Raw genomic sequence first — 561,080 nt, 5'->3', positions numbered from 1 at the left:
GCGCTGGAAATACAAGTGAAATTACTAAATGAGTGTGGTCATATAAGAATGGCGCCATGGCTTAACAGGCTAATCCTCTGCCTTGTGGCGCCGGCACACCGGGTTCTAGTCCTGGTTGGGGCGCCGGATTCTGTCCCGGTTGCCCCTCTTCCAGTCCAGCTCTCTGCTTTGGCCCGGGAAGGCAGTGGAGGATGGCCCAAGTGCTTGGGCCCTGCACCCACATGGGAGACCGGGAGAAGTGCTGGTCATAACGGCCATTGGAGGGTGAACCAACAGCAAAAAGGAAAATCTTCTGTCTCTCTCTCACTGTCCACTCTGCCTGTCAAAAAAAGAGAATGAATTAGCCATTACAAAACTAGAGTGGACTGCAGCTTCATTTCCTATGCAGACGTTCTAAGAAAAAATTGTGAGTAAATGTGGTTTTCATCTCAAGCACAAGTGTGCCTCAAGGTTCTTTAAATTTAGTTGACAGGCAAAGTGATGGGGGTGGGGGAGAGGGGCAGATCTTCCCCCTGCTGGTTTATTCCCCAAGTGGCCACAAGGGCCTGAAGCGAAGAGCCTGGAAATCCATCCTGGTCTCCCCTGTGAAGGGTAGGTGCCCATGTACATTAGCAGGGAGCCAATTTGGAAAGCAGCCAGGACTCAACTGACCTTCCCAATACAGGACATTGGCATCCAGTGTCACAGGCAGGGACTTAACCCCTTCTGCTACTGCCAGGAGGTTTCTTGCAGAGTAGTCAACACTCAACCCCTTGGTAACAAGATTCAGAATAAGTGTAAACGTGATTCAGAATGACTTTTGTCGCAGCCTGGTTAATGTTGAGGGTATGACGTGAATGTCTTTGACATGTAAGTGTCCAGCATCTAGCTATATCCTGAACAATGCAGTGGTGCTTGGACTCACAGGGTACTACATCAGCAGTCTTCCTGACCTCCCTGGGGTTCCTGGTGCATGCTGTGGAAAGTTGTGGCTTCTGCTTTGTAATGTGATCTGGCTGAATTAAAGTTATTTGGGCTTGTAATGTTTCTATTTATAATTTTATTTTTATTTATAAATAATATTTACGATGTGCATAGGTATTTATATAAATACATGTAAATATCTGTAGACTGTAAAATCATATAGATATATAAATGTATAGGTTGTGTTATGTAAGTTACATATTTATATGTTATTATCTTAATCATTGTATTATTTAGAAGCATTTGTCCTCTGTGTGGCTCCTTACTCCCCTGTTAGTTGCGTTTCTCCTAAAATATATTAGTCACACAGGCAGTTGAGCTACCGTTAGAGTGTTGTTCCCAGGTTGTTTGCTCTTTAAGCAGGTCCATTCTGAGGTCCATTTATATTCCAGATTGTAGAAGGGAAGCTTGCTGTTACATCTCAGGGGTTTGGAATGCGAGCAGTGTGAGTTGTTTAAACAACTGACAGCAGAAGTGACACAGTCGGACATAACTGCACCATCCCCTCTTCCAGGATTGAGAAACAGAGTCTCAGGGACAATAATAATGTTATTATGTTATAAATTATAGTACATATAGTTATATTAGGGATCTTCAGAAAGTTCATAGAAATGAGTATTATGAAAGATAAGTACACATTTCAAAATTTCTTGATGAATTTTAATGAACTTTTAAAAATATTTATTAGAGTTACAGAGAGGGAGAGACAGATCTGCCGTCGGCTGGTCCACTCCCCAAATGACTGCCTTAGCTTGGGGCTATGCCAGGCGGGAGCAAGGAGCCAGGAGCTGCTTCTGCTGATGCAGAGGCCCAAGCACTTAGGAGCCATCGTTCCCTCCTTTCCCAGGCACATTAGCAGGGAGCTTAATCAGAAGTGGAGCAGGCCGGAGTTGAACTGGTGCCCATATGGGCATCGTAAGTGGCAGCTTTACCATTTTTGTTTTTGTTTTTTTTTTTTGTTTGTTTGTTTTGTTTTCTTTTTAAAGATTTATTTATTATTTGAAAGGCAGAATTACAGAGAGGCAAAGGCAGAGAGAGAGGGAGGGGCAGGGGGTCTTCCATCTGCTGGTTCATTCCGCAAATGATTACAATGGCCAGAGCTGAGCTGATCTAAAGGCAGGAGCCAGGAGCTTCTTCTAGATCCCCCACACAGGTGCAGGGGCCCAAGGACTTGGGCCATTTTCCTCTGCTTTCCCAGGCCATAGCTGAGAGCTGGATAGGAAGTGGAGCAGCCAGGACTGAAACGCACCCGTATGGGATGCTGGCATTGCAGGTGGTGGCCCTGGCAACTTTACCTGTTATGCCACAAAACCAGAACCTTAAATGAACTTTCTAAAGTTCCCTTATGGAAAGAATATATTGTATAATGCAAAATGTATAATAGTGTTACTATATATTACTATAATTTGTTTTTATTTAGTAGTACTTCAATTTCCATTAGCTGTATTCTTAAAATCATTTTCAATACCACATACTTTAAACCTCCTTTTTAAAAAAGTTTATTTATTTAAAGGTAGAGAGGTTTCCTGTCTGCTACTGGACTCCCCAAATGCCTGAAACAGCTGGGACTGGACATGGCTAAAGTCCGGAGCCGGCAAACCGGTCTAGGTCTCCTGTGTAGGAGGCTGGGATCACTACTGAGACCATAATCTGCTGCCATCCAGGGTGTGTTAGCAGGAAGCTGGATCCACGGCAGAGTACCACCGCTCCCGCCTGTTGATTTCTCAACACTGTTGCAGTGGATTCGTTTCTGAGAGGAGGAGCGTGGTGGGGTTGGGAGGCGCAGGGTCACCACACAGACCCCAGGAGTCTGGTGAAAGCAGGCCTGAGGTGAGCAGTCTGCAGTTAGTACAACAGCTTATATAGCCAAGACCAGCCAATCCAGTCAAGGGGCGGTCTATGCCCCAACCAATCACAGCCTGTTGCCAGTCAGGCTCTTGTCTCCAGCCAGTTTCTGAAACCATCCAGTCTCGGGCCTGCTGTCAGTCAGGCTCTGTTGTCATGTGGTTTCCGAAGTCATCCAATCACGGGCTGTTGCCAGGCAGTTTCTGTTGTCAGCAGCCATCTTGGCATGGACTTTTCACCTCAGCAGCCATCTTGATATGACCTTTTCACCTCAGCGGCCATCTTGATATGACCTTTTCACCTCATTCCACCACATTCGCCCACAGCAGTTCAAGTCCTGGTCAGTCCATTTACTCACCTCTTCCTATAATGTTGGTGTGTACTACAAACAGTTCGTTTTACCTCTTCTGGAGGTAAAATGTGCATAACAAAGTCTACCATTAACTACATTTCAGTGGCGTTAGCTAAGAATTCACATTGTTGAACACCATCACCATCCATTTCCAGAACTTTCTCATTATCCCAGAGTCTCTCTACTCATTAGACAATAACTTCTCATCTATAGCCACCTAAGTCTCTGCTAATCTTTACTTTCTATGAATTTCTGTATTTTATCTATGAATTTCTGTATTATAGGGACCTCATGCAAGTGTCCTTTTGTGTCTGGCTTATTTTACTTTGTATAACGTTTTTAAGATTCTTCTAGGGGCCAGTGTGACACAGCAGGTTAAGTCAACACTTGTGATGCCAGCATTTGACTCCTTCTTGCTCCACTCTAAATCCTTCCTCCCGCTAATGTGCTTAGGAAGGTAGTGGATGATGGCCCAGGTAACTTGGGCCCCTGCCACCCATTTGGGAGACCAGGATGGAGTTCCTGGCTCCTGGCTGCATCCTGGCCCAGCCTTGGCTATTGTTGCCATTTAGGTAGTGAACCAGCAAATGGGAGATCAGTCTGCCTGTCTCTTCTGTCATTGTGCCTTTCAAATAAGTAAATCCTTTTTAAGAAAGTTAAATCTCTGGCCTGCTGTGCCAGCATCCCATGTGGGCGCCAGTTTGCATTCTGGCTGCTCCACTTCCAATCCAGCTCCCTGCTAATGCGCCTAGGAAAGCAGTGGAGGATGGCCTAAGACCTTGGGGCCCTTGCACCCACATAGGAGACCTGGAAGAAGCTCCTGGCTCCTGGCTTCGAATCAGCTCAGCTCCAGCTGTTGGAATCATTTGGGGTGTGAACCAGCGGATGGAAGAGTCTCTCTCTCTCTCTCTCTTTCTCTCTCTCTCTCTCAAGTAAATTAAATAAAAAAGTTAACATATATAGCTTGTTTCGTTTCCTGAGGACTCTTCCAGACTTGCCCAGAGCCAATGCTGGTTTATGTTCCCATGAGGAGATAGAAGTGTTCCAGTTCCTCTACATCCTCTCCAACACGGAGATTTTCTATTTGATAATACTCAGCCTTGTGAGTGTGAAGTGGTATTTCATCTGCTTTGTATTTCTCTAATGGCTAATGATGTTGGTCATCTTTTCATGTGCTTATTGGCCATTTGTTTATTTTTTTCTGAAGAAATATCCAAGTTCTTGTCTATTTTTGATTTTCGCTGAAGTTTTTTGTTAAGTTGTAGGAGTTACAAAAATATTGTGTTGTGGATATTAGTCCCTTATCAGATAAATGTTTTACAAGTGTTTTCTCCCATTTAGTGTGATGTTTTTTCACTGCTAAAATAGTTTTTTTAAAGAGGCAGAAAGTGACTGCCTCCATCCATTGGTTCATTCTCTAAATGCCTACAGTAAGTGGAACAGGGCCAGACCAAACCCGGGAATGAGGAACTCAACCTAGAAATCTCCCAAATGGGTGGCAGGAACCTAAATATTGGAGTCATCACCACTGCCTCCCAGAATCTGCATTAACAAGAAGCTGAAATTAGCAACTGGAGCCAGGAATTGAAGCCAGGTATTCCGATGTGGCTGTCAGGCATCCTAACTGGCATTTTAATCACTAGGCCAAGTGTGTGTGTGTGTGTGTGTTTTCCATTTTTTTTTTAAGATTTGTTTACTTGAAAGGCAGAGTTACACAGAGAGAGATCTTCTACCTGTTGGTTCACTCCAGCCACAACTGCTGGAGGTGGGCTGATCCAAAGCCAGGAGATTCTTCCCGATCTTCCACGTGGGTGCAGGGGCCCAATGCCTTGGGCCATCCTCTGCTTTCCTAGGCTGTAAGCAGAGAGCTGGATGAGGGAAAGAACAGCTAGGACAGGAACTGGCTGTCCATATGGGATGGGTGGAGGCTTAGCCTACTACACCACAACACTGACCCTGTGTTTTCACTGTTGATGTTGTCCTTGGATGTACAAGTTTTTAATTTTAGTTAAGCTAAATTTATTCTTTTGTTGCCTGGGCTTTTAATGTTGTATCCAAGAAATAATTGACTAGTCTGTTGAATATTCTCTCCTTTTTTCTTTTTGTAAGGCTTTTATAGTTAACAGCTCATATGTTTATGTCTTTGGTTCATTTTAAGTTAATTTTTATGGTATAAGTTAAGATTTGAACTTTATTTTGCAGGATCCACTTTTCCCTGCACTATTTGTTGGAAAAGACTGTCTTTTCCTCATTGAGTAGCCATGACACCATTATTCGAAATGAATTGAGTATATACAAGGGAATCTTCAAGAAGTTAAAATGGAAAATGCTAAATTTATTACTACTATTCTTTGTACCAAAGTAAATTTGTACATGTCTGAGTAGGATCTAGTTTGAGGCACCAAGGAAAATAAAACATCAGTTTGAGGCTGGCGCCGTGGCTTAACAGGCTAATCCTCTGCCTTGCGGCGCCGGCACACCGGGTTCTAGTCCTGGTCGAGGTGCCGGATTCTGTCCCGGTTGCTCCTCTTCCAGGCCAGCTCTCTGCTGTGGCCCGGGAAGGCAGTGGAGGATGGCCCAAGTCCTTGGGCCCTGCACCCGCATGGGAGACCAGGAGAAGCACCTGGCTCCTGGCTTAGGATCAGCGAGATGCGCCGGCTGCAGCGGCCATTGGAGGGTGAACCAGCGGCAAAAAGGAAGACCTTTCTCTCTGTCTCTCTCTCTCACTATCCACCCTGCCTGTCAAAAAAAAAAAAAAAAAAAAATCAGTTTGAGGAGAGCCCCTATCAGAGTCACATGAATTGTACAAAAATTGAAGAAGAGGCATGCAATGCATGTTAAAGTTTGTGTAGAAGAAATGTGTAATCCTTGATGCTTTATGAGAAGTTTACGTGGAAACTGTCCTGAAGAAATCAGCAGTCTAGAAATGGATAACTGATTTTAGGAAGGGGATGAGACAGTGTTGAAGATGAAGCTTGCAACAGCAGATCATGCATGTCGGTGTATGAATGGTCCTGTGCATTCCCGGATTGAAGAGGGCTAACGATTACAGCAGAAAGATAGTACCATTGGTAGCTCAGTTTGTTACAGGTTGGTTTCTCTGGCTGAACAAGTGGAAGAATCTCTCTGTTTCCTAGGTGCCAGAAGTCTTATGCCAGCCGCAGGCAGGTGTAGAGCTTTCAGTGGAAATTTGGAGGGCGTGCGGTCAAGACCCTCAAGCATTTCCTCCAAGAATTGTTGCAGGATGTGAAACAGGACTTTGACAGTGTGATCCTGAATACAGTGCACAGTCAAGGCAGTGACTACCAAGAAGTGGAAGCGGTGCAGTCCAAACCCAGGTGATGGGGTCAAGGGCAGAGTTCATGGCAGATTTTTGTTGTCGCATAAAGCATTTTGCTTTTGTTGACCGGGAAGACCAAAGAATGATACCTTGTTGGGAGAGTGCTTTGGGAAAGTTAGCCAGAGATGTAGGGAGACGAAACAAGAAACAAAACTCCCAGGAGAGCTTCACGGGAGTCCTCATTCCTTTCATCAAACAAGGGCGGTTTTGTGAGTTTTGATGGTAACATACATCCTGTGGTCCTGATTTCGCTCCTTCTAACTTGTTTTATCAGTCTCAGAATTTTGGGGCTGGCTTTGTGCTGTAGAGGGTTAAGCTGCCACGTGTGATGTTTTCTGTCTGTCTTCCTTTCTTTCCTCCCCTCCCTCCCTCCCTCCCTCCCTCTTTTGTTTATTTGAAAGCCAGGGTCATAGAGAGAGAGGGAGTGACAGAGCGATCTTCCATCTGTTGCTTCACACCCAAATGGCTGTAACGCCAGGGCTGGACCAGGCCAAAGCCAGGGGCCAGGTGCTTTCTCCGGGCCTCCCACATGGGTGCAAGGCCTCAAGCACTTGGGCCATCATCCTCTGCTTTCTCAGCTGCATTACTATGGAGGTTGATCACAAGTGGAGGAGCCGGGTCTCCAGCTAGCACCCGTATGGGATGTTGGCCTCACAGGCAGTGGCTTACCTCACTGTGCCACAAAGCTGGCCTATAAATAAGTTTTTGGAAAAAAGCCTCAAAAAATTTTATGGCACATTGTTTTTCAGTTAACAGTGTAAAATGCACTGGCGTTACATTCAGGACACTTAGTTCTGTAGCGTTGTGCTAAAGAGCTAGGTTCACCGCTTACAGAAGTGTCCGGACCATGTTGGAGCTTGTGCTGAGAAACCTTGTATTTTTATTGTTTATGCAATTTCAGCTTTCTGTGAACACCTTGAAGTCCCCGCATACGTGAGGATCTATTCCTGAGCTCTGTCGTCTGTTCCACTGATCTGTGTGTGTGTCCTTAAGGCAAAACCACACTATGTGGATCAGAGTGGCTTCCTAGTAAGTCTAAAATCGGCATATGTGTGACTCTTCCAACTCGGGCTGCAGCCTGGCTGTTGTGCACATCTGGGGAGTGAATCAACGGAAGGAAGATCTCTTTCTCTCTGCCTTTCAAAAAAAAATATATATATAAAGGTATTTAAAAACCAGAAAGTATGGGGCTGGTGCTGTGACACAGCAGGTTACACCAGCGTCTGCAATGCTGGCACTGGTTTGAATCCCCGCTGCTCCACTTCAGATACAGCTCCCTGCTAGTCCACCTAGGAAAGCAGTGGAAGATGGCCCAAGTGCTTGGGCCCCTGCACGCACGTGGGAGACCCAGAGGAAGCTGCTGGCTCCTGGCTTTGGTGTGGCCCAGCCCCAGCCTTTGCACCCAGTGAACCAGTGGATTGAAGATCTTTGTCTCTGTCTCTCCTCTTTGTAATTCAAGTAGTTCTTTTTGATTGCTGAAAAGAATGCCATTGTTCATCACAGTTTGGGCTCTCCAGTTTGGGCTATAATGAATAAATATAATGAATAAAGCCATGATAAACTTTCTTAGTTTGCTTTCATTTTTCTCATGTATGTACCAGGAGGTGGAATTGCTGGGTCAAAGGGACATCCCTTTATTAGAAGCTGGACAGTGAGCCTCCACACCAGTGAGCCAGAGTTCTCGTCCCCCCCGCTCTCCTGTACGCTCCCGCCTCTTTCTCCTGCTGAACTAATTTCTACAACATTTCTCCCAACCCTACAGTGAGCTTTCTGTCTCTGATGTTGATGTTGTGCAGTCCTCTCTCCCAATTCTGTAGGATGTTTTTATTGGTTCTTATTCTGATTTCAGGTGTTGATCCCAGAGTTTCTACACTTACAAAAGGAAATGACAATAAAGTGGGTTTCAAACGTTTGTTGTTCTTCAAGCTAGATTAAGAATTATTTCCTTTTGGGACCAGTGCTGTGGCGTAGTGGGTAAAGCTGCTGCCTGTAGTGCCGGCATCCCATCTGGGCGCTGGTTTGAGTCCTGGCTGCTCCACTTCCAATCCAGCTCTCTGCTGTGGCCTGGGAAAGCAGTAGAAGATGCCCAAGTCCTTCAGCCCCTGCACCTGTGGCTCCTGGCTCCTGGCTTCGGATCGACGCAGTTCCAGCCATAGCGGCCAATTGGAGAGTGAACCAGCAGATGGAAGACTTCTCTCTCTCTCTCTCTCTCTCTCTCTCTCTCTCTCTCTCTGCCTCTCCTTGTCTCTCTGTGTAATTCTTTCAAATAAATAAATAAATATATAAAGAATTATTTGTGTGTTTTTTTTTTTTTTTTTTGACAGGCAGAGTGGACAGTGAGAGAGAGACAGAGAGAAAGGTCTTCCTTTGCCATTGGTTCACACCGTGCTGATCCAAAGGCAGGAGCCAGGTATTTATCCTGGTCTCCCATGGGGTGCAGGGCCCAAGCACTTGGGCCATCCTCCACTGCACTCCCAGGGCCACAGCAGAGAGCTGGCCTGGAAGAGGGGCAACCAGGACAGAATCCGGCGCCCCGACCAGGACTAGAACCCGGTGTGCCGGCGCCGCAAGGCGGAGGATTAGCCTGTTGAGCCACGGCGCCGGCTGTGTATTTTCATTATTAAAAAGATCTCAGGAGACTAGAAGTTGTGGCACAGTGGGTTAAGTACCACATGTGACAGTGCCATTCCATATCGGAGAGCCGGTTTGAGTCCCAGTTGCTCTGCTTCTGATCCAGTTCCCCGCTAATGCTCCTGGGAAAGCAGTGGAAGATGGCCCAAGTGCTTTGGCCCCTGCCATCCATGTGGGAGACCTGGCTGGAGCTCTGGGCTCCTGTCTTCAGCCTGGCCCAGCCCCGTTTGTTGTGGCCAACTGGGGAGTGAACCAGCAGTTGGAAGACCTCTCTCTCTCTCCCTCTGTGGCACTCTGCCTTTCAAACAAATACAAAATAAATATTTTTAAAGATCTCAGGGACCAGGTAGCAGTGGTCTTTCTTAACTGCGGCCGTCCTGCTGAGGATGGCTACCTGGGCCCCCAGTAAAACGCAGTGGTTGAGGCCTCCAGTTAGGATACCTTGCTGGGGGACACACGTGGCCCAGTGTTTGTTCAGTGTGCGTTTGACATGGCCTGGCCCTCCCTCCGCACCTCCTTCAGCGTGTGCTGGCCCACCAGTCAGGAACTGATACGGACCCTAAAATCTTTCTCAAGAAAGTCCACTCCTTCGTGTGTTTTTGGTGGCTCAAGCTTGTGCTTTATCTTTTTCATCCACAGTCCAGGATTCTGCTACTTTAGAGGAAGGTGGGTTTTGAATCAACATGTTCCAAAAACTAGGAGAAACCATATGGAGATACCCAATCTACCTTCGAAGCTAGGCTGAGGGACTTAGCAGGGCAACTTGCCAAAATACAGGCCGTTGGTTTCCCTGAATCTGTGGGCCTGTGGTAGGCCAGGTCTCTGTACTTTCAAAGCAGCCAGGTCATCAAGTGTGCAGCCATTTCCGGCCGTGGAGATGCTGCGGATCCAGATTACGTTGTTCCGGGGTTCAAGGAGCAGCCAGCCATTCTGGTCAACGTGAGACACTCCTGTGCCTTTCCTAAGACTGAGTACTTAAGAACCCACATCCATTCTTTTCTCTCAAATGCCAGGAAACTTGGCTTCTCAGATGAACCTTGTGTTCTTTATATCAGTTTGAGACTATACCTCTCGAGGTATTTGTTTACTGGCCTTTCAGGAGGCTCACAGAGAAATGAGGTCTCACTTAGAAACTTAAGTCGAGGCCTGCCCTGGGCAGACACTGGGCGCGGCAGTTAAGGCTGCTTGGAACCCCCACATCCTATGTTTGGAGTACCTGGTTGAAGTCCCAGCTTCTCTACCTCCTGTCCAGCTTTCTGCTAGTGTGAATCCTAGGAGGCAAAAGATGATGGACCAAATACTTGGGTCCCTGCCACCCATGTGGGAGACTGGCATTGAGTTCTGCACTTCTGACTTGGCTGTGTGGGCATTTGGGAAGTGAACAGGTGGAGGATCTCTTCCTGCCTTTTAAGTAAAAATTTTAAGACTATGATCATTGACACAAAGGCTTACTATTTCTGTCTATGCCTACTGATTGACTCACAAGCTCACTTTAAATGGCTAAATACTGCTTTTTCAAAAGTGTTTATAGGGGCTGGTGCTGTGGAACACAGCTGTGGCCTGCAGTGCCAGCATCCCATATGGGCACTGATTCGAATTTTGGCTGCTGTACTTCTGATCCACCTCCCTATTAGTGTGCCTGGGAGAGCAGTGGAAGATGGCTCAAGTGCTTGGACTCCTGCAACAGAGTGGGACACCCGAAAGAAGCTCCCGGCTCCTGGCTTTGGCCTGTTTCAGCTCCCACTGTTGTGGCCATTTGGGGAGTGAATCACTGGATGGAAGATCTCTGTTCTCCCCTCCTCTCTGTAATTCTACCTTTCAAATAAGTAAATAAGTCTTTTTAAAAATGCTAATATAGGCCAGCGCTGCGGCTCACTAGGCTAATCCTCCGCCTTGCGGCGCCGGCACACCAGGTTCTAGTCCCGGTCGGGGCGCCGGTTCTGTCCCGGCTGCACCTCTTCCAGGCCAGCTCTCTGCTGTGGCCCGGGAGTGCAGTGGAGGATGGCTCAAGTGCTTGGGCCCTGCACCCCATGGGAGACCAGGATAAGTACCTGGCTCCTGCCATCGGATCAGCGCGGTGCGCCGGCCGCAGCACGCCAGCCGTGGCGGCCATTGGAGGGTGAACCAACGGCAAAAGGAAGACCTTTCTCTCTGTCTCTCTCTCTCACTGTCCACTCTGCCTGTCAAAAAATTAAAAAAAAAATGCTAATATAGTTGAGTCAGAAAATGTTTATAACCACTTCTGTGTAAATATAATATATGTAATCCTGGTTTAGGTACTGAACAATTTCATCTCTGAATTTTTCCAAAATGCTCTCGAAACCAATGTGTAGGGAGCTGGAGCTGTGGCACAGTAGGTTAATCCTCCGTCTGCGGTGCCAGCATCCCATTTGGGCACTGGTTCTAGTCCCAGCTGCTCCTCTTCCCATCCAGCTCTCTGCTGTGGCCTGGGAGAGCAGTGGAAGATGGCCCAAGTCCTTGGGCCCCTGCACCCACGTGGGAGACCTGGAAGAAGCTCCTGGCTCCTGGCTTTGGATCAGTGCAGCTCCGGCCGTTGCGGCCATTTGAGAAGCGAACCAGCTGAAGGAAGACCTTTCTCTCTGTCTCTCCTTGTCACTGTCTGTAACTCTACGTTTTAAATAAATAAGTAAAATCTTAAAAAGAACAGAAACCAATGTATAACACACAGTAATCTCGGTTTTTGAACCAGGTTGAGTTCAATGCGATAATACTCATAGCTGTGTGTGTGTGAGAGAGAGAGGGAGAGGGAGAGGGAGAGAGAGAGAGAGAGAGAGAGAGAGAGAGAGTGAGTCCTGGGAAGTTACAGGCTGTGTCCCATGAGCACCGAACCGCCCTGATTTTGCGGAGTGCCTCGACTCGCTGTCTGTCAGCACATGGAGGGTGACTGTCTATCTTCAGCCAATCCCCTTGACCAAGCTCACAGACTAGCACCAGTTTGACGCGTGCAGCCAGGTTTCCGGCTAAAATTCTACCACCTGAAGTCCACCTTAAATGTCACTTCCAACTTCCGGGAGCTTTGAACTCCCAAATCGCCGGTGCTGGGAACAGTAAGAGCGCCTTGCTCCTTCCACCCTTGTGCACTCCGCCTGTCTGTGGGCGTCCCGTTTTGCTGACAGGGTGACAGCGGCCGCTCCCCGCCCACCAGAGATCTTCCACACTTCGGTGTCGGGCGTCCCTTAGGAAGGGCCTCGCTTTCCTGGGACCGGGAATTCCCTGCGGGCGAGTCTGAGCCCGCTCTGCGCTCCGCCGCGAACCCAGGCCAGCACAGGGTCGGGCCTACGGCAGGCAGACGCTCGGCAGGTGTTTGCTAAGAGAACGGACCGGCAAGGACCCGGCGCGCGGAGCCGTCCCCCACCGAGCGCAGGCCGGGCCGGAGCCAGTGCGCCGCCCGCGGGCGGCCCGACCCGGGTTCCTGTCTCCCGGGCGGCGCCGGACCTGCTCGGGACCCAGGACGGGGCGGGGCGCCCCAGGCCCCACCCACCGGGAGGCGGGGACCGACGTGACCCCGCCCTCCTGGAGGCGGGGCCTGCGGCGCGCGGGAAACGGCGCGCGCGGCGGCGGCGGGAGGCGGCGGCGCCGGCGGCTGGCCGCGTCCCTGAGGTACTGGTTCCCGGTCGCCGGCCCCGCGGTTCTCCGGGCCGAGTCCCGCCGGGGAGAGGGCTGCTCCCGGAGGGCAGCGAGCGGGCCGCAGTGGCCGGGGTAGGTCCCGAGCGGCGCGCGTGGGGGCTGCCGGCGGCGGCCCAGGCCCGGCGCTGGCCCTGCGCGGCCTCGTCCGGCCAGGCCGGGTCCCGGCTTCCCGGTCCCTGGGGGCGGGAGGTCCCCTCTCGCCGCTGTCCGGGGCTGCTCGCCCACGCGGCTTTCCACCGCAGGAGACGCCCTCGTCCGAGGGGGCCCGGCCCCGGGGGCCCCCCAGCCCAGGCGGGCGCCTGGGTCGCCTCTGCCTGGGTGTTTGCTTTTGCTTTTTCCGGACGCGGCAGCCCGGGCTGAAGGAAGAATTTTACATGGAGCCGGAGGGGGTTAATGTCAGATGGCAGCGTTAACATCCTCTTCCGGCAGAGGATGGACAGATGTTTAATTTTTAAATTTATTTTTTATTTGAAAGGCAGAGACAGAAATAGATCTTCCATGCCTGGGCTCCCGAAAAAGCCAGCCCTCGCCAAGCCAGGCGGAAGCCAGAACTTGGTTCTGGGCTCCCACCTGGGTGGCGAGGGCCCAAGTCTGTGAGCTGTCACCTGCTGCCTTCCCAGGGTGCACCAAGCCGGGGGCGGGGTGGGTACTGGAACCGGGACACTCGGGTGTTGCAGGCCCCCCAGGCTCCTGCCCCTTGTGCGTTTCAGATGATTCTGATCCTCTGCACATAGACCTGCATAACCCCCTGCCGCTCTAATACTGTTATTTAACTCATCACCAGCAGTTTGGTTTCTCCAGCTTTCTTCTGTCTCCGTGGGAAGAACATTGCTGGGGGATCCCCTGCCCCTTCAAGACTCAGCAGGATGAAAGTCATCACGTGTGAGATTGCCTGGCACAACAAGGAGCCGGTGTACAGCCTGGACTTCCAGCACGGCTCTGCCGGGAGGATCCACAGGCTGGCCTCTGCCGGCGTGGACACTGCCGTCAGGGTAAGCCAGGCGCACCGAGGCAGGCCCTGGGAAGCAGCACTCGAAGCTGCGGCTCTCATTCTGTTTCAAACCAGCGTTAACACACTCCAGCTCTGTAGTCACGTAGCCCAGAGTGCGCAGTTCTCAGGGCCTCGGTGAACACGGAGAGCAGAAGAGAATCTCTTCCTAGTCCTGCTCTGCACGTTGTTGTGCTGGGCACCCGCTGTGACCGAATGCTGAGCTGGCTTCCCACGGGGCAGCAGTGAGAGGACAGCAGACGTGGGACTGTTGGTTTACCTATTTATTTTTTAGATTTGTTTATGTATTTGAAAGAGTTACAGAGAGAAGAAAAGGCAGAGAGAGAGATCCACATCCCCTGGTTCACTCCCCAGATGGCCGCAATACCCAGGGCTGGGTCAGGCTGAAACCAGGAGTTTCATCTAGATCTCCCATGTGGATGCAGGGGCCCAAACAGTTGGGCCGTCTTCTGTGGCTTTTCCCAGGCCATTAGGTGAGGACTGGATCAGAAGTAGAGCAGCCTGCACACAAACCAGCACCCATATGGGATGCTGGCATTGCAAGTGGCAGCTTAACCTGCTGTGCCACAACACCATCTCCTGGTTTATGTTTAGATGGGAGATCTTCCTTTGTTTTTTGTTTCAAAAGAAAAGCTAAAATTTCTTCCTGAAAATAAGTGTAGTGTTGTTTTAGTACAATGACATGGTAGGGTGCTCACTGTGTGATTTTTGAATGCGTGTTTTGGTATCGACAGATCTGGAAGGTAGAAAAGGGACCAGATGGAAAAGCCATTGTGGAATTTTTGTCCAATCTTGCTCGTCACACCAAAGCTGTCAATGTCGTGCGTTTTTCTCCAGCTGGGGACATTTTAGCATCGGGAGGAGATGGTGAGTATCGCTGTGCAGGTTGAGTATCCCTTATGTGAATGCTTGGGACCAGAAGTCTTTCAGGTTTGGGAATTTATCAGATCTGAGATATTTGCATGGATTGACTGGCTGAGCACCACTCATCTGGAGATCTGAAATCCGAAAAGCCCCGAAGCCTGGGACATCCTGAGCATCACGTTGGCGATCAGCGCTTTGTGCTTCATATATCTGCTTTTCGGATAAGAGTTGTTCAATGTGAAAATTCTTGAAGAACCAGATATCTCTGTGCCTCATGGTGAGATTGGAGCAGCACATGCTTTTTTTTTGAAAGATTTGTTTATTTGAAAGTCAGAGTTACACAGAGAGAGAAGGAGAGGCAGAGAGAGAGAGAGAGAGAGAGAGAGAGAGAGGTCTTCCATCCGCTGGTTCACTCCCCAGATGGCCACAACGGCTGCAGCTGTGCCGATCCGAAGGCAGGAGCTTCTTCAAAGTCTCCCACATGGGTGCAGGGGCCCAAGGACTTGGGCCATCTTCTACTGCTATCCCAGGCCATAGCAGAGAGCTGGATGGGAAGAGGAGCAGCCGGGGCTAGAGCTGGCATCCATATGGGATGCTGGTGCTTCAGGCCAGGTCTTTAACCTGCTGCGCCACAGTGCCAGCCCCTTTTCATCATACTTTAATGCAGTCTGGAAACCAGTATGAAATACAATAGAGCACAGAGTGGCAGAGATAGAGGAGGAAGGGGAGAGAGCTCTTCTGTCTGCTGGGTAACTCCCTAAATGTTTGCCACAGCCAGGACCGGGCCAGGCTGCAGGCAGGAGCCAGGAAGGGAGCTCATCTTAGTTTCCCACACAGGTGGCAGAGACCCAAACACCTGGGCCATCATCTGCTGCCTTCTAGGTACATTAGCAGGAAGTTGGATTAGAAACAGGTGGGACTTGATCTCTGGCACTCTGATATGGAATGCAGGTGCTTTGGACAGTAGCTTAACCAACCGTGCTATACAATGCTTGCCCCAGGTATGTCAATTTTTGTTTTTGGAAGTTTGAGGAAGAGACCTGGTTGAGTTTGGTGCCATGATCCCTAAATGTGCGTGTGTGTGCATGTGTGTGCACATGTACATGTGCTTTCATTAACCAGCTGTGCCATACGATGCCTGCTTCAGAAATGTCAGTTTTTGTTTGCACAGGTTCGAGGAAGACCAGTTGAGTTTGGTGCCACGGTCTCTAGATGTGTGGACACACATGTACATGTGCTTGCATGTATGTATGCACACGTGTGTGTGTAGAGGGACAGGACAGTGTGCCTGGGGGAGGCCACAGGCTGTCTCCAGTGAGGTTGCACATGCAGGTTCTCCTTTTACAGAGTTCTTTGACCTTGAAGGCCAGAAACTTGTCACTAATAGTCAACACGTGGAGAACGTCCAGCTGGAAGGGCCACTCTCTTCTCCGACCTCCATAACTGCGTGTGTGCTGCCAGGGCTCTGGTTCATTTAGAATGGGAATGCACATGTCCATATGTGCTGCCCATTCAGTCACCCTCCTGTTTTTTTTTTTTTTTTTTTTTTTAAATATTTATTATTTGAAAAGCAGAGTGACAGAGAGGTAGAGGGAGAAACGGAGAGGGAGATAGATCTTCCATCTGCTAGTTCACTTCCCACATGGCCATAACAGCCAGGTCTCCCAAGTTCCTGGGTCAGGTATCTTCTGCTGCCTTCCCAGGTGCTTTAGAAGGAAGCTGGCTGGAAAGCGGAACAGCTGCGACTCAGACTGGTACTGGGAGATGGGATGCTGGTGTCTCAAGCAGTAGCCTGACCAGCTGTGTCACAACGCCAGCCGCAGCTCTCCTGTTTTTTTGTTTTTGTTTTTTTTTTTTGACAGGCAGAGTGGACAGTGAGAGAGAGACAGAGAGAAAGGTCTTCCTTTTGCCATTGGTTCCCCCTCCAATGGCCGCTGCGGTAGCGTGCTGCGGCCAGCGCACCGCGCTGATCCGATGGCAGGAGCCAGGTGCTCCTCCTGGTCTCCCATGGGGTGCAGGGCCCAAGCACTTGGACCATCCTCCACTGCACTCCCTGGCCACAGCAGAGAGCTGGCCTGGAAGAGGGGCAACCGGGACAGGATCGGTGCCCCGACCGGGACTAGAACTCTGTGTGCCGGCGCCGCAAGGCAGAGGATTAGCCTAGTGAGCCGCGGCGCCGGCCGTCTCCTGTTCTTAAAAGGGAGTCGGGGCCAATGTTGTGACGTAGCAGGTAAAGGCACTTCCTACAAAGCTGACATCCAGTATGGGTCCTGGTTTGTGTTCAGGTTGCTCCACTTCTGATCCAGCTCCCTACTAATGGCCTGGGAAAGGTAATGGAAGGTGGCTCAGGTATTTGGACCCCTGCCACCCACATAGGAGACCCAGATGAAGCTTCTGACTCCTGGCTTCAGCCAGGCCCAGCTCTGACTGTTGGGGCCATCTGGGTAGTGAACGAGCGGATAGAAGATGTCTGTCTGTCTCTCATCTCTGTAACTCTTATTTTTTTTTTTTTTTTTGGACAGGCAGAGTTACACAGTGAGAGACAGAGAGAAAGGTCTTCCTTCTGCTGGTTCACTCTCTAAATGGCTGCCATGGCTGGTGCACTATGCTGATCCGAAGCCAGGAGCCAGGTGCTTCCTCCTGGTCTCCCATGCTGGTGCAGGGCCCAAGGACTTGGGCCATCCTCCGCTGCCTTCCCGGGCCACAGCGAGAGCTGGACTGGAAGAGGAGCAATTAGGACAGAATCCGGCACCCTGACCAGGACTAGAACCCAGGGTGCCAGTGCTGCAGGCAGAGGATTAGCCTAGTGAGCCGTGGCGCCAGCCTGTAACTCTAATTTTCAAGATAAATAAATAAGTTTTTTTAAAGAGAAGCCAGACATAGGTTGTATGGCAAGGGTGGAATCAGAATGTGGGGAGTTATTTTTTTCTAACAGTTGACGACATCAGGCTTAAGTATCTGGTGCATCCACACTAATAGCTAACACTTATGTGGGGCTTCCCTGGTGCCAGACACTGTACTGAACTTGCTTTAGCATGTTAACCCATTTACTCCTCACAGCAGCCCTATGAGGTAGTTATATTGTTGTACCCATTTTATGGCTAACATCTTGATGCATCAAGATGTTTAAGGACTTGCTGAAGGTTCCACAGCTGGGAACACTTCACTAACTCTTGTGTTGGTGGCTCTTGTTTTGTTTTTCTGTTTTCAGTTATTTATGGGTTATGCCCTTAGCTTGGTTAACACAGTTTACAGTGCATTTTGCTGGCCTGGAAACACTGTGTGTCAGGTAACTTCATATAGCTCTTAAATGTAATGACTTTGAGTTTAGAATTTATGAGTTCATGAGGCTGCTGCTGTGCTATAGAAATTAAGCCACCTCCTGCAATGCCAGCATCCCTTTTGGGTGCTGGTCGAGTCCTGCTGCTCCACTTCCAATCAAGCTCTCTGCCACTGTGCTTAGGAAAGCAGCAGATGATGGCTCAAGTCCTTGGGCCCCTGCCAGCCATATAGGGGACCTGGAAGAAACTGCTGGCTCCTGGCTTTCGCCTGACCCAGCCCCACGTGTTGCAGCCACTGGGGAATGAGCCAGCAGACGGAAGATATCTCTCTCTCTCTCTCTCTCTCTCTCTCTCTCTCTCTTTCTCTGTATCTCTGCCTTTCAAATAAACAATTTTTTAAAAAAGAATTTATGAGTCCTGAAGGCAAACCCGCTTTTCTAGTCCAGATTCCTAGAAGTACTTGTAAATTCTGTGGCCATGTTGTCCGCTGGACAACCTGAGGAGCACGCAGTGACCCCGGCTTGTGCCTGGTTGAATCACTCTGCAGACGCCGTCATCCTGTTGTGGAAGGTGAACGACAACAAGGAGCCTGAGCAGATCGCTTTCCAGGATGAGGACGAGGCCCAGCTGAATAAGGAGAACTGGACTGTGGTGAAAACCCTGAGGTAATGTGGGAGGACTAGGCTGATTGCCGTTGCCACGGAGTGCCTGGAAGGAAATGTGCGTTTTATCTAACCTAACCCTTTCATTTATGTGAGACCGCCATTAGACAGTAGTTTTAAAGGATTGAAGTATGAATAAAATGGATTTTCTTAGTTTCTGCTAAAAACTTTTCTGTAGTAGAAATGAACCAATTGGGGCCAGCATTGTGGTGTAATGGGTAAAGCTGCTGCCTACAATGCCGGCATCCCACACAGGTGCTGTTTGAGTCCTGGCTGCTCTACTTCCAATCCAGTTCAGTGCTAATGGCCTGGGAAAAGCAGTGGAAGATGGCCCGAGTATTTGGGCCCCTGCTACTCACTTGGGAGACCTGGAAGAAACTCCTGGCTCCTGGTTTTGGCCTGTTCCAGCCCTGGCCATTGAGGCCATATAGGGAGCAAACCAGTAGATGGAAGATCTCTCTGTCTCTCCCCTCTCTGTAACTCTGACTTTCAAATGAATAAATAAATCTTAAAAAACAAAACACTAAGAACCAATTTATGGGGTTGGTATTGTGGTGCAGCAGTTAAGCTACCACTTGATGCCCACAACCCACACTGGAGTGTCCAGTTGAGTCCCACCTCTGCTTCTCTCTCTCTCTCTCTCTCAGATTTGTTCATTTGTATGAAAGGCAGAGTGATAGAAATGAAGAAAGGAAAAGAAAGGTCATCCATCTTTTGATTCACTCACCAAATGGCCACAACACCCTAGGCTGGTCCAAACTGAAGCCAGGAACCTGGAACTGCATCTGAGCCTCCCCCTTGGATAGCAGAGCCCCAGATACTTGGGCCATCGTCTGCTACTTTCTCAGGTGCGTTAGCAGGGAGCTGAATCAGAAGCAGAGCAGCTAGGACTCAAACTGGCAGTCTGAGATGGGATGGCTTCAATCTGCTATGCCAGAACCCTCTACCCACCCACCCACCCACCCACCGCTGCCTCCGCTCCTGATCCAGCGAATGCATCTGGGAGATGGTAGATGATGATCCAGGTGCTTGGGTTCTTGCCTTCAACTTGGGAGACTGGAAGGAGTTTCTTGCTTCTGGTTTTGGCATGGCCCAGCCCTAGCTGTTGTTGACATTTGAGGAGTGACATTTGGGAGGTCTCTGTCTCTCCCTCTCTCTGTCACTCTGCCTTTCAAATAGATAAATTTTTTTAAAACTCAATTTTGAGGATATAAATGCCATTTAAAGTGGTTGTTTATAGCCATAGCTACTGTAGTACCAATGGAAATTTCTAGAATTCCATTCTCATGCATGGTCTCTGAGTTTGTCTTTAAATTTTTGATATTTTTTTTCCTGTTCTGAGACAATAATTGCTTCTTTTTCTTTGACCTCTTTGGATTATAGGGGCCACTTAGAAGATGTGTATGATATTTGCTGGGCAACAGATGGGAATTTAATGGCTTCTGCCTCAGTGGACAACACAGCCATCATCTGGGATGTCAACAAAGGTGATTGATGTGCTTTTGTGATTATCAGGGGGAAAGGAATACTCTAAAATGTTTTTAGAAATTAACTTGCTTTAACTTGAAAAGCAACATAGCAAATGTCTTTTGTGATCTAAGATAGTAGGTGTTGGCTCAGCAGGATAGGAATTTGCCCCACAAGTCATGGATCCACCCTGGGGCTTAGGGCCCCAAGTGGAACATAGGAGGCTTGAGTTACTGGTGCTGAGTGGAGGCAGATCCCCTGTGCTTGAGATACAGTTGTGAGGGGGCAGGCTTGGTCCCTGCCTTCCTGGAGCATAGGCTGTCAGGAGATGAGTAAGTCACTTGTCACTCGGGTGTTGTGGGAATCAGGTATCCTTTTTTTTTTTTTTTTTGACAGGCAGAGTGGACAGTGAGAGAGAGACAGAGAGAAAGGTCTTCCTTTGCCGTTGGTTCACCCTCCAATGGCCGCCGCGGTAGGCGCGCTGCGGCCGGCGCACCGCGCTGATCCGATGGCAGGAGCCAGGTGCTTCTCCTGGTCTCCCATGGGGTGCAGGGCCCAAGCACTTGGGCCATCCTCCACTGCACTCCCTGGCCACAGCAGAGAGCTGGCCTGGAAGAGGGGCAACCGGGACAGGATCGGTGCCCCGACCGGGACTAGAACCCGGTGTGCCCGCGCCGCAAGGCGGAGGATTAGCCTACTGAGCTGCGGTGCCGGCCAATCAGGTATCCATTTTAGGAGACTGAGGAAAGCCAAGAACATTCCACTGCCCTCAAGGAGCCTGTTTTCTGCTTGGGGAGATGGTAGACATTTGAGCAGTTACAGTGGAGTCAAAATACCAGTGAAATGTTGGAGCTCATGATGGCTCATTGCTAACTGTTTGTATCCCCCACCATCCTTCATGAAACTTCCTGTTCCCACCACACCTCTTCCTGTGCTCTTCTCTAACCAGCAGGCTGCCCAGCCTCCCTCCGCCCAGGTGCTGGGTGGGGACTCGTGATGTGGAGTTGGCATTCATGCTGCTGCACTGCATCAGTCCAGCTCTCACCCACTCTAAGAAGCTCTCTGTTCTGGTTCGTTCTGTACCAGCTAGCCAGGCCGTTCTCTCCTGTCCCATCTCATCTCGTCCTGTTTCTTTCTTCCCTCCCTCCCTCCTTCTTTCCTTCCTTTCCGATTTTGTTTATGTATTTGAGAGAGTCACAGAAGGAGAGACAGAAACGTCTTCCATCTGCTGGTTCACTCTCCCAAGGGCTGGAGCTGAGCTGATCCAAAGCCAGGAGCTTCTTTCATGTATCCTGTGTAATTGCAGAGGCCCAAGCACGTGGGCCATCTTCCATTGCCTTTCCAGGCCATAAACAGAGAGCTGGATTGGAAGAGGAGCAGCTGGGACACGAACTGGCACCCATATGGGATGCTGATGCTGCAGGCAGAGGCTTAACCTTGTATGCCACAACACCGGCCCCTCTTGTCCTGTTTCCAGTCAATCTCTAACATTCCAGCACAATGCAGGACTAGCGTCACGGTCTTCCTCGATACCGCAGACCTGCCCTTTGTTGTAGATAATTTCAGGTCTCTTGGGCAGTCCATCTGGCATGCTCCTTGGACATTACTGCTACACTGGAAAGAGCAGGAGTGAAATGGCTGTGTTGTGATAGGAACGTGAGATAAATCTATTCATGGATACAGTGGTTGTTGCTGTGAGGGCTGCCAGGGATGCCGCTGTGAGCCTAGGGCATTTGAGCAAAGATCCAAATAAAGTGAGAGAGAAGCCATGTGTGTTGTTTAGGGGAAGAACATTGCAGCCTGTGGGAACAGCAAGTGTGAAGGCTCTGACGCTGTTGCATGGTATATCACAGGAACAGAACAGAAATGGGGTGGAGTAAAACAGAGAGGGTGAGAGCAACCGAAGTTGGAGAGGGGGGGCCCAGGTCATGTAAGATTGTGGACCTTTTTTTTCTTAAAAAGTTTGTTGGAAAGGCAGAGTGACAGAGAGGGAGAGATAGATCTTCTATCTGCTGGTTCACTCCCCAATTGGCTGCAAAGATCAGGGCTGTGCCATGCTGAAGCAGGAGCCAGGAGCTCCATTGGGTCTCCCACATGGGTGGCAGGAGCCCAAGTACTTGGGCTATCTTGCACTGCTTGCTCAGGCGAATTAGCAGGGAGCTGGATCAGAAGTGGAGCATCTGAGACTTGGACCGGGGTGAACTCATGGGATGTCAGCATCAAGGCAACCGTTCAACCCGCTGTGCCACAGTGCTGGCCTACGCTGCAAGGTTTTGAGCCACTCTTTGAACGTGATCTTTTTTGCTTTACAAAGAAGGCTGTGGGTGGCCCATGGAAAACAGACTCTAGGAGGACGTGGGAGAGCAAGGCCTCTGAACGTGCACAGTGATTCCGAGGTGGGGCCGAGGGCTTGGGTGAGGTTGGCAGTGATGGAAAGGGGTGTAGAGCGGGGGGATGTAGTTTAGAGAAAGAGCTACCAGGATTTGTGGGTGGGTTGACTGTACCTCACAGATTTTTGGCAGTTGGAAATATTGGCTCCATTTCCTGGGATTTGGGGCACAGAGGGAGGAGTGGTTTGGGCAGCAAGTCTGAAAATCAAGGCCACGCCCCAGATCTGTCATTTCACTACTTTCTCAGTGTCAACCTCAACCAGATGTTCTCTCCCTAACCTCACCTCCTTCAGTTTTCTGAACATCCTCTCAAGGAGAGCTCTGAGTCCCTTGAGTGCTCTAATTCCTGATGCGTTGGCCACTCTGGCCTCTGTCCAGCTTGCTCACCTACATGGGTAGTCAGGTGCCAACATGGCCATTTCCCTCTGACCCCTTTCCTCCACCTTCCGCACCTAGGGAGACCCTAGCTTGGGATCTGTGTGACAGTGTCCCGTCATTTCCAAGCTCCGGGAAGGTTAAGCAGCCAGCTGCCTAAAAAGCTCTGGCTCTGGAGCAGATGTTGAGCCTGGCAGTTGAGAGGCCAAGGTCCCGCATCAGTACCTGGGTTCCATTCCTGTCTCTGACTGCCGTCTCCAGCTTCCTACCAGTGCAGACCCTCCCAGGCAGTAGTGATGGTTCCTGCCACTCACATGAGAGACCTGGATGGGGTTTCCTTGCTCCTGACTTGAGCCCTAGCTTAGCCCCAGCTGTTGTGGGCATTTGGGGAGTGAAGCACCAGATGGGAGCACTCACTCTGTCTTTCTCTCTCTGTGTGCTTCTCAAAAAAAAAAAAAAAAAAACTTATTAAAGACAAAAACAAAAACCTGTGACTACAGACTGGGCCAAGACATATTTACCCTGACAGGGTCTCAGTGACCTCTGCCCCCTTGCACTTGTCACAGTCAGACCCATTCCCTTTTCCCCAGTAGCTACTCCCAACCTATACAGGCCTCCTGAAGCCCTTGTCTCACTGCAGCCATCTCAGTCCCAGCTAGTTTCCTGGGAGGAGTCTCAGGAAGGAGTGAGAAATGCCACCAGGTGGGCCAGAGCCTGGGAGCTGGACTGGAGCTAGAGTGTTGAGTTTTATCTGTGCAGGTCACTGGCACCTGGAGCGTTAGTGGTTGTGTAGGGGGTGGTGGGTAGGGAAAGCCTGATTGTAGGGATGAGTGGAAGGTGAGGTTGGGTGTAAGATGTGAGTGGACCTCTCTTCGGAGGAGAGGGCTTGTGATCTCATAACCCCCTCTTACCCAGGCAGTCTCTCTGCTGCTGGATTTATTTTGTAAATGTCTTCCTTGGTGTCCTTCTTCCATCCCTACTGATAGTGCTCTAGTGAGACCCTCCTGGCTCTTGCCTGCTCACCCCTATCACCTCCTAATTGGTAACCCTCTGTTGTCATTTCTACACCTTCGTTTCATCTTTAAAATGCAGTCATTTCCCAGCTCAGTGCTCCTCAGCCTGTACCTTGATGCCCAAGGAAGGCCTTTCCCTGCAGGTACTGGTATCTGTGATATACAAAGAGTCTTCAAAAAGTTAATGGAAAAATGGAATTAAAAGATGTTTATTTTGGGGGCCAGTGTTGTGACACAGCAGGTTAAGCCACTGCCTGTGACACGGGTATCCCATATGGGCACCAGTTCTGATCTTGGCTGCTGTGCTTCTGATCTGGTGCCTGCTGATGCACCTGGGAAAGCAGAAAAGAATAGCCCAGGTGCTTGAGAGATCTGGATGAAGTTCCTAGCTTCAGCCTGGCCCAGCCCTAGCCATTGTGGCCATCTGGGCAGTGAAACAGTGGATGGTAGATCTCTCTCTGTCTTTCCTTTTCTATAATTCTGCCTTTCAAAATAAATAAATTTAAATTTAAAAAAATGATAAGTTTATTTTGATGCAAGAAATTTTTGAAATTCATGCACAGTCTTTTCATAATAAACATTTTCTGCAAACTTGGAGGTTCCTACATCTCTTCCTGCTTCTCTTGGTGTTCACAGCCTCTCTTTACCTGTTAGCAGTTCTCAGTTGCTTATCACTGCTCCATACACGCCTGGCTCAGCTGTCGTTTTACCCTTGGATTTCTTTAGAGTGTTCTGCCCTTCTGTTCCCTCATCTCTCTCTCGTTGGATCTGGAGCACTGAACTCTGATGCTCACATCTGCGTCCTCTGGTCCATTGTATTACACAGTCATCCACTGCTTAATGGGAGTGCCTTCTGAGAAGTGCATTCTAGGAGATCTCCCTGTGTGAATGTGATGGTGTGCTTACACAGACGAGGACAGCAGGCAGTATCATCTCCTGAGACAGCCTTTGCATAGTGGTCTGTCACTGGATGGCAGAATCACCTGCTGATGGTCTCTCCTGTGACCATTGGGTGAGGCTGCCTACAAGTCATTTTTCTGTCCCCAGAGTCTTGCACGGGGCTTGGTACAGAGTCTCCATTTACCACCTGCCTAATGATGGGGTGGCAGAAAGGGAATCAAACTCTTATGCGTGGATTTCAAAATTTTTTATACAAAAAAGTCACCTTTTAATTCTATTTTTATATAAACCTCTTAAAATATCCTCATTTAAGTTTTTTATATGTTTATACTTGTGAGTAGATTTTGGTAATGCTGTTGTGTGCTTCTTTTGTAGGACAAAAGATATCAATTTTTAATGAACACAAAAGTTATGTACAAGGAGTAACCTGGGACCCTTTGGGTCAGTATGTTGCTACTCTGAGCTGTGACAGGTATGTTGTGATTGATTGCAAGCTGCTTTTGGGTGCACTGAGGGTTTTTTGCAGAGGTATTTTAATCACAACTTAACCAAAATAAATCATAGTCTAGTTTTGATTCTCTGGTTTTTTTTTTTTAAAGATATTTATTTGAAAGAGTCACAGAGGGCGAAGCAGAGAGAGAGAGAAAGAGAAAGGTTTTCCATCCACTGGTTCACTCCCAAAATGGCTATAACAACCAGTGCTGGGGTGGTCTGAAGCCAGGAGCCAGGAGCTTCACCCAGGTCTCTCATATGGGTACAGGGACCCAAACACTTGGACCGTCTTCCATTGCTTTCCCAGGCACATTAGCAGGGAAATTGAAAACTAGGGCAAGTGCCTTACATAAAGTTAGTACTTAGTAAGTTTTTATGAATGAGTGAATAAAGGAGAATTCCATCTGATTTTTGAACTTTGAATTACATTTGATTTTATGAGAGACTTAAGAGGAGTTTTTTTTTTTTTGAATATGACTTAAAGAAGAAAAGATACTAGTGAGGTTGGAGTATTTATTTTCCATCTACTGGAAGCTCCCTATAGGCCACAAAAATGGCCAGGGCTGAGCCAGGCCATAGCCAGGAGCCAGGAACTTCATCCAGGTCTCCAATGTGGGTGTCAAGGGCCCAGACACTTGGGCTGTCTTCCATTGCTTTTTCCAGGCCATTAGCAGGGTGCTGGATCAGAAGTGGAGCAGTTAAGACCCAAACGAGCTCCCTTTTGGAATGCCAACATCACAGGCAGCATCTTTACCCACTATGCCACAATGCTGGTCCCAGCTCTTCCTTTTTGATAATTTACTGATAATTTGATTCCATTTAAGTTGATATAAAAATAAAATGTTTTTGTCTTTTCTGAAAAAGATGTCTTACTACTGCATTGCTGGTATAATTTAATTATTATTATTTTTTTTTTTTAAAAAATTTTATATTTTTGACAGGCAGAGTGGATAGTGAGAGAGACAGAGACAGAGAGAAAGGTCTTCCTTTTTGCCGTTGGTTCACCCTCCAATGGCCGCTGCGGCCGGCACATCTCGCTGATCCGAAGCCAGGAGCCAGGTACTTTTCCTGGTCTCCCATGCGGGTGCAGGGCCCAAGGACTTGGGCCATCCTCCACTGCCTTCCCGGGCCATAGTAGAGAGCTGGCCTGGAAGAAGGGCAACCGGGACAGAATCCGGTGCCCCAACTGGGACTGGAACCCGGTGTGCCGGCGCCGCAAGGCGGAGGATTAGCCTGTTAAGCCACGGCGTTGGCCGGTATAATTTAATTTAATTGTATTTTTGGGAACAAAGAATTAAAAAAAAGTGAGAGAAACCAGGCACATTATTTAACAGTTTTTTTTAACAGTTTTTATTTAATAGTTATTGAAGTACTTTTAATTCAAAACAACATGATTAAATCAATCAAATTTAGATCAGCCCAAACAGAACCTTTCAATAATTGCTCGAGTTAGGGCCGAAGCTAAGATGGCCCTGGAGTGAGCAATATGGAGCAGTTGGTGTTTCTTTTTCATAGACTCTGCCTTCCATTTTCTGGAGTTTGTGTTTTATTCAGGCCGTCAGGAGACGGTCTGATAGCTAATTCACCTGCGGGTGCTTCTCCTACCCTCACGGATCCCTGATTGTAAGACTGTTGAACACAAGACAGACTCCGCTGCAGGCACCCAGATCACCCAGACAGGACTAATGTCTGTCTTCCTTGAGAAGCTGAAACAGTCAGTGAAACGTGAAGTAAAAACAAAATCACGATAATTTCCTAGGAAAGTTAGGTTGTGGAGTTGGCCTCTGTAGTTCCTCGGCCAGGTCTGCGCGACGTTGGCAGGCTGCGGTCGTTCAGGCGGCCTCCGGTCGTTTCTGTGAGGAACAGTTCGTTTCCTGCAGAGGTCAGTCACACTTCCCTTCTTTTCCAGAGTGTTGCGGGTGTACAGCACGCAGAAGAAGCGGGTGGCTTTTAACGTTTCCAAGATGCTGTCTGGAATAGGGACCGAAGGAGAGGTATAACACTTTGACATTCCCTTTTAGCAGCTCTTTATTTATTTTTTAAAGATTTATATATTTATTTGAAAGGCTGAGTTACAGAGAGAGAGAGAGAGACAGAGATCTTCCATCCACTGGTTCCTTCCCCAAATGGCCGCATCAGCCAGAGCAGGGCCGATCTGAAGCCAGAAGCCAGGAGCTTCTTCCAGATCTCTCTCCTGCAGGAGTCCAAGCACTTGGGCCAGCATCTGATGCCTCCCAGGTGCATTAGCAGGAAGCTGAATTGGAAGCACAGAGTCCTCAGGACTTGAACCAGGCACTCTTATATGGGATCCTGGCATCCCAAGCTCAGGCCTAGCCTGCTGTGCCACAGTGCCTGTCCCTCAGCCCTCTTAATTGACACTTAGACAGTCGTGCGCTCCTTCCACATTCCAGCAGCTATATCCCTGGCCTCAGGGACCCAACACTTGTCCTTTTGGACAGTCAAAGCTCAGTTAGTGTAGCAGGCTGGTCTCTGTGGAAATAGGGATACCTTGGGGCTGGGGAGGGCCCATGATGGACTGTAGTGATTGTAAGTAACCCTGGCCACACTGGAATCACCTGGGAAGCATTAAAACTGCTAGTGCCTGGTACTACCCCCAGCTGTGCGATTCACCGGGCTTGAGGTAGGCAGTGTCTCTGTGACTCAGGTCACAGGGTCACTCACCACTGATTTGGGAAAGCAGGTAGGTGGGGCGCTGGATCTCTGGCAGCAGGTAGGCAGAGAACTCTGGCAGCAGACAGCAGAGACCCAGCCAAGAGGTTGGTCTTTAGGAATAGGAAGGGTTTTGATCTTTGAAAGAACTGGCAAATGAACATAGGATCCCAGTCCTAGAGGAATCTAGACCACCAAGGCAGGCACATCAGTGATAGGAACAACCAAGGACTTGATGCAAGCGTAGCCTTAGGGTGCAGGGTGAGGCAGCCAAGAACTGACACACCGAGAGGGCACATGTGTGAGGGAAGGACAGTAACAGTTTATAAAATGTCAATAAAGGGTAGCAAAACTGTGCCACACAGGTGTTCAAGAGATGTGGTTTGAAAAGTGATAGATTTACCTGTTTAATAATCTATGAAAAATGTTCATCCAATTGGAAATTCTGAATATGTACACACAGATCATCTTCCTGCCATCACCTAGTAGTCTGTCCCCAGACAAACACTGTCAATGGTGTGGGGTGTGTTCTTATAGAAGGGTCTAGAATAACCATAGAACTCCCCCCCACCCCACCCCACAAAACACTGTCAATGGTGTGGGGTGTGTTCTTATAGAAGGGTCTAGAATAACCATAGAACTCCCCCCCACCCCACCCCACAAAACACTGTCAATGGTGTGGGGTGTGTTCTTATAGAAGGGTCTAAAATAACCATAGAACTCCCCCCTACCCCACCCCACAAAACAGTGTCAATAGTGTGGGGTGTGTTCTTATAGAAGGGCCTAGAATAACCATAGAACCACCCCTTGCCCCCTTCCTCACAAAGGACTTTACTTAACAAAATGGGCGATCAGTTCCCAGGCATGATTGCTCTTGCAGTCTTTCTTGATTATTTTTTATATGTCTGTTTCATTCATCATTATTTCAATAATAAATCACTCTATGTAGTGAAAAAACAGGAATTGGTAAGCCTTTATTGTGAATGTGAAGGTTTGGAGTAATGTTTAAACTTTGTATGCCACAGGCACGCAGTTACCGGATGTTTCATGATGACAGCATGAAGTCATTCTTCCGTAGACTCAGCTTTACTCCCGACGGATCCTTGCTCCTCACACCAGGTGTGTTTGACGGTATTTGATTTGAGGGCATGAAGCCGGAGCTGATGTCTTGCTGCTATTTTCTGATGTGCTTTGCAGCTCAGTGAGTTCTGATCAGAGCAGGGCCCACAACTTGTCCACAGACAGGAAACCTCCAGGAAGCCTTAAAAAGATACTGGTACCTGTGTTGCTCTGTAGCCGTGTCCTTGCCTAGAGATAGTGGTTTAAGTGGCCTAGGCTGGATGACCTGGCTTGTGGATTTTAAATCCCACAAATTTTACATCCCAGTGGATGTACAGACATGTTTGGGAGTCTTGGGACTAGAGTGATAACAGTCTCTTTGATACATTTAGCTTTTAAAATTTAGTGTTTAGGCCGGCGCCGTGGCTTAACAGGCTAATCCTCCGCCTTGCGGCGCCGGCACACCGGGTTCTAGTCCTGGTTGGCACACCGGGTTCTAGTCCCGGTTGGGGCACCGGATTCTGTCCCGGTTGCCCCTCTTCCAGGCCAGCTCTCTCTGCTATGGCCCGGGAAGGCAGTGGAGGATGGCCCAAGTGCTTGGGCTCTGCACCCGCATGGGAGACCAGAAGCGCCTGGCTCCTGGCTTCGGATCAGCACGATGCGCCGGCGGCAGCGGCTATTGGAGGGTGAACCAACGGCAAAAAGGAAGACCTTTCCCTCTGACTCTCTCACTATCCACTCTGCCTGTCAAAAAAAAAAAAAAAAAATTTAGTGTTTAAACCTGGTGAGTGTTTTTTCACTAGACATATGTGGAGAACGTGGTTCTCAAGCTGTAGTGCCTTTATTGTTTTTATTCTCAATAACCAGCAGCCTGTTGTGATGGGATTAGACCCAGGCACAAGTCAGATTAGCTTCACTGATGGGAGTGGCACTGGTCGAATCCAGAGTGTTAGCAAAGTCAGCAAGGACGGGACAGGTTCATTGTCTGCAGGAATGCAAGAGGGTAAGCCCAGCAAGATCAGGCAAAGCACTGTTAGGGCCAGAACATTCTCAGAGGAGTTTCTGCTAATTTCCAAAGCTGTAAGACCATCCTGTATGTAAAGATGAAGACATAGCACAGGGTTGGGCCAAACAGACCCAGGTCAGGTTTATTATTAAGAGTTCTGCCAGGCTGGGCACGTTGGAGAGCCTAGATTCAAGTCCTGCCTCCAGTTACTGATTCCCACTTCCTATTAATGCATACCCTAGGAGGCAGCATTGCTAGCTCAAGTAGTTGGGTTCCTGCCACCCATGTGGGAGATCTGGTTCGTGTTCCTGGCTTTGGCCTCAACCCAGTCCCAAGTCTTGTGAGCATCTGGGGAGTGAATCAGCAGATAGGAGCTCTCTTTATCTGTCTCTCTGTCTCTCTACTTCTCAAATTAAAACAAGAGCATTAGGGAGGGGCCACCACTGTGGTATAGTAGGTTAAGCCTCCCCTTGCAGTGCCAGCATTCCACAGGGGCACCAGTTTAAGTCCCGGCTCCTACACTTCTGATCCAGCTCTCTGCTGATGGCCTGGGAAAGCCAGGGAAGATGGTCGAAGTCCGTGGGCCCCTGACAGCTGTATTGGAGAACCGGAAGAAGCTCCTGGCTTCGGATTGGCAAATCTCTGGCTGTTGCAGCCATTTGGAGAGTGAACCAGTGGATGGAAGACCTCCGTCTGTGTCTCCCTCTTGTTGTCTGTAATTCTGTCTCTCAAATAAATAAATAAATAAATCTTAGAAAAAACTGTATTAGGCAGCATTTGGGGAGTGACAGTTTGGTTCAGGGAGTCTCAGAACCAAGTTGCTTAAGTTAGTCATTTTATAAGTATTTATTATTAGTAGTTATTTACTATCCCTAGTAACAAGTCCTTCACTGAATGGTAACTCCAAAGATATTTTCACTTAAAATCAGGTACTGGATAGGACATTTGCAGTCACCATTATTGTTGCTTGTGGTGTTAATAAATGTGGGGAAACGAAATCAAGATTGGAAGAAGAAAAAACTTTTTCTGCCTTTGATGGTGTTATAGTTCTAGAGAGTCCTAGATGTTTAAAAAATGTTATCAGAATTTAAAAGAGCATTTGATAATGTGGCTGGGTATTGTGAAATCTGTAAGAATCATTTTTTGTTTTATACTGGTAGTAAGTACTTAAATGGAAACAGGAGAAACATTCTGTTCACAGTGGTGTAAAACCCGTAAGACAGGTGTAAGTGAATCTAGTGAGACCACAGCAGGGCCTTTATGAATAATATGAGAAGGTCTTGCTGAAGGTTGTAAAGCAAATTCTTTTTTTTTTTTTATTTTTAAGATTTACTTATTTATTTATTTATTTGAAAGCCAGAATTAGAGAGAGAGAGAGAGACAGAGAGAGATATCTTCCATCTGCTGGTTTATTCTCCAAATGGGTGCAACAGCTGGGGCTGGACCAGGCTGAAGCCAGGATCCCAGAGCTCCTTCTGGGTCTCCCATGTGGGTGGTAGAGGTCCATGTACGTGGACCATCTTCCATTGCTTCCTAGGCTCATTAGCAGGGAGCTGGATTGGTAGTGGAGCAGTCAGGATTTGAACCAGTACTCATATGGGATACTGGCATCACAGGCAGCTTAACCCACTGTGCCACAATGTTGGCCCTGTAAAGCAAATTCTGAACAAACAAGAAGATACACTGACCTAAAAGTAATAACACCAGTTGAATTTCTTTGCTTTATTATTATTATTAACAATAATAATAATACAGAGAGAGGAGAGGCAGAGAGAGAGAGAGAGGTCTTCTATCTGATGGTTCACTCCCCAATTGGCCGCAATGGCTGGCGCTGCTCTGATCCGAAGCCAGGAGCCAGGAGCTTCTTCCGGGTCTGCCACGCAGGTTCAGGGACCCAAGGACTTGGGCCATCTTCTACTGTTTTCCCAGACCATAGGAGAGAGCTGGATTGGAAGCGGAACAGTTGGGTCTCGAAACCAGTGCCCATATGGGATGCTGGCACTTCAGGCCAGGGCGTTAACCTGCTGAGCCACTGCTTTATTATTTTTATTTTTTTTAAAGGTTTGTTTATTTATTTGAAAGGCGAGGCAGAGACAGAATTCTTGCATCTGCTGGTTCACTCCCTAAATGGCCTAAACGGCAGGAGCTGGGCTAATCTGTAGCCAGGAGCCAGGAGCTTCTTCCAGGTTTCCCACGGGGGTACTGGGGCCCAAGGATTTGGGCCATCTTCTACTGCTTTCCCAGGCCATAGCAGAGGGCTGGATTGGAAGTGGAGCAGCTGGGACATGAGCTGGCACCCACTGCGCCATAGTGCTGGCCCCACCAGTTAGATTCTAATTGGACTCCCATGAGAGGTTTTTTGTTTTCTTAATCACAGCTTTGTTTAATAGAATAAATGCTGAAGAATAGTTGAGGAACTATGAAAAACAGAATAATACTTGAGAGGCCATTTGTCTTGTCAGATGTCAGTAGATGAGCTTAACATGGGATTGATGCAGTGTGGGACTAAACAGATGAGTGGACCAGAACAGAAATCCAGAAAGAGCTATCCGAGTATAAAGGAATGTATGACCTTAGATGATGTTTTGGCAAGAAGAGTAGACTGTTGAGTGAATGGTACTGAGGTGGCCAGCTGTATGGGAGAAGCTAGATTTGGACCCCTCGCTCATATATGAGAAATAAATTCCAAGTTAGTCCAGTATTTAAATATGTAAGATGAAAGTAGAAAACTCTTTCAAGACAACCTAGGAGGACATTTCAGAGATGTAGAGGGGAGTGTATGATGGGGGGCGTTGCTGGTGTTGTGGCGCAGTTGATTCAACTGCCACATGCGACACTGGCATCCCATATGGGCGCAAGTTCAAGTCCTCACTGCTCCACTACCAATCCAGCTCCCTGCTAATACACCTGGGAAAGAAGAAGATGGCCCAAGTGCTTGGACCCCTGCACCCACATTGGCGACCCAGAGGAAGCTCCTGGCCCCTGGCTTTAGCCTGGCCCATCCGCTGCCGTTGTGGCCATTTGAGAATTGAACTAGCAGATGGAAGATCTGTCTTTCTCTCTCTCTAACTCTGCCTTTCAAATAAAAAATGATAGAGGACTCAGTGTTTGACTTGCTGGTTAAGATGCTGATTGGAATGCCTAGGTTTGTGTTCTGACTTGGAGATTCGAGCTTCTTGCTTCCTGCTGATGTGTGCCCTGGGAGGCAGCCGTGATGGCTCATATGGTTGAGTCCCTGCTGCCACATGGGAGACCTGGATTGAGTTCCCAGCTATGGCTTGGCACAGCCTCAGCTGTTAACAAGCATTTGGGGAGTGAACCAGCAGACGTGAGCTCTGTCTGCCTTTCAAATAAAATGAGAAAATTTTAAAAAGTGATAGAGCTATTTGACTACAAAGGGACTTTAAGTGTATCTGTGGCTAAGTGGAATTAAACGATATGTTTGCTTTAGTGTAAACATCTGAAATCCATGTGTAATTTTTTGCATAACGCACATTTTATATGAACTTTTTGAAGACTTCTCATCCATGGATTTCAGATTTTTTGCATCTTTGTAAATTTAAAATTTCCTTTAATTCCACTGTCCCATGAACTTTTCGCAGTATTCTTGTGTATTTGAATACAGAGCTTTTGAATGACGACAGATGTGGGAGGCAAAGTCGGTAGGTGAATGATGGACCTGGAGGGTAGTATTTGTGCCACAGGGAAGAGAGACTGATGCATACGTCATACAGTGGTGCCTTCAACATGGGCAAGACATACACACACTCATACACAATGAAGAGAAGAAAAGAAGGACTGAAAGATGCATAAAGGCAGTTTGTGGAAGAGCCATCCACATGTTCAGCAGATAGAGTCAGAGATACGGACGTACACACTGAAGTGGCATAGCCGTTGGATGTCTCTGTTCCCTTCAGACTGGAGAAAATAGGACCCTCACTAAGGGTCATGTAGGGTGGGGACTGCTGGTAGCAATGGGATTTGTAGTGGCTAAGTGCACGTGCCATTCCATCTGTCTGTCTGGTGTCTAGACTCAATTTCTTAAGAAACTTATACATAGTGTGTAAGAGTGTGTCAAGGATATTTGTTGCAACTATTGTTCATAGCAAAAAATCAAAAAGCAGTGCATAGAAGGTTTGGTGAATGGATACTGGTATTTTCATATCAGTAATAAGAGCTACTAAAGAAGAATGCAAGTGTACGTTAGTGCTGTGCGGTTAACCTTCAGAAGTAGTTGACTGGGACAAGCTCAGTAAGGAAAAGGGTAGATAGTACCCCGTTTTGTAAAACAAGCATTCTGAATCAAAAATCATCCTAGAGCAAACACGTGATTGAGTTGTAGCTGGTTATAGTCTCTTTGTGAGCATGGCAGAAGTAGAGAGTTTGTTTGTTTGTTTTGACAAGCAGAGTGGACAGTGAGAGAGAGAGACAGAGAGAAAGGTCTTCCTTTTTGTTTGTTCATGCCCAATGGCCACTGCGGCCGGCACGTTGTGGCCGGTGCACTGTGCTGATCCGAAGCCAGGAGCCAGGTGCTTCTGGTCTCCCATGCGAGTACAGGGCCCAAGGACTTGGGCCATCCTCCACTGTTCTTGCAGTTCAGCAGAGAGCTGGACTGGAAGAGGAGCAACCGGGACAGAGTCCGGTGCCCCAACCAGGACTAGAACCCGGTGTGCCAGCGCCGCAGGCAGAGGATTAGCCTATTGAGCTGTGGCGCCGGCCATAATGGTTTGTTAAACCTGATTATTTGGCTCTGGAAGCATGGGGTGAGGGTAGCTGTGCAGAAACATCATAGTTTAAAAAAATAAAACAAAACACTGCTGACACCAGATAGGAAATGGTCACAGGTAAAATTGTATGTGTGTATCAAGAAATATGAACGTGAAGCAGGGAGGAGTTTCCAGGAGCACTGTGTCTGATGGTGGTGTCCGACAGGCTCTGAGCTGGTTTTGAGTACATCCTGGGGTGAGTGCAGAAGAGCGTCAAGTCCTATAAGAGGCTGGATGAAGACTGTAGTGAGGTCAGGTCTTCCGCAGCCCCATGGCTGAGGTAGGCAGATGGGAAAGACCTGACCTCTCAGCTTTGGATGGCAGCCAGGGGCAGAATCAGAGAAGAGTGAGGTAAGAGCCGGGCAGCTGGATCTAATCACAGCACTTCACCTGTGGGAGTTGCCCAGATGCTCAAAGGTGTTCTAGAACAAGCTGTTCTTCTGCCCAGGACTGGAACTATTTTCCAGGGGACTACTCTCAGGTGGAGCTGAGAGTAGACCTGGGTAAGGCCGGACAGTAGTAGAATATTTGTGTTGGTCCTCAGTCACGAAAGCATTGTGCAGAGGATATGGTTTTGGGAGAAACTATTGTACAGCCAGAATTGAATACCATTAAAGTTTTGTTGGTGAACAGCTTAATAAAACATCAACTTCTTTCTTTCTCTCCCTTTTCTTTGCTCCCCAGCCGGGTGTGTGGAATCTGGTGAAAATGTAATGAATACAACTTATGTTTTCTCCAGGAAAAATCTGAAAAGGTATGTGATTGAGAGGGTGTTTTGAAACGTTGACCCTTTTTACTGTTGCTGAGTAACAAACGTCTCCTAAAACTGTGGTTCATTGTTCAGGCCGATTGCACATCTTCCCTGCCCTGGAAAGGCCACTCTTGCCGTTCGCTGCTGTCCCGTCTACTTTGAGCTGAGGCCAGTGGTGGACACAGGTACCCTCAGAACCACAAAGTGGTGCTGCTTCCTCCCTGTTTGGGTCTTTCTTATGGATTCCAAGTCATACTGAACATGGTTATGGTAACTCTTCTCACGTTATTGAATACAAAAGGTTGATTTTCTCCTTCTCCTCATTCTGGGTCATATTTAACTGGTTCTTTGGATGCTAGGCAATTACAAACTTGATCTTGGAGAACACTGGATATATTTTTAGTTTCACAATTATTCTTGAGATTTATTCTAGGATACAGTTAACATTTTGGAAACATTTTGGTTCTTCTGGTTCTCCCTTTTAAGCTTTTTAGTCGGGTTTATAGCAGCATGTAGTCTAGCTACCTCTGAGGCCATGCCTGAGTACCTGGAAGGGTGCCCTGTAGGTAAATCCAGTCCTTGATCCTCCATAGCTGAGAACAGGAACTGTTGTTAGTGGCTGGCACAGTGGCTCACTAGGCTAATCCTCCGCCTTGCAGTGCCGGCACACCGGGTTCTAGTCCCAGTCGGGGCGCCAGATTCTGTCCTGGTTGCCCCTCTTCCAGTCCAGCTCTCTGCTATGGTCCAGGAGTGTAGAGGACGATGGCCCAAGTCTTGGGCCTTGCACCTGCATGGGAGACCAGGAGAACCACCTGGCTCCTGGCTTCAGATCAGCGCAGTGCGCTGGCCGCAGCAACCATTGGAGGGTGAACCAACGGCAAAAAGGAAGACCTTTCTCTCTGTCTCTCTCTCTCACTGTCCACTTTGTCAAAAAAAAAAAAAAAAAGAAAAACTTGTTAGCTTTGTAAGCCTTTCTGTGAATGAATATAAACTTGGCGAGCATTTAGCGTGTCACTTCATGAAGTGTTTCTGTGTAACTGGCATCTTCCCAGCAGCGCACGGTCCCAGGCTGAGCTGCTGCATCCACACGGCGTCTGTGCTGAGCTCTCCTTTTGGGAACCTCGGTACCTGTGACTCTTAGTTCCTGGTTCCCTGGTTCATGCGTGGTTCTCTTCTATTTATGTATTCATGTGGAAAAGAAAATGAAGAGCTGCGTTCTCCAAGGCCCACAGTAAACTAGGGTTTGATAAAATGATGTTATTTGTGTCCTTTCGGAGAGGACCTCTTCGGTCTACTGGTTACGTGTTCCCTTTGGGGACTTTGTTGTTTTACTTTGTCCCTTCCCCCCTTGCAGATCAGTCAGTGCACGAGCCAGGCATGGAGCTGATGGACCTGCCCTACCGCCTGGTGTTTGCAGTGGCCTCGGAGGACTCTGTGCTCCTGTATGACACACAGCAGCCCTTCCCTTTCGGTTATGTGTCCAACATTCATTACCACACCCTGAGTGATATTTCGTGGTGAGTGCTGATAACCAAGCAAAGTGGAGGAAGGAGACAGGGCATTCCCGGGGTAAGCCTTGGGTTAGGGAGCATCATTACTCAAGGTGGCTCCTTTGGCCCCCTACTCACCCTCTTTTTTTTTTTTTTTTTTTAATGAATTAACATTTAAAGGTAAGCCATTTCTCATTTGCTACAGCAGTGCTTCCTGTTTGTTTTTTTTTTAAGATTCATTTTTATTTGAAAGGTAAAACAAGAGGGAGAGACAGAGAAAAGAGATCTCCCACCTGCTGGTTCACTCCCAAATGGCCCCAACAGCCAGGGCTGGGCCAGGCCAAAGCCAGGAGCCTGGAACTCCATCTGGGTCTCCTACATGGGTGTAGGAGACCATCATAATTGGGCTTTCATCTGCTGCCTTCCCAGGTGCATTAGCAGGGAGTGACTGGGAAGCAGGGCTGCCGGAACTTGAACCAGTGTTCCAGGATGAGATGCCAGCATCCTAAGCGGTGACTTCACCTGCTGTGCCGTGGTGCTGGCCCCCACCTCCTGTTTTGACACCAGTGCATTTTGATGCCTTTCAATTGCCCTGTGAGATGTACTTGAACTCTGATAAACGAGAGAAGGCCCCATGGATTCTCCAGTCATTGGGGACTTGTCGGGCTCTGGGAAGAAACCCTCAACAGTGAGCCCTGCTGCCCAGAAGAGGGAGGGGGCCCCAGGGTCTTTTGTCCCCGAGGTTGCCACCCTGCTCCTGTGGGAGGACCTGATGCCCCCTCTGCTGCTTGCTCAGCCCAGCTGGAGCTCTGGCCAAGGCCTGGCCTGACACCATCTGTTTCTTGGTTCTTTTTTTCTTCTTTTAATTTTCTTTTATCCCGGGAGAAAAAAGGTCATCTCACGTATATTCAGATGAAAGTTAGTAATAGTGCACATAGTGTGGTGACTTAGAACATGGAGATGGATTGGGAGAGGAAATTGCATGCGCAAGGAGCCTCTGATGGTAACAGGTGTTAAACAGGGTCTGCAGACTTTGGTGGCGCCTCTGATTTCCCTGTTTTGGGAACACAGGTCCAGTGATGGGGCCTTCCTGGCCATCTCGTCCACTGATGGTTATTGCTCATTTGTGACCTTTGAGAAGGATGAACTTGGAATACCTTTGAAAGAGAAGCCAGTTTTGAGCATGCGAACTCCTGATACGGCAAAGAAAACTAAGAATCAGGCACACCAAGGGTCTTCACCGGGGTCCAGATCCATAGAGGGGACACCCACCAGCAGAACCCAGGACTCCAGCAGTCCCTGTACAACCCCACCCCAGGCCAGACAGTCTCCGGCCCCAGCAGCTGTCAAGGACACGCCTCCCGTTCCTGGTGTCAGAAGCCCCTTGCCAGGACCTTCAGAGGAGAAGACCCCGCAGCACAACAGTCAGAACCCAAGAGCCCCTCCACCCCGGAGGGTCACACTCAACACCCTGCAAGCCTGGAGCAAGCCCACACCCCGGTGAGTTTCCACGAGATGAGAAATCATCACTGTGAAATGAAAAACAAACCGAACACCCACGGGTGCTGTGAGTGAAATTCCAGCAGCAAATACTTGCCAGCAAGGGACATTTACTGTCAGGTCCAGTGACAGCGTGCTGGCTCGGAGGCCTCTGTTAGCTCCTCCCCTTCCTGTGTGCCTCATGCAGCCCATGCCCTGTGCATGCCTGGGGACTGTGGTTTGGTTGCAGCCTGTGTCCAGGACTGTAGCCCTCACTCCACAGTCCCATGTGCCTTACTCCCAAGCCTGGGCCTGCACACGTGTTCTCAGAGCATACTGTTTCTGTTTTGAGGCTTTTGTCCCTGCCTTCCTTGGGAAAGCCCTGATCACCCACCCACCCACCCACCCACACCCCCTTGTTGGAAGTAGAGTCCTCCTGAAAGACCTATTTAGGGTGAACGTCCTTTTCCACTCCAGGTCTTTGTGGCCCTTTAGCCCTTTGCTCTGCCATACCCATCACCCCTGTAGCAGGCGTTCCTCAAGGGCAGGAAGGCTCTTCGTTTGTTACCTGTGCTCTTCTGTCTGAGACAGCACCAGGCACTTCCTGACATGCCAGGAATCAAAGGAGTGACTCCTTTTTAAAAATTAAATTTTATTTTACTTTTGAATGGTGTGTAAGATTAGACATTTTCATAGGGTGCAGTGTGATGTTTGGTATACATGTATATATATATGTCTGTGTATATATACATATATATAGTGCACTTACCAAATCGGAGCAATTAGTATACCCATTACTTTAAACTTTTTTTGTGGTAAAGACATTCACAATCTTCCCTTTTAGCCTTTTTTTTTTTTTTTTTAAGATTTTATTTATTTATTAGGGAGAGTTACAGTGAGAGGCAGAGACAGAGAGAAAGGTCTTCCTTCTATTGGTTCACTCCCCAAGTGGCCGCAACAGCTGGAGATGCGCCAGTCCGAAGCCAGGAGCCAGGTGTTTCTTCCCAGTCTTCCACATGGGTGCAAGGGCCCAAGCACTTGGGCCATCCTTTGCTGCTTTCCCAGGCCATAGCAGAGAGCTGGATTGGAAGGGGAGCAGCCGGGACTAGAACTGGTGCCCATATGGGATGCCGGTGCCACAGGCAGAAGATTAACCTACTGCACCACAGCACCCCCCCCCCCCCTTTTAGCCTTTTTGAAATACACCCTGTTTTATTGCTAACTGTAGTTACCCTTCTATGCAGTAGAATATCAGAACTTTGTATTCCTGTCCCACTACATATTTTATTAAGATTTATTTGTATGAAAAAAGAAGCATTCTGCCTTTCAAATAAAAAATCTTAAAGATTATTAGAAGGGCAGAGCAACAGAGGGAGATACAGAGACAAAGAGAAAGATTTCTCACCCACTGGTTCATTCCCCAAATGGCCACAACAGCCAAGGCTAGTCCAGGCTGAAGCTAGGAGCTTGGAACTCCATTGCAGTTTCCCATATGGGTTGCAGGCACCTAGGTACTTGGCCATCTTCTGCTGCTTTCCCAGGTATATTAACAGGGAGCTGGATTGGAAGCAGAGCAGCCTGGGCTCAAACCGGCAATCAAATATGGGATGCCCATGTTGCAGATGGGAGCTTAGTTCACTGCTCCACAACGTGGGCCCCTAGCTGTAACACTGAACTTACTGACCAGTTTCTCCACACTTACTCCCAAGCTATTTTGCCCTTTTTTAAAAGATTTGTTTGTTTGTTTGAAACTGTTAGAGGGAAAGACAGAGAGACAGAGTGAAAGAGAGAGATATCTTCCATCTACTGGTTCACTATCCAAATGACTGCAGTAGTCAGAGCTGGGCCAGTCCAAAGCCAGGAGCTTCATCTGGTCTCCCGCATGCAGGGGCCCAAACACACAAGCCACCTTCCGCTACTTTTCATAGGCCATGAGCAGGGAGCTGGGTCAGAAGTGGAGCAGACGGACACTCGCACCTGTATTGGGTACCAGAGCAGGCAGCAGCTTCTCCCGCTCACTACACCACAGTGCTGGCCCATACTCTTCTACAGGATCAACTTTTTGTTTGCACAGATCATGTAGTGTTTGTCTTCCATGCCTGGCTTATTTCATTTAACACGTCCTCCAAGTTTATCCATGTTATAGATGACAGGATTTCATCTTTTTTTTTTTTTTTTTTTTTTTTTTTAAGGGCTGCATAGCATTCCATTGTGCTTATTATAAGGAGCATCTTGAGACTTGACCTTCTAGCAGCCTTGTCACAAGACACAGGACATCCTGGTCTGATGCTGACCAGTCTCCCAGGCGAGGCTGCAGTCAGTTCTTCCCTGTGTGTGGGAGGCCGCCGGGCACCCAGGCCTGAGCCAGTGCCCTTGCTGCAGACTGAGCCCCCTAGCACAGTGTTGCCAGCAGAGGTAGCCTGCAGTTTTCCTTCCTTCCTGAGCACCTCTGAGACCCAGTTTCCCGCCTCTACCTGTAAACTTCCCTGTCCACCAGTCTTCCTACCACCTAGCCACCCACCTTCCAGATGCACTAGGGTGGGAGGAGGATGAGGGTGACGAGTTAAACTAGAAGTATTCTCTGCCTCTCCTGTTCTCTGCCGTGCACAAGCTTCCCTGGTGAATCCCTAAGATACTTCAGGTGGAGGGTTCAGGACTCTTCACATCTCTTATTTCTTTCTGCAAACCAGCAATGGCTTTCAGAGTTTTTTCTCTTATTTGTTTTTATTTAGGGGAAGATACTCTTTGAAATAGTTTTGCTTCTAAATTGTTTTCCCTTCTTGAATTCTATTTACTAAGCTGTTTGCAGTTGCATGTTTTTTAAATAATAGAGGTTGAAAATGAAGACTTTGGGTGTTAGGAAAAGAACGACCTGTGTTTCGGTGCTTTCCACGTGTGGGCCCGTGTCTGATGGCCTTCTGCAGAGGCAGCCAGTGGTGTGCAGCAGGCTGTCGGCAGTTAAAACGCAGCTCTCGAGACTTGGAGGTAGCTGTCCGTGACTTCAGCTGACCATTATAAATGTGTTGGTTTAACGTAGTATGTAAATGGAATTCTCAGTAAGCGGGCACATCATTGTATTTATTGTGTTCAATAGCTTGCAAGGTAAGATCAGCTGACATTTTTAAGTATTTCTTCTGGCGGTTTGACACTTAGCATCCTGCATAAGCTATTTTTGTGACACTAATGTGTAGTCCACTACTTCCCTTCTTTTTGTGCTCAAGGAGAATAAACCTAATACCCTTAAAGACAGAGACTGCACCAGATTCTGTACCGCCCAGTGTTATTTCCTCTCCAAGCACAGAAGAAACACAGGCAGGTAAGTGACATTGTTACTGGTTTGATATAATTCTCTTTTGTTCTTTTGGAAATTAACACTATATAGTTTTAAGTCAGTTCTGAGGAAGTACGCATGCATCTTACCAGCTCACCGGCTGCTATTTCTATCCCACCCGGAGACCACCTTGCCAGCAAGCAGGCCCCTGGGAGCCAGGCAGGCTCGGGAGGCGGTGGTGTAGGTTGGCAGTAGTGTAGGTGCTTCAACCTAAAAGACTTGAGATTTGGGGCAGGTGATTCTTCATGGTGGGAGGCTGTCTTGTGCGTTGGAGGATGTTTGGTAGCATCCCTGGATGCCACCCCTCACCCTGTGACATTATAAAATGTCACCAGATGTTGCCCACTGTCCCCGGAGAGGCAGTGGCAAAGATCCTCCCCTGCAGCATTGTGGGATCCTGCACGGCCTGATCCTGCTCAGTGCCTCTTCCCAGTTCTGTGGTAAACGACAGCTCTTGACTCCCCACAGTCTTTGTTTCCCTGCCAACCTTGTCTGTTAATGTTTCAGAGATGTCTGGAGACCCTCAGGACAGTCCCCCACAGCTGAAGCAGCCCAGGCTGGAGGAGAACAAAGGACACACCCAAATGGACGCTTGAGGGGACCCTGACTTCTGCCTGCCGGGTCTCGGAACACCCACATGGACAAGGCAGATAGGCCTGAGGCCAAGGGCATGGAGTGGAACAGACGCTTGTAAATTGATTTCCACGACAGAAGACACTTGGTGTACTGAGTCTTCCAGAAATGTGTGCTCTGCGTTTGCACCGCCTTTCCTCCGGGCTGTAAGTGTTGCCGTGGATTGCATGCGCTGCTGCTGAGCTTCTACAGCTGGAACAGGGCAGCAGCCTGCAGCGTGGAAATCGCTGACCCCTCCCTGGCGCCCTCGTGAACGGGCGCATGGCCCCCTTTAAAGTCTGGGGAGAGGTAACTTGAGAAGGTTTATTCTCTTGAATTTTAGAGTGTTTGAAGTGATTGCTAGACTTGGCTTCTATTTAGTTGATTAAACTTTGGAAGTTCGTTAGGTTTGTTGTCTGACTTTAAAGGTAATAATGCTCATTCTGGAAAGTTAGTGAACTATGGTGACGAAAAAAAGTCGTAAGAAAAAGGGCTAGGAGCAGGCATTTTCCCTCCTGGTTCTGGCACCCACGTCCCAGTTTCAGGGTACCCCGTTCCTGGATCCAGCGCCTGATCCCAGCCCCGACACCCACGTCCCAGTTTCAGGGTACCCCGTTCTTGGATCCAATGCCTGATCCCGGCTCCGACACCCACGTCCCAGTTTCAGGGTACCCCGTTCCTAGATCCAGCGCCTGATCCCAGCTCCGACACCCACGTCCCAGTTTCAGGGTACCCCGTTCCTAGATCCAGCACCTGATCCCAGCTCCGACACCCACGTCCCAGTTTCAGGGTACCCCGTTCCTAGATCCAGCGCCTGATCCCAGCTCCGACACCCACGTCCCAGTTTCAGGGTACCCCGTTCCTAGATCCAGCGCCTGATCCCAGCTCCGACACCCACGTCCCAGTTTCAGGGTACCCCGTTCCTAGATCCAGCGCCTGATCCCAGCCCCGACACCCACGTCCCAGTTTCAGGGTACCCTGTTCCTAGATCCAATGCCTGATCCCAGCTCCGACACCCACGTCCCAGTTTCAGGGTACCCCGTTCTTGGATCCAATGCCTGATCCCGGCTCCGACACCCACGTCCCAGTTTCAGGGTACCCCGTTCCTGGATCCAGCACCTGATCCCAGCTCCGACACCCACGTCCCAGTTTCAGGGTACCCCGTTCCTAGATCCAGCGCCTGATCCCAGCTTCTGCTGAGGCAGCCGTGATGATGCAGGTAACTGGGCCCCTGCCACCTGTGTAGGAGGCCCACATGGATTCCAGGCTCCTGACTTCAGCCTGCCCAGTCCCAGTTGTTGTAGACAGTTGGAGAGTGAACCAGCAGATGGGATCTGTCTGTCCGTCTTTACTCAAATAAATAAAAAAGTTTTCAGAAAACAGACCGGAGTTGGGAATGCCTGTAGTCTCAGTCTTAGAAGTGACCCTAAATTAATGTAGCTTATTTCCTCCTTGGCACTTTTATAGTCTTTTCTCCTAAGAGAGCTGAGATTTTACTTCAGATATGACTTGTAGTCAAATAAATAATGTTTTAGATTGGTTTTTCAAGGCGATGTATTTCTCTGCCTTTGCTTTCCCTGGGCCTGAGGGTGGCTGTCGAGGCAACACGTGGAAGGTGGGGCTGGGGGCAGGTGGTGGCACTGTTAGTTGGAGGTGGCAGGCATGCACCTGTGGAACCTTCTAGCTCAGGACGTAGTGGGTGGTGTGACTGAGAGCGGACAGTGTCCTGTGGCAGTTCAGCCGCCAATTCAGAGGCTGGCGCTGCTGCCTGCCCTTCAGAAGAGTCGCTGCAGCTGTGTTCTCGTGGTGCAGGTCTGTCCCTGACCTGGGACACCATGAGGCATGCATGCCCGTGAGGGTGTGACCAGGTCAGCGGATGAGAGGGTTTAAGTCTGATGGAACTCGGGCTGACAGTTGGAAAAGTATACTCTTTAATGCAAATTGGCAGAAACAGAAAAGGCTGGGGAAGATGCTTCCATGCATTGCTTAATTCTCAACCTGTAACCAGAGAGTCGGCCTCCCTTTCCGACGGGCAGGTGGTAAACTAGGGCTAACTGACAAGGTGGTGCGTAGAGCTGTGGACATCGTGTCTAAGGACGCAGTGTGGGTCCCATTCAGAGTGGGATGGACTTACGGCGTCAGTCATGTCTGTTCCAACCACAGTTCCCACTAGCTGTGCATTGGAATCACCCCGGGAGCTGCTGAAGGCACTGGTGCCCGGTTCCCCTGTGGGTCTGGCAGCAGGACCTGGGTGGATCGGAACATCAGGAATTTTCAAAGCTCTCTGCTTTTCATGTATAGCTACTGCTGAGATCACAAGAGAAAAAACGTCTCCTGAGTATGTGTGTCCTTTAATATTTATTTATTTGAAAAATTGAGACAGTGAGACACAGATCTTCATCCATTGCTTCTCTCCCCAGACAGCGGCCACAGCTGTAGCTAAATGAGGCTGAATCCAGGAGCCAGAAACTCAACTGGGTCTCCCAGGAGAGTGGCAGGGACCCCAAGTATTTAGGCCATCATCTACTGCCTTCCCAAGTGCTAAAGTTGGATCGGAAGCAAAGGAGCCGGGACTGGAACCAGCGCGCTGATGTGGGATGTGTTAACCACTGTGCAACATCACTCCCCACCCCACCCCCACCCCCTGTCTGTCCTGAAGGAGTGGCTTGGCTCTCTGCTCATCACTGACTGCCGTAAGAGCCCCACTTCCCCGGACAGCGCCCAGGGGCTCCAGCTCTCCTGAAAACACGTTTGCTCATCACGCGGCTGGCTTGGGGTGCAGTCTAGTAGTTTGTACTCCTGCAGACAGATCAAGAGTCCTCTGTCCCCGAGTGGCTGCTTCCTGGCCGCACCCAGGGGAGGGACACCATGAAGTTTCACAAATCTCTGGCAGTGGGAGGTGGGCACACGTTCAGGCCGAAGCCCACATTTGTGAGAATGACTGGACGTCGGCCGGCACCCTCAGACATAAACAACAACAAGGCTGGGAGATGTCACCTAGGCATGTTCCCAAAACACCTGCCTCCCTGGGGGTCGTTTACAGGAAGCCTTTTGCTGAAGAGCCTGGCCTGGAGGTCAGGCAGTGGGCGTGGCCCCGGGATGGGGCTCTCATGGGTTGGGTTTGAGCTCTGGGAGGCTGCTCAGAGACCGTGGAGGCTGGGTCCGCCCCTAGGACAAAAGCTGGCCGAGTTGCCTGGGCAGCAGTGAGGGAGGAGCCGCAGAGGGTGAGGCCCCCACCTGACGCTGGGGCTGGGGGAGGTACAGTGGGCCAGGATGTGTGGTGCCTCTTCCGGGGGGGCTGCTATCTGGGACACAGGCCCCAGCAGAACCAGAAAGGATTGCCTCGGGGCAGGGCCCCCAGCCACTCTGTCAGCTCTGCTCACATCCGTGCTGCGCGCCCTGGACCCTTCTCGCCACTGGAGCAGCATGTGGGGAAGAGGGAGGTAAGCTGGCGCTCCCCCCAGCCTGGGGCCTCCCGAGGTCGCCCACAGCTGCCCTTGCGTTACCTGACTCTGGTTCATCGGCTCCCTCTGTGTGTGTGTGTGTGTGTGTGTCTGTGAGAGAGACAGACAGACACGCACACCTTGGGCAGTGGCCTTCAATGGTCTTGTACTTTCGTTTCTTCACCTGAAGAGGTCTCTACTGCTCTAAAAACTTGAACTTGGTCTTTGGACCGGGAGAAGGGTGGGAGAAAAGGCAGGCCGGCTGCCGGTGCAGAAATGAGAAGTGGAATGAAATGGCTGGAAGGTGGATTCCACGGCACTCCCCTCCCCTCAGGCAGCGCTGTTGCCCTTGGCGGCCCCTGGAGGTCGCTGTCCCACTGGATCCACTCAGCAGTCGTGCTCCCAGTGGAAGCTGGCTTGGCCAGCGAGGCTTAGGTGCTGGCCTCAGCCCCAGGTGGCCAGACAGAGAACAGAGCAGGACTCAGCAGGGGTTGGGGGAGGACCATCAAGGCAATTAGAGAACACTCCCCGCTTCCTTCACTCCTGCGTTCATTCCTCATTCAGGAAATGTTGGAAATGTTACCAAGTCACCCGGATACCCAAGGCCACATGGGGAGCAAAGCAGGTGGCACTGTGGCCACTGTGCCCCGTGGGGCTGACGTTCTCATTGGGGAGCCAAGAATGAAGGAAGTAAATATGAATTAAAGGGAAGGGCGGTCTTAGGGGAGCCGGGGTGGGTGTGGCTGCAAGGTGTCGGCCGGGATGCTGTCAGACCTGGCGGCCTGGGTTTCTCTGGGGGTGCAGCATCCTTGCCTTCTCGGGTCCCAGGGCAGGCTCGGTGTGATGGGGACCCCTGGACCCAGGTCTCCCTGAGTGATGTGTGAGAGGGACCCTGGAGGGGCCCGCCCGTCATCACACTCACCTGGTTAGCCTGCCGCCTGCCGGAGCAGCCTCTGGCTGAGGTTGGGTGAGGGCCGCCCTGGTGATACCCAGCAGGCGCCCTGTGGTGCTGCAGTGGGAGTGCCCACCTCGGACAGTGCACACGGCCGGCCCTGTCCCCTCACCCGGGCCTCATCTCCGGCTGGGAGCCTGCCCGTCCACAGTCCCACACTGCGGCAGATTCGGAGGCAGTTTCAACAACTCGGTTGTGGGAGGGTGGAGCTGGGAAAGGCCCTTTCTTCAGCCCAGCGCCTGTGCCTTCTGGCCTGCAACCTGTCCCAAGCCTGGGCCCCCTGCAGAGCCTCGTGCCGCCTCGGTGCTGCCCCCTAGTGGATGAAGTGCTCAGCCCGGACATGGGAGGGCCGCAGCCCAGCCTCTCTCTTTTTTTAAATCTTCTTTTATTTGAGAGGCAGATCTCACACCTGCTTGTTCACTCACCAGATGTCTGCAGCAGCTGGAGCTGAGCCAGGCCAAGGCCAGGACCCAGCGTGGGTGGCAGGGACCCAAGTGTTTGAGCCATCACCTGCCGCCTCTCAGGGTGTGCATTGGCAGGAAGCTGGACTGGAAGCAGAGATTCTAGAACCCGAACCCAGGCACTCTGAAATGGGGTGTGGGCGTCCCTGTCGGCCTCTTAGCTGCTGCACCAAATGCCCAGCCCTCCAATCTCTTCTCAGGACCCAGGGGCACTTGGCCCCTTGTCCCAGACACTGCGTGTCAGTGCGGTGACAAGTCTCGGGAGTAACTCCGCCTCTCTCTGCCCCCAGTCAGGGCCCTTGGCGGGGTTGGGGAGCAGCAGGAGCTTGAGCTTGGGGTGGCGTGACTGCAAGTGGCAACCCGTGTCCCTGCAGGCCTTCTCTCCCTGTCTCCGCCTACCCACCAAGTGCAGGGGACTGGCAGCTGGGCTGGTGCCCAGCCTGGCCGTGCTCACACACCAAGACAATAAAACCAGCTCAAATCCAGGCTCTGCCAAGACCTCCGAGTCTGCCTCTGGGTGGGCCAGGCACCTGCCTTTCAAAAGCTCTCTGGGAGCCTCGCTGTGGGCTGTTGTGAGCCCAGGGGATTCACGTGAGCGCCCACACTGCCCGGAAGGCTGGCTCCCGGAGGAACACTCACCACCCCGGCCCAGCGCTGCCTCGCTGTGGAAGTTACAGAGCTACTGGAGCCGCTGCCAAGGCCGGCCCCACACGGTGCTGACCCTGCTACTTCCTGCGGATGTCCCCTGCGCTCACCTCGGCTCTTGCGTGTCTAGAGTCCTGTCCCTGTGTCTCCGTCCTGGCCAGGTCTTGTTCCTGGCTGCCCTGCGTCAGGCACCTGTCCCCAACACTGTCCGCTCCAAAGCCTGGCCGGTCCCTCCAGGGCTGACCTGTGGCTGCAGAGTGCAGGCAGGCCTGCCTCGCGTCTTTACAAACACTGAGCCCTTGTCCTTTGATTTCTAAAGAATCCTCCGTGCTCAGGATCGCCCTTGGACTGGAGCCATCGGGGTTACTGCTCAGTCACGCGGCCTGGCTGGCCTGGTGGCCTGGCTGTCAGGGACGCTCTTGGTCTACATACCCCCAACACCTGAGCTTTTGGGATTCTCACTGTTTTTTTTCGTTTGTTTGTTTTGGTGGGGGTTGGTCAAACATGATACGCAGCACTGGACAGGAAACCTGCAGCAGTTGGTTAGTCTCATGTACTCCACTTGGGAGGGGGGGACCTTGCTGCCTTGCAGGGCCACGTGGGGGTGCGCTGGGGGTGCAGGATGAACGCAGAGGCTGTGTAGTGGGGGTGATGCGGCTGGGTGGTCTGAGTCATTCCTGGGGCTGCTGGGGAGATGAAGTGGGCTGCTCAGTACCTGGCCCTGTGGGCTACACACAGCCAGGGAGCGGAGGACAGAGAGGGGCTTCCGGGAGGCCGTTGGAGCCTGTCGGCGTTGGATGTCAGGGCTACCCCCATGTTAACTGTTGACCGTGTGCCACAGGCCGGTGCATGGGAGCCGGCGAGGGGGTGTCCAGGACTCAGGCCAGTGATCGTGGGTTTCTTTCCCAAACCTGGCTGGGGGAGTGGGGGAGAAGGTGCAGAGTGGGGTGCGGCAGGGCACGGACTTTGGAGCTACACGGGTGAGTGGTGACTCCGTCTCGGCGGCCGGTTGCCGTTGTGGCTTTGTGCTCGCTTGTTGCCTCTCTGGGTCTGAGCTTGGGGAAATGAAATGTCTGAAATGGGGAGGTGGCATTTGCCTCCCAGGGCAGTCGAAGGGACTCAGGGAGACGCACACCTTCCTCTTAAGCTGGGGGGTGGCATGCCCCAGGTCTGCCGTGTAGCCTGCAGGCCCCGGGGAGCTGAGGTGCCCGCTGCAGTAGTGGTGTTCCCTCCTGCCTGGAGGCGGCTTGATCTTTTGTTCAGTGCAGACCTTCAACTGATTAGGTGAGACCCACCCGCATTGTGCAATGGCTTGGTTCTTTGAAGTTCATGGAGTTAAATGTGAATTTCACCCAGAAACACCCTCCAAGTTGACACACACACAATGATCCTCTCTCCCCCAACTCAGGCCAGCCTCAGGTCCTGAGAAGGCATGAGGCCTGGCAAGGTGACGGGCAGTCTAGACTGACCTGAGTTGGCCTCGATCCCTGGTCCACGGCTATTTTGGGCCCCCAGACATTTAACAGGACACCCCCTCTCCGACTGCATTTCCCCATCTACAAAATGGGACTACCGGGTGCTCAGAACCTGGAAATGCAGTGTTTGCTGAGACAGCATTCACACGGCGTCTTTCCTGTGAGCAGAGACGACCAGAAACACCCGGGAGCTCGCTTGCTACCGCTCCTTGGCAATCCCACGGTTCTTGGGCTGCAGACCCCAGGCCAGCGTGCCTGGGCCTGACGGCTCCGTGACTTGCTGTGTGACCAGGGGTGCGTTGCTTAACCTCTCTGAGCCTTGCTGTGTCTTATCTGTAAGGTGCGCTGACAGCCCTGGCTCGTGGTCTTGCTTGGTTTGTCCCTAACCAAACCCCATGCTGAGGTTTAAACCCCAAGGCTGCCAAGGTGGGGCATTGGGGCTGACCAGGTCCCAAGGGCACTTCCCTTGTGAATGGATTATTGTCTGTCTCCAGAGACTGGATTAGGTCCCTTGCTATCACGGGCGTGGCGTGCTAGAACCCCCAGTGCACTCAGCTGCTTCTGCTTTCCCGCCGTGCGTGGAGCAGCGCGTGGTCCTCTCCGGGGGTCGAGCTCCCCCTGTTCCAAGTTCCTGTGTCTCCAGAACCACGAGGCAGAACCAGCCTCTTCTGGATAAATGACCATGAAGCCCCGCTCTTTAGGGGATGACGGTGGCCAGGTGGGCTGCAGTTGGAGTGTGGGTTCCGTGAAGGTGGCAGCTACATTCCGCCCGACCTGGGGTCCCCTGATCAATACTGGCCGGCAGAGTTTGTCTATTGGCCTGGCAGGGCCAGCTGTGTCCACCCTCAAGTCAGTTGAGTTCCTTTTTTTTAAAATATATTTATTTCTATAAAAGTCAGAATTAAAAGGGCAGACAGAGGCAGAGAGAGAGGTCTTCCATCTCCTGGTTGACTCTCCAGATGGTCACAATGGCCAGGGCTGGGCCAGGCCGAAGCCAGGAGCCAGGAGCTTCTTCCAGGTCTCCCATGTGGGTGCAGCTGCTCAGGCACTTGGGCCAACTTCTGCTGCTTTCCCAGGCTCAGTTGCAGGAAGCTGGATCAGAAGTGGAGCAGCTGCGACTCGAACCCGCTCTCATGTGGGAGGCTGGCGTTGCAGGTGGCGGCCTTGCCCGCTGTGCCACAGCGCCAGACCCAGTGAATTCCTTTTGATAAAGGCCAGGCAAGGCCCTGTGCGGCTAAGGGACACAGACGAGAGACTGGGTCCTGCTTTTCCATTACAGGGATTTGGTTTCAAACAGAGCAGACTAAAAATCAAGGTTTAGTTTTTACCAGGAATGGTAGCTCGGAGGTTCTCGTCTTCACGCAAGAAGGAATTCAGACGTGAGCGAGTGGTGAGTGCTGGGAGGTGGCGGAAAGCAGGCTAGCCAAGCTGAGCGAGGAGAACACGCCGGACACACCAAGCGGGCATGCCAGAACAGAGCTGAGCCCAGTCTGCACTCACCCCACAGCACGGATGGACATGGGTGTGGGCGGTCCGTGTCTCCTCCACCTGCCCTTCGGGGATGTCGCTGGGTGGAGGGCTTCCCGGGTGTGCAGTCCCTGCAGTTTCTCCCAGAGCCTCACCAGCACGGAGTCCTTGGTGACGGAGCAAGCCCGAGAGCCTTGGGTCTGTTTTGACCCGGGGGCAGGCACTCTCCTTCAGCTGGCTCAGCCCCGCCCCGCCCCCACCCTTGGCTGCACCACTCTCTGAGTCCAGCCGCTAGCCCAGGCTCTCCCCACTAGCTCAGGAGCTCAGCCCTAGTCCGAGCCCTCCCATCTCCTTTGTGCTGTAGAAGCCGTTCGTTTGTGTGAGAAGGTTCTCTCTCTGCTGTGTGTACCCAGGGGCTCACCTGGAGGGAGCCTCTCTCAGGTTTGTTCCCCGAATAAACCTGTTCTGACGGGAGTCCATGTCTTGTCTCCATCTCTTGCTCTCCCATCCTTGCGTTTGGACCTGGTAGCCCCCTTTGCCGTAGGGCAGGGGAGATTTTCCGAGCTGCTCCCAGGAGAGGGCGGGGAGCTGCCTGAAGCGGTTCATGGAGCAAGGGCGAGACCGGATGTGCAGATCTGGGTCTGCTTTCCAAGGCTTCCGCGTTTGTTCCCTCATTCGGCCTCACAGAATTCCCACCTGCTGCACGACATTCCTGTCTTCTTTGGCCCTTCTTACAAACAGGCTGATGTCCACCTTGCTGCCAGCCGCAGTCACTCTGAAGTTCAGTCCCCAGCTAAACCCAAGTGGTGACTCTGGCGTGAGACGTGGATTAGAGACAGAACAGCCAGGTTTCCCTGACCGGCCGGCTTCAGCAGGCGTGGTAAGGAGGTTTCCTCTGCCTTAATCTTTATAGCAGGTGGATGGCTAGGCTCGAGCAGTTGTGGAGGGGCCGGGGACCCTGCTGTGCCCCGAGGGAAGCGCTGCCTGGCAAGCCTGTGGTACTGGCTCTTTGCAGGCACGACAATGGCTACCTAGATCTGACCAATCAGGGGAGGAACAGAATAACAGCTAGCAACCAATCAGGGGGCTGGGATGACAACCAATCAGAGGCTGGGATTGGTAATTCTGTGTAGCCTGTTCTGATAAACTTAGCTAAAGGCAGCTAAGCAAGAAGCAGGCACTTTGTCCACTTTTAAAGGGACTCTGCCCCTTTTCTCATTGCGACAGGGGGCTGGCCTAACTGCCTGTCAGCCCGTCCAGCTCCTCACACTGACCTGGGAGGGGGGCCTCACGAGCACTGGCTTAACCTGCTGCACCGTAACTCCAGCCGCCAAATTAATACCTTTAAGTTGTCGTTTTGTCCCCTGATGGGACGTGTGTGTCCTGGCTTCCTGGGGCTGCCATAGTAAATCTTAAGGCTAGCTTAAAACAGCAGAAGAGGGGGCTGGTGTGGCATTGCAGGTAAAAGCTGCTGCCTGCAACACTGGCATCCCACATGGGTGCTGGTTCCCGTCCCGGCTGCTCCACTTCTGATCCAGCTGCCTGCTAATGGCCTGGGAAAAGCAGCACCAGATGACCCAAGAGCTTGGGCCCCTGCACCCATGTGGGAGACCTGGATGAAGCTCCTGGTTCCTGGCCTTGGCTTGGGTCAACCCTGTCCTTTGCGGCCATCTGGGGAGTGAACCAATGTCTAGAAGACCTCTCTCTGTGTGTTGCCCTCTCTCTTTGTAACTCTGACTTCCAAATAAGTAAATAAATAAATAAATAAAAAAAAGCGACAGAGATGTACCCTTGTAGTTCTGTAGGCTACACCCACTGGAGTGCAGGGGGAACCCGCCTGTCTTCCAGGCTCAGGCAGCTGTTGGCAGCCCTTGCATTCCTTGGCTGTGGCCACATCACCCTAACTGCTGCCTCCATCTCCTCATGGCCTTTTCTGTCCCTAATGAGGCCACAGGCCACTGGCTTTAGGGCCCACCCCAATCTAGCATGATCTCATCTCAACATCCTTAACTAGCTACATTTGCAAAGACACTGTTTCCAAATAAGCTCATGTTCTTGGGTTTGGGGTGGACACAAGATTTGAATGGATGTGAGTCAAGCCACTGCGCCTGGGAAGGGACCCGTGAGCAGGGTCTCAACATTCGCTGCTGGACCTAAGCCACAAGGGGCTGTGGTGACCGTGGCATCGCGACGAGTCCTCTGAGCTGTCCGTGGCTGCTGGGCACAGCCCCTTCACGGTGGTGACACTGGACTTGCCCCTTGACCCCCAACTCAACCCCCTTGTCATTGCTTCCCGGTTCCTTTCCTGAAGGTTTCCTGTCTTGGGCTTTAACAGTGGGTCCCCTGAAGCGTCTTCAAGTTCCCGCCCCATCTCACCACTCGGACCTCATTCCAAGTCCCTCCAGACAGAACCGGCCTCGCCAGCGTTCCTGCATCGCACCTTTTTCCTCCTGAATCCCTAGAACTCCCCAGATGCCCCGAGGGAGGGGACAGGTCCCCTGCCTCCTCACTGTCAGTAATAAAGGCTTTCCCTTTTGCGGAACTGGGGGGTCACAGACTGGTGCTTGTGTGCCCCGGGCAGCACACCGCCTTGTTCAGAAGCACTGGCTGTAAGAGAGGCGCGGGTGGCCCTGGGACCCTCGGAGGCCGGCTGAGATCCGCCGAGCTCACCTGCACAGCTCCCCGGATCTCCACCGTGCGTCTTGAAGATGTGAGGAGACCGAGGCTCAGAGAGATGAAGACACTCGCTCAGCCCCTCGTCACCGGCCGGGAGCCAGCTGGCTTCAGAGAAGGTGCTTTGCTGGTGGGTGTTGCCTAGGGCCTGTGGCCAGAGCGTGGGTCCACCTGGAGCTGCCCTTTGGATGTGGTGTGTCTTCCAAGATTCACGTGTTGGAGGTACAGCTCCTGGGTGTGGCCATGTGAGAGGTGGGGGACCTTTAAGAGGTGGGGCCTGGTGGGTGGTGATGAAGTCTTTGAGGCCGCTGCCCTGGGGAAGAGTTGATGCTGGCTTGGGGAGGGGGTGGGTTCTCAGAGCAGGTTGCTGTAAAAACACGCCCGGCCCCTCCCCACTCTGGCCTCCTGCCTTGCCCTGCGCTCCCCGCCGTGATGCACTGCCAGGGACCCTCATCAGAGCTGAGCAGGCGTTGGTCCCGAGCCCCCAAGACAGGGAGCCAAATGAACTTCTTGTGTTTGCACGTTGCTCGCGCTGGGCTGCTGAGCGGCCGCCAGGGAGACAAAGGTGGGGACGGAGCCCTGGGGCCAGCTCTGGCTATGAAGTTCACCCTCCTTCTGAAGCAGGGACGCCGCCCACTCCTACGCTCCCTTTTCCAGGCCGGGGAGCTCACCACCTGCTCAGTTTCCACTCTACCGCGGGCAGGGGGCTGCCTGCATGGGACCACGCCGCTTACGTCTGAGCCACAGCCAGCCCCTGCGCTCTCTGCCCAGGAGTGAGGACAACCCCTTCCCTCATCAGGACCTTCTTTCCTAGGCCGAACACCCCTCAGGAAAGGAGGGGACCCCCACATCCCTGCACTTCCCTGGGGGGAGCCAAGCCTGCAGCAGGGCCTGTCCCGTGAGTCAGGAGCGAGGTTTGCTCCGTGGGCCAGAGCTTCGGGTTAACTAGGGGCTGCTGTTTCCTGGCTGATGGCAGAAACACAATCCGGCTGCCCAGAGGCCCGTGTGGGACATGAGGCCGTGCTGGGCCAGTGCCCGAGCTCTCTGGGTGGGACCGGAAGTGGCTCTGGCTCTCCCGGGTGAGGCACCAGGGGCCTTGGCCAGGCCCTCTGGTTGGCTTCGTCTCTGCTTAGCAGCTGGGAGCTGTGCCAGCTGCAGTTTTCCCTCAGTGCGACCTGCGTGGTTCCATCGTGCATAGCTGAGAGGGTTGGAAAGGGGGCCTGGGTGGGAGGCCCCCTCACTGGGCCGATGGGTGGGGCGGCCGCTCCCATGGGCGTGCTCTTTTAGGCCCACTGGGGCTCAGCTCGGTGGTCTAGGACAAGCCAGGACGGATCCTTCTTCATGGGACCTCCTCTGTGTGCCCTTCACACCGTAGGCCCTCTGCGGAATCCAGAATGTTCCATGGGTGGCCTTGGCCACAGCTAGCAGGCTGACAGAGGAGACAGCTCACCCCTGCGTGGCTTAGCCAGAGAACAGCCCAGTCTGCTGCTGGCAGGAAGTGGAAGGTGTGGGGCCACCTTGCGCAGGTGGCGTGGCTGCTCTGTGGCTGGGTTTCCCCGGGAACAGCCGAGGGGGACGGTGGCCCTCCTGTCCCCTGGTTCTGTGAGGGCGAGATGAGCCAGAGTGGGCGCCTCGGGCTGTCTTCTGCAGCCATGGCAGAGCTGCACAGCCCGGGCAATTTTGAAGCACTGGACTCGTGTTCTGGATGCCAGGAGGCTCACGGTCCAGGGACCCCATGTTGGGGGGGGGAGCATGGTGGAAGGCAGCACGTGGTGAGAGAGAGGGTGAGAGTGAGCGAGAGTGCAGAAGGGGCTCGGGGCGCATTAGCACCGATCCCTAACCCATCCGCGTGACAAGCAGCCCGTCATGTGACAAGGGCCAGAGAGCCCTCACCGCCCAAACATGGAGGTACAGGCTCGTCCAGGTGTCACAGTGCGGTTACACTGGCAGTTACCACCAGCAGGCGTTCTGGGGGAGCTTTCCCTCCAGCAGGGGCTCCCTGTGTTGACACGTCACCCCCATGTGTTGTGGTGGATTCGTTTCTGGGAGGAGGAGCGTGGTGGGGGCAAGAGGTGCGGAGTCACCACACAGACCCCGGGAGTCAGGTGAAAGCAGGCCTGAGGCGAGCAGCCCGCAGACTCGTTTATTTCAGTTGCTACAGCAGCTTATATAGCCAAGGCAGCCAATCCGATCAAGGGGTGGTCTATGCCCTAACCAATCACAGCCTGTTGCCAGGCAGTTTCCGAAGCCATCCAATCACAGCCTGTTGCCAGGCAGGCTCTGTTGCCAGTGACCATCTTGGCATGGCCTTCTCATTCCACCACACCCATGGGAGCTGTTCAGAGGGCAGAGCCTTGAGAGGTGGAGAGGGTTGAGTGAGGTCATCCGGCCGAGCCTCCATGATGACCCTGACTTTGCAAGAGTGGGGGCGGAGACCAGAAGACATGCACACGTCCTGCTGCTGCCTGGTGAAGCCCCGCCCTGCCTCTGCCAGAGGCAGCCTTGAGCCTGCAGAGCCGTGAGCCCGAACACATGGCCTTTCTTTACAGCCGGCCAGCGCAGACGGACAGCGCACCTGCGCGCTGCTGGGCGTCTACGTCTGAAAACTGTGGATAGGAAGTCTGAGCATCAGCTCGGCCTCCCTCGGAGCCGGCTGCTGAAACCACTAAAGGATGGAGGCCTGCAGGGGTCTCGCAGTGCCCCCTACCCCATCCCAAACCCTGCCCATCACCAGTAGCAGAGGCTCCTGGGTGTCTGGGAGCCTTCTCCCTTCTGTCTCTATGCAGATGTCTGTTGTCCCCAAACTCCCCACCAAGGGTGTCTCCAAAGGGAAGGAGTCCCCTCCCAGCTCCGCTCCTCTGTCACCTGCCACCCCTCCACCCCCAGCTGGTGAATTCATGGACAGCACGGACAGGATCATTTTCTCTCTTGTTTAAATAGTGGTGACATCTACGGGGACTTGAAGAAGCTCATGGAAGATGGAACGCAAAGGGGAGAGCATTTGGCCAAGCGTACAAGTCTGCACTTAGAGCACCCACACCTCACATCAGAGTGCCTGGGTCAGAGTCTTGGCTTTGCTCCTGATTCCAGTTTTGTTTTGTTTTGTTTTGACAGGCAGAGTGGACAGTGAGAGAGAGAGACAGAGAGAAAGGTCTTCCTTTTGCCGTTGGTTCACCCTCCAATGGCCGCTGCGGCTGGCGCGCTGTGGCCGGCGCACCGCGCTGATCCGATGGCAGGAGCCAGGTGCTTCTCCTGGTCTGCCATGGGGTGCAGGGCCCAAGCACTTGGGCCATCCTCCACTGCCTTCCCGGGCCATAGCAGAGAGCTGGCCTGGAAGAGGGGCAACCGGGACAGAATCCGGCACCCCGACCGGGACTAGAACCCGGTGTGCCGGCGCCACAAGGCGGAGGATTAGCCTAGTGAGCCGCGGCGCCGGCTGTTTTGTTTTTTACAGGCAGAGTTAGACAGTGAGAGAGAGAGAGAGAAAGGTCTTCCTTTTCTGTTGGTTCACTCCCCAAGTGGCCGCTGCGGCCGTCGTGCTGTGGCGATCCGAAGCCAGGAGCCAGGTGCTTCTCCTGGTCTCCCATGCGGGTGCAGGGCCCAAGAACCTGGGCCATCCGCCACTGCCTTCCTGGGCCACAGCAGAGAGCTGGACTGGAAGAGGAGCAACCAGGACAGAATCCGGCGCCCCAACCGGGACTAGACCCAGGGTGCTGGCGCCGCAGGCGGAGGATTAGCCTAGTGAGCCAGGGCGCCGTCCCTGATTCCAGTTTTCTGCCAATGTGCACCTTGCGGGGACAGCAGTAGCTGGGTCCCTGCCACCCATGTGGGAGACCCAGACTGAGTTTCTGGCTCCTGGTTTTGGCCTGGCCCAGCCCCAGCTGTTGTGGGCATTTGGGGAGTGAACCAGCAGAAGGAAGATCTCTTTCTGTCTCTCTGCTTTTTAAATAAAGAAAAAGGGGCCAGTGCTGTGGTGTGGCAGGTAAAGCTGCTACCTGCGATGTTGGCAACCCATATGGGTACCAGTTTGAGTCTTGGTTGCTCCACTTCCTATCCAGCTCCTGCCAATGGCCTGAAAAGACCAGTGGGAGATAGCCCAAGGGCTTGGGCCCCTGCCACCCATGTGGGAGACACAGATGAAGCTCCTGGCTTCAGCCTGACCCAGCCCTGGACCTGTGGACATCTAGGGAGTGAACCAGCAGATAGAAGATCTCTCTCCTCTCTCTTTCTCTCTCTCTGTCTCTCCCTCTCTCTCTGTAACTCTGACTTTCAAAATAAATGATAAATCTATAAAATAAAAAGGGAAATAAGCAGAAAATGCATATTATGAAAAAACTATGCAATAGAGTTAAAAAACTTTTGTACTCAAATAAACTTTTTTTTTTAAAAAAATCTATTTATTTATTTGAAACTCAGAGTTACACAGAGAGGAGAGAGAGAGAGAGAGAGAAAGAGAGTGAGAGAGGTCTTCCATCCATTGGTTCACTCCCCAGTTGGCCGCAATGGCTGGAGCTGGGCTGATCTGAAGCCAGGAGCCAGGAGCTTCCTCTGGATCTCCCACATGGGTGCAGGGGCCCAAGGACTTGGGCCATCTTCTACAGATTTTCCAAGCCATAGCAGAGAGCTGGATCAGAAGTGGAGCATCCAGGACTCGAACTGGCACCCACATGGGATGCCAGCACTGCAGGTGGCAGCTTTACCCACTACGCTACTGCGCCAGCCCCTAAATTTATCTTTTCCATGAACTATTTTTCCTTTTTTTCATTACCCTTTTTAAAAAAAGATCTTATTTATTTGAGAGGTAAAGTTACAGACAGAGTCAGTGAGAGATAGAAAGATCTTCTATCTGGCAGGCACCGTGGCTCAATAGACTAATCCTCCACTTGCGGCGCCGGCACCCCAGGTTCTAGTCCCGGTCGGGGCACCGGATTCTGTCCCAGTTGCCCCTCTTCCAGTCCAGCTCTCTGTTGTGGCCCAGGAAGGCAGTGGAGAATGGCCCAGGTCCTTGGGCCCTTCACCCACATGTGAGACCAGGAGAAGCACCTGGCTCCTGGCTTTGGATCAGCGCAGCGTGCCGGCCACAGCATGCCAGCTGTAGTGGCCACTTGGGGGGTGAACCAACGGAAAAGGAAGACCTTTCTCTCTGTCTCTCTCTCTCTGTCTAACTCTGCCTGTCAAAAAAAGAAAAAAAAAAAAGGTCTTCTATCCGCTGGTTCACTCCCCAAATGGTTACAATGGCCAGAGCTGTGCTGATTCGAAGCCAGGAGCTTTTTCTGGGTCTCCCACGTGGGTGCGGGGGCCCAAATACCTGGTACATTTTCCACTGCTTGTCCAGGCCATATCAGAGAGCAGGATTGGAAAAGGAGCAGCCAGGACATGAACTGGTGCCCATATAGGATACTGGCACTGCAGGAGGAGGCTTAGCCTACTAGCCACAGTGCCGGCACCTCCATTAACTTTTATTTTAGAAACCTTTTATTTAATGAGTACAAATTTCATAGGTACAACTTTAGGAATATAGTGATTCTTCCCACCATACCCACCCTCCCACCACGACTCCCACCCCTCCTCCTCCTCCCTCTCCCATTCCCAGTCCCATTCTCCATTAAGATTCATTTTCAATTAACTTTATACATAGAAGATCAACTATATACTAAGTAAAGAGTTCAACAGTTTGCACACACACACAAAATATAAAAACTGTTTGAGAACGAGTTTTACAATTAATTCTCATAATACAACTCATTGAGGACAGAGGTCCTGCATGGGGAGTAAGTGTACAGTGACTCCTGTTGTTAATTTAACAATTGTCATTCTTATGTATGACGTCAGTGATCACTCGAGGCTCTTAACATGAGCTGCCAAGGCTATAGAAGCCTTTTGAATCCACAAACTCCGTCAGTATTTAGACAGGACCATAAGCAAAATGGAAGTTCTCTCCTCCCTTCAGAGAAAAGTATCTTTCTTTGATAGCCCCTTCTTTCCACTGGGATCTCACAGAGATCTTTATGTAGGACATTTTTTTTTGCCATGTGTCTTGGCTTTCCATGCCTGAAATGCTCTCATAGGCTTTTAAGCCAGACCAGAATGCCTTAAGGGCTGATTCTGAGGTCAAAGTGCTATTTATAGCAATTGTCATTCTGTGAATCTGCTGTGTGGGCTGCTTCCCATGTTGGAACATTCTCTCCTTTTAAATTCTATGTACTTTTATTACCAGACCATTGATATTATTTACATGATCCCATTAACTTTTAAAAGTACTCTTGCATAACAAATTCTCCATGTCAGCAATTTGCAGGTGTACAAATGGTGGCACTAATTACACGCACAATACTGTGCGAGCATCCCACCACTCCATCACCCCAAACAGAAAGTCGGGGCCCACTGGGCAACGCCTTCTATCCGCCTCCCCTCAGCCACTGCTAACGCCGCCTCTGCTCTGGGTCCCTGTGAATCTGCCTGGTGCAGATACTTCATATGCATGCAGTCATGCAGTGTTTGTTCTTCAGTCGCTGGCCTATTTCACGTAGCCTAATGTTTTCAAATTGTTGCGTGGATCAGGACGTAATTCCTTTGAAAATTATTTATTTATTTATTTGAAAGGCAGAGAGAAGGAGATCTTCTGTCTACTGGTTCACTCCCCTGGGCTGGCCCAGGCCAAAGCTAGGAGCCTAGAACTCAATCTGGGTCTCGTGTGGGTGGCAGGAGCCCAAGCACTCAGGCCACCTTCTGCTGCCTCCCCAGGAGCATTAGCAGGGTGCTGGATCGGAAGTGGAGCAGCCAGGACACAAACTGGTGCTCCGATCTGGGATGCCAGCATTGCAGGCGGCAGCTCAACTCCCTGGGCCACACTGCCAGTCTCAGAACTCAGTCCGTTTTGGTGCCCAAATGCTATCCCGTCGTATGGATAGATGGCGTTTGTGTGTCCACCTGTTGTTGGGTGAGGTGCCTGTCCTCTCTGATTATGCTGAATGAGGCTGCCAGGACCGCTGGTGGACAGCTCTCTCTTCACATCACTGTTTCTGGTTCTTTTTTTTTTTTTTTTTTTTGACAGGCAGAGTGGATAGTGAGAGAGAGAGACAGAGAGAAAGGTCTTCCTTTTTGCCGTTGGTTCACCCTCCAATGGCCGCTGCGGCCGGCGCATCGTGTTGATCTGAAGCCAGGAGCCAGGTGCTTCTCCTGGTCTCCCGTGCGGGTGCAGGGCCCAAGGACTTGGGCCATCCTCCACTGCCTTCCCGGGCCATAGCAGAGAGCTGGCCTGGAAGAGGAGCAACCAGGACAGAATCCGGCGCCCTGACCGGGACTAGAACCCAGTGTGCTGGTGCCGCAAGGCGGAGGATTAGCCTGTTAAGCCACGGTGCCGGCCTGTTTCTGGTTCTTTAGGACTATATACTTAGGAGCAGCATTGCTGACCCCAACGGTGGGGAGGGTCGGATTAGGGACCCCCACAAAAGTAAGTGGAAGTCCTAACCCCAGCTCCTCAGAATCGATTGTAATTTATTAAAAATATTTACTTATTTATTTGAAAGTCAGAGTTACACAGAGATAGGAAAGGCAGAGAGAGAGAGAGAAAGAGAGAGAGAGAGAGAGAGAGAAAGGTCTTCCTTTACCGTTGGTTCACCCCCCAATGGCCGCTGTGGCTGGCGCACTGCAGCTGGCGCACCGTGCTGATCCGAAGCCAGGAGCCAGGTGCTTCTCCTGGTCTCCCATGCAGGTGCAGGACCCAAGACTTGGGCCATCCTCCACTGCACTCCCAGGCCAGAGCAGAGAGCTGGACAGGAAGAGGAGTGATCGGGACAGAATCCGGCGCCCTGACTGGGACTAGATTATCCTATTGAGCCGTGGCGCCGGCAAACCACACGTCTAAATGTGAGTATTAGATAGTTGGAGGATTTACATGTAAAATTCAACTACATCATGATGTTGCCTCATGATCCCAAGGTGGCTGCAATGCCCTTGGCATCACATATATCTTTCAGGTTTGTTTCTTTAAACAAACAAATGAACAAACTGCTAGGGCCGGTGTTGTGACTCAGCAGGTTAAGCTGTTGCCTGCAACACTGGGTCCCATATCCAAGTCCCAACTGCTTGGCTTCTCATCTAGCTTCCTGCTTGGGAAAGCAGCGGCAGATGGCCCAAGTACTTGGACTCCTGCACCCACATGGGAAACCCGGATGGAATCACTGGCTCCTGGCTACAGTCTGATCCAGCCCTGACTGTTACAGCCATTTGGAGAGGAAACCAACAGATGAAAGCTCACTCTCTCTCTCTCTGTCACTCTGCCTTTCAAAATAAATAAAATACATTTCAAAATTTTAAAAAATGCTAAAATGACTGCCTGGAAGCATTAGAAGTTTTCATAAGTATTTCATGGGCCAAAGTAAGAGAGGCTGGGAAACAGAAATATCTTCATCCAGGTCCTCTTCTCTCTTCTCTTCTCTTCTCTTCTCTTCTCTTCTCTTCTCTTCTCTTCTCTTCTCTTCTCTTCTCTTCTCCTACCCTCCCTCCCTCCCTCCCTTCCTGCCTGCCTGCCTTCCTTCTTTCCTTTTTTAAGATTTAGTTATTTATTTATTTAAGAGGTAGGGTGTGAGAGAGAGAGAGAGAGAGAGAGAGAGAGAGAGGTTTTCCATCCGCTGGTTCACTTCCCAAATGGCTGCAGCAGCTGGAGTTGTGTCGATCCAAATCCAGGAGCCAGGAGCTTCTTCCAGGTCTCCCATGTGGGTGCAGGGGCCCAAGCACATGGGCCATCTTCCACTGCTTTCCCAGGCTCATTAGCAGGGAGCCGGATCGGAAGTGGAGCAGCCGGGACTCGAATCGGGGCACTTGGCATTGCAGGTGGCAGCCCAGCTCACTGCGCCACAGTGCTGGCTCCTGATCTATCTGTTCTTCAACCGCGCATCTGACTGAAGTCGATTTTCTGGGTATACAACCGGATTACCAGGAAAAAGCATAATTTTCTGTTTTTAGCAATTTATAGTATTAGTTCTTGTGTTCAGTTTTATAGGCTAACACTTCCAGAATAGTGTTCAACAGTAGAGGAGGCGGGGACCCTTGTTTTGTTGTAATCTGTGTGTACATGCCCACGCCTGTGCATAGAGTGCACGGAAAAAGCATTGTTCAGGCTTTAAACACTTTTTTATTCTTAATCTTTTTTTTTTGACAGGCAGAGTGGACAGTAGAGGGAGACAGGGAGAAAGGTCTTCCTTTTTGCCGTTGGTTCACCCTCCAATGGCTGCCGCGGTAGGTGCGCTGCGGCCGGCGCACCGCGCTGTTCCGAAGCCAGGAGCCAGGTGCTTCTCCTGGTCTCCCATGGGGTGCAGGGCCCAAGCACTTGGGCCATCCTCCACTGCACTCCCGGCCACAGCAGAGAGCTGGCCTGGAAGAGGGGCAACCGGGACAGGATCGGTGCCCCGACCGGGACTAGAACCCGGTGTGCCGGTGCCGCAAGGCGGAGGATTAGCCTGTTAAGCCACAGCGCCGGCTATTCTTAATCTTAAATCTGTTAGTTTTAAAACATTTAATCCACTCTCATGATTCACAATCGGGGCTAGCAAAGGCCCCGATAGGAAAGTCTAATAAAGATAATCTCCTTCCCATCCTTCCTGGTCCCGGTGTCTGGCTGAGCCCACCTGGTCATTGGAACCGAGAGACCTTAGGTAAATGAGGGAACCAGGAAGCTGTGCTGCCTCCTCCCAGCCGTTGAGTTCTTTCTGGAAGTCGGCGAGAATGGCCATCAAGACCCCCGGGCACGAAGCCTCCGTGGGCCAGTTCTGCATTGACAGCGTTTCCAGTGTTCACCAGGACGACAGGTTCCGCCTTCTGGTCGTGCCTTCCAGCAGGTGCGGGAGGATTCCACCTTGTGGAGGGGAAGGAGGGGGCAGAGGGCTGCCTGGTGTCGTCCTGGAGTCCTGGGTCCTTCCCCTCGCTTCGTCACCATCCCAGGCCTGGTGCGGCCACACCCCTGCCTTCTGAGACAATCGCCGGGGGCTTTGCGGGCTTTCTACTTCGCTTTTCCAAAGGAACTAAATCTTGACTTCAGTATCAATTCTTCCACCCCCTCTGTTTTCCTTCAGTTTTCTATGAATTTTGCTATGTCCTCTCTCTCCAGAGCACTTGATTAGTTTTTATATCCCGTGAAGGTTTAAGGATATGATTATTATTTTACCTTCAGCTCTGACTCTGTCCCGGGGGCTTTTGCTATATGATATCCTCATTTATTGTAATTTCCTAGATGGGCTGCAGTAATAGTTTGATTTCCTCTTTAAAACAAGGAAAAATACGATTTTTTCTTACATTTCCGATAGGTTGAATATTATTTTTTTTTTGCCTCAACTTTATTATTTTTGGTTTTATTGCAGGTTGGGAATGTGGATTCTATTTCACGTCTTGGAACTTGTGGGGGTTTTCTCTGTGATCTGTTATAGAGGAAAGTTGTGGTACAAGTCTCCCATTGTGTTTGAAAAGGCAGTGGCCGTGTTTTCTTTCTTTCCAGGACACACACTTGGGCGTGCCCGAGCCTTGTCATCCTGTCATTCGGACCATCACTGTTTGCTCTGTTTTTCCTACTTGATGACAGGACTGAACATGACGCGAAGTTTCTTACTACTAACGTGTTTCTGCGGCCCCCCGCTGGCTGAGCAGTGGTTTCCACGGTGGGTTCTGGAGCTCCCGTGATGCGGTGACCTCCGTGTAGAACTTGAGTTTCCCTGCAGTTCCACTTTCTCCCGTACGAGCGTTGTGTACTTTGCCCCGCTTTCTTTTGACCCAGGTACCCTCCTTCACCTATCATTTGGCTTACGATTCGATTTTCAGCTTTTCTGAGTCACTGTATTTTAATACATCGGCATACACTTAGTTAGAATTTGTTTTTGTAATCCAATATGAGAAGTCTTACATTTTGATGACTTTGATTATAAAATAATTGGTTACTATTTTTTAAAAACGGTTGATTTATTTATTTGAAGGGTACAGTGATAGACAGAGGGGTGGTGCTATGGTGTAGAAGGTTAAGCTCCCACCGAGTCCCAGCTCTCCACCTCCAATCCGGCTCCCTGCTAACGCCCCTGTAATTGGTTACTCCTGTCTGAAAGGTTTCTTTGTGTGTGTTTGAGTACTCCTTTGCTGTTTCTTTGATTTCTGCCTTATTGTGCTTTTCGCTCCTTCTCATTGGGAACACGCAGTGTCTCTGGGCGCTGGCTCAAGCCCGCTTTCCAGAGTGTGTCACTGTGAGCAGCACAGCCACATCGCTTCATTGTCTCATCCAAACGACGGGGGTTACACTGATTCCCCTCTCCAAATTCTATTTGCTTGTTCTGGAGTTTTGTCCTACTTTGAATCACTGTCAATTAAGCATAATGAAGTAGTCCCCTGTCTCAGGCATTATTATAAATATGTCATGGTAACTGGGGTTTCTGCGTTGTCTGAAGATAATTTATACTTGGCAGAGTCAATGTCATCCTATGACATCCTCACTTCTGAGCTCCTTATTTTTATCTTATGTTTCAGTTAGAGTCCACCTTCAGACACATTTGATGCTTATTGAGGTGTTCTGGAAAGACACTTGATTGGTTTGTGCGCGTGCACACACACACATGCACACACATGCACATGCACACACATGCACACACGCACACATGTGCACACACTCACACGCACACACACGTACACCTGGAACCACCCCTGTGATCCAGATAGCAAGCACTTCTGTTGCTGGCCACAGAAGACAGACAATGCAAATACCCAGGGGCAGCGAACCTGGTAGAGCCAAAAACCATGATGGAACCAACTGAATGAAATAATTATATAGAATAAAAACAGGATTTACCAAAGTGAAGGGAGACATAAAATTTTTAAAGACTTATTTATTTGAAAGACTGAGTTATAGAGAGATACAGAGAGAAAGAGAGAGAGAGAGAGAGAGAGGTCTTCCATCTGCTGGTTTACTCCCCACATGGCCATAATGGCTGGAGCTGGGCCAATCTGACTCCAGGAGCCAGGAGCTTCCTCTGGGTCACCCGCATGGGTGCAGGGACCCAAAAACTTGGGCCATCTTCCACTGCTTTCCCTGGCCACAGCACAGAGCTGGATCAGAAGTAGAGCAGCCAGGACTCAAACAGGACCCATATGGGATACCGGCACTGCAGGCAGTGGCTTTATTTAACTTGCTGTGCCACAGTGCTGGCCCCCAGAGACAAATTTGTACATGAAAAGAATTCTTCATTATTTTGGACAAAAATAACAAAAAACCCCTACAAACTCTGAGTGAAATTACTGATAGACAAGCTTAAAGGGCTTATGCCGGGGACAGGTGTTATGGTGCGGCAGGTTGATCCACCATTTGGGATTCAGGCATCTCTTAATGAAGTGCCCCAGTTTGAGGCCTGCTTCTGACCCAGCTCCCTGCTAATGCACCTGGGGAGGCAGTGGGGGGTGGCCCAAGCGCCTGGGCCCCTGCTGTGCCAGGGTGGCTTGAAGTTTAAGGTTTTCCCACAGGACATAGCCTCCATTTGCTGGTTCGCTCCCCAGATGGCTGCAATGGCAGAGCTGGGCCAAGCTGTATCCAGGAGCTTCTTCTGGGTCTCCCACATAGGTGCAGGGGCCCAAACACTTGGGCCATCTTCCACTGCTTTCCCAGATGCACTAGCAGGGAGCTGGATTGGAAGTGGAACAGCGGGGACTCAAACAGATGCTCTTATGGTCTGCCGGTGTCACAGGAGGCAGCTTTGCTGGCTGTGCCACAATGCTGCCCCACCTGGTCATATTTTATAAAACTAGTATTAACATTGTATGCTTTTCTATATTTTCTAACTTAATTGTGTCTTCTTTTTAAGGATTTATATGTAGGTTGCTTTTTTGTCCATGTGATAATATCTGTCTTTGAATTGCTGTATTTAGACCCAATACATTTAATGTGATTATTGATAGAATTAGGTTTTACAAGAGAACATCACAATTCTAGCTTATGCACCTGACAACAGAGCTTCTAGCAACATGAAGTAGAGGTAGGCGTTTGGCCTAGTGATTGAGACACTGGTTAAGCCGCCTGCACCCCTTGTTGGAGTGCCTGGTTTTGTTTGTTTTTAAGATATATTTATTTGATGGGGCTGGTGCTGTGGGGTAGCGGGTAAAGCCGCTGCCTGTAGTATTGGCATCCCGTATGGGTGCCGGTTCGAGGTGTTGCTTTTGCACAGACAAGGCCGAGCGGCGCGGATGCTTTGGAGCACCTAGGATCACGCTTCAGGGCTTCTCCCGAGGCCCTGAGTGGTCACACTCCTGACCTTAGCAGGCCTGGTGGGGGACCTGTCTGTCCCTGCTGGCTGTGAGCGACTGTCCTGGGAAACGAGGTTCGGCCCCCTCTTAGGAAGAGCGCTGCCTTCTTGGGCGCTGTATCAGATGCGTCCTCTTGCATTTCCCCTCCCTTCCAGCTTAGTCAGCTTCCGCAGTGCAATAGGCCGTGGTGCCAGGAGGCCTCGCTCTCCACACAGCGTGGCCCTGGGAAGGTCTGTGCAGAAGGATTTTCCAGTTAAGCTAAGGCATACGTGAACTCCATCAGGGGAGTTGTGAATCTAAACAGATTCAACGGCCCTGAGCCACGCATTCAATCCCAAACCACACATGGAGCAGCAGTGATACGCCAGGATGCTTGGGATTTGCTGAGATGATCCTTCTGAGTCTGATAAATTGGTCTGTCTGTCTTTTTTTTAAAAAAATATAGTAGCCTTTTTTTTTTTTAAGATTCATCTATAGGGGCCGGCACTGTGGCACAGCGGGTTAATGCCCTGGCCTTAAGTGCCAGTGTCCCATATGGGTACTGGTTCTAGTCCCAGCTGCTCCACTTCCAGTCCAGCTCTCTGCTATGGCCTGGGATAGCAGTGGAAGATGGCCCAAGTCCTTGGGCCCCTGCACCCACATGGGAGACCCGGAAGAAGCTCCTGGCTCCTGGTTTCGGATCGGCACAGCTCCAGCTGTTGCGGCCATCTGGGGAGTGAACCAGCGGATGGAAGACCTCTTTCTCTGTCTCTACCTCTCTCTGTGTAACTCTGTCTTTCAAATAAATAAAATAAATATTTTTAAAAAACAGATTCATCTATCCATTTGAAAGGCAGAGTTATAGGGGGGAGGGAGGACAGAATCTTCCATCTGCTGGCCATAGTGGCAAGAATTTTGCTGATCTGAAGCCAAGAGCCAGGAGCTTCCTCTGGGTTTCCCACATGGGAGCAGGGGTAATCTTCTACTGCCTTCCCAGGCCATAGCAGAGAGCAGGATCGGAAGTAGAACAGTCAGGACTCGAACTTGTGCCCATATGGGATGCTGGCGGTGCAGGCGGAGGCTTAAAATGAACAGGACCTCAGATTTCAGTATTTCCTTCTCTCTCTCTCTCTCTCTCTCTCTCTCTCACACACACACACACACACACACATACACGCACACACAAATACCCCTCTTGTGACTCACAAGTGAGAAGCGGGTGAGGATCCTACAGGAGACGTGGGGCAGCTTTTTGAAAAGCCCTCCACGCCTCGGCTAATCTGTTGAACTCACTGGTCACTCCCTCTCCTCACAGACGGCTCAGTGCAGAGCACTGCCCGTTCTAACTTCACGTGTCTCAAACTGGGCCTTCCCGCTGAAGACAGGTGCGGTTGGTGTCCCTCGGTTCTTGGCCTCCCTCGGTGTAGCGAGGCTCCTCTGAAGGCCCTCCCTCTCCCTAAGTGTATGGAACCTGCCAATGCAGCCAGTGGCCCCTGGCCCCAAACTGGGGCTGGGGTATCAGATTTCAGGGTGCAAATCCTTGGCCCCATCTTCAGTTTCTTACCATCAAGTAACGGATGATTATTTAAGTTTTGAACGTGCTGTCCTTTTCAAAATGTTCGTGGAGATGGCTGGAGTACAGGTTCCTGTCTTGGTGCGAGAAAGAGTTCCTGCGCGAGACAGAGAGCAGCGGTAAGCAAGGTAGCAAGGCTCAGCTGGCCCCCGTCGAATAGTGGTGCCTGTGCGCGTGGAATCTCGAGCGCGTGCCCAGCCGTTCCGACTGGGGTAAGCGAGCTTACAAAGTTTAACAGACAGGACGCACCTGCAGGGCAGGTGCGCATCTCGGCAAGGTGGGAGCTGAGAGCGCTGAGCGCTGAGAGCGATTCCCTGGCCAGCCAGGTAGCCCCTCAGGGAAGGGCTGATTGCGCTTGGCTTTCAGATCAAGGTTGTTTTTTTTTTTTTTTTTTTTTTTTTTACAGGCAGAGTGGATAGTGAGAGAGAGAGACAGACAGAAAGGTCTTCCTTTCTGCCATTGGTTCACCCTCCAGTGGCTGTTGCGGCCGGCGCATCTCGCTGATCCGAAGCTAGGAGCCAGGTGCTTCTCCTGGTCTCCCATGGGGTGCAGGGCCCAAGGACTTGGGCCATCCTCCACTGCCTTCCCGGGCCATAGCAGAGAGCTGGCCTGGAAGAGGGGCAACCGGGATAGAATCCGGCGCCCCAACCGGGACTAGAACCCGGTGTGCCGGCGCCGCAAGGCGGAGGATTAGCCTGTTAAGCCATGGCGCCGGCCCAGATCAAGGTTTGAAAAGGGAGTGGGGTCCAGTTCCTCTCACCCTCTTCTCCTGGACAAAGGGTTTGCTGGGTGTGTAGTAAGGAAAACTCTTCCTGGGGCGTTTTGCCCATTGTTATCAGACTGGGTATCCTACTTGGCTCTGGGCAGAGAGGATTCCCCGGGGTGCAGGGGGAGGCTGGGCCGCCTATGGAGTACTTGGGCTCTGGGCAGGACTCCATAGTGTAGAATCCTGGGCTGCTTCCCAGGCACATCCTTAGGCCCCTCTCACACACACAGGCTAATTTCTATTTTCCTACCTAACACAAACACTTCCACCGAGGACCGTGGTGGCTGACCTGAAAATAGCATCTTCTGGGAGACGTCAGAGGCCTTTGGTTTCAAAAGGCTAAGCCCGGGGCTGGCGCTGTGGCTCAGTGGGTTAACACCCTGGCCTGAAGCGCCGGCATCCCATATGGGCACCGGTTCTAGTCCCGGCTGCTCCTCTCCCTATCCAGCTCTCTGTTATGGCCTGGGAAAGCAGTAGAAGATGGCCCAAGTCCTTGGGCCCCTGCACCCACGTGGGAGACCTGGAAGAAGCTCCTGGCTCCTGGCTTTGGATTGGCGCAGCTCTGGCCATTGCGGCCAATTGGAGAGTGAACCAGTGGATGGAAGACTCTCTCTCTCTCTCTCTCTCTCTCTCTCTCTGCCTCTCCTCTCTGTGTGTAACTCTGACTTTCAAATAAATAAAAGATCTTTTTTTTTTTTTTTTTTTTTTTTTTTTTTTTTTTAAAAAAGGCTAAACCCATGCAGCAATTAGGGTGTGATGTCCGAGGGGGAGTGGTCAGGTGTTTGCTTGTAAGAGGGGAGCAATCCCATTTCGGGAGGAGGCTTTCCGGGGACTGCTGGGAAATGTGGTTTCTCCCCAGGGTTCAGCAAGGTGCACGGTTCTAGGGGAGGCGCCCTGGGAGCCGCAGGGCTGAGAAGATGTCAGGGCCTGGAAGTTGGAGGTACGCAGGGTGTCCCCGAGCACTGAAGACCAGCCCAGCTCCCCTTCAAGGTCTAGAGCCTCCCTCTGTGCAGGGCAAGGGAACCAGAAAACGTGGCCAACTTTAGACCTCTGTGTGTCTGAGGCAAGCTGGCTCGGGTTCACAGAAACAGGGAGATCCCGCGTGGCTTACCCACGTGGGTCACGTCGCCGTTTATACCTATGAGAGGTTTTTAGTTTGAGCCACAGTTCCTCTTCATTCTGAAATTGGGGGTTGTGTGCTATACCTCCACAAGGCCATGCTCCCTGCCAATGACCTTGCTAAAGACCCCTGGTCCTGAAGACTTGGGCAGAAACAGGCATCGACTTGATGGCTGCGGTTGTCATGTGGCAAAAGCTGGGCTCCGAGGACCTGGAGTTCTTGTCTTGGGAGCGAGGGACGGCAAATTGGGAGCTGCATCCCACAATCTGTTGCCCGAGGGAGGGAAGCAAGGTCTTATTTGCATCCACTTTCTGCTTCCTCTGGCCAGCGGGTAGGACACAGCCATGCCAGTGCCACTTCCTGTGCCTCACTTCCTGTGTGTCACTTCCTGTTTCCCACGGGAATTCAAACTTGGACCTCTGGGTCTGACACCCCTTTTAGCCAATCAAACCAGGATCCAGCGAGCAAGAACCTGTGGAGTGATGGTTCCGGACAGAGCCACGTAGGACCATGAAACAGGTAACTCCTTTGGACACAGTGTAGGTCATGCTCCTACTTGACTTAACACACGGTTGCCCGCTGCTTGCCTGTCTGCGTCCGAAGCCCGAGTCTTTTACTTACAAGTCTGTGATCTGGGCAACGGAAGAGATCTCAGTTCTTTAATTTTCTCCTTTGTAGAATGGGGTTAAGAAGAGTACTTATTGCACTGGGTTCCCTTCGTTCTACCTGGATCAAATTTGTAAATGAGATAAAAGTAGGAAAATGAGTAAAAGTAGGTTAATCCTCCACCTGCAGTGCCGGCATCCCCTATGGATGTCGGTTCTAGTCCCAGCTGCTCTTCTTCCCATCCAGCTCCCTGCTGATGCTCCTGGGAAAGCAGTAGAAGATGGCCCAAGTGCTTGGGCTCCTGTACCCACTTGGGAGACTTGGAAGAAGCTTCTGGCTCCTGACTCCTGGCTCCTGGCTTCGGATCAGGTTGGCTCATCTCCGGCTGTTGCAGCCGTCTGGGGAGTGACCCAGTAGATGGAAGACCTCTCTCCCTCTCTCTGTCTCTGTCTCTGTCTCTCTCTCTAACTCTACCTCTCAAATAAGTAATAAAATCTTAACAAATATTAGTAAGTGAAAAGTATGCCTGGCAGGCAATAAGGGCTCAGTGAACTGTGATATTTATTATGCTGAGGGACCTTCAAACTGTTCATGGAGGGTGCAGATCAGCTTTCAATTCCATTTCCATGAACATTTTGAAATATACTTGTAGTAATCTTTCATCTGAATAGGAGAGACATTTTGTTAGTGTCGGAATTCAAAGTTCGAAAAAGATTATTACATTTTTAAATTAATCTTTAAAAAAGTTATGTAACAGGGCTGGCGCTGTGGCATAGTGGTTAATGCCCTCGCCTGCAGTGCCAGCATCCCATACGGGCACTGGTTCGAGACCCGGCTGCTCCACTTCCAATCCAGCTCTCTGCTTCAGCCTGGGAAAGCAGTAAAAGATGCCCCAAATGCTTGGGCCCCTGCACCCATGTGGGAGACCTGGAAGAAGCTCCTGGCTTCTGGCTTTGGATTGGCGCAGCTCCGGTCGCTGTGGCCTATTGGGGGAGTGAACCATTGGATGGAAGACCTCTCTCTCTCTGCCTCTCCTCTCTCTGTATAACTCTGATTTTCAAATAAAATAAATGAATCTTTACAAAAAATCATTAAAAAATGTATGTATTTATTTATTTGAAATGCAGAGTGATAGAGAGAAAGGGAGAGAGAGAGAGACAAAGAGATCTTCCATCTGCTGGTTCACTCCCCAAACAGCTGCTATGGCAGGGGCTGGGCCAGCCCAAAGCCAGGATCCAGGACCTCCATCCAGGTCTCCCACATGGGTGACAGGGGCGTGGGTACTTGGGCCATCATCTGCTGCTTTCCCAGGAGCACTAGCAAGATGCTGGATGGGAAGTAGAGCCGCTGGGACTTGAATCAGCACGTAGTTCTGGGATGCTGGCGTTGTAAGCAGTGGCTTCACCTGGTGCACCACAATCCTGGCCCCTTTAAATTTATTTTGATTTATTTGAAAGACAGAGACAGAGATCTTCCATTATCTGGCTCACTCCCCAAATGTCCACAAGAGCAGAGGCTGGGCCATGCCAAAGCCAGGAGGCCAGAACTCAACCCAAGTCTCCGTCATGGGTGGCAGGGACATGAGTGCACTGCCCCCCAGGGTGTGCATTATCGGGAAGCTAGGATTGGAGTCAGGACGAGACCCGAACTTGGGCGCTCAGTATGGGATGTGTGTGTCCTAGGCCACCTGTTCACCGCTGAACCAGATGTCCACCCTTCAAAGGGTTATTTTTTCTTTCCTCTGCAATCGGTCTTTTATTACCTAGAATAAGTTCTGCACACGGATTCCGGACTGTGGCCATCCTAGCTTCTCTGCGGCCAGCTGAGGGCCGAGATGTTGGCACCTGCTCCTTCCAGACGCCTTACCTGTCGCCTGGGGTCTACAGCTGTGCGTGAAGCCAGGAGGACCTGCGTGTGTGCGATTGTTCCCTGACCCCTCTGCCTCTCCGTCTCGCTGGGAGGCCCCTGAGAGACGTCCCAGCAGGGCAGGAATCAGGGGGATCAGCGAAGCCTGGGGGAACCGGCTGCGGGTGCTCCATGGACCCCGGTCCTGGGACAGCCTCGGCGTGAGAGCAGCAGGTGGCCGCTGCGTTTCTCACCACCCTCTGCAGGGCCTGGGCTGAGCGCCGGCCTGGGGGACCCCATCAGGTCAGCAGGGCCGTGAGACCTTGGCCTTGAGGTTCCAGGGGCTCTGGGCTGTGCCTGTCGGCCTTTCCTTCCCACACCTGTTCTCCTTCCTGGTGCCGGGGCACAGTCTCACTAGGCTGTGCTAGCAAGAAGCCCAGCCTGTAGGCTCCTCTGTGGCTCTCCTCCCTGCGAACAGTGATGGCTGGCACCCTGGTGGCCCTACCCCAAGACCCTCACGGATGGAGGGATCTCACCACATGGCCCCTCCGTCTGCAGGTCTCAGCACAGCCTTTAGAGTGAGACATCTCCCACCGCCAGAGTCTGAGGTTTGGGGCAGAGGCATGGGCAGGGCGCTGTCAGAGATGGGCGAGGACGTGCGCCCACGTGGGCACAGCAGCAGGTGTGGCTCCCTGGATTCCAGCCAGAGGGGGCGTCAGTGTCCTCCAGGCAGCTGAAGGAGCAGTCAACCCTGGCTAGTCCCTGCTCTCACGGCCACCCCAGGAAACAAGCCCGCGAAGTCCCTCCAGGGTCCCTGGGGACGAGTGGTGCTCCCAGCCAGGCATCCTGCCAACACCCAGGCTGGCTTTGCTTCCCCTCTGCCTTCTGTTCTCTCAGCAGTGGGGACTTACTTCTCACAGGGCGAAAATGACCTTGTCCTTGTCATGTGATTTATGACACTACCTTGTCCCAAGGGGGCCCCTTCCTCCCTCCCTGCCCCTGCATTTCAGATGGGCTACAGATACCGTGTGTGTCTGTGTCTGCATGTGTGTATCTTGTGTGTGTATGCATGTGTGTGTCTGTGTGTGCTTGTGTGTCTCTGCATGTGTGTATCTGTGTGTAACCACATGTATGTGTCTGTGTGTGTCTGCATGTGTGTGTCTGTATGTGTATGTCTGTGTCTGTGCATGTGTGTGTTTCTGTGTGTCTGTGACTGTGTGTGCGTGTGTGTCTCTGCATGTGTGTGTCTGTATGTGTTTGCATGTGTGTGTCTGTATTGTGTGTCTGTGTGTATGTCTGTGCCTGTGCATGTGTGTATATATGTGTCTGTGTGTGTGCGTGTCTGCGTGTGTGTATCTGTGTCTGTGTGTGTGTCTTTGTGTCTGTGTGTGGGTGTACGTATGTATGTGTGCGTCTGTGTGTGTATCTCTGCGTGTGTGTCTGCATGTGTATGTCTGTGTCTCTGTGTGTATGTCTGTGTCTGTATGTCTGTGTGCATGTATGTATCTGTGTATGTGTGTGTATGTGTCTGTGTGTGTCTCTGTGTGTCTGTGTGTATCTCTGGCCTGTGTGTGTAGCTCAGCATCCTGTGGATGTCTCCTGATTCTCGTCGTCTTGCGTCAGTGGTGGTCACCATAGGGTCAGGACTCAGAGGTGTTTGTGGTCAGCATGGCTGGCGGTGCCCCTGGGCCCCGCAGGCTCTGACTGTGAGCACCAGCACCTTGGGAGAACATTCTGGAAACAAAACTAATTCAGTGCACTTTCCCAGTCAGTCTGCATCACAAACCCCACGGGCCAAACTCACAAGGTGGTTTTTATTGCGCCGTTATTAAACCACCCACGTAAGATACATACAATAAATACAAAAGCAGAAGGGAGTATTTGGGAGTCTTTGGTACACAGAGTTCTCTCCTCTTCCCTGCTCACAGCGTTCCCTTGGATTCGGAACCGGCCTAGAAGCAAACGTCGTGCTGTGGCCACACATCCATCAGGCTCCAAGGCTGGACAGCGGACAGGCCCCCAGGCGCTCACGCTGGGTCCCACCACCCGCACCAGCCTGCATCGGTGGTGGCGGTGGCTCCTAGGGCTCAGTGCCTCTGAGCCTGACAGCCTCTGAGGGTGACCACCAGCACCTCGGAAGCACAGTCTAGAAGCAAGCTCACACTGTCCACTCCCCAAGCAAGCAGTCCAGGCTTCCTGTGCAGGCCCTGGGGACTCGCACAAGGTCCTGCAGCCTGCACCTGCCGGGCGCGCGCCGCCGGGGACTCACAGGTGGGTGTGCAGGCCCCCCCGTTCACACGTAGTCGTTCAGTCTGTACCCGCTGTGTGTCGCCGAGGTCACCGACGGAGCGCGGTTGTCCTTGTAGGCGGCTGGGGGCCGGTAGGTGGGCGCCGACGCCGAGATGGGCCTGGGCTGTGCCCGGGAGGGCCGCCGGGGTTCCTGGTCCTGGCAGGAGAGGCAGAGCAGGGTGCCTCCGATGAGTGACAGCGACGAGGATATGAAGCCCAGGTAGAGCGCCTGGCCCAGCTCGAACTTCATGCCGCTGGGCAGGAGAGGGTTGTAGAAGTTCTGCACCACGTCGTTGGCCGTCCAGGCCACAGCCACCATGCAGAGCAGGCCAGACAGCATGAAGAGCGCGCCGCCCAGCACGGCCATCGCGGCCTTGGCCGGTGTGCCCTTGGCGCAACGTGTGCACTTCATGCCCACGACGGCGCAGGCGCAGGCGGTGCCCGCCAGCAGGCACGAGATGACCATGAGCGCGCGGGCTGCCTGCAGGTCGCGCGGCAGTGCCAGCAGCGAGCGGTAGACCTGGCACTGGTAGATGCCGGTGCTGTGCCACACACACTCCATCCACAGCCCCTTCAGGTAGGACACGGCCGTCAGGATGTTGGTGCCCACGTGCGCCGTGCGTCGCCAGTGCGGGAGGATGGTGGTGATGAGTGTGCCCACCAGGCCCAGGAAGCTGAGCAAGAAGCCCAGGAGCTGCACGGCTGTGCTGGCCATGGCCAAGGCCAAGGCCGTGGCGCCCGGGACCCTCGGGGTGGCGCCGCACCGCTTCAGGAGCCCGCAGGAGCCCTAATGAAGCCGAGGGAGCTGGGGAGGGAACGGAGAGCGGTTAAACATTACCTGTGTGTGGTTATTTCTGTCCCGGGGCGGCTGGTGTGACCATTAACATATTCTAGAAAATAGCTCCTGAGAGGTCACGGGGTGCAGGAACGGGGCCGGAGCTGCAGGGCAGGGCGGCAGACAGCGGGGCAGGCAGGCTCTGGGTTCCGGGGAGCTGCTGTGTGTCTGCTCTCCAGCGCCCCAGCGTTCTAGCCTCCGGTCGTCTCCACTGTTGTTGAACCCCTGTGTGCGCTGACAAGGCTCAAGCCAGGGGAGAGCCTTGGGCTGCCCCCAAGGCAGGTCCCACGCAGTCTTGACTTTCTGAGCTGGAAGTGACCTGAGCTTGATGACGGATGCCAAGGGTCACTTTCCCAAGGTCACCAGGACCACAGCCAGGACGGTGTCCCTGTGCCCCCGGGGCCTGCAGCTCGTGCACAGCTTTAGGCCGGAGCCAAGGCTGCACACGGCTCGCAGAGACGGGAACGTGGATCCACTTCAGAGGTTTTTGAAGAAACTTTCTAGACACAATAGCATCTGGAACCTTTCTGGGGACCTCTGGTGTGCCAGGTGTAGAGGGGGCTCTCAGGAGGTGTGGGGAGGAAGGAAGGAAGGAAGGAAGAAAGGAAGGAAGGAAGGAAGGAAGGAAGGAAGGAGAGGGGGAGTGGCAAGTCCCCGAGTGGACACTGCCTGCTCCCTTCTCTGCTGCACCTGGGGACAGAGTGCAGAGGCCACGGCCCTGGTGCTGGCCCCACCCACGGGCAACGGAGGGCTCGACGTCCTCCTCCTCTTTGAAATGAGGGATCCAGGCTTCATTCACAGCCCTCGAACCTCATCTGGTTCTGAAGGGAGGAAACGGAAGTGTCTCCGTGGATGGCGACTGATTCAGTGTCCCGAACCGGCCAGGAACTCCGCAGGCCAAACCTGCTTCTCCTGCTCCCGTCCCCACCTGGGGAGCTGCAGGCGTCTCCAAGGCAACGTCTGTTTCAGTCGCCCTTGCTGAGTGACTGATAGCCCAGGCCGTCATCTGGTAAGCACACCGCACATCCCTGGGCTTCCACGTCCCGGCGTCGCGGGAGGTGATCCTGGTGGACAAACAGGCAAGAAGGGATAAACACAGATCAAGGCAGGGCGTCACTGGCTGCAGGACTCGCTGCGGGCATGTGCGGTGGCGGCTCACGGCCGGTTCTCTTGCACGACACACCCGCACCTGCTCACAATGCCATCTTTGCTTTGGCTTTGCCTGAAGTTTTCTTCCCTGCACTCAGCTGCTCAGAGAAGGACGGAGCAGCTCAGCTCTGCTCACTGCCACCGCAGGGCCCCGCGTTCTGGTGCAGGCACCGAGGCCAGAGCTGCAGCCAGCAGGCCCGCCGGGTGCAGTGAGCCCAGGGCAGAGCCACACCGGCTGTGCCCGTGTCCTGGGCCTGAGCGCTGTGCACACGCAGCCATGTGCTCCCCGGGTTATCCTAAAGAGACACCCGTGACCACTGCGAGGAAACTGGGCATGTGCAGGAGATCCAGGATCTAGGCCCGACTGCCTAGTGCTGGCCCAGGTTCTAGTCCTGCTTTCAACACTGCCTCCCTCAGTTCCAAAACTCAAGAGTGGGCTTGGGGCGGGGGGGGGGGGGGTGGGGGTGGTGGTGGTGGTGGGTCTCAGCAGCAGCTTTGGAGGAGTTGAGTCACCTCCCCAAAGCTGTACTGGAGCAATGGTTCAGGTAGCCAGGGGTGACCAACCTCCTGCTCTGCTGGGGTTGCCCAGGACAGGGGACTTTGGGGCTGACACTGGGACAGTCCCCAGCAAAGCAGGACTGTTGGTCCTCCAGGTGCCCCGGGGGTCTCTGAGGGCTACCCAGGCCATTCCTGGCCCGGGCCATTCTGCTCCATCTCAGCTCTGTTGGTCAAGGTCAACCGTTAAGTTTGCTGACTCTGAAGAATGTGCTGGGAGGAGAGAGCCGAGCCGGCTGGAGCCCAGGCAAGTGGGCCACAAAGTGCCTTGGAGTCGGAATGTGTACGGAGAGCGTGCAGAAGGCTAACTTTAGAAGCCATTAGGTTGCTATTTTTAAACTCGTGCTCGAAGGATCTGCTAATTTAAGACGGGAGTGCTAATGAGCCCTCCGCTCCCAGCCTCGGCTCCCCCCACCTCCCGCTTAGGTTACTGACTTTCCAGCAAGCGCTGTTCACTTGGGGGCCATTGCATGGAAAACCACTCTAAGGAAGCATCCTGAAGGCACGATACAGAGCTCCTGGCCCGCCCTGCAGGAGGGAGCCCGTCCAGGCCTGGCCTCCCGGGAGCACCAGCACGGGGCTGAGCCGCTGGGGGGAGGTGTCTGTGTTCGAGCGCCCGGTACCCACAGACACGCGTGTGCCTGCAGAAGCATCTGCTGGAGAAAACAAACGCAGTTCCTGGTGTGGGGTTCCGGAAAGACCTGGCCGGGCTGAGCGGGTGGAGATCCTGTGTTCCCCCATGTGAGTGGTGGGTCTTGCCTGTGGCTTGGCAGGCTGCGGGGCAGGGATCCCCAAAGAAGGCTTCCTGGAACATTGCATTTCGAGCTGGCCTGTGTCAGGGCGTGCGTGGTAAGCGCGTTTGAGAAAAGCTGGAACCCGAGGGACTTTCTGTGGCTCACTGTGTGTAAATGCTCACCCTGGCTTTCCCAGGAAAGGGGTCGTGGACAGCGTCCCCTAAACTTACCGGGACAGGGTCCCACCCCCACCCCCACCCGCTTTTGCAAAGAGCAAGTCGAGGTAAAATCTCTGTGGCCACATCACTTGATTTGCAAGCCCTTTCAGATTTCGTGGAGGCAATGGTGAGATCTGGCTGCGGAAAAGGAAATCCACAATGAGATTTTGGGGGGAGGGGCGAATGAGCACAAGTGGGGGGCCAGTGGGCTCGCAGCAAAGCTGGGGAGGGGGCCTGGGAAGACACTCAGGGCTGCTGGCAGCCCCTCAGCCTGGATCGGGTTCATACGCGCTCGCTCTGGAGGGCAAGGGTTTGATTCTGTTTTCCCGTAAAGACTGTATGTCGTTGTCTTCTGTCGAATAACGTAGTCCAGGGGCTACGTCATTTTGTGTTAGGAAAGAATAAAGCCCTATGGCCCCCAGTGGGCTTCTCTCATTTTTCTTCCCTCCCAGGCTGCCTGGACCCCAGTGGGGTCAACTCTGCAAATAACCCCCGGAGTGAGCGCCCTTTCAGCAGTACCAGTGAGGACAGCTCAGCCAGGACTGCTCCTATTTTTTTAAATTTAATTTAATTTATTTGAAAAGGAGAGAGAGAGAGAGAGAGATGCTGTCCACTGGTTCAATCCTCAGATGCTCACTGCAGCCATTATGGGGCCAGGGCAAAGCCAGGGGAGAGAAACTCAGTCTGAGCCCTGTGTGGGTGGCAGGGGCCCAGCCAGGTAAAGCCATCCCTGCTGCCTCCCAGTGTGCACACGGCCGGAAGTTGGAGTCGGAAGTGGAGCTGGGACTGGAACCCCAGCCCTCTGATGTAATGAATGCAGGCATCTCTGTTGTTGTTAGTCCAATAGTAGGCATTGAATTATCTGGAAAGTGGACCCTTCTACAAACACGGATATTCTGAAAGCACAGGGTTTGACATTTGTGGTACAAAATGCGCGACCCAACTTAAAATCGTTACAGGATCCTTAAGATTCGCGGCAAACACTGGGGTAGGCGAGGGCTGGCTGCGATGCTCACTGTGGACTGATCGTTGAAGCCACTGTGGATTGCAATGCAGATCAGAGCGGTGAGTGGCTCCCAGTGTGCTGTGCACTGGGTGCAATGGGCACACCGATCCTTTTATTGAGAGATGGCTATGATTACTGGGGGAATGGTTGTTTTCTTACAAGACCCAGGTGAAGTCTTGAAAGCATACATGTGTATGTATGGGCACTGATTCTTAAAATCCCAATGTAAATGGAATGGGCTTAATCTTATGCTGGTGTAAAGGAAGTGGATTTCTCCTCTCTACAATGTTCTTACTTGGGATAAAGCCCATCACCAGGGAAGACTCTTTCTCCTGTCCCACGAGATTCTTCCAATTTCCAACTGAAGTTATCACACCAGAGACTCAACTCAGCACCACAGAAAGAGCTAATATACCTGAAACTGCGACCTTTGCCAGTCCTGTTTGCTGTGGATAATCAATACCCACTCAGTGTTCAAAGGAATCACTCCTGATACGTTTTCACTCCTTCAGTTAACACCTAGTACAGGGACAGCAAAAATAAAACCAATTGTAAATTCTCAAGCTTCACTTTTTTTCCTTTTGCCCCGAATTCAAAAACTGAATAAACAAATTAGGTAAATTATAATCTGGAGAATAAAGTTATATTTGTAAACACACAGGTACATGTGTTTCTTCCCCCAGTGGTCAATTACAGATCTCACATAAGAAGCCCATTGTCACTGCTACAGCAAGTCAGGTGCAGTGCCCTAACACTGTTGGCGCCTGCTTCCCTGGGACAATGCGCTAGAATGTTCCTTCTGTGGGAACACAGCTAACAAACACTGAACGTGTGCCTGTGTTTGAAGCTCAAGTGCATTTATTTTACACAACCGGCCCAGAAAAGCAGCTTATAGTTTATTGTGATCATATTATTCAGACTTTCAATATCATCCCCAGTGTTGGCACAGGAACTGAAACAAAGGAGAAACCGTGGGGAAAGAAGCTTCGTGGAGTGGCCTGAAGCCGACTAAGGGGTCCCTTCCCTGCATGCATCTTGCCCAGGCGGGTGGGGTCAGTTCCCTGCTTGAAGGAGCGCGAAAATGTGCGAAAAAACCAGGAAAAAACTCAGTAACGAATCTCTGAAATCCAAACCAATTTAACCATCATCAAGGGGGACCTTTCTCATCGGGGATCACAAACACCCCAATTGCTTCCATCTGTCTTAAAAAAAATTTCAAAAATTAAGACACGCTCAATGACACCTTATTAATTCTCTCAAAGGCAGAAAAAATATGTACCACTCAGCATACGAAAGCTGCACATTAAAAGTGCATATATACCTTTCTTAATTGGCTCACTCATTAAATTTACATTTGGTCGTCCTTGTACAGAATTCTTCATATAACTGTAGGTCCCTGTAAATTACTTTAGCAGGAATCGTGCCCCCATGCTGGGTCTTCACCACCCATCCCCTACTTCTGATTTTGACCAAATGATGTCCCTGGGCACAGTGTCCCATCCTGTGAGGGCCTGTCTATTGCTGTGTGTGTGTGTGTGTGTGCGTGCCCTTGCGTGCCCAGGCCTCCCATGCCGTCTAGATGGGTGTTTGAATCCCACATCTTCCGTATCCCTTGGAAGTCTCACCTTTGGCTACTCGTGTCACCTCATTCCTTGCCAGATTGGCCCCTACTGTGAGAGCTTTCCCGTGGACACATCACTCTTGGTTGTGAAGGGACTGTCAGCCCCAGCTGGCAGTAGTTCAGGCATGCTTGGGGTGTGTTTGAAGTTTCTTTACCCAGAGCCACCTGGGGCACTACTGTGCAGGTGAGCCATTGGACCGTGTGGCCTCTGTTCAGCTTTGGACTGCGCTGGAGTCAGAGCGGATCTATTGCTGATTGGGGATGGGCCATCATACACACACACACACACACACAAAAACACACACACACCTGCCCCTAGCTGCTCCATGACTGGGTCCATACAGAGACAGTGTAAAAACTGACTTGCTCCCTGTAACTTCCCTGGAGGAAAATGAAGAGCTGCCTGTGATCAGTGTGACCGCTGGCCCCGAGCGTGCAGTGTGGCCGCTACCCTGGGGATCAGCGTGACCACTGGCCCATGAGTGTGCAGCGTGGCTGCTACCCTGGGGGTCAGCTATTGGAGACGGTGCGCATGTTCCCTGCTGCGTTGCTGTTACATGGCTCACGGGGTGCTCAAGGGAGACTTGGAATCATCTAGAAGCCATCTGTTGGCCAAACCACGCAACACGAGACAAGACAGCAACTCTGCTCTCTTGGAATGAGCTAGCTTGGCGCGAAACAGCAGTGCCAAGGCCAGTGGCTCTCTTCATTGTGGACGGAGCGCGTGGGCCTCTTGCCTAGAAGCGTGGTTACGATGTGGGAGGTACTGTTTTAGCGCATCATCCTGCACAAACGTATGAGTTAAGACAAAGTGAGCCAGCAACCTTGGAAAAACGATTTGGTGTGCATGCAGGAAGGGCTCAGGGTGGGCTTCTGGCTCTCACAGGAAGTTTCCTTCGCCCGTCTTCAAACTCTCTGTAGCTTCCCCTGGGTCATTTTTCGGCTGGCAGGCATCTCTGGTTTAAATTTATGAGGCCTTGCTAAGCCATCACACGCGGTCGCTCGCGGAGTCTTTCCGGGAGAGGCGGAGACAGGCTCAGGACTAGAAGCCATTAGGTCCTGAGGTGCTGGCCATGGCTTTGCGGGAAAGCTGCTGGAAACTGCTTGTCCAAAATTGTACAGAAATGGCAACTTACACGTTCAACTCACTCCCCCTTTTTTTGGGGGGGGGAATGGAATAAAGAAACATCTATTTTTCATAACAAGAACTGTTTGGGGGAAAAGTTTGTTTTCATGCAAACGAAGACCACAGTATGTGATTCAATGCTCTCAGTTCATTACAAGGGAACAACCTGTTGATTTGTTGAAAACTACAAACTGCAGTCACCAGGACCACAACAGCCTAACCCCTTCCGCGGGAGGCATTCTCTGAGTTCAACGCACCGGATCTCATTAGAACTCATTAAAAATGCAGTACATCTGCATTTCAGAATGCAAACGATTGATTTCATGTAATAAACCTCACTGGTGCCTTTTCATAGCTGTTCTGTTCCTGACAAGATAGTTGTGTGAGGGGCCGGCGCTGTGGCGCAGCGGGTGAAGCTGCCTCCTGCAGCACCAGCATCCCATATGGGCGCCGGTTCTAGTCCCGGCTGCTCCTTTTCCGATGTAGCTCTCTGCTATGGCCTGGGAAAGCAGCAGAGGATGGCCCATGTGCTTGGGCCCCTGCACCCATGTGGGAGACCTGGAAGAAGCTCCTGGCTCCTGGCTTTGGATCAGCGTAGCTCTGGCCATTGAGGCCATCTGGGGAGTGAACCATTGGATGGAAGACTCTCTCTCTCTCTCTCTCTCTCTCTGTGTCTGTCTGCTCTGCCTCTCTGTAACTCTGCCTTTTAAATAAATAAATAAATAAATATTTTTAAAGATGGTTGTGTGAGTTGCTGTGTTACTGATTTTCTTCTTTCAAGGGGTAGGTGACTAAAAACGTGCTATGCAAGAAAAAAAGATGCCCAAGAAAAAACGCTAGAAAGGCAAAAACAGAGACATGCAGGTGGATATAGGGATATGTCTAAAGTATTAGAAACCAAGTTAAAGCGTTGTGTGGGGCAGTGTCACACAGAGGGACCATGGGTTGAATTGTGTCCCCCAAAAGAGATAGGATGAAGACCTAACCCCCAGCACCCCAGGATGTAAGAGAGGCTGGAGACAGTACTGCAGATGTACTTAGTTAAGGTGAGGTTACATGGAGTTGGCTGGGCCCCTAACCGAGCGAGGCTGGCATTGTCACATAGGAGGTTAAAGCCACCCCCTGCAACACCGGCATCCCATATTGGCTCTCCAGTTTGAGTCCCAGCGGCGGCTCCTCTTCCAGTCCAGCTCCCTGCTAATGCCCCTGGGAAGGCAGCACGTACTCATGGCCCCATCACCCACATGGGAGACCAGGATGGAGCTCTGGCTCCTGGCCTCGGACTGGCCCAGCCCTGGCTGTTGTGTCCACTGGGGAATGAACCAGCAGAGGGAAGCTCTCTCTCTTTCTCTGTCACTCTGCCTTTCAAATAAATAAATAAAAATCTTGAAACAAAAAGGCCTTCCGGTCTGCACAACAGTGAGAGAGTGGGTATCTGCCGTGCAGCCGGCTGTGGGCTTTTGTTGCCATGGCCCCGTGGAACGAACACAGACTGGCTGCCTGGCATCGGGGGGGGGGGGGGGCGTTCTCCTGTGGGATCATGGGAGGGAAGGCACCACAATGGCGTCATCTGGTGGCATCCCATGTGTCACCACAAAGAACCCAGCAGCGTCCCTGAACAAAGCTGCATGTCCCCAAGTGTGTGTGTGTGTGTGTGTGTGTGTGCAGGGCAGGCAGAACCCCAGGAGAAGGAAGAGGACTGTGGAAGGCCCTCCGTGGGTCTGAAAGTCCCAGAGCGAGGCCACTGCAGGGAGTGACCACGCAGCTTCCCCGGTGAGTCAGCTAGTCCGGCTGTGAGGAGGGCGGGCGGCTGGGGTCCACCGCCTGCCTGCTGTTGCCCGGGCTGCACCCAGATGGATGGCTGACCTTTGCGGGCTGGGTGTCTGGTTTTCTTAAATCAACATGTCTTGGTTTCATAGACCGTAAAATCCCAAATTTGGGGTGCAGGCCAGGTCTGGATTCGGTGACTCAGAAGGCTGCCCTGTCTTTACCTTGGAAACCCAGCCCAGCTCCGTGGGGCCTCCCTCTAGTTAGGGCGCACATCAAAAACAGAAAAAGAGCCCACACCAAGCCATAGGTCATTGTCACGGCTGGCCTGGAGACCTCCATGAATAAGACAGGTCTTCCGCGAATTCTCTAAGCCGCTGAAATTTATTTATTTGAGCACTGAACCAGGAATATATGGCAGTGGTTAGGACTGAGGTGTCAAATGAAAACAAGATTTACGAATGCTGAATAAAATACTCTGAAGAATGATGCTTGAGGCTCCTTCTCTGTGAATTTAGTCTTTCGAGCCCAGGGGCCCCAGGGTTCTTAGCGAACTTAGCGAGCGTTTACAATATGTCAAGCGCGCGAAGGGCCTCCACTGGCATTTATTTAATTCTTGAACAAGGTGACAAGGTGCACATCCACGTCATTGACAGAGGGGATACTGAGGCTTAGAGAGGTTTAGTATGTCGTCCGAGGTCACACCTGTGCTGAATCAGGGCGACCAAACAGGGGGCTGCTGCCGCCATCTCGGTAAGGAGCCGGCGCCAGGGAGGGTGCTGGGAAAAAGCCAGCTTCTAGGAGCGGAGGCTGGCAGGATGTGCTGTGGGGTGTGAGAGACAGGCGTCAATCATGGCTCCCACCCTACTGTCTCGGGCAACTGGAAGAGTGGCCTTGGCATTCAGTGAGGGGATGAAGACAGTAGTGTTGGGAATCTGGGTTTGGAGGGTGTGATGGTGAATTCTCTGTGCCGGCTTGGCTGGGCATGGGACCCGGGTATTTGCTCACAGTGTGGGGGTGTAGGTGGGGGTAGGGAGTCCTCATCCAAGCAGTTGAAGGTCTGAATAGAGCAAAAAGACCAGTGTCTCTTTAAAAAAAATTAGAAGAGATAGAGAGAGTGTGTCTGAGTTGCATCCACTGGTTCACTCGCAATGACCCAGGCTGGGTCAGGCTGAAGCTGGGAGCCAGGAGCTCCAAGCTGGAGCAGGGAGCTGGATCTCAGGATTGCCCCCCGGCTCTGCACTCGGGGGCGTGGTTACATTAATGCTCGGCTTACGTGCCCACCCCAAACCAGGGCCCGAGTCGCCCGGAGCCGACTTCTTGGCTCGAGCTACAGAACTTTTTCTCCCAGTTGTGGGGGCTGGACAGATGCACGTGGTAGCAGTGGCTCGCGGTGAGGACTGTCACTTTGTGCAGGCGGAGGGATCCTTCTCACTTTCTCTCTTGGTCGAGCCACTCATCCGGGCACCAGGGCCTCCGCCCTCAGGGCCTCATCCAGTCCTGATCACCTCCCAAGGCCCCGTCTCCATACATGACCATGTTGGGGGTCAGAGCTTCAGGGTAGGAACTGAGACCAAACGGTCAACAGAGGAAGAGTTCTGGAAGGTTCCAGAGCCTCCAGATGTGCCACACAGCTGTCCTGGACCCCTGGCACACTGCCTCTCCCCCAGAGCTGCAGCTCAGCTCGTTGGCTCTCCAGCCTGCAGGAGCCAGGACGTCTCGTTCTGGGTGAGATGCTTTAGAAAGTTCGTAGAACATGGAATGAAAAGATGGGTTTATTTAGGTCAAAAATGTTTGAAATTCGAATGTACGAGGACCTTGAAAAAGTACACAGAGGGGCCGGCGCTGTGGTATAGCAGGTTAAGCTGCCACCTGCAAAGCTCGCATCCCATGTAGGCACTGGGTCAATCCTCAGCTGCTCCACTTTCAATCCAGCTCTCTGCTATGGCCTGGGAAAGCAGCAGCAGATGGCCCAAGTGCTTGGGCCCCTGCACCCATGTGGGAGACTCGGCTCCTGCTGGCTTCCTTCTGGCCCAGCTTTGGTTGCTGTAGCCATCTGGGAAGTGAACTACTGGGTGGAAGATCTCTCTCTCTCTCTCTCCCCCTGTCTCTGTAACTCTTTCAAATAAAATAAATAAATCTTGTTTCAAAAGTGCATGAAAATGTGTATTATGCAAAGATTTGGCAGGTACTTCAAAATGGTTTTTTGCACCAAAATAAAATACATGATTTATTTTATTCCTTTGAAAGGCAGAACGACAGAGACAGAGGGCAAAGCATGTGGTCCCGAGGATTTAGTGGTCACTTCTCTTCTAGATCCTGTGCTTTTTCCCCATTGCGTACACCTGCTCTGTTCTGGAGAGCAGGATGGGGACAGCGCGTGGTCACTCTGCAAATGGACCACAGGATTTAAGACATGGGGCCAGGGAGCCGGAACAGCGGGTTAAAGCCCTGGTGTAGCTCCAGGATCCAGGGCACCGGGATGGTTTGAGTCCTGGCTGCTCCACTTCTGATCTAGCTCCCTGCTACTGGCCTGGGAAAGCAATGGAGGGTAGCCCAAGTGCTTGGGCCTTGAACCCACATGGGAGACCCAGAAGAAGCTCCTGGCTCCTGGCTTTTGATCTGCTCATCTCTGGCCATTGCAACCATTTGGGGAGTGAACCATTGGATGGAAGATTCCCCCATCCTCCCCACCCCTGTCTCTGTCTCTATATAACTCCGTCTTTCAAATAAATAAAATAAAATCTTAAAAAAAAAGACATGGGCACTGGCCCTGAACTGGGAGAGATGAGCGTGTGTTGCAGAAGTCGCGTTTTCGAGGCAAATGAGAGACTGGGGCCCCACCTGAGCTCCACCCACAGCCCCCCTGAGCTTCACCCACAGCCCCCCTGAGCTCCACCCATAGCCCCCCTTAGCTCCACCCACAGCCCCCCCCCGTGCTTCACCCACAGCCCCCACCTGTGCTCCACTTACAGACCCACCCATGCTCCACTTGCAGCCCCACCTGTGCTCCACCCACAGCCCCACCTGAGCTCCACCCACAGCCCCACCTGTGCTCCCACCTGTGCTCCACTTACAGACCCACCCATACTCCACTTGAAGCCCCACCTGTGCTCCACCTACAGTCCCCACCCTGTGCTCCACTTACAGCTCCACCTGTGCTTTTCCTTCATCTTTGACCTGCACCCTGTTACCCCGAGAATTTTCCATTGACCACCAAGCATCTAGAAAGAGGGGTTTCCGCAGTCCCCCAAGTGCTCTCTGGCTCCTGCCCTCTTTGCACCCCCTTCCCCTCCGTCTTTTCTTAACATCTGTCCTCTTTCTGAGACCCCAGCCTCTCTGGGGCACTCAGCCCCCTTCTTGGCCAGATGTCACCCCACAGGCACTTGTATTTTCATGAAGGACCTTGGAATCGAGAGTCCTCCTGGCCCTGGCACTGAAGGACAATTCTCACTGATAGGAACATGACTGGGTCTCTCCCTCGGTGCACGCATCTTTAATGAGTTTAACGAGGTTAGAAGCGCCTGGGTCAGGTATGCGACTCAGATTGCCGAAGTCCTGGTCCCAGGCAAGGCCTTGCAGCCCAGGAGGCGCACCGGTTAGGCCTCAGCTCCGAAGCACTCTGGGAGCCCTCGGTTTCCTCCACCTGCTCTCAGGACTGGCAACCGAATCTGCAGAACCCAGTGCCAGGTGAAAATGCAGACCCCTTGCTCAAAAAGGTGGCGGCTGTGGCTCATGACCACAGCTGTGACGATGCAGGTGGCTCACTGGGGACCAGGCCCTGCCCACCATGGACATACCCAGGAAGCAGACATAGGAGTTTTTCCTCGCTACTCATGGTAAAGGGGTTGAAGGGGAAAACTCCTGCAGTATCCTGTAGAATAAAAACCCCAGTTCTGCAGGTTTATTTTGTTCTGCATTCAAGTGCAGCTCAGAGGCCCCTGAACACCTGCCAAGGAGGGGCCTTTGGAAGCTACTGCTGATCTCCTGTGGCCCAGAGAGGCTGCCAGTGGCAACAGGCCCAGGGTTCTAAGTCTCTGCTTGCTCTTCTCTGCTGTGCCAGGGGAGCTGTGGGAATGTGTGGGCGTCGCGGGCACCTCCCAGTCTAGAAGCAGACTGCTCTCCTAGGACGCTGCTCAGAGCAGCCTCCGACCCTGGCGGGGCCCCAGCCCCTCTAGAGTGGGGCGCACGAAGCCAGTGAGCAAGTCCCAGGGTGCCCCTTCTTTCTGCTGACAGAGTGGCCCCTCAGAGCCCTCCCAGCGAATGGCCCACAGTGGAAAATTCCCTGTGTGTGTTGCTATTGGCCACCCACTCAAAGCCTGTGGCTCTGGCAGCGGCCGCTGCTGCAGTGTGTGGAGCAGCTGCCTGGTGAGCAATACATGGATCAGCTGGGAAGAGGGATATTTGAGCCCTGACCGCCAAGAATCACTCCTGAGCTGGTGAGGCTGGCCCTCTGCATGCAGAAAAAGACCTTGGTGCCAGCCCTGGAGACTTCTCGTTCTGTGTTGTGGAGGACTGTTTCTGACAGAAGAAAATGAGTTTTAGAAAGCCCAAATGAACAGATGATCCTTGGCTTACGAAGGTTTGACTTGGGAAGGGTGTATCAGGATGCAACCCATTGTAGGTCAAGGAGCAGCTGTCTTCAGTGTTATTGATCTTTCCTTAAAACACAAGTAGAAGACGGGAAATACTCATAGTAACATTTGCACAGCAGCAGAGGAAGAATCTGTGTTTCTTTTTATCAGTTTATTTGTGGATGCCTTAAGAAGTATGGGTTCCCTCTTCATGCAGAAGTATGAAGACCCCTAACTTACACCTTAGACAAAATGGATCAAATATCTACATCTATGACCTGATAGCATCAAATTACTGGGGGAGAACACTGGGGAAACTCTGCAAGACATTGGCATAGGCAAAGACTTCTTGGAAAAGACCCCAGAAACAGGCAATAAAGGATAAAATAGACAAATGGGATTACATCAAGTTGAGAAGCTTCTGTACTGCAAAGGAAACACTCAGCCAAGTGAAGAGGCAACTGACAGAATGGGAGAAAATATTTTCAAACTATGCAACTGATAAAGGATTAATATCCAGAATCTACAAAGAGCTCAAGAAACTCAACAACAATAAAACAAAAAATCCAGTTAAGAAATGGACAAATGACTTGAAGAGGCATTTTTCAAAGGAGGAAATCCAGGGCTGGCATCGTGGCTCACTTGGCTAATCCTCTGCCTGCAGCGCCAGCATCCCGTATGGGTGCTGGATTCTGTCCCGGTTGCTCCTCTTCCAGTCCAGCTCTCTGCTGTGGCCCGGGGAAGGCAGTGGAAGATGGCCCAAGTGCTTGGGCCCTGCACCCACATGGGAGACCAGGAGGAAGTACCTGGCTCCTGGCTTTGGATTGGTGCAGCGTCGGCTGTAGGGGCCATTTAGGGGGTAAACCAATGGAAGGAAGGAAGGAAGACTTTTCTCTCTGTCTCTCTCTCACTGTCTAACACTATATATCAAGTAATAAAAAAAAAAAAGAAGAAGAAGAAATCCAAATGGCCAACAGAAACATGAAAAAATGTTCAGGATCACTAGCTGTCACAATGGAGTTTCACCTCACCCCAGTTAGAATGGCTTTCTTACAGAAATCAACACACAACAAATGTTGGCAAGAATGTGGGGAAAAGGTACCCTAATCCACTGTTGGTGGGAATATAAACTGGTATAGCCACTGTAGAGGACAGTATGGAGATTCCTCAGAAACATGAACATAGCCCTAACATATGATCCAACCATCCTACTCCTGGGAATTTACCCAAATGAAATGAAATCATAATATGAAAGAGTTACCTGTACCCCATGTTTACTGCAGCTCAATTCACAATAGCTAAGATACAGAAATCAGATGCCTATCAATCAATGACTGGATAAAGAAATTATGGTATACATACACTATGGAGTACTAGTTGTAAAAAAGACTGAAATCCTGTTTTTGCAACAAAATGGATGCAACTGGAAGCCATTATACTTAATGAAATAAACCAGTCCCAAAAAAGAGAAATACCATATGTTTTCCCTGATCTGTGGTAACTAATAGAGTACAAAACAATGTAATGTATATGAGTGAAATTGACATTTGAGATTTGATTGTTATTTACAGTCCTTGTCTGTACTGTTGAGGAACTTTTTCTTCTTACTATTTGTTGAATTCGTTAGTGAGTGGAGGGTTAAGCTTATGATGATAAAATAAACTGAAAGTATGTCATTACAAAAATTAAAAGAAAGATTAAGGAAGAAGGAGGGAGCATGGGAGGGAGGAAATGGTGGGAAGTATCACTATGCTCCTAAATCTGTGTATATGAAATACTTGAATGTGTTCAGCGTATGTAAATAAAAAAGTTATATATAATAAAGAAGTATCGGGGCTGGTGCTGTGGCGCATCAGGTTAACGCCCTGGCCTGAAGCGCCAGCATCCCATATGGGTGCCGTTTCAAGACCTGGCTGCTCCACTTTGCATCCAGCTCTCTGCTATGGCCTGGGGAAACAGCAGAAGATGGCCCAAGTCCTTGTGCCCTGCACCCACGTGGGAGACCGGAAAGAAGCTCCTGGCTCCTGGCTTTGGATTGGTGCAGCTATAGCCATTGTGTCCAACTGGGGAGTGAACCATCGGATGAAAGACTTCTCTCTCTCTCTCTCTCTCTCTCTCTCTCTCTCTCTCTGCCTCTCCTCTCTCTGTGTAACTCTGACTTTGAAATAAATAAGTAAATCTTAAAAAAAAAAAAAGAAATATGGGTCCCATTGTATAGATGGGTAAGCAAAACATAACTTAAGAGAGTTGCAAAGTGGGAGGAGCCAGATCAGGGTAGAGGCTGGTGCTGACTTTGGGTCTGATTAACCCAGACTGCTCAGCCTCACATGATCCCACTGGGACAGCCTCTTGGCAGAGTGGTCTAAAGATGCTAAGATACCATCTGCAAAAACCTGAGAGCCCGGGAGGATGGACAGAGCAAGTCCTAGGTGGCTGCTACGGAGGCTTTATCATCCTTGCAGATGAGAGTGTTCCGACTGCGAGACCCCAGCTGGACGCAGGCACCAGCAGAGCCCTGACCAACGCCCTGGGGGAGCACCCAGGCACCCAGGCTCCCAGCTGCGGTGCCCCAAGACCTCAAAATGAAACCCGGGGGTTCAGAGATTTGGGGCCTTGACCAGCGTGGGAACCAGACATCCTGGTGGGAATGCCAGAGCCTTCGCTGGATCCGAGTTCGCCTGGCTCCCCTTCTCTCTTGCCTGGTGCCTCCAGCAGACTGGGGCCCTCCTTCCTTTCCCGGAAAGACCAGCAGCCATCGGGATGTGGGGCTCATGGTAGAGGAAGGATTAACCCCTGCGTTGGGGTGCACGGACTCTCCCCTCTTCAGCACCAGCTTTCGCCCTTCTGAAGAGAGATCCGGCACTTTCCTGCACCTTCTCCCATGCCAGCGTGTGTGCGCCCTGGTGGGTGGGGGCAGGAGGGAGCACAGTGCCTGAACTCTGCCAGGCCCCCTGTGCAGGAACGGCCAGGGAGTGACAACAGACAGGGCCATGACGCTGAGCTCCGGATCGGATCCAGCCTTGGCTCCCAAACCAGCCTGGGAAGCCATCCGAGTTCTGCCCAGTCACTCAGGAACCGGATTCTCGTGCTTCCTGGCTCAGGAGGAGCTGGGTCCCCTGCCAGCCTGCCTCTGCCCACCTCCCAGGCCACACAGCTGAGCGGTGGGGCCGTCGCAGCTTTCAATCAAACCCCCAACTCAGAGGCTCACCCCAAACTCACACATGGAGAATCCCAAGTGCCTTCCGCCTCGCTGCTCTGGAACCCGGCCAGGCGCCCACCCACGTGGGCAGCAGCTGCCCTTTGTCCCCTCCTGCGCTGACTGGAGGCTTCACGAGAGAAGACTGGACAGTTACTGTGCGCTTTGTCATGGGCTTGCGTGGGCACGCGTGCCCTGTAGCCAGAAGGCTCACTCCACCTCGCTTCATAGGAAGTGGACGTTCAAGACTGAGCAGATGTATCAAGTCTGCACCTTGGGATTGGTACGCATGCGTGCCATGTCTGCCCATGGCTGCGTCTTCCCAAAACAACCCCCAGTGACACCTGCGGCCAGCCTTAGCTCCCACAGCAGGGCCTGGAGGGCCACCCACAGCCCTCTGGGCCTCCGAGTCCCTGCTGTGGCTCCACTGGCTGCTCTCTGTCCCTTCTTTGTTGATTCCACAGTCAGGGATTCGGGGTCCCCTGTGTTTCCATAGTGCCCACCAGTCTGCCAGGCTGTGACGCACACTTCCAGGAAGACTCGTGGGGCAGGTGCTCGGCCTGATGGCTGAGACGCCCAGGGCCCACGTGAGCAGAGTACCTGGATCTGAGTCTCTGCTCTGGCTTCTGGCTCCAGCTCCCTGCTGATGGCCTGAAAAAGCAGTGGAAGATGGCCCAAGTGCTTGGGCCCCTAGACACATGTGGGGAGACCCTGACAAAGCTCCTGGCTCCTGCTTCAGCCACTGGAGAGTGAACCAGTGAACCAGTGATGGAAAATCTCTCTCTCTGACTGTCCCTCTCCCTCTCTCTGTAACCCTAATAATAAATAAACAATTTTTTTAAAAAATTGACAGGAGCTGAAGTGAAGTTGCTAAGGAACGAGCTGACCAGGACATGGATAGTGGCGTTTGCCAAGCTCAGCAGTGTTTTAGGAGTGCCGGAATCTGCTGGGGGCACCAGCACGTACAGTACAGCGTGCCCACGCTGCCCACCCTTTCCTGCTCGAGAGTTTCCGGCTGGTATTTTTTTTTAAATTTATTTATTTGACAGGTAGAGTTATAGACAGTGAGAGAGAGAGAGAGAGAGAGAGAGAGAGAGAGAGAGAAAGGTCTTCCTTCCGTTGGTTCACTCCCCAAATGGCTGCCATGGCCAGTGCTGTGCCGATCCGAAGCCAGGAACCAGGTGCTTCCTCCTGGTCTCCCATGCAGGTGTAGGGCCCAAGCACTTGGGCCATCCTCCACTGCCCTCCCGGGCCACAGAAGAGAGCTGGACTGGAAGAGGAGCAACTGGGACTAGAACCAGCGCCCATATAGGATGCTGGCGCTGCAGGCAGAGGATTAACCAAGTGAGCCATGGTGCCGGCCCCTCGGCTGGTATTTTTGATAGTTTTGCCTTGGGGATCGTTTGGCTCCAAGTAAGGCATTTGATTTACACCTGGGTTTGCTTCCGGGCACCCCTTGCTGGTCCTGGGGGAATCCTGCAGAGAGCAGATGTGAACCCCAGATTGTTCTGAAGCAGCGTGAAGTTGTGGGAAGGCTGCCTTTGACCCTGAAGAGGGGGCTGTAATGTTGCATTTCGTGGACATCTTGTCGCACCTTTCTTAGTCTTGCTGTTCTCTGGGAGACTTGGCTCCCCTTCTGGGCTGTGGAGAGCACAGGTTTCCTGGGGCCAAGGGCAAAGCCACGGGGACATCACGACGCAGCCAGAGCACAAAGGTGTTGATCTGGTTTCCAGTCGTCCAGTAGTTACAGACCTTCCACTTGGGTGAGCAGAGAGTGCTTGGCGAGCAAGATAGGCTCTCTGGTAGCACGGGGGTCCCAGATACACAGAGCCAGCCTGCACCAGCTCTCTGCTGTGGCCTGGGAAAGCAGTGGAAGACGGCCCAAGTCCTTGGGCCCCTGCACCCGCATGGGAGACCTGGAAGAAGCCCCTGGCTCCTGGCTTCAGATCAGAGCAGTTCTGGCTATTGTGACCAATTGGGGAGTGAGCCAGCAGACAGAAGACCTCTCTCTCTCTCCCTCTCTCTGTCTGTAACTCTGCCTCTCAAATAAATAAGTAAATCTTAAAAAAAAACAAACAAACAAACAAACAATTTACTACACACACACACACAGACTTCAAAAAGTTCATGGAAAATTAAATTAAAAGGTAAATTTATTTAGGTCCACACATTTTTGAAATCTACGTGTAGTTTTTCATAGTGTGCATCCCCACGAACTTTCTGAAGACCCTGTGTATATCTCTGTGTGTGTGAAAAGACACACTGACCTGATATTAGACATTTGGAATCAGCCCTCTCCCCAAATGTGGTCTCATTTATGAGTGAGGGGTTTTATGGGAATAAACGTTCTCAGATATCAGAACACACGTCTCCTCTCTCTATTCTAGCTAAACATCGAGAGCCAAATAGCAAATCCAGAAATCCAGATCCTGGCCCACCCGGCAGGAGGGCAACAGTCAGACTTGAGGCCATGAAGATGGAGCTCCCGTGGCCCAGGAGTGGGTGGTCGTGCACCCATGGGAGGAGGTGGCCGTGTACCCTCAGGGCCTGGTGGTGGGCAGCAGCAGGTCAGGTGGTCCAGGGAAGACTGCCCAGGCCTCCACCTGCTGTTCTGGACCAGGCCAGACCCATCCTGGATGGCCCCTAATTGCCACCCTGTGTACACGCAGGTCCACCACTGCCACCTGTCGCACCTGCCGGGGGCCGCAGACCTTGTAATTCCCCAGCCGGGAGCACAGGCGGTTGTTTAAGCCACGGCCAGGGCTGTCTGTGCGGGAGGCAGTGGCTATCATCTCCAGGCATCTTGTCCCATCCTCACACTGGTCACCAAGATCTAGGCCTCCGACCCCAGCCCATAGATCTTCCCTTGCACCTGTGCCCAGCCCAGAGCACCCATCAGGATCCCAGGACTGGCCAAGTGTTGGTCCCAAGCACAATTTCCTGAGGATCATTTTCTCCACGCCCAGTTCCATCGAGTGGAACTTTGCTGGGGCCTTCCCGAAGCACCTTTCAAAATCATTCAGTAGCCACAAGTCAGGAAGGACAAGGCCAGGGACCTCAGAGACTGGAGAGGAATCCTTGGACATCCCACAGATGCGCAGGGAACCCGAGCCCTGGCTCATCCCATGAGCACACACATGACCACTCAGATGTACATGTGCATGAACACAAACACATGTGGGCACACACACATGCACACCTGGGCATTCTGAAATGGCGCTGGCAGCAGCAAAGCCAAACTTTTAAATTCTCAGTAAGTAGCTAAAAATGTGCGTAGTTTGCCACCAGAGGATGGCCTCGCTTTGAATCGTGAGAAATCAGGAGATCGCATATTCTTCACCATTTTGAGTACGAAGCATCGCCGGCGCCCTCTCTAAGCCCGAATCCAGAACCAGCTACGGTCACACGTGACTGCGGGGCAGTTCTGTTCCCGGAGCGCAGGTCCCAGGCTGCCCGACGAGCCTCCCACAGCCTCCTTTTTAAGGGGCTCGCTCAGTATCTTCGGCCCCTCAGAAGCAGGACCCCCGCTCAGCCAGAGGCCCCTCCCGGAAGGAGGGTACCAGGAAGCAGGAGGCACGCCCAGAGCTTTCCACAGCAGAACGGGGAACAACGTGCCTCAGTGAGGCGAAGGGGACGCGAAAGGGAGCCCAGGGTCAGCCTCAACCCGATCATTTTAATTTTCCAGGAGCTTTGGGTCTTTTCATGTTGGCCTCATGGAAATTTACGTTTGCCGAGAAGCCTGTATTTGCTATGGGATCTCACTGTGCTCCTTTTGCCTGGTAATAAAAACCATCTGCCTGAAACCCTTTTTGGAACAAGAAGGGGCATAAACAAATAAGCAACCGATCGTAAAAGATCAGAGGAAGGGGTAGGGCTCTGTCGGGAAGGGGGGTTGTGGGGCACATGGAGCACACCTCGCAGGCCAGTGCATGCAGGGGGCTGGCCACGCCGGGAGGCCACGTGGGAGGCCGCCAGGGACACGCCAACGGCTTTCACACGAATATGGTGCACGCAAGGAAGTCGGTGGGAAGGAGCGCGCCCGGCTCTCTTCCTGTGATCCCCCCTGGGCTCGGGATTTCACCCCGGCCGTGAGAACAGCTTTAGAAAGCACTGCCTGATGGGATCCTGGAGTAGACTGCAAAGTTTCTGCCCAGAACCTCGGATTGGGGCCTTCCTGGTGGGGAGTGCAGCTACGAGCCAGGGAACACCGAGGCTGGCAGGCCCAGGGGCCGGAGAGGCTGCCTAGAACCTTCCAGGGAGCTCCACCCTGCCGACACCTTGATTTTGAGCTTCTGGCCTCCCAACCGGAGGCAATAAAGTCCTCTGTGTGAGGGAAGCAGGCAGCCCACATCCCGGGCTGGGAGTTCCCAGGCATTGTCTCCTCGGGGAGAGGGGTCTTCTTGGACCCAAGGACTTTGTCAGGTTTTCAGCCTGTAAACTGAGTCCGGGGGGGCCGGCGCTGTGGCGCAGTAGGCTAAGCCTGCAGCACCGGCATCCCATATGGGAGCTGGTTCAAGTCCCAGCTGCTCCACTCCGATCCAGCTCTCTGCTATGGCCTGGGAAAGCAGTAGAAGATGGCCCAAGTGCTTGGGCCCTTGCACCTGCATGGGAGACCCTGAAGAAGCTCCTGGCTCCTGGCTGCGGATCAGTGCAGCTCTGGCCGTTGGGGCTACTGAGGAGTGAATCAGAGGATAGAAGAACTCTCTCTCTGTGTGTCTCTGTCTCTGTCTCTCTCTCTATCTCCCTCTCTCTGTCTATAACTCTACCTCTCAAATAAATAAATAAAATCTTTAGAAAAATTGAGTCTAGGGTAGAGACAGAATTGATGACTTTCCTCCCTCCTGTGAGACTGGGACTCTGCGGGACCCGAGGAAGGGGGAGGCAGCCTCTGAGGGGGGCTTCTGCTGTCCTCCTGGGCTCAGGGTCGGCTCCACAGGTAGGGTGAGGGTGGGGGTCGGGGTCATCACAACAGGAATCCCAGCCTGGTCGGGGCTCTGTGAGCAGGGAGGGAATGGAGGGCAAAGGGCAGGGAGGACGGGGCTCTGGGCTTCTGACGCCCAAGGCAGGGTTTCTGTCCTCAGCCAGACTGTGATCTCGTAAGCTGGGCACTGGCAAGAGCAGGTGACCAACATTCCTTTAGCTCCGGTTACCACCTAAGATCCAGGCCTGGAGATCTGATCTTTGAGGTTCTTAGGATCCAGCGAAGCCCGGACATTGCAGGCACGTCTCTGCCGTAAGGAAGGGGGGAGGCTCAGTTCTCCCAGAGAGGCGGTGGGCGGGTGAGGGGGAGCCTGGTGGTCACACATCCGCCCCAGGCTTCCCCAGAGTAGCATCTTGGAGGGTGAGCCTGCTACAGTTTGGACAGAATTCATACTTCCATGCTCAGGCAAGAGTTTAATCCTCAAAGTCTCGGGTTGTTTTAGAAAAATTTGCTAGAGGGGCTGGTTTTTGGCATAGCGGGTTAAGCCTCTGTCTGCAAAGCCAGTGTCCCATATGGGCACTGGTTCAAGACCCGGCTTCTCCAGTTCCAATCCAGCTCCCTGCTGGTGCACCTGGGGGAGCAGCAGAGGATGGCCTGAGTCCTTGGGCCCCTGCACTCACGTGAGAGATCTGGAGGAAGCTCTGACGCAGCTCACTAGGCTAATCCTCCGCCTGCGGTGCCGGCACCCCGGGTTCTAGTCCCAGTCGGGGCACCGGATTCTGTCCTCCCGGTTGCTCCTCTTCCAGTCCAGCTCTCTGCTGTGGCCTGGGAGCGCAGTGGAGGATGGCCCAGGTTCTTGGGCCCTGCACCTGCATGGGAGACCAGGAGGAAGCACCTGGCTCCTGGCTTTGGATTGGCGCAGTGCGACGGCCGCAATGCGCTAGCTGTAGTGCCAACTTGGGGGGTGAACCAATGGAAAAAGGAAGACCTTTCTCTCTCTCTCTCTCGCTGTCTAACTCTGCCTGTCAAAAAAAAAAAAAAAAAAAAAAAAAAAAAAAAGGCAGAGTAATAGAGAGAGGGAGATACAGAGACAAAGAGACAGAGATCTTCCATGCTCTGGTTCACTCCTTAAACGACCACAACAGCCAGGGCTGGGCCAGGCTGAAGCCAGAAGCCTGGAATTCCAACCAGCTTGGGTACCACATGGATGGCAAGAACTCAAGAACTTGCTTGAGTACTCTGCCGCTTCCCAGGCATGTTAGCAGGAAGCTGGATTGGAAGCGGAGGTTTAACCTGCTGCACTGAAATAATGGCCCCCGGAGTCTCATGTTAGTAGCAAGAGGGTGGGAACTGGATTGATTAGGATGGTTAGGGGCGGGGCTGCTGGAAAGCGATTGGATTGGATTAGGGTGGCCCCAGGATTGAATCCCATGAGTCTATGCGGAAAGGGAGAGGCCACACAGAATCAGATACACATGCTCCAGACACTGCCCGTCTCTGATGCCCTGTGCCACCCCAGGACTCTGCCAGCAACAAGATTCTCACCAGACGAGGCCCCAAACCTTGCACCTCCAGAACCATGGGCCAGACTGAGCACCTGCCTTGGCAAAAAGCTGACTCACACAGATCCTACAGAAACTGGGGTTTTCTCCTGCTCCATGCGTGCCATCTCAGGGCAGAGAGCCCCTTCTTTACACGGGAGAGTTGGTGGGCTCAGGGGGAGCACAGTGTGGTTGAAGGGAGGGGGTGGAGGAACTCCAGTGAGGGTTCCTGATCCCCCTGGGTGCATGGCGTTCCCTGAGCTCCCCAGGCTGGGGACTAAACCCCACACACGGAAGGGGAACCAGGAAGTCCGATTGCATATTTGTCCTGAACTGCCTGAGCGTTGTGGAGTGGTCAGGGTTAAGAACTCCACTGTGGACCTGGATGGAGCTCCTGGCTCCTGGTTTTGGCCTGGCCCAGCCCTGGCTGTTGTGGGCATTTGGGGAGAAAACCAGTGGATGGGCCTTCTCTCTGTCTCTGTCTCTCTTTTTGTGTCTCTGTGCCTTTTGAGTAAATATAATGAACTTTTAAAAAGACAGCTCCACTATGGGGTAGAATGAAAGCTCGAGATAGAACAGTTTGGCGATGGGAAAGTAAAGTTCAGTGGGCTGGAGTTGTGGCACAGTGGTTTAACCACACTTGTGTTGTTGGCATTCATATTGGCATGCCATTTCCGACCCAGCTCCCTACTAATGTACCTGGGAAGTGCCCAGGTACTAATGCCCAAGTACTTGGTCCCCTGCCACCCATCTGGGAGACCCGGATAAAGTTCTGGCTCCTGGCTTCAGCCTGGCTCAGACCTGGATATTGCTATGTGGGAGGTGAGCCAGTGGAGGGAAGATCCCTGTCTCTCCCTCTCTCTCTGTCACTCTGTGTCTTAAAAAAAAGTTGTGGTATGGAAAAGTAAATTCACAAAGTTTTGCCCTCCTGAGTGTCATGGCCTGCAGAAATCCCCCTGCTGATGGGACCATTATCTGACTTAGTCACAGAGGATGCTTCTGGGCCCCTTGGGTCCGTGCAGACGCTGGGGGTGAGAGGCAGCCTCGGTCTTGAGAGCCCGGGGCTGGACGGAGAACAAAGGTGACCTCGTCCGCTGTGCGCTGGGCTGGACGGTGCCTCCCCAGCAGGTTTCTGTTGGCCGGGAACCTCAGAATACACCTCACTGGGACGTAGGGGTGCTGCTGCTGTGACTGGTGGAGATGGAGTGGTCCTGGACCTGGGAGGGCCCTAGCAACGCCGATGACCTTGGACAAAGCTGAGACCCAGAGAAGGGAGGGCCTTGCGAAGCGGTGGGGGGAGAGAGCGCAGGTACGCCTCGGCCTCCGGGGCGGGGAGCACGCTTTCGGGTGCTTCCAGCCACCCCGTTTGGGGGACGGGGCCACAGCGAGGGCAGCCTCAGACAGCTTTGCAAAGATGAGGGTGCGGGATGCCCGAGCTCCTCTCCCGCCGGCTAGAGCCTTTCTCCTGGGGGCAGAGTCCAGCAGTCTGGAAGCAGGCAGGGGAAGGAGGCACAGGAGGCTCCCAGCCGGCTCTGGGGGCAGCTCGAGCCCGCTCTCTGGTTTCAGTGAACGGGCAGGTGCCCCCCGCTGCAAGCAAAGGCTCCCCGCCTCCCTCGCAGGCGCGGGTGGGCAGCGAGCGGCTTTTCTTTGCTTTCCAACAGGAAGTGGCCCAGGGTCTGTTTTCCTTCCTTTCAGACTGATCTTTCCTATCTCCAATAGCGCTTATCATTCAGCAAACTCAAGGGGCCCCCGTGAGCCGGGAAGGAGCCAACTTCAAAGGCCTGACCTGAGCCCCGCAGAGCCGGAACGGGGCTTAGAAATCTCCCCCCATTTCATCGCCATTCACCGGAGACGGCGTTCCCCTGTGCAGGTCACACCTGTCACCCCAACTGCTCCCAGCTGCCTCGAGACACCTGCGTGATCCCCAGATGGGGCGAGCCACAGGCCGCTCCCGATTCCAGGGGCGCTCTTGGGGGTGCTGGCAGCATAACTTCCTTTGCTGTTGCCAGCAGGTTACCTTTTGTGCCCCGGGAGTGGAGAGGAGAAAAAGTGAAATGAGATCACGGTCAGGCCTTTTCTTTGGACTTGGAGGATCCGTATGGGATTTATTTTTTAAGATTTATTTATTTGAGAGACAGAGTTACAGACAGTGAGAGGGAGAGACAGAGAGAGGTCTTCCACCCGCTGGTTCACTCCTCAAATGGCCACAATGGCCAGAGCTGCGCCCATCTGAAGCCAGGAGCCAGGAGCTTCCTCCAGGTCTCCCATGCAGGTGCAGGGACCTAAGGACTTGGGCCATCTTCTACGGCTTTCCCAGGCCATAGCAGAGAGCTGGATCAGAAGAGGAGCAGCTGGGACTTGAACCAGCGCCCTATGGGATTCTGGCACTGCAGGTGGAGGCTTAGCCTACTATGCCATGGCGCCAGCCCTCTGTATGGCATTTTATGTGACGTCTTTTGTCTGAAATTAGCTACTAGCGACCGTGAGAACAGAGGCGGTGGGGGTGGGGGTGCTGTGTATGGCAGCTGGTTGGTTGGACAGAAGAAGAAATGTCCCGTCTCAGGCTGACACGGACGCTGGCTGGCAGCAGAGCCGTCATGAGCCAGCCTGGTAAGCCGAGCCCCATCACAGGCACTGGGGACGTGAACATGGATGAGACTGTAGCCAGGCTGTCTTCCCCTGGCCCCGGAGGAGACGAGCATGGGGGAACTGACGGTGGCGTGGGAAGGGGGGACCAGCCCTCCGCCGGGGCCGTTGAAGACACTACAGATGAATGCCAGTTCTGGAAGGGAGCCAGCTGGCTTCGCTGCCTTGCACAGAGGTGACAGCTGAGATCCAGCCCCAGGGCGGACTGGGCGAGTCTTGGCCCCTGCCCAGGGGCCCGGGGGCCTGTTCCCTGTGTCTCACTCTCCTCCCAGACGGGGGTGTCTGTTTGCAGCCCACCCTCTGGCACGAGGCTCCTTTTTCTCTGCCTTGCCCAGCCTCGGCGCACATGAGTAGCCCCGAAGTGACTCACGGGCAGCCTTTATGTGGCTGCTCTTGGGAAATGTCGCTGAAATGGGGGGAGGGAAGGTCATACAAATGCAGAGAAACTTCTAGAACTGGGAACACAGCACACCTCGGACTGGGGAGGCTGGTGGCCCCATGACTCACCAGGAACTGGTCTTTAGAGTTCTCATGTGATTGGGGCCATTTTGCCTGCAGCTTCCCGCAATTTGGAGTTTATAGGGGAAGCCTGGGACGGTGATCCCACAAAGGCAAATGGAAGCATTGTGCTTTCTCTTTGAAACGACCCCGTACCAAAGCGGAAAAACAAGGCCTGTGCCCAGCCATCACAGCCAGAGAAACCCTTTAATTTCTGGAAGGGGCTTAGGCGCTTTGCCAAGGATGCGACTCCCGTGGTATCCGTTCAGTAGCCGGGAAGAAGCGGTACAGGAGCACAGCACAGGCTGTCTCCTGCCTTCCCTGCCCAGTGGGTGCCGGTGGAGGGAGAGGTGGGCGCCTGCTGGCTCTCTGGGTCTCCAGCCCAGCCCCAGGGTCTCTCTGCCACCACCTTGCCCTCCCCAGAGACCTGTCCTCCTCCTCTTTTTCTCCCTAAAGCCCCTGTGGTTGCTGGAACGAATCACCCGTCATCTTCACTCTACTAATTTCATCTGCAATGACCCTATTTCCAAAGGAGGTCACCTTCTGAGGTTCTAGGAAGGACACGGATTTGGGGGGCAGAGAGGGACACTACTCAATCCAGTGACCCCCAGTCACCGCTGGCACTGGATCACCCACAGAGGCCCCGCCCTCTGACCACACCTGCCACCTCCTCTCTGTTCCCGAAGAGGTCCCTCTCTTAGTGGCGTGCTCCTGTTGAGAAACCTGTTAGCTCAGTACCTATTTAATCACCTAAACTATTGTCAGCACCCTCCTGCCCCCTGACACCCGGCACCCCAATGTCCTGTGAGGTTCCCGCCTCCAGCCTCTGCCCTTCCGGCCTCTCCCCTGCCTTCCACAGGCCCCGTCCCTCCCCTGGCAGTGTAGCTGTTGTGCAGTGGCTCCTGCGCGAGCAACAGCAGGTCTCATTTCACGCTTGGCCCATTGAACAGGGGGCCCCGCAGGCTTCCCACGCAGCCAGTGCTGCTCCAGGATCCGAACTTCGCAGGGCCCGAGAGTGGTGACAAGGCACGAACCCTTCACCCTGACCTGCTCTCTGCCCCTGTTTCAACAACCTGGGTTTGGGCTTCTTGAAGGCTGAGAACAGACACATTTGTGGCACAATCCAGAAACTGGCGACTGTCAAGAAGTTCCCTTGTGGGGCCGGTGCTGTGGCGAAATGGGTAAAGCCTCCGCCTGCAGCACCGGCATCCCATATGGGCGCCAGTTCAAGTCCTGGCTGCTCCACTTCCCATCCAGCTCTCTGCTATGGCCTGGGAAAGCATTGGAGGATGGCCCAAGTGCTTGGGCCCCTGCACCCACGTGGGAGACCCAGAAGAAGCTCCTGGCTCCTGGCTTTGAAATCAGCCCAGCTCTGACTCTTGTTGCCACTTAGGGAGTGAACCAGCAGTTGGAAGACCTCTTTCTCTCTCTCTCTCTTTCTGCCTCTCAAATAAGTAGATCTTAAAGAAACAAACAATACATTAAGTTTCTACGTACAGCCTGCACAGGGATAGGGGTGAGTGCAGTAGGTGAGGCACAGCCTTAGATGCTCCATCCCATACTGGGGTTCTTGGCCTGGAGTCTCAGCCCCACCCCTGACTCCAGCTTCCTTCCATTGCACACCTTGGCAGGCAGCCGGCGATGGCTTGAAGCACGTGGGTCTCTGTCACCCATGTAGGTGATCCTGATTGAGTTCCAGGCTTCTGGCTTTGGCCCGGCCCAGCCTTGGCTATTCTGGGCAATTGGGGGAATGAAGCAATGATCAGGAGATAGCTTTCTGTCTCTCTTCTCTCCCCCCCGCCCCCGCCAATAAATAGATAAAAATAAAACAAGACTCACGCCCGTGCAGCCTTTTGGCTTTATGGGCTGGGTTCTTACAGAGAATGGCTTCAGAGATGAGTCCATTTAGGATATTAACCAAAAGTGATCGAGCGTGCCGGGAACTTGGTGAAAGCTGCGACCCAAGTCCCCTCCCCCCTCTCCTGAGTCAGAACTCCAGGAGCTGGGCCTGGGAAGCTGCATTCGTGCCAGCCCCGGCCTCAGGCCTGGTGCTGCCTGTGCACGGTACGGGTGAGCATCACCAGTCTGGACTGGGAGACAATAACCGCGTGGTTGAGGTGTGCCCGCAGAGCCAACAACAATGCCAGGGACTTGCCACAGCCCCGAGAGCCAGCTGAGCAAAGAGGCGCACTGCCGGGGCTGCCGTTCGCATGGAGCCGGGGGCTGGTGGGGAGAAGATGGGGGTCACTCAGTGACCCCGAAGCCTGCCCCAGCCGCAAGCTCAGAGCCGATCCGTCTCCCCACACGGGGAACAGGCGGAGGATTAGGGCATGCTGGTCATTTGCGATCTTGGCTTTGCTTTAGGAACCACCTCGGGGCAACTGAGGTTAGGTGTTCACAGGGCTGCTTGCCTTGGCGGAGCCACAGAGTTCCCGCTTTCCAGTCTGCTTGTTGCAAGTCGGTACCCAGCCCCGTATCCAGGGCCAGCAGCAGGCCGGGCGGGGGAACGCAAGGAGATGTGGGCAGGGCTGCACTGGGATCCCCGCCCCCAACCTCTTGGCCTGCAGCTACCCCTCGGTCAGGCTGGGCACGAGGCCACCTTGACTGCACTACAGCCCAAGACTGGGACCGGTCCAGCTAGGGCCTGACCAGTCACCAGGAGGGAGACGATGGTCACTCTTGTGGCCGCTATGTGGCATACAGGTGTCCTTCCTCTTTAGGCGGTCAACTTGTGGTCGCCATCACTGCCCTGTTCTTTTTTTTTTTTTTAAGATTTATTTATGTATTTGAAAGTCAGAGTTACACAGAGAGAGAAGGAGAGGCAGAGACAGAGAGAGAGATCTTCCATCTGCTGGTTCACTCCCCAGTTGGCAGCAATGGCCGGAGCTGCACCGACCCAAAGCCAGGATCTGGGAGCCTTCTCAGGGCCTCCCACGTGGGTGCAGGGGCCCAAAGACTTGGGCCATCCTCCAATGCTTTCCCAGGCCATAGCAGAGAGCTAGATCAGAAGTGGAGACGCCAGGACTTGAACCGGCGCCCATGTGGGATGCTGGCACTGCAGGCAGCGGCTTTACCCATTACGCCACAGCACCGGCCCCTGCCCTGTTCTTACAGCCGTCTGTCTTCTCCATACAGGACTCTGCAGTGAGTGGTGTGAGCTCCCATCCTCTGATGAAAAAGTGAGTTTGGAGCAGCTGAGTGGCTGAGCAGCTGGGCGAGTTACTCAACTTGCCGCATCTCCTATTCCCCAATAGACAGAACTGGGATAAAAACACCATGGCCGGCTGGTGTGGATGGCAGAGTTGGCACACGCAAGCAGGTGGCACAGGATGGATTGCTCCCCGCTTTGGCTGATGACCCAGCGCATCCTGACCCGGGGCGTCACCCCCAAGTCTTCTTTCTTTGTCCTGAAGAAGGAGAGAACAGCGGCTCATCTGAGTGCCCAGTGTACATCAGCAAAGTGAGTGGGGAGGGGGAGCGGCTGGTGGTGGCACCTCCAGGGGGCGGCACCTCCAGGGGGCGGCACCTCCAGGGGGCGTGTCCACAGCACCTTTTTCTCAAAGAAGTGGAAGCGTGGCTGGGACGCACCATGAGGGTGGTAGAAGCAGGTGAAAACTGCTTCCACTGGGCCAGTGCTATGGCGCAGTGGGTTAAGCCGCTGCCTGCCAGGCTGACATCTCATATCCCAGTGCCAGTTCGAGTCCCCACTGCTCCACTTCTGATCCGGCTCCCTGCTAATGCGCCTGGGAAGGCAGCAGAAGACGGCCCAAATGCTTGGGCCCCTGCACCCATGTGGGAGACTGACGGAGTTCCAGGCTCCTGGATTTGGCCTGGTCCAGCCCCAGCCATTGTGTCCGTTTGGGGAGTGAACCAGCAGACAGAAGATCTTTCTCTTTCTGTCTCTCTCTCTCTCTCTGTAACTTTGACTTTCAAATTAAAAAATAAATAAATAAATCTGTAAAAAAAATCCCAGGAACCCCAAATGGGCCGCTGTTTAAGCACACCAGTTTGTAGGTGCCGCCCGAGGCAGGCTGTAGGGGATTCCTGGTGCCAGGCGGCCTGGAATGTGCTGGGAAACAGTGATAACCACCGTGTCAGTTGTCTGTCCTGTGTCACCTGCTTGCGTGTGCTAACTCTGCCATCTGCGCAGGCCAGCCATGGTGTTTTTATCCCAGTTTTGCCTGTCAGGGAATAGGAGATGCGGCAAGTTGAGTAACTCGCCCAAGATTACAGAGCTAGCCAGCGGCAGGGCCCTGGAGCGAGCAGAATCCTTTCTTCTCCAAGCTGGCTCTCATGAAATAGTATTCTTATCCCCGCCGTGGTCTGATGTGGTGTCATGTTCCCCTGCTGCGCTGGCTAGAGGGTCAGGTGCAGTTATGGCATCCCTGTAGTCTGGATTCAGCCGGGCTCACTCTCAGCCAAGAAGAGAGTGTTCCAAGGAAACGGGAGCTGGGATATTTTCCCCCTTAGTGCATGGACATTACTTGCGAGGGCTATGGTATGTTAAAGATATATTACTGTGACATCTTGTAAATTTTATAGCTACTGTGTTACACTTCATCAGAATTCCTGATCTTACTGCGGTGTTCACTTCAAATAGAACTGTGGGCGCGCGGGTGTAAGAATCCGTGTGAGTTACACATGAGTTGACAGGGATGGCTCCGGGGACTAGTTTCTCCCCGGATTTCGCGGCTTCAGGCGATCCCTGGCTGCCTTGGGGGGGGGGGTGCATTTGCTGTGTGATCACAAACATGATAGTAATAAGATACAAGAGTTGTGTGCTACAAAACAGAACACTCACTGTTTCCCAGCCTATCACAGCATCTCTAGAACCTCAGACGCATCTGATCTAAGCGGGGGGTGGGGGTGGGGTGGGGTGGGGGGACGTTCTCACCCCAGCTGCATATTACATCACTTGGGAAGCTCTTTGCAATTCTTCTTCTTAATAAAGTTTTGTCCTTTCTAAAAGTTTACTTCTTTTATTTTTATTTCAAAGGCAGGACTAGGTAGAGGGAGAAGGAGAGACAAAGAGCGAGAGTGAGAGAATGAGAATGAGAGTGAGAGCGAGAGAGAAAGAGAGAGAATCTTCCATCTGCCAGTTCACTCCCTAAATACCAGCGACAACTGGGACAGGGCCTGACCGAAGCCAGGATCCAGGAACTCCATCCAGGTCTCCTACATGAGTGGCTTCGAGGCTTCATCTGCTGCCTCCCAGGGTACCCACTAGCAGGAAGCGGAGTTGGGACTCCATCCCAGGCATCCTTACATGGGGTGCGGGGGGCGCAAGCAGTAGCCTACCTGCTGCACAACCAGGCCCAGCCCCTGTGCACAGTTCTTAATGTATGGATGCAACCCCTAGGCTGATTCAGATTTCTGGAGTGTGTTTGGGGAAGTGACAGCTTAGACAACTTTACAGGGAGTCTAACACTCAGCCAGCGTTGGGCCTACTGGAACTAGACAGTGATGGACTTGTTAGACTAAAGGGGCAAGTCTCTATTACACAGCATGACCAAGAGTCGTGAGTATGATGCAGCTGAAACACGTGCAACAAATACAGCACGTGCACTAAATACAGAGTAGAGGCTAGGTTAACATTAACATGACAGCCCAGAGAGTCATAGGGAAAAATTGTATTTTGATGAAACTATGATGTCATCAACTGTAAGATGAAGCATTACTGATTTAGAAATGATTAATTAAGCTACAACTTCCAGACCTTATTAGCTACCCCAACTTCAAAATTGTTAAGTAAAAACTGAATTTAATTAATGATGAAAGACTATTTCCACATTATGATTTTTCTACTCTACTACAACTGTTATGCCACAAATTTCCACTAGATGCCGCTGTGACCTGCTACTTTAGGTTCCAACAGTATTTAATTTCTCAACAGTATTTAAAATTGTAATAGTCTGCCTCTCTTAAGACAGAACACTTAGCAATCTCCCGCTTTGTAAAGTTCTGACCCGTTGTTTCCCTGTGTTAAGACTTGTCCAAAGTGCCACAAGAGGTGTAAGATGACTTAAAAAGTGAATAGAAGAGGGACGGTGGCCTGAGAGGGAACTGTGGGGTCCTAGCCACACCCCCAGGTCTCCCTGTCCACTGTGCTCATGCCTCGTGTCCATAGATTACACAGAGGACCCGGTACAGTGATAGCAAAGCTGATGCTGGACCTACGTGAGATAAGTCTACTTGAAGAATGCGATGTCTCCTCATTTGAGGATGACGTCATGGTGCCAGTGCATGTGAGCCACCACCCCTGGCTGCCACAGGGTGAAAATGGAGCAAGGTTCATGGGGCAGGGCCCCGGGTTTGAAGCCAAGCCCAGAACCGACCCTGGGCATGGACCTGGGGCCTCCATGGCTGGACACCTGGAAGGTTTTCTCTGTTGGTTGGAAGTCACTCTCCCAGCAAACTGTTCCAAATGTTAGGGCCAAAAGGAAGCTCCACAGAAGCTTCCAGAACTGTAGTTAGAGCAGCGCTATTCAGACCATTACCCATCGCCCCTGGTCTCTGGAGCAGGGGGCCAGAGTCAGTATTTCAAAGCTGTCATAGTACCTTAACAAAGTGCTGCTCTGTCTGTTCAACCTAGTAAAAAGAGAATTGGGACTGGGTTTTGTTTGTCTTTATTTTATAGTTCCTTTTTCTAGTAATTCTAGTATTTTACGTATGTACTAGCCCATTACAGAGTGGAATGTTGAAACTTTTCATTTACTTATTTTAACTTTATTTGAAAAGCAGAGAGAGAGAGAGAGAGAGAGAATTCCCATATACTGATTCACTCCTCAAATACCTGCAACAGCCAGGGCTGGGCCAAGATGAAGCCAGGAACTTGGAAGTCCATCCTGGTCTCCCATATGGGTGACAAGGGCTCAAGTACTTGGGCCAGGGTCCAGCACTGTGGTGTCGGCGCCCGCATCCCATAGGAGATAGAAAGAACTCAGTAGTTCCTTCCCAGAAGTCCTGGCCGCTCCGCTTCCAATGCAGCTCCCTCCTGATGCACCTGGGAAAGCAGCGGAAGGTGGCCCCACTACTTGGGAGACCCCGAAGAAGCTCCTGGCTCCTGGCTCCAGCTCTGGCCACTGCAGCCATCTGGGGGAGTGAACCAGTGATGAGAGAGCTCTCTGTGTCTCTCTCTCTCTAACTCTGCCTTTCAAATAAATAAACCTTAAAATAAAAGCTTTTTTTTTTTTTTTAATTCACCACCAAATACTTGGGCCATCGTGTGCCTCCCAGGGTGTGCATTAGCAGGAAGCTGGGTCTGGAACAGAGAGGGCGGGACCTGACCCAGGCCCTTATGGGAAGGAGGGAGTCTCACTGTGACAAATGCCGGCCCCAGGAATGTTTTTTAAAGTGTGCATTTACCCCAGATAGCTGTGGAAACCCCTTCAGAGAGTCACCCTGGAGGAGGGAACCCCAGAAAGATGATCCTGTGCAACCCCGAAGTCAACTTCTAGCAGAAACACGGGCAGGAAAGGGCTGAGGGCAGGGGCACTGGGCTGTGGAGGGTAGGGTGGCTGCAGAGGTCAAGAGAAATCTTAAGAAGAGCCTCAGCCATCGACACCCGCCAGCACTTCCCGCACCAGCGCCTGCACAACAGCAGCCTGGGATTGGCCTTGGGACAACAGGAACTCAGATGGTCACAGTGACAAGGAAACACAAAAGCGCTCAGAACCGCCCAAGTCTCACATCCGGTTGGCTGTCGGCAGCCTCAGGTCCACATCTCAGAAGTATTTGAGAAACCATCAGACGTGTACTGAACTTCTTGCCAGGATTCCCTAGCAAGACAGCGCAGTCACTGTTTACCCAGGATCCACCTTGCACTAGGGTGATAAGCCACCTGGAAGGACTGTAGGTGTTTGAGAGGGTGCCGGCAGGCCCTCTGCTGTGCATGGATTCAGCACTTGCGGGAGGTCCGGGAGCCAGTCCTGCACAGACACCACAGGGCAACCGCACTTAGCTGCTCGGGAGAAGCATGGGCACAGTGCATCAGAAACTCCCTCCAGGCTCGCTCCAGCCAAAGGCAGCCGGCTGTGAGGGGAGGGGGGCCCACGGCTCTGCGGCTGTCCGGCTGGGGCTCCCTGTGAGCTCACTGCTTTGTCTCTCCGGAGAATGCCCCACTGCACTACCATCAGGCTGTTGGTGCTCTGCGGAAAGCAATTCAGTAATCTCTATGAACAGCAAGACCCAGCTTTTCTCTGTTGGAAATTCAGCCTGCAGTTGGCCCCTTCGAGTAAGCAGAAACACACAGCATACAGCATCCGGTACTAATTGTCTTTTTAAGAGCGGAAGAAGCCAGGGCCAACCTACATGTTCTTGTATCAGAGATGAGTTAGCTTAGGGGAGGCCCACACCTCGGAGCAGCACGCACGGCTGAAAGATCGAGTGCTTCCTTAGGTACCGACGTGAAGCAAGTTCCAAGACACAATGTTAAGTAAGGGACGCAGGTCAGAGCGCAAGAGCATGATTCTATTTGCCTGAAAAAGGACCATGTGCACTGGGACCACATTCATGGGGACTACGTGCATTGAGACCACGTAGTGCACACTGCGAAGAGCTGTTAGCAGGGATCACCCCGGGCAAAGCTGGGTGAAGACATTGTCTTTTTATTTATTGATTTATTTTTTTAAAGGTTTATTTGAAATGTAGTTACAGAGAGAGGGAGACAGACAGATCTTTCATCTGCTGGTTCACTCTCCAGATGGCTGCAATAGCCGGGGCTGGGCCAGGCTGGAGCCAGGAGTCAGGAGCTTCATCTGGGTGTCCCACGTGGGTGCAGGGACCCAAGCACTTGGAACACCTTCTGTGCTTTCCCAAGGAATGTTATGTATATTTTTAAAGGTCTTGAGATGGGCATTGTGACATAACGGGTAGAAGCCACTGCCTATGGCACACGCACCCCATATAGGCTCTGGTTCCTGTCCTGGCTGCTCCTCTTCTGATCCAGCTCACAGCTAATGCTCCAGGGAAAGCAGCAGAAGATGGCCCAAGTGTTTGGGCCCCTGTCACCCACCCACTCCTGGCTCCTGGCTTCAGCCTGGCCCAGCGTTGGCTGCTGTGGCCATCCGGGGAACGGACCAGTGAATGGAAGCTCGCTCTGCTTCTCTCTCTCTCTTCTGTAACTCTTTCAAAATAAGTATAACAAATCTTTAAAGGAGTTGTATGTATAGCGCAGGTACACACAAGCACATGTGTGTGTACACACACACCCGTCATGCTCTGTGCTCTGACGATGCCACCTTGGCAACAGCCGGGTGCTCTTCCCTGTGGGCTTTTGTCCTCCCGAGAGGAGGGCGCACATTTGAGACCAGAACGAACTCTCCGGGGGCCAGGGAGCGGCTGCGCCTGTCCTGCCTGGGGCCCTTCCTCCTGCCGGGCCCTTTGTTTACTCAGAGCCCCGGCCTTTCCTCTAAGCAAATATTGAACATCTCAGCAGTGGTTTAAAGAGCCTCCAATTACTTTCCTGTCTCCACCTTGCCCTGGGCATGGCTCCCGCTCTCCCGGCGCGCCCTGCGCTGCATCCGGGCTTTCTCTGGGTGAGCAGAGCAGCATGGCTCCTGCGCTCCCAGCGCTCCCTGCGCTGCATCCGGGCTTTCTCTGGGTGAGCAGAGCAGCGTGGCTCCTGTGCTCCCAGCGCTCCCTGCGCGCTGCATCCGGGCTTTCTCTGGGTGAGCAGAGCGGCCCTGGGGCCCCGGCGGAGCCGCCCACTTCCGGTGTCCGCCATCTTGGGAGGCGCTCCTTCCGGAAGCCGCGCGCGCGCGCAAGGGGCTTTGGGAGTGGAAAGTGAGAGTGGCTTTTTGGGTGTCTTTGGGCAGAATTAGGATAAGGCCGCAGGGAGCGGAAGTGGAGGAGGCACGGACTTTGTAACCCGAGAGCAGGGCATCTACCAAGGGACTCCCACAAATATGGCGGCGGGAGAGCCCTGGCCTCGGAAGGTCAGCCCCGGACAGCCTCGGTTGACGCCCGGGAAGCCTGACGTCTCCCTTACCCACCACACCCAGCCTGCTTTGCCGCGCTGCAGCCCGCGCGTCGCGGGGGCCTGCTGTGTGTGTGCCGGGTCCTGCGGCTCTCTGGGAGGGGCCCAGCTTTCGCACAGCCCCGCTGCGTCCAGGGCTCGGTCGGAGGCTTGGCCTCGGGCCCTCGGCTGTGGCGGGCACAGCTCTGGGCCTGTCAGGTGCCCAGCTTTCCGGGGCGTCCCCCCAGCAGCCAGACTGGAAATACCGGGGGCCGAGGGCGCTGCCCGGGGAGGCGGTGCTGGCGCTGTCTTTGCTTTGGGCCCGCGCAGCTCTCACTAGAAGCTGGAATAATCATCAGAATGATACATGTTTACGGATTTTAACTAATTAATCCCTCGGAGTCCTCTTTGAGGGGAAGGGCGTTCTACCCACCTCGTTCATCAGGAAAACCAGAGGCCATGTGGTTTGGCTGGGCTGGGTGGTCGCCGGCGTGGGGGCGAGAGTGCAGGCTGCGGCTTCGGCAGCGCTTGGCTTCCTGGCCCGAGTCCAGATCTCTGAGCGCCGCAGCCCCTGGAAAGGTGACACGGGAGACATTGAAGTGGACCAGACCCTCAGCCAGCGGCCTCTAGGCAGGGCGCGGGCCCTGGGGCTTTGCCTGTGCCTGTTTCTCTTTGGGGGGCGGGGCTGGGGAGGAGGAAACCCTCCTGGAGTGTGTTGCCCACCTTTAATTAGCATTTAAAACAAAACAGTCTGCAAAGTCCCCTGGAAAGAAAACTTTGAGTTCCCTTTTGAAGCCCAAGTCCGCAGCCCTATAATCCAATGTTGATCTGGAAAAATATTCGTCTGCAGGAGCAGCCTCACGGCTGTAGGGGACACCAGTGACAGAGGTGGGGGAGGGGCAGTACAGTCACTGAGCCAAATCCTTCCATGTTCTGACCTACTTACTTGTCAAGAGCACTTCTCTGTTTAACGAGAGATAACTAGATTTTTCTCCTAATGCACACCTGTGCTGGGCGGTGGGGGTGTTGGTGAGGGGAGATGAGTGAGGGTAGCCTCTTCCATGGTCATGGCTATTTCGAAGTAAGGGCAGTGGTAGAATCACAGTGAAAGAAGCAGCCTGGGGACCCTTGTAGTCCCGATGGGAGCACACACAGTCCTGCAAGTCACAGAGGAAGTCGGGCTGGGTTCCCACGGGGAATCGCTTGTGTTTTTAGGCGAGCAGGCAGTGCCGAGGCAGATTATAGCCCTGCCTGGGAGCGCAGCATTGCTGTTTCAGTGGGTTCTTCTCCTGAACCCGTAATAGGCATGTACATAATCCCGATCCCGTCATGCCTTGTGTCACGGAGGGATGTTCAAGCTCTCCATTTCAAGTGTAGCCTCGGTAGTATGGATTAGAGTCTTCATTGTCCATATTAACTGAAATGATTGCTCAAAAAATGTCCCCATACATGTTATCAGCTGAGGGACATAAACTAATTTCTGTCTCACCCTTATTGCTTGATTTCCATGCGTCTTTCCATGTTTCCTGTTAGGGCCCAAACTCCAAGAGCCCTCCCATCTGGGAGCCATGTGTTACTTTGCTTTGCTCCTGCACATGGTAATTTTTTTTCCAGCTACTACAGGAAGCTCGTCAGATCCAGAAGTACCAGGAGCCACACGGAGACCTGAGTTGATTTTCGTTGACGTTATCAGAGGAGTCGGGCGCCAGCATCTGCTCACAGAGTGGCTGCCCACAGAAGTTCATCCCAGTCCCAGGCTCGGCTGGTCTGTTCTGAGCCAACAGCGTCATCTTGAAATCATTTCCCCCCACCAAAGGGCCTAGGTTCAGTTGTAATGTATTCGTGGCGTTGTGACTGCCTCAAGAAGCATGGAGAAGGTTATGGAGAGTTGTGTGTCTAGGCGTAGGGGTAACGTTCCAGCTCTGTGAGCGCCAGGAGCAGCCCTGGGGACGGCTCCGCCGGAAGTGCTGGCTGTTAATGACTGTCCTGATGCGCCTCTGTGAGCCGAATACGGAGATAATGTGTAACTTTGCAGGTAGCCAAGTGCTCTGCATGGGCAGCTTGCTCAGCGGGACGGACCCAGGGTGCATTGACAAAGGGTGCGCGGAACACGAACAGCTCTCCTGTGCTGCTCCTTCATCTGTCCACAGACCGAAGAAGGACAGACTCATGGGCACGGTGCTGTGCCCCTGCTGCTGCCTGTGCTACGCGCTCCTACTGAGGCTTGTGGGGGTGCTCACAGAACTTTTATGTGGCAAGGGAGAGAATCTTTCCATCAGTAACTTTTTAAAAAAAATTTGCGAGGCAGAAAGAGAGGCCCCATACACTGGTTCACTGCCCCCATAAGCCTGGGCCAAATCCAGGAGCTGTAAACCCAGTGCAGGCCCCCCATGTGGGTGGCGGGGACTCTACCACTTTAGTCATCACCTGCGACCTCCTAGGGTCTGCATTAGCAGAAGCCAGAGCCAGGACTTGAACCCAGGTCCTTTGATAGGGGACACAGGCGTCTCAACTGGTATCCTAACTGCTAGGCTACATGTCCACAGCTCCATCCATAACTATTAATTGGGGCTCACTTTGTAGGAACGTATTGTATAGAGGCTCGTGAGGAGAGAAGAAAAAACATGCCCTGAGGATACGTATAACCTCCCTAGGGGAATACAGCAAGCATGAAAAGGTAGCTTTGAAATGTCAGTCAACAGAGTGTGTCCCCTGTGGAATAATATTCAGTCCAGAAGGCTCTGAGAGTCAAGTGGGAGAATCCAGCAGCAGCACGGGATCCCATCTGTGCAGAAATTAAAGCACGTGTGTGTGTGTGCGCACGCGCGTGTGCAAATGCACTGGGGATGCAGAGGAGTTTTGCTCTTAAAAAGAGGAGTGGTGAAGCTACGTCGTCTCTTCTCCCTCCTCTGGAGGGCTCAGGTTTTGGATGTGACCATGGGCAACATGGCCGCGCTCTTGTGCCGTAGGCGCCACCTTGGGGACGAAGCCAGACTCTGAGGATGCTGGTAGAATGAGTCCTTGAAGGCGTTCCTGAGCTGCTGAACCAACCTCCCCTGGAGCCTCCTGCCTCAGGACCTCTGCTCCAGTCGAAGCACAGGTTGTCCTTTGTGTTCATCCCTGTGCATCCTCACCAACAGTCCCTGGGAGCCTTGTTTGCAGGGAATGTCCCCCGGGAACCAGAACACACTCAGGCGTGGAGAAGGGTCCGGAGCCGTCAAGGCGGGGGCCAGAGAGGGAGGCCCAGGGCGGCCGAGAGGTGGGAGCACTCGCTGCCTGAAGCTCGGTGGGCGAGAGGGGCTGCGACCCCCGGCGTGGGAAGACACTACAGAGCGGCCCTGACTCTGGCCCTGCAGCCTGAAGCTAATTCTCAGCAGATAGGAGCTGCTCCTGGGAGGCCAGAAGAGCCGTCACAGCCTGAGGCTGTTAGCAGGGAAATGTCCTTAGCCGGCAGCAGGGAGCAGGCTCCCAGGGCAGGGGTGCGGCAGGGAGGACATCCTGGGAGGTACAGCGGGCACAGCGTCTGGAGCCCCCGGCCACCATGCAGGGGAGAGGCAGCAGCCCAGGGAGGCAGCTGCTGCAGGGGTTTCCAGGAGCCCGCAGCAGCCAGGGTGGTTTCCACTGGTCTCGATGAGACTGCTTGGATTAAATGCCACTGAGACCCAGGAGAAACTCCTGGCTCCGGATCGGCGCAGCTCTGGCCATTGCAGCCATCTGGGGAGTGAACCGTCAGATGGAAGACCTCTCTCTCTCTCTCTCTCTGCCTCTCCTTTCTCTGTAACTCTGACTTTTGAATAAATAAATAAATCTTAAAAAAACCCACAAAAACGCCACTGACTCCAAACTGCTATTGCTTTTAAACATTTCAAACTGGGCTGATCTGTTGCAGGGCCCCTGAAGGCAGGAAAGAGAGATGGAGACTTGTTGTGGTTGCTTGGGAGTGTGTGTCTAGGTGTGTGTGTTAGAGAGAGAGAGGGAGGGATGGAGGGGCAGAAGACAGGAGAGGGAGGGTTCTTTACGCCCTGTGGTCCTGGGGAGGGGCTTGGCTGGCGCCTGCCAGGGCTCTGAGCTCCAACCTGAGATCTGTTTCTCCCACTGGTCCCACCCCTCCGCAGGACTGACTTCCTGCAGGGAAGTGAAAAGACGGAAGGCGAGCCGTGGGAGGGTGAGAACCCCAGCGCCTGCTGCCCAGCCGTGGTCCCATGACCTCTGAGAGCTCCCAGAGGGACGCGACAGTGCCCCAGGGGCCACGAGCGCTCAAGGCCACTCTCACTGGTGACATTTCCTGCTCTGTGCCCACCAGGATGGCCGTGCCGAAAGAGGGGACGAAACAAACCCTCCAGGAAACAGCGAGAGCTGTGGAGGAGGTGAACGCTGCTGTCGGGGTGCAGAGAGGTGCAGCCACTGAGGGAGCCAATGGGGAGCTCTTGGAACCACGCGTGATCGCGGAATGCCACCCCTAGACTGACGGCCCCAGATGGAAGCAGCGGCTCCAGGTGCTTGTGCACCAATGGTCACTGCAGCCGTGCGCACCGTGTCAGAAGGTGGGAGCCACCTGGTGCCTGGTGACAGAAGAGGAGTTGAGTGCACCGTGGTGACTTCGTGTCACATGATATAATTGAGCAGTGACGAGGTTCTGACACATGCTTCGGTGTGGACAAACCATGGCTGAGTGAAATTATTCAGACACAGAAGGATATATGCACGGATGCACAGGGCACCCCAGTAGCACATTCGCAGACGGAAAGCAGAACAGGGGCCACCAGCGGTACGAGGGGGGAGGGATGGTTTTAGTGGACACAGAGATCCACTTTGGGGTGATGACCAGGTTCTCGGAGGTGGAGAGGCGCGATGGTCGCCCAGCAGTGTGGAAGCACGTTTGCCTGAAAGTGGTCGAAACAGTCAATTTTTATGCATGTTTCACCACAATCTGAATTCTTTTCTAATGATTAAAAAGCTGTCATAAGGACAGCGCACATGCTCAGATACTCGACATACAGTAGCTGTCAGTCCATCAGGGACCACGCGTGTGTTACCCTGAGCGTGGGCGGGAGCGCCTGTCTCTGTCCACCTGGGAGTCCGGCTTCTCCCAGAGCTTCTGGGTTCACCGAAGATGTTCCCGTGGTGGGGGTGTGTTTCCTTCTCCTGCGCTGATCGTCCAAATATTCACAAAGCGTTTATCCGCCCACACGATCCTGTGGGCGCACTGCCACGGCACACTCCGTCACAGCCCAAAGAGCCACTTGTGTAACGTCAGCTCGTGACCCACCGACCTGGGATTTTTATATTTGTCACTTATTGTAAACTTTTACGCTTCTTGTCTGGCCTTCCTATTTTCGAAGAAGAATCAAAAGCACCGTTGGACCTTGGCAGAACACAGACTTGGCTCCTTCCCCTCTTCCAAACATCTGGGTCCGTTTAATCAGAGAGCGTCTTGACACAGCCATCTGGAACTTCCCCTTCATTTTTGCACTCATCAAAATATACAAACATTATAAAACTCGAACCTGCAATGTAAAATCTGACCAACAAACCACATCATTTGTTTCAAAGGTCAAGGCTCCCCGCAGGTTTGAGTTCCAAGCAGTTTCTGCTAACTGGAAACACACACACACACACACAATATTCTGGGAAAACACAACACTTGATCTATTCCCCTTTGACTCAGTTCGGTTATTGAGACTTTTCTTTAATTCTTAGCTGAACACACACAGGAGAGAGGACACATAGGAGAGTTAGATTCCAACTGCCCAGAGTTGTGAATGACTTTTCAGTTTTAAATAAGTATTTACAAAAAAGAATCAAGGGGAGAATAATATTTTATGACATGTAAAGATTGTATGGAATTCAGTGAGTAGCTGGCGCTGTGGCACAGCAGGTTAAAGTCTGGTCTGAAGCCCCAGCATCCCATATGGGTGCTGGTTCAAGTCCTGGCTGCTCCACTGCCTATCCAGCTCCCTACTATGGCCTGGGAAAGCAGTGGAAGATGGCCCAAGTCCTTGGTCCTGTGCACCCATGTGGGAAACCTGAAAGAAGCTCCTGGCTCCTGGTTTCAGATTTGCCCAGCTCCGTTCGTTGCGGCCATTTCTGGGGAGTGAATCATTGGATGGATGGTTCTCTCCCTCTCTCTCTCTGCCTCTGCCTCTCTAACTCTGCCGCGTGCTACCAACCCCTGCCAGAGAGGCCAGCTCGGGCCTGCAGTGTCCGCACAGGAAGAGGTTATCAGTGCTCCCAGCACAAACTTCCTACTTGCAGCTCCTCTTTCTCTTTTCCTTTTCCTCTCCCGGTCAGCATGAAGAAAAGCCACTCAGGTCTCGGCGACCCAGGTCCACCCAGACAAGCATCCAGACCCACGACCGCCACCTCCCCAGGCCCTCGCCCACTGCACCTGCTAACGAGATGACATTCTCTGCCCTGTTTTTAGCTGGGATGGCCAATCTGTTTCTTATTAAGACTCTGTGCCTTTTGAAAAATAAGTCTTTTAAAAATTAATGTGTTTTATTTGTTTGAAAGGCAGGCAGACAGACAGACAGAGATCTACCCATTGGCTCACTCTCCAAATGTCTGCAACAGTCACGGATGGGCCAGGCCAAAGCCAGGAGGCTAGAAGGCGATCCGGGTCCCCCGTGACGATGGCCAAAGACTAAACTATTTGAGCCATGGTTGTGGCCTTGCAGGGTGCACATTAGCAGGCAGCTGGGCTCAGGAATGGGACTGGAGATCACACTCAGCCACGAGGTATGGGATTGGAGCGCGTCCCGCAGCATCTTGCCTGCTCGTCTGTGTTGCTTTCTAATCATGGAGAGGAACTGTGTGATGAGGTTCCCTCTGGGGCAAGGTAAACCAGGCCATAGCACAGGAAGGGAAGTGTGACATCCGCTCTCCGTTTCATTTCTTCATCCCATTCTTTGTCTCTGCAAACACCTCTGGCCCATTCCAGGCTTCTCTCTTGCCACCACGGAAGGCATCTGCCATGGGTCGGGGGGCAGCCTCTCTCTCACTCCCAACCACCCAGCTCCACGCCCCCCAGGGGAGCACCTGTTCACTGTTCGTGGGACCATGCAGGGATGTGGGATCCATGGGATCATGCAGGGATGTGGGATCCTAGGCCCCAGCCTTGGCCGCTGGGAATGGGGCTTTAGTTTTCCAATGACCCTGGGACTAAGAACCACACACCAGGTGTCTTCCCACAGCAGAAATGGATTCCCTCCCTGTTCTGTGGCCTCAAGCCCCCAGCCGAGGTGTTGGCTGGGCTCCCCCTGCAGGCTGACAAAGGATCCTGGCTCCGGGGGGGCCGGGGGGGGGGGAGGCTCTCCAGTTCAGGGCTGCACCGCTCGGATCTCTGCCCCGTCTTCACAAGGCCATGTGTCTGTGTGTCTGGGTGTCCAGACGTCCCTCCTCATGCAGACAGAAGTGGCTCAGGGCCTCCCCCAACCCCACACGAGCTGATCTTCGCTTGATTACACAGGCAGAGACCTTACTTCCAGAGAGCTCTCACAGTCACACAAACGGTGGCTAAGACTCCAGCCTTGGGCCAGGGCGGGGCAGGGGACAGAACTCACCCCCAACAACTGAAGATGCTACTGGCTTCTCAACAGCCCACCGGTAGCCACAGGGACCCTGAGCAAGGGAGAATCTCTCTCCAAGGCCAGAAGGTTGCATGTCTACTCCTTGTGTGCACGCTGGGCCCTGTAGAGCTGCCCCCATGTCCGGCGGAGAGAGGACGGAACAAGTCAGCCCCCTGTCGGCCTCAGAGGTTTGGTGCGGTGAACACCTGTGCCCCGCAACACCTCTCTCCTTTCAACTCTGCCTGGCTGAGCAGCTCCCACCCGTGGGTCCCGCACCCCGGGCCTCTGCTTGCTTCCCTTTGCGAGCTGCGTGGAGTGGACGGCCAGCGATGGAGGCCGCTTGGGGAAAGCCAGACTCTCTCAAAACACGTCAGTTCAGAAAAAAAAAATCCACTTTTTTTGGGGGGGTGGGGAGGAGGGCGGGAAACAGGTGCTGAGTATCAAAGTTTTAGCAATTCAGCTATGATGGCAAAATATCTACAGTGAGGATGGTTTCCTAGAGAGCCGCTGCTTCGTAGACCCCCAGGCTGCCCGAGGGGCCCCTAGCAGGGTGGGCTTCCACGTCCGAGGGGCTGGAGGACTGCCCTGGAGCAGCCTGCGGGTGTCCCCATGGACACTGGGGGAGAGGGAGCCGAGGTGGGGAGCAAGGGGGGACAGTTTGTATAGGGGACTGTGCCCCTCTCCTGGGCTCAGTGACACGCAGAAGGAGGTTACGTGGCAAGGCCAAGTGTCGTAGCTCAGACACAGTGGCAGACAGACCAGCTTGTAACTGGAGCCACACAGACCCCTGCCTGTGAATGTTCCCATGGCAAAAACACAGATTGTCGCAGCATTCCAAGAAAATCCTGAAACCCAGTCCTGTGGACAGCTTGGAATTTTTTTTTTTTTTTTGGTCAAGGAAATAGCATCGCACGCATGGGAGGTACATCTGTGTGGGCAGATGTCTCGGGAGCTGCTGCCGGGGGTGGGGACAGGAAGGCAGGCCGGGGGTGGGGTGCGGAGCATGCTTGGCCGGACCCCCCCCTCCCCCGTGCCAGCTGACAGCGGCACGGGCTGCAGGATGCGGGTTCAGGACTGCACCTCTCAGTCCTGCTCCCCGCCCTTTACTTCTCAAGGATCGTATCAGCACCATTGTGGTATCCCAGCCAAAAACATCAACGCTGCAGGGCACTTAGTGTCCAGTAATGAGCTGGCCGGAGGCTGATAGGATCCACCCCCCACCCCCACCCCCGGCTTCAGAATTTCCACGTAGTGCAATTCATCAGCTAAAAAGTGCTGGTCAATTCTTTTTTTTTTTTTTTTTGACAGGCAGAGTTAGACAGTGAGGGGGAGAGACAGAGAGAAAGGTCTTCCTTTGCCGTTGGTTCACTCCCCAGATGGCTGCTATGGCTGGAACTATGCCGATCCGAAGTCAGGAGCCAGGTGCTTCCTCCTGGTCTCCCATGTGGGTGCAGGGCCCAAGCACTTGGGCCATCCTCCACTGCCTTCCCGGGCCACAACAGAGAGCTGGACTGGAAGAGGAGCAACTGGGACAGAATCCAGCACCCCAACCAGGACTAGAACCCGGGGTGCCGGCGCCGCAGGCGGAAGATTAGCCAAGTGAGCCGCGGCGCTGGCCCCGGTCAATTCTGAAGTCTACCTGTGCCTTACCTTTAAACATAAAGGCCTGTGTCTCCAGGCAAAACTCTTTAGATTCGTCTCTGCAGACTTCACTGATTATCAAAGGGAGATAATAGTGGGCTCCCCAGCACCTGTGCCGTTATCAGATCCACCCCCTCCCATGTGCAAGGTCAGGAAAGCTGCTGCACCCCGCCTGCAGCCAGTGTGACCCCTTTCCCCAAATCCAGTCCCTATTCTATTAAAAGAAAAAAAACAAAGGAACACGTGAAGGGGCTGGCATAGTGGCACAGGAGGTTAAGCTGCCACTTGTGACGTCAGCATCTCCTATCAGAGCACCAGTTCCTGTCCCAGCTGTCCCACTTCCAATCCAGCATCCCGCTAACGCACCTGGGAAGGCCGCGGAAGATGACCCACGTCCTCGAGCCCCTGCCACCCATGTGGGAGACCCAGATGGAGTCCAGGCTCCTGGATTTGGTCTGGCCAGGCCTGGTTGTTACAGTCATTTGGAGAACGAAGCAGTGGACGGAAGATCTCTCTCTCTCTCTCTCTGTCTCTCTCTCTCTCCCTGTCACTCTGACTTTCAAATAAATAAATCTTGAGAAGTAGATACATGTTAGGACGGCTGGTAGGTTCAGAGCCTGGCCTGGTATGAAGCAAGCAGCAGCCCAGGTGGTGGCTCCTGGGCGCAACGCTCTTCCTCATCCTCACTGTGCACTTGGGGAGACGCTGAGAGCAGCCCTGGCCGGCTTGGGGGTTGCAGATGCTCCTGCCTGAAGCCCTGGTACCCCGCCCTCAGTCTCTGGGGATCCCCCCCCGCCCCGTGATATATGGCACCCTCCTGGGAACAGGGTGCAGATGCATGGGGGAGGGAAACCCGAGAACTGCACGGGTCCCGGGAGCTGCACGCGGACATGAGAAACCACAGGTTTTGAACTTGAAGGGAGGGATCAGCACACCCGTCTTTCTCTCCCAAACTTCGGCTCTTCTGTGCTCACGGCGGGTCTGAGAGGAGTACAGCTTCCCGCCAGCCGCCTTCCTCTCATGGCATTTTAATCACCAGCCGGGTGCCCGAGGGACCCTGTCGTCTGTCTCCAAGACTAGGCAGGCAGCCACAGGGACCATCGTCCCCAGGGCCCTGGCGGGATCAGCCGAGATCCACAGCCTTCCCGGTGCCTGCGCTCTTTGCTGGGAGCAGAGGGATTTTGGAAAGAGCAGGGGGAGGAGATGGCCAGCAGCAGTGTGCAGGCGTCCATGGCACGGCAGAGGCCAACCTGAGACCCCTGACGCCTCAGCGCTGGCCATCTCCCCTCCCCTACACCTGCCACCGCCCGTCCTGACCTCCCAGCTCCAGGGAGCAAGCAGACAGGCCCGAGTGTCCCCAGGAGTCCCTGCCTCCTCCCACTGTCCTCCTGCCTCCGGGTCTGCTTTCTTCTGATTGACTTTGTGCGAAGCAAACAGATGGATTCAAAAAACAGCTGAGTTTCCCGCACATCTGTCTGGCTGTCCCGGGTTTCGGAAAGTACTGGTCCATTTCTAGAAAGTTCCATCTGAACACAGATAAGTGATGTGTGTGAGTGTGTGTGTGCGTGTGCGGTGCGCGTGTTCGTGTGTGTGAAACAGGGGAGGGAGAGGGAGACTATTTCTCAGATGGATTGTTTTAGATGATCTGTGTTCACTGAAACTCTAGTAAACAAAGGATCACACTCTGCACTTAACCTCTAACGTTTATAAAGCAGTCCTCGAAGTTTCCCAGTTTAGGTGTAACGTGGAGGAGGCGCCTTCCCCAGTGACCAGGAGGAAGGGACGTCCCCCCCTTCCCCCCCCCCCGTCTGCCCTGGCCCTGGGGCAGGAGCTCCCTGGCCTGTAGGACTAAGTGGCTGTGACATCGTCACTCTGCCTCCTCGCCTGCTCCTGTTCCTGAGTCGCAATCCCAAGCACAGCATGGGGACTCAGGTGGCCTCACGCCTGGGCTCTGAGTGTCCACTACAAGCACAAGGAGTCCACGTGGAGCCCCACCCCCCTCAGCAGTGCCAGCAGGGGAGTCTGCCCTGACACACGACGCCCAGGGAAGCCCACCTGCCATCAACCACCCCAGCCCGCGTGGTGACTATGGCACATCAGCACACGGTGCTTTTACTTTGGCCCACCTTGACCCTTGCCCTTGGAGTTCGGGGCCTTTCAAGGGCCTTCTCCATCGTCCTCTCTGTCACCCACTGCTCTGCAGGCCTCTGCCCATCTGGCCCTCACACAGAGGTGCTCTGTGAGACGTACCAAGGCAGTACTGGGCAAACCACTCAACCACCAGCCACCTGAGGCCCGGCCCTGCAAGCTGGACAGAAGTAGCAGACAGAGAGCGGACATCACAGCCATAATCTTGCAGAGTGGAAGTTCGAGGACAGGGTGTGCCAGCTGCTGCCCCGTGCCACGGAGCCCGGGGCAGGGGAGAGCAGCGGGGCTCACGCAGGAGGTGAGCACCGAGCTGAGTCTAGAGGGAGGAGGGGGCTGAGGCTGCCGGAGTGTGGCAGAGAAATGACAGAGAGTGGCTCGGGGGTCAGAAGATTGGGGGGTTCAGAGGATGGGGTAGAGCCCCCGGCCAAGGTGGAGGAAGGCAGGGTACCAGAGGAGCGGGGCATGAGGCTGGGGCGATCAGGGCGGCCGCACAGCTGGGGAGTTGGGGAAACTTGGCACAGGCTTCCACTGGTGACTTCCTGAGTTGGTGAGCAGCAGGCTGCAGGGGCGGCGGTGGTCTGGCAGCCACATGTGAGGAGCACGCGTGGGTGCCCGGAGCAGACGCCCTCCTCGCACCGGCTGAGGCTCTGCCTGACGAAGGGTCACCACGGGCTCTGCCTCCACCAGCTTCACTCTGCCCATGACGGAAGGTCAGGCTCAGCCCCAGAACAGGGCCAAAGAGATGCTGTTATCCTCCATGCCTTCCTGGGAATCGCCTGCTTTAACGCGTCATTGTGCTTTTTAACAATATTTATTTGAAAGAGAGAGAGAGAGACAGAGAGAGAGACAGAGACAGAGAGACACAGAGAGAGAGACAGAGAGAGAGACAGAGAGAGACAGAGAGAGAGACAGAGACGGAGAGACAGAGAGACAGAGAGGGAGACAGAGAGACAGAGAGGAAGAGAGGGAGAGACAGAGACAGAGACAGAGAGACAGGGAGACAGAGAGACAGGGAGACAGAGAGACAGAGAGGGAGAGAGAGAGACAGAGACAGAGAGGGAGAGAGAGAGACAGAGAGGGAGAGAGACAGAGAGAGAGACAGAGACAGAGAGACAGAGAGAGAGACAGAGACAGAGAGGGAGAGAGAGACAGAGAGGGAGAGAGACAGAGAGAGAAAGAGACAGAGACAGAAAGGGAGAGAGAGAGACAGAGACAGAGACAGAGACAGAGAGACAGAGAGAGAGACAGAGACAGAGAGGGAGAGAGAGACAGAAAGGGAGAGAGAGAGAGAGGGAGACAGAGAGACAGGGAGACAGGGAGACAGAGAGACAGAGAGGAAGAGAGGGAGAGAGAGAGACAGAGACAGAGAGGGAGAGAGAGAGACAGGGAGACAGAGACAGAGAGACAGAGAGGAAGAGAGGGAGAGAGAGAGACAGAGACAGAGAGGGAGAGAGAGAGACAGAGAGACAGAGAGGAAGAGAGAGGGAGAGAGAGAGAGAGAGACAGAGTTCCCATCTGCGGGGTCTCTTCCTAACTGCCATATTGGCCCACCTGAGGCCAAAGGTGGGAACCAGAAACTCCTCCACCCAAGTCTCCCAGGTGGGTGGCAGGGACTCCAACTAGCGGAGCCACACCTGCTGCCTCCTGGGTGTCCATTAGCTGGAAGTTGGAATCTGGAGCAGAGTCAGGACTAGATCTGGGATGCGGGCATCCCGAGCGGGACCTCAACAGCTGCACCAAACATCTGCCCACTGTGTGTTTTCAAAGCATCGTCTAGGGCCCTCTCCCTGCCCACCGCTTTCCACGGGAGCCTGCAAAACCCAGCCACAGTGTGCGAGAAGGAAGCAACGTGAAAGGCTTGTTTATTTATGCTCATGGTGGCCTATCCACTCTCCTCTTTCTGACCAACTGTGCTGTCTCTGTCTTGCCCAAATGACAGGTCCCAGAATGGAAGGAACTCAGACAGGAATCATCTAGTGAGGGAGTTAGAGAACCTTGTCTGGAAAGGGCTAGACAATACACGTTTTCAGCGTCGTTGGCCGTATGGTCTCTGTCGCACCTGCTCAACCCTGCTGTTGAAAGCTCAAAGCTTCAGACAGTCTGTGAGTGAACGGGCATGGCTGTGTGCCGATAAAACTTTATTTACAAAAACAAGCAGAGGGCCAGGGATCTAGTGTTTGACACACCCATTGTACAGAAACAGCAGAGAGAGGAACCCACGAGGCCGGTGCTCCTGCACTACAGGAAGCAGCTGAACCCAGCGTGCCAGCTCCTCTCCCGAAGCTCTCTCGACACAGCTCCTTCTTTGCAAAGCCGGTCTCCAAGAACACCGTGAGTCTTACATCTGAAAACTCAGTAGGACTGGCTGGGATGTTTATATTTTCATGGAAGTCAAGAAACTAAAATGAAATGAAGGACTTTTTTATTATTTTTTTCAGGTGTGCTCATGCAAACAGACTTTAAATCCCACGAGTCAACACTTCGCACTCGAGCAGTAGGCCTGAGCCATGACGCTGAAGACAAATGTCGCTGCTGTTGAATTCTAATTAATCTTCCCTCCAGGCCTGACCGTCACCTGCTAAGTAGCACAATCCATCTCTCCACCAAAGTCGACAGCTCTGCAGGGCTGCAAGAAACGCCCTCAGCACACACCTGCCTCTCCTCTCTGCAGGGAGCCCAACATGACCGCCTTCCAGCACCGGGAGGTGGTTGGGCAAAACCTTGGCTCTGGGCACCACTGAAGCCAGGGTTCCCCACAGTCTTGGTCTTGCTCAGTGGTAAGAGCCTCCAACCATTGTCGTTTGCAACTACAGGTGCCTGCTCCCCCCAAAAGAAGGAATCAACACCCTGATAGGGAAAACTTGGGGACCCCAGATAAACAGGCCATGGAGGAGTGGGCCAACCCTGTGAAGCCGGATTGTCCTTCCTCTTGGTGATACATTCCATATATCAGCCCACCCTGTCAGCACGTCAGATTTAAAATATTACACATGGAATAATGAAAAATTGCTGACATCTCACCACCATCTTTTGATTAATGTGCAATTCCATAGAGATTGATGGGTTTGTTTGATTTTGTTGCTGGGAGTGACTGATGGCTATTTTAAACAATACTTAGCTTTAGAGTTACCCTCCATGAGATAATTTCCATGGGCCTTGTGTAGCCGCATTCAGAATAATTGGACTTTATTGCCTTCCCTCCATGCATGAACGGAGGTTCCCTGGAGAAGCAAAGCAGCTTCGGCCTCTGTTGCTTTAATATTTCCATGTTGATCAGCTGCTGCATTCAGGGGGCGGCCTCCCCCAGATGGCCAGCCTGCCTCGTGGTGACAAATCCCATTTCCCGCCGATTACTCACCAATGGAAAATAATGTTATGTGCGTTCCCCATTTGGAGTAATCTGTGGTTTTATCCTGGTTGTACCTGCACTAAAGATAAATGACTTATCAAGCAGTAATTCCTCAGCTCTCCAGGGAGTAAAGAGGAGACACGACAGGCCACTGGGAGTTGGCAGGAAAATGCAATCAGCTCTGTTCAGGCATTCGCCTGGATGTTTAAATTTAATTTCCTAATTTTTTTTTCTTATCGCTTCTTCTTTACCAGGAATAAAACCTTACTACCTGAAAACATTCGGGCTCTGGTTTCCAGAAGGGTCCCCGGGCACCTGCGCTTTGGTCATGTCACCCAGGTGTCCTTTCGCCAAGCACCCACTCTGACTCAGGGCGGAGGTGGGACCACCAGGGACAAACAAGTGTGATTTTTTTTTTTTTGACAGGCAGAGTGGACAGTGAGAGAGAGAGAGAGACAGAGAGAAAGGTCTTCCTTTGCCGTTGGTTCACCCAGTGTGCTGTGGCCGGCACACCGTGCTGATCCAAAGCCAGGAGCCAGGTGCTTCTGGTCTCCCATGCAGGCGCAGGGCCCAAGGACTTGGGCCATCCTCCACTGCCTTCCCGGGCCACAGCAGAGAGCTGGACTGGAAGAGGGGCAACCGGGACAGAATCCGGCGCCCCAACCGAGACTAGAACCCGGGGTGCCGGTGCCGCAGGCGGAGGATTAGCCTATTGAGCCATGGCACCAGCCTCAAGTGTGATTTTGTCTCCTGAATGGACTCAAGCAGTTACTCTGGGTTCCAGGTTGGCTTTGAATTTTTCCTTTTAAGAATGTTGGTGACTGTTTGTCAACATTTGGCACCCCGGTGTCAACACTGGAAGAGCACCTCGCTCTTCCACGCCTCCATCGGCTCTCAGCCTTGGGGGTGAATGTTTTTCAGCGATGGACTTCCTTTAATTATTGTTAAAGATGAGTAAGGAGTAAGGCTAACACTTATGAAAGATGAGTAAGGAATGAGGCTAACACTGTTATTCAAGCACGAACAATTCCAGCTCGCACTGATTCGGCCCCAACATGTGCCCGGCAGGTGTGGGAAGACGTTTCTGTGCTTGGACTGATTTAATTGTCACCGTTGCTCGGTGACAGCAGCCAGGCTGTCATTACCATGATGTTCCCGCTGAGGGACGGGAGACTCTCCAGGTTCCACAGCCCGGGTGGGAGCTGAGCCCACAAATCTGCCTCTGAGTTCTTAACCTCTGTGCTTCGGGGCAGCTGACGCCAGGAACTCTTTCTGGAACATTCTACCTTCCCCTTCTCAGAAAGAAGGCAACACAGGCTTCCCAGTTTCTGCTCTTCCCAAGGGGCTGCAGGTCTCTGCCTACCCCACTCTCACAGGGGCAGAGCTAAGGAGCTGGGCTGGGGGGTTGAAGAATGGGGGTCCTTTAACCCTTCCATTCCCACAGGGGCATCTGTCCCTATCCTGGAGACAGGTGATTCACGGGGCTCCCAGATCGGCTCCTGGCGAATTGCTTTTTGCTCAGTGGAAGAATCTGCAGGCTGGAGGCAGCTGTAGATTCTGAAGGTGGTGGAAAGTTCTGAAGGTGGTAGAAGGTTCTGGAAACAGCCCCCCCCGCCCCCGTTTTCCCCCATCTCTACCACAGGCAGAGTTCCCTGCAGAGCAAGTCTACAGCTGTGCACGATTCTCCACTCACCAAGCCCAAGGAGAACACTGGCCAGGCTCTGACTGGCAGCGTCCAGAACCACAACTCCAGCAAAGGCCGCCTCCCGGGAGCTCCCCCAACCGCAACCCAAGCCTTTGCGTTCCTACAGTTGACTGTTCTTGCTGGAGGGCAAGGCGCCCTCCGTGCTAGAGTGACGCCTTCTGAGCAGACAAGCACAGGCGAGGCGTCCTCACCGCGTCTGTGAGGGTGCAGCTTTTCATACAAGGAATTCCCTTAAACCTAAAGAAACGTGCAGCCATCTGTACCTCTGGCTGGAGGTGGTTCCCAGCACACAGACTGCGCACGGCTCGCCTTGTTTCTTCCCCTCATGGCTGCCTCCCCTGCAGATGAACAGGCAAATCCTTACTCCCTACACAGCTGTGCCTCGGGTCCACAGGTCCTGCTCTGAAGCCAGAACCCAGATGCTCAAGTCCCTGATGCCAACGGCTGTGGTGTTAGCATAGCCCGCACACCCTCTCGTCCACCGAAGTCCTGTTTCGATGACTCACGATACCTAATTTCATGTAAGTGCTGTGTGAACAGTGGTTACACAAGGACGCTTCAGAAACTTGGTGGAAAATGGCACGAAAACATTGGTTTCTTTTTGTGCAAACACTTTTTAAATCCATGCACAAGTAGGGGTTTACAAAAAAGTTCTTGAAAAACATGTATTGTGAAACAACTACGCATAGATTTCAAAAGTTTTTAGCACCCAAATAAATTTATCTTTTAATTCATTTTTTCCAAGATCTTTTTGAAGTGTCTTCATATTGTGTCATTTAGGGAATAATGACAAAGAGAGTCTGTACCTGTTCTACACAAATGCATTTTTTTCTCAAAATATTTTCTTTGTTTTTTAAAAGAAAACATTTATTTGAAGGATGGAGTAACAGAGGGAGGGAGGGAAGGAGAGAGAGAGAGAGAGAGAGAGAGAGAGAGAGAGAGAGAGAGAGAGAGAGAGAGAGAGATCTTCCATCTGCTGATTCACTCCCTAAATGACCACAACAGCCAGGAACTGAGCCAGGCTGAAGCCAGGAGCCTGGGACTCCATCTGGGTCTCCCACACAGGTGGCAGTGGCCCAAGTATTTGGGCCCTCCTCTACTGCTTTCCTAGGCACTTTAGCAGGGAGCTGGATCAGAAGTGGAGGATGGGACCAGCGCTGTGGCATAGGGGATAAAGCCACCGCCTGCAGTGCTGGTATCCCATCTGGGCGCCGATTCAGGACCCAACTGCTCCACTTCCAATCCAGCTCTCTGCTGTGGCCTGGGAAAGCAGTAGAAGGTGGCCCAACTTCTTGGGCCACTGCACCCGTGTGGGAGACCCAGAAGAAGCTCCTGGCTCCTGGCTTTGGATCAGTGCAGCTCCGGCCATTGTGGCCCTTTGGGGAGTGAACCAGCAGATGGAAGACCTCTCTCTCTCTCTCTCTCTCTGTGTGTGTGTGTGTGTGTAACTCTGACTTTCAAATAAATAATAAATCTTTAGGAAAAAAAAAAAGAAAAGGAAGTGGAGGAGCTGGGACTAGAACCAGTGCTCCTATGGGATGCTGGCATTGCAACCAGCAGCTTAGACCACTGTGCCACAACACCACCCACCCCTGAATATTTTCAGTCTGGGTTTGGTTGAATCCACGAATGTGAAGGGCTGACTGTGTGTGTGTGTCCTCCTTAGAAACTAGGGTGTGGCTCCGAGGAGAGAATCGCCAGGGAGATTTATCTGTAATATTTGTATTTGTTCACCCAAAAAGTGATCATCCTCTGACTTACAAGATATGTGGAATGGACATTTTCTGATCTTTTTCTCATTCCTTATTTCTATTCCTTAGTCTACTACGATCAGCATTACCTGTTTTATGGAGAAAACAGTACTGCTGTGCGGCCGTTATATTAATGTGAGCAAGCATTCCTGCCTCCAGTCTCTGTTTCCCTCTCACGGACCTGAAATAAGAGGTCCCTGAGCAGGCGAGTCTCGGGACGGTGGGTTTCGATAGGACGATTATAAGGTTAGTGTTTAGTTTATGCTTCACCCGGGCTTCAGTTAAAGATTAAGTCTCTACATCAGACTCTTAGCTCAAAGGCAGGTCGGAGAGGGATGTGGAATATTTTCTTTATTTAAAAAAAACAAAGCCACACAGATAGAGTTGGGTTTATTTTTAACAGGGGGAGCAGTGTGGTGGCAAGCTGGTGTTGAGATTCCGGTACAGAACATGGCACAGCCTCGAACTCGCCTGCACGCTGAGCTGGCCGCACACTGGACAGCAGCCCGGCTGCGCCGTCTCCTGCCCGCCTTGGTGCAGAGCGCCCTACCCCAGAGGGTTGGCCAGCCTTTACTGAGCACCTACTATGTGCCCGACATGTTAATGGGGCACCGCATGGGCCAGGAGGCACACAGGGGTCCTGAGTGGTGGAGGAGTCCGCTGGTGCAGAAACAAATAGATTTCCTCCAAAGAAGCCATGGAACAGCAAAAACAGAATGAAAAGCAATCCGAGCAATAGCGGGCACCAGTGTAGGCTAAGGAGAGCGTGGCGGCCATGACGGAGTCTGACAGTGGAAGAGGGGCAGAGAGGGCTTCGAAGATGAACAGGCGCAAAAGGCCGGGGCCCAACCAAGAGGAGGCTGGTGGGCGAGGGGGTGCTGAGAGGGAGACAGGGAACAGAGCAAACTTCTGACAGCCTAAATAAATGGAAGAAGAGGTGCAGCTGTGTGAACCAACACAAAGGAAGGCCGAGACGGAAGGCCGGCCGAGACCCAAGGTGCAAGGCGGGTGCATTCGCTAAGTTTGTGAAACCGACCGTGTTCGATAAAACCACACCAGGACCGTGTGGGAGTATTCTCGGGAAGTGTACAAGGATGAGAGTTCCCAATCTGAAAATCTGACATTGCCCTACCGTCTGGAAATTTCGGAATTTTCAGATGAGTGATGCTCAATTAGGTATAAGGGGATACAAAATCGCAAACAGAAGCAACACAAAACCTTCAGGAATCGAAACCCCGCTTGTCCCCAGCATGGTACACAAACCCATGTCAATGCATTTTTGAAGCAATGACAGTGTCCAGGGCAGGACTCAAGGTATTCTTGTTCATTGAAAAATCAAACATTGCAGAAAAAGGCTGCAGTCCACTCTGAGCCCCCAGCCCCCATCCTACTTCCCTTGAGTCCTGCCCTGGCCGCTGCTGGCGTTGAGGGACTGAGCCGGCAGGTGTGAGCTCCATCTGCCGGTCCGTCTCTCTGCCTCACAAACAAATAAATGAACAAGCTTCGATGTATTTCAACAGAGAGATTCCTAGCTTGGTGGGGTTGACAATAGGGGTTTCTTGGGAAAATAAGGCAAGAAAGGGACATCGGTATTTTTACTAAAGAATTTCATTGACGATCAGTAATGCACTGTCTAGAGACAAGAAGCGCCTTTCCCTTTAAATATTCACATCGGGCTCTCTGGCCACATCCAGGCTCTTCCTGCAGCATCTTACTGGGGTCTGACACAAGGCAGTGCGGGGCCAGCAAACTCTTTGAGAACCGACACCCTGGTCTGGGGCCCCGGTGTGGTGGAAGTTTATTTTACCAGTACCAAGAGATTCCCATGGGTAGCCTTTGTGGCACAGCTCCTGAAATCGCTAGCCTTAAAACAAGAGAGCTTAGAGGGATCTGGGGTGCCAGAGTGTGACAATGAACAGGACAGACTGTGAGTTCCGGCCGGCGGGCGGTCACAGACCAGGGCTGAGCGGAGACGGGGTGAGGGTGGGGGCGCACCTGCTGCCTCTCCCCTCTGCGAGAGCAGGGCTCCAGGGTGCAGCTGTGTGGAGAGCAGCAGGTGGTCGCCAGGGCAGGTGGCCCTCTCTTCGGAAGGTGGAGGGCGTTCCTGCAGAGCCTCTGTGGGCACCAGGCTGGTGAAACTGTTAACCCTCTCCACCCTGCCCCCTGAAGATCTAGTAGGACAAACTCTCCGCGTGCGTGGCAGCGCTCTCGGCTCACAGCTGTGACTGTTTCCACATCCAGCACCAACATTGAGAGTCTGGGCCACCGGTTTTTGGGACGGGCACAGAGCCCTTAAAACCGGTGCGTCTGTAGCCACAGTCCTGCCGCAGGAAAACACTGAACACGCGACCGAGAGAGGAGACAAAGGCCACGGAACGCGAGGCAGCAGCAAGGGTAAAGTAAGCCATGATGGGGCCAGCCGCGGCGGCAGCCATGGCCTCACGGAACACGGGACAGCCCCAAGCCTGCAGTGACTGATCGGCAGGACCTGGCCTGAGGACAGCCATGGCCAGCCGCGCACACGAAAAATAGCGACGGTTCAGTTCGTGGCCCTGAAGTGTGAGTTTTAAAGATCCGCTCTACGCATGGTAATTAGGGTTCCCTGGGGGGCGTGGTGACATCTGCCTGCCACACAAAGTTGACCATGAAAATGACAGAAGTGCAAGATGATCCCTGGGGGGCTAGAGCCCAGTCTGGGCTTCAGAGCGCCCTGGCAGGCTCAGGATGACAAAAACAGGTGGCTCAGGACTGCCCACAACCGCACAGGGCCCTGAGAGCCTCGTCCCACCCGGCCGTATCACAGGCAAGAGGCGTTAGGGAGAGGCTGGGGGCACTGCAGCCCAGGGCCACCGCACGGGGACGCACAGACTCCTGCCCCACACACAGCAGGCCTGGCCTGGGGCCCCCCTGGCCCCACACCAGGGCAAGCAGCCCCTCCGGGGTCCGCCACCTCCCTCCTCCAGGGGCTCCCACTTTAGGGATGCCGCTCAGTATGGGGCTTGTTCCTGCTCCCGCTCACTCACCAGGGAGCCATCGACGGCTCAGGCCGTGCAGAGACCAAGCCCCAGGGCCTTCCATGTCGGTCCCATGGAGCAACTTTCAGGAGCTGGATGGGTCTTCCCCAGCCCCAGCAGGGGGAGAGGCAGCCCCCTTCCCCTCCGCGGTCGGCGTCATTGAACTGTTGCAAGCCAGGAAGGGCAGCGGCGAGCCGTGGATCTTGCTGCTTGATTATAGTCCCAGAAGTGTGATTTATGTAGGAGGAAAAGCAGGGGAGGAAAAATAGACTTTGTCCAAAAACGGCACCGTGATTTAATGACAAGGCCTTGCTCCAACGGAAAACCACTTATTTTTAAAAATGACTTTCTAAGGCCACATGGAAAAAAAAACATGTGATAGAAAATTAAGTGAGTAAAAGTGTGCCGGACCAAGTCGTGATGTAGGATTACAGATACGGAAAAAGTGCATTTAAAGACTAGAAGGGAACGCAAACATGCGTGTGTGTGTGTGTGTGTGTGTGTGTGTGTGAGAGAGAGAGAGAGAGAGAGAGAGAGAGAGAGAACTTGTACAAACACATCTAAATCTAAATATACGGACGTCACATGGTTTTTTCTAGCCACAGGGAAGGGAATCCCCTCCCGGGGGGGGGGTCTCTCTGGGTGACTTAGCTGACTTTGAGCAGCTAGGGACTCACAGAGAATCTTTTTTCTCTCTTGCCAACAATTTCTAGAACGTCACGCTCAAGGTGGAATCGAAGCGTTATTGGAAAGAACCTGACTCCCCTTTTGGGCAGACAGGTCCCAGAGCTCAGGTGGATGAACTGAACCATGTGGGTGAGCCGGGGGCAGCCCCAGCCCCGTTAGTGAGGGAACAGAGGGAGAACAGGATGGGTCCTCACTGCCGTCCTGTCCCGCGGAGGCAGGGAGGCCGCCCCGCGGCACGTCGGGACCTCGGCTCTGCCTGCACGCAGCTGCAAAGGAATGTGTCAGAAATCTTGGCGTGGTTTGCAAGCTCAGCTGTGGGCAGCTCTGTGCGCAGGCTGCTGCCGGCGGGGGGCTGTCTGTCTGGGGGACCCCTAGCTCAGGCTTGGCTTCATCCCTGAGGTCAGCCGTGCACCTGCTCCATTTCGAGCGCAGGCTGACATCCGGACTCCGGCGACATCTGCCTGCCTGGAGGATGTGTTTGGGGGCCAGCGAGTGGGGAGGGCGCAGGGAGGGATGGAGGACAAAGGTCAGGGCAGTGGTCCCGGCCCTCAGGGCATGCCATGGTCCCTCCTCACACCAGGTGAGTTGCAGAAACCAACTCACCTGGCCGGGGCTCGACTGGCGTCGTGGTTTGACCTAGAAGAATGGCCCCGAATGGTCTCTGAAGCTGTTAAAGAGGTGGCTCATGTTGGATATCAGTTGTCCCAGGATCAGGGGGACACATTATTTCTATATTCTCACGCAAGAAAAGCTTATCTTCCTGCAGATGGGGTTTTGACGTTGCTTCTCCTGTCTGCGTTCAGAGTTCAAGTCCACGTTCAGCTACACACACACCTCTCCTGCCCCTCCCACCTGCCGTCCCACTACACACGACGCACATTTTCTCTCCTCTGCAACAGGCCTTCCGCTTACTGTCACTGCCTCAAATGCTTTTGAGGAGTAGACGAGACGTGAGCAAAGGCGCCCAGCGACACAGCTTGAGCAAAGTGGCCGCTGGCAGCGCTGGCCCGGCTTACCAGGCGGCCACGCTGCTGAGCTGAAGGCAAGTCTCCCGGCAGAAAAACGCGAGTGGGGCTTGCTGGGCCAGCTGGGCTGGGCGCTTGGACAAGTCAGGAGGTGCCCAGGAGATCCTCCCCCGGAGGTGTCACAGTCGCTTACTAACACGAGACAAAGCAGGCTTGTGGGGTGTGCGTGTGGTGTGAGTGTGATGTGGTTTGTATGACCTGTGTGTGTGAGTGTGATGTGGTTTGTATGACCTGTGTGTGGAGTGTTAGGAGGTGTATATGTAGTGTGTGTGGTGTGGTGTGATGTCTATGGCGTATGTATGTGTGATATGGTGGTGTGCATGACATGACTGTGTGGTGTGATGTGTGATGTGGTGTGTGTGTGTGTGTGTGATGTGTGTGTGTGATGTGGTATATATGACCTGAGTTATGTGTGGTGTGTGTGATGTGTGGTGGTGTGTATGACATGACTGTGTGGTGTGTGTGTGTGTGTGTGTGATGTGGTATGTATGACCTGAGTTATGTGTGGTGTGTGTGATGTGTGGTAGTGTGTTTGAAATGACTGTGTGGTGTGATGTGTGGTATGTGGTGTGTGTATGTGGTGTGTGTGATGTGTGGTGGTGTGTATGACATGACTGTGTGGTGTGATGTGTGGTATGTGTGTGTGATGTGGTATGTATGACCTGAGTTATATGCGGTGTGTGTGATGTGTGGTGGTGTGTTTGACATGACTGTGTGGTGTGATGTGTGGTGTATGTGTGATGCGGTGGTGTGTATGACATGACTGTGTGGTGTGATGTATGGTGTGTGTGTGTGATGTGTGAGTGTGACATGGTATATATGACCTGAGTATGTGTGGTGTGCGATGTGTGGTGGTGTGTTTGACATGACTATGTGGTGTGATGTGTGGTGTGTGTGTTATGTGTGAGTGTGATGTGGTGTGTATGACCTGATTGTGTGTGGTGTGTGTGATGTGTGGTGGTGTGTATGGCATGACCATTAGCAGAGAGCTGGATTGGAACTGGAGCAGCTGAGACACGAACCAGCAACCCTATGGGATGCCAGCACTATAGGCAGTATGTGTGGTGTGTTGTGATGTGTGGTAGAGTGTGACGTGGTATGTATGACCTGATTACGTGTGGTGTGTATGACATGACTGTATGTGGTGTGTGTGATGTGTGGTGGTGTGTATGACATGACTGTGTTGTGACGTGCTTGTGTGATGTATGATGTGTGAGTGTGATGAGTGTGGTGTGTGGTGTTTAAGGTGTATATGGCATGTAGGGTATGTGTGTGACATGTGTAGAGTAAATGTTGTCATGTACATAGTGTGTGATTTGTGTGATGTGTGCAGTGTTTGTGGTGTGTGGGGTATGGTGTGTGTGTTGTGTGTGTTTAAATGTATACTGTATCTGGAAATGATAGAGGGGTTTGCTCTAGAGAGAAGAAGGGAGCAGTGGGAGGAGGCGTCTCCCTCGCACAGGGTGACACGGAGTGACAAGGGGCAGCGGTCCCCCTGAAGCCCGCCCCTTGCTGTGGGGACCACAGAGTCTGAGGGTCCCTCGGAGGGGTGGCTCTGGCTGCAGGAGGACACCGGGTGGACCCTGGGGTAATGAGGGGGGTTCAGGGGGGCTCAGGGTCTGAGAAAGGGGCGGGGAGCTGGCCAGGCTGAGTGACAGCAGAATGGCCAAGGTGTGGGGCTTCATGGGGCGGGAGCTGGCGCTGGCTCACAGTGCACTGCCTGGGGCGGTGGAGGGACATGGCGTGACTTGGGTCTCCCATGAGGCGGATACCTAGGCACATTGACAGAGGTGGCGGGAACACAGGAGCGACAGACACGAATCCCTCCCCGGGGGCCGAGGCCGCCCGCAGACACCACCCCGCGCCACAGGTGCAGTGCACAAGCTCTGCTCACGGTCGGGGAGGGAGACCAACAGTGACTTCTAGGTTTCTGGCCTGAGGGAGGTGGGGAGCGACGAGAGGCCACAGAAGTCAAGAGTGCGTAGATATTTTATCTTCAGAGGTTCAGCTCCTCCCTTCTGGACCGTCAGCCACTCAGTCCAGTCCTGCTGAGGGCTCACCACGCCTCAAACTCTACACAGTTGTTAGATGACCTGACAGGACTTGCAATACATGAAAGCTATTCAAAGGGCTAGTAGGTGAATATGCAAGAGCCAAATTGTGAAAGAATGGAAACAGCAATACCAAGTCCTAATTGTAAAAGAGGCTGTTACCACTGCAAACAAAGACTTCACTCGGAGCCTCCCAGCGGTCAAGGGAAAAGGGAAAGCTGGCTTTGAGGATGCTCACTGTCCAAGAAAAGGAAGCCTGCTGGCTTCCTGGAGACGTGAAGCTTCCACTTTGAAAGGGTTTTTGTCACCATATAGCTTCTCTGTGGCCCAGTGATCCAAATAGTGGATCAATAATGATTTTACACAAAATACGAAACTTCTGCACAAAACTGAAAAAAGACGCCCAAATGCTTTGTAGGCACAGGAGGGAGCGTCTTAACTCCTTGGCTTTAATAGCGTCTTTGTGACGGCTGTGTGTGTGTGTGTGTGTGTAATCCACTGGACAGTTACTTGCAGACACTCTAAGACATTCGGATAAACTTCACAGCCCCTGTTGCAAGAACAAGCTCCACCTAGCAGGAGTTCCAGACCTGGCTCACGTCACATTTAAAATAAAGGAACAACATGGACTCCTCTGCTCTGTGCTCCCTGGCTGACCCTGTGATGACGGCCGGGGAGCCCCTCTCGCCCCACTCCCAGCTATGGGGTTCCCCACGCTAGGTGCGCCTGAGCTTAGCTTGAAGCAGTTCCCACTCTACAGGGCCCTGGGGCTGGGAATGAAAGCCGAGCACTTACCCATCCTGGGCGGCTTCACCCTGGCCCATGGCAGCTCAGGGGCCTGTGGCTGGGGCACAGTGGCGTTCACGTGACCCTCCTCGGTCAGGTCCCACCTTGATGACAAGCCCACTCTGTCCCCAGCAGCCTCTGGGAGCGCTGGGGGCCGCGCTGGCCCTGTGGCGGCTGTGCCGAGCCAGGCGGGCACAGGATAAATAATTGAAGTGCAGGGTGGAATTACCTCCGTGGGTTCCGGTCCCTCCCACAGCCTGCACCTGTCCTGGAGCCCTGGGCAGTGCGGCTCTGCTGTTTTCAGAAAGGACGCCAGAGCCAGCAGGTACAAAACACATTGCCTTCTGACTGGGGACACGTTTGCAAAGTCAACTCCAAGTTCAAGTGTGTGCACTGAACAGAATTCATTAGCACAGCCTGTGGAGGAAGGGCTGTGAAAACTCCAACAGTTTCCAACAGGCCCCTCCTGGGGGAGGGGCACCCAGCTGCCCGGGCCAGGCTGCCCTCTTTCTCCCAGCAGGTGGCTATTGAGCACCTACTATGTGCCAGGGCTGGAGAAGCGGGTGGCAAAGATGTAGCCGTCAACTCAACAAGCGCCTGCTGTGGTACAGCCCTGGTTTGGGTGGAGGGAGACGGGCAACCAACGAAGCAGCAACAGGAGAGCACTAACAAACATTTGCGCAAGAAGGCAATTAAAAGACAGGTTTCCTTGGGTGCAAAGAATTTTGAAATCCATGTTTTTTCATAATATTCATTTCCTATGAACTTTCTTAAATCTTTTTTTTTTTAAAGAGTTATGTATTTGAAAGGTAGAGTTATCGAGAGGGAGGAAGAGATGGAGAGAGAGAGATCTTCCATCTGCTGGTTCAGTCCCTAGTGGCCGTAATGGCTGGGGCTGGGTTGGGCTGAAGCCAGCAGCCAGGAGCTTCACCCGGGTCTCCCAAGTAGATGCAGGGGCCCAAGCACGTGGGCCATCTTCTGTTGCTTTCCCAGGACATTAGGAGGGAGCTGGATCAGAAGTGGAGCAGCCGGGACTCGAACCAGTGCCCAGAGGGGATTCCGGCACCGCAGGTGACGGCTTAACCTGTTACACCACAGTGCCAGCCCCTCCCTTGGACTTTGCCGAGACCTTATGTGTGCCAGGATTTCACAATTGTCTGCTCCAAAATCAACTTAGCTTTTAATTCCATTTTCCACAGTTTTTGAAACGTCGCCGACTTGTGGGTGCAGGGTGGCAAAGAGCAACAACCCAGAGAACTAAGAAAGCCAGTGGGTGGGGTGGGGGTGGGGCTGGAGTGGTCCTGGAGGCCCTTCTGTCCAGCTCGTCCTAGATGCTTCCCATCATTTAATCAACATGCTGCGATTTGTTGATGGCACTTAGCACATTCAAATCACTACACTAGGGGCTTTGGCCCACAGCACTTTGGGGAATTGTCACGACAGCATCATAACATAGATCTTCTTAGCGTGCCCATTTTACAGAAGAGTAAATTGAGGCAATAACTTCCAAACCCCCATAGCTAGAACATGGTGAGACTGGGGCAGGCGTCTGGCACAGCCATAAAGTTGTTGCCTGGACACCAGCATCCCGTAACAGAGGGCCTGGTTTAAGTCTTAGCCGCTCCGCTTCTGTTCCACCTTCCTGGAAAATGATACTCAAGTGCTTGGGTCCCTGCCACCCACGTAGGAGATCTGGAGGGAGTTTCTGGCTCCTGGCTTCAGCTTGGCTTAGTTTGGGTGTTGTGGGTTTCTGGAGAAGGAGCCAGCGAGAGTCTCTCTCTCTCTCTCTCTCTCTCTCTCTCTCAAGTAAAATGGAAATAAACACATTTTAAAAGAGAGTTCGAGTAGTGGTCCAGCCGGTGTGAACCAGACGTGTGGCTGCAGGACCCCACCCTGGAACTGCACAGGAACTTGTGTGTCTGCACGTTCTCCCCACACGCCTGCACCCAGAGCACCCGGGGCCGTGAGGCCGCCCCCATTCCACCGCCTCTCGCCGCGCTCTTGCCTCCATTTCTAGTCGACTCCTAAAGTGAGAAGGAGAGAGGGAATCCTCACCAGGGGAAGAGACTGGCTCTCGCGGAGAGCCCTACGCCAGCAGCCAGGGGCCGTGTCACTCGCTCTGGCTGGGCTGCTGGCTGCTGGTGTCACTTTGGGGACCCAGTGGGTGACACTTGAGAACCCAGGAGTCACACACGGGCTCTGGGCTTCCTCCAACCCCGTTTCCATTACAAAGGTACTGCCTGCTGGAGGGAGGGGCAGGGTCACACAACTCCCTGGTCGGGTCCTGTCCCCCTCTTCCCAAGGGAACACTAAGGACAGTGGCGTTGGGTCCAAGAGGGAGCAGCTGGGGCCCTGGGCCATCCCGCACCCCATACACAGGGCAAGGCTGCTGGATCCTGGGCACCTGCCCCCATTGCTTGAGTATGGGGTTTGGAAGGAGGCAGCAACTTTGAGGCTGGGAAGAATCCGGGCTTCCTCATGCCCATCCCAGGCCGCTTATTCCCCACCCACCTTTCTCCCAACCCCCACTCAGACTCCCCCTTCCTGCTGACCTGACCATGGCTCGGCTTTTGCTGTGGCTGGACAGTTGGGAGAGAGGGGTCCGCTCCCGCTGAAATACGACCACAGGAGCCCGACGGCGTGGATGCCGGGAGGAGGCGGACGCACGTGCCCAGAGCAGCCATGCGAAAGCAATCAGGGACAGTAAATTCACTAACTGCCGAGAGGGACCTCGTAACGGAAGCAGGATGCTCTCCGCTACCGATCCTGGCTGTCGCCGTGGGCGTGCAAGTGCCTGGCGCTGGCGGGAGGAACAGTGCAGTGGTGTGCCCAGGTGCCAGGGCCTGGGCAAGCGGAGGCCGAGCGCTCTGGCCCTTGGCGCCTTTCTCTGGCACACTTTCATCCCTTCAATCAGATTTTGCAGGCCGAGGACTTGGCTCTTAGCAAGTAGAGCTTCAAATGCAGTATTTTGGGAGACTTGAATTTTTACTGATGGGTACTAATCACATGTTCGTGGGTGCACCAGGGTGGTACTTGATGCAGGGATGGATGGTGCATTGGACAAATCAGGATAATTGGTACATGCACCCGCTCAGGCGTTCAGCATTTCTTTGTGTCAGGAGCATTCAAAACCTTGTCTTCTAGGTATTGTGAAATATTCAATGCGAGGCCGTGAACTGGGGCCCCCGACTGTGACACAGAACATGAGAATTTGGTCCTCCTGTCCCGTCCCATTCGCGAGAGTGAGCCCTGGATTTCAGGGCTGGCCCTGGCAAAAACGAGCTAAGGGGCAGGAGCAGGGACTCCATTCTTTTTTTTAAAGATTTATTTATTTACTTGAAAGTCAGAGTTACACACAGAGAGAAGGAGAGACAGAGACAGAGACAGAGAGAGAGAGAAAGGGAGAGAGAGAGAGAGAGAGAAAGGTCTGGCATCTGCAGGTTCACTCCCCAGTTGGCCACAATGGCTGGAGCTGCACCAATCTGAAGCCAGGAGCCAGGAGCTTCTTCCAGGTTTCCCATGCGGGTGCAGGGGCCCAAGCACTTGGGCCATAGCAGAGAGCTGGATTGGAAGTGGGGCAGCCAGGACTTGAACCAATGCCCACATGGGATGCCGGCACTGCAGACAGCGGCTTCACCCACTACGCCACAGCCAAAACGCCAGCCTCCCAGGGAGTCTACTCTTGGACTGGGTAAAGAAACTTCTGTCCCAGGGTTGCTTGGGACAGAAAATCCTTTGGAGGGATCAGGTACTGCGCCCAGGCACCGGGAGCAAACACACTGTGTCCCCCTGGATGCTCAAAGACACCCAAGGGATGTGTCCCCTTCGGTAAATCGTGGTACCCATGGCGGCAACTTCTCTAACCAGACGGGCTCTGTGTGCCCGCCTGTCTCTGCGGTTTTCTAAGTCTGCAAGAATTTGGATCATTCACGCCTCATTTTCTTCGCCTTGCACTATTCAAAAAAAAAAAAAAAAAAAAAAAGGCCCAAGGATCGCTTCTGGAAGGCACTGGGCTCTGCCTTGCTCGGTGGGAAGCTGCACGTGTGCAAGCTGGGTCTCTGCCGTGTTTGTATCATCGCAGGGAGCAGGCTGGCCGTTTCCCCGGTTAAGGTGATCATGGAATTTCGGAGCAGCCAAGGCCAAGTTCACTGCGCTGGAACATCCCCAGGGCCTGTCTGCCCAGCCCGGCCGAGACCCTGGACAGGGATGGAGTGGGAGGGGCACCCTGGCCTCCTCTTGGACTGGGACCTCACCGGGGATGCTGAGTGTTTTCAGCAGGCCTGCAGGCCTCCCTCCGGCTTCAGAGCCGGGGCCAGCGGGTCCAGCCTACAGGGGGGTGGGTCCCCTGGACAGTGCCTTCCAGGACACGGATTGAAACCTGGGACTTAGCAAGACTGTGGAGAGAGAACTGCTTTTCCTGAGGTTGTCCGCCCTGCAGCACCTGTGGAGTTTGTTCCTGGATTGGCCCAGACCTCGAGGCTTGCACAGGGGAAGTGCCCTGTTGTCACTCCCCGCGTCTCCCTTACCGAGCTGCACCTTAGTCTCCTGCTGGCCACGTCTAAGGAACACTGGTGACAAAGCTCATTCTCTGCGTCTGTCCCAGCGTCTGACTCAGCTTTCCGGGGAGTGCAAAAAAGCCAGCGTGTGGCTTCTGCGCCCAGCGTCAGGCACGTGCCTGGCGACACTTCTTCCAGGTCGGGGGCTGGGAATCGCTGTGCTCGCTCTGAGCCACTGTTCTCATTTCTTTCTTCTCTCTCTCTCTCTCTCTCTTTCCCCCCAGTGTCGTTGCTGGCATCGAGTTGGGTTGCTTCTCACTGATGGTGTTATCTCCTGGGGTCGACGTTAGGAATCTCAGATTTTAATTCACCCTGAGCAAAAGCACACACACCCTTAGCACGGGTGCTTTCTCTCTCTCTCTCTCTCTCTCTCTCTCTCTCTCTTTTTCTTGAAAGATGTATTTGTTTTATTTGAAAGCCTGAGTTGCACAGAGGGAGAGAGACAGAGAGAAACAGACATCCTCCATCCGATGGTTCATTCCCCAGTTGGCTGCAATGGCCAGGGTGGGGCCAGGCCGAAGCCAGGAGACTCCCACCTGGGTGCAGGGGCCCAAGCACTCGGGCCGTGTTCCGCTGCCTCTCCCAGGCCATGAGCAGAAAGCTGGGTCAGAAGTGGAGCAGCCAGGACACGAACCGGGAACTGGCACCCTTATGGGAAGGCTGCATCCCGGGCTGCCGCTGTACCTGCTGTGCCCGACACCAGCCTGCACAGGGCTCTCTGTCCACCTTCCACTCATCGCCTTCCTTTTCCTTCCCTCCGCCAAACTTTCCTCAACACAGCACTGAGCGTTCTTACGGTGAAAATTTCTCAATACAATGTGGACACTTAGCTTTGCCCTTACAAAACGTCAAACACCCTTGGAGCAACCGACACATGCATCCCCAGGCTTGATAATGCTCAACGTAGAGCCGATCCTTAAACATTCCTGTTTAATCTTATTGGCATTTGGAATCTCCAAAGGGAGCATACACTATACATGACCACAACAGGTGCATGGTTTTTGTCCAGGGGTGATGTTGCTCCTTCCCCCTCCTCCTCCCAGGGTGCACTTGGCACTACCGGCAGGCATTTCTGGTCCTCATGACAGAGTCGGGGACAGTGTCATTGCTGGCATTGAGTCGGGCTAAGGCTCCACACCCCCCACGGCACGGGACAGCCTGCCCCCACACAAGAAATGAGCTGACCTTGGCCTAGCCGTTTAGCCTAGCAGTGGACACCCAGTCCGGGCTCCTGACCCTGACCCCAGCTTCCTGCTAACGCTGGGGAGGTGGCAGTGATGGGTCAAGGAGCTAGAATCTCCCCAGGCCCTGGCTTTGCTCTTGTGGCCCCACAGCCCTTGTGGGCGTTTGGAAAGTGACCCAGCAGGTGAGAGCTCTCTCAGTCTCTCCATCTCTCTTCTTGCACTGTCTCTTTGCTTCTCCAAAAAATAAATGAGAATGAGTGAACCTCAAACGGCAATGGTGCTGAGGACGTGAGCTAAATGAAAATCTGTACTCTGGAGGTTCGGAGACCCCTGGGAAGTCGGCTTTAAAACTGAACCTGTGTTTTCAAGCTCAAAACTCTTGTAAGCATTCCAGATTCAGGAGTGGGCAGTGCGCCCATGGCCCACACACTGGAGTAGCGTCAGAGAACCGGTTACCAGTGGTGGTCTCTGGGGAGGAGAAATACGTCCTTTTGAGACCGACCAGTGTGTGCAGGTGTTAACTATAGGTGGCACAGAGGACCCGGATGCTTTCAAAGGATCGGGAGACAAAATTCTTTAGAACCCATGTGAGGAGACCAAGGGAGTCCCCCGCGGGCTTTGCTGGCTCCGCAGACCCCCGGTCATTAAGGCAATCAGAAGCAGGTGGCAGGGCGGCCACGGTCCTGGAGTGATGGATCGAGTGTGGGAGAGTGAGCTAAGTGACCCGGTGGCCCTGCCAAGCCCCCACCGCTAGCGAGCCTCCACGGCAGCCTCACAGGGCACGAAGCAGCGCCCTTGATAGCAGCTGCCCCGGCACCTCCCTCCTGGCACGGCACAGGTGCATCTTCACAGCATGTGGTCAGCGCCGGCTCCTGGCTACACTGCACACGGGGAGGGCAGGCTCTGGGTGCAGTTTGTTCACCCAAGGCAGGGGCAGCATCTGGCTTGCGGCTGCTGGGGCGCCACAGTCCCTGCTGACTGAAGGACCTGATGGAGAGCAGAAAGAGCGAGGCGCTGAGGGGTGCAGCCCCCGGCCACTCAGCAAGGCACCGAGGCTGGGTGAGGTGACATGGGCGTGGGCAGCCTGGGGTCTTCCACGGCTTCTCCTGCATGGCAGCCCGGTGTGGCCAGGCGAGGGCGTGCCACACTCCTCCTGCTCCTCCCCACCCGGCCCCTGCTGCAGGAAGCTTGCCATCCAGGTGCTGAGGGCCACACACACACACACAAACCCCCCCCCCCCCAGCTCAGTCCGGCAGTGTGGTGAAGCCAAGACAGGAAGGGCTGAGATTCGCCAGGGCGGTGGAACCCCCACCCCCACGGCAAGCACAAGCCCCTTCCTGACTCCGGGGACCCCAGTCTGTGCCGGCCGCTCCTCCTCTGGGCTCCCATGATGCCCTGGGCATATTCCAGTGCCAAACAGCGCAAGGCGACAGCCTCCACACGTGTAGGTGCCCCGCGGGGCTGGGAGGGCCCCGAGAGCAAAGCTCATGGGCTTTCTCTCTGAATCCTCAGACCATGGCGGAGGCCCCAAGGGTGGAGACGCCCCACAGACGTCTCCTGAGAGCGCTTCCTGCTCGGCCAGGGGTCTCGTGCCTGGGGTGGGGGTGGGGTTCCAAATGTGTCCATCTTGCCCCGAGTTCTGTCAGTGTGAGCAAAAATGGAGACCGAAAGAAAGGGTTGTTTGCTTCGAGCTAGACTTTATGTTTCTTCAGGTGTTCACACACACACACACGCATGTACACACATGTGCGTGCACACACACATGTGCGCGAACATACAGCCTCCAGCAACAGAGAACCCTGTTGAAGCCAAGACAGGCAGGCGTGTAAGAAGAGGCTGTAAAGTAAGAAAGACGTATTTGGTGCCGAAAAGCAAACCCTTGAGAAGTGGCCAGTGGCTGTGGAGTCAGGGGAGCTGCCCCGCCCACAGGGGCCGAGCGCAAACCCCTGGCAGGTGTGTGGCCCCCTCAGCACAGCCCTCAGAGACCCCGGGGGGCGTTTCTCCCTCACTCACTTTTTACAGAGGAAGTGCAGCGGGGCGGGGGTTGCTCGGGGGTCGGACCAGGAACAAGCAGAAGAGGAGGAGCCGCAGGAGGAAGCGCGCAGGGCTGGGGCAAGGGGCAGCATGGCTGCATGGGTGGGGCCCTGGGGACGTCACCTGAGCCAGGTACGACTGGAAGAGAGAACTTCCTCCCCCGCCCAGGTCTTCCCTCAAGTGTCACCTCCTTGGGGACCCCTCCCCTGGCCACCTGCCCCAGCCTCACGTCCCACGCACATTGCGCACCCAACGTGCCTGATGCTTGCCTGACCGTGAGCGCCCTTCTCAGCTGAGCACCAGTGGCTGATTGGGCGGTGTCTGTCTCCCCGCCAGACTGAGCGGTCATGAGGACAGACCGAGGACAGACAGACGGCCTCGCCCGAAGGGGAGCAGGTTTGCTGAGAATCAGCCCCTCAAGAGAGGCCACGGGCCGGGCCCCACCCAGCTCGGGGCCAATGCTTCCAGGTGCACCTGGGGCTGAGCTCACAGCACTTCCCTGTCCAGGGCTCGCTCCCCTGGCGCCTCTACACACGGCCGCCTTGTCCCCGAGTGACCTCCAAGTGGCCTCCTCCCCTCCCCTCCAGCCCCCCTCTGTGGGCTCAGCCCGCATTCCTGCCCTTCTTCAGCTCTATCCACTGCCCTCTGCTCCACGTGACACGACTTCATCCCCAAACTCCCTCTCTGTTCAGGTCCCCCTGCCGGCCGCAGTCACCGGGCCGGGTGAGAGACACCTGTGCCCCCTGCCCCACCCCTGCGGGGAACGCAGCGACCCGAAAACGGGTGCCCACTCAGAGCCTTGGAAACTGACCTCACCTGGACGTAGAGTCCTCATAGATTAGGTGGTTGAGGTGAGGGGTAGTGGAGTGGGCAGGGCCTGCCGCAGACTGGCGTCCCTAGGAGAAGGCTGTGTGGACACCTTTGGCTCGCTGCGTGGGGGTGGGTGACGCTGCGAAAGCCGAGCTACTGCAGGGCAAGGCCGGCTGGCAGCCGCCCAAGGCTGAGAGGGCCTGCCTCACCTGAGCGAGCACTCAGCACTGTTGTCTCTCTGTTAACTTTTTCTTTTAATGAAATTGGCCACTTTTATTTTAGCTTCTCGTAAATTTTTATTTACTTATTTTCATTTTATTTGAAAGACCTAGAGAGAGACAGGGAACTGGATAACAAGAGAGACCTTCCACCCACTGACTCACTCCCTAAATGCCCACGGCAGCCAGGCCTGGACCAGGCTGAACCAAGGAGCACAGATTCAACCCAGGTCTCCCACGTGGGTGGCAGGTACCCTACTACTTGCTTTTCCAAATGTATTTATTTATTCAAAAGGTAGAGTTACAGAAAGAGGGAGAAATAAAGAGAGAGAGAGAGAGAGAGAGAGAGAGAGCGAGCCATCTTCCCTCTGCTGGTTCCCTCCTCAAATAGCTGCCATGGCCGTGCCTGGGCCAGGTAACAGCCAGGATCTAGGACCTCCACTGAGGTCTCCCATGTGAGTGGCAGGGGATCAAGCACTTGGGCCATCTGCCCCTGCCTTTGCAGGTGTTGTAACAGGGAGCTAGATCGGAAGTAGAGCAGCTGGGACTTGAACCGGCGCTCGTATGGGATGCCGGCATCACCGTGGGTGGCTTAACCTGTTACTCTTCAGTGCTGGCCCTGGACCCCATTATCTGAGCCGTTACCAGCTGCCTCCCCGGGTGCACAATAGCAGGAAGCTTGGACTCAGCTGGGAGGCACTCCAGTGTGGGATGTGGGTGCCCCAGCAGCGTCGAAACTGACCGCTGTGCCCGACGCCAGCCCCTCCACCTGCTTGTCCTGCTAGTTTGTCTCCCTGCTCAGCGCCTGACACCCGAGGCTCCAGCATCACCCCATTCCTGGCAGGGTGCCTCGCACAGGGCGGGCAAGCTGAGAGCAGCTGCAGTGCCGCCAGCACCTGGTTAGCGCGAGCTGGCTCTGACCCGGGCTGGAGACAAGGTGAGCACGGGGGTTGGGTTTGGCGAGCCAGCTCTTCCATAGCAGTCCCCAAGAGGACCCCAGAGGCTCCCGGTGCCACCTGAGGCCCGCTAGGCGGTGGGACCACACCAGTGGGGGACATCTGTGCACGTGTAGCACACGATTCTCACTGTTGCAAATCACCAGGGAGACAGACAGCACTTCGGTTCCACGCGTCGGTCCTGGTCCCGTCTGCCCGTCTGGGCAATCCTGCTGCTGCCCATCACAGACAAGCTGGCCTGCTCGGCCTCCGTGCTCATCATTTTTTAAAGGGCTGTCGAGGCCAGGAGGAGGTAGGGCAGGAGGTTTTCTCATGCGAGATTTGTACGGTCAGAAATGGGCGCTGTGAGGAAGTTCCCACATTTGTCAGTAATCCACCCCGAAACATTTGCAACTGATTGCGCTCTTTGGAGCTGGCAGGCAATCTCCAGGAATTCTTGTAAGCAGCTTGCTGGCACGGGCCAAGGCAGGGAAATGAGAAGGTACTTGGGAAACGTTCGGGAGAAAAATTCTCCCAAGCAATAGAAAAAGATACAGAGGGGGCCGGCGCTGTGGTGTAGTGAGTAAAGTCGCCTGCAGTGCCGGCATCCCATATGGGCACCAGTTCAAGTCCTGGCTGCTCCACTTCCGATCCAGCTCTCTGCTATGGCCTGGGAAAGCAGTAGAAGATGGCCCAAGTGCTTGGGCCCTTGTACGCACATGGGAGACCTGGAAGAAGCTCCTGGCTCCTGGCTTCAGATCAGCCCAACTCTGACTATTGCAGCCATCTGGGGAGTGAGCCAGTGGATGGAAGACCTCTCTCTCTGCCTCTGCCTCTCTGTAACTCTGCCTTTCAAGTAAAGAAATAAATCTTAAAAAAAATGATAAGGAGGCCAGTAGTTGCATCAAAACATCCAGAGCTGCTTTGAAAAAGAAAAGAAAATGAAAGAAGAATGTTCTAGCAGTTGCAAACGTGCACATGCTCACAGATCCACGCAAACATGCCACCCTACCAGGCAAGTAGACTTCCTAAAGTCCTCGTCGTAAGATGCCCACGTGAAGGGAAGTGGATGGCTGTGTCCAGCGGGCAAATGTGGGGACCTCTGGGGTCCAGGTTACAGCCAGGGCCAAGCCAGGTTGACTGAGTCCTGTAGGACTCTTATCCTGAAAGTCACTCATGGCGTGGCTGGAAAAGTCACTCTGAAGAGTCTCCCTTGACCTTGTCCGGATGGCATGACTGGGCCAGAATCCCCACGCTGTTTCTGACCAAACTAGCTTTTTACTGGCCTACAAAGTCAACTACATTTGACACCTTATCACAAAACAAGACAAAAGCAAAACACGCCCTGCCATGGGAGGGGACCCCCGTGTTTTCTACGGTGAGCTGGGGGGAATGCCAGACCCTCCTGGGAACAGCGCCACCCCCGCTATGAAGCCTGGAGCCTCCAGCAGAAGCAGCCCGGCTGACCTCCCTCTCTTGCCCCGAGCTAGGCCGCCTCTCGCTCCAGAATTTCTGTTTCTGGCACTTTCTGCCTGTTTGTCTGGGCCTGAGACTCAGAGTCCAGAGGCTCCTCCCCACCCCCCTCCCTAAGTAGGTGAGCCGGTGCTCCCATCACCTTGGGTGCCCTTGGCACAGGCTGGGAGGGACAATGCCCATCCAAGGGGAGTGATGCTGCACGGCGGTCCAGTTGGGATCGAGATGTTGTGTCACAGGAACCCGTGGCCTCTGAGGACCCTGCCCGGGGAGACAGCACCCACCCTCTCCGGCTGGCCAAGGGAACGGGCAGCCTCTGCTGGGGTCTTGACACTGACGACAGGCTCCTGGCACGGAGGCCCAGGGACCGAGAGGAAGACGATGGTCAAGGTGGGAGTGGGGTGGGTTGGAGTACAGCAGAGGCCCTGCAGCTCTAGCAGGCAGGAGCCCTGTCCCTCCTGGGGGACAGGTACCTGCAGCATCTCTGGCCCAGCTGCTGTCCTGGGCTCCTGCAGGCTGTGCCTCCAGCGACTGGCCTGCTGGTGCCCATCCTGGGCCTGCACCACCAGTCTCAGCACCCAGAACCCTCTCCTCCTCATTTCCAGCCCTCTCTTCCCCAGGGCCTGTGGCAGCTCCACAGGACACGGAGCCGAGTGGGGTGCCTGCCACTTCATGGGCAGCCATGCCTCCCTGCCCAGGGACACACTAAGCAGCTGACCTTGGTGGGCTCCCTGCTTAGCCACCCTCAGGACACCTGCCTGGCCAACAGCACTCCCACCCTGTACGCAGTGAAAGTCACTATGCCTGTGAGAGCCACGGCAGCGGGCCCAGGCCACACAAATCCGAGACCCAGGGCTCCCCACCGGCTCCCTCGGGGACTGCACACAGTGGGTAGCCCCTGCTCACGCATTCCTTCAAGCAGTACTGCACACTCCTTGCTGTGGGCTGGGTGCCCAGCGTGCCAGCAACACAGACCTCACCTTGTGCACCTGCCATACGTACGGGGTAGAGTTGCTCCCTGCAGGAAGTGGGGGTGGTGGTGACCGAAATGGCCACACATCGTAAATGCTTCGTGGGAACCAGGCCTGCCTCATCCTGGCGTTTCACCCACCAGAGCCTCACGCCATATTCAGATGAGAGGGGCGCTATGAGTACTGCCCAGAGAGGCTCAGAAATTGGCCCAAAGTCACACAGCTGAGAGCTAGGATGAGTGAGGGCTGGCATTCTGGTTGTTGAACATCCGGTGGCGCCAGCTCACCCCGCGCACCTGTGCTTGGGGACAGCCGAGTCAGGTCCCTCCGCCCGCACAGGAGGTCTATTTTCCTCACAAATGGTGCAGACATTCTGCATGGAGGGGCCTGGCAGGGGTCAGAAGCTGGGATATGTCTCCCTGCAGCTCCCCCGACAAACCACAGCCACAAATGCCGCCTGCCAAGCCTGCTGCTGGGCACAGATTAGTTCCTGCAGTTAAGGGAGGGGCATCTGCGACACACCACAGCCCCCCCTCCCCGGAGAACAAGATCCACTCTCTCTGACTCTCCCCCGAACCCCTGGCCAGCCAGAGCCCTGCAGGACATTTGCAGAATGTGGGAATGAGTGACGGCTGGTGGTGTGACCCTGGAGGAGCACTACAGCTCGGCGGGAGCCACAGCTTCTCAGATTCGGGATGTATTAGGAGGGGTTCAAATGCACTGCCAAGCTAGGACAGGCTCGACCCACTGTGGCTTAGCCAGAAATCTCTGGAAAACAGCAGAGGCAGCCTTCGGTCCCATGGAGAATTCGGCGTGGCTCCCCGCGGCCGGCACGGGGTGCACGATTCCACTTCAAAACACAACTTATCGGCGATTTCGTCTCATTAAGTTGTAAGAAAACAGGCGGCGTGTTCCAAGGTCGTAAGTTTTCCCAACGTGCATGCGTTTCCAATGTTTTGTAAAACCAGAGTGCAGGAGCCCGCTGGGGCTCGCTGGAGTGATGGATATACGGCGGGGCTTGTGGGCACTTTTCCAGGAGTCTGGAAAGCCAGCTCATTAGGACCCCGTGGGCTGCAGGCGGTTTCCTTTTCCTAAACGAAGGCTGCCCCGGGGGGGTGTGGGGGGCCATCTGCCCCCACCCTGCGCTGTTAGCTCTGCCAGAAGCTCTGGAGCCTGCAAGGGTGGCCAGGCATGGCCAGGGGTTCCCAGCGCTCTGCAGGCCTGTGAGGATGTCCCTGGGCGTGGGGACTTTGCACGGCAGATCTGATTTGGGCTGCACTTCTGCAGGCCGGACACGGAGTTCCAGCAAGTTCCACTTGGTTCATTTCCCATCCTGCACAGCCAGCCGTAGCCCCAGAGAGGTCACTCTGCCAACATCAGCCCCGGATGGCAGCGTGCCGGCCAGCGGGGCCAGGCCGCCTGGTGGGTGGTGAGCAGTGCTGAGCGTGGGCCCTGGTTTAGTTGGTAGCCGTGGCCACAGCTCACCTTCGCAGGCACTCTTGGCCTTCTGGTATGTGTCCCTCAGGCCAGAGGGACTTCTCACTTTTCTGGGGCCCCCAGTTGATGACGCGTTGTGTCCCAGTGCTCTTATTAAAGTGGCCCACATTGGAGCTGGGGTGGAGCTGACTGAGGTCAGAGATCGGCACAGTGGCAGAGACGTTGCCTGAGGGCAGCCTCAGACCCTCTGGTGCCTGGTCCATGCAGCCGACTCAATGGAGTCACTTTCCTTGGGGTCTCAGGGTCCACAGGCTGCAGGAGCAGTAGCTCCTGATCAGCCCGACTTGGGTGGGACCCTGGCTCTGTCCCTTCCGGGGGTCTGATTTTTTTTTTAAAGATTTATTTATTTATTTGAAAGAGCTACACAGAGAAAGGTCTTCCATCTGCTGGTTCACTCCCCAGATGGCCACAACAGCTGGAGTTGCACTGATCCAAGATACAGACAGTGAGAGAGAGAGAGAGAGAGAGAGAGAGAGAGAGAGAAAGGTCCTCCATCCGATGGTTCACTTCCCAAATGGCCACCATGGCCAGAGCTGCGCTGATCCGAAGCCAGGAGCCAGGAGCTTCTTCCGGGTCTCCCACGTGGGTGCAGGGGCCCAAGCACTTGGGCCATATTCTGCTGCTTTCCCAGGCCAAGGCAGAGAGCTGGATGGGAAATGCAGTAGCCAAGACTAGAATCAGCACCCGTACAGGATGTCGGAACTTCAGGCAGCGGCTTTACCCGCTACTCCACAGCACTGGCCCCGAGTCTGATCTTTGACAAACTCCCTAGCTTTGCATTCTCTGTGGACTCTGTCCTCCAAGAGGAGAAGAATGGTACCTTCGGTGGGCGACATATGACGTCCGCGGGATTCACCAGTAGCAAAGCTCTTAGAACAGCGCCTTAGGTGTGAGCAGTACCTGACACTACAAACTCTCTTCTTGCCATAGCTGTCTTCCCAAGAAAGGCGCAGTAAGCAGAATCCCATGCCCCATGGCTTCATGGGGCAGCTCTCTCTCTTATGGAATCCCCCCACCCCGACTTGTGCTGAGGACATTTCAGGACCTGATGTGTGCCCTCGTAACAAAATTTCAGCGTGCGCCGTAGAGCATGGCGGCCTACAGTTTCATAGGTGCCCAGTGGGTCTCCAGGAGTAAGTCGTCTTTCATGTCTGGAGCCTTTTACACAATGAATAGCAACTCCCATTGCTCCTCCCCCACCCCAGCCCCTGCAGCCCCCATTCTCGCCCACATCTTTGAGTTTGACTATTTCAATGTCAATTATTTGACTAATTTTTAGACCAGGCAATCTTTACTTTTTTTAAAAAGCATTTTGCCATAGCCACTTCATATGTTAATATCATATACATATGCATGTTATTTTTTTGGAAAGCAAGAGTGGATGTATACATATCACATAATGTGCAATTCTTGACAGACTGTACAATGAGGTAAGAAGCCTACATTATCATGTAGGGGGTAGGCTTAGTGAGGATAACGTTCATAACTATATATATGTGTATATATATATATATTTACCAAATAATATAGAATCCACATGTATTTTACCGTATAGAAATTCACTCCCACACTCCTGTGAGTGGAAACACAGTATTCGGTGTTCTGGACTGGCTTCTTTCATGTCGCATGAGGTCCTCCAGGTCCTTCCATGTTGTCCCACCCCTATTATAGGATTCCCTTCCTCTTTAAGGCTGACCGATAGGCCATTGTATGTAGGTATTGCATTCTTTTTCTTTTTTTAAAAGAGAGAGGGAGAGAGAGGGATAGAGAGAGGGGGAGAGAGGTCTTCCATCCATTGGTTCGCTCTCCAAATGGCCACAACAACTGGAGCTGAGCTGATCCGAAGCCAGGAGCCTGGAGCTTCTTCCAGGTCTCCCATGTGGGTGCAGGGGCCCGAGCACTTGGGCCATCCTCTACTGCTTTTGCCATCAGCAGAGAGCTGGATTGGAAGTAGAGCAGCAGGGACTCGAACCGGCGCCCATGTGGGATGCGGTACTGCAGGTGGCAGCCTTACCCGCTATGTGCCAGCCTTGGTATTATTGCATTTTTTCTTCCCCTCATTTGTTGGACATTGAGGCTGCTGTCACATCCGGCTAATGTGGATAATGCTGCAATGACCTTGGGAGAGGAAACACCCCTGCGACAATGACCTCGGGAGAGGAAACACCCCTGGGACACTGTCTTCAATCTTTTAGATGAACACCCAGAGCGGCAGTGCTGGATCACAGGAGTTTGTTTCTTTAAATTTTGGGGAACCCCCCCATGTTGCACTCCCAACACCAACCAACAAAGGTCTCGCTTTCCCTGACAACACTGGAATTTCTTGCTGTTGCTTTTTGATAATAGCCCATCTGAACAGGTATGAGGTGATAACTCAGTGTGTTTTTCTTTTCAATTTTTATTAATGTTTTTTGAGAGAGAGAGACTGAGATAGAGAGACAGAGAGGGCTCACATATGCTTGTTGGGTCCCCAAGAACTGGCCCTAGCCAGGGCTGGGTCAGCTATAGCTAGGAGCTTGGAACTCCGTCCAGGTGTCCCACGTGGGTGGCAGGCACAGCTCTTGAGACACCATCGCTGTTTACGAGGGTCTGCATTGGCAGGAGGCTGGAGTTGAGAGTTGGCTGGGCACTGGACCCAGGAATTCTGGTCTGGGACGTGGGTGTTCCAGCCAGCACATTAACTGCTGGACTAAATGCCTGCCTCTCATTGTCCTTCTGACTTGCATTTCTCTGATGATTAGTGAGGCTGAACACCGTCTCATACACCTGCTGGCCATTTGTATGCCTTCTGTGGAGAAATGTCTATTCAAGTCCTTCGTTGCTGTTGCTTGGTTGGTTGCTTTTGTTTTTTGTTTGCTGTTGAGTTGCCAGAGCTCCTTGTATATTTCGGACATTAACCCTTACCAGATCCATGAATTGCAGATCTTCTCTCCTATTCTGTAAGTTTTCTTCTCGTTTCTTTAACGTGCAGAAACTTTTTTCATTGGATGCTTCCCCATGTGTCTATTTTTGCTTTTGTTGCCTATGCTTTTTGTGAAAACACCCAATAAATCATTTTCCTCTTGTGTTTCCTTCTAGGCATGTCACGTCCTAGGTTTAAGTCTATAAGCTATGTTGAGTTGATTTTTGTCCAGGATATAAGATAAGAAAGGGTTCAGCCGGCGCTGCAGCTCACTAGGCAAATCCTCCGCCTGTGGTGCCGGCACACTGGGTTATAGTCCCGGTCTGGGCACCGGATTCTGTCCCGGTTGCCCCTCTTCCAGCCCAGCTCTCTGCTATGGCCCGGGAGTGCAGTGGAGGATGGCCCAAGTGCTTGGGCCCTGCACCCGCATGGGAGACCAGGAGGAAGAACCTGGCTCCTGGCTTCAGATCAGTGCAGCGCCGGCTGTAATGGTCATTTGGGGGGTGAACCGTCGGAAGGAAGACCTTTCTCTCTGTCTCTCTCTCTCACTGTCTAACTCTGCCTGTCCAAAAAAAAAAAAAAAAAAAAAAGATAAGGAAGGGTTCAATGTGGTTCTTTTGTGACGTGGACTTCCTCTTTTCCCAGGGCCATTTGTTGAAGACATTAGCACTTCCCGATGTGTATTCTTGGCAATCTTGTACATACCAGTTGACTATATATCTTTAGGATCTTTATTCTGTTCCATTGGTCTTTATGCCAGGACCATACTGTTTTAATTACTGTTGCTTTGTAATATTGTTTGAAACCAGGAACTGTAATGCCTCCAGTTTTTTTCTTTTTTTCTAAATATTATTTTGGCTGTTCAGGGTCCTTTGTCCTTCCATGTGAATTTTAAATTTGTATTTTCTATTTCTGTAAATAGAAAAGATGACACTGGAGGAGGCAGTGGGCTAAGCTTCCGCCTTCAGTGCCGGCATCCCATGTGGGCGCCAGTTCTAGTCCCGGCTGCTCCTCTTCTAATCCAGCTCTCTGCTGTGTCCTGGGAAAGCACTGGAAGGTGGCCCAAGTCCTTGGGCCCCTGAACTCATGTGGGAGACTTGGAAGAAGCTCCTGGCTCCTGGCTTCGGATTGGCACAGCTCCAGACGTTGTGGCCAATTGGCGAGTGAACCAGTGGATAGAAGACCTCTCTCTCTGCCTCTGTGTCTCTCTCTGTGTAACTCTGACTTTCAAATAAATCTTAAAAAAAAGATGACCCTGGAACTTGGATAAGGATTATATTTGAATTGTAAAACCCTTTGAGTAGTATGGTTATCTTCAATTCAAGAACATGGGATATCTTTCCATTTATTTGTATCTTCTTTCATTTCTTTATTGTACCTTATAATTTTTAATGTATAGCCTTTTATCTCCCCAGTTAAATTTATTTCTAAGTATTTTATTTTTTTGATGCTATTGTAATTGGGATTATTTTTAATTTTCTTTTTTGATAGTTCATTGTTAGTGTATAGAAACACAACTGACTTTTGTGTGTTGATTTTGTATCCTGTAACTTCACTGAGTTCATTTATTAGTTCTAACAGTGGTGGGCATTTGCGGGGGGAGGGTTCACATTTTCTACATAGAAGATCATGCCCTTTGCAGACAAATCGTTATTTCTCTCTTCCTGATTTGAATGTTCTTCCTGGTCTGGAGCTATATTTTGATGCCATATGCGATGTTTGAAAGATTTGTGTGAAGAAAGTCTAGTTAATAAAACTTAAAATGCTTTAACAATTGTTTTGCCTACTTGTCCTTGCGAGGACTTCGGTTGTGTCTTGGGAGAAGTCGTGAGATGAGCATCCTGGTCCTTTTCTCGATCTTGGAGGAAAATCTCCCAGTTGTTCACTGCTGCGTGTGTTAGCTGTAGACTTCTCATGCATAGACTCGAATATGGTGAGCTGATTTCTGTCTATTCTTACTCTGTTGAGAATTTTTAAAAATTGATTTATCTTATTTATTTATTTTCATTTTGTTTGGAAGGCAGGGACACAGAACCATCTGCTGGTTTACTCCCCCAAAACCTACAACAGCCAGGGCTGAGCCAGGCTGAAGCCAAGAGTCTGGGACTCCATCCAGGTGTCCCTTGTGAGTGGCAGGAACCCAAGTACTTGTGCCGTCATCTGCTGCCTCCTCGGATGCTCATTAGCAGGGATTTGGATCGGAAGTGGAGTAGCTGAGATCACGAGGCGCTCTGATAGAGGAATCGGGCATCCCGAGTGGCAATTAGAGCCACTGTGCCCAAGTCTCACCCCGTGTTGAGTTTTTATCGTGAAAGGATGGTGTTTTTTCTGTAGGCATTAAGTAGGTCCTGTGGTTTAGTCCCTCGTTCTGTCGATGTGCTGCATCGCCTGCTTCTCTGTGATATGTGGAGCCACCCTCACCTCTGGGGTAAATCCCACGTGACCGTGCTGTGTGGTCGTTGTGTCTGGCTGACTCTTACTGTTTATCTGCGATGCTTCCCTCACCTCTTAGTAATGAAGTTGATGGGGAGATGGCTGATGACAAAACCCGCGGTAGATCTACCAGTAAGTGAAGAATCCTCAAACAACAAGTGAGGGATCCTCGAAATCCAAGCCAGGGGACTCCGTCTTGGCCACCCAGTGTCCTTCCGCCATCTTGGTTCTTCGGGGGTCACCAACAGAGTGATGTTGCCCCAGTGAGGAGCACATGAACCCCACTGCCGCCTGTGTGCTCTTCAACCTGGTGCGCTCCCTCTCTCTGGGCCTCAGCCAGAGGTATGTTGAGATCCACCTGCTGCCTCTTTGTCCCATAATCCTCCAGGGCTTGAAGGGGCAGGCACCAGTCCTTCCTTCCCTCTAAGGATAAAACTTTGTGGTTCAGTCCTCCAAGCTTGGCTGTGGAGACCAGCAGGATAGAAAAGAATTGAAGAGGCCGGTGCCGCAGCTCACTTGGCTCATCCCCCGCCTGTGGCGCTGGCACCCCGGGTTCTAGTCCTGGTTGGAGCGCTGGATTCTGTCCCGGTTGCCCCTCTTCCATTCCAGCCCTCGCTGTGGCCCAGGAGGGCAGTGGAGGATGGCCCAAGTGCTTGGGCCCTGCACCCGCAGAGGAAGTGCCTGGCTCCTGGCTTCGGATCGTCACAGCGTTCCAGCCGTAGCGGCCATTTGGGGGGTGAACCATCGGAAGGAAGACCTTTCTCTCTGTCTCTCTCTCTTACTGTCTAACTCTGCCTGTCAAAAAGAAAAAAAAGAAAAAAGAAAAGAATTGAATAAATCATTTCTCTCAAAGAGGCCCTTGGGGCCGGTGCCGTGGCTCACTTGGTTAATCCTTCACCTGCGGCACTGGCATCCCATGTGGGCACCGGTTCTGGTTCCGGTTGCTCCTCTTCCAGTCCAGCTCTCTACTGTGGCCAGGAAGGCAGTGGAGGATGGCCCAGGTGCTTGGGCCCTGCACCCGCATGGGAGACCAGGAGGAAGCACCTGGCTCCTGGCTTCAGATCGGCGCAGCACTGGCCGTGGCGGTCGTTTGGGTATGAACCAACAGAGGGAAGACCTGTCTCTCTGTCTCTCTCTCTCACTGTCTATAACTCTACCTGTGAAATAAATAAAAAATAAATAAAATAAGAGGCCCGACTTCCAAATTTATTGTTTTGCTGCAAAATTCTATTTTGCATATCAGACATTGAATATTGTTTTTTTCATTTTTTTGCATTTCTTTCACAATACAGTTGATTCTCTGTATCCGAGGGTCCTGCACCCACGGATTCAACCAACCACAGATCAAAAATATGTGGAAGGGTGATATGCTTGGGTCCCCTGCATCCCACATCACAGTGCCTGCGTTCGAATCCCAGCTCTGCTTCCAATTCCAGTGTCCTGCCAACGCACACCTCGGGAGGCCGCAGGTGAAGGCTCAAGTACTTGGCTCTCTGCCAACCACGTGTGAGATTCAGATTGAGTTCTGGGCTCCCGGCTTTGCCCTGGCCCAGCCTCGGTGGTTGTGGGTGTCTGGAGAGCAAACCAATGGATGGAAGATCTTTCTTCTCTTTGTCTTTCTCTAACTTTCAAATAAAGTGAAAGTAATACGTAATTTTTTTTTTAAAGAGAAACTATTTGGAAAAAATTGACATTATTGATTCCCCTCTTGTCATTATTCCCTAAAGCATATATTAGGACAACTGATTACATAATATTTGTTGTATTAGGTTCTACAACTAAACAAAAGATGATTTCAGGGGTACAAGAAGGCGTGCATACGTTCCATGCAAACACGGCTCAGTTTTATAGACGGAGTTTGGTGTCTGAGGGAGGCCCTGGAGCTATTCCCCATGGACACTGAGAGGTGACACTGAGAGGTGACCCCGGAAAGCAGAGAGTGGAGGGCAGGCACCGCCGTGGCCTCTGAGAGGTGCCATGTGCCCAGTGGGCACATTCATCAGAGCGATGTCTTCCTGAGGAAGACAGAAACCCCCAGGACACGGGAGAAGCCATGTGGGAAGGGGCAGGAAGGTGGGAAAGCGATGCTCTCCGGGGGCTGTGAGCTCCAGGGCCCTCCTTAGCAGGCCTGCACCACCAGGACGGCCCCAAAGGCGGGAAGCTGGTGGCAGGGAAGAGTCGGGGTGACAGCGGGGAAATGGGAAAGGCGCGAGGGCACACCACCCGCTTCGTAGCCTGCCCACCCCGGCTCTGAAAACACAAGCCCGCCTGTGGAGCACTCCCGAGGAGCAGGACCCAGCTTCCTCCCAGGAGTCCAGCTCCCCCGGGATGCGTCCCTTCCAAGCCACGTGGCACCTTGCATTTCCCGTGTCCGCGTCCGTCCGTTTGCGTCTGTTTGCCTTAAGAGGTGATCCTCCGTGACCCCTGCAGGAATGCTTTCTTCTTTATCTGTGCCTCTTCCAAGGGCCCTGTTCCATCAGTGGTCTTGGCACGCACAGATTCCCCCTGCCCTTCCACCCGCCTGGGGACTAGACGGTGATCGTCCGGGAAGGAGGTTGGCACAGTCGCTGTTTGTCAAGCGCTGTGGGTTTGTGGTGAACCCACCAGCCTGGGAATTCTAATAAGCCTGGCTTCATGGGTAATTTGGGGTAAGTTATTCATTCTGTTCTTCATTTAGCTCCTCTGAAAAATGGAGCAAATAATAACACAGCACGATGCCGAAGCCATAACAAGATGATGGAAATGAGAGTGGTCACCTCCATCTGACCATGAACTAGGGGGCTGCAAAAATGCAGAACGAAATGTTATCATTCTTCGGGGGAGTCAGGTTTCACGAAGAGGTCTGTGCCTTAGTCACTCATTAAAAAATAAAATAAAGAAAAAAATTAGCGAGCACAGCCGGGGTGGGGGGGTGCGTGGGTTACACTGGAGAAAAGAGCCGTACGCTTGAGAAGTTGACCACAGCAGACTGGGAAGGGTTTCCTGGGCCCAGTTATAGGTACCCTAGGAAAAAACATCATGGCCAGAGCGTCTCCATGTGCTATTGGGGTTTCCAATTCTAAATCGCTATGTCAAACGCAGGGTCTGGTTTATAGACCTGTTGGCTGGGTTTCATGCTCTAGAGTGGTCTCCTAATAACCAACGGAAAAGGCAGAACTTTTTTTCTTCCAAGTTGCAAGTCAGTGTGCTGTAAACACGGGTCTGAGGTTAGAATATTGAATTCCATGAATATCAACAATCTGTCTTAGCCCATTAATCAGAGGCTTGCGATCGCGGCTGTCTCGTGAGCCGTGGGCCCGTCACTGATAATTCTCTGACAAGGAGAAATGTAATCATATAGACATGTGCTTAAAGAGGAATTTTTCCCCTTGTTGATTTTATGTAGGAAGTGATTATTAGAAAATGTTGGCTGGCGCAGAGGTTCAGAGGCTGTGGCAGGGAGCCTGGGACTGAGGATGGCGGAGATGGGGGTGCCTCGTGGCACCCTTGGCCCGACAGGTCTCGCCAAGAAGACACTCAGCAATTTGTTGGGCTGTGTCCCCACTGAGCTCTCCTCCGGGACCTATTCCTAGTGGCAAAGCTAATAATCCTCAAGTTCACTGCCTGTCCCCCAGGCGCCATTAGGCCGTGTTTGAATTATGGTATTAAGAGGCAGACGTTGATTTGGTTCCGGTCCCCCAAACTCTTAAGGCAGTGGGGCCCCTTCCCTGGCAGGAAGGCAGGCTGGGGACCTGAAAGCTTGTCTTCCGTCAGTCCACTCCATCCCTGCTCTGCGGGGTTCTTGGGAACATCCTAGACAAGGGGGACTGAGAGTGTGGCCTCCTTGGAAGCGAAGCCTGACACTCGCGAGGGAGTTCCGGTGGGTGTGGAGCCCTCCCAGGTCAGTAGAATTACTGTTCTTTGCCATGAACTCCATGACCTCCTGCAGGTACCCAAATCCGCCAGTGCTCGAGTCTCTGATAGAAAACGGAGTAGTATTTGCACGGAACCCACACACACCCTGGATGACTGATTCCTACTCCAATGTCAGTGCTATGTACCTGGCTGTTCCACAGCACTGCTTAGGGGATAATGACAAGAAAGAGGGCTTGCCCATGTTTAGGACAGTGGGAATTTTTTAAAGATAATTTTAATCAGCAGTTGACTGGATCTGAGGATGCAGATTGTAGAGTTTCTTACTACAGAACTCTGTTTTGCACCAAGAATACGTGTGAAGGGGGAGGTGTTTGACATAGCAGTTCAGACGCCACTTAAGATGGTCCCATCTCCTAAGAGAGGACCTGGGTTCCATATCCACTTCTGGCTCCTGGCTGCAGCTTCCAGACAGTGAAGACCCTGGGAGGCAGCAGGGATGGCCCGAGTAATCGGGTTCCTGCCATCCACATGGGAGACCTGGACTGAGGTCCCCGCTTCTGGCCAGGCCCCAGCTGTCGTGGGCATTGCAAATGCGAACCAGTGAATGAAAGCTCTATCTATGTGTGTCTCTCCCTCTCAAACACATACATAAATAATTTTAAAAGGTAAGAAACTGCATAGCTAAAAAAAAATACACCTCGAGAAGGATTCCTGTTTTCCTAAGTTAGGCGTCGTCTCCATGTTCGCCACTTGAACTTGCCTGTAAGGGTGCACACGCCAGAGAGCAGCCAGCCACAGCTAAGCAAGAGTGTAAGGAATTCTGCACGGAGGAGCTGGCTGGAGAAGGAAAACACTAGCACCTCTGATCTGGGTCCTTAAGGTGACACCACCACCACTCCCAGCATGGAAGCCTCAGTTAGCCCTGAGGACAGAGGCTGGGGTTGAGCCCTTTGGTTGGATCCCCCTAGGAAAGACAGACCTTAGCTGACGTGTGTGCTATAGCAGGCAAAGGAATCTTCCACCAAGGGCGTCCTGCCCTGATCCACAGAGCTGCCTATGTGCAGTTAGATGGCTGGTGGTCAATGGGGGCTGCAGACAGAATTAAGGTTGCTAGCCAGCTGGGCTGACAAGAAGAGAGGTAACCTCATCAGGGTCCTTGTGTGCGGAGGACAAACACGAGTGTGAGTGGCGTGAGGTGAGGAGGACCTGACTGTCCCAGGCTGGTTTGGAAGTTGGAAAAGGCAGGGAAATGGATCCTCCCAGGAGCTTCCAGAAGGATCCAGCCCTGCAAACGCCTTGGATTTTAGCCCAGGAACACTCACTTTAGCTCTTGGGTGTGTCTTGCTGCTTAAGCCGCTTGATCCTACAGCCTGGGAAACCAGCAGTCACCTCGGTGTTCCCTCGGAGTGACACAACTTAGGAAGAACTAGTATCTTGCTCCATTTTCTGTTGCTGCAACTGATTGTCACAGACCGGGTAATTGATAAAGAATAGAGCTTTGATCAGCTTGTGGTAGTGGAGGCTGGGACATACACAGGAGCCCTCCCACCTGGTTTGGTGGCTCCCCTCAGACACATCAGGGTTAGAACAGAGGCTGACGGGCCCCAGCAGGTGCATCAGAGGAGGCGCAGTGTGGATCTGAAGTGCAGAGACAGGAGCAGTTCCGTTGTGGGCCTGCTCTTCCTGCTGCTTCTGAGAACAGATACGAGGTCAGCGCCCCTCTCCCTGGCTTCGCTGAATGAGAATCCTCTTGAAGACGGGGGCCACTTGTCTTTTAGGACCAGCCCTACAGTTCCACCACTGTCCTGGGGTCTCTATTTCTCCCTGTGTCTCTCTCCCACCCCCCACTTCTTTTTCTTTTTAAAGATTTATTCATCTTTATTTGAAAGGCAGAGTTACAGAAACAGAGAGACACAGAGAGGTCTTCCATCCACTGGTTCACTCCCCCAGAGCTGGGCTGATCCAAAGCCTGGAGCCAGGAGCTTCTTCCAGCTCTCCCAAGGCCATGCATGGGCCCAAGTACTTGGGCCATCTTCCACCGCCCTCCCAGGCTGTTAGCAGGGAGCTGGATGAGAAGTGGAGCAGCCAGGACTCAAACCAGTGCCCAGAGAGGATGCCGGCACCACAAGTGGATGCTTAACCTACTATGCCACAGCACTGGCCCCATACATAAATCAATCTTTAAAAAAAAATGGGAACTTAGATCTTTGACTTAGGGGACTTACTCAAATACCTCCAATCATGATCAATGAAAATCACAAGCAAAATCAAATCATTTCTGCCTTCCAGTCTTTATAGGAGCTTTTTTGGTGATGTTTTGGTGAAACTGGAGGTTGTGGGGTCTCTGTTCCAGCAGCCAGGTTCCTGGGCCATGCGGGTGCTACAGCCACTCCGCCTAAGCCCTCCCGGTTCCGGTTTAGGGGGTCTCCACGCAGCTGCTGCCTCCAAATGATTTACATGTCCTGGGCCTGATCCCTTCGCAACCGGAGCACAGTGGGCCGCCACGTGCAGAAGCGCCCTTGGCCTTACACACCCACACAACCAAGTCTCCCACATGGGAGGAAGGTGCCTTTCCTCTTCGCTCTGCAGGACTGCTAGAGGCCGAGGGATGCTCCGGCTGGCTGGAGGCACAGCATAAATCAGGGGCCCGGAAGACATGCGTCTGCTCTGGGCCAGGAAGGGGAGGAGGAGCTTCCAGCCCCAGGGCCAAGGACAAACTCGCAGGCTCCTGGGAGCGGGAGGGTTGGGATGGAAGTGGAAGATGCTGGGGCTGCGATTTCACACGCATTGATCTGCCGCCTGCATATCATCCACTACAGAACACCCGGCAGTCGCGAGCCAAGTCCGCCCTATGTCCAGGTCTCTGCAGCCATCAGGAGGCCCGCTGGGCACAGGGGCTCTGCCTCCCCACGCACGTCCCCACGGCGACGCACCCAGGAAAGGTTGCTGCCTGGAAGCGTGCAGCCAGTCTCTTTCTCCTGGGCTTGCTTTGCAATCCCCCCTCTTGGAAGACAGAGCTCACGTCCAGAGGCCATAATTCTCCAGGGCACACCGCTTCAATTAAGAGCCGGAGAAGCCCAGAGGGGCCCCGGGGCCGGGAGAGGAGCAGCCGCAGATTAATGGCTGCGCAAGAGCGCTGACTGCGAAGTCGGCACGTGGCTGATTTATGTGCACCCCCGTATTCCGCGGAGTTTCACTCGCCGGCTTTCCTTCACCGAGCACCCTGACATGACCACCTTCACTTAGGGGCTGGCGGGGGGCGGTCTGTCTCTCTGCTGCAGCTTTAATAACTTAGCTCGTTATTACAAGGCTCTTGGTTACAGTGATTTTGCAAACTGAGCGTGCCTTTCCTGGAGCTCGCTCTCCCGCCAGTCCCCTCCCCGGCCGCTCTCCCTGTGCCTTTGAGGCTGACACTGTCCAGGCTCCGTTCACCTTGAACTCTGGGTGTGTTTTCCTCAGGATGCTTGGAGCAACATGGGCATGGACATTCCGTTTAGGGAAGGGGGAAGGAGGGAAGACGAACCAAAGGCATTGACATTTACTGAGGACCTACTGTGTGGCAGCTCAGTGTTAGGCCAGGGAGAGCCGGCAGTAAGCAAGATGTTGCCTGGCTTCCTCCACTCTCCCTCCAGGGGGCAGACAGAGAAGCCAGTCAGGGACGAGAGCCGGGGGAGGGGCCGAGATGGAAGACACTGCTTCCAAGGACCGGTCCAGGACCAGGGGACCCCTGGGCTAGACACTGAAGGACAAACGGGAGGTCAGGTGGCACGGGCTGGACGGCATATGGAGGGGTGGGACGGGGCTGGGGAGACAGATGAAGGGCCCAGCACAGGGTGACTGCTCAGGACCCCCTTCCACAAAGGCCCTGCTGCCCCACCTCAGGGTCCCCTCTGGCTTCTTAGCCAAGCTGTTCTTGGGGTTGCCCCGAGCAATGAGCAAGAAACAGGTGCAAGTCGCAGGCCCTGTCCCCCAGGGCAGGACCCCGTCAACAGCAGCCTTTCCTCTCGACCTCTCCTGGGGGTCCCCAGAGCCTTTGGCATGGGGGAGATGGGAATTGGGGAGGGGGGAGGTGGAACATGGCCTCCTACGGTGTTGGCTACTAGTGAACAAAACTTTAAAATCCCGATTCAAGAAGCAATGAGGGGGAAATCCTTCCACCAAACCTTCCTTCCTTCTGCACTCCGGGTCCTCTCTCTGCCTATGAGACCGAGGCTGTGGCGCTGCTCTGCCACAGGCAAGTCGGCTTTAAGGCATTGACTGTCAATTAGATCCAACAACTTGCTCAACTAGCTAACTCCTCTCCTCATTGCTGCGCTGAGCGAGTCTTCTGCTCTGGTTACGTGGGCATCACGTTAGTACCGCTTCTACGAATAAACTACAAATGATGCAGCATTTGTATACGGGGCAGTGAATGATTTATAGCAAAGCTTCCTGGTGGGAAGCCAATTTCTTACTCTAAATATTGATAAATAAAGGAAAAGTGCTGCAGGCTAGCCTTCCGGGTTAGAAAGAGCCCTGGTTTTGAGGGAAAAGGCTACATTAGGAAAGAGTGTCAGGTTAGGTGACAAATGTGAGACAAATGAGTGCATCCGAAAGTCACCATTTCCTGGGCTTGAATGAACGATTGATTCAGCCAAGCATCCTCCATGAAGCCTCCGAGTCTTCAGGGAAGGGGTGACAGAGAGCCCGGTAACCCACAGAGCCAAGGGCTCGTCCTACCGATGACTTGTGCTCACGGGGAAGGAGAGAGGACTTCTACTGGAGAGAGCGCCACGGGTCCCCTGGACCCGGGGATAAGAGCAGGCGAGCCTGGCACCTCGTGCTGCCGCGCGAAGGGCACAGCATCAGCAGCGAAGGCTTCCTGGCAGCAGCGGTCTAACTGGGACGTCATCAATCCTTCAGACCCGACCTGCGGTGACCAGGGAGGAACGGGGCGAGGGGTGCTGGGGAGCAGCCTGGTCCCACGCTGAACCGTGCTCGCTAACGTCCGTGGCAATGCAGCGTCATTACTTTAGTAATGTCTGCATTTTGTTTAAATTACAACAAAGTAGGTGAACCAAATACAAAAAATACTGATCTTGTTCATCTGGATGGTGAGCACATGGGTTTTCCTCATACTGTCTGTTTTAAACAACAAGATTGATTGATTTACTTATTTATTTGAAATCTGAGTTATGGAGAGAGATTTTCCACCTACTGGTTCACTCCCCACATGGGCCAGGCCAAAGCCAGGAGTTAAGAGCTTCCTCTGATCTCCCGCACAGATGGCAAGGACCCAAAGAGTTTTGCCATCTTCCGCTGGTTTCTCTAGGCCATTAGCAGGGAGCTGGATCAGAAGTGGAGCAGCTGGGATACAAACCAGCACCCATATGGGATGCTGGCCTCGACTTTACCCACTGTACCACAACACTGGCCCCAGGTTTGACACTTTTCTCAATATAAAGTCTGGGCATTTGGCCAGCACTTAAGACACTGCTTGGGATGCCCACAGACTATTAGTGCCTTAGTTTGAGTCCCAGCTCAGCTCCTGATGCCAGCTTCCTGCTAATGCACACCCTGGGAGGCAGCAGGTGGCGGCTCAAGCCGTTGGGTCCCTGCTAGGCACATGGGTGGCCTGGGCTGAGTTCCCAGATTCCAGATTCAGCTTTTCCCAGTTCTGGCTCTTGTGAGCATTTATGGAATGAACCAGTAGCTGGGAATTCTGTCTGTCTCTCTGTGTGTGTCTGTAAGTCTCTCTGCCTCTGAAATACATACATAAACACTGTGAAAATACATGAAGTCAAAAAGAAGGGGGTGCCGGAAGAGCAAATCTCTAAAATGGAAGTTTCTAGAACATGCACCTACAATCTGCTGAATATTCCAAAGGCTCTGTGTAGAGAGCCGCTCGTTCCTGAGGGTTTTGGGAAATAAAGACGCGACTGGCTCAGGTCAGAGTTCCAGATGGAAGAAAGCCATTGAGAGCAGAAACGCCCAGCACATTCGCCTGTAGGACTTCGCCACCTGTGTCAGCAGAGTGGCCGTGTCACGTGCGATAGAAGCATGTAAAGGGTAAGTCTTTGAAAACCCTCTACCATGTGCCTTCCAACAATGTAATGCGAAAGTTTGCTAACTGCTGTTTCTCTATTATATTCTTTGTCTAAGACATGGTCCGTGGTGTTCAGAGTGGCATTAAAAAAATCCCAAGAATGTGTCCTTTGCAGTTTAGCAACAAGTAATAAATACAAGGGAACTTCAAAAAGCTTGTGATGACTGGAATTAAAAGATACGTTGATTATGGTGCAACAACATTTGAAATCCACACATAGCTTCATCATACACATCACCTGGGAACTTTTCGGGGAGCTGCAGGAATGGATTTCAGGATTCTTTACACCCCAATAAACCTACCTTTCAGTTTCATTTGCCACCCTTTTCTGAAGTCCCCATGTAATCAAGTCTCTGTCTCAGGTTGCAGACCCCGGATTTTGGAGCAGGTCTTGGGGCTGGCAGCCTTCCAGCAGGCAAACGGGGAGAAGCCGTGAAGGAGTGAACCCCAGGTGCACCCCCGACTGCAAAGCTGGGGTTCTTGGAATGCAAGGCCTTGGAGCTAGGGAGCATCCCGTTACCTCCAGGTGCCCTGATTGATGGAGACAGTTCCTGCCAGACCCCATTCTCCACACTGGAAGCTCCAAGGGAGTGCCGGTACCGTGAGTGACACTTTCTTGGAATGTCACCAGGGAAGACACATGGTACCCTCTCTACCCCTCCACATCCCAGGTATGAAGGGTAAAGGCCAACACCTAGGACATTTAAATTATCTTTGAAAACAAGACGATGACTTAACTTGGAAGAGCTCACGAAGGGGAGAGTCGGGCTGAGTCACTGGAAGCCCGCTGTTCATGCGTGGGCGCCTCCTCCCCTCCTGAAACCAGACCCAGCGACGGAGCTGTCCACTGTCTGTGATTCCAGGCCCGTGCCCTGTGGGCTGGCTACTGCAGCCTTTTACTGCCCTCACTGGGGTCGCGTGTGATGCTGGCCCTGGTGCAAGCTGACTCCGTGTGCAGGGCGCTTGGGTGGGTCCTGTGCGTGTGAATGGCATGTTCTCCCTGACAGCAGGAGTGGCTGTGGGTGCACGGTGCTGGCCCTTCAGACCCGCGGGACATGTGACCTTTGCAGATGACACCGAGGGTCCCTTGCTGTCGGCAGAGTCTGGGGCTGTGGCTGTTTCTCTAGCCCCTGAGCTCCACACCCCTCCCCCAGGTCCCAGTGGCCACCTGAGCTTGGCCAGGAGGACTTGGCCTTCTGAGCCTCCTGTGCACTGGTCCAGCCAGCTGGGGACTGATCTCCACCACTGTCACCCTTATGTTGGTCATTTCTGAAAGCTAGCATCGTTGCGTATCAGCCTAAGAATTTCCAAGCCTAGCTGAATTCCTTTTTCTATACCCAGAGAGAACGGGAAATTGTGTTTTATAAAAAAAGATTCATTTATTTATCTGAAAGGCAGAGAAAAAGGAGAGACAGAGAGAAAGAGATCTTCCATCTACCAGGCAATGGCTGGGACTGGTGCAGGCTGAAGCCAGGAGCCAGGAACTCCAGCAGAGTCTCCCACGGGGGTGGCAGGGCCCCAGCACTTGGACCATCTTCCGCTGCCCCCTCGGGCACATTAGCAGGAAGCTGCTCCAGAAGAAGAGCAGCCGGGACTGGAACTGGTGCTCGGAGATGGGCTGTCAGGTGGCAAGCTGGGACACACGTCACTGTGCCACAGCACTGGCCTGCGCTTATTTTTTTAAAAAACAGTTGGCTAGGAGAAGACCCTGGTCAAACCTGCAGGCTCTGGGGTCTGGGAATTTAATTGAAACCTTCATGCTGTTAGTTTACTGGGTGGGCCGGCAGACACCTTCGTTCACACCTCAGTTTCCTTGGCTAGAAGACAGGTCTCGGGGTGACGGTCACGTCCTAGGTCATTCCTCCACGGGGCCTTGCATGCAGATCGCCGGGCGGAGAACCCAGTACTTGGTGGATGCTCCCTGCTGCTGTGGTTTGGGGCTGGCTGGAGTGTGGTCCCTCAGGGCTCTGCGTGGGGGGCTTGGTCCTCCGTGGGTTTCAGAGGTGGGGGCTCCTTGGAGAAGAAAGTGAGCAGGGAGGTGATGAGGCCACGGGAGGTGCTGCCCCCGGGGGGAACTCATGCTGGACCTTGGTGTGAGTTCTCACAGGAGGGGACTGTTTCTAAAAGGAACACTCTCCGCTTCCTGTCCCGTTGCATGATGGCTCCCTGCCCACACTCCTGCCGTGAGGTGACGCAAAGGGGCTTCCACGAGGCTGATCTGGAACGTTCAGCCCCCAAAGCGGAGCTAAAGAACCCTCTTCTGTTTATGAAGGACCCAGCCTCTGGCATTTTGCTGTGGCAGTGGGAAGCAGCTTACTCCACCCCTTAAGTGATAGCTGTCATTATTTCCAGTCTTGTTCTCCCCTGCCGCGTGCGCAAGCTGAACACAGCGTTTACCAAGGCGCAACCACAGCCTGTTTCAAAACGGTGGCTACGCTGCACGGATGAAAACACAGGTGGTAGGAAGGGGAGAAACAATTGCAGGACCAGGTGTTGAGACTGCAGTAAGTGCTATCTGAAAGGCACAGAGACAAGGCAGTGAGTTATTGCGGCCCCTTGAAGTCCGGGTGGTGCGTAGTAGCTTAACCACATGGTTTTGAAGTTTTGCAATCAACACAAAAGATTTGTTTCATGAACCCTTTCCTCTCTACAAATCATCCCATGAAAACTATCAGCACCACCACCACAACCATGGCAATAAAAGCTTTAGAAGCAAAGACATAGCCGTATGTGGTTAAAACTATAGCATGGGGCCGGCGCTGTGGCGCAGTGCGTTAATGCCCTGGCCTGAAGCACCGGCATCCTATATAGGCGCCGGTTCTAGACCTGGCTGCTCCTCTTCTGATCCAGCTCTCTGCTATGGCCTGGGAAAGCAGTAGAAGATGGCCCAAGTGCTTGGGCCCCTGCACCCACGTGGGAGACCCGGAAGAAGCTCCTCGCTCCTGGCTTTGGATCAGCACAGCTCCAGCTGTTAAGGCCCTCTGGGGAGTGAACCATCTGATGTAAGACCTCTCTCTCTCTCTCTCTCTCTCTCTCTCTGCCTCTCCTCTCTCTGTGTGTAACTCTGACTTTCAAATAAAATAAATATATTAAAAAAAAAACTATAGCACTTTGGTTTCTTCATTTATTTACTATCTAGTTAGTCTTAACTTATTCATTGATATCAAGAACTCTATAAATCTACCCAAAATCACTATAAAGACATGAATTTAGCAGTCATTATGTACAAAGTGAAGATGTAAAAGTCAGTTGTATTTCTATATGCCTGTATTTCTATATTCTATATATGTTGAAAGTAAAAGTTTAAAGATCAGAACCATTTACAATGGTGCCCAAAGCCTCAAATGTCCTAGGACAAATTTGATCAAACATGTGTAAGCCTTCTACATAAAACCCGCAAAGCAACTCCAAGAAAAGTGAAAGGGGCCTAAAGAAACGAGAGGCTACACCATGTCCATCAATTGGAAGGCTGGGTATAGCTGACTATGTCTCCTAAAGCTACATATTGATTCTGCACAATTTCCATCAAATCCCAGCAGGCTTCATGAAAAGAAATGAATTATCCGATTCTAAAATTCATTTGGTAAGGACGGGTGTTTTGCCGGGCAGGCCAGACCTTCTTGAGACGCCTGTGTCTGACACCAGAGAGCCTGCAGGGTTCCAGTCTGCATTTGCTCCTGATGGCAGCTTCCTGCCGATGGTGACCTGGGGTGGCAGTGGTGAGGACCCCCGAGCTGGGGCTCCTGCCACCCAGGTGGGAGACCCGCGTTGAGTTCTCATCTCCTGACATCAGCCTCTGGCTTTTCTAGACATCTGGGGAGTGAACCAGAGGATGGGAGCCCCTTCTATCTGTCTTGTTTTTGCTCTTTCCCTCTCTATCTCTCTGCTTGTCAAATAAATAAAATGTATATGGAAACACAAGAGATCTAGAATTCCAAAATGACTCTGAAAGAGAGACACAAATTTGGAAGACTTGCACTATGTGATTTCAGGTGTATTATAAACCTAGAGTAGGTCAAGACAGCAGGGATTAGCATAACGATAAACACATAAATCAACGGGTTGAAACAGCTGAGCTGACAGTCAATTATTGTCCACAAAAATGCCAAAGGAATTCAAGGGAGAAAAGCAAGTCTTTGTAATAAGTGTTGCTAGAACAAGATGTGCCGTGGTCATACAGTGAAATACTATGCAGCAATTGACGAGAATGAAGTACTGATAACACCCAGCAACCTAGATGAAGGTCAAGTACAACATGCTAAGCAAGGAAGCCAAACCAGAAGAATGTGTGCAGTTTGATTCTCCTAATAGGAAATCTGAATAAGGGAGAGACTGATCTAACACACACATCTATACGTAAATCATCAGGTGGTAGGGAAGGGGGCATTGGCTGGAGGGGCCGGAAGGAGTTTTCTGGATTGATTAACAGTATTTTCTATCTCGTGTTGAGTGGCGGTTACCAAAGTTTATACAAAATCCTCAAAGCTTATTGAACTGAATGCCCAATAGTTGTGTATTTCATTTGTGCTAATGACACCAAAAGAGCTTGAAAACAAGACATAAACAATTTTGAGGGGAAGAAATGTTTAGTTAGCAAACTGGCTGCCTGCTCCCATCTGTCCCTCAATTCTCTACGACACTTTTGCCCAGACGACATGATGACATGGGTCATACTGGATTCTCTATGACACTTTTGCCCAGACGACATGATGACACGCCCTCACAGGGCACAGCCCTATTGGAGATTCTTAGAATTCTGTTACAGGAAATTGTTCTGAGTAATAAAATCCAGTAGAACACTTTACGCTGTCTGGGCTGAAATAGTTTCCTAACAAAAAGAAGCCATCTTTCACTTAACCTAAGTGACAAGGACCTGATTATTTTACATTCCTCTTCAATTTCCAAGGACACAGGCAATGAAAGTCTCAAGGCTGTTGACCCGGTTCCCAGTGCCTTGTTTCTTTCCCCTCTTTCCCAGAACCCACCCCCATCTTTAGTTACTGCCAGAGACAGCTTTAAGAAATAAAGCCACATTTAGCAAGACAAATTAACCCGAAAGACGGAAATCCCTAAGGAAAAAAGTGGGTAGAGCTGTGTCATCGTATTAGCTTCTTACAGAATTCTCTTTGCCTTTTTCTCTCTTACAGAATTGAAACTTCTGCTTTTGCAATGAATCCAGAGGACGAATGTAGGTCGTGACATTGCTTGTGTCATTTGGCATCAGTCGGTATGGGGTCCCGTTGGTCCGCTCCTGGCTTCTCCCCTGGGTCTCTCAGTTCTACTTTCTCTGATGCTTACCGATGCCAAACTGTGATAATCAGCCAAGAATAATGGGAATTGAGCCCTCATCGTATGCTGTGCACAATTTTCGTGTTACATCAACTAATGTCTATCTCCACAATTGCACGGTGAAGTTAGACTCTCATCATCCCCATTGTACAGATGAAAAAACTGAGGCACAGAACGATGAAGGAACGTACACCTGCTAAGTGGCTGGATGAGGGTTTGTCCCCAGAAGCCATGTACTCAGCCGTGATCTCAAACAACGTCATTGACATTTTCCATAAAAGGAGCAAATAGAACATGAGCAGGAGCCTGGTGACGGAGCATCTTGGGCACGGGTCCTCGCTCACAGGACAACAAACAGTGCTGTCAGCATAGATTTTCTCAAGTTGCCTAGATCCCAAGGGCTCACAGTTTATAACACAGCAGCTATGGATGACGCTCCTCTGAATGGATACCAGATTTCACCTCCTGCCTGGAGGAAGCAGTCACCCTGACTATGGGGCACAAACAAGAGCATCCCCCACCTTTCTGGTGAGATGGGGTTCTAGAGCCCAAGAGTGAGGCTGCCCAGAATCCTTCACGGAGAGTAGAACGAGATCCCAGCAGGTGAGCCCTGGAGACTCACACCCAGTCTAGAACCCAGCGGATTCTGTCGTTCCTTCCGTCACCGATCTTGACATTAATCTACACGAAGGCCAAGTCTGTCGAGCCCCACATTTCCCATTCCCACGCCCCCAGCGATGAAAACACAAAGCAATCACCCCTCGTTACCGAAGAGAGCTGAGACTGGAAGCTCCGGGGTGGATGCATCTTCTCCAGTCCTGCTGGATTCTAGGCACCAGGGACCAGGTCACAAACAAGCCACTCAAACACACACTCATCGCCCGCTCCGCTCCTCAAGACCCAAGGAAGCTTCTCTTCCGTCTCTGTCCCCTTCCTTTACCTCCTCCCCATCCTACTCCCAACTCACCAGCCTGCTCTGCTGAGTGCGACCTCACATGACCTGCGGAGCCGCAAACCTCAGAGCACAGTGAAGCAGAGACCTGCTTTCCAGCCATCACCAAGACTTACCGAACCGACGGTCGGCAGCCGGGTCCAGAGCTGGGTCCGAGTGCCTGTTGGCAGCAGCCCTTGGACATCTTATTCAACCCCTCGCCGAGTGCCCTGAGTGCCCCGGGTTTCTGTTTTGCCTGCCTGGGCTGTGTTCTCTCTCTCGCTCACTCGCTCTCTTGCTCTCGCTCTCCCTGCTCACCCTCACTGCCAATCAGATCCACCTGGCTTTCAGCTGGGCTCACGTGGCTCGCCCTCCCTGGGGCTGGTGCCCAGCCCGCCCCCACACGGGTATCTTCAGGTCCAGTCCGAAAAGGGGCCAGTGTCTGCAGGGCCCAGCTCACAAAGTCACTGTTCTCTTAACAAAAGGCCAATCCAACGCCGAGAAGGCTGTCACTGACACGCCTCCCGGCTCGGATGACCCACTGGCTTGGCCTCATTGTGGCTGCTCACCGTGGCTGCCCAGACTGAGCCCGGTGTTAGGAGTCACGAACATGTCGGGTGGCAGGAGGGCCACCTGAGGGTCGGGCTGGAGAGGTGGGCGGTGGGTGAAGCCTGCCTGGGGGAGGGGAAACACTCAGGAAGTGGCCGCTTGGGCAAAGAGGAAGATGAGGAAGGCAGCTGGCTTTGGTTTGTAGGAAAGGTGACAGGAAAAGAAACACACCCCCCTCTAGGTGTGTCCTGTACAGGTGGCCGCCCCAGCTCGTCCACCCCCACTCTCCTATTTGGACCTCACCTTCATGACCATAGCCTTTGTCCTGGGCTCTGTCCAGGAGGGGAGCCCCGCCCCCCAGGTCTCTTGACCTTGACCTGACGCTCAGCAGCTCCCCTTTGTTCCCTGTTCACTTCGGCTTCCACTGGGAGCTGAATCCACAAGACAGTGTGGGCTGGGCACCCTGAATATCAGGCCAGCTCCAGCTGCTGCCTCCAGACCCTGGCGGGCAACAGGTGATGGCTCAAGCGATGTCTCCCTGCCATCCATGTGGGAGACCTGGATTGAGCTCCTGGCTCATGGCTTTGGCCTTGGGTCCAGCCCTAGGCATTGTGGGCATTCAGGGAGTAACCCAGGGGATGGGAGGTCTCTCTCTCTCTCTGTCTGAGCCTCTCAAATAAAGAAATAAATAATAGGATGGCTATTATCAAATAATAGGATGGCTGTTACGAAAGAATGGAACGTGCCAGGTTTTAGTGAGGATGTGGGGAAATGGGAAGCCTTGGGCACTGCTGGTAGGAGCACCTGACGGTGCAGCTGCTGAGGGAAGTGGTGTGATAGTTCCACTAATGGTTGCATATTTGCCGTCTGACCCAACAATGTCATTTCCAGGCGGGTGCCCACAAGAACTGAAAGCCAGGACTGAAGTAGAGATGTGTACGCGCAGGTTCACGGCAACATCACTCAGCGCAGTCAGAGATGGAAGCAGCCCAGGTGCCCATCGACACGCGAATGGACAGTCGAGACGTACTCTGGACACATAGGACATCATTCAGCCTCCAGCAGGAAGGCGGTCCTGACACCTGCTGCCGTGCACATGAACTTGAGGGCCTTAGGTCAAGTGGAACAAGCCAGACACAAAGGACAGATATTATGTGAGGCTCCTAGAGCTGTCAGGTTTGTGAAGACAGGACATAGAATGGGGGGCTTCCAGGGGCAGGGGGGATGAGAGAATGGGGAGCCCACATTGAATGAGTCCAGAGCTTCAGTTGTGCCAGACAGAAAGAGGTGAGTGGTAGTGATGGTTGCACAACAGTGCAAACACTTTTAATGAAATTGGTGGCAATGATAAACTGTATTATGTATCTTTTAAAAATATTTTAAAGATTTATCTTGTTTATTTGAAAGGCAGGTTCGGAGAAAGAGAGAGAGAGAGAGAAATTGGTCTTCCATCCATTGGTTCATACCTCATATATCCACAACAATCGGGCCAGGCTGAAGCAGGAGCCAGGATTCCATCCGGGTCTCTTACGTGGGTGGCAGGGGCCCAAACACCTGGGCCATCTTCCGCTGCTTTCCTGGGTGCCTTAGCAGGGAGCTGGCTCAGAGGCGGAGCAGTTGGAGTTGTCACAACACCGCGGCACAACACCAACCCCTTGTATGATGTGTTTTTTGCTGCAACAATAAACAAGCAAACCGGAGACATCATGGTGGGAGAAATAGGCCGGACACAGAAAGACAAAGGTCTCACATTCTCCCTTATATTGTGCGAGCTAAAATTAAAAATAAAAAAAAGTTTAAAACACACAGACACACAACCGGATAGGGTTACTATATATATTATATATTATCTTATATTATAGGACATTATATATAGTTTTTAAAAACATTTATTTATTTATTTGAAATTCAGAATTACACAAAGAGAAGGAGAGGCAGAGAGAGAGAATCCTTCCATCCGCTGGTTCACTCCCCAATTGGCCACAACGGCTGGAGCTGCGCAGATCTGAAGCCAGGAGCCAGGAGCTTTTACCAGGTCTTCCATGGGGGTGCAGGGGCCCAAGGACTTGAGCCATCTTCTGCTGCTTTCCCAGGCCATAGCAGAGAGCTGGATCAGAAGAGGAGCAGCCAGGACTAGAACCGGTGCCCATATAGGATTCCGGCACTGCAGGCGGCTGCTCCACCCGCTAAGCCACAGTGCCAGCCCCTATTATATATAGTTTTAGTAGGATATTAGTTTTGCTGAAAGTACATTGTTTGGCCAACTTTGCTTTAAAAATTTGTCAAACAAATTGATAGGGATTATATGCTACTGTATATGCTACTGTAGCTGAAATGACTTTGTGATTATATTTTCATTTGTTTTTTTTTATTTCTTTTTTTCAACTTTTATTTAATAAATATAAATTTCCAAAGTACAACTTTTGAATTATAGTGGCTTTTCCCCCCATAACCTCCCTCCCACCTGCAGGAATCAACCTAAATGTCCCATCCCAACTCCTACTCCCTCTCTCATCCCATTCTTCATCAAGATTAATTTTCAATTATCTTTATATACAGAAGATCAACTTAGTATATACTAAGTAAAGATTTCAACAGACTGCACCCTCACACACACACACAAAGTTTAAAGTACTGGTTTCTTTTCTTTTCTTTTCTTTTCTTTTTTTTTTTTTTTTTTGGACAGGCAGAGTGGACAGTGAGAGAGAGAGAGACAGAGAGAAAGGTCTTCCTTTGCCATTGATTCACCCCCCAATGGCCACTGCGGCCAGTGCACCGCATCGATCTGAAGCCAGGAGCCAGGTGCTTTTCCTGGTCTCTCATGCAGGTGCAGGACCCAAGGACTTGGGCCATCCTCCACTGCCTTCCCGGGCCACAGCAGAGAGCTGGACAGGAAGAGGAGCGACAGGAACAAGATCTGGTGCCCCGACCGGGACTAGAACCCGGGGTGCCTGCGCCACAGGCGAAGGATTAGCCTATTGAGCTGCAGTGCCGCCTAAAGTACTGTTTGAATAGTAGTTTTACCATTAATTTGCGTAGTACAACACATTAAGGACAGAGATCCTACATGGGGAGTAAGTACACAGCGACTCCTGTTGTTGATTTAACAATTGACACTCTTGTTTATGGCGTCTGTAATCACCCGAGACTCTTGTCATGAGCTGCCAAGACTATGGAAGCCTCTTGAGTTCACAAACTCTGACCTTATTTAGACAAGGCCATAGTCAAAGTGGAAGTGCTTTCCTCCCTTCAGATAGTCAAAGTGGAAGTGCTTTCCTCCCTTCAGAGAAAGGTACCTCCTTCTTTGATGGCCTGTTATTTCCACTGGGGTCTCACTCACAGAGATCTTTCATTTAGGTTTTGTTTTTTTTTGTTTTTTTTTTTTTTTTTTTTCCACAGTGTCTTGGCTTTCCATGACTGCGAAACTCTCATGGGCTTTTTAGCCAGATCCGAATGCCTTAAGGGCTGATTCTGACCTTTCTCTCTCTGTCTCTCTCTCTCACTGTCTAACTCTGCCTGTCCAAAAAAAAAAAAAAAGTTCAACCAATGGTATTATGTAGAACAAAAAATAGTAAGTTGTCAGGACAAGGGCTGATCAAGACATTGTTTCTCACAGTGTCCATTTCACTTCAACAAGTTTCCTTTTAGGTGCTCAGTTGTCACCGATCAGGGAGAACATACGATATTTGTCATTTGGGACTGGCTTATTTCACTCAGCATGATGTTTTCCAGATTCCTCCATTTTGTTGTAAATGACCAGATTTCATCTTTTTTACTGCTGTATAGTATTCTATAGAGTACATATCCCATAATTTCTTTATCTAGTCTTCTGTTGATGGACATTTAGGTTGATTGTATGTCTTAGCTAGTGTGAACTGAGCTACAATAAACATTGAGGTGTACACAGCTCTTTTATTTGCCAATTTAATTTCCTTTGGGTAAATTCCAAGGAGTTGGATGGCTGGGTCATGTGGTAGGGCTATATTCAGGTTTCTGAGGAATCTCCAGACTGTCTTCCATATTGGCTTTACCAGTTTTCATTCCCACCAACAGTGGGTTAGTGTCCCTTTTTCCCCACCTCCTCACCAGCATCTGTTGTTGGTAGATTTCTGAATGTGAGCCATTCTCACCGGGGTGAGGTGAAACCTCATTGTGGTTTTGATTTGCATTTCCCTGATGGCTAGTGATCCTGAACACTTTTTCATGTGTCTGTTGGCCATTTGGATTTCCTCTTTTGAAAAATGTCTATTGAGGTCCTTGGGTCATCTCTTAAGTGGGTTGTTTGTTTTGTTGTTGTGGAGTTTCTTGATCTCTTTGTAGATTCTGGTTATTAAATCTTTATCGGTTGCATAATTTGCAAATTTTTTTTCCTATTCTGTCGGTTGCTTTTTCACTTTCCTGTTTCCTGTTGCATCAATTTGATGCAACCCCAATTGTTAATTTTGGCTTTGACTGCCTGTGCCTCTGGGGTCTTTTCCAAGAAGTCTTTGCCGGTACCTATATCTTGCAGGGTTTCTCTGGTGTTCTCTAATAATTTGATGGTGTCGGGTCATAGATTTAGATCTTTAATCCACATTGAGTGGATTTTTGTGTAAGGTGTAAAGTAGGGGTCTTGCTTCATCTTTCTGCATGTGGAAATCCAGTTTTCCCAGCACCATTTGTTGAATAGACTATCCTTGCTCCAGGAATTGGTTTTAGGTCCTTGATCAAATATAAGTTGGCTGTAGATGTTTGGATTGATTTCTGGTGTTTCTATTCTGTTCCATTGGTCTATCCACCTGTTTCTGTACCAGTCCCATGCTGTTTTGATTACAACTGCCCTGTAGTATGTCCTGAAATCTGGTATTGTGATGCCTCTGGCTTTGTTTTTGTTGTACAAGATTGCTTTAGCTCTGCAAGGTCTCCTGTGCCTCCATATGAATTTCAGCATCATTTTTTTCCAGATCTGAGAAGAATGTCTTTGGTATCTTGATTGGTATCACATTGAATCTATAAATTGCTTTTGGGAGAATGGACATTTTGATGATATTGATTCTTCCAATCCATGAGCATGGAGGATTTTTCCATTTTTTGGTATGCTCTTCTATTTCTTTCTTTAAGGTTTTGTAGTTCTCATCGTAGAGATCTTTGACGTCCTTGGTTAAGTTGATTCCAGGTACTTGATTGCTTTTGTAGCTATTGTGAAGATTATGTTTTCATTGATTGTGGGTTATAGCCCTTGCCTATTTTCCTGCTTGCCCACAGTCTTTTGACTTTATTTGTTGAACTCTTTATTTAATAGAGCCATCAAGCCCTGGACTATAATGTAAATTAAAAATACATTATCTCAAAAATAAATAAATAAAAATCTTTAAAAAGAATAAGCAAGGAAAACCCCAGAGCAGACAGCTGGGGGGAAGTGGAGATCCAGACCCTGAAGAGGCAGGGCGGGGGTTGTCCCCAAACTGCCTCCAGGTCTCTGCACCCCAGGGCCACGTCCCTCGGTCCAGATTCTCAAAGCAAGCACCCTGTCCCCCACACGTGTCTGTGCTTTGCAGGGACAGCCCAGGAGAGGACATCCGGGCGCCCACACGCCTGCTCCTCTCGGGGATGCGCCTTCCACTGCACCCAGGGGCCTGCTGTGCTGAGCCCGGGCCGTGGCACCACATAGAGTTCCTGTCCCTGGCTCCATGAAGCCAAAACTCCCGCCCCCCGTGAAATAACAGTCACAGCGCCACTGGTGTCAGGGTCAGAGGAGGAGGACACCTCCCCTCTCCCGGCGCCCAGTTCACACGGCCGATAAGTGGCAGCCACTCTTAGGGTCCGTGTTTAGGGTGGGCACTGCGGCAGAAGGGGCTGAAAGAGCCCCCAAAGAAATAAGCGCCAATGAGTAGAGATTCTGGAAGAATCCGGGGCAGAGATGGGGGCGGGGGAAGCCTGCCACAGGAAGCAGGGTGGCCGTGGGGTGCGCTGGGTGGCCGAACTCTGCAGGCTGGACACAGATCTGGGCGGTGCCTAAGTTGACCTTAGCCTCTGCAGCGCATTCTCCTACTGCCAGGTGGCCCGAGAGCACAGCCAAAACTGGCCACGGTGTGGCGTGTTCAGGCCAAGTGAGGAACCAAGAAGAATGGAGGTGAGAGGACCACAAAATGCCCCAGAATGTTAATCATACTGAAAGGGACAGCCAGCAGTGGAGGCAAAGACAAAGCATTGTCATCCTGTGAAACATGCCTTCGCCCCTCCTCGTGGTCGGCTCTGAGCTGCTCGCTCGCTCGCTCGCTCAGCCAGGATGTCACAGAAAATGGAATTAAAAGGTACGCTTATTTGGGAGCAAACAAGTTGAAATCCTCACGTATAAGAGATGTTGAAAGCATCCATGGAAAATGAGTATTAAGAACATTGTTTGCAGCCCCAATTGTGAGCTCCATTCTCCGTGCACTTTCAAGAGCCCTGGTGCTCCCAGGGGATGCTGCTGCAAAACCCTTGTCTTTGATGGGGGGCACAGCACCTTCCCAAACCCCCTGCACCACGTCACGGTCGGGGAGCCCCTCCCACTAGTCTCCCCTGTGAGTTTTCCTCGTGCCAGTCCGCTTTCTGCTGCTAACACTGCACGTCACAGCGGGGGTCACGGACAAAGACAAGAGCTTGATTTTGGTTAAGTGAGAGGTCCAAGGTCAAGGGGCTGCTGCTGGGGACTCCCCCGAATCCTGAGGTATGCAGGGCACATGCCAGACAGACAGAGACCAGCTGGAGACCCACGCGCCAGTGCCCCGTTAACCTCTTAAATGGGTTAATCCATCGCCGAGGGCAGAGTCTGCACAAGCTGATCAGCTCTTGCAGCTCCCACCTGGTCCCACCTCTCAATGGCGATTACATTTTGACGTCCGTTCTCGTGGGGCCATTTGAACCCCAGGAATCGTGTGGCTGACTCAGCGCTGCCAGGCCAAGTTCAGCTGCTCCAATCAGGTTGTCTGGTCCATCAGTGTAAAACACGCAGCAAGGAGTGCGGAGAGCTATGAGGGGTCTCCCGACACCATCAGGAGCGAGGGTCCAAGGGCACAGTGGAAGGACCAGAGCCGTGCACTCGGGGCTGTGCCGTGTTCACACACCTGCTCCCCTCTTGCACCTGCGTCTTCCCCACGGACGGTGTGGTGACTGGGCTCGGTCTAGTTAATGATCGAACAAGAAGATGCAGCAGGTGGATGGCGCCTGCTGCCTACACACCCTTGCTCTACGGAGGAAGCACAAGAGCGAGTTCACCGGGCCGATGACGGTGGCTCCCTGGTTGACCCGCTGGGAGGCTGTGGGTTTTATCCGCCCATCTTGGGGAGGGCACAGTGGGGCCAGAAGGGGTGGCTGGGTTGAAACCTCACCAATATTGAGTTTCTGGTGAATACTGACGGCCTCATGAACAGTGGGTTCTTCCAATTTATCTGCTTTCACTTGGAACTTCTGTCCCGTCTGACTCTGTTCAGCAGACAAACCCTCTACTTAATGTACCTGTGGCTCAGAAGTCTCACAACTAATTGTTTTATTTCTCCTATTTTCTCCGTGAGAATCAGCCGCTCCTAAGCAGAAGAGCAGGTGCCGCATTGCTGGTTCAGTGGGATTTGAGAGTTCGATGCTGATTTGCTGACACTTAACCAAACTCAGCACAGATCCTTGTGGTTGTGTGTGTGTGTTGTTCCCAGCGAGCACCTTGAGTAGAGACCCAGGAAAGGAAAGTGAGTTTTATCTCAGGAAGCCTGGACTCTTGGCAGAAGCTGTGAGACAGAACAGCAGCAGCGAGCGGAGTGTAGACACTTTAGGAGGCGACACGTTCTGATCAGAGAAATGGAATGCAGTGGGCAGAGAGGGGAAGGGAGGCAGGGCACACACGGGCACCCCCGGCCCTGCCCATCACCCCACCCCCGCCAGGATCCTCCCGGCTGGCAGAATGGGTGCCGGGGAAAGTGCCAGGCCTGCCATGAATGTACAGAGGGTCGGGCCCATGTGTGAGTTACCAGTCTCAGACAGGACAAACAAAGATTGAGAGAGAGGAGGGCTGGGAGCGAGACCATTCTCCCGCGGGAGTGGATAGAAAATGCACCTTTCTCCATTTAACTGGAAGAGGCAAGAGTTCGCAGAGGAAACCCAGGGTGCTTGGGATTGGCCGTGGGAAGTTTTCAGCAACAGAATCAGACATGTTGGGGGCAACTCACCAAACGGGCCGATCTCAGGGGACAGGAAATGGGGTGGGGAGAGGGAGAGCAGGCCAGGATGGGACAGGGAGTTCCAGTGCCCGGGGTCAGACCCAGCCCCTGGTTCCCACCCGGCCTCCACGAGGACCGTGCTGCAGCAGGTGCACCCAGGCTTCCAGCAGGTGCAGTTAAATCTCCACCCAGTGTTGGCCCAGCACGCACCCCGTGCCTCAGACACCGGTTACCAGGATAGGACCCGCGAGCTCCAAGGGCAGAAGCTTCTCTTGACAGCTATCTGAGTCCGTTTCCTGCCAGAAATCCCCTCACTCAGCTCACGGTTCTGGAGGTCAAGGTCACGGTGCCAGCACTGGCTCAGCTGTGGTGAGAACCCTATGGAGGGCGGCGTCAGGGCAGGGGGCAGCGGAGATCATGGGGCAGCCAGGAAGCAGAGAGGAGCCGCGGAGGAGCCGGCTTGTACCCTTGGAACAACCCTGACCCGAGAACTAGCCAGGGTCTCCCAAGAGCCACATCAGTTCCTTCCCGCGGGCATAGCCCCCAGTGCCCTAATGGCTTCCCACCAGGCCCCACCTCCTGAGGGTCCCACCCCCTCCCCACGCCACTGCAGCACTGAACACTTGGGGGCCACACTGAGACTGCATCCAAGAGACAGCCACAGTGCATGCTGCTGCCTGGGAGCTGCAGCTCAGGTCTCCTAGCCCATCAATGGGATTAACCCCAGCCACGGAGGAGGAGGAGAAGGGGGGGAGGAGGGGGAGGAGGAGAAGGGGAGGGGGAGGTGGAGGAGGAGGGGGGAGGAGGAGGAGGGGGAGGAGGAGGGAGAAGAGGAGGAGGGGAGGAGGGGGAGGAGGAGGAGGAGAGGAGGAGGAGGAGGAGGAGAGGAGGAGGAGGAGGGGAGGAAGAGGGGGAGGAGGAGGAGGAGAGGAGGAGGAGAGGAGGAGGAGAGGAGGAGGAGGAGGAGGAAGAAGGGGAGGGGGGAGGAGGGGGAGGAGGAGGAGGGGAGGAGGAGGAGAAGGGGGAGGAGGAGGAGAGGAGGAGGAGAGGAGGAGGAGGAGGAGGAAGAAGGGGAGGGGGGAGGAGGGGGAGGAGGAGGAGGGGAGGAGGAGGAGAAGGGGGAGGAGGAGGAGGGGGAGGAGGAGGGGGAGGAGGAGGAGGAGAGGAGGAGGAGGAGGAGGAGGAGAAGGGGGAGGAGGAGGAGGAGGAGGAGGAGAAGGAGGAGGAGGAGGAGGAGGAGGAGAAGGAGGAGGAGGAGGAGGAGGAGAAGCAGGAGGAGGGGGAAGAGGAGGGAGAGGAGGAGGAGGGAGAGGAGGAGGAGGGGGAAGAGGAGGGAGAGGAGGAGGAGGGAGAGGAGGAGGAGGGAGAAGAGGAGGAGGGGGAGAAGGAGGGAGAGGAGGAGAAGGAGGGAGAAGAGGAGGAGGGAGAAGAGGAGGAGGGGGAGGAGGAGGAGGACGGAGAAGAGGAGGAGGAGGAGGAGAGAGAGGAGGAGGAGGGAGAAGAGGAGGAGGGGGAGAAGGAGGGAGAGGAGGAGGAGGAGGGAGAAGAGGAGGAGGGAGAAGAGGAGGAGGAGGGAGAAGAGGAGGAGGAGGAGGAGGAGGAAGAAGAGGAGGAGGAGGGAGAGGAGGAGGAGGAGGGAGAAGAGGAGGAGGAGGAGGAGGGAGAAGAGGAGGAGGAGGGAGAGGAGGAGGAGGAAGAGGAGGAGGAGGAAGAGGTTCCCCAGTCCCTATGGTTCCAAGAGCAAGAGCAGAGCCCTGAGGGTGCTCCAGCTCTGCAGCTACAGCCGGAGAGCCCAGGAGCTCCCTGTGGTAACTCCGCACTGCGTCCCCCACGGCCCCTTCCCGCTCTCCTGCAGTCCCAGACAGGTTTTCCTTCCTTGAGCCTCAGAAAAGAGTGTGGGATGCTGGGCTGCAAAGGTGGCTGCAGAGAGATTGGCCAAAGGGACCCGGGCAGGCTTTGGGGGTCCTAGCGACCGCACAGTGGCCCAGGCGGGGACTGGGACCCTGTGCAGACACATCGCCCTCATCAGCGTCGTGGCAGAGGGGCTGGGGAGTGCTGGAGCATGCATGAGGTGCGGGTCCCTGTGGAGGTTAAGCCAGGGAAATCCCACCCTCCACCACTCTGCACACACCCAGCAGCTGCTCCACCACAGGGACCCTGTCCCCTGCTGTTTCCAGGGGCCCCTTCTGAGGACTCCTGGGAAGAACCTTCCATGCGGTCGGTGTGACTGGCCACTTTGGTGCTCCTTGGCTCACGGCAGCCTGCGCCGTCCCGTGGCCTCCTCGTGTCTGTGTCCTCTTCCTGCAAGGACAGCAGTCATTTCGGACCAGGACCCCCCCACCCCCCCAAGCCATCTGACCCTTATCTTAACCTGATTCCATCCAAGAAGACCCTAATTCCAAACCAAGCTGCAGCCTGAAGTTGCAGGTGGACATGAATTTGAGGGAGCACTGAGTCCAGGACCTTAAGGGTTAAAAAATGCCGGGACTCCGGCTTTGCAGGGATACCTGACTTTAATCACCAAATCCTGTTTTGTTCCCAGAGGATCTGGGACGACCACAGGTCTCCCTTTGCATCCTGTAAACCTGGCCTCCTATGGGTAGAGCTTGGCGTCCGGGTGAGGACACCAAAGTCCACAGCATCTATCGGGAGGGCCAGCTTGGGGGGTGCTGTGGGGGAAGAGGACGCCCCTAGGGACTCCTTCCAGGGCAGGGAGCTCCTAGCACGACTCCCAGCTCTGCCTGCTGCTCACCACTCTGCCCCGATGGGCGAGCGTGGAAGGAGCACCAAGTCTCGGGCAGTGAGAGGCGCCCGCACCTCCGTGCACCCTTGGTGGGGAGCAGCACCTGCAGGCCTGGCTCCTCCTGTGGGGTGGGGTCCACTACCCCTGCTGCAATATGGGCATCAGTGTTGGGGAGCTTACTTGCATGGAGATAGAAGCCATGACCTGCAACCCAGACTCCATCAGTTGTAAAGGGGGTCCCCGGGACTCCACCCGCCTGCTTCCTTTATTCCATTTCTAGCTTGGACAGGGAAGGGCATGCCGGTAGCCACCCCAAGGCCTCACGCAGAGCTCACTTTCAACGCCACTGACCTCTGAGCACTCCGTGAGTGGTCCGTTAATGGGGGCCTCCTTCCCTTCTCATGTCCAAGAATTCACCCAAGCCCAAGGCAAGCCTGCTCTTTCCATGAACCGCCCAGGAGGGAACAGACCGCCCCCCCCCAACCCCTGCCGATGCCCCCAGGACCACTGCCCCACGTCGGCCAGAATGCTTTCCAAACAAGACCACAAAGGAGCAAGGCCAGGCGGTGGAAAGGGGCTTAAGTGGAAATCTTCTACATGCCAGAATCTCAAAGGAGAGGAAGTAGCAGGCCACCCCCGCGGTTACGGTCCATCGTCACGGAGCCTGTTTTGTACAATGGGCTCCAGCGATTATCTATTTGCAGAAATGTACAAACACAACCAGCCCGCCGTGTGCCGGTGGAAAGACCTGGATCAATACGAGAAACAGAAGAACGACGAAGGGAGGAAAGAAAAGATTTTATCAAGCCTGTGTACTTTCAGGGTACCTTAAAGACCTGTACAAACACACCTGCTTCTTCAGTGCCAGGCGAGCGCAGAGCAAACACGTCTGTCCTTTCAAAGTGGAGAAAGAGACAATTGTAGCCACAGGGCCAGTCACCCCGGGAGGCGCTAGCATCCAGGGACACAAGCGCCAATGTAGAAGCCTGGCCCATGATCAGTTCTGAAAGGGACAGGAGTGGGCTGGGGGTGTGGCCACGCCTGAGCCAGCAGGGGATAAACAAACCAAGCCTGACTCCACCATCTGCCCATTGCTGGGGTGTAAATGCTCCGGCAGCAGGTGATTTCAACCTGCAAGCATGCTGCTGAGTAGGGGGGCTGGGTAGATAGGCGGAGTACCACACCCTCACAGCAGGGGGCGTCACGAAGCCTGCGGAAAATGGAATTAAAAGACTATTTTTGCGCAAAAAAAGAGATTGGAATCCGTGATTAAGGGGCCCCCAAAAGTTCATGGATGAGTCGGTGTTGGGGTGTAACAAGTTAAGGGTCTTGGGGTGGGGCCACCAGGGCGCCAGCCATCGCTGTTTGCAGGGAGAAGAGCCACAGCGGAGCTTCTTGCTGGCACGGCCTAGGGAGACTGTGGCCCCAGCACCAGGAGGGAGAACAGGTGTGGGAAGGAAAGGCCGACAGGCACAGCCCAGAGCCCCTGGAACCTCAAGGCCAAGGTCTCACGGCCCTGCTGACCTGATGGGGTCCCCCAGGCTGGCGTTCAGCCCAGGCCCTGCAGAGGGCGGTGAGAAACACAGCGGCCACCTGCTGCTGTCACACCGAGGCTGTCCCAGGACCGGGGTCCACGGAGCACCCACAGCCGGTTCCCCAGGCTTCGCTGATCCCCCCGATTCCTGCCCTGCTGGGGACGTCTCTCAGGGGCCTCCCAGCGAGACGGAGAGGCAGAGGGGTCAGGGAACAATCGCACACATGCAGGTCCTCCCGGCTTCACGCAGAGCTGTAGACCACAGGCGACAGGTAAGGCGCCTGAAAGGAGCAGGTGCCAACATCTCAGCCCCCAGCTGGCCGCAGAGAAGCCAGGATGGCCAGTCCGGAATCCGTGTGGAGAACTTATTCTAGGTAATAAAAGATTTTCGACCTGTTTCTCTGGACTCTGTCACTGCTAAAATAGATGTCTTGCCTGCTCCCATGAAAGCCCAATGCTTGTGGAAGGGGTGGGTGTTGTGGTGCAGCCGGGTAAGCCGCTGCTTTGGCTGCCCGCGTTCCACACCAGAGTGCGTGCTTCGACGCCAGATCCCTGTTTCTGATCCAGCTTCCTGCCAGTGCAGCCCGGGAGAGAGCAGACAGTGGCCCCAGGGCTTGGGTTCCCGCTGCCATGGGCTAGGCCTGGATTCAGTTCGCAGCTCCTCGATTTGTTCTGTCTCCGTTTGGAGAGTGAGGCAGCGGGTGGAAGACCCCTCCATCTCGCTCTGCCATTCTGCCTTTCAAATAAATAGACCCTTTCAAATATGCTCCTGGGGCATGTGTGTTAGGGGAGGAAGCCATCTGGGGGCGACATTTCCACCCTACAGATGCAATCAACTGCCTACTGCCCAAGCGCTGAGGCCCCTGGGCCAACTTCCCAGAGAGACACGTGTTTGTATTTGTTTATTATTTAGCTTTAAAAAAATGTATTCATTTATTTGAAAGTCAGAGTTACACAGAGAGAGAAGAAGAGGCAGAGAGAGAGAGAGAGAGAGAGAGAGAGGTCTTCCATCCGCTGGTTCACTCCCCAAATGACTGCAATGGCCAGAGCTGGGCCTATCTGAAGCCAGGAGCCAGGAGCTTCCTCTGGGTCTCCTACGCAGGTGCAGGGGCCCAAACACTTGGGCCATCTTCCACTTCTTTCCCAGGACACAGCAGAAAGCTGGATCAGAAGTGGAGCAGCTGGGACTTGATCCGGCGGCCATATGGGATGCTGGCCCTGCAGGTGGCGGCTTTACTGGCTATGCCACAGCGCCAGCCCCCCATGTTTGTATCTCAACAAGCTTACCAGGGAGAGTCCAGCGGACACCCTGGGACACCTCGGAACAGGAAACTGGGGTGCGATGTACAAACGTCCCGTTGGTTCACACATGCTGGAGCCAGGGAAAGACTAGTGCTTTCTTCCCCTCCCCCAGCCCTTCCCAGCCCAATCACAGGCACCTTCGGATCCGCTGTTGAAATACTGAGCTTTGCGCTGGGAGCCGTGCAGTAAGGTCAAAGCTCGCCTTTCCATCACCCATTTTCAAAGTGGGCTTGCCAAGGGCACTCGGAGGACAGCCAGGCCTTACAGCACACAGAAAGACAGGCAGACAGACGGAGAGCACCCAACCGCTGGTTCCCTCCCCTAACGCCTGCCATAGCCAGGGCCAGGCCACAGCTGGGAGCAGGCGGCTGGGAACTCCATCTGGATCCCAAGCAGGTGAGCTACGCGTTACCTCCCCAGGGGGTGCAGCAGCAGGAAGCTGGAGCCGGGAGCAGAGCAGGGACCTGAACCCAGGCGCTCAGAGAGGGGCAGCAGGGGTCCCCAGGCCAAACCCTTGCTCCTCAAGAAGCTTCGAGGACCAGCTTGTATCTGTCTTTATTTCCACAGTTTGCATAATAACACGGGTCTTATCCATCAACCAAGAGAGGGCTTACGTTCCAGAACCAAAGTGGATACCTGGAGCCATATGGGTGCACATGGGTTTAAAAAAAAATGCTCTAATCCTCCGCCTTGCGGCGCCGGCACACCGGGTTCTAGTCCCGGTTGGGGCGCTGGATTCTATCCCGGTTGCCCCTCTTCCAGGCCAGCTCTCTGCTATGGCCCAGGAGAGCAGTGGAGGATGGCCCAAGTCCTTGGGCCCTGCACCCACATGGGAGACCAGGAGAAGCACCTGGCTCCTGGCTTCGGATCAGCGCGATGAGCTGTCCGCAGCGGCCATTGGAGGGTGAACCAACGGCAAAAAGGAAGACCTTTCTCTCTGTCTCTCTCTCTCTCTCTCACTGTCCACTCTGCCTGTCAAAAAAAAAAAAAAAAAAAAAAAAAGCTTGTACTTAAATGCACTCGTCTTTTAATACTATTTTCCACGCAGTTTTAAAGCTACCTTTGCAAACTCCTTTTTCCTATACACACATACCTATACACACATGGGCCGTCTGTTATAAATTTACTTCTGTAAGGGATTCTCAATGACCGGTAATGAAAGAGAGCGATCATAACAAGACGCCGTGGGAGGAGTGATGCGGCCGTCGTCTCTCTCCAAACATCTTACTGAGGTGATGTGAGGCGGGGCGACGTCCACGTTAGGACATGAAGAGCGAGGGGAATTCAGCCAGTGAACCCTGGGACTCTGCCACCTGCTGACCTGACGGTGGCCACTCAGTGGCTCCCGGCAGGCAGCGCAAGCAGCCCAGGGGCGCGTGACCTCTCAGCACGCTGCTGGGATCAACGTGACACCCACCCTCCCTTTCTCAGGTTCTCCGCCGTGGTGGGCCGCAGGTCACTGACCCCGTGGAAAGCAAGGGTGCCCAGCGGGGAGAGCAGAGAGCGGCCGTGCGGTCACGCTTCACCTGCGGGACCTTCCACCCACACATCCCAGAGGCTTGGGGATGCCCTCCCTGGGCGGTGTCGTCCCCACTGCACGGCACGGGCTCCGCTCAGCCCCCTACCCCACACTGCCCTCGGTGGGGGCACTCAGCTTTCAGCTCCAGCGGGCGTGGAAAGCAGTGCCAGGTGGCGACTGGGGCCAGCTTCCCTTCCACTGTCACTTTCGAGAATGTCCTATGACCAACGGTGGCCTCATGCCCCCAAGGTACTAAAAGTGAGCTTCAGCTGAGCCCTGTACAAAAAAGCACGCGTCTAGGCTGAGAACGAGGCCTGTGGATTCTAGAACCTTCTCTGATGGTGCTCCCGGGGTCTCGGTGTTCACAGGGCCTTCTCCTCCCTGCCCGGGGGCCACGCACCCTCCTCACACTGCGGCCAGTTGTCACCGCAGGAGGCCAAAGCCCTGGAGGAAGCAGCCTCCTCTCCCGCCCACGGCTTCTCTTCTCGAATGGTCCTCATGACCAGACTCCCGCCGCAGAATCCCAGGCCCACGTCTTTGCCTGGCTCCCCGCCCCTCGGGTGGTGACAGGGCCGAAGCCGAGGGGATGCTGGCCGTGGCTGGGGGCAGCCGCCCAGGGGAGGGAGCCTGCACGGTCTTTCTTCCTGGCACAGGGCAGTCTCTCACCCCTTGCTCTCCTGGGTACTCCGGGCTCCCGGGCACAAGGCGCCGTCAAAGCGGGGCCCTTTTCTCCCCACACTCAGGGAAGTTGGGGTCTGCAGCCCGGCAGACTCCACACTCAGAGCACCCACCTGTAATCCACGCCCTCTGGCCTCGGTCCTCCTGGAAGAAGGCCATGTGCCCGCCCCACCCCAGCCCACCCTGGGGTCTGGGGGCTCAAGTGCACAGTCACGGCCAGAGCCATATCAGGGTCCCCCTCCTGCCCCCAGCAACTGTGCGCTGTGGGAGTCACGTGACTTGGCCAGAGGTGGGTAATGATGTCACCTCACAGAGAGTAGCCCGGGCACCCAGGAGCCGCTGCACAAGTAAAACTCTGCACCCAGTGCCAGCACCAGGGTCCGAGTCCCCTTCCGCTCAGACCCCTCCTCTGGGACCCCTCAGCCCCAGTGCCGGCTCCTCTATGGCGACCCCAAGATCTTTGTAAGGTTGCCTAGTGACACCCAAGACATTCAGTTGATTTGAATTCACATCAATGCCAAATGCTGTCTAGTTCAAGTTCGTCCCCCGCAGTATTTTGATTTGCTAAATCCAGAAAACCAAATTTAAGGGGCAGGCATGGTTCATGGGGTCGGACACCCGAGTGTGAGTCCTTCGGACTCCTCCCTATCCAGCGACCTGGGCCGGTGCCTGGCCTGGAGGGCAAGTGTCCAGTCGGTCAGTGGCTGTCAACAGGGGCTGTACTGCCCCCTAGGGGCTGTTTCGGAAATTGGAGGAGGCGGTGTTGATGGGCAGGACTGCTGCGGGGACTTCGTGGCGTTTCATGAGTGGGAAAGGCAGGGCACAGTAGCTCTGGGCAGAGACTTGGCTGCTGTCCCACATGCCATTCATGGAGGCGACAACCCTGCTTGTGACCGCCAGAGCCTGGACACCAGTTCCCCGTGAGCACCATGCGAGCTGTGTGGCCTTCCGGGAACGCCACCACTGTGTGAAGCGAGGGAGGAAGACACTCTGTTTCGGCACATCCGTGGTTTGACAGCTCAGCACAACACACCTGGCTCCGCCCTCTCTGTACCCGCGGCTCTGCCCCGATGGCCTTTGTCTCCTTTGTCTGCAAGCGTGGCCTGCCCAGCCCAGGAGACAGCAAGTGGACCACATTACCAAAAACCTTCCCTTTCTCCCGACAGCCCACTGACTACACGCCGCACACTCAACATACGTGTCGTATTCTGGACTCCAGGCTATGACACGTGTGTGCGGGATGAAGCGGCGAGAGGGCTCGCCAAGCACCAGTTCTGTGTCCTCTTGGCACGGTGGGCGTGGCGTGGATCTGGCTGTCACAAACACACACACACACACACACACGGGACAGGCGGGTGTCAGGTTTCTGGTTCTGCTCCAGTACCAGAGTTAGCCGTAGACGACGCAGTCATGGGGGAAACTCAGGAAAAGATGCATGGGGCCCTCTGATGATCTTTTCCATTTCTTGAGCATTGATAAATATTTCAAAATTCAAAAAAATTTAATTAAGGAAGGGGTGTCCTCAAGTGTGGCTTGGGGGGGGAGGGGAACGGGGCTGGTGGCTCCTCCACCTGGAGGCGGGCTCTGTCTCTGCCCCAGATGTGGGATGTGCCGTAGCAGGTGCAGTCAGCTTTGCTCATCCAAGGGCAGGGGCAGCTCCAGGGGCTTCTCCCCTCTCCCCCTCCCTCCCACCCCCAGCCTGGCTTTTGTCCCAAGATACAAGTTCAAAGGCCTGGGGGTCATGTGACAGGAGGCTGGGCCCCAGAAGCTCTCAATTAAGGGACAGGCCAGTTACAAGGTCCCTAGGCCAGAGTGGCTTCCCTGGGGCTCATCCAGTCCCCTCCACTCCCTCCCCAGTCCCAGCCGCAGCCCCCCCCAGAGAAACCCAAGCCCCCTGGGGACGTGCTGGAAGCTAAGCGAGCAGCTCTCAGGACCCAGCAGAGCCAGGGCTATGCCGGGCAGCCCCTGGCTCTCAGCGGCCCGGCTCGGCTGCGCCCATGCCTCTGGGCTGACTCCAGCCCAAGCCTGCCTGGGGGGAGCAGGGGAGGGGGAGCAGTGGAGCGAAGGGGAGTCGGTGCCAGGGTGGTTACTGTCACCTGGGCCATGGCTGGGAGGGGTCGTTAGGTGAGATTCACACAAGACCCAGGACGCTGAGAAGCAGGTGGCTCTCGTCCAATCAGCTGCAGGTCTTTCTAGAACAATCTTTAATCTAGATAACAGATTATAAATAATTGACAGATTATAGATGGGAGGTAGGTGACAGATGATAGACAGATAGATAGTAGATGGATAGATGGACGGGGAAGGGAGAGAGACTGTCAGAAGCAGTGGGATCTAGCATGACTGGTCCTCTTGGGCCATTTCTCGGGGGCCAGGGGCCTCTCCTGGCAGAGGGGGTCCTTTACGGAAAGTGGGGGGAAGCAGAGGAAAGACCAAGGAGAAGGCGAGACAGAGACAGGCTGACAGAGAGACAGATGGACCTTGCAGGCCCACTGCAGGCTGATCAGCTCCTCGGCCCCACGGAGCCCGAGACCACGCCCAGCGCCCACAGGGCCGCGGCCCTTCCCCCTCTCTTAGATGCCGCTTCGGTTTTGCCGTGTGAATGGGTGGCATTGAGCTGCCTGCGCGTCGGAGCCGAGCGGCCAGAGCAGACTGGAACGCGGGTTCCATTCCAGCGCCCAGACGGAAGAGGAAGGCTTCGCAGATCTTAAAGACGGTGATGAGCCCGGCCCCGCCCCAAGCCCCCCCCACCCCCAAAGCCCTGTCACCTGGAGTTTTTGTTCCCAGCAACCAGAGCCTTCCAAGGACGCCCGCCTGGGGGTGAAGACTCTGGCTAGGACTCCATGTCCCGTATCGGAGGACCAGGCTGCAGCCCGGCTCTGCTCCCGGCTTCCACTCCCGGCTCTGCTCCCGGCTTCCACTCCCTGCTAACACAGACCCTGCGAAGCAGCCGTGATGGAGCAAGTAACCCGGTTCCCGCCACACTGGACTCCTGGCTCCGCTCTCTCCCCAGGCCACGGCAGACGTTCGGGGCGAGAACCAGCAGCCGGGAGCTCCCTCGGCCCCTCTGTCCCTGCTGTCACTCAGATAAATAAATAATTAAGTTTAGGGAGACTGGACAATTCAAGGACAAAGTTCCTTTTCCATGAAACCCTTGAAATACCTGTTAAATTGCCTTAGGTACCTGCCGGGTTTTGGTGGAGGTTTCGCTCACTTCCAGGAGGCAGTTGGTCCTACCTGAGCGCTAGCGGTGCCTCCAGCTTGCTCAGAGAGGACACAAACGCAGATTAACTGGTTGTCAGGAGTTCGTTCAGCCCAGACCGGAAAAGCTGACCTGGCTGGAGCTCCTGCTCCCTTCCAGTCCGCATCTCCTTGCCTTCCCAGCTAACACAACTGGATTTTGGACAGCACAGCAATGTGCTAAGATGAAAACATCATTCTCCTCCATGTTTGTCAGATTAAGGAGACTCCGCATCTAGGGAGAACCCTTCAAGTGACAGATGAATAACCCGTTTTGTCATTTTCCATTTCCCAGCTCCCTATCTGGGTGGGGCTGTGATAGCTGGAGCTGCAGCAGCCACTTTGGGACAATGAGCTTTGGGAAAATGGAAGCTTGCGGATGACCACACAGCAAAACTGAGATCTGAATCCCAGGTGGGACTCCGACACTAGCCCTTCACTGGCTACTCCAAACTCTTTGCATAACCAAATAAGCATCCAACTAATTCAGGCTTCTAGTCACAGCCAGTGTGCAGTCAGCTCCTAGTTGGCTCAGGATGGAAGACCCAGTTTCTGAAATGTAACTTCAAAGTGACAAATGTCACAACAGAGAGGCAAATCCACGTTTTGTAACCTGATCCTGCACTTCATTTCCTACTCCCAAAGCTCCCAGGGCCGACCTCAGCAGTCCAGGGCTGTGGGTGGGAAAGAGTCAGCTTCCTCCAGGGCCTGGGGGTCTGCGTCCCTCCCCTCTACTCCCCAGGCAGAGCTATCCTCAGGGAGTCTTCCTGGACCCCCGCCCCATGAAGTGTTCCTCACCGCGCACCACCCCAACCCACAACAACCCCGCCAAGCTGGCCCGTCCATGCTCCACCCTCCCCACGACAGCCCCGCCAAGCCGGCCCGTCCACGCTCCATCCTCCCCACGACAGCCCCGCCAAGCCGGCCTGTCTCTTGTGTGGCAGGTGACACGGCCCACCGGGACAAGATCATCTCCAGCGAGAGGGATCAGCAGATCCTTGAGCACTGGTGACTTTCTTCTCGTGTCTTCCTCAGAGGCTCGCAGCGCGGGGGCCGAGAGCTGGGGTCTGGGGGCTGCTGGCCCTGAGTCCCCCCTCCCCAACTCGCTGTCTCGCGTGGCTGTGCCTCAGCGGCTCTAAGAGGGAGGGCGAGCTCCACATTTCACGGGTGGTGTGAGGAGGCCACAGGTGGAACTGGTCTTCACGAACGTGCCTGCAGATGATGGTGTGCGGTCTCATCTTCCTGTTCATTTATTTGTCAGGGAGGGAGGGGGAGAGAGAGAGAGAGAGAGAGAGAGAGAGAGAGAGAGAGAGAGAAGTCAGAGAGAGAGAAGAGAGAGAGAGAGAGAGAGAGAAAAGACAGGGGGAGAACAGACAGAGAGAGGGAGAGAAAGACAGAGAGAGAGAGAAGACAGAGAGAGAAAAGATGGGGGAGAACAGAGAGAGAGAGAGAGAGAAGACAGAGGGAGAGAAGACACACACACACACAGAATAGAGAGAGAGAGAGGGAGAGAGAGAGAGATCACTCCCCCCTCCTCTGGCGCTCTCCCTAGACACCTGTCAGAGCAACCAGGCTGAAGCGAGCTGCAGCCAGGAGGCCGGATGTTCACCCAGAGTGGCCACGTGGCAGCAGGACATCCACCCAGAGCCGCCACGTGGCAGCGGGATGTCCACACAGAGTGGCCACGTGGTAGCCAGATGTCCACCCAGAGCGGCAACGAGGCAGCAGAAGATGCCTCAAACATGGCCACACTGGCAGGACACCCGCCGTTCCCCCAAAGCCAGAAACTCAGATGCTCGGTCCCAGTCCGTGTGGCCAGCTGCCCAGGTGGTCCCTGATGTGGAAAAAAAAAAATCAATGCAGCGAAGTGCTCGAGAGCGGGGAGCCACGGCTCTTAACGCAGGTGCGTGGGAGACACGAATGTCTCAACCGCCCCTGCCGCCTCCCAGGGTGCACAGGGAGCTGGCGCCAGGCGCCGAGCTGGGACGCAAGTCCAGACGCTCCCTGTGGGCTGCAGCTGTCCTACCTGCAGCGCCCACCTGGGACTTCCTCTGGGTAGGAAGGCCCCACCCACACCTCCTCCTTTGTCTCAATGCAGCCAGTTCATCCTGCGCCCAGCTCTCCCCGGGCAGGGAAAGTGAGAGGAAGAGCGGAATCACTTCGTAGTCGGCGGCTGCGAGGACTCCACAGGCTACCCGTGTCACCGTGCCACGGTGCCTGGCACGAGCCACCCGGGAAGCAAGGGGGGCTGGTTAGCCCCTGAGGCTCATGGTCCAAGCCCCGTGCGGTTGGCCTCTGCGGATGGCGCTCCCCCAGGCCAGGTCCTGAGGTTGGGCAGGGCACCACGTGGCGAGAGGGAGCAGGCAGCCACGTCTCTCCGTGCACAGCCACTGTAGTTCACTCTAGGGGGCCCCAGCCCAACACCCGGCCCCAGTCTAACCACTCCCCAGGGGCCCCCGTTCTAGGCACAGTCTAAGCCCTCACGCACTCAGGATCATTCACGTACATTTAGGGGACTAGGCCGTACCCCAGGGGCCTTCGGGGGACGCTCAAACTGACACTGACCTCCGGAGATGATGGAAACAGCCATCCTCCACCCCCGAGGCCCCGTGGTGGGGCAGGCAGCCGACCCCACACCTCTGCTGGCCCTGAAGCCAGCTGCTGGGCTACACAGCCTCAAAGTCCCTCCTCCTAGCTCTAGACTTCTAGAATTTTCCAGTGTTTTCTCCACAGGCTCCATTTGACTCACACCCTCGGGCCTCCTTTCCCACTGACATTCATGTTTCCCACGCACCTGTTTTTTTTTTTTTTTTTTTTTTTTTTTTTTTTTGACAGGCAGAGTGGACAGTGAGAGAGAGAGACAGAGAGAAAGGTCTTCCTTTTGCCGTTGGTTCACCCTCCAATGGCCGCCGCGGTAGGCGCGCTGCGGCCTGGCGCACCGCGCTGATCCGATGGCAGGAGCCAGGTGCTTCTCCTGGTCTCCCATGGGGTGCAGGGCCCAAGCACTTGGGCCATCCTCCACTGCACTCCCTGGCCACAGCAGAGAGCTGGCCTGGAAGAGGGGCAACCGGGACAGGATCGGTGCCCCGACCGGGACTAGAACCCGGTGTGCCGGCGCCGCAAGGTGGAGGATTAGCCTAGTGAGCCCCGGCGCCGGCCCCCACGCACCTGTTTTAAGAGCCGTGGCTCTCTGCTCTTGAGTGCTTCCTTGCATTGATTTTTTTTTCCACATCAGGGACCACCTGGGCAGCTGGCCACACGGACCGGGACCGAGCACCTGAGTTTCTACCTTGGGGGGACGGCGGGTGTCCTGCCAGTGTGGCCGTGTTTGATTTCATCTTCGTGGGCAGAGGCTGGTGGCTGACATGCCCACGTGTCAATAATTTCCGTGCCATCCTTGAACCAATCAGCTCTGAAGAGCAAAGCCCTCTCCTACAGATGGTTGGGAACTGAAAATCAGAACTGGAAGGAAGAGGAGGGGGTGGGGTGGGGGAGGAGAGGAAAGAGGGAGGGAAGGAGGTGAAGAAGAGGAGGCTGGGGGAGGGGAGAGGAAGCGGAGAGGAGGAGGAGGAAGGAGAACCTTCTCCAGGGGAACTGAATCTGCCGAGCAGAGCCCGCAGGCCGTGCCTGCCCCAGAGAAGCCCCACTGATGAGTGCCGGTGACGGTTCTGCATGGAAACCCCCAGGTCCCTGCCCACCCACCCAGAGAGAAGCTGGCCAGCACCACTCCCCTGTGGGGTTCTGTCTGCCTCCCAGCCGGGGGGGTGGGGAAGAGGCAGAAGATGAATTTGGGTGTGCGTCTACAGCTCTGCCATCAGAGTCCCAGGAGCATCCCCCTCAGCTCTCGTTCGTAACCACCATGGGACAACGGCACAGACTGTAGGGAGCCAGAAGGGACGCCCAGCAGCTGCAGCCCCTGACCCGGGAAGCCCTGGGGAGGGAGCAGCAGCGTGGGCTGACGAGGGTGCTGCCTGGAGACAAGGGGCCGCCGCGAGGAACTGTGGTCCCCCAAATACTGAAAAGCCAAGCCCAAGGAATCTCCCAGTTGGGGTGGTGAGGGGGAGAGCAGAGAGATACAAGGGAGAGAGACAACGAAGCCAGCAGGTGCAAGCACAGTGTAACGGGAGTCCTACAGCAGGAAACTGAGGGCGGGAGGGCTGCTTTCACAGCAACCACAGGAACCGAGTTGCTGGCCATGTGGAAAGGGCTCTGGTGCCGAAATCCACCCCCAGCAAACCCCCAGGAGCTCCAGGTCACCAGGAATGAATAGAAGACCCTTAAAATGTCCAGGGAGGGGGCCGGCACCATGGCGCACTAGGTTAATCCTCCGCCTGCAGCACCGGCATCCCATGTGGGCACTGGGGTCTAGTCCCGGTTGCTCCAGGGTTAGATCATGGGCTCCCTGCCATACAAGAGACCCAACAGCAGGAGTGGACACTGAGACACCGACACTATCTTCTGAGTCGGGGGGCGGGGTGGGGGGGATTCATTCCTAGAGTTCTCCTGTTTTGCAGCAGTTGCTTACTTAAACGTTGCCCAGGACACTGAATGAGCAAGTGCTGAACCACCACTCCCAGGGCAATGCAGGGTCTCCTCCCAGAGTGCTGCAGCCACGAAGGTTCTGTCCGGCAACCCCGCTTGTTAATGTTGGAAGACATCTTATCTAAAACAGATCACAGGTTCCCGAGCATGGACTCACGGCCAGCGGCACTATGGCGCATGCCTCAGCGAAGCGTTTGCAGGACACACATCTCCAGAGGGTCTCACAGCCGTCCCAATATTGGGCACCACACGTGACGGCCAAGTGAAAAGGAGACATCACCGGCAGAAGTGCAAAAACGTGGGAAACACAGCTCCAAGCAGACCACAGAAAGGACGCCCTGTGTGGAATCTGGAGTAAGAGAGAAAACGCTCATCTTGTCCAAAGGAGCTGGGAGTGTTCACACTGGGTGACTGAACTTTTGTGCCACCCTGCATGTGTCCAAGAACAACCTCAGACATGTGCAAGTGTTGATCTGGGGGCTACAAATAGATTTCAGTGAGTAGGAGGACTCAAAATATAGACTCCACACATGGGAATTGACGTCAAACCTCCTCAGGCATTGAAGTGATTGGATACTTCTTCTAATGGAGATCATGGAGAAAGTTACTTCAGGATACTCTTCAGCACAATGAAGGTGAAAACCAAAGAATGAATAAGACACAGGATCCTGGAAATTCTGGGACCAAAGTCGGAACCCAATAAAGAGACAATCCCAATGAAACACTTGTGAAATTGAATATTTTTGTGTACTTATTTTATTTTTAAGATTTATTTATTTATTTGAAAGGCAGAGTTACAGAGAGGCAGAGGCACAGAGAGAGAGAGAGAGAGAAAGAGAGGTCTTCCATCTGCTGTTTCACTCCCCAAATGGCCACATTGGTTGGAGCTGCACCAGTCTGAAGACAGGAGCCAGGAGCCAGGAGCTTCTTCCAGGTCTCTCATGCGGGTGCAGGGGCCCAAGGACTCAGGCCATCTTCTACTGCTTTCCCAGGCCATAGCAGAGAGCTGGATTGGAAGTGGAGCAGCCCGGATTCAATCTAGCACCCATATGGGATGCCAGCACTATAGGTGGCAGCTTTTCCTGCTATGCCACAGCACTGGTCCCTGTACTTCTCTTTTTTTTAAGCATCATAGCCTTGGCACTGTAGGAACACAGACTGTGAGACCAGGCGCTTGGGTTGAAAGCTCAGCTGTGCTCCTTACTAGCTCTGTGATCTCTGGCAAGCTGCTTCAACTGTCTGCTTCCATTTACCCTGTAGAGTGAGGGTAACTCTAGTACCTACCTTACAGGATTGCTAGTAGAATTCAGAGCCTTTGTTGTTTCTGCTAACCCAGAACAGTGCAGGGCGCACGGTAACAGTGCCTTATATAAGGGTGTTTATAAATAAACACACAGGTCATTTTGTGGATGGAAAAGACACTAGAGCTGCCCAGGAAGTAGCCCAGACTGGTGTAGAAGACCAGTTTCAGGTGCTCCTCATGGTTGAGGGCCCCAGCCCTGGAGGGGCATCAACTCAGCAGTGCAGAGCAGGGCTGGGGCCACCCCTGAGAGACCTTGTTTTCCTGAGGGGTTATTCCCTCCTTCCTCGGAGACTCTGGGTCAGCTGTGGCACAGAGCTGGCCTCTTGGACACCAAGGCTCCTGGAGGAGGGGGGGAGGAGTGGGAGGAGGAGGGAGAGAAGGAGAAGGAGGAGTGGGAGGAAGGGGGAGAGGGGGAGGAGGGGGAGGAGTGGGAGGAGGGAGGGGGAGAGGTGGAGGGAGATGAGGAGGGGGAGAAGGGGAAGGATGGGAAGAAGGAGAAGGAGGGGGGAGAGGAGAAGGGGAAGGAGGAAGGGGGAGGAAGAGGAGAAGGAGGAGGGGGAGGAGGAAGATGAGGAGGGAGGGGGGAGAAGAGGGAAGAGAGGGAAGAAGAGGGGGAGAGGAGGAGTGGGAGGGGGAGGAGGAGGGAGACATTGGCATCCCAGAGCCGCGGCTTCTGAGGACCCGAGACTGGGCTGCAGGCCAAGCACGATCGAGTTCCCCCTGGATTCGCAGCAGTTTTGAGCTCTGTAGCACAGCCCTGGTGCCCTGCTCCCACCATGCCCGGCTCCATCCCTGCAAGTCCAGGCTAAGTCCCCGGGCTCAGGGCTCCAGCCGCTTGGCAGTGCGACTGGGGTCTGTCCTCTGCTGCTTGGCTCTCTGCCTCCACAGGAAATGACTTCTCCACCTTTCTTGTCCCTTGCCCCTCAGGTAACCTCACAGCCCAGGAAAACGCCTCAGGTCCTTCCTTCACAGGCGACACCCCCTACAGGGTGGGCAAACTTGGCATGCAAAGGACCAGACGGTAAATATTGTCCAACTGGCAAGCCCTATGATGACGATAGCCATGTCCAACCTGCCCTCTTAGTGCAAGAGGCGCTAAAGACAATACATAAACAAACAGGTGTAGCTGTGTTCCAATAAAACTTTATTCATAGGAACAAGGGGCAGGCCACGTTTTGCCTGCCGACCCCCAGCCTGTGAAGCTGAGGAGGTTAAAAGCACAGAAGCTCTACTGTCGAGGCCCTGAAAAGCAGCGGAGCTCCCTTTCCGTTCTGGTCGGATCTCCTGGGTGTTTCCTGGCTTCTCACCCCAAGGGAGGCGGCTGGCGCTTGCACCGCTCTGCTGGTGACCGCGGCCTCCACCAAGCCGTGGATACTGGCGAGACTGATCCGGCCCAGCTCGCTGACAAGCCCAGAATCACCCAGGGGGCACGTGCTCCTGTTACGTGCGTGCGGTGTTCCTGGTATTCTGACAGCTCCCAGCCACGGGCCGGCTCCTGAGAGTTTTACGGCTGCCCTCTGCTGAGCCATTGCGAAGTCCAAGGAAGAGGAGGAAGGGAGAGGAGATGCCTCTCATTTTCCTTTGCAGGAGAAACAAAAAACAAAACTGCTTCTCACCTGTGATTCCTGTACCTACTTCCATCCGGGTGCGTTCTTCAGTGGCCCCGCTAGGAGCACCGGCGAGGGCGAGCACCTCCACCAAGGGACCCCTGGCTGCCCGTCCAGTGGGAAGGAAGTAGGGCACCCGGGATCTGGCTAGGACGGAGCAGTGCCGGGCAGGACGGCCCTTGGGCTTTGTTCACGTGACCTGGGGCTGTTGGACCCAACAGCACGGTTTCCAAGCCGAAGAAATCTGGCTCTCCTCATACATGACCCATGGTGGCAAGAATGGGAGCTCAGAGCAGGGCGCTTGGCCCAGCGATTACAGCACCCAAGATGCCCATGTCCACATCGCAGTGCCTGGGTTTGTGGCCCGGTTACTAACTCCAGTTTCCTGCTGATGCAGGCCCTGGGGGGCAGTGATGATGGCTCAGGGGGACACCTGGGCTGAGTTCCTGGCTCGGGGCTGTGGCCTGGCCCAGTCCCAGTCATCGTGGGCATTTGGGGAGTGAACCAGCAGCCTCTCTCTCTCTCTCTCGCTCTCTCTCTGCCTTTCAAATAAACAAAAAACGCATTTCATAAAAGAATGAGAGTTTAATTTCCACTTGGTTTTTCCAACAACAGTATAAAGAGAAAGGTTTTTCACAACGAGATTATAAAGTCCTTTCCAGGGGTGTGAAAAGACTTTTTTGGGGGCCAGCACTGTGGCATAGCAGGTAAAGCCACCGCCTGCAGTGCCAGCATCCCATGTGGGTGCCGGTTCGAGTCCCACTTCTTCTCTTCTGATCCTGCTCTCTGCTATGGCCTGGGAAAGCAGTGGAAGATGGCCCAAGTCCCTGCACCCACGTGGGAGACCCGGGAGAAGCTCCTGGCTCCTGGCTTTGGATCAGCGCAGCTCTGGCCATTGCAGCCAATTGGAGAGTGAACCAGCAGGTGGAAGACCTCTCTCTCTCTCTGTTTCTCTCTCTGTCTGTCCTTCTCTCTCTGTGTAACTCTGACTTTCAAATTAATTAATTAATTAATTAAAAAAAAAAAGAAAGAGACTTGTCTCAGGATGGAGAGCAGATCTGACATTTCCTGAAGAGGCCGGGGTTCCCAAGTGGGTGGACTGTGGCTGTGTCAGAAAACCTGCAGCTGGGCCGGCGCCGCGGCTCACTAGGCTAATCCTCCGCCCGCAGTGCTGGCACCCCGGGTTCTAGTCCCAGTTGGGGCGCCGGTTCTGTCCCGGTTGCCCCTCTTCCAGTCCAGCTCTCTGCTGTGGCCCAGGAAGGCAGTGGAGGATGGCCCAAGTGCTTGGGCCCTGCACCCGCATGGGAGACCAAGAGGAAGTGCCTGGCTCCTGGCTTCGGATCAGTGCAGCGCTCTGGCCGTAGCGGCCATTTAGGGGGTGAACCAATGGAAAAAAGGAAGACCTTTCTCTCTGTCTCTCTCTCTCACTGTCTAACTCTGCCTGTCCAAAAAAAAAAAAAAAAAAAAAAAGTCTGCAGCTGCTGCTTCCCATGGGACAGCAGCAGGGGTACAGGGGAGGGAGGGAGGGCGGGGGCTGCAGGAGGAGGGGGCTGCGCAGGGGCGCAGTCTTCCCCTCCCACTTCGTTGCAGTCTTCCGGCTTTTGATGGGAAAAGTGGTACCTCGGCAAAACACCTGGGTGTGAAGCTACAGTAAGAAGGATGCTCGATGCTCGCTGCGTCTGGAATGCTTCGTCCTGTTGGAAGCTGCAGCCCCAGGCCCGCCTGTGACTGGCACATGGAGGTGGGCCTTTGGGAGGTCGTTAGGGTCAGATGGGAGCCTGCAGGTGAGGCCCAGGGAGGCATCCCGAGCCAGCGCACCTGCTCTGCTGCCATGAGAAGCCCTTGACCTCAATACAATGCAGCAGGAAGCCCCGCTCCGCCCAGCCCCGCCCCACACAGGGCAGATGTGAGTGCCACGCTCGCGGGATTCCCAGCCTTCAGAGCCGCGAGCGAAATCAACCCCTCTTCTTTGTAAATTCCCGAGTCATGGGCAGTGTGATACAGCAGCAGCAAATGGGCTAGGACACCGCTGTTCATTGCGTCTCCTAGAACTTGGCCAAGCCTCCAGCCCAGGGGCTTCCTTGGCTGTGTGCCTGATCCTCACCTCTCTCTCCTGCAGCCAGAGAGATCCAGGGTGATGATTCCCAAGCCTTCTGGGCCTCGTCGGGGAGCATGGAGGCCCCAGCAGGTGAGCTGGTCCCAGCTCTGGCTCTGAGACACTGCCTGGTACCCGCCTTGAGGGGTCTCACAAAGCATTCAGAAACACTTGTGCTTTACTGATTTATTTTTTAATAACCTAAATAGCACACTTAGAGGCTTGGAGAGTGTAGGAGCAGCCAGAAGCATGAGCAGTGACGTGGGAGCAGCAAGCGGATCTCAAAGCCTGGCCATGCGGACTTGGACAAGGAACTCGGAGTCCCCAAGCCTCAGTGTACTTGTCTGTATAATGGGGACAGAGCAGCCTCCTCCCGGATTCGTGGAGGTTCCTGGGCTCATGAACTGCTCAGTAAGGTGACTTGTTAGGTGACAAAGACAGGGGACAATGACCACGGCAGCAGCATGAGCCACCTTGGGAGGGGCTCCCCAGATGGGAGAGGCAGCCATCACAATGCTTCCATCATCTCCGCCCCTCTCTTCCCTCCTGGCTCTCCCGTTGGTGTGGCCAGTGAGGGGCTGCTCACGTGTCACCGCCCTCACTCCCCAGGCCATCCCAGGGTGGGGGACAAAAATCACGTTACTAGCTGATGCCCCAGCCTCCTGCTGCCCTCCCCCCACAGTAGCCTTGTCTGTGATCCAAGTGCCCTCCCCGGGCCACCAGCTGGGCCAGGGTGGACCGAAGCTGGTCCATCAGTCTCTCGCCTGGAAGGCTGAGTTTTGAGTCATGGGATTAGCCCCTGCCAGTCCTTTTCTCATCCATGTGCAAGCCTGGCCCCTCCCCTGGGGACACCCCCATCCTGGGTGCAGAAGGCCCCGCCCCTCCACCTCCTGCAGCCCTCGGGTGCCTCCTTGAGGTGCCAGCCCCTCTCCCCACTCCGCCCAGCGAGTGTGGGCTCCCTCACCGGCCTGCCTGCATCTTCTTCGTCCATCTGTCTGTCTCCCGCTTCTCTCCACTTCTGGGAGGACCGGGGCTGGGTCCCCGTTGTCCGCATACCCCAGTCTCTGGGGCATCGGCTGGCATGAAGGCAGAGAATGTAACGAGGGGGTCCTTGGCTGGCAGGATGGGGTTACAGCACAAACACGCCCAAGATCCCACAGCCGCGGCCACACCGCCGGGGGTCCTGCAGCCCAGGCCAGAAGTTCACCCTGCAGGTTGCGGAGGAGCCAGCCCACCCCAGGGGACGGAAACCCAACCAGGAGAGGTTGGCGGCTCCACAGGGAGCCCAGGCTTCTCTAGCCTGGCTAGGAGTGGGAGCAGGTGAGTGTGAGGGGTCCGGTGTGCCCCAGGAGAGAGGCAGCTCACGGTGAGGGCAGGTACTTCGAGCTCCTGCCTGATGCCCAGTGCTGGGTGTCAGGGGAAGCAGGATCCCTGGGGGCTCCAGGGGGCCTCCCTCCACCCATTCTTCATGCTGAACCGCTCGCTGAAGAACCTGTACAAGCGTGGGCGAGAGGCCTATGCCAGAGTCAACCACCCTGAGCCTGGTGTAACACCACCGGCCAGCCAAGGGATCAGCCTGGCATGTGAGTGTGTCAGCGGAAAACGGGACACCTTCAGTATGTCCCCACGACACCTCCTGGACAGGAGGTCCTCCTTAGAAGCTGCGGCCCACCCCCCCAACAAAGCCACCCACCTGCCCGCCCCCACGCACAAGCCGATGGCGAGTCCAGATGATTCCAACAGAAACTCAACCACACCAACGGGTTCCCGAGGAAACAGAGGGGCTTTTGACCTAATTATTCCCATTGGTTGTCTCCGTCCATCACGTCCTCTTGGTAATTGCCCACCCCTGCTTCTGGGCCGGTGGGCAGCTCCCTTGGGGCTGCCACTCAGGTGGGATGAATGGGGTGTGACATGGAGAGACGTGCGGGCCCTAGCTTGCACACACTGTGGCCTTTGTGGGCGAGTGTTTTGTTTACTGCCATTAAAAAACCCAGGGAACACAAGCAGGGGGCCTGTGGGGCCCGAGGGAGGGGCCGGGCTGGTGTAAGCTGAGCTGGGAACTGGCCCTCGCAGGGTCTAGCAGGCGTCTGGGCCCAGTCACCCTCACTCAGTCCCTGGTATCTGCAAACCCCCGATCCTGTGCAGAAACCTGCCCCCCCACACACACCTTGGCCTCAGCATCGGATCTGGCCTCCCCGGCCTGACTGTCAAGACTCCTCATGGTGCCCACGTCCCGTTGCAATGGTGCCCACGTCCCATTGCACCTGCCACTCACCCCAAACTGAGGCCCTGCCCTGCTCAGTGACCGTGCCGTTCCTGGAAATGGCCCAGGAATCCCAGGACAGCCTGCCCTGTGCCTCTGCCGGGGTCTCTCGCCCATCCCCAGCCTTCCCCTCCTCCCGCTGCACCCCAGCTCCCCAGCCAGCCTGCAGGGGAGCTCCGGGGGGAAGGGCCTTCTTGTCTGGGGCCAGGTCCCTGCACCTGAAGCCATCCTGGGCTCTTCCAGCACCCGGCTGCCTCTGTGGCCTGAGAGACAGCTAGGCGGCAGACGCTTCCGGGCGGCCCCGACCCCGCGGGAACGCGTCCCCTTCCTAGGCCAGCCGGGCCTCCCACATTCTCTTTCCCAGACCGTGTGCGTCTCCCACAGCCCCAGCCAGAGCCTCTGTCCTGCTGGTGGCGTCTGAATCCTCCTTCCCCAGCAGAGTACCAACGGTTGGCTCGGCAGGTGTTGTGAGACTCAAACGCGAACGCAACGTCTGGGGTTCGTGGTGACATTTTCATCAAATGCTTCAGATTCTATCTCTCCACACTCACCAAGATCGGAACGGGTTGGACACCTCGGGTGTCTTTCTCACTAATGCTGCCTCCTCCTAAAGGGGCGGCTGCACCCCAGGACTGCAGCTGGCAAGCTTCCATCAACTCTGCCTATGTTCCCCTAAGTCTGCGGTCTCAGCCTGGGGTGACGCCCACCAGGGGACATGAGCAATGTCCAGCACCATCTTTAATTACACAACAGGAGTGGAGAGAGGTCTGGCATTTAGGTAGAAGCCTTGAGTGCACAGGACAGCTCTGACCCCAACTCCAACCCCCACCCCCCAAAATGATCAAGCCCAGGACGTCAAGAACCCTGCCCTGTGTACTAGATGAGGGTACATAGAAGGGAGCAGTGCTGTGCCGTAGTGGATGCCTGCAGTGCCGGCATCCCGTATGGACGCCAGTATGAGTCCCGACTGCTCCTCTTCTGATCCAGCTTCCTGCTAATGGTCCGGGAAAGCAGTGGAAGATGGCCCAAGTGCTTGGGCCCCTGCACCCACATGGGAGACCCAGAAGAAGCTCTTGGCTCTTGGCTTCCGATTGGTCCAGCTCTGGTTGTTGTGGCCATTTGGGGAGTGAACCAGCAGACCGAAGACCTCTCTGTCTCTCCCTTTCTCTCTTTGTAACTCTGACTTTCAGGTAGATAAATAAATCTTGAAGAAGAAAAAAAAAAGTTCATGGAAAAATGCATAGTGTGAAGAAACTGCCCAGATTTCAAAATTTTTTGCCCCAAAATAAACTCATTTTTGAAATCCACTTTCCATGAACTTTTTGAACTCCCCGCGTGTGGCAAAGTGCACTTTACTACAGAGGTGAGAAATGTCCAGCCCTCGACATCGTGTGGACCGACCCCGCCAGGCTGGGACTCGGAATTCCCTGACTCTGCCGCAGGCTAACTTTTAAACCCATCTTTGGCATGGCCCGTGGATGACGTTACACATCTCCAAAGGCCTTTGGTGGAAGCGTTTCCCCGCCCCCGTGAGATCAGACTGTTTGATCGGGACTGTGGAGTGACATCTTCCAGAGCTCTTCCTCGCTGGGGAGCCCCCGACAGCACCCGGGGGGATTACGAGCTGGAGGGGACGTCTGAGCTGGAGAGGAGCCAAGAGGCCCGTGCGTGACACTGTCCACAAACAAAAGCCGCGGAAGCCGGAGGTCCCGTGCGCTTCTGGAGGTGAGTGCTGCAAGGTTTCCCCCTTTGAAATTCCCAGCACCCCGCGCACAGGAAGGCTCCGGATGAAAAGCCGATGAGAGACAGGCAAAGAGAGCATTCTTGTTTCTAAGCCCGCAGAGCAGGGTGGAGAAGTTTTTAATGGAGCCATACCACACACACCTCTATTGGGGCATGAAAAATGTGCACATCAACAAGACAAAATAGGGCACGTGACTCGGCTTCTCACGCGGGCTGCACACAGGGCTCTCTGAGCGACAGGGGACGGCTTGTTTGCTTAGTGCAAATTCTCAAATAATGGTTCTTGCCTGTTGCAGCAGGCCAAAGCTGCAGTTTAATTGTGCTAGATTTTTTTCAACACAGGATTTCTCTGTTTGACAATATTTGAACAGATGGTGTATGGGGCAGCCCCTGGGACAGCAGGATGCTGGAGTGGTTTGCAGTCTGAGACCCGGATCTAGCGTCTCTCACTGTTGGCCAACACGTAGAACTTGGAGGGCTGGGAGATGTCGCTTTCTGCACTGCTTCCACTAGACTGGGCTCTACCATCATCCCCTCGGAGTTTCCTGCAGTGGAATCATTGCACCAGTCAGGCCTGTTTCCAGCGGCAAGTAATGGCAAATCCAACTAAGAGCGGCTTAAGCGATGAAGACCAGCGATTCCTTATGCCACAGCCCAGGAAGTCAGAAGTGGAAAATGCCAGGGCTGCCGTCACATGGTTCAGGGACGTCACCGAGGGCTCTTTTCCTGTTTTTCTCAGGAAGTTAGAGTTCCATCTTTAACCTCGTGGTCAGAAGACGCTTCTAACACAACAATGGAACAGGAAGGAAGGGTGGGTAGCACACCCTGGTGCCCCCAACTAAGAGGGGCTCTCGAAGACCCCCAGGCCAACTGGGCCAGGTTGGGCACCCTCTGGCCAACTTCCAGTGGGGAAGGGCAGCTTCCCCCAACCCCCACACCCCAGCACCTCCCCTGATGCTTTTTGGGCCAGAACTAGGTCGTACCCTCACCACCTGCGGTTCCCTGCTGTGAGTCCTTCCGGGGGGAGGAGCCACCCAGGTTTGCCCAACCCAGGAGGGGAACCCCGGTCCCGCTGCTCAGGAAGAAAACGAGGAACCAAACATGCATTCGAGGGCCCATGAAGCAAGTCAATGTCTCGGTGAACCCAATCTCGCTGACGGAGCGAAGTCCTCCAGATTACGCTGGGATACAGACCCGTCCATTTTCTGCTCCAGGGAACAAATTTGGATGCAAGCTCTGGCCTGGTGCTGGGAACATGAGGGCATGGCAGGAAGTTCGTGGGAAATGGGATTAAAAGATAACTTTGTTTTGGTGTAAAAAGTTTTGAAATCCACCCATAGGTTTGTTTGTTTGTTTGTTTTTTTCACAAGATAAATTGTTCATAAACTTTTTGCAAAGTTTTCTTATGATCTTTTCAAAGCTTCCAGCCAGGCCAGGAAGTAACCACATTGGACAAGTCAAAAGTGTGTTCTTGGTTGGTCCTCTGCCTGCGGCGCTAGCATCCCATATGGGTGCCGGGTTCAAGTCCCGGTTGCTTCTCTTCCAGTCCAGCTCTCTGCTGAGGCCTGGGAAGGCAGTGGAGGATGGCCCAGGTCCTTGGGCCCCTGCACCCACATGGGAGACTGGGAGGAAGCACCTGGCTCCTGGCTTTGGATCGGCACAGCGCGCTGGCCGTAGTGGCCATTTGGGGAGTGAACCAACGGGAGGAAGACCTTTCTCTCTGTCCCTCTCTCTTACTGTCTATAACTCTACCTGTCAAATAAATAAAAAAAAAAAAGTGTGCCGAGCAGCACTAAGAAGTCCAAGTTCTAGGGCCTGTATATGCAACACGGGAGCCCTCTAAGTCCTCCTGGAGGACGTGGCCATCAAACAGGTCTCAGGAGTGGGCAGCAGCAGCAGGAGGCAGGGGAAGGGAAAGGAGTAGAGGGAAGGTCGGGGTGCCCCAAGGGAAGGCCCCCTCCCACTCTGTAAGGAAGAGGCTCAGTGGCAGGTGTTTGCTGCGTGTGCCTTGGGAGCAGCCTTGCTCAGTTTCCTTAAAAAGGTGGGGAGACCCTTGCAAAGGATCTTGGGTTTTGTCACTGAGGCTTTGGGAAACTGTTGAGGGGAGAGAAGGAACCAGACAGGTGCTTTGGTACTTTTCAAGTCATTCTGAGACAATAGTGCAAGAATTCATTCTTTTCTTTCTTTCTTTTTTATGATTTATTTATTTTTTTAAGGGTCAGAATTACAGAGGAGAGACAGAGGCAGATAAAGAGAGAGGTCTTCCAGCCACTGGTCCACTCCCCAAAATGGACACAATGGCCAATGCCAGGAGCCAGGAGCTTCATCCAGGACTCCCAGGCGAGTGCAGGGGCCTAAGGACTTGGGCCATCGTCCACTGCTTTCTCAGGCCATAGCAGAGAGCTGGATGGGAAGTGGAGCAGCCAGGACTCCAACTGGTACCCGTATGGGATGCTGGCACCGCAGTTGGTGGCTTAACCCGCCACACCACAACACCAGCCCCCTGCATTGATTTCAGTGATAATCATGTCATGAAATCAGTGTTAATAATGGGCAAAAATGTACCACTTCCTGCTATTTATAAAGCCAGCTTAAATCCTGTTCAGAACAAGAAGGCTAAGGAACCACATCCTTATAGATAAGCATTTGGCCTAGTGGTACACCGCTGGTCAAGACGCCTGCCTTGCGTATCAGAGGACCCGGCTCCAGCGCCTGGCTGTGGCCCCTGTTTCCAGCTCTTCACCAGTGCTGGCCTTGGGCGGCAGCCGTGACGGCTCAAGTAACAGTTGCTGCCACCAATGTGGGAGATCTGGATTGAGTTCTCGGCTCCCGGTGTTTGTCCTGACCCAGTCAAGGCCATGGTGGGCATTTAGGGAGCAAACCAGCCAATGAGAACTCTCTTCTTTTCTCTCAATTAAAAAAAAAAAAATTAAAGGGCTTTCACACATTTTATTGGAACTTCAAAGCAATTTTGTAGAGGCTCAAATCTCTGCGTACTTTCTGTGTGACTTTGGCAAATTAATCAATTTCTCTGCTCCTCAGTCTTTGTGTCAATACAATGGGTATAGTTACACCTGTTTCACGGTGTCAGTGTAAGACTTCAGTCGCTCAGCACAAAGTTCCCAGAGATGGCCTGGCACGTAGGAAGTACCCAGTAACTATCAGCTGTTACTACCTGTAGTGGTTTTTAAACAGGGTGGTACAATTTCTTCACTCCTCCCTTCGTGGGCTAGAAGTCTCAGAGTCTCTCCTAGAGCTTCAAGAGCGACTGTTTGCAAGGAAGAGGGGCTGGGCCCTCTGTGTCCCAGCTTCAGAAGTCATCTTCCTGTGGCCTAGTGGCCAAGACAGAGACAGCACCCAGATTCAACTGCTGACGGCTGGGACATAGGAGTGAGGTGGGGGGGGGGGCTTCAGAGGCTGGGCCCTGTTCCTGGGAACACTCGGCCTGGGAGGTCCACAGGAGGAGACCCTTGGGGCCACCATGCTGGACAGCCCACGTGGCACACTCTGGCCCACACTCCCAGCTGAGCCCAACCCTCCAGCTGTCCCCACCACGGTGTCAGATAATATAGTCCCAGCAAACCAGCCCATCTGCCCCCCGAGCACCACCAAGGACCCCGCCACCAATCCCATGGACAGCAGCAGGTCTGCCCAGCCCAGCCGACACCTTTCTAATTATGTATTTATTTATTTAAAAGGCAGAATGACAGAGGAGGAGAGACAAAGAGAGTTCTTCCTTGTGCTGGTTCTCTCCTCATATGCCCACGACAACTGGGGCTGGGCCAGGCCAAAGCAAGGAGCCTGGAACTCATCCAGGTCTCCCGCACAGGTGGCTGAGACCCGACGACTTGGGCCATCTTCCGCTACTTTCCCAGGTGCATTAGCAGGGAGCAGAATTGGAAGCAGAGCAGCCGGGACTCAAGCTGGTACTCCAATGTGGCTTTACCTGCTGTGCCACAGAGCCAGTCCCATCAGCTAATGGGATTTGAGCACACATGTAGCTGAAGGGTTCATGTGCTGGGTGGCAGTGTTAAGTGGTGGTGGGTCCTTAATGAGGTGAGGAGTAGTTAGGTCATGGGAGGCACTACCCTTGGAAGGGCTTAGGGTAGTTCTCATGGGATGCTGCTCTGGCTTCCTACTTGCCAGACCTCTCCCCCCGCCTCTTCTCTCTCTCTCTCTCTCTCTCCCTCTCCCTCTCCCTCTCCCTCTCCCTCTCCCTCTCCCTCTCCCTCTCCCTCTCCCTCTCCCCCTCCCCCTCCCTCTCCCTCTCCCTCTCCCTCTCCCTCTCCCTCTCCCTCTCCCTCTCCCTCTCCCTTTTGCATGTGCTGTGACCATGAAGCCATCCACTGTGATTCGATGCAACCACGCTCACCCTCACCGGAGGCCAAAGTGGTGGGACAGCCACTGTGGACGGTCAGCTTCTGAAACAGGAGCTCGTGGACGTCTGTGCTCTGTGAGCTACGTAGCCTCGGGTATTTGGTTCCATCAACGGCCACTGATCCCCGGGCCTTGTCCAAACTCAGAACTCACAAAGTCGGGTGTTACAATAAAATAAAATTAATTGATGGCTGTTTCAAGCCACGAAGTATTGGGTAGCTTGTCATAAGCAATAGATAACTGGAACGCTGCTACCACAGCTACCTGTCAATGCCATTCGTATTATTCTTGCCTATTGAAAAAGACCTTTCTGGGGTTAAAAGTCTGGCATTAGGGGGCCAGCATGTGGTGTAGCGGGTAAAGCCACTGCCTGCAGTGCCGGCAGCCCATATGGGCGCTGGTTCAAGTCCCAGCTGCTCCACTTCCGATCCAGCTCCCTGCTAACGTACCTGGGAAAGCAGCGGAAGGTGGCCCCTGCTACCCTAGTGGGAAACCTGGAAGAAGCTTCTGGTTCCTGGCTTTGCCCTGGCCCAGCTCTGGACGCTGCAACCATCTGGGGAATGAGCCAATGGTTGGACGATCTCTCTCTCTCTCTGTTTAACTTTCAAAAATATAAATAAATACATAAATTTTTAAAAAGAGTCTTGCGTTAATCATTTTTGCTGATCCCCTGATCTTTATGAAGCTGCAGGAATATTTCTCCAGGAAATTACTCAGGTCATCTGGCCCCAAAGAACACAGTCAACTCGACACAGTAAACACCATCCAGTCAAGACTCAGCTTTAAAACCCCACAAGGGGCCGGCCTGTGGCGTAGCAGGGAAAGCCGCTGCCTGTGATGCAGGCATCCCGTTTAGGTATCAGTTTGAGTCCCCTCTGATCCACTTCCCATCCAGCTCTCTGCTGTGGCCCAGGAAAGCAGTAGAAGATGGCCCAAGTGCTTGGGCCCCTGCACCCACGTGGGAGACCCGGAGGAAACTCCTGGTTCCTGGCTTTGGATCAGCACAGCTTCTGCAACTGTGGCCATTTGGGGAGTGTATCAGCAAGAGTCAAGAAGATTCTCTCTCTCTCTGTCTCTCTCTGTCCTCTCTCTCCTCTCTCTCTCCTCTCTCTCTCTCTCTGTCCTCTCTCTCTGTCCTCTCTCTCCTCTCTCTCTCTCTCTCCTCTCTCTCTCCTCTCTCTCTCTCTCTCCTCTCTCTCTCTCCTCTCTCTCTCTCCTCTCTCTCTCTCCTCTCTCTCCTCTCTCTCCTCTCTCTCTCCTCTCTCTCCTCTCTCTCTCTCTCTCCTCTCTCTCTCTCCTCTCTCTCTCTCTCCTCTCTCTCTCTCTCTGTCTTTCCCTATCTATAACTCTGCCTTTGAATAAAAGAAATAAATCTTCAAAAAAAAAAAAAAAACAAAAACAACAAGGACAACAAAAGTGCTGCAAAAATCCAAGGGCATTTCCTGGTTTCCCCTGAATATAGCAAAGGTGCCTCGGAGAATCCGATGGTGGCCACATCCCAGCCAACCAGGAAAGATGCCCCCGGCTCTCTTCTGTCCACCTGTCAGAGTGAAGGAAGACGACACATTGCTCTTAATCAACATTTACGTGATGGGGGCCGGCATTGTGGTGCAGCGGGTTAAGCCACTGCCTGCAATGCTACTGGTCCATATGAGCCCCGGTTCAAATCCCAGCTTCCGATCCACCTCTCTGCTAATGTGCATGGGAAAGCAGTAGGCGACGGCCCAAACACTTGGGCCCCTGCACCCACGTGGGAGACTCAGAAGTCGGAGTTCCTGGCTCCTGACCCAGCCCAGGCTGTTGCAGCCTCTTGGGGAGTAGGCCATCAGATGGGAGATTTCTCTCTCTCTCTCTCTCTCTCTCTCTTTCTGTCACTTTGCCTTTCAAATAAATAAAAATAAATCTTTTTTAAAAACCACTTATGTGATGACGTAAGTTGAACTCTCCTCTCTTTAAACATCTTGTAGCTGTTACTCAGACGGGAAGCTGTTTGCTCAGAATCACTACATCCGTCACCCGGGCATTCCCGACCGCCCGTACCGAGCTCTTACCGCATCCCCCTTCTCACTCATGTGCCTTCTAGCTCCACCTCCCCGTAGATTCTGCTGACTTCTGATGGCTCCCTGGGGTTCCTCCACAGAGGGACCTCTGGGACTGGAGTCACAGCTTTATATACTCAGGGTACCATCACTTTTTTGCTAGGGTTTCTAACTCAACAAAGGGCGATAGAATAACTCCAAATGCAGCCAGGTTTTTATTAATGGTTCCACAGACTCAACGCCTGTTGCGAATCTTCATGTACCAGCTTCCTTGCCTCCTCCATTGGTCTGAAAGGTAACCAGCGTGCACTTAAGTGTGTTTTTTGTTGTGTAGACCCAGATTATAACTCTGGCAAGAAAGCATGGATTAAGTACAAAAATTCCTGGGATTCTGTCTGTGCAGATCTCCATGCACTCGCTTCCATTGTTCCCTTACTATAAATGTCACAAGCTGATCAGGACAAAGGTGTCACCTTCCCACCACTGATCTTTGCTCATCCATTCCTTATCAATGGATGGTTTTCCTGCTTTGGGCCTCGGCTGACAAACACGCAGTGTGTTGCATTCTGTATTCTGCCTTGTGACTCTCCCGGTCCCCTCGGCACTCCCACCTGCTGTGGGCACTCCTCCCTGCAATACTCCGTGATGCCATCAGTCAAGTCATGGCTACTTTCCAGTAGGGCTTCACCCATAAGATGATGGAGAAGCCTTGTTCACCTGGGAGGCCCCTGCAGAGGGGCCCATGTGGGGCTCTGGGGGAGGGTGGTCCAGGGCAGCAGAGGGGGCGGCATTTTCGACAGAATGGATTGGGCCAGTTTGGCCCCGGGGCTCTCCTTGGCTGCACCCTGAGATGTTCTCATGGACAGACTGGTTGTGGAATGTTCCAGAACTGCTAATCTGAGAAGAAACCAGAGACAGGAACTGACAGCAAATGTGGATGGGGTGTGTTTGTTTAAACTCCGCAATTTCTCCTTAAAAAAAAGTTCCCAGCCACTGTGCATGCCACACAGACACAGCCACAGCTACCAGTCACCGTGTGTGTGCCAGACACAGCCACCAGCCAGTGTGTGAAACAGACAGTCACCAGCCTCTGTGTCTGCCAGAGACAGAGCCACCAGCCTCTGTGTGTGCCACAGACACAGCGACCAGCCACTGTGTGTGTGCTGCAAACACAGCCACCAGCCACTCTGTGTGTGTGCCACAGACACAGCCACCAGCCTCTGTGTGTGTGCCACAGACACAGCCACCAGCCACTATGTGTGCCACAGACACAGTCACCAGCCACCGTGTGAGAGCTGCAAACACAGCCACCAGCCACTGTGTGTGCCACAGACACAGCCACCAGTCATTGTGTGTGCCACAGACACAGCCACCAGTCACTGTATGTGTGACACAACCACCAGCCACCAGCCTCTATGTCTGCCAGACACAGCCACCAGCCACTGTGTGTGTGCCACAGAGACAACCACCAACCACTCTGTGTGCCACACAGATACAGCCACTAACCACCGTGTGTGTGCCACAGACACAGCCACTAGTCATTGTGTGTGCCAAAAACACAGCCACCAGCCTCTGTGTGTGTGAAATAGACACAGCCACTCACCACTGTGTGCCACAGACACAGCCACCAGCCACTCTGTGTGCCACACAGACACAACCACCAGCCACTGTGTGTGTGCCACAGACATGGCCACCAGCCACTCTGTGTGCCAGAGACACCAGCCACTGTGTGTGCCAGAGACACAATCGCCAGCCACTATGTGTGCCACAGACACAACCATCCGGGGTTCCTTATGATCACCTCTAGTGACGTAGCAGGCTTGTGATGATATTTTCCAGAATTCACTTGAAAGTCTACATTATTTATGATACCCTATCTTGTTCCAGAAGAGGTTGAAGGCAGCTAACTTAAACATACAATCTTGCAAAACTGATTCAACTTCCTGGTTGGTTAAAGACAGTCTGCTGTAACTGGAAAAAGTTTGACATTCTCTTTTTCCATTAGGTAGTGACTTGTGCCAGGTGATTACATGACTCTACAACAGACATTTCTAATAATCGAATACAGCTCAATATCTGCCCAGAATGTTCCTTTTGATCTGGAAATCGCAGCTGATACACAGTGTTTTCATTTCTGCCCCCACACAAGGGGTCTGACGTCATGGAGCCAATCCTGCAGCAGCTGTGTTCTGCACGGGCAGAGCTTAGCTCTCCCAGCAAGCTGCACCAGCTGCTAGGCATTGTCGCTGCTGTGCACCGGGCCCTCCCAAGCCCCACATTGATGTACTTTGTATTTTACCTTATTTATTCCAACACCAAGGCACAGCACTCTAACCTTTTCCTTTTGAGGGACAACTAGGAGTCCCATGAGTCCACAAGTTATAAAACGTTCAGACGTCATTCATTTATTTCTATCTGCTTATTTTTAAAGGCTTATTATTTATTTGAAAGTCAGAACTATGGAGAAAGAGAGGGAGAGAGATCCTCCATCTGCTGGTTCATTTCCCAGATGGTCAGGAGACAGGAGTTTTATCTGGGTCTCTCACGTGGGTGGCAGGGACCCAAACACTTGGACCATCTTCTGCTGCTTTTCCCAGGCCATCAGCAGGGAGCTGGATCCGAAGTAGAGCAGCCAGGACATGCACCAGTGGCCACATGGGATGCCAGTGTCGTGGGCGGCAGCTTTACCTGCAATGCCACCACGCCAGCCCCCTAGTTCTACTTTCTAGAAAAACTTTGCCTGTATCTGTGGATCAGCGCTGAACTTACCATTCTCTGGCCAGGTCACGCGTTGTGGGGACTTAATGACAGTTTGTGGTCACAAGGCCGATGCCTCTGGCCAGGTCATCACTCCACTTCCTGGTGTGGCTGCCAGGCTCTTCCCAGACAACCTCCATGGAGTGACACCCTGGAGAGAGAAGAGCAGGCTGTGCGGGCATCAGTGGACACTGCCTGGCCCTTGCCCCGCCTTCATACTTTGGTCCAGGACAGGGGACGCAGGCTGCCCCCGCCCTCTTACTCTGGTCCAGGACAGGGGACGCAGGCAGCCCCCGCCCTCTTACTCTGGTCCAGGACAGGGGACGCAGGCAGCCCCCGCCCTCTTACTCTGGTCCAGGACAGGGGACGCAGGCTGCCCCCGCCCTCTTACTCTGGTCCAGGACAGGGGACGCGTGCTGCCCCCACCCTCTTACTCTGGTCCAGGACAGGGGACGCAGGCTGCCCCCGCCCTCTTACTCTGGTCCAGGACAGGGACGCAGGCTGCCCCCGCCCTCTTACTCTGGTCCAGGACAGGGGACGCAGGCTGCCCCCGCCCTCTTACTCTGGTCCCGGGGCAGGGGACGCGTGCTGCCCCCACCCTCTTACTCTGGTCCAGGACAGGGGACGCAGGCTACCCCACCCTCTTACTCTGGTCCAGGACAGGGGACGCAGGCTGCCCCCGCCCTCTTACTCTGGTCCAGGACAGGGGACGCAGGCTGCCCCCGCCCTCTTACTCTGGTCCAGGACAGGGGACGCAGGCTGCCCCCACCCTCTTACTCTGGTCCAGGACAGGGGACGCAGGCTGCCCCCGCCCTCTTACTCTGGTCCAGGACAGGGGACGCAGGCTGCCCCTCCCTCTTACTCTGGTCCAGGACAGGGGACGCAGGCTACCCCGCCCTCTTACTCTGGTCCAGGACAGGGGACGCAGGCTGCCCCTCCCTCTTACTCTGGTCCAGGACAGGGGATGCAGGCTGCCCCCGCCCTCTTACTCTGGTCCAGGACAGGGGACGCAGGCTGCCCCCACCCTCTTACTCTGGTCCAGGACAGGGGATGCGTGCTGCCCCCGCCCTCTTACTCTGGTCCAGGACAGGGAACGCAGGCTGCCCCCTCCCTCTTACTCTGGTCCAGGACTGGGGACGCAGGCTGCCCCCGCCCTCTTACTCTGGTCCAGGACAGGGAACGCAGGCTGCCCCCTCCCTCTTACTCTGGTCCAGGACAGGGGACGCAGGCTGCCCCCGCCCTCTTACTCTGGTCCAGGACAGGGGACGCAGGCTGCCCCCGCCCTCTTACTCTGGTCCAGGACAGGGGATGCAGGCTGCCCCCGCCCTCTTACTCTGGTCCAGGACAGGGGATGCAGGCTACCCCACCCTCTTACTCTGGTCCAGGACAGGGAACGCAGGCTGCCCCCACCATCTTACTCTGGTCCAGGACAGGGGACGCAGGCTGCCCCCACCCTCTTACTCTGGTCCAGGACAGGGGACGCAGGCTGCCCCCGCCCTCTTACTCTGGTCCAGGACAGGGGACGCAGACTGCCCCGCCCTCTTACTCTGGTCCAGGACAGGGGACGCAGGCTGCCCCCGCCCTCTTACTCTGGTCCAGGACAGGGGACGCAGGCTGCCCCCACCCTCTTCCTCTGGTCCAGGACAGGGACACAGGCTGCCCCCACCATCTTACTCTGGTCCCGGGGCAGGGGACGCGTGCTGCCCCCACCCTCTTACTCTGGTCCAGGACAGGGGACGCAGGCTGCCCCACCCTCTTACTCTGGTCCAGGACAGGGGACGCAGGCTGCCCCCGCCCTCTTACTCTGGTCCAGGACAGGGGACGTGTGCTGCCCCCGCCCTCTTACTCTGGTCCAGGACAGGGGACGCAGGCTGCCCCGCCCTCTTACTCTGGTCCAGGACAGGGGACGCAGGCTGCCCCCGCCCTCTTACTCTGGTCCAGGACAGGGGACGCAGGCTGCCCCTCCCTCTTACTCTGGTCCAGGACAGGGGACGCAGGCTGCCCCCACCATCTTACTCTGGTCCCGGGGCAGGGGACGCGTGCTGCCCCCGCCAGCCTGCCCAGTCCTTCGCACTGAGCCTCAGCGTGGAGCTGAAGCAGCCCCTCCCTTTCAGGCGTTTCTCAGACCTTGGCTTCTCCTGAGACAGGTGAGCAGCGCTGTCCAGAGCCTGGCGGACCCCAGAACGCTGAGGTCCCGGCACCTGCCCTGGGTCCCCCTCCCAGAAGCACGGTGTCGGCAACTGCAAAGGGAGACTGGAGGAACAAACCGTGCAGGCCGAGATGCGCGTCTGGATGCGTGCCTGCTCTTGCTGCCACACTTCTGGTGGGATACCCTGCACGCCCACCCTCCTGTTGACCCAGCTCCTGCACCGCCAAAGGACTAAGAGTGTGACCCTGTCCCTGGCGGGCTGGACTCGTTGGTGCTGAGGGCCGATAGAGGCTTGGAACCTGGTTGACTCCATGAGAGGGTAGTGAGGCAGTGACTGGAGGTGTGCCTGGGGCTGGGCCCACATCTGCCCTACGGGACCCCAGAGCCTACTTTCTCGGGCCCTCTGCCTCCCCAGGGGGTGGGCTTCTAGTTTTTGTTGCTGTTTAGATTTATTTATTTATTTATTTGAAATGCAGAGCGACAGAGAGAGAGAGAGAGAGAGAGAGAGAGAGAGAGAGAGAGAAAGGTCTTCCATCTGCTGATTCACTCCCCAAATAGCTGCACCTGCCAGGGCTAGCCCGGGCCAAAGCCAGGAGTCTGGAGTTCCATCTGGGTCTCCCACGGGGGCGGTGCTTGGGCCATTGTCTGCTGCCTTCCCAGGTGCACCAGGGGCTCAGATGATCCCTGTGGTTGCCCGCGTGGTGTCGCAGGCAGCAGCTTAACCTGCTGAGCCGCAGCGCTGGTCCCTGCTTTTGTTTTGTTCACAAAAGTAAAGTGCAGTTGAGAAATGGACATCGTGAAGCATCTTGGAAGGCGAGCATGAGGTCACAGGGCTCACCTGCTATCTGACCATGTCTCCCCTGTCCTGAGCTCGGCGGGGCAGGCCCCTAGCTGAGCATCTTCATCAGCTGAGCTCTGCCTGGGAGATGGCTCCGTCTGTGTCTGCCGCTCTCGTAAAATGCCCTGGACCGGATCACTTACAAACAGCACGGGAGCGGAGCTTGCAGTTCTGTAGCCTGGGAAGTCCAAGCTCAATGTCCAGCAGATCTGGCGTCTGGTGGGGCCTGCTCGTCCCAGAGGGCACTCTCCGTGTGTCCCAACAGGGAGGAAGGGGTGAACAAGCTGCCTCGGGCACCCTTCACAGGGGCACTGAGACCACTGAGGGAGGTGCCACCCACCCAAAGACCCCACTCCGAGTACTGGGGCATTGGGGGTTGGGGGTCACAGACATCCATAGCCTTCTGCCCTTGGCCCCCCAGAATTCATGTCCTTCTCATGCAAAATGTGCAAAGTCCAGAGTCTTGTCTAAATGTCACCTAATCACGTGTGGGAGAGGCTCAAAGAGGAATCCATCCTGAGGCGTGGACTCACCTGCTCTCCAGCAGTGAACCTGTGAAATCGAAGATGTCACCTGTTTCCAAACTACAGCACGGTATGGGCCCAGGATGAACGTTTTGCTTCCAGAGGGCAGGATCAGGGAGACAGAAAGGTACCCAGGGTCTGAGCCAGCCCAAAACCGAGGCAAACAACACTGAGTCTTAAGGTCTGAGAATCATGGTCACTGATCACGCCCTGCCTTCTGGACACTCTGGAGTGGGGTTGGACCCCCCCAGCTTCAGGCAGCCTTGCCTCCTGCCTCTGCTGGGTGCAGCCCACGCTGTGGTTCCCAGGGGCTGGAGTCTCCTACCTGTGGCTCTCCCAGACTGGAGCCACACAGGCTGGGGGCTGGACTCCCATAGGCTCCCACAGTTCTGCTGGGCACTGCCCTTGTGTGGACTCTCTGGGGCGGCCTCACCGTCCACGGGACCCTCTGCCTGGGCTTAGTGCGCGAGACTTCAGCTGGTTCCATCCTTTGCAATCTAAGTGGAGGCATCACGCCCCCGAAGCGCTTGCACCCTGTGGGCTGGTGGCCCATCAAGGTTTTGACCTGTGCCCTCCAGGGGCAATCGCTGCAAACACACCGCACCTGGCAGCTGTACTGGACAACACAGGTAGATAGAAAATGCCAGGCCATCTGTTCTCTCTGCTTCTACCAGAAGGGACAGACACGAATTCCCATCCACCTGCCTATAAAGAACTTAGGGATAAAGACTGAGCCTGTGATGAGCGTTAGAACAAAAGAACAAACGAGTTTTTTAAAAGATGTATTTATTAATTAATTTATTCATTCATTCATTCAAAAGACAGAATTACGGAGAGGGGGAGGCAAAGGCAGAGAAAGAGAGACAGGTATCTTCTTTTTCACTCCCTTGATGACCACAATGGCTGGGGCTGCGCCAGGCCAAAGCCTGGAGCTGGGAGCTTCATCCAAGTCTCCCATGTGGGTGCAGGGACCCAACAACTTGGACCATCTTCAGCTGCTTTGCCAGGTGCATTAGCAGAGAGTTGGATTGGAATTGGAGCAGCCAGGACTTGAACCGGCTCTCATATGGGCTGCTGGTGCTGCAGGCAGTGGCTTAACCTGCTCCACCACAGCGCTGGTCACCAGAACAAACTATTTTTTTTTAAAGATTTTATTTATTTATTTGAAAGTCAGAGTCACACAGAGAGAGGAGAGGCAGAGAGAGAGAGAGGTCTTCCATCTGCTGGTTCACTCCCCAGATGACCGCAATGGCCGGAGCTGCGCTGATCCGAAGCCAGGAGCCAGGAGCTTCTTTCCGGTCTCCCACACGGGTGCAGGGGCCCAAGGACTTGGGCCATCCTCCACTGCTTTCCCAGGCCATAGCAGAAAGCTTGAATGGAAGAGAAGCATCCGGGACTAGAACCGGCGCCCATATGGGATGCCTGCACTTCAGGCCAGGGTGTTAACCCACTGTGCCACAGTGCCAGCCTCCAGAACAAACTATTAACCAGGACTTCTGTGCCACGCACGCACCTGTTGTCGGCTGCAGCCCGCACCGTAGCAAGGCCCCAAGCCAGGGGCAAGGGTGGATCCTCTTTTAACAGAGAAGTGAGAGTGGGCAATGTGAAGTATTAGTCCTAACTACCACGGATGGCACCTCCCCAAGTCTGTGATACCCCTGGAGAAACTGAGGCACGCAGTGAGGGGCGGGTATGGAGGGGAGTAACTTACCTGCAGGCCACAAACCAGCTAGTAGCAGAACCAGCAATAGCCCCAGATTACCTGCCAATCAACACACCATTCTTAATCCCACCGTGAATCTCCAAAAATGTCCCCCTCCCCGCCCCGACATCGGCAGGAAGTGGTCGGGACCCCTGTGGCCCACATCTTGTGCCTGGGCTCCACCCCAATCCCAGCTTTCCACTAATGCACCCCCTAGAAGGCAGCAGTGACTGCTCAAGGAGTTGGGTCCCTGCCACCCACAGGAGAAACTTGAACTGAGTTCTTGTTTCCCAGCTTGGACCAGCCCAGCCCAGTTGCTGTGGGCATCTGGGGAGTGAACCAGCGGGTAGAGCTCTGCCTCTCTGTCTTTCTATCTTTCAAATTTAAAAAACAAATTAAGAGATATTAACAGAGGGAGACTCAGGGGCATCTCGGCACCTTTATTATCATTGAGATTTATGAATCCCCAAGTCAGAGAAGTGGGCTGGAGATTTTGTTCTTGTTTTAACCACAAAACCCACAGAACCCACTGAGGTACAGCTCGTGGGGCTGGTGCCACCAGGGACACACTTGGGGAACCCCAGGAGCACCAGGACCTCTATTCCAATGACTCTGACTCACCCCAGGAAAGCGAGGGGTATGTTTTACATTGCTGTAAAGAATGGTTTAAAATGCCATAATCAGAATATAAATTCTTCTTTTTTTTAAGAATTATTTTATTTATTTGAAAGAGTTACAGAAAGAGGTAGAGCCGGAGAAAGAAAGGGGTCTTCCATTCCGCTGGGTCACTCCCCAAATGACTGCAACGGCCAGAGCTGAGCTGATCCGAAGCTAAGAGCCAGGAGCTTCTTCCAGGTCTCCCACACAGGTGCAGGGGCCCAAGGACTTGGGCCATCTTCTACTGCTTTCCCAGTCCAAAGCAGAGAGCTGGATCAGAAGAGGAGCAGCCAGGACTCAAACCAGCGCCCATCTGGGATGCTGGCGCTGCAGGCTGGGGCTTTAACCCGCTGCACCACAGCGCCGGCCCCCAGAATATCAATTCTTCTCAGCTCAGGAACAGACACGGCCTCCATCTGTGGGCGCTCATGCCTCTTGGCAGGGCCGTTATATTAATTTTGATTACTTCGTCCACTTTCTCTGCAGTTGCAGCCGAAAATGTCATAAATGTCACAAAACAGATATTCGCGAAGTTGTTGGCGGATGAGTCACGGGTATCTGGAGAGTGTTTTTGCCTCTTTAATATGAATCTTCTTTTTCCTTAATAAAAACAAATATCACAGACCATCCCCCAGTAGTAACAAGGCTTTCCCAAAACACAAACCCGTGACCCGCTGAACCACCCTCGGCGACCTTGAGGAGTCGTGCGTGGCCACGGTCGGGGCCACGGAAGTCTCTGGAAGAGCCTGCGAGTGTTACATCAGCCTTTCCCCGATGGTTCCTTTCATCTGCAATGTGTGTGAAATCTGAATACACGTTACATGGCTTGAGATTTCCCAAAACCTTTCAAAAAAATAAAATGCTATGACTCAGGGGTGACCCGGAGCCCAGACACCCTGTGACAGAATTTTCCGGCATACTGGGATAAGTATAAAAACCAGGGCCCTCCCCTAGCCCCCCGACAGGCAGCTCCGGGGACCACTACCTCCTGGTGGAGATAAGCCTAAAGGCCGCCCATCACTCATTGGGGTCCCTGGTCCTCTCCCCCATGTCTCTCCATGTGACCATGCTGGCCCTGGGGACAGAGAACTTCCTGGGGACAGAGCAGGTGGCACAACGCTGTCCTCCCCATGCATCCCAGACCCCCCTGCAATTCCTAGGTCTTGAGGAAGGGCAGGACCAGACCGTCCCTCTGTCCCAAGCCAGCCCTTCAAGCATCCCAAGGCTTCCTCGTCCGCCGAGGCTTCTCCTCTGCAGGCCAAGCACCTGTGGCTCCTGGGAGGCCCCGGTGTGAAGAATTCTGAGGCCCGCGGGCAGCTGAAGGTGCTGGCCCACTGGGGTCCCAGGTCTGTGATGCCCACACCCCGGCCTGAGGTGCCCAACAGCTGCTCCCAGCCCAGGAAGCGGGGACAAGTGCACAACAGCTGACGCCAGAGCCACGTGGGGCTGGGGGCCTCGACTCCTTCTTGGTCACAACTGTGTCCATGGAGACAGAACCACACAGCAGGCTGGCCTCCGTGTGCCCTCTGTGTGGCCTCTTGACCCAGGCCAGAACAGCTGATGTGTTTAAATATGGGGGTGATGAGCGTTTGGATGCAGCCTGAGTTATAGGCACGACCTTGTAAAACGACATGCAGGATGCCTGTGTCATTATCACCACGGGGAACTGGCGCACCAGCTAAGAACCCTCCTAAAATACAGACAAGTCCAGGGCCCCTCACCCGAAATGCTTGGGGTCAGAGGCGTTTCAGAGTTTGACTTTTTTCAGCTTTTTGACTACTTGCATATATATAGCGAGATGTCTTGAGATGGGACCCATGTCTAAATAAAAGATAGTTTTATAAGATATTTATTATGCCTGTCTTCACTGTGACCCGTCCCATTTATTGGATAAAGCTGCCACCTACAACACCGACGGCCCACGCGGGCACCAGTTTGAGTCCCGGCTCCTCCACATCTGATCCACCTCCCTGCTGATGCACCTGGGAAAGCAGTGGAAAACGGCCCAGGACCTTGGGTCCCTGCACCCCAAGTGTGAGAAGCTCCTGGCTCCTGGCTTTGGCTTGGCCCAGGCCCAGCCATTTTGGGAATGAATCAGCAGATGGAAGATTCTCTCTCTCCTCTCTCTCTCTCTCTCTCTCTACACACACACACACACACACACACATTCCTGCCTTTCAAATAAATAAAATAAATCTTAAAAAAAAAAGAATTCCCCACTTATGGTGCTATGGTCAGTGTTCAAATGTTGAATTTTTTTTTTTTTTTTTTTGACAGGCAGAGTAGACAGTGAGAGAGAGAGAGAGAAAGTTCTTCCTTTGCCATTGGTTCACCCTCCAATGGCCGCCGCGGCCAGCGCGCTGCGGCAGGCACACCACGCTGATCCAAAGCCAGGAGCCAGGTGCTTCTCCTGGTCTCCCATGCGGTTGCAGGGCCCAAGGACTCGGGCCATCCTCCATTGCACTCCCTGGCCACAGCAGAGAGCTGGCCTGGAAGAGGGGCAACCAGGACAGAATCCGGCGCCCCAACCGGGACTAGAACCTGGTGTGCTGGCGCCGCAAGGCGGAGGATTAGCCTGTTGAGCCATGGTGCCGGCCTCAAATGTTGGATTTTTTTAAATGTAATGTTTATTTATTTGTTTGAAAGGCAGAGTTTTAGAGATAGGGAGAGAGAGAGAGATCTCTTCCATCTGCAGGTTCACTCCCCAGATGACTGTGGCAGCCGGGGCTGATCCAGGCCAAAGTCAGGAGCCTGGAACTCTGCCTGTATCTCCCACATGGGTGTCAGGGAGCCACGCCCTTGGGCCTTCTTCCACTGCTTCCTACATGCATTAGCAGGGAGCTAGAGTGAAGTGGAACAGCCGGGCCCTGGATCACACTCCAGCGTGGGCCGCTGGTGTTGCCGACAGAAGCTCAGCCCACCGCACCACAACAATTGTTTTGGATCTGGAGAGTTTTGGATTTTGAATGTTCCATTTAGGGAATGCGCAACCTGTGGTCTCTTATTTATTTATTTAAGATTTGCTTATTTATTTGAAAGGCAGAGTTGAGAGAGAGAGAGATTCCATCTGCTGGTTTACTCCCTAGAAGGCCACAACAGCCAGGGCTGGACCAGCCAGGAGCCAAGAGCTTCATCCAGGCCTCCCATGTGGGTGCGAGGGTCCAGCCCTTGGGCCATCTTCTGCTGCTTTCCTAGATACATTGGCAAGGAGCTAGATTGGAAGTGGAGCAGCCAGGACTCGAACAGGTGCCCATATGGGTATGCCAGCACTGCAGGTAGCAGTTTTACCTGCTACTCCACAGCACCGGCCCCAATCTGTATTAGCTTTTAATTCCATTTTTCCACAAACATTTTGAAGCCACGTTGTACATGCATGTGCACTTGGGTTAGCTACATATATCTGTATGTGTATCTACATCTATCTATATATGAGTACTTCAAATATCTGTGGGAAGTTAAATGAGAAGCTAAGTTTATTTTGGTGCAAACATTCTTTTGAAATCCACCCCATGAGGGAGACTTCAAAAAGTTAACGGAAAATGCATATCATGAAAAAACTGCATTAGTTCCAAAATTTTTTTGCACCAAAATAAAATTACCTTTTTTTAAGCATTTATTTATTTTATTTGGAAGACAGAGTTACAGAGATAGAGAGATCTTCCATATGCTGGTTCAATCCCCAAATGGCCACAACAGCAAGAGCTGGGCCAATCTGAAGCAAGGAACCAGGAGGTTCTTCCAGGTCTCCTATGTGGGTGCAGGGGCCCAAGCAGTTGGCCATCCTCCACTGCTGTCCCAGACCATAGCAGAGAGCTGGATCAGAAGTGGAACAGCCAGGACTCAAACCACTGCCCATATGGGATGCCTGCATCATAGATAGCAACTTTACCTGCTATACTATGATGTCAGCCCCATAAACTTGACCTTTTAAATTCATTTTTTCATGAACTTTTTGGAGTGCCATCCCATGGTATTGTGTAGACTCTCTCTCTCTCTCTCTCTCTCTCTCTCTCTCTCTCTCTCTCACACACACACACACACACACACCACCCCATTCAGATCGCACCCATGGGTGTGCACACTCTTCCTACCATTTTCCCGGATGCAGGTGTTCGCCATTTTTATTAGTAGTCTACACAGATTCCAAGATTTCTGCTTGTTTTCCAGGTAAGATTGAAAATACATTTAGGGGCTGGTGTTGTGGCATAGTGGGTAAGGCCTCCATCTGCAAGTTGGCATCTCATATGGGCGCCAGTTCGAGTCCCAGCTGCTCTAATTCCAATGCAACTCCCCACTTATGCACCTGGGAAAGCAGTGGAAGCTTCAGCCTGGCCCAGCCAATGGCCTGTGTGGCCATTTGGGGAGTGAATCAGCAGATGGAAGATCTCTCTCTCTCTCTCTCTCTCTCTCCCTCTCTCTCTGTTACTATGCCTTTCAAATAAATAAAATCAATATTTTTTTAAAAAAATACATTTAAAATGTTGTATAAACCTTTTAGGCTTATTGAAAGAGGAGTCTGGCCCAACCCCTGCATTATCGGGTCACAAAGGACTTCAGAGAGCACAGGTGCCTTCCTCCCCCGCCTCCCAGGCTGGGCGGTTTGCGGGGCACAGAGGAACAGGAACAGGCAAGGTTCAGCCACGCCTTCCCCATCTCCCTCTGGGGCCTGCCCGGGGCCCTGGCAGGTTTTCCCCCTGTTCTGAGACCCCCCAGGCCTGGCATTCCCACACTCCACACCTGAGCGAGCTCCCTCTTCCTCTGAGCTCCCTCTTCCTCTCCCGCTAATTACCAGGTCCTTGGGCCAGTGGCCTCATTGGCGAACGGTGAGCCATTGTTTAGAGGAGAAAATCACCTTGTGCTGAATGCGCACCCGCCCCGCTTCCTGGGCACCACGCCCTGCCGGCCCCTGTGCCTGGGGTTTCGTCCCAGAGGACAAACAGCAGGGCACCCGCCAGCTGTGCCAGGTGGCCCTGCGCAGCCACAGCCTCCCTCTGCCGCCCCCAGCCCAGCAGCACGATCTTAAATCGGGATGCCCCCGGGGCCGGGTCTTCAGGAGCATAGCCACTGGCTTCTCTATGCCTGGGGGGAGCAGACCGCAGGGGGCATTAGCCACTGAACTGATTTGGTGGCTGTCTGCTGTGGGAACAGAGGGACTTCAGGAAGCTTAGGGAGGGGCGGGCATGTAGCCTCGCGGTTAACACTGGGGTTAGGATACCCACATCCCATGCCAGAGAGCCGGACTCTGCTCCCGACACCTTGGGAGGCAGCAGGTGACGGCTCAGGCCCTTGGGTCCCTGGTTCCCCTCCAGCGCAGCCTGGCTCTCTCACATGCGCTACCCAGGCATCTGCGGGCGGCCCAGCCAGGCAGGAGCAGCAACCTGCACTCCTCACAGCGGGCAGGTGTCAATGATCCACGCATCCCGAGCGCCTCAGAACAGGTGCGCCGTGAACGCGCCCCAAAGAGCCAGGACCACCCTGAGGGCAGCGTCTCGGACTAGCAGTGACACACGCTCTGGGAGCACCGTGAGTGTGATGTGTGCTTGTGTGTGCGTGTGTTCTGTGGTGTGTGGTCTGTGTGTATGTGTGGTGTGTGTGTGTGTGATCTGTGTGTATGTGTGGGGTGTGTGTGGTCTGTGTGTATGTGTGGGGTGTGTGTGGTGTGTGGTGTGTGTATGTGTGTTCTGTGGTGTGTGGTCTGTGTGTATGTGTGGTGTGTGTGTGGTGTGTGGTGTGTGTATGTGTGTTCTGTGGTGTGTGGTCTGTGTGTATGTGTGGTGTGTGTGTCTATGTGTGTTCTGTGGTGTGTGGTCTGTGTGTATGTGTGTTCTGTGTGTGGTATGGAGTGTGTATGTGTGATGTGTATGTATGTGTGGTCTGTGTGTATGTGTGGTGTGTGTGTTCTGTGGTGTGTGGTCTGTGTGTGTGGTGTGTGATGTGTGTATATGTGTGATGTGTGTGTATATGTGGCCTGTATGTATGTGTGGTCTGTGTGTATGTGTGTTCTGTGGTGTGTGGTCTGTGTGTATGTGTGGTGTGTGTGTATGTGTGTTCTGTGGTGTGTGGTCTGTGTGTATGTGTGGTGTGTGTGTATGTGTGTTCTGGGTGTGTGGTCTGTGTGTATGTGTGATGTGTGTGTATGTGTGTTCTGGGTGTGTGGTCTGTGTGTATGTGTGTGTATGTGGTGTGTGTGTGTGTGCAGGCTCCAGGCTGTGTTCTGACTGTGTGCAGCTCAGTGCCCCCGTCACTAGCCATGCCCAGCCAGTTGTCCACCCCTGGGAGCCTCAGGCAGCCTCCCTCTGGTTGGGCCCCCAGAAAAGGGCTTCAGCACCGTCACGTGAGTGCGTGTGCCCTTGGGTGTGACTGAGGTCATTACAAGGAGCTGCCAGATCAGTAAGATTGCTTCTGGGTTGGGAGCTGAGATCGCAGCCGAGGACAGGGCTGGCTTGGCACCCGTGGATTCCTCTAGAGAGTCCAAGGAAAATTTGTTTTGTTTTATTAGACTGTAAAACCGGGGTGGGGGGCAAAATCCCTGTTAAAAATTGCTGGGTGGGGCCGCCGCTGTGGTGCAGTAAGCCACGGCGCCAGCAGTCCATTTCCCAGCGGCTCCTCTTCTGATCCAGCTCTCCGCTGTGGCCTGGGAAAGCAGTGGAAGATGGCCCAAGTCCTTGGGCCCCTGCACCTATGTGGGAGACCTGGAGGAAGCTCTTGGCTCCTGGCTTCGGATGGCTTAGCTCTGGCCATTGGCGGCCATTTGGGGAGTGAACCAGCAGGTGGAAGACCTTTCTCTCTATCTCTCCCTCTCTCTCTCTGTCTCTCATTCTCTCTCTGTAACTTTGCTTCTCAAATAAATAAATAAATAACATTTTTTTTTAAATTGCCAGGTGGAGCCGGCCTTTGGCACGGTGGCTAAGGTGCTGTTTGGGACACCAACATCCCACATCACAGTGCCTGGTGCAGGTTCTGGCTCCTGTGCTTCCAATCCCAGCTTCTTGCTAACACACACCCTGGGAGGCAGCAGGTGATGGCTCAAGTACTTGGGTCCCTGCCACCCACGGGGGAGACCTGGCTGGCGCTCCTGGCTCCTGGCTTCGGTTTGGCCCAACCCTTCTTGTTGCAAGCATTTGAAGAGTGACTCAGTGAATGGGAGATTTCTCTCTCTCTCTCTCTCTCTCTCTCTCTCTCTCTCTGTCTCTGTCTCTCTCTGTCTCTCCTATGTGTGTGCTTTTCAAATACAGTGGAAATAAAGAAAATGTTTAAAAATAAATAATTGCTGGACTTTCTGATAGTGGATATTATGCAACCGAGCGTGGCTGGAGTTCAGAGCAAGCCTCAGAGAGGAATCTCAGTACCGACACTGGGGTCTTCCTCCAGCGTCCGTCGCCTCTCGTCTGCTCCGTGCGGCCTTGCTCTAGCTGTCACAGGAGTGGTGTCATCCACGCCTGGTTTGTGTGTGGGAGCAGCCAGGCCTTTGTGGAAGGAGACAAACATGTTAGGCGACACAGGGCTAGTTCCCATAGGTCCATTTCGCTCTGTGCACCTGCGTGGATCACCTGTGACTCCGGGTGTTGCCATCCGCAGGCACCAGGTGGTCCCCACCAATGACAAAGCCCCTGCGACGCCCTAAACACTGACAGTCTGGGGAGTCCCAGCCCTCGGCCCCGTGCAGGGCCTGCCTGCTTCTGGGTACAAGCACCTACAAGTCTCTGGAGAGGACGGGCAGGGCCGGCTGTGCCATCGTCCTGGGGAGGCACGGTCCCGCCCCACCCCTGCCGAACACCCACGTTTGTAAAATTCCTGGTCCGAAAGCTCACGTCAGAGAGAAGAGCCCTTTCTAGAAGGTAAATAGTTCACCAAAGCAGGAGTCCTTCAAGAGGAAATGAACATCACGGGTTCGGATCTGTCCCACCACACCACACCACCTCGACCGCACGCAGGAGCTGAAGAGCTAAAACCCATCCTGCTCTGTATAAGCCTTGGAAGGCAGAAGGCAAGCACGGAGCTCCTCGTGTGGTTAAAGCGTGCTTGGTAAGCCGGGCTCTGCCCCGGGAGGGCCGTGGCAACCCCACCTACCCTCTTGGCTGCCGCTGCCCTATCTTTGAACAACGACGTTGAAATCATGGCTCCTCTGGGATGCTCTGAAAGTCTCCTGTTTCTCAGGAAGCCAACCCCCGGTTGCCTGCACCCGCCTTTCCTAAGGGGCGTATTCCAAAGCACCCACCAGGGGGCGTAAGGTTCACTTCAAGCAGTGACCAGGGGTCAGGGCGCCAGGCATGGGTGAGGGGCCCCCAATCTCCCCGGCCGGCTCCGGAAGGGGTCCAGATGTCCCAGGATGTGAGGTCTTCCTGGGGGTGAGGCTGGACTTGCGCCGTCTCCTCTGTTAACCTATTTTGCAATTCCCCCGTACCTCGGAGCAGCTGGCCCAAACAAGCCTTACTTCTGCATTTGGTAGTTTGGGGCCAGCTGCCTGTCTGGGGAACCTCTTTTCTGTAGGTCTACTTGTGATTCCTACTGAAGGCAAGAGTCTGGGGTGGGGGGTGGGGATGGGGTGAGTCTCTGTGTCTTGCCCTTGATCCCTGGCCACGGAGGACTGTGAGTGTGGCCGTCGAGGTCCTTGTCTGACCCCTCTGCCAGGGGTCCCTGCTTGGGGTATGGGAGGGGGAGGGGGCCGGTTCCGTGCTCCCAGGAGTGTTGCTGCTTTCAGCGGAGAGGTAGCCGGCCAGGCACAGCACGAGCTGTTTCAGCCACTGCCATTTGCTGTCAGCATCCTTGACCCTGACCGAGGACCACACAGAGGCCAGGGGAGCCATGGGATTCCTTGAGGTGCTGTTCCTGGGACTTTGGAGAAAATCCCCCAGCCCTGTTGTAAGTTGTGTGTCTTTCTGTGCACCTGATCCTGCTGGCAGTGGGGCCACTGTGGAGGTCACCCTGGAGGAGGGGTTCCCCAGTCCGCTGTGACTGATGGGTATCCTTGTACGAAGAGGAGCGGACAGATCCACAGATGCATGGAGGAAGCCACGTGACCACGAGGCAGCCATGGGAGAGATGTAGCCACGGGCCATGGAACGCTGTGGAAGGTCAGCACCAGAAGCTGAGACAGGTGAGGCAGGGCCTGCCCAGGCAGACTCAGGGGCCGACACCTGGAATCGGGACTTCTGGCTTCAGCACTGGGCGACCATAAATGTTGGCTGTTTTAAGGCACTCGTTTATAGTTCATTCTCTCTCTCTCTCTCTCTCTCTCTCTCTCTCTGTCTCTTCCTCCTTCCTTCCTTCCTTAGATTATTTATTTGAGAGGTAGAGTTACAGATAGAAGGAGAGACAGAGAGAAAGTTCTTCCATCTGCTGGTTCACTCCCCAAATGGCTGCAATGGCCAGAGCCGGGCAGATCCAAAGCCAGGAGCCAGGAGCTTTTTCTGGGTCTCCCATGCAGGTGCAGGGGCCCAAGCACCTGGGCCATCCTCTACTGCTTTCCCAGGCCACAGCAGAGAGCTGGATCTGAAGAGGAGCAGCCAGGACTTGAACCGGCGCCCATATGGGGATGCCAACACTGCAGGCAGATGCTTAGCCTACTGTGCCACAGCAGCCTCCCTACTCTTTTTCTTTTTTTTTTCTAAGATTTATCGTTGATTTCCTATCTAAGCCCCAGAGACACCCTTGTGACTCTGCGGAAGAGTTTGTGTGCAGTGCAGCGTGCTGGGACTGTCTGACACAGTTTGAAAAAACAAAAAGCAAAATGCGTGTTTTCTTTCTCCAACGGTTGACTTCGCCCTTGCAAAAGCTGGGCGTGATGCAGCCTCGGAAGCCGTCGGCAGACGCCTCCATCCCCAGGCCGGCCCCTCCACTTCCCGCATCACCACCTGCCTCTGTTACTGCTCTCACAACCGTTACTTCTCTCTCCTCCATCACTCTCGCAAACACCAGTCCATGGTCACGCGGGTGGAACAGTGACGCCCCCAGAGACAGGCCCACCTGGGGCTTCAGAGTGTCACTTTGCTGGCATCGGGCCTTTGCAGACGGGATTGAGGCCAAGATCACAGGGTGCACAAACCCAGTGACGGACCAGTGTCCTTACAAGGATCAGAAAGGGCAAACTCGCAGGAAAGGAGCCACATGGATCTCCAGGCAGAGATCAGATGCGGCAGCCGCAAGCCAAGGAGCACCAGCAGCCAGCAAAAGCGGGAAGAAGCAAGGAGGGCCCCTCCCGGAGAGACACCGGAGACGCCGCTGCCCTGCCGGCACCCTGATTGCTTCCTCTGGCCTCCCCAGTGGGTGGGCGTCTGTTAGCAGCACCAGGTCATGAATGCAGGCTGAGTTTTCCTGATCCAAAAAGCCGAAGTCTGAAATCCGAAACAGTCCAGCGTCCGAAAGCTTTTGAGCATGGGCGTGGCAGCAGTGGAAAATTACCCGGCACGAAGCCTTGTTTCAGATGCAGAACCACTAAGGATACTGGGTGAAGTTCCCTCAGTCTATGTGTAAGGCTTACGGGAAACAAACGAGAGGCTGGTGCTGTGGTGCAGTGGGCTAAGGCTCCGCCTGCAGCACCAGCATCCCATATGGGCACCTGTTCATGTCCCAGCTGCTCCTCTTCCCATCCAGCTCTCTGCTGTGGCCTGGGAAAGCAGTGGAAGATGGCCCAAGTCCTTGGGCCCCTGCACCCACGTGGGAGACCCGGAAGAAACTCCTGGCTCCGGGCTTCAGGTCGGCTCAGCTCTGGGCATTGCAGCCATTTGGGGAGGGAACCAGCGGATGGAAGACCTCTCTCTCTGTCTCTCCCTCTCTCTGTAACTCTACCTCTCAAGTAAGTCAAATCTTAAAGAAAAAAAAAAAAAAGAAAAAAGGAAGAAAAAGAAAAAAAGAAACATACTTGAATTCCATCTTTAGACTTGGGTTCCACCCCTAGGATATCTCATTATGTATATGCAAATCTCCCAAAATCCCCAAATTCCAAAACCCAAAACACTGCTGGCCCCATACCTTTCTGATGAGGCCACTGCACGTGTGCCACGGCCTGCACCTGCGATTCCACGGTTGGTCCCTGCCCCTTCTTGAGAGAATCTTCATGTGTGGCTGCTGAGGCCCTGTCCCCGTTGTCCCTCCCTTTGCGAACAGACAGCTACTGAGCACCTAGTTTGTGCCAGGAACACTTCGGGCCCAGGGCTGCAGCGCTAGCGACAGAGATGTCCCGGCCCGGAGAGTGGCCAGCTTGTCTCTCCTCCTTCCTTGCCATCCCAGCCATTAAACACGGGGTTTCCCAGCTTCTGTCACTGCCCCTCTACCCAGTGAAGTTCTTTCACAAGGACAACCCCCAAGCACTTTTTTAAAGATGTATTTATTTTTATTTATTTGAAAGGCAGAGTGACAGAGAGAGTTCCAACCGAGTCTCCCACGTGGGTAACAGGACACCAAGCACTAGGACCATGGCAGGACACCAAGCACTAGGACCTCATCTGCTGCCTCTCACCCCAATATCACGGGGTGGGATCAGAAGCACGGGGGAGCTGGGACTTGAACCCGGCACTCCCACAAAGGATGCGGGCACCCCAAGCTGTGGCTTAACCCACTGCTCCACACCCAAGCCGCAAGCCTGCCCTGTGCTGGTGTCTCCTCACCTCTAGCTGCTGCTTCCACTGCTCTTCCTGCACATCGAATGCCTCTGTCCCTCCCTGCAAGCTTCCCCATCCCATCACCACCCCTGCCTGCCCCTGGGCTGTCACTGGTGTCTGACGACACATGTCATTGTTGAACACGCCAGGCGCATGCACACACACACAACACCCCCCGGGGAGCAGAGCCGAGGACATGGTCATCCCAGGCTGATGTCTTTACTGGTGAGCCAGCAGCCTGCCCCAGGCTCGCATCTCAGGGTATTAACAGGGATCTCATGGGGGCAAGAGAGAGGAAGACGCTGATGTGTGCTGGCTGCTGCAGCCGACCGCCAAGCCACCAGGGAGGGAAACCGAGACCCGTCCCCGAGCAGCTCTGTTTATTTGAAAGACAGAGTTACAGAGAGAGGTAGAGACAGAGAGGTTTTTCATCCGCTCCTTCACTCCCCAGATGGCCAAAACAGACGGAGCTGTGCCGATCCAAAGGCAGGAGCCAGGAGATTCCTCCGGGTCTCCCACATGGGTTCAGGGGCCCAAGGACTTAGACCATCTTCCACTGCTTTCCCGGGCCACAGCAGAGAGCAGGATTGGAAGTGGAGCAGCCGGGACTCGAACCAGTGCCCATAAGGGATGCTGGTACTGCATGTGACAGTTTTACCCACTACGCCACAGCACCAGCCCCGACCCCGACCTGAACTTTCTTCTTTCTCACTCCTGGAAGGACAGTTCAGCCAGGAGAGGGAGGCTGGGACAGTAAATGGAAGAATTCCTGCCTCCCTCCGCCAGGCATGGCCATACTCTGATCCCTGGAGCTCATAGACCAAACTTGTTTGGAAAAACGACATTAGTCATGGGATTCTAGGTAATAAATAGACCTTTTAACCTGCTTCTCTGAATTCTGTCACTACTAAAATAAATGTCTTGCCTGCTCCTATGAATGTGAGTGTGTTCTGAACTCGTGGAAGGGGTGGGTGTTGTGGTGCAGCCGGTTAAGCCACTGCTTTGGACGCCTGCGTTCCATACCAGAGTGCGTGCTTCGATGCCAGATCCTCTCTTTCTTTCTTTGTTTCTTTCTTTCTTTCTTTTTAGATTTATTTATTTATTTGAAAGTTAGAGTTACACAGAGAGAGGAGAGACAGAGACAGAGAGAGAGAGAGAGAGAGAGAGAGAGAGGTCTTCCATCTGCTGGTTCACTCCCCAGTTGGCCGCAATGGCTTGAGCTGAGCCGATCCAAAGCCGGGAGCCAGGATCTTCTTCCAGGTCTCCCACGTGGGTGAAAGGGCCCAAGGACTTGGGCCATCTTCTACTGCTTTCCCAGGCCACAGCAGAGAGCTGGATCAGAAATAGAGCAGCCGGGACTTGAACTGGCACCCATATGGGATGCTGGCACTTCAGACCAGGGTGTTAACCCACTGCGCCACAGCGCTGGACCCCTACAAAACTTTTATCATAGAATTTCTTTCTTTTTTTAAAGATTTATTTTATTTATTTGAAAGTCAGAGTTACAAATGGAGATGGAGATGGAGAGAGAGAGAGATCTTCTATTTGCTGGTTTATTCCTTAAATGGCATCAACAGCCAGGGTTGGACAGGCCAAAGCCAAGAACCAGATGGATCTGGGACTCCTACATGGTTACAGGGACCCAAGCACTTGGGCCATCTTCTGCTGCTTTGCTAGGTGCACTAGCAGGGAGCTGGATTGGAAGTGGAGCAGCCAGGACTCAAACAGGTGCTCATGTGGAAAGCTGTCGTCACAGACATTGCCATCCCCAAAACCAGTTCTCCTCAAACTCTTTCAAAAAAATACAAGAGGAGAGAATACTTCCCAATTCATCTTAAGAGGCCAGTATTATCCAAATGCCAAAGCCAGAAAAAGATACTTCAGAAAGAAAATTACAGAGCAAAATTCTTGAGGAACATAGGTGTAAAACTTCTCAACAAACTCCTATGAACCAAATTCAGCAACACGTGAGTGAATCCCGCGCCCCCAGCAAGGGGGATCCAGCCCTAGGGGTGGGGATGGTTTGACATGGCAGATCCATAAGTAAATGTGATTCTCCACATTGACAGCAGGTGAGATGAAAATCCTATGATCATCTCAACAGATGCAGAAAAAGCAATCGACAAAACTCAACATCACTTTATGATTAAAAAAAACTCTCAGTAAACAAGGTACAGGAGGAATATACCAGAACACGAGAAAGGCCACTTTGACAACCCACAACCAACGGCAGCAAAACCCGCTTCCTAGTGCTGCAAACACTGGCCTGGTTCTACACGGCAAGTGGAGATCCAGGGCTGTTGAAAAAACTCCTCGCTCCCGATCCCAAGTTCACAGCCCATGCCACGCCCATGGCTGCACATCTACCAAAGGCCCCGAGGGTTTGGGGTGCTGGCTGCAAGGAACCCCGCCCCAGGAAGCTGCTCAGGCTGAGACCCAGTCAGAACCAGGCATCCTGGTTCCCAGTCCCGGCTCCATGAAATGGGCCCGCTCTCCACCAGCCCGAGTGTCTCCAGGCCATGGAGCCAGCACGTGCAGCTCTCCGCTGCCAGCCTGCGTGCCCTCCATGTCACAGGGCACCGCCCCGAGCCCTTGGTAAAGGGCCCTCCATGGCAGTCTGAACTGATCGAGGGAAAATGTGCACCTACCACAAGGCGAGCTGAACTGGGGGTCTCCAGATGCTGAATCATGGCACCCAGAAGGCCTAGCAGCCGGGGTCAAAGGTCGTGGGTTTCACAGGACTCGAACGAATAGAGCTCCCACCGCACAGACGATGCAGGAAAAGCAGCCCGGGGTTTGGTGTGTAGGGAAGCACAGAAATGAGTGAAGGCGCAAAAAGCAACCCCAGGGGAGGGGCAAGGAGGAGGGGTTAATGTCCAAGTGCACCCCCTAAGTCTCCCAGATCTGCAGGGATTTGTAACTCAGGAAAACCCTGAAGTGAAACACAAATCACAAAGTGACCAGAAGTCGTAATCCGCATTCCTAAAGAACTTCTCCTTTCCGGTAATGAAAACGGAATCAGACTGTAAATACATAATATCGCTTTCCTTCGGTGCCGCTTCTTTCATTGCTTTCTTAAAATATTACAAAGCAAACAAATCCTGCATTCTAATCCATTATCAACCAGTTCCATATCTAATCAACTTGAAGCCAAAGCCATATGGACAGTGCAAACATAAAAAAAAAAAGTCGTTCTAAGATAAGGAAAACAGGAAACTGCAGGCTGATGATGATGAAACTGATATCCCGGTGGTAATCCGAGCAGTAAAGTCACTAAACCCTTCCTACACCATAAACAGAGCTGCTCGGGGACGGGTCTCGGTTTCCCTCCCTGGTGGCTTGGCGGTCGGCTGAAGCAGCCAGCACACATCAGCGTCTTCCTCTCTCTCTTGCCCCCCTATTGCCGGCACCAGCACGCTGCACCCGGGCTGCAGGATCGCCAGGCGCCAGGCGCTCCCATCTGCTCGCTGAATGCTGTGTGGTCCAGCCTGCAGCTCAGGCTGCCGAGCTGCTTTCCCAGTGTGGCGGGGGAAGCAGGTGTGTCTGTGCAGAGCAGGCTCCCAGCCACACTTTGCTGCAGTGCCAGCCTGCGTGTCACAGGATGCCCAGACACACCCTCCACTGCTACCTACTGGAGCCCGGAGCGCACCTCCCAGCTGCGACCACAACAACAACAACAAAAAAAATGCCTCTGGGTATCAGCAAATGACCCCGGGAGGGAGAGGCAAACTCACCCCCAGTGAAAAGCCCTGAGTTGGAAGAATCTGCTAAGGAGAGCCCAGATCACGCATCTCAGGTAATGCTACCGCATTAGGCTTCAGCAAGGGCATTCGTTGTGACCCTTGGGGCTTGAGTGCCACCCTGTCCTTCCTCCAGGCTTGCCCCGAGCATCCTGTTCCACCCACCTACTGATCCCATGACTTTTTTTTTTTTGACAGGCAGAGTGGACAGTGAGAGAGAGAGAGACAGAGAGAAAGGTCTTCCTTTGCCGTTAGTTCACACCCCCCAATGGCTGCTGTGGCCAGCACACCACGCCGATCCAAAGCCAGGAGCCAGGTGCTTCTCCTGGTCTCCCATGCAGGTGCAGGGCCCAAGCACTTGGGCCATCCTCCACTGCCTTCCCAGGCCAGAGCAGAGAGCTGGCCTGGAAGAGGGGCAACCGGGACAGAATCCGGCGTCCCAACCGGGACTAGAACCCGGTGTGCCGGCACCGCAGGCGGAGGATTAGCCTATTGAGCCGCGGCGCCGGCCTCATGACTTGTTTTCATATGAACTTTGTAACAACCTTTCTCCCCTGCAGGAAAACCAGATTAAGTAGTTCCAAGCACATAACGGGTATTCTAAAGACACTTGTTGTTACATGGATACAATGAAGAAATGCGCTGCTCCTGTGGCCGCGTGGGGAGGAGGGCTGGCTGCCTTGCCATTGCCACAGCAGCAGACTCAGGGTGGCCCGCCTGCTCTGCTGCTCACCCAGATGTATCGGTGCCCCGTGGGAGAGGGGGTGTGGTCGCCTGACCATCTCATTGCAGGTGCCCCGTGGGAGAGGGAGTGTGGTCGCCTGACCATCTCATTGCAAAGACAAAGGAGGGTTTCCCATGACCCCTCCTCCCAGTGTCCGCCGGGTCACGGATGAGTCCCGTTTGTGTGGGAAATCGGATGACCTGAGTTGGCACTGAAATCAGCTGAAGATTGGGTACTTTCCCCCAAAGAGTGCAGAAGTGAAACAAAGCACAGATCTGCTAGCCTGGAGGAAGAAGGAGGGGTGGCCACACCAAGGGCCCTGCTGCCCCGAGGTCCAGAGCACAGCCAGGCAAACACAGTCCTGCCCGCCTCCAGGAACGAGGGATCCATGGCTTGCACAGGTCACACAGCCCAGAGTCTTGTCCTGAGCCCCTACACTGCCCTTTCTGTGTCCTGCCCCACGCGACTGCCCATTTGTCTCAGGTGCCCATGCTGGGTCCTCTTCCACGGGGCCAGGCTGCCAGCTGTCACCACTCCTGGCCCTCCAGCAGCAGTGGTGCCTGGTGCTACCTTTCCCTGGGGACATTTGGACTTTCCTGAGGGTCTCAATGGCCAAAGGTGGGGTTAGCGCGCTTGCTAAGAATGGACGAAAGATTTCTCCCAGTGTTCCTCAAAGCACCACTCCTCCTCCACTACTCGTGACGTCAACCCAAAACCCCATTCTCTGTGGCCACGTCCTCTGACGGCCCCTCTGGACCCAAGCAGTGCCCATCCCCCGAGGCCCCCCACATGTGATACCCAGGAATGTTCTGGGGCCTCCTCAGTGCAAGGTATTCATTTTTCTACTGTTACCAGGGTGTGTGGTGTTTTGCAAGAGCCCTCTGCCCTGTGGCCAGGAGGAGACAGGACCCGAAGCCCCGGCACCGTCCAGTCCTGTTGCCAAGACTCTTTCTGCCCATGGCTGGCAGGCTGGCAGCTGTGCTCACGAGGGGGCTGGCATCTCGGGTCCTGGGGCTACTCGATCCTGTCCCCCAGGCACCATAAACTGCGTGGAGATGATTCTGCCCCATGGACAGGGACAGCCCTCCTGAGAACTAGTGAGAACCCCGCCGACCCAGATCAGACACGTCTTCTGTGTGACCAGAAAAGCTTCGCCTTGTCCAGTGTGAGCTGGGCCGTGCGCTGTGGGGGAAAGAGCTTCCTGACCGGGCGCAAGCCCACAGTTACAGCTGCCTTGCCTGCTGGGTGGCCTTGGGCAAGTGAGCCTCAACGAGCCTCATCTATGAAGTGGGGATAATGACACCCACTTCTCGGAGCTGTTGGGAATGAAATGTGACCATAGGCACACGGTGCCCAGCATGTGAGAGGCAGGCAGAAATGAGCTTTCCCCACCCCTGCCGCCCTCCCTGCCTCTTCCCGGACAGCACATCACCGGCTTCTCCCCGAAGATGCTCCATGGGCATGGGCCAAACCCTGCCCTGCAGACGGTCTGAACACATTTCTCTCGGACTTCTTCCTGTTCTGTCCTCAGACCTGTGTCCATGGTAACTGACCCAACTCCCAGCTGCCTGGCCTGGGAACTTTGGCAGTCCCACCTCTGGCCAGTACGTGGGCCCTGGACAGCTGGACCTGGGGCCAAGCTCTTGCCACCACCTTGGGACATCAAAGGTGCTTCCTGCCCATCTCCAAGCACCGGGATCTGAGGGAAAGGCCGCCATCCAATCAGGCAAACTCCATCTGCCCTGCGTGTGTGTGCGTCCGTGGACCCACACGTGGCACCTCTGTCCCAGGGTGTGTCTTCGCTCTCAGTCGTGGTAATGCTAAGCTCTTGTGGTTTTCAGAACAGGAACTCTGTTTCTCTCTTACAAAGCGTTCCACATAGATCAGGCTGCTCGGCTCCACGCAGTCACCCAGAAACCCAGGCCCTGCCCTCTGTTGCTCCCCTGTCCCCTGTGCCCTTCTCGTTGTCTGCAAAATCGTCTGAAATCCGTGCACTGTTCTTTCACTTTCCGTGAGCAAGATTCATTGTGCACTGAAAAAACTTTTAATTTCGTTTTCACAGACTTTTTGGAATACCCTCATATACATTAATTTACAGAGGCCCTAATATAAGATTACTAGCAGAGAACGAGAACAGGCAGTGCTGGGCGTCTCACTGGGTACCACTGTACTGATCGGCTCTAGACGGCAAGGATGAAAGATGTGGAAGAAATAGGGGGCAGAAAAATGGGTACGACAGAGACCAGAGCAGCAGGAGTCTCAGCTGCAAAAAGTGCCGAAAAGGAGTTTGAAACACAACATGGAGAATATACTGCCATCAGTTGGCGCCATGGCTCACTAGGCTAATCCTCTGCCTGCGGCGCTGGCACCCCAGGTTCTAGTCCCAGTCGGAGCGCCGGATTCTGTCTCAGTTTCTCCTCTTCCAGTCCAGCTCTCTGCTGTGGCCTGGGAAGGCAGTGGAGGATGGCCCAAGTGCTTGGGCCCTGCACCTGCATGGGACACCAGGAGAAGCACCTGGCTCCTGGCTTTGGATCGGCGTGGTGTGCTGGCCGCAGCAGCCATTGGGGAGGGGGGTGAACCAATGGAAGGAAGACCTTTCTCTCTGTCTCTCTCTCTCACTGTCCACTCTGCCTGTCAAAAAAAAAAAAAAAAAGAAAGAAAAGAAAATATACTGCCATTATCATCTCACATCTATCAGTGTGGCTCATCCTATATCTTTGAAATTGAACTGTAATCGAATATCACAAAGGCAGCTCATATTAGTGACCTAGATATATCTAGAAAAATTATACATTGACAGGCTTTCTAACAAAATTTAAAATTCTTTTTGGACCATCATTCCCGCTGACATTAAAAAATAGATCTATGTGTGATTAAATATTTCCACGTGTCATCATTATGTCTGTCTCCTGGCTCAGTCCAAGAATTGCTCACATTGGGCAAATTCTAGCATTCTTTAAGGCTGTGATAAATACAATATTTGTAAAGCAGATTATATAATAAATGACATATCTCCTTTAATAACACTTCGTTAAATAAACACTCCTTTGTAAAGTGAATAACCAGCCTCTGCTTTGTGTGTTGTTAGATTTCTCTGCTTGCATGTTGCATTTTCTGAGTACTGTATAATAAACCTAAATTTCTGCTGAGAGGAAACCACTTCCCCTTGCCTCTACGTCTTGGATACTCTCAGTTTATTATGGCACACGTGTTTCTACTGCAGTGCTGTGCTGTCCCCAGAGTGCCCTTCTTCCTTGGAGAAAAGCTAATTGTTATCTAGATTGACTCTAGATGGTGTGTGTGTGCATGTGTGTGTGTGAGTTCATGCATGTGTGCACATGCTTACAGAGAAGCCCCAGGCCTGGCCGGACCAGGAGTACATGCATGGGGTATTCCCGAGGTCCCTAAGAGCCAGCACCTGTGCCAGGTGCCAAGCACAACCGCGTAGGGGCCCACCTCCTGCAGGAATGAGACATTTGTTTTGGGTTTTCTAGTAGTCTCAGAGTCCTGGTCACAGAGCAGAGATTCCTGAGAGGTCTCAAGCCGTGTGGAAGAGAACCGGAGAAAGGGAAATTGCATGAGAGAAGCAGCCCCCAACACACCCAGGGGAAAAAAAACCACTAGAAACCAAACCCCCAGCGAGAATCTCTCCAGCAAGTGCCTCAGACACGTGACTGCGGAGAAAAAACAGGCGCTTTCCCCTTGAGAGCCGTTCAGCACTGTTTCTCAGTGTTCAAACCCATAAACGATGCCCCCGGCACAAAAAACCTCATTTCACTCAGGAATCGGCCGCCTTTGTCGCTCACGCACATTTATGCTTCTTGGTCAGAAAAAACAAAGCGATCAACAGCCCTGGGAGACTGTTTCCTTAAACCTGAGAGGACCAGAGGCTCGGCTTGCAGACTTGATCAGCTTATCTGATGGCATTTACAACCTGGTGGCAGTCACGGTGCTCAACACACACTTCCCACCAGCCCGGCTGCCTGGGACCCGGGACCCAGGACCGGGGACCGCAGGACCGAAGGTGGGGGCGGGGACCGAAGGCAGAGATGAGCAGGACTTTGAAACACCGGGTAAATCCCTTCCTTGCCACAGTGGGCTACAGACCGTAGCAGCCCCGGAAGCTGTCCACCGCGAGGGCGAGGCACCTCCCCCCTGTGCCGGCCAGGGTCCCGTCCGCCCTGGGTTGCAGGAGCACACCCCAGCAGCAATCACCAAACTACCTTTCCCTACCCTGCCAGAACCCTGGCCCCCATTTTGTTTCTCCCATTTACAATTTGCTCAACCCCATGGGGTCAAAGTTCCACTCACAGCACGGACGACCCCCAAGCTCAAAACGCCTCCTCCATCTGCCTCAAGAGCCGGGAGCGGGCCAGCACTGTGGCATAGCGGGTAAAGCAGCTGCCCTCATCCCATATAGTGCCAGCATCCCATATAGGCGCCGGTTCAAGTCCTGGCTCCTCCACTTCCAGTTTATGCTGTGGCCTGGGGAAGCATAGAAGATGGCCCAAGTCCTTAGGCCCCTGCACCCATGTGGGAGACCCAGAAGAAGCTCCCAGCTCCTGGCTTTGGGTCAGCTCAGCTCTGGCTCTTCCAGTCATTTGGAGAGTGAACCAGCGGATGGAAGACCTCTCTCTCTCTGGCTCTCCTTCTCTCTCTGTGTAACTCTGACTTTCAAATAAATAAATAGATCTTTAAAAAAAAAGAAGAAGAAGAAGAAGGAAGAAAGAAAGAAAAAGAGCAGGGAGCTTGACCCAAGCTCCTAACGGGTCCCCGGCACTCCCCGGCAGGAGTTTCTTGGATGTGTTGCTCTGCCCAGCGGCAGGTCCAGGGTACAGACGGCAGGCAGTGGGCTGTGCCACTGAGTTGTGCCCCCACCAGGAAGCCCTCCTTTGCTGTGTTTATCAAACAGGTGTAAAATCAGCAGGACTTCCTGGGGGGGGGGGGATCAAGAGGGCCATGGCAAGTACTTTTTTGTTGTTTTTTTAAAGATTTTTATTTATTTTATTTTATTCAAAAAGCAGAGTTAAATACAGAGAGGGAGAGACAGAGACTGAGAGGTCTTCTATCTGCTGGTTCACTCCCCAAATGGCTGCAACAGCCAGAGCTGAGCCAATCCAAAGCCAGGAGCCAGGAGCTTCCTCCAGGTCTTCCACATGGGTGCAGGGACCCAAGGACCTGGGCCATCTTCTACTGCTTTCCTAGGCCATTGCAGAGAGCTGGATTGGAAGTAGAGCAGCCAAGAATCAAACTGGTACCCATATGGGATGCTGGAGCCATAGGTAGAGGCTTAACCTACTTTGCCACAGCACTGGCCCCAAGGCGAGTTCTTAGGGAGCCCCTGTAGGCCTACTTCCTCTAGGACTACCCTTCGGCCGGCAGAAGGCAGAGCGCTCCGGTACAGGCTATGGGCAAGAATCTGGGCACGAATGACCATGAGGCATTGTATGACATGCCCAGAGCAGGTGAGTCCACAGGGCAGAGCGCAGCCCAGTGGGGCCCCAGGCTCTCCTCTGGGAAGGAGAGATACGAGTTTCCTTTTGACAAATAGGGTTTGGAGCTAGACAGAGTGGGTGCTGGCACAGCATTTTGAAATGTCCTGTGTCACTGATCTGGTTACTTTAAAATGGTGTTGTGTTATCCGAATTTCAGTTAAAGGTGGGTGTGCATGCACGCATCCACACACGCACACATGCACACGCACACACACGCACATGCACGCACACGCACACACACGCACACACACACGCACACTCATTACTCGCAACCTGAAAAGACGTGATGTTCACCCTTTGATTTCACCTGGACACCTCCTGCAAGTTTTAAAAAATAAAACTCCTGCCCGATATCATTTCTGGATTTTGAGAATCCTTTGAAGGAAGTGGTTTGGATACGGGTTGAGGGTCCCCAAAGGCTTCACGTGCTGAGGTTGAATCCCTAGTGAGAGCCGTGAGGAGGTGGAAACGCGGTCGCCCTGCAGTGCCCAGCAGTGCGCCCTCTCGGCTCTTTTCCTGCTGAGTCTCGCGGAGGTGCCTCCAAGAAGGAGCTTGTCCCGTGATCCACCGCCCCGGCAAGGAGGGCTTTGCCGCCGGAGGTGTCCTGACGTCACCGCTGCTTTAGACCCTTCACCCACCACAGCCTGGCATGTGGGGTTCGTGAGGCTGCACACACGCCAAGTGCATCTCCGTGATCCTGCGTCCACCTGGGCTGAGCTCGTGTACGTCGGGTTGGTGGAGACCTTTTGTGCTAACATCAAATCCAGCTAATTAAGGTTGATGGTGCCCAGAAACTCGGGGAGTAGGGGGAGAGGCTTGTGTAAAACTGACCGAGAGAGGAATACCTCCCGTAGCGGTTGACGGCAGCTGTGTGGTGGACTGGCCACTTGTTGTAGAGGATTGTGTGGTGAATTGGCCACTTGTTGCAGAGGGTTAAGCTGCCATCTGCTATGCCAGCATCCCATATGGGCGCCGGTTCAAGTCCCAGCTGCACCACTGAAGTGCAAATTTGCAGAAATAAGCTATTGGCTGAGCTTGACGTCCGTAAGTCAGCTCCTGGTGCCTGCTGTTTCCGGGGTGAGTTTTAGTGGCACCAGGCTGTCCTCAGAGGCGGGTATCTTTTCCAAGCTGGACTTGAAGACATTTATTGAAAAATTAAATCTCCGTCTTGGCCGGGGGCACTCCTTGTCTCCCTACTGCCCCCCAGGCCGGGCCTCAGTGCTCCCACCACGGAGGAAGGGCCACAAGGACTGCCTCCCCTGGCTTATTCCCGTTTGGGCTGACCCCATCCAGCTATTCCCTTGTGGCTTGGGAACACCTGGGCCACAGGGTGCAGCTAAGTGACAGGAAAGGAGGAAACCAAGAGAATCCTATTGTGCCACCCTCGCCCCACAAGATCAGGAGAACATTAGGAGTGGGGGGAGGGGAAGCTACATAATTTGCAAAGCTCAGTGCACAATGAAAATGCCAGGACTCTTATTCAAGAATTATTTGAGGCCAACGTTGTGTCATAACTGGAAAAGTCACTCCCTGTGGCACCTGCATCCCTTATTGGCGTTGAGATATTGCCCAGCCGTTCTGCTTCTGATGCACTCCCTGCTAATGGCCTGGGAAAGCAGCAGAAGATGGTCCAAGTCCTTGGGCTGCTGTACCCACGTGGAGACCAGGATGAAGCTCCTGGCTCCTGGCTTCAGCCTGGTCCAGTCCCTGCCATTGCAGCCATCTGGGGAGTAAACCATAGGATGGAAGAAAGCTCTTGCTCTCTCCCTCTCTCTCTCTTTCTGTAACTCTTATTTTCAAATAAGTAAATAAATAAATCTTTTAAAAATTGCTAAGACCTTTCAGATGGCCACAAAAGAGCTCTAAACCTAGAACGGGGAGGTTCCACGAAGGAAAATGTTATTCGAGCACCATTGTGAGTGAATGGGTCCCGGGTTCCAGGAAAAGAACTTAAATTGGGTAAATTTTATCTGTCTGCATTTTTTTTTAGATTTTATTTATTTATTTGAGAGGCAGAGTTAGAGAGAGAGAGGGAGAGACAGAGAGAGAGAGATCTTCCATCCACTGGTTCACTCCCCAGATGACTGGGCCAATCCGAAGCCAGAAGCCAGGAGCTTCTTCTGGGTCTCCCATGTCTTTGCAGGGGCCCAAGGACCTGGGCCAGCTTCTAGTGCTTTCCTGGGCCATTAGGGAGCTGGATCAGAAGCGGAGCAGCCAGAACTCAAACTGGCACCCATATGGGATGCCACTACTGCAGGCGGGGCTTAGTCTACTGTGCCACACCGCCAATATGTCTGCGTTTTCAGCCTGGGCTTCTGCCCGTTAAGTGATGAGAGAGGGCAAGTTCCCAAGGGACTGCTGAGTCCACACCAGAATAAGCTTCGCCTGAGCACCAGTGGGGACCCAGTGGAGAAGGCAGCTGTGCAAAAGCGCAGCCGTGACCTGGAGTGACCACAGGGCCCACCCTCCTGGCGCAGCAAGCCCAGCTGAGAGACACAGTCTCCTCTCTTGTCTGCAGCACAAAGCTGATAGCCCAACTCCTGTCATGTGCCCATCTCACAGCCAGTGGCCATGGCTGGGGGCAGGACACTCTGATTGTGCACGACCAGGTCAGAAGCTCCCTCCACGTGGCTGGGGAGAGGAGGCACCTGGGTCGACAGCTCTACCAGAAACCCCAGGGAACAGAAGCCGGTTCCCCAAGGCAAAGCTGTTGCTACAAGGACAAAGGGGAGACTGTCGGGTGGGGAGAAGACACACTGATAAGCAGACACAGCCAGCTACAACCCCTCAAGCTAACCTACATCAAGAAAGAAAACATCAAGGCTGGCGCTGTGGCGCAGTGGGATAAGCTGCTGCTTGTGACGCGGAATCATTCCATCATTCATGTCAGAGCACTAGTTTGAGTCCTGGCTGCCCTGCTTCCAGTCCAGCTTCCTGCCAATGTGCCTGAAGGCAGCAGGAGGTAGCCCAAGCGCTTGGCCCCCGCCACACATGTGGGAGACCAGATGGAGTTCCAGGCTCCTGCTTCGGCCTAGCCCAGTCACTGAGCATTGCAGTCATTCGGGAAGGGGACCAGCAGATGGAAGATCTTCCCCTCTCTCTGACTATCCCTCTTTGTCTCTGTCTCTCCACCTTTCAAAATAAATAAATATATCTTTTAAAAAAGAAAATCGCATTGCATGGAAAATTGAGCTAGCACCGGAGATTCCAGAGATCCATGTGTTACCACCAGATCCCCTATGTGTCTGTCTACCTACTCAACTATCCATCTGTCTGTCCATCCACCCATCCATCCATCCATCCATCACCTGTCCTGTCATCTGTTTATCCATCCACCCATCCATCCATCCATCCATCACCTGTCCTGTCATCTGTTTATCCATCCACCCATCCATCCATCCATCCATCACCTGTCCTGTCATCTGTTTATCCATCCATCCATTGTCCATCCATCTGTCCATCCATTGTCCATCCATCTGTCCATCCATGCATCTGTCCATCCATTGTCCATCAATCCATCACCCATCCACCCACCCACCCATCCATACATCCTGCTGTGCATTCTTAGTTCATGCAGGCTCTGAAACCAGACTATCGTGCTGCAAGTTCAGATTCCATAACTTATAGCACTGTGGAGTTGGGGTAATTTGCTTGAACTCTATGCCTCTGTTTCTCCATCTGCGAAGATTAACTGTGTTATTCTGTAAAGCACTCAGAACAGTGCCTGGTACCAGCAATTGCTCCGTGAATGTCAACAGTCACTGTCACAGCTGCTGATGGCTCTTTGCACGTGCGTGCTGGTGGCACCACAGACAGCGCCAAACCTGTGCTGTTCCATCTCAACAAACCTAAAGAACAGAGAGCTTCACTCTTCCCAGATTCCACAAACAAAATCCCAGAAAAGAACTCCGGGGCCTTGGCCTGGTCCTGTGCCCATCTGTGGGTCCTACAACCTACGGCCACAGGGTAGAGTATTAGGATCGACGGAGCAGACATCGTGTGCCCTTAACTGCACCTGGGAGCAGGTATGTGATCCATAGTGCTGTCAGAACCAATCAACATGGTGGCTGTGCCAGGAGACAATGAGAAAGCAGGCTGGGGAGACACAGCCTCAGATGTCCCCGACACGGATGTCAGCACCTCTTACGAGGTTCACGTCTTCCAAGAGGCCTCACTGAGCTATCACCCTTTTGAGTTGAAAGAAAGTTCCAGAACAGCAGTGAAGTAGACAGTGATGAGCAGCATCTCAGTGGCATGCCCCACGGCTTGCATTCCGCCCTGTTTTGTCCTAGTGGCCTGCCAGGGGCCCTGCAGCTCGCTGACTTTCTGTTCTCACGGGTTAGAGGTGCAGGGGAGGGAGGTGATCTCCAGCTTATCTTTGCCTATGAAAGTTTTTTTCCAGGGGGATTCTTTGGCCTGTGGAGCAGCCCAGCCCCTGCCTGTGGGAGACCCCTCCAGATGCACCCACCAGACACAATTGCAGGTGAATTCTCAGTGGAAGAACGACTCGCCACCCAGCTGAGGCAAATCCATGCTATAAGCAGCCGATGGATGGAGGGGGCGGGGGCTGCAGCTTCCGTTTTTCACAGGATGAGTCCTTGGGTGCAGAAACGACGTTCTGATGCTCCAGCCCCCCCCCCCCCCCCCGTTGTCTTTGGAGGGGCTTAGCTCTATGCAGAGCATCTGAGCTCCAGGTCTCCCATCCTTCCAATGCGTTAGACTAAGTGCTAAGCCCTGCTGCAGGTGCACTGCGCCCCGACTGCTCCGGCTGCGGTGACAGCAGCTCTCTTCCCTGTGGCTTCCGGTGCCTTCTGTGCTTTCGGCACTGGGATTTCCTGTTTGTTTGTTTTCCTTTCTTTCCACTCTGATGTTCGTCCTGCCTTAGTTATACAGCTTTTGTAGACATTTACATCTATAATCATTCCATGTAAGCTTATTCAACCACGTCACCAAAACTGAAATCCATTGTAGACACTTGGGAAAGTATTGTCAAGAGTCAGACTAATAGGGAAAGGCACCCATAGTCTGACATCTTCCGGAAGACAAGGTTGCTACTCCCTTCCAACCACGTAAGTGACAACATGGAGAACGTGATAGGTGCCACTCATCCTTCCCACTTGTCTATGAGTGTGTCCTCACCAATCAAAAGAGAGGAGCAGCCCCGTGTCCCTGGTTGGCAGTGGCAGATCGCTGACCTGGGCAGCATGTGGCATCAGGTGTCAGACTCCATAGCGAGCACATTATGTGCATAGTCATCTTTGATTCTCATTACAGGTCGGGGGGGGGGGGCGCAGGGTCACAAACTGCTTCATAAACGCTGAGCCCGTGTGACCCAGCGGTGAGCACCTGGACCCTGGCTCCCTGTCTGGTAAACAGCTGTGCTGGACTGAACTCAGATCATTCAGACGTCAAGATTTCCTTATTTCCAGCAAAGAAAAAGGAAAGCAAGGTGACAATGTGGATGGAAAACACTGGAAGTCTTCCGACTTGCATGGCCTTGACCTTCACAGAATCCCTGTTATGAGGACAGAGCACCCAGTCCATTTGCTTCCGTCCTAGCCTGTCCTGCTTCCATCTCCTGGCTCAGAAAGAACCACATCAGTATTTTTAGACGTTTTCCTCGGCTCACTCCCAGCCCACCTCTACCTCTCTACCCACCAACCTCTTTTCCCTGCCCTAGATGGAAAGTGCTGATGCCCACAGCTCAGGATCACATGGTCTGATCATCATTCACAGGGTAATACATCCCTCGGGGCTCCCAGCCCTTCTCCCTCAGAGCAAACCGTGAGACTCGGGTCTACACCAGAGGGATCAGAATCAGATTCCATGATCCTCCTTCTAGGGGAGGGGGTAGGCTTTGGATTCTGCCAGGCTAGTGACCATCTAGATCAAGGGAGATCTCCCCCAGAGTGCTGTAGGAAGTTGGGCAAAGGAGGGGAGACAGGGCCCCAAACAGGAGTTGTAATGATTGATGGGTCTTGGTGGACTTGACTGCCTTCTGCTGGGCTTTGTCTCCAGTCCTCTGGTCTCGGGGCTGCCCCGTCTGCTCCTTTCCAATTAACGTCCCTTTCCTGACTTGATCTGCCCTCTAAAGCTTCCCCTCTCTCCCACGGATGACAGTGATCTGAATCTATGCGTAAGACACATGGACATTTCTTCAGCTCACGCACGGAACCATCTCTCCACCCACGCACCTGACAACTGACAGAGGCCGATGTCTTTGTCATCTAGTGGAGACCAATGGCCTTTTCAAAGGTTATTTCTCCTACAGTAACCTGGACAGCTGGGGACAGTCGCCCTGTGAGCTTCCTTATTCATGACCCTCACCCTCCTCCCCAGCATCGATGGGTGACAGCTCCTCGGCCGGGCCTTCCCTCGATCTATTTACAGTTGTCTGCCAAGGATGTCCCTGAATCAGAGGGGCCGTGACTCGCTGACACGTCTCTGGAATATTACTGGTGACTCATTAACATGGTAATAGCTTCTGGCGGGATGTATTGATCTGGATGTCAACTCTTCTTGGAATAAAAAAGTTGAGTTTTAAAAATTTATCTTTCCACTATACTGAGTGATAAGTGAGCCAGGGAGTGTCTGGTTGGGGGAGGATACATCCCTGGGGGACCCCAGCTGAAGTTGGAATGCAGAGGAAGTGCCCACCAACTCCCTGATGAAAAGTGGACAGAACTGAGCCCAAACCCGAAACAAAGCATGCAAGGAGACGCCCAATCCATGGGGCACGGGTTTCTCTTTCCCCGGGATGTTTCTAAGTCAATCCATGGACAACGGCGACTTTGAATCAGTCACTTGTAAGTATATCCCGGCTTCCCCCAGCGTTCTTAGCAGTAGCAGGTGGGAATGAGTCCAAACTGTGAGGAACCAGCACTGGGGGAGCCACTCTGGATTTCCCGAGACTGAAGCCCAGGGTGAAGTCCCCTGGCTTCTGATGGCTTCCAGCACTCTCACATTTCAACCTCTCTGATCCTTGAACCCGCCGGGGCCCTGCTTCCCGCTGTCGGGAGAGCTGTTCTGCTTGCTGCTCTCAACCCGCCTGCCCTCCTGGAGCCCCCTCCCCAATGCCCCATCCTGAAACAGACCCCAACGGGCCCCAACCAAAGCCCTCCCCAGTGCTCCATCCCACATCCCTGCCTGATGCCATCCACGCTCCTGTTGGCCTGTACCTACTGTTCTCCCCTACTAAGCAGACAAGTGGAGACGGTGTGTCCATCTCCTTCCGTCTGGTCCACACGTCAGCCATTCCTCACTGCAGCCCTAGCGCCGACGTCCATGGTGGGCACGCGTCAGACACTCAACAAACATTGGCTCCAGAGCAAGGAAGGGGCCCTGGGATACCCTGGAAGGAATTAAGCTGAAACAGCTCTACCCCCACTCCTAAAAAAAAAAAAAAGTGCAGGGAGGGGGCTGGGAAGAGAAAGCCCCCGAGAAATGTCTCCCACTCAGAGGAGCAGGAGGAAGCCAGCTAGCTGGGATGCTTGTCCAGAACTCCCATTGCTGCCTGGAGTGCCACTCCACAGGGCCAATTCCTGATGCTGATCTGTGACTCGGGCCCAAGTGCCATGGCCTAAGTGTGCGCTCAAGCCCTAAGCCAAGGCTTCCAGAGCAAACAGCCACAACCCCAAGTGGCCAGGGCACTGACACCCCACAACTCTGTCAGGGCAGGGCCGTGTCTGCTTGGGGGCGGTGTCGTTCCGGCCGCCCGCTGGGCCCTGGCGCTCTGATAGCCCGTCAATGGGCCCATTCACCCAGAGCCCCGTTTTGCATATTATTCTTAATAAACATTCGCCGTCCAAGCCATAATGGCCCTTTCAAGGCTCCTGCTTTGAGCGTGCTGACAAGAGTGCCTTGTGCGCTTACCTGTGAAAACACACTGGCCCCCTGTCGACACGCAGCGTATATATTTATAAATATTTATCACCCAGTCGCGGCTGACATTTTTCAAAATGCTGCATTACGACTGGACCTCGTCTTTGCTCTGTCTCCCAAGCAGAGAGGCCAGACGGGGTTAATTAATCCAATTTTGTCTCATAATGTGCAGCGTAATGATCTCCATGCCCCGGTTTATTTGTCAAGGGGATGGGGTGGGGGTGGGGGCTCCAAGTGAAAGCCACAGAGACTCTGAGAGGAGGGACTTCCCGACTCCAGGCTTGATCCTGAGCCAGCCGGAGGAAACCACGCCCACAGCCCGTCTTGGAGGGCCAGGAAGAGAGGCCAGCCCCCTGTGAGGCCCAGGCTGTGGGCCTGGGGTATTCCCTGCAGAAGAGGGCCAAGTAGTAGAAGGAGTTCTCGCCTGAGTCCATCCCTCTCCCTGCCCAAGCCCCCCTCCCCGGGTTGGGGGGTCGCCCTGTAAGAAGTGGCCTTTCTAATGCGCCTCAGTGAACCGGACTGGAACCTTTGCTCTTAGTGCTCTGCGGTACCAGAAGACTTGCACCAGGATCTGGGTCTGATCCGAATCGGCCAGTGGCAATGCCCTGTCTGACAAAGAGCTGGAGCAAGGATGCCCACAGGAGGACCTGTGCAAGGATGCCCACTGCAGGATCTGTGCATCAGCCTGGGTTCACAGCCACGGTGCTCTGAAGACGCCTGGGCTACCCTGATCCGAGTGCACATGAGTCTCTTTGGGGCTCATCTTCTAATCCTTTTTTTAAAAAGATATATTTATTTATTTATTTGAAAGTCAGAGTTACACAGAGAGAGGAGAGACAGAGAGAGAGGTCTTCTGTCCACTGGTTCATCCCCCAATTGGCTGCAATGGCCAGAGCTGAGCTGATCTGAAGCCAGGAGCCAAGAGCATCTTCCAGGTCTCCCATGTGGGTGCAGGGTCCCAAGGACTTGGGTCATCTTCTACTGCTTTCCCAGGCCACAGCAGAGAGCTGGATCAGAAATAGAGGATCTGGGACTTGAACCTGCACCCATATGGGATGCCGGCGCTCTAGGTGGCAGCTTTACCCACTATGCCACAGCGCCGGCTCCCATCTTCTAACCCTTGAAGGCAGATGGCTTCTACTCCAAGACAGCAGTTTGAGAGGGGAGGTTTTCAAGCCACATCTGAACTCTAACTGAACTCTAACCCACCTCCCCTGCTCAACTCTACCCAGCTCCAGAACAAGGCATGTCTTCACCTCCCCTGCCATGGCTCTCACTGTCTTGAGAATCTTCTTTGCCACCCCCAGGTGCCCTCACAGGTGACTCTCAAAGTTCAGCGTGCCCTGTCACTCCTAGGCTTGTCACTATCTGTCTGTGTAGAGATTTGCTCTCCTGGCAGGCGCCACAAGGTGGAGGATTCGCCTATTGAGCCGTGGCGCCGGCACACTGGGTTCTAGTCCTGGTCGGGGCACTGGATTCTGTCCCGATTGCCCCTCTTCCAGGCCAGCTCTCTGCTGTGGCCCGGGAGTGCAGTGGAGGATGGCCCAAGTGCTTGGGCCTTGCACCCCATGGGAGACCAGGAGAAGCACCTGGCTCTTGCCTTCGGATCAGCACGGTGCGCTGGCCACAGCGCACCGGCCGTGGCGGCTGTTGGAGGGTGAACCAACGGCAAAGGAAGAGCTTTCTCTCTCTCTCTCTCTCTCACTGTCCACTCTGCCTGTCAAAAAAAAAAAAAAAAAGAGAGAGAGAGATTTGCTCTCCTAACTCACCTTCACCTTCTTGTCCCCTCCCGTATTATATCCTAGAGGCAGCCTGTCTTTATAGAGGAAAGAGGCTTCTCTGGGCTCACGGTTCAGTAGGTTCACAGTCCAAGATCAGTGGGCCCCACTGGTTGTATCTCTGATGAAGGTGTTTTTGCTGGCAGAGTCACAGTGTGGCAGGAGACAGGGGACACATGCTCTGTCTGCTTGTCATTTCTCTGTCTCTCCTTATGAAGCCATCAGGATTCCATGATGAAGAACTCAATCTAACAACCTAACCCCATCTAACCACGTCCCAAAGGCTCCGTCTCTGAATTCCTTAGCTGGACCAAATTTCCGCCTCTTAGTACTATTAACATAGGGTTTTGGGAACCGAACTCTTGAGTTAGGGGAGGAGGGTAGGGATGTGTATTGAAACCATGGCACCTCAATAACCACACCTGGGCTTCCAAATCCCAATGGGCCAAGTCCCATTCAACACTCATCAAGCAAAACCCAAGGAGCAAAGAGAAGCTCTAGGCCAAAGTTTAGATTTTAGAAACTGCATTTTCTTTGGATCACCCGTGTGCCACAGAAGCTTGTCAACACCTAGCGCATACCACTAATGGTGTCTGAGTCATAATCATTGCCTTACTCAAAACACCCGGCTCAATGGATCAGTGCCCACATGGACATCCACCATACCCCATGCCCACCCCTCAGACTGTGTGGCCAGAAATCGGAGCAGCCTGACCTTGGACAGCCTGACCTTGGGCAGCTTACCGAGCGGCTAAACTACCACTTCTTCACTGTGAAATAGGTGTGATAAACTCACTCCACAGGGTGGAAGTGAGTACCATGTAAGACCATTTCATGGGGCCGGCGCTGTGGCATGGAAGGCTAAGCCTCTGCCTGCAGCGCCGGCATCCCATACAGGTGCCGGTTCAAGTTCCGGCTGCTCCTCTTCCGATCCAGCTCCCTGCTAATGTGTCTGGGAAAGCAGTGGAAGATGGCCCGAGTGCTTGGATCTCTGCACCCACCTGGAGTTAGCTCCTGGCTCCTGGCTTCAGTCTGGCTCAGCTCCGGCTATTGCAGCCATTTGGGTGGATGAACCAGCAGATGGAAGACCTCTCCCTCTGTGCCTCTGTGTAATTCTGCCTTTCAAATAAATAAATAAATCTTTAAAAAGAAAAAAAGGATCATCTCAGAAAGCACCTAGCAGGGGGCCAGGTCACAGTAAATTCTCAACAAAACTCTGTCGAATGACGAGGTAAAATCTAGAAATGCGTGAGTCTCTGTTATTTACAGTGGGGATCAACAATATCTAGATAGTTCCAGAAGCTCACAAAGCTAACAAGCACTTGTGAACACGTGGCAATCTACACACACAACCCTGTTGGAGCCAAGACTCCCTCTCACCTGAACATCGTTACTTACAATCTCCAGCGTAGATCTCATCCGGCTGGAGTCCCCCCAGTCACAGGTGCAATTAATTCTCCACCTGTCATTGGCCCTCAGAAGCCCTGCGCCACGAAGGTGACCACTGAGAATTTATTAACCGATGTTTGTGTGCGATTGTGCGTTGGACACGTCAGAAGTACCCCTCAGATTCCCTCAGCCTCCGTTCCCCCGGGCTCTCAGCTACTGGCTCTGCCTCGGTGACAGACCAGCTTCCTCAGGCTCGTGTGATTCTCCTGCCAGAGGCCAGCCAGCTCCAGGCCGAGTCCCTGGCCCCTGCCAACCCTTGTGGGCACGGAGGCAATCCACAGTTTAGATTCTGGCTTCTCCCAGGCTAGGGAAGGAGCTGCATGTGGAGTCGATAGCACAATGGAGTCTCCTTCCATTCTCCTTGCACTCCCCTGCACGGTTACTGCACGCTGCTCCAGCTGCCAGCCCATCGCTAAGCACCTCCCTCTGTCTAGGCACTTGCCACATTGCTTTCTCCTTCGCTCACCCCCACTGCCCTGAGATGGCACCTCCCAGATAAAGTACTTATGCCTAATCCTTGCCTCGGGTTCTGTTCTCTGTCCTTTGAAAGATGCACAAACTGAAGGCAAGGCTGTCTAAAGGAAGACCATGTGAGAAAAAAGGGCCGGGGTCGCCCAGTCCACTGGGTGCATCCCATGAAACTCCCTGAGTGGCCGCTCAGGCCAGCCGTCCTCTTGGACTCGGTCATCAGAGAATCAGGGGCACCAGGCACGGCCCCAAGTACCAGTGACACCACTGAGCTCTGGTTGAGCCCACGTGCAGCCCAGCAGACCCATGCTCCGGCCCCTTCATTTCTTCTTTAGCTGAGAGCCAGCTCCAGCCCAGGAAGTCCAAGCCAGGCAAGCTGTGAAGTCAGTTTCTGTTCTTGGCCTTGTGTTGGATTTCAGTAAGGAATGCAGATGTGGCCACGTGGAAAAGAGTTTGCTCCTGTGTAGCCATGAGAGCAGAGGCAGCCTCAACACAGGTGAGAAACCTGCCCAGGCTGGAGGCCCCACCCTCAGGCTCACCTGCTCGCTCTCTCTCTCTCTCTCTCTCTCTCTCTCTAATTCCTAGCAGGAGTTCCAGAGGCAACAGGCACAGCCACCCTCTTGCTGGTCATTGGCCTGGGCACCGTTCTGCAGAAAGAGAGCAGAGTGTGACTCCTTTGGAAGACTCCCGAGGGAGGGTTCTCTGAAGCCCCAGGGCCAATTAAATCCGCCCCCCCACTGCGCCCCAATCCCGGAAGCAGGAACACACACCTCAGATTTGCATCACGTTAGGCTGTTTGCAAAACCCCTTTTCCGGAATTGTGACGTTTGATTACAACTGTACAAGCCCTAAAGCGCTAGTGCAGCTTAAGCTAAGCCATATGAAATCGCCAAATCTGCGAAGTCAGAAGACTGGGGATCAGCAGCTTCCTACGGTTCAATGCACTGCACCGAGATGTCCCGATTCCGGAGGAAGCAGAGGTCCAGGCTGGCAGGAGAGAGACAGAACGTGGGGGCAAGAGCAAGAACTGGGCGGGCAGACGAGCTGTGCCCACTAGGGCCACTTTTCCTGGCCATGAGAGTTTGGTGGGGTGTTGGAAGGTTTAGGTTGGAAGGTCACTCTGGGCTCTTTCCGCAGACGAATCTCATCCTTCCATTCAGCACTTTGGAAGCGGGTTTTGAACACATAGGCGCCGACTGAAGGATGAACAGAGGTCAATCAGAGGCTACGGCGCCCCAGGAGCAGACAGCAGAGGGCAAAGACGCGGTCAGTTTGTCTAAGCACCAGCAGAGCTTACGCCACGGCGATTTCCAATACGGACAAATTTGTCAGGTGACCTTGAGCGAGGTCTTGTTGCTAGGAAGCAGGGGATAATATTTATTCCATACAGGGTAGTGTTAGAGGAGGGCAAATGTGATTGATGGCTACGGCTTTTGAGGAAGGAAGACGGTGCAATAAATACTAATTATAACAACCGTTCCTGGCTTCTAAGAAAAATGCCTTAAAAAAAAGGAAGGAAGGGAAGAAAAATCCCTCCAAAAAGGGTCTCCCGGGACAGCCTCGTGTGTCGTGCACTTGATGCTGGTCCGATGAATTCAGTGGAAAGCTTGTGTAGACTCATGTCCTAGTCCGACCGTCAAGCGATCACAATTCTATGTGAGTAGACACGGTGCCAAAGCTCGCAGGCAGTTATCCACTTCTCCACCTTATTTACATACGTGCTACATCGAAGTTTTAAAAAGATTTTAATAGCAATAATTAAAATATTCAAAAAGCCCTTGGGGGGCTGGTGTTGGTGGTACAGTGGGTAGGCTAACGCCTGCGACGTTGGCATCCTTTGTGAGTGCTGGTTCCGGTTCCAGTGGCTCCACTTCTGCTCCCTGCTGATGCACCTAGGAAAGGAGCCGAAGATGGCCCAAGAGCTTGGGCTCCTGCCACCCACGTGGGAGACCTGGATGGAGTCCCTGGCTTCTGGCTTCAGGCTGGCCCAGCCCTGGTCATTGTGGCTACTGGGGGAGTGAATGAGCTGATGGAAAATCTCTCTTTCTCTGTGTAACTCTGCCTTTCAAATAAATGAAAATCTATTTTCAAAAAAAAAAAAAAAAAAGGTGTGGGGCCTTTGCTGTGGCATTGTAGGTTAATCCTCTGCCTGCAGAGCTGGCATCCCATATGGGCGCCGGTTCTAGTCCCGGCTACTCCTCTTCTGATTCGGCTCTCTGCTATGGCCTGGGAAAGCAGTGGAAGATGGCCCAAGAACTTGGGCCTCTGTGCCGGCATGGGAGATCTGGAAGAAGCTCCTGGCTCCTAGTTTCCAATGGGCCCAGCTCCGGCTGTTGCGGCCATTTGAGGAGTGAACCAGGGGACGGAAGACCTTTCTCTCTGTCTCTCTGTCTCTGTCTGTAACTTTCCTCTCAAATAAATAAATGTGCATGGGAAATGCACACAATGAAAAAACTGTGTGAGGACTTCAAACTTTTTCCTAAGTTTGTTGAGGTGCCTGGCAGGGTGGCAGGGCGTTCCCTCAGCCCCTGGTAGCCTCTCAGCCCCTAGCAGATCATCCGCTTGCCCGAGTTACTACAAAGCTGCAGGACCCTGACCTGGTCCTAGGACCCTCCTGAGCATCACCTGGAAACAACCCGGAACCCCCCGACAGGAATTTTCTAGATGGATTTGCCAAGGGTCTGACCCCTCCCCTCTCTGTTGTATCTCCTTGCTACATCTCCTGGACACGCCCACAGTCAGTGTGGCCCCCAGTGTTTGCAGCCACTGAGCTGAGGGTCTGGTTCTGGGCCAGCCCCCGCCCCCTGGGCTGTTAGTGGACCGTGGGGCAGATGGCACGCTGCATTCCTTCGTGTGACAGCAGTAATAGAATACACGTGAACCCCTGCGAGGCGACCCTGGAGTGTGCCACACACCTGGAAGTAGTGAGGTTCAATTACGGTGTCACCGCCAGTAACGGCAGCTACCGGTGAGACCCGCCAGTCGGCTGCTGGGAACAAAGCAGAGGTCAGTGTGGAGCCAGCCCAGGGGGCCCCGGGAGCCCTGGGCCAGCGCTCACAGCCTGGCGCCTTCCCAGCAATGCACCTGCTCTTAATTAAGCTCTCGAGTTTTACCTGTGGCTTCCTCATCTCTCACCCAAGGAGTTGGTTTTGTGCTACAACGCCAAAACAGTCCATTGAGAGGAGATGGCAAAGACCCAGTGTAATTCTGTGATGCTACTTTTAATATAACTCAGAGAAGAACTTGATGGGATCTAAGGGAGGGATGGCGCAGGATAAGGGGGACGAGGTGCACCTGCTCAGTCTCCTGCTCCTTCCCTGAGAGCTGTGCTGTGCTCACGATGACCAGGACGCTGTGCGAGTAGTGGCCACCTGGCCACCGATGTCCCAGAGCTCTGGACTGTGTGGGACAGGCCCCACGGCACAGGGAGCCCGGGGCAGCCAGGGCAAGGCCTCTCTGCCTTCTGCAGTCAGGGGAGGCTGCTGGAGAAAGCAGCCCCTCAGCTGCAGGAGGAGCAGGAGGTCGCCAGGGATGGGGAAGGGAGAGGGCAGGGAGGAAGGCCAGGAGGCTGGGAGGCTGGGAGGCCATCGAGGGGCAAAGCTGTGGGTGGGGACCAGACTGGGAGGGGCAGCGAGAAGGCAAGAGTGGCTTGAAAGCCATGTCGGGAGTTTGGCCTTTTTATCTTTTTATAGTTGTTTATTTATTTGAAAGGCAGAGGAATGAGAGAGAGAGGGAGAGGGGTTGTCCATCCACTGTTCACTCCCCAAATGCACGAAACAGCCAGGACCAGGTCAGGCTGAAGTCAGAATCCAGGAACTCCATCCGGGTCTCCCACATGGGTGACAGGAACCCAGGCACCCGGGCCATCATCTCGTACTTTCCCAGGCACATGAGCAGGGAGCTGGATTGGAAGCATGGAGTAGCTGGCACTCCATGGGTGTGGACGTCCCAAGTGGCAGCTTAACCCGCTGTCCACAACACCGCTGGGCTCTGGTCTCGGAGTGTGCTTGCACTTTCTCCAGCATCAACAGCCTTTGCCCCCCGTAAACACACAGGCCCCCCAGAATATCAGAATTCAAAAGGAGCTGCTACGGTTGCCGCATATTCTTGAAGGAAAGATAAGAAAACAGATATCATGTTTTGTATTTGATGAATTCCCTTTAGTTCATTAGCAAACCCTGCCAGCACTCTCTGAGTTTGTGGAAATACCCCAGAGCTCAAGGGTGACACGGTCCCACACCGTGCGGCAGCCTGTTCTGCCTGACCACTCCCATGGCCATGTCCCCCAGACCTTGTCCACATGCCGCTGGCTGGTTATCTGGGTCCCCCTGTAAAATAAGGGGCTGTGGCTTGGGTGCACACCTGCTTTAGCACTTTGCTTGGCCTCCAGAGGGGGCAGGAACTCTCCGGACCACCCCAGTCCCCTCCTGACCCACTCCTGGCCTCTTGTCCACGCTATCTCTGGCCTCGTCTGTCGGGGGTCCAGTCTAGACTCCCCCAGATATAGCAGTGTCGTATGGCCCTTCTGGCTGTGTCTCGGCTGGAGCGGGCGCGTGTTTATCTCTACATTGTCTTCCGAGTCCACTCAGATGCGAGTCACGGCTGCAAAGCCAAGGACTACCCCACCACCCCCAAGGACAAAGCGGTCAGGAGAAGCAATAGAAGATTAGAATAACCTGTACCCTTTGGAAAGGAGACGAGGACGAGCGGACGGTGTCCCACTCTTCAGCGGAAACAGGAAATTACCTGCTGGGCTGAAGTGGAGGGGAGGCCAGAAGAAGCAAAATTATTCCTGCTGCAGAACCCCCGAAAGGCTCGGCAGCTTGGGGACACCAGGTGACTCTGAAGGCACGGGGGGGGGGGGGGACTGGCATGGTGGAAACAGGAAACGCTTTGAGCGACTCTACAGGGGTCGTGGACTCGGGTCCCTTCGGGGCTACACAGCTGTGTTCTGCCTCCCAAAGCACGGGCCACTCACCTGCTCTCTCCATGTCTGCTCCTTGCCCACTGCTGCCAGATTCTAGAAGCCTCCTCTTAGATCAGTCAAACCACTCAGACTCAGAGCCCTGGACCCAGCTGAGAGCTGGGACCTGGAATGCCAGCCCACCTAATGGCACTGCAAATTACGGTGTAGCCTGGGAAAGAGGGGACATAGCCGTGTTCGTAGACGTCACCTGTACCCAAGCTGGGATTTGGCCCCCTGCAAAATGCATAAGCTGGCTGCTCTTCTCACATCTGTCCCCATCTGTGACGTGCTTGGGCGCCTTTCCTACCTCTGTAGGAGATATGCAGGACCCAAGAGAGAGCGGCCATCTCCCAGTCTTCCTGCTGGTTCGAGTCCTGGTGGGGAGGTGTGTTGAGACTCTGAGCATGTTCAGTCCAAGCGTTTGCTGCCCCTCCCCGAGGGAGGCTAATGCTCCTCACTCCATTGGCAACAGACTCGGCCACGTTACTTTCTTGGTCAATGAGGGGAGGTGACGTGCGCCACTTCTGAGCTGAAGCTTCGAGAGCCTTTGCTTGGTTCCCTCCTTGTCGCGAAAGCAGCTGCCCTGGGTGGACACAGGGTCCTGGAGCTTCGTCTTGGGTCCCAGGATGAGGACCACATGTGCAGAGCAGGCACAGTGTGCCAAGAGCTAGACTTCTGTGTGTGCATCTCCAAGTTCAGGGGCCATTTGCACACCAGCAGTGAACTGAGTGATGCGGCGCCCAAGGCATGGCAACCAGGCTGGACAGGAGAGCATCCTTTGGGGACCCCCAAAGGCAGCTGTCCGGGCCGCTCCTGCAGACGGCACAGCCGCTTCCCGGAAGGCACCAGCAGTGGTGATGGGAGCGAGCGCCTCCCTCCAGTGGGTTGGGGGCTACCAATGTGCACAAGGAGACCAGAGTGGGAAGACTCCTTGGGGAATCGCAGCCTTGGAGGTGGGAGCCATGAATGTCACTAATGGGGACAATTATTAAATTCTTCTCTCTCAACTCTAAGCCTGCCTTTATGTGCAGTTCTTGAAGCTGTGCCAAGGCCCTGTGGGTTATAATTCTTCATTACCGTGTGGCTCTGTCAGGCTCTGCCAGTGGAGGGCTGCACCGTTCGAAGCAGGACTGGGGACGCCGCCTTCCTGTCTGCTGTTCTCGTGGGCATGGCATCAGCTGCTGCCCCAACCCCAGCATCTTCACGCTCCCAGGACCAGCGTCATGGCATCCACTCAGAGGAGGGCGTCTGAGTCCCTCTCCCACAGTCCCCCATGGCAAGCTTCTGCACGATGATCTCTCCTTGTCCTGTTTTCCCGACTGGACCCTGCCTGCTACAGTAACACCGATCCCACCTGCACTCACAGTGGGGGACACCTGTGGCATGTGGAAAATCACCCCAGAATGGGAGACTTCCGTCCTACGCCCTACGAGCCAGAAGTCTGGTCCAACAGGTACTTGTTGAGCACCTATTGCGTGCTCCGAATTGTGCCGAGCGCTCTGGAAGACACAGGACGTTTAACGTATTGTTCTGCCCTCCTGAGTTGGAACAAGGACTCTGGACAGCAATGCGCAGGCCCAGAGGAGGAGCAGGCTTGGAGACCAGGAGAGTCAGAAAGACCACTGGGTTTTCTTCCCTGCAGCCCACCCTGGCTCATACCAGCAACTCCAGGCACCCGTGGGGTAGACGGGGGTGTCAAGTGTGACTTTCCCCACTTTCTCCTTTTTCCAAAGTCCCAGAGAAGATTAAAGATGGCCAGGGACACTGGTGTATCTCCAGGAATTGGCAATTTCAGTTTTCAACAGGAGCAACCAGAATGGCCAAAATGTGTAGGACGGACAGTACCAAGTGTTGTCAAAGATTAGAGCAACTGGAATTCTCACACTGCTCGGAGGCGATCTAAATTGGAACAACTGTGGAGGTATCTACTGAAGCTAAACGTACGCGCAGTCCGTGACCACCAATTTCTCTCCTGGACGTGTGCCTAGGGGATGTGACTGTGTGAGTGCACAAAGATACAGATGTAAAAAGGTTTGCAACAACTTTATTCACAACAGCCTGGATAAGATATAGCCTAACTGTCCAAACACAGGGGAAAGGATTTCTTACATTGTCTTACCTCTGGGCTGGGCGTTGCTGGGCACCAGGTTAAGCCACCCCCCAGGATGTCCGCACCCAATACCAAAGCGCCTGATCTGGGTCCCAGCTGCTGCGCTTCCCATCCAGTTTCCTGTCAATGCACCTCGGATGCAGCAGAAGGCAGCCCAAGTGCTTGGGTTCCTGGCTCATGACTGCAGCCCTGCTGTTGTAGGCATTGGGGAGTGAACCAGAGAATGGAAGATCTCTCTCTGTCTGTCTGTCTCTCTCTCTCTCTCTCTCTCTCTCTCTCTCTCTGTATCTTTCAAATAAATACATAAATTTTTAAAGGAGAGGGAAGAAAAGAAATAGTGCAGACACTCCCATCCTAGTCTGGGTGCTTCCACAGACAGACTGAGACCAGGATTAGAGGCCCAGGGTTAATTATTTTGGACACATTAGCAGCACTAGAGAGAGGCAAGGGTGAGCTAAGGAGAAGATAAAAGAAGCACTGTTGAGGCCGGCGCTGCGGCTCAATAGGCTAATCCTCCGCCTTGCAGCACCGGCACACCGGGTTCTAGTCCCGGTCGGGGCGCCGGATTCTGTCCCGGTTGCCCCTCTTCCAGGCCAGCTCTCTGCTATGGCCCGGGAGTGCAGTGGAGGATGGCCCAAGTGCTTGGGCCCTGCACCCCATGGGAGACCAGGAGAAGCACCTGGCTCCTGCCTTCGGAACAGCGCAGTGCACCGGCCGCAGCGGCCATTGGAGGGTGAACCAACGGCAAAGGAAGACCTTTCTCTCTGTCTCTTTCTCTCACTGTCCACTCTGCCTGTCAAAAAAAAAAAAAAAGATGCACTGTTGAACCAGCTCCTGTTCTTGGCAACTGGGCTTCACCCCTACACAGCAACAGAGGTACACGAGTGAGGACACTGGGGCCCTGTGTGTGTGTGCTTGGACAAAGGAAGCTCCGGGCATCTTTGTCTCTGAGAAGCCACTGGGCAGGAGGAAGTTGACCTGTCCCCTACCCCAGAGCCTCAGGGGCACCTGGTCCCCGGTTTGCTTGACCCTGCCTCCTGGCCCCAGCCACTCGCCTGCTCTCTCCTGAGTGGCCCCAGGGAGGGCTCCGCCACTCCATGGTCACAAAGCCCCATCTCAGCCTCCCCCAAGGGTCCCCTGAAGGCGAGCCCTGCAGCAGCTCTGGCGCCCCAAGCTGGCCTGACTCAGCCCAGGGAGGTTCTAGCAGCTAGGAACTCCAGTCTCCAAGAACAGGGCTGACTGGGCCCAGGAGAGACAGGGGAAGGAGCCAGCAGAGAAACTGCTTGTGTTTGCTCCCCTGAGAGCCTGCTCAAGAGGCCGCATTCAGAGCAGCTTCCCCAAGACGTCTGGAACCACACACCCATGGCCACACCGTGGCCACCGGAGTGATGGCCCGCCCTGAGTTCATGTCCCTCCTTCCGGCCTCACCTGGCCCTCACCCTCGCTCTGGCTTCCCCGGGGTGCATCCCTGCATCCCTGGACCGACACACAGCCCTGCTGCAGGCTCTTTCTGGGGTGCAGGATCGGCCTTGTCCCTGGAGGAAGGCACTGCTTCCCAGCTGTGAGCCCGCTGGCGCCCTGGGGGCATCAGTGGCTGTGTTCGTTCCCACTGTCCCAAACTGCAGAAGACCCGTGTCTTCAAACAACAGGGTCTACTCGGTGGGACACAGGCACCAGCAGGCAGCACGCCTCACAAGGCTGGGAGGAGAGGCCAGCCCTGCCTCTTGCAGCTCCTGGGAGCTACTGGCAACCCTCGGCGTTTCCTTGGCACTTCTTGGTTTGACTCTGCCTCATTCCAGTCTCACCTCCGTCTTCACATCACCTCCTCTGTGTGTCTGCCCAACACCCATGCTGCCCCCACCTGGACAAGCACGCAGGGATGGCATTTAGAGCCCTCCCAGCTAATCCTGGGTGACTGCCCCCACTCCAGATCCTTAACGGAATCCCACAACTAATGTCATTTTTCCAAACAAGTTCGGTCCACCAGCTCTGGGGACCAGAGTGTGGCCATGCCTGGAGGAGGGAGGCGGGCATCCTTCGATCTACTGTCCAGCCAGGGACGAGAAAGAAGAAAGTTCAGGTGACGTTCTAACTTCACCAGCAGCCTATGGAGAGAGCCGCACAAGCAGGGAAAAGGGCTGACATTTCCACTTCCGGTGGCTTCAGAGGCCAGGAGGGATCCCACCTTCTGTCTTCACGTCAACATGAGTTATTTCTTCCTTGAGGAAAGCAAAGGGGAGTAATCCAGCCTTCCACAAGCTCGCTGTCTGTGTGCCCGGCCCTCGGCCCCTGGCCTCCTCCCTGCCTCCCCCCAGCTCAGCTCAGCTCCTGTGGACCCCAGCCCCCAACCTAGGCACGGCTGGAGTGGAGCTGTCAGTGCCCCTACTTAAAACCCATGGCTCATGGGTCACGTCTTTAGAGAGCTCACACACCACTGAACGGGGCAGAGACAAACCCCGTTAGGAAGTTGAATCCACGTGAACATGTAGCAGGTGGGTGTGGTTTGCAGGGGTATGGGGAGAGGGTTTTTGATAATTTTTTTTCCACCTGTTTATGTTAACAAATCCAGGAAAAATTACAGGTGTTCCCTCGAATGCACACATCTCTGTTGTCAGGCTGCAAGCAGCGGCCACTGAACTCTTTCTTTTAAAGGTGTATTTATTTATTTGAGAGGCAGAGAGAGAGAGAGGTCTCCCATCTGCTGGTTCACTCCCCCAAATGGCCACAATGGCCAGAGCTGGACTGATCCAAAGCCAGGAGCCAGGAGCCTCTTCCGGGTCTCCCATGCAGGTGCAGCGGCCCAAGCATTCGGGTCACCTTCCACTGTTTCCCCAAGGCATTGGCAGGGAGCTATGTCAGAAGTGGAGCAGCTGGGACTCCAACCTACACCCACATAGGATGCTGGTGCCATGGGCAGAGGCTTAACCTACTAAGCCATAGCGCCGGCCCTGCCACCGAACTCTTAAAGGTGATTCAGGGGACCCAGATGGCCCTTTATCCCCCATCTCCCTCTCCCTGCCGACTCCACAAAGCCACTCAGCTAATGCCCCAAATTCTACAATCAGAGCTCCCTTCCTTCGCATTTTCCCTTGGCCCCAACACTAATATGTCTGGGAAGGGTCACACACTGGAGTGAGATTTTATTTATGCACTTACCTTAGCATTGTCTTTGGAATGATTTGGTTTGTTTATGTGAAAGGCAGAGTGCCAGAGACAGGGAGAGACAGAAAGAGAGAGAGAGAAGAGATCGCCCACATAGGTGGCAGGGATCCAAGCACTTGGGCCATCTTCCACTGTTTTCCCAGGTGCCTAGCAGGGAGCTGGATCAGAAGCGGAGCAGCCAGGACTCGAACCAGCGCCCATATGGGATGCCAGCATCACACATGTAGGCACCCTGCATCACAACGGCAGCCCCAACCCTAGCATTTTCTAAGGATGAGATGACAATGGCGCAGGAGGAGCCTGCAGACGGGGGAGGGAGCCAGGACTGAGTCCCGGGCTGCACCCAGAAAGGCTCTGTGTGGTTCTAATGTTGGAGGAAACCACAGCGCGTGCAGCACTAGGTCAACTCCCAGGTCATCTCCTCCACCTACTTGCCCACGAAGACGATGCCCAAGCTCCTCCACGCAGGAGCAGGGCGGGGGGGGGGGGGGGTTGTACTGATCTGTTCCGGCCCAGTGACACCAGACGAGCTGAGTGAATGCTGCACGTCCACCCTGAGTCTCATCAAAGACCCATGGGTGACAGCTTTTGTTTCCAGAGCAGGAGACACAAGGAGTTTGAGGGACCGGCACGCACCACACAGGGTCTCAGCGAGGACCTGTTCCTGGAGGAGGGAGTGGTCCGCGGGGACCCTGACACACAGCTCTGGCTTGGACGTGGTGTGAGCGTGTCCCCCAGAGGTCCACACGTGGGATGCTGGGTCCCCAGTGTGGTGGTGTTGGTGGGGGCGGCCTGGTGGGAGCAGGTTCTCGGGTCACTGGGGCATCAGTCTCATGAGGCAAGACAGGACTCCTGGAGTGAGTTCCCTGGGAGTGACCCCTGGGTCTCTCGGGCTTCCAGTTTGGCCACGTGATCTCTTCCTCGGGCGCACACGTCCACACTGATGCCATGGCCGTGATGTGGCACAGCCAAGGGGACCTCACCAGAGCTGGGCCTGGCAGGCTCGGCACCCTTGGACTTCCTGAACCATGAGCTAACTGAACTCTTCTCTTTATGAATAACCTGCCCATGTGTCTCATTACAGCAGCACTAAATGGACTAATGCTAGTGATGTAGGGAAGGAAAGGAAATAGATCGGAGCGCCCAGGCTCCCAGAACTGGAAGCTGAGCTGGCCTTACCACCTGCTAGGGTTTGAGGCTGTCCCTCTAAAGTCCGCGTGCTGGAAACTTGGTCCCTAATGGAACGGTGCTGAGAGGTGGTGGCCCTTTAAGAGGTGGGGCCTGGCTTATAGGGGCCGGGTCATGGGAGCACCACCCTCAGTGGCTGTTATAAAAGGAGGCTGCCCCGAGTCTGGCCACTTCTGCCTATGGCCGTTTCCCTTTCCATTTCTCTGCCATGTCGCCAGAAAGCCAGAGGGCCCTCCCACGCTGTTGGGACTTCGCAGCCACCAGGATTCACGGGCCAAATAAGCCTCCTTTCTCCATGGAGTTCCCAGCCCCAGGCATTGGGCAACAGCACCACAGATGGAGAGGACCCGCCTGCAGAGGGTGGGAGTGTGGATGAGCCGCCTGACAGGCAGGGGCAGGGCTAGAGTCCCTGATTGAGCCCCAGGAGCCGACCTGCACCTGTGGCCACAGGGAGAGGGCAGGTGGTCCTGGGGCACGGACCCTTAGGAGGACTTGCCTCTGAGACCCTGAGACAGCCTTGTGTGGAGGAGCAAAAGTAGGGGCAGCTTCTCTCTGGAGGAAAGTTTCACCCAAGCCAGGTTTACAGAAAAACCACAAGTTAAAGCAAAGCACGACCTCACAGCAAAAACCAACAGGCGATTGGGAAGGCAAGGCACCAGGGCTGAAAGCGAACAGAAGCAAGAAGCGGTAGCGATACAGCCCCAGGGGCTGTGGAGGCTGCCATTGTACCAAAGGCATGCAGGGGACTTGGTATAAAATGCCTAAAGAAGAAAGGGTAGAGTTAGAAAGACCAACAAGCAACAGGAAGCCATCAGACATGAACTGGCAGAGTCAGGAGAAAGCACAAATGGAATGTCTAAGAAATATTAATATAACTATTGAATGAAACCTCAGTGGGTGGGCCGGCATTGTGGTGTGGTGGGTAAAGCCGAAGCCTGCGAAGCCAGCATCCCATGTGGGTGCTGGTTGGAGAACAGGCTGCTCCATTTCTCATCCAGATTCCTGCTATAATGTGCCTGGGAAAGCAGCGGAGGATGGCCCAAGTCCTTGGGTCCCTGTACTCATGTGGGAGACCTGGAAGAAGCTCCGGGATTTGTGGCCATTGGGGAGTGAACCAGCAGATGGAAGATCAGTTTCTTTCTCTCTCTCTGTAACTCTGCCTTTCAAGCAAATAAATAAATCTTAAAAAAAAAAAAAAAGGAAAAAGAAAAAGACTCAGTGGGGCAAGTGTGAAGGCTCCTGGTTAAGATGCCCGTGTCCCACATCAGAATGCCCGGTTTCAATTCCCAGCTCTGGCTCCTGACTCCCTGCCAGTGCAAACCGCAGGAGACAGCAGTGATGGCTCAGACAACTGGGTCCCTGCCACCCATGTGGGAGCCCTGGACTGAGTTACAGGATCCTGGGTTTGGCCCTAGCCCAGCCCTAGCCACTGCAGGTATTTGGGAAGTGAACCAGAAAATTGGATGGATCTCTCTCTCCCTCTCACTCTCCCTCTCCCCCACTCCGTTATTCTGCCTCCTAAATAAACAAATAAAGCTCAATATGCACGTTAAACAGTAGGTTACACTGTTAAGGAGAGAATAAATGAAATCTGAGGGTCTGATCCAGAACGCAGCAGAGACAAAGAGATGAAAATGAAAAAGAATAGCAGATGTAAAGGCTGGAATGAGAAGGCTACCACAGAGAATGGAGAACTATGCACACCAAAGCCGCTGGCCACCTGTTTCCGTTTTTTGTGGTTTTTTTTTAAAAGATGTATTTACTTCTTTGAAGGATAGAGTTAGAGAGAGGCAGAGACAGAGATAGAGAGAAGTCTTCCATCTGCTGGTGCACGCCCCAGATAGCCGCAATGGCCAGAGCTGAGCCCATCTGAAGCCAGGAGCCAGGAGCTTCTTCCGGGTCTCCCATGTGGGTGCAGGGGCCCAAGCACTTGAGCCATCTTCCACTGCTTTCCCAGGCTGTAGCAGAGAGCTGGATCGGAAGTGGAGCAGCCAGGACTCTAATCGGCGCCCATATGGGATGCCGGCACTGCAGGCAGAGGCTTTACCCACTGAGCCACAGTGCCAGACCCTGGCCACCTATTTTTATGAGTCAAGTTTTTCAGAACACAGCCATCCTCACTGGTTCGCATACAGCCTACGGCTTCCTTCATACAACTAAACAAAGCTGAATACTTGTAGAGACTGCATGGCCGACAAAGCCTGAAGTGTTTCTCTCTGACCTTTAACAGAGAAAGTGTGCCCTGCTCTGATATATATGAAGGGATTTTAAAACATTCATGGAGTGGGGCCTGCGCTGTGGTATAGCAGGTAAAGCCGCCACCTGCAGTGCCAGCATCCCATAAGTGCGCCAGTTCCAGTCCTGGCTGCTCCACTTCTGATCCAGCTCTCTGCTATGGCCTGGGAAAGCAGTAGAAGATGGCCCAAGACCTTGGGCCCCTGCACCCATGTGGGAGACCCGGAGGAAGCGCCTGGCTCCTGGCTTTGGATCGGCACAGCTCTGGCCATTGTGGCCAGCTGGGGAGTGAACCAGTGGATGGAAGACCCCTCTCTGTCTCTGCCTCTCCTTCTTTTTGAAACTCTGCCTTTCAAATAAATAAATAAATTTTTTAAAAAATTCATGGGAAAAGTGATATTAAAAGATAAGTTTATTTTGGTGCAAAAACAATGAAATCCATGAATTTTTTTATATTCTGCATTTTCATTAATGTTTTCATTAATGTTTTGAAGACACGGATCTCAAATTTTTTTGCACCAAAATAAACTTGTCTTTTAATTCTATTTTCTGTGAAAGTTTTGAGGTAACCCTAAATCTGGGAACTCAGAAATAAAAGATGAAGAGAAATATTTTTAAAGTTAATGCATAAATCTCCCAGAACTAACTCAAAACATGACACGACGTAGCTAGAGAGCACGACATGCCCCAAGCAGGATCAATACAAGGCAGTCCTCCCGCTCCAGCAGGGTGAATTGGGTCCTACCCCCCAGACCCCGTGAACGTGGCCTCATTTGGAAACAGGGTCTTTGCAGATGTAGTCTAGAGGGGGTCTCGAGGTGAACCCTAAATGCAGACCGGTGCCTTCACTAGAGAAAAGGCAGGGGAGAGAGGCGCTCATCAGCACAGAGACCCAGGACCAAGGTCAGGTGGAGGCAGATGCCACCCCGGTCAGGAGCTCCTGGCGCCATCAGGGGCCGCGAGAGACAAGCAAGGGTCCTCCCCAAGAGCATCTGGAATGAGCACAGCCCTGCCCCTGCTGCCAACTTGACTTTGAACTTCTGGCTTCCAGAACTGAGAGAATAAATTCCTGTTGTTTGAAACCACTGAGTTGTGGTCCTTTGTTATGGCAGCCCAAGGGAACAAACATAGACTTTGGTACTTGGGGTGGCAGAATACAAATTATTCTCAGATCGTTGTCGCTAAGAGATATTACTCACCACCCTCCTCTTGCATCTGGGCTGGGCCTTTGCCTGTGTTCACCAAGAGACTCTGCCAGAAGTGATGCCAGGCCAGTTCCCGGCCCGAGCCTCTGGAAGCCTGGCACGTTCTGCTTTTACACTTCTGCGAGCTAAAGAGACCACAGGGAGAGCCACAGGCACACAGAGGGAGAAGCCATGGATTACATGGGAAAGAGACAAGGCCCCGACATCCAGCATCTTAACTGGGTCCAGCCTCCCAGATGTCCCCGCCACCAGTGCTTTGACGCTGGCTTCCAGCTTTGCCTCTCTCTTGCCCCATTCCAGGACCTGTTCCCAGGGCTAGAACTCCTAGTGCCTTCTGGATGCCAGCGCACTTCCCAGAGGTGCTGGCCTCCATCCATCCCGCCCAGGGGCTCCTGTCACATGTGCAGGAGCCATCTTGGATGTCCAGCCCAGCCGAGACCCGAGATGACTGCAGTTCCAAGCAGCAGCATCTGCAGAAGAACCGCCCGGCTGATCCCAGCCAACCACAGACTCATGAGGCACTGGCAAACCCGAGAAAGAAGAAACCTTTTGCTCCAGGTCACATGGACCAAAACAGATAGAGATGAATGGACAAAAACAGAGAGAGGGGTTGGTTTCTGCTCTCAGGAGCACTGATAATAAATCCTTTAGACACAAGTGAGAAGGAATTGGCCGGCGCCGCGGCTCACTAGGCTAATCCTCCACCTTGCGGCGCCGGCACACCAGGTTCTAGTCCCAGTCGGGGCACCAATCCTGTCCCGGTTGCCCCTCTTCCAGGCCAGCTCTCTGCTGTGGCCAGGGAGTGCAGTGGAGGATGGCCCAAGTGCTTGGGCCCTGCACCCCATGGGAGACCAGGAGAAGCACCTGGCTCCTGCCATCGGATCAGCGCGGTCCTCCGGCCGCCTCGCGCTACCGCGGCGGCCATTGGAGGGTGAACCAACGGCAAAAGGAAGACCTTTCTCTCTGTCTCTCTCTCACTGTCCACTCTGCCTGTCAAAAAAAAAAAAAAAAAAAAACAAGTGAGAAGGAATTAATATAGCATCCAGATAGAAGTTCACTCTTGGTCCTATTCATGTGACTCTAATTCTGTTAACCAGGCACAGAAGTTCTTTATTGTTATTACTAATTAACACCTCTTTTATGGGTTTGTAAGTAAATAAAACTGATCAGATAGAACAAAACATCAAATTGATAAATATCAAATCAAAGAATTATAAAAATTAGCTTATGGTAAAATGCATGCCCTCGGGCCAGAAGCTTGAATGGAAAACCTGAGTGCCTTTTTTTTTCTTAAGGAAGAAAGTTGTTTTTTTTGTTTGTTTGTTTTTTTGTTTTTTTTGTTTTGACAGGCAGAGTGGACAGTGAGAGAGAGACAGAGAGAAAGGTCTTCCTTCCATTGGTTCACCCCCCAAAATGGCCACTGTGGCCAGCGCACCGCGCTAATCTGAAGCCAGGAGCCAGGTACTTCTCCTGGTCTCCCATGCGGATGCAGGGGCCCAAGCACCTAGGCCATCCTCCACTGCCCTCCCGGGCCACAGCAGAGAGCTGGACTGGAAGAGGAGCAACCGGGACAGAAGCCAGCGCCCCAACCGTGACTAGAACCCGGGGTGCCAGCCCGCAGGCAGAGGATTAGCCTAGTGAGCCGCGGCGCCATCCTGAAGATTTTTTTTTTTTACAAAAATATTTAATTTATTTACTTGAAGGCAGAGTAACAGAGAGAGATCTTCCATCTGCTGGTTCACTCTCCAAATGGCCACAACATCCAGGGCTGGTGGAAACCATGAGCTTCATCCAGGTCTCTCAGGTGGGTACAGGAGCCCAAGCACTTGGGCCATCCTCTGCTGCCGACCCAGTGCACTCGCAGGGAGCTGGATCAAAGTGGAGGAAGGGCTGGGGCCGTAGCACAGCGGGGAAAGCCCCCACCTGCAGTGCTGGCATCCCATATGGAAGATGCTCCTGGCTCCTGGCTTTGGATCAGCCCAGCTCTGGCCATTGCCACCATCTGGGGGTGAACCAGCAGATGGAAGACCTCTCTCTCTCTCTCTCTCTTTTTCTTTGCCTTTCAAATAAATAAATAAATTTTAGAGAAGAAAAAGAAGTGGAAGAAAGGGGTCTCAAAACAGCACCCTCATGGGATGCTGGGGTCACAAGCAGCAGCTTAACCTTCCACACCACAAACCCAGCCCCACAAACCCAGCACGTTTCCTAATTTAATAACTACATGGAAGCCATGGGAGAGAGGACTCTTGTTCTTAGGAAGCACACAGGAAAGTCCTGAGGGTAGAAGGACATGGTGTCTCCAGCTTATTTTCAAATGAATCAGAGAGAAAATGAGTAACCAAGTGGGCAACAGTGCGAACAGCTGGTTCCCCTGGGTAGGGTACGTGGGAGTTCTTGTCCTGTCCTCACAGACTTCTCTACCATGGAAAAAGTTACAGAATGGCTCCTTCTTCCAGGAAGAGTTCTCTTCTCTAACAGCGTGCCTGTTCCCGTTAAAATTGTGGTTTTACTAAAGGAATAAGTGAACTAACGGCAATGTAGCACAGAAAGAGCATCTCCCCAGAGGCCAACCGTAGGTTAATTAACTTTCCCGGGCCTTGACCTCCTCATCTGTGAAATGGACTGACAACAGTACCTTCGGCTCAGGATTGGGTCAGGTGAAAACACCGCATCCACTACACCTTTTAAAAAAAGCCCACCTTGGGGCCGGCGCCGTGGCTCACTAGGCTAATCCTCCGCCTGCGGCGCTGGCACCCCGGGTTCTAGTCCCAGTTGGGGTGCCAGATTCTGTCCTGGTTGCTCCTCTTCCAGGCCAGCTCTCTGCTGTGGCCCGGGAGTGCAGTGGAGGATGGCCCATGTGCTTGGGCCCTGCACCCACATGGGAGACCAGGAGAAGCACCTGGCTCCTGCCTTCGGATCGGTGCAGCACCAGCCGTAGCGGCCATTTGGGGAGTGAACCAACAGAAGGAAGACCTTTCTCTCTGTCTCTCTCTCTCTCACTGTCTAACTCTATCTGTCAAATTAAAAAAAAAAAAAAAAAAAAAAAGCTCACCTCAAGAATCCTCTCCACCATGTGGTTTGTCCTGCAGCTTGTCCTTTATAGCCTGATACTCAGATGCTGTGTTGCAAACCTGACGCTTCCCACTGTTTTCCAAGTCGGATTTTCCCATTCCTTTCTTTACATCTCAGAAGCGTCTCCGCTCCGGGTAGCCACTGATGTAGAGAGCAGAGGCTGGTGTACAGGCAGAGGCGTCGCTCTGGATGCAGGGAAGAAGGAGGGGAAACTCCACAGCACCTCTCTCCATACTGGGCCTCCTGCACCTGACACAGGCACCTGCAGGCTGGAGACGCGAGCCCATACTAAACAAAAAATGCTGTGGTTTTATTTCTACTTAAGAAGAAGGGTCAGAGCGAATGTTTTCTTTTATTAAAATTTTGATTGTGCATATTTGTGGGGTATAGTGAGATGATATGATACTTATAATATGAACCCAGGTTTTCCAATATGTGATGTGGGAGTCTCAAGTGGTGGCTTAACCTGATGCACTACAACGCCTGCCCCCATAACTGAGAAAGAGAGAGAGAGAGAGAGAGAGAGAGAGAGAGGTCTTCCATCCTCCGATTCACTCCCCAGATGGCCACAACAGCCAGGGTTGGGCCATGCAGAAGCCAGGAGCCAGGAACTCCATCCTGATCTCACATGTGGATGGCAGGGGCCCAAGTACTTGGACCATTTTCTGCTGGTTTCCTAGGTGCGTGAGCAGGGAGCTGGATTGGAAGCAGAGCAGCCAAGGCTAGAACCGCGCTCAGATACGGGATATCAGCATCACAAGCAGCGGCTGCTTAACCATGCCATCCCCTCCCACCCTTTGTAGCATATTGATCAAAATACAAGCAAGACACTTTCCTCTGCTAACTATGGGTCTATCCTTGGGTGCAATTCTCATGTTGCATCCCAGCATTTCATTCGTGCTCTGTTCCCGTCATAACTGATTCCACATCAGGCAGTTCCGCTGAGACCTGGAGTGTCCATCTGGGTCTAAATAACACACTTGCACAACATCCAACAAATCCCCTTGGGCGTCACTGTTTTACCTTCACAAAAGCCAGGGTTTCCTTTCTCTGTTTCCCACCAACTTTTCTGGATTAATTAGCGAAGAATGGGATAAAACATTCAAAGACTGCAAACCCCATAACAAGCAGAGCCAGCCACCTGCTGAAGGCGACCTGGGGCCAGCAGGCCCATCAGGTAGCCGTTCTGACTGGCCCTTCATCAGTGGGTGCCCCTGGGACCAGGTGTGCCCGTGATGTGCAGTGCAGGAGTGGCATTGTACCAGTCCAAATGCACGAGAGTCAGGGGCTCCTGGTCGGGGGGAGTCACGTGCGGAGCAAAGCTTCACCCCTCTCGGAAGGTGCAGGGCCTTCTTATGCATCCTGAGTCTGTGCCGAGGGCCGCCGGGGCAGCTGCAGACTCCAGCCCAGGCACAGCCCTCCATGCTCAGCACAGAACCCCATTCCCTCCCGGGATCCTGGCAGGAGAGCTGGGCAGGAGCGTGGAAATCCCTGTGGATGTCCACTTCCTTAATTCAAATATTCGATGGTCACTCTGTGTCTTTTTCAATTCAGGATACACAGGGCCATGCCAGTACTTTTTTTTTTTTTTTTGGTTTGTTTTATGGTTATTGCTGTAGTGGCATTTGACGTCACGGTTCACCATCCTGTTTAATGCCTGATCTTGGGGGAAGACGTAGTGGGGAAGGCAGATGGCGAATATTTTTGAGGAGCAGCTCACGATGCCATGAAAGCAGCAGGAGTTCCCTCCGAGAAAGTGTGTCAACAGAAAATCTCCACGAACTCTGGAGGAGGGAAATCTCTCTGAGCGCAGTTTTGGCTCCGGCTCCTGCCCCACCTGACCCAGTAAACTGTACAAGGGCAGCGGCCATTGAAGGCTAAAATTAGCCCTTTCCGGGGCTTGCCAAGGAGCTCGGATACTTCCAGTGGTTATTCTGCAGGCTCGGATGACAGACCAGTATGTCCTGGTGTCACCACAGAGGGGAAGAAAGAATTTCCTGCCTTACTTTTCCCAGCAGTTTAGCGACAAACAACAGTCGATTTGGCCTTTGGTGAGAGTCCCGCTTGGATCACAATTGATCTCAATCGCAATTAATATTGAGAAATAGTGATTGGTCATCTATGATGCACCTGACCTAAGGTTGGGTGCTGTGTACAGAGACACACATGACGGGCCAGAGCGTGTGCCCAGAGCCGGGATGGCAGCCCCCCCCCAGACCGGCCCCGGCACTCATGGCCACACGGTACACAGCCAAGTCCTGATGATCATGGAGACCCAGGAGCCAGGCAGCATCCCGAGGGAAGGTGGCACTGCACCCCGGTCAGCCAGAGCCGGGTTACAGCCCCTCTCTTCCTCACCAGCTGCATGGCTGAGCCTGTGGCCATTTGGAAATGGTCAGAAAGGAAGAGACGTGGCTGGGATGGAGAGGGAGGGGAGGACCGGAGCGGAAACCAGACGGCCGTCACGTCTTCTTTGCTTGAGACAGGGCGTGACTTTCCTGCGGCAAAACCCGGCAAAGCGGGTGAGTCGTAAGTGGACAGCTCGGTGAATCTGTCACACCAGTTCCTGCAACCACAGCCCAGGACAAATACGTAAAGGCAAAAAATCACAGGACTTGCGTTAGGTTGCCAGGACCAGTCCCGCCTGGCTACTGCACTGCTTGCCAAGCGGTGGCTGGGGCTGCTGCTCTCTTGCTCCATCATCCTGGGGATCAGGAGCACCGCTCACAGATGAGGGCAGACAGAACTTGCATTTCTTTCTTTTTTCCCTCAAAGTTTTTTTTTTTTTAATTACGTATTTAGAAGAGTTACAGAGAGGTAGAGACAGGGAGGGGGAGTCTCCCATCTGCTGGTTCACTCCCCAAATGGCCACAATGACCAGAGCTGAGCTGATCCAAAGCCAGGAGCCAGGAGCTTCTTCTGGGTCTCCCATGTGGGTGCAGAGGCCCAAGCACTGTGGCCATCCCTGCTACTTTCCCAAGCATATTAGCAGGGAGCTGGATCAGAAGTGGAGCAGCTGGGACTTGATCTGGCTCCAATATGGGATGCTGGTACTGCAGGCTGGGGCTTTAACCTGCTGCACCACAGCGCTGGCCCCAAGCTTGCATGTCTGTCTGTCTGTCTCTCTCTCTTTCTTTCTATATTTATTGATTTATTTGAAAGCTAGATTTTCAGAGAGGCAGAAGCAGAGAGAGGGAGAGAGGTCTTCCACCATGGTTCACTCCCCAAATGGCCACAACAGCCAAAGCTGCACTGATGCAAAGCCAGGAACCAGAAGCCTCTTCAGAGTCTCCCACATGGGTGCAGGGCCCAAGCACTTGGGCCATCTTCTACTGCTTTCCCAGGCCACAGCAGAGAGCTGGATGAATGCATTTCAACGCGTTGCAAGGTAACTAACTGATCGGTGACCAGGGGCGAAACTTTTCTCCTCCTAAAGTACTAGCTAACTGGTCTAAGTTTTCTTTATATTGCAAACTTTACTGAATGTTTATCATATTATGATTACGTGATGCCCACAGTTGGAGGTGTATTGCAGAATTATTTATAATAGCCAAAAGGAGGCCGGCATTACAGTACAGTGGGTTGGGCCACTGCCTGCAACACCAGCATCCCACATGGGCACCATTCAAGTCCCAGCTGCTCTGCTTCTGGTCCAGCTCCCCACTGGTGTGCCTGGGAAAGCGGAGAAAGATGCCCCAAGTGCTTGGGCTCCTGCCACCCACATGAGAGACTCTGATGGAATTTCAGACTCCTGGCTTTGGTCTGGCCCAGCTCTGGTGGATGAGGCCATCTGGGGAGTGAACTAGCAGATGAAAGATCTCTCTCTCTCTCTTTCTCTCCCTCTCTGTAACCTTGCCTTTCAAATAAATAAGCAAATTTTTTTTGACAGGCAGAGTGGACAGTGAGAGAGAGAGAGACAGAGAGAAAGGTCTTCCTTTTGCCGTTGGTTCACCCTCCAATGGCCGCCGCGGTAGGTACGCTGCGGCCGGCGCACCGCGCTGATCCGATGGCAGGAGCCAGGTGCTTCTCCTGGTCTCCCATGGGGTGCAGGGCCCAAGGACTTGGGCCATCCTCCACTGCACTCCCTGGCCACAGCAGAGAGCTGGCCTGGAAGAGGGGCAACCGGGACAGGATCGGTGCCCCGACCGGGACTAGAACCCGGTGTGCCGGCACTACTAGGCGGAGGATTAGCCTAGTGAGCCACAGCGCCGGCAAATAAGCAAATCTTTTTAAAAACTAGCCAAAGGATAGAAACTGCCCAAATGCCCATCAAAAGGCAACTGAATAACAAATTGTGGTCCAACCCTGCAGTGAGATAGGACTGGACTATGAGAAGGAGTGAGGTACTGATTACAACATGGACGAACCTGGGAAACATTATGCCAAGTGAGAGGCGGCTGCAAAAAAACTACATCCTATAGGATCCCATTGCTATGAAATCCCAGACCTGGGAAAGCTGTAGAGACAGAAAGTAGATTAGTGGTTGCTTGGAGCTGCTGGCAAGGGCAAGGGCGTTAGGAGGTTCATAGCCAATAACAACAGCTATATTTCCTTGAATGCTTCTCCTGGTAAGCATGCCAAGGCCTTTCCATCAAGTTTTTTTTTTTAAGATTTATTTATTTATTTGAAAGTCAGAGTTACACAGAGAGAGAAGGAGAGGCAGAGAGAGAGAGAGAGAGAGAGAGAGAGGTCTTCCATCCACTGGTTCACTCCCCAGTTGGAGCTACACTGATCCAAAGCCAGGAGCTAGGAGCTTCTCCCAGGTCTCTCACACAGGTGCAGGGGCCCAAGGACTTGGGCCATCTTCTACTGCTTCCCCAGGCCACAGCAGAGAGCTGGATGGGAAGTGGAGCAGCCGGGTCTCGAACTGGCGCCCATATGGGATGCCGGCACTGCAGGCGACAGCTTAACCCGCTACACCACAGTGCTGGCCCCTGTCCATCAGTTTTGAGTTAAAATGCACCACTTCCTTAAGAGATAGCCGCCATCCCCATTGCTCAGATAACCAGATGGAGGGTGAAAGAGAAGTCCAACCTCGATCATACAGCCCAGCTCGTGTCCTTAGCCGTGATGCAGTCCTGGTGCCGAAAGGCTTTCGGAGCCTGGCTCATTGGCCTGTAGGACACATAAGCAGATGAAAAAGAATCAAAAGCTACAAATGCTTCCAAGGCCCTGGACGCCCACCAGCAGGCCACATTCTCAAAGTCGCCACAGTCTCAATGGCAGAAGCTGGCTTCCAGTGCGAGAGCCTGGCCCGGCGCCCGGCACGCTGTGGCCGCTCCATGAATGGTTCCGGCATGAGTCACGGCGCGTGCGGGGGAGGCGTGCGTGAGGACTCTGCGTTCCTTCGGCAGCAGACTCAAGAAGCCGTTTCGAAGCTCCTCCAGCCCAGCACTGCACGTGGGACCCGCACCCCTCCTTCTGCTGTAGCCACCTGCACACACCATGAGTAGCACCGGCCCATGGCCAGGTGGAACAGGGCTGAAGAGACCGACCGTGCGGGGGTGGAGGCTGCATGTAGGGTTTTAGGCAGGTAAATGGGAGTGCATTCTTAGCAACGGCTTCAATTTGGATTATTTAATAACTGCTCTATTAAATGCTGGTTTTGTACATTGAATAGCCACTAATATATATCTCTCTGTGTGTATGTGAGTGTGTGTTTGTGTTTATATATGTGTATATATACAGGGGGTCCTCACCAAGTTCGCTGGAAGTGCATAGTACAGAGCCAGGGTTTGGTACAGCAATTAAGAACCACTTGGGGGCCCAGCACTGTGGCATAACGGGTGGGGCCCCACCTACAGTGCCAGCATCCCACATAGGCACCGGTTTGAGTCCTGGCTGCTCCACTTCCAATCCAGCTCTCTACTATGGCCTGGGAAGGCAGTAGAGGACAGCCCAAGTTCTGACGCTCCTGCACCTGTATGGGAGACCCAGAGGAAGCTCCCGGCTCCTGACTTTGGATCGGCCCAGCTCTGGCTGGTGTGGCCATTTGGGGAGTGAACCAGCAGATAGAAGACCTTTCTCTCTGTCTCTTCCTCTCTCTGTGTAACTTGACTTTCAAATAAATAAATAGATCTTAAAGAAAGAACCACTTGGGAAGCCACATCAGAGTGCCTGGGTTCAAGTCTTGGCTTTGCTTCCTCTTCCAACTTCCTGCTAATGTGCACCCTAGGAGACAGCAGGTGTTGGCTCAAGTAGCTGAGTCTCTACCACTCACTCGGGAGAGACACAGGTTGAGTTCTAGGCTCCTGGCTTCAGCTTGGCCCAGCCCTGGCTGCTGCAAGCATTTGGGACCAGAAGACGTAGACCCCTCCCTCTCTGTCAAATGAAAACTTAAAAGTTGGCAAAGAAAATGCGTATTATGAAAAACACCCATGGATTTCAAAATATTTTGCACTAAAATTAATTAATTTTAATTCTAGTGCCATTTTTCCACAAACTTTCTTAAGTCCCCTTGTAGGGTCCCCATCACCAACGCCCAAGGCAAGTCAGACTGTAACTGGCACTGGTCACCAAATAGCCTTTATAAGCCTTGCACTACTTCACCAGGAAGGGCTCCCACTCACAGAGCCGCCGGCGGCCGAGGGGCTTGTATGCTAATCCCCCGGGGACCATCATCATGTGTGGCACATCCCTGCGAAGTTCAAGAGCAGGAAGACCGGTCTCGGAAGTTTCACCACTGAGGTGGCAAAAACTCTGTTGCTGACCAGCTGGCCTGTGCGAGGGCGAGCCTGCGTGCCAGTGGGTCCATTCTTTCAGTCTTCCTCCATATTTCCCCTAAAAAACATAAGGTTACTCAAGATTCTCTTAGTGCTTACTCACCCCTTAGACTATACTACAGAAGGGTCTCTTTAAAAGTGGAATTGTAACTTGCTTTTTCAGTATAGAAACTACCTGGCAGCAATGCAGGCTTTTTTTTTTTTTCTTGGTTCATATCACACAGGCTATTTTTAAATCTCTGAAGTGATACCAGGTCCTCCTGGCACCGCCAGAGGAAGGCTGGGAGGCGGTACTACCCAATCCGACCATACTGATTTTATTTATTCCACATGGCCTAAAAACATGTTTGAACATAACGTGCCATAATTTTTCTGGTGATTTCTATGAATCACTTTTTAATTATGAATAATGTTTTCAGGAGACACTCCTGAGAAATTTTACCCAAGGTTGCCTTGACAACCATCACATAAAATATCCAAAGTAAAGCAGCTTCCACGACCGGCACAAAAAAAACCAACTTGAGAGCTTGGATTCCTAAAAGACCATCAGTCAGCTTCCCCCACGACCCACACACGCAACGCATCGCTGAGAAATCCAGATCCACAGACAAAGGGAAAAGATATTGACTGTCAAATCATTGTTCAAAGGGGTTTTGTACAAATATAAATTTTCCAGCTCCCCATGGAGCCCGTGCCCTGTCCTTGGAGCTAGGACATTTCTCGGTGATTGCCTCTCTAACCCTCAGAGGAAGATTCGCAACTTTTAAGCGATCCGCTGCGGGTTCAACCCGAAGCAAGCCTTCTTCTTCCATGGCCCGTTTCAGGCTGCATGTTCGTGCAAGGTGATGAGTGTGGACTTCCGTGTCAGGGATTCGCTTTCAGAAAAACTTGCCTGCTGCGTCTCAGGCCGTGAGGTCGGGTCCACCTCGCGCTCTCCGCAGGAACCGGAGGGGCGGGATTAGCTGCGGGAGTCTGCAGGGTTGGGGCCTCTCCCATCTCATCTTCACTCTACCTACTTGGAGCTGTCAGCTTTTCCCAATCCGATGGCGTAGGCATGAGGCTAAATGGAAACATCGCGCGTGAGTTTCGCAGAGCTCACAACCTTGCTTAATTGTTTAACAGGTATTGGAGCCTTCGCTTTCGGTCCCGCGTGGAGGGCGCCGAAGCAAGTGTAAAAACGGTGCCGGGTGCGCCAGGAGGAGCCAGGTCTGCCTGTCCCACTGCGCCTCTCTCCTGGCACCTGCGCGAGTACCCGCTCAAAAGTTAGATTTCTCCATAAACTCTCCCAGCTGTGACCCACCTCTCCCCCAGGTTCCTTGGCGCCCAGCTCAGGGCCTGGCAAATGGGAGGAACTCGCCAAAATTAAACGCAATGTTGACGCCAGGTCTCCGGCATCATACTACAGCGGTTTCACTGGTCTGCGTCCTGTGGCAGCGGAGCCGCGCTCACGGGAGTTCCCGATCGCCTCTCCCACGAGGAGGAAGGCGGCGGGAAGGGTCTGCGCGCCAGATCCAGGCGCCCGAGGGCTCGCCGCACCCCAGGGCAAAAGCGGCCGCGAGAGGAGCGCAGAGAGGAATCCGGGGAAGTTAACAAACCTGTGCACACCCCCAGGCTGGCGGGAGCGTGCGTGCAATGCCCAAGCTTATTTTGTTTCCGCCCCCTAAAAAGCGAAGAGGGTGGTGGAGTTGGGGCCATTTTCGTAAAACGCACAGTGGAAATTTGAAGTCACTCAGCTACCCGATGCCCTTCGCGGGGTAAACGCTCCTGAATTGAGGAACAGAAAAAAAAAAAAAAAAAAAAAACATCTTAAAAGTCCGTGGTTTCGCACGAAAACGCGCTCGTCTGTCCCGGCACTCAGAAGGGTCTAGGGGCCACGGAGGGGACGTGAGACCTTCCTCTTCCTCCTCCTCCTCCTCCATCTCGCACGCGCCGGTCTCCCCCACGAAGGCTGCGCCTCCCGCAGCCGCGCTCCGTCCAGGACAGCTCGGGAAGCGCGGCTTCTGCTTCCCACCCCACCAGACACCCCGACCCACCCGCACCGGCGCCCGGCGCCTCCCGTCCGTGCCACACGGGTCCCAGCTCCGTCCAGTCCCCACTCCCCGCGCGGAAAGAATCTGAGAGGCAGGAGCCGAGCGAGGGCAGAGCCACCCGAGCGGAAGGGCAAGTGGGAGACGGGCAGGGGCCGCGCGCATCGGGGCTCAGGTCCACGCACCAGAGCGTCTCGGCCGCGGGCGCCCACCACCCCACGCGACCGCCGCCCTGCGCGCGAAGGCCCCTGTGCCTCGTGCGCGCCCTGAACGACCCCTGGCCACCACCGGGGAAATTCGCGCCCCCCACTCCGGGCAGCGTGCGCATTGCGCCCCCTTCCGCCCACGTTCCCGGGCTGTGTTTCTAACCACGCGGGCGGCTGGAGGAGCGAGCGAGCACCAAAAGCCGCGCCGCGACGCCGTCTGCTAAATAAGTTCCTTCCGAGCCAGGAGGACGCGCCGAGACCCCTCTCTAAGTCCAGGAGACCTCTGGCGTCTGGGGAGCCTGACTCTCCGTCCACTCCAGCCGCGCGGCTCTCCTGCCCACGTGTGGCCCGCAACCCCTGAAGTCCGAGTGCGTCCACGGCGCGGAGGGCTGCGAGGGGGCCTCGCCGCAGCCGCAGCGTGGGGCAGGAGCAGGTGCAGTCCCCGCCGCGGCTCAGACGCGAAGTCCGGTTTGCGCGCTGCCCGAAGGGCGAAACCTGGGACCGAGGAGCGCCGGGCTGTGTGGGCCTCGCCTCTTGCCCCTCTGGGAGTAAGTGTGTTCCCATACACACACCTCACACGCCGGTCTCTGAAATAAAATCACAAAAATAAACACCCGCTGGAAGCGGGAAGATGCGCGCGCCCACCCAGGCCCGCCCGCCGGCCTTTCCGTAACTTTGTGCGCGCCTCTTCCCCCAGACCTGGAGGTCCCCACTGCTGCCGGTGCCGGGCTAGAGGACCCTGCGCCAAACGAACCCTCCGTTTTGGCCAGCCCTATATTAAGGATTGGCTATTGCTGGTATTAAGAGCTAGGGGGAAAAATGAAGCCCATCACGCTGGGACTTTCTTTGATGGGCAGAAATATTTATCGCGGTGGGTAGGTGTTGTTTTTGTTTCTTAAAGGCTATTTTGGGGTTGAGTTTGCGAAGGGCCGTTTCCGCGGCGACACTGGTGAACGAATCGTTTTTCAGATTTCTAGGCGCTCACTGATGTAACCACCGAGAAAGTTCGGGGTTCACGGAGCTTTCCCGCGCGATCGCGGCCTCCCAGGACCCTGTGGGACCAGCAGGGTGGAGGGAGGTGGGCGCCTCGGGGCTTCTGCTCTCCTTTGGCTGGGAAGCCCCGTCTGGCCGCGAGCGTGGCTCCTAGACGCTGGGCGCCGCTTTCACTCGGCAGAGACCCCCGACTGCCAACCCCGGAAGGTCACTGGGTGTCTGTGTGCGTCCACGCACCTTGTCGGAGCCTGGGGGGGAGGGGAGGGGAAGGCAGGGCTGGGCACGGGAAACGGAGGCGAAACGCAGAGGGAGGTGTCGCCTCTGCTCCTCCCCGGGAAGAATGAACTCTGACACGTGGCGGTTCATCCCCCACAAGCCCAGCGGGCCTGCTCCAGGGCGAACCCTCTCAAGGACCTGGCTGCTACCTGCAAGGACCGGGGACTGCTTGTGTCTCACTAAATGCCCTGCGTTGAGACAGGGGAGGAAGTAAGGAAGCAGCCACCTCGGTCATCAACGGGGGAGGCACTGTCCCAGAAGACACCCTGGTACCCCCAGTCCCCAAACCCCGAGTCTTCCTGGACGGAGATTGGGGGAAAATGGTCACCACCCATCCCGGGATCCCAGAAAGAAGCGTGGACTTCAAGCCCCCAACCCCACGGAGAGCTGCAGCCTGGCACGCGGGAGGCTCAGGAGAGAGACCTGGTCCCTGAACCCAGTCCAGGGGCCCATGGACCCAGTGCAGGAAGCGGGACCTGCCCGGATTCCTGTCGTCTCAACCAGACCAGCCTCAAAGCCCACACTTTCCCAAAGGAGCAGCTTCTCGTTTAAAGAACACTTTTTTAAAAAAACAAAAGGAGAAATAAGCCTCCCCCCCCTCCCCCCGCTACTACTTGGGAGGAGCTGGCAGAGTGAGTTTGTCTAGGGCTCTCAGGGATACATTATTAGGAAGTCGCTCTGCACACCTGCAATTATTTTTAAACAATAAGGGGTAACGTGGCGCTCCCTGCTTTCTGGGAGTAGCTAGGACCCTGGGGAGGGTTGTTGAGGTCTCTACGAGGTTTACACGGGAAAGGAGGGCCACTCTTTAGGACCAGAAAGTCTCCCAGGCTGGAACTAGCCACATGTGGCACCGGGACACGTGCAGTGGCTTTTGGATCAAATAGTCTGACCCTCCGCAGGGTTGCCTGTCGCCTCGGCTTGGGGTGGAGGGTGGGTGGCCAGGGCGGGGGAGCTCTGCCTGTCCCCCTACCCCTTAGTGATGAGGTTTGTGATCCGCCACGGCAGGGGCCCGTCCCGGGGGCCGGTCCCGGGTGGACCCTCTGTGCCTGCCTGCAGCGACCTCCCCCGAAAGTCCGCCCCAGGTAGGCGCGCGGGGCGGCAGCTGAAACGGAAACTCGGGCAGATGCGGGACGATCAGGGCCCGCCCCCTTTCCTCCCGGGGCCTGAATTCCTTCCAGATTAGTTGTGTAATGGAAAATTTCCAAGACGTAGGGGTACGTGGGGCAGACCGCTGGGGCGGCGCGGGGCTAGCAGGCCGCGCGCCCACGCTCCTGAACCCCAGCGGCCGGGCCCCCTTGCCCCGCTCGCCCTCCTGTCGGACTCTGTGGGCTCCTTCCGGGCCAGCGCGTGAACCGCCCTTGCGGGGTGATGTCTTGGGACCCGGAGTGGGCTGCTGCAGCCCTATGAGCTGGCCCTGCCCTGAGCGAGGGACACGTAGCAGGTGTCCCAGCCCGCAGTCGCCGCCAAAGTTCTGAGCACTCTGTTGGGGCTTTTCGGTTTGTAAGATCTTCGGACTTGGCTCTGACTGTCCCGCATAGGGCCCGTGGGTGACCTGCGCCGAGGGCCGCAAGCTCTCCCTCCCTTAGGCACAGCCCTGGGACAGGGGTAGCTTCCGCCTTCACTGTCGCGCGCAAACGCCACGTTCAGGGCTTCGAGTACTTTCGGGAATGCCTTCGGAGACCCCTGTCCCGCAGCCGGGTGTGCAGACAGAGGAGGAATGTTTGGGGGCAGGGGCTTCTGCTGGGGCAGGCTTGGGGCCTGGACGCGGCCCACGCCACTCACCTTCGAATTTTTAAATTCCATTTTCCGACCTCCCAGAGCACGCGGTTCGAATGTGCCTCGCAGCTGCGCGGGCCGCGGCTGCGCCTGGGAAAACCGGGCCGCCAGAGCTCCCGTGCGCTTTCCCGTTAAATCCGGGGAATTTGGTTTTGGGAGAAAGTTTCCGTGCTCGTTACTTGTGGGGTCTCTCCCAGTGCCACTTAGCCATGCTTCCGCGATCTGCGTAATCCCTTTTCAAGCCCGGGAGGCATTCTCGGGGGTGCCTAATTGAGGGTCGGAAATCGTGGGGGGGGGGGGGGGGGGAGAAGCGTTCCATCCTCCCGAAGCCAGGAAGATGGCAGTGCGCACAGAGTCGGGGTGGGGGTGGGAGTGGGGGAGCTGCGAAAGCCGCGGCGGGGCCTGGGCCGCAGCCCGGTTCCTGGGTGCCCCCTCTCCGTCAAGGCCAGATCCCGAAGCACGGGCGCTGCCCAGCGCAGGATTCCTGGGTTTGGGCACCCGCGTGGCTCGCACCAGTAACAGGAGAGCGCACCACGCTCCCAGTCCTCCACCTCCACCACCACCACCACCGCGAAAAATGCGGGTTCCTCTTGCTCCCTGCTCCAGCGGCTGCGCCGTGCGTTTGGCAGGGCGAGAGGGGCCGGCGGGGGTGAGCTCGGGTTTGCTCACGTTGCCAATCCCCCGGACGGGGCATCTACGCCGCCTCTAATGCCTTCAAAGTCCTGGCCTTAAAGGGGTCCCTAGGGCAAGTGAGGAGCGCCTGCTGCAGGCACGGTGGTCGGAACCGGGTCTTCCTGGTGCCTGCCCGTGAGAGCGCCGAGCAGCCGGCTCCTCCTGGGCCCAGGAAGAACGCAGTGGCGCCCGGAGCGAAAATCCCCCAGGCCCGCTCTTCTGACCGGGCGACCTCCATCCGCGTGGCTACCTCTAGCCTAGGCGCTCCAAGGCCCCAGATCCCTACAGTGCGCGGCACACCGCCGGGAGACCACCCAGGACCCCGAAGTCTCAGAGTGACTGTGGCCTCTGCGCCTGTCCCTGACCCGGGGCGCCTGGGGAGCTGGTGTCCACACCGCGTGGGGGCTTTCAGGCTCCTGGAAAGGATAGGGTTTGGTGCCCATCGCCGGAGGAGGCGTGGGCGGAGGACCCCGTGCCCAAACCTATCCCGGGGTGCAGACGCTTCAGGTTGGGACAAGGCGGGACAGCAAGACTCCTTAAGTCTCGGGTGTCCCGGAGAGAGCGCCGCGGGATGCCTGGTGGCCGCGTCTCCAAAGGCGCCTCCCAGCTCCCCTGTCTTCTGTCCTGTAGCTTGGGCCCCACCGACGCCTGCCAGGTGAGCCCGCCTCTGCGACCCTCGCCCCCAAGTGACCGCCCCACTGCGATCCCCCGAAATCCCCGCTGCAACGGATCGTGCGGCTGCGCCACTCTCGGGCGGCTCCGGCCGGCGCCCAGGGAGAGGCCTCGCCGCCAGGCTCGGCTCCCCGAACCCCTCCCTCCTTCCGCCCGGCCCGGGCGTCCCGGCGGCCTCCTGCGAGGGCGCCGATCTCCTTTGGCTCTCTTTGCAGGAGACAAGGGGCAGAAGGGTCACTTCGGAGCCTCCCGCGATTTCCTTTTGTGTATGTGTATGGGGCGGGGGCCCTTCCCTCTGGCCGCACCGCTTTGGCTCTCGGACCTGCGACTTGGGGAGGGCGAGAGCACAGGAGCCGCTCGCGCTCCGAGGACTCGGCGCTCCCCGGCAGGGCACTTGGCCGGCGGGTCGCGCCGCCTCCTCCCGGCTGCGCCCGCCGGCGACCTGCCCGAGAGCCACCGAGGAGGCCTGGACACCCCTCCCTCCTCCCTCCTTCGCTCCTCCCCGCGCCCAGCCGAGCGCCCAGGTCCCGCGCCCCGCTCTCGGGGGTCGGGTCCCCGCGGGGCGCCGGGTGCACTCACCGCGACTTGCCCGAGCCCGGGAGCGCGCGGGTCTCCACCAGGAGAGTCCCTGGGGGCAGCCGCGCGGAGGCGCGCCTGTGGCTCCAGGGCCGCGGCGGGGTCGGAGGCGACATTCGCCGCCCCCGCCCCCGCCGCGGTCCCTCCCCCTGCCGGTCCCCCTCCCCCCCTGGGCCGGGGCGGCCCCGCGCTCCGCCCGAAGGCGGGTCCGCCATAAACAAACGCCGCTCGGTCGCACGTGGACGGCGGAGCGGCTGCGCCTCGCCACCGTCGCGGGCTCCAGGCACCGCGTCTCCAGGCACCGAGAGCGGCCCGGGAGGGCAGGAGAGCGCGCCGGGGCCGGGCCCCAGCCGCCTGCGCCCCGCTCCCCTCCGCTCGCCTCCCGCTCCATGGCTCCGCGGCCGCCGCCGCCCCTGCGGCCCGCCGTGGCGGAGGGGCCTCGCGGCCGCGGGTGCACACCCTCGGCTAAGGACTAAAGGGCGCCGCCGCCTTCTCGCCCTCGGGAAAGCCGAGACCCGGGCCGCAGGCGGAGGGAGGAAGAGAGAAGCGAGCGGGCAGCGGTGCTTCGGTCGCCGCGGGACAGCCCAGCCCCGAGGAGGCTGCGCCCCGGGCCGCGGCGGGCGGAGCGCGGGGCGGCGCCGCGGGTTTGAGCCGAACCCAGGGCTGGCGGCTGCGGCGAGGCGCCTCGGTGCCCCGGGGCGGTCCCGCGCACCTGCCCGCGGCCGGCGCTCCGGGCCCACCTGGCTCCGGAGCCCCTTTGCCGGTCCCCGCCGCTGCAGCCCGAGCGGGGCTCCGCGGGCCTGCAGCGCCGCCGGGTCTAATATGCCCAGAGCCGAGGCGCGATGAAGGAGAAGTCCAAGAATGCGGCCAAGACCAGGAGGGAGAAGGAAAATGGCGAGTTCTACGAGCTGGCCAAGCTGCTCCCGCTGCCGTCGGCCATCACCTCGCAGCTGGACAAAGCGTCCATCATCCGACTCACCACGAGCTATCTGAAGATGCGCGCCGTCTTCCCCGAAGGTGAGGCCGCAGGTGGGCCGCCGGGAACGCTGGGCAGCTGGCGGCCTCAGCGCAGGCGGGGAGCAGCACACAGCTGCTTGGGGAGGCCCCGGCGGGGGCTTCAGCTCCAACCCTGACTCAGGGAGAGGGGCAAAGCTGGGGCGGCCCAGGCCACCAAACCATCTTTTGTCCCAGGGTTGCGCATTAGCGAACCAAGAGTTGTCCCAGGGACAGAAGGTCCCCAGGCCCGCACCGGCCCCACCATGACAGTCTGTCTGCTTTTCTTTCTTTCTATTTTTTTTCTCTCTCTTTCTTTTCTCTCTTTCCATTCTTTCCTTTTTGCTTTCTTTTTTTGTTTCTCTCCCTTCTTTCTTTTCTCTTCCAGTTCACCCTTGTTTTCCTTTCTTTTCTCTTTCTCCCTCGCCTCCCCTTCCCTCCTCTTTTTAAAATGTCCCCTTTTAATCTTCTCCCCTCATTTCTCCTCTTTGCCTGGAGGGGTGCAGGGCTCTTGCGTTCCATGCGCGGGCTCCCGGGCAGGCCGCGCTGAGCACTTGTGGGGGCTCCTTTTCCTTGGATCCAGGACGTGGGAGATCAGGATAGGAGAGTGGGCGGGCTGGCAAGCGCAGGCCCAGCCTGAAAGACCCAAAGACGCCGCCAGAAAGACGCGATCGGCTGGAAACTCTTAGGACCGAAGGAAAGGAGGAGGTGGGTGGGCTTCGCCGCCGCACACGCCAGCCTGGCACCGCCAAGCAGCAGGCCCCCGGGGTCGCTGCGGCCTGGCCTGAGGGATTCCGATGCTGCAGGCTGGCGCACTCCTCCGGGGCCTGGCGGGCGCTCCCGGACGTCCTGGCCTAGCAGCCGAGAGCTGCGCCGGGGCTGGGAGAGCGCTTCAGCTCGGGGGTCGTCGCTACCTCGGCGACAGGTGTCCATGGGCCACAGGGCTCCTCCGTGGACACCGGTCTGCGCCAGGCGCTCCACCTGAACTCGATAAGCCCCACTGTTTGCAATCGCCACCCTGAAGCCTGTTATTTGTAGCCGGCCCTGGCTGGGGAGCTGTGCTTCTCGCCGCCCTCCTGGAGCGCCGGGGAGCCGAGAGCGGTAGCGTCGCTCGGAGGTGCTCGCGGTGCGTCCTTGTCCTCGCCTGCCGGAGCCAGGGTAGTTCTCCCGGTTGCTACTCCGGCCACCATAGACGGCTCCCGCTGGGGTCCCTTCTGCTACTTGAGAAGTAGCAAGGATTCTGAAGTTTCCATGGAAATTCACAGAGAATTCGCTTGTACCAGAACCAGAGAGAAATGGTGTTAACTGGTTTGCTCACCGCCTGGCACGAAGCAACTGTGGAATTAGGACAGGGTTTTGAGCCCCTGGCCTCCACCCGGTGCCGAAGTCAAAAGGGAGGAAGAAATGATCAGAAGACTTAGTGATCCGTTGCCGATGAATTAAAAAAACAATAAAACGCAAGTTAGTTGAAAGGGGAGGCCTGGGCAAAGACGGCAAATTGTGAGCCATTCGTTGTTTGGGGGTTTCCGGGAGAGTCCACTATGCGGTGTACTAACATTTACCCCAGACCCGTACCTCCTAGCTCTGGTTGTTGGGGCAGCACAGCTGTGCTGTGGGCCCACTGCAGGCATGGTGGTGCCGGTCCAGACCTGGATCCCTGTGATCCAGAGCCGGCCAATTGCGGAACCATCTGTGTCTTGGACGCAGTGACCTGGAGGGGTCTGGAGTGAGTTGTTTGGGAAATGGCCGTGAACCTGTGGAAGGGAAGAGGGGAGCGGCCCCCGACCTGTAGCTCAAGGCTGCAGCCCTAGTCCCCTCCCTTCAGTTTGGGGCCGAGGAGCTGTGCAGCTGGGAGCTTGGGACATAGAGAAAGACCACTGCGCAAAGGAACCTGGCAGGCAGAAGCGGCGCTTTCATGATTTAATCCGTTCTCGGGAATCCTGTTTGGGAGGATGTGGCTGGGGGCTCCGGATGGGACCTGGCCGGGGCTAGGATTGGAGGGGCAGGTTTGAGGGCCACGGTGGTCCTGCTTCTTGGTGGCAGCCCCCAGATCGTCCCCAGGTAGCAGCAAAGGGAGAGGAGCTGAGCAGAACTGATCCGCCAAATGCCATCTTTAAAAAGAATCTGAAAACCAATTTGGGACTTTGGGAGCCAGCACGGTCCTGAGGAAAAACAGAAATCAGCAGACTAATCCTTTTACCCAGGAAATTGAGGACAGACTGGGCACAGCCCCTTCCCAAGGTCCCCCAGCAAGGGCGAAGGCAAGCCAGTCACTGCCATGGCAGCTGCTGTCACAAAGGCTCACTCCGCTCATCCCAGATCTCCTACCTGGGAGGAGAGACGGAGAGAATGCACCAGGGCAGAGGGAGGCCCCAGAGCCGTGGTGGGCACCTGGCACACAGGCCAGTCCTCTGCGTGCCGGATGCTTTCAAATACTGCAGCCTGTCGAAGCTTCTACCATCACTCTGCTTGGTGGGCCTCAGTCTCCTAGTTTGTGAAATGGGTCCGTTAGCAGCTCTGGGGCCTGCACAGGGTTGCTGTGGCCAAGCGGCAGGAGGCACAGAGAACCCGCAGTGCAGGTGCGAGTCTGCGGTCACTCCTTGCCCAGCGTCTCCGGGAGAAGCTCACTAGGCAGGGCTGGACTGGGCAGGAGGGCCGCTGCTTTCTGGGACGCCGCCCTTGCCCCCCTTCTGCAGAGAACTAAGAAGGGGGAGGTGGACGGGCTGAGAAAGAGGAAGGACAAGACCCCTTTGAAATGCAGACCCGAAATTTAAAACTTGGTCTCTTAGCAGGCAGCAGGGAGGGAGGCTAGTTAACAGGGCTGGGCTGCAGCCATAGGGCTCTCCCTGGGGGGGCTGCGGAAGCCCCTGAGTGGGCTAACGGGGCAGGACCAAGGCAGTTTCGGGTGGCCAAACAAGGCACCGACTTCAGGGTGCCAGGGTTCGGCGCAGAGTGTGGACACACAGGGTGTGTGGTGTCTCCTCCTAGACTTTGCTCAGGGCAGGATGGTTGAGGCATGGCTGCCGGAGGCCCCAGCTGAGTCTCACTGCCTCCCGCTTTCCTAGACCAGAAAGGCCCAGGATGGGTGTGGGTGGAAGAGGGGAAGTTAAAGCTACACAATGCTGCATGCACACCCAGAGCGCTGGGATTCGGGGCCCTGACTCCTGTGGGTTTACAATGAATGACAGGCAGGCACCCCCACCCGTGCACACACCTGGGCCTTGCCGGGCCAAGCCGGACTGACTTAGAAATAGAATCAAAGCGATTTGATCTGGAGGGTTTGATAAGGAAAAAACTAGCCCTGTGCCGAAATGCTCATTTTTTTTTTTTAAACAAAAAACCTCAATGTATAGAATAACGCGAACATGTCCAGCCTGCTCCCCACCTCTACTTTGAAGTCTGTGGGGCTGGGACCCGGATCCAGAAAGCAAAACCCGGCTGTCGCGGGAGGGGACGCTCCGGCTGTGGCCTTGAAGGCGAGGAGCTGGAGCGCACGGGCTGCGATTCAGCTCCACGCGACCGGAGCCCAGGCCCCAGAACTCCGCGGGCCCAGAGAGGTAGCCGGAACCCGGCGGCGCCGGGCGGCTGCAAGTGCTTTGCGCCTAGTGCCCGCCGCTGCGGGGCTGCTGCGCCCCGCGCTCCCGAGGGCTTGGGCATTCGACTCTGGCGATCGCGGAGACCCCATCGGTTGTCCAAGAACGGGCAGTCGGGGCTGAAGCCTCTTGTTCCCGGCCCCGCCGGCCTCTGGGAGGCCGATCTGGGGCGTCGCCCCTCACTGCCCCTCACCCCGGTTCTCCCGCGGCGCTCAGAGGATAACCGGATTCTGAGGCTGGAGAGTGGGCGAAGTGCGCCGCAGGAACCCCTATATAACGACTGTGTCTCGGATCCCACGGCCAGAGAGGGTCCTTATGGGAGCCGGAGCCACGGGCGCTCCTAGCTCCCCCGAACGGAGCCCCCAGGGCCCCCAGCCCCGCAGGTGGTCGCGCTCCGGATTGAGTGTGAGTGCCATCGGGGTGATGGGCGGGGGCGTTCCCAAGCGACCTTGGGGACTGCGCACCTTCCCCGTCTGACTTGGGAGTAATTCGCACGCTGGGGTAGCCGAGGACCCCAGAGACAAGCCCTCCGCTCCCCAACGCTCGCGATGAGAGGGAGGAAGAGGGTCTGGGATAATGGGGCCAGGGAAGGCTGGAGGGAGGGGGCAGTGGGAGAGCGGAGGAAGTCCGCCAGCGCTGGAAAGGTTAGCGTCAGGGCCCGGCTGGAGCTCAGACCGGCCCACTGGCAGGATGGGCACCTCGAGCCAGGGAGGTGAGACCCCTGCAGGCCCCCGCCAGCTCCCTGCCAGGGGTGCTGGGTGTTCCCTCTCCCAGAGCCTTGTCTTCCATGTTCACAGGTGCCTGTGGGGGTTCTTGGTCACCGTTTTTAGATACCAGAGGTTACCCCCAGGAAATGAGAGACCGGCCAGTAACCTGGTATTCTTCCAAAATCCAGGCCAGGACTCCCAGCTGCACCCAGGGTCACAGTGGCCGCTCGGCTGAAAGAGGGGAGGCTGGCTCCTTCCACTGTGCCCCTTGGTCCCAGAGGGTCCCAGCCGGCCCCCCAGCGAGGAGTGGTTTTCTTTCCCAGATGTCTCATTTGTGTGACCTCCGGCTGTTTTTAATCTGTGACCTGTGTCTGGAGGCACCCCCTGGCCTGGCTGGGACCCCTACACAACACTTGTTCAGGAGCAGTTTGTTAACTGACTAACCAAGTGCGCACAGAGGAGGGACCCTATTTAGGCAGTGGTCCCTTGGGGTTCAGAAGGACACCGAGCAGAGTGCTTGCACCCACAAACTCCAGGAGGCCGAGAGGGAAAGGGGGGCGCCTCCACTGATGAGGGGCGGGGGGGCGGGCATTGTGGGCTGACTGAGCCGCCGCTCATGCCCCCTAACTTCAGGGTCCCCCAGAAACTTGCTGTGTGTGTGTGTGTGCGCGCGCGCACACGCGTTGGTGGGGGAGTCCAGACCCACAGGGGGCTTGGCTGCCAGGGGCTCCCAGGATCTCCTGGCCCCAGACCACCAACACTGCTAAACTCAGACTTTTTCTGTACCCCCCCCCCCTCCATTTTTTTTTTTCTTCAAATAAATAAAGTCCTTTGTTCGGTGCAGATAAAGGCCACGGGCTCAGCGGCTGGCTCTCTGGCTATGTATCGCGCTTTACAGTATCAAAACGATTTTCCCCTTGCAAACCTTACCTTATTTAGTCTCTCTGCATTCAGCCCGAAGTAGATTTTTATGGGCTTAGTAAAAGGACCTCGCCCACAGCGGTTTCTAATGGAAGAGCTGGCAGCGCCACCGGCCGGGGTGAGGTGTGTGTGTGTTGGGGGGGGCGGGGAGTGCTCGGGGAAACAGTCCTGTCCCGGTCGGAAAGGGGCGAGCGCGCCAGAGCTCCGCCGGCACAGCGGGGGCATCAGGAAGCTACTTGGGAAAAGTTAAAATGATGGACGCGAACAGGCTTTCTTGAAGCGTGGGGGTATTTGAATGACAGGGAAAATTGTCCCGTGAGCTCAAAGCGCTTTTGTCGGTAGAGCCGGGTTCTTCGGCAAGGCTTTTGGGAGCGCTGGGCAGGGCAGCGGGGTCTGGGGGTTATTCCCAAAGGCCCAGGGGCCCCCAAATATTTCCGCTGCCACCGGGGGAGGACAGGTTCGCTGGGAAGGGACCAGAGGCAGGGCAGCGGAGGGTGCACGTGTCCACTTTCAGAAATCAGTTCCTGAATCCTTATTACACTGTTTCCTCACTCAAACCCCGGGACTTCTGACTTTCGGTATTTTCTGTTGCTGGTTAAATGGAGTAAACGCCACCGCCACCAGGCTGCCCTCCCGGGTGTAGCGGAGGAAGGACCTGTGCGGTGTGGTCACGGGTAACCTGTTCAGGGGGTGTGAAGACCCCTCCTCCCGTGGTGGAGGCTGAGCAGCCGGGAGCCACGAGCTGCGTGGGGATCTGGGAAACCAGGACGCGCGGAAATTGGCCACTTCCCCATGGGGAGGCCCGGACAAGCCTCTGATTCCCAGCGCCCAGGAAACTGAAGAATACGCGCCCGCAGCGGCGGGGCTGCTACGGGCTCAGCCGCGCGCCGCGGGGTGCGGGTTTCACCTCTGATGGAGCTTTGCAGAAGCCGCGGTGCTCCGGGCGCCCGCGGGGGCAGTGGGAGACCCAGCGCGCCAGAGCGGAGACTCCCAGAGACCCCCTCGTGGCTGTCCGCTTGCAGGGCGCTGCGGCTCCGCGCCGGTTCCCCGCATTCGCCAGCTTGACCGCGGCTGGCCACGTTCTGCTCCCTGCCGGTGCCAGCCGCTCAGTGGCTCCCGACCCGTGGCCCTGCGCTGGCGGGTGGTCCAGAGGAACCCGCTGGCGGGCCCACAGCGCTCCCCCAAACCGGCGATGCGCGCTCCGTGGGCGGCTGGGGACCTGCGGACCCGCTCTCGGCGGGCGAGGGTGGGACTCAGTGGCGGTCAGCGGCCTGTGCCGCCTAGTGTCGGGGACTGGGCGCTAACGGCAGGAGCTGCGAATCGGGTGCTCAGTGGAGCGACCGGGCACGGCTCCCAGCCCGCACCGAGCGCCTGTCCCGCAGGGCCCGAGCTTCCTCCAGGTCACAGGAGCTGGGCCCAGGGCGCAGGCAGCAGGGGACCCCAGGAGCGCTTTTGTTGGCACTGGTACCCTTGGGGAGGGGTTTGGGGGTCCAGTCAGGGAGCGAGGGCCTGGGGGACCCCCATCATGTGACAGCAGACACCCCCCAGTTCCCGTGGAGCGTGCACGTGGCTCTCTGGCGGCTGGCAGATTGGGGGTTTGCCGCCGGGAAGCCCCCCAGGGAGGGTGCGGGAAGAGGCCCAGGGAGAATGTCCGAGGACAGGCGGTCGAAGCAGCAGGCGGCGCGGGACCACGGACGCGGAGTTGCCTGGGGCGCTGGGGAAGGGTGGGGAGGCGGGAGGGGTGGGACCCTTGGGGAAATATTTACGGGTCTAATCTATATCCCCGTTTGGCTCCGAGGATGGCCGATTTCAAAGCAGATTAGATTACTTTGTGGCATTTCAAATAAAACGGCAATTTCAGAGCCGTGAACACGTGGACGACCCGTGGGAGCTGGGGGGCCTGGCGGGCTCCCTGTGCTCAGGGGGCCTGGGCTGGAGGCGTCGGCGGGCTTTGCTCCTTCGGCTTTTTTGCTCCTAACCGAGGGCTATGGGCGAGGCGAGCGCATAGGCGGTGGCTCGGGGCGGAGACGCGGGGTGCGGGGGTTCCCCCGCGCTCCACCCGGCGTCCTGGCCTCGGGCTGGACGCTGCGGTTCACTGGTTTGCTTTATTCCTCGTGCAGGTCTAGGAGACGCCTGGGGACAGCCCAGCCGCGCCGGACCCCTGGACAGCGTCGCCAAGGAGCTGGGATCGCACTTGCTGCAGGTAGTGCCCCGCGCGTCGGGGAAGAAGCGTGGAGGGCGGGCGGTGTGTGTGTGGGGGGGGGCTTCCTTCCAGCGCTGCCACCCGGCCTCGAGGTGCCCCCTCCCCGAGCGGCGCCAGGCAGACTGATAGGCCAGAGGTCGCCGGAGGTCGAGGGCGGCGCCCCGGGAGGGATCCTGGGGTGTAGCCAGGGTCCAGTCCTACCCCCGCCAGCGCCCGGGGATTTAGCCCAGCGGAGACACAGGCCGAAAGGCTCCCCTGGGCGTGGCGAAGTCCTTTCCAACCTCACTTCCAGGGCAGCGTTGGCCCTGCGCTTGCCCTGCGCCAGGCTCTGGTGCAGGCAAGGAGAGATCCGGCCGCGCTGAGCCCGGTGCATCCGCTGTAAGCTCGGGCTGCAGCGGCTCAAAGGCGGCGGCAGTAACAAGATGTTGAAACAGTTGGCCCCACGAGCCAGATTCCTTTCAAAGCCCTACTGTGTCATCTCCCTTCACCGTTCACCTAGGGTGGGTTCCAGGTGGGGTTTTAACTCCATTTTTCGCCCCCAGGGAGGGAAGTTGAGGCTCAGCGAGGTTAGGGGACGGGTCTCGGGTAACACAGCAGGAGGCGGAGACCAGTTGACCCAAACAGTACAGCCCCAGAGCCCACGTGGGGTGGCCTCTGGGCGCACCTGGCTCGGCTTGGGGTCAGGAACGCAGCACCCCCGTCCAGGGCCCGCAGCCGAGGGGCGCGCGGCGCCGGGGCGAGCGCTTGGGGCTGGGTTCCCCCGCCCGCGCGCGCCCGGCCACTTCCAGGTTGGCGGCTGGCGTGGGCAAGGGGGCACTGCGGACGCCTGCTCCAGAGGCTCGTCAAGGACCCTATTCATCCCCCCCTCCCCCGCTCCGCCCGTCGTTTGTCTCTGCCATCGAAAAATGCCTACCGAAAACTGTTTTGCATTTCCCGTCTCCAGTTTGTGTTTTCTTTAACGGGGTGGGGGGTGGATGGGGGGTTGGCTGCGGGATGCGGTGACGGGTCAGCCAGGAGCTGCGCTTGTAGGAAAAGCAGATCTTCGCAAACCTCTTTTGCCCCCAGATGCCCAGGTCGGGGTTTGCACTGGGGAGATGACACCAGGAGTATTTTGGCACGCGGCGTTTTCGCCACCTAGGGCGCGCGGGGCTGCGGCCCGGCGGGGAAGGGCGCGCGGGAGCCGGGCTCGCGCCCTCGCGTGCGCCCTAGCTCCGCGCCATCTCAGCCGCGGCGTCCTGCCTGCCTCCTGCCCTTGCCTGTTCCAAGTGACACTAAACATCAGGGACATCTAAGTGGCGGGCAGAGCCTACAGCCCCCGACTTGGCCGCTGCGCGCTCTTTCTCTGATCCCGGGGCGGCGTGTGCGCGGGTTCCTTGCACGGCGTACCCGCGGCAGCCCGGGAGGTGACCGGAAGCTAGCAAGGCGCGCTCAGCATTCCCCATCGAGAGTCTTAACTTTTTGGCTACTGCTGGCAACTTTTAAAATTTAATTATGATCGTTCTTTTTTTTTTCTTTTTCTTTTTTTTTTTTTTCCCCTCCTGTACTCCTTTGTCCTGGGTACTGGGAGACATGCATTCCATTAAATATATTTCTCTTAAACCATTTTGGAGAAGAAGAAGTAAGCAAAATGGCCCAAAACATTCCTGCCTTGAGGAATGGCTGTACAGTTTATGTTTCTGAAAGGGTTAGTTGGGGAATGATTCTCGTGAGCTCAGTGGGAACCCTGATTCCAGTCCGAACCTAAGGAAAGGCACTGACGGTTCAGTTGGCCAAGAATTTTTGCAGTAAACTGTTGGCAACTGCAGAAAGTAAGGCCATCTTTCAAGTTTCACTTCTGCTACCTTTGCTAGCCCCACACCTCGGGAGGGGTGCGTTAGAAAAACCAAAGGTGATCTGGTTTCAATTATATGCTGTAAAAATAGAAATTGTGGCCAGAAATTAATTTGGAATATTTTTATGGGGGTAGCATTGTGGGTTGTACTGGTCTGTCACCAACTTTACTGCTTCTCTTTGGTTCTTGATCTAAAACCTGAATGGGTAAATAAAAGAGTTTCCTTTCTCAAGAATAATTTAGTCTTTTTTTTTTATCCTTGACATACATAATCATTACCTTTTTATTTGTCCTAATTACCTCTTATAATTTCACTCTGTGTTTTTGAGGGCTAGCCAAAGTAGGCAAAATTAGAATTTCATTTGGATAGCTTTCATTTTTCAGAAGTGGATACTCATTCCCCTTGAATTTTGCTAAGGTTATTTGATCTCTTATAAGTTCTAAATAAATAATTCTGTAGACACAGTCCAGTAAAATAGCCGAGTATCTTGTTTTATTTCCTGGGGAGTGGTAGTGTTCGGAATTTATTATGAAAGTGGTACTTAGGGGTAACTAGAAAAGTGTGGCAAATAAACCCTGTGTCCTAGTGGTATAAGCGATTGCCAATTATGACATAAAATGGTCTGTGGAGTGGCAGATTTCCCCCCAAGTACTATAGAACTCCGGATTTGTGCTAAGTGCTGAAATAACTCCAAACAATAAAGCTACTACATTTAAACCGGGCATGATAGGAATTCTCAAATGTTTTGCATGATTTTGTGATGTGGATGTAAGATTCTTTCTAAGTGCTTTAAAAGCCTTGGAGAGCCTGGCCTGGGAATTAAACCTTGAGTGTCTTTCTTATGGCCCTTCGGCATTGCACCAGAGCGTGCGTTCTTAATCACACGGGATGCTTTTCCTCCCAGCGGAGCACCCTTACCAGCCGCACTCTAACGCACAACTCTCCTCTCTTACCCCGACGCCTTCTCTTTTGCAGACTCTCGATGGATTTGTTTTTGTGGTAGCATCTGATGGCAAAATCATGTACATATCCGAAACGGCTTCTGTGCACCTGGGCTTGTCTCAGGTAGGTACTGCCTCCTTTACCCATAGCCAAAACAGCAAACCAAGTGTGCACGCGACTCCACAGCCCTCCCACCTCTGTGTGAACATCTGCTTTTGTGCATGATCGGAATCCCGCATTGCCAAATCTTCCTCTTAGGGTGGGATCTCCCCAATGCTACATTTTACTCTTTGGCTTCCTTTTTGCCCTGGGAGTGGATCCGTGTATCTTTGATCCGTCTGTCTTTGTGGCACTTCTGAGGTTGTGTCTAATCCCCTGGACTATCTGGCGCGGAGAAGAGCCCCACCGAGGGAGACTTCGCCGTGCACGGGAGCTGCCGGGCGCATGCGTTGTGCGCTGCTGTGCAGTGAGCGGGGTGCTGACGGAGACACGGACTTTCTGCAGCGTGTGCTTTGGGGAGACTGAAAGGGGAGTGGGAGATTTATGAGCGTTCACATGGAGCACAGGGTCGTTTCTCCTGAGTTTTTCCAGTTCAGTGGGCGTTTCAGTAAAGCATTTTATATGCCTGTGATAGAAACTTGTAAAATTCGGTTTACTACTGTTTTGCACAGCGAGGTTCGGGTTCCTTTAGTATATCTGAAGATCTAAAGATTACCAATTTTTAGGGAAAAGGGCAACCATCTTCTAAAAGGGAGTTGGTCATCCCTTAGGGGAAAGTGAACCTAATTTATCCACATCAAGCCAAGGCTTTGGGACAGGAGTCAGCTGCTGCCTGGGCCCAGGGCACGGCCTGGGGGGAGCCTGGCCCATGGTTCCCATTCACAAATGTGGGCGGAGCTTCTGAAAGTCTTAGGAGTTCCTTCACCTCCTGGGAGTTTTCATCACAACTGGACACAGCGGAGTTGGTGACGGACACAGACAATGGGCCCCAGAGAGCCTCCCAGTCTGTAGCACACCAGCCTGCCAGTGTGCTGAAGCCCAGAGAGAGCTTGCTAGTTGATGGGGCTCAGAGATTCTCCTCAAAAAACCGAATTATCAGATTTGGAAGCCTACATTTGACATGTTCCTTGCCTTCTTCTGAAAATACAGTTTTTTTTTTTTTTAACTTGTTAACATTTGTTTACAATGTTCCCTTCCAACACTAGGTGCCTCTTTATGCCTGTCCTTGTGGGTCTGTGTGCCTGGGCGTTTCTTATGCAAACCCCTATATGGCAAATCCCGGGTTCCAGCTGTTTGGAGATGTCTCTTCCTTTTCCTCCTGTTGTGGACTGGACCGCACAGACACGGCCCACTGGACTCTGGGTTTTACACCTCCCTGTCTCATGCTCATGTGGCGTGCTAGTCATGTGGGAAATGCTGTTGAGAATATGAAATTTACTATTTCCACATTTTTCCATGATTTTTTTTTTTGAATTTCCATCTTGTCCTATTAAGAATGATTCAGGCTCCCCTTAGTTCCACCCAGGCTGGCTTTTATTCTTGAAAGAAATGACCTTGATTACATTACTGCCTTTTCTAGTTACGACTGATAAACACTTGGATAGGTTTAGTAACGTCAGAAACACAACAAAACATTTCACGCATGTTTACGATGACAGGTCAAAACTGTTACAATAAGTCACTGACATCAAATATTTAATTTAGGTCTGAGCTCCCTAGCAGACAAAGCAAAAAAAAAAGGAAATGCACTCAGCTATGAGGTTTTCATGGTCTGTTAGGGTAGATACTGACCCTCCGTGAACCATCACTTAAATTATAAAATAACGGTATTGTAGCCCTCTTTGAGGATCGTGGTGAGAAACTCATCCAAGTACCCGTTTTATGTGGTTTACGAACTACACACAACTCAGGCATCCACACCACTTGACAGAACAAAGTTGCTGCTTGGTCCCTGGAGTGGCCTGGCCCGTGCTTGAGGGCCGTGCACATCCCAAGGCAACCCTATTTGTTCGGTCAGACTGCTCAGACTAGCATCCTATTCCTCTGTCATTCTTTCTGTTTCTATGGGGGAAATAGGATGGGTTGATTATGGCCACAATAATTAAGAATAACCAAAATATTGGAGAGGTGACAACTACGCCTGCTGATCGCAACTCCACCAAAGAGAGTCCAAGCATCCTCCCAGGTCAGAGTATTGGATTCCGTGCTGATGGTCAGGCAGCAAGGAACCCCCGTGTCGTGTGTCCCACCGTTCCCAAGGAAGTGTAGCCGAACTCTCGTCTCGGCCTTTCCAGCAGAAATGAAAAACTGAGAAAAGGGAAGTCGCGCTGATTTCCTGCGGCCACGTTTATTCCCTGTGGGGCTGTGCAGGCATCTGTGCCAACATGCAGTGCCAGCAGGGCCCGTGGAAGTATGTGGGAGTGTTCGTGGCACACTGTTGTAGTAAGTCACAACAAATTCCCCCTCAGCTCTGCCTCCTGTTCCTGATTAAATCCCCAGAAGGAAGTCTATGCAGAATCACAGTGTGTGTGTATGGGTGTGTGTGGGGGTGTGTGTGTCTTCTTAACTTAAATGGTAACAGAAATACTGGGTAGGATGCTCCAGTCGCTGCTGTTCGATGTTGTTTGCACTTTTAGATTATTGTTGTTATTCACACAAAGTCGAGCTAATACAGCGAACATGCAAGTGTTATTAAAATTAAAGATTGATTTAGGAAAAAAAGTGTTAGGGAAGAAGTCGGAGTCCTCTTTGGAATGGGTTTTCCGAGGACAGCGGTGGTCGCCCTGGCTTGTATTTGCAAGGTGCTCTTCTGTGTTCTGAGAACTTCCAATCGTCCTCCACGTCATGACCTCGCTAAGGGGCCAGTCTTACACGCTAAGTCAGGGTGAAACTCCTTGTGGGACACTCACGGGAACAGAAGCCCCCAGGGCTTCCAGCAGTGTGTGAAAATGTAACAAAGTGGCAGTTTGTCTTTCATTTCGGTTTGGGCCTGAACTGTCTGAACTCTTGTCTCTGAAGTGTCCATGTGTAGGTGCAAACATGGTTCTTTATGGTTATAAGCCCATCCATAATAAAGCACAGCCTTTTACTAAACTTATTAACCCCCCCTTTAAAGAAAGATTTATTTATTTGAAAGGCAGAGAGAGAGAGAGAGAGTGAGAGAGGAGTTTTCCATCCACTGGTTCACTCCCCAAATGGCCAGAGTGGCCAAGGCTGGCCAGGCTTGAAGCCAGGAGCCAGGCGCTTCATCTCCCACATGGGTGCAGGGGACCAAGTACTTGGGCCATCCTCTGCTGCTTTCCCAGGTGCCTTGGCAGGAGGCTGGATCAGAAGTAGAGCAGCCAGGACTTGAACTTGTGCCCTTATGGAATGCTGGCATCACAGATGGCAGCCTTATTTACCTGCTATGCGATAACCCTGGCCCCTAACTTTTTATTGAGTGTTGGGATAAGACACCTACTTCTTTTGAGCTTGTTATGTGTATGTGTGCTTTTAAACTAGTAAACAAGTGATCGCTGTTGTCCAACTTTTATACTTCAAAGTGAAAGAGACAACCACAAAATTCAAGTTGACTCCTTAGCCCCGGGTCCAAGTGTTAGGAAATAGAGGTTTCTGACCCCCACGCTCCGCTTGGTGTAGGCACACATACACATGTGCACACACGCATGGACCCACATGTGTCATACCTACAGAACAGCTCAGGCTATTTGGCCAGCAAAGAGCTATAACCATGCCTGTTTAGTACATGATTTAGCTCCGTGTTTTTGGTCAACACAATTATTTTGTTTATAGTTGAGGCAGGGAGGGAGAAAGTCCAGGATACCTGCTCTATGAGGGGACTTCGAAAGGTTAGGGAAAAATGAATTAAAACACAAGTTTATTTTGGTGCAAGAGATTCTGAAAATCTGTGCATATTTCTCATGATCTGCATTTTCCATGAACATTTTGAAAATTCCTCGCATGTACAGATTGCAAAAGTATCTTTTAATTCTATTGTCCCATACACCTTTTTGAAGTAGCCTCATCTACATTTTTACATATCCCCGTGGTTCAGATTTCCTTAGGAAATTTGCCTGCATGATGTAGCATTTAGGTAGCCAATATACATTTTTCAAATAAATATAGATGTGTATGCAATAGCTGTTTATGAGCTGCACAAAGAAAAATGTAATATTTTTGTTGAGATTGCTGAAAAACACAACCATAAAAATGGCGACAGAGCTCTTTGGAGCCATAAGAACTAATCCTTTTCGCTTTTCAAATACAGAGAAAGGACAGCGTTTTATGTTTGTTGACATAACTTGAACCCTGAAACCCAAACCACCTTATTTTAAAATGCTTAATTTGCCATACTCAGCAAAACACCCCAAGCAGAGTAATGTGCGTGTTCCGAGGGCCCAGTGGCTCTGCCCTGCACAGAATCCATCCATTTAGTGCTGTATTTATCATATGGAATTTTCTTGGCAGGAAAGAAAGCCATTCAGCAAAACATAAAAAAGCTCTTAGTAGGAAGACCATTCATTTTGTAGTTAGCAGGGTTTTTACAAATACTAAAGTATCACATCGAAGGTCTGTTTTAATAAGGCTGATGTATGAGACCTGGGGAGTTTTATAGCGACAAGCATAATTTCTTTAAAAAAAGGTCTGTGGTGAGGCAGCTCAGGAGCACGGGCAGGTACCTCGTACAGGAAGCGCCCCGTCAACCCTAATTTCCAGTGAAGGTCAGGGCTGTTTTATCATTCCAAGATTCTTTCTTTAAAACCATTTCCGCTCTGCTTTCTAGAGAGACTTGGAGGTTTCCATCCTCCGATAAACTCCTTTCGTGCCCTGGTCGCCTACCGCGGGACGGCCACTCTAGAAACACCTCCAGCTCCCGTGAGACCTAACTGCAGATTCATCCCTACTAAGCACGTATGCCAGTTTTCCAGAGCGTACCGTACGTGGGGCACGCCCCGAAGTTCGGGGGAAAAAAATGGAATTAAAACACATGTTTATTATCATTTGAAAGACTTGAAGTCCATGCCTAGCTTTTTCATAATACACATTTTCCACAAACTCTTCAAAGACCCCCATAGACAAGAATTTAAATTTTTTGTGCCACAATAAATTTATCTTTTTTTTTTTTAATTTGCCTTTTCATTCCATCTTCCATGCACTTGTTGACATGCCCTCATGGGAAGAGCTCTCTTAAAGGTACATCATGCATGTACTTTTTTCCAAAAAACAATGGTCAAGCAGACCAGAATCACCGTTACGCTGTGAATATGTGGAGGTGGGAGAAACGATTGGACAGTGCAAACACTTCCTATTTGGGGATTTTTTTTTTTCGGTTTTTGGGAGGTGACGGAGGATTCTGGAATAGGGGTCTGTGGCTGCGTTTGCGTAATCTTGGAAAGACATTCCATGAATAATGCAGAGAATGGAACTGTCTAGGGGCCAGATTTCTCAGCGGGAGCCAGAAGTGTGATTTATTCTGAAGAAGGCCACGCACACAGTGTTAACGGGTTGGAAGGAGCAGGGAGACGCCCCCTCGTGTCTGCAGGGCTCCTGGTCCCAGGTAGAGAGCTGAGGGCCGGGAGCTGCCTTGGGACGGTGGCTCCCAGGAGAATGTGTCACTAAGCTTGCGCTGCCGTTCGAGGTGGTACTGTCAGGGCTGCCCCCGCCCTGGACGACCTTGTCTCTCCCTGCCTGAGCCCACAGCTCGCCAGTGAAATCCGCAGTGCCACACACCTAAAAAGACTGACAGTGGCCAGGGGTGAGACACACCACAGCCTCTCATGCTGTCATGGGTCACCCTCCCCCCTTGGAAGTCTTCAGTCCCCCAATCCCCCAGCCCGTCAACTGTCTTTTGCCATCCAGGGAGACTTGCTCATGTGCTTGGAGTTTCTACCCACATTGGGCTTGGGGAGAGATAACATCACTGCCCCTGGGGCCCCCCTGAACAATACTGGGGCCCATAGACTCACAATCCTTGCGGGCCACCCTCCACTGGTGATCGTAGCTCTAAAGACAGGGCCCACCCACTGCAGCTCAGGAGGCTGCTTTGGTGGTGAAGACTTCTAGAACATTCTTTCTCATTACCTGTTTCATGGTGGCCAAGAGGGCCCAGGGCTTGAGACCTGTGGGTTCCTGATGAGGCTGGGACCTCTGTGCAGACTGTTAACTGTGGCATCTTCCTGCCACTTGCCACTTGGTCCTGCTCAGCAGCGCCCTGCCCAGGGTGGACCCGTGTGCTCGGCGGCCTGTGTCTGGAAGGAGGTTGTGTGTAAGCGTGCAGGAAACTGTCACCGTGTCACACGGACACTGGCCGCTCCCCTGGCGGGAGCCGCGGCATAAAATGAGGATCCTCCTGGACTGGGAAGGCTGGGGACATGTCTCTGGTCCAGGGAGAGGCCTGACAGCGCCAGAGGAGCTCAGCGTGAGCGGAGGGGGAAAGGGCCTTTGTCAGAGGGAGTCCTCCCAGGCACAGCTGGCCCAGGGCTCCTGCAGGGCGGCCTCTTCGTGGCCAGTCCCACAGGCAGCACCAGCGGGAGGCTGAGGAACACTGGCTGTGGCTTCAGCCTCCTCCCCAGGGGCCCTCCTAGGCCCGCCCTGCTCATCACCCACCCTGCAGTACTTCCTGCTGAGGCCTCTCTGGCCGGAGCTCTGGGGGTGCAGTTGACAAAGGTGTGGGGTGTAAGCAGAGATCAAAGTCCTGCCGGGGCCGCAGCTCACTAGGCTAATCTTCCGCCTTGCGGCATGGGCACACCGGGTTCTAGTCCCGGTCGGGGCACCGATCCTGTCCTGGTTGCCCCTCTTCCAGGCCAGCTCTCTGCTGTGGCTAGGGAGTGCAGTGGAGGATGGCCCAAGTGCTTGGGCCCTGCACCCCATGGGAGACCAGGATAAGCACCTGGCTCCTGCCATCGGATCAGCGCGGTGCGCCGGCCGCAGCGCGCTACCGTGGCAGCCATTGGAGGGTGAACCAACGGCAAAAGGAAGACCTTTCTCTCTGTCTCTCTCTCTCTCACTGTCCACTCTGCCTGTCAAAATTTTAAAATAAAATAAAATAGGCCGGCGCCGTGGCTCAACAGGCTAATCCTCCGCCTTGCGGCGCCGGCACACCGGGTTCTAGTCCCGGTCGGGGCACCGATCCTGTCCCGGTTGCCCCTCTTCCAGGCCAGCTCTCTGCTGTGGCCAGGGAGTGCAGTGGAGGATGGCCCAAGTGTTTGGGCTCTGCACCCCATGGGAGACCAGGATAAGCACCTGGCTCCTGCCATCGGAACAGCGCGGTGCGCCGGCCGCAGCGCGCTACCGCGGCGGCCATTGGAGGGTGAACCAACGGCAAAAAGGAAGACCTTTCTCTCTGTCTCTCTCTCACTGTCCACTCTGCCTGTCAAAAAAATAAATAAATAAATATAAAAAAAAAAAAGAAAAAAAAAATAAAATAAAATAAAAAATAAAAAATAAAAAAAAGTCCTGCCGGGTGCAGAGCTGGGACACGCCCCGCCCCCTGCCCAGAGCCGCTCCTGGAGCAGCTGGTGACATTTCTGCCTTTCCCTCCCCACGGCAGGTGGAGCTCACGGGCAACAGCATCTACGAGTACATCCACCCCTCCGACCACGACGAGATGACGGCTGTGCTCACGGCCCACCAGCCTCTCCACCACCACCTGCTCCAAGGTACTTCTGCCTGGCCCAGAGAGACCAGAAGGCAAACAAGACCTTGTTCTTGAACATGACCTGAGGGCTTCCCACGCCTGCCAAGGGGCTGCGGGCTGAGGACTGCCCAGCCCAGGTCTCCCGCAAACACTCAGCCCTCACCAAGTGGGGCTTTGCTCTGGTGCCTCTGTCTTTTAAGCCAACGTTATGGAGCCCCCGTTATGTGCTAGGTAGGAGACAAAAGTGGCCCAAGGCTGCTCCCCTAATGTGCTCTTGGTTTAAAATTTCCGGGGAGCAGCTTCTGAGGACAGAATCCAGTGGGGAGGGGAGTGCGGCGTGAAACTGCACAGGTAAAATTCCATCTGCACTTCCCAAGCTAAAATTCGGCATTCCCCCTGCTGATGGCTGTAGACCATAAACCACCCTGGATGACTGGCACCTGTGGCTCTGCCGGCCACAGACATCCCAAGCATTTTCCTTTCACACTGAGGCTGTTATGGAAATTTTAACCTATCGTGTATGCTTGTGGCTACCTCGGAATTTTAGGAGTTATGAGACCTGCTACTGAATCTTGGTTTTTATTTTAAAAAAATATTTATTGATTTATTTGAAAGGCAGAATTACAGAGAGGCAGAGAGAGAGATTTTTCCATCCACTGGTTTACTCCCCAAATGGCTGCAACAGCGAGAGCCGATACAATCTGAAGCCTGGAGCCAGGAGCCACAGCGCCGGCCCCTGATTCTTGATAATTAAAGTATTAATGAAAGACCAACTTCATATCCATGTCATTACATGTTTTAAGTATTTTGATAACTACTTTCCAGTATCATCAGTTTTGTTGTGATTATATTTTTAAGATGTATTTGTTTATTTGAAAGGCAGAGTGACAGAGAGAGAGGTAGGGAGGGGGAGAGAGAGAGAGAGATCATCCATCTGCTGGGTCACTCCCCAAATGTCTGCAATGCCTGGGATTTGCCCTGAGCTCCTTCGGGGTCTCCCATGTGCGTGCAGGGGCCCAAGTACTCAGGCATCCTCTGCTGCTTCCCCAGGTGCATTAGCAGGGAGCTGGATAGGAAGTAAAACAGCTGGGTCTTGAACTGGTGCCTGATTGTATTTTATTTGTACATTTAAAAAATGTAGGCTTGGATCAGTTAGGAAGCCTTGGTTATTACATAAATGGCCCCTTAAATTACAGTTGCCTGGAGAGCTGGGGAGACACAGGGCTTCCTCAAGAGGCCCTGGCCTTTTAACTGTCTCCAGCCATCTGCCGAGGCCAACAGACATGTGACTAACGGGCCTCACATTGGACTACGGTATGCAGCTTGGCCAAAACACCCCAATGGAGGGGTCAGCACTGTGTCGTAGTGGGGGAAGCTGCCGCACCTGGCATCCCATGTATGCTCCATTTTTGATCCAGCTCCCTGCTAATGCACCCGGGAAAGCAGCAGAAAATGGTCCAAGTGCTTGGGCCCCGGCACCCCTGTGTGAGACTTGGAGGAAGAAGCTTCTGGCTTCGGCCTGGCCCAGCCCTGGCCGTTGCAGCCATTTGGGGAGTGAACCAGTGGATGGAAGACCTCTCTGTCTCTCCTCTCTCTGTAACTCTTTCAAATAAAAGAAATCTTAAAAAACAAATGAAAACAGTGGCGCACAAAGCAGATACTTCGAGTGATGACTCTAGGGCAGCTGGGGCTCCCTCCTGGGAGGGGCATTCTGAGGCCAGGAGAGGCGACGGTTGTCACCCCTGTTGCAGGTACAGCTCTATGCCTCCGGTTCTAACCCCGGGAACGGTTCTTAAGTCTGATGCTTCCTTACCAGGGCGAGACTGGGGCGCTGGTTCGTGAGATGAGACACGGGCTTCATGGTAGCCACGGTCCGTGGTTCTTACGTCCCTGGACAGGCCCAGGCCGTGGAGCCATGGGGAGCAAGGGCTCTGGAGAAGCCACTGGTCACGCCTCGAGGCTGGACCGGGCGCGGAGTCTGGAACCCGCTCAGAGCCCAGCGCAGCCCCGGCGGACTCCGGGCACCACTCTGCTCTTCCATCGCCGGACAGTCGGCCCAGGGCCACGAGCTCCTCCCGGGGGCCCTGGTTTCAGTTCTCCCTCCCCAAGTCCCAGCCTCAGGAAGAGCAAGGGAAAACGGGGTGCAGCCGAGGGCGGCGGCGCCAGGCTGGGGCGTTGGGGTCCCCGTGGCGCGCGTCGGAGCCAGCACGGGGTACCCCCGTGGACGTTGTGAGGAGCTGAGCTGCACTCCCTGTTTCATGGCAAATAGGTGAGAAACGGGCTGGCCCCCCAAACTGGCAGGCAGTGACCACGTGACGTCTCCTAGCCTCACGCGTCCTCACCTCGGAGCTTACCCGGAAGTGGTTCCGGCAGGCGGCCGCCCGAGGCATTGTGGGTAAAACATGGCGGCCTCCCGAGCCTGGGAAGGCAGGGTGCTCTGAGGCGATGCTCTGCCCTCGGGGAAGGTGGAAAACCGGGCTCCCATTCCTGGTGCACCGCTTCTTTAAAGATTAATTTATTAACCTCCGCGGAGTGGCTGTTTATTTGTCGCAGAGCGACCCTGCGCTCACCCCCAAGGTGTGGGCGCCGCTCTGTTTGCGCCCGGAGTGTCCACACAGCTGGGTTTATCAGGGGACTCATTTGCATCTGCAACACCCAGATCTTGTTGGCTCAGCCAGAGAAATACAGCGAGCTGGGCGCTGCCCGGGAGACCCAGACAAGGGGCCCAGAGGGGAGGGCGAGGGCCGTGGCCCGGCTGCAGGTCCCTGGGCCTCCTGGAAGTCCGCAGCGCGGCCCGCAGGGGCTGCCCTGCCAGAGAACGGGCTGTGCTTGCCGCTGCCACCCTGAGACAAGTCCAAGCTTCTGGGCTTGCTGGGGCTCAGGCACCGGCCTCAGGGCTGGCGACAGGTGCGCCTCCGCCCGGCCTGCTCTTGATGCCAGGTTCTTGCAGGGGCTGCGTTTGGAGCCGGTGGGGCCCAGTCTCTTCCCCACTCCCTTCCCAGCGCTCAGCCCCCAGCAGATGCTTTGCTGGGTCAGGGTCCGGGCTGTAGATGCGGCCTGGACGGTGCAAGGAGGAAGACGGGGAGTGGTGGGACGGTTGCCGGTCTAACCTCACTCCTGCTTTCAGAGTACGAGCTAGAGAGGTCGTTCTTCCTCCGAATGAAGTGTGTCTTGGCGAAGAGAAACGCGGGCCTGACTTGCAGCGGATACAAGGTAGGTGGCGCGGCCCCGCGGGGTGGGAGGGACCGGGGCCGGGGTCTTGCTGTGTGTCTTCCATCCTGTTTCACACAGGGGCCCAGCAGGTCCTGCGCACCAGGTACAAATGGAGTCACGCGGCTCCCGGCTGCTTTGGGGCTGTTCCAGACGGACTGGCTGGCCAGCCACACCATGGTTTATTGAGAATCCGTGTCTAGGGCCAAACCCTGGGCTTAGGGGTAGTATTTGGAGCCCCGAGACGCTGCTCTGACCTTGGCCTGTTCCACAAATCTCCGCCCCTGGTGGAGATGGGGTTTGCAGTGACAGCAGAGCTGTCCCGGGTGCTAAGTGGAGCTTTATCTCACTGCAGTATCTCACTGGTCCCCATGGAGCCACAGGGCCCTTCCAAGGGAGGGTTATTGCCCATTTCTTATTGCTAAAAATGGGGGGAGATTGAGATCGAGATCTCCCATCTACTCAATTATTCCCCAGGTACTTGCAACAGCCAGGGCTGGGTCAGGCCGAAGCCAGGAGCCAGAAATCCAAACACTTGGGCCCTCGCCTGTGCCTCCCAGCGTGTGCATTAGGAGGAAACTAGAATTGGATGCAGAGCCAGGCCCTGAATCAAGACTCACAGGGGACGCAGGGGCGCCAAGTGACGTCTCTGCTGCTGCACCATTGCCCCACTTTATAATCTAGGACTTGAGCCGATGGCAGGGGAGGGGCGGCAGGGGGCCAGGCCTCTGAGCCCCGCATGCGTGTCTTCCAGGCTGCGTTTCTCTGCCAGCCTTTGTGCTTGCTCTGGTCACTTCCAGAATCTAGGAGCAGGCTCGCCTGTAACAGCCTGGTAGAGGGCTCTGCCTCGACACTCTTCAGCCCCTCCCACAGCAGGGCACAGGGAGCTCACGCTGCAGCCTCTTCAACCCCTTCTCCTCTCGGGAGCTCCTCTCCCTCCTCTGGGAGACTTTTCTGCTGTCCTCTGTGGTCCCAGACCTGGAGGCTGCTGGGAGATTTTCAGGAGTGCTTGCCCTGAGAAGGGGGGGGTAGGGGGTGAGGGGGTGGTGAAGTGAAGAGGAGGCCACTTTGCTACGTCTGCTCCTTTGTCCTCTGTTCCTGTTGTCCGCAGCCGCCCCCATCCCAGGGCCTCCTCCACCCCAGGCCTGTCTCCCCTTGGCCCATCCTTTGAGCCCCACTCTGAGCCCTTCTCTTTGACCTTGGCCTTGCTCCTCTTTCTCCCCCAGTTTGGCGATGCACTTGATGCTGGCCGTCCCAGGGTGGGGACCCCCAGCATGGCCTTGCACCTGACAGGCCCTCCAGGGCCCTTGAGCCCGACTTGCTTCTGCCACTAGTAACTCTCCCGTTGTCTAACCTGAAGCTGAGCACATCACCTTGTCCCCAGCTTCTTTATCCACACCAGGGCACAGTGTGCCGGAAAGGTTTCAGGACTTTTTCCGGCTCTAGACATTGTGACTGCATGCGGGAATCCTGGAGGCAGAGTATTTGAAAAGAGAGTTTAAGGCTAAGATTCTAGCTTCCCTGGCACTGCTCTTGTGAGGGTGATGCTAACTCATGTAAATCCTTCCAGTTGTGAGGCTTAAGGCCGTGCAGGTGTTTCTGGGTGACATGGGAATGTGTGGCTTCCTTCCTGTGTTGCTTTGGCTAAAACAAGTGGAAGTGCTTCTGTACCGCCATTCTGGCATATGGTTGGTTATCAGTGGGTAAAATCTTGAAGTATTAGGTAAATATATAAACATTTGAAAAGTAAAGACATTTTAAAATCAAATTCTCTATCTACTAGAGTGTGGAGCATGTCAACTGACACAGAGGTCAAGTTCAATCCCAGGCTGGTGTTCTGGTACAGTGGATTAAGCCACCACTTGCCAGGATGGCATCCCATATCAGAATGCTGGTTCAAGTCCCAGGTACTCCACTTCAACCCAGTGCCCTGCTGATGCATCCAGGGAAGGCAGTGGGTGATGGTCCAAGTACCTGGGCCCCTGCAACCCGTGTGGGAGACCAGGATGGAGTTCCAGCCTCCTGGCTTCAGCCTGACCCAGCCCCAGCAGCGGCTGTGGCTGTTTGGGGACTGAACCAGTAGATGGAAGATGCCTCTCTCTGTCATTCTGCTTTTCAAATAAAGAAGTAAAATTAATCTTTTTAAAAAATTCAACGCCCCCTGGAAGTTCGGAAGCATTGCAGTCACTGACACAAGCAATGTGAACAGGTGAAATTCCTCTGAATGCCTTTGTTGAGTTTCTGGTCATTACGTGGCAGTGAGTTAATTATGTGTAAATCCGTCATGTATCAGAGAGCCCTAATTTGTAGAGTTACTTGCGCATGGCCAACCGGGTAAGACAACCCCTAGATTTTCATTTCTTCTGATTAATGATTGGGGTATGTATCAGCTCAGCAGAGGCTGGGCTGGAGAACATTCTAGTGCCTTTGAGAAAATGAGCCAGGAGGAGTGGGTGCCCATCTCCGACCCGGGCTGCTGGCAGTTGACCCTGCCCTCTGCTTTCCCAGGTCATCCACTGCAGCGGCTACTTGAAGATCAGACAGTACATGCTGGACATGACCCTGTATGACTCCTGCTACCAGATCGTGGGGCTGGTGGCCGTGGGCCAGTCGCTCCCACCCAGTGCCATCACGGAGATCAAGCTGCACACTAACATGTTCATGTTCAGGGCCAGCCTCGACTTGAAGCTGATTTTTCTGGATTCCAGGTAAGCCTGGCCATGGTCATGTCCAGCGGAAACTGTACCCTGAGAGCTGTGCTAGGAAGGCAAAGCATAACGAGGCATAAATCACACCAAGGATGTCGTTGGAAAGGGAGTAGTGAGCAGCCAGCTTCGTGGAGCAGCGAGCTGAGATGATTCAAGTCCCGGCTGCTGCCCTTGTGATCCAGCTCCCTGCTAATGTACCCAGGAAAGCAGCAGAGGGTGGCCCAAGTGCTTGGGTCCCTGCCACCCGCGTGGGTGACCCAGATGGGGTTCCTGGCTTCGGCCCGGCCTAGCCCCAGCTGTTGTGTCCATTTGGGGAGTGAACCAGTCGATGTAGGATTTCTCTCTCTCTCTCTCTCTCTGACTCTCCCTTCCAGGTAAATAATTTTTTTTTAAGGGATTTCGTGAAACAAGCCATGAATGAGGAGAGTTAGTGTCAGCCTGAGGGCTCAGGGACTCAGTGTATTTGTATTTTAATCATCTCACTGGCGTTTGAAGTGGAAATAGGTGTGGTGTCATGGGTACAAGTTAGCCCCTTCGGAAGGCCTATGATATTAGAATGTTTTTGGTTCTTAATTTTAAAAAATGTATTCAAAAGGCACACACTCAGCTCCCATGTGTTGGTTCCCTCCCCAGGGGCTGGGGCTGGGCCAGTGCTGAAGCTGGGAGCCAGGAACTCTGTCCAGGTGGCATCCGTGTGAGTGGCAGGGACCTACACACCTGAGCTGCCACCGCTGCCTCCTAGGGCGCACGGTAGCAGGAAGCTGGACTCAGAAGCAGAGCTGGGACTAGAACCCAGGTCCTCTGATACAGACGTAGGCGTCTTTGACCACCAGCCCAGGTGTCCACCCTGTGATGTCAGAATTCTGTCTCCTGTTTCTACCGAGTTGGTAGCACATTCAAACAAAACAAAACGACAGAAGGTTTTCGTGCTAGGCAGTGTGTGAGTGGAGGGGGCTGTGCAGCTTGGGCTGGTGTGAGCCCTTAGAGCTCTGCGGGGCTGGGACTGGGCTCTGTTCACAGCTGGGCTCAGGGAAGGGGATTGGGTGAGGCAGCAGCCCTGGTTCTTGTTGCCTGGCCTGGGAGAGGGCCTGCTGAGGGGGCCTGCGCTGGAATGGCGGGGGCTCCCTTAGGGCAGGCTGTGGGCCTCAGAAATGTTTTTTTTTGTTGTTTGTTTTTTTTTTTTTTTTTTGACAGGCAGAGTGGATAGTGAGAGAGAGACAGAGAGAAAGGTCTTCCTTTTTGCCGCTGGTTCACCCTCCAGTGGCCGCTGCGGTCGGCGCATCTCGCTGATCGGAAGCCAGGAGCCAGGTGCTTCTCCTGGTCTCCCATAGGGTGCAGGGCCCAAGCACTTGGGCCATCCTCCACTGCCTTCCCGGGCCATAGCAGAGAGCTGGCCTGGAAGAGGGGCAACCGGGATAGAATCCGGCGCCCCAACTGGGACTAGAACCCGGTGTGCCCGTGCCGCAAGGCGGAGGATTAGCCTGTTAAGCCACGGCGCCGGCCTTTTTTTTTTTTTTTAGAAATGTTTTTTTATTTGACAAATAATAGCCACATATATTATGAGGTGCTCTGTGATGCTGTGACCCGTGGAGAGTTGACCCCCATGTGCATGGGTTCTGCCTCCTCAGACCCCACCAACCTTGTATTAAAAATAAGTGAACAAAATATCTGGACTGGATTGAAGAGATCTTTTCTTGCTATCATTCCCTAAATTACAGAATTTAACAGTTATTTTCAGAGTACTTATGTTGTATTATAAGCAATCTAGGGATGATTGAAAGTATATTGGAGGATGTATATAGGCTCTTTTAAAAAATTCTGTTTATTTACCTAATTTATTTGAAAGGCAGAGAGACAGATATTTCTGCTAGTTAGTTCATTCCCCAAATATCCACAACATCCGTGGCTGGGCCAGACTGAAACCAGGAGCCGGGAACTCCATCGAGGTCTCCTGTGTGGGTGGCAGGACCTTACCTACTCGAGCCCTCACTGCTGCCTTCCAGGTTGGGCATTCGCAGGAAGTGGAGTGGGGAGAGGAGCTGGGTCTTGGACTCAGGCCCCCCAGTGTGGGATGCTTGTGTCCCAAGCAGCGGATTAACCCGCTGCACCACCATGCCCGCCCTCTTCACTGATTCATTGCTGAGAAAAACGCATCTACCTGTAGCAGGGGGGTGGGGAGGGGGAGGTCATGGTTACTGCACCCCAGAGCTGTTCAAAGGCAGAGAAAGGACAGGGACCAGCATTGCAGAGCGGCCGTTGTTTTTCCAGGCCAAGAGCAAGTCCAAGTGTAGCCATTTGGGGGGGAGCTGCCCACAGGGACTTGCAGGGAGGGGGCAGGGCTACCTGCCTCAGAGCCCAGCATACGAGGTTACAGGGGGCTTTTTGCTGACACAGGAGCCACATCTGAAAGTCACCCAAAGGAAATGAGCCATGTGTGGTCATTACTGAAGGAACCGGGGAGGAGCCAGCTGGACTCCCGCCTTGCGTCATGCCCTAGTATTTCCCTTGTGTCGTGCCCTAGTAGGAAACCCCTTTGGGGACCTAAAAGTCGGAGTGTCCCCAGAGGAGAGCTGAGGGTCTGTTCAAGTTGTTCAGTTTGCACTGCTTTGAAATGAGGAGGGTCTTCCCAGCTGAGAGAGATGAGGTCGCCTCAGCACCAGGCCACTGCCCAAAGGGAGCCCCAGACGTGGCTTTCTTGAGTGCCGGTGGGGGCTCCCGGGCCTTGGTGCGAGTGCTGCACCCCACAAGTGGGTAGGGGGGAGGAGGCTTCTGTCCCTACAGCTCCATGTAGGAAGCTTCTAGCAGACATGTGGCCTTCACTGAGCTCCAGTCACGTGGCAGGGGTAGGAAGGGGTCAGAAGGGTGCTGGAGCATTGTCCACAGTCCCTGAGGTCTTCCGTGTGCTCTAGCTGGGACGCCTTTAAAGGCCACTGCATCAAGGGGACAGAGGCCTTGGCTGGTCCACTGCTAGGAGGTAGCAGTGGTCAGGTACACAGGGAGATGTTGGCTTCAGCGTCCAGGTCCCAGGAGCCACGGTGAGGGGTTGGCCAGAGACCCGGCAGCCCCAGGTCACAGGAGCAAGGGTGGTGACACCTCACCCATCTCAACCCCAGATGCATCTGGACTCGGCATAACCTGAAATTTGGTTCCTAAGGGTTCTGCAGTATTTCGCTTTGAAAGTAGAGCTGGCGCTTTTGCTAAGGATGGGTGAACCCGGCCGTGTTTGGGGCTTGGCAGATCCCATGATAGGTCTTCAAACACTAGAGGTTTGGGGGGAAAGGAGGGCGTCCTGCCAAACCCTTCACTCTCCCTTTAATTTTTAAAACCAGTGTGTACCTTGAAGGAGGACGTAATCCGTGTGTCCTGACGCATTCACACGTTCGGGGCGGCTGTTCCGTTGCTTGACGTGCAGAGGGCCTGGGAAGCCCTTTCATCCCCACGAGGCGGAGACACCTCCTCTCTTTTTGGAGGCACAGTGTCCCCCACCCCACAGAACCAGACTCAGAGGGGCCTGGAAGGTCCAGGTGGCCCCAGGCTGCTCCCCCAGTGCTTCCCCTTCCTCGGGCCCTTCTGTCCCCCAACTGGGAGCCATTCCAGGGAAGCATGAAGATTTACGATGCAAAACCCGAGCAGAATGCAGCAGAGGGAAGGGGCTTAAAGAACCAAAGCGAGGTCAAATTTCCTGGTTTAATTTACAGCCAAGGTTTCCTATCCCAGCCAGCAGGGCCCCCAGCCCCCGCCAGCCCCGCGGTCCCCAGGACCGACTGCTCAGCAGACCTTCACCCCCTCCGCAGTCCCGTCCTGTCCCTGCCTTTCATCTGCTCTTGAGTGTCTGTCACCAGCGTGGCCAGGGCCACCTCCTCCCAGGGCACGGTTCCCAGCTCCCAGGCACGTGCAGCTTCCCCCTGCAGACGGAGCGGTCCTAAGACTGCTGGTGGCGTGGTCTGGGAAGCCAAGGCCCACTCTTCTTCAGAGAGCTGAGATGGGAATTCATGTGCCTGGGCCTTGATGAGAATAAAGACGGGCTGTGTCATTTAAGCACTGGGAAATGTTCCCATGTCCGGGGAGAGCTTAGGTTACCTTAAGTCGCAGTATCTGGGAGTTAAAATTGGGGGTCTGAAACATGCCTCCATTGATCCCAGGCTTACAGCTCCCCAGCCATCCCCTGACTCCCCTCAGTGGGAATCACTCAGCTGCAGTGTCCAGAGAGCAACTTGCTAATTAACAGTGTCGGGGGTGGAAGCGATTTGAATGCTCTCACGTACGATAGCCAAGGTGTGGAAACATGCCAAGAGTCCATCAGCACGGGGATTGAAAACCCAAGTCCAGAATGCAATGTTAGCCAATCACAGGTGAGAGGCCAGACCCAAAGGGCCACGAATTGTATCGGTCCACGTCTGAGGTAGCCAGAAGAGACGAAAGTCTGGAAAGAGAAAGTAGAATACCAGTTTCCACGGGCTGGGGAAGTTAGTGTCCAGTGGATGTGGAGCGGCTGCGGCTGCTGCTTCTTTTTTTTTTTTTTTAAAGATTTGTTTATTTGAAAGGCAGAGTTACAGAGAGAGGGAAAGACAGAGAGGAGAGGGAGAGGGAAAGAAACAGAGAGAGAGGGAGAGAGAGAGAGGGAGAGAGAGAGAGATCTTCCATCCATCTTCTGCTGCGTCCCCAGGTGCACTAGCAGGGAGCTGGGCTGGAAGTGGAGCAGCCGGGACTCAGACTGGTGCTCATAGTGAATGCTCTTGTTGCAGATGGCAGCTTACCTGTCCGTACTACATGGCCGGTCCCTGGGTGTGGGGTTTCTGTGTGGTATCAGGAAAAAGCGGTGGAAAGGGTTGGTGGCGATGGTTGCCCAACTATGTGAGAGGAGTTAATGCCACTGAATTGTACACACATGATGGCTAACATGGTGCATTTTATATTATGTAAATTTTATCAGAATAATTTTTTAAAAGATTTATTTTATTTATTTGAAAGACAGAGTGACAGAGAGAAGTAGAGACAGAGAGAGAGGTCTTCCATCCACTGGTTCACTCCCCAGATGGCCACAACAGCTTGGAGTGCGCCAATCTAAAGCCAGGAGCCAGGAGCTTCTTCCGGGTCTCCCATGTGGGTGCAGGGACCTGAGCTCTTGAGCCATCTTCTACTGCTTTCCCAGGCATAGCAGAGAGCTGGACCAGAAGAGAAGCAGCTAGGACTAGGACCAGCACCCATATGGGATGACGGCGCTTCAGGCCAGGGCTTTAGCCTGCGGCACCACGCGCCGGCCCCCAGAATAATTTTTAAAAAGGGGCTCACACAGGACTGTGGCCCCCAGCCCCCACAGATGAGTATTTTCTCCCTGTGGGAGCTTTCTCCCTGTGTCGGTATCAAAGTTCACCATTCGGCGTCCTCAGCTAAGCTTGACCTTGAACAAGGCTGCAGTCTGAAGCCATCCCAAACATGCTCCTAGCCAGCGGTTTCAGAAGAACATTCCTGCTCACAAATAGCACTACATCCTGCCCTGGGCTAGAGTTCAAAGACTTTCTTCTTGTAAAAAAGATCATTCTCGGCTTCCAAAACCAACACCCCCCCCCCACCCCCTGAGCCTTTTAGCACTTGATTAGTTGGCAAAACCAATATTAGTTTAAATGAAAAGTAATCTGCAGAGCCGCGTGACTCATGGAGCCGCTGTCCTCCCCTAGGGTGACCGAGCTGACGGGCTATGAGCCACAGGATCTGATCGAGAAGACGCTATACCACCATGTGCACAGCTGCGACGCCTTCCACCTGCGCTATGCGCACCACCTCTGTGAGTAGCGCCCCCTGCTGGCTGGGGAGGAGGCGCTGGGGGCAGAGAGCGCAGGCTTCCCTGTTTGGTGCAAGGATCGGGCCCCGAATCTTCAGCCTCACATACTTGAGTAAGCGCAGCTCCCTGGCCGTTCTCAGTGAGACCGAGAGGTGTGGGATAGTGGGGAAGTGGCCTGGAGTCTAGACAGTGGATCTGAGACTTCAACCCCTCGAGGACAGTGGCATACCACCTGCAAACAGCAGCAAGTGTGGAAGAACCGGCGCTTCCCTTACTCCTGCCGTGGGTGAAATGATTGAAGAGGTCACCGGCCTGGTGAGGGACAGCCTCATGTTCGTGATCCTCAGTGCACCAGTGAGGTCGCTGAGAGTCACGGAGCTGGAGCCACTGGCCAGTGGTCACCCAGCACAGGTGGCAGAGCTGGGAGCTGGACCCAAGCAACATTTGGCCTCTGACTGTTGAAGCACAGGGGAGGCCGCGGGGTCCTGGCCTGGGGATGTCAGCCTGGAAGAAGTGTTTGGTTTGCCAGTGGAGCAACCTGGGGGCTCCTGGGTGAGGTGGGGGTAGGGCCTGTAGTCGTTGAGCGTGTAAAGGAGTGGCACTTCCTTCCTGAATCCAAATGCAGGTGGAGACCAGTTTGGATGGAGTGAAACACCTTGCTCCCCTGCTGTCCAGGCCTGCCTTGCCAATGGCCAGTGCAGGGGTGCTGTTTCCTGGTGCAGGTGGGGAAAGGAACTTGACCTTCTGCAGTGTGGCCCAGTGCCATGTCCCCTTGTGGTAGCTAAGAGACCTCAGAGGGCAGGTTGCTGGTGCCACATTGGAGGTGGACAGCAGGTCCGTGAGTGGCTCCGTCTGCAGGCGCGTTGTCAGTCTGACCACTGGGCGTGGACTGGGGACCCAGTGAATGTGATGGACACTTGGGTATCACCATAGTTTGGCTCTGCCAGGTCACCACGGGCAGAGGTCACGGCTTCGTCCTTGCTGTGCGTGCAGACTGGGAGCCGGGCACAACTCTCAATTCCTGCTTCTTTAATGACCACATCGTGGTCTCCTGTCGACGTCCCTGTCACTCTCGGGCTTGCAGGGAAGCGGCTGTGTGGTGTTCAGAAGGAAGGGCAGTGTCGCCGGTGCAGGAACTGAGACATTCTGCACGAACAGGGTAGAGAGTGGCACTTACAGAGTGGACATCTCGCACACCTGACGGACAGAGAGAAGGGGGCAGCTCCAAAGAAGTCAGAGCGGTCGGCAGGTGGACGAGGCGCTGCTTGGAGAGGGCGCGGAGCCGTGGCAGGCACCCCAGGTCCATCTGGAAGGGAGGACAGTGGCACTTGGAACACGGAGGCCAGCACTCGCCCTTGCCCACGTGACCCGCACGTGGAGGCAGGTGTGTGCTGGGGAGCTTCTGGGACGAGCGGGGGCGTCTGAGCAGAGCCCTGAAGAGCCGAGGGCGGGAAGTACGGCCTCTAAGCCCAGAGGAAGGTAAGGGGTGGCCTCCAAGTCTTCCTTCAGGTCCACCCCTTTCCTCTCACACTGCCTGCCTCCAGGCCGGGGGAGGGGAGCAGAGACTGTGTCCCCAGGGGAAAGGAATCGCATTCCTGTTCCGGAAGGCTAATGAAGGCCACGGTGATGCCAGGCGGTGGCTCCCGTGCCCCTGTCTTGGTCAGATGTTTTTCACGCAGTGATGCTGACCCCTGGGTGTGGTGGTGGGAGGAGCCAGGCTGCCATGTGTCCGTCTCCCAGGTGAGCAAGCTGAAACTCAAGGGCCCAGTGGCCCGCAGCGGGGCAGCAGCTGTGTGGGGGCAGGACTATAGGCCAGTCCCTGTGGTAACCACTAATCGATCCCTCTGAACCTTAGGGACATAGCCTGGCCTCCATCCCATAGGAGCCCCGGCCATCTGGAATGTGTTTGGCTTAGCATACCCACCCAGGGATTTAATCTGAGAAGGTTCCTATGTGTCACAGAGTCGTTCAGTGATCCCTGGGGAGGCTGGAAGGGCAGGCAGGCCAGGCTCCCATGGGACAAAGGCGGCAGTGTTTAGATCCTGGACCGAGCACAGCTCTCTGTCCGAATGGGCTGGAATTAGCAAAGCACGGAACACAGAAGACAGCGATCCTGACGGTGGTCACTGCTGTCCTGTGACTCCATGCTCGGCTGGAAGGACACGAGGACGAGAGGGACGCAGGGCACCCAACCCGGGAGAGTCTGGTGTGGCTTTGAGACCCACTGCGGGCCCCAGATCCGCCCGGTCTCCCCTCCACTGGGTTTCCTGGATACTGACGAGGCTACGGTAGCAGGCATGGTCTCAGACAACGAGGAGTGTCTGTCAGCATTTCGGGACTGTAGTGGAATACCCGAGGCAGGTCGACTTTGTAAAGGAAAGGACTTGTTTGGCCCCTACCTTTGGGGTCACAGTCCAAGACAGGAACAGGCCCCCTTGGTTTGACCTCTGGCAGAATGCCGAGATGACACAGAGCGTGGTGTGGCAAAGGACGGGGAGCCGGCACGTCTGTGCATGTCTCCTTCCGAAGCCAGCCGCGTCCACCATGGGGCTCCGCCCTAAGGGTCCCACACAGTCTGGTCCCGCCCCGAAGGTCTCACCTCCAGAGGAAGTTTCCACCCTCTTAATGCCATTAGCTTAAGACGTTGGGGACCCAAACCCAAGCCCTAGACCAGAGTTCTTAGCTTTGGCTCTTATACAGCAGCAGGGCGGGAATCTCCTGCCAGTCTTGGGGCCCACTAGGACTGAGAGCAACGCCACCGCCCAGAGCAGCCCTGACACTGCGGGGGCTCATCCGCCCGGCCCGAGTGGCACCCTCAGGCGAAAGGAAGGCAGCCACAAGGGTGGGGCCCTTGGGATGTGGCGCCTTGGCCAGTCGGCACCCTCTCCAGCGTGGGGCTCTGGGGCCAGGGGACCCCCTCAGGCCTCCTGCTCCCTACTCTGTCCCCAGGGCTGCCTGGCGTCGGTTTTGCTTCCTTAAACTCTAGAAGCCAGCGAGAGCCTGGAGGTGACTGAAACATGGATGCGGACTGAGAGGGAGCCAGGAGAGCCAAGGGGCCGTCAACGAGGCATGGCCTGCCGGCTGCTGCCGTGAGCCAGCTGGAGCGCTGTCCCCAGGGAGACAGTCCTCAGCCAAGGACTGCTCTAGGAGGGCTAATTCCCTGGCTTAGCCCACAACTGGCCCTAGTGGACTCTGCCAGTGCCAGGCCCCAGAGGGAGAGCAGGTGCGGGCAGGTGGAGGTTGCTGGTGGTCAGAGCAAGGGTCAAGCCCCTCACAGCCGGCCTCAGCCTGCTCACCTCCTCCTCTGGGAAGACCGCCTGGGATCCAGCCCTCAACGCGTTCCTCCTCACTTCCCGGCCCTGTGTGTCACTTGTTCCTTGCACAGAGAGCCACACCCACACTGGGGGCCGTCACCCTCCCTGCCAGAGCTCGTTGGCCAACAGGAGCATCCTCGTGGCCGAGCTCCTCTCTGTGGGGGCTGAGGGCAGGTGAGCCCCCAACTCTCCCATTCTGTCCGCACTCCCAGCTGGGAGCCCACGGTCACAGCCTCTCCTGCCGGGACGGGTGTCCAACTGCTCCTGAGCCGCTAGGGCCTGGCCCAGGGGGCCCACACTCCTGTTGCTGGCGCCGCTTTGGTCTCTGGCTGCGTTGCTGGATCAGAGCAAAGCGCCTTAGCTTGGTCTTCAGCCACGCGTGTGGTCGTCTCACGATTCTGGAGGCCTGAGCTCTGCACCAGGCAGGGGCAGGGCTGCCTCCCCGAGGCCTCTCTCCTGGGTTTGTAGACGGCAATGGCGAGTGCACACTGTGTCCATGGACATCCCTTTGGAGGTCAGTCCACATGCACTAGGGCCCACCCCAGGGACCCTATTTTATTTTTTAAAAAGTTTTATTTTTAAATTGAAAGGCAGAGATGAATAGAGAGAGAAATGTTTTAAAGATTTATTTGAAAGAGTTAGAAGACAAGAGAGAGATCTTCCTTCCGCTGGTTCACTCCCAAAACAGCCACAATGGCCCAGCTGGACTGTGCCAAAGCCAGGAGCCAGGAGCTTCTTCCGGGTCTCCCATATGTGTGCAGGGGCCCAGGGACTTGTGCCATCCTCTGCTGCTTTCCCAGGCACATTAGCAGGGAGCTGGATCAGAAGTGGAGCAGCCAGGACTTGAACCAGCGTCCATATGGGATGCCGGCACTACAGGCCATGGCTTTAACCCACTGCACCACAGTACTGGCCCCAGTGGCTTGAATTTTAAGAATGGGTCACCTTGAATCCAGGGCTGTCCCAGACTGTGATACAGAGGTGTGACTGCATGGAGGTGCGTGATGGTCAGGGCCCCTGCCCCAAGGACTTAGGGCTTTGGGGACACCTTCCTGTCCACTACCAGAAGGACATGGGTTCGTAGCTCTCCAGCCTGGACTCATGTCAGGCAGATGGTTAAGGAAGACAGGCTGGATGCAGAACTGGAGCAAACCAAGAATGTTGTGACTCAGTGTCTAGGGTTTCAACTTGGATTGATACGGAGACTCTCGCCACGGGTCATAGAGAAGGAAAAATTAAAAAGTCTGTGTATATGTTTGTTTGTCCTCTGTATCTAAGTGTCATCACAGCGGAGTTTGAGAAAGTCTCGCTGCAATTTTTTCAATTTATTCTTATTATCAAATACTTGGGATACACTGGATTCATTTTCTCCAGCTTAAGATGGTTACAGAGAGGTGTCAGGAATGCCGCAAGAAATAAGAGGACGTGTAAAGTTCCGTAGGAAAAGGCAAAGTGTACAGTCTTCCCAGGGCTTGGCAAACCCTGCTGGGCACTGATTCCAATCTGGACAGCTTAACAGGCTTTCTGCTGAAGACAGCATGGCCTCTTGGGAAACCCAGGTGGGCCTGGTCAGTTTGATCATGCCCCATCTTTGGTCATTTTGGAGCCATAAACAAGTGGGCTGGATCCCCCTCAACAGGCTCACTCCACCTACAGAGAACTTTCTAGAAGCTGCTGCTCTTCCTTCCCACAGTCGCCACTCTGCCAACACCTGGGCTGGAGTCCCTGGGGTCCTCAAGGTCTGTTGGCTGTGGTTTCCTGGTGACGTCATCTCCCAGGGTGGTGGTGGTGAAGCGAGGCCAAGTCTGAGAATGGGTCAGGTTTTCATTACCGTAACGACATAGCTGACACAGGCCGCGTGTGCAGCAAAGAGGCGCTTACTTTGCTCACAGTCTGGGGGGCTCAAGGCCGAGATGGGCAGCTCCATCAGTTTGACGTCTGGGAGGGCAGTAGAAGGCAGTGGCAGGCTGCACGCGTGGTCAGGCAGGGAAGCGGCGGGGAGGGGAGGTGGCCCTGACTCAGGCTGTTAGGACAGCCCTTCCCCGAGCGCTCTGGGGGTCTCAAGCGCACAGTCTTCCCAGGCCCCACCTCCTGTAGGTTCCTCCCTCTCCCAATAGGGCTACCTTGGGGACCAAGCTTTAAACACTGGGCCTCTGGGGAGGGGGCGCGTCCGGCCTCCAAACCATTGCAGTGTGCGAAAACAAGGGGGTTTTTTGGTCAAAAAACGCAAACCTCAAAAGGAGAAGCTTCTTACGCCTTCTCTCTTGCCTGATGCCTTTGTTTACCTCTTTCACTGAATCCTGTTCGTGCCCAGTGACTCAGATGCAGATGTCAACATGGGCCAGAAAACAGGGGGTCTCTGCACTGTCCGGAGAGAGCGGCTCTCCAGGGGCAGGGGCTGGGGGACGGCCCACCGGCTGCACCCCTAAGGGCTGTGTGGCCTGACGTAGGCTGTGCTCCCCACCCACACCAAGAGCTTTCCCATGTGAAAATGAGTTGATGCTTCATCCTGGTTGTGGAACTCGGACCTCAGCCTTGTTGGAAGTTTAGAATGAAGAAAAGCTGCAGAGGAGAGCCCGAGCTGGTCTATGGTCTCCTCTGCCACACAGTGGACGAGTGGTGCTTGGGGCCGAGCCCTCCGCCGGGCCAGCCACCGCCCCCGGGGCTGGGCGCGGCTTCTCAGCCTCACAGCGGCCAGGCGAGCAGGCACCCGGGCCTCCACTCTGTACACCTGAGGGAGCTGAGGCTCGGGCGAGTCGCTGGTCCAAGGCCACGCGGGGAGTTGGGGTGCGTGTGGGTTTGTGTGGCCCCACAGGTGCCCACTTCTGTACGGACAGCGCATTCCCCAGGCATCCCCTCCCTTCTGCACTGTCATGCCTCGTGCCCACAGGGCGCCCATGCCACGCTCTGACTGAACTGCCATCTTCATGGCTGCATGGCACGCGTCGTCCCCCTCTCTCGACAGTGAACCCCGCTGTGCCCAAGCCTGGTTGGCATTGCTGGTAATTCCCAAGGGACTGACTCCTGGACGTGAAGTGTGTGCATCATCGATGAAGGACCACGCCGATCCCCTCTGCCTCAGCTCAGGATTAGCCAGCGTCACCTGTCACCGTCTTTGCCTCCTTTGCCCGTATTACCGTCAGGGGCTTCCCCATGCATCTGTATGGAGTCTGTGTTAAGGCTGATGACCCCGGGACTGTCAGTCTGCACTGTTGTTTTCTTCTGTGCCAGAACACTTTGTTGGGTGGTGTGGTGAATGGTGAGGAGCCGTCTGCAAAGGAAGAAGCCAGGGAGGCCAGGGAGGGCATGGGTGGGGACCCGGGGTTTTGTGTGTGTGCCAGATCCGAGCCTCGAGGGACTCCAGCCTGGAAGGTCACGGGCTCAGCCCCTCGGGCCATCTCCCCAGCGCTCTGTTCAGGCAGCTGCTCGTCGGGGGCCTGGGGCCGGCACTGCCTTAACAAGCAGCAGTGTTCTGGCTGGGGTCCGTGCAGCCCAGGGCGCCCTCCATCGGGGCCGCCTCCCCGTCCTGGAAGGCTGGGTGGGGCTGGGGAATGGCACATAGAGGACAGGCCTGTGGAACAGTTTCCAGCAGCTGTGTCGCCGAGCTGAGCTGATTCCTGCCTAATCAACAGAGGAACTGCACGGGCCAGAGAAGACCCGGGCACCTGGGAAGAAGTATTGATGGCTGCAGTCTCAAACCCTCTCACCGCGAATGCATGCGGGTCCCGGGGAATGGCCAACATTAGCACCCGTCCCACGCCCCGCCCCGTGGCCTGCACCTACCTTGCTCCTTTGTTTAAATAACAACATCACCCACCCCCTGGCTCACTGAGAGTTTGGGGGATGAAAGTATTACAGTGGCGTTTGGGAAACTAACGAGCAAACCCCGCTCTGCCAGGAACCTGTGTGGCCTGGGGAATTGTGGTTCCCCCCAAGGAAGCGGGGGGGGGGGGGGGGCTGCTCTGCAGACCCCATGCAGCAGTGGGCAGAGCTGGTGTGCGATGAGAGAGCGTGTGCGCGCGTGTGTGGGCGGGTGTGTGTCCGCCCTCAGCACAGGCCCAGCCCCTCTGTCAGGCTCTCAGAGGTGACCGTGGCCACGGAGAGGCTCCGAAGCGGGGACGGAGGTGTCACCGTGTCCCCTTGTGCTTGCAGTGCTGGTGAAAGGCCAGGTCACCACCAAGTACTACCGGCTGCTGTCCAAGCTGGGCGGCTGGGTGTGGGTGCAGAGCTACGCCACGGTCGTGCACAACAGCCGCTCGTCCCGGCCCCACTGCATCGTGAGTGTCAATTATGTCCTCACGTAAGTCAGCCGCATTTGTTTCTCTCCTGGTCTCTCCTGCTCCCCAGCCCTCATCGCACCCCTTGCGCTCTCGCTCGCTCGCTCCCTCCCTCTCTCTCTCTCTCTCCAAAACTGTTCATTTGTCTCCTGTGTTGTTTCTAGTTGAACAATCCGGCCCAATGAGAAGGTCCGAACTTTCTCTGTGCTTGGCAGTGAGGGCCAAGTGCTGGTCCGTGACGGGAACGTGAGGAGGGAGGGCCCCGGGTGGGCGGGGCCGGGTGCGGGAGGCCCCCATCTGGAACAGGTGCACGTCAGGCACACCCGCTTGTGCTGTTCTGTCTCTGAGGACCATCCTGGGGGCTCCTGCCATTCACGTCCCTGTCTGTCCCTGGCTTCCTGTTAGCCCGCTGCAAATGACGATGACTGCTTGGCCCCTTAAAACGCTGGAGGCCGGTTCAGCCGTTCAGGTGCTGGGACACTCCTCACTCCACCTGGGAGCACCTAGGAGAAGCCTCCCAAGAGTTCACAGAAAATGCAGACTGCGAAGAAGCTACCCGTGGTTTTCATTCTTCTTTTTGGCACCAAAACGAACTCACCTTTTAATTACGTTTTCCCGCGAACTTTTTGGAGAGCACTCATACATTACTGCCCCCCACGGAGGTGGTTGTATATTAGATGCCCTTGCCCAGCCCCGCCCTCCAGCGGGCCCTCCTTCGCATCCTAAGTGCACTGAGGATTCAGCCGCCAGGTTCTTGTGCGGACGATCGCCAGGTCCCTATGTGATTTGAAGTAGATTTGGTAAAAAGTGTAAGGACAAACAAAACGTTGGAGCCCCTCATTAGTCTTCCTGGGCACCCAGGGCTGGCTGGGGCCTCACGGACCAGAGAGAGCTCCACCGGCCCCTCTCCGTCCTGCCAAGCCGCACTAACCCCGCTCAGCAGTTTCTGGGGTCACCATGCTTGTGGCTGTAGGAAGCTTTTGTAACCATGGTGAGCCGGCCTTTCCTTAAACGTCCCCCACCTCCTGTCCCAGCCAAGCGCACACTGGGACGCTGACAATGGACTTGCTCACGGGATGGTGCGAGGGAGGCCGCTCCTCCTCGGCCACCTGCTAGGCTTGACTCCCGCTCTCGCCTTCCAGGGATATCGAATACAAGGAACTGCAGCTGTCCCTGGACCAGGTGTCCACGTCCAAGTCCCAGGACTGCTGGAGGGCCGCCTTGTCTACCTCACAGGAAACTAGGAAGTTAGCTAAGCCCAAAAGCACGAAGATGAAGACGAAGCTAAGAACAAACCCTTACCCTTCCCAGGTAACAGCTGACGGCTCTGCAGGGGCTCGGATGCCCGGGCTGGTTCTGTGGGTGAGGCGAGGTCCCCTGGGGGTGTGTCGCCTGCACAGTGGCGGCAGAGCTGGGGAAGGGGACGTCTGGGCAGAGTGCTCCAGAACAGGATAATGAGTGGGAGGGCAGGCCAGCCGCTGGACGCTGCGTCCAATGGTTTCAGAGACAGACGGACAGACACGGAGACCTCCCACCCACTGGTTCACTCTTCAGCTGCCCACAGTGGCCCCGGGTTGGGTCAGGCTGAAGCCGGGAGCCGGGAACTCCAGCTGGGTCTCCCACGTGGGTGGCGGGGACCCAAGGACTTGGTCCATCACCAGGCTCTTGGATATGGGATGTGGGCATCTTAGCCACCAGGCCCGATGCCTACCCCCAACAATATTTCTGAAATGAAATCCTTCCTTCTTCTTTTTTTTTTTTTTTTGTTTTTAAGCAGTTTGGGAGCTCTTGGCAATGACAGTGCCCACGTGTCTGTGGTACTGCCAGCGAGAGGTGGGGGCGTCTCTTTCTAGCCAGGGGTTCTGCCATGCACCTGTCCCCGGGGAGCCCCGCAGGACAGGGTCGGACGGGGCCCCTCTGCCGGCCCGCCATCCGTACTTTTTGCCTCGCAGCAATACAGCTCGTTCCAAATGGACAAACTGGAATGCGGCCAGCTCGGAAACTGGAGAGCCAGTCCCCCATCCAGCGGCCCGGCTCCCCCAGAACAGCAGCTCCATTCAGAGAGCAGCGACCTTCTGTACGCGCCCTCCTACGGCCTGCCCTTCTCCTACCACTACGGACACTTCCCCCTGGACTCGCACGTCTTCACCAGCAAAAAGCCCATGCTGCCGGCCAAGTTCGGGCAGCCCCCGGGCTCCCCGTGCGAGGTGGCACGCTTCTTCCTGAGCACGCTGCCAGCCAGCGGCGAGTGCCAGTGGCATTACGCCAGCCCCCTGGTGCCCAGCAGTGCTTCTCCAGCTAAGAGCCTTTCAGAGCCCCCCCTGGCCGCTGCTCGGCACAGCCTCGTGCCAAACTACGAAGGTGGGTCGGGTTTGCTCGTGGTGGGCGGGGGAGGCCCAGGAGTGGCCAGGGGCCCGCAGCAGTGGGAGCAGCGGCCGCGGCGTGGCGGTGGGTGGCAGGAGGACAAAGAACCCCCATGCTTCCGGCAGGCTTCTCTCTTCTCTGCTTCTGAGTAGGGCTTGCTAAGCTTTCCCGCTCCCCACGCACGCGCTCACGAGAGCCGGAAAGCACTGGGTGACCATTTTTGAGCCGCGTGCCCCCTCGTGACTGTGTAAGGGGCAAGAGGAAGCAGCTTCCGGGCCTCCTGTCCCCCACAGGGAGACGGGGGATGTGCAGAGTCAGCTCCCAGGAGGCTCCAGCACGCAGTTCACAAGAGTCCTGTCGAGCCCACCCCACGGTGAACTGATTCACACCAGGCCTCTCCCAGATGTGGAGGCCAACAGGGGGGATGTGGGCTCAGGGACAGAGGTGCTGCTCACCGGCCCAGGGAGAGATGTCACCTCGGGTCTGTTAGCATCTGTAAAATGGGATCATAAGCTACGCGCCTACCCCAGGACCTGGCGCACGGCAGGTGCCTTCTCCCTACCTGCTGGGTCAGTGACAGGCAGGCCCCCAGGGTGCAGGCAAGTGGCCGTCCTCTGTGGAGGGGGCCCCAGCTGCCCAGGACACAGACTCCTGCTTCCTGATTGGACCAACCCAGGCAGCAAGGTGGCGGAGGGTGAGGACTGCCGGTTAGATGCAGGCCACACGTCCCTGTTTCACCCAGACTCGCGTCTCCTGAGTGCAGGTGTCTGCGGGCACCACACAGAGCAGGCAGGTGTTCCTCCAGGGAAGACTCCCACGCCCCCCCCCCCCCAAGGGGGAGTCGAAGAGGAGCGCTCCCTGGACAGCCCCCACCCTTGCTGTCCATGCATATCCTCGAATCTCTTGCTCTCCTACTCTGAGAGGAGGGGTCCCGACGTGGGAGAAACCCAACCTCCATCCCTAGAGCAGGTTTCCCAAAGTCGCCACCTCCGGGAACCCACACGGGCCGCCAGGGCCGCGCTGAGCTCGCTGGGCCGGGGCCTCATCAACAGCCCCGTCCTCAGATGTGCATCCCTGCCCCCCGGGTGCACCTGTGGACAGAAGGGGCATGCAACGGCCAAGCACAGGGATTGGGCAACGGCTGACCGCGCGTGTGACGTAGACTGGAATCAGTATTCTTTGCATCTGGGCATGGGCTAAGGGCATGACACAAAATTTGCTTTTTGTGGCTATGTTAAAAGTTGAAGGAGGTTAGTAAACACTTGCTCGTCACGCTTTTTTTTTTTTTTAAAGACGTGCTCATTTGAGGCCATTTGTGATCGATTTCCTAGTCTTGTCGGTATTAAAGGCAGGCAGAGGTTGTGCGGCGAAGCGGACTGGTTTTCCGCGGGTAGTGGAGTGCAGGCTGTAACCGCTTTAACCCCCGAGGCTGTGGGGCCGCCTCCCGCCAGGGCACCCCTGGCCGCTGGCCTGGCAGTGCGGCAGGGGAGCCTGGGTCTCCCGGACAGCGCGCACAAGGCAGAGATCGGCTTCTCTCTGCTTAGCGTGGCTCCCACGAGTTTTCAGACTGGGGCCGCCCGATTGCCCCGCGCGGGGGGAAGGGACGGGGGCGCCCGCGGGTCCAGCGCCGGGGGGAGGGGAGCTGCTCTGGGCGCGCCCCTTCCTTCCCGGTGCCAGCGTCTAACGTGTCGCCTGTCCCCGCAGCGCCCGCCGCCGCCGCCGCCTCGCGCAGGTTCGGCGAGGACAACGCGCCCCCGCCGCCGCCCCCGCCGCCGCCGAGCTTCCCGAGCTGCGGCCGCTACCGCGAGGAGTCTGCGCTGGGCCCGGCCAAGGCCGCCCGGGACGCGGCGCGCCTGGCGCTGGCCCGCGCGGCGCCCGAGTGCTGCGCGCCGCCGGCCCCGGAGCCCCCAGGCGCGCCGGCGCAGCTGCCCTTCGTGCTGCTCAACTACCACCGCGTGCTGGCCCGGCGCGGGCCGCTGGGGGGCGCCACCGCCGCCGCCGCCGCGCCCGGCCTGGGCTGCGGCCCCGGCGGCCCCGACGCGGCCGGCGCGCTGCGGTCCCGGCTCCCGAGCCCCGCGGCCGGCGCCGCCGCCCCGCCACCCGGCGCGCCGCGGCCGCACTACCTGGGCGCCTCGGTGATCATCACCAACGGCAGGTGACCCCTGCCCGCGGGGAGGCTCGCGTGCCGCGAAGCAGAGGGGCGAGCCCAATATGCACGATCTAAATTAATTTATACAGAGACGACTATTTTAATAGAAGCCCGCAGCCGACTTCGGATTTTTACCGCAGACGCCACGAAGGCGGGCGCCGAGGCTGGGACGAAGGGACCCCGGCCTTGCTCGCCCCGCGGATCGGTCTCCCTGGTCTGGAAGTCCGGCTCCCGCACCTGCGCTGCTCCCTGGGCGGGGGCAGGGGCAGAGACACCAACGCTGTCTTTAAAAGTCACTCACGCGTCTCGCGTTAACTTTTTTTTTTTTTAATACAAAACTGGAGCCAAGACAGGGGAGGGGGCGCGCGTGCAGCCCCACCGTGTGTGCGTGAACTTGGGTGTGCACCCCAAGTCCGTTATCAGCTCCTACTTCCCCCTAGCCCCTGGGAACGCTCCATCACCCCACGAGTGGCACCTTCAGCATATACTGCATAGGCATCAAATGCAACAAAAGGAAAAAAAAAATGAAAACCCCGATTCCCTGGCCAGACCCCGCCAAGCCGGATCCCACGCGAACCGCCCCCCCAGCCCGCGCGTGTCCGCAATTGGCGGGGCTGGGTCTGCTACACGTAGTGCGGAGGGAGCTGGTGCCGCTGCATGTGCAATAGGGGGGCTGCCTCCGGCCTGCGCCTGGGGAGAAGAAAGGCGACCGCGTCCGCGTCCGAGCGCTTCCCTTCTCTATACACAGCGAGAGGACTGCGCGTGGACCTGTGTGTGCAACCGGGTCTCCGGAACCCTTTATAAAGCACCAGCCGTGTCTGAAACTAAACTTCCGGTCGTCTTGTGTGTTTTCCCGTCCCGGCGTGGGTCCTAGAGCCAGGCTGTCCACTGCTGCCTCCCCGCGGCCTGGCTCCACTCCGCCGGCCCCGGCCGCTGTCCACGCGGGGACGACCCGGAGCTGGGCCTGTGTGCACAGCGGGGACCTGACCCGCTCAGCCCCGGGGTGCCGGCGCCTCCGCACGGCTCCCTCTGCCACGCTGGGAGGAGGCCGGGCTGTAGGAAGGAGAGGGTTTGAGGGGCTTCCAGCAAGTACCATGCCACTGGGCCGTTTGGGCTGGGTTTAGCGCGCACACTCACTCACACACACACATACACACACAGTCACATACACAGTCACACACACACACACTCACACACACATATACACTCATACACAGTCACATACACAATCACACACTCACATGCACACACACATACACACAGCCACACACACACACATACACATAGTCACATACACAGTCACACACCCACCCACCCATAGTCACACACATACACACACATACATACTCATACACAGTCACACACACACACAGTCACACACACATACACTCAGTCACAGACACACACACATACACATAGTTACACAGTCACATACACACAGCCACACACACACACACACCCACATACAGTCACACACATACACACTCATACACAGTCACACACACACATACACTCACAGTCACACACACATACACTCATAGTCACACACAGTCACACACACATACACTCACATAGTCACACACACACAGTCACACACACATACATACACATTCATACACACACATACACTCACATGCACTCACACACATACACTCATACACTCGCACACACACACACTCACACACAGACACACGCACTCACTCACGAGGGCGTGGGGGCAGGTCGAGAACAGGGATCTCACTGCCAAGATTATGTAACAAAAACCCAAAAAGCCCGTTCCAGATTTACAGACGATGCGGCCCACGGGCTCCACCACGCGCACGTGCGTGCCCGCAGGTTCCACAGCCTCGAACCCGAGGCGGGGTGGCTTCCCGCCTGCAGGGGCCTCCCGGCGAGCGCAGGAGCCCGTGTGCCCGGAGCCGTCTCCACGGCAACCTGGGCCGGGCGTCCACTCGGAGCGCTGGCCGGGCCGCATTGTTCCTGGACTTCCGCGAGGGGCGGGCAGGGAAGAGGAAGCACGTTAACACCCAGGCCTCTCTCTCACACACACAAAGTCCTAGTGAGCCCGGACACGCACCGTGCGGACAAAAACGCCAGATCAAATGGATGTGAGGCACCAGCTCAACTCAGGGCTGGCTCGGCCCTCCCAGGGACAGGAATTCCTTTATGTCCCGGGAAGCCCCTTCTAGAAAAGCCATTCCACGCATACCTTTGTGGAGGAGTGAGCCCGGAAAGCCTGGGCCTGCTCTCCCCGGCCCCTCGCCCCCACCCTCACACCCTCATCCCGGCCTCCCTCCACCCCAGGGTGGGGAGGGTTCCTGCCGTCAACCATGGGGTCTACACAGCTTCCAATGTTTAAGGGCCGCCTCGGGGGCTGGCGCAGACACGCTCCGAATTGCAGTAGCCCCAAGGGTTCAGGTTATCCGGAGGCGCTGTCTAGGCCACCCCCCCAACCTTGGAGCAACACCATGAAGCCAGAAGGCAAGCGGTTTCCACAAAAGAACAAGAAACGCTGTGAAAGAACAGAATCCAGAAGCTGTTAGAGCAAATTTATTTCTGACCTGTTTAAAAGGTTTTTTTTTTTTTTTTTTTTACTTTTTGGGTTTTGCTACCTTTTCATTGCTTGGAGTAATAAGATTTCTCTTTTGTATGATGCGTAATACCTTTGTCAAAAATACATAAAAGCAAAACACCAGCTTATTGCTTAGAAATACATACATATTCCTTACTATGTAAAAATGATATTTATTTTGTAAAAATATGTTCAGATATGAATAAAAATACTGTAGCCAAAGTAGTCGCCTCTTTTTTTAAAAAAATGAAACTTGTGGTCAAAATAAGGAGCCCACACTACAGGAAGTCGTAAGGTTTATTCCGTAGGCTTGTTTTTTATAGGCAATGGTTTAAAGTGAGTTTTCTGAGATGGCTCCTTGAAAAGCTAAAGATGCAAAAGGCTCAAACCTCCTCGCGTCTCCGAGCTGCACAGTAATCACCTAGGAACAAGGACTGGGGTGCTGAGGCTGGCTGGACCCAGGGCACCCCCACTCCTTGTGTGTTGAAACTGCAGGGCGGGGCTGGCTGTGTTCTCTGCACCCCAACACTAGGGTGAGGAGCGTCCATGCTGTATGTGTCGGGGGTGAGGACCCCCCAGGCCAGTGCCCCCCCCCCCCCGGGGACCTGTGTCCCCACAGCAAGCAACACCAGGGAGCTGCAGGAGAGCCAGCCACGGATTTCACAGGAGATGCAAAGCCCTCTTGCTTCCAACCACCCTGCACCCCCTGGCCCCGCCCGATTCCCAGCGCCAGCAGGGGCCACAGAATGCCCAGTTATCACCACGTCCTAGGGGAGGCACTTCCTGTGAGTGCCACTGAAATCGGCCACCAGCCCAGGAGGAGGACACCCCCCTTTCACAAAACAGGGCAGAGGCATCAACACAGCTTCCAAGCGGTAGGGGAGCCCGGGCTCTCAGCACCCACGCTCATCCTGAGAATGGGAAAATGCAGTTTTCTGTGAAGACTGACGCTCCGTGAGACCCTAGATGTGGGGGTAGAGGCGGTTCCGCCCCCAGTCCTGCGGTGCAGCAGGTAGACAGGTTTCTGCCTCCAGCCCTTCGCTATGGAGCATGGTGCTGAGTTTTCGGTTCATGGCAGGCAGGATCAGGTTCAGCAGAAAGAGGCCATCTGCCCCCAGGCTGCCGTGTCCCCCCTGAGGACAGCCGGGCTCCTGCTCCACGGCGCAGGGGCCACGCGGAAGGCCCGGACAGCTCCGTCTGCTCGGACGTGGCCACACTTCATTAGTTTTCATTTACGGAAAGGAAATGAAATGATAACATTTCTTTTTCTCCCCCAAACGAAGAACTGTCCAGAATGGGACTTCGGCTTAAAACAAAATGCAGCATGTTTTTCATTAAATAATCCCCCACAGAAAGTCAAACAGTAATGGTGGCGGCTCTGGGGGAGGGCTTGCCTTGCATCACAAAGTCGGAGCTGCAGTCCGCAGCGTTAGCCCGGAGAGCTTTGTCCGCAGTGATATTTCACAGACACCCTCTCAGGGGTGAGTCCATGTTGCGATCCTGGGGTGGTGTGGACTTTTATTTAAACGTGTCACTAATTCTAAAAGAGGACTTGGGCGTTTAGGAGAGAGGGATTTATTTTTATTTTATTTTTGAGAAAAATAATTCTAATTGAAGCTTTACTTGCAAAAATTACTTTGGAAGTTCTTTTGAAGTTACATTTCCAAGAAATACATATTGGTTCGGTGTAGTTAACTAAACACGTTATTTTTTTTCCTTCCTACGGGGCTGTCTGTGCCTGGCTGACGGTAGACAGATTTTATATTGAAAACCACACGATTCTGGAGCTAGCTGGACTGCCTAAGACCCGGATAAAGATGGTGCAGGTTTACAATGAGGGGATTTTGTTCAAAGCTGAGTGCTCCATCGAGTTTTCTTTCCACTCATTTCGGTTGGGGCTGGCAGGAAGACGGAAAAGTGGACAAACATTGGCCTTTTCAGGCTGAAAAGTAGTGGGCCTGACTCCTGAGCTCAGCAGAGATGGGAGCTACATGGAGAAAGCGTGCAGAACATCTGGTGGCAGCCAGTGTGTATCAAAGGCTCGCTTTCTTTTGTTCTTCCATGGAGACTTTAGCCCATCAGAATTTGAACGTCATCATTTAAAGCTACACACACACACACACACACACGAGGGTGTTCACTATCAGTATTTTCTTTCTTGGCAATACAAGGAAAAGCGGGCCAAACACGGACTTCCAGGTAAAATGCCGTGCGTCCGACATCCTGCAGGGTCTTGCCGGTCTGCAGGCATGCTCCAAGTGGGCTTGAACCTGGCTTCCAAGCTCCCTGTGCCCCCGGGTGCCACGGACAAGCGAGCCTTCACCTGCTAGAGCCACGCCGCGCCGCCCCCCCCCCCCCCCCCGCACCTGCACGCAGTGCCTCGTCAACACCTCGAGGTCTCGAATGTGATCCCACCTCTTCAGAGCACGCAGTAAACCTGGGCTTGGCTAAGGAGAGCTCATAAAAGAACGTCAGAGTCATTAGCCGGCTTCCTCTGCCAGGTCGCCGCCGAGAAGGGAGCTCCCGGGGACCGCCTTCCCCTTTCCTCTTTCACAAGAACAACGATTAAGCACCACTGTGTGTGCTCCCCGATGCTGAGACCCAGTGACGCCACGCCGGCCTGGGCCCCACGTGGTTTCTGTTTCTCAACAGCCTAGGGGTCAAGGTCTCTGCTCCGGAGAAAGCTCTGGCCCACCCCACCGCTGCTTCCCCGTGCAACCCTCTCTGGGGGTGAGCAGAGACACAACTCGGTGAAGGCTCCACCCACATGCATCTGCCAGCTGCCGGCCCTCATCCCCAAGCATCCGCAAACACCCAAACGGCAACAGAACAAACCGCAGAGAGCGGACGGATAGGAAAAAGGAAGGTAGGAGAAAATCCGCCTAGGTTACTTCTCCAGAGCCCCGGGAAGAGGGGAGGGGGCAGCCAGGGCAGCGGCAGGCCGGCGGGGTGGGGTGGCGGTGCCAGGCCCAGGCCCAGGTTCCGGCCCACAGCTACGGGTGCTTGGGGACGATGAGGTTGCGCAGCATGTCGAAGGAGTTGCCGTCCGGGTGCACAGTCACCACGTCCCCGTCCTCCCGGTGCACCTGCAGGAAGCCACAGTCATCCAGGCCCACGATGGACACCTCCGGCCCCTCGGCACCTCCCAGGCGCACCTGCTGACCGCTGAAAATGCAGAAGAGCCAGCAGTCACTGGGGACTGTCCACACGGAAAGACGGGGCCCGTGCGCCCCGCGGTTAACATGCAGCTGGTCAACCTGGTTCCACCCTCGGTCCCCAGGAGGCCCCACGGGCTGGAGTCTCTCTTCTGCACACGTGATGTCACCCCTCCTGATCCTGTGGTCACCTGTGTCGCCCACTCCCACCCCCTCCTCCCCACCCCCTACGTTAGGAAATGCAGTGCGACTCCACGCACAGCATCCTGGAGACTGGGGGGGAGACCCCCGCGGAGGAAGGAAGGCTCCTTCTTAGGGGAGAAAGTTGGGCCGCACCGACTGCAGCGCGCCTCGTTCGGATCCTCCTCCTCCTGACCATTTTCCACGGGTCTGGTCACATCACAGCCTCGTCAGCAGCTCTCAAAGGACAGAACTTTCTCCCCCGGGGTCTGCCTGGAAGAATTTCACATCCACAGGAAGGCTGGACATATCAGCCCCTTCCCTTCTACGGACGCCAAGGGCGCTTCCCGCATTTGCTTTCTCTGCACACACACACGTGCGTGTCTGCAGCTGCTGCGTTTAAACACACGGGGCAGGCACGGAGAACTTCTGTGCTTACATGTCCTCGAACATGGGTCTCCCAGGAGCCACGACGGCCTCCCGGGAAGCCATCAGCACGGGGACCCTGCAGAAACGGAACCTTGAGGCGGGGGGCGGAGCTCACCAGTCCACACGGTTCTGTTAATAGCCCGTGGGCTGCTCCGCCCCCTCCAGGATCTAATTAGAACGCCCCTCAGGTCTGTGCTCCTCCATCTGCTTGTTTGTTTGAGGACTGGGACGGTGATGCTTTGGAAGGGCAGGGGCGTGTCTCACGTGTGGTCCTGGGTCAGCTGCCGGAGACCCCCGAGGTCGTTGTTGGAACCCAGAGTGCTGGGCCCCAGCCCCAGAACTTCCCATTTAGGGGGTCCAGGGCTGGCCTGGAGAACGTGGCTTTCTAACGAGGCCTCAGGTGAGGGTGCTGCTGCCACCTGGGATCTCACTTTGAGAACTGCTGTGGTCTGGAAGCTTCCACGGCTGAGGAGATGTGACCCACTGTTTGCCCACAATCGGACTCCGATTAAACTGGTTTCAAGCTCCCTCTGATCCCAGCACGGGGCACAGAGGCCAGCAGGCCAGGCGATGCGGATTGGGCGAGGTGGTGTCCAGCACGCTTCCCCAACGGGGAAGGTAAAAATTAATGACTCAGACCAGCGCACAGCTCCTCTTCTCCAGATACGGAGTTACTGGGTAGGCATTCGGCCTCGCAGCCAAGACGTCTGGGTTTGAGTCTCGGCTCTGCTCCCCATCCAGGCTTCTCAAATCCCCGAGTCCCTGCCACCCATGTGGGAGGCCTGGATTGAATTCCCAGCTCCCAGGTTTGGCCTGGGCCAGTCTGGACCCTTGTGGACACCGGGGAGTGACTCTGTGGATGGACACTCTGTCTACCTTTCTCTGTCTCTCAAATAAATATTTGTAAATGAAGGATACTGAACTACTGGTTTAATAAAGGGGTTGAAAAAGACGACATGGAGGGAGCACTGACCTGTGCACCCAGTATTTGTAATACAGGGGAAGAACACCGTTGGGCCCTTCGTCCTGAAACGTGTCGATCAGCCGCTCCAGCGCCGTCGCAGCTCGAGCGATGAGACAGTCAGCTCTTAAGGGCTTCAGGTCCGCCTTGTGCTGCCGGTTGTATTCCGCCACGAGATCGTTGATGCATATGGTAGGGTTGCTGTTTGTCACATTAAAGCCACAGCCTGGGCACAGACAAAACCATGAAAGACTGAGCACATCAAGAGAGTGGAGCCGGGGCCGGCGCCATGGCGTAGCAGGTGAAGCTGCCACCTGCAGTGCCTGCATCCCATATGGGCGCCAGTTCGAGTCCCGGATTCTCCACTTCCCTTCCAGCTCTCTGCTATGGCCTGGGAAAACAGCAGAAGATGGCTCAAGTCCTTGGGCCCCTGCACCCACATGGGGGACCCAGAGGAAGCTCCTGGCTCCTGGCTTCGGATTGGCGCAGCTCCGGCTGTTGCTAACAACTGGGGAGTGAACCAGCAGATGGAAGACCTCTCTTTCTCTCTGCCTCTCCTTCTCTCTGTGTGTGTAACTCTGACTTTCAAATAAATAAATAAATCTTAAAAAAAAAAAGTGAGGGAGAGTGGTACCATCCCACCTTGCTCTCCCCGACCTGGAAGAAGGGACACTTTCTTTTTTACTGACAGCTTCCTGCTCCCATACCTTCATTTCAATTTTTAAAAAGATTTTTCTACTTTATTTATTTGCAAGGCAGGGTAAGAGAGAGAGAGAGAGAGGGAGAGAGAGGCATAGACAGAGGGAAACAGGTAAGTCGGTTCACTCCCCAAATGCCTGCAACAGTCGGGGCTGGTGCCAGGTCAAAGTCAGAAGGCTGGAATTCCATCTGGGAGTGGGTGCAGAGGCCCAAGAGCTTGGGCCATCTTCCGCTGCTCTCCCAGGCACGTTAGCGGGGAGCTGGAGCAGCTGCTGGAGCAGCTGGGACTCGAACCAGCGCTCAGCTACGGGATGCCGGCGCTGCAGGTGGTGGTATTCACTCACTTTGCCACAACGCGTGCCTCCTTCATTTCAAGATCATCACCACACAGAGAGCGGCACGTCTTTGGGTGCCACCCTCCTTTATTATCTCGTCCAAGTGAGGAGCATCTGAACCTCACTGCCAAGTAGCTGACAGAAAACCAAGCCACGCTTCAACTTAATCACACAGAAGCCATCCACGGGACGAGCCTCTGACGACAATGGTACCGCCAAGCCCAGGGTTGCAGATCTGCCCCGGGCTGGTAAAATGAAATCTCTTGTTCTTTCTTACTTGAACAACGGAACGCATGCTTGAAAAGGGAGCATTTCATTCCGGTCTTGAGGAGAGAACTCTAGATCCAGAGATTTCAACCCCTGGTCACGGCACAACCCCAGACACATCCCTTAATCCCTTCCCCTTGGAAGTCTCTGGGGCTAGGGTTACGCCGCTGGCTGGGGGCCAGCCCGTGTTCAGGGGCTCCTTTCCGGGCTCCTCCACCCAGGCAGGCGTCAGGAGAGTGAGTTCCCAGGGCCAGGGGCTGAATCGGCTGCTGTGTGCGGGCCCCTAACCCCTCCACGCTCGCAGGGAGAGCTTAGCGTCGTCAGGAGAGCCAAACCTCAGCTTGCAGAAGGGCCCCGGCCCGGCCTCAAAGAGGCTTCAGTAAGAAATGAGCGGCTGGAGGCAGCAGGCCGTGAGATGGCTGCGTTCGCAGGGCCTAAGGCCAACGTGCCCACAACGTCTCCGTGCAACAGTGCCGCGTGCAGGCGCAGCCTTCTTCCCTCGGTGTTCTGTTCTCAGTGTGAAGGGGATGATGGCTCAGCCTCGGGTTTTATTTATTGTTTTTTTTAGGTAAACTAGTTGCTAAAATACTAAGCAATGTAAATGACCTCTGGAAAACCTGAGTAATTGCATCCACGGGGCAGAATTTGCAGTTGTTTGCCCATGCATTTGGCCCATTCATCCTGGGGCCAGCATTGTGGTATAATGGGTTAAGCTGCTGCCTGTAGCCCTGGTATCTCATATGGGCACTGGTTCAAGTCCCGGCTGCTCCACTTCCAATCCAGCTCTCTGCTAAAGCACCTGGGAGGGCAGTGGAGGTGGCCCAGGTCCTTGGACCCCTGCACCCACGTGGGAGACCTGGAAGAAGCTCCTGGTTCCTGGCTGCATCCTGGCCCAGCCCTGGCTGTTGTGGCCATTTGGGGAGTGAACCAGCAAGACCTCTCTGTATCTCTCTCTCTCTCTCTCTCCTCTCTCTAACTCTGCCTTTCAAATAAATAAAATAAATCTTTAAGAAATGAAAAAAAGAAGTCCTGGGGTGGGCATTTGGCACAGTGCTTAAGATGCCCGGCTCCCATCTGAGAGGGCCTCGGGTCAGAGTTCAAGTCTCGGCTTTGCCTCTGGTCCAGCTTCCTTTTCACGCGCACCCTGGGAAGCAGCAGGTGTCGGCTCAAGAACTTGGGCCCCTCCACCTATGTGGGAGACCCAGATTGAGTTCTGGGCTCCTGGCTTTGGCCTGGCCTAGTCCTGGCTGTTGTGGGCATTTGGGGATGGAAGGTGTATCTCTGTCATTCCATCTATGTGTGTGCACACACTTTTCTGCCTTGCAAATAAATAAACAAGCCAAAAGAAAACGGAAAGTCCTAGGGAGAATGGCGACCTTGACCTCCGTCAGCACAGACCGTTTCCTTCCCAGCTCCAGAGAGCACCCCCTGCTGGCCACTCTGACTCAAAGCAGCCCCATGCTCCCGCAGCCTTAAGAATTGAACCAAAGCTCTGGGTTCTCCCCCAACAGGACAACGCTTCATTTTCCCGATGCTGATGAAATTCCTGGCTCCCTGGAGCCACCCCTGTGGACCTCACTCGGAGTCTGCATCCAGCCCCGGCACTCCTCTGAGGACAGGAAGCAGGCCGCAAGGGTCTGAGCAGCTTGCCCAGATAACACTGACATTGGCAGCAGCGTTGCATATAGAAGCCTTGTATTCTCCGGCTGCCACTTCCAACACAGTACTGTCCGTTACCATCCATTACTGACTTCGGAGCGCCAACGCAGACCCAGTGGGCATTAGGGAGGTGCTGGCCGCTGCGATGACCAGGGCCAGCAGCCTCTGGGATGGCCTCTGAGTCCCTCTCCTGCCTGGTCTGGATGAACTGTGCGGAAACAGGGGTTCTGTGCCCCACCTGACTCGCCTGGAGTTCCTTCTGTAGGTTAAACAAGAAGACAATGTTTTCACGGCCCAGGAGGGTCAAAGAACAAGGTGAGACCACGAGGAGGACTGTCTTAGCAAACTGTATTTTCTTATCACAAAGTGGTGTATTAAATGTGCACTTCACCATTGCAAACTGAATGAGAAGCAGATTATGAAAGGGACTGGGACACCAGCTTGGTGGTTTCCATGACCGCAGATAGGAGATGCTAAGCCCTTTGAAGAGATTTCAACCATTCTGGGCCTCCGTGAATACAGGTCATACTCTGTGAACTACAAACAAGACCGGCAGAAATGGTGATCCGGACGCAGGCGTGCGTAAATCCCTTTTATCCTGGTTTTGAAAATCTAACACTGCCGCGGGAAAGGCTTTAAAACTTACCAATAAGTATATAAAACGTTTCTCCCATAAGTGTGGAATTAACCAGAACTCCGCCGATCTTCATGAGGTCGCTGTAATAAATATCATTGGGCCACTTCACTCGCAAGTTGATATCCTAAAGGCAAAGTCTGCGTGTTACTTGAGCCATCACGGGACACAACGAGAGCAGGCAAAGGCATCAGCTGAGGAAGAGGAGCAGGACGCTCCCGAAACTGATGCAGGGTGGGCCTTGTCCTCCCTCCTTTTCCAGACACTGAATCACTTCTTTGGGACAATCCAGTATTAAAGTACTTCCTGCAGGCGCCGCGGCTCACTAGGCTAATCCTCCGCCTTGTGGCGCCGGCACACCGGGTTCTAGTCCCGGTTGGGGCACCGATCCTGTCCCGGTTGCCCCTCTTCCAGGCCAGCTCTCTGCTGTGGCCCGGGAGTGCAGTGGAGGATGGCCCAAGTCCTTGGGTCCTGCACCCCATGGGAGACCAGGAGAAGCACCTGGCTCCTGCCATCGGATTAGCGCGGTGTGCCGGCCGCAGCGCGCTTGCTGTGGCGGCCATTGGAGGGTGAACCAACGGCAAAGGAAGACCTTTCTCTCTGTCTCTCTCTCTCACTGTCCACTCTGCCTGTCCAAAAAAAAAAAAAAAAAAAAAGTACTTCCTGAGGCCAGGAAAGGAAGACTTCAACATATTCGACATCCTTGCACCACCCCCCCCCCCCCCGCCTCTGTCTCTCATCATGAAAAGCATCTTCTGTCCAATTCATTCATTCTCTCAAGGTCAACAACAGCCACCACAGATTATCTGCCATGTGCTATGGATCATCCATCATGTGTGTAGTGACAGGGGCAGGGAAGGTATAATACTCTCAGGGTTCTTTTGAAATTGCCCTCAAACAAATCACCATCATAGACGGCAGGTAGATGTGTCTAGAGTAGAAGGCTATGGAGACACAGAGGAGGACCTTGTTTTACTGAGCAGTTAGAGAAAGCCTCAGAACTGCCATCCGTCAACCTGGGTGATGGACATGGACTTGTCACGTGACCCGCTGCCTCTCCATCCTGAAGAATGGGGCTAGGGGGCTGCCTGGATTCCAAAGTAGAAATGGAGTCAGAGTGGACACTGCCTTGCCCACCAGGACCTCCACCTACCCGTGACTCTGAAGTTGGGATATGCAAATTGGGTCAGACTGTGGGAATGCCAGAACTCTCCAGCCTCTGAGGCCGGGGGCTGGAGGCACATTGAGCCATATGTGCGTAAAGGAAGCTAGAAGAGACACTCAGCAAAATCAAGCCCAGAGGCCGGAGAAGGGCTGGTGGCCTCCCAGTGCTGCAGGCCATGCCCAGCACTGCACCACGTCCCAGCACTAGTCTCCATGCCACTGACACTGAACCCAGTGCTGCCTCCGGTACATCCCTACTGAACAGAGGAAGAAACTGTAGTCTGAAGAGATCACGCGGCCTGCAGGACGTGGCAGGGCTGGGATCCAAAGCTGGGCTTTCTGGGACAGGAGTCTGGCCCCCGCTGGGATGGCAGCACCCCACCTCCGGGTGCCCGGGTCCATGCCCCAGCTTTGCTCTTGACTCCAGCTTCCTACCAGGTGCAGAGGCCGTGACGGCTCAAGTACTGGTCCCTGGCACTCATGGGGGAGATCCGGACGGAGTTCCCGGCTCCCAGTTTCAGCCCCCACCATTGCAGGCATTTGGGGAGTGACCCAGCAGATGGGGGCTTACTCTGTCTCTCAAATGCAAACATTTTTTGGTGGGAGAGGGGGAAGAGGCTCTCTGCGGCCACACCTGGTGCTTAACACTGCTCTGGAGCCCGCAGCTTCCCGGAGCCCCCCTTCCCTCCTCCCAACAGGGCTCCCTTTCACCTGGACCAGGGAGAATCCAGATCTGCCCTCTGCAGCTGCCCTACCCTGTACAGCAGTCTGAGAGGAGGAGCGCAGATACATACAGAATGCGGGGTGTTCACAGTGACCCCGCAGGGACGAGGGGTTCTCAGCAAGGGGCAGGGATGCTGGGCAATACTGAGAGGCAGTTCTGGTCGTCCCAAACTTGGGGGGAGTTCTGCTGGCACCCAGGGGTGCTGCTACACCTATAATGCATAGGACGGCCTCCACGGTATTTACAGCGTCAAGGGAGAGAAGCTCAGGAGCAGAGATCTGCAGCCTGGAGACCTGGGTCTTTGCCGCTCTCCCAAGTTTCCTTTCTTTCTCCTCTTTGCTCCCCTGCTCCCAGCTGTGCCCACCACACTGGCAGGGTACCCAAAGCTCAGACACAATCCCTCCACCCTGTGTGCCGGCCTGTGTGCTGGCCTCCTCGGTGTAGGCCTAACTAGCGAAGGAAGCAGCTCATGACACACGGGGGCCTCACACACAGAAGAGAAAGGCACCGTGTTTATCTTTCATCTTCTCAAACGTGGATCCAAGTAGTCACAGCAATCCTTCCACGTATGCAGCTGCTGTTAGAAGTTAGTGGAAGGGACAGGTGTTTGGCCTAGAGGCTACGATGCCCCTGGGGATGCCCACTTCCCATAGCACAGGGCCTGGGTTTGAGTCCCAGCTCCACTTCTGATTCCAGCTTCCTGCTAGGGCACACCTGAGAGGCAGCAGGTGACAGTTCAAGCACTTGGGTTCCTGACACCCACATGGGAGATCCAGGAGGAGTTCCTGGCTTCTGGCTTCAGCCTGGTCCAGCCTTGGCTGTTGCACGCATGTGGAGAGTAGATTAGTGGACAGAGACTTCTGTCTTTTCTTCTCTGCCTTTCACACAAAATTAATAAACAGGGGCTTCCCCTCCCCTCCCCTTCCCTTCCCTCCCCTCTCCTCTCCTCTCTCTCTCTCTCTCTCTGTCATTATGCCTTTCAAACAAACAAATAAATGGTTTGTTCTTAAAAAGATGCAGAGAAGAGGGGAGGCACAGGGACCAGGGTGGAAGGGAGGGTGCAGGAGCCCAGCAGGGACTTTGCAGATAGGAGCAGGTGGCCCCCAGTGAGCTGTGGAGGCCATGGAGAGCCATGGAACGAGGCTGCCTCTGGTCTGCGGGTTTACTTTGGTGCAAAAAAAAAACCCAGAAATGCAGGCACAGTTTTTTCATAATATGCATTTCCGTGAAATTTGTGAAGACCTCTCGGAATGCATGGATCTCAACATTCCTTTGCACCAAAACAAACATCTTTTAATTCCATTTCCCGCCAACAGGATGCTTGCATTTTCCTGTCGCTAGGGTTAAAAATAGCTCCTCCAGTGACAGAACTTTGCATTGTCAACAGCTTCCTGTGAATCGGAGTGGCCAGCTCAGGGGCTGCAGACCAGCACCGGGCGTCCTGCAGCAAACGAGGGCCGTGCCTGGCAGTAAGTGTCCGTGACAGTGACTTCTGGAATTTCCGGGAACATGGACTGTGGGGTTGCCTGTGTCTGTGGAACACAGAGAGGCACACACACACACACAGGGAACATGAGGCTGTGCCATGTGGGGAGGATTTGAACACCAAGAACGGACCCCTGAGTCTCCTTTGAGCTCTGTGCTCTTAACATCTTGCTTCAAGATTCAATGTAATCTTTTTTTTTTTTAAGTCTGACATGGGAGCTATAGGTGGTGGGAGGCAGGGGAAGAATCCCTTTTTCATATCCACATGGATTCTTCCAGGAGCTTTTGTGTATGTGTGGGGATGCGTGGGGAGCAGAGCTCAAATATGGAAGAAAAGGCTTCAGCCACTGTGTTGAAAGCGCTGTTTTTCCTTTCTTTCTCTTCTTAAAGACGTATTTATTTACTTGAAAGGCAGAGTTACAGAGAAGGACAGAAAGAAAGAGAGAGAGAAAGAGAGAGAGAGAGATCTTCCATCTGCCGGTTCATTCCACAGATGGCTGCAACAGCTTGGGCTGGGCCAGGCTGAAGCCAGGAGCCAGGAGTGCCTTCCAGGTCTCCTACACGGGTGCAAGGGCCCAAGGATTTGGGCCTACTGCTTTCCCAAGTGCATTAGCAGGAAGCTGGTTAGAAAGTGGCACAGCTGGGACATGAACCAGCACCCATAGAGGATGCTGGCATTGCAGGTGGCAGCTTAACCAGCCACACCAGCGCCAGCCCCTCTTCTAAATGATTGACATCAAATCATCTGGCAGTGGTAATGGTGCAGGAACATCTCTCCTGACAGCTGGGGACGAGGGTCCCAAACAGACCAGGATGTTGAACGTGGTCAACTACAGACAAAGTCTGACGAGCACGGACTACAGGATTTAGATAAGGTCAGAAATGGGAAGGATCTGGGGGTCTCTAAAACAAGACATTCAACAGAAAACACAAACAGCTCCCATCCACTCCAACAACCGAGAATCATCCAAAACTGTAAAAGGTGTGTCCTTCTCAGGATATTGGAGAATCAGGAGACCCAGGGATCCGGTGACCCCGAGGCATCAGTGGCACCTGGGGGTGTTCTCACAACTCCAAGAGCACTTGGCCGCCAGCTCTGGCGAGGGCAGGTAGAGGCTCAGTCCCACCGAGCGACCGAGTGGACATGGGCTCCATACAAAAACGAGCCGGATCCTGCACGTTTCCAGGAGGGAGTGACCATCCACGGTACCCACCTGATACTCAGGGATGGCCCTGACCGCTTCCACGACGGCCAGCGACATCAGATGCTGCACGAAGGGGATCCTCTGTCCCAGCGGGGACCTCAGCGGGATGGAGACCAGCAGCGTGGAAAGGGCGCATCCCGCGGGGCTCAGCCATGCATTGCGTCCTCGCCCTGCAACACAGGCCCTGCTGGGAAACTCGCCGCGTCCCAGGGACGGCCTCGGCCGCACGCACGGGACAGCCCTCCCACCGGAATCCGCCTGCACTTCTTACAGTTCCTGTGGGGCTTCCGGGCTTGACTCCGGAGGAGAAAAGCAACTCAAAACTGGAGGGTCTGTGGCCAAGGAGGTTTCCAACAATTAGCACCACGTCTGCTCTCTGGCCTACCGTTCATGCTGGGAGGATTCGTGGCTTCAAGCTCGCCACGGGGCCGTGCAGGCAACAACAGAGGGACTGGGAGACCACAGTGAACCTACACCAGCCCACACCAAGTTCTAGGAACTGTATTTTAGAGGTGCCCCCTCTGGCACAGCCTGGTAAATATACTAGAAACCATGGCTGCACACCCTAAATGGAGAAATTGTCTGGCACATGGATTACGTTTCAGTAAAACTGTTTAAAGGGAAAAAAAAAAGATCCCGGCTTCCTGCACCCTGGGAAGCAGCAGGGGATGGCCTAAGTACCTGGGCCCTTGCCACCCACATTGGAGACCCGGATGGAGCTCCTGGCTCCAGGCTTTGGCCTGGCCCAACCCCAGCTGTTGCCGGGATTTGGCAAGTAAACCAGTGGATGAAAGGTCTCTCTCTTTCTCTTTGTTTCTGTTTCTCTGCCTTTCAAATTAAAAATGAAAATAAATAAATGGAAAAGGAGTTTTTCAAAAAGATCCTTCATATTGACTCGGTAAGTTGTTCCTTTTCTTGAAGCAGAATTCGGGAAAATAAAACAATCAAAATGAGAGGTACACTTAATTGAAGTCCGTACTGAGTCCCATAGCTTTTGATAAAATGAATTTCTTTTTTCTCTTTGACTTATGTTCCAAAGACAGATCCAAGGGAAAGAATTGGGAAACAGTAGATTCCTTATTTCTTTGCTTCCTTTGAGAAAAACCACAGGAGCCTCCAAGAGCTAAAAAGTACACATGGGTCAGCCTGGCGCTGCCGGCTGGGGGCAGGGGCCAGCCATCCGCCGGGTCCCACCAGGTGCCCCTGCAAGACACCGGGGCAGGAACTGCTCCAGGCCAGGTCCTAGGTGGGTGCTGGGAGGACCTGGGCTCTCAGCTCCAGCGCCTGCAGGTGTGTATGCCCTGCTTTCCTTCCGGGTCGGTCTGTGGATGGGCACTGCACGTGCAGCGGGGGTGGGGCCTGGCAAGCCACGGGCTCCTCCTGTGACAGCCAGCACAGGCCCGGGAGGCACCTCCTGGGAAACCTCCAGAAAGCAAATGCCCTGAGAACACAGCCATGAGCCAGTGTGCGAGAGAGGAGAATGTCCAAGCCGTAGGGAAGCGGGCGTGCCAGCCACCACAGGCGTATGTCAAGTGACTGACAGGCACCGTCCTCTAAGAGAAAGCCTTCACTGTGCCCAGGCTGCACCTGCCCAGTCGCCGTTTCCCTCCCTCTCCCTGCGTCCCAGGAAGTTATGGAAACAGAGTCCAAGCCCCAGCTGCTGCGCCCGAGCGTCACAGACTCCAGGAAAGAAGAGTTAACGGCAACGTCACGAACGATGACTGACCTTTGCCCTGGGTTTGCCGGACTGCGATGGCTATTAAACCCATTTCCGGTGGCATCTCAAACATCAACCTGCAAACGAGGGGAAAGACCGGTCAGCCAGAACCGCCAGAACAGGACACAGGTGCTCAGACAGGAGGGGGCCAGCATCTGCGTTCACCTGCGGGGCTGTGGCCGGGGAAGAGCCCGCTTCCCGCTCCAACCCTGGGCAGAAAAGCAAGGCCAGGAGGGACGGTCCCTCTCCCGGGGGACGCCCCTGTGGCGAGAATCCTTGCAAAAGGGTGAACCAAAAAGGCGGGGGAGGAGAGCGCGGCAGGTGTACCTGCCTGAGCTGTTATCCCGTTTACCTAAGGCTGGGTTCGTTGGCATTTCCCCAGAACGTCTTATCAAGGTCCCCCTTCTTCGAGTGACAACCTAGCAATCGCCAACATTTGTTCCTACTTACGGTGCGTTTCTGTTCAAACGGCCGAAATCCAATCGCCGCAGAAGTTTCTGATTACTCCGAAAGCCAATATGGTGGCAATAAAGCCGTTTAAAAGACACACTATCCCCTGAGAACTAATTATGCCTTAACTCTCGTAAATAAATCCACACCTTCTGAGAACTACGGACTGCATCACTGGAGGCTGCGGGTCGGCTTTTAAAACGGTTTCATTTAAAAGAACACAAAGTTCCCTGCGGGGGAGAGGTGCGGATGGGCTGCATCTCCACAAACTTCTTTTCCATACAGGGGAAAAACACCCCAAACCCTCACTGGGAACTGCCTCCAAGTTCCACCGCACCTATTTTAACTCGGGGCGGGGACAGCTTCCTCCGGGGTCCCGGCAGTTCCTGATCGGGACAGAGCACACGCAGTGCCTGGTAGCACTGATTAAACACAGGCCGAGTCAGGTTCGCTCACTTGTCGGTGCAGCTGGAAGGGCCCCTTTGGAAGGGGCGTGGCAGGGGCCGGGGCGGGAGGGGGCAGTGAGGACGGCCTGGAATTTTGCATTAACACCGAGCTTCCACTACAGGGTTTGAAGTGTTCCAAAGCATGGGGGACATTCAAGGAGCAACCCGGGCTCTCTTCCACGCTCAAGGAAGCGGGTGGACCTTTATAAATAGTTGGAGCTCCCAGCAACAGAAGAAAGAGCAGAGACAAGCTACGCAGTGCCCCCTGCACAGCGCAGACTCATGGAGCTCTGTCTGCCCCTGTATGAGGGGCACAGTTAGGAAAGCAGCAGCCCCGAGGATCCCTGACGCGTGAAGAAGGTCGGGCAGGGCTGGGCTGGTGGGACGGCCGTCTCCCCACTCCCCAGCCCCGGCTGCTGCGGCAGGCATGGGGCACTCTGGGCGAGCCGTCCGTGTGCCAGTCCCTCTTCCATCGCACATGAAATACAGCCCAGGACGTATTTCTCTTGGACACTGTGAATGACTCATTGAGATGGGGTGTGCCCATGCTTTGCTGGGCCCCGAGAATAAAGCGTCCCTTTCTTGTGCCGGCCCAGCAGCAAGGCCTGAGAAGGATTCGTTGTCCACGCTGGGAGCTAACATTGTCTTCCAGGAGTGCTTGCTCTCCAGAGGCCAGGGGCCGGGGGCTGTAAGGGGCGCACGCTGGGAGCAGACGGCAGGCCAGCTAGGATGTTCTTTAAATAAACATGGAGGCAGTAGACAGTCAAAGGCTGGAGCCGGGATGGAGATGGTGATGGCGGGAGGGGTGGGGGACGCAGGAAAAGCGTGGGTTCAGAAACCAAACACAGACTCTGAGAACAAAGAGAAATGATTAACGGAACACGTGCGCTAAACTGCTGGCGGCTCCGGCAGCAGCTCCCAGGGCATATTAATCAGCAGAGCGGGTCTGCGCTGCCCAAGGCCGAGAGGGGATTTCTGCACAGAGGGAGCTGCCCGGGCGAGGAAGGGGCTCGGCTCAGTTTGAGACAACTGGAGGCCGCCAGATTTATTCGCGCCATCTGAGATAACTCTGGGGGCTCAGCCCGACCACAAAGACGCATTCAGGAACTCTGTGAATTTCGCGTTTCTGAGTACCAAGCGAAGCTGTGCGGCTTGTGTTAGCAGGAGGCAACCACCAGGCTCGCCCTCCCGGCGCTCGGCGCTCGGCAAGGCTGTTCACGCCACAGGGCAAAAAACGATCCCTGGTTCACCTCCCTGCCTCTGCATTTTCTTTCCTCACTAGCCCAGGCTGAGGACGCACAGGCTCCCAGGTCCGGGCTGGACCCCTGCGTTGTGACCCTGGAACGTCCGAGCGAGGGAGGGTCACGGTGCCGCTGCCGCCACGGCCTCCTGCCTGCTCTGGCCTCCCAGGGGGCTTGGTTTCTTCGAGATCTGGAGGGAAGCTCCCCTAACTCAGGCTCATCCAGAATACATGCTAGAAAGAACGGGTGGAACATTTGCATGAACGAAAATGTAAAGTCTGACCCGATCTGTCCACATCCATCACGGTGTCGTGGAAGTGAGAATCTGGAAACAGCCTCACCTCTCAACAGGGCAATGGTTAAACACGGTATGGAACATGAAGTCAGTGGAGTCATCTGTCGTCATGACAACAGTCATGAAGATATGCAACACGCAAAAAGATGCTCGCACACAATGCTCAATAAAAAAGAATATAAACTCCACGGAAACTTTCATTCCCACTCTGTAAAACTCACAGAAAAAGGAGGGAGTGCGATTTGACAAAATGTTAACAGTAGCTTCATTAGGATGATTTTTCTTTCATATGATTGATTACCTTTTAATTTTAATTTAAAAGTGACTTTTAAACTTTTTGGGGGGTTAAAAGCATGGCTTTACCTTTAGAAGTAGTATTCATAAATATTTCTGTTGTAAAAATAAGACAATGGCCAGCAGCACCCACTGCATTATACCTGATGAGCAAGAGCCTAATGGACAGTAATTAACGCGCAGAAATGCTTTAAACCATTCTGTTCGTGCAATGAGAGACTTAGAGACTCTGCACTTTCTGACCCAGTGCCTGTACTTCTAGACTTGAATCCTCAGGAATATGCAGACAGGGAAATAAAATTCTTCTGGCGCACAGCCATTTGCTACAGCGTTACTGATACATTGTGGAAAACCAGAAATAATCGAACTATTATTGCCCACGAAAGAGGAGGGGAAAAAAATCACAGGCTCTTCACGTGGAACAGAGTCACCCCGCCACCCGCCACGGGGGCCAGCGCCCGTCGGCAACTACCAGGCGGTTTAATCGGGATGTAAAACCCTACATCCAGCCGGATTCTGGCGGTGCTTCCAAATCGACGAATCGACTTCTAGCGGCTGTTAGGGAACATGCCAAAGTATTGGCATATGTCTGAGTGCAAGTATTTTTGAGAAACAGAAAAATGCAAAGTAGAAAATAAGTCATCAAGTAAGACTTACTTTTCATTAAAAGCAGACATCCTCCTAGAATTTTTCTCCTTTTAAAAAGTACACAATTATGTTTTCTAGTGATTAGAAAATTTTTATCCTTGGAGCTATTAAAATGAATGTTACACATGTATAGTTAGGGACAGTCTTACTATGAGGGAGCGTCTACAAATTCATGGAAATGTGTCTTATGACAAAGACTGCATGGATTTCAAAACACTTTTGCACTAAGATATAGTAATCGGTTAATTCCATTTTCTAAGAATGTTCTGAAGTAGCCTCATATATGGATAAGCCCCAAAAAAGAAAAAAGAGGAAGGCTTAAAACCAGTGTACCCTTTAGGTAAAATGTGTTTTACAGCAGAAGGAGGAGGGAGATATGTGTTCATTTTAATTTCTTCTTGAAGTCGTTCTATGCGATCTCTGGGCAGGAAGATTTCGAGATTCTCATTTGCCTTTCTACGTGCGTCTGTGATCGCCAGTATTTCTACAGTTGGAGGCATTCACTCACTACAGTCAGGAGACAGGAGATGCAAACCGCTCTTGTAAGCAGCTTCAGCCGGCATCTGCCCACTCACCTGCCGGGGCAGCGACCCCTTCCTTCCCAGCGACATCACATGGGGGGCGGCCACCTGTGTGAGGGTGTCCCAGGCACACTCCTGCCCAGCCCACCCTGATCTCCCACAGGACACACTATGGCCACACACCACCTCTGGAAACCTAGGTGTATCTTTAACCAGGCCTCCCTCTCCCAAAGAGACATGAAGCCTTTCACTGGAAGGACTCCCCACCCCACAACTGTGCCCTCTGACCCCCTGTCCTCATTGGGCATCGGGTTCCAAGGGTTGCCAGAACCAGAGTCAGGTACCAGGCAGAACCGGAGTCAGGCGCCAGGCTGGGCTCGGCGGCCTTGATGTCCCCAGCCCGGGGCGCTGGGGGCTTCATCCGGCTGTGGCTTCTTCCCAGCTCAGGAGTGCGGCCTGGGGCTGACCCCCACTTTCCCTGCCCAGGTCTGATCCCCTCTCTCGGCTCTCAGAGAAGACACACATTCTCAGGCCTTCCCCAGGTTTTCCATATGCGCAGAGGAAACCAAATCCAAGGGTTGGAGGACGAGGGAGAAGGGGGATGTGGGCGGAGGCACAGGGAAGCCTCGCTGCTTGCTTCTGGCTTAAACACACACACACACACACACAGATGAACTGTCAGCGTTTATGGCCTTAATACACTGCCATGCAGTTCAAATGCAAGAGTACCGAACTTCACTTCAAAACTATTTTTTAAAATGTATTCCATTATAAAAACAAGCCATCGTCCATGGGTAGCGCTTTTTTTTTTTTAAGCTAAACTATCAAGATCCTCCGTTCTTTCACGAGTGCCTCACAGTAACAGCCCAGCTGACGGCTTTGTGAGTGACCCTCATGGCAGGAGCTTGGAAGGAAGATGGACAGTATTTTCTGCTCAACACCACCATGTGTTGGGGGGCTGGACACCGCATCGGGGTGTGGTCTGGGGCAGGTCAGGGCTGGCCTCTGGCCAGCGACTCTGACCTGGTGGCCAGGAGAACCGTGGTCCCGAGGCAGCTCCCTGGGGCTAGGATTCCGGGCAGCCAGGGTAAGGTTCCCAAGGAAGCTTAGAAATAGCATGGCCGAGTGGAGACCCAGACAGACAAGGAACCTAGGGCTGATGGGAACCAGCACGGAGCAAGGGGCTCCATCGCTCCCAGTCTCTTCAGCCCTCTGTAAAATGGAACACTGTTCGGGTAGACATGAAATACAAAGGATGCACACAGCAGCCTTTGTCACGTGGCCCTTAAAATCTCCCACTGCCTGCAGACCCGAAGGGCCTCCATTTCCTGCTCTTGGGGATAAAGAGAGTGTCGGGGAGTGGGAAGAACAGTGAGGAACGGTGTGTTACAGGACTGTCCAGAAATTCCAGACAATACCTCTCCTCTCTAACCACTTCCTAACCTCTGCTGCCTACACACAGTAGGTCAGAGAGTTAAAAACAAAAACAAAAACAAAACAAAAAATAACCCTGAACACTATCAGTTGAGGACACACAATCTTCTAATTCTAGGGTCTCCAAGCCCACTTACCAACGGCGTGAGCAGCTGGTTGAATTAACCCTTTGGTTGATAGTGGCCCACCACGCACAACAGGCAAACAATTCAACAGCTTTGTTAACAGATTCGTCCACTGTATTATGGATTTGACACGAGAAGGCATACCGGCCTATCAAAACCCGCCCTTCTGGCCTGCACCAGGTCACACCCCATTTTCCTCTCTTGGTGTTTAGCAGGGCAAGGTTTTTGGCAAAACAGGAATGTGGCCTGTCCAAGAGTCATCACCACGTTTTCCTTTGGGGCTCCGTGTTCTCAGAGGCCCCTGCCATCCGCTCAAAGATGCGTGCAGGTCAGGCCCCCTACTGGAGCCGCCTGTTTGACAGCCCTGTCTCCTCGCACACCAACCACTCCAGGTTTTCCGCTGTCTCCCCACCTCCCCATCATAATCACATCCACATGACGGCCCAATCATCCCACTGCTCACAGGAAGGAGCCTCCCGGATCCAGCTTTCAGAATGAGGCGCTTTCTGGTAAATTAAACATTTCTTGATGGGTGCCTGTATCATTCCACCAAGACGACACTTCACCACCTGCACTGGACGTCTGAGCCTCAGTCGCCTTCTCCCTTCAATTGGTGTCACTGAAGAATTACCAGCCAGGAAGTTAGCCTGCCCCGAAAGAATCATGGCGCCCACAGCTACCAGCTCCCTCGGTAGCCAAACTTCAAGGGTGGTGCTGGTCCTAGGCGCTTGTCTCTGCGGCCTCCTACAGCGAGCCTCCACTATTGCCCCATGTGCGAGCCTCCACTATTGCTCCAAGTACCAGAATGCAGCCCACATCCGGATCCCTCCCTAGCAGTCCCGAGCTCAGGATCTTGTTCAGATTCACAAATATGCCCATCACCTGCAGGTGGGTGTGAAGGGGCGTCCAGTGGACAGCACAAGTCACCAACTGCTAGTCCTTCATAGGTAGCACGCATGTGTGGGAAGATAAATACACTCCTCAAAAGTTTAACTTCCTAGACTCCTAGCATCCAAGCATGATTCTTGCTTGAATCCATTATCTATTTGGAAGGTACCAAATAGTTTTCTGATTCCATCATTCCTTCTGTATCTACCTGTTGGGATTCTCCTATGAAGAAAAGCTTTTTCTTGCTCTCCCTCTCCCCGGGGACTTGTTTATTTATATTGGAAAGGACTTACTGGTTCTTCTTTTATTCAACAGGTTATACATCATCCTGGTTTTGACACTGAGACTGCCCCAGACCTGGCCAGTGGCAGCCCCTTCAGGTTGGCTCCTGTGCTGTCCTCTGTAAGCTCTTGGCGCTCCTCCTCCTCCCTCCCTACAGCTGAGCAATGCTCCAAGTGTGGATGCAGCGGCTCATTCAGCCACTCCTAGGTGCAGCCATTCCCCGAGTCCCCAGCGCCACAGTGTGATCAGCACCCTTACTCGTGTGTGGCTGAAGGTATCGCTTTTACTTATTTAACTGATACATGAAATGGTAGGTATTTACAGTATACCCCGTGATGTTTTGAGACACGTATACTTTGTGTAAGGCTCAGTTCAGGGTACACATATCTATTTACTCAAAATCTTTTATTTATTTATTTTTTTATTTTTTGACAAGCAGAGTGGACAGTGAGAGAGAGAGAAAGAGAGAGAGAGAGAGAAAGGTCTTCCTTTTGCCATTGGTTCACTCTCCAATGGCCGCCACGGCTGGTGCGCTGCGGCCGGCGCACCGCGCTAATCCGATGGCAGGAGCCAGGTGCTTCTCCTGGTCTCCCATGGGGTGCAGGGCCCAAGCACTTGGGCCATCCTCCACTGCACTCCCTGGCCACAGCAGAGAGCTGGCCTGGAAGAGGGACAACCGGGACAGGATCGGTGCCCCAACCGGGACTAGAACCCGGTGTGCCGGCGCCGCAAGGCGGGGGATTAGCCTAGTGAGCCGCGGCGCCGGCCTTCAAAATCTTTTTTTAAAAACGTACTGTACATTATCATTATCTGCAGTCACCCTGCTAGGCAACGGAACACCAGAGCTGCTTTCTCCCACCTGAGGACGACTTAGCATCCATAAATGTATCCCCCTTCCCAGCCTCCGCTGTCTCCCCGGCCTCTGGCAACCACCCCTCTGCTCTCCACGTCTATGAGATCAGCATTCTCAGACTCCACATATGAGGAAGAACACGCGGTTTCCATCTTTCTGTGCCTGGCTTATTTCCCTTAACATGACGACTGCCAGTTCCATCCACGAGCGGCAGGATTTCAGCCTTCTTATGGCTGTGGCCCAGGTGTGTACATGCACCGCATTGTCTTTATCCACTCGTCACTGGATGGCCACTGAGGCGGTGTCCGTCTCTTGGCTATCGTGAGCAGGACAAAGCACGGGGATGCAGATGCTTCGTCCACAGACCGAGTTAATGACCTCTGGATACGCACCTGGGAGTGGGACTGCCGCATCATAAGGCGATTCTCTTTTTAAGTTTTGAAGGAATTCCATATTGTTTCCCACAGTGGCTGTGCCAATTTACATTCCCACCAGTAATGGGCAAGGGTTCCCTTTTAGTCATGCCCTCACCAGCATCTGTAATCTTTTGTCTTTTCAATAATAACCCACCTGACTGGACTGAGACGGTGTCTCATGTGGTTTTGATTTGCATTTCCCTGATGATTAGTGACGCTGAGCATTTTTTCATGCACCTGCTGGCTGTTTGTGTCTCTTCCTTCAAAAATGTCTATTTTTAAATCTATTGCCCATTTTTAAATTATACTATTTGGATTTTTAAAAAATTTGTTTGCTTCTGCTATTGAATTGAGTCTGTTATATATTCTGATTATTGACCCTTTGGCAGATGCATACTTTGCAAATATTTTCTTTTATTCTGGAAGTTGTGCTTTAACTCTGTGGATTATAGTTTTTTTCTTTGCTGTTCAGATAGAGGTAGATCAATTATCTTTTAACATAAATAAAGTAACTAAAAGATAATCTTCAGGGTAGATTGCTTTAGGTGGGATGCTGGGTCAGGAGATAAATGCATCCATAGATCCTGAGAGCTGACCTCTCCCAAGCGTGGTGCTCCCATAACCTAACCACCTCCCACTGGTTCCATCACATCTCAGTATCACCACACTGAAGACCGAGCTTCCGGCACCAGCACCTCTGGGGGACAAACCACTCCAGACGACAGCACATGGTAAAGGCTGGGGTATGACACACTCACACTCTTGGCTGTTACCTCAGTATGACAGGCTTCCAACAGTGGGCACACCAGCCAACACAGCGCCATCTCTCCACTCACTTTTACCATTTCTCTAATGTCTTGTGATCATATGAATTAATGAGCTACCGGGGGGAAAATGGGTTTTTCGGGTTTTGGGGAAGTACATCAAGGTTCTAAATTGCATAGAACCCAATACCTTTCACTGAGTATCCAACCAAGTCCTGGGGCTTGGTTTGACTGATTTTTCTCATTAAATGGCCCAATGACTCTCTCAACTGCAATGTCCGCACTGTCTAATTCCACTGCTGAGAAGTGGAAGCTAAGCTGCACAGGTTAAATAGCCTGGAGCGATCACTGAGCAGTCGCTGAACAGTTAGCTGGTTCAGAGTCCTGTGCCCTCTGACTCACCACAAATAATCCCTTGAATTTATCACAACACAATCTAAAAGCTGAAGCCACCACGACTTTTAAGATGCATTTGTGTAAATTTAACAGTCCTGGAGGTTACCAAGTTTTCTGGCAAGTTCTAGATATTTGCTTCCAAACAAGGAACTTGAACGGAGTTTCTTAAAAAAAAGTTTTAAAACTAAACTAGTTTATCTTAAATTTTCAAGAGTTAAACACCGTCACATCTGAGGTGAGGTTCCTCCCGGGAAGGCATATTCCCTGCTCCATACAGTCTGATTCAGCCAATCTCTCCCCACCAACCGGCAAAATATAAGAAGTTTCTTTACCCAGAAAGCCAAGGGGCTGCCGGAACATCTGGGCAGATGAAGCACCGTGAAGGTAATGAATTTCTTCCTCTAGAAAGGGAAGCTCCGCCCTACCACTGGGGCCCCCTCTGGGCCCCTCTTTCCGCCCGTGCCATGGCTGCTTCAGGGTAATTACGGGGAAGAACTTCCTGCCGTGCCAGCCGGTCTCCAGGCCAGTGTGCCTTTCTCCACCTTGCTGCCCTGAGGATCACCCTTCCTCTCTCCCTCTCCCGGCTCCCACCTCTCTCCGGAGCCTTCCTTGCACCCCACCCTGCCAGAGACCAACCAACGTGCTGGTGCTTGTCCGCCCGGAAGCTTAACACCAGCTTAACTCTTCACTCCACAGGACAAGGGGCCTCTTTCTTCAATGCAGGGCTTGGCTCCCCGAGACACGGGGCTTACAGCCCCCGTGAACTAAACCTGCTTCAGAATCCAGTTCTGTAAGAGATTTTCCTTCCAATGGCAATTTTCCATTCACTCCCTTCCAGTTCCATTTTCTGCCCATCTTTCATAATCCTGTGCCCCGGGGGCTGACCCCTGGCTGGGTCCAGGGCTGGAAGGATGCTCGTACCACGCGGCCCTATTGAAGCCTTGTGTCGTCCAAGTTTACTTTTGTCACTGATCCTCTATGGTTTCCCAGGTACCCTACTGTATCCCAGGCAAACAGATCACTGGCACCTCCTTCGATTCTGCTGTCTCCCATCCATTTCCCTTGTCCACGTGGAGTGGCTAACAGCTGAAGGATGATGTGAGCTGGATGTGGAGACACGAGCCAGCACGCTGGCCTCATTCCAGGTCATCATGGAAATGCACTCAGGGCTCCCCACCGAGTAGGACCCAGCAGATCGTCCAGCTCCCTCCCCAACTCTGTGTTCCGGAAAATGCAATTTTCTCCCTGGCCCCTTGCATCCTGTGGCTGAGCTGTCCTCCCGAGACAGCGGGCAGGGGCCCTCAGCCTGCCCTCCCCTCCCTGTTTCCCTTCAGCGGAGCTGGGGTCTGTGACGTCCGTGGCTGCAGGCACCCGCCGCAGGCTCCGCATGGTGGGCCGGTGGGCCGCAGCCTCACCCCTTTTTCAACAGGGACCCTTCAGGGAGGGGCACGGGCAGTGAGGAAGCCTTGCCCTTTCCTGGGACATTTTCTGTCCTGGACTCTTTGTCTTCACGCTGCTTTCTCCTCCTCCTTTAAAAAGAAAGTGCTTCCCATTGGTTAATTTTTGAGAGCGTTTACTGCTCTTTTATTTTGCCTGACATCTTATAATCAATCTCCTGTATATGTTTATATATGCTTTTCTATTGAAACTTTTAAACTTTTTTTTTTTAAATCTAAAAAACACCATACCATACCGCCAAAGGTGTCAGGAAACACGCTCAAATAAGGAAGGGCTCCAAAGACCGCTCTGCCAACAAAATGCCAGTAAAATCTGAAACCCGGGTTCAGACACACTGGGAGCGTTCCAAAACTTAAAACTTAAAGAACTTCTTTATTCCAGTAAATCAGCTTCCCTGTGAATACCATCAAAATCCCAAGCCTTAATGAGTGAGGGAATATCAGAGGAAGGGGTGGAGAGGAAAGGATTTGGACGAGCACGAAATTTAATTTAAAAACTATTATGAGAAGTTTAATTTCCCCCTCCCCCAACAAAATACATAAATCTTTTCCATGCATTTTCTTTGTTTCATTTTTCCTAAAAAAGCAAAAAATCAAAGGCTTCTTGGACCATCCGAAACAGCGACAGTGAGTCTAGGGGTACATTTTTTTAGGAACGAATACTTGTTTACTGGGTCCCACTCGTTACAACACCATGTTGGCTACGTGGAAGAACGCGATCCTCGGCCAAGCTGCCTTCGCGCTGAACGCCGCGATCGAACCAGGGGAAGAGACAGAGGCCAGCAGGACAAGAGGCGACTCCAGGCCGCGAGGGCCATTTCCCTGGGGGGGAAGACCGAGGGGTCAGAGTTCAGGGGTCAGAGTGCAGAGTTCACTGCAGCAGCACGCAGCAAACCCCGAGCTTTGCTGAAACATGTGAACACTGAGGAGAAATAAAGCCGGCCTTCGGGGTCCCTAGTATCATCCAATCTCCACACTGCAAAGGTGGAGCTAATCAGGGCCAAGAATAAACCTCTAGAAGGCGGGTTTCTCGGGTTTTCCCATAGGCTGTGCGTGTGTGTGCGCACGTGTGCATGTGTGGGTCGGTCCGCCTTGGCCCGCGCTGTCTCTCCCGAGCCAGGGGCTGTCTCAGGGCCATTTTAGATGCTCTTGGGAAAGCTGTCCCCAGGACCACAGTGGCGTGAGATTCCTCTTTAGCCTTATCAGCACGTGCCCATCTTCTGTGGAGGCGTGCGAGGGGCCGTTTCAGCTCCAGCAGAACCACCCCGCCGCAGGGCCTTGCTCCTCCTAGTGAGGGGCTCTTCTGTTTCAGGGAACCTCTGCAAAGCCGGGGTCACTTGCCCATGCGTGCGTGGAGATGAAGCGGCCTCTAACCCTTAATAGGGCTCTGCATGGAATAAACGTGTCCCCTGGGGGGCGCACATGGCTGCAGCGGCCATCTGACCCTCGCAGGGGCCCTTCCCGGCTCCTTCTCACCATCCTGCTGGCCCCTGGGCGATGCCCATCTCGGGGAGGTTACAGCTGCCCACCGCACGCCGCCACTCCACAGCCCGCCCCTTTCCTGCTGGTCTGAGCTGCTCTGCTCACAGAACATTCTGGATAGAGACGCGTCTGTCTCCCTCCTACCTCCCAGGGCTGGAAGAGATCAAGAAGACATGAAAAGGCCCGTGAAGAGACCACATAGAGCCACATGGCTGCACAGTAATGTACTGCTGTCACTGTTACCGGGGATGACAAAATTCCCGGGGACACCTGTGCTGATGGTCAGGCCAGAAACAGGCACAGGCACCAGAAGGCTGCCGGTTCTCCCCAGGGAAAGCTGCCGCCTTGTGTCTGTATGTGTGTGTGTGTGTGTGTGCGCTTTAAGATTTATGTATTTATTTGAAAGTTAGAGAGACAGAGCTGTCTTCACCCACTGTTTCAATCCCCAGATGGCTGCAATGGCCAGGGTTGAGCCAGGCGGAAGCCAGGAGCCAGGAGCTGCTTCCCTGTGGGTGGCAGGGGCCCAAGCACTTGAGCCATGTTCTGCTGCTTTTCCCAGGCCATTAGCAGGGAGCTGGATCGGGAAGTGGAGCAGCCGGGACTCACACTGGCGCCCATAGGGATGCCAGCATTGTAGACAGTGGCTTTATCTGCCATGCACAAGGCTGAGTCTCCGCTGCCTCTTGGTGTTCTTGGCTTTTCATCCCTGTGGTTGCTCAACTTAAGTCACTGGTTCATTCCGTTTCCATTTGCTAGATTCACGCCGCTCCCTCAAGCCTCTACAAAACCACTTTGTAACTCCCCACTCTGATAAAAGGGGAAACCGAGGCACCTCCTAGAGATGGCACTTTGTCTTCTTGACACTGTACTGGGCCCAGGTTCCTCTCTGCACCCAAGTGGAGCACTTGGCAGGTGTTCCCAAGGAACACAGGCAATCGGCCCCTCCCACACACAGCAGAGGGGCAGGGCAAGGGCACTGAGACCTACTGCTCCATGTGGGCCCAACCCACGGCCCTCATAAAGCCAGGCACGGAAAATGGAGTTTAGCATTCTAACGGAATCAAGATTGCCCGGTGTGCTCGCACAAAATGAAACTGCCTGGAACTTCTCATAACGTTTTTTACGATGAGCATTAAAATGCAAAGAGGAAGATTAAAGTTCCTGCTACAGAGCAGGTCTGTAATGAGCGAGGGAGGGGGCCTCGCGGGCCGGGTCTGCTGGAGAGGTTTATGTGCTGCGTTACAGTTGGATATTATTATATGAAATGAGTGTGTTATTAAAAGGATCCTGAAGTTATAAAAACTCAAAGGAACTTTTGGTGAGGATGAATAACTTCTTTGGTAAAGATGAATAACTGGTATTTTCTACAGGCCGGGGAGCAGTCCGTCCTGCAGCTCTTGGATTGCCAGTAGTTGGGTTCTCTTGGTTTTGTAGGGAGCCTTTGTTGGGGGGGAGTTTCTGTGCGGGGATCAGGGATGCATTCTTTGAGAAAGCTCTGGTGGGTGGGAGTCCTCGCTAGCAACAAAGTCCCTTGATCATCCCATTAGAAAGAGACCACAAAGAGGCCCATTCATACGAGCGCACATGTGATGTGTCTGCTGCTTCCTAATCAGGACACACAGCTCATCCCTCTAAGGCTGCGAACAATAAAATCAGTCTGGGCGAGCAAACTGTGTCACAGTGGTTAAGCTGCAGCTTGGGACCCCAGCATTTCATACTGGAACCCAAGCTCAAGTCTTGGCTGCTCTGCTTCTGACCCAGGTTCCTGCTAATTGACCTGGGAAGGAAGTACATGATGGCTAAGTACTTGGGTGCCTGCCAGGGGTCTCCATATGGGAGATGTGGATGAAGTTCCTGGCTCCTGGCTTCAGCCTGATCAGCCCTAGATGTTGCAAGCATTTGTGGCCTGAATCCCTGAATAGAATATCTTTCTGTGTCTGTCCCTTTCTTTTGCTCTTTCAAATTAATACAGAGGTCTTTTAAATAAAAACTATAGCCTGATGCAGTAGAAAACAGTATTTTTAAAAAATGCAAGTCTGGGGCTGGCAGGACAAGCTGTGGCCTACAATGCCAGCATCCCATACCAGAGCACTAGTTTGAGTCCTGGCTGCTCCACTTCTGATCCAGCTTCCTGTTAATGTACACTGGAAGGCAATGGAAGATGGCCCAAGTACGTGATCCCCTGCCATCCATGTGGGAGACCCAGCCTCCTGACTGTTGTAGCCAGTTGAGGAGTAAACCATCAGATACAAGATCTCCTCCACCTTGTCAATACCTTTCAAATAAATAAAATATTTTTTTTTCTAAAAAAAAATGCAGTTCTACCTCTTTCTAATATATTCAGTTAAAATCACACCAGTGCATGACTTCAGGCTTGATCTACTCAAGTAATTTAAACATTCACCCTAAAATTTTGTTTGTGCCCATAAACTTCGAATTTCAATTTAATCTATATTGAGACAATCCTACATTTCAAATTAGTCAAGATTAAGTTAATGTTTTTCTTTACCATGTTCAGAAGGTTGTAAAATAATGAATTTTAAAAACTATGATGATTTCACACCACAGTATAGAAAACAGAAATGAAAGATTTGTCCATGTATTCCAGCATAACCACTGCCACTTTGAATATTTTCTCCTTTTTTACATGCTTGTTTAAAGATTTTAACATCTTAATTATTTTATTTATTTATTTATTTATTTTTGACAGGCAGAGTGGACAGTGAGAGAGAGAGACAGAGAGAAAGGTCTTCCTTTGCTGTTGGGTCACCCTCCAATGGCCACCACTGCCGGCACGCTTCGGCCGGTGCACCGCGCTGATCCGAAGCCAGGAGCCAAGTGCTTCTCCTGGTCTCCCATGGGGTACAGGGCTCAAGCACTTGGGCCATCCTCCACTGCACTCCCGGGCCATAACAGAGAGCTGGCCTGGAAGAGGGGCAACTGGGACAGAATCTGGCACCCCGACCGGGACTAGAACCCGGTGTGCCGGCACCACAAGGCGGAGGATTAGCCTGTTGAGCCACAGCGCTGGCCACAACTTAATTATTAATCAAATTTGCTTTTTACTTAATGGATCTTAACATTTTTGTCTCTTGCTACAATCTGTTGATGGACAATCTTACATTAAGGGGCCAGATACAATATTAACCATGAACCAACCTGCATATGGTCTCCCCATATACCTGATTATTTCCTAAGGGTAGATGTCTAGAAGGATTACTGGGTCAGGTATACAAACTTCTTAAAACCCTTAGTGTGTACTAGCAAATTAATTTTATTTTAAATATTTATTTTTATTTTAATGGCAGAGTTACAGAGAGGCAGAGGCAGAGAGAGAGGAAAGAGGTCTTCCATCTGCTGGTTCATGCCCCACATGGCTGCAACAGCCAGAGCTGTGCTGATCCGAAACCAGGAGCCAGGAGCTTCTTCCGGGTCTCCCATGTGGGTACAGGGGCCCAACGACTGGGGCCATCTTCTACTGCTTTCCAAGGCCATAGCAGAGAGCTGATCCACTGGATCAGAAGTGGAGCAGCTGGGACTTGAACCCATATGGGATGCCGGCACTGCAGGTGGTGGCTTTACCAGCTATGCCACAGCACTGGCCCCATAAATTACTTTTCAAAAGGTGTCTCTAATTTACACTCATAGCAGCATTTAAACCAATTAAAAGTATCTCTTTCATTATATTCTTGCCCACATAGGGTACTATCATTATACAGTTTTTATGTTTGTTGGTTACTTTTAAAAGAAAATATTTATTTATTTATTTCAAAGGCATAAAGAGGGACAGACAGAGTGAGCAAGATCATCCATCTACTGGTTCACTCACTATATGGCTAAAATGACCAGGGCTGGGCCAGACCAAAGCCAGGACCCTGGAAGTCTATTGGGGTCTCCAACGTGGATTCAGGGGCCCAAGCACTTGGGTTCACCTTCCGCTGGTTTCCCAGGTGCATTAGCAGAGAGCTGAATAGGAAGTGTAGCAGCTGGGACTTGAACTGGCGCCCATGTGGGATGCTGGTGCCGCAGGCGAAGGATTAACCTACTGTGCCACAGCACCAGCTCCCTCCTGATCCTTTTTAAAGCAAGGATCAACTGGTACTTGTGTGGGATGCCAGTGTACAGGCAGTAGCTTAACCCACTGTGTCACAATGCCTGCCCCAATCAAGAGTGTTTTTAGGGTTAAGTGAGGCATGCCAAGGGTGTGTAGGTTTTATCTTGGACAAGCCGATACTTTGCTATTTGCTTCTTCTTTGTTAGAAATATAGGCATATCTGACTCACTATAAATATGCATAAGCTCAACCACGGCACATCTCCATGTGTTATGTCTTTTTATTCTGTTTACAAAGCACATGATCCAACACCCAGATTCCTTGCTTTAAAAAGGATCGTGGGGAGCTGGCGCTGTGGCGCAGTGGGTTGATCCTCTGCCTGCGGCACCAGCATCCCATTTGGACACTGGTTCTAGTCCTGGCTGCTCCAATTCCGATCCAACTCTCTGCTATGGTCTGGAAATGCAGCAGAAGATGGTACAAGCATTTGGGCCCCTGCACTCACGTGGGAGACCCAGAAGAAGCTCCCGGCTTCTGGCTTCAGAACAGCTCAGCTCTGGACTTTTGGGGAGTTAACCAGCAGATGCAAGACTTTTCTGTCTTTCCCTCTCAAATAAATATAAGTAAAATCATAAAAAAAAAAAAAAAGGATTGGGGGCCGGCACTATGGTGGGCGGTATAGTGGGCTATAGTGGGCCTTACCAGAATCCCATATGGGCGCCAGTTCGTGTCCTGGCTGTTCCTCTTCTGATCTAGCTCTCTGCTATGGCCTGGGAAAGCAGTGGAAGATGGCCCAAGTGCTTCAGCCCCTGCATCCACAAGGGAGACCCAGAAGAAGCTCCTGGCTCCTGGCCTCGAACGGCCCAGCTCCGGCCGTTGTAGCCATGTGGTGAGTGAACCAGCGGATGGAAGACCTTTCTCTCTGGCTCTCCCTCTGTCTGTCTGTAATTCTACCTCTCAAATAAATAAATAAAATCTTTATAATGGATAAGAAGCCACACCAATGCCTGTAAGTACACATGGGCAAGGCTGGTGAACAGGAATTCTAAAGAAAATGCTGCCAATTTCAAAACTGTTTTAACTGGAGAAAGCACCAAAGTTGTGCCATCTCCTGCTTCCAGAAGTCCAGTGCTCTGCTGGCAGACGGGGTGTGGCCCTGCGGGAGGGGTCTGGTCACCTTCTGAGCAGGCAGCCCCCCACCCCCTTGCTGTCTGAGTCTGGGCACACTTCCTGCTGCTTCTGCCCTCTTGTCTGGGATGGGCCAGAGCACAAGGCCCCAAGAAAGGCACCAGAAGACAGCCTGGTGAGTGTTTTGTGTCTCTGGTCCGAATGCAGGAGCCAAGGTAACAGTGTAAGGCCCCACTTCACAATCCCTCACAATTTATGGGCCACTGTGTCATCCACTAAAGTAGCCAACAGGGGCTAGCGTTGTGGCACAGTGGATTAAGCTGCCACCTGCAACACTGGCATCCCATATCAGAGCTACAGTTCGAGTCCTGGCTGGTCTATTTCTGATCCTGCTCCTGGCTCCAGCCTGTTCCAGCCATGGCTGTTATGGCCATTTGGGGGAGTGAATCAGTGGATGGAAGATCTCTCTCTCCCACTGTCTCTCTGTCTGTTTCTCCCCTGCTCTCTGTAACTCTGCCTTTCAAATAAACAACTTTTTTAAGCACTCCCAGCTAAGAAACAATTCAAATGCACACCAAGTAGCAAGAAAGCATAAGGAACCCCACGGACGCTGTCAGCACCAGCAGCCGATCAGCCCCTTAGCACACGGGGCTGAAGGGAGAGCCCAGGAACCCAAGGCTCACAGAGCCGGTCTGCCCCGCAGCCAGGCAGTCTCGGGCAGAGGGACGCAGCTTTCAGCTCCTGCGAGAAGCAGCCCAGCCAACTGCCAAATTCCTGCTGGGTTGGCCAAGACATAGGAACCCCAAATGAAAAAACACGAAGGGTTTGTTTTTTAGAAGCAATACATCAAACATAAAAAGAGCTCTTTTGTACGAATTTTCGGTGTGGGAGCCAGAGAGGAGAAAACCGCTCTCCCTCCCGGGAGGAAGCAGTTTGACCTCACCTGTGACTTTTCTCTTATGGTGTGGACTTTTCTCACCCCATTAAATGTAAGCTACTCTAGGTGGGTTTGTGCCGTGAGAGAGAAATAGAGAGTGATGGGGAACATGGCAGACAGGCCGGCGGGGCCAGCCCAGGATGCCCTGGGAGGCAGGCCCTGGGCAGCCGTGTGGAAAACGGCCGCTGCAGACGGCCAGTGAGCAAGACCCCCAGGGCTATCTTTCCACGGCTTCAGGCACTTTGCAGTTCCATCCTCTCTCCCACCCCCAACCCCCGCCCCCCCAAAATAAAGGGAAACGGCCAAAGCAAAAAGGGAGAGGAAACACCAGGTCAGAACATGTATTTGCAGCACTGGGGCAGGGCAGGTTTGCCACAGTCTGCCAGACAGGAGCAAGCGTGCCTGAAAACCAGGGGCCCCGGCACTGCCTGTGGTCAGGCGCTCGGGACGTGGTTCTACAGAGCAGTAAAAGACGATCCCAGCCCAGTCCCCAAGTCCCCTGGCCATTAACTGACTGCCAATGCACAGGGACGGCTGTGCAGACGCCCTGGCTGCATCACCTGGCGCCACGCCCTGGGGACTGGCCGTCCTTTCTTGTGGCACACGATAGGAGGAAGCGCTCACCTCGGTATCTGTGTGACGAGGGACGGCTGCATCTGCTTACCATCGCTCACTTAGCAGTGTTCTGAGCAGAGGCAGCAGGGGGAACCACGTGAAACTATGGACATTCGAGCGCTCTGGACCCGCAGAACGGCAGTTCCTGCTTCACCCCGATGAGCAGGGAGAGGAAGAGGGGGAAGAGGAAGAGGAGAAAGGTCATCTCTGGCTGACTTTACCAGTCCTGTGAGAGCTGCTGCTTGAGACGTCATCTAACCCGTGGGATAGTGCTCCCTGGTCAGGCCTACCACGGTCTCCACTTGAAGATAAGGTACACCTGCCCAGAGAACTAAGTCACTGGTCACCGCTGGCAAGAGGCACACCTGGCACCTGTAGCCAACTGCTCCTGTGTAAGGACACCAACAGCCCGATTCACCCTGGAAACCCAGGGCTGCTAGGACACACAGTGCCACCCTGGCCAGCAGCCGAGAAGAGCAACCGGAAGACACAGTGAAAGGCTCTGGGAGAGAAGGCTATGTAGGTTTCGTCAGCTCCACCACAACAGATCCTGGCCCTTCCGGAGGGACCCGGAGTGCAGGCAGCAAAGATGTCAAAAGTCTGGGGTGAGCGTTTTGCACAGGGAAATACACACACCCAATACTGGAGGGCTGTGCTGAAGTCCTGGCTGCAATTCCAGTTCTAGCTTCCTGCTGACGCACGCCTCGGACGGCAGCAGTGATGGATCAAGTGCTTGGGTCTCTGCCACCCACATGGGAGAAACCTGGATTGAGTTCTAGGCTCCTGGCTTTGGCTAGACCCAGTCCTGGTTGGTGTGGTCATTTGGCGACTGGATCGGTGGGGTGGAAGATCTCTGTTTCTCAAATAAAATGAAAACAAAGGTTTTTTTTTTTTTTAAAGATGTCAAGAATCTATCTACATCTACACCATGCCAGTTGCCTTCCTCTCTTGGTCTCATATCTGTTACAGCCTTGAGCAGGCCAAAGTCAAGTATCCTTTGTGGTAACCACATCTGTGGTCACCCAGAACCAGGTTTGCAGGTAGACTTGGCCATGGTTTGAATATCCTCCCACACTCAGACATGAGTTTAATTTCTGAAGTCACACGGGAAAGTATTCAGAAGATGGAAGCTTAATCTAGCTGTGGTAGGTTTTGTTTTGTTTAAGATTTATTTATTTGAAAGGCAGAGTTAGGGAGATGGAGCGAGATCTTCCATACACTGGTTCACTCCCCGAATGGCTGAAGCCACAAGCCAGGAGTTGCTTCCAGGTTTCCCTTATGGGTTCAGGGGACCAAGGACTTGGGCCATCTTCTGCTGCTTTTCTCAGGCCATTAGCAGAGAACTGGATTGGAAATGGAGTAGCAGGGACTTGAACAGGTGCCCATATGAGATGCTGGTGCTGCAGGCAGTGGCTTAACCTGCTGTGCTACAGTGCTGGCCCTGTAACTGAGGTGTTTCAGGTGGTGCTCCCATGACTGAATGTGTGGGGGGTGGGGTGGGAGGTGGGGGGGGGCAGAGGCAGATAAACAGGTAAAGGCATGAAGTGTCAGTGCAGTGAAAACAAAATAAAGCAGAGGAAATGGCTGAGAGAGGAATATTCTAGACATAGCCAATGGCAAGGCCATCAGTGGGTTTGCAGAGAAACACAAGGTGGCTGAAGCACACCAAAGCATAGCAATGTGGATTTGTGGGTTATGTGAGGTGAGGAGCAGCCCTGGGGGTTGGCAGATCATACTAAGGACACCAGGTTTTTTATTAATTTTCATGTATTGATCTGAAAGGCAGAGAGACAGAGGAAGAGGGAGAAGGAGAGCAAGAGGAAGCTTCCATCCATGGGTTCACTCCTCAAATGCCCACAACAGCTGGGCCTGGGCCAGGCCAAAGCCAGGAGCCCAGAATCCATCTGGGTCTCCCACATGGGTTGGGGCAGGGACCCCAGTACTTGAGCCATCACCTGCTGTCTCCCAGGGTGTGCATTAGCAGGAAGCTCGATCAGAAGTAGAACTGGGATTCAAACCCAGGGACTCCAACATGGGATGTGGACGTCCCAAGTGGCGACTTAATTGCTGCACCAACACCTACCCCAGGACTCCAGGTTTTATAGTGAATGAAGTAAGAGGCAATGTTGAAGTATTCCGAATGGAGGGATGATATAACCAACTTACAGTTTAAAGAGATTCACAGCTGAGAGTAATGATGGGAGGCCTTTCTGTCCTCAGAGTCTGGAACATTCCTCTTTCTACCATCTGCAAGGTATATATATGTCTCACCTTCTGTCCTCAGAAGGGCGCCCTGACCATCTGACTCTCACCCTGTCCCTCTCCATCCCCTTCCTCTGCTTTATTTTGTTTCTGCTGCACCAACACTTCATGCCTTTACCTGTTTCTCTGCCCCTGCCTGCCCTCACACAGCCCACAGATGCAGCGATGCAGGTGAGAAGGAAGCTGCCTGGGCCAGGGTGGCGGGCACAGGTGGCTGGAGGAGAGCATTCTGCGTCTTTGAAAGTGGGGCCAACAGGATTTAATGATGGACAGGGTTTCCAAGAGAGATGGGGTCAAGCAGGAGTCCAAGATTTCTGGCCTGCACGAGTAGGGGGAAAGAAATGGGCCAGTCATGGAAGGCAGAGAGCAGGCTGGAGGGTGGCATGTGGGGCTGGGTTTGGCGAGAGAGGTGCCTACCAGGGGCAGGGGAGCCAGCTGTGGACTGGAGTGGAAGGCAGGGATCTGGGCCAATCGATGCCATGGAGGTGTCTGTTAGGGAATGAATCAGACCAAAAGGTCTGATCAACCTGACTTTGCTCTCTGCTTAAGGTCCCAGGTTAAAAATTCAGAAGCCCACCTCCTGGCCACCAGGCCTCATCATGACACCCGAGCTGCAAGCCACCAAGACCTCCGGTGGGGCTTAGTGAGGGGCATGAGAGATGGGAGAATGCCGAGAGCCCCTCCTGAAGGGCTCAGGCCTCTAACACTCTCTGAATACATCCCAGAGGGAAACCGACAACAACACGACCCTTCCACACACAGGACCTTTGACACAGGCTGCCAAGACAGATTTCAGTCTCAGTGCTACACACAGGTCTAGCACAGAGGAAGCATTTTATAAATACGTGATGAATGGAGAGCCATGCACATTTCTAAATGAAACTAGAGCAAGTTGGAGCCATGCCTCCTTCACAGATTAACAAACATGTAGAATTATCATTTCCCAAGAGACCCTGAGCAGCGCGACTCATGGCTTCCACGGAGGGCGACACCCTGCTGCAGGAGGCAAGTCAGGAGCAGCTGAGCACGAGCTCTGCTTCCCCTGTGGAAGATCTGGGGGCCTGGGATAATGGCCCGTGCAGAGCCAATGCCCAGTAAATCTAAATAAATGTCGAATGAGTGAGCAAATAAATATTCATTAAAAATTAACTGGACAGTTAATTTAGGTCACTCACTGGAAAAAAGAAAAACATTGAGACCAGAAACGCAGCTTTCTAATTTAGGGGCTTAATTAAGGACAGGTTTTAAAAAATATTTTGGTGGCTTAAATAAACCAAGCACGAGTGGTTCAAAAACAGTTGTGATCCGTTGCTCTGAGAACCTTTGTTACATCCATAAATTAAAAGGGGGGAACCGTCTGACGCATTTCATGACTCTAGTCCAATCTGAATTCTACAACCAGAAAGTGAGGAAAAAAAGGACTTACACACTTAGAAGTGAAAATCCTTTATAAAACTCCAGCTAACTGAACACAACACAGCATCGTCTGTGTAATGCATTATCACCAAGAAATTCAAGGATGGTTTAACATCTGAGAAATCTATCAATGCAGTTATATATAAGAAGTGAGCTAAAAGAAGAAAATCACACAATTTACTCAAAAGACAAGATATTTGCTTGATTTCAATGGCTCTGGGTCAGATTTCCCAATGACCCATTAGTCTGATGCACAATTTTCTGGTTTTACCGAATTTTCTGATTCCTGAAAGCATGTTTTTAAAAATTTTCAGCAGTCTGTGTCAGGTGCACTGGCAGGGCCTACAGGAGCTGTAGGGACCAGGACTCAACAATCCAGGGCCTTGGGAACTCTCTCAGATCCACATACCATCCCCACACACTTCTGCCCCCCTCCACTTTCCCTCAGAATGCCCCTGACTCGTCAGCGCCACCGACAGCGAGGGAAGGAAAATGCTCCTACCACCATACCCCCACCTCTGACTCCTGCCCTGCAGGATCTGTGCAGGGTCAGCACTAATGAGTGACACCATCTGGAAGGGAGCACTCAGCCGGAGGGGTGAAGTGGGCTGGGTGGATTAATGCAGGCCGAGATCAACAAGTTAATTATATTAAGACAAGCTTCTTTCACAATCTCCCCTACTACTGTCCTGATGTAACTTATGGCTATGCTGATCCAAGGACAGTATCTGTGCAATGTCTGAAAAGCTTCCCATTTGGCCTTAAAACAAACCTTCAGTATCACAGAGTGACAGCATCAGGACATAGTGCTGGTTCCCATGCTGACAGCTTTTATTTTATTTTCAAGATTTATTTATTTTATCAAAAGGGCAGACACACATACACACACACACACACATATACTCAGATCTTCCATCTGCTGGTTCACTTCCACAAGACTGCAACATCTGGGGCTGGTCCAGGCTGAAGCCAGGAGCCAGGAACTCCCTCCAGGGCTCCCATATGGGTACCAAGGACCTAAGTACCTGGATCATCTTCCATTGCTTTTCTAGGTACATTAGCAGGGAGTTAGATCGGAAGCTTAGCAGCTGGGACTTGAACTGGTGCTCTGATACGTGATGTCGGTGTCCCTTGAAGGCTGTTTTAATAACATTAAAGTCTAACATTTCATACCTGCTGTTATAAGGATTTGCTCCTAGCATTGCCTTATTCATGTCTTCATCAATGGGGTGAGGGGGCACTAATGATTAACCGTCACATTGTGTATCACTTCAGAAGTTCCCTGTGCAAAATGCTCTTTTATTTCTTTTTTAAAAAAGATTTATGTATTTATTTGAAAGGCACAGATATATATCGAGAGAGAAGGGGAGAGGGAGAGAGACAGAGACAGAGGCATCTTCCATCTGCTGGCTGGTTCACTCCCCAAATGGCTACAATGGCTGGGGCTGGGCCAGGTTGAAGCCAGAAGCCATGAGGGTCTTCCAGGTCTCCCACATGGGTGGCAAAGGGCCCAAGAACTTGGGCCATCCTCCACTGCTTTCCCAGGCCCATCAGCAGGGAGCTAGAAAGGAAGTAGAACAGCCAGGACGTGAACTGGCTCCTATATAGGATGCTGGCATTGCAGGCAGAAGCTCAACTTTCTAAGCCACAGCACCAGCCCCAAAACACTCTATTTTTTTTTAAAGATTTATTTATTTATTTGACAGAGTTGGAGAGAGAGGAAGAGACAGAGAGGGGTCTTCCATCTGCTGGTTCACTCCCATATGGCCACAATGGCTAGAGCTGGGCAGATCCGAAACCAGGAACCAGAAGTGTCCTCCGGGTCTCCCATGAGGGTGCAGTGGCCCAAGCACTTGGGCCATCCTCTGCTGCCTTCCCAAGCCATCAGCAGGGAGCTGGATCGGACGTGGAGCAGCCTGGGTGCAAATTGGGGCCTGCATGAGATGCTGGTGGTGCAGGGGAAGGCATAACCCACTGCACCAGAGTGCCAGCCCCAAAACACCACATTTTAATATCTCTGCAAAAACGTTCAGAATGTACCAGTGAATCCATTTGATCATATTAGATTAACAAGGTTTTAGTGCACCCGTACTTACTTCTAAGACCGCATCCATTTCTCAAAGCTAACCTGAGCCAGAGCCTGCTTGGCAAGCAAATGGGCAAGAAGACAAGGGCAAGGAGGCAGCCACTAGCATGGGCTGCAGCGTCTGTACCTGCATGGGACACACACAGTCTGAACCCTCATCCTGTGTCTGACACCTGCATTCCCAATTCTGTGCACCACGGATTTAGCTAAGCTTTACTTATGGAGCACTTAGTATGGAATACCAGGGTAGGGACCGAGAAGCACAGCAGTAAACAAAGCAGGTATACATTCTGGCAGGAGGCAGACACTTGGCAGACATGCAAGTGCACCCAGGAGACACAAGGGAAGAGGGCAGGGGCGGGGGACAAGCCTCTCTAACAAGCTGACAAAAAGACCAGAGAGAAGTGAGTGCAAAGAGAGCTGGGATGGGGGCAGGTGCTGTGATGCAGGTGCCCGCATCCCGTATCAGAGTGCCCAGTTTCAGTCCCAGCTACTCCACACTTCCCATCCAGCTTCCTACTAATGCACCTGGGAGGCGATGGATGACGGTCCAAGTACCTGGGTCCCTGCCACCCATGTGGGAGACCTGGATGGAGTTCTGGGCTCCAACTTCCTGCTAACATGCGCTCTGGGAGATAGTGATGATGGCTCAAGTGACTGGGTTCTTGCCACCCACGTAGAAGACTTGGACTGAATTCTGAGTTACTGGCCCAGGCTGGAGTTCACTGCAGGCATTTGGGGAGTGAACCAGCAGATAGGAGAGCTCACTATCTATGCATCTTTCTCTCTGTCTCTTTCCCTCTGCCTCTTAAATGAAAAAAATAAAAATAAAAATTCAGCTGGCCACATAGGTGTTAGTCTTCTGGATACTACTCTGTTGCACTGATCCATATTTTATCCTACACCAACACCCACTGTCCTGATGATTGGGACAGGTTAATTTTAAGACATCTCTTGGATACGTAAACATGAGCTACCTAAGTTATCGTTTATTTATAATTTATATCCAAACAGCAAATAAATCTAAGAATCTGAAGATCAGCGAAGAGATAAAGGAAGTAAATTTGGGAGCCATTGGGGCCTTACTCAAAGCAGGGGATGAAGGGACACACCATAGGGGACGGACACAGACACAGGACTGGGGATGGGGCAACAGCCTGCCCATAGCCGCTGAGTGCCCAGGAGCAGGCAAATAAAGTGCAGGTCTCCTCCCAACTCCAATGTGTAAGAAGTCAGGGTTCTGTCAGCAGCAGTGCCAACACCACCCCCTCCAGCTCGATCTCACGTGCATCTCCCAGATATCCAGAGAGCAGAAAACTGGACCCCACGAACCAGAGTTCCCAGGTTAGCCTGGGGGCTCAGGGCGTTGCTCCACTTTTCCAAGTCTCAGTTCTCAGATTTGGAAAAAAGAAGTTCAGTTACTGGCCCAAGTCACAGGGCTGTTTGTGGACAACGAATGCATGTACAATGTTAACATCTGGGCATGCCAGCCTCACCAGGGGAGTCCAGGCACCTCTCTTTTTAATCAAGATTGCCTGAGTTCCGCTGAGCTGCGGAGGACACACAAAACAGCCTCTGGTTGGGTCATCTTGAGCTTCAATGCCCCGCGGGCTCCGAGGTCAGCGTGACCCCATCATCACATCATCAAAGAGGATCGTGGGGAGGGCCCGCGGACGAGCCGCTCCCTGCTGGCAGTGGCAGAAGTCAACAGAAACAGATGTTGCCATGCTGCACGCACAACACGGCCGTGGGCACACTCGGAATGGACTCTTGGCACATCACAGGACCAGGAGAGCTGGTGGAGGAGCAGATGCGCCACGACAAAGAGAGACAACAAGCCGAGAAAACAGACACTCCGCAGTGACGCTTTCCAGTGCAATGAGAACGGACAGGACATCTGGAACAGAGGCGGCTGCAGAGAGAGAGCATGAGGACAGCTGAGGGCGTACACCCTTCAGTCCCATTCTCTGCATGTCACATGAACTGGCCCGTTAACCTCATGAAGCAGTGCCACTAATTTTTCAATTTTTTGGAAAATCATCGCTTTTTCAATATTTTTCAACACTGTACCTCTATTTAAATATATGTATGCATATTGATTTTATTTTTTATTTGAGAGGAGAGAGACAGAGCTCTGGTTCAGTCCTTGAACGTGTGCAACAGCCAGGGCTGGGCCAGTCCAAAGCCAGGAGCCCATTGCCTGTCCCAGTCTCCGTGTGGGTGGCAGGGACCCAGGTATTGGGGTCATCACTGCCACCTCCCAGAGTGTGCTTTGGGAAGACGCTAGACTGCAAGCGGAGTAGCCAGGGCTTGAACCCAGGCACTGTGAAACGAGGTGTGGGCACCCACAATGGCAACGTAACCGCTGTGCCACACACCTGCCCCAGGACTATTATTAACTCCACTGTAGTGTGAGGAAACAGAAGGAGAAGGGCGATAGAATTAATTACCCCCACATTACAGATTAGGAAAGTAAGGCCCCCATAAGTGGCTGGGCTGGAACTTGAACCGAGTTACAGGGCTGTGGGATTCCACACCCCTCTCCCCTGTACCCTCCCGCCCCATTCTCTTAGTCAACCTGCTATATTATCTGTCATTTGCAAGTGTCTCCCCCTCAAGTATAAGGCAGTATCTGAAAATTCCCATCCAGTCATTTGTTATCCTGCAGCCATCTCATGGCAAAACTTCAAAAGTAGGCCTGTTTGTTAAGGAACCCTCAGGACACGAGCTCAAGGCTGGCTGCACCGGCCTCTCCTTGGAGGATGAGTTCTAACTGCTGGGTTTTGGGGGCAGAGGGAGGTGTTGAAGGGGAGATGCCACGGCAAACCTGAAGTCGTTCATCTTGAAGCACCTGTGGCATCCATGCCACATGTCCCTCGGCAGGAGTCATGCTGGGGAGACAAGTACTGGGACGCCGGCGCACATGGCGTGAAACACGCAGGCAACCACACTGCCAGGCAATATTTATAGAAGAAAATCAAAGAACACGCTGGCAAGCCACTAGCCAGGCACGAGTGACCCCAGAATGGTCATCCTCCTATCACGCCAGCCCAAACACGGCGGGTTCACAATGGTGACACATGTGCTTTTGTAACCTGCCACAGGATTCAAGAAATCCATTTCAGTGCTTGCCACCCGATGACAGCTTAGAAATCTGGTTGCCGAATTAGCCGCCGGGCTCAATTCATCAGTGCCACATTCCACCACAACACAGGGGAACAGGGTGTGGCAGTCAAGGAAGGAGAACAGAGAGCTTTCGTCTCAAAGCTCACATGTAATGGGTCTGAAAATGACATGGACCAGGGCCGCTTCTGCTTTCCACATCACGCCATTGACCCATCCCGTCTGTGGGGTTCCCAGAACGGTAAATACTGAAGCAATAGTGATGTATCTTTTTTCTTATTATTAAGGTTTCAAGGATGAACTCACCTCTCAGAGAACCTATTAACTTCCCTTCTTGGTCAAGGGATGTACAAAATGTTAACAAAGTTTATGCAATTATGGTCTATTTATAAAAACTGCAAATAGGTTAATTTTTATTTCCATTTGCACTTTTTTTTTTTTTTGACAGGCAGAGTGGACAGTGAGAGAGAGAGAGACAGAGAGAAAGGTCTTCCTTTGCTGTTGGTTCACCCTCCAATGGCCACCGCGGCCAGCACGCTGCAGCCGGCGCATCGCGCTGATCCGAAGGCAGGAGCCAGGTTACTTATCCTGGTCTCCCATGGGGTGCAGGGCCCAAGGACTTGGGCCATCCTCCATTGCACTCCTGGGCCACAGCAGAGAGCTGGCCTGGAAGAGGGGCAACTGGGACAGAATCCGGCGCCCGACTGGGACTAGAACCCAGTGTACCAGCGCCACTAGGCGGAGGATTAGCTTGTTGAGCCACGGCGCCGGCCTCCATTTGCACTTTTAACAGCAATATTTACATCACATGATATAAAAAAGCCTTAAACAATAATAGATTATTGGTGATGAATAAATGAGACATAAAAACAAAACAGTAGCAAATGATACTCTTTTTGAGAACTGTGATTAAGCAGGGCAGGCTATTAGCCAAGATAACACCAACTGTGGCCAGTGGCCCCAGTCCAAGGCCCGTCATTGGGCTCTCCTCCAAGTGGTGACTCAGGGTCACAGGCCGATTCCAATTTATGATGCTGTCACTTTCTTTCATGACCTGCAGATGGCCACAGAATGGGAAAAGGAGGGTCTGATGGGCAGGCCTGGAAGGGGCGTGATCCACGTCACTCTGCCATTTCCACACATAGCGGCAACCAATCCGAGGCACTGTGCACCAGGAGACAGGGTGGGAGTCATGTACTCTCTCTGCCCTCAACACTCTCTACAGATAGGATTAACCCTTGCCTTCATGCTATAGATGTTCACAAGCCACCCATGTGGGAGACCTGGACAGAGTTCCTGGCTCCCAGCTTCAGCCTGGTGCAGCCGAGCTGCAGCAGGTATTTGAGGAGTGAAGTAGCTGATGGGAGATCTCTGTCTCTCTGCCTTTCAAAATAAATAAATAAGCTTACAAAACCCCCAGAACTTTGGAGATTGGGCCACCAGAGTCAAGTGCTAAGCTCTATCCTTTTAGCTAAAATGAAGCCCATGTCTAAGTCTCACCGTCATGGTGACAACAGGACAGATGGGGTTGGAGGACAGGGGAGCACACACGTGGTGTAACAAAACCCGAGGAGTCACGAGGTGCGCATGGCAGTACCCATTGACCTACTCGCTCTACCAACAAGATGGCTTCCTTCACAGGAAAGAGGCTGCTGGCGGGGTCTTAGCTATGGCCACTGGCAGGGAGCAGGCAGACGAACTGTCTACACGCACTAGGTCCCCAAGGTCTGTATCTATAGCGTCAATCTTTACATGTTCAGGGCGGGACAGATCGATGTAAATATTTAGCAATGATTTTCTCCTTTCAAAACAAGGTGTGACGTGCGGCACTAAATCTGGATTCCAGAAGCCTCCGCACAGGGCGACCTTGTGTCCAGAAGTTTATTGCCAAGGTTCCAGTTTACGCCCACGAGGCACACGGCGAGGTTCCCGGATGTGGCAGCAGCTTTTGGCGTTCCCTTAACAGAGCTCCTGGCTCTGACAGGTTTTGGCTGCAAGAATATCCCGCAAATGATTTATTCCTCCGTTTCAATTCTCTTTTTCTCTACATGAATTACTGCCATGTTTCCAAAGTAAAAGTAGAAAAAAAGGGAAAAAAAAAAAACCTGCAGCACAGGGATGGGTTTGCCTTCAAACATCCATGGCAGGAGACCATGAGGTAGTGCCAGGCAGTGCGATGGGCAATTGGCCTCAATCAGAACCACGTCTGGTACATGCCTGTGCACACATACGCGCACGCACACACACACACACACCACATTCCTTCCCAAGCAGCCACCTCACCAGAGCGGGAGCTTTTAGTAACAACGAATTCCAGCCAGAAGGGCAGTTTGCTTTGCACTGTGCCAACATAATGCCTCATTACACCAAGACACAGCATGCCCGATCCGCCGGTAAAATAAGGAATGAGGGTGAACATTCACAGCAGTCTTCAAAATGCTACGCATTTCACCCCGAAACGAGCAAACGCATGGCCCCACCAAGCCCTGCCCGGCCTGTGCTCAACTCTTCCTGCGGCTGAGGCTCAGCGGGTCTTCCATGGGGTCTATTAGTTCTTCTCAGCTGGACCCCAGGATCCACACAATGCTCCCAGCAGGTGCTATAACTGCCACTAATTGAAAACTCTCAGGTTGCACTGTGCATCGCTGACAAGGGCATGGGGTGCTGCCTCTGATTTTGTCTTGTAGGTTCTCTTGATCAGAAGGAATTTCGAGCCACTTGTGCTAAGCAAATCACGTTACTCGTAGGCTGGGGTCAGGGCCACTGCTGAGGTGATGCATAGACCCTCAGAAGCTGGGCTTGGTCAGAGGTGTCTGAGGGGGGTCTGCTCACAGACCCTTACAAGGAGGCATGTCAAATTACCTACTCCAGGCTAGGGGGCGGACAAAAAGACACAGTCCACCCGCAGTTTTCCCGACAAACGGTGCTCAAGACAAGGGAGATGCCACAGGGAACCACAAACTCTCCCCACTTCCTCCAGCCACCCACAGCACTCCACCCTCCATGGGCTGACTGCAGGGGGATCTCTCGGCCAGAACTCGGGGAAATGCTGGTATTTATTGGCTATTTACCAAGTGCTACAATAGTCGACAGCATTTCTCATCAGTGCCAGACATCTACCAAGAAGATCACACTTCAGAGTGACAGAGACAGAAAGATCTTCCATCCGCTGGTTCACACTCCAGCGGACACAAAGGCCAGGGTTGGTCCAGACCAAAGCCAGGAACCTGGAACTCTATCCTGGACTCCCACGAAGGTGGCAGGGGCCTAAGTACTCAGGCCATCATCTGCTGTTTTCCCAGGCATATTAGGGGGAAGCTGGCTAGGAAGTGGAACAGCCAAGACTCAAATCAGCACTCTGAAATGAGATGCCAGCCATCATGAGTGGCAGCTTGAACCACTGTGCCACATGCTGACCCCTAGACCACATTTCTGGTGGACCCTAAGTGACCATTAAGATAAAAACCCACTCTGGCTATCATGGGTGAGTTGATGCAAAGCAGCTCAAGTCTGGCATCCCACGTGCATTCCCTGTGCACACTGGGCAGTTGTCAAACTGTCTCTGCTTGTGCCCTTACTCATACCCCTGGGCGGGGGGGAGCAAGGCAGGTACACTCATCCTGGTTTTTGCAGCTGAACAAACTGTGATGCAGAGGGATTCGGTGAGGCCACAGGGTGAGTGAGGGACTCCGGCTTGCCATTCCACCAAGCTGGCTCAGCACACAGCCCCGCAGGATGCCAGAAACCTGACAGCGTGTGACGTTTTCAACGACTTAGAAAGCAAGGCAGGATGATGCCCAGTTTGGAAAATGAGAAGGTGGCAGATACAAAACACACTTTCAAACTTTTAATAATAATAAAAGAAAATCCCTACAACTCTCTCGGTTAACCCTCCATCCTCTGCTAAGAATGAAAGCATCGCTTCACTGTCCCCTGGATCTGCCGGGGTCTCACTGCCCTCCTTGCCCTGGGGCACCTTCCTCCTCCCAGGCCTGGCTCTGGGCTTCGTGTGTGCGGGCAGGACATGACCTCCCCCGCTCTGTGGCGGGTTAAGCAGCCTGATTGAACGTGGCTGCTAATTAAGGGCCCCTCTTGTCTGGCAGGGCCACCGGGGTACCTTCTGCACTTGTTCATGACCACAGCACCTCGCTCAGAAATTAACTCTTGATGAGTGCAGACAGGGGCCCAGCTGGTCCGCCCGTGTCCTCCCAAGGAGATAAATGAAGTGTAACAAGAACACTGCTGACTGCCAAGGGAAGAGGGCCACTCCGTGACCTCTCGGTAAAACCCAGACTATGCTTTTGCCGTGACTTAATTCTCTGCACTGGGGGCACGTAATGTAGCCAGGAATGGGGTGGACAGGCAGCCACAGAGGCGACGCTGAGATGCCTGTGACCTGACGTCCACTTTATGAAGGGGTTGCTAAGAGACTCGAGGCAATTTACAAGAAACTTTCAATATGCAAATATTTTCAAGAGGTGAGAAGTGTGATTTTTGTCTATCGTTCATTATGGGCCCCGGGGACAATGCTGGCTCCTACTGTAGCTTGCAAATGATATGATTCCTCTCAGGCTTAAAGTAGTAAATGCTTATTCCCCAATCTTTCTAGACAAGATGGATTTTTGCCCCCTTAAAGATCTGTTTAAGGAAAGACATTCATGGTCATCACTGTGCAAGTTTTTGGATGCAGAAACCAGGTGGCCAGGATCATTCTCAATCCCGGAGCAGGGCTGTGGCATCAGTGTTGTGGCCTCTTGGCTGCAGCATTCTCCACCTGTCATCACAGTAAGTTGGCACACAGGCTACCACGCTGCACCAGTGTGGGCCTGCGGATGATGTCATAAACACCCAAATGGCCCTCATCAGAAAAAGGGTTCTCCACTCCTGTCCTAGACCAGAGAGAGAGAGAGAGAGAGAGAGAGAGAAATGAAGACAGAGAGAGGTATGAAGACAGAGATCACAGATTTTTTTTTGTAACCTAATCTTAAGTATGTCATCCCATTACTTCTGCCATACAGTTTGTAGGAAAGAGAATTAAGAGATAAATTTATTTTGGCCCTCCCCATCTCCCCCCCCCCAAAAAAAAAAGGCAAAACCCAGGCACATCAGTGGGTCTGCAAAAAGTTCATGGAGGGGGCTGGCACTGTAGTACAGCTGGTAAAGCCATCACCTGTGATGCCTGCATCCCATATGGGCACCAGTTCATATCCTGGATGCTCCACTTCTGATCCAGCTCACTGCCAAGGTCCTGGGAAAACAGCAGAAGGTGGTCCAAGCATGCGGGCCCCTGCCACCCATGTGGGAGATTTCGAGGAAGCTCCTGGCTTCGGTGGCCCCAGCGTTGGCCACTGCAGCTATCTGGGAAGTGAACCAGCAGATGCAAGGTCTGCCTGTCTCTTGCGCTCTCTCTGTAACTCTTAAACAATTAATAAATCTCTAAAAAAAAAAAAGCTCAGGGGCCAGCACTGTGGTGCAGTGGGTTAAAGCCCCAGCCTGCAGCACTGGCATCCCATATGGGCGCTGGTTGAAGTCCTAGCTGCTCCTCTTCCGATCTAGCTCTCTGCTATGGCCCGGGAAAGCAGTGGAAGATGGCCCAAGTGCTTCAGCCCCTGCACCCACAAGGGAGACCCAGAAAAAGCTCCTGACTTCAGATAGATCAGCTCTGGCCGTTGCAGTCATTTGGGGAGTGAACCAGCAGAATGGAAGACCTCTGTCTCTCTTTCTCTGATTCTACCTCTCTCTGTAACTCTTTCAAATAAATAAAAATAATTCTTTAAAAAAAGAGCTCATGGAAAAATGTGTATTATGAACAACTATGCATGGATTTCAAACTTTTTTGCACTGGAATAAATTTATCTTACAATTCTATTTGCCCAGGAACTTTCTGTACTCTATTTGTCCTTGATTTGCCTGAAGTGAGTCAACAGGCCCCACCTACAGTCAAAGGGTCGGGCTTGAGAAGAGCATGAAAACTGGAGGGCAGAGACCACAAACCTCCAAAGCTGTGTAGACTCTGGCCCACAGGATAAACCGAGAGCCTGAGTCTTCCACAGTGAAGTAAAGCCACATCAAACCATGCCACGAAGCCATCTGCCGAGCGGTGCACCAGCATCACTCTCTGCACATTTCATCTTTCATTCAGGGTCTTCCCATCAGGGGTGGGGTTTTAACATAAGGAAAACGTGACCAGACATGCCAGACTGAAGCAGTTCTTAGGCACAGCTGCCTGGAGGTGGCCATCCTGGGGGACGAACTGTCTCAAGCTTCCTTGTGATCTGCCCACAGACTGGTGTGTGGCTGCCAACAGCTCTGTCCTTTTCTCTCAGAAAAAGATGTCCCCAGAGACACAGCCTCCCAGTGATCACTGCTGGCGTTTGTTGAGAACGTGTGATGGTCAGGTGCTGAGTGCTTTGTGCTCATCCACATGTTTAATCCACAGATTACCCACCCCAGAGGAGCCTCCAGTTAGTGCCTAAGTCCTCGGGGTAACCCCACTGCACTGAAGCAGACCACTAGACACCAACAGAACTTGTGACCACACTGCTGTGTGGTGCACCCGGTGCACAGCGATACATAAAAACTCCCAAAGCAACCGGATGAACCATCCCCACCCCAATCCTATTAGAACAGCAGTAAATTTAGGGAAGTGCATAAAATGAGGGTGCAGGGATGTTAACTCTTATGAGACTATACACTAGCAATAACTAAAAAGAAAAATTCTATAACAACACAAGCTTGTAGAAAATTTAGAAAATATGGAAAAGTAAGACTGAGACATTAGGTCATGATTCTACCCCCAGAAGATATTTTGGTATACTTCCTTTCATCTGTTTTTCTATGGCATCTGGTGTGTAACATATCAATGTATTCCTTAAAAAAAAACTGTTGTTACACTATACTGGCTGTGTATCCTGCCTTTTTCACTTAAAACATCACGGGGGTTTTTCCATGTTAATAAATGTTCTTTAAAAAAAAAAACAATTTTCAATAGCTACTGAGTAGTTCCTCATATAATTTTTTAAAAAGTAGCTCCATTTACTGATTTAATGGGCCAAAAAATCAAATTTTGTTCCTCTATTCCTCATTTCCTGCCTCTTAAAGAATTATTTGAATATCTATTTCAACTTTTCCCTTGGCTTTCAGCCATGTTTCTTTCCATTTTTAAGTGGCTGCACCAGGAATTACAAATATGCTGTAACTTTTCATCATCCACCTACAGTCGGTACTGTATCACTTCCTGTAAGATTCAGACATTTTGCAACCAATGTGGTTCCCAAAGAGGGAGGCAGCTGAGACTTCCTCCAGGGAACCCCACTGACTGACAACCGCCAGCTGCTGCCAGGATACAGGGCAGGCCCGGGCACTCATATCAGGTGCACAAGCTACACAGTTCACAAACAAGGGAACTTCCCGCTCGTGCCCTCCCTGGTCCCCACCTTGAGATAACCGCACAGCTCACATGAGTCTCTGTTCTGCTTACCTAGGGCTTCAGAACAAACTGCCCCATAACCCCATAGTGGCTTACATAACCCGGTCATTTGCTGTGTTCACAAATCTGCAACTTGGGAAGACTCAGCAGCAATGTCGACTAGGGCAGCTCCCTGAGGGCTCGAGGATCCACTTCCAAGATGGCGCTTGTGGGCGGCTGGCAAGGTGGTGCAGCCAGAAGTTCAGCTTATGTTGGGCAGAGTTGTGATTCTTCTCCATAGAGCTTATAGAGCTTCCTCTCAGCCCAATGATTCCAACAGCAAGTGTTTCAAGAGACAAGAGGTGGAGGCCATCGCATTTCTCAAGACCCAGGCCCAGAAACTGGCACCCTGTCACTTCTACCTTAGTCTACTGGTCAAGGCAGACACAGAGCCCACCCAGGCTCAAGGACAGGGGACACAGACCCTACCTGCCCACAGAAAGGCCAATGCTCTCCTCCTTCTCTTACTGTGAAATACGCAGTTTAAGGAGCCATAGTAAACACACACAACACACACATGCAGTGTAGTATTTGCTGCATGTTTGGAAAGAAAGCACAAGCTCTCTTTACCAGGTCAAAGAAGGCTCTCAAAAGAATCTAGGGGCAGGAGTTCAGCCTTGCTGTGAAGACACCTCCAACCCATACTGGAACGCCTAAGTCAACAGCCGCTCCAGCTGCTGACTCCACCTTCCTGCCAGTGTAGACCTGGAGAGGCAGTGGTGGTGACTCAAGTAATTGAACTCCTGCCACCCACATGGGAGACTTGGACGGAGTTTCTGCCTCCTGGATTCAGCCCAGCCTGATCTCAGCTACTGTGGACATTTACAAGGGTAAACCAGTAAGGGAGCTCTCTCTTCGTCTCTATGTCTATTTATACCTCTCTCTCTCTCTCTCTCTCTCTCTCTCTCTCTCTCTCTCTCTGTCTCCTACCTCTCAAATAAAAAAGAGAATGGTGTAAGAGGTGGTGTAAGAGCAAAAGTGACAAAAGTCTCTTTAATTAAGGCAAACATCTATTAATTTAGTCAACATTCATTGGGCAACTTCTACATGCTGTCCTAGGAGCTGCAGGGAATATAAAGTATGGTCAACAATATGAGCATGGTCAACATTTTCAAATGACCCAAAACTTAGCATGGAGTCACAAGTGTGTACAGTTTGGATGGAACTCATGGATGCCAACGATTAGCAAAGCCCAAGGCGCCAAGGGGGTGGGGATGGGCATGCAAAGGGGGTTTGCCCACTCTGCTCACATTTGCATTCCCCTCAGTCATCTCCAGCGGGGCTTCCAATCCCAGGAATTCCATGTTCTAAACATAGTGAACTTAGGATCCCTTTACATCACATATCCTTAGTCACAGCAAGATAACTCATAAATCACTATTTGTTTTAAATACTGTTTTAAATTTGGAAGCCCACTGGATAAAGCAATATACATGTATATAGGCATGCGCTTCAGAACTTGTTAGCAGCACTGGCAAAACTTTCCTGCGTCTCCATCCTGGTCTTATCACCTTCTAATTACAGGTCTGAAACCAACTCAGAGTATTAACATCTGACTGCCTGCTCCTAAATCAAATTTGACTCAAATATAAAAAAATACCCACCTAGAAATGGACATTCATAAACTTCTGAGGAGAGAACCTTAGTACCCAGGAACCCTGGGAACAGCCAACAGCCCAGCCTGTTTTATTTCCTGAATCAACACGGAGAGCTGTACCATATGATTATTATTACAATCCGAACCTCAAGGATTTAAATCCTTTATTTTTAGGTTTGCCCTCAACCCTTTCTCTCAGTAACACTCCCACCAACTCCATATACGCAGTGATGATTTCACTCAATGTGCACACACACACACATGTACACACACCCCTAAGTGTGCACCTGCTATATTTATACAATAAAACATACATTTTAAGACACGTTTATAAAGGTTTAGTTGCAGATTAGGCAGCCAAACTCTGACACTCCCCCCACGGAGTGGGTGGGGCGGGAGGTCCCTCCCAGGCGGCCATGCTAGAAGGCTGTGTAGGGGCTCGCAGTGGACACTGGCTCTCGGCTGGCACCGCGCACAAGCCCTCCCTGCCAAGGTGACTCACCGATTTAAATAAGGCCATCTTGGCCTCTCCAAACCAGTCTGTCCACCAATGATTAAATAAATATCACCAGATGACCTCAGCCAACACCTCACTGAGCCTTGTGCAAATTCCTCACCCAGAAAAATCACCAGATATCACAAAATCGTTGTTTTAAGTCATTACGCGTTTGAGGTCATTTGAGTAGAGGCAACAGATACTCAGAACACACTTTAATTTTGAAACTAAGAAACTTGAGGTTAAATGTATGTCATAAACAAGAATATAATTACACTGCAACTAGGAACTAAACTTTCTGCAGTGATACCCCCTCTGCCTGCTCCCCCCCCCCCCACCAAGGTAGGCATGAGACAGTATATGGCTATGATTTCAGACAGTTTGCTTTAGGGTCTGAAATAAAACATGCCAGAGTGGCAATGTAAGTAGCATTTTGACACATTATCCTGGAATGCCATTCATAGTATTTTCTAGTTTTTATGCTTAGGAAAAAAAAATTCAACTGGCAGATAAAATTGCATGCATGCATTATGTACAGCACGATGTTTTAAAGTAAACACACTTTGTGGGATGACTACATCTACTGATTAGCAAATGCGTGACCTGGTACAGTTACCACATTTCTGAGCTTTTACACTGTGAGCTCATACATGTCTAGACCCTGACTTTCTGGATTCTACCAGAGACAGCAACCTCCTCGCCCTTAATGAAACAGCTGCCATACTCCTTAAAGTGTTCTTCTAGACTGTCACAGCTCAAGCTAGAAGTGACCTTCAGATCTTTGCAGACTATTAACATTGAGCATTTCCTAACCTTTGGCAACTGTCTTCAAAAACTAGAAGCACACACACTGCTGGGCAGTGAGGCCCAGGAGGCAGCTCCTTTTCCTTGGACAGGCTGCTCTGTGTTTGGAGGGCTGAGCAGCCAGGAGGGCCCAACCCCTGCCTCCTTACCAAATGCCCCTCCCACTGCTCACTAACAAGCCGACCACCTGCAGTGCTCAGGAACACATCTCCACTCCACAACCTGGAAACTGCAGGCCTGAGGCTACAAATCAGGTATACTTAGCAGTGTTCCAGGGGAAACGTGGTCTTCTTATGGTATCCATATGGCCACATTGAGTCATCAACAATCTCTAAAATTTTGAAATGCTGGCTTTCAGAGGCCTGAAGATGGGGCAACACAGCAGGCAGCGAGGAGGGCCAGGAGTGGGTTCCCCCAGCAGCTGGGGTGCATGGCCACTGGCCAGCCAAGGACTGCGCCTGTACATCTGCAGGAGAGCTGGCCACCAAAGGTGGAAGGGGCTGAGAGAAGAAAGGAAAATCCAAGATTACAGAATTTTACTTGTTGGGGGGATTCGTGGACAGAAGCAAGATTTTGAGGGACCTGAGACAATGGATCCACGAGCCACAAAGCAGGACAAAAATGATGGCACATCAGAATGCACCTGGAGTTACTCAAGAAGTATTTACTTTCTTTTTTTTTTTTTTAGATTTTTTATTTATTTATTTTTTTATTTTTGACAGGCAGAGTGGACAGTGAGAGAGAGAGACAGAGAGAAAGGTCTTCCTTTTGCCGTTGGTTCACCCTCCAATGGCCGCCGCGGTAGCGCGCTGCGGCCGGCGCACCGCGCTGATCCGATGGCAGGAGCCAGGTGCTTATCCTGGTCTCCCAGGGGGTGCAGGGCCCAAGAACTTGGGCCATCCTCCACTGCACTCCCTGGCCACAGCAGAGAGCTGGCCTGGAAGAGGGGCAACCGGGACAGAGTCCGGTGCCCCGACCGGGACTAGAACCTGGTGTGCCAGCGCCGCAAGGCGGAGGATTAGCCTAGTGAGCCGCGGCGCCGGCCAGTATTTACTTTCTTGAGAGGCTTCCCAGGAATCAGCTCAAATTCTCAGATATGGGCTACAGGTCACCCTAACAACGCTGTTGGGGGGCGATGTGGCACAGCAGGTGAAGCCTTGGCCTGCAACACCAGCATCCTGTATCAGAATGCTGGTTCAACTCGTGGCTACTCCAATTCCAGTGCAGCTACCTGTTAATGCACCTGGGAAATCAGCAGAAGTGGCCCAAGTATTTGGGCCACTGCCACTCATATGGGGGACCCCAGATGGAGTTCCTGGCTCTAGCCTGGGCCAACCTTGGGTATTGAAGCCATTTGGGGAGTGAACAAGTGGATGGAAGATTTCTCTCTGTCGCTTCCTCTTTCTCCTTAACTATGCCTATGAAATAAATAATTGGGGCTGGCACTGTGGCATAATAGGCTAAGCCTCTGTCTGCAGCACTGGCATCCCATATGGGCACTGGTTCGTGTCCCGGCTGCTCCTCTTCCAGTCCAGCTCTCTGCTATGGCTTGGGAAAGCAGTAGAAGATGGCCCAAGTGCTTGGGGCCCTGCACCCTTGTGGGAGACCGCAAGAAGCTCCTGGCTCCTGGCTTCCTTCAGCTCAGGCCAGTGCAGCCATCTGGGGAGTGAACCAGTGGATGGAAGACATTTCTCTCCATCTTTCCCTTTCTGTGACTGTAGCTCTACTTCTCAAATAAATAAATAAAATCCTTAATAAATAAATAATTTTTTCTGTAAAACAATGTTGTTTACCCCATATAGGCTTGGAACAACCACCACAGATGCCTATAGGGCGCGATGGTATTACACCTCCAACAGCTGTGTTCATGTCAAGCTGAACCACCACAGCTCCTACAACTGTAAAAACCAGACGCGAGGGAAGAGGCTGCCAAGGCCCCTTCCTTCTTGACATCCTGTGATTCGTCATTGCTCTGGGACTGGCTGGGACACCTGGACACGGGGCAGCTCCTTCACCCCAACCCCCGACCCCAGGATGGTTCTGCCAGGGGAGAACCTGCAGGAGCCACTAATGGCCTTGGGGAGACAAGGACAGTCGCCCTCCTGCTACGCTCAGGGTCAAGGTGCTGGCACAGCCAAGCCAAGGGTAATGGGATCAGCTCTGCATCGACGTCTCCTTTCTCCAGCCTTCTCGCTGGGAAATGACAGATTCCCAGTGGATTCCTCAGAGAGCGAAGGAAACAGCTGCCGTCTATGGCACGATTTATAATTGTGCTAACACCCAGGTACGTTAACTCGAGTTTTTAAAGCTCCATATCCTTTACAGAACTCATGTTATACTTTGTTATTTGGTTTTTGATAAACTGTTAGTTGCAGGCTAAGTGCTTGTGCTAACAATGAAATACAGCAAGTGACATGTCATAGAATTTTAATCTTTAAGTATAAAATAAATGTTAACTTAAAATTTACTTATTCATTTATTTATTTGAAAGGCACAGAGAGATAGAAAGCAGAAAGGTGGGAAGCCAGCACCCCTATCTGCCCACCCGCTCCCCAAATGCCTGGGATAGCCCAGGCCACACCAGGTCAAAACCAGGATCTGAGACATCAATGTGGGTCTTCCACGTGGCTCTGCCACTTGAGCCGTCATTGGCTGCCTTCCAGAGTCTGCATTCGCAGGAAGCCGGGAGCAGAAGCAGAATGGGGATTTGAACCTAAATACTGCAACATGGGATGTGGGTGTCCCAACAGCATCTGACCACCAGGCCAATGTCCATGCTTAAAAAATCATTTTATTTAAGACTTCAGAAGCTCCCAAATAATTGAGGGTTCTTTAGAAAGTTAAGTGGGAAAATGGAATTAAAAGATAAGTTTACGGGACAAGTGTGGCACAGCAGATTAGGCTACAACCTAGGAGGTCTGGCTCAAGTCCTGGCTGCTCCACTCTGGACCCAGCTTCCTGTTATTGTACACCCTAGGAGGCAGATGAGAGTTCAAGCACTTGAGTCCCTGTCACCCATGTGGGAGACCTGGATGGAGCTCCAGGCTTCCATCTGGCCCAACTCTGGCTGTCATGGGCATTTGAGGAGTGAACCAGTGAATGGAAGATCTTGCTCTCTTTCTCTCTCCCACTGTGTGTGTGTGTGTTTTCATCATTCTACCTTTCAAATAAACATTTTTTATTCTTTATTTTTTAAAGATCTTAATTTATTCATCTGAAAGACAGAGTTAGAGAGAGAGAAAAATCTTCCATCCATTGGTTCACTCCCCAAATGGCTGCAATGGCCAGGGCTGGGCCAGACTGAAGTCAGGAGATGGGAGCTTCTTTGGGGTCTCCCAAGTGGGTGCAGGGGTCCAAACACTTGGACCATCTTCCACAGCTCTCCCAGGCTCATTAACAGGGAGCTAGACCGGAAGCCCAGGACTCAAAACAGTGCCCACGTGGGATGCTGGCACCACAGGCAGCAGCTTTACCTGCTGCACCACAACACTGGCCCTCAAATAAACATTTTTAAAAAACAAGTCTATTGTGGTGGGGCCACCACTGTGGCATAGTAGGCTAGGCTTCCACCTGCAGTGCTGGTATCCCATATGGGTGTCAGTTTGAGACATGGCTGTTCCTCTTCCTATCCAGCTCTCTGCTATGGCCTGGGAAAGCAGTAGTAGATGGCCCAAGTGCTTGGGCCCCTGCACCCATGTGGGGGACTCAGAAGAAGCTCCTGGCTCCTGGCTTCAGATTGGCTCAGCTCCAGCCATTGCGGCTATTTGGGGAGTAAACCAGCGGAAAGAAGACCTATCTCTGTCTCTCCCCTTCTCTGTCAACGCTCTCTCTCAAAGAAATAAACAAAAATCTTTAAAAAAAAAAAAAGTCTATTATTGTGGTATATAAGTTTTGAAATCCGTGCATAGTTTTTATAATCAATATTATTCATGAAATTTTTGAAGACGCCTCGAATCTGGATTTCATTGTTTTGCACCAGAATAGACATCTTTTAACTCCACAGACTTCCTGAAGTACTCTCGTAGCTCACTACTTTGACTTCATCAGTTTGTTTCCATTGCTTAATGTCTTGCAGCAAAGAAGAGCAGAGTATGAGCTGTGGGGGCAGGACTTGTGGCAAGAGAGGCACCTAGTTCTCTCACTCTCTGACCCAGCAGTGGAAAGCAGTGCAGCTGAACCTGCAACAAAAGGAGGCACGATGCATCTAGACAAATCTCAAAGGAAAACAGGACAAGCAACCAAAGTAGCTGATGGCTCCAGCTCTAATAGGAAGGTCAGGGAGATGCAACCAGGTAGTGAGAGAGCTGGAGAGAAAGTTCTAGAGCAGCAAAGTACCTAAGCAGTTCTAGACAGTGAGGATGAGTTCTTACGAAGAGCAAGGCACAGCCAACGTGCCAGCATGTAAAACAGAAAAAAAGATGACATTTTCCATCTCTGACTTTTCTTCCCCTCAGAAGGAAAAATTAGATATGCAAGAAGTCTCGGATTCCTGTTTCCAGTCAATGTTACGCTTCACATATGTAAAAGCATGTCAACTACACGGGTCATCTGGCTCCAGCCAGGAGCGCCACTTTCCCAGACCATAAATGCAGGCAGCACTCCTCGGCGTGGCACAGCTCACGATCATGAGCGACACAGACACACTGGCAAACAACCAGCACTTGCACAGTCTCGCTTCCATGTCTTCCACCACCTCATTTCCTGTAACGGCCTCATTCACGCCTGAGGTCCACAGACATTCTTACTTGGGCTTCTCAGGTCACAATGCCAGCAACAAGAAGACCCGTCCGTGAAACCCTGAGCTTTCCCAGTGGCTCCTGAAGGAACCTGACCAACACCGCCTACTCCCCCAACAGGAATGATGTAAGAAAGCAAACTTAAGGACCTGGTCCTCATGTCATTTTCAGTTAAAAGCACTGAGAGATTTTCAATGATCAAATAATATGCCCGTTTCTTTCAAAGCATGCCAACATTTGATGCCAACACAATTACAAGTTGGAAAAATGTGTAATGAATAAGGCAGCTCATAATTTCCCTGAGAATATGTACGTACAACTTATTCAGCAACATAAAAAGCAAAGAGTCATGGCAAATGTTGAAACCTATAATCTGAGTTTCATTGCTTTGGGGCATTTGCGTCAAACTCCATCATCTGGAAGTGGCTAACAATAAGAAGTGTTAGGTCATGGGCTGCTTTCGGAGCACCTGTAGCACCGTCACCTAATGAGGCGAATAAACGAGAGCTTCGTGCTCCTCATCAAATAAGAACACGTAACAGTTAAATCTGACATAATAAGCCCAAATTTGAACCCTGTCGAAATGAAAACATTCACACGGACGGCATTTTCTCTTCCAAAGTTTCAGCTCAGCCAGCTCCCTCACACAAAGCCAAAGCCACCTGGTGGAAAAATGCCTCCCCGCCTCTCCAGTGCCAGGTTTGCTGTGTGTTTTTCCAGATTGGGCTTCATTTACTTGGTGGTCTTCAGAGGCTCGGGGGAATAAGTTAGAGTTGTCCTTTGATGTTTCCTCCCTCACACCTGCCACCTACTCCCCCCCACCCCCCGCCACCGCCCCCAACACACACAAATAGGTTATAAGACAAACCCCACATGCCCTCCCTTCCAAGGTACTTGACAGGCTAAGCGAAGGGACAGGAATGGATGGCTCCCCAGGACACCCCTCGAAACTCACTTCATATCTTGTACACTCTCAGTTTCTTCATCAAACTTAGCCAAGCTCAGCATCCCTGAGAATCTGAAATGTTCCAAAATGCAAAGCTTTCTGAGGGCCGGCAGGACACCACACATGGAAAATCTCACACCTGCCCTCAGAGGAGAGGTCACGGTCAAAATGCAGGTGCACTGAAAACACTGTATATAATTGCTATCGGGGAAACCAGGGCTTAGCTCAGCAGTGACAATGCCCATGTCCCACATCAGAATGCCTGGGTTCCACACCCTCCTCCTGCTAATGCAGACCCTGGGAGGTAGGGTGATGGCTCAAGTAATTAGGTTTCTGTCATCTACACGGGAGACCTGGATTGCAATCCCAGCTCCTGGCTTCAGCCCCAGTCACTGCAGGCATCTGTGAAGCAAACCAGCAGATAGGAGCTCTCTTTCTGCCCTCAAATAAATTTTAAAAACTTACCTTCAGGCTATGTTAATAAGGCGTCTATGAAACATGAGTGAAGTTGATGTCCTTATGTATATGCCAAGATCCAAAAAATCCAAAATACACTCTGGTCCCAAGCATTTCAGCTAAGGGATACTCAACCTCTCCTATCGTTTTCTTCCAAATAAAGATTTCACAAATAGAAAATACAGTTTGCCCAGTTAATGTGAATTTCAGGTTGATAATTTATCGTTTATAAGTATGCCCCTAAGCAGTGCATGGGATGAACTTGGACTAAGTGGTTTCTGCTGTTTACCTGAAACTTAAACTTAACAAGACCTCCCGTGTTTTATCTGGCAAATCTATGTAGAACATTCACAATATGGAGAAAGAGAAAGTAGAATTCTACTTCTTTCTGGCAGTCCAAGAAACAGAGTGAAGAGGGCTCTGGGAAGGAGTTGAGGGAATGGAGAAGATAGGGGCTCCCTGATTTTTGCGGGATTCCATGTGGCGCTTCTCACACTTCAACACACACGCACAAATCCCCCGGGGATCTTGTTAATATGCCATTTGGGTTCTGATCTGGGAGGACCCAGGTGACGCTGACTGCTGGCCAGAAGCCCTACCAGGCGAGGGGACAGACACACAAACTGCACGTGGCTGATGACGAGGGAGGCGGCCGTTAAGGTGAAATACAAAAGATCTGGTCTCTCCTGATGTTCCTTCTAACCAGCCGCTGTGAGAAGTAATCACTTGTCATGCGTACCAAGATACGGGTTTTCAGCAGAAACACACATACACCCATACAAAAACCAAAAGCATCATACAATTCTAGAAATGCTCATTTCCCATATTATTCCTCAGGAACGGAGTAGGAGCACATTTAGGAATCTAGCACAAAAGCACTGTCACAGCTGGACAACTTGGTGAGAACAGGGTGTATGCTTCACCGACTTGGCCTTCCCCAAGGCTAACTTGAGATTTCGGGATGTGCCCTGGGTTGGTCCTGAGTGAGGCAGCACATACTATAACCAGGCACACAGAGCACCTTCCAAAAGCCATTTGGGTCAGTGGCTTATTACACAGGCCAAGGATGGACACTTGGGGCTGCAGGGGCATCTACAAGAGAATCTTAGAGTCTCCTTAATGCCTTTAATGCAAGACAAAAAAAAAAAAAAAAAAAAAGACCTGGAGTCCAGGAAAACATCAGAAAGTGTTCTTGTCACCCACATAAAGCTCCAACTCTCCTACCCTGAAATTCTACCACTCAACCAGTTGACAATAAAGAGTAGGAAGTAACTTTCTGGTGACTGTTATTCCCTAACTTGGAGGTCTCTATAATGTGACAGCTAAGAGTGCCCAGCACCAGTTCATGCTGGAGCTGCTCCTCTTCTTATCCAGCTCTCTGGAAAGTGGCCCTGTACTAGGGCCCCTGCACCCACATGGGAGACCCAGAAGCAGCTCCTGGCTCCTAGCTTTGGATTGGCCCAGCTAAGGCCATTGTGGCCATTTGGGAGAGTGAACTAGCAGATGGAAGACCTTTCTCTCTGCCTCTCAAATAATTAAAATCTTTAAAAAAAAAAAAGAGTGCCCCAGAAGAGCAGGTATTGTCATGTAGTGGGCTAGGCTACCACTTGGGACACTAGCATCCATACTAGAGTGCCTGGTTCAAGTCCCAGCTCCTCCACTTCCAAGCTCTCTGTTAACTCTAAGAAATAGAGGATGGATCTGTGACAGACCCAATGAAGCTCGAAGCTCCTGGCTCCAGGTTGGCCCAGCTGGCTGCTGCAGATATCTGGGGAGTGGACCAGTACACAGATGATCTCTCTATTTCTCTCTGCCTTTCAAAAAATAATAATCTTTTTAAATAAAGCAAATTAACAGCTTAAAAAAAAAAAAAGAGTGCCCCAGAGTCAGACTGCTTGTACCAAACCATGGCTCTGACACTTGCCATCTGTAACCCTCTTGGCTTTGGTTTCCAAATCTGTAAAAAGGTGTCAGTAAAAGTGTGTTTGTCATCAGGTTGTCATGAGTGATAGATTGACTAAGTACGTCAAGTGCTTAGCACAGTATCTAGGAAGAGTTCAGTAACAGCGGCTCTTAATATCCTGACATTGCTATTTGTAGTTACTGGTTTTTTGCCACTTGGCATGAAGTTATGAATGCTAAGTATTAGCCAGAGGCTCTGGGCTAGGGGGCCACCAATAGATCACTTCCTCTCATTTGGCTTCCCTGATGGTATAGCCATGTCCCCAGTCAGGTCCAAGAATGTACAATTGCACTGGCAGTGCAAGAATATGGTGACAGACACAAGAATGTGAGCTTTCTGAGATACTTATTTTAGGAAGTAGAGATGCATGGCACTAGCTGGTATGTGCAGAAGCCCGCTCCTGCCAATTCCAAAGGCACACTAGAAATTAATTTTATTACAAGCAGGATAACTTCCCTCCACGCATTTGAATTCAACATTGCAGACCCAGCTAAGAGCCTGTCCAGATGACTTCAGAGATGGACCGTTTTATCCAGACGATGGCTAGTTGCTAGCACACAAGAGAGAATGTCCCAGGAGCACAGACGGTGAGAGGCCACCACTGAACTTGCTTATATCATCAGCCACGCCCACAAATAAGAGTGGCAAGAAATATTTCCCAGCATTCCTTTCCATAGGGATGACCTTGTTGGAGACCGTAAGGGATGGCCTGGCTTTAGAGTGCTACATCAGGACCTCAGCGACCCTAGACAAGGGTCAGGACGTGCATGCTGACGTCTTACATCTCGAGTCTCCAAGGCCGGCCAGCCCACAGCTGCTCTTACTCTAATAGGCCTTTCTTGTTCTGCTTGCCAGCCATGGTGTAAGACAAATAGGTGGTTAGCAGTTCCTTTTCCACGAGGAGTCACATTTTCAGATCAGACTTCCGATGCTTGCAACTGGGGAAGCAAAGGGCCAGGGCAGTTGGCTCCCACTGCTCAGATCCTAGTGAGATTTTCAGTTGCAAACTGGAAACTGGCTGCCCTCTTAGCTGGCCAACATTCAGAACAGCTATGTTTGGCTGCAATGCACTGTGCCTGTTGTAGGAACTCTTCAGGGCAAAGATGTAGCACTGCATAAAGACTAAGATGAGCTGGAAATGAAAGAGTAAGCCTGAGATAACGGGATGCATCGCCTACCACATATCTCCAAGATGGAAAAGAAGACTCTCCTACCATGGACTCCTTCAGAATAAAGGGAGATTACACACACTGAGGCCTTTCTCTTGACTCAAATTTGGAATTACTTTGGCCTGCCCATCTGTATCTTTGCTCGATCTGGACTCGACGTGTTTCTCTACCCGTCCCCATGAAGCTGAATCTTTTCACCAAATGCCCCTGCAGTCATCTTAACTTGATTTTCTGGGCTCACAGGGTTTTCATCGTTTTAACAGTCATGACTTATCTTGTGCCATACTTGTGATCACTTCTCTAACATCTGCTTAACCGTGGCTTAAGATTTTAAAATTTTTCACAAAGGAATGTAAATCTCTTCATTCCCCAACACTCACCTACCCTCCACCCACTGGGCATTTCTCTCCCTCGCCCCGCGCCTCCGCTGGCTTCTCCACCCACTGCACTGGGTCTTCGTGCCTTTGACATCGTGCAATTCCTTGAATAAAGGAGATGGGAGTTTTGTTACCAGTGAAACGAACTTTACATTGGAGACATCCAAACTGTGTGGATTTGCTATAAGCTTCTTTCAAAAAGTACGACTCCATTATTGGGCATGTTTATGCCTAAAAAGAAGATTCTGTGTTCTATTGTGTCAGAAGCTTTCAAAGTGCAATTGTTCAATTTGCAAACTGCAATTGGTTAACCAAGCTAAACTTAATTAGTCCAACGATCCTACAGCCCACATCAAACCCCACTGTTTGATGTATTCTGTGAGATGTCCAAGCCGCCTACAGCTGGCGAAGGGTCACAATGAAAAGGCCGCCAGGCTTAGGTCTGGGAACTGAAATGAGCTGTTCTAAGTGGAGCTTTTCTTCCATTTTCTGAGGCTGCACTGCTCTGACCTTCTCCAAATCAATCCTCTGCGGATTAACATGTAAAGCAGTGTCGAATTAATTTCAGAAAGGGAATATGAGATCAGCCTAGGATCATACAAAACATCTAACTCCTAAATACACTAATGCTTCTCCCCATTCAATGAGAAGCTGTCAATAAAGGGAAAGGAGTCGGGGAGGGGGCAGCCAGAAGGATTTGAAGGTTGGAGCAATCTATCAGACGAGTTAGCACATCGCCTACTTCTGTGGCATGGCTAATGCATTCCTCTAGAAGTTAATCCTATTTCTAAAGACCCTCCCGCCAGGAGCACATAGGCCGTGCTGAATGAGAACTAAAATGCATTAAAATTCTCAACAACTTCACCAAAAGGCACACTATTAGATCCTGAGTGTCTAAAATAAGACGGTTCATTAAAAGTGCAGGTCTTAAAGAAGCGGCTTGTGTCCCTGCACACTGGGGAGAGGGGCCAGCGTGTCGCTCACAACACCTGCAGCCAAAATATTTTTACATGAGAGTCTCGGCGCCGTCACATGAAACAGCGAGCAAGGGCCTTTTGCACCAGCTAGCTTAAGGACCGTTATTATGCGCCGACGAGGACGTGTGTTTCCCCGGCATTAGTCACACAACGGTGTCATTAAACCCACTTTCTAAAAATCAAACATGAAAGAGCACTTAATTTCCCTTGAAGCAGCGGCAGTGTTTGAACACTTCTCTTTTTCGCTCATTGTATTCTGCTTGTACTCAATTAAGAGATAATTTGGCCGTTTATCAAGCCGTGGTCCCCAAGCGTTCCTGCAGGCATTTGCCGCAGCCATTCTTAAGGGCGGAAGTCCGAAATCCCTCCTCCCCCACAGCTAGCAGTGGCAGGGGCTGCAAATGACATTTGGATGTCAAGGAACAGTCTGGGGAAGGCTAGTGACCCTCAAGGATGACTGGGACAAAGTAAAAAGTGATGTCAGCTGCAACATCGGCAGTGCCCAGGCCCAAACACCTGAGAGGACAGGGAACTCACAGGAGGCAAGGTGGGAGACAAACTCCAGGAGACAGAAGCACAGAGGAGGCTCCTGATGCACGCCTAGCAATGAGAGGGCTAAATGCGGCGAGTCTGTTCAATAAAGGAATGAGTGGTGAATGAATGGAGTCAGATCGGCCGCTGGGCTCCACACACTCACGGCCACCCCAGTGGCCACGGGGGAGTCCCTTTGCGGTGGGTACAGGTGCACAGCTGGAGCCCTGGCCTTGTCCACCCGTTCCCATGCTTCCTAACACACGCACATGCTGCATCACTTCTTCAGAATGCATCAAATATTATTTATTTGAAAGGCAGAGAGAGGTACAGAGAAGACAGAGAGCTTCCATCCACTGGCTCACTCCCCAAATGGCCTCAATAGCTGGGGCTGTGCCCAGCTGAAAGCCAGGAGCCAGGAGCTTCATCCGTGTCTCCCATGTAGGTGCAGGGGCCCAAGCACTCGCACCACCATCCACTGCTTACCCAGGGAGCTGGATCCCAAGTGGAGCAGCCAGGATGCTCACCAGCACCCATGGGGGGATGTCAGCATTACAGGCGGCGGCTTTACCTGCTATGCCACAATGCCAGTCCACACACTGAAAATTTTTGAAAATAACTCACTCCTCTGACCTTTTGTCTTCATATCAGCATCTGTCACATCTTTGTGATTGACAGATACGGTCTATCAACCTAAACTCTGTTGGATCTGAATATGATAATTACAGTAATGACACAAATAGCACCCTGTCTGGAGAGCGTCTAATAGGGCATCCGTTTAACATGCTTCATAGGTAATCCCCACAATCCTTCGGGAAGAAAGCATCTTTGTTTTACCTGAGGCTCAGAGAGGGTCAGTCAGCTGCTAAGGGTCACACAGCTAGCAGCCACCACAGAGAGGACTGCACTGAGGGCTGTCAGACTCCAAAATCCAGGCTCTCTCCATTTCTGCATAAAGACACAGCGCAAGAGAAACTATCATGATGGTTTCTAGGAGAAGCTGCACACCCAAAGGCTGCAAGGTCTCTCAGACTGGAAGGAAAGACCCTTGCTTGCTACGAGCACCTTTATTTCAAGAGACAGAAGCAAGAGTTTAAACAAAACAGAGCTGCCCTATCTAAACCAGATCAGGTGCACTCAGAGGGTAACAAAAAGAAACAGATTAGAGAGAGGCCAGAGCTCCTACCAAACACCACATGACGTGGGGATGGCCACGGCCTGGCAGCCCTTCTCTCTGAGAAGGTGGGTCCTCAACCATCAGGGGGAGGTGTGGGAAGGGGCGGGGCAGAAAAAGCAGAAGCCCTGAGGACTTGGCCTGAGACCTGCAGGGTCATCCCCCAGCAGAGGAGCATCACCAGGCCCTGCTACAGGGGCAAGGCCCAGGTCCCAGGGAGACACAGACAAGGGGGGACTGGCAGGAAGGGAGAGACTGTGAGTCTGTCACCCCTCTCTGCTCCTTTGAAACCGTGAGGAATATTCCAGAGCTGGAATGGCCGTGGCATGAAGGCTCGACAGGACTGGAGATGGGAAAGAGTCTATCAACTGGTATGACTATCCGTGCACACCTGTGTTTCTATCAGCATTCAGATCTAGATATGTACAGAAAGACATAGATATGGATATATCCTACCCATTGTAGAAAAACAAAATATAAAGTTAACATTTTTAGAACTCCCTAGCAATTCTACCACACCAGGATTGAGAGGCTGGACTGGGGTTCCTCGCCCCCCAATCTGCCACCCGCCATATGTCCAAGGGTACCTCCTGGGTCTGAAAGGCTTCTGTGTTTCTCATGACCCTGAGAAACAGGCACACCTCCAAGGTCTCAGTAGTCGGTGCTGCAGGGGCCGCCCACAGGGGGAAGCCTCAGCCAGGAAGCAGGGTGCTGAGTGGAGACTGGGAGGTGACTCATGGCCTGGACCAAGGCCAGCCCTGGCACCTGGGACACGAAGGGGCCTGGCAAGAGTGTGTGAAAAGATAAATGGAAAAAGCATGCAGGAGACCTGAGCCCACCTGAGAACGTGTGGGAGAAGCCGGGCGTTCCGCTCGCAGCACAGCCTCTGCTGATTGCCTCAGCCAGGCCTGGCGAGCTGGCAGCCTGGCCACCTGGGGGGAGAGGGGCTTATGTCATGCCGCCATGGGCCGGCCCGCCTGGTCTCTGGGCTCCCTTCCTCTGTCCTTTGTGCATCCTGAGAGCCCACAGGGATTAGCGGGAACAGAGGAAACAACTGTACTGCAGCGGCCTCGCTGAACCTCTGCCAAAAGGCCTCAGAAGAGCGAGGTGACTGAAAGCACGGGACATTCGCTCGTTCGTTTGTTCATCAACTGCAGCCCCAGCTAAGACGATTACCACGTCACAGTCCCCCAGAAATCATCGCTGGGAGATCTGTCCTTTGCCAATTCTGCAGACACCTCCTCCCTCGACCCCACATCTTAGGTTTGCTCTGGCAGTGATCTCAATGACAAGATTTTAAAACAAGGGTTCAGAGCTTCACACGGTTACTTCCTGAGCACCTCGGTATCAGCCTCTGTGATAAAGGGGCCCTGAAAAAGCTCATGGAAAAGCTAAGTATTTTTGTACAAATTTTTGTACAAAAATTTATGCATTTTTCATATACTTTTTGAAAACTCATATGCATGGATTTCAAATTTTTTTTGCACCAAAATAAACTTATTTTTAAATTCCACTTTCCATGAATGCTTTGAAGTACCTTCCACAAAATACACCTATCCAATCTGATGAGTTATTTTTAAAAATAATTTTTTATTCTGGAATAATTTTTCATTGATACTGTTTTCAATGATATCGCAGCCACAGTTCTGTTTCTTTATGCTGGGCTAAGGGTATGTGATGGTATCAACACACAGACATGTCGTTCCAAGCAGTCAGTCACCAACTTGACTGGGGATGTACACGCATAGACACGGATGTAGCCGTACACGCAGGAGAGGGAGAATCCTTGCCATGAATTTCATCTCTCCCAGCACTTCAAAAAAATGGTTAAGCAGATCAATTATCCATGCCTGAAGCTTCCTGGAAAATGGAAGAACAGGAGCAGAACAAGATCTAATGACTTATGTTGAGCTGTAGCCGAACAATTTAATAAAAATAGCTAATGGCTAACAATAAGAACAGTGTTCAATCCAGAGTAAGGTTAAAAGAAGTAACACCAAAGTGACAGTTAAATGTATCACACTCACTGCAATTACCTGATCTATTGATTAGGGCAAAACCACTCAGGTTTTCTTGACCTGTCACCTGGACTTTGTGTGTGTATGTGTGTTTTGAAGGACAACCAAATGAAACAAGGACTAATAGCTTTTTAAATTAACCTAAGACTCCACTGATTGTAGTACACACCCCAATTTCAGATCTGTTAAAATGTATGTTTTAGAACTGACAGAACAGTAATAAATTCCACTGAAACCAACCACAACTAGATTTCCTCCTTACTTGATGCACAAGACCTGGTGGAGAGCTGGGAACAGGCAAATATTTACCAGATCAATGTTGTGGGCAGGGGGAGACACGCACCTGCTAACTCGGGATTGCCTTTAATTTGCCCACACACCATCTTCCCTCCCTATACTTGCCTGGATGCCCCTCCCACTCCTTGGCGACGAGGAACAATTATTATGGCGATCATCTCACCATGCATGATGTAATCACTTCCATGTTAACTAGAAACACTAACTTGGTGATCTCCTTCAAGGGGGCAAGAAGATTCGGGAACCCTCCTGTATGAACCACACTTGCAAAATACGTACACGTGTGAATGGCTAGCAACCTTTTACCTGCCTTGAACGCACAAGACGTGTGCGTGTGTGTGCACCGCTGCTCATCTGCCTCCACCTGGCTCCATTTCTGCACAGGGCAGAGGGGAGTGTGAGTCTGTGTGTGTGTGTGTGTGTGTGTAAGAATGCACAAATGTGGTTCAGCACGGGGCATATGCTATCTAGTTTACTTCATAGGTTTACTACCACCCAACAGTGTCAGGCTCCCTTGTGTAACTTAGAAGCAACTGAGGTTTCTGTTTGCATTACCTGAATAATTCTTTTTCTGCATTTGAGCTGCATAGTCCAAGCCTATTCAGTTATTAATTCTCTCTCATCCTTGGAAGAAAAAACCAATTCTGTTGTTCTCAGAGGAAAAATGCCAGGGATGGGCATTTGGTGTAGTGGCTAAGACTACATCTGCACCCCATATCCGAATGCCTGGGTTTGAGTCCCGGCTCCACTCCCAATTCCAGCTTCCTGCTAACCTATACCCTGCAAGTCAGCAGGTGATGGTGCATGTAGTTGGGTCCCTGACAACCACAGGTTTCATGTAGGAAACCTGTCTTGAGCATGGTCAGCTCCAGCTGTTGTGGACATCTGGGGAGAGAACCAGCAGACAGGGTATTCCTCTTTGTTGCTCTGCCTTTCAAATAAATACAAATTTTATAAAGATCAAAAATTTTTAAAAAGAGAAGTCAAACAGAGCACGGACACTGGGCTTGCTGGAATAGCAAGGAGAATGGAGGATGATAAGCAGAATTATATCTCCTCCTGCCCCCATGGTTTCAGTTACCTGCTCTCAACTGCTGTCCAAAAATAATAAACGGAAAATTGCAAAAATACCAGTACTTAAGTTTTACAATGTACACCATTGCATCGTGACGATATCTCTAACCATCCCACTCTTTGCTGCTCCATCCTGCCCAGAACATGAAGCATCTCACGGTCTAGAGTATCTGCACTGTGCACACCACCTGCCCATGAGCCACTTAGGAGCAACCATAGTCAAGAGATCCAAGGCTGTAGTACTGTAGTGCTTGTATTCATGTAACTCTTACTTTCTTTTCTTTTTCTTTTTTTTTTAAAAGATTTATTTATTTGAAAGTCAGAGTTACACAGAGAGAGGAGAGGTAGAGAGCACGAGCGAGCTTCCATCGGATGGTTCACTCCCCAATTGGCCACAACGGCCGGAGCTGCACCAATCCGAAGCCAGGAGCTTCTTCCGGGTCTCCCATGTGGGTGCAGAGGCCCAAGGACTTGAGCCATCTTCTACTGCTTTCCCAGGTCATAGCAGAGAGCTGAATCAGAAGTGGAGCAGCCAGGTCTTGAACTGGTGCCCATATGGGATGCTGGTGCTTCAGGCCAGGGCGTTAACCCGCTGTACCACAGCTCCACCCAACCCTTGTGTTCTTAATAGTGGCAAAGCACAAAGGATGGGATGCTGACAATTCAGATACACCCAGGAGAAGCTGTAAGGAGCTTCCTCCAAGTGAAGAGGCGACAGATTTTCATAGGTAGGTATGAAAAGGGAAAAGCATGGTGTATAAAGGGTTCAGTACCACCCATGGTTTCAGGCACCCTCTAGATGTGTTAGGAATTTTCTCTGGCAGATACAGGGGGCTACTGTCATACTGAACTATCAACATTCTCACCAAAAACAACAGAGCAACTACCCAGCTATCAGAAACTTATTAATAGGCCACCAAACCCTGCAAACTTTCTGTAACACAAGTGGAAAGAGGAGTATTCTTTTAGTATAACCCTGAAGACCACAGTTAGTAATGATAGTCCACCAACAGAGACCATCCTAGGGGCTGCTCAGCAAACCACTGCCTGCCCCACTCCTGCCCTTCCCACAAGGCCTCTGCCACTCTTTAGGACAACACCTGACGTTGTCAGGGCCAAAGTAGATGCCCTCTCTGGAATCTTGTGCAAAACTCCTTCCTCTTCTGGGTTTTATTTTGCCCACACTATGTGGAGAATTCCCGTACAAACAGCCCCTCAGGAAAGCAATTTGCCAGTGATGGTCTATAGTCAGTTAATATGCTTACGGGGCAGGCATTTAGGACACTTGCATCCCATGTTCGAGTGTTTGGGTTTGAGTCCCAGCTCTGCTTTGCATTCTAGCTTCCTGCGAAAGTGTACTCTGGGAGGTAGCAGGTGATGTCTCAAGTACTTGGGTCCCTGTCATCCATGTAGGAGACCCAGATTGAGTTCCTAGCCCCTGGAACTAGCCTTTAACACACACAGCTACACTGCAACATTGCTAGGCGTGACTGTCTCACACACACAGCTACACTGCAAAGCTGCTACATGTGACCATCTCACACATAGCTACACTGCAACGTTGCTAGGCATTGACGGTCTCTCACACACATAGCTAAAACTGCAACATTGCTAGGTGTGACCATCTGACATGCACAGCTACACTCCAATGTTGCTAGGTGTGACCGTCTGACACCCACACAGCTACACTGCAACATTGCAGGCGTGACCATCTCACACATGGCTACACTGCAATGTTGTCAGGCATGACCACCTGATACCCACACAGCTACACTGCAATGTTGCTAGGCGTGACCATCTGACGCCCATACAGCTACACTGCAACATTGCTAGGCATGATTAGTTACAGCAACCAGCAAGTTAGAAGTCAGGATGATTCCAAGAATAAAAGACAGTCACCAGTGAAACATCTTTTGAATAGTAAGGTACTGTTGACCAGTACCATGAAAGGAGGAGGGTCAGGGGCAGGGATGACACACTAACAGTATCCTCTCCAAACAATGGAAACATGGAAATATCTGGAAGGAGAAGGCATTTGGAATAGCAGGTAAGACACTGGACCTCAAACAGGAGTGCTTGGTTGGAGTCCCAGCTCTTCTTCCCATCCAACTTAATGTTATTGTGCACCATGGGAGGCAGCCGTGATGCCCAAGTACTTGCGTTCCTGCCACCTACATGGGAGACCCAAACAGCTCAGAGCTCTTGCCTTTGGCCTGGCCCAGCCCTGGTTGTTATAGACATTTGGGGAGCGAATAGGGGAATGCAAAGATCTATCTCTATCTCTTGCTTTTCAATAAAATAAAAAAAAATTAGAAGAGGGAGTTTTTCTCCATCGATACAAAGAATTAGAATAACAGTGATTTTTCTAAAAATTAGGAAAAATGAAAGAATCCTGCCAACTTCACTCTGTGGATGACAATTTTAATGTAAGCAACAATGATAGGAAATCAATCCAAAGCGAGGATTATGTATTATCCTGCACACTTTGTGAAGTGGTTCCTGACGAGTCCAAATGAATTTCAGGTCTTTAAGCCAATATTTACAATACATAATCACCTTTTACTACTATTGGTTTAACTACTTTTTCCAATGAATGGACCTTTTAATCTTTTCATTTATTTTTTTGCCCCTCTCCCAGACCAGTCTTTATTTTTCTCACATGCTTAGCGCTCCAGGAGGTGAGACCTCCCATGGGAGGGGCAGAAAGTGCTTCTCCAATTATCACAGTGGTTTTTCCGCTTCTTGATATTTAGGATTTGGTGCCTATTTTTCTTCTCAAGTCCTCTATTTTTCTTTCTATGACTATGTTGTCGGCTGTTTTCCCATATGCACTAAAGGTACAGACCAAACTCCAAGATGAAAGGGTCTTCAAGAAGTTCGTGGGGAATGTATACTATGCAAAAACTATGCATGGATTTCAAACTCTTTGAAGCAATATAAACTTACCTTTTACTTCTGTGTACCTGCAAACTTCTGTATTAGTTTTTTTTTTTTTTTTAAGATTTTATTTATTTATTTGAGAGGTAGAATTAGAGACAGTGAGAGGGAGAGACAGAGAAAGGTCTTTCCTCCATTGGTTTACCCCCCAAATGGCCGCAATGGCCGGAGCTACGCCGATCCGAACTAGGAGCCAGATGCTTCCTCCTGGTCTCCGACGCAGGTGCAGGGGCCCAAGCACTCAGGCCATCCTCCACTGCTCTCCCAGAGAATGCCAGCAGCCGCTTCCAGGGACACCTCCCGGGGGAGAGGGGCTGCTGGGAGGGCTGATGAAGGAAGAACTTTCCAAGCATGCGGCAACGCGCCGCAATGACGCCCAGGCCAAAGCAGACAGACACATGAAAGACTCACTCAGTGCCTGAGCTCCAGATGAAAGGATGCGCTGGGCCGAGTCTGCAAAGGAAGCAGCACAGGAAGTGACAGATCTCCGGTGGTGCCTACGTGAAGGGTTCTTCAAAAGAGTGGGAGGAGCTTGGATCTGGTACAGCGCATGATGCAAGACCCCCAGAACCATCCCAGTAGAAGGACTGAGGATGAAAGTGAGGGATCCAGGGGCTGGCACTGTGGCACAGTGGAATAAGCTGCCCTCTGCGATCCTGCATCCCCTGTGAGCACCAGTTCAAGTCCGACACTTCACTTCTGATCCAGCTCCCCACTAATGAACCTGGGAAAGCAGCAGATGGCCCAAGTGCTTGGGCTCCTGACACACACAGCAAGATTAAGTGTTCTAAGACCTGGCCACTTCCTGGGCATTGCGAGCAGGGGCAGCCACACTTAGATGTGTCCCAGGTCTCAGCTGCAGGGTGTGCTTTTGGGGTCAACAGCCCCCGTGATGCCCCGATCCCTCTCTTTCCTCAGCAGTAGCCCACTTCAGAGACCATTTTCTAGGGCTGTACCTGGAGCTGGCCTGGAGTCAGAGCCTCTAGCCTTCCCGCTGATCTGACAAAAGTACTCAAGCATCTGCATTCAACCTCTTTCTATTCAAAAGACCAGCAACTGACCCTTGACCACTAAGCCTACAATGTGTCCTCCCTGGTTTCCAACTCATACAGGGCAAACAGTAATGCTCTATTACACAGAATTTTCCAGAATGGTTATATCAAGTTGTAATTCATGCTGTATACCATTAGCGAACTTCTCACAACACCGAAAAAGAAACAGGTAATATATTCTCATTTTACCAATGAGGAAGCTTGTCCAAGCTTACACACTTGGCAATGGAACGGCAATTCCATTTTTTTAAAAGATTTATTTATTTGAAAGTTAAGAGTCACAGAGAGGGAGGGACGAGGGGGAGAGAGAGAGAGATCTTCCATCCACTGGTTCACTCCCCTGATGGCTGCAAAGGGTAGGGCTGCACCAGAAGCCAGAAGCCTCATCAAGATCTTCCACGTGGGTGGCAGGGGACCAAATACTTGAGTCATTTTCCACTGCTTTTCTCAGGCCATTAGGAGGAAACTAGATTGAAAGTGGAACAGGTGGGACTTGAACCAGTGCCTATATGGGATGCTTCTTAATGCAAATCTATTTTGCTATACTGTCTCCCATGGGAAATTCACACAATTTAGAAATTCAAAGAAAGGGAGAAATGGAAATGATACAGTAGTGGCTTAATGAGTATAAATATGATCTGAGCAAGAATAGTCAAAAGGAATAAAGAAAAGCAAAAAAAGCAGAGTCAGCAAACGGAGTGCCAAGAGTACAAGGGGTTTTCATGGAAAATAATGCATGGATTTCATTTTTTTGTACCAAAATAAAATAAATGTTATTTTTTAAGAGGACGAGACAGTGAGAGAGGTGGCAGGAGAGAGAGAAAAACAGAGCTCCCATTCATTGGTTTACTTCCCAAATGCCTGCAACAGCCAAGGCTGGATCCAGGAGCCCAGAACTTAATCTGGGTCTCCCACATGGGTGGCAGGGACCCAACTACAGAAGCCATCACCTGCTGCCTCCCAGAGTACTCATTAGCAGGAGGCTGGAATTGGGAATTGGACTCAAACTCAGACACTCCAATATGAGGGCAGACATCTTAACCACCAGGCCAAACACACACCCATAAATGTATCATTTAATTCCTTTTTTTAAAAAATATTGCCGGTGCCGCGGCTCAATAGGCTAATCCTCCGCCTAGCGGCGCCGGCACACTGGGTTCTAGTCCCGGTCGGGGCACCGGATTCTGTCCCGGTTGCCCCTCTTCCAGGCCAGCTCTCTGCTGTGGCCCGGGAGTGCAGTGGAGGATGGCCCAAGTCTTTGGGCCCTGCACCCGCATGGGAGACCAGGATAAGCACCTGGCTCCTGCCATCGGATCAGCATGGTGCGCCGGCCGTGGCGGCCATTGGAGGGTGAACCAACAGCAAAGGAAGACCTTTCTCTCTGTCTCTCTCTCTCACTATCCACTCTGCCTGTCAAAAAAAAAATTATTTATTTATTTGAAAGTCAGAGTTACAGAGAGAGAGAAGGAGAGGCAGAGAGAGAGAGAGAGAGAGAGAGAGAGAGAGAGAAAGTTTTCCATCTTCTGGTTCACTCCCAAGTTGGCTGCAACAGCCAGAGCTGTGCCGATCTGAAGCCAGGAGCCAGGGTCCACGCGGGTGCAGGGGCCCTAGGACTTGGGCCTTCTTCTATTGCTTTCCCAGGCCTTAGCAGAGAGCTGGATGGGAAGTAGAACAGCCAAGACAAACTGGCACCCACATGGGATGCCGGCACTGCATGCAGAGGCTTTACCCACTATGCCACAGTGTTGGCCCCTAATTCCATTTTCTACAACTCTTTGAAGTATCCTCATTTAACTAATAACTTAGACCAATGGCTGGAAACAAAAGGACAGTGTTACACAGGAGAACTGGGAAAGCAGGAAAAATACAGATGTTTGCTGGCTGGCTGGGAAATGGAAATATCTTAGAGAATCCAGGAAGAGCTTATACTTAAAGCATGCTTTGAAGGTAAACAAGGGATGGGAGACAACTAGGAAAGCATTGAAAGTCACCAAGATATCTTCAATGCACATACTCAGGCAGTAAGTTAAAAACACTGCACAGGGACCGGTGCTGCAGCATAATGGGTTAAAGTTGCCACCTGCAATGTTGGCATCCCATATGGGCACCAGTTCGAGTCCCAGCGACTCCACTTCCAATCCAGCTCTCTGCTATGGCCTGGGAAAGCAGTAGAAGATGGCCCAGGTCCTTGGGCCGCTACACTTGCATGGGAGACCTGGAAGAAGCTCCTGGATCCTGGCTTCAGATCTGCATAGCACCAGCTGTTGCAGCCAACTGAGGAGTGAACCAGCGATGGAAGACCTCTCTCTCTCTCTCTGCCTTTCCTTCTGTGTAACTCTGACTTTCAAATAAATAAATAAATCTAAAAAAAAAAACAAAAACAAAAAAACACTGCCCAGATCATGGAGAAAAGCACAGATTCCCACAGTAGAAGCAAACAGTGGAGTCTGTTCACTGAAGAACCCTTGGTGAATGTCAGTGTTTTCCTTTATGTCTTTCATCCCATTTTTAAACCTTTAACTCAGTGGTGAGTATTTTTTCACTGCTGTTCCATGTTGAGGAACAGAGATGTTCATTTTTGTTGTAGGTACAGACTGAGGTCTGATTCCGTGGGCTCAGAAGGAGCTGAATAAAACCAGAGCACTACTACAGGGAATTCCAACAAGGGTGCTGAGTTTGGCCAACAGGGCTCAGAGTCTAGGGAAAAAAAGTATTTCTACTTGAATCTGCAGAGTTCAGTACCTGGTACCTGATGGTGTCATGAACGGAAGAATCAATAAACGGCGGTGCTTTGCAGCAGGCAGGATCAACATCCTAGAAATGCTGAAGGCGGCACTGCTTTTTCAGGCTGGCATTGTGGCACAGCAGGTTAATGCCCAGACCTGCAGTGCTGGTACCTCATACGGGTGCTAATTCATGTCCCCAGCTGCTCCACTTCTGATCCAGCTCCCTGCTAATGCACCTGGGAGAGCAGTGGAAGATGGTACAAGTCCTTGGGCCCCTGTACCCACGTGGAAGACCGCAGAAGAAGCTCCTTGCTTCTGATCCACCCAGCTTCAGCCATTGTGTCCATTTAGGGAGTGAACCAGCAGATGGAAGACACCTCTCTCTCTCTCTCTCTCTCTCTCTACCACCACCCCCTCTGTCTCCACCTCTTTGTAACTCTTTCAAATAAACAAAATAAATCTTGAAAAAAAAAGGTGCTGCTTTTCAAAATTCTGCTTTTCTTAGTTTATTTTTCCTTTTCTTCCAGAAGGGTAAGGTGGATTCAGCAATTCCTCCCCTCACCCCACCCCCAACCATAAGAGATAATATAATACCATATTTTCACTAACAGCAAAAACGATTATTATTAGAAGGGGTTCTTCCATCACCAGAGTTAATTTTTTAAGTGGATAAGCAATTAAAGATGCCAAGTAGATTAAAATTGATCCCAAGCACCAAAGTTGTGATCAATAAAAAACAATCTGTAAATTTGATTGCATAAATCCGTTTTACTTAAGTCCACCATAAGCATGATTTTCAGGATCACTAATTTGATCTCACTTACTGGAAAAGAAAATGTAATGAAAATGCTGCTGCAGAACACACTTTTCAGAAAATGACAAAATAGCTATTTTTAAATTTTGAACCACTCACAGAGACAAATGTGCAATGATCAGACTATGCTGCTAATCAAGGGAAATGTGTGATTCAAGGCCTCTGGGATCTAGCTAAGCTCCCATACAGAAACTGATATGAAAAATGCTCTCAAAAATGCAGTTTGTTGTGTTTAACTGGTAACAAGCCCTCATACTGGCTTCCATGGTTTGGCACATTTCTGCATTGTCCACTGGCTTCTTGCTAGGAGGATTCAGCTCACACATCATCCATCTCTCCTCTCCTACTCAGGCATCTGCTGCCAGCTTTACTGAATTCTTATGAATCTCCAAATAACGTAATGAAAACCCTCTGATTGTTTTATTCACCACACGGAGGTCCTGCTGCTCAGTCTGAGGGAAGCACAGCCACGCTCAGTGATTCATTCATTTCTCCTGGACTGCTCCCCTCCCAGCTATACCTCCCTTTATTACCAAATGGACCAACATCCACACTCTGCTCAGTAGCAACTGCTCTATCTTTTGTGATTTGTCTACAGATTCATTCTAAAAGTTGACATACACCAGCTTTGCATGTCATGACACACAACCATAAATTACAAATATTAACTGCACAGATGTTATCTATTACTATACTACATAGATATTAACAGCACACTAATAAGTATTAGCACATATTAACAAACTACAGATATTAACTGTACAGATGTTACCTATTACTATACTACATGTTATATATATTAACAGAACATTGAAAGATATCAGTAAATGTTAACATACTATATAGACATTATTTATAATACTAGTATACTGATAAGCTCACTGTGCCATCCAATGGAGAATGTTTCTAGTATCAAAATTAGAAAGATTCTCTATCCTAACTACTACCATTGTATGGGAACTTCAAAAAGTTTGTGGCGAAGCGGGTATTCAGACTATTAGTTAAGATGCTTCCACCCCACATCAGAGTACCTCATTTTGAGTCCCAGATCCTGATTCCAGCTTCCTGCTAATGCAGATCCCAGAGTGCAGCAGTGACAGTTCAAAGTTGGGCCCCTGTTACTCACAGGGGAGACCTGGACTGAGATCCTGGTTCCTGCCTTCAGCACTGTTCAGGGCATTTGGGAGTGAAACACCAGGTGCCATAGAGCTCCTGCTCTCTTTCACTCTCCATGTCACTCAAATAAAAGAAGAAATTTTTAAAGTTCATAGAAGATTGCATTAAAAGATAAGTTTTTTTGGTGCAAAAAAATTGAAATCTATGCAAATGTAATTTTCAGAAAGTTCGTGGAAAATGCACATTTAAAAAAAAAAAAACTGCATGGATTTCAAGATTTTTTAGAACAAAATATACCTATCATTTAACTCCACTTTCTATGAGATTTTGAAGTTAATGGTGGCCCCTAAAATTATGCCCATGTGCTGATCCATGTGAATGTGACAGTATTTACAAAAAGTGTTTTGACAGATGGCATTAAGTTAAGGGTCTTGGGCTGAGATCACCCTGCACTTCCTGGGTGGTCCTATATCCAACGATGCATGTCTCTCTACAACACAGAAGAGGAGAAGACACAGAGCGAGACGGAAACAGACATTGAAATGATGCAGCCACCAGCCAAAGAAGCTGGCAACCTCCAAAGCAAGAAGAGGCAAACAACAGGTTCTCCCTGAGTCTGAGAGTGGGCCTGGCTCTGCTCGCACCTTGATTTTGAACTCCTAACCTCCAAAACTGTTGTTATTTTTAAGCCGCAAGTTTTGTGGTGATTTGTTATAGCAGGTCTGCTCAGGTTTTACCAAGTTCTCCAGCACGGTCTGCACATCAGCCATCTTTTCATTCCAGAGTTACCTCCTGCAACGTCTATCCCCTTCCACTCGGAGTGGATTAATCCAGGCTTCCTCCATATTGTCTTCCTGGGATTTCCTTTGTTCTTTTATTGCCTTTATACCCAGATCCCGTAACAACATCTCCCTTGGTTTTCTTTCTTGTTTTGCCAGAGCATCTCCTCAAGTAACTTGCTAGGAAAGGAGATTCATGAAGCAAACTTTCCAAGTCTTTCAGTACCCCCTAATCTCTTCTACCTGGTTAGAAATATAATCAATTGTTTGGGTGGAAACATAATTTCAGAAATTTTTCTCTTAGCATAGCTCATTCTCACTCTCCCATAAATATCTGTATTTATCCCTTTCCAGAAGCTTTTAAGATATCCCCAGGTTCCCTGAAACTGCCCAATGGGATGTCCAGTTCTGTCTGTATCCCATTTCAGAGGAACCAAGGTGGGTATCTGGCTGAGCTCCGGATTCCAGCTTCTGGCTAACGCAGACCGTGGGAGGTAGCGGTGATGGCTTAGGTAGTCGGGTTCCAGCTACCTATAATGGAGATCAGCCCCAGCCTTTGCAGGCATGTGGGGAGTGAACTGTAGGTAACGGTGCGAAGAGAGCCGGTTAGAAAGGAAACAGGGAAGTACACGCGGGCTCCAGCTCCCCTACCTCACTCACCTGGACAAGGATTCCCGCAGCCACGGCATGTGTCAGGCACCATGCTGCACACTTCACTGTCGTTGCGCACTTAACACCCACAACAATAATACTCGTATTATCCTCACTGCACAGATGAGGGAAATGAAGCAGGGACAACACTGACTTGACCAAAGCTACACGGCTCATCGGGGCAGAGCCTCGGACCTAACACGAGGCCGTCTCCTAACTCCAGGTGGTTTAAAACCTGATCTTGGCACGTTTTCTCTCACCGAGCAAAGGAATGGTATGCTAACTCAAGAGTCGGCAAAATGTGTCCTCAGAGGCCGGCAGAAAAGGCCTTCGTCCCTCCGAAGGGCAGCTGGCCACAGCGAGACCCTGGGGTCACTCCCAGCTCCACGGCTGGGATCCGGGGGGCACAGGAGGCTGAGCCTTATCTTCCCGTTTCCAGAGGGGCCTTCCTCCCCTTGGGGGCCCCACGAGTCACAGAGGACCCCCAGCACAGGAAGTGGCTGACAGGCCTCGGAAACAAACGCCGACAAGCACAGGAGAGCTCCAGGCGAGAAGCGGGCAGGCAGGTGGCGGGGCCGCTCGGAGGAGAAACCCCTGAGTGGGCAGCAGGGCAGGCCCCGCAGAAGCCCGCTCCGTGCTCACCACCGGAGCCAGACCGGCTGAGGACGCTTCCGGGGCGCAAGCTCTTCTCACTAACCAGGGGCGCGCTCTGAGGCGGCAGGGGTCTCCCGCGCATGCGCGCCCTGAGGCGGGAAGGGTCTCCCTCCCGCGCATGCGCACCCTGAGGCGGGAAGGGCTCCCGCGCACGCGCGCCCAGGTCGACCAGGCCTTGCTGGCGTTCAGGGTCTGTCACCAGACACAGCGGGCGCCTCAGCAGCGCTGCGCAGTCTTGTCACCTGCCTGGCCCCTAGATACCGAGGGCATCGGGTTCTAAACGTGGCGGTGGACGTCTCAGGAACTGTGTGGGAGCGCCTGCGCACCAGAGGCCGCGCCTGGAGAGAACCTTCCAGCAAAGATTTGTTGGGGTCAGAAACCAACGTGTCCGCGAGGAGACACGAGAACGACTTCGTAGGGAAAAGCAGGGCCTGTGAGGAGTCACGGGGGTCGGGTGCCGCCGTGCCTGAGAGAACAGCCCTGCCAGGTCTGTCCGTCCGCCGGTGGCCCGGACGCAGGTCATCGGCCGTGCCTCACCCACTCCCCGGAGTCCTGGCGGGGACAGAACCCTGGGCTGCGGGAAGAGCCATTTCCAGCAGGGCGGGCAACAGCTTCCAAGATTTAACGCCGCTGGGGATTCCAAGGCGTCTGATTCAGATCATCAGTCAAGCAACTTGGTCTTGCCTAAATATGGTGACAAAGATTTGCGTTTCACATTATGTCAGGAGCCCCGCAGCGCCAAGAAGCTTTCCAGCGCTGAATACCCTCCCGCAAATCCCACAGAAATCAGACGGCAACAGCAGTCATCATAATTATCACCTTTTGGGTCAAAAATTTGATTAAAACCAAATGACAACTAAACTGTATTTTATTAGCAGGAAGATTAAATCCAGAGCATGTGTCAAAGCTGGAGTATGAAGTCACAATTCTCCAGATTACCGCTGGAAGCAGTAATGTTATCACTCTGCCCCTCCCTAGCCCACAAATCCCAATACAGTTCAGGCAGCCACCAGGACACAGGCAAAACCCCCAGAGCAGTGCTCTCCTTTGGCCCCAAGTCGCAGGCCTCCCTGCCACTTCTGCTCACCCACCGCACTCCCACCAACCCCCACACACCAGGCATCTCTCCCAGTACGGGGCTCCACGTATTCCGATCAGCTGTCTGGCAGGCAGGCCAGGGAGGGGCCTAACTAGTTGCTGTAAAGACAATGCATTTGGTGAGCAATAATCAGAACTAACTTCAGATGTGAAAACATGTTAAAGGTGGTGACACCCTCTTCCTGTGGGTCTCTGAGTTGCAGTCCCAGTCACAGCTGAATCCCAATTTTTAATCCAACCAGGGGTCATCCAGATCATAGTGATCCTCTATTCCAGACCTGAACCCCTGCCCTGGCCTAAGAAAGACATCCATCCTCTGACTCCAGAAAGTCATGCAAAGCTTCCAGTGGCTTCTCCCCTATTTCTGTCTCCGGTGTCACTGTCTGGATCCTCATCCTCATTAGGGTTTGCTTGGATTCGTGGCAGTCTCCAAAAATACCCCAAGGTTGACCCCCTGCCCCTCCTGGTCACTATCACCAGATTGTTCTGGAACACAGCTTCATCCAGGTTGCTTTGTACTGGGAAGGGCCTCCACTGTCCACTCAGGCAAGTCAATCTGCTTCTCCCACTATAAGAAAGGAGTAAGGACTATGCTAACTGGGGCTCTAACAGGACTATGAATTTGCTCAGCAGGGCAGTGGAAATCCTAGTGGAATTGTTTTTTTTAAACGTATGTTATTTATTTAAAGGTGGCAAGGGAGGTAGGCAATATCTTCCACCTGCTTGTTCACTCCCCAGATGGCTACAACAACTGGGACTGAGGCCGAGCACAGACAGGAGCCCAAAACTCCAACCAAGTATCCAAAGTGGGTGGCAGGGGCTCTAGTACCTAGGCCATCTGCTGCTTTCCCTGGGCATTAGTAGAGAGCTGGATTGAAGTGGAGCGGCCAGGACTCGAATTGGCACTCTGATATGGGATGGGGGCATCACAGATGGAGGCTTAACCTGCAGCACCAGAATGCTGGCCCCTTGATGGAATTCTTTTTTAAGACAGTAGGTGTCAAGGCATGATGTGAGCTTCTTTCTCATGCCACAGAAACGACCAAAAATGTGTACACTTCAGCACATAAACTAGATGACAGCCAGCAGACTCTGGACTGGGCCCTGATCTGCAAACTGCTCAGAAAACTCTTTACAAGGCTTCTGTGACCCAAAGCACTCTAAAAACCACACACTGTGTGATTTAGGTTTTATAATCTGGAGATCCTTTCAAATAGAAATTTCCACTAACAGGCAACTTGAAATACTACAAGGACACATGGTCTATGACAATTAGACATTTAAAAACAAAAGTCCAAACAGAACGAAAGCATTAAAATTATAAATCCCCACCCAAAAAAATTCTTGCTAATCAAGAGGGAATTGATATTTAAGTTATCTAGTGGGTGCAAGTATCATAACTCCTTAGTACGAAGCTTGCAAAAATTATTAGCAGGAATATTATACTTGCTTTTTGAGGAAAAAAAAAAAAAGGATTCTCCTCTTCCCGTTAGGGTTAGACCATACAAGAATAAGCACACACAGGATGCACAGGGGTCAAACGGGAAGAAATGAGTGATAATTTTTACAAATTGGAAGACTGAGTTTTTCATAAAAGCATAATTTTAGAGAATTGTACAAGTCAGCTGCAATCAGGAACATCACATCAAGCCAAATAATGAGAGCCACTGCTGCCTGGGCAGGCGGGGGACCCTACTGCTGTGCAGCTGATCATGGTCTCACATGAAGCAGGGCACAGGAAGGAATGATGACAAAATAGCAACAGGAACAAAGGCCAAATCTGAACAATCCCTAGGCACTGACTACACAGTTGACAGCTTCCCAAGATTTTCTTCAAGTAACACGGGAATCCAGGCCAACTGTGAAGCAGAGAACACAGAGGAACTATTTTTAGTCCATTTCATTCTGTTTTTGATCGATCGTGTAGCCCAGGCAACAGTTTGGCTTCAAAGTGGCACAGGAGACATCCTGAGCTCTCCTGGGCCCAGCACCACACGGGGCCCCACCCTTCCCAAAAGCTGCCTGGTTACATTCCAGTGCAATAGGCCATTGGCAGTGGGTTGAAAGGTCACACATAGACACATCAGTACACGTCCGTATCCTCACAGCCAGACCCTGTGACTGCTGACTTATTTGGAAAAAGGATTTTTGAAGATGCAATTAAGTTAACAATCCCGAGATGAGATCATCCAGGATTACCGGGTGGGTCCCAAATCCAATGACAGGTACCCTTACAAGAGAAAAAGAGAAGTCACAGACACACAGAGGAGGTAGACACGTGAAGAGGAAGGCCACGGTGGGAGCGACACTGCAACAGGCCACGGAATGCCCAGAGCCACGAGAGAAGGGAAAAGAGGCAATGGGGTCGGCACTATGGCACAGTGGGTAAAGCTGCCACCTGGGCCGGTGCCGTGGCTCAACAGGCTAATCCTCCGCCTTGTGGCGCCGGCACACTGGGTTCTAGTCCCGGTCGGGGCACCGATCCTGTCCCAGTTGCCCCTCTTCCAGGCCAGCTCTCTGGGAGTGCAGTGGAGGATGGCCCAAGTGCTTGGGCTCTGCACCCCATGGGAGACCAGGAGAAGCACCTGGCTCCTGCCATTGGAACAGCGCGGTGCGCCGGCCGCAGCGCGCTACCGCAGCGGCCATTGGAGGGTGAACCAACGGCAAAAGGAAGACCTTTCTCTCTGTCTCTCTCTCACTGTCCACTCTGCCTGTCAAAAAAAAAAAAAAAAAAAAAAAAAAAAGCTGCCACCTGCAGTGACAGCATTCCATATGGGCACCGTTTCAAGTCCTGGCTGCTCCACTTCCGATCCAGCTCCATGCTATGGCCTGGGAAAGCAGTAGAAGATGCCCAAGTCCTTGGACCCCTGCACCCGCATGGAAGACCCAGAAGCTCCCGGCTCCTGGCTTCAGAGCTGTCTAGCTCCAGCCGTGTCGGTCATTTGGGGAGTGAACCAACAGATGGAAGACCTCTCTCTCTGCCTCTCTGTAACTCTGACTTTCAAATAAATAAATAAATCTTTTTTAAAAAAAAAAAAAGGAAGGAAGGAAAGAAGGAAGGAAGGAAGGAAAAGAAAACTAAAGAAAAGAGGAAAAGAGGTAACACCAGGTCTTCCAGAGAGCATCCAGAGGGATGCAGCCCTGCCCATGCCTTGGTTTTGGACCCTGGCTCCCAGAGCAGTGGCAGGATTCTTTTCTGTTGATAGAAGCGTTTTGTGGCACCTGTCACAGCAGTCCCAGGAAACACACATTCCAGACACAAAGAGAGCATCCTTTGCAGCAAAGGAGCATCCCAGTTAACAGGTTTGGTCGCTACAGAAAGATTAAAATGAGACTGAGTTCCAGCACTGCTTCCTGTATTACACTGCCTCACTGACAGATGCAGTGGAAAGGCCATGAGAGGTGGACAGCCAGATTTGCATGCCTGCCTCATCAAAGGAAAGACATTTCGCAGTGTCGCTTCCATAGATACCAGATCCAGTGAAATGTGGACAGCTAGCGTTCAGAAATGATCTCAAATTGTTAACGATCTTCTTGAGATTTACATCTGAATCTTACGGGGGAGGCACCTGACCCTCAAATCTCTCTCACACATACTTTACCCACTCAGAGTTTTGTGAAAATTTGCTTTTCCTTCTGTAGACACACAGAGATATGCTTTTGACGGTGGGAGAACAGATGACAGCAAGGGACACAGGGGCCAGATGTGTATCTGATGAACCACAAGAACTTCAAAACAAAGTTCAAAACACAGGCAGGGGCAATTATCTGGCATATGGCAGGAAAGTTCCTAAAAAGATGGTACAACTCGCTGTTCATTTCTTACTGGCTCGTTTTTAAATTTTCAGATTATCTCAAAATGCAAGACTCTGCAAACCCAAATATGGATCTATAGTGGTGTTGCATGTGTTTTCCAAACCAACTACATTCACACAAGTAGAATTCAAGATGGCTGTGACACGATGCTGCCCATGAACTTGAATACAAAGTCTAGTTAATGTTTACTTCACTTCTGAATAATGAAAGTGCTATGTAGCTTATAAATGGTCTTCTTGTAATTTATTACCATAATTTTGGGGAAAAGATTCAAAATATAAACAAACTGTAACCTTCAGTAAAACTCTATTTCTCATAATAAAGCTTTAAAAGCATCTTAAATAACTCAAACAGAGAAAGTATGTGTGGATTTACTTAAGAAACTTACATATTATACATATACTCAGTAGGAATCTCTTTGCTAATTTTCACATAATCATAGAACTGAGTGAGGCAGCTATTTTAGCTAACATTTACATTTTAAGGCAAACATTTCTATCCCAAATGTAAAAATAACCTCTCTCTGAAGAAGGTGACATTCAGTCAGTCTTTGCTGTGGAGGTACTGCCTCCTCAATAATTGACTGGGGACTCAAAAAAACAAGCCCGGCAGAATTAAATGCCAATATCTACAAAAAGACTCATCAGAAGAACTTTCCGATTTTCTTTGAAGTTACTGATTTCCTTTGAAGTAATGTTGGGCTTCTTATAGTGAAACTATGAGTTACAAAAACGATAAGCATCTTCAGATTTTAAAATTAAAACTAAGTAGTAACATATCATAGTAATGATTGTAAAATAATATTCCCAAGTCATGGGAAGAAAATGTATGCTACATTACAATAGTGCTTTTAGATTAAATTTGCGACCTGCATTAGAAAAAAATTCATTGAGATTTTCAGGCAATGGGGAAGCAATTTAACAATAAAACCATTTGACGTGGGTAAATTTTATCAGATGTGAACTGTATCTCAGTTTAAAAGTTTCAATGACACTAAATTAAATTTTTAAAGGACAAGAGCTTAGGCATTAAAAAACACCTTGGACATTCAGTTATTTTCATCTTTCTGTCATAATTTGCCAAAAAAAATTTCAACAGAATTGTCTTATTCTTAAGTTTTAATGAATCAAATGCATCAACCAAGGATATTCTGTTGGCTTTTAAGGCCATTGCTTTGTCTGCAAACAAAACTGTAACCAGTGTCTAAATATTAGGAATGATTTATAACGTGTGTGAAGATTTCGAGTTCATGAAATTTGAGAATGAGGAGCCTGCAGCCAGCAGCGCATGGTCTCTTATTGCTTTCTGTCGGTGAAAGGCCGGTACACTTGAGGCCGGAGTGAAGGATACGGATAGCAGCCTCCATCATGTTACCTGGACCCACAAAATGCAACTTCTTTGGGAGGTGAGAGAATCTCGTCAGCACATGAACGTGGCAGAGGCTAGGGCTGTGCTGTAGCGCAGCCAAGTGCACGGGGGTCAGAATCCCAAGCTGGGATTTGGGTTCAGGTCTTAGTAGCGTAAGACCTTGGACACAATGACATCACCTTAGTCATAGTCTTGTCATCTGTGAAGTGGGGACAGTGCAATTTATGGTCCCTGTGTGGGAGAACACTAGGCACAATGCCTGGCCCATAGCATGCGACTCAAAGTGTGGGTTGTGTTCCTTGGTTGGTTTGGCTCTGTTCTTCAGCCCAGGATAGGCCACACATTTTAAAATGCTGGCCCTTAGGGCAGGTTTTTCGCCTAGTAGTTGAGATGCCTGCATCCCATATCAGAGTGCCTGGGTTTGGTGTTCAGGACAACTCATGACCTCAGTTTCCTGCTAATGCAGACCCTGGGAGATGGTGGTAATGGTTCAGGTATTTACGTTTCTGCCATCCGTGTGAGAGACTGGATTAAGTTTCTGGCTCCTGGCTTCAATCCTGTTGTGGGTATCTGGGCAGTGAACTAACAGGTGGGATATACGCTGTCTACCTACCTACCTACTTACTTACAAATCCATTTTCCCTCTGCCTCTCAAAAAATGGGAAAAAAGGTTTTTTTAAAAATAGAAATGCTTATTGTTGATAACGAGGGGCCATCAAGTCAAAGAATGCTAGTATCAGTCTTGGAAGTCTACTGACCCCACACCACACTCTCACCTGTTGGGCAACATTCTGGCAGGATCTACAGAGCTTGACATATGCATACCTCACAACCCAGCATATATCATACCATAACAATCTTGGTAAAAACCCGTAAGTATGTGCAATATTATTTTAAAGCATAGAGCATGTGAAAAAAATAAAGGTCTTTGAAATTTTGTATAGTCACTTCTAAAATAGTCAATAAGACTATTTATTTGGATCATTATGCATAAGAAATTTCTTTTGAAAGGAAATACATCCTCATATTGGAATACTGCAGGAGAGGTGTTTAACATAATGGCTAAGGTCCCAACTGAAATGCCTACATTCCACATCAGGGTTCCTGGTTCGTGCCTTGGCTCCTCTCTTGATTCTAGCTTCCTGATACACACCCTGTAAGGCAGTGGTGATGGCTCAAGTGGTTGGGTCCCTGCCGCCCACATGGGAGCTACAACGGCAGATTCATGCCATTAGTCATTTGGCAAAACTCACAGAATGAACCTTCTTGTAAATGATGGATTTTAGTAATTATTTATCAATAGGCTCATTCATCATAACAAATGTACCACGTGAATAAAAGATGTTAATAATGGAGTAGAAAGGAACTCTATACTTCCTGTTCAATTTTCTTGTAAACCTAAAACTCCTGTAATGCAAAAAATTGGCCTTCCTCCCACCTTGTAAGACTTCTACTGTTTACCTGGATGGTTGTGCAGAGTTCAGACCATGCAGGTAGCAGGACAGACAAAAGCATTCACACATTTCCACAGGAGTGCACTTGCATGTGCATTTTCCACCCATCCCAAGCAACTACACTGACACAATTTTTAAAATTCACTGTAGAGAACATCTTTTCTTTCTTTTTTTTTGGCACTGGGCTGCCATACCGTTCTTCTGTGTAGGAGAATACGATGCAAAATGTATTCAAATAAAAGCGAGAATAAGGGTCGACTTTAATACCTCAGGGAGAAATCCAATCGATTGGGTCCATAAGGAAAGATGTGCGCATTAGGCGCTCCCTAATTACGACTGCTTTGGTGGGCAGCAGTGCTGGTGGAACACATGTGGGGACCTATTAAAGAAGGGGTTTCGAACATCTGCTTACAATTTTAAGGCAATTGTAAATACAGCAGAGAAGGTCAATTGGGCCAATTAAGGCCGATGTGCAAATCCACCGCTGCAGGTTTCTTTTCAAGCTTACATGGACTTGACTTTTTTTTTTTAATGCTTCTATTTTCTACAACCACATTTTTTTAAACACAGGAAATAGGCTTAATAACAACTTTTGTCCATTTTGATTGTGATTTTTTCAAAAAACGGCAGCAAATTTTCTGTTTGCGGTAGTAACTGCACACCTTTGGCTTCACGAAGACTTATTTTCCTTCCCCTTACCCTCCTACACGCGTGCCTGCTGCTCGGCGCCCATCAAACGGGGCTGCGCAGTGTGCCAGGGAGGGGAGCGCTGGCCTCCATTCGAGCCAGGATGAAGGAGGGCGAGGGTCCGCTGCAGGAAAGGCAGTCCTGCGACAGGCGGTGCGTAAGGAGTTGCTCTCGGCTGTGCCACACTGCCACCGAGGGCACCCTTCCCCAGCCTGTTAGAAAATCATGTTTCATGAGCTGTAATTCAGTGGCAAATCTTACTATCCTTAGTCTGGCTGTGCAAAAACTAAAATGGTCCCATGGTGTAAAAAGCTCATTCACATCAGAGAAGATACCGGAGACTCATTCCTGGAAATTCTAGGCCAGTGTCCCAAAGACTAAGACTCAGCTGGACCCCAGGTGAGGCAGGGAGATGGGGAGAGAGGGGTCAAGGATGAACAGGTCGCCTATCTCATTCCTAGGGAATTTTCCTTAAAGCTGGAAGCTTCATTGTTGGGACCCAAACTCCTAGAATCCCACAGCTACGAGACAGTGCGATCTAAGCATGAACTGTTTCTTCCCGTGAATGCAGAGTGATGGCCACTGTGGTGAATCTCACCACCCTTTTCAGTGGCCCAAACCACTAAGGTACTCTCTGTATACAGAGAGAAGAAAAGCAAAGTCAGCCAGACCTAACTTCAAATTCTGCACTGTCTACCCAAGTGACTTCAAATCCTCAGTTTCTTTACCTATAAAATGGGAACACTATCACCTTCTAGAGCTCTAAATGCTGACACATAGCAGGCAGTCAGTAAAGGTTGGTTTCCTAAAGTTGATATACAGTAGACACTCAATAAATGTTGTATTCCTCTGTCCTTCTAAGACCTGCAAGACCTCTACAAGATGCTTCCAAGGACCTGGGCCAGGTTCCCAACCGTGGGGACAGTCAACCTGAAGACTGCTGTGGGTAGGTGTGTCTGGGTTCTGTGTTGCTGATGTTTTTTCTTATTTTTAAAGATTCATTTATTTTAAAGATTCATTTATTTGAAAGGAAGAGAGAGAGAATCTCCCATCCACTGGCTCACTCCCCAAATGGCCACAACGGCTGGAGCTGAGCCAATCTGAAGCCAGGAACCAGGAACTTCTTCTGGGTCTCCCAAGTGGGCACAGGGGCACAAGGACTTGGGCCATCCTCCACTGCTTTCCCAGGCCATAGCAGAGAGTTAGACTGGAAGTGGAACAGCTAGGACTTGAACTCAGCTCCCATATGGGATGCCGGCACTGCAAGTGGCAGCTTTACCCGCTATGCCACAGCGCCGGTCCCAGTGTTGCTGATGTTTTTATTACTTGCTTTTGTTTCTGGTGAAACCAAAAGAGACTGGGTAATGACCATATGAAGTAAGATCTAAAAGGGCCACTGAAAGGGGAGAAACAGTAGGAAGGAGAAAGCAAATGCTGAGGGAAAGTCAATACCCACAGAAATCTGTGTCCAGAAAGAACTTTTCTTCCTTATGTCCCCTTTTTAGTTTTCAACCTTGAGGCTCGGCTCCCTCAGGTCTGAGCAAGAATAAAAAGTCCTGCTTGTCTAAACATCCACTAAATCTGAAAGCAAACAGCTCAACTCCATGTGCTCTTCAGCAACGTTCTTGTCAATAAACCCTGTCTCCCTTTGATTGGCCCAACAATGCCAGACTTAGAGCCGTCTGTCCACTCCCCTTCTTCCAGCATGCAAGAGGATTTTCAAAAGGCCATTGCAAAAAGAGCTCTTGCAATTTTTGTAGCCTTTGCAATGACACAAAAATCTAATTCTTTTGGCTCCCTGCTTCGGCTATTTGGAGTAAACTCATTTAAAAATCCCCCTTTTGTAAACAGTGATGTCTGCAATGCCACTATTGCCATCATATAAAACGGTTGCATTTTTTTCTCTCTTTTGCAATCAGATAATCATAGTTTTATAAAGCTTCAGACAGAAACCGCTGGGACACAGAAAACCACCTGAGCTTCAGAAGATACAGATGGCATCAGACACAGGGAATATTTTTAACACTGGAATAAAAGCTTGGGGAACTTAATTTCTTTCTGGAAAAAAAGCCCAGTGAGTAGCAGGGGGCCTGGTACAGCAGTGATGGATGAGCAAAAGCTAGGAGTCCTAACAGCGACCAGAACCAAGATCATCCACCTGTTCTGCACGAGTCACCGAGAAGGAATTTCATGATGCTGAGGGAACCAGCTCAGAAAGACACAGTAAGCAATGGCAGCAGGTATGCATATTAGCGTCTTACGTCACCATACCACCTGGCCTCAATTTGTTACAACTGCAAATAAGCCAAGAAATTATCTAAGGTGCCTTCAGATAAAAATTTCTCAAAAGTAATTTTTTTTTGTAAAATATTGCCCATGGGGTCCTACACTGGGGCACAGTAGGTTAATCCTCCACCTGTGGCGCCAGCATCCCATACGAACGCCAATTCGAGTCCCAGCTGTTCCACTTCTGATCCAGCTCTCTGCTATGGCTTGGGAAAGTAGTGGAAAATGGCCCAAGCACTTGGGCCCCTGCACCCACGTGGGGACCCGGAAGAAGCTCCTGGCCCCTGGCTTTGGATCAGCACAGCTCTGACTGCTGCAGCCATTTGGGGAGTGGGCCAGCAGATGGAAGACTTTTCTCTCTGTCTCTCCCTCTCACTGTCTGTAACTCTACCTCTCAAATAAATAAATAAAATCTTTTTTAAAAATTGCTTATGGTAGTGTAAAGCCACAGTAACATTTGGGTCAAAATTCCAAAGAGCTGAGATAGATGTTAGCTGGAAACAAGACCAGTAGAAGGGGGGAGGGGGTGGTATCCTCTCCTGGCAGCTATCTGCCAAAACTTTGGCTGGTTCTTTAAATAGCACTCATTTCCTTCCTATTTTAAGACAGCAATACATGTTCTCAGAAGAAACTTTGGAAAATTCAAAAAAAATCACGAAGAGGAGAAAAAAAGTCTCCCATAATTCAGTTTGCCAAAGAGCAATGCCTGTTAATATATCCTGATAAACTTCTCTTGATCTTTCAATGGCTGCACAAACATTTTGATTTACTTTCTGTGTGAAAACAAACATCGAGTCATATTGGAGATATTGTTTTTGATTCTTTTGTTCCTGGGTTTTATTTATTTATTTGCACATTTTCATTCAAGAGGCAGAGAGATAGACAGTCACAGAGAGTTCTCACCTGCTACTTCATTCTCCAAGTACCTGGGCCTCTGCCACCCACGTGAGAGACCCAGAGGAAGTGTCTGGCTCCTGGCTTTGGTATGGCCAGTGTTGGCTGTTGTGGCCATCTGGGAAGTGAACCAACGAATGGAAGATCTCTCTCTGTCTCTCCCTCTCTGTAACCTTTTCAAAATAAATAAATAAATCTTAAAAAAAAAATCTTAAAGAAAAAAAAAGTAGGACAATGAACAGCCACACATATACAAGCCTACCTCTGTGCCTACTCCATGTTTTCTAACTTCCTAAACTAAGCTGTCGAATCAAAATATATTCACAGTTTCAGGTGTGTGTCACACAAGGCGCACGACAAAGGCTGTGCTAATTCTGCACCGGCAGCATTCAAGAGTCGCCTGTTCCCCACATCTGGACTCAAAGAATTTTTTAATTCCTCGCTAATTTTGCAGGCAAAAAGTTGTGTATCTTTCCATTTTCATTAACAATGGTATTCAGATGTTCTCCTATATCTTTACTGGTTCCTCCTGGGAACTGTTTACCTCCTTGGTCCATTTCTCCTCTGTGAACTGTTTTCACCCATTGGAAACAGTGGCCCTTTGGTTTCTGTGTTCCCAGTACTTTCTCTACAACTGGACCTGGTAACTCCACAGTGAGCTCACATGCAGGCCTTTATTATAATAGACAGACCTATCAACCTTTTCCTTTTATCATTTTTCCTTGGATTTCTAAGCTCCTTTCCTACCCTGAGGACAAATAAACAATCTTTTTTACATATTGAAACAATACGGGGATGGCATTGATTCTGAGGGCAGAACAGAGCTGGGCAAAGAAAAAAGAATCCCCAAAGGAGTGGGAAAAGGTGAGAAGGCTTCTAAAAATAACATTTGGCAGACATTGGCTAAATCCAAGTCTAATTTGCTTCTTAGTTAATGAAGGAGAAAACGGAGATGGCGAAGGAATAAAAGGGCCATTCTAGAACGGCAATAATAAAATCCCCTATGAAGACAATAACAACATTCTTGTTATACACAGAAATCTAATCCTAAAATAATAAAGAATATATCGATGTAACAGCACTGTGCATAAATTCCATTTAAGCTGTGTTATTTTAACAATGACCCAGAAAATGTTGAACCGAAGTAGTTTGGTACAAGTCCAGTTTGGGGGGGTGGGGTCCACTTAGAGCACCCCAGGTTCTCCCAGGAGCACAGATGGAAAAGGCCCGTTTTAGGTCTGCAATCAATTCATCAATAATCGTGTGCCAAAACGCTGGCGTGAGCACTGCCCACGAGCGTGTACACAAATACGTGCACATGAACAGATACACTTTGCTCAAGTCACAAGGGGGGAAGAAACTCTATCGACTTTGGTTTATGTTGTGCAGTCATTAAATGTAATCATCATCTCGTTGGGCTCCAAGAGAAATGATGACTTTGGCAGCTTTGCACTGAGCCCTTGCTCCTTCCTCCTCTGGGGGCAGGCAGCCACAGAGCCAGCAGACCTGTGGCCCCAACCCTGCCCCGTGTGGCAACATGTCCAGGACCGTCCAGGAGGTCTGTCGGGGGCAGGCGCCAAGCCGAGTGCCTGGCAGCCTCCTCCCCAAACCCTCCGGGGCGGCTGGACTCCGGTTCTGCCCACGTTTGGTTTGCACCTTGCGTTCCCAGCCTAGTCCTCTGACCTTGCCCTCAGCTCGGTGAACTCCTCAGCCTCCACCCCTACCAACACGAGAGGACTTCCAAAAGGTCATGGAAACTGCATCCTGTCAAAGAGCTATGCACGCAGTTCTAAACTTTTTGCACCAAAATACACTCATCTTTTAATTCATTTTTCCATGAGGCTTTTCAGAGCACCCTGGACGTATCTATTCTGCTGAGGTTGCCTGAGCCAGTCCTGCCATTTGCAGTCATGAACCCTGGCTTGGACAGACTCTTCATGGTTTCCGACACAAATGAAAATGCAAGAGGGGAGCTCACAGAGTTCCCAGTGTGGAGGCGCACACCACCCGCTGCTTCCCAGCTCCTACCCCAAGGTTCACCCTTGGGTCCTTTCTCTTTCGTCTCTTCATGCCCAGTGCCCTTCCCTAAACTGCTCTGGTGGCAGAGGTGAGGAGAGAGAGCAGAAGCGAGACAGAAATAGGGGCTGGTGTTGTGTTGCAACAGGTTAAATTGCTGGCAGCTCATGTGGGCACCAGTTTGAATCCTGGTTGCTCTGTTTCTGATCCAGCTCCCTGCTCACACACCTGGGAAGGCAGCAGAAGATGGCCCAAGTGTTTGGGTCCCTGCCACCCAAGTGAAAGACCCAGATGGAGTTCCAGGTACCTGGCTTCATTCTGGCCCAGCCTAGACTGTTGTAGCCATTTGGGGAGTCAAAAGCAGATGGAAGATTTCTTTTTTTTTATTTCTTTTTTTTATTTTTGACAGGCAGAGTGGACAGTGAGAGAGAGAGACAGAGAGAAAGGTCTTCCTTTGCCGTTGGGTCACCCTCCAATGGCCGCCGCGGTAGCGCGCTGCGTCCGGCGCACCGCGCTGATCCGATGGCAGGAGCCAGGTGCTTCTCCTGGTCTCCCATGGGGTGCAGGACCCAAGCACTTGGGCCATCCTCCACTGCACTCCCTGGCCACAGCAGAGAGCTGGCCTGGAAGAGGGGCAACCGGGACAGGATCGGTACCCCGACCGGGACTAGAACCCGGTGTGCCGGCGCCGCAAGGCGGAGGGATTAGCCTAGTGAGCCGCGGCGCCGGCCACAGATGGAAGATTTCTTTCTCTCTCTCTCCTTCTCTCTCACTCTGCCTTTCAAATGAATAAGATGAATTTTTTTAAAAAAAGAAATATTGGAAATAGTTCAGAAAGTATTGGGCTGTGCAATGTGCTTGCCATGGTAGAAGCTTATCTTTTGATTTTTTCCCCTGTAGCAACAGTAAAAGGGCTTTGGACCTGGTTTTGCACCTTGCGTTACTGTGGATGTTTTCAATCCCTGCATGTTCTCTATTAACACAAATTGGGGCCTGAAGGAGAGCAAGCAGAGGGACGCTGGGAGCCGAGCCAGGGCCGCTGGTCTCTCTCTGGCCTCGCCATCCCTGGTGCCTTTCCTTTAGAGCTGTGGGGCTGTGGGGTAGGGATGCTCGGTGTTGGGTGGTCCCCCGACCCTGATCAGGACTTAGGGAAAACTGAAGAGATTGCTCTCTACCGGGCCTCTCCCAGAGGCCAGCCCCAAATCAGCACGGTGCTGGTGCACAGGCTCCCTGCTGAGCACGAGTTTGGACATAGACACCCTTGGCGCCATGAATCTGGAGGCCTCGGGCTCCTTCCCATTCCCTTCCTTCTGGAAGAGTTTGGTTCCATGGCCATCTCTTGAGATTCCAGGGGTCAGGGGTCAATGCCCAGGAGGACAGGCAGCAGGGTGGCCTTAGCCAACAGGGTTTAAAAGTTCCAGATGAACCCATGCCCTCAAATGTTCCTGCTGGATTTTCTGTGTCCTCGCACCCTATAGGCAGCCACAGGGACAGCGGAAGAGCAGGACCAGGTGCCTTCCCAGGGGTGGCCTTCTGGCCACGGGGTGAAGTGGGACCTGGGCACCCCACAACTGGCTGGATTTATCTGCACAAAAGCTTTTTTGTACCCCGCCTCCCACTGTAATAAATAAATAGCCACCATGAAGGACAGTGAACAACAATTAGTTCATTTACAAAACACATATTTGAAAATTAATTTTTCTTTTAATGTAGGCATAGGCATTTTGGCCCCTCGCATTCCACAGTGCCCAAGTTCAAACAGTGGCTCCATTTCCAATTCTAGCTTCCTGTTAACGCACAGCCTGGGAGACAATGGCTCAAGTAGTTAGCTCCCTACCCCCCAGGTGGCAGACCTGAACTGAGTTCTCTGCTGGGGGCTCGGGCCTGGCCCAGCCCTGGGCATTCAGGGCATTTGGGGAGTGAACTAACAGATAAGTATTCTCTCTTTCTCTCCGCCTCTCAGATAAAATTAACAGTAAATTAGAACAAGAAGAACTAGAGTTGCTACCTTTTTTGGCGCTAGGGTTCTTAGAGACCCCCGAAGCTGACAGGCCACATGGTCAGTATCACAGGAGACTCTGCCCTGCTCTTTCAGGAAGGACACTTTCGAGGATGCTGCTCCTTCCCATGCAGTGTTCTTTCACGATGATCCAGAACTTCCTGCCTGGTCTGGCCTCCGAAAACAGGCCTGCTTTGCAGGTGCTTCTCTGTTTTAACCCGCGTCCTGCTGGACGTCTTCACACGGGCTGTGAGTCCACTTAGGCGAATCTGTGGGCTGCGATGAGGTCCGAAGGATCGCATGAGGTTACCGTGAGCTCTTTGGGGGCACACAGGCCTGGGGGTCCTCACACAGCATCCGGAGAGATCAGAGGTTCCTCTCCTGGCAGGCAGGGCTGTCTCCAGGCTTTCTAGGATCTCAGGCCCCACCAGCAGGGCTGCTCGTGTCAACAGTCAATCCCCGGGTCCTGCTGCCCAGTGCCACTGGCCCCGCTGTGCCACTGACAAGGGTGCTCCCACTTGTCCCATAGCACATGAGGGCAGCCGTGGACTGGAGTCCTCCCCTAAAAGCATACACACACTTCATGGTGAGCACAGGGCCCAGAACTCCTCTCCTACAGAGCCCAAGGAGCAGGGACCTGCTCATGGGCAAGCAAATTGCTCTCTGGAGCATGTTTCTCGATCCTTGCTCTGGGAGCTCAAGGATGCCCTCCCCACATCCTGGTACATAATGGTGCCTTCTACAAAGGGACTTGACCTGCCTGGAAAACACACCCAAGAAACACGTCTTGAGTCTGTACCCTGTTTGTCGCCTTTGTTCATCCCAAGCAGTGTGCGCCCTACCTCTGCTTCTCCTTTCCCAATCTTCTTCAGGACCTGACATAGACATTGTGTTAAATCACTTCTGGAACACAGCAGGGCCGGAGACGGGGAAGGAAAGGGAGGAGGAGGTGAAACACAAAGCCCTACTTTTCAGAAGCAGGCACAACTTTCCCCCCAGTGTCTGGCCTTCCAGGACTCAGCGTGCACCTTCTAGATGAGATTCTGTGATTAACGAGGATGGAAATGCCCTGAAATACAGCCACTGTCACACTGCGACAAAGCGTCTTCCTAAGAGGATGTGCAGGCACAGTTTCGGGGGGAAAAATAGTCCCCAGAGCTTCAGTCTTCCCCATGTAAATGTGCTCCTTCCTAAATCAGCCTGCTACCGAATGTGCTCCAAGTCCAGGCACACACAAGCTCTGCTGTTCTCTTTTATAAAAAGATTTATTTATTCGAAAGTCAGTTACACAGACAGAGGAGCGGCAGAGGGGGGGTGTCTTCCATCCGCTGGTTCACTCCCCAGATGGCCGCAATGGCCGGGGCTGTGCCCATCCGAAGCCAGGAGCAGGAGCCAGGAGCTTCTTCCGAGTTTCCTTCGCAGGTGCAGGGGCCCAAGGACTTGGGCCATCTTCTACTGCTTTCCCAGGCCATAGCAGAGAGCTGGATCAGAAGAGGAACAGCCAGGTCTCAAACCGGCGCCCATATGGGATGCCGGCGCTTCAGGCCAGGGCATTAACCTGTAGCACCACTGCTCCAGCCCCTGCTTTTTTCTTTTTAAAGAGATTTATTTATTTGAAAGATTCAGAGAGAGAGAGAGAGAGAGAGAGAGACTTCCATCTGCTTGTTCACTCCCCAACAACAGGAACTGCGCCAGGCCAAAGCCAGGAGCCTCATCCAGGTCTCCCACGTGGGTGCAGCGACCCAAGCACTTGGGCCATCTTCTGCTGCTTTCCCAGGCCATTAGTAGGGAGCCGGATCAGAAGTGGAGCAGCTGGGACACACACTGGCACCTATATGAGATGTCAGTGTCAGAGGAAGCAACTTTACAGCTATACCACAACACCGGCTCCAGGCTTTGCCCTTAAACACTCTCTTAGTGTCTCTCTCCCTCTCTCTCTTCCTCTCCCTCTCCCTCTCTCTCTCTGTCACTCTACCCTTCAGATAAATAAAAAGGTCTTTATATAGAAAATATGTAACAAGGGCTGGCTTATGGCACAGTGAGCTAAGGAGCCGCCCACAATGTCAGCATCCCTTATTGAAGCACTGGTTCAAGTCCTGGCTACACACTTCTGATTTAGCCCCCTAGTAAAACGCCTGGGAAAGTAGTGGAAGATGGCCTAAGTGCTTGGGCCCCTGCCACTCACATGGGAGACCCAGATAGGGTTCCAGGCTCCTGGTTTCACTCTGGCTCAGTGCTGACCATTGCAGCCATCTGGGCTGTGAACCAGCAGACAGAAGATCGATCTCTCTCTCTCTCTCTCTCCTTCAAATAAACAAAATCTTTGTATATTAAAAAAAAAAAAAAAAAAAAAAGCCCTCGCTGGGACTGTCATTGTGGCATAGTAGGTAAGCCTCTGCCTGCAATGCTGGCAATCCATACGGGTGCTGGTTTGAGATCCAGCTGCCCCACTTCCGACCCTGGGAAAGCAGTAGAAGATGGCCCAAGTCCCTGGGCCCCTGTACCCACCTGGGAGACCAGGTAGAAGCTCTGGCTCAGGTCTGGCCCAGCCGTGATCATTTTAGCCACAGGGAGTGAATCATAGGATGGAAGACTCTCTTGCTCTTTTTTTTTTTGACAGGCAGAGTTATACACAGAGAGAGAGAGAGAGAGAGAGAAAGGTCTTCCTTTTTCCATTGGTTCACCACCCAAGTGGCCGCTACAGCTGGTGCGCTGTGGCCGGCGCGCTGCACCTATCCAAAGCCAGGAGCCAGGTACTTCCTCCTGGTCTCCCCTGTGGGTGCAGGGCCCAAGGACCTGGGCCATCCTCCACTGCACTCCCGGGCCATAACAGAGAGCTGGCCTGGAAGAGGGGCAACTGGGACAGAATCTGGTGCCCCAACTGGGACTAGAATGCGGGGTGCCAGCGCCACAGGCTGAGGATTAGCCTAGTGAGCCATGGTGCCGGATCTCTCTCACTCGCTCGCTCTCTCTCTCTTCCCCACCCCTCCCTCTCCCTCTCTAATTGTACCTGTCAAGTAAATAAGAAACAAATCTTAAAAAAATTAAAACTCTTCTTAAATAATCACTTTTCTCCCTTACAACAAAGAAAGGCGACCCTCTCATCTCCCCTGGGAGTGTAAAAGCCTCCAGAGCGGCAATGAGCGGAACAGATCGAGCGCCCCTCTTCTGAGATGCCTGGGACCCAGGAGTGCTTCGGAATTCAGATGATTTTTTTTCCAGATTTTGGGACATTTGCATGCACATAATAAAATATGTTGGGGACCCAGGTCTAAACATGGAATTCATTTGTGCTTCATGTGCATCCCACGTGCACAAACTGAAGGTCATTCTAGACAATGCTTTCAGTGCACCTGTGCTTTGGCTGCTGCCCTCACAGGACACGGGATGGAATTTTCCACTTACGACCTCATGGGAACCCTCAGAATGCTCTGGAGTTACAAGCAGTTCGGATTTAGGATCAGTGGTGCTCCACCTGTGATGCAAGCTACTGATGACAGTTTTTACTAGATCCTTTGGTCCAGCGTGTCTGAGATGGTTCCCCATCTTACAGAGGCACACGGTATCCTGGCCGTCAGCCATGAGATCCTCCCATCTGTGCGGCAGTGCAGATACACTGGGGGGTCAGGCAGAGGCACTGCAGACAGCCTGCACTTAGTCTCTCCTCTTCTCTGGCCCAGGGGCTGTCCAAGGATGCATCGCTCCCAGGGGAAAAGCCAAACAGGATCGTGCAAAATGGGGACCTTGTTTCAGTAAGAAACTCTGTGCCTCATTTATCCCCCTGAGAACTGGGAGGAGGAGGTGAGCCAGTGTCACTGGGACACTCACGCCGGCAGGGGTGCTCAGCGCACTCGCGGACAGACGGCCTGAACAGGCTGACTGCTGCCCATGAGGCGCGGCGTGGCCCATGAGGACTCAATGCGGGTGCTTCCCAACAAGAGGCCAATCTGCAACATCAAGGCTGTACCAGATATCAGGTATCAGCTGGGTTTGTAGGTTTTCAAAAATTATTTCAGGGGTACCTAATGGAGAAAGCTGACAAACCACTCACTGGCTACATCAGCACCTCATTATTCTACCAAGGGGAAAGGCTCCCTGCTTTCCACAGGGGCCACCAGGTCCCAGGGCCGGAAGGACACTCAGGCGGATGCTCACACAGAAGGGTGGTTTATAACGTGCACAGGACCACAGGCAGCATCAGGAGCAGCCCCAGACCGTGGGACGCTCGGACCCCTGCAGGAGTTCACGCCCTCGCCTGTCTCTGAAGAAGACGCTGATTTCCCTACGGTTATGACCAATGATCGGAGCAGCCCAAGGGGTGGAAGCTTCTGCCATGCACTGACAAGTGGAGGTCACAGGGTCGCCCCCAGGCCAGAGGTCCTCCACGGGTGCAGGGCCGCCCCCTGGGGGACACTGAGAACACCAGTTTTCTAGTTGTCACACTCAGAGCGGTTCCTGATCATCTGACGTGAGACCTGAATTTACGGCTGCATGGAAACACAAAGTCCTTCCTGTTCCATTTTATTACCCTCCGAATACTCTAAGGATGCTGGCGCCATGTAAATCAGGAGAAGACAGGCAGAGCCCACGCAGAGAACACGGAGTTGTTTCCCACTACGTGAACAGTGTCCTCTTAGGCCACACCACTCATGGCGTCCGAGTTGCTCCGTGCACCTGTAGCAGCCTGCCCAGCAGCAGTCCCATTCTTGATCTCAGACTCACATAGGCACAAACAGCTGGCGGACTTGTTACATGTTCTCAAACAGGCAGCCAGGAGCAGGTATCAAGATGCACATGGTTGTATTCTGATACTTTCTGTTTCTCTGGCTTATTATGTTTAGGACATTATATTGATTTTTTAAAAGTTATATATATATATATACACACATATATATATATATAGAGAGAGAGAGACAGGTTAACATAATCTATGAATTTAACTTCAAGAAGCTAAAAATGGCATAGTAGCTATTTGCTGTAGGGGCTGGCGCTGTGGCATATAGTAGGCTAAAGCCTCCACATGTGGCACCAGCATACCATATGGGCGCTGGTTCTAGTCCCAGCTGCTCCTCTTCCTTTCCAGCTCTCTGCTATGGCCTGGGAAAGCAGTAGGAGATGGCCCAAGTGCTTGTGCCCCTGCACCCATGTGGGAGACCCAGAAGAAGCTCCTGGCTCCTGGCTCCTGGCTTCGGATTGGCCTAGCTCTAGCCATTTGGCCTTTGGGAAGTGAACCAGCAGATGGAAGACTTTCTCCTTGTCTCTTCCTCCATCTATAACTCTACCTCTCAAATAAATAAATAAAAATCTTTTCTAAAAATTTGCTATAAAAAGAAGATAGACATAGCACAAAACAGGTGCACCTTAAAAACATTCTACTAGGGGCCGGCGCTGTGGCGCAGTGGGTTGAAGACCTGGCCTGAAGTGCCGGCATTCCATATGGGCACCGGTTCTAGTCCTGGCTGCTCCTCTTTTGATCCAGCTCTCTGCTATGGCCTGGGAAAGCAGTAGACGATGGCCCAAGTCCATGGGCTTCTGCACCCACGTGGGAGACCTGGAGGAAGCTCCTGGCTCCTGGCTTTGGATCCGCACAGCTCCGACCATTGAGGCCATCTGGGTAGTGAACCAGCGGATGGAAGACCTATCCCTCTGTCTCTACCTCTCTCTGTATTTCTACCTTTCAAATAAATAAAATAAATCTTTAAAAAAAAATTCTACTAAGTGAAAGTGTCAGGCAGGAACGAATGACTCTGTTCATAGGAAACATCCAGAACAGGAAAATCTATGGACATGGAGAGCGGAAGATGGCTGCCTAAGGCTGGGGTGGGGGGCAGGAGCAGTGAGTAAAACGGGGAATGAGTGTTACTGGTCAGAGGTTTCTTTTTGGGGTGATGAAATGTCCTAAATTTGAATGCAGCAATGGCTGCACTAAAGAAAATGTATTAAAAACTGCTGAATTAACTACACACTTTATAAATGGATGAATTGTATGGGATGTGAACTGTGTTCCAAAAATAAAAAGTATGGGTCTCATGGGATTGAAAACCACTACTCTAGGGGTTGGTGTTGTGGCACAGTGGGTTAAGCCACCAATTGTGATACCAGCATCCCATAGAGCACTGGTTCGAGTCCTGGTTGCTTCACTTTCGATCCAGCCCCCTGCTAATACGTCTGGGGAAGCAGTGGAATATAGCTGAAGTACTTGGGTCCCTGCTGCCCACATGGCAGACCTGGATGGAGTTCTAGTCTCCCAGCTTTAGCCTGGACCAGCCCAGTCATGGCGGCCATTTAGGGAGTGAACCAGCAGATGGGAAATCAATCTCTCTCTCTCTGTCTCTCCCCCTCTCTCTCTGTCTCTAACTCTGCCTTTCAAATAAAAAAAAAGATATTTAAAAAAAAAGAATTCTCCACTCTAGAGCTACTTCCATGGAAGACAATCACCTAGGAGATTGGCCGGCCAGATATCTCTGTTTAAATCTTGCCATGGACATGTACCAATGCCATCTCACTAGTCCAAGTGATCAATTTCAGTTCACATTCGATGGCTTGGATAGGTCTAAGAAACAAAGGGATCACACAAACAAGACAAGTGTCTGCTAATACTAACTGATAGAATCAAAAAGGGAGAGAAAGATCCAGCATGGGAAGTGGGATACACAGCAGACTCATAGAATGGCAGATGTCCTAAACAACACTCTGGCCTCAGAATCAGCCCTTAAGGCATTTGGATCTGGCTGAAGAGCCCATGAGAGCATTGTAGGCATGGAAAGCCAAGATACCATGGAAAAGAAAAAAAGAAGAAGACCTAAATGAAAGATCTCTGTGAGTGAGATCCCAGTGGAAAGAACAGGGCCATCAAAGAAGGAGGTACCTTTCTCTGAAGGGAGGAGAGAACTTCCACTTTGAATGTGACCCTATCGGAATAAGATCAAAGTCAGCGAACCCTAAAGGCTTCCATAGCCCTGGCAACTCATGACTAGAGCCTAGGGAGATTACTGACGCCATGAACAAGAGTGTCAAATTGTTAAGTCAGCAACAGGAGTCACTGTGTACTTACATCCCATGTGGGATCTGTCCCTAATGTGTTGTCTAATGTGCAGTGATGCTATAACTAGTACTGAAACAGTATTTTTACACTTTGTGTTTCTGCGTGGGTACAAACTGATGAGATCTTTACTAATTATATACTGAATCGATCTCCTGTATATAAAGATAATTGGAAATGAAAAAAATAAAAAACCTGGTGTTAAATTGGAAATGGCATAGAAAATTAATTAATTTTTTAAAAAAATAATATGTAGGATCTCTGCCTTTAATGTGCTGTACACTCTTATTTAATGCTATAACTAGTACTCCAACAGTATTTTTTTTTTTTCACTTTGTGTTGCTATATAGGGGCAAACTGTTGAAATCGTTACCTAATTTATACTAAACTGATCTTTTGTATATAAAGAGAATTGAAAATGAATCATGATGTGATTGGAAGGGGAGAGGGAGCGGGAAAGGGGAGGGTTGTGGGTGGGAGGGAAGTTTTGGGAGGGGGAAGCCATTGTAACCCATGAGCTGTACTTTGGAAATTTATATTCATTAAATAAAAGTTTAAAAAAAATAAATAAATCTTGCCATGGAGAGATAGAGAGAGCTCTTCTGATATTCAGACAGTAGAAGGCTATACAAACAGCAACAAACATAGGTAAGGTTTCTAAAATGGAACCTGCCTCCAATTACAAATAAAGACCATTGGTTGTGTGGGTCAGAGAGATATAAACACCAAAAACCACATCCATAGCAGTCCTCTGAAACCCTCTAGACCCAGTTAACACTTTGGGAAGAACATTTAAACATAACCTGTTCTAAGACGCCATCACCAGGCATGGAAAACAGTTTCCACAGCGATGAAAAGAAAAATAGAAAGGAGAGGGAAAAAAAAAAAAAAAAAAAAAAAAAAAAAAAACACGAATGCCCGAATAGCACCCACCACCAATAATCACCTAGTTAAGAGAAAACCACATCTATGGATCATGTTCCCTCACCTCCAGTTATGAGGTGGGCCTAAGCCAGCACATGAAACAACTAATGTGTCCTAGAATCAGAGAACGAGAGCAAAGGAACCAAGATTGACTAGCATGGAAAACCTGCCCCCCACACACATATACATATACATACACACACACACACACCATAATTTCCACTGGTAGTGCCAAACTTTGATTACCTTCAATTTACTAATACAGGAGTTCTCACCGTGCATGGCCCCAGCTTACCCAGAATGCATGCATCTCAGAACCAAGTCCAGGCAAACCGTGCAGAATAAGGATGTTGATCTGATGCACCCAAGTTTCAGTTTGCACTGTACCACGCAAAGCAAGAAATCCCTGCTCTGAAAACCGTCAGACCGTATTTTACACACCTTTATACACTCGGACAGGGACTGTGCAAAAACGAGGCTCAGGGCTAGCTATGAATCTGCTGCTCAATACCACACGGCACAGCCCAGCAGCTCCAGGTACTCCAGGTCTACACTTGTTCCTGCACTGATTTCCCCAAGGGTAAAACGCACAAACCTTCAAGTCCCCCTCCCCTTCCTTTCCTTTCCCCTACCTGCCTGTTCAGCCCCACTCCAGCTGTAGATGGGAAGGCAGAAGGCAGGAGCTGGGGAGGAGAACCACAGAGGACTCCGTCTCCTTTCCATCACCTCCCACCACTCCTTCTCTTCTGAGAGTCTCATAACAATCCATGTTTGCTCTCTTACTTGTGGGTGACTTGGGGAGCCTGGCTAAATAACCAATATGTTTGCAAGACCCTGGTGCAATGGTGAACTGAAGTATCAAGGCCCCAATATGAACACCCCCTCAAGTCCCTATGACTCTCTCCAGGGGCCCCTAGGGCTCCCATGGGCACCTTAGTGGCCCAAGCTTTGGCTGCTTCACTCGAGTCAGACCACACCAATCTAGTCCTCAGCTGATTATCATTCACTCTGGGGCTCTGTTTAGTTTTTTCATTTATTATTGCATCTTAAACTTTTTGATTAAATATTTAAAGTCATTAAAATTTTCCAAAAAAAATCTTGTTCACTGGCCTTAAACTTAATAAGTCTTATTAACAGTAAAGCTAAATATCTACTTTACTGTCTTCTCATTTTTTGTGTTTTATATTTGACTCTTTTTAAAAAATATATTTTGTTTATTTGAAAGGGAGATAGGGAGGGAGGGACACAGAGGGATTTTCTATTTGCTGGTTTACCCCCCAAATGACCACAATGGTTGGAGAGCCCAGAACTATATCCAGGTCTGGGTGGCAGGGGCCCAAGTACTTGTAACGTCTTCTGCAGCTTTCCCAGGTGCATTAGCAGGGAGCTGGATTGGAAGTGGAGCAGCTGAGACTCGAATCAGCACTGATATAGAATGGTGGTATCACAAGCTTGACCTGCTGCACCACATCACCGGCCCCTGTAGTTAATCCTTGAATCCATCTGGAACCCTCCTTGATACATCTCCAAAAGACAGACAGTTCCAAAAATAGCTACTGTCTAAGCACTGCTTGAAATACAAGCACAGGGCTCTCTCCCAACCACACAGTCTTGTTTCTAAGAGGTACAATGACTAGCAAAACTGGTTGCAAAGATCAGTCTCTACCAGATAGAGAGGAATAACCAAGCAGCACTGAGTGTGGTTTTCAAGTGCATCCACTCACTGCACAGGGAGTTCCTAAGCCCCTGCCTCTTGCAGGCTCTGGGCCTACAGCGGTGAGCAAGGGTCTGACTGTGTGAGGCTTGGGCTTTAGAAAGGAAGACTGCATTAGTCCAGTTCCTGTCGCTGGAACAACAAATGCCTGCGGCTGGGCCTTTATAAAGAAAAGAGGTTTATTTAGCTCACAGTTTAGCCCTCAACCTTCTCAAGTTAGTTTAAAATGAAGTTATAAGGATTTCAAAACAAGCATAGAATTGGTCTCAAGGTGGTGTAAGAAACCAGGTTCAGACACAGCGACAGGGAGTCGGGGAAGGAGACATCTGACAAGCCTCAATTACACAGGACAAGGTTGCCCTGAACAACCGTGGTTTTGCAGGCCACATACTCATGCCCAGAGCCCATACAGGGCAAATTCCAGACAAGAGCTGGCCAGAAGAGAATCCAGAGTATCTGTACGTGTCCTCTATATAGTACTTGCTAGGGAGGAGTTTTTTAAATGCATTTTTTTGAGGCAGTAAGCTGAGAGCGCCCATCCACTGCTTTGCTCCTCAAATGCCCACAGTGGCTGAGACTGGGCTGGGACAAAGTCAGATGCCAGGAACGCAATCCAGGTCTCCCATGTGGGTGGCAAGAATCCAACCACCTGAGCTGTCACTGCTGCTTTCCAGGACTCCGTCTTGGCAGGAACCTGGAATCAGGAGCAGGAACTGGGAATGGAATCTTGCCATTTCAACACGGCATGTGGGCGTCTTAACCCAGGCTAAACGCTGGCTCCTGGAAGGGTTAATGTTCACAGAGCACCTGCTCGGTCCCTGGGGCGTTTGCTTTCCTCCTTATTCTCTCCAAAGTAGTAGTAGTATTCCTGTTTTATCAGATGAGGAAAGCAGAGAGGTCCAGAACCTCCCCTAAGGTCATCCACCTAGTAAGTGGTGCAGCACTCAGCCATGTTGACACAACTTCAAAGCCATGCTCTTCCTGGAAGACATGTCCCCAAAAAGCCACACCCCTCTGGGGAGCCACACCCTGTTATTGCTTTTTAAAGATTTATTTATTTAAAGCCGGCGCCGCGGCTCACTAGGCTAATCCTCCGCCTTGCGGCGCCGGTACACCGGGTTCTAGTCCCAGTCGGGGTACCGATCCTGTCCCGGTTGCCCCTCTTCCGGGCCAGCTCTCTGCTATGGCCAGGGAGTGCAGTGGAGGATGGCCCAAGTCCTTGGGCCCTGCACCCCATGGGAGACCAGGAGAAGCACCTGGCTCCTGCCATCGGAACAGCGCGGTGCGCCGGCCGCGGCGCGCCTACCGCGGCGGCCATTGGAGGGTGAACCAACGGCAAAAGGAAGACCTTTCTCTTTGTCTCCCTCTACTGTCCACTCTGCCTGTCAAAAAAAAAATCATAAAAAAAAAAAAAAAAGATTTATTTATTTAAAACACAGAGCTACAGAGAGAGATGCAGGGGGAGAGAGAGAAGGAGGGGGAGACAGAGAGAAAAAGAAAGAGATCTTCCATCCACTGGTTCACTCTCCGAATGGTAGCAAAAAGCCAGGCTGAAACCAGGAGCCCAGAGCTTCGTCCAGGTCTCCCACATGGGTGCAGGGGCCCAAACACTTCGGCCATCTTCTGCTGCTTTCCCAGGCACATTAGCAGGGAGCTGGATTGGAAGTAGAGCAGCCGGGCCACAAACCGGCTCCCATATGGGAGCAGGCAGGCGGTGGCTTAACTCACTGCACCACAATGCCAGCCCCTGGTGTTTTGCTGTTTTTTTGTTTTTGTTTTTGTTTTTAAGATGTATTTATTTATTTGAAAGTCAGTGTTACACACAGAAAGAAGGAGAGGCAAAGAAAGAGAGAGGTCCTCCATCCACTGGTTCACTCCCCAGTGGCCACAACAGCTAGAGCTGCACCAATCCGAAGCCAGGAGCCAAGAGCTTCTTCCAGGTTCTCCCACATAGGTGCAGGGGCCCAAGGACTTGGCCATCTTCCATTGCTTTCCCAGGCCACAGCAGAGAACTGGATCAGAAGTGGATCACCCGGGACTCAAACCGGCGCCCATATGGGATGCCAGCACTGCAGGCAGTGACGTTACCTGCTACATCACAGCACTGGGCCCTGTTTTGCTGTTAATAAGGTCCTCAGTCCAAGTTTTACTTGAAGGTATTCAAATTTTAATTATAAGCTATTTTCAAGTAAGAGAAATAAGCTGTAGCGCTCATACTAAGTTTGTGTAAGTGAAATAAACCAAGCTAAATTACAGCTCTAGCTTTATTTTTGAAGAGGCTGAAGAAAAATGCAATGAAAAGGAAAGAGCATTTCTCTTTGAAAGTCACCTGTCTAGTTTAGACACGGCACGTTGGGTGTGACAGATGCTGTATATGAATGGAAACCAGTTTAGAGCAATAAATGTTTCCCCAGTGTTAAAATAAACACCTCGGGGGTTCAGACTCTGGCCAGGCAATTTCTCCACAGTAGGAGGCACTTACCTACTTTAACACGTTGCTACTTAGAAATTATCACTCAATCAATTACCGTCCACCTGGGTTTGTTTTCACAGAGAACTTCAATGAAATGAGTGTGAAAATAAGTTAAACACATTCTATTCATTTTCTCAATTTTTCACCTCTCCCAATGGTGGGTATGTTGACAGAAAAATTACTTCACTTTATTTCAGCGGACACGTACGGAATGTGGACCAGGTTCTGGGCTCTGGGCTGGGAGACAGGATACGACAAAGAGGAATGACGTGCGGTTTCTGGCACGGAGGGGCGCACACAACTTGCCCTGTGACACGGGTCGCATCTCCACAGCCTCACAAAAGCAGCCACAAGGAAATCCTGGGCCTAATGACGTCCACAGCTCTCCCCAGGACCCCTGCACTTCGCCCAGATCGTGGCCTGTGGGTGGCAGCACTCCATGCCTCTGTCAAGCCGCTCTGCAGCTCCCTGGTGCGGAAATGCTCTTTCTGGCCCCGAGGGAGGTGTGTTACACTGTACTTTCAAACAGCACTTTTCTGTTACATCACCTCTGGATTTCCATATCGCCCATCATCTTCTAAATGATAGCTTTATTGAGATACAACTCAAATATCATAAATTCACCCTCTTAAAGTACACGATTCAGGAGTGGACCTCTAGCCCAGAGATAGGACGTCAATGGAAGTGCCCATGTCCATGTCCCAGTACCTGGGATCAACTCCTGGCTCTGGCTCCTGACGTCAGCTCCCTGCTAATGCAGACTCTAGGACGCAGCAGTGACAGCTCAGGTACTTGGGATCCTGTCACCCATGTGTGTGTCCTGGACTGTGTTCTGGACCCCCCGTTCCAGCCCTGACCTTGGCCCAGCCACTGCAGCCATTTCGGGAATGAGCTGGTGGATGGGAGCTCTCTCAGTCTGCCTATCTCTGCCTCCCTCCCTGTCTCTCAAATAAACAGAAGGTTGAAGTGCAACATTCAATGGTCTTAGTACACTCCCAGAGCTGTTCAATCATGACCACCATCTGATTTCAAAGCACTGTCATCAACCCCCCCCAAAAAAACCCTACACATTAGCAGCCACTCTCTATCTCTGCTCCCCACCAAGCCTACCAATACCCAAGCAACCCCAAATCTATCTTTTATCTCTATGGATTAGCTGAGTCTGAATACTTCCTATAAATGGAATGTAACCGACTTCTTTCACAGGCAGAATGTTTCCGAGGTTCATCCCCGGGCAGCTGGTGTCAGTCTTTTACTTCTGACCTTGGCTGAATAATATTCCACCACGTGACAGACCACGTTCCATTTATCCACTTGCCCAATGATGTGCATTGGGATTGTCTCCATCTTTAGACTCTTAGGAACAGTGATGTTATAAATACAAGTACAAGGCCATGTGGGGGCTTCTGTTTTCATTTCTTGTGGTAGACACCCAGGCCTAGAACTGCTGGATCACATGGCTAATGTCGTGTTTTGTCTTTTGAGGATCTGCCAGCCTGTTTTCCAAAGTGACTGTCCCATTTTACATCCCCACCAGCAGCGTGTGGGGTTCCAATCGCTCCACCTCCTCTTCTAGATCCCTTTTTCCTTATAGCCATCTTCATGGGTGTGAGGTTCTGATTTCCATGACCCTGATGGGTATAACTAGGCAGTCAGTTTAAGGTGAGGCAAGCTGGAATTCTTAGGACCCTGCAATGTAACGTCTGCCTTTTTAACTGCCAGTTGGATATGCCCACCTTCCCAGGATGCACCTGTTATATCCCGGACCAGGACACACGCTAAGCCCCGAACGTGTTTGTAGATCTGAATAAGGTACCACTCCCTGCCTCATCAAAGAGGCTGAGAAAGGGGAGAGGTCTCTTTGCCCCAGACCATGCTTGGAGGTCCTGCTTTTGCTTCGTCTCTTTCCTGGGCAACCCTCTGGCCCACTCACAGCGGGTATTTCTCTGTGTGGGCAGCCATGTTTGCTTACTCCCTCACTGTTAAATAAATCCTGCTCCTCTTATGCACATTACTACGTCTCTCCTTGCAATTCTTATCTCTGTGTGTAGTATGAACTGGGAATAAAAATTAAGCCCCCCCCCGCCCCGCCCCACCAGGGCCAGTGCCACTCCCAGGCGATCCTGGTGGTGACCATTCAGCCCGGACGTGAGCAGAAGAAGCTCCAAGCAAGCACTTCTGTATCTGACAGGCAGCGGGAGGACGCAGGGAAAGGCCTGGCAACCTTCCCCAGGGAAAGCAATGCTCTGATGGCTGCAGTAAAGCCGCAAGGCCTCTGGACTGCTCTTTCCATGGAGTTGTGCCACATCTCTAATTTAACATCTGCATTTTGTAACTGCCACAACTTCCCCAAAGCCCAGGAGTCCAACACATACCTACAGTGGTAAATATGAGTGCAGGCCCTACGGGCAACAAGAAAAACAAATCCTGCCTTCCGGGTGCACGAGCAGTCAGCAGAAGCACGGGAAAACGAGTGCCCACTGTAGGCAGAGAGATGCAGAAAGCACACCAATGAGTTCAAGGAGGGAGATTCACACCCACGGCTTCCGGGGGACAGAGAACGATGACCACCCAGCTGGGAGGAACTGGGCAGAAGACAATGGGGGAAAGTATTCAGGTGGCGAGAACAGCACATTCAAAGATCCAGTTTCAGGAAACAGCAGGTCAAACTGAAACAAAAGGTACGTGGGTCAGAGGCCGGCTCAAGGCGAGACAGAAAGGTGGGGACCTGGGGTTGTCGTGTGGCATAGCAGGTAAAGCCAACATCTGGGAGGCCAGCATCCCATGTGGGTGTCAGTTCGAGTCTCTGCTGCTCCACCTCCAATCCAGCTCTCTGCTAATGCACTTGGGAAAGCATCGCAGGACGGCCTACGTGCTTGGGCCTCTGCCACCCACATGAGACCTGGAGGAAACTCCTGGCTCCTGGCTTCAGCCTGGCCCAGCGCTCACTGTTGCAGCCATCTGGAGAGTGAACCAGTGGATGGAAGACTCTCTCTCTCTCTCTTTTTCCCTCTCTGACTTTCAAATAGATAAATAAACCTTCTAAAGCAAAGAACGGACTGGCCCTGTGCTTCTCAGCATCCCCTGCCACACTCAGGGCTGAGATTCTGTCCAGTAAGAAATGGAAAGCCTGGGAGTTTCGAACACAGGGACACAATCAGATTTGCACTTAGCTCACTCCAGCAACTGTGCTGCACATGTCACACTGATCCATTTATTTGGCCCAATTAGGACACTCAAAAAAAGAGGCCGAGACCAGGGGAGAGGTCTCCTCGCCTTAGACCATGCTTGGAGGTCCTGCTTTTGCTTCATATATACAATACCTATAAACTTGCTCTGGATTTCCATTGTGCCTTTTTTTTTTTTTTTTGAAAAGTTTGCTCAAGGCCCAACAATCCATTTCAATCCCATAACACAGAGTTTAAAATGCACAAGGGGGACTGGCATTGTGGCACAGAGGGTTCATCCACCACTAGCAATGCCAACACCCCATATCAGAGCACAGGTTGAAGTCCTGGCTGCTCTGCTTCTGATCCAGCTCTCTGCTATGGCCTGGGAAAGCAGTAGAAGATGGTCCAAGTCCTTGGGCCCCTGCACCCATGTGGGAGACCTGGAAGAAGCTTATGGCTCCTGGCTTCAGATCGGCGCAGCTCCAGCCGTTGCGGCCAACTGGGGAACGAACCAGCAGATGGAAGATTCTCTCTCCCTATCTCTGTATGTATCTGTTTCTGTCACTCTGCAAAAGACAGAAAGGGAGGGAGGGAGGGGGGATGGAGGGGAGAGAGAGAAGGAAAGAAAGAAACAAAAAGGAAAAACAAGTGCACAAGACCATGTGGAATGCAAGAGCCTTCAAACCCTAGGCTCGCACAGCCGCTAAAAGAATCTTGAGAAACTACAGAAACCTCGCATATTTGAAATCCGACACAGAAAAATTTTCAGTCTAAGATGGGATGATTGCAAGGTGTGGAATTTCTCACTTAGGCTAGATATTGACATTGATTAAAAAAAAAAAAGATGACATCACTGTTTTGAATGTATTCAAAGAAATGGAGCACCATAGAAATATGTACCTTGGAGCAAACCAAACCCAAACCCAGTAGGAGAAGAGAAATAATTAAAATCAAAGAAGAAATCAACAGGATTGAATCCAAAAAAAATTACAAAAAATCAGCCAAACGAGGAGCTGGTTTTTTGAAAAAATAAACAAAATTGACACCCCATTGGCCCAACTAACTAAAAAAAGAAGAGAAAAGACCCAAATCAATAGGATCAGAGATGAAAAGGGAAATGTAACAACAGACGCCACAGAAATAAAAAGAATCATCAGAAATTACTACAAGGACTTGTATGCCAGCAAACAGGGAAATCTATCAGAAATGGACAGATTCTTGGACACATACAACCTACCTAAATTGAGCCAGGAAGACATAGAAAACCTAAACAGACCCATAACTGACACAGAAATTGAAACAGTAATAAAGGCCCTCCCAACAAAGAAAAGCCCAGGGCCAGATGGATTCACTGCTGAGTTCTACCAGACATTTAGAGAAGAACTAACTCCAATTCTTCTCAAACTATTCAGAGCAATCGAAAAAGAGGGAATCCTCCCAAATTCTTTCTATGAAGCCACCATCACCTTAATTCCTAAGCCAGAAAAAGATGCAACATTGAAAGAGAATTACAGACCAATATCCCTGATGAACATAGATGCAAAAATACTCAATAAAATTCTGGCCAATAGAATGCAACAACACATCAGAAAGATCATCCACCCAGACCAAGTGGGATTTATCCCTGGTATGCAGGGATGGTTCAACATTTGCAAAACAATCAACGTAATACACTACATTAACAGACTGCAGAAGAAAAACCATATGATTCTCTCAATAGACGCAGAGAAAGCATTTGATAAAATACAACACCCTTTCATGATGAAAACTCTAAGCAAACTGGGTATGGAAGGAACATTCTTCAATACAATCAAAGCAATATATGAAAAGCCCACGGCCAACATCCTATTGAATGGGGAAAAGTTGGAAGCATTTCCGCTGAGATCTGGTACCAGACAGGGATGCCCACTCTCACCACTGCTATTCAATATAGTTCTGGAAGTTTTGGCCAGAGCTATTAGGCAAGAAAAAGAAATTAAAGGGATACAAATCGGGAAGGAAGAACTCAAACTATCCCTCTTTGCAGATGATATGATACATTATTTAGGGGACCCAAAGAACTCTACTAAAGAGACTGCTGGAACTCATCGAAGAGTTTGGCTAAGTAGCAGGATATAAAATCAATGCACAAAAATCAACAGCCTTTGTATACACAGGCAATGCCACAGCTGAGGAAAAACTTCTAAGATCAATCCCATTCACAATAGCTACAAAAACAATCAAATACCTTGGAATAAACTTAACCAAAGACGTTAAAGATCTCTACGATGAAAACTATAAAACCTTAAAGAAAGAAATAGAAGAGGATACCAAAAAATGGAGAAATCTTCCATGCTCATGGATTGGAAGAATCAATATCATCAAAATGTCCATTCTCCCAAAAGCAATTTATACATTCAATGCAATACCAATCAAGATACCAAAGACATTCTTCTCAGATCTGGAAACAATGATGCTGAAATTCATATGGAGACACAGAAGACCTTGAATAGCCAAAGCAATCTTGTACAACAAAAACAAAGCCGGTGGCATCACAATATCAGATTTTAGGACATACTACTGGGCAGTTGTTATCAAAACAGCATGGTACTGGTACAGAAACAGATGGATAGACCAATGGAACAGAATAGAAACACCAGAAATCAATCCAAACATCTACAACCAACTTATATTTGACCAAAGATCCAAATCCAATCCCTGGAATAAGGACAGTCTATTCAATAAATGGTGCTGGGAAAATTGGATTTCCACGTGCAGAAGCTTGAAGCAAGACCCATACCTATCACCTTACACAAAAATTCACTCAACATGGATTAAAGACTTAAACCTACGACCTGAAACCATCAAATTATTAGAGAGCATTGGAGAAACCCTGCAAGATATAGGCACAGGCAAAGACTTCTTGGAAAATACTCCAGCAGCACAGGCAGTCAAAAACAAAATTAACATTTGGGATTGCATCAAATTGAGAAGTTTCTGTACTTCAAAAGAAACAGTCAGGAAAGTGAAGAGGCAACCGACAGAATGGGAAAAAATATTTGCAAACTATACTACAGATAAAGGGTTGATAACCAGAATCTACAAAGAAATCAAGAAAATCCACAACAACAAACAAACAACCCACTTAAGAGATGGGCCAAGGACCTCAATAGACATTTTTCGAAAGAAGAAATCCAAATGGCCAACAGACACATGAAAAAATGTTCAAGATCACTAGCAATCAGAGAAATGCAAATCAAAACCACAATGAGGTTTCACCTCACCCCGGTGAGAATGGCTCACATTCAGAAATCTACCAACAACAGATGCTGGAGAGGAAGTGGGGAAAAAGGGACACTAACCCACTGTTGGTGGGAATGCAAACTGGTTAAGCCACTATGGAAGTCTGTCTGGAGATTCCTCAGAAACCTGAACATAACCCTACCATACAATCCAGCCATCCCACTCCTTGGAATTTACCCAAAGGAAATTAATTTGGCAAATAAAAAAGCCATCTGCACATTAATGTTTATTGCAGCTCAATTCACAATAGCTAAGACCTGGAACCAACCCAAATGCGCATCAACAGTAGACTGGATAAAGAAATTATGGGACATGTACTCCATAGAATACTATACAGCAGTAAGAAACAATGAAACCCAGTCATTTGCAACAAGATGGAGGAATCTGGAAAACATCATGCTGAGTGAATTAAGCCAGTCCCAAAGAGACAAATATCATTTGTTTTCCCTGATCGGCGACAACTGAGCACCAAAGGGAAAACCTGTTGAAGTGAAATGGACACTATAAGAAACAATGAACTGATCAGCTCTTGTCCTGACTCTAGATGTACAATGTAATACTTTATCCTTTTTAGTATTTGTTGTTGTTTTTGTTGTTGTTGTTCTAGTACTAGTGGTTGAACTCTGTAATTAACACACAATTACTCTTAGGTGTTTAAATTTTAACTGAAAGGTGATCCCTGTTAAATTTAAGAGTGGAAAAAGAGAGGGAGGAGATGTACAATTTGGGACATGCACAATCAGACTTGCCGCAAATGGTGGAGTTAAAAATGTGCCAGGGGATTCCAATACAATCCCATCAAGGTGGCATGTACCAATGCCATCTCACTAGTCCAAGTGATCAATTTCAGTTCACATTCGATGGCTTGGATAGGTCTAAGAGTCAAAGGGATCACACAAACAAGACAAGTGTCTGCTAATACTAACTGATAGAATCAAAAAGGGAGAGAAAGATCCAACATGGGAAGTGGGATACACAGCAGACTCATAGAATGGCAGACGTCCTAAACAACACTCTGGCCTCAGAATCAGCCCTTAAATCATTTGGATCTGGCTGAAGAGCCATGAGAGTATTGTAGGCATGGAAAGCCAAGATACCATGGAAAAGAAAAAAAGAAGAAGACCTAAATGAAAGATCTCTGCGAGTGAGATCCCAGTGGAAAGAACAGGGCCATCAAAGAAGGAGGTACCTTTCTCTGAAGGGAGGAGAGAACTTCCACTTTGACTATGACCCTATCGGAATAAGATCAAAGTCAGCGAACTCTAAAGGCTTCCATAGCCCTGGCAACTCATGACTAGAGCCTAGGGAGATTACTGACGCCATGAACAGGAGTGTCAAATTGTTAAGTCAGCAACAGGAGTCACTGTGTACTTACATCCCATGTGGGATCTGTCCCTAATGTGTTGTCTAATGTGCAGTGATGCTATAACTAGTACTGAAACAGTATTTTTACACTTTGTGTTTCTGCGTGGGTACAAACTGATGAGATCTTTACTAATTATATACTGAATCGATCTTCTGTATGTAAAGATAATTGGAAATGAAAAAAGGAAAAACCTGGTGTTAAATTGGAAATGGCATAGAAAATTAATTAATTTTTTAAAAAAATATATATCATGTAAGATCTCTGTCTTTAATGTACTGTACACTCTTATTTAATGCTATAACTAGTACTCCAACAGTATTTTTTTTTTTCACTTTGTGTTACTATATGGGGGCAAACTGTTGAAATCGTTACCTAATATATACTAAACTGATCTTCTGTATATAAAGAGAATTGAAAATGAATCATGATGTGACTGAAAGGGGAGAGGGAGCGGGAAAGGGGAGGGTTGTGGGTGGGAGGGAAATTTTGGAAGGGGGAAGCCGTTGTAACCCATAAGCTGTACTTTGGAAATTTATATTCATTAAATAAAAGTTTAATTAAAAAAAAAAGAAATATGTACCTTGGGGCCCAGGCTGTGGCATAGTAGGCTAAGCCTCCACCTGTGGCACAGGCATCCCACATGGGCACCATCCATGTCCCTTCTGCTCCTCTTCCAGTCCAGCTCCCTGCTTATAGCCTGGGAAAGCTGTGGAAGATGGCCCAACATGGGAGACCTGGAAGAAGCTCCCAGCTCCTGGCTTTGGATTGGCCCAGATCTGGCCATCTGGGGAGTGATTCAGTGGATGGAAGACCTTTCTGTCTTTCCCTCTCTCTATCTGCAATTCTACCTCTAAAATAAATAAATTAAAAAAAAAAAAGAAATGTGCTACCTACCTACAACTATTTTTAAAGTATATGAACAAATTCTTCTTTGTCATAAACTAGTATTCCTTTTCCTCCTTTAAGAAAATTTCACTCCATCCCCACAATTCCATCCTAATTTTGCTTAAAAGCCTTTAACCTGCCTACTTCACTTGCCCACAATAAAAAATACATAGGTAAAAACTAATATATTAACTGTTTTATTCTCCTATAACCGTTAAGTTCTAAGTGTTAAAGTATTTTCTTGTGGAATGATTGATGGCTATCAGAGTTGATCAGAATGAAACTATTTCATATTGTGTGAAAACTGTTACACATAAAAACCTGAAATCCGCTAGAAGTACATCCTGTGGTGGGATGACCGGGCATTCCTCATTGGCTCCACAAGGTTCCTTACTGTGAGAAGGAGGCGACGGTCAACCAGGATCACTCTCCGCAGTACAGGGAAACAGGGCAGCTATCCTACTGCAGTCCCTCAGTTCTTCAAACTCCTCCCACCCTGCCTGCCCAAAACCACACCCTTCCCAGTGATCCAAAAGTCTTTTTTAACAATCTCCCGGCTGACACAGTGGCTGAGTCCTCATCAGGTCCATCTGAGAAGTGGGAACTCCTGGACATGCCTCCCAGTGTCGTTTCTCACGGCAACAGTGCACAGGTCCTGCTGCCACCCTGAGGTTGCTCCGGCTCACACAAGGCTCCGTCCCTTACAGGATTACGGATGGTGGGGGAGGGGAACAGACGACTGGCCCAGCGGTTAAGACACCACTTGGGTTAGCAGCATCCCACATCAGTGTGCATAGGCTCAAATCCCAGCTACACTCCCAACCCCACCTTCTTGCTAGTGCGTAACTGGGAGGCAGCAGGTGACGCTCCAGTAGCTGACTCCCTGCCACTCACATGGGAGACCTGGGTTGAGTTTCAGGCTCCTGGTTTCAGCCTGACCCAGCCCTGGCGACTGCAGGCATTTGGCAAGTGAAGCAGCAAATGGGAGCTCTGTCTGTCCATCTGTCTCCATTCTTGCTCTGTCTGCCTCTCAAATAAATGAGTAATTTTAAAAAGGATTTACACATGAGTGAAACAAGACATTTGGGGGGGGGGGGATTAACAGGTGGATGCAACCATCCCAGGTGTTTGCCTGGGCAGATCAGTTTCAGTAAACAGCCCAGAACACGACCCTGGCTGGAGATCATGCTCCAGAGCAAGTGTGCAGACTCCTGGACCCGGCCCTCTGGTTAAACGCTGAAGTGGGCTCAAGGAAGGGAGGGAAGCAGGAAAGGAGCAAAGATGGGAAGCAATGAGAAATGTTAGAAAGCAAGAGAAGAGGGCTAGAGATGTGGTACAGCTGGTAAGGCCTGCGAGCATCCTATATGGGCACTGGTTTGAGTCCTGTTCCTCCACTTCCAATCCAGCTCCCCACTAATGGGTCTAGGAAAGCAGTGGGAAATGTCTCAAGTCCTTGGGCCCCCGCGTTCCCATGGGAGACCCAAATGACGCTCTGGCTCCTGGCTTCAGCTTGGCCCAGCCCTGGCTGCTGCAGCCATTTGGGGAAAGAATCAACAGATGGGAGGTCTCTCTTTCTGTCTCTCCCGTTCTCTCTGTAACTCTGCCTTTCAAATAAAGAACTCAAAAAAAAAAGGAAGGAAGGAAACAAGAACAAGAAAAGCTTTGTCTGTTTGTTTAAAACAGAGCAAAGCCTCTGTAAGTTAGAACCCTGCAACTGGCCACACATTTAGTCTGTTGGGTCAGGCAGCTGACTTCCAACCAGCTCCTCCCGGCAACTGGCTCTCCCTAAGTCCACACACAGGACACCTTAAGTCTTTGCACTCGGAGGTTGTTGCATTTATTTATTTTTTAAGCAAGGGTCATCATTTCAATCTTGATTTTTCCAAAGGTATAGTCAAACGTGACAGAAAATTCTGAACATTCCACCATCACTGACCCTTACTATGCTGATCTGGTCTAATAACTCAAAATTATTCCCTATCATACGCACTTTACATGACATCAGCTCCCACACAAGATTTAATACACAGTAAGCAGGTGGCCCCAGCAATCCCTCCTATATCTCACATCTGGTATTGTACTCCATATAAGGTGCTGAGTCCGATTTTTTAATAAAAACATGGCCTGAGCTTGTAAAAGTTCAAGTAAAATATACCTTTAAAACTGCTGTATTTAATTTCCAGTCATGAAAGTCTAAAATTATTGTAAAATAATACTCAACCTTTTTCATAGATCCATTCAATGAAGCTTAAAACTACTTTCCTTTCAGAAAGGAAAAGCGCTTCATAACCAACAGCTTCCTGAATTCACATGTGCTGTCCTGCTTTTGTGAGCCTGAACTGTACATGTTTCATAACCTTTCAATCTGGACAACATTAGTTGGGTTGGGAGTACAAAGTAACCATGCATTGAAGTCTCTGGGTGGGGGCGGTAGGGCAAAGGAAAAGGCAGAAATGGCGAAAATTAAATTAAGTCAGTAACCTGGAACTTGGGGAAATTATGTGTTTTGCTAAATTTATCTGAGAGGCAGAAAGAGGGGGGAAAAAATCTCCCATCTGCAGGTTCACTCCTCAAATGCTCACAACTGATCTGAGTCAGGTCTGAAGCCAGGACCCCAGGAACTTAATCTGAGTCTCCTATGTGGGTGTCAAGGACCCAGCTACTTGGGTCATCACCTGCTCCCTCACAGGGTGTGCACAGCAGGAAGCCGGAATGGGGAGAGGAGCTGGGACACAAGCTCAGGCACTCTGGTAAGGGCTGCAGGCTCCCAAACAGCATCTAAACTGTTAGGCAACTGCCCTCCTGGGAGTTATCTTTTTCCAAAAATGGCATTTATGATTTAAAAGAAAGATACACCCTAGAGAAGAAACAGCCCAACAAATGAGCAGAAGAACGTAAACACTATCTTGTGCCTGGAGGAACAACCGCTCTTACTGTTAGTACACTTTCTATGGGTTTGGTGCAGAAGTGCATGTACTAAAACAGCTCCGATTACTGCGAGTTCATCCCCGGACTCACGGACCAACTAGACAGGAGCTGCTACGCTAGCGTCCGTCTCCCCTCTGGCCTGTGAGAGGCGGAGTCCTTCTGATTTAAATAACTGTTTCTTGCTGGAGCCAACCCACGGTGCAAACACGGGCTCGCCTTCCTTCCACCATAAATTCCTCAAAAGCAATCTTGTTCCAGGGCAGCCGGTTCTAAATCAAAAGGTAGCTTTCATTTCCTTTGACTAACTCGGTTTCATCTTTAACTATCATCCTCAGCACAGGTTTTAAATTGATACTGAATTGGGTAACTAAGTGGAAATAAATTAGTAGTAGATGCTGGCTATAAAACAAAGCCAAGAATTGAGTTGCTCTCTCTCTCTCTCTTTTTTTTTTTTAAGTGCTCTGTTCTAATGGCTCTACTCAATAATAAATATTTCTCCCCAGAACTTTTACGCTAGTGTTCATTTTCTTCTTTTTTGTGGGGGGAGGGTGCGGGGTCCCTTTTTCTTGTCACAACTAAAAATGGAAAAATCAGGGCCAGTGATGTGGCACAGTGAGCTAAGCCACCACTTGGGACCAGCCTCCCACATCAGAGTGTCAGCTCGTGTCCTGGCTGTTCTTCCAACCCAGCTTCCTGCTAATGTGCCTGGAAAGGCGGCAGATGACGGCCCAAGCCCTGGGGCCCCTGCCACCCAAGATGGAGTTCCTGGCTTCAGGCTGGCCCAGCCTTGGTTGTTGAAAGTATTTGGAGAGTGAACCAGAGGAAGGAAGCTTGCTCGCTCTCGCGCGCTCTCTCTCTCTCTCTCTCTCTCTCTCTCTCTCCCCCTTTCCTTGTCATTTTGCCTTTCAAATAAATCTTTAAAATGCAAAAACCAGCCCACAGAAGAAAAGATTCTCTCAAATTCCAAAGGCAGCAAGGGCCAATGAGAAAACTGAACCAGTCCACTCACTGCTCGGTTTACCAACAGCTCTGCAAACTGAGGACACAGTCCTGATGGCCTAGTTCTCCCCAGGGGTGGGGGGAACAGCCCACGTGTGTGCCCCAGTGGGCATTGGTTCCAACAGCAAAATGAAGGAAACCAGTCCACTACCCTTTAAGGAAGAGACAGCTACACAGTGTGTTCTGATGATGGTGCAATGAACGGACAGCGTGTCAAAGGACGCACTAGACCGATACACTCCAACAGGGAGTGAGTCTCCAGAACACTGGGCGTGATGGCAGAGCCACGCAGCCGTCCGCCCACATCCACACTCCCCCGCTTGGCAAAGAACTCTGCCTGCATCGCGCATCTCCTCACCCGCTCCTTCCAGCTGTGCCAGTGTACCGCTCCAGCCTCACCTAAGAGACAATCGTTGCTGTTTCCATTCTTTGGTCCTGCCCGATGACTAGAACAGTCATGACCAGGCTGACTTAGGAAGCCCCACGTCAGACAGTGGCACCACTGTCGGCCTGGTCCCTGGATGACGCATCGGCACACAGTAGCCCAACAACTGAGACTACATATCCTGGATTACCACAAGGTAGAAGCTTTCTCTAAAGACTAATTACCGGCCGGCGCCGTGGCTTAACAGGCTAATCCTCCACCTTGCGGCGCCGGCACACCAGGTTCTAGCCCCGGTTGGGGTGCCGGATTCTATCCCGGTTGCCCGCCTTCCAGCCCAGCTCTCTGCTATGGCCCGGGAAGGCAGTGGAGGATGGCCCAAGTCCTTGAGCCCTGCACCCGCATGGGAGACCAGGAGAAGTACCTGGCTCCTGGCTTCGGATCAGCGAGATGCACCGGCCGCAGCGGCCATTGGAGGGTGAACCAACGGCAAAAGGGAAGACCTTTCTCTCTGTCTCTCTCACTATCCATTCTGTTAAAAAAAAAAAAAAAAAAAAAAGACTAATTACCGTGGGGTTTCTTACTGTAGAGACTTGGTCTTATGCCCCAATCTAGAAACATGGCTACGTCAATACAGCTTGTATGTGATACTATAAGGAGTCTTCAAAAACTTCCTGTTCTTGGGAAAGACAGATCAACCTCCCAGCAGTGATTACCGAGGTGTGAATGAGATGGGAGGGGCGGGGGGGAAGGAGATAAACCGTAACCTTGGCTGTGGCTTTTCATTTATGAAAGCATATTCACGTATTACTCATAATTGAAAATGAGGACATCTATAGGATTTCACGGTGTGAGGCTCCATCCCATTCTTCCTCTAAACTTTGCATTAGGCTTGTATTTTGATTCTAACGAAATTCCACAGACATCTCCCACAAAGTGTAAAAGAAAATGATGATCCACATAAAACTGTCATGGAGAAAGGTATGAAGCAGACACTGTTTGCCTGCCACTCACGCTCTGCAGGAGGGAGCAGAGCAACTGGCTGGCACAGAAACAGGACTCCCTCCCCGTGGAGCGAGGTCCAGTCCCCCATTCTCCGGCCAGCTGGCGTCAGCCTGCACAGTGCACCTCCATCCAAGTGCCCCGGAACCTGGGAGCAGCCCCGCTCCTCAGATCAGCAGTGGCCGCTGGGCGGGGCCGGGCTTTGGGGTGAGGGACTAAGGGTGCCCTGGCTCTTCCCCAGGGCTGTGTGGCATAGAGTAGCTCTTCCTCTCTCCCAGCTGCGGTTTCTGGCAGGGAAAAATCGGGACCCTGCATGGTCTGCATCTGAGCTCCAAGTCCTCAGCTGCAAGGTTCTAAGGATAAACTCCCAGTTTTTCTTCGTATGATGATTTGAGTCATTTCATTAAGAGAAAGGTGTTTAATTGTGGATGAAGTTTCTTTACGTCATCTTATGAATGGCCGCAAAAGAGATTTTCATTTCGTTTTTTAAAACTTTTACAGGGACAGGCGCTGTGACACAGTGGGTTAAAGCCCCGGCATCCCATATAGGTGCTAGCTCTAGTCCCGGCTGCTTCTCTTCCTATCCAGCTCTCTGCTATGGCCTGGGATAGCAGAAGATGGCCCAAGTCCTTGAGCCCCTGCACCCACGTGGGAGACCCAGAAGAGGCTCCTGGCTCCTGGCTTCGGATCGGCGTGGCTCTGGCCGTTGCGGCCATCTGGGGGAGTGCACCAGAGGATGGAAGACCTGTCTCTATGTCTCTTTCTCTGTAACTCTTTTAAATAAATAAGTACATCTTTATAAAATTTTTTTAAAGATTTATTTTATTTATTTGAAAGGCAGAGTTACAGGGAGGATTACAAGAAGGGGGGGGGCAGAGAGAGAGAGAAAGGGAGGGAGGGAGGGAGAATCTTCCATCTGCTGATTTACTCCTCAAGTGATTGCAATAGCCAAGGCTGGGCCAGGCTGAAGCCAGGGGTCTCTGAACTCCACCCAGGTCTGCCATGTGGGTGGCAGGGGCCATCTTCCGCTGCTTTCCCAGGCATATCAGCAAGGAGCTGGATGTGAAGTAGAGAAGTCAAGACTTGAACTAGCGCTCATAAGGGACGCTGGCATCACAGGCAGCTTAAACCCACTGCACCACAGTGTCCAGCCCTGACATTTTCATTTCCAAATCTCATTCCTTTCCTAAGGAGTATACATGCATGATTGCATTCTGCATTTCCAAAATGCCCTTTGTTTTATAAAAAGCCCTGTGAGAATGTAAGACATGCTTAAGACGCTTCAGGAAATTAAGAAAAAAAAATTCTACCTTTGATAGTTCTCATCTTTACCAGACTCACTTAGTCCTATTAAATTCTCCAACCAGCAAGAACGACTCTTTCAGATACCATATCCTGATTGCATTAACCCTTCATCCTAAGTTTATTGACGTCCTCAGGTTGTGCTTCTAACAGCTGGGTTAAAGCCAGACTCCCGGAATTTAAGCAGCACCCCAGGGACTGGCTCCCAGCCCCTTACCAGGTCTCCCCACCTAGAATCACTTTATGAACGAGAGGGGAACTTTAACATTGGGGGGAAACCCTGGATGGCTGCTCTGAAATCTCCTGGGTGTGGGAACAGGATAGGAACAGGAGAAAACTACCTTTAAAACAAGACCTGTGAACCCTAATTACAGGGCCTTTGAACAGCAAAGAAGCTGGGCGGTTGTTTGCCGTGATTTTAAAATCAATTCCACACCCAAGCACATTGTTTTCCATTTAAAACTTCAGAAATGGACAATGAAGGACTGTCAGCTGCTGCAGGAGTTGGCTGCTTTTGTTTCTGGCCCCAGGCCTGCTACAAAGGGCACAGCTCTGGCCCCAGTGGAGCTGGACACAAACCCAGCTGCCCCTCCGAGCACGTCCCCCACCCAGCTCCCTGGTCCATACTTGTGACTTCTTACTACCCTGCAGGGCCCTGGAGAGCAGAACAGAGGAACACACGACACACGGAAAGCACTCGTCAGCAACCTGGTCCATTCTTAGCAGTCACTTTTCTCTTCACAGATTTATTTGAAAGGCAGAGCATGGGGGGTGGGGAGAGAATCTTCCAATTGCTGGTTCCCTTCCCAAATGCCTCCAACAGCCAGCTCTGAACGAGGCCGAAGCCAGGACTCCATCCAGGTCTCCCATGTGGATGGCAGGGGCCCAAGCACTTTGGGCCATCCTCTGCTGCTTCCCTAGCCACATTAACAGGGAGCGGATGGGCGGCAGGGCAGCCGGGACTTGACCCGAGCAGTGGTTCAACCCACTGTGCACAATGCCACTCTCACAAACAGCCACTCTCATGCTTGCCAACACACAGCTCCTTTGTTATTAGTGATTATGTAAGTAATAATCACTAATATTATTAGTTATTACTTATGTATACGCTTATGTGAGCAAAATTCTTCCAATTTCTTAAAACATCTTCCCACATAGAAGCTAGATGCCTGGTTGACACAAACGGTATCTCCAGCTGGGCTGTGCTCCTGTGAGTGCCTGGCACTCGTGCCACAGGGGAGGCCAAGGAGCTTTCATTGGGGCCCTCTGCCCAGAGGCCCCTGGGAGCCAGTCACCCACCAGGGCCCCTCACGGGACGAGGATGCCTTACAGGGGAGCTTCAGGGTGAAATATCACAGGAGGAAAGATGTCTGAAGGATCCATTCAGAGGGAAAAGTTTCAACAAAACCAGGAGCCAGAGGGAAAACTAAAACCGGAGTGGGAAGAGAAGAGGTGCTCCTGCCTGGCACAGGTGCAGGACGACGGCTTTAGGGGACCTGGACGTCCTCCTGGAGGAGAACTGACCTCTACCCGTCCCGCGCCAGAAAGGCTCTCGTGAGCAACCCCGGGCCAAGCTGCATCGGAATCGTGAGAGCCGCCTCCAGAATGAGAACACGGCTAATTACATCTTCTCTTTTGAAGGTAGAGTACCTTTTATGGCGGCCCCGGGACAGCCGTGTGCCCGGCAGGGAGCCCCAGGTTCCGTGCTGTATGAGGTGTGAGAAATGAAACTTTATGTGCATACAAATTTAGATTTTTAAAATATTTTCGCTAGGGGCATAAATAAATGGAAACAAGACCACTGGGGTTTCAGAGAATGAGAATACAGACTGTGATTTTTGTCTTAAATTTTAGTAGAGTACCCAATACCTAAGGAGTAAATACTCCAGCGAGTCACCAAAAGTCACACTTCAGTTTTTAACTTCACACTTTTTATATAATTTAACTGTTTTGTCCAAGGGAGGAGAGAAAATTGTAGGTATTTAAGTAAAAGAAAGGAGGACAACGTATGAGCAAAGGAAAGACCGTGTCTTTCTCTTTATGATAGAGCCTTTACAGATAAATACTAAAAACACACAAATCCAATTTTCATAAATATAAAAACTTTTAACAATATCATCACGGGGCAACAACATTGGCCCCACAATGGGATATTTAAATTTTTTTTTTATTTATGAAGCCATCACTTGTGATGCCAGCATCCCATACGGCACTGGCTCAAGTCCTGGCTGCTCCACTTCTACACCAGCTTCCTGCTAACGCAGCTGAGAAAAGCAGCAAAGATGGCCCAGTGCTCGGGCCCCTGCCACATGCATGGCAGACCTGGATGAAGCTCCTGGCTCCTGGGTTTGGCCTGGCCCAGCCCTGCCCTTGTGGCCACCTGGGGAATGAATCAGCAAATGGAAGATCTCTGTCTCTCCCTCTGTCTCTGTAACTCTGACTTGCAAATAAATAAGTAAATCTTTAATATATACATTCATGTGTGCACACACACACACACACACCCATCATGGCCATTTTTAAAAATCCTCCATAGTGATTTCCTCATTATGAAAATGTTGACACAACTACAGCAAGCCTGGGTTTTATCAGAAAGACCCATGGATCCATCACTCAGCATATACCATTGATATTCTGTTCTGCTTGTTTAGCACATACGGACCCATCCATCCGCACATCATCCATCTTGCGGCTTTCTGTGTTTCAACATACATTGCAGATATTTCCCTGCTGCTATCATCAAGAGTTCAGTATTTGAGTTTCCACATAAAACTGACCTGCAACAGTAATCTAAGATGGGCTGAGTCTCGACAAATGTGTAGGGCATGTTATCAAAGTCCCTATCAAAACAAGAAACGTGATTTACTTGAGAGCTGCTTCATGCCTCTTCCCAGGCGATCCATCAGGAGAGCCCCACTCAGATCACTCTCCGACTCCGGGACCTCACAACATGCAGTCAGTACAGCCCGCACTCTTTCGTGGAAGGTTTCATTCACGCTATGTAAGTCTGGGGATCCATGCAAGGGGATGCGTGTACCAACTCCTGCTTTTTATTGTTGAGCAGTGTCCACTGTGTGAAGATGCCACAGACTCTCTCTTCATCTGCTGCTGGACACAGGCTGCTTTCCAGGTTTGGACCACCACAAATAAAGCTGCTGTGAACAATGGTGCTGGCTGTTGTTGGTTTTCATTTGTCTTGGTTGGATAAATATCTAAGAACAGGGATACTGGGTCATACAGAGGTGCATGTGTAATTTTACTGAAAAAAAAAAAAACTTCCATAGAATTTTTCCAAAACAGCTGCATCATTTGGTACTCCCACTATCAATGTGAGAATTTTATATTCCCACTAAAATCTGAGAATTACAGATGCTCCATATCTCACCAATATTTAGTGTGGCCAGTCTTTTTGCTTGCATTTAATCTGATGCGTGTGTAGGGACAACTCACTGTGAGCTGTTTTTGTTTTTGTTTTTGTTTTTGTTTTGTTATGTGAGAGGCAGACACACAGCGCCCACCCAGGGTCCACTCTACAAATGCCCGCCATGGTTGGGACTGGGCCAGGCTGAAGCTGGGGATTCAATCCCTGCCCACGGGTGGCAGGGACCCAATTACTTGAGCCATCACCCCTGCCTCCCACAGTTTGGCATTAACACGAAGATGGAGTCAGGAACCAAGAGTTAGGGAACAAACACAGGTACCCCAATATGGGACACGGGTATCTTAACTGCTATGCCATATGCCCCTACCCACCACTGCTCACTGTGTGGATTTTTTTAGATTTATTTATTTTATTTGAAAGCAGAGTTACAGAAAGACAGAGGCAGAGAGAGAGAGAGGGAAAAGTCTTCCATCCACTGGTTCACTCCCCAAATGGAACCACCAGAGCTGAGCCGATCCGAAACCAGGAGCTTCTTCCAGGTCTCCCACGTGGGTGCAGGGACCCAAGCACCTGGGCCACCTACCACTGCTTTCCTAGGCCATAGCAGAGAGATAGATCAGAAGTGGAGCAGCTGGATCTTGAACCAGCATCCATATGGGATGCCAGTGCCACCGGCAGACGCTCAGCCCACTGTGCCACAGTGCCAGCCCCTACTGATTGGCTTTTTAACTGTACTTTTTTACGCTGTCTGTTCAGTGGTTACTCAGGATTACAATACACCTCCCTAAATTCTTAATGCTCATTCTGTCACACACATCACATGGATTGCAGGAATGCCGCACTCATAGGTCCCACTGACCACCTCTTTGCTGTCCATTATGCTGTGGTTTTCATGTGTATTTCATGAACTCATGCAAGTCTATGAAAGAGGAAGTTATAAATGTTGCTTTGGGCAGGCATGCACGCATGTGCGCACACACACACATACACACACACACGCGCGCGCGCTGAGTATCCCAAAATGTCTCAGGGACTTCACCAGTGAAGCAGCCCTAATCCAAAAATCCAAAATGCTTCAGATCCAAAGCTCTTGGAGCACCAAGTCAGCACTCAAAAAGTTTCAGAGGATTTTCAGTTTCAGAATGTCTGATGAGAGATACTCAAAGTGCATATATTTTTTTAATTAGGTAGAAAATAGTATTTCAAATCCACCCAGTTATTCACGCAGACTGGTCTTCTCCCCGAGGACCCAAGCTTCCCTCCGGTACATTTCCTTCCACATTTCTCTCCAGCAGCACTGCACTATGACGAATCACCTCCGTGTTCTTTTATCTGAAAATGGATCGTGCCTTGGTTGTTGAAGCATATATGTTTTCTTGAGCAAAGACGAGCTTCTTTTCTTTAAAGTACTTAGAAATACTGTTCCATTCTCTCTGGCCTCCGTGATGTCAATAAGCTACTGGACATCCAGGCTGCTCCCCGGGCACGCATTTCCCAGCTGGCTTCCGGTGTTTCCCTCCTGTCTTGGGTCTCTGGCAGTTTGAATGCAATGTGCCTGGGTGTGCTTTCATCACACCTCGGCTTCTCCAACCTGTAACTGTAAGTCTCCGGACAAACTGGGGAAACATCTGGCCATTATTTCTCCAATGTTTTTTTCTTCTTCTTTCTCTCTTCTGGAAGTCCACCTCCATGTATACAAGACATTCTGACACTACCCCAGAGGACCCTGAGGGTTTGCTTGCTTTCTCAGATCAGGTAATTATCACTACTCTACTCTCAAGTTCATGGGGCATGAGAGCATGAATGACATAATTGCATTCACTATGAGGATCTGTGAAGGGTTACTGTGAACTAGAAATACGTAGTTCCAATTTTCAAAGGAAATTATGCTAACTAGAGATGCCAAATCCCAGCAGAAATTCAAAGGAATGCGGACACTCCTACTGCTGAGCACCTACTGAATAAACAAGGTCAGGAGCTGCATGGCACTTTCACATATGTGACTGTGTCTAATCCGGCTCACACCCTGTTGATACAGGCAGCACGGTCCATGTTTTACAGGTCATGGTACAGAGGAAAAACAAGAGATCTGTCCCCCTAGTAAGCTCAAGATCTAGGTCTTTAACTTAGGACTCCCATTATAGCTCATTCTACCATAGCATCTCATTTTTTAAAAATCAAAAGAATCACCAAGAATTAGACATGCCAGCTAACTTGATTTCCTCTGTAACAGGCTTACTATTATGTAGTTGTTAGACGTATGGGGGACTACAGTAGATTACAATTTCCACAAAGCATCTGCATCTGTTGTAAGTAATACAGTATTAGGGACTAGGAATTAAGGCTCTAAAGAGACACTCTTAAACTGCTTCTACCACTCCCTCTTGTTGCAACCACAGCCAAGCCGTTTAAATTGTCTAAGCAATAGCTCCCCCACTCTTTAGAATGAGAACTATAATGGTACCTATCTCACAGGGATCTGGTAGACCGACCAGAGGAAATGTGCATAATGCATTCAGCACCGTGCCTCCATGCAGTGAGTGCTGAATTGCCATTTGCTATCATTATTAAGGCGTGACATCCCTGTGGGCAAAAGAGGAACTACTGTGGACATTTGCATGATGATGATGAAATCATACAAAATACATACAACAGTGCAAATAATATTAACCAATTATTAACCCATCTTGTTCAACTTCCGTTGGTGCCTGCTTTTATCTTACAATTTTCCAATTCGGTCCTGGAAAAAGAAATATTGTCATGGGGGTCACTAAAGAATTATACAAAACTGCTGACCCAGAAAGAAACATGCTTATTTTTTATAATAGGAAAACACTAGCAAGGACAGGAATGCATTCATGAGGGATCAGTTAAATAAATTCTGGTCAGACCATATGCACCTAATAACAGACATGGTTTTTAACACACCACGTGATTGCCTGGGAAAATCCTTGTTTAACCTACAATATAAGTGCAACTTTGCAAATGTTGTGTAGGAAGAAGACAGACTAGAAGGAAATACACCAAAAAATTTGCAGGTGGTGGTGTTACAGAGGAGTTGACGTCCTTATTACCTTCTGCTATCTCTCTACATTTTCTACAGCTTATAAGAATTTCTTACAATGGAAAAAATGTTTTCAGAAAACAAACCTATGTAGTTTTATATGTCCTGCCTGGCCTTCCATCAATGTGCTTAGTTCTTCTAACATAAAGCTTTGATCCCCAAAATAAGGATGTGAGAAAAATGTTCAGCTACTGTTCAAGGAAAAGACGATATGGGGACAAGGAGGCCACAGCAACTATCTTCCAATATCTTAACAAATATCGTGGCAACCTTTTGGGATACAGCTGAATGTTTTCTAATTGGACTTGTGGTCAGATTCCTGCTTTGGAATGGATGGGCTGGTAAGGACCCGTTCTGGGAGGAAGAGCTGTCCTAAGATGGCTGGAACGGGCTGCATGAAGCAGCAAGAGCTCAACAAACCTGTGTTACCTGAACAACAGGCACGGAATGGCTCAGTACCTGGTGCTCAGACACACGCACGGCACAGAGTGCAACTGCATGGTCCAGCGGGACCAGCCTTCCAGGCCCTCCCCAGGTTCGAGAACACTCTGGTACATGCTGTCATTCTGGTACATGTCAAATCTCTCATCCAGTGCCAATTATGGCAACACTGCATTGGACACATCTAGTCTGGCCCACGACCATTCTCCAGGTCTCAACATAAGAAGTAGGAAGGCCCAGGAATCTACTGGGCAGTTGGGAGACACATTTTGTAGAAATGAGAAGGGAAGGGAAGAAAGTAAAACCTAAAATAAAAGCCGCAGCAGACATTTTAATTGAGCTTCTGAAAAAACAGTAAATCCTTTTAAGAAAAGCTCCACATCAGAGCTTCTCAAACCTGGTGTGCAGCTTCTGAGTTTCTTCTCATGGTTGACACAGAATGTTAAATAAATGAAACTACATTTCATTTAAGCTTAGAAAAGAGGCCACAGGGTATTTTCAGAAGTAGGAAGACGACAAACAGAAACTCCAGGCAAGCAGGGAGGAGGCCACCACTTGCACAAATCCTCCTCCTCTGTTCCCTGCAGGTCTGATCCTCACTGGCTCCTGGGCAAATTCTACACTCCCTGTGCTATCAAGCCAAGCAAGTTTAATGAAAATTTCAACGTCAGCAATGCTAGCCAAGACCTCATCCGAGACAACTCCCTTCCCTGCCCCACTGTCCCTCACCTCCTTGCCCTCCCTGGGTGCTTGGAAGGGTCCTGGGAGCCAAGGGGCATTTTCCACCAGAGCTGTGTTCTTCACTCCTCCCACAGTCCAGGTGTCTGCACTGGAAGCGATTCGGGCAGAGATTTTTCTCTTCTTAGACTTCACTCTACTCCAAGTGGGGATATCTGAGCACCCATATGGACGATCACCACCTCCCCAATACAGCAGCCACTTAGCTGAGGGGCACGGGACCCATCAGATTCTCCCTGGGTTCCAGAAGAGCTACCATCACTCAGTGCTCACTACTGGAGGCAGGGGGAGCCAACGGCTCTGGGTGATGCTGATTGTTATGTGTGATACACATCTGTGAACTTCTTAAAAAATATTTATTTATTTATTTATTTATTTGAAAGGTACAGTACCAGACAGTGAGAAAGAAAGGCAGAGAGAAGGGTCTTTCTTCCGCCGGTTTGCTCCCTAAATGGCCTCAACATCCGGAGCTGTGCCGATCCGAAGCCAGGAGCGAGGAGCTTCTTCTGGGTCTCCCACATGGGTTCAGGTGCCCAAGGACTTGGGCCATCTTCCACTGCTTTCCCAGGCCATAGCAGAGAGCTGGATTGGAAGAGAAGCAGCCAGGACTAGGACCAGTGCCCATATGGGACGTGAGCACCTACTGCGCCACAGCACTGGCCCTGTTTATGCATCTAATAGCTTCCACCTGACAAGTAACAGCCAGGGAAACAGAGTGTGTCCATCCCACTGGGACTGAACAGCACCTACAGGAGGCAGAAAGAATTCATCTTGGTAACATGTAAAACTGAATCCCCATCGTCTGAAGTGCTTCTGAGAACCAAGCAGGGCACAGGAAGAAATGATCCAGCCCACCAGGCAGGCAGCCACTAAAACTGTGGCACAGCAAGTTAACACTGGCATCCCACACTGGAATACCAGTTCAAGTCCCAGCTGCTCTCCTTCTGATCCAGCTCCCTGCTAATTCACCTGGTAAGGCAGTGGAAGATGGCCCAAGTGCTTGGGCCCCTGCCACCCAGGTGAGAAACACACATGAAGATCCTGGCTCCTAGCTTCTGCCTAGCTCAGCCCTAGACATTGTGGCTGTTTGGGAAGTGAACCAGAAGAGGAAAGCTCGCTCTCTCTCTCTCCCTCTTTCTCTCTCCCTACCTCTCTCTCTCTCCTTCTCTCTCTCTCTCCCTTCTTGTCATTCTGTTTTTCAAATAAATAAAATATTTAGAAGTAAATAACTGTCCTCAAGTTAGCTTGACCCAAGTGTCTGAGTTGGAAAGACACGGGGCAACGTGTTGCCCAGTGACCTTGACACCAATACCCTGCAGAACCTGGATGCTGGGAAGGCTCCTGAGGCCCGCTTATGCAGGGGGCTCCGTGTTACTTCATTTGAAAAGGAGCTGTAGTGTTTAAGACACAATGAAGACACGGATCTCATAGCACCCTCTCACCTTACAGCTGAGGAAGCAGGCTCCGAGGGGCTGGGGAACTGGCCCCACGTCCCACAGCTGGAGTGTCAAAAGGACACAGACGCAGGCCACAGTCTAAGGTTTCTTGCTTGTTAGCGCTGCCACCCTACCGTGCAGTTTCATTTTTAGGTAAATTCTGTCCCCACGTATCATCAGATTTTAAACTGGGAAAGCCACATGAGTGTCCAGGTAACCTCTGGGGCCAAAGGCCAAAGAGAGAGGTAAGGACAGGCCTTGCCATAATTCCTCCCTCCCCCCTCGTCTCCTCACCCTCCCCACATCCTGAGAAAATCCTTCTCTGCCAGGCAATGACTTCATGGTTTTTCCCTCTCACTAATTTGAATACTCTTGTGGGAGAGCCAAACAAAAATGAAAATGATGAATGACTCCTTGTGCAATGCAGGAAAAATGTGCACTGGGGATGTCCGAGTGCCGGAATCCCCCTCGTGCAGAAAACAGAGCAGAGACAGGCGCTTCGCAGCCCAGCGCACGTCGGGCCCAGCGGGGAGTGTGCAAAAGCTGTTACAGGGGCAGGTGACAGCAAATCAGCCCCCACCTCCACAGCAGGTAAGTGTGTCACTCGAAACAAAACAAAACCAAGTCAGGAGAAATGGAAACGGTGCGGAGGGACTTAACAAGTAGGAAGCAAAATATATGCTTGATTCAGAACTGTTTTACACTTGTTTTTAAACCCAGAGCCCAGCCTCTTATCTCCAAACCACATGTCCACAGGCGAGCAAGGGGCCTTGCTTGAGTTATCATAAACACTAAATTCTAAGGATGCAAACCCCCACACAGCTTTCTCATGATACACGTTTTTCCACGAAAACCTCTGAAGATACCTCATATGCATGGATTTCCTTTTTTTTTTTTTTGCAGTACAATTAACTTACAACTTTCCAAGAACTTATTAAAGCATTCTCATATCTAAAAAGTTTCTGCTTAGAAATCAATGTTTTCAGATGGTGTTGAACCATCCATGTCACACAGTTCTTAGAGCATCAGAACCCTGGGTCAGATTATCAGTCTTCATTTTTATAACCCCCAAGGAAGTGGCTATGGGCATTCCCAGTGAGGCAAAAGTACCTGTGTCAGTCGGCAGGTGAAGAGGAGACCAAACCAGCACTTGCTGACCACCCACTCATGCCAGAAGCTACGCAAAGTGTTTTCCAGGGCACTCTGCCCTCTGTCTGACCTGCTCAACACAAGGGGCAGGACCATGAGTGGCCATCGCTATGGCCTGTCATCTGAACATGAGGAGTCCTGGAACTCACCCCAGGCCAGAGGCAGGCCTGGTGAGGGGAGGGGGGCTTCAGGGACACTCATGCTGGGTACTCCAAGGCGTGCAGACAACACTGCTACTGAGGACTCACTGCTGTGCACTCCGTGGCCTGGACTGAGACAGTCCCAGCCAGCAGAGGATGCGGCTCGCTCCTCTAAACCACAGTCGACACTCTTGGCTCTTTCCCGAAGACGAATCTGAGCCCAGGGAAAAGGATCAGGGAGGCCCCTGTCACCGTCTTCACTGATTGCCCTTTCTAATCCCACCCTTGCTTTATTGCCTTTTGTGGTCTTTTATCGCTTGCTTAAATATAACGTGGCATCTGACAAAATGAGCAACAAACACAGCACCCAGTCAGCCATCTTGCAGAGCACTAACTATCCGAGACGGCAAGCTGATGTGTTTCTGACAGGCACGGAAGGCCTAGGGTCTCAAGGAAGATGTGGGTAACACACAAGACTTATCCAAGGGCCTGTGAAAATGATCTAACAGTTGAAGATTTGGCTCTTTCAAAGTGACTGTGAATTACCTGTGAAAATGATAGATAAAGTGTTAAGACTGATGGAGGAAGTCTAATGAACAAAAGAGCTCACTCCACATATTTTAAGGGAAACTCGAACATGGACAGTCAACAATGTTTTCCCATCTTGCAAGAAAAGCTGGACTGAAAGAACACATTTTTGGCCAAATGGTAACCAGCAACGAACCATCATGTCTCTGGTATGATAAGGAGAAAAAAATAAGTCAAAATTTTCAACAAAAACTCTACCCCAAGAAGATGCATTATCACAATCCTGCATGCAAACCATGTCTGTCCACTCTTGAAGGTAAAGATTAAAAAGAAAAACAGAACAGCACCCAAGTTTAAACAATAGTGATTTGATGGACACTAGCTACATTCTAAGAGCCTTGTGGATGTATTTCAAGGTAGCTTCATCCTACCTGGTGAGGAAGGACCCCCCCATGCCTGCTCTGTTTCCCACCGGGCCCCAGAGCCTAGCACAATGACCTCCTCACAGGTGATGCCCTAGAGAAATTAGCTGAGTGACTGGACCTCAAAAAAAGAAAAAGCAGGCCATTTCCAGCTACCTGGCACAGACAAGGAAATAGAAGCGTGAAGCGTTAAGTCATTTGCCCAAGGTTACTCATTTATTAAATGATGGAAATGAGAGTATAACCCAGGGCAGGAGGATCCCATCTCAAGATCTAAGGATCAAGGCCGGCGCCGTGGCTTAACAGGCTAATCCTCCGCCGTATGGCGCCGGCACACCAGGTTCTAGCCCCGGTTGGGGTGCCGGATTCTATCCCGGTTGCCCCCCTTCCAGGCCAGCTCTCTGCTATGGCCTGGGAAGGCAGTGGAGGATGGCCCAAATCCTTGGGCCCTGCACCCCATGGGAGACCAGGAGAAGTACCTGGCTCCTGGCTTCAGATCAGCGCGATGCGCCAGCCACAGCGGCCATTGGAGGGTAAACCAACGGCAAAAAGGAAGACCTTTCTCTCTGTCCCTCTCTCTCACTATCCACTCTGCCTGTCCAAAAAACAAAAAAAAAAGATCCTTTAAAAAAAAAAAAAGATCTAAGGATCAGGTCAAACCCAGGTATCCTACGAAAGTAATGTAAAATCAATGCCCCACAAGCAATTATGCAATCTCTGTAGGTATTCCCCTACTACATTATATACTTCTTTTTCTAGAAGCCTTACACACCAAGACTGCCACCACTGAGAACACTCAGACGATTGTGCTGTGGGCCTGGAAGAGAGTCGACATACTCTGGGCACAGGAGAGCCCACACACAGCTAAGCAGCTTTCCCACGCCTGCCCTCTCCTGAAGGAGACCATGTTCATCCAGCTCAGGGCTCCACTCACGCTCCTCTTCAGCACAGTAACACCCAGGAGTTATATACTAAATATACAATAATATACAGAAATATACAATAAATGATGTTCAAGTGCAATGCCCCTCCTTCAGTTTGTATGTTGCAATCCTCACCCCCAAGGTCATGGTTCTAGGAGGTTGGAGTCCCAGGGAGGTGAACAGGTCAGAAAGGTGGGGCCCCCATGAATGGGATTTGTGTCCCTATCTCTAAGGACCCCAGAGAGCTGTCCTGTCCTCTTTCCACATGATGATACCACAGGAAGGTGGCAGTCTGCAACCCAGACAAGGTCCCTCACCAGAATCCGGTCATGTTGGTAGCACATTGATCTGGGACCCAGCCTCCAGGAATTTGTTTCTCATCAAATTCAGAAATTGAGAAACACGTTCTTGTTTAGGAACAACAGGTTTAGGTAGATGCCACTCTACCACAGCAACCCAACCTGAGCCATTAATGTTGAAAAACTGCCAAAGTTCAGTCCTGATGAAAAACCCCCTAAACAGAACACATTGTCAGCATCACAAAATGGTAGGCATCCCAATAAATCTACCCTACTTACAAATCAGTTACAGCGGTCAGTGCCGTGGTGTTGTGGGTTAAGCCACCGCCAACAATGCAGGCATACCATTTGCGTGCTAGTTAAAGTCCCGACTGCTCTACTTCCAATCCACCTCCCTGCTCATGTGATTGTGAGAACAGCAGATGGCCCAAGTGCTTGAGCCCCTGCAACCCACATGGGAGACCTTTAATGGAGTTCCAGGCTCCTTGCTTCAGCCTGGCCCAGCCTTGGCCATTGTGGTCATTTAGGGAGTGATCCAATGAAAGGAAAATTTCTCTCTGTCTCTCCCTCTCTCTTAGTAACTCTGCAATTCAAAAAAATAAAAATAAAAATAAACTTTAAAAAAATCAGTTACAAAATGTAAAACTTAAACATCCTGACATACTAAAAATTAATGTTAGGAAGCATCTCTAAAAAAAAACGAATAAACCACTAAATAACTCAACTTCAGGAACTTGGCATGTGAAAGGTTAACTTATTCAGGTGTGGAATTGGAACAACAACAGAAAAAAAAAAAAATGATGGAGAACCTGCCAGAATAATCCTTCAGTCCCGACTGCTGCCAAAGTCAAAGCATAGACTTATATTCTAAACTTTAATTTAGAAGTAAACATTAAAATGAAGGGAAAATTCTCCAATAATTTTCACTTTTAAAGTACCAAATTGGCCCATAAAAAAAACTCAGGCTAATTATTCCAAAGCAATCAACTTCTTAAAAACCCTTTATTTCACAATTACGTTAATATCCCATTAATTTGGGACACTTACCAATGTATTTATTCTTTGCTCATTACCTACATGCACATTAAGAGTACACCAATAACACAATACAGGCATTAATATGTAAAACATCAACAAAAGCCATCTGGAAAGCTAATGAATAATCAAGGGATTTCAAATTAAACTACAGAATTTTCCCTTAGAATCTTTAGGACAACACTGTCAAGTTCAATCTATTCACTTCGCCTCCAGAATCAATTTTTCAAACTTTATGACAGCTCTAATCGCTTCCACCTGTGCCTTGAGCTTGACTCTTGACTGGCATGCTACCAGCCAGGGTGGAAATGTAGACAAAGACCCCTATTAGGATCCGGCTGTTTCTCTACTGTGAGGTCACTCAGCCATTAAATTAGTTCCAGCCCAGTTTCTGTCCTCAGACCTTGGCTTCAGGGGAGGAGGGTGCAGAGTAGATAGACTGAGTCCATGGAGCAGAATCAGAAGGGAAGAGAACGTGGAGAGGTGTTTGGGACCAACCAGACCTGCACGTATAGGGCTGGGAGGCTGGGGTCAGCCCCGATTATGGAATTAAAACATTACCTGTCCTAAAGGATGGTGACCATCGTCCCCAGTGCAATCCTCCCCCCAGCCCCACCAACTTTAAAGACCACCTAAGGGAACGTTGTGTCCTTTGCTTGTACAAAGCCGACTGTCTCAGCTAACAAGGCGCTGAGCGCGAGCTTTTCAGCCCTCACCATGAGACAGAGGTCAGTCGATGGCAGCTCTGACCTGCGAGCACCACTGGGTCAAAGGAAATGAGTGAAGGTACCTGGGGGACATCTAGTGGGCCGATGCCCATGACCTCACAGCTGAGGACAGCAAGGTCCTGGCAGGGGTTGCGGCCAAGGTCACAGAGCTCATTTGTGATAAAGTCTTGGCTCTTGCGTTTTCTCTACTAGACTGTGAGCTTCATGACATCAGGAACAAGCCCAAAACACAGGACCTACACAAAACACCCTGACCATTCTGCCTCTCTCCATCCATCATGTGGTCTGCTAGCCCACTTCCTTCCTGCCCAAACCCCCAGGACGCAGACCAAGAACAGCGTGCACAACTTTGGGAAGTATACCATCACCTGGACCTGCCACTGCAAATGCCACACGAGGATGGTGCCTCACCCACGGGTGTGCCTTCAGTGCCCACACGGTGTCTGCATATGGAGGTGCTCCTCAGACGCTGAGCCCATGAAGTGATGAGGGCAAATATAAGCCTGAAAAATCAAAGAACTTTGGGACCGGTGCTGTGGCATAGCAGGCTAAGCCTCCGCCTACGGTGCTGCCATCCCATATGGGTGCTGGTTCTAATCCCGGCTGCTCCTCTTCTGATCCAGTTCTCTGTTTATGGCCTGGGAAAGCAGTAGAAGATGGCCCAAGTCCTTGGGCCCCTGCACACACATGGGAGATCTAGAAGAAGCTCCTGGCTCCTGGCTTCAGATTGGCTCAGCTCCAGCTGTTGTGGCCATTTGGGGAGTGCACCAGTACTGTCTCTCTGTCTCTCCCTCTCTCTGTCAAATAAGTAAATAAATCTTTAAAAAAAAAATCCAGGGACTTAAATGATAAAGAAGTAACTTATCTAGTAAGGAAACCTAAATTATTCTTTACGAATAAAGCAACAGCCAGCCTTTGGCCAGGTTGTTCATGGTGCACAAGCATGTAGGGGAATCTTTTTTATTTTATTTTTTTTGTTTTTTTGACAGGCAGAGTGGACAGTGAGAGAGTGAGACAGAAAGAAAGGTCTTCCTTTTCTGTTGGTTCACCCCACAACGGCCGCCACGGCCAGCACGCTGTGGCCAGCACACCGCACTGATCTGAAGCCAGGAGCCAGGTGCTTCTCCTGGTTTCCCATGCGGGCGCAGGCCTCCACTGCACTCCCGGGCCATAGCAGAGAGCTGGCCTGGAAGAGGAGCAACCGGGACAGAATCTGGCGCCCTGGCCAGGGCTAGAACCCAGTGTGCCAGCGCCGCAGGCAGAGGATTAGCCTATTGAGCCGCAGCGCCGGCCTCAAGGGAATCAACTTAACAAGCTGGTGTTCACATGTTCTCCATGGTGTATGGTTTACACAGAAGTTGTTTCAAAATCTCATAGAGGCTTGGTATAAGTCAGTCAAAACAGACACTCTAGGGGCAGGAGTTTTGTGCTGTGGTTAAGTCACCATGTGGGACAACTTCATCCCACATGACAGTGCCTGGTTAGAGTTCTGGCTCCTCCTCTTCTGGCCCACTTCCTGTTGATGCACATCCCAGGAGGCAGCAGATGATGGCTTAAGTACTTGGCCCTCTGCCACTCACATGGGAGACCCAGAATGAGTCCCAGTCCTGGCTGCTACGGTCATTTGGGGAGTGAACCAACAGATGGAAAATCTTTCTCTGTTGCCATCTGTCCGCCTTTCAGATAAAATGAAAATAAATTTTAAAAAAAATTTAAAGTAGACACTAGAAGTCTATAAAAAGTGATTTTAAACTAATACAATGACTCTGTTACCCCAAGCTCTCATACTCTTGGCCTTGCCTCACACTGTCCCCACAAGTGAAGGCTCAGCCATTGCCTCTCTGGAGATTAACAGTATGGGTGCCTTCCCCGTAGCAAGGAGGGATTCACGGCAGCTGTTCACATGTCCTTGTCTAGGTCCCACAACTCCACCAACAGCTCACATGGGACGCAGTGAGAACTGAACTGAACCCACGCCCTTGGGTGGGTTCTAGACTGTGAGCTTCATGACATCAGGAACAAGCCCGAAACACAGGACCTACACAAAACACCCTGACCATTCTGCCTCTCTCCATCCATCATGTGGTCTGCTAGCCACATGATGATCAAAATCACCTCTTCCGACCAGAGGGCCAAGAGGAACAGCCGCGCCAGCCACCAGGAGCAACAGCTGCCGCTCACGTGGCTTTCACTTCTCGAGAGGAGCCCTGATTGTGTTGTCAGCAAGCACCCCACAGTTCCCTCCATCTTCCCTTCCCCTCCATGGAATCACTGACACAACAGGAGCAGAGGGGTGGGGGCTCACAGCTTCAGGAAAACGAGCCTGCTGTTGCACCCCGAGATCAGACGAGAGGTGGCAACTTCTCCATCAGCAGCGCGGTAGTTCGGCTGGGTGTGCAGTCAAAGGAGAAAATGCGATGTCCACCAAAATACTCATCAGAAGAGAAAGTTCTAGACCTTCCCAAGGCTTACGACAATGCAAGAAAAAAGCCTCTAATGACCATGAATAAGCAGTAAAACAAAACCAGTGTTACGAGTCAAATGAGCGTCCTCAGCCGTGATTTTGAATCTTACAGGCCTCAATGTGGGTACTACTTGGAGTCTCCAGCTGTTTTCTTAGTGGTCTGAAAAACTGAAAGCACTTGCCTTTGACAGGGCCTTGTAACTGCCCTCAATGCCAGCCTTCCAATACTCTCCAGGAAGTGACAGCTCGTTTTCAGTTGGATTCATGGATGCCAATTCTAAGACCACATTTACTTCCTAGCCTTTTTTTGCAGGTAGCTGTGGTCATCTGACAAGGTCCTGGCCAGGGGATATAAGCTCAAGGTCACGTGCAACTTTCGAAGAGAGTCCATCAGGGATGGGAGGTCAGCCACCTTACTCCCTCCTCCTGCTTGCTGGCTGACATGAGAACATAAACATGAGGGTTGTCTTGGACCACAAGCTCAGGGTGTACAGCAACACAGCTAGGTCCCTGGGTGGCCCATCTCACTTACAAGCCAGAGAAACAAACTTCAATCCTGTTTAAGCTCATTTTATTTGGGGATATGTGTCTCACAGAGCAGAGCCTCATCCTAACTGACAGGTATCTAATCCTGGAAACAGATACCTGAATGGGGTGTGCTTAATCTTCTACCTGTGCACACCATCACCAGGGACCAAAGATGCAGCCCGACAAGGAGGATCTGGACCGCGGCAGTTGGCAAGGACTCGGGTCCCAGAGGCTCACTGGCAACTGCAGTCAGGCAGTGAACAGCACAGCTTGTGATCAAGCCTGGGCCTTCTGGGCCTTCGGCAGTAGACCAGGTGCCTCCTTTGTCCCATGGTATAGCGTACATGGGAGAAGTAGCTCCCACGCTCTATAGGAAAACTACTATTGCAATTTACCACACATCTCAAAATAACCAGAGCTGAAGAGCCGGAAGGCTCCTTACACTCAGAACGATAATATCTGAGGAGGTGGAAATGATAATTCCCCTGATTTGATCATTGTACATTAACTACATGTATTGAATGATAATACTGTGCCCCATAAATGAGTACAAATATTATTTGTCAATGATTTAAAACTAGAGCTAACCAGCTTCAAGAAGGTAGCAAAGAAAACAGATTGAATAAGAAAGAAGCCCTGCAGACTACTGGTAATTAAAATTGGGGTCACGGCTGCACCTGCAGCCGCAGCAGGAGATGAGACAGGGACTGCACCGCACAGAGCCGTGCAGTCCTTGGTGAAGGCCCCTGACCTCACACCCAGGGCCACTGCTTCCCTCAGCACAAGGGAAGGGGATGGCAGAGCACTGAGGCCCCTGTAAGACGGGAGTTTTGAGGCGGAAACATTCTGTCGAGCCAAGATCTCAGAGGCAAACAGACCAGCGGTCGAGGGACTTTTCGACAGACTGACGTGACCACAGACACCATAAGGCTGGTGATAAAAAGCTGGACTGTGCAGGCCCCAAGCCCTTCCAGAAAAGCAAGTGTCAGAAGTCCATCCTCTCCAGCATCCATCTCAGATGTCACACAGGGAAGACTCGCCCCAAAGGCAAAGCCAGGACCCACAGAATACCAGGCCAGAGAGCTCTTCTTGGAGGGCAGAACCAGGGCTGCCCGAAAGGTGACCAGGGACCACATCAACCACCCCTGCAGGAGGCCTCCAGGATCCACGGTCCTCCTTTCCACCAGGGCAGCACCACAGTACATGGGAGTGCTGGGGACAGAGGATGTATCTGCCTTAACACACATACTGCCAGACCTCCATAAGCCATGTCCAACCCTGAGAGACTATCCATGCCCAGCGCTGCTCTGACCAGAAGAAAGTCAACCAGTAGGAAACCAGGCTGAAGGTGCCTTGCTTGAAAAAGGGTGAGTTTTCTGTGATGGGGAAGATAGACGCACATGGGTATTTGGGAGGGTAGCAGAAATTACTAGTCATTCTACATAATTGTCCCCATCCCTCAGGATTTGAGCTCTCAAATTGAGCAAAAACAAGTCCCCCTTTTTATATTGGGGGCGGGGACAAAAAAGAAATTTAAAAAACCTTTTAATAAAGAGCTACATCTAATTTCAACCTTACTTCAGGAAAGAGCAGCTGATCACCACAGAGTGGTAAATATGAGAGAGAACTAGGAATTGAGAGGCAGGCACTTGGCATAGCAGTGGAACCACTGGTGAGAGTGCCTGGTCCAAGCCTGGCTCGGCTCTCCACTCCAGCCTCCTGCTAGTGCACACCCTGAGAAGCAGCAGGTTATGGCCAAGTAGTTGGGTCCCAGCCTCTCACCTAGGAGACCTGGATTGAGTTCCCAGCTCCTGGCTTCTGTCTAGCCCAGCCCCAATTATTATAGGTATTTGGAAAATAATGGATAAGGAGCTTTCTGCCTTATCTCTGCCTCTTTAATTAATTAAATATAAATTTAAAAATAGGAATTGAATGAACATGGGCCATGGTTTTGAAAATTCTTCTTGCCTGTTAGTCCATCAAAAAAAAAAAAAAAAAACCCACATTTTTTTAGAATAAATATTCAGAAACTACACAATTCCAGGTACAGCAAACCCTGCTTCCTGGCGCTCTAAGCATTGGTGTGATGTAACCATTTGACTCTGTCTGTGAAAGACCAGGAAGCATGAAAAGATGACGCATGGAACTGGTGGACTTGTGTGGAGCTCTAACAGCAGTGTCTAGAAGAGAAGTCTTCTCGGGCACATTAGCTGTTAGTAACACCAACCGCAGACGGTGCTTCTACAAGGAGAGTACACGTAGGATCAAATGTGATAGAAGCATTAGAAACAGTTGGGGGTTTATTCTCGGAATGCGACCATCCGTGTATTTCATTTACCTACCTCATGGTCTCTCTGTAGACCACTGCGAGTCCTGACACCAAGGTGACTTCCCCAAAGACTTTCCTCTAAAAATGCAGGCCGCCCTCCAGGCGCGTCTTGGGTGAGGGACTTCACCTCAGTGTTAAGAAGGGACCCACGGGAAGAGTGGGCGAAGGGCTCACATGGAAAGTCAGGGCCAGCACCAACTGCTAACTCAGAACCCGCTGTGCACCAAGCACAGAGATTAATAATAGTCAAACTCACCTCACTCTCTGTGCCATGCAGAGACCAGACAAGAAGAGAAAAGAGGAGATTCCTAAATGCCTTTTGTAAGAATAAGAAGTCTCAATCCTACAGAAAGGCCCATCCCGGTCAGTGCCCAGCTCAGCGTACACAGCTTCAATGCACAGCTCTCACAGACCCAAGGCGTTTAAAGCAGCGTTACCGTTTGTAAGTTCAATACTTTTAAAACTCATTTATATTCAGGGGTATGAAAGCAGTGCACTGACACAGGCAGGACAGTGTGCAATGGAGCCCAAGCATCTGACGACACCCGGGAGCCTGCCCCCACCCCAGCCCTGGCAGGACACTTGTCACTCTCTCAGCCAGGCACCGCCCACAGCCCAGGCACAGTGACCAAGCTTCCAGTGCTTCGTGGTCACCCTGACAGTGACCGTTTCTCACGACTGTCCACACAAACCGTGAAAATGGTCTGGGAGCGCCCAGAGTTCTGACCTTCCAAAACCTTTCGTGAAATGTCACGTCTGAGTTTGTGCACAGGAACCATAATTACCGTGAGCTGCCCCTCCTGTCTGACCGCGCCTTCGCTCAGGGGACAGAGGATTATCACAGCTGTTCCATCTGCAGGAACAGGCTTTTTCCTTCTCGACTGGGGATGGCAAGTTGTGGAGAGGGAGGGAGCGGGAGAAGTAGGGACACGGGTGGGAGGAGAAGTTCCTATGGCAACACAAATGAACACAGCCAACAGGAATTATGAACATGGCTGTGGTCCCCTTTACCACTGTCCGCTCTGCTAATGCTAGACGAGCGCTGTTTCTATGTACCAGTCACATACCAGAACTGCCACTCCCAGGGCCAGGTGTGAGAGGCAAGAAAATACTAACGTTATCTCAGCCTTTTATGCTAACATGTTATCAAATTCTAGAAATCATTATTAAGGTCAAAGGCTAAAAGACTTCCATACATTAATTTGTACATTCTGTCTAATCATGCAGACTCATGGGAAAATACTTCAGAAATTGTGAATCCAGTTATTTTGGCAACTTCTGTCTTTAAATTGTGTTCTCGCTTTGAGAGACGATGCTTTCCTTATTCCCTCTGTATAACCCAACTTCTTAAACTAAAATACGTAATATTCTTACTAATTAGAGAATTAAACTTCATCTTTTTTTATGGTTAACCTTTAATCCAAATCCACCAGACAGAAGAAATAAAAAGGAAAACTTGTAATCAGAGTAAATTTCAAACATTGTACTGGGATGACAAAGTGCTTAAGAAAGGTATGGGCTAGGGACATTTCAAAACCCAAAGTTCCAGCTTACTCTATTAACATACCCATGTATCATTCAAATTTGCTTTTCTAATGCCCCTCCTGGGAAAACATCCTAAATTACGTGTTCAGCAATTGTTGCAACAGCACAAAAAGTAAACGATAACCAGAGTAACGATGCTACCCCTTAAATTTACTTTTCCAGAATGTTCTTTTTCCTAAAGACAGTCTGAAAGGTCTGGTTAAATCAGAAAGCAAGACTCAAGGCAAAATACTTCCTGTTTGGTAAAACAGAAATCTTTGAAGAAAAACTTGACTTAACTTCTCTTCCTAACGTTTTAACTCAGCAAGGACAGGAGAATGATACAAACAGGTGTGTTAAAGTATATTACCCTACACTCCTACCCCTCTACCCACCCCAACTGTTTAGAGAGAAGAATCAGTATAACAAAGTTCTCTGAGCAGGTGCCTCAGAGGTCCGATCAGAACTCACCCGTCCAGGAGACTCATTGTCGTGGGGGTCACTTCCGCAAACAGAATTGTTTTTCCAAGTCGCCGAGTCTGCAGATTTTCTCGATAGATCTCAAAGTCAAAATTTTCTGACGAGAAGGCCTCCGTATCGGTGACCACGGGTATACAAGACGGGGTTATTTCCATGTCAGATGTGTAGGATGAAACGAATTTAAGGGACAGTTTGCTGGACTTGATTATTCCTTCAGGATCCATGTGCCTCTCCAGCCACTTCATCAGGGGAGCCCGGATGTCCTGTGTTGTCAATGAAAAGGTTGTAGGTTAGCATTTCATTAGGTGACGGTAGCTTTCTCTTAAAATGTCATTTTGGCAATGTTAAATACTTCCTAATTCGTGAACCAACAAAAGCTCGATTGACATAATCTGTACACCTTAACTATTACACAACATGGTAATAAACATCCTAGGTGCCATGGTCTGAACGTCTGCCCTCCAGAATTCACGCACTGGAAACTTAATCGCCAAAGTCCTTTGTTGATGGTATTTGGATGGTGACTGGGTCATGGGGACTCTGCCCTCATGAACGAATTAGGCCATTCATGGATTAACGGATTGATGGGTTATTGAGCAAGTGGGTTCCTTATTACAAGTAGATCTGTAACAAAAGCCAGTTTAGGGGAAGGTGCTGTGGCCTAGCAGGTTAGGCCACCATGGGTAACGCTGGCATCCCATATCAGAGTGTCACTTCAAGTTCCGGCTGCTCTGCTCTGACCCAGCTCCTTGTTAATGCACCTAGGAAGGCAGGAGATGATGGCCCCTGTCACCCATGTGGGAGACCTGGAGAGAGGCCTGCCTCCTGGGAAAGCAGCATTCTGGGAAATAAACCAGTGAATAGACAGTCTCGATCTCTCTCCTTCCCTCCCTCTCCTTCTCTCCGTGTGTGTGTGTGTGTGTATGGTTGTGTGTCACTCTGATTTTCAAATGGTAAATTAATTAATTTTTTTTAAAGCCAGGGGGCCAGTGCTATGGTGTAGCAGGTTAAGCCTTTGCCTGCGGCACCAGCATCCCATATAGGTGCCAGTTTGTGCCCCGGCTGATCCCCTTCCAAGCCAGCTCCCTGCTAATGGCCTGGGAAAGCAGTGGAGGACAGCCCAAGTACTTGGGGCCCTGCACCCATGTGGGAGATCTGGAAGAAGCTCCTGGCTCCTGAATTCAGACTGGCCCAGCTCCAGCCATTATGGCCATTTGAAGAGTAAAACAGCGGGTGGAAGCCCTCAATCTCAATCAATCAATCTCTCTCTCTCTCTCTCCCTCCCCTCCCTCCCTATCTCTATAACTCTGCCTCTCAAATAAATAAAAATTCAAAAAATCTTTTTAAAAAAAAAAAGCCAGCCTGGTCCTCTCTCCCGCGTCCCCTTGCACGTGACAACCTGTGTGGCCGCAGGACTCTGCAGAGAGCCCCCAGTAGCAAGAAGGCCCCTTGACCTTGAAGTTCTCGGCCTTCACAAATCTAAGAAGCAAATTTCCTTTCTTTAGAAATTATCCCATCTCAGGCATGCAGCAATTGCAAAAGAAAATGGACGGTGAAAAGTATGCTTGCACTATAAAGCTAAACTGCAGGATCCAGGATCCAAGGACATGTGTTCTGCTCATTACTCCCTATCTTCTGGGACATTCTAAATTCACAAAAAGCTCCCTCTGGCTCCAATGTGCCAAAGTGATTCTCAGGTTCTCTGCACACATTGCAAGAAACGTCTACGGCACTGCACTTCCACCCCAGTTCATCATCCCGCCTATGAGAAAAACAACACCCATCAGGTGGAAGAAGCCACAGAATAAAGCACGAAGACACCGCAGCACCTGGCCTCTGCCCACGGAGGACCTGCACCTCCTCTCAGAAGCTTTTTAAGTTTTTAAAATTTGCTTGAAAGGCAGGGGGATAGAGGACAGAAAGAGCGAGTGAGCTCCCTTCTGCTGTTCACTCCCCACATATCTATAACAGCTGGGGCTGGGCCAGACTGAAGCCAGGAGCCCGAAACTCAGTCTGGCCTCCCATGTAGCTAACAGGGACCCAACTACTTGAGCCACCACCTGCTGCCTCCCAGAGGATTAGCAGGAAGCTGGAATCAGCAGTGGAGCTGGGACCTGAGCCAGTCACTCTGGTCTGGGATATGGGCATCCAAGTACCGTCTTACCTGCTGTCCCAGATGTCCACCCTCCACCTCTCTCTCCCTTTTTTTTTTTCTTAAGATGTTATTATTTATTTGGAAGGCAGAGAGAGAGAGAGAGAGAAAGAGAGAGAGAGAGAGAGAGATCTTGCATTCACTGGTTCACTCCCCAAATGGCTGCAAAGGCTAGAGCTGTGTTTATCCGAAGCCCGGAGTCAGGAGGTTCTTCCAGGTCTCCCACGCAGGTGCAGGGGCCCAAACATTTGGGCCATCTTCTACTGCTTTCCCAGAGCTATCAGAGAGCTGGATCGGAAGTGGAGCGGCTAGGTCTCAAACCAGCACCCATATGGGATGCCGGCACTGCAGGTGGCGGCTTTACCCACTACACCACAGCCCCAGAACCCCCCTCCTTCCCTTTTTATTCAGCACTCTTTACCGTCTGAGACCCCGTCTATTGTGTCACTAATCTTTTCATTACCTGCCTCCCGCAGTGGAGAGGAAACCCTCTGAGGACAGGGATGCAGGCCCCATCATTTGCGCTCCATCCTTGGAGCCTGCAGGAGCACCGGCCACAGGGAAGTGGACGGTCCTGTTCACCGGGTGAATGACTGAAGGACTAGCTGCCACCATGTTTCAGCTGGATTTACTGTACTACTGTACAGTAGTATTTACATCCACATAAGCTACTATACAGTAGTATGGTAAATCCTATATAGTAGTATACATACATATACATATAGTAGTATACATACATATAGTATACTACTATAGTAGGATTTACCATACTACTGTATAGTAGCTTATGTGGATGCCGCCCTCCCTTCATTTTTTTGTTTCATGATGTCAGTTCTCAAGCGTGAAGAACAGAGAAAATAACGCAGCAAATACCCCAAATACCCGTCCCCCAGGTTCAACAGCAATGAGCATTTCTACCTTATTTGCTTCATCTGCTTTGAGGCTAATAGATACCATGACACACACAACTTCAAATATTAGGACATATTCTTCTATCACCATAGTACGCTGATCATATCGATTAAAACAGGTATTGAGGGGCTGGCACTGTGGCACAGCAGGCATCCCATATGGGTGCCAGTCTGAGTCCTGGCTGTTACACTTCCAATTCAGCTCCCTGCTAATGCACCTGGGAAAGCAGCAGATGATGGCCCAAGTCCTTGGGCCCCTGCACCCATGTGGGAGACCTGGAAGAAGCTCCTGGCTCCTGGCTTCGGATCGGCCCAGCTCCAGCCATTGTGCCTGCCATCTGGGGAGTGAATCAGCGGATGAAAGACCTCTCTTCCTGTCTCTACCTCTCTCTGTATAACTCTGTCTTTCAAATAAGATGTTTTCAAACGTCAAAAAAAAAAAAAAAAAAAAAAAAAAAAGAACGTCTGTGGTTCAAGTCCCAACTCTGCTCTTGATTTCAGCTTCCTGCTAACGCACACCCTGACAGGCTCAATGAGTTGGGTCCTCGCCATTCATGGGACACCTGGATGGAGTTCCTGGCTCCTAGCTTTGACCTGGACCAACCCAAGCTGTTACAGGCATTTGGGGAGTGAACCAGAGGATGGAAGATCTCTGTGTCTGTCTCTGTGCCTTTCAAATAAATAAATAAATAATTCTAACTAAAAATTACCTACAGCTGTATTCTACCCATAATTTCCCTAAACACTTATATTCATTACAGTTAATGTAATTCTTTTTTTTTTTTTTTTTTTGACAGGCAGAGTGCACAGTGAGAGAGAGAGAGAGAGACAGAGAGAAAGGTCTTCCTTTGCCATTGGTTCACCCTCCAATGGCCGCTGCGGCCGGCGCACCGCGCTGATCCGAAGCCAGGAGCCAGGTGCTTCTCTTGGTCTCCCATGGGGTGCAGGGCCCAAGCACTTGGGCCATCCTCCACTGCACTCCCGGGCCACAGCAGAGAGCTGGCCTGGAAGAGGGGCAACTGGGACAGAATCCGGCGCCCCGACCGGGACTAGAACCTGGTGTGCCGGCGCCGCAGGTGGAGGATTAGCCTATTGAGCCGCGGCCCTGGCCACAGTTAATGTAATTCTAAGTCATAGAGTAAACTACACATGAGAAGCACTTTAGCTCAACCTCAAATCTTCTGTCCACCCTGGTATTATCCCTGGACAAGATGATACAATTCTGGCTGTAAGAAATATCAGAATTACTACCTATAGGATGCAAATCTCCCTGGCACGTGCACTCAAAGGTGCCCCAGTGACAATGCTTTGAGAGCTGCACAAGTGGCTGCTAAGGGTGCTAAAGTGTGAATGTGCCCCCTAGAGCTCACGTGTTGGAAACTGAATCCTCAGTGCAGCAATGCGAGGCTGAGACCTTTGAGAGGCGGGGAAGTCAGGAGGGCTCTAACCTCATGAATGATGGCTCTAACCTCATGAATGATGGCTCTAACCTCATGAATAGATCAACGTCATTATAGTGGGAATGGGTGAGCAAGCAAAGCAGTGGGCTCCTTACACAAGGTGAGTCTGGTCCCGTCCCTCCTCCCTCTCCTCCCTCCTTCCCCCTTCCTCCCTCCCTGGCACTCGCTTGCCCTCACACCCTCCATGCAGCAAATACATCGGTGCCAGACGCTGGCACCTTCACACTGGACTTCCTAGCTTCCAGAACCGTAAGAAATAAACACCTTTTCTTTACAAGTTACCCAGTCTGTGATAGTTTATCACTGCAATACAAAATGGACTAAGATACACGGAAAAGGAATTAACTCAGGATGCTTGGCTAAACTCTGCCAATAATCAATAAGGCAGTGTGGAAATACCTTCTAAGAAAAAAGTTTCAGATCATGTATATCAAGGTAAATGGACTGACATAAGTGGCATAATCCACTCCCTACCCCCAAGGTTTACCCAAAGCTTTGAATTCAACTACCAGAGCTCTCCGACCCACAGCCCCTCCCAACCCTCTCATGACTCCTTACCACTCAGCACTTAACACGACTGTAATTACATGAATTGTACAACCTTACTCCATGTCTCCACGTCTTGTGAGATGTAAGTTCCACTGAAGACAGTGTAGGCCTGTCTCTGTCTTGCTCCAATGTACCCATGGCACCCAGTACCAGTCTGACAAACCATGTATGCTTAATAAGCACTCCTACCTAAAAGCATATAAATTCCTTATACCAGGGAAAACTCAACAAGTATCAGAGAGTGAGGAATATCAAGAAGTAAAATACAGAGAAAGCAATAATAAGGTATGGCACGACATGTTTACACAAGCATTAAAAAAGGCTAAATCTGGGGCCGCTGGTGTGGGGTAGCGGGTTAAGCTGCCACCTAGGACACCCAGCTGCTCCACTTCCTGTCCAGCTCTCTGCAGGCATTCCTGGGAAAGCAGCAGAGGACAGCCCAAGTGCTTGGGCACCTGCTATCCACGTGAGAGATCTGGAGGAAGCTCCCGGCTCCTGGCTTTGGCTTGGCCCAGCACTAACCATTGCAGCCATTTGTGGAATGAACCAACAAATTTAATTTCTGAAAACAAATTTAATTGCTGACTTTCTAATAAATACAATGATCTTTTAAAAAATGCAAAATCCTTGCTGTCAAATCAGTTATAGTTTTAATAAAAACTATCACCACTCAATAAAGTTTATGAAATTCTTCTAATTAATGTTAATTTCTATTTCTCATTTATTTTGTATCCTTCTCCAAGATTCAGGTTGATTAAGTACAACTTAGGAGGAACCAGTGACTGAATGCTTTCTAGTCACATAAATGAGGCCCTTTTGAATCAGCCATGACACCTGGGAAATTGGAGTCCTTCTCAAGAAAGGTGAATGTATCTTTGCTTCCTATTGGGGCAGGTTGCACGCACAGTCTATAAACAATACAAGAACTAAATGAGCTCAGGAGAGATTTAGATACAAAATGGAGTATATTTCTCTACACTAGTAACAAATACTTAGACACTGAAACTTTCTAAAATATCATTTTCAACAGCACCAATTAGTAAGAAGTATTTAGGGATCAATCTAACAACCTATGGGGAGAAAAAGCAGTTAAGTGATTGCCCAAGGCTGGGTGTGAACAAGCGAGAGTGGATCAGAACTGTCTGGGAAAGGAAACAGAGAAATCATTCTATATTTCAATTGTAATGGTAGGTACATATGGTATAGATTTATCACACTGCATCTGAAACAGGTGTGTTTTCTTGACTATGAATCATACCTTAAGTTGATTAAAACCAAATATATATATACATGTAACAGGTGTTTAGCCTAGCAGTTAAAGAAGATACCACATCCCCCACTGGAGTGCCCAGGTCTGAATCCTGGCTCTAGCTAGTTAATGCAGACTCTGGGAGGCAGCAGTGATGGCTCAAGTAGTTGGGTCCCTGCCACCCATGTGGGAGACCTGGATTGGGTTTCTGGATCCCAGTTTCAGCCCCAGCCCAGCCCTGGTCTTTACAGGTATTTGGGGAGTAAGCCAGCAGATGGGAGCACTGGGTGACACTTCCTCTCTCTCTCTCTCAAATAAAAAAAAAATGACAACAAGCACAAACAACTCTAAACAATAACTAGAGTCCAAGAGACTCAGTATTCATTTATGTCCAAGACACACCAGGTTCTCAACTGCTGGAGAAATGAATGTATACATTTGCCTCTACTGCAAAAGTGACTATTCTGGGGTTGGTAATCATAATGTAGAGCACAGCTAGGATGAGAGACCCCCAAGGTGCTGTGCCACATCCACCTGGAGCTGTTCCACCTGCCTCCTGTCTTACCCACAGAAGTTGGCTCTGAAGAGGCCCCACGGTGTGCGGCACAGCCATGTCTCTCATTCAGCACTGGACTCACAGCGTACATGACCATCTCCATTGTGTTTGGGGCTCCTCTTCCCAAGCGTCACCAAATAACTGATGTTAACCCACAAAGGTGTTTATCTCAGGGTCATATCAGCTGCATTGTAAACAATCAGATTAGTTGTATGTCAGTCATAACATCGTCAGTTGCCAGGCAACCAGAAGCTGGTTCATCAGAACATGGATCATCAAAGACCTGTCCCACAAGCTCCTTTGATGGGCATCTTCCTCTCAGGTAAACACTTTCAAGGAAGCCGGCAAATACACATCTACTTTCGTGGAACTCACATGCGACACAACTCAGTTCTTGCTATCGGTATTTTACGCTCCAAACCGTCACGGGCAATTTCCCGTCACTCAGTGTGTTCGTTCCTGGGATGAAAGCACACGGCACAGAGGGTCCTGGATGGCAGCACTGGGTCCGGTGCGGACTCCACTACAGGCAGGGTTTGCTCTCTGGCAGGCCTTTGTGTTGTATGTTCATTCAGAGCCAGGACCAAGCCCTGCAAGGTTCCAGGAGGGTGAGAGGGGCGGGCTGCATACATGTGGGCACCTCCTCACGGGACTGGTCCCCAAACCAGATGCCCCCAGAGGCCCGCCCAACCCTGGCCTCACCTGTCCAGATTCCTCATTGGAAGGGGCCCACCCCAGGGTGGGTTCCCAGGTCCCTTCTTCCTGTTTCAGCACAGGTCCCGGCACTGCCATGCCACAGTGGATGGACTGGGAGGGGCTTACAGCTTGGATGACTCACTTCACAGAAATGGACCCGTCCCTCACCATCCAAGCCAACTGTCCCCATGGGACACCCATGGGCCAAAAGGTTTTATTTGGCACTCCTGTTTTGAAATGGTTAAATGGGGCTAGTTTACACCAAGCATCCTGCTTCTTTTAACAAACTCCCTCTCATGTAGCAGGAACTGGCCAGAGAGAAGAGGCTGTCCTTGTTCCCAAGAACACACAAAGTAGAACGGAGGTGACCAGGAGCTGGGGGAAAGGGACTGGGGAGCTTTGGTTGGGTACAGTTTCTGTTTGGGGCATTAAAGTTTCTGGAACTAAATAGCAAGGATGGCTACAGAACAGTATGCAGATAATTTATTCCACTGGATTGTCAACTCAAAGACAGTTAAAACAGCAAACAGGCCGGCTCCGCGGCTCACTAGGCTAATCCTCCGCCTGCGGCGCCGGCACACCGGGTTCTAGTCCCTGTTGGGGCGCCAGATTCTGTCCCGGTCGCTCCTCTTCCTGTCCAGCTCTCTGCTGTGGCCCGGGAGTGCAGTGGAGGATGGCCCAGGTGCTTGGGCCCTGCACCCGCATGGGGGACCAGGGGGAAGCACCTGGCTCCTGGCTTTGGATCGGGGCGGCCATTTGGGGGGTGAACCAACAGAAGACCTTTCTCTCTGTCTCTCTCTCTCACTGTCTAACTCTGCCTGTCAAGGAAATAAATAAATAATTAAAAATAATACGTTAAAAAATAGCAAACATATCTCACATATATTTTAACACAACAAAGAGGGGAGGAGGCCTGAGAAGCTCCCGGACCCTGACACAATTAACGCACACCCACCGACAATCAGCCCTGCAGACCCAGGAGAGCAGAATGGACAGCCTGGGCCGGCGACCCAAGGGCCACCGAGGCCTCCTCAGGGCTCCTTCTGGACCACCCGGACAGGCCACTAAAGGAACTTCTCAGAACCAGTCTCGACCCACCCAGAGACAGCACCGGCAACTTCTCTTGCTAAATGACTTTGAGTTCCGTGCTCACCCACTGGACTACAAGAGCAGCACAAGGACCACCATGTGCTGCAGCCCCACTCCCACCAAGCCCTGGGCTGGGTGCTGCAGACCGGGGGTCCCCAGTCCTAACCAGGCAGCACCTCTGCCTCACTGACACACACCCGGGAGAGGACAGGAGGCCTCGGGAAGCATCTGGGACTTGCCCGAGCACCCAGGCGGAAGCTGCTTGAACTTGTGAAACCAAATCTGCCTGGCCTCCAGATCCTTGCTCTAATTCCTCTCCCACAGTCCTCAGCAAGCAGACCCACTGAAGTCACAATGAAGCAGCACAGGAAGTGCCTGCTTACCGTCACCAAAATGTGGGAGGCGTCACAAAGAGATATAAACTTGACATAACGTGCAACTGTGACACAGTGATTAAAATAGATTATACCTCTTGAAGCTCAGGGTGTGGGGAAAGAGGAGTGAGCAAGGGAGGGAGAAGGATGTTTGATAAGAGAGACCTGAATTTAAGTCTTGGGTCTACTCTCCACTACCTAGCCACGGAGACAAGGCTCTAAGTGGGCACTTCCACAAGGAAACAGTCTCTCTCAGGTGAGTGAGTTGGCACGGACCTCACCGGAATCTGGTTCCTGCAGGAAAGGGATGGCATTTCCACGGAAGACGGGGTGGAGGGAAGGGTTATTTATAGAACTGTGGGCATAACTGACAGAAGCCAAGAGCAAGGTATGGGAAGCACCTGGATTGGTAACAGGGCCACTAATGGGCCAGAGGCCACAAGACAGAGGAAATATACAACCCCCTACCCCTGCAAGCTCAACCCAGTGACCGAAGCCAAGAGCAGAGAGCATGCACCTGCCACGAGACAGCAGCCTGACGCTTGGGGCTGTTTGGTGGAACCACTGGCCTCATGGCTTCCTCCCACGTACCAGCCCAGCCCGGCAACAAAGGGAATCCCACGGCCTGACCCTTCACCAGTGGCCAGAGCAAGGTGAGATGGTGATTCTGCAGCTCCCAAGGCCTTCCCGTCCATGTCTGGGCCATCTGGATCCCAAGCATGCACGTTCCTCAACAGGATCCCCAGGGCCTGGCACACTGTAGACGCCCGACCACCCTCTGCTGAACTGCAGTAAACGATAGCTCAGGCTCAGAAGCCGACAGCCCTGGATTTACGGTGGTTTTTTTGTCACTTGCCAACTAGCAAAGACCACAACAGGCTTGCCGGGAACCGTAAAAGGAAGGGAATGAACAAGCCATTCCTAACGAGGCTGCTTTTACGGGCACCTCCACCGGACCCAGCTGGCTCATTTTAGAGGAGAAATCTCTTCTGCGAGCACAGAGAACACTCCAGCCGGCTCTGAAACACAGGGCGGCTTCAGCAACCGACGCCCCACGACGGCGGGAGGCGTCGACTCCCACTCCCCATGCTCCTGGGCGTGGGCCCCACATCCGCAGCAGTCCCTGGGGCCTTCATTAAGGCTGTCTGTGTAGGAGGCCCGCCGTCTGGCTGAGTCCAACACTAACAGGCTTCCAATGGGATGGGGGGGAGGGGGGGTGCGGAGCCAAGACGACGCTCTGAGCCCAGCATGCAGGGGCTTGGCCTGGTGCACGCGAACACACGCAGGTGTGCCCATCAACACTTCCTACCATAGTCTCAGTGCATAGCCCTCCCAAGGTCAGACACTGGACCCTGAATTGCTCAGTGCACAGTGGTGGGAGGTGGGACCTGGTGGGAGGTGGCAGGGTCCTGGGGGGAGCCCTCCAGTGAATTAACACCTCTCTTGCCTTAGCTCCTCCTCACCCTTAAGGGACTGGGGATCATGCAACTCAGAGGGTGAGCTGCTGCAACCCCAGGCCACCCTTGTGTTCGTCTGTGCCCTAGACACCTGCTTGCCCCTCTGCTTTCCACAGGAGTTACAGCCGCACGGAGGCCTTGCCGGATGCAGCCGCCCATCCTGGTCTTCAGACTCCAGAATCGCGGGCCAGCGTTTTCTTTATCAATCAGCCAGGCACTTCGTTACGGCATCAGAAAACGAAGCAAAAAGCATCTTCGTCCTCCTCGTTCTCAGAGAGTCCCATGGTGTCACCATCCTCAACCATCTGTCCATCACCACAGCGCTGTGCAAGGGACAAGCGACTCTGGCCTGGGATCAGACCAACAGCTCTGCTACCAGCCAGCTGTGCAGGATCAGCAAGGCTCTGCCTAAACTGGGCCTCACTTTCTTCATTTTTAAAGTGACAAAAGCAAGCCGATGCTGTGGCGTAGCGGATGGAGCCGCCCGCTGCAGCACCGGATCCTGTCTGGGGGCTGCCTCGAGGCCTGCTGCTCCACTTCAGCTCCCTGCCAATGTGCCTGGGAGGGCAGTGGAGGTTGGCCCAGGTGCTTGGGTCCCTGCACCCATGTGGGAGACCTGGAAGAAGCTCTTGGCTCCTGGTTTCAGCCTGGCCCAGCGCCGGCTGTTACAGCCATTTGGGGAGTGAACCAGTGAATGAAAGATAGGTCAATCTCTCTTTCTTTAACTCTGCTTTTCAAATAAATAAATGGACCTTTAAAAAATTTTTAGGCCGGCGCCGCAGCTCACTAGGCTAATCCTCCGCCTTGCGGCGCCCGCACACCGGGTTCTAGTCCCGGTCGGGGCACCGATCCTGTCCCGGTTGCCCCTCTTCCAGGCCAGCTCTCTGCTGTGGCCAGGGAGTGCAGTGGAGGATGGCCCAAGTGCTTGGGCCCTGCACCCCATGGGAGACCAGGAGAAGCACCTGGCTCCTGCCATCGGAACAGTGCGGTGCGCCGGCCGCAGCGTGCTACCGCGGCGGCCATTGGAGGGTGAACCAACGGCAAAAGGAAGACCTTTCTCTCTGTCTCTCTCTCACTGTCCACTCTGCCTGTCAAAAAAAAAAAAAATTTAAGTAAAAAATGAAAAAAGCTAGGGCAGGCCTTGTGGCGCAGCAGCTGCTTGGGATACCCACATCACTTTCTGAAGTACCAGTTTGAGTCCTGGTTACTCCACTTCTGATCTAGCATCTTCCACTGCTTTCCCAGGCCATAGCAGAGAGCTGGATTGGAAGTGGAGCAGCAGGGACTTGAACTGGCACCCATATGAGATGCCAGCATTGCAGGCAGCAGCTTTACCTGCTATGCTACAACGCCAGCCCCCTCTAGCTCCTTTTTAATGTGCCTGGGAGGCTATGGATGACAGATCAAGAATCTGAGTTCCCGCCACCCTCGTGGGAGATCAGATGGAATTCCTGGCTCCTGACTTCAGCCTGACCTAGCCCTAGCTGGTAGATATTTGGGGAGAGAACCAGTGATGGAAGACCTCTCTCTCTCTCTGCCTCTCTGTAACTCTACCTTTGAAATAAATAAATAGATCTTCAAATAAGTAATCTTTAAATAAATAAAATGAGATAAAAGAACATTCTTTTCTGTCAAAGCTGATTTCAATATTCAGTGTTTAATCTCCAATGTTTATTTTCAGCTGATATTTCAACATCACGTCTAGGATTCCAATATTAAAATACATAAAAAGACTAGGCATTTAGCTTTGCTGTTCAGACACTGAGCTGGACACCCATATCCCACACTGGAGTGCCTGGGTTTGAATCCTGGCTCCATTCCCAATTCTAGCTTCCTGCTAATGAGTACCTTGGGAAGTAGCGGCTGATGGCTCAAGGAGTTGGGTTCCTGCCACCCACAGAGAGACCAAAAATGAGTTCCTGGCTCCCAGCTTCAGCATGGGCAACCATGATTATTGCAGGCATTTGGAGAACAACCCAGTGAATGAAATTCTCCCTGTCTCCTTCTGCCTCTCCCTCTCTCCACCTTTCAAAAAAAAAAAAAAATATATATATATATATATGTATATATATATAGGGGCCAGCACTGTGGTGTAGCGGGTAAAGCCACCACCTGCACCTGCAATGTCAGTATCAATATGGGCACAGGTTCAAGTCCCAGCTGCTCCACTCCCGATCCAGCTCTCTACTATGGCCTGGGAAAGAGGTGGAGGATGGCCCAAGTCCTTGGGCCCCTGCACTCACATGGGAGACCTAGAGGAAGCTCCTGGCTCCTGACTTTGGATCAGCCACGCTCTGGCTGTTGCAGCCATGTGGGGAGTGAACCAGTGGACGGAAGATCTCTCTCTCTCTCTCTCTCTCTGCCTCTTCCTCTCTGTAATTCTGCTTTGAAATACATAAATGAACAAACAAATAAATAAAATTAAAATATATATACACAAGGGTACATCAAAAGGTTCATAGGAAAAATTAAAATATGAACTTATTTTTGTGCAATAAAATCTTGAAACCTACACATAGTTTTTGCATAATAAACAGTTCCCATGAACTTCCCCTCATACACATCACCTGAAAGACATGGCCTGGCACCAGGATGACAGCAGAGAGAAGTCCGAGGGTTTCTCCCCTGGGGTCTTAGTTTAGTGAAGGTCTGTCTGTGTAACTGTCTCCATGACACTCACTCCAGATACTCAGAGAACTTCAAGGAACAGGATACAGCAGGGGTCCAGGAGAGGCAGGAGGGGGCACTGTCCAACACTGTCCCCTAAGTGTGTAAGGTGAGGGCAAACCCAAACACAGCACTGAGTGGCATCTCTGTGAGTGGGAGTCTGTCTTTCTTTAAGACTTATTTATTGGAAAGGTTGAGTTACAGAAAGAGGGAGAGAGAGAAAGAAATCTCCCATCTGCTGGTTCACTCCCCAGATGGCCACAATGGCTAGGGCTGGCCCAGGCCAAAGCCAAGAGCAAAGGGCTGGGGCTTCATCCTGGTCTCCCACATAGGTGCAGGGGGCCCAGGGATTTGGACCATCCCCCACTGCTTTCCCAGGCACATTAGCAGGGAGCTGGATTAGCAGTAAAGTAGCCGGGACTCAAACTGGCGTCCATATGGGATGCTGCCCTCAGAGGCAGCAGCTTAACCAGTCATACCACAGCGCCGAGCTCCAATGGCTTTCTTAACAAACAAAACTTCTCTAACTTTTGTCAATTCCCACCACAGCTGATTCTTCTTTTTTTAAAAAAAAAATATATATATTTATTTGAAAGGCAGAGTTACAGAGAGGCAGAGAGAGAGAGATCTTCCATCCTCTGGTTCACTCCTCAGATGGTCCCAATGGCGAGAGCCGTGCCAATCCAAAGCCACGAGCTGGAGCTTCTTCTAGGTCTTCCATGTAGGTGCAGGAGCCCAAGGATTTGGGCCATCTTCCACTGCTTTCCCAGTAAAGCAGCTGGGACTCGAACCAGCGCCCGTATGGGAGGCCGGCACTGCAGGCAGCAGCCCTACCCGCTTCACCACAGCGCCGGCCCCCACAGCTCATTCTCTACACCGTTTCCCGTGATTGTTCCGATGAACTTCCCGCTCCACCTGCATCAAGGCTGCCTGGAGGGGCAGGGCCTGCCAGGGCTGTGGGGGGCCCAGCGCCAAGGGAGCGCTTCACACCCACAAGGCGAGAGAAGCCAAATTCCAGTGTTCACACGACACACGCTTACCAGACGCCTACTCTGCGCAAAACGCTGGAAAAACAACACAGAGATCAACCACACATCTTTAAACAGGTTGAAAACAAAATTCCATGGAAGTGACCAGACACTAAGGCACCACGTCACAATACCTGGGCTAGGAAACCGGAAGAAAAAGAATCTTGGACCCTGTGCCCGTGATGGGGTCATCGGTGGACTCTTCCTAGGTCATGGACAGAATCCTTCTGGTTGGGAGTAAAAACCACTTATCTGTCCTCGTGGCATCTGCCTGTACGTTTTTGTTGTTGTTGTTGTTTAAGATTTTTTTTTCATATCTCGCTGCTCCCGAGTACACTACACGCGTGTGCTCTGTACTTGCTGGTTCACGTGAAGCATGAAACCAGCCCTCGCCCAGGCAGGTGGCGACCAGGCCACCAACAGGCAGGCTGCTGCTTCAGCCTCAATTAAGCAAGACAGGGGTGCCCAGGGCCGCGTGAGAGGCAGCGCCACTCTCCCCAGCACTCCTCAAGCAGAAGCGCCGAGGCCTCCCGGCCCCGGAAGTAACCCCGTCCCAGACCTGAATACAGTCACACACGCGTCTGTCACGAAACCCAAAAGTGCCTTTCTCAGGAAAACAAGGCAAAACGTCACCCAGTTTATGGTGATCCACGCGGAGGCCTCATGGGGCTCATGGGATCTGTGTACTACACTTCTACCTTTTCTTCAGTTTTGTTTTTTTGTTTTTTTTTAATAAAAAACTGGAAAGAAGTTAAGGGATTTGCTGCAGAAGCTCCAAGACCCAAGCCAGTTCCAACGTCAGTTATGTATTTTCCTTCTGCAGTCAGTCCCAGAAGCATCAAAGATGCAGCCTTGATTTAAAAAAAAAAAAAAATGCTCTTAAAACTGTATATATGGGCTGGCGCCGTGGCTCACTAGGCTAATCCTCCGCCTGCGGCACCGGCACCCTGTGTTCTAGTCCCGGTTGGGGCGCTGAATTCTGTCCCAGTTGCTCCTCTTCCAGTCCAGCTCTCTGCTGTGGCCCGGGAGTGCAGTGGAGGATGGCCCAAGTCCTTGGGCCCTGTACCCGCATGAGAGACCAGGAGAAACACCTGGCTCCTGGCTTCGGATCGGCACAGTGCGCCAGCCATAGCGGCCATTTGGGGGATGAACCAACGGAAGGAAGACCTTTCTCTCTCTCTCTCTCTCTCACTGTCTAACTCTGCCTGTCCAAAAAAAAACTGTGTATATGAAATACAGAGGAGCCGGCACACACTGTGGCATATTGGGTAAAGCCACCACCTGCGATGCCGGTATCCTATACAGGCACCAGTTCAAGTCCCAGCTGTTCCACTTTTGATTCAGCTCCCTGTTAGTTTGCCTGGGACAGCAGTGGAAGATGGTCCAAGTGCTTGGACCCCTGCACCCAAATGGGAGATCCAGAAGAAGCTCCTGGCTCCTGGCTTCGGATAGGCATGGCTCCAGCTGTTGCAGACATTTGAGGAATGAACCAGAGGATGGAAGACCTCTCTCTGTGTCTCACTATCTCTCTGTACGTCTGCCTTTCAAATAAATAAATAAATAAATCTTTCTTAAAAGATGAAATCTGTTCCTTTTATGTAAATAATTTTTTAAAATATTTTTTAAAAAACAGAAAACCAGCTTTTTGCAGCTCACAGTTTAGCACTGGAAGGAGTCCTGGTGCTGTTTGCACGAGGGCAGGGTCACTCCCCTGGAAACCACAGACTCCATGGCCACAGAGCCGTCCCCTCAGAGGCCCGGATCTGGAACAGGCCAGACGAGGACGTCCCTTCCCGAGTACAAACCCCAGCGCGCTTCATGAAGCTTTCCAGTCTACGTGGAATCAGCGTATTAATAACAGCTTATTGGCACTGAATGAAAAACACACAAGTCTTAATCTCTGGTCTTGAATCGGGTCCAGGTCCTACGTCATACCTGGCTGCAAGGGCTACAGCCCTGAGCATGTTCGGTGACTGCGGGCTGTGTAGTGAGACCTGAGTCTTGAAACCAGAATTGGTAGCTTAACAAAATTTACTGGTTGTAGAAAAAGTAAACTCGCCTCGAGGGAGGTGAGCTCAGCCTCACCATTCTGACAGCAGCCCCTGGTGGCCAGTTGAGCAAAAAGTGTTGGCTCTGACTCCAGAGCCCTGACCTTCCCTCCTCAGTGAGGGTGGCTGCCAGCAGGCAGACCATTCCAGATAACAGCTGGGGGTGAGGAGAGAAGCGGCGAAAATCCAACCAAAGGTGTGCCTCTCAGCCATATAAATTACCAAGTCAACACAGGACCCGTCTCTTGCATTAAGAAAAAAGAGTATTATCTTTCAAAAGTAGGGGGAAAAAATGGACTCTAAGAGGGCTGAGTTACAAGGCAGATAATTCACGGGCCCTTCGGAAGTTCACGGACAATGAGATTAAACAATAAGTTCAGGGGTGGGCGTTGTGGCACAGAGGGTCAGGCCGCAGCCTGCAAAGCTGGTATCCTATGATGAGCCTTGGCCACTCCACTTCCGATCCAGCTCCCTGCTAATGTGCCTAGAAAAGCAGTGGAGGGTGGCCCAAGTGTTTGAGTCCCTTGCCACCCATGTGAGAGACACAGATGGAGTTCCCAGCTCCTGGCTTCGGCCTGGCCCAGCCCCTGCAATGCAGCCATTTGGGGAGTCCCTCAGTGGATAAAAGATCTCTTTCTCTCTTTCTGTTTCTCCCTAACTATGCTTTTCAAATAAATAAATAAATCTTTCTTTAAAAAAATATAAATTCATTTTGGTGCAAAATTTGTTTGAAATCCTTATGTCAAGGGGTCTTTAAAAAGCTCATGGAAAAGTAGGTAGGATGAAAAAACATACATGATTTCAAAGTAATCTCACTCCTTAATTGCATGAAAAACCTTTAAACATTCACAGAGTGTGGATTCCCGTACAAAATACAGCAGTCCATCTCCTTCCCCTCGCAGCACCACACAGCATGCCAGTGTCTCTGTTCCGAATGCAGGAGTCTTTTTTTTTTTTTTTTTTTTTTGACAGGCAGAGTGGACAGTGATAGAGAGAGACAGAGAGAAAGGTCTTCCTTTTGCCGTTGGTTCACCCTCCAATGGCTGCCACGGTCGGTGCACTGCGGCCAGCGCACTGCGCTGATCCGAGGCCAGGAGCCAGGTGCTTATCCTGGTCTCCCATGCGGGTGCAGGGCCCAAGCACTTGGGCCATCCGCAGGAGAGCCTTAACTGTAACAGAAGGAACTGCTCCGCACGGAGGAAAGTTCTGGAAAATGCTGCAACCGTTCAGAGAATAAAATGAAAGACTGCAGACTGTAAGTGCCACAGATTCACACCACTTCACTGGATATAAATAGAAGAACGATGGGAGGCTGACGGCTGGCTTCAAAGGCGGGCAGTGTCTGGAGTGGAAGCCATAAGCCGCAGGCCGTCTTCTTCGTAAGGTGCACTCTGTCCTCAGCCACGAGAGAACAATCTGGAAGCAATCTGCTGGGGCAGCTGCTCTCATCAACAAACTGTTTATTGTAAGAAAGTGGCTGGGTCAAAGGCTAAACATCAACCCGAACCGAAAGCATACGGAGCAAAAATCAATACCGTCCCTGCTAAAGCAGCCCAGGACCTGCGTGCAAGGCAGCCGAGGGACGCACGGGTAGTGCTGCAAGCTGAGGGAGGGAACCGGTCCCCCCGCCCCAGGCGCAGCGCTGTGCCGCCTGTACTGCGACTGACGCCCTGCTGCTGTTGTCAGAAAGGTCTCACCCACGCGGCTAACACGCCATGTTGAAAAAAAGACGGGCAGCAACTTTCTAGACCAACTGCCCCCCGAAAAGCCATGGTGCTTTATTCCAGTGGCTTCCTTCCTGCCTTTGCCGTACAGGGGTCACCGGTGTGTTGACACACAGCGCGTGCATAACACAGCCCCTCTTAGAACTGTCTCATTGGCAACGGCGATGCTGAACGACTGGATGTGAGATGATGACGAAGGAACTGTTTCATTTTAGGTGTGATGGCGGCACCGCGGGTATGCTTCTCAGCAGAGCTCTTATCTTTTAAGAGAAACACGCTAAAGTATTCAGATGAAACCTACACACACCATCTGGGGTTTGCTTCAACAGGAGCCGTGGGCAGGAGCAGACGAAACAGACTGACCCACAAACAGACACTCGCAGGGAGAGCGCGGAGTCCCTGGGTGTCCCCTGCATTGTCCTCCTTACTTTGTGTATCTCAAGTCTTCTGTAAGATGTGGTCGTTTACTTGAGGGCATAGTTCAACAGCCACTTTGAAAGAGGGGGGAAATGTTTTCTTGGATATAAGAAAAGTATCAACCTACCAACACAAATCTATTAACTCCCTACGAGAGCAAAGTTGTGCCTGTATGGATCACGGTGTGCCTCGGTGTGCAACATGACCGGCTGTGAGCCATGAGATACAGCTGCCACCCTGGGAAGGAGACACACTGGAAGGAGAAAGGCTCAGTGTGTTCCCGCTGCCGTGGTGGGTCCACCAAGCCAGAGGTGACGTGGTGCAGAAACAACGCTGTCCGTGGGATCCTGCGTGGACTGTGTCATGGCGCCTGCGAACCTAGGTGAGTGAGCAAGTAAGAAACCCAACAGCCGTAAAAAACGGGGACCGAGGTTCTAAAACAGACAATTCAGCATAGAGACCTGACTTTGTCTATTTGAGGCTGGTATATATTGCATTGAAAATTCCTACATTAATAGCACAACTGAGAATGAGCCTGAAAGAAAGAAAACAGAACAGAAAGTAAACCTCTCTTTCATGGTGCTTAAAGCAGCCGTGAGTACGTATCTGCGGGTGACTTCAACCTGCTCTAGTACAAAGCTGACAATGGTCATAATCACTAATTCGTAGAAAAGAACGCGTTTGAAGAGTTTCACCCGTTTCTCTAGTCTAAGTCCTTTGCTGGGAGCAGCACACAGCCGGCGGAGCCTGGAAGGGGTGAGAAAGGCCATCTGGTCCACCCTCCCTCTGGATAAGAGTGAGATAGGCTTGGTCACAGGAAGCTGGTGACAGTCTCTTAACTAACCATCTTCATCTGGCCCATCTGATACACCCACCCCCCCCAGCACAATAGGAAAATCTACAAGAGGAGGATCCTCAGGATCACAGACCTTCGACCTACAAAGCACTTCATGTACTGAGAAGCCGCTGAAAAACCGAAATCCAAGTACGTGTCAAGGCTGCCTGTGGACAGTAACAACCCAAGCAATTCTGCGCAGACAGAGCTCAGATGTGCTCTGACCTTTCCCAAAAATATTAACTGTCATTTTTTTAATTTATGAGATCACTATATGGTATTGCTTTCATGAGATATATTTACTTATTTACTGAGATTAAAAACAGCAGGGAGATTAGTGGTGTTATCATGCAATTTCTCCCAACAGCTGCTCTATGCAGGATTCATTTTTGTCCAAAGAGAAGAAAAGAGCTTGCCAAATGCCTTCCTAGGGCATCAGAAAGCAAATCTTTACAAGTTTTCTCAGAAGAATATTCACATTTAATTTTCCTAACTTTTACTCTGCACGCAGGAGGTAAGCTGGTTGTACAGTGTGGCGCCCAGGAAAGACCCGTGGCCCCGGCTGAGACGCGAGGACTCCAGAACCAGCAGCCTTGCTGCCCGTGACGGCCACATGGGCCCTTCCTTGGCTTCTGTTTAGAATCTGAACTTCAGTCTTGGAGGTGCACGGCCCACCCTTCCCCTCGCCCACACCCCCGTCCCCCGCACTCAGACAGACACTCAAAAGAAACGCACACAAAGTGAAAGTGCTCCTTTTTCAAAAGTTCCCGGATACTCTAACCTAGATCTTCTCTCAAATTCTAGGCTAAATGGGAAAAAGACAGGTCCTAGCTTGGCAATCCCGTGTTCTCCTAGTTTTCTTTAAAGCAGACATATGAATTTAAATAAATAAATATGTGTACACACACACACACACACCAGGGTACTCCAGAAAGTTCGTGGGAAAATTGAACAAATAGGTAAGTTTATTTAGGTCAAAAAAGTTCCGACTACATGCACAGTGCTTCCGTAATGTGCACTTCCCATGAGTGTTTTGAAGACCCCTCGTATGTATGGCTTTGAAAAATTTCTGCACCCAAACTTATCTTTTAATTCCATATTCCACAACCTTTTTGAAGTTCTTCATTGACCTTCACATTTAACTATACGTGTGTGTATTCACAGGATTCAAATAGAAAAAAATACAACTACCAACTAAAATTTTTTATCCATTAAAACAAATATTGTTAATGACCCTGTTTTGAATGGTTTCACTTGTAGACAGGCTTCTCAGTTGATGAATTAGGGTTTAGGCTCTAGCTTTTTTTATGTTTATCTCCAATGACCGACAGGAACCAAAATTACAATCTTTACTACCAGCATTTCTTTACTTTAAAAATTTAATTGACAAGCAGAAATCATGTATGTGAGAGGACTCCAAAAAGTTGGTGGAAATGGAGCTAAAGGTAATTTTATTTGGGTGCAAAAGTATTTGGAAGCTTGTGCACATTTCTTCATAACACGCATTCCCCACGAACTTCTGGAAGGCCCTGTGTAGTCACGGTGCACAACACGACATTTTGATGTGCATATACACTGTGGAATGACGACTCCGATATTTCTAAAATAGATTATATTTTCAAACGAGAGCCTGAAAACATTTCAAGAAAGAAAAACAAGAACACCCACAGGACAAGCAGAAGGGCTCTACAGACTGTACAGAAACAGGCGGGGGCTGGAAAGCGAGGCGAAGCGACCCATAGGCTGCTGCGGGGCTGAAACAACGGCAAAACCGAGGAAGCGAGAGACCGCGCAGCAGAAGGGAGCCTCCTCTTCCTGTCTGTGATGTACGGACAGACGGACCCCAGCTGAGAGCTCCTGCTTTTCCACGGAGGCCACTGCCTGGCAAGGACCCTGTCCCCCTGCCAAGCTCAGACACAGCAACAGCAGCCCCCAGCACCCCAAGTTGCCCCGATCCTCCTGGCTCAGGTCAGGGACACGGAGGATTGCCATCAGGGCTGAAGCCTCCAAGACGTTGCAAACAGGTTTCTAAAGGCAGCTCGCTTCTCGGGGCAGCACTGTCACGTTATCGGCAAGAATGGTGCGAAATGTGCTCCCGGCTCTAACGCACAGCCAGCCCAGAACCGAGGCAGCCCCCGACCCGCTAACTCCGCCAGCGCCGGCCGGGAGAAGGATGCTTACATGGCTTTCCCCCACGGTGGGCGCCCACCACCAGGCCCCCTGGGGTCCCCAGCCCCTGTTCTGCACCTCATCACAGGGAGCCCTTTGATCATGCCCTCAAGCAACCCGCTACTCGCGCCGCTCGCTCCCTGGGATGTATTTTTTTGGACTTGGGAGACAAAAGTCTGCTCCTAAGAATGTTCCAAGGCTTCCAGAGCCGGCTTCGACCGCCCTCCCCGGGAGGCAGCGCCATGATCCACACCCTCACACATGGCAGCGATTAGGGGCTGGTGCCGAAGACGGAAAGCATTTGGTCTTGCAGGGCTTTTTATTCCAAAAGAGCCTGTTTCCCATCCACAAATTTGTGACTGCATAAACGGTAGATATAAATAGTCCGGGAAACACAAGCAATCCTGGACTGGGTGCCACCCCACGGAGGACGCTCCATCCAGCTTCCAGCCCTGGTCACCCCATCCCGGGGCCAGGCAGCCAACGGCGCAGCCCACAGAAATCACAGGTCACGGCAAAACCCGTGCAAAGGGAAAAGCCAGGTGGAGTTGTGTGGGTCCCCGACTCCCACCAGCATTTTCCCCGTCTCTGCCTTGACTTCAACCCTGAAAGATCGACCCCCCACAGAAACTGCTAGAAACAAGACTCCGACAGCAAGGCAGGGCACACGGCAGCTGAAAAGGCACCTCCTCCCGAAAGCACTAATTTCTAAAAGGGAGCTAAGGAAAACACCCGGCTATTATTTCTCTCACATTTCCCCGTCAAGACTCCTCATGTCACCTTTTGCTGTGGGTATTACGTTTGATAACAGGAAATCAGTCAGAATGAACAAAACATTTCCAGTGTAGGTGAAGGGCCGGGGGAGACAGAAAGGAGAGAGAGAGGTACGTATATGAAAGACCCTTTAAAACACGCATAGCTGTAAAAGCTTTTAAATGTGGCGCTTTAATCTGCCAGCTGCTCTCGGCCGCCCCGTCCCGTAAAACACAGCCACCAGACCTCCGCAGCCGCGTGTCAAACGCTACTCGGCGTGCACCTGGAACTCTGACGCTCCCATCTCCAGAAAGTATTCTTTACAATAACGCTAGAAGTGTCTCTCTCGCTGTACATTCAAGATTCAAAACAAGGATTAAAGGTGCGAGAAGGGGAGGATTCCGTGTCAAATACCTTGCTGGGGGAAAAAAAAAAAAGGCAAGCAAAGACTTTTTTTTCAGTGCAGAATTCTAACGAGAACTTGTTAGAAAAATCACAACATGCTGTACAGCCCTGTGTCCTGTTCCCAGGGGTAAGGAGCGAGCTTGCCAGGCCCCAGGCCCCAGGGTCGGGGCCACCGTGAGACCCGGACACACATAAGGGGCTCCGCTGAGTCTAGGGCACGCACAACTGTGCGAAATTATCTCTTGCTTCCCAGAAGGCATTGCAGCGAGGCCTTGCGCCTAGTAGGCACTCAGATGTTCGCTCAGTGAAGGGGTGGGTTAGAGGAGGAGGAAGATGAGCCATGTGGACTGACTTAGTCCATGTTTCTTCATAAAGCAATCGATGTCACTGGTACATACATCAGGACAGCAGGGTGCACACCCTAGATACAGACAATAAAAAGTCAACTTGTAAAAAAGTAATTCCCCGAGTAGTAGAGGCTAAGCCTGGAGCTTCTTCCACCCGTTTACGAATACCAAAGCGATTCTCGCCAGCAATATCGTTTTTGAGGGAGTGGGGGAATAAAAAGGTTTCACAGTAAATAATTTTAGGCGGAATCAAACTGAAAAGTTAAAACTCGTTTTTAAATATATATTATTCATCCCCAAACTCCCACGCTACCCACACTGCACACACACGCCCTGTGGTGATTTTGCCCCCTTAGTTTAATAACAAACTTGGTTGTCACTTCTTGTTACGCTCACACATCCTGACCCGCGGGGAGAGTAACCAGACACCCGCTCGCAGGGCTCCTGCCAAAAGGCCGCCGCTGCTACTTCTCAGGCCGCCTACCCCGCACCCAGAAGGATCCCAGGCTTCTTCGTTTGGGAAAAAAGATGGTGCTCCCCAGATCCAGGGCGGGAAACCCCCTGGCTGAAGGGGCTGCCACGTGACAGTCGCCTGCCTTCCTGGGGTGGGGGACCTCCCACCCTGTTCTGGCTCTGCCAGGTGGCTCTGGGGGTGGGCGTCGGGGGAGCTGGCTCTATCCCCACTCACAGGTGTGGGGTCCCAGAAACCTGCGGCCCCTCTCCAAGAGAACTCCTCCTGCCCTCTTCCCCTCGCCACGTGTCTGGCAGAGGTGAAAACGGAAATGGAAGCCAGCGCCCCAGAGGCAAGAAAGTTCCTTCACCAGGAAAGAACTGTGTTCCTTCCACAAAACTAACCCTTACAGAAAATAAAACCCATGAACATTCACTACGAAATATCAAAGAACTCTATTTTTTTCCTGTGTTCTTCAAGAGAAACGACTGTGGTTTTTGTTTTTGCTTTTGTTTCCATAAAAATCAGTGTCTCCCACCAGTACCCTGGAGCCCTCCCACCCAGGATGGTGTGTTCCTGCTAACTTCCTGTCACCACCAGCAGTGGGAGCTGGACCAGGCAGCCTCTGAGCGATCCCGCTCCATGACAGCTTGCGGTCAACCACACAGTCCACCAGCTCCCCCGACACCCAAAGAAAGGAAGCCCCAAGGGGAGGGGGGCGGTCAGCTCACATTCACACCTGATGGTCCCGGCTGTCACACGCCACTGAGCCCAGTCAAAGCGGCTGACCCGCAAAGCAAAACCTCTTTAATGCAGAGGTCAAAAACAACATTCCACTCTTGTAACCTTCAAGTTTTAGCCACCTTCAAAACCCAATGGCCTACAGTACTCTTTCAGTTTTTAATAACTGGCCTGGCTCATTATATAACTAATATGCTCATCACAGAAAACAGGTCCAATACACAGAAGGTTCCCAAGATGTCTATTAAAATCATCTGAAAGCCCACTGCCTGACATGCACCCTCCACACGGGACTCGTGCGTGTGTGCCATGTGTGTGCGTGTGGGGGCGGGTACTCTGCAGGTCAGCGTGTGATAGCCGTGTGGAGCCCTCTGTGTCCGTCCTGGCCCCCTGAGGTTAGGCTGCACGTGGAGACCGAGGTTGGGGGAGCCCAGCTTGGCCACCGGGCCTGCACCCCAGCAAAGCTTTGCTTCCTCTTGTTGCTGTGCCTGGGGACACGCCTGGAGTCACCCACAACTGGGTTTTCGTGTGGGGATTACACGCTACCATGGTGTCTGGGTGTTGCTGAAGGTGGCCCCTGGGGGCCACTGTTCTCCACTGGGCGGGCCATGCCATTCCCTAGTCCTCTCTTGTAACAGAGACGCACACGGGAGCTTCATAAATCTTCTGTGCTGTTCCCCATAAAGAGCAAGTGTCAAGGCACCCAAGTGCACAAACACAGCTGGTCTGCAGTGAAACTATTTAGATAACTGGTGTATTTATTTTGTTCTTTCATATCCCATACCGTAACGAGACCCAGTACACCGCGAATGTCGAGTGAAAGACGAGTGTTATTGACTGTGACATTGAAATAATTTCCACAGGCCCCCAAAGAAAGTGTCACCAATATAATGGGAAACTACCAAAGCACACTACGCGAAACTGATATAGAGAGAAACAAATGCAAACTCTGAATCACTTCAGAGTTCTAGGGGCTGGTGCACCAGGCAGCCTAGCTCAGCAGCGACACCTGCTGGTGAGAGGTCGCAGATCCCCCCCCGGAGCACCGCCCGGGGAAGCCGGAAGCTAGGAGGCAGCAACACAGAAGTTAAGACGTTCGAAGTCAGCAAGCTCCTATCTTCAAAGCCGTGTGCACGAAAACCCTTAGGGAACTTGCAGGTCAGGAGAAACTAAGACCTTGAATTCTGACATTTCCTTCCACCAGGGATTCAGGTTTTCTAAGCAGAGCAGTAAACAATAAGAAATGGACAGGCAGGGGTGAGCACTGTGGTGTAGCAGGCAAAGCCACTGCCTGTGATGCCGGCATCCCAAATGGGCACTGGTTCGAGTCCAAGCTGCTCTGCTTCTGATCTGGCTCCCTGCTGATGGCCTGGGAAACCGGCAGAAGATGGCTTGGGCCAAGTGCTTGGGCCCCTGTACCCACGTGGGAGACCTGGAAGAAGCTCCTGGCTTCGGATCCGCCCTGCTCCAGTCAATGCGGTCATTTGGGGAAGGGAAATGAATATGTATAATTCTAAGCCAGACCACAAAGAAAAACATGTTTTCTCATATTTGGGGTAGTTACTACACAGAGCCATACTAGTATAGTTTTCATTATCTATGATTATTTTTAAATTGACTGTGAATGAAATGGGTATCTTTTCATTAGATTATGGTTTACTGCCCTTGCCTATAGTTCCCTCTGAATTACGGTCTTTTTACTTTTTATTTGTTGAACTCTTTATCTAGTGGAGCATTAAGCCTCTGACCATTATGTAAATTAAAAGCATATTAATTCAAAAATTTAAAAAGAAGGAAGGTACCACTATACTTTTGTACCTACTAACTACACCGAATCTGTTCTCTCTGCAGTCATGTAACATTAACAAGAGAACTGGGTCGTAGTTAGTAATTTGCTGTATCCGAGACTCTCAGGTAGCAATAAATTCCTAAAAAATGAGTATGTACGATAATTCATGCACTCAGCTCCTTAAGCTCTGCAAGTAAAATATAATTCAATAACAAAAAGCAACTGAGGTGCGAGCATTTGGCGCAGCAGTTCGGATGCTGCTTGGGACACCTGCGTCGCATACTGGAGTGCCTGGATTGGGGCTCTGGCTCTGCTGCAGATTCTAGCTCCCCACATACACCTGGGAGGCAGCAGGTGAGGGCTCCAGTACTGGGTCCCTGCCACCCACGTGGAAGACCTGGGTTGAGTTCCTGGCCCCAACTTCAGCCTTGCCCAGTCCCAAATGTTGCCGGCATTCAGGGAATAAATCAGTGGGTGGGAGATCTCTCTCTCTCTCTCTCTCTCTTTTCTCTCACTCAAAAAAAAAAAATTTAGAAAAAACATTTTAAAAAGAAAAGAGCGATTGGGAAGGAGAAGTCCACAGCACAGACATTCACAAAGACCAACAAGGTCAGGGACCCAGAACAAGAAGTCAGCATTTCTGAAAACTTCTCTTCCAAAGCCGTCATGTAACAAGGGGCTCACCAAGGCACGTTTGGGACTGTGTATACAGAACAGAAATGTGTCTTATTCATGTTCAACCACTTCATTCCCATGGTTCCTTTTTTATATAGATTTATGCATTTATTGAAAGGCAGGGTTACGGAGAGAGAGGGAGAGACAGAGCGAGAGAGAGAGAGGTCTTCCATTTGCTGGTTCACTCCTCAGATGGCTGCAACAGCCAGGGCTGGGCCAGGCCAAAGCAGGAGACAGGGGCTTCTTCCAGGTCTCCCCTGTAAGTTCTGGGCCCCAAGCACCTGGGGCACCCTCCACCATCAGAAGGGAATTGGATCAGCAATGGAGCAGCCGGGACTCAAACCTCAGCCCCTGTAGGATGCCGACATCGCAGGCGGCAGTTTTACCCACTAGGCCACAATACCTGCCCCTGCATTCCCATGGTTTGTATTCAATATATGAATACTCTCCCAAATGATCAATCAATCATGGAAACGGTATCCCGGACAGAGATGCACAGGGAGGGGACGCCGCTAGAGAACTTAAAGGACAAAAGCAGGAAACATGAGTGGGTGGTATTTTGTGATTTTTAAAAATTTTTTTATTTATTTTATTTTGAGAAATGAGGGAAAGGGGGAGAGAGAGAGAGAGAGAAAGAGAGCGAGAGCGAGCGAGCTCTCATCCACTGGTTCACTCCCCACATGCCCACAATGGACAAGACTGGGCCAGGCTGAAGCCAGGGGACAGGAGAGTGATGCAGGTCTCCCACTTGGGTGGCAGGGGTCCAATTACTTGAACCATCACCACTACCTCCCAGTGTATGCACTAGCAGGAAGCCGGAGCCAGGAGCCAGGAGCCAGGTATCAAATCCAGACATTCCAATAAGGGACAAGAGGGGTTGGTGCTATGGTGTGGCAGGTAAAGCCACCACCTGCAGTGCCAGAACCCCGTATGGGCTCTGGTTCTAGTCCCAGCTGCTCTACTTCTGATCCAGCTCTCTGCTATGGCCTGGGAAAGCAGTAGAAGATGGCCCAGGTCCTTGGACCCCTGCACCCACGTGGGAAAAACTCCTGGCTCCTGGTTTGAGATCAGCACGACTCCAGCCATTGTGGCCATTTAAGGAGTGAACCAGCAGATGGAAGACCTCTCTCTTTCTCTGCCTCTGCCTCTCTGTAACTCTGCCTTTCAAATAAATAAATAAATCTTTCAAAAAATAAATTTAAAAAAATAAAAGTTAAAATATTAAGGGACATGGGAGCCCAAGCTGCATCTTGAGCCCGAGGCTAACTCCCGCCCTGGTGCGTGCTGTGACACAGCAGACACAGAACACAGAGCTCTGGCTAGGTATCCAGGTCATTCCCACCCTAAAGAATATACCCAAAGGTCAAGAGTTCCAATCTCCTGCTCACAGGAGAAAAAACGAAGGCCATTCCTTCCTCTCCACTCTGTGTCCGCAAGTCCAAGGGCCCAGTCCCAAGAGCAGCAAGGTCAGAACTCCTGGGAACAGTCAGGGATCACTGCCAAGGGCAAGTCCGGTCTACCTCGCTCCTGCCCTCCCAGGCTTACAGGCAAGCACCTGCTCACGAGGCCAGCCTCAGAATCCCCTGTGGGAAGAGGGCTGAGAAGGTGCGGGAGAGTAATTGTTCCCCTGAGGAGCAGCACCCTTGTCCACACAGCCCTGCTCCACTCCTCCAAGACTGGAGGCTCTAAGGACGGCCACATTGGTGACTTTCTGTGTCACAACAAGGCGGGGGGTGGAGAGGCAGTGCTGTGGTGCAGGTTAAGCCACTGTCTGCGACACCCGTAACCCACAGGGGCATTGAGTCCCGGCTGCCCCACTTCTGATCCAGCTCCCTGCTAATGCACCAGGGAAGGCAGCCAAAGATGGTCAAAGTACTTGGGCCTCTGCCGCAAACATGGGAGACCCAAGAAGCTCCTGATTCCTGGCTTCAGCCTGGCCCAGCCCTGGCTGCTGCAGCCATTTGGGGAGTGAACCAGAGGACGGAAGCGCTCTCTTCCTCTCTCTCCCCTTCTCTCTCTGTTACTCTGACTTTAAAATAAATAAATAAATCTTTAAAAAAAAAAAAAATGTGGTGCCGGCCAGCACCGCGGCTCACTAGGCTAATCCTCCACCTACGGCACCGGCACCCCGGGTTCTAGTCCGGGTCGGGGCACCAGTTCTGTCCCAGTTGCTCCTCTTCCTGTCTAGCTCTCTGCTGTGGCCTGGGAAGGCAGTGGAGGATGGCCCAAGTCCTTGGGCCCTGCACCCACATGGGGACCTAAAAGAAGTTCCAGGTTTCTGGCTTCAGCCTGGCCCAGCCCCAACCACTGTAGCCATTTGGAGGTGAACCCATGGATGGGAGATATCTCTTTCTCTTTCTCTCTCTCTCTCTCTCTCTCCCTCCCTCCCTCCCTCCTTCTCTTTTTGTCACTCTACCTTTCAAATAAACAAAATAAATCTTTCAAAATTTGCGTGGTAAGGGGTGTAATTTGTTCTTTTCCAGGGAAAGCGGCTACATTTGGGGTCTTCAGTCACCTGGAACATGGGGTATCTATCTGCTGGAACAGTCACTACACTCACAACTTCGGCTGTTCAGGGACAACAACAGAAAGAGACCCACAAAATGATTTGTCAGAATGAATAAGACCTTGACAGCGTGGCAAGTGAGGGGATTAGAGGAACACACACCTGGAGAATCTGGCAACCTGCCCAAAACCAGGTATCAATCACAGGCAGCAAACACAGACTCAAGGCCGATGGAATTCCTGAATACACCCCCAGCTCTGCGGGTATTTTCCTTTTACACACAGCTGACGCACAGGAACTGAAGCCCAGGGCCTGTCTGCCACCAGGTGGCAGACAGCAGCACAAATGAAGCCAAAATTGTGATTTTCCCACCCAAAGATAAGCTGAGAAAGGCCCCAGTCAAAACAACTGTTTTTAATCCCAAATGAACAGATCGTGGTTTCCAGATCACAGAGCCACCCCTCGCTATCCACAGGGGATGGGTCCCAGGACCCCTTCCATGGATCCCACAATCCACAGTCGCTCAAGTCCCTTAATGAGACAGTGTCGTCCTCACACAGAACCTACCGAGTTCTATGCTAAATCCTCTCTAGGTTGCTCCTAGTGCCTACTGCAGTGCAAATGCTCTGTAAATAATTGTGCACTATACTATTCAGGGAACAATGGCAAGGAAAAAGTTTGCACATGTTCAGTATAGAAGCAGTTTTTTTTTTCCCCAAGTATTTTTATTCCAAGGTTGGTTGAATCCAGGGATACGGAACCCACAGAGCCAGAGAGTGGGCTGCACTCCACTGACCCACAAGCAGGAAAGGCCCAGAACCTGCAGGCCAAACTCCAGCAGCCTTCCCCGACCTCACATACAAACACTGACGCGATTACGTGATCCTTGCATGCCTTTCACATGGTCTCCAGACCATCCAAAGTCAAAAGAGAAAATGGAAATCAAAAGAGAAATCACAATCAAAACCAAGGGAAACGGAAGAACTCCAGGGCCGGGCCCCCTGTGTTGAAGAAGACCACAGCAAGGCGCCCCCTTCTGGCTGAGCCAGCCCCGAGCTCACCTGGGTGGTCGGCAGGAGGTACACAGGTGTTAAGGCAGGCACTTGCTTTACGTCACAGCTCAGGCCGAGGGTCGTCAGGATCTCCCTAAGGACTTCGTATCTTGAAATGTTGCTTGATTTGAGCAAATTAAAATCTTCTTGAGTTTGCACCAGGGAAGAGCTGGGAGGTAGTTCTAAGTGCACCTGCAGGGAGAAACACCACGTGTGAATCCAGGGCCCGTGCAGACACCAAGCCAGCTTCTCTGCCAGTTCTGAAAACTTGAACATGGATTCTCACCATTACCAACAGCATATAAATTCAGAACCCGAGCACTGGAGCAGAGAGAGCAAGCGATAAAGATTTGAGGGGCAGGCATTCGGCACAATGGCTAAACTGCTGCTCGCGAGCACACATCCCGTCAGGCTGCCTGGGTTCCCGACCCAGCTCCAATCCCAGTTCTAGCTTCCTGCTGATGTGCAGCCTGGGAGGCCACAGATGATACTCAGGTACCTGGGCCCTGCCACCCACGTGGGAGACCCAGAGGGAGCTCCCGGCTTCTAGCTTCAGCCTGGCCCAACTGTTGCGGGCATCTGGCAGGTGAACCAGCAGGTGGAAGATAGCTCTCCCAGCTTCTCTGCCTCTTAAAAAAATTTAAAAATTATAAATTAAGTGTCTCTACCTATCACCAATCTGTGTCTTGGCATAAAGGAAGGGACTGAAACTTCCAGTTCTCTTGAGATCAGATGTTAACTTGACGTTAGCATCAGGGGGGCCCCAGAATACTGAGAGCCCTGAAGATGGACATCAGCTCATTTACCTTATTCTGTTTTTGCCTGTATTGTATGTAGTGCTTCCTACTTTAAGGCATCAAGAAAAGTAAAGGCATGGTGCCAGCCTTGTCAACTTAAACATCTCTCAATTCCCACCCACACCTTAACCAAGCCAAAGATCCTGTCCAAATCTACTGTCGACCGTGGTCCGAGTATTCCCACTGAGGGTCTGCAGAACCCTGCCCAACAATCTCCAAACTACAGCTGGCCACTGCAGGCTGCTGCTTCACCGTGATGGAGACCTAAGGGCAGCGGGCAGCAGGTGGGCCTGGCCCCGACTGCCCTGGAGAGGGGAGGGCAGAGGAGCGGACCCTATAAAGCATCGATCCTCCAGCCCCTCCTCCACCCACTGTATGTCTCCCTCCCAAATGGACAAGCAGCACATAGCAAGTCAGTCTCAGCCCAGAGAGGAGCCTCACTGGGGCAGAAAAGAAGTGAGCAGAGGTCTGCGCCTGCCTGTGCATGAGGGAACGGGGGCCGTGTGTGCACACCCTGTAGACAAGCTGAACACACAGGGGCACAGCGAAATGCACTGAACCCATCATCACACAAGACAGATGCAGTGGGGAAAGCAGGGACAGAGCTACCAGCAGGCCCCAGGGTCCAGGAGGACAGCAACAGGCCGTGGCTGACACTAAGGACAGTGCCTCCATGGTGGGCACAGCACCCAATGGCACACCAGGCTGGGGGCCCGGCAGACGTGCACTCCGGGTCCTCATGGTAGTCAACAGAAGCCTCATCCTCTGGTCCTATGCTGGTTACCATAGTGATGGCCTGTCTATAACCAGGCTTCTAAAAGCAAGGCTTTTCAACTGGACACAGTGCCAGAACAAGTCACATCTCCAGCCACAAGCAGGGAGGTGGGTACTGCAGGCAGGTATTGGGTAGACAGGGCTCCTGCCCCTAGCTGCAAAGAATCACCAGGCCCGAAATGTCGACGGCACCTTGGCCGAGGAACTCTCTGCCGTGAGAGCAGAACCACTTCTGCCTCATGCCATTCGGACAACTTCGTGCCAACTGCTAGTCCCTCTGACGGTCAAATGTCGGCATGAAATCGTCCCCACGAACTTGATCAGTATAGCAAGCACTTGAACGGTGCCTCTATTATCATGAAGGGCAGAGGCATCAAACGGGCAGTCTGTGTGGCTGGGAGCCCAGCGCCCCGCGTGCAGCTGTGTTGGGCCCTTGAACTGCCTTGCCTCCTCTTACTGGGTTACATCATTACCAGATTTATTACAAAGATGAAGACTATGAAATTGAACAGGGAAAGAGGAAACTAGCCAGCCTGTGATGATATTTATTGGTTGATCTCGGAGAGGTTTCGCAGCCACACGGGCCTGGGGAGAAAATAGTGACCCTGTCACAGAGAAGACTGGAAGTCATTTAAAATCAAAAATGACATTCTAATCCTCCGACTCTGATTTGTGAAGCTGCATCAGATTGCCTTTTTTTTTTCTTAGGGCAATGCACTGCAGTATCAAATTTTATGATAGTAATGGGGTCAATTTAAATGGTGCAGCAAACAGATTTGCTACGTAACTCAGAGAAATGGATCGCAACAGTGCCGAATCAATTTTCTAGTACAAGTCTGCACACAGAGGTGGTAAAATCCGCTCTTCAAAACTGAAATATGGCTGTAGGAAGTTGGGTGTTTAAGTGGATTTTCTGAGAATGCACAGTTGCTATAGTTACCATATTCTCAGAGAAAAAGATAAGAGGGGCATTTATTAGGCCTCCAAAATGAATCCATGTGGCTCACAGCCCTACAGGAAACCTGCCTGGGCTGGACATGTTCATCTGTCCTAACGTCCGGACTTCTGACGTTTAAGCATCTCTGCCTCAGTATCATCTAAAAACGAGTGAGTGAGCTTTAGAACAGAGGGGGGAAAAAAACAGAACTACACCCTCTGACAAACGTTTGATCAGAAAACCCAAGGTAAAAAAGAGGAAAAAAAAAAGAGAGATGGAGCTTCTAGGAGGGCTGGCAAGAGGCCTGGCATTAAAAAAAAAAAAAATTAAAAGAAAACAGAACCAAAAAAAGTAAACAATTTGCTGACTCAATAAAGAGAGCCCTACCACAAAACAAACTCTATTGCAATCATCTGGGCACTCTAGTGGGCAAAACTGGCACCTGCTGGGGTCCCTCCCGTGCTTGGAGTGCTATCTGCACAGAACCCACTTAGCTCCTCCTGGGTACCTGGGATCATCTCTAGACGATGTCTAACTCTAATGCAATGTAGGCACATTGCTTAGGCAACAGCGACAAGAAGGAAGTCTGTACACTTGAGATTTCGTGGCCAAATGTTTTCCAGCGGTGCTTGGTTAAGGCTGTGGATGAAGAACCCACAGATATTAGGGTCAGCTGGATTTCGTTTTTGCATTAAATCATCAAATCCTTAAGGAGAAGAAAGTGTTCACCTGACTCTAACGAAAACCTTTGTCCTAAGGCATTGAAAACAATGTGCGGCAACTGATGGGAAATTCTGGAACAGTCTATCCTGCTACCACTCACTTAAATCAGCAAAAGCTAAAAGGAGAAAAAGAGGACAGGAGAGACAAAGGACCTGCTCTCGGCGTTCTCCTTCACTCTACTCCCTGCTTCCTCACCTATGCACTACAAACCATCAATCTAGATAACTTCAATATCCGCTCATTGGAAGTTCTTCCCAGCACTAGATTTTTTTTAAAAGATGTATTTGAAAGGCAGAGATACCAAGAGAAAGGCAGACAGAGATCTTCCATCCGCTGGTTCACTCCCAAAATTGCTGTGACGGCTAGAACTGGGCCAGTCTGAAGCCAGGAGTTTCTTTGTCTCTCAAACAGGAGCAGGGGCCCAAGCACTTGGGCCATCTTCTGCTGCTTTAACAGGTGCATTAGCAGGGAACTGGATCAGAAGTAGAGCAACCAGGACTCGAACCAGCACACCCATATGGGATGTTGGTGGAATGGGTGGCAATTTCACCCACTATACCACAGTACTGCACCACCATGCCCCGCCCCCAGCACTTAGATTTTAAGAGAAGAGAACTGAGGATTTGAAAATGTGTTGAACATTAACTATCTCAGCAATCAGCTGCAGTATTTTAATGTGACGGTCAACAATGTTTGGGATCACTACCTCAAGACCCTCAACTGTTTACATTAAATAAAGGCTTGAGTACATTAATAACGGGGTACTTGCGACAAGAAAGTAAACTAATGCAGCTTTTTAAAGCTTTTGAGATGTCTTCCTTCTGACTGCCTCCTTTTATCAATTAATTCATTTTATTTCATTTGAAAGGCGAAGAGACAGAGAGAGATGGAGAGTGATCTTCTATCTGTAGGTTCACTTCTCAAATGCCCACAACAGCTGGGCCCCGGCCAAAGCCAGGAGCTAGAAACTCAATCCAGGTCTCCCACGTGAGTAGCAGGAACTCAATTCATGTGAGCCATCCCCTGCTGCCTCCCAGGGTGCATAGTGGCAGGCAGCTGCAAGGTAGAATGGAGCAGGACTGGAAGCCAGGCCTCGCCAGGAATGGACTGTGGGCATCCCACACAGCGTTTTCAATGCTGCACCAAACGCCCACCCTGACTACTGCGTTTGAGAAAGTTATTGCCAGTGAAGACGAGACAAGACTCCTGTGACGACTCCTTGGTTAACTCTCCAGCTCACACCTTCTGCCCCGCTCCTCCATCACAAGTGTTTTGGTAGGTCAGAATTTATGCTCCTTATTCATGAACGCCCTGAACTAAACGAAGCCACGGTTCCACTCACCATCAGCAAAAGCTCCCAGCCCACAGCACTACACACCCCAGGAACTTTTCAACATGCAGCCTTGGAAACCACACCCCCTCCCAAAGATGAGCGAGTCAGCTCCACCTCCAGTACCTGGCAAAGAACGGCTTCTCCGCCACAGGTTCCGAAAGGCACTTGCACAATCATCCTGTCCTGGTCCGCGCCCTCCAGGCGGCCCTGGAGCCTGCCGGGGCTCAGCCACTCCCCGGCGCTGTCCTCATAGACGCAGCCGCTGCTCAGAGCACTGAGCCTCACTTCACTGCCATCAGCCTTGGAGAACACCAAGCTCTGGACAGTCTTCTGCAGCGCGTCCTTGCTCGTCACCTGGAAGCCACCGAACGTGAAGGGCGAAGACAGCCCCAATATCTTCCCTCCCTGAGAAAGATAGGCCATGAACTTCTGCTGCAGGTCCTTGGGAATGGCCTCCTGGGTGGCAAGGACCAACAACAGACAGTTGTCTGGCCACGGGTCCCTGCGGGCACTCTCCTCCAGCAGGTGGTAGAGGGTGTAACTGTCGGTGTCCACACAGTCGGCCAGAACGGAGCGCACCTGCTGGAGCCGGCCCAGGGCTTCCTGGGAGTCGGAGCCCAGGTAGAGTAAGATGTTCGGAGCCTTTCCCGTCACGTTGACCCTCCTTTCCTCTCTCTCAGGGTAGCTCTCATCAGCAGTGCCCTGCACATTGCTGCTGTGATCGTAGGGAAGATCCGGAATGTTCTCTGCAGAAGCAAACTTGATCAACTCAATGGTGCTGCCCTCCAGTTCCAGACACTCGTGGCAACTAGACAGGTGGAGGTGGTGATGCTCAGGGGAGCCCCCGCCTTGCTCACTCCCCTCGGAGGCGGGCTCACTCCCGGGGGCACTGCCCCTCCTCGGTGTGGAAGAACCCTCACCAGGATCCTTCGAGTCACTTTCGCCAATGTGCTCCATAACTCCCTGCGCAGGCTCCGTCTCAGGAAAGGGTTTGGGGTTCGGCTGTAGGATTGGGGTTTGGTTGTTTAAGGCCTGATCCTTAAGTTCCTCCAGAGTGGAGTCCTTCAAGTGCACGGCTACAGCACAAACAGGAAAGGGCGTTAATCAACACTTCTCAACCGTCATGGCTCCCCCCACACCCTCAGCGTGCCAGTGACTCACGGCCCAGGACGACCGCCTGCACGGCTCCCACCTGCGTCCCCACAATCGCTCCTGCCTGCGGGGAGGGCACCCCTGAAGACCCCAGGTGAACCTTCAGTTTCCCCAACATCTTCCCATTACACATCACAGAGCTTCAAATTCTCTTACTGACTGGAGGAGACAGAGGCAGAAAAGTGACTTTGCCCACTTCCTCACAGGCTCAATCTCTTGGGCACACTTGTCCTGAACACGAAAGGGAGGAGTACACAGGGCACACGGCTGGAATCTACACAGGCCTGCACCACAGAAAAGCCACTCCTAGGACACTTCCCCGCACCATCTTGTTTCAAGAATGAAAACCAATTTACGCCACTGATTCCGGAGACATCCACCGAGCACTTGCTACTGTCTGATGCAGAACTGGGCACAGGCATGGCCAATCAGGAAGTTAAGTGATTTACATAAATTTCCAGAGCTCAGGAACATTCATCTGTTCAAGATACGAATAAAGGCTTTCACAGACAGAAAGCCTGCATTTGAGTTTAATTAAAGAACGGTTGTAGCCGGCGCCGCGGCTCAATAGACAAATCCTCCACCTTGCGGCGCTGGCACACTGAGTTCTAGTCCCGGTCGGGGTGCCAGATTCTGTCCCGGTCGCCCCTCTTCCAGGCCAGCTCTCTGCTGTGGCCCAGGAGTACAGTGGAGGATGGTCAAGTGCTTGGGCCCTGCACCCCATGGGAGACCAGGATAGGCACCTGGCTCCTGCCTTCGGATCAGCGCGGTGCGCCGGCGGCAGCGCACCAGCCGCAGCAGCCATTGGAGGGTGAACCAACAGCAAAAGGAAAACCTTTCTCTCTGTCTCTCCCTCTCACTGTCCACTCTGCCTGTCAAAATAAATAAATAAATAAAAATTAAAAATAAATAAAAGAATGGTTGTTTCCTGAGAAAAGATTTGTCAAAAAAAAACTCTGATACAGATTGGGTATCCCTCATCCAAAATGCTAGGGATCGTAAGTGTTTCAGATTTAGGAGATTTTCAGATCCTAGAATATTTGCAAATGCATAATTCTTGGAGGCAGGTCCAAACAGGAAATACATTTATGTTTCATGTATACCTTACAGACATAGCCTGAAGGTAATATCGTACAACACTCCTAGTGCACCTGCCTCCTGCCACAGGAAGTCGGTGTGGAATACTCCACTGTGGCACCATGTTAGTGCTGAAAACCTTTCCGATTGTGGAGCATTTCAGATTTTTGGATTAGGGATGCTCCACCTGTGTTTATATTTTAAGTAAAAAGCTGCTATATTTTAGAATTTCATAGTAACCTTGGCTGTGCCTCCCATTCAGTAAGAACAACAGGCTAGACACAGGGTATTAAACTGCATGAAATAAATATTATACAAGCTTGAAATCTGAATGTCATGACATGGACAACAGAGATATGAAAGAAATTTAATAAGGGGGCCAGCGTTGTGGCACAGCGGGTGGTCACCACCTGTGACACTGGCATCTATGGGCGCCGGTTCCTGTCCCAGCTACTCCACTTCTGACCCAGCCCCCTGCCAACGGCCTGGGAAAGGCAGCAGAAGACGTCCCAAGTACTTGCACACCTGCTACCCACGTGAGAGACCCAGAAGAAGCTCCTGGCTCCCGGCTCCTGGCTTCAGTCTGGCCCAGCCCTGGCCATTGTGGCTATCTGGGAAGTGAACCAGTGGATGGAGGATCTGCTTCTCTATCTCTCTTCTCTCTCTGTAACTCTTTCAAATAAATAAATCTTTTCTTAAAAAAAATAAATTTAGGCCGGCACCACGCCTCACTAGGCTAATCCTCCACCTACGGTGCCGGCATTCCGAGTTCTAGTCCCGGTTGGGGCGCCAGTTTTGTCCCAGTTGCCCCTCTTCCAATCCAGCTCTCTGCTGTGGCCCGGGAGCGCAGTGGAGGATGGCCCAAGTACTTGGGCCCTGCACCCGCATGGGAGACCAGGATAAGCTCCTGGCTCCTGGCTTTGGATCGGGGCAGCACATCAGCCGTAGCGGCCATTTGGGGGGTGAACCAACGGAAGGAAGACTTTTCTCTCTCTCTCTCTCTCACCGTCTAACTCTGCCTGTCAAATTAAAAAAATAAATAAAAAATAATTAAATAAATTTAACAATCACCAAAGATATACCCTTCTACCCTCCCCCAAAATTTGACACATATATGAATTTTATACCATGATGATCAAACCTGACCTGTTGACTGAACTATTCTGAAACTAAGCAACGCCCTCACGTCCTTCCAACAGGAACGCTCGAGTCCTTCTGCTAACAATTCTGACGTCGCCCTGGAGGAGGCGCTGTCTGGGGTTACTTACAAACAATCTTCTGGGGCACCAGCCCATTGTCCATCTGCAGTCTGTCCTCCATGAACGCCACCCCCAGCTTGCTGAAGTCGTCCACGCTTGCTTCAGCTATCAGCCGATAAGGCTCCCCGGGTCTGCAGGCCAACGGCAAGCAACAGTCCGACCACTTGACGATCTGCGAAAACCCACCAGGATGGAGGGAGACAGAGGCTGAGAGTTTTCCCCTCTGAAATAACCAGACACTTTATTTTCTTCTTCAGGCTTCCTGCCACTAAATTTCAGTCAGGCAAAGCAAATTACCACACGCTGCATTTTGGGAATATCAAAGTTATTTTGGCTCACACATTCTCATTTCTACCTGACAGCAGAGCTCACAAAGCACCAAGAGTAGCTGCTATGTTTAAAAGTGACAAAGGGGCTGGTGTTGTGGCACAGCAGGTTGAGCCGCCACCTGAGACTCCACACCCAACTGGGCACCAGTTCATGTCCCAGCTGCTCCGCTTCTGATCCAGCTCCCTGCTGATGCACTTGGGAAAGCAGCAGGATGGGGTTAGGACAGCAGATAAAACATGTGTGTTAACCTTCCAGGTTGGCTAGTCGGTTTTAAATTTTATCCACTTATTTGGTGGGGGGAGAGGTAGAGACAGCAACAGAGACAGACAGACAGACAGACAGACGGAGGCAGAGAAGACTCCCAACTACAGGGTCACTCAATAGCCAGAGCTGGACCAGGCCAAAGCCAGAACCTGGGGACTCAATCCAGGTCTTCCACATGACCCAGTCACTGGAGCCACCATCCCCACTGCCTCCCAAGGTCTGCATCACCAAGAAGCTGGAGCCGGAGTTAAACACAGGTATTCCAGCGTGGACCCTGGGCATCCCAACCAGTGCCTTAACCAGTGGGTCAAACGCCTGACCTCGGCCTTCCAGTTTTCACAAAAGATTTGAAACTTGGACACCAAATACAGCTGCCATGGACAGGCATTTGGCACACTGCTTAAGAAGCCACTTGGGGGCGCTGGCGTGTGGGTTGAGCCACTGCTTGCGACACCAGCATCCGAGTGCCAGTTCAAATCCCAGCTGCTCTACTTCCGTTACAGCTCCACGCTGATGTGCCTGGGAAGGCAATGGAGGATAGCCCAAGTACTTGTGCCCTGCCACTCACGTGGGAGACCAAGATGGAATTCCTGGCTTATGGCTTCAGCCTGGCCCAGCCTCACCATTGTGGCCATTTGGGGAGTGAACCAAAGAATGAAAGCTCTTTCTCTTTCTCTCACCCTCAGTGTCATTCTGCCATTAAAATAAATAAAATAAATATTTAAAAACAATAAAGGTTAAAAAAAAACAGTAAGTATGAACTATGGTTACATCACAGTTGCCACCTGGGATGCCAACTTCCTATATCAGAGTGCCTGGGTTCTAGTCCTGGCTCTACTTCTGATTCTAGCTTCCTTCTTTTTTTAATAGAAAACTTTTATTTAATAAATATAAATTTCAAAAGTACAACTTTTGGATTATAGCGGTTCTTCCCCCCATAACCACCCTTCCACCTGCAAACCATCCCATCTCCTACTCCCTCTCCCAACCCATTCTTCATTAAGATTCACTTTTAATTATCTTTATATACAGAAGATCAACTCTATACTGAGTAAAGATTTCAACAGTTTGCACCCACACAAACACACAAAGTATAAAGTACAGTTTGAAGATTAGTTTTACGGTTAATTCGCACAGTACAATACATTAAGGGTAGAGGTCCTACATGGAGAATAGTTGCACAGTGACTCCCATTGTTGAATTAACAATTGACACTCTTATTTATGACGTCAGTAATCACCCAAGGCTCTGTTCATGAGCTGCCAAGGCTATGGAAGCCTCTTGAGTTCACAAATTCCAACCTTATTTAGACAAGGCCATAGGCAAAGTGGAAGTTCTCTCCTCCCTTCAGAGAAAGGTACCTCCTTCTTTGATGGCCCGTTCTTTCCACTGGGATCTCACTCACAGAGATCTTCCATTTAGGTCATTTTTTGCCACAGTGTCTTGGCTTTCCATGCCTGAGATCTGAATGCCTTAAGGGCTGCTTCTGAGGGCAGAGTTCCAGCTTCCTTCTGATACACACCCTGGGAGGCAGCAGGTCATGGCCCAATTACTGGGGTCCCTGCCACCCAGGTGGGAGAACTGGAGTTCCCGTTCCTCCTGACTGACTTCAGCCTGGCCCAGCCCTGGTTGATGTGGGCATTTGATGAACAAAGCAGCAGATGGAAGAGCGCTCTCTCTTTCTCTGCCTTTTAGATAAACACAAATTAAATAAATAAAAATTAAACACAAATGCAGCTGGCCCTCTGTGCCTGCAGACTCCACATCTGCAAATCCAATCAACCTCAGCTGGAAAACACGTAGGAAGACTGCATCTGCACGGGACACACACGCCCTCGGCATTGCTCCCTGACACACGGCACAGCAACTGACACAGCACTGTGGTAGGGGAGTAAGTAAGCCAGAGATTACTGAAAGTCATGGGAGGCGGTTGGTGCTGTGGTGCGCAGCGGGAAAGCTACCGCCTGCAGCGCCAGCATCCCGTATCAAGTCCTGGTGACTCGACCGACGAGCTAACTTGCTGTTAATGGGCCTGGGAAGGCAGTAGATGACGGCTCAGGTGCCCGAGTCCCCGCCACCCACACGGAAGACCCCGCTGGAGCTCTTGGCCCCTGGCTGTTGTGGCTATTTCTGGAGTGAACCAGCAAAAGCAAGGTATCTATCTAATATGCCTTTCACATAGATGAAAATAAACATTGTTTTCAAAAACTTCAATAGGGGCCGAAGCTGTGGCACAGCAGGTTAAGCCACAGTCTGCAACATCAGCACCCCAGGTGGACACAGGTTCTAGTCCCAGCTGCTCCACATTCCACTTCCAGCTCCCAGCGAATGTGCCTGGGGAAACAGCAGAAGACAGCCCAAGTCCCTGGGGCCCTGCACTCACACTGGATACCTGGATGGCGTTCCATGCTCCTGGCTTCAGCCTGGCCCAGCTGTGGCCACTATGCCCATTTGGGGAGTGAATCAGCAGACAGATCTTCCTCTGTCTCCCTCTCTCTCTGTAATTCTGCCTTTCAAATAAATAAATTAAAAAAAAAACATAAACAAAACACATCTTGAAGCACTAAGAACTGACTAGACAATATAGAACCATCAGCATGAGGTCAAAGGCTGGGATCAACCCTGAACCTATGGGGGGCTGGGGGGGAGCCCCACAACCAAAGCCACTGATGCCCTGAAGATAGTTTCTCATCCAGGACACTTGGGCTTCAAAAATCAAGGTCCAACTGGCAAATGGACGACAGGAAGAGAAGAAAGAATACTCAGATAAAATCACGTGAGTGCTTTTGGACAAAAGTGCCCAGATAACTCGGTGAGGAAAGAGTCTTCTTCCCCACAAACATCAGTGGCACAGCTGGGAAGGAAAACGGCCATCATCCACAGAACAGAGAAAACACCTGCAGATCACACCTGCGGCGTGGTGGGCTAAGCCTCCGCCTGCTGCACCAGAATCTCATATGGGCGCCGGTTCATGTCCTGGCTGCTCCGCTTCCCATCCAGCTCTCTGCTGTGGCCTGGGAAAACAGCAGAAGATGGCCCAAGTCCCTTGGGCCCCAGCGCCCATGTGGGAGACCCGGAAGAAGCTGCTGGCTCCTGGCTTCAGATTGGCTGAGCTCCAGCCACTGCAACCATTTGGGGAGCGAGCCAGTGTATGGAAGACGTCTCTCTGTCTCTCCCTCTCTAACTCTACCTCTCAAATAAATAAGTAAAATCTTTTTAAAAATTTAAAAACACACCTGCAGATCACATAAATTCTCCCCCAATTCTACAATAAAAACAAACATCCCAATTTTAAAATGGGCAGAGTCTGAACAGTTATTTCTCAAGGAAACGTGCTTGTGCCAGTAAGCACATTAAAAGATGCTCTAAGGAAGTACAAGTGGAGACCACCAGCAGACACCGCTTCATACCCACCAGGTGGCTACAACAAAAAAGATGAAGAGCAAGTGCTGAGGTTGGGGAGAAATCGAACCCTGAACTGTGCTGGCAGAAACACCAGACAGCACGGCCACTTTCCCACAGTCCAACGGGTCCTCAAGATGTCAAGCACCAAGTTTCATACAATCCAGCAGTTCTACTCCCCACCACAATCCCACTCCTTAGAAAATTAAAAACATATAACCACTCAAAAAACTTGGAGGGGCTGGCAGTGTGGCACAGTCACAGCTGAGCTGAGCTGCTGCCTGCAACACCGGCATCCCATATCAGAGCGCCAGTTCGAGTCCCAGCTGCTCTACTTCTGATCCAGCGCCCTGCTAATGTACTTGGGAAAGCAGCAGAGTCTGGCGCAAGTACCAGGAACCCTGCCATCCATGTGGAAGACCAGAATGGAACTTCTGTCTACTGCCTTTGGCCTGAATCGGCCCTGGCCATTGCAGCCACCTGGGTAGTGAACCAGCAGATGGAAGATCAATCAATCGATATCTCCTTCAAACAATTAAATAAATCTTTCTTGAAAACCTTATAAACAAGAGCTCAGAGCAGCATCATTCATTATAGCCAGAGAGAAGAAACAACCCAATGTCCATGGACAGATGAATGGATACATAAAGCAGGAGCATCCATAGAATGGGCTGTGATTCAGCCACAAAACACCTGTCACAACACGTCATGCTCAACAGCCCAATGCTAAGTGAAAGAAGTCAGTAACTACAGGTCACACACATAAGCCAGAGTCAGAAAGGAGATTAGTGGTTGTCAGCGGCTAGGAAAGGGGAGAGAGAGAGCAGGAAGTGACCACTGATGGGTGCATGGTTTCTTAGGGTGACGAAAATGTTCCAGAATTACATAGGTGACAACACTTGCACAACTCGGTGGATATACTAAACACTGATGAATTTTCATTGTATATTTCAAGAGAGCAACTTTATGGTATATGAGTTATATTTGGGTTTTTTTTTTTCCTTGTTTCTACACTCTCCCAGGATGGCCCTGTAGCACTCCAGAGCCAAATCCTGGCAGCACTGGTGGACAGCTGTGTGATGCAAGCAAGGCACTCGGGTTCTCTGGGCTTCAATTTCCTGTCTGTCCACTGCAGGTCCTAAGTGCGTGCACCTGGGAAAGTTACTGGGTGAACCAAACGGGAGACTACAGGAAGAGCCTGGCCCATGGGAGCACCTGTACTGTTCCACAGCACGGGGTCCCGGGAGCAGGTGTCCTCATGAGAAGACCCTTCACCCTCAACTGAGAAAAAACTGATTCTAGGGGGCGTGGGAGTGAGAAACATCCTAGGTGTCACTGCCATTTTTAACCTCCAGAGCTCAACCCTACCCCACAAAACCTTACTTGCTGGTAGTGCGTTCCTCTCCTTCGAAAGAATTTCAGAGGCCAGCACTGTGGCACAGCGGCAGGTTAAAGCCCTGGCCTGCAGCGCCCACACCCCATATGGACGCTGGTTCAAGTCCTGGTTGCTGCACTTCCCATCCAGCTCCCTCAAAGAATTTCAAGGGCATTTAATTTGTCTCCAGGGACCAACAATGAAAAAAAAAAAATCTTTGAGCAACACCAGCTTAGAAGGAAAACTAATCGCTGGGACCTTATGGGACAAGGGTTGGAATCCGCTCCTGGTCTCGAATATTCAGAGAAGAAACCTCAGGGTTTTCTCTTGGCTCTGCTGGGAGCGTTCCCTCCACGTTGTCACCGACTTCTCCCACGGCCAGTGAGCAGGACCCACCTGGGCGTGCGGCCTGCCTGACACTTCAGGAGGATTCTGCCTGGTGAAACGGACATCTCTGATCCACAGCAGAGCTGAGGCTTGTGGCTGAGACAGACGTTCCACTTAGCGCCGACTCTGGGAGCGGCAGGAAGGCTGTCAGCTCAGGAGAATGGGAAGACAAATTCACAGCCTGGCTAGGGGGGCTTTTCAGATGAGGGTGAGTGGGAAACATGAAAAGAAACTCCTGCGCCAGCTCAGAGCAGCAGCATTCTCAGAGCATCACTGGCAAACAAAGGCAGAGCAACACCCGGCCCAATCCGGTTACTAAAACACTGCTCCTGCATCCTGCTGCGGCAGGCACCAGCCTGGTGTAACAGGAGCCAATAATTAAATTCTCACACACTTCTGAAGAGGCGAGAGGCAAACAAAGGAAGAGGAAGGACAGGAAGAGGCCAGAGCGCGACACCGACACACACACGGCCCTGATCAGGTTTCCCCACTCAGCCAACTGCTTCCTCACCTAAGTGCGTTTCCTTTTTCTAGGAACATGCTCCAGGGGCCACCGACCATGCAGACGCCTTCAAGCAGCGCTGGGTGCTTCGATCAAAGCACAGCCGCACGGTCACTGATACCCGTCCACGCTGGCCGCTGCCCAGCGGATGAAAGCAAACAGGACTCTTCAGAGTCGCACTTTGAACCCGGGACAAAGGGGCAGAGAAAGAAAAGGGAAGTCAAGCAAAAGGCTCGCTCCCGAAGATCAAAGCTGGGGAAGCCCTAGACAAAGGGACTTCCTCTTGAAGGGCGTCCAGCATCCCAAGCTCTGCACCTCACGCTCCAACTCGCGACGTCAGGCAGCGAATGCTGCTTCACTCAACTTCACACACACAGCCAAGCAGGAGCCCAGGAGTGAGGGACGCCGGGCTGCCGCGGCACGTGTGGCACTCCCTTCCAACGGCACGGGACAAGCTGGAGTCGAGCGACCGATGGGGGAACAGACGTCTCAACCTGTCAGTCACCCAGAGGCAGTAAGTGCTGCTGCTAATCGCTCTGGCTGTTGTTTCTCTTCTAAGTCATCTTAATTACATGACAGGTTATTAAAGTTCCAGTCATTGTGGCGTAGTGGCGAAGCTGCCACCTGTGACACCGGCAGCCTACATGGGCATCGGTTTGTGTCCCCGCTGCTCCACTTCCAATCCAGCTCCCTGCTAACGTGTCTGGGAAAGCATCGGAAGATGGCCCAAATGCTTGGGCTCCTGCCACCTGCAAAGGAGACCCAGATGTAGCTCCTGGCTTCAGCCTGGCCCAGTGCCGGCCATAGCGGCCATCTGGGGAGTGAACCTGTGGATGAAGTGCTCTCTCTCGCTCTAACTCTGACTTTCAAATAAATAAATAAATCTGTAAAAAGAATTCTAGTAATAAATTGGGTGGACAAAACTGGACAGAGAGAGAGGTAAAGAATTTGAATCTGTGAGTAAGGAATGATATTTTCCAGATTTTTGCTTACCCTCCCTGGCTGCATTTTGGGTCTGGAACTGAGATAAAGGCTACAAACTCATGTTCTGCTCACTGTTACGTAAAAAGACAACGCGCCACGTGGTACTTTTAAGAGAAGGATCTTAGGGGCCAGTACTGTGGTGCAGCAGGTCAGGCCGCCGCTTGCGATGCCAGAGGTCCCACATCAAGGCGCTGCTCAGAGTCCCGGCTGCTAAGCTTCCGATCCAGCTTCCAGCCAACGTGTCTAGGAAGGCAGTGGGAGACAGCCCAAGTTCCTGGGCCCCTGGCCCACATCTGGATGTTGCAGACACCGGGGGGACCAGAGGATGGAAGCTCTCTCCCTCTATCTGTCACTCTTTCAAATAATTCAATTATTTGAAATTGAGCGGATGGTGCTAAGGATCATCCCAATCCCACCGCTAGCAAGAGCTGCGATAAGACACTGACTCAGGTGAAAGGCAGCCGTGGAACTGCAAAGCCGTGACTGACAGAGAAGCAAGGGAAAGGCTGTCTAGTGGTTGTGATTTTCTGGATAACTAGAGTTCCCGGCTGTCGTGAACTCTCTTACATCACTTGTGCTGCTCACATGTCCCACAGGCACCTGAGGTCCACCGTCTAAGTGCACAGTTCAGCTCCGGCATCCTCACCCCACTGATGCACACTGGGGAAAAACAGGAGCCTGTAAGCATCATGTCAGTTGGTGTGGCAGTCCTCGCTCTGTAACAAACCACCCCAAAGTTCAGTGGCTAAAGTGAATCAGTTACTTCGCTCACGGACCTCCACGTGGGCAGGATTCGGTACGGACTGCTCCAGATCACCAGGTAGGAGGGTGGCTCCACTGGGGCACATGACCCACTGCCAAGATGGCCCCCCGGAGCTCAGCCTTCAGAGTAGAACTCCGCAGCTCCTCGGTTCCTCTCCCTGTGGCTCTCAGCACAGCGCAGCCCGAGCTTCCTAACAGCTCGGGAGCCGGTCTACAAGATGGAGTGCTCCAAGGGCCGGGGAGGAAGCCGCAGGACAGGACCCAGCCAGGGAGGTCGCAGAGCATCACTTCTCCCATATCCCACTGGACAAATAAGCCCAGACTCAGGGGAGGAGGGGGAGACCCCTGCCTTCTGGACCGGAGGGAAGGATCTGCAGCCACCTTCAACCAGCGGCAGCTTGCAGTCATTGCCGGTGCGTCAGAACGTCACGCCTGTCACGGACACGTCCTCCAGCCAGGGTCCCTGCCGGAACACAGCCCACAGCAGAGCCACAGCTGGGGACAGCAGCGGCGGTGACCCTGCGGGGAATCTAAGGTTATGTTATTTTAGCCACGCTGACTTACACGACCTGCAAAACTGCATTCCTCACACCAGCCCCCCACCAGGCCCTCCTGCTGCATTCCAGACCTCCATAAAGGTCCCACCGGTCACCCCCAAACCACCACCTCTGAGACGCTGGCCCCTGGGTCTCCATCTCGCACTCCGGCCAGCAGTGCTCTTCAGGGGCCACAATCGGTTCCAGGTCTGCTCCCCTCTGATCCATTTCCGGTCTGCCCAACCTAGGATCTTTGTAATGCTCTAGTCTGGTATCATTCTGCTTTTTAAAAAGGGGGTTTTAGCCTCCTGTCCTTAGGGATGATGTCTGAGTTCCTAATTCAGACATTTAAGCCTTTGTTAACTTGGGTGTTTACCGAACTACATAAGAATATTCAACTGCTACACAGAAAACAAGTAGAATAAACAGCTTCGATGAAATTCCTACGATGCATTAAGCAGAGGCAGTCAGAAACTTGTAAGACAAGCTGAAGAAAACAAATGAAGCACAGAGGCTGCCATGTGGTGCTGTGGGTTAAGCTACTGCATCAAAACACTGGCATCCCATATCGGAGTGGCAGTTCAAGTCCCGGCTACTCCACTTCCAATTCAGCTTCCTACTAATGCGTCTGGGAAGGCAGAAGATGATGGCCCAAATGCTTGGGCCCTGCCACCCATGTGGGAGACCTGGATGGAGTTTTGGGCTCCAGGTTCCTGGCTTCAGCTTGACTCAGTTCTGGCCATTGCAGCCATTTGGAGATTGAACCGGTGGAAGGAATATCTCTCTGTCTCACCCTCTCTCTCTGTCCCTCTGTCTTTCAAATAGATAAATCTTTAAAATAGAATACAATAGATGGAACACATGCATGTTTAACAAAGATAAAAAGGAAGAAACACAGTATATCCTATGCAGAAAGATACAGTAGCAATACCAGTAAGACACAGATCATACTACCTCCAGATTGGCAGTTACGTCATCCTGAAGTCAGTCAACCCTTACAACCCATTATGCTATGGGCCCAGGTTTACAAGATGGCTTCAAAAAAAATCTCCGGAAAATGCACATTATGAAAAAATTATGCAAGGCTTTCATAAAAATTTTTGCCCCAAAATAAACTTATCCTTTCAATACATAACTTTTTTTAAAAGATTTATTTATTTATTTATTTATTTAAAAGGCAGAGAGTTACAGAGAGACAGAGGCAGAGAGAGAGAGAGTCTTCCATCCACTGGTTCACTCTTTAAATGGCCTCAATAGCCAGAGCTGGGCCAATCCGAATCCAGGGGCCAGGGGCTTCTGCCAGGTCTCCCACACCACAGCGCCGGCCCATCAGGTCATAATTTTTTGCAAGCCCCTTATATTCAGCCTAGAAAACAAGATAAAAAGCCTGGCTCCTCACAGGCCACTGGTAAGCCACCGCTGTTCCAGCACACAGGCTCTGGTCTCTCCCAAAGAGCAAGTGTGTGCCAGCCACAGGCACCTCTCACCTGCTGGCCACCTTGTTTAACTCAGATCCCTGTAGTGGCACAGCTGGCAGCCAAGGCTGACGCAAGCAGAGAGAGCAGGCAAGATGGGACCTGTGCACATAGCCACATGGCCCAGGGTTTCGGTACAGTCATCCGTCCCTCCGGAGGGCAGGTGATCTTGAGTGCTAATTGACTTCAGATCTCTCCCTTCATTTCTTGCCGCATGTTCTGAGCTAGTGTAATAAACCGTACGATACTGAGACTCAGCTTGGTCTGCCAACCTCTTTACTGCTCGACCACTGGGATTTCCCAGCCGGCCACATCCTCAGAAGCTACCCTGCAACACAGCAACCCAACTGTACTGAGTTATGTGCAGCACCACAAGTACGACTGCCCTCTGGGCTTCTGCAGTGCTGCTCTGCTGGGCAAGCCAATTCCTCCTCCTTCACCTAATTTCTGTTCTCCCTTAACACTGAGTCAGCACCTGCCCTGAGAAGCCCCGCCTGGCCCCAGGCCATTTAGACAGGACTCTCCACTACTCCCCACCTCTGCCTTCCACGGCACTTATCACAGAGAAGTGTAATTGTTCCTTTACTTAGCTCTCCGCTCTCCCACACTAACAGCTGCTGAAAGACAGGGACCTCCATCTGTAACGAATCTTCCTTCTCCATTAGGCACACTCCTGCAGCCCCAGCACTGAGACGAGCGTATCACAGGCCCGCAGTATACCTTGGAAGAGAGGAGGGTGTGGCGTTGCAGCCAGCTAATCTGCCATCTGGGATACCTGCATCGCACACCACAGAGCCTGGAATCGAGTCCCACCTCTGTTTCCAATCCAGCTTCCTGCTAACATGCCTGGGAGGCAGCAGATGATGGACCAAGTAGTTGGCTTCCTGTCACCCATGTGGGAGACTGGCATGGAGTTCCTGGCTACTGGCTTCTGCCTGGCCCAGCCCCAGTAGCTGCAAGTATTTAGGGAGTGAACCAGTGGATTAAAGATATCTCTCTTTCAAATAAATAAATAAACAAAACTTTAAAAAATAAATAAACCCTGGATGGGAGAATTAATGCCCAGGGAATATAAGCAAATTGTCTGCAGGGGAAGAGTTATGTAAGTTCTTCAGGTCATCAATTCTTCCTAAGTCCTTCCTAAACAGGGCTGCTAATATATGTACAGAAGATATTAAAAATTGAGCTGACTCTGCCATCACCTGTCAGCATTTATGATTGCACCTAGCAAAATAACTGCAACAGATGTTCCATAAATATGTTCATAAATGAATGACTGAGTGAATATACGGCCATGTGAATGTTACATTTTTTTAAACTGCATTCCTCAGATTCAATTATTTATTGCTGAGGGGTCTGTAGAATGACCACAAATCACGGCCCTCTCAGATATCCAAAATTCAAAGAGAGACCACTTAAACATCTGGCAGGGTCGCACAGTCTTTCAAATGTGAGAGAATGTACGGTCCCATCACATTCCAAGCATTTGCTATGTCGGATCCTAGGCCGCTATCAAATCCAAATGCCTGCAGAGTTAGGTGAAACACACACACACACACAGGTTCATATGAGCCCCCAAAAAAACACAAAACACCTTCAAGCAGTCAACCAAAAGGGTACAAGCGACAAGATCAGCCCCTTTTTAAGTGAATAGCCCAATTTATAAAACAGAGCCCAGTATAACAGCCAGGGAGATCAGAAGAATGGTTCCAGAAGTCTCTGGCTCCTGACCACAGGAGTCATCAGACTCTTGAATCCTAAGTAAAATGCATTAAGGAGCCAGTGTCGTGGGAGCAGGTAAAGCCACTGCCTGCCACACTGGCATCCCACATGCACACCATTTCATCTCTCGGTTGCAGCACTTCCGATCCAGCTCCCTGCTAACAGCCTGGGAAAAGCAGCAGAAGATGGCTCAAATGTTTAGGCCGCTGCACCCACAGCCTGGCCCAGCACTGGCCGTTGCAGCCATTTAGAGAGTGAACCAGCGAATGGAAGATCTCTCAATCTCTCAATCTCTCGATCTCCCCCTGCCACCCCGTCCTTGTAACTCTGATTTTCAAATAAGTAAGTGAGTGTTTTTAAAAAAAAAATTAATTTAGGGGCCAGCGCTGTGGCATAGCGGGTAAAGCCGCCACCTGTAGTGCCAGTATCCCATATGGGAACCAGTTCGAGTCCTAGCTGCTCCACTTCCGATCCAGCTCTCTGCTATGGCCTGAGAGAGCAGTAGAAGATGGCCCAAGTTCTTGGGCCCCTGTACCCACGTGGGAGACCCAGAAGAAGCACCTGTCTCCTGCCTTCAGATTGGCGCAGCTCTAGCCGTGGTAGCCAACTAGGGAGTGAACCAGTGGATGGAAGACCTCTCTCTCTCTCTCTCTCTCTCTCTCTCTCTCTCTCTCTCTCTTCCTCTCCTCTCTCTGTGTAACTCTGACTTCCAAATAAATAAATAAATCTTTTTAAAAAATTAATTCAGTAAAATGAGTCAGATATACTCTTTCCACCGTAGAAAAGTAAGTACCAAGGAGCCACCACTCAGCGGGAAATTCTTCATTAAATCTGCCTTAGAAGGTGAGCAAGACGGTAACTGCAGCAGACACGCTAAACATTTTTATCAGGAAGAAACGTCTAACCTTTCCTTCTCCCTTGAATGAACAAGAACACACAGATTCTGCTGAACCCATGGCTGCCCAGCCAGGGAGCCAAGGAGCAGAAGCGGCGTGGGAAATTCCTGTCCTCGCCTGCTCTGGGGACTGCGGTGAGGACGGCAATGGCAGCGGGGGAGTGGGGGAGTGGGGGAGCCACCCTCGCCCATGACACAGAACCGCCACCTAGGATGACAGAGAGGAGAGCGCAGGGCAACGGAGAAAAGGAGACTGGGCCCCTGGGTGGCCCTGTAGAGCACAGCCAGCTCCCTGCGAGAAACCAGCCCCCAGCTCGGCAGAGCCACGGCAGCTGGCAGCTCCAAGTGGCCGTGTCAGGGCCGCTCAGCAGGTGAGAGGCAGAACCAGCAGGCTCGCGAGTCCTGCAGACTCTGCACCTCGGAAAAAGCTATGCAGGGATTTCGCAGCTTCTGCACCAAAATGAACTCACCTTTTCCTTTTCTATCCTTTTTTCAATATTTAATTATTTATTTATTTGAAAGGCAGAGTAGCAGAAAAAGAGGAAGAGACATAGACAAAGTGAGTTCGCTCCCCCCAGTGGCTGCAACAGCCAGGGTGGGCCTGGTTGAAGCCAGGAGCCTAGAACTCCATCAGGGTCTCCCACATGGGTGGCAGGGCCCCAAACTTGGGCCATCCTGCCAGGCACGTCAGCAGGGAGCTGAATCAGAAGCAGAGCAGCTGGGACTCAATCTGGCCCTGCAACAGGGGATGCCAGTGCCACAAGCAGCCGCTTAATCTGCAGTGCCACAGGCATGGCTCCTAAATTTACCCGTTGATTTCACTATTCCACAAATTTTTTTAAGTACCTTGGTGGTGTTTTATGTCACCCAAAAGGTTCAAGGAGCCACCAAGGCCAGGATGAGCACTTGTAAAGAAATAAACACACGGGGGCTAGCAGTGTTGCGTAGTAGGCTAAGCCTCCGCCTGTGGCACCAGCATCCCATATGGGCACCTTTTAGTGTCCTGGCTGCTCATCTTCCAACCCAGCTCTCTGCTATGGCCTGGGAAAGCAGTGGAAGATGGCCCAAGTCCTTGGGCCCCTGCACCCACGTGGGAGACCCAGAAGAAGCTCCTGGCTGCGGATCAACCCAGCTCCAGCTGTTGCAGTCATTTGGGGAGTGAACCAGCGGATGGAAGACCGTCTCTCTCTGCCTCTCCCTCTCTCTGTCTGTAACTCTAACTCAAATAAATAAATCTTTCATAAATAAATAAATAAATAGACAAAGCCACAGGGGTTTTCTCAAAGACACACGCTGCTTTCCCGGGGAAAGGCGTTACTTACAGTTTCTGCAGAGGAAGGCGGCCTCTGTAAGCTCTCACCTCGGACCCAAATGCTCTCGGTCACAAACGCTATGTGTTCTGCCTCCAGTATAAAAGGAGAAACCAGAAACAGGGCCCATTTGTTCAAGTCATCGATGAACTGGGTAGAGAAAAAAACAAAAGAGGACTCTGTCACTTCAAAGCACAGGCACTTACCCCAGCATCTCCAGAACCCTCCTCAGCGACCCCAGGAAAGCCCGAAGCAAGGTTATCTGATGCTCTCCCACAGCCCGCATCAACCCTGTGCTTCTGGGCTAACTGTGACCATGCACACAGCTGCAGAAGCCTCAGGGACTCAGGACAGGCTCAACAGCTCTGGATCCGACACAGGCTGACCAGCACTCATCTAAAAGGCTTGCAACCAGAAGGGTGGCAGGACTCACTGGGGTCTTGGAATATCTGCATAAATATGATATCTTGGGAAGTCAACTCAAGGTTGTAAACGTAAAATCATTTATGTTTCATAGGCACCTTACATATCTGTAATTTGAAGGTAATTCTATAAAATATTTTTAGTGTCTCCATGGTTTTATTTTTGCTTTTTATTTTTTTTTTTATTTGACAGGTAGAGTTATAGACAGTGAGAGAGAGAGAGACAGAGAGAAAGGTCTTCCTTCCGTTGGTTCACTCCCCAAATGGCCACTATGACTGGCGCTACGCTGATCTGAAGCCAGGAGCCAGGTGCTTCCTCCTGGTCTCCCATGAGGGTGCAGGGGCCCAAGCACTTGGGCCATCTTCTACTGCCTTCCTGGGCCACAGCAGAGAGCTGGGCTGGAAGAGGAGCAACCAGGACTAGAACCAGCGCCCATATGGGATGCTGGCACCACAGGCGGAGGATTAACCAAGTGAGCCACAGCGCCGGCCCCATCTTTTTGCTTTTTAAAAATTTGTATTTGAACTCAAATAAGGTCTCCAATTACTTGAGCCAGCACCTGCTGCCTCCCAGGGTGTGTATTAGCAGAAAGCTGGACTCAGGGGCACAGCCAAGACACAAATGGGCACTCTGAATTGGGACACAGACATCTTAACCTCTAGGCCAAATGCCTACCCCAAGAGTGATGTTAACTTAGGTTTTTTCAAAGCAGATTAGAACCAAGGTGGCTTAGCAGATTAAATACAACTGGGAATCCCTCCATGAGGGCTCCCTAGCCCCGGATCCACCAACCTCAGATGGAAAACACCCAGAAAAGTACCACATCTGTACTGAACAAATAAACTTGGTTTTTGTCATTATTCCCTAAATTATACAGTACGCTGTTTAAACAGTATTTATATTAGGTCTTATAAGTAATCTAGAGATGATTTAAAGTATGAGGGGGTGTGCATAGATGACACACACACTGTGTATGTATTTTGCATAAAGGACTTGAGCATCTGAAAATCTTGTGTCCAGGAAGCCTCCTGAACCAGTCCTCTGTAGACTGCAAAGGCCAACTCCATCCATTTCTCTGTTCCCTTCCTGAAATCTTGCTGAAAAGACAGCTACCCACCAAAAAATAGAAAGGTATTTGGGTCAGGCCCCACTGTGTCATCAGCCCAAATCTGCCCTTGCCTGTTGAACCGGCACATCCTAAGGCTTAGTAAGTCCCTGTTGAACTAATTAACAGCATGGAAGTTTTACCAACACAGAAGTTAAAAACAAAGAAAAATACTGTCCATTTTACTGAAACACAGAATGCATATACTAAACAAGCAAAATGTTTAAAATTTCCAGTTTGTATACAGTTTGATTATACTTGGGGCTGGCACTGTGGCATAGCAGGTAAAGCCGCCACCTGCAGTGCCGGCAACTCATAAGGGCACCCATTTGAGTCCTGGCTGCTCCACTTCTGATCCAGTTCTCTGCGATGGCCTGGGAAAGCAGTGGAAGATGGCCCAAGTCCTTGGGCCCCTGCACCCATGTGGACGACCCAGAAGAAGCTCCTAGCTCCCAGCTTCAGATCACCCAGCTCTGACCATTTGGAGTGAGTGAACCAGCGGATGAAGACCTTTCTCTCTCTCTCTGCCTCTCTTTAATCCTGCCTTTCAAATAAATAAATCTTTAAAAAACTAACTGAAACATTATATTTAACAATTCATGATGGGATATTCAATTATAAAAACCCAGACTTTGGTATTCATGCGTATGATTTTAATTGTATAGAATATGACTGTGTCTCTGCCTCATTTTGAAATTAACAAAATTAACACACAAAAAGTGGGAGAACTGGACTGAATTCCCAGCTCCCTGTTTCAGCCCAGCCTAGCCCAAGATGTTAAGGGCATTTAGAGAGTGAATCAGTGGACGGAAGCTCTATCACTACCTCTCAAATAAAAAAAAAAAAAATTTAATATTAAGCATGAATTTGGTTCTGTATTCAATCCTTGTAGACTGACAATAAGGTATCCACAGAACCAAATCACCAGCCCAACAATATTTTAAATCTTAAAAAACATCAGTTAATCACAAATAAATTGTCAAACTTTCCAACTGTAGGCCTTAAACATCTGAGCTAGGTTCTGGCACAGTGGGTTAAACTACTGCCTGCAATGCTGGCATCCCACATGAGCACCGGTTCAAGTCCCAGCTACCCCATTTCTGAGCCAGTTCCCTGCTAAGGCACCTGGGAAGGCAGAAGATGGTCCAAGTGTTTGGGCCCCTGTACCTGTAAGAGACCCAAATGGAGTTCAAGGTTCCTGGCTTCTCAGCCTGGCCCAGCCCTGGCTGTTGCAGCTGTTTGAAAAGTGAAGCAGGTTGGCCGGCGCCGCGGCTCACTAGGCTAATCCTCCGCCTTGCGGCGCCGGCACACCGGGTTCTAGTCCCGGTCGGGGCACTGATCCTGTCCCGGTTGCCCCTCTTCCAGGCCAGCTCTCTGCTGTGGCCAGGGAGTGCAGTGGAGGATGGCCCAAGTGCTTGGGCCCTGCACCCCATGGGAGACCAGGAGAAGCACCTGGCTCCTGCCATCGGAACAGCGCGGTGCGCCAGCCGCAGCGCGCTACCGCGGCGGCCATTGGAGGGTGAACCAACGGCAAAAGGAAGACCTTTCTCTCTGTCTCTCTCTCACTGTCCACTCTGCCTGTCAAAAAAAAAAAAAAGAAAAGAAAAAAGAAAAGTGAAGCAGGTGATGGAAGATCTCTGTCTCTCCCTCTCTCTAACTCTGCCTTTCAAATAAAATAAAATAAATCTTTAAAAAAAAAAAAAAAGCCTAAACCCAACAGCCAATAAACACTCCTTCATTCACTGAAATTGTGTGCAACTATTTCAGGTCAAGCTGCGAAGCTAAACAGAACAAGTCCCTAGAGAGAAAGATTCAAACTAGAAATAGGACTGTGATCTGAAGTCAATGAGGACAGAGCTGGGCGGTCCCATCTAGTCTGCAGAACTGGGGAACTCCTCCTGCACAGCGGGATCTGAGCAAAGCTTCAGCCTGAGGCAGAGGGAGAGAGCAGAGAGTTACAGAATCCCACGGGGCTGGGGAGGAAAGCAAGAGCCAAAAATTAGCCCAGTTAACAGACGATCAATAAAAATTACAAAACATTTAAAAGTGAAACTGGATGTGGCCATTTAGCCCAGCTGTTAAGATGCCCACATCTAGGGGCCGGTGTTGTGTGGTGGGTAAACTGCCAGCATGCAACGCCAGCATCCCACGTGAACTCCAGTTTCTGTCCCAACTGCTCCACTTCCCATCCAGCTTACGTGCCTGGGAAAGCAGTGGAAGATGGCCCAAGTGCTTGGGCCCCTGCACACATGTGGGAGGCCCGGAGGAGCTTCTCACTCCTGGCTTGGGCCTGGCCCAGTCCTGGCTGTTGAGGTCATTTGGGGAGTGAACCAGCAGACTGAAGATCTGTTTCTCGCTCTCCCTTTGTAACTTTACCTTTTAAAAAAAAAAAAAAAAAAAGGATGCCCATGTCCCACATCCAAATACCTGGGTTCAATACCCAGCTCCAGGGCTCAGCACTGTGGCACAGTGGGACACTAGCATCCCACATGGGCACGGGTTCAATTTCATTTCCTGCTGATGGCCTGGGGAAAGCAGTGGAAGATGGCCCAAGTGCTTGGGCCCCTGCACCGGCCCGGGAGACCGGGAAGAAACTCCTGGCTCCAGACTACAGCTTCCCGCCAATGCAGACCCTGGGTGGCAGTGGTGATGGCTCAATTAAGTAGGCTCCTGCCACCCAAGCGGGACACCTGGGTTGAGTTCTCAGCTCCAGCCCCACCCAGTACCAGCCACTGTGGGCATTTCAGGAGTGAACCGGTTTTTTTTTTTTTTTCTCTTCCCCAACCCCTTCAAATGAATATTTTTTGCAAGTTTCTTTAACACTGTCCAGGACAATTGAGATGATCTTCTGTGTTCAACATTTCTACTTTGAGCTAAGCCATGAAAAATAATTTAAATCAATCCATTCTGGAAAGACCACAACAGGAAAACCCAGCCCTCGGTTCTTCCTCAAGTTAATTCGCCTTCCACAATCAGCGCCCCAGAAGCTGGGGGTGGGGGCGCCAGCTCTGTCTACGCAGTCCTAGGTCTGCAGCTTCCCGGGGGGACCCAGAACGCAGTGTCACAGCGTTAGGGCATCTTCTATCCGCCGGGCAGAAGGCTGCGCCCCCACCTAATCACAGCCCCAACAGCACAGACTCCCGTCCCCACACGCGCCAGGGACGCCCCGGGAAACGCGCAGAGCTGCGCCGTGCACGCGAGCCCCGGGCGCACCAGCAGCTGACCGGGAAGAACCAGGGTTGCCGCCCAGCGCGGGGCCAGCCCCGGGCCAGCGCGGGGGCCCTCCGGGAGCGGCCGAGGGTCCGCGGACCCAGAGGCAGGCCCGCCACGCCGCCGAGGGCTGCAGGAGGGGTCGCCGGGCGCAGGCCGGTGCACCCTGAGGCGGCCGCGGCCCGGGCCCCGGCGCCCGCGCTCGGCCCGGGGTGGGCGGAGCGCGGGGTCCCGGCGCCGCTTCCGGCTCGCGGCCGCCCCACGCCGCGCGCCCGCCCGCCCCACGCCGCGCGCGCCGCCCACCTGGCCCTCGCCGACGCAGAAGACGCGGCCGCCGCGGCTGAGGCACACGCGGGCGCCGCTCGGCTGCGCGGCGGCGCCACAGAACGTGAAGGAGCAGCGCGAGGCGCGCAGCCGCCGCACCGTGGAGCGCACGAGCGCGGCCGGCCGGCGCCCCCACCGCGCCCACAGGTACAGGTAGCACAGCGTGATGAGCATGGCCGGCGCGGCCGGACGCTCGGCCCACAGCCGCCGCCGCCGCCAGCCCGCCCCGGGCGCCGGCCCCGCCCCGCCCGCCGGCCGGAAGAGACGCGCGGCCCGCCGGGGCGCGGGCCCGGGGCGCGGGGGATGGGGCGCGGGCCCGGGGCGCGGGGGATGGGGCGCGGGGCCGGGGCGCGCGGGATGGGGCGCGGGGCGGGATGGGGCGCGGGGCCGGGGCGCGGGCCCGGGGCGCGGGGGATGGGGCGCGGGGGGCCGGGGCGCGCGGGATGGGGCGCGGGGGGCCGGGGCGCGCGGGATGGGGCGGGATGGGGCGGGGGGGGCCGGGGCGCGGGGCGGGATGGGGCGCGGGGGGCCGGGGCGCGGGGGCCGGGGGCCGGTGGACGGAGGGACAGGGGCTGGCGTGGGAGCAGTGTGGAGGCCCGGAGACCCCCGTGGGGATGGAGGCGGGTCAAGGCCGCAGCCCACATCGGCCAGCCAGCGCCAGCCTGGGGGTCCCTGAGCGCGAACCCTGTCTCTGCCCACGGTCAGCTCTGGACAATCAGGCGAGGCCTTAACTTGCAGGCCTTGGTGCCAGAGGACTATAAAGTCCGTCAGTGCGCCCGGTGCAATGATGCCTGAAAGAGCAGGGAGCCCAAGTGGAAGGCAGATCCGCACCACCAAGGCTGCGTCTGGTGTTCCTGCTGCGGGACCGGCAGAGAGGGGGGACATCAACTCACAGTGTTCTTGTCCCCAAGGGAGGCGGAATGACCCCCAGCACTGGCGAGCCTCTCCCGTGGAATCCTGCTTCACTCCAAGGCCGTCTGGCGCCCTCAACACCTGACAGCGAAGCATTTCATTTGGTTGCTTCTGGCCCTGGGTGCGAGTGGGTAGAACACAAGCAAGAACACCGCTTGCACAAGTCTTACCTAATTCAAGCACAGATTTTTAAAGGGCCCTACCAAGGAGCTGTCTGCTTTAAAATAGCAGTAGGGAGGCGGGGGCTGTGGCGCAGCAGGTTAAACCATCGCCTGCAGAACCGGCATCCCGAATGGGCTAATGCACTTGGGAAAGCAGTAGAAGATGGCCCAAGTCCTTGGGCCCCTGCACCCACGTGGGAGACCCAGAAGAAACTCCTGGCTCCTGGCTTTGGATAGCCCCAGCTCCGGCCATTGCAGTCATTGGGGCCATTGAGGAGTGAACCACAGATGGAATTTACCCCTCTCTCCTAACTACCTTTCAAATAAAATTTTTTTAAGTTAATTGAATTAAACTACTTGAAACCAATAACACTTTTGTTACTGATTTAAACTCAAAAAGGGAAATGCATTTGGGACTCAGACACAAGTCACAGGCCGATGCCTCCATTAGAGATTTGGGCCATGATCAGGCCCCACTTGAAGAAGAGCTGTCATTTTCAGTTTTGCTGATAAGCAAGTGCCCAGGCCCTGGAAAGGCAAGGACCAGACCATTTACGCCTACTCCTGGTGAAAGATTACTTTGAGAATACCAATTTTGAAAAACATTTATTCCAAGTAGGAAAACTTTATATTAAATGCCCCCTAAGATTTCCATGGATTCCTTACATAATGCGGCTGAGAAATGTACTATTTAACTGTACTACATTTTATATACCTTGGCTGTTTTTCTAATTTACTAAAGATTTATTTTGTTTATTTGAAGAGAAACAGAAAAAAAATCTTCCGTCCACAGGTACACTCGAACTGGATTGGAAGCAGAGCAGGTGGGACTCAAACAGCTGCCCCAGTATGGAATGCTGACGTCACAGGTGATGGCTTAACCCACTGCACCACAGTGCCAGCCCTTATTTTCTAATATTTACTGCATTTAAAGTTTTATTTATCAGAAAGACGCAGTTCCACATCAGAGTTGTCTGTGGGGCAGGCACTGATTGGCACAGGTAAAGCACCAGTGTCCCACACTGAGTGTCTGGCTCCAGCTCCCTGCTGCTAACGCAGAGCCTGGGGTACGGCAGTGATGGCTGAAATACCTGGGTTCCTGCCACCCACGTGGGACCAGGGTTGTGTTCCCAGCTCCAGATTTGGCCCAGGCGTTTAGGGAGTGAACCAGCAGATGGGAGCTGTATGTACGTGGTCTCTCTCTCTCTACCACTCAATTTTTTTTTTTTTTTTTTGGACAGGCAGAGTTAGAGACAGAGAGAAAGGTCTTCCTTCCGATGGTTCAACCCCCCAAATGGCCACCACGGCCGGCACACTGCACTGATCCGAAGCCAGGAGCCAGGTGCCTCTTCCTGGTCTCCCATGCAGGTACAGAGGCCCAAGCACTTGGGCCATCCTCCACTGCCTTCCCAGGCCACAGCAGAGAGCTGGACTGGAAGAGGAGCAACCGAGACAGAACCAGCGCCCCAACTGGGACTAGAACCCAGGGTGCCAGCGTCACAGGCGGAAGATTAGTCTAATGAGCCACGGCGCCGGCCTCTCTCTCCCTTTCAAGTAAATAAATATTTAAAAATTTTTTTAATATTTGTATATTTAAATATATATATGTTTGTCAACTCTATAAAATGTATAGAGTCTATCAGAAATTAAATAATGGGCAGAATCTGTACTTGGCTAGAGATCACATATATATGGGGCCAGTGCCGTGGCACAGTAGGTTAAGCCTCCACTTGCAGCGCCAGGTTGAAGTCCTAGGTGCTACCCTTCCAACCCAACTCCCTGATGATGGCCTGGGAGGGCAGCAGCCGGAATTCTAATTAGAATTCCATTATCCAGCACAAAGACAAAATGTAACAATAAAATGTAAAAAAAAAAATCTTGATCTCTGCCTCTTACCTCTAATGCTTATGTTAATATGTTAATAAGCAAAAAAATTAATTTTATTAATCAAAATAGAAAAGGAGGATGGGGCCGGTTTGGCCTAGCAGTTAAGATGCTGCGTCCCATATTGGAGTACCTGGGTCCCACATTGGGGTACCTGGGCCCACAATGGAGTACCTGGGTCCCCACACTGGGGTACTTGGGTTCCATATTAGAGTACCTGGGTCCAATTCTGGGGTACCTGGGTCCCCACGCTGGAGTACCTGGTCTCACTTTGGGGTACCTGGATCCCATATTAGAGTACCTGGGTTCCACACTGGAGTACCTGGGTCCCTGCTCCCTCCCAGTGCAGACCTTGGGAGGCAGCCTGTGATGGCTCGGTGGTTGGGTCCCTGCCACTCACATAGCAGACCCGGACTGGGTTCCTTTTGTAGGCATTTGGGACTTGAACCAGCAGATGGAGCTCTACCTCTGCCTCTGAAATATTTTTAATAAAAAAAGTTTTTTAATTAGAAGTAAAATCAATTTTAAAAAGTAATGTTTAAAAAAAAAGATTTAGGGGGCCGGTGCCATGGCTCACTTGGTTAATCCTCCGCCTGCGGCGCCGGCATCCCATATGAGCACTGGGTTCTAGTCCCGGGTGCTCGTCTTCCAGTCCAGCTCTGCTGTGGCCCAGGAGGGCAGTGGAAGATGGCCTAAGTGCTTGGGCTCCTGCACCCACGTGGGAGACTGGGAAGAAGCACTTGGCTCCTGGCTTCGGATCAACGCAGTGCTGGTCATAGCGGCCATTTTGGGGGTGAACCAATGGAAGGAAGACCTTCCTCTCTGTCTCTCACTATCTAACTGCCTGTCAAATAAAAAAAAAATGTTTTTAAAAAAGATCTAGCAGGTTAGACTACCACTTGGCACACTTGCATCCCAACTCTGCACTTCCCTTCCAGCTGCTTGCTGATGTGCCTGGAAGGTAGCAAATGGTGGCCCAAGTACCTGGGTTCCTGCCACCCACGTGGGAGACCTGGATGGGTTCCTGATTCCTGGTTTCAGCCTGGCCCAGCACTGGCTGTTGTGACCAACTGAGGAGTGAACCAGCAGATGGAAAACTCTCTCTATATATATTTCTCTCTCTCTCTCTTTCTCTCCCTGCCCATCCCCCCCCCATTCTGTTACTCTGCCTTTCAAATAAATTAACAAATCTGTAAAAAGAAAATTTTAATAATTTAAGTTAAAACATATTAGTTATTGGGAACATTAATTTGAACTCACAACTTTAAGAGAAAACAATTCTCTTTCCTAGCCCTGTTCACTGAGAGAAGCCTCAGAGCAGCACGACCTCGTAGTACTCAGATCCTTTGGAATGTGTGCTCTTTTTCCCATTAAAAGGACTACAGATCCGGAGAAATGGACGATTCAAGTGTCATGGCAATACCAGATTAGCCAGCACAGCCTATGCCGAAAAATAGGAAAACTCCAAAAATAGCAGCAGTGGAGAGGGTACAAGAAACCATGCAGAAGTGTCCCCACTAGCCAATCAGCAGTCTGAGCATCCATTTGGAACACAGTTGTCCCTCAGTACCCCCACCACAACCACCAAATGGATACCAAAATCCACTTGTCCCTTAGATAGCAGGTGTAACATTTGTGTACTTCCTCCCCGTACTTCCAGTCATCTCCAGATTGCTTCTAATACCCAGCACCATGGAAAGGCTGGGTGAATAGTCGCTCTACTGCTCTGTTTGGGAAATAATGACAAGAAAAAGGTTACATGTTCAGTACAGATGTTTTCATCCTGAGGCTGGTTGAGTCCTTGATTTCAGAACCCTTGTATGTGGAGGGCCAACATAAGGTCAAGTTCATGAGGAGCCAGGAATCAAGATGATCCTTAATAAAAGCTTAAGTATTCTAAGGAGAGTAGGATAAATATGTCACCACTGAGTGGTGTTACTTGGTTCTATTTATAGTATCTATTTATTGTGCCGCTGGAGACTGGTGAATTGTAAATGCCTTAAAGGGGTGTTTCTGGGAGCTAGTGTGGTGCAGCAGTTAAGCCACCACTTGCAACACTGGCATTCTATACCACAGCACCACTTAGAGTCCCGGTTGCTCCACTAATGCACCTGGGAAGGCAGAGGCAGATGGCCCAAGTGCTTGGGTCCCGGCCACCCACGTAGGAGACCAGGATGGAGATGCTGGCTCCTGGCTTCAGCCTGGCCCCATCCTGGTTGTTGTGGCTACTTGGATAGTGAACCAATGGATGGAAGATCTTTCAGTCTGTCCCCTCTCTCTGTCACTCTGCCTTTCATATAAATAAATAAGTAAATCTTTAAAAAATTAAATGACTATTTATGACTCAAGCAGGCAGATCGGAGGTGCAGAGCACTGGCCTTCATCCTGCAGTGCCATTCTTGTTTGAAAATCAAATGTGCAGTTTGTTTTCCGCCATAACCCAGAATACCAAACGTAACAAATGATTGCAGATGGGAACCCATGGCCTGAGAAGACGGCTCCCTCCCAAGTCCCAGCACTTGGGTAGGAGAAGGCAGACCAGTGTTTTTCCAAGCACTGAGAAAAGAATGGTCCACTGGAGCTGTCTGCCCACCAAAGCATTTTGGAGTTGAACAGAGAAAAAGGGGATTTTCAGGAATACAGCGGCTTAAGGGTGTTTACCGCATACGGAGCCTTCCTATAGGATGCACTTTGGGAGAAAGGAAAGTTAAAAATAAAGTGCAGATGGAGAAGGCCGGCACGTGGGAGTCAGGAGTCCAGGAATTGGTCTTACTTTGTTTTTTGAATAGCTCACTGAATTTATTCCTTTTATTCTTTTAAAGGTGATTTAAAGAGGTTATCTAGGGAAGGCAAAACTGCAAAGTTTTCCTAAGATAATATAGAATATTGACCCCAAAATAGAAAAATAGTAGTTAATCAAGACACTAGGAACACTAATTATAAAGACAAATTTTGATACATTAGGAGCAGGCTTTTGGCACAGCGGTTAAGATGCCACGTGGGACGCCTGCGTTCCTTACTGGAGTGCCTGGGTTCAAGTCCCAGCTCTGCTTCCAATTCCAGCTTTTTGTTGTGGCAAGCAGCCAGTAACGACCCAATACTTTGGTCCCTGCCTCCCACATAGGAAACCCCGACTGAGCACCAAGCTCCAGGCTTGGGATTGACCCAGTTCTGGCTGTTGGAACCTTTGGGAAGTGAACCAGCAGATGGGATGTCGATCTCTCTCTCTCTCTCTCTCTCTCTCTCTCTCTCTCTCTCTCTCTCTTTTTCTCTCTTTCTCTCTTTCTCTTTCTCTCTCCTTTTCAAGTAAATGTTTACATTTTGCCATGGTGCAGTAGGTTAATCCTCCGCCTGTGGCGCCGACATCCCATATGGACACTGGTTCTAGTCCTTGCTGCTCCTCTTCCAGTCCAGCTCTCTGCTGTGTCCCAGGAAGGCAGTGGAGGATGGCCCAAGTGCTTGGGCCCTGCACCCATGTGGGAGACCGGGAAGAAGCACCTGGCTCCTGGCTTTGGATTGGCACAGCTCCAGCCATTGCAGCCATTTAGGGAGTGAACCAACAGAACAAAGACCTTTCTCTCTGTCTCTCCCTCTCACTGTCTGTAACTCTACCTCTCAAATAAGTAAAATCTTTTTTTTAAAAAAAAGTGATAGATTGCTACATTAAAATTAAGAACCTGTGTTTATTAAAAAACACTTCAGGGGCTGGTGCTGTGGCATAGCAGGTAAAGCCACTGCCTGTAGTGCCAGCATCCCATATGGACACCAGTTTGAGTTCTGGCTGCTCCACTTCCAATATAGCTCTTGGCTATGGCCTAGGAAAGCAGTAGAAGATGGCCCACGTCTTTGGGCCCCTGCACCCACATGGGAGACCTGGAGGAAGCTTCTGGCTCCTGGCTTCAGATCAGCCCAGTTCTGGCCGTTGCGACCATTTGGGGAGTGAACCAGCAGGTGGAAGACCTCTCTCTCTCTGCCTCTGCCTCTGCCTCTCTGTAACTCTGCCTTTCAAATAAATACACAAATCTTTAAAAGGAAAAAAAAAAAAAAAGAAAAAGACACTTTAAAACAAGACAAGTTGGCCAGCGCCGTGGCTTAACAGGCTAATCTTCCGCCTTGCGGCACTGGCACACCAGGTTCTAGTCCCAGTTGGGGCGCTGGATTCTATCCCGGTTGCCCCTCTTCCAGGCCAGCTCTCTGCTATGGCCCGGGAAGGCAGTGGAGGATGGCCCAAGTCCTTGGGCCCTGCACCCGCATGAGAGACCAGGAGAAGCACCTGGCTCCTGGCTTCAGATCAGCATGATGCGCTGGCCGCAGCGGCCATTGGAGGGTGAACCAACGGCAAAAAGGAAGACCTTTCTCTCTGTCTCTCTCTCTCTCACTATCCACTCTGCCTGTCAAAAAAAAAAAAAAAAAAAGACAAGCTCTGGAATGAGATGAGCATCTGTAGCAAATACCTGGTAAAGATTCATATCTGGAATATAAAGAAATCCAAGCCAATAAGAAAAAGCCAGAAAACCAAGGAGGCGGCACAGAGACTACACATGAAAAAGCACTTCAGAAGCGGAATGTGCCCAGAGACAGACGCATGAGAAGGCTCCCATCTCCCATGAAAGCCTTAGAGCTGGCACAAGCCCTTCAGCCTGGCTACAACCCCCTTCCAGCATAGAACTCTGTCTTCTACCCAAGCTCCAACCATTTTCCGTTCTCAGCCCTCGCACCTCTCCCTAGCACCTGGCCTCCCCGGTCACGGTATTCTGCACACACCCCAGTCAACAGAAACCACCAGATACTCAGAAGGTGTTTCCTAGCACTGTTCTCAACATGACGCCATGCAGGGCCACTGGACATGGACCGTAAGCCGGGCAGGGACTAGAAAGAGCCTCTGCTGCCAGAGGACTAGGGGCACACAAAGGAAGTGGAGCTACCTTGTTCCAGGAACCAGGGTCACCTGGTGGAAGCTGGAACCCATTGCTCTGTCCTAAGGGAGGCCAGCAGAGGAAGAAGGAGGACAGACGCCCAGCCCTTCTGTTCTGGGTTCTAACGTCCCCTTGGCAGAGCCTCACTGAAGGCCGAAAATGGCACAGGTTCCTCCCTGAGGGTCAGAGGAGAGGGGGCGGCAGCAGGAGGTGTGCGGGGAACGCAGAACAAGCCCTGCCCTCTGGAACTCTTCCCTTCGGCTGTTGCAGGATTCAGGATCCTGTTTGTGTCCCTGTTTGCCTGAATTGCATCTCCCCAGCCATCGATTCTTGTGGAAGCTCTGTCCTCCAGCCGTGCCTATGCATGTGGTCCTTAAAGAGTGACTAAGGCTAGATGAGGTCAGATGGGTAGGACCCTAACCCAGAATGGCTTTGTCTTTCTGAGAGGAGGAGCTTAGGACAACACCCACCCTGTCAACCCCTTCACCTTACTTTTTAAAGCCATGAGGTAGCGAATCTGTTGTTTTAGGCCACCCAATGCAATATTTGTCACACAGCCCCAGCATACTAACACGCCAGGTTATCAATATCTCCTTCCCTGGTCCCCTAACACTTCTCGGAGCGTCCCTGTATGCACGGAGTTTGTGATTCTAGAGGCACCCAATATGCAGTCCCCGACATGCCCCTCCCTTGGTGTCCCTTGTCTTGCAAGGCAACTTGTGGTTTTTTGTTTTTTGTTTTTTTGACAGGCAGAGTGGACAGTGAGAGAGACAGAGAGAAAAGTCATCCTTTGCCGTTGGTTCACCCTTCAATGGCCGCTGGTGGCTGGCGCACCGCGCTGATCTGAAGCCAGGAGCCAGATGCTTTTCCTGGTCTCCCATGTGGGTGCAGGGACCCAAGGACCTGGGCCATCCTCCACTGCACTCCCGGACCACAGCAGAGAGCTGGCCTGGAAGAGGGGCAACCGGGACAGAATCCGGTGCCCCGACTGGGACAAGAACCTGGTGTGCTGGCGCCGCAGGCGGAGGATTAGCCTAGTGAGCCGCGGCGCCGGCAGAAATGCTTTTTAAAAACCACAAGTTGGGCCGGCGCCGTGGCTCACTAGGCTAATCCTCTGTCTGCGGCACCAGCATCCTGGGTTCTAGTCCCAGTCGGGGTGCAGGATTCTGTCCCGGTTGCTCTTCTTCCAGTCCAGCTCTCTGCTGTGGCCCGGGAGTGCAATGGAGGATGGCCCAGGTCCTTGGGTCCCTGCACCGCATGGGAGACCAGGAGGAAGCATCTGGCTCCTGGCTTCAGATCAGCGCGGTGCACCGGCCGCAGTGGCCATTGAGGGGTGAACCAATGGCAAAGGAAGACCTTTCTCTCTGTCTCTCTCTCTCGCTCACTGTCCACTCTGCCTGTCAAAAAAAAAAGGTCATTTCTGCAGGGCTGGCACTGTGGCATAGCGGGTAAGGCTGCTGCCTGCAGTGCCAATATCCCATATGGGTACCGGTTCAAGTTCCGGCTGCTCCACTTCCGATCCAGCTCTCTGCTGTGGCCTGGGAAAGCAGGGGAAGATGGCCCAAACCCCTGGGACCCTGCACCCGCGTGGGAGACCCAGAAGTCCCTGGCTGCTGGCTTCAGATCAGCACAGCTCCGGCAGTTGCGGCCAATTGGGGAGTGAACCAGTGAATGGAAGACTTCTCTCTCTCTCTCTCTCTCTCTCTCTCTCTCTCTCTCTCTCTCTCTCTGTGTGTGTGTAACTCTGACTTTCAAATAAATAAATAAATCTTTTTAAAAAATGTTCCCACAAACTCCACTTTTTAGCCCAAACACACTGCAGGCAGCTGTAACAAAAGAGCCGTGGGAAGAAGCAGGTCAGTGCCCGCGGGGCTGGTGTGCCACCCTGCATATGAAACGGTTAGGACTATTTAGAGAGAGGACTGGATTTCTGAAGAAGCCAACCCATGACAGGCGGCGACCTGGAGCTCTTGCCTTGTTCAGCCCGCTTTCTGCAAGATTCCAGCCCCAGGAAGGAGGGCGTGCAGCCCAGATCCAGCATCGTGAAGAAGAACAAGGTAAATCCACAAGCCCGGGCCCAACAAACCAGCCTTGTCTATAAATAACTCCCCCTGGAGAAATAAACAGCGAGATCAAAGGCAGGAAACCCGAGAACCAGGCCAGTTCCTAGGATCCCACTGTCCCCCACCGTGGGAGCCGCCGCCCGGGCCGGCCCCCAACGACCCCAAAACCGTCCGCGCCGCGCCTACCTGCAGGCCTGGCCCACCGCGCGCCCCTGGCCCGGCTCCCACGTGGCCCAGGGGGCCGGCGGCCGCCGCGGAGACGCCCCCAGGGAGGCGTGGGCGTCGTCGCTGCGAACAGTGCGCAGGTGGCGGCTGAGGTGTGCGAGCCCAGAGCCCCAGCAGCCCCGGCGGGCCAGCCCTAGACGCAGCCCCAAATGCTGGCCACGCCCCGGCCCCGCTCCGGGCGGAGCTCCGGTCACGCTGCGCAGCGCCCTGCCCGCTGCCCGCCTGCTCCCGGCTGCCCAGAGGCCGGCGCAGGAGCCCTCGGTGTCCACTCCCTGGCCTGAGAACGCCACGGGGCGTCTGGCCTGCCCCCTCGGCCGTGTGTGTGTGTGTGGGGGGGGGGTGGCCGCAGTCCCAGCACCCGCCCGCCCGGTAAGGCATCCGCTACACACGTGTCTGCCTTACGCCTGCACTGCAAAGCTCCAGGGACAGGACCTGGCTCTGTGCATTCCTGGCCCAGAGTGGCTGGCAGGCGGCTTCGCGACAGCAAAGGAAAGAAACCAAACTCCCGCTGCGCTGGCTGGGAGCTGAAGCTGCTCAGCGGGTTCCTGTTCCCCCAGGGCGGTCCTCCCTGGCTAGAACCAGTATCCAAAATCCGGATCTATTACTTCTTATTCTTCCTACCAAGGGCAAAACCAGACTCTGTGTCTACCCTAAGGATGGAATCTTTTATTAATATTGTTATCATGCCCTACCACCCAGAGGCACGGAGGGTGAGGGGGCTCCCATCTGCACACAAGGCCCAGCCAGGACCTGAGAACTCAATCCAGGTCTTCCGTGTGGGTAGCAGAGACCCAAGGACTCGAACCATCACCATGGCTTCCCAGGGTCTACACTGGCAGGAAGTAGAGTAGGAGCCAGAGCCAGGACCTGAACCCAGGCACTGCCGTGAGGGACACAAGTATCCTGACCTCTAGGCCAAACACCCATCCCAGAGAGACCCTGAATTCTGGTCCCTGACCCCAAAACCTCCCTTTTCCTTACAACTTCCAGCCAGGACTTGCAGCCTCGCCTGCTCTGTTTTGGGGGACCAGAAGTTCTTTGTTCTGTGCTGAGACACAGACCGACACGTGGTAGTGATTGGAATTGATTGGAATATGCTATGCATGTAGGAAGGGAGCCTGTCTGACCTCCAGAGAAACGCTTATCAGTGGTCTGCACATACCCTCACTTCAGGCCAGCAGGTAAAGCCACTGCCTGCAGGGCCAGCATCCCATGTGGACACCAGTTCAAGTCCCAGCCACTCCATTTCCCACCCAGCTCCCTGCAAATGCACCTGGAAAAGCAGCAGAGAATGACCCACGTGCCTGAGCCCCTGCCAGCCATATGGGAGGCCCAGATGAAGCTCCTGGCTCCTGGCTTTAGATTGGCCCAACTCCAGCTGTTGCAGCCATTTAGGGAGTGAACCAATGGATGGAAGATCTCCTCTCTCTCTCTCTCTCTCTCTCTCTCTCTGCCTCTCCCTCTCTGTAATTCTGCCTTTGAAGTAAACAAAATAAAATAAATCTCCTTTTAAAAAAATAAAGAACCTCCCTTCAAGGAAAATCTCAAGCGAGACCTCCTGTCACTGCTGGGTAAATCTGAGAGCTGAAATTCAGGTGCTGGTGCCGCGTCTCACTAGGCTAATCCTCCGCCTGTGGTGGCGGCACACTGGGTTCTAGTCCCTGTTGGGGTGCCAGATTCTGTCCCGGTCGCTCCTCTTTCTGTCCAGCTCTCTGCTGTGGCCCAGGAAGGCAGTGGAGGATGGCCCAAGTCCTTGGGCCCTGCACCCACGTGGGAGACCAGGAGAAGCACCTGGCTTCTGGCTTTGGATCAGCGCGGTGCGCCGGCCACAGTGCACAGGCCACAACAGCCACTGGGGGTGAAGCAACGGAAAAGGAAGACCTTTCTCTCTGTCTCTCTCTCTCTCACTGTCCACTCTGCCTGTCAAAAAAAAAAAAAAAAGTAAAAACACTTGAAATTCAGGTGGTGATCTGAATGAACGTCCTCAAAATCTGATTTTTAGTAAAAAAAAAAATTATTCATTTATTTATTTGAAAGGCAGAATTACAGAGACAAAAGGAGAGACAGAGAGGTCTTCCCAGTTGCTCCACTTCCAATCCAGCTCCCTGCTAATGGCCTAGGAAAATGACTGGATCCCTGGGAGACCCAGAAGAAGCTCCTGGCTCCTAGCTTCAGCCCGGCCCAGCGCTGGCCATTGCGGCCATCTGGGGAGTGAACCAATAGATGGAAAACCTTTTTCCCTCTCTCTCTCTGTAACTCTTTCAAAATAAATAAATTAATCTTATATATATATATAAATCATATATATTATATAATATATATATATATATGTAATGGATCTTGAATACAAATTAACATCCTTAAGCAGGGCACTGTTTCACTGCTCTCTAATAATCAGATTCAACAGGTGCACTGCGAGCTGTGCGCTCTTTCAGCTCAGTGTCGCTGAGAACCACACACAGACTTGTGCATGGCTGCACTTGACTCTCGGTCTTTGCTGGGTAGCATTCTATGTAGGACCATCCCACGCTTCGTGGCACCGTCTCCTGCTGATGGATGTGGGGCTGTTTTCTGTTTCCTCTGACACACAGTGCTGCTCTGAACATCCACGTTCGAGTCTCCCAGAGCCCCTGGCAAATGTTCCTCTGATTGTGGGGCCTAGACAAGAAGCTACTACCAGCTATGAGCCGGGACAATGTCCAGTCTCTAAAAGATAACGCTCAATTATTTTCCAAATGCCCGTTACCAGTGGTTTCATTTGTTCCCAGTCAATACTTTTTTAGGTCAAATGCTTTCTCTTTTAGAGCTCACACTGATGCCAGTTTTCACTACTGCCTTAGAGAATTACATGGTCCTCAAACACAGCACTTCCCACTGCTGTTCCTGATCAGGCGTGAACCAGCTGACCACAGATCCCGTATTGTCCAAAGTCTAAACTGAGGCCATGGTGGCTTGGATCAGACCCATGGGTCATCGGACAGTGGCAGTGTGTTAATAACCTAAAAATTCAGATGTCAGCTCCGCTCAGTGTGCCGGGGTGGGGGAGGGGTGATCCTCCCAGCTCCAGGGAGCCCCCTTTGCTGTCGCGAGAACAGCTGCTGGCCCCCACCCCCTGTCCCTCCCACGCCCCATACAACCTTCTAGGCCCACCAGCCTCTCTTCCTAAAACCATTCACTCTTTGATTTGGGATTCATAGTTTTGGTCCTGAGCATTTACCCTAACAGCAGTAACAAAAGAAGAAAGACATTGTATTCATAAAGATGCCAACAGCAGCATTGTTGGAGCGAGTTTGCTACTGGAAAGTTTTAAATGTTTCCCAACAGGGAACACATTAAGCCAATTGTGGTACAGCAGCTGGTGGTGTAATTTGGTTTTGTTTTTTGTTTTTTGTTGTTGTTATTTTTTTTTTGACAGGCAGAGTGGATAGTGAGAGAGAGAGAGACAGAGAGAAAGGTCTTCCTTTGCCATTGGTTCACCCTCCAATGGCCGCTGTGGCCGGCGCATCACCCTGATCTGAAGCCAGGAGCCAGGTGCTTCTCCTGGTCTCCCATGCAGGTGCAGGGCCCAAGGACTTGGGCCATCCTCCACTGCCTTCCCAGGCCATAGCAGAGAGCTGGCCTGGAAGAGGGGCAACTGGGATAGAATCTGGCACCCCGACCGGAACTAGAACCTGCATTTAATACGGACTTTTCCTTTCCAGAACCATCTGAGATTAAGGAGCAGTCAGGACATCAGGGCACATTGCCTAAGAACAAGAACATTTCTCTTAGGCAACCACATCGCATTGATCAAATTCAGAAAACTCAACATTGACCCAGTACTGATACTGACTGTCCCAATATCTTTTCTAGCAACATTATTTTCCCCAGTGTGAGGAAAGACACGCCATTTAGTTGTCTTGTCTCTTCATCCCCCCTTTTTTCTGTCTTCTTATTTGCCTTGGTCTTTCATGAACTTGACTTTTTTTTATTATAAGTCACACCCATTATTTTTTTTTCTTTTAGATTTATTTTATTTATTTGAAAGTCGGGGTGGGGAGGTCCTCCATCTGCTGGTTCACTCGCCAGATGGCTGCAACAGCCAGGGCTTGTCTGATCCGAAGCCAGGAGACAGGAGCTTCACCCGGGTCTCCCACATGGGTGGCAGGTGCCCAAGCACTTGGGCCATCTTCTGCTGTTTTCCCAGGCCACAGCAGAGAGCTGGATCGGAAGTGGAGCAGCCGGGACTCAAACCAGGCAGGGCCCATGTGGGATGCAGGCATCGTGAGAGGAGGCTTAGCCTAGTACACCAAATGCTGGCCCCTAATTTTAAAATAGTCTTTAAAAAAAGAAACTTTGTCATTTTATTCACTTGTTTATGTACAAAAGGTGTGTAGTCAAAGAACTATGTCCACAGTTATTTGAGCCTACAGTTCTGTGGTTTCATTCATTTGTTCACTTCTGTTTGTATTCAATTGGAGGTTTCCTCTTCTCCATTTTTGTTGATTATTTTCTTTTTCTTTTTTCTTTTTTTTTGACAGGCAGAGTTAGATAGTGAGAGACAGAGAGAAAGGTCTTCCTTCTGCTCGTTCACTCCCCAGATGGCTGCTATGGCCGGTGCGCTGTGCCGATCCAAAGCCAGGAGCCAGGTGCTTCCTCCTGGTCTCCCATGCGTGTGCAGGGCCCAAGGACCTGGGCCATCCTTCACTGCCTTCCCAGGCCACAGCAGAGAGCTGGCCTGGAAGAGGAGCAACCGGGACAGAATCCGGCGCCCTGACCAGGACTAGAACCTGGGGTGCCGGCGCCGCAGGCAGAGGATTAGCCTAGTAAGCCGCGGCACCAGCCCATTTTTGTTGATTACTATTCCTCCTTTTTTACACAAAAACAGCATTAGACAGTACTCCTGTACTTGGCCTTCTCCCCCCACTTATCTGCACATTCTAGAACTCACTCCCACACTTATCTGCATATTCTAGAACTCACTCCCCCACTCATCTGCATATTCTAGAACTCACTCCCCCCACTCATCTGCATATTCTAGAACTCACTCCCCCACTCATCTGCATATTCTAGAACTCACTCCCCCACTCATCTGCATATTCTAGAACTCACTCCCCCACTCATCTGCATATTCTAGAACTCACTCCCCCCACTCATCTGCATATTCTAGAACTCACTCCCCCACTCATCTGCATATTCTAGAACTCACTCCCCCCACTCATCTGCATATTCTAGAACTCACTCCCCCCACTCATCTGCATATTCTAGAACTCACTCCCCCACTCATCTGCATATTCTAGAACTCACTCCCCCCACTCATCTGCATATTCTAGAACTCACTCCCCCACTCATCTGCATATTCTAGAACTCACTCCCCCACTCATCTGCATATTCTAGAACTCACTCCCCCCACTCATCTGCGTATTCTAGAACTCACTCCACCCAGTTCAGGGAGATCTTCCTTCACACTTGCTGATGTACTGGAGTTTGTTTTTTTTTTTTCAACCAGCTGCCTGTGTCCAGGCACTGAGATAGTTTCCAAAATGTTGACTTTGGAAACAGTGCTCCAGTGAGCGACCATGTACATATAGATACCTTCAGGCTGGTTGGTATAGGTGCTTCTTCCTGGAAGATTCCTAGCCAGGGAACTGCGGGGTGGGAGGTGAATGGCTCCATCCGATGCTGCCACACGCCCCTCTGCAGTTGTTCCATCTTCTTGCACCCCCACGGGCAGGAGAGGAACACGCCTGGGTCCCCACAGCCTGTCCAGTTTCCTTTGCCTTTCTGCAGAGTACTGAGAAGTCATTTCTCAGAGTACCGTGTACCATCCTCTATAAGAGAATCCAGACCTCTTTTCATGTTAGGGCCACTTCTGCGCGGCTTTTCCATGTGTGTCTTTGCTCTATTTTTACCTGCGTCTCACACCCTGGCTCCAGTTTTCTGCCGATGCAGACCCTGGGAGCCAGCGACCACGAAGGCAGGAGCTGCCGGGCCCCCGCCACCATGCAGGAGACCTGGACTGAGCTCCTGGTTCCTGGGCCGGCTTTGGAGAATGAACCGGGGGACAGGGGCGCACACTCCCTCTCTTGGGGCTGGCGCTGTGATGTAGCCAGTAAAGCCTCAGCCTGCTCCACTTCCAACCAGCTCCCTGCTGATGTACCTGTGGAAGCAGCCGAAGATGGCCCAAGTCTTTGGGTCCACGCCCTGGAGGCCATTTGGGGAGTGAACCAGCAGATGGAAGATCTCTCGCTTTCTCTGTAACTTCTTTCAAATAAATACATCTTTTAAAAATTTTAAATTAAAAAATCTCTCCCAAACATGGTGTTTTTGGTCTTCAGCCCCCTCATGCTTGAAGTTACCTGTGGCCCAGGTGTAATTCTTTTCTCTCATTTGTCGCTTTTCACTTTATTTAGGGTACCGAGGTTTGGGGGCGGGGAAGGGGACCAGGCCACGGCTTTCATTTTTTAATAGCGCCACACGTGTCCATCTTTTTTTCCTTTTCCTGCAACCTGGGCTCCGGCGAGCCCCTTCCCAGCAGCTACGCGGCGCTCACCTGCGTCCCGCCGCAGGTCCCTGGCTCCTCGCTGCGCTCCTCCGCGCCCACCAAGGGCGGCAGGTGCACACTGCGGCCGCGCGTGCGCAGACTGGCCGGCAGGGCCGTGGGGCGCCTGCGGGGAGGGCCTCGAGCAGCGGCGACGCTGACCCCCGGCCGCCGCCCTGCCGGAGCCCCAGCCCGGCACTCGCCGCTGCAGCCGAGGTCCTGGGGGTCCCAGCTGCGCCGGGAGGCCGGCCTGAGACCACAGCTCTTCCCCCGGCCGGCGGGCGACCCCGGGCGGCGCCCGGCCGCGGACTGAGGTCTCGCAGGAGGCCGGTTGGTGTTCGCCGCTTGCTGCCTCTGCCGTCCGCGCCCCGCCTGGGGCTCACCTTTGTCCGACAGGTGCGTCTCCTCCCCAATGCCCCGGGGGTCCCGCCCCGCACCCCACGCACCGCTTCCCCTTCCCTGGCCAAGGCCTCGGATCGAGTGCACCCCCCAACCCGCGTGTCTCGCTATGCCTCTCAGGTCAATTAATTAATTTATTTAAATGTACCATGAAACAAAAGGACATCTGAATGAGGTATGCACTAATAATACAAGAATAAAGTAGCGGGGCCGGCTCCGTGGCGCCGTGGGTTAATCCTCCGCCTGCAGTGCCGGCATCCCATATGGACGCGGGTTCTATTCCCGGCTGCTCCTCTTCCAGTCCTGCTCTCTGCTGTGGCCTGGGAAAGCAGTAGGAGATGGCCCAAGTGCTCGGACCCCTGCACCTACGTGGGAGACCCCGTGGAGTTTCAGGTTCCTGACTTAGGCCTGACCCAAACCTGGCCTTGCAGCTGTTCTGCATGGAAGATCCATGTCTCTGTGTCTCTTTCAAACAAATAAATAAATCTTTACTTTAAAACGTTTGGGAGGGAGGGAGTGAGAAAGGACTGGGGCGGGATGTCTTTGAGGTAAGTGCTCATCTCTCTGGGAAGCTGCAGCTCCTGCCCCTCTGCTGGGGGCGAAGGGGCTGAGAGAGCATAAAAAGCGGATACTGAGTGCCCTGCAGCCGGGGACCTCTGGTGGGTGTGGGACAGGGCCTGGCCGCCTGCTGGGCAGCTCAGCTAGGGGCGGCGGGCCCCAGGAGGAGACGGGCAGCTGGCGTGGGAGCATCAGGATTGCTACATAAAAGGCATGGGAAGCGGCTGGCTTGCACCAGGCTCCTGCACAAGGCCCCCACAGACCAAACCAAAATAGAGTCCGCGGGGTCTGGGGCTGCCTGCCTACAGGAAGGGGGTGTGGCCAAAGGCTTCCTCTCCCTGCAGACCTCCCAGCCCGCCAGCGGACTTTCCCCAGAGGGAGAGGGAGTGGGGGAAGGGTGGACCCGGGGAGTGCACAGACCCCTGGCAGAGAGGCCCAGACCTGCCGGGAACCTGGCTGGTGGTGAAGGGCTCGGGACCCCCTCTGGGAGTGTGGCCTGCTGCCGTGGTCCCGTCTCCTGCAGTGATGCCTGTTGCCCTAGGGGGTCTGTTGGGCTTTGTTCCTAATTTGTAATAACACCAGGTTTGAAAGCACATATGTATCCATCACATAGGGACAGGTGAATCAATGGGGTTTTAAAAAAGATTTATTTTTATTTCTTTGAAAGGCAGAGTTACAGAGACAGGGAGAGAGAGTGAGAGAGAGAGAGAGAGAGAGAGAGAGATTGAGAGAGATGGATCTTCCATCTGCTGGTTCACTCTTCAGATGGCCACAACATCTGAAGCCAGGAGATTCTTCCAGGTTTCCCACATGAGTGCAGGGCACAAGCACTTGCGGCCATCCTCCACTGCCTTCTTGGGTGCCTCAGCAGGGAGCTGGATTGGGAAGTGGAGCAGCTGGGACTGGAACCAGCACCCTTAGGGGATGCCAGTGGTGTAGGCAGTGCCTTAACTACACCACCACACTGGTCCCGTGAATAAATGTTAGCACTCTTCAGGGGAACACTGTGCAGCTCTTTAAGGAGGTAGGCGAGGCAAGACAGACAAAGGCTAAGGAAGCTCTTTGTATCAATAAAGACATAGAAATATCTGGAATAGAGTAAGCTCCCTTCTGTGTAAAAGGCAGGCTGGCTGATTAGAAAACACAACTGTATTTGCATCAGGGGCCCTAAAGCAACAGAGAGGGGTCTGTAGGCGGTGGGGGATGATGAAGAAGAGAGGGGATGGGCCTTGGAATTGCACCACCCTGCATGCTGTGTCATTTTCGAGCTGTGTGAGACGAACTTCAGACGAGTGAGAACACCCAGCAGCAGGTTCTCTGTGGCTGGGGAGAAAGGCCTGGCAGGTGCACCGAGGGGCCGGGCGTGCCTTGAGCAAGCGGCAGCTGTTTTGAGTGAGAATGTGGCATCAGGAAGTATCATCCCAACGCCGCCACGCTGCTTGGGGTCAGAGGAGAGGGAACAGAGACCTGAGTGACCCCGAAACCCAGACCACCCACAGTGGTGGAGCTGAAGACAGAGGTTTTCGAGAAGGTTCTACAAGAAAATGAGCTTTTCCTATTCCAGCTGCACTTGAGATACATGGGTCACATCATGGAAGTGATTTTGCCATGTGGGGACAGCTCCTGTCCTCGTGTTCATCAGATGAAAGATCACGTAAGGCTGCCACACTTCACACCTTTATCTGGGGTTGGAATTTACAATGCTACCATAACGTATGGTTCACCCACCCAAAGAAAATGCTAGCTCTGTCCTTATGCTTATGCATTTTTGGAGTTGTTTCCTTTTTTTTTTTTTTTAAGATTTATTTGAGAGGCAGAGTGACAGAGAGAGATCTGTCTGCTGGTTCATCCCCAGATGGCCACAGAACCCAGGGCTGGGCCAGGCCGAAGTCAGGAGCCAGGGACTTCATCCGAGTCTCCCACGTGGGTGACAGGGTCCAAGCAAGTGGGCTGTTCCTCTGCTGCTTTCCCAGGCACATTAGCAGGAAGCTAGATTGGAAACGGAGCAGTCAGGACTCGAACTGGCGCCCATATGGGATGCCGGTGTGTCACAACACTGGCCCCATCATGTGCATTTTTAAATGAAAGATCCTTGTTGCCCCTGAGAAGTATGATAATGATTTAGTTGACACTATTCCATTAGTGTAGCGAGAATGTATTGAGATGTGGCATGGCAGAGATCCCTGGTTACCGCTTCCTCCCTCAAAACAATAGAAATCTCAGCTGGCTGCAGGGTGGCCCAGGATAACTGCTGCACGTCGTCTCCCTTGCCATTAAATGTGGCCATTAGGCCAGGTTCACAACAGGATGTGAGCAAAAATGATGTGTGCAGCATTTGGGGCCTCGCAGGAAAGAGAGGGTGCGGCCAATTACACACATGGGTTTCCCCAGTCTTACCTTGCAGGCTGATCTTCCAGGTGATGGTGTGGGGAGGTGGGGCCTTCCCGAGATGACTGTCTCGTGAAGGGGTGCAGGAAAGAGGGCCCAGGGAGCTCCCAGGCCCCTGCCAGCCTGTGGGGAGACAGGAAGCTGTGCCATCTGTGAACTAGAGAGCAGGCCCTCATCAGACAGGGAATCCACTGGCCCCTTCCTCTGTCCGCACGGTCTCCAGACCGTGAGACAAAAATGTCCACTGTGGATGAGCTGCCCACTTGATGGTATTATGTCACAGCACGCAGAAGAGGGGTCCCTGTCTCTCCCCATCCTGCTCCTTGGAACATGGACTGAGGAGGCCAGCAGCACATGGGGAATTGGGGGAGTGAGAAAGAAGGGGCGTGTGGCTTTCAGCCCCTGTTACCTCCTCCAGACTATAAGAAACAAACCTACCTTGTGTAGCTCACTGCTACTTGGAGTCTCTTAAAAGACAGGCAAGCATACATCCGCACCAGTGTCCAGAGATGGTTCCGAGACCTGGGAAACAACATGGATTGTAAACTTCGTCTACTTGGGAAGATAAATAAAAATAAATAATATGTGTCCAATTACAAGGCAGTTGTTGTCTACCATATACCAGACAGGATGCATAATAAACTGTTGCTTTCTATTCTTTTTGTAATTCTTATAATTTTTCTTATTTTAAAATGGTTTTGAGAAGCAAAGAGACAGGGTCACAGCAAAACACAGAAAGAGATCTTCTACCTGCCAGTTCATTCTCCAAATGCCCAGAGATGCCAGGGTGAGATCAGCACCTGGGGACCCCACCTGGGCCTCCCACATGGCTGGCAGGGACCCAACTATGTATGTCACCATCTGCTGCCTTCCAGGGAGCACATTAGTAGGAGCAGAGCCAAGACTCAAACCCATGCCCCCCCATATGGGATGCGAGCAGCTCGGGCTATGCCTGGATTGCTGGCCCAGTTGCTCTCTATTCCACTTGTGTGGAGCTTAGGGTTATATTAGATCAAGGGCAAGGTCATCTTCCCATGGGAAAGGGAAGCGGCTGGACACGTCCACTCACTTTTATCTCAAAGGTTAGGAAAACGCCTGTATCTTCTGGGAAGCAGAGATTCCTAGATGCCACTGCTCTTCCTCCTCACCTTCGTCATGCTGCCCCAGCCCCATTAAAATACATACCCATGGAAAACACGCTTTTTTATCAATGCCATTAAAAAAAAAAAAAAAAAAAAAAAAAAAAAAAAAAAACAAGGGTAGGCTTTTAGCCTAGTGGTTAAGATGCCCGAATCCCAGGGCAGAGTGCCTGGTTTGATTCCTGGCTTCAGTCCTGACTCCAGCTTCCTGCCAATGCAAACCCTGGGAGGCGGCAGGTGATGGCTCAAGCAGTCGGGTTCCTGCCACCCCTGTGGGAAACTTGAACTGAGTTCTCAGCGCCCCGCTTCTGCCAGGCCTGGCCATGTCCCCTCCATTTGGGGCATTGGGGAGAGAAGCAATAGGTGGAGCTCTCTATCTAAGGTCTAAGTAGCATCCATCTGTCTACTTCCCTGCCTGCCTATCTGTTTCTCTATGTAGCATCCATCTACTTACCTACCTGCCTGTTTATCTGTATTTAAATGAATCAGTAAGTAAATAAACCCAGAGAAGGAGGGAAAAAGAGAAGCCGTTAATATCTTTTTCCCAAAGATTTATTTATTTATTTGAAAGGCAGAGTGAGAGAGAGAGAGAGATCTTCCATCCATTGGTTCATCCCTCAAATGGCTGCAATGGCCAGGACTGGGCCAAGGCTAAGCCAGGAGCCAGAAGCTTCACCGGGGGTCTCCCAAATGGGTGTCAGGGTCCCAAGAACTTGGACCATCTTTGGCTGCTTTCCCATATGCATTAGTAGGGAACTGGACCAGAAGTGGAACAGGGGCCAGCGCTGTGCCGCAGCGGGGTAAAGCCCCAACCTGAAGTACGGCATCCCATATGGGCAGCGGTTCTAGTCCCAGCTGCTCGTTTTCTGATCTTCTGCTGTGGTCTGGGAAAGCAGTAAAAAATGGCCAAAGTCCTTGGGGCCCTGCACCCACATGGGAGACCTGGAAGAAGCTCCTGGTTCCTAACCAGATCACTCAGCTCTGGCCATAATGGCTATTTGGGGAATGAATTAGCAGATGGAAGACCTCTCTACCTCTCTCTCTCTCTCTCTCTCTCTCTCTCTCTCTCTCTCTACCTCTCTTTGTAATTCTTTCAAATAAATAAAAATAAATCTTAAAAAAAGAAGTGGAGCAGCCAGGACTCAAACCAGCGCCCATATGGCAACTCATAAAGCGGCTTACCTGCTCTGCCGCACGCTGGCCTCTTGATTGTCAGTTCATCAGAATAGAACCTGAATGTCAAGGCCATTTCATGAGGGGATGATCTGAATAAGTCACAGGTCTTGCCCCCTGTCCAGTCCCTGGGGGTAGAAAGCCAGGAGGCGGGGCCGGCGCCCTGGCTCACTTGGTTAATCCTCCGCCCGTGGCGCCGGCATCCCATATGGGTACCGGGTTCTAGTCCTGGTTGCTCCTCTTCCAGTCCAGCTCTCTGCTGTGGCCCAGTAAGGCAGTGGAGGATGGCCCAAGTGCTTGGACCCTGCACCCACGCGGGAGACCAGGAAAAAGCACCTGGCTCCTGGCTTCGGATTAGTGCAGTGCCGGCTGTAGCAGCCATTTGGGGAGTGAACCAACAGAAGGAAGACCTTTCTCTCTGTCTCTCTCTCTCTCACTGTCTATAACTCTACCTGTCAAATAAATTAAAAAAAGAAAGAAAGAGAGAGAGAAAGAAAGGCAGGAGGCACCCTGAAATGATCCCCAACTAAACTGCGTCTGCAAAGACCCTTTCTCCAGGTAAAGTTACACTCAAGGGTCCAGGGCTTTGTACTTGGACACCTTCTGGGGGCCACCAGGCAAGCCAGTGGGGGTGGAATGCCATGCTGTGTGCTTCCAGGGCAGCTCCAAGTGAGGTCTTGCTGCTAGCCGAGTGCCCCCGGGGTAGAGAAGCTGCTGTTTTCCATACACTCTCCTGTTGGGTGTTAGCTGGAAGTGCACAATCCACCTGACCTCGCCAGAGACCATCCTCATTCTCCTGTGAAGCTAACCACGGTCACGTCTACACACTCTTCAACACCTGCTGTGCAGGAGTTGCTGTAGGCACCAGGATATAGCAGAGAATGAAGCAGTCAAAGTCTCTGTCTCAGCGGCTGTCTTACTGGAAGAGAAAGACAATAAATAAGAAGAGTATGTGAAATGTGGGGCCGGCGCTGGGGTACAGCAGGTAAAGCTGCCGCATGGACGCCAGCATCCCACCTGGGCGCTGGTTCATATCCCAGCTGTTCCACTTCCAACCCAGCTCTCTGCTAATGGCCTGGGAAAGCAGCACAGGGTGACCCAAGTTCTTGGGGCCCTGCACCCACATGGGAGATCCGGAAGAAGTCCTGGCTCCTGGCTTCTGATTGGCACAGCTTGGGCCGTTGCGGCCTTTTGCAGGGTGAACCAGACGATGAAAGACCTCTCTCTCTCTCTGTCTCTCTCTCTCTCTGTCTCTCTGCCTCTCTGTAAATCTGCATTTCAAATAAATAAGTCAATAAATCTTAAAAAAAAAAACAAATGAGGAAGCCGGGTTAGGGGAACATGTAGTTTTTAAAAAACCAAAGAGGGGCTGGCGCTGTATCGCAGTGGGTTAGAGCCCTGGCCTGGGGTGCCAGCATCCCTTGTGGGTGCCGGTTCTGGTCCTGGCTGCTCCTCTTCCAATCCAGCTCTCTGCCATGGCCTGGGAAAGCAGTAGAAGATGGCCTGGGTCCTTGGGTCCCTGCACCTGCGTGGGAGACCCAGAAGAAGCTCCTGGCTCCTGGCTTTGGATCGGTGCAGCTCCGGCCGTTGCAGCCATCTGGGGAGTGAACTGGCGGATGGAGGACTTCTCTCTTTGTCTCTACCACTCTCTGTGGCTCTGTCTTTCAAATAAATAAAATAAATCTTTAAAAAAATAAAATTTAAATTAAATTAAATTAAAAAACAAAGAAATAGGATGGAGAGAAACAAGCAGGAAAGGACGGGGCACGCAGAGGTGCTGTCTGTGTGTGGACGGAGGTGCTTTTCCGCAGTGTCCAGGCATCATCTAGGGGACAGGAGGGGAGAGGACAAGCCCGGCAGATGTCTGCAGCCCCCTGGGGCGAGTGTGCCAGGGCTGCTCCTGGTCCAGGGGCCCCGGGGGAGTGATGGGAGGGAGAACGGTAGATAAGATTGAAGGCGGTGGTGGAGAAAGCGGGGAGGGTGTGGCAGCCGCTGCTGTGGCAGTGCCTTGAACCTGGGCAGTCTCCAGAGAAGATTCCAGTCCAGACATCAGTCGGCCTGTGGTCGAACTTGCAGGTCTGCAGGCGCCTATGGCTAAGCTTGGTTACAGATGTTTCCCTTCACACATGGAGTACAAAGCAAATCCAGGCCTTAAAATAAGAATTCAAAAACAAATACATTTCATAAACAATTCGGCTTCTCTGTTTAAGAGAATTGAGGGCCGGCGCCGCGGCTCACTAGGCTAATCCTCCGCCTTGTGGCGCCGGCACACCGGGTTCTAGTCCTGGTCGGGGCGCCGGATTCTGTCCCGGTTGCCCCACTTCCAGGCCAGCTCTCTGCTGTGGCCCAGGAGTGCAGTGGGGGAGTGCAGTGGAGGATGGCCCAAATGCTTGGGCCCTGCACCCACATGGGAGACCAGGAGAAGCACCTGGCTCCTGCCATCGGATCAGCACGGTGCGCCGGCCGCAGCGGCCATTGGAGGGTGAACCAACAGCAAAGGAAGACCCTTTTTCTCTGTCTCTCTCTCTCTCACTGTCCACTCTGCCTGTCCAAAAAAAAAAAAAAAAAAAAAGAGAGAGAGAGAGAGAGAGAGAATTGAAAGCCAAAGCAAATGCAAATGCTGCTCTTAGCAGTGTTGGGGCCGAGAAGGTTAACACCCCAAAGTATTGAGGCCTGGCCTGCTGAGGGCTCTGAACTAAGGGGGATTGGAAGGCCCCAGAAGCAGCCGCAGAAGCAAAGTCTCTCACCTCCCATCTCCTGCTTCCCTGCCTCCCCCAAGGAGCTGGTCATAAAGTTCTCTAACCTGCCTGTCAGCTGTCTGACAGCTCGTCGTAAAACCCCCCTTCCTGGGAAGTCCTGCCCCACACCTGGCGGGAAGGAATGCCCCACAGAAGGGCCAGGAAGAATCTGGACAGACAGGCCGTGCTAGGCTTCCCTCCGTCCACTTCCACTGGCCATCTCCTTCGTATCAGCTTCTCACTCCTCCACTATAAAACACCGGAGAGTTCCTACTCATGAAGGAAGAAGGTTCACTTGGGCTCACGGTTGTGGAGGTTCACAGTCCAAGATCCCATGGCCCCAGGGATCTGGTATCTGGTGGGGGCAGAGGCAGGCGATGGTGGAGTGTGCAGAGGGAGCCAGGAGGCACACTCCTCATCTCGCCTCATCTAAGTGGTCTCTCATAATGCCAGCAACATAACCCAATCCAGGCACCTTCCAAGGACCTACTCCAAGGTCACCGTGCTTGGATTAAGTTTCATCCTTGATGCATTAACGACTGGGAATTACGCCCTTAACCCATGGACTCTTGGGAGACATGCAACCTGTTATCCAAACCACAGCACCCTTTCTGTCCAAGCACATTTCTACTTCTTCACTGAAGTGACACACAAAACAGTTTCCTCTGGATCTTTGAGTCTTCATTTCTGAAGGCTCTCATGCCACATAAAACTGATTAAATGCATTTGCTATCTTTTTCTCTTGTTAAAGTGTCTTTTGTCATGGGATGGTTGGTGTGACCCTTTTTAAAAAAAAAAATTTATTTGTTTGAAAGACAGAGTTACAGAGAAGCAGAGAGAGAGAGAGAGAGAGAGAGAGAGAGAGAGAGGTTTTCCATCCAATAGTTCACTCCTCAAATGGCCACAAAGGCCAGAGCTTAGCCAATCTTCTGGGTCTCCTAGGTGGGTGCAGGGGCCCAAGCACTTGGGCCATCTTTTACTGCTTTCCCAGGCCATAGCAGAGAGCTGGATTTTAAGTGGAACAGCCGGGACTTGAACCGGTGCCCACAAGGGATGCTGGCACTGCAGGCAGTGGCTTCACTTGCTACCCCACAGTGCCGGACTCCATGTGACCCTTCTGGTAGGTAAGGACAGGTGCCAGACTTTCCTGCCCTACACAGCATATTCACAATCCCCAGAAAGGCAGAAGCAACTCAGGCATCCAGGATAAACAAGATGTAATATACACAAACCATAGGATATTATCCAGCCTTAAAACATAAGGGAATTCTGAGACATGATGCTACAGCATGGATGAATCTTGAAGACATTTAGCTAAGTGTGATAAGCCAGCCACCAAAAGATCAACACTGTACAATTCCACTTGTATGGAGAATCCACTTGTAGCTGGCGTAGTCAGGTGCAGGCAGACAGAAAGTGTGTGGGATGCTGGGGGCCAGGTAGGCAGATGAACTGGGAAGTTACTAAGAGCTTCAGTTGATGGTGACCACCATACAACAACGTTGTGCCTACTGCCGCTGAGCGGTGCACTCAAAACAGTTCTGATGGTGGAATGTTATGCTGTATGTGTTCTAATCACAAGTCAAAAAGCAAAACCAGATTAATTAAATGCATATACAGTCCCCCTGTAACACCACTAAGAGCAATCCCAGCATCTTGGAGCTTCTAAAGCTTTGCAGAAAAGCACAGGGGGATGACAGGAAATGCGGTCTGACTAAACAAGGGAAGGAAATGATCACTTCCCTGCCGTCTTCACACTGTTTATGTGAAAATATTCTGCCCTCAGTGTTTTCACTCCTGCCAGCCTCCTCCTGGGAGGCCGGAAGCCCTAGGGGCTAACGTCTTTCCTCTTTGTTTCCAAGCAACACAGAAAGTCAACCTACAGAAAAAAAGAATTTTTAATTAAAGACAGCACAGCAAGAAGTTGAACCTCCATTTCATTTAATTCGAAGATCACCTCTCAGGCAGGGACTCGCAGTTTATAAACTAGTGGCCTAATTATTCCTTAAGAATTCTATACCCCCTTACTTCCCCTATCACAAAGATCTTCCATAGACCAAAAAAAAAAAAAAAAAAGAGAGAGAGAGAGAGAGGAGAAATACAGTATACTTGGTAACACAAAAGCCCTGTTAACCCCCAACCACCTCAATAGCAGTTTATTTTATTGTATTTTAATTCCTCTATTTAGAGATGACTTATAAAAAAAGTTTGTATCACCAATATATTTTGCATTAACCACTTTGTCACCAAAATGTGCAGTTATGGATTTAAGTTATGGTTTAAGTAGTTACACGTTACTCTCTTTTTTGTTAAAGTGCATTTATTTATTTGAAAGGCAGAGTGATAGAGAGAAGGGGAGACAGAGATATCTTCCATTGGTTCACTCCCCAAATGACTGCAAGAGTGGAGGCTAAGCCAGGCTGAAGCCAGGAGCCAGAACTCTATTCTGGCCTCCCACATGGTGGCAGGGGCACAAGTACTTGCTCCATCTTCCACTGCTTTCCCAGGAGCATTAGCATGGAGCTGGATCAGAAGCAGAGCAGCCAGGACTGGAACCAGCCCTGAGACAGGGGACGCCAGCGTCACAAGTGGAGTCTTAATCCACAACACCAGTCCCTACACGCTGCTCTTTGAGGTCAGATTATCTGCATCAATTATCTGGAACTTTTCTACTAGGAACATTTGCCTATTTCTCCCAATTTTTTCATTTATTCACTAGGTATTGGTATCAGAATAAATTTGGAAATATTTTATATTCTGAGTTATACTCAAATTTTACTCTATTTTGTTGCTCAAACTGTCCCAGCTTTGGCCATGGTGGTCTTACACTGTGATTGGCAAAGGAAACAAAAACAAAAGGTACAAGAAAGTCCAGTGCCTCCTGATTTGGGTCCTCCTGCCCTTCCCCGTGTATCTTCAGAGGCCTCCGTTTCTAAAGTCTGTGCACCTGGCCGGAGAGTGAGGCCTGGCTCTCTAACCAGACCTCGGTACGCACCACCCTTTACCTTCCCTCACCCCCAATTTCCTAGACTGTAAATGGAGGATAACGCCGACCTGGCAGGGCTGGGGTGAGGGTTAGAACTCTGATCTACCCTGTGCCCCAGGACAGGAGCCTGGACTGCTTGGATTCAGAGACGGGGACAGTGGAGCGGTGGTCCCCAAGGGCTGGGCTGGGCTGGGGGCTGTTGAACAGGTAGAGTTTCCATTTCAGCCGCTGGAGACGGACAGTGGGATGATTGCCCACCAACTCAACTGTACATCTGAAAAGGGTTAAAATGATAAATGCAGGTTCTTCATTCTTTGCCACAATAAAAATAATATATTTATTATGAAAATTTTAAAGAACACTTTAAAGATGAGACAGAGACAGAGTTCCCACCCGCTGGTTCACTCCGCAAATGCCCAAGCTGAGGGCTGGGACTCAACCCAGTCTCCCATGGGTGTCTGGAACCCATACCCTGCAGCCCTCACCACTGCCTCCCAGGGTCTTCAGTACAGGAGCTGGGGTCGGGAGACAGAGCAGGAGTCAACCCCTGGCACCATGACGGGCATCTTAAACCGCTGGCCCAAATGCCTGCCCCCGAACATGTTCTTAACAACCCCTCAGCATCCTTAATCATCCGAGTTCTCAGGGGCCGTTTCTGGCTCGTTACTCATAGCCTTCTTATGTAGTTCAAGTTTTGTTTTCTTAGCCTCCTAAGCATTGCCTCATGCCGTTAAAATCTCTACACTTATTTTTATTAGCCGCATCCCATGCTGCCATCAGTTGCCTAATGGTTGCCATAGTTTCAGACGCGCTTGGAAGACGGTCTAAGTGCCACGGCAAGGACCGTCTCCCTGTCATTAGCTACATCCTTATTCCCATCTCAGAAAGGCAGACACGGGAGGAGAGGCTGGGCCAGCAGGTGAACAATTGCAGACGCACCCAACGCTCCCGGATCGCTACCCGGCCTTCCCGGCTCACAGCGCCCACGCCTGGGTGCCAGCGCTGTCCCTGCACCCCGCCTGCGCCGGTGGGTTAGAACGGCCCTCTTACCGCTTCACGGGGGTCTCTGCCCTCCTCTGTCATCGTTTGTGTAACACCGCCCAAAGTTATTAATCACCCTTCGCTGTTTGCCTTGAATTAGGTTAGACTATTGCCAAAATCTAAAGGAAAAGGGGGGAAAGAAACATTTTCATCACCGACGGTTGGTGATCTTTGTCTATTAACGTGAAGTACGGAAAGTGAGCTCCAGTTCTCCAGGCGCGCGGGTGTGCGCTCCGGCGCAGATCCCACCGCGGCCGGGAGGCCGGGAGTCCCGGCGCCCCAGGGCTGGCTCTGTCCCGCAGGCCACCGAGCCAGCAGCGGGCCCCGGCCCAGCGCTCTCAGGATCCCGG

At 52.3% G+C, this 561,080-nt stretch overlaps 4 protein-coding genes across 7 annotated transcripts; 2 read left to right on the top strand and 2 right to left on the bottom strand.

The window, feature by feature from the left end:
- The first annotated feature begins 12,758 nt into the window (after positions 1-12,758).
- Positions 12,759-43,953, top strand: CHAF1B (chromatin assembly factor 1 subunit B). 3 transcript variants are annotated; one of them, XM_062205238.1, is made up of 14 exons: positions 12,759-12,851; positions 13,581-13,771; positions 14,523-14,655; positions 18,481-18,598; positions 19,979-20,082; positions 25,116-25,212; positions 27,142-27,226; positions 28,928-29,021; positions 35,418-35,487; positions 35,578-35,669; positions 36,839-37,001; positions 38,046-38,474; positions 41,675-41,769; positions 42,292-43,953. In XM_062205238.1, exons 2-14 carry the CDS (start codon positions 13,646-13,648, stop codon positions 42,378-42,380), a joined length of 1,695 nt encoding a protein of 564 aa, XP_062061222.1. In that variant the 5' UTR covers positions 12,759-12,851; positions 13,581-13,645; the 3' UTR covers positions 42,381-43,953. The 3 variants fall into 3 exon arrangements, with proteins under 3 accessions (XP_062061222.1, XP_062061230.1, XP_062061212.1); XM_062205246.1 differs by having other exon boundaries at positions 13,567-13,771; XM_062205228.1 differs by having other exon boundaries at positions 13,564-13,771.
- A 31,010-nt stretch (positions 43,954-74,963) lies between these two features.
- On the bottom strand, positions 74,964-75,674 carry CLDN14 (claudin 14). The gene has a single exon (XM_062175299.1). The coding sequence runs from the start codon at positions 75,672-75,674 to the stop codon at positions 74,964-74,966; it is 711 nt and encodes a 236-aa protein (XP_062031283.1).
- A 210,631-nt stretch (positions 75,675-286,305) lies between these two features.
- On the top strand, positions 286,306-328,171 carry SIM2 (SIM bHLH transcription factor 2). Its single transcript, XM_062174845.1, has 11 exons — positions 286,306-286,547; positions 293,865-293,947; positions 296,755-296,844; positions 304,271-304,379; positions 307,485-307,570; positions 310,076-310,275; positions 315,954-316,060; positions 323,524-323,671; positions 324,791-324,959; positions 325,601-326,096; positions 327,717-328,171. The coding sequence occupies exons 1-11, from the start codon at positions 286,373-286,375 to the stop codon at positions 328,169-328,171; spliced, it is 2,118 nt and encodes a 705-aa protein (XP_062030829.1). The 5' UTR covers positions 286,306-286,372.
- A 4,917-nt stretch (positions 328,172-333,088) lies between these two features.
- HLCS (holocarboxylase synthetase) lies at positions 333,089-541,893 on the bottom strand. 2 transcript variants are annotated; one of them, XM_062205215.1, is made up of 11 exons: positions 541,750-541,893; positions 526,578-526,715; positions 512,631-512,793; positions 509,257-510,209; positions 504,579-504,761; positions 474,461-474,732; positions 345,357-345,424; positions 343,640-343,800; positions 339,065-339,179; positions 335,471-335,684; positions 333,089-333,898 (listed from the first exon to the last, which is right to left on the bottom strand). In XM_062205215.1, the coding sequence occupies exons 3-11, from the start codon at positions 512,680-512,682 to the stop codon at positions 333,727-333,729; spliced, it is 2,190 nt and encodes a 729-aa protein (XP_062061199.1). In that variant the 5' UTR covers positions 512,683-512,793; positions 526,578-526,715; positions 541,750-541,893; the 3' UTR covers positions 333,089-333,726. The 2 variants fall into 2 exon arrangements, with proteins under 2 accessions (XP_062061199.1, XP_062061189.1); XM_062205205.1 differs by lacking the exon at positions 541,750-541,893 and adding an exon at positions 531,607-531,801.
- Positions 541,894-561,080: the final 19,187 nt, after the last annotated feature.

Source organism: Lepus europaeus, chromosome 2, assembly GCF_033115175.1.
Source record: "Lepus europaeus isolate LE1 chromosome 2, mLepTim1.pri, whole genome shotgun sequence".
NCBI classification, from domain to species: Eukaryota; Metazoa; Chordata; class Mammalia; order Lagomorpha; family Leporidae; genus Lepus; species Lepus europaeus.
The sequence above is the reverse complement of the archived record's forward strand: the minus strand, read 5'-3'. Positions and strand labels throughout refer to the sequence as shown.

Coding starts and splice junctions, on each gene's coding strand:
- CLDN14 (XM_062175299.1), bottom strand. CDS start 75,674: ATGGCCAGCACAGCCGTGCAGCTCCTGGGCTTCTTGCTCAGCTTCCTG.
- HLCS (XM_062205205.1), bottom strand. CDS start 531,801: ATGCTCATCACGCTGTGCTACCTGTACCTGTGGGCGCGGTGGGGGCGC. Junction 504,762..509,256: donor GAGAAGCCGTTCTTTGCCAG/GTACTGGAGGTG, acceptor TTCTCCCTGCAG/GTGCACTTAGAACTACCTCC. Junction 339,180..343,639: donor GGGCCATCCCTGAGTATCAG/GTGGGTACCGTG, acceptor CTTTGCCTTTAG/GATATCAACTTGCGAGTGAA.
- SIM2 (XM_062174845.1), top strand. CDS start 286,373: ATGAAGGAGAAGTCCAAGAATGCGGCCAAGACCAGGAGGGAGAAGGAA. Junction 307,571..310,075: donor TGACTTGCAGCGGATACAAG/GTAGGTGGCGCG, acceptor CTGCTTTCCCAG/GTCATCCACTGCAGCGGCTA. Junction 310,276..315,953: donor CTGATTTTTCTGGATTCCAG/GTAAGCCTGGCC, acceptor GTCCTCCCCTAG/GGTGACCGAGCTGACGGGCT.
- CHAF1B (XM_062205238.1), top strand. CDS start 13,646: ATGAAAGTCATCACGTGTGAGATTGCCTGGCACAACAAGGAGCCGGTG. Junction 13,772..14,522: donor GCGTGGACACTGCCGTCAGG/GTAAGCCAGGCG, acceptor TGGTATCGACAG/ATCTGGAAGGTAGAAAAGGG. Junction 25,213..27,141: donor GCTACTCTGAGCTGTGACAG/GTATGTTGTGAT, acceptor CTTCTTTTCCAG/AGTGTTGCGGGTGTACAGCA.